At 43.4% G+C, this 452833-nt stretch overlaps 3 protein-coding genes across 10 annotated transcripts; 1 reads left to right on the top strand and 2 right to left on the bottom strand.

Moving 5' to 3' along the window:
- Nucleotides 1–1193: 1193 nt before the first annotated feature.
- PRDM4 (PR/SET domain 4) lies at nt 1194–34930 on the top strand. Of its 4 annotated transcripts, XR_012156231.1 has the most exons (12): nt 1194–1276; nt 3922–4055; nt 5934–6119; nt 7543–8337; nt 11556–11705; nt 14435–14574; nt 20676–20761; nt 22515–22642; nt 23885–24199; nt 25746–25914; nt 27135–27772; nt 33782–34930. XR_012156231.1 is itself a non-coding variant. In XM_073324558.1 (11 exons), the coding sequence occupies exons 1-11, from the start codon at nt 1194–1196 to the stop codon at nt 27436–27438; spliced, it is 2490 nt and encodes an 829-aa protein (XP_073180659.1). In that variant the 3' UTR covers nt 27439–28293. The 4 variants fall into 4 exon arrangements, 3 of the variants coding, with proteins under 3 accessions (XP_073180659.1, XP_073180672.1, XP_073180682.1); XM_073324558.1 differs by lacking the exon at nt 33782–34930 and having other exon boundaries at nt 27135–28293; XM_073324571.1 differs by lacking the exons at nt 1194–1276; nt 33782–34930 and adding an exon at nt 1320–1647 and having other exon boundaries at nt 27135–28293.
- On the bottom strand, nt 7543–69689 carry PWP1 (PWP1 homolog, endonuclein). 4 transcript variants are annotated; one of them, XM_073324604.1, is made up of 15 exons: nt 69506–69689; nt 69237–69295; nt 65659–65846; nt 62900–62985; nt 56432–56528; nt 55675–55785; nt 53192–53325; nt 52160–52233; nt 44888–44984; nt 41329–41390; nt 36853–36964; nt 34105–34195; nt 33129–33250; nt 32684–32789; nt 7543–8663 (listed from the first exon to the last, which is right to left on the bottom strand). In XM_073324604.1, exons 1-15 carry the CDS (start codon nt 69569–69571, stop codon nt 8656–8658), a joined length of 1413 nt encoding a protein of 470 aa, XP_073180705.1. In that variant the 5' UTR covers nt 69572–69689; the 3' UTR covers nt 7543–8655. The 4 variants fall into 4 exon arrangements, with proteins under 4 accessions (XP_073180705.1, XP_073180695.1, XP_073180715.1 ...); XM_073324594.1 differs by lacking the exon at nt 7543–8663 and adding an exon at nt 20815–31567; XM_073324614.1 differs by lacking the exons at nt 7543–8663; nt 69237–69295 and adding an exon at nt 20815–31567 and having other exon boundaries at nt 69506–69594.
- A 13418-nt stretch (nt 69690–83107) lies between these two features.
- Nucleotides 83108–362200, bottom strand: ABTB3 (ankyrin repeat and BTB domain containing 3). 2 transcript variants are annotated; one of them, XM_073324534.1, is made up of 17 exons: nt 360961–362200; nt 194719–194868; nt 169571–169775; nt 150397–150549; nt 131814–131979; nt 127339–127428; nt 123421–123522; nt 122252–122345; nt 122012–122147; nt 119370–119590; nt 116574–116752; nt 100171–100276; nt 99264–99366; nt 95378–95459; nt 94032–94100; nt 90932–91045; nt 83108–87849 (listed from the first exon to the last, which is right to left on the bottom strand). In XM_073324534.1, exons 1-17 carry the CDS (start codon nt 361922–361924, stop codon nt 87640–87642), a joined length of 3144 nt encoding a protein of 1047 aa, XP_073180635.1. In that variant the 5' UTR covers nt 361925–362200; the 3' UTR covers nt 83108–87639. The 2 variants fall into 2 exon arrangements, with proteins under 2 accessions (XP_073180635.1, XP_073180645.1); XM_073324544.1 differs by lacking the exons at nt 83108–87849; nt 90932–91045; nt 94032–94100; ... (1 more) ...; nt 99264–99366; nt 100171–100276 and adding an exon at nt 108963–109280.
- Nucleotides 362201–452833: the final 90633 nt, after the last annotated feature.

The raw sequence follows: 452833 nt of genomic DNA, 5'->3' as shown, positions 1-452833 counted from the left end.
TCTGCAAGTCGGTCTCTTGAGGTTCCACCCAGCTCTCGGTGATTTCAGCTCACAGTGGGGGAACCTCGCTGCTAGGGCAGGCTGGGCTGTCTGTTCCACAGAAACACTGTCCCACAGCAGGTCTAAGCACTTAGACCTGGTTACCACTGATTTCAGCTCTAGTGGTCACTTAACAAACCAAAAGACTCTCTATGAAGCCTAATCAGCTCTCTCTCTAAACAGGAGAGAGAGGCAGGTCAAATAGTGCCTGTGACTCTTAGGGAGAGCCACCACCAAACAAAACACCTGTACCCCACCCTCTCTCTCTCTGCACTAGGATCTGGCATCCAAACCTCCTGTGTAGGGAGTGCCGTTCAGTTGAGGGTGATCAGGGCTTAGTTTGTAATGAAAGAGGTGCCGGGCCTCAAGCAAGTTTGTTACTTTCATAACTGATGTGACAAGCCCAGAGGTCCCAGGGCTATGAACTGCCATGCCTACAGGTGCCAGGGCTCAGCCCTGGCAAGCCCTAGCACAAATTAAGCACTGAGGGAGACCCCCTCATGCAGGCAGACTAAGCACAGTTCTGCTGCCCTGTACTCATACAATAAGGATAACAACATTTCATGACCCCCACATTTAATACTTAAGCGGTTTGTAACCAACACCAGCCAAAATTGATCACTTGGGCAGCAGGACGCCGTCCGCAGGATACCTAGGCAGAGTAGGTGTGTGCCTGTAAATGCAGCCTGGTCCTGAAGCCTTTCCCCCCACCCCTGGCTCATCACTAGCTGTCCAGGGAGAGCTCCTTCAGACCTGGCTTATAAATAATAATTTGAAATTAGTGGGTAGGCCAATATAGCGGAAACAAATGTGCTGACATTGCCATAAATAAGGGCTGTGTGAGGAAGCTAGTCTTTGTTCAGACTTTTCAAACCCCTTGTGCGTTCTCAGGTACAAGTATTGTCCCATATACTGGGTATGCTTTTAAAGTGCGGATTTTAGTTTCCATTTCAATTCAAATTTCCAGCCCACAACTAAATGGGCAGCATTGCATGTAACGGGGGGGGAGGGGGTTGGGGCAATCCCCGGACTGGAGACTCACTGGGGCGGAGACAGCGGCGGGAGGCGAGCTCAGGGCAGCGTTGGAAGGGGGACAGCGGGGGGCTGCGGGAAGCGCGGCGGTGGGCGCGCGGCCCCGGCGTGGGGAGGTGGCGATGCGACGGGAAGAGCAGCGGTGGGGACGCCGGGGGGAGGTGGCGGCGCTGTGCGAAGCGCGGCGGTGCCGACGCGGCGGGAGGTGGGTGCCCGGCGGGAAGAGCCCCGCGCGGCAGCGCTTCCTGGATGCCGCGGCCGGACAAAGCCGAAGCGGCGCCGCGGGCCGAGGCCGGCGGGTTCTCGGCCTGTGCCGGCGTCCGGCCCCCTCCCCGCGGCGGGGCTCGCGCCGCTCGGCCGCCCGCTGTCTCCCCGCCCGGCCCATGAGGCCGCTGGGGCTCTGGCCGGGGCTGGGCGGCCGCTCGCTGCCGGGGGCGGCGGCTCCCCGAGAGCGCGGCCCGGGAGCCCGGCGGATGCCCGAGCGGGGAGCGGCTCCCGGCGGGAGGGCGGGGGCTGAGGGGCCCGATGCTGCGGCTGCCTGCGGGAGACGCCCGGCCCGAGGCCCGAGCACCCCAGGTGAGCGGCGGCGGCGGCGGCGGGGCCCCGGGGAGTGTGACCGGGCCCGCTGTGCCGGGAGCGCGGGGGGGAGCCGCCCAGCCTCGCCCCCTTCCTCGCCGGCCGTGCGGCCCGCACCCCGGCCCGGCTCTCCGGGCGGCCCCTGGTCCTGCGGGATCCGAGCCGGCCGCCGCCGCCTCCCTGTTGGCGGCCCGGCCGCCTGCAGGTGTCCGTTTCCTGGGCCGCGCCGCGGGGCGAAAGCCCTGGCCGATCGGGCGCGGAAGTCCCAGACCGCGGCGGAGAGACTCGAGGCGTTGAAAGTCGCCCGTAAAACTCGCTGTTTAGCCGTGCCCTGGTTTATAGCTTCGGAGCTAGACCTCAGCCCTGCCCTGGTGTCCTGCACCTGGTGGTGCCGGCTGCTGGGCGAGCCTCCCCTTCGGGGGCTTTCCGCAGCCACTTGAGCTGCGGGGAGGGGGATGGAGGAGCAGGAGCTCCTGGGATGGGAGCATCCCTGGGCAGACTTCCTCAGCAGCATCAAAGCAAGAAAAGAGCCCTGGTCCATGGAAAGTCAGTGTGGGAAGTGCAAGCACGTGCATATGTTTGGTCAGGATCAGCACTTGAATCCCCAAACTGAAAACTTGGTCATGGGCGGGTGTGTGGATTTGAACTTTGAATGACAAGGAAAATGTGCGTTAACCTACCTGGATTTGAAATTTTGTTGGCTACTTCTGCAAAATAGTTTTCCTTCCAATTGTCTAAGCGAATTAAATGCTGGTGATCTGCGCTGGATTGAAAGTCTTGAGCTTGGTTTGTCAACATAAGTAGGTAAAATAGGCAGTGACAATCCAAATTGCTGCCCTCAATCCTGCCAAGTATATGTCTATTCTGTTTTGGAAGGGACCCCTAAATGGGGTGAGAGAGAGTTTAGTTTTAGTATCCATGTTTGAACTAGTCCTTGACTTCTGCTGAGACTGTCAACTAGGGTGTAGTGTGATGTGTACACATGTCCATTAAGTGTACTGGCTTGAATACCAATTAATTACTCGCAGAACAGCCATCCTGTGGAAGTGACTTTGTCGCTACTTTCCAGGGTCATAGTGGACCCAGGGCTTGTCTACACTGGCACTTTACAGTGCTGCAACTTTCTCGCTCAGGGGTGTGAAAAAACACCTCCCTGAATGCAGCAAGTTTCAGTGCTGTAAAGCGCCAGTGTAGATAATGCTACAGTGCTAGGTGCCGCGCCCCTCGTGGAGGTGGTTTTTTTGCGGTTTTTTAACATGGCTTATGTAGTCGCAGCATAGCGACTACACAAGCCATGTTAAAGCGCTGCCACTGTAGACTAGCCCTTAGTGAGTTGAAGGTTCTATACCTAGTTGAGAGACAAGGTGGGTGAAGTAATATCATTTATTGGACCAGCTTCTGTTGGTGAAAGAGCCAAGCTTTCAGATTACACAGAGCTCTTCCTTAGGACCTGAGGAAGACCTCTATATCTCCAAAGCTTGTCACTTACACCAACGGTCCAATAAAAGATATTACCTCACCCAGCTTGTCTCTTGAATATCCTGGGACCAACGCAGTTATAACAACAGTGCAAACAACTATTACCGGTTGAGTCATCTGTTCCACCCAAGAAAGATTTAGTTTGATTCTGCCTTTAAAAAATGAGTTTAAATCCATAAACCATAAAAATCAAAATGCCTGTGTGCTGTTGTTCAACTTCTAATATAAACAATCCAGCTACTGACAGTATAGAAGGAACTAATACAGCTATTTGTAATTATGGTGACAGTCTTGTAAAGATATATTTACAGAATCTAGATCACAGTAAAGTGTTTTGAGTCTTGAGAGGTCTTTTCTAGCTTGTGGTTTATTTAAAAAATGAAATCAAATAGCTCCCCTCAAAAGACAAATCTGACAAATCCTAAAAATGGAGACATAAAGCAGATCTCCTTTCTTTTGTACTATAGGGACTGGATATTTCAGCATAAGAGTATGTACAATTACTTTTCATTCAGCAATATTGTTCAATACTTGGGCAGCAGGGAATGAGCTGAGATCTCATTTTTGTCTGTTAGTGTTGATTTTTGTTTCATTTTATCTAATTTGATCAACGTTAGATATATGTTATCTACAAAAATTATGTGTGCCATTTGATAATGGGGGAAAACTATATTGTCTGCTTAGATTAGTGAGGTGGACATTTTGATTAGTGGACATATGTTGTATACAAATCTTATTTTTCTAGGACTGAACAAACTTAAGAATGATATTCTTTTTGTTTGTTTGTTTTTGTAGGATGAATGAAATGAACCTGAGTTCGGTAGGGATGGACCAGCTGACCTCATCCTCTGTGAGCAATGCCCTGCCTGTCTCAGGAAGTCACTTGGGACTGACTGCATCACCCACTCACAATGCCATACCGGCACCAGGTAACTTGGAGAGTTGCAAGAAGGGCTGATGATACTTGTCACTTGCTATGGATTTGCATTTTGCATAACAGTTGAAAACCAAAGTAGCATAAGTGTGAAGTGCTCATAGCTGGATAGTGGCATCTGGGTTTGTCCTCTGAAGGCTGGAGTCCTCAGGGGGGTGAAATGAGCAGATTTGACATTTGATCTCATGGTTGTAAACCACACTGTGGGATGAAGAGACACCTGAAAGTTGTTGCTTGTGTAGACAAGGCAAAAGCAGTGCTTTCTGTGGCAAGAATGGATGTGTCCCACACAGTTCCTGCCAAAGTTCCTTTTTCTTTTAATAGGGTATTAATGAGCTACCTGTCTCTTTCTCTCCTTTTGTGCTGCATTCATCATTGTGGTGTTTGAGTCCCTCGAAATAAGAACTGCTGCTGAGAAATCTGCCCCAGACTATGTAAAAGCCACACTCAGATTATATTAAATGATAAAACACACCTCTTTTCCTGACAAAGTTTTCAGGAAGTTGCACAGAAGTGTCCATTACAAGTGAAAACATAAAACAGAGAATGAGACAGTATATAAAAATGCAGCCATAGGGCAGGAGGCCCAGCTAGACCTTAGCAGAACCCCAGATTCTAGAAGAAATGATATGTCTTCTGGGGATACTCCACCTGCCTCAGCCACTTGGGAAATGGAGCATGACTTCCCAAGGTAGAACCAGCCCCTGGGAGCAGCAGCAAGGCAAGGTAGGCCCAGCTAGGACTCCATGCCCTCAGTGCCTGCACAGTCCCTTGACCCCAGCAGTGTCAGTGGACTGCTTTTTACAACTTGAACCCTGGACAGTTTCTGTCTTCTGATCAGTTGTTTGCCCCAGCATTCTCACAGTCCTTCCAGTGTCAGTCTTATCTCCCATGCCCTCCATAGTCCTGTACATCCTTCTCTCTCTCTTCTCCCCTTCCGTCTTTTTTTACCTTCTCCTTTTGCTGTTTATTCCATTCATTCTCCCCCTTTGCCCCATCCCAGCCCCATAATAAAATTAATAAACAAAGTTCTGTACTAAAGAAAATGATACACAATTTAAAGAAACTTGAAATGACATTTTCTTAATTAACCAAAAACTTTCAAATATGTTAAACAAAAAAGCTCTAACTGCTAACCATAAATACAGCCATAATACTTGCACGTACTTGTATCTTAATAAATCAGTAAAAATTATATGCTGGGAGTTCACCTGGAATAAAAATCTGCAGTTACAGGGAAAAGGCAGATGTAGAACATGCTTTAGGAAACACTGGGTTCTGTTTATCCCTCAGATTGCTCCTGGCAACATTCTAAATATGCACATGAAAGCTGAGACGTTTCATTGTACTAACTAGGGGAAACCCCTATAGTAGAGAACATGTAAATTCACATAGCTCAGTGCAGTGTGTGTGGTTTTGGCTGCATAACTCACAGATTCCAAGGACAGAAGGGACCATTGTGATAATCTAGTTTGGCCTAACTCAGGTGATAGAACTTCCCCAAAATAAGTCCTAAAGCATATCTTTTAGCAAAACATCCAATCTTGATTTTAAAATTGGCAGTAATGTCACCATTATCCTTGGAAAATTGGTCCAATGGTTAAGTACCCTCACTGTTAAAAATGTATGACTTATTTCCACTCTGAATGTGTCTTGCTTCAGCTTCCAGCCATTGGATCGGGTTATACCTTTGTCAGCTAGATTGAAGAGCCCATTATGAAATATTTGTTCCCCAGTTAACGGTAATGGGAATTTTGACTATATTCCTACACTGCACTAAACCCGTAAGACTTTAGTAAACGTTTGTCTTGGTTACATGTTCATTAAACTTACATAGTTCCACTGAATTTTAATGGACATTTTCTTCTTGCAGGCTTGCCAGTTGCAATTCCAAACTTGGGCCCCTCCTTGAGTTCCTTGCCCTCTGCCCTATCTCTAATGCTCCCAATGGGTATTGGGGATCGAGGAGTGATGTGTGGTATACCAGAGAGAAACTACACCCTACCTCCACCACCTTATCCTCACCTGGAGAGCAGCTACTTCAGACACATTCTACCTGGTAAGTAGTATAGCTCTGAAGATTGAAGTTGAGATAGGTGCTGTTACAGAACACCTGAAGAGCTACGTAGCTTTTTTTCCCCTTCTGTGCATACTTAAAGACTGTGAAAGAATACTCTGCATGGCATTCCTTATGACAAATTCCCTGGATTCTTCCTCAAGTCTAATATATCTATTCTACATCTATATAAAGTGCAGAAAATTACCATGTTATTTAATGCAATGCCCTTCCATTGGAGAGGTGGTGAGGTTCTGGAGGTTGCCTTGGCCGTTTTCTCCCCTATTTTCTGCACGGGCTGTGGGGAGGGCATGGGGTAAAGGGCCGCTGCCCCTTTCCCGAAAGCTGTGCCCCACCTCCTTCCCCTTAACAGAGTGCTGAAGGACTGTGCTCCCTCTGTTTTGCTGAGGCTTCCCAGCTTTTCACAGGCCTCAGCATGGTGACCATATACAGAATGGTGACCCTAAACAGCCAGCACAGGTGCTGGCCTCCTGTCCCTACAGTGCACCATTGGCCTCTCTCCTGAGACTATATGCGAGGGTGCTGGGTGGCTGGTGCTGATGGGCAGGTGCACTAGGATTCAGGTCCTTATATCGGGCTGTCAGTCCCTAGCGCAAAAAGGTTTAGGGTTGCTGAAGAAGTGGTGACTTAGCCCTTAGGGAAAAGAGCAAATGCCTTCATATTATACTTGAATGATGCTCTCCCAGCTGATCCAGGAGTTGAATAGATGGGTTCTGGAGGAAGAACTGTAGCCAGACATATTGGCTGATACAAATGATTGAAACAAGTGTATAAAATATATATTTTAAAATAAATGGGTAAATCCTGAAGGAGTTCCTCCAGTTTCTTTAATCCTAACAGAAGTATATTGGCATCATCACATAATATGAAATGTGCAGTTCCACTAGCAATCTTTTGAAGACTTCATTGAGATGTTCTTTTGTATAAGAAAGCAAAGCATACTTATACCCAAATTGCCATGTAAACTCTTTCTGACTCCTTGTACTATGAAGTCTGGGTCAGATGTTGCCAGAGTCTCAGCAATCCTGAGTTTATCAGATTAATAGAGCATTTGCTTTGGTGGGTGGAAAAGAGCAAAGGTGATTCATCATAATTTTACGAATTTAAACTGCACCTATATTGCCACTGGGAAAGGTTTATGGTGGTCGCATATTTCTTTGTGATTGGGATGTTTCAGAATTGCCAAGAGTTTGTATTTGTAAGACTTACCTGAGTCTTGTCTTAACTTAATTGAAAATAAATGGGAATGTTTAAAGGAAACTGCAGATAGACTCATAAAGAGATCTTAATAAAGTGTGATTAAATGGATTGCAGTTGTGGATTGTTTATTACTGTTTGAAAATTGATATTGTAAACTCACCTTCTCTTCTTTTTTTCCTTTTCTCCACCTCTTCCGTTTCATCAGGTATTTTATCTTATTTAGCTGACAGACCTCCACCTCAGTACATCCACCCCAACACTATAAATGTCGATAGCAATCCAGCTTTATCTGTCTCCAATAATCCTTCAGCCCTAGATCCCTTCCAACCCAGTGGAACTGTGGGCCTGGAACCAGGGATTGTCTCCATGGACTCTCGTGCAGTGAACACACATAGTGCTCAAAGCCTACATCCTAGTGACAGCCATGAGGTAGCACTGGATACCACAATCGCTATGGAGAGTGTTTCGAGGGTAACCAGTCCAATATCTACTGATGGGATGACTGAGGAGCTTACGATGGATGATGTAGCTGGGGATCATTCACAAATCCCAAATGGCTCCCGGAATCATGCACCATTAGCTGTAGACACGGTAGGCAGTAACTTGGCTTCAGATGCAGTGGGTCATAGTGGTGTCATACCCATTCATGGTAACACTTTGGAGATTCCTGTTGTCATGGAGCCTGACCACATTGCAGGCCGGGTAAGCGGTATATCGGACAGCACACTAAATGACTCCATACATACCGTGGCCATGAGCACCAACTCTGTAAGCGTGGCGCTCTCTACCTCACACAACCTAACTTCCCTGGAATCTGTCTCCTTGCATGAAGTGGGCCTCAGTCTCGAGCCTGTGGCTGTGTCTTCCATAAACCAGGAAGTAGCCATGGGGCCAGGCCATGTGGATGTGTCTTCAGACAGTCTTGCCTTTGTACCATCATCTCTGCAAATGGAAGACTCCAATTCAAACAAGGAGAATATGGCTACCTTGTTTACCATATGTGAGTGTGCCAGTGTGCTTGCTTCTACCTCTGGGTAGCATTTATCATGTAACTGTTATAAGGGGTGCGAATATCAAGACTATTGCAGCGAGCCTTATAGACGTCTTTTAGTGGGGGTGGGGAATCCGTTAAGACCATTAAACAAACCCAAAAAAGCAGAAAAATTTACAGTTGAGGATGATTAAACCTCCAACAACTAGGTATAATGGGTCACCGTTTTAACATCATTCTGTTGTATCTGTCTTCTCACTTTGCCTGGAGGTTGGAATCTTAATCATTATCCTGTGAACTTTTTGGCTTTTGTGGATTTCTTGACCTTTAATGTCCTTTAAGAAAGAAATTTATTGCATGAATTTTTTAATTTGACAAGTTTTAATTACATCACATGTATATATCCATGATTATAACATAGAATGATTTGTAAAGAGCCATGAGAAATGAGGCACTCAACAGAAAATCCAGAAAGGAGGGGAAGGGACGTTCTTTTAACTTTTCCAATGACTCCTATAAAAGAGTTTTTGTGTTTTGAGGCTAACTGATCTTTCAAGAGGAGGAGTTCGGGACTTGCTCTAGAGCCTGTCATCCCTCCTGGACTACCTGAAGGGTAGTGCATGAGATTATCACAAAGTTCATTTCCTGTGGCAGAGATCTGTGTCTGTCTAGTACTTCCACCACCTGTCTGTCTGGCTTGCTGCCACTTAACTGTGAGGCTGGATTTTAATATGAAGGCCTTTAAATTTCAGCATCATGGTCATTATCTGGTTTTCATCTTTCTCTGTCCTACTACATCCCATCAGAATCCCCGATCGACTAGTCAAGCATTTGAAGAAGAAACACATTTAGTTTAAAAATCTCCACATTTTGCATGATTTTATGTGCATGTAGAGATTTTTTTAATCTGATCTCTCTGATATCAAATGATTGTAAGGACTTGACAAAGCATAAATTGATGGCATTGCAGAATGCTACTCTTGTGTGTCTACACTACTCAAAAGAAGTATGCTCTTATTTCGGGTTAGCTAACCTGGGATTGAAACAGTGGTGTAGACACAGCAACTGTTTTTAACGGGGATTAGCAGCTTGTTATGGGCTTTAACTTGAGCTGTTAACCTCAATTAAAAGCAGAGTTGCTGTGTCTAAACTGCTGTTTCAACCCCAATTAGGTAATGCAGGTTAGCTAATCCAGATTAAGAGCACACCTTTTTTTGGCAGTGTAGACATATGTTTTATCGTAAAAAATAACTTTTCAGCTGAAAGCTTTCATTTTGGCTTTTCATTTTACTTCTTAATAAAATGAGTTTGTGGCCAGATACATGAAAGTAAGGATGGAAGAGATTTTTTTCCAGTTACTTCAAGCGGATTTCTTTTCCGTGGTTACTGTGGAAGATTGGTGCCTCTTTTCAGTGCCTCCATTTTACAAATAGGGAAAATAGAAAGCACACACCAAGGCTAATAACTACTCACATATCTTGAGGCTAAAATTATTATTTGTAAAATACTTTGAGATTCTCTAGATAGGAGTACTAATGTTCAGATAAAGTATGGGCAATGAATTTTCTCATCCATTCCACTACAAGATGTAGATGTCCAATTGTGGGGTTTTTTTAAGTTAATGATGCCATTCTAAGTGTTGTATTTTCATTCATTTCCACACTATCTTTCAGTTGTTGAACTAGGGGCTATTTCACGTTATCAACCTGTTACTGCAATTGCTCTAAACATGAGAATCATCCTTATGCATTAATCCATTCTAATGTCAGCCCTACACACTCATCCATCCAGCAATGGATGTGGATGTGATCATATAGTCATTCAATATGTATTTCATACAGGGTCACGTTATGACACCATTATTCATTTTGGGGGCAGACCATCAGCTGGTATAAATTGTCATAGCTCTGTTGACTTTATGAGAGCTGTGACAGGTTATACCAGCTGATCACCTGCCACACTGAATATACCTAATACCACCATTAGTCCTCCTGGAGTTGGTGAGACCACTTGGGGAGATACCACTCGCTCTGAGTAAGGGTATTGCAATTTGACCCATAACACATTAATTCCAGGATGCACACACAAATCTGCCATTGTTTAATTTTTATGTAGCATCTTTCCAGGTGAAGAGATGAGGTATTATGGAGGGGTGAGGATTGTCAGCTCTGTTCATAATGAAGTAGAGCAGCAAACTCTTTATGTGACAGTCAGTCATAGTGTAAAATACTTCTCCTGATTGTATTTAAAGTGGATGGAAATAATTTTCAATAGTGTTCTATAGAGATTTATGTTTAGTGACAGCTATTGGAAATTACTCCACTGAGCACTCTTGGGAACAAATTTCCATTCCTTTCACTGGCATTCCATAAATTCAATTTTAGTGATAGACTTCACACAGTATAAGTATATACGAATAAGTTCCTCTACAGGGGTTTCAGTTTCTGCTGGAAATAAGGTGTTCATCTTAGACAGGAAGCTTAAAAAAAAAACCCTTTAAGATGGTGGTGAAATGGAAGAATCCTGAAGTCTTAGCCTCCCTTCACTAAAAAATTCTACACACATGAGCAGTCTACATGTTACTTGTCAGATGTGCTGAATATGCAAGTCAGAAAGATGGCTAACTGCCAGTATTTTTTAACTGCCAGTAAATCTTACTCCACCTGTGATTTCAAATGAAGCTGTTTTTTCTACCACTTGGATCAGTACCAGTAAAAAGGATGCTGCAATAAGAACTCTGCTCCAGTTTTGCTGCTGATGCAGAAGGAAGAATAGACTTCCTTTTTCATACCCTGGATATGCAGGGATAAGGTTAGAAAAACTTGTTAAAGTCAGTAAAGTAGGTAGAGGCATCGCAAAGCAAATCTGTGTGGAGTAAGAAGGGGCCATTTTTATGTAGTAGCTCTTCTGACTAAAACAACATATTAATCTTAATGAGGTTAAAATCCAATGAAGCTGATGAGTTACCAGTCAGAAGAAGCCTGTAGTCTGATCCTGGTAGGATTTCTCCATTCCCAGCTGTGTCATAGATTTCTTATGTGACTTTGGACAAGGCCCTAATTTTTCTTGCTTCCATTCACCACCTATAAAAGGGGTATAATAGTACTTCCTCCCACCTTATGTGTGTCAGTGGGGCCTTGTGTCATTTGGGCCTTCTAGGTGTTACTGTAATACAAATAATAAATAATACCTCACTGAACTGTGTTGTCCTTTTTCTACACCCACAGGGTGCACGCTGTGTGACAAGGCCTACCCATCAGATTGCCCAGATCATGGGCCAGTAACCTTCATTCCTGACACCCCAATAGAGAGCCGAGCCAGACTTTCTCTCCCAAAACAGCTTGTTCTCCGGCAGTCTATCATGGCACCTGAAGTAGGTAAGGAAGATCTATTTATCATATATCTCTACAGAGCAGTAAAACAAACCCCAGTGATATTAATATAGTTATGGAACACAGTTGGAAAGGGTCTACACATTAAGAAGGTGACTCCAGAGGTGTTCCCCTCAGACAGTCACCATGATCACTTACAGTGCGCAAAGTGTTGGTCTGTGGCCATGTTTTTGGGCTTTGCCCAGACTAGGGTTTTAGGGTGGCTTATTAAATGTGTTAGCTAACACTGGATAGTGTTGTATAGACAAGGCAATGTGTATTTTATGATGTGCTAGACTGGTCGGATTGAAGGCTGGAGCAAAGCCTAAGCTTCAACTCACCCTGTTTAGCACATGTTAAAGTATATACTGCCTTGTCTGCACTAGACTTTTCGGACGTGTTTGCTAATGTGTTGTAACATACTTTTAATGTCTAGTCTAGCCAAAACGTTAGCGCAGGAAATTTATTTGTTTCTCTTTAGTAACCATTCAGCAATAAGTAGGTCCTGCAGTATTCCTGTCTAGGCAAAATATATTCTGTTTTCAATGCTGGAAATAGAAAAGGAGTACTTGTGGCATCTTAGAGACGAACCAATTTATTTGAGCATAAGTTTTCGTGAGCTACCGATGAAGTGAGCTGTAGCTCACGAAAGCTTATGCTCAAATAAATTGGTTCGTCTCTAAGGTGCCACACGTACTCCTTTTCTTTTTGTGAATACAGACTAACATGGCTGTTACTCTGAAATGCTGGAAATGTTGCATAGCCACAATAAGTGAAGTATACATGTAAAACATAACTTTAGACTTGCATATTTCATTCAAGAAGTATTTAGTCTCTTTTAGAAGAGATTGTTGATGTGTGGAAGAGTAAGGAGCCAGCATTTCTGAAAGAAGGCTCCATTCAGATCGAACAAGATCCAGGTGGTGTAAATCTCCATAGCTCCACTGAAGTCAAAGAAACTAGATGGACTTAAACCAGTTGAAGAACTGACATGTTCTCTTGACATGGTCAGTATTACCAATCCTTCCCTACCTTGAGTCTTCTTTTTTGAGGAAGATTATCAAAGAGATTGTGATGAGGCAGCTCTAGCAATAATGAGTCCTAACTTTCCTAACACCGGTCAGTTTGGTTTTAGACCTGAATATGGTATAGAGGTTGTACTAATTGTGTTGGAAGATTATCTCCTGGCAATGGATGAAGATCAGGTTTCCAATATGATGCCACGGTGCTAGACCTACTAGCAGCTTTAGTACTGTTGATGTGCCAGCAGACCCTAGCTGGGTTGATTGACTTGCTTTTGAGTCTGTGCAATCCATTTTTATTTTTGGGGAAGCCACCTGGGGTGTGGGAGGAGATAGTATTGGATGATTGCTCATCTGCTTTAAAAATTCTCTTTTAATGGATTTTATTAAGTTATCCTTCCTGTTTATTAGATAGTTAAGGGAGTCAGTGAAGCAGACTGGCTCTGTTACCTTCAGTATGTGGATTACACCCAGATTCAGGACTCCATGTCATCAAATCCAGACACTGCAGTTAAGTAACTTTCCCAGTGTCTGGCTGAAATTGGAGCTTGACGCTTAACTTAGATAAGATAGAGATACCAATTGTAGTTTAGGGGAAACAATCAGAAGGAACAGCGGAGTTGATATCTGACCACTATTCATCAGTTAGGGCTGGTCTACACTGGGAATTTATATCGGCATAGCTGTGTCTCAGAGGTGTGAAAAATCCACACTCCTGAGATACATCGCTATGCCGACCTTCCGATGTAGACGGCGCAAGGTCGACATAGCTACCGCCTCTTGGGGAAGTGGATTACCCGTGCTGATGAGAGAACCTCTCCTGTTGGTGTAGGTAGTGTCTACAAACAAGCGCTAGAGGCACAGCTGCAGTGGTTTAGTGTGGACATACCTTCAGGTTTGCAGTCTGGGGTCTTGCTGAATCCCTAGTTGCTTCTGGATGTTCTGGTAGTAGAATTGCTCAAGTGCCGTCTTTTCCATCTGCACTTGGCAGGTTGGTTGTGACCTTCCCTTTAGATGTGGACCTTGTTATTATAATCCATGTTTTTGTCACTTTAAGATTGGATTATTGCGCTGCACTCGCCCAGGGTCTGAAGACTAGTTGGAAACTTCAGCTAGAGAAGCTGGTTTGCATAGTGATGCTTCTTGTTGGGAACAGATTACCCTTGTGCTCTGTGAGCTTTCCGCTTTGCTCCTGGAAGCTATCAAATGTATTGGTGTGGGGCTATAAATATAAATGTTTAATAATAATAATCTGGATACAGGAATTTCTCTGCTCATCACAGAAATACATTTGCCTCTGATGAGAAATGCAGAATCTACTTAACGGTGCCCAGCAACAGTTCTGGCAATTCATGGGGATTAGGTAGGCTAAATTCATGGGAATTAGGTAGGTACTGAAATGATAATTTTCTGGTTCTGCAGAAAATGCAATAAAATTTTTAATGGGCATAAATGGTCAGGACCTTAGTTTTACAGCTCATCTGAAAGTAAATGACTTGCTTTAGAAGCCAAAAATAAATATTGTAATTAGAACAAATGGCTCACAGGGGCGTTATATGATGGTGGTGGCACTTGTTTCTATAATAATTGTATCCCATTTGTGGAATACAAGGTTTTATGGTCTGATGCCCAGGTATAACCCTCAGAACATTATCTCACAAACACTGCATCTTTTAGTTGTTTGACTTGTTGTTTAAATAATTGATTCTGCAGTCAGTGCCTTTCTGCTGATAGGTGTGTGGACTCGGGAGACCATTCCTGTGAGGACTTGCTTTGGACCTCTGATTGGGCAACAGAGTCACTCTTTGGAAGTAGCAGATTGGACAGACAAGACAACCAATCACATTTGGAAGGTCAGCGTATGTCAAGTCTCCCTAAATCTTATGTCAGTGTCAAAACTGACAGTTAGTGGTAGTTTTAACTGTGACTTGAATGCTCTCTTCTCTTTAACACCCCCCCAAATCAAGATGGTTTTTGTGGGGGGTATATGTATATCAGGGGTCAGCAACCTATGGCATGTATGCCAAAGGTGGCACGCAAGATGATTTTGAGTGGCACTCACACTGCCCGGGTCCTGGCCACCGGTCCCGGGGGCTCTGCTACCGTCCTGGGGTCCCAGATGCCGGTCCCATCCACTAGCCCCGCTCAGCCCGCTGCGGGTCCTGGCCACCAGTCCCGGGGGCTCTGTTGCCATCCTGGGGTCCCGGCCGCTGGCTCGGGGCTCTATACCTGCCCCCAGCTGTGGTCCACTGGCCCCAGCCTGGGGCAGTGAGGTGTGCGGATAGGCAAGAGGGGGTGCAGCTGAGCACCCCCACCTTAAAAATATTCCAGTAGAGTGGTGCTGGAACAATTTTTAAGTCCTGATTTGCTGCTTACATCACTATCACGTCACATGGAACAGCGCATTGCTTTTGACATTGTGTGTGCCATCCGTCGCGATTTTTTTTCCCACTGTAAGTTGAGGGGTACATGTGACAAAATGTCAGCTCCTAAGAAAGCAAAGTTAGATGTCCATTCATTCAGCCTTCTTGGACAGACATTGGATTTATTCAAAAGAAGGACCATGCTTGTATGTGCTTTCTGTTTGTCGCACATCAAGTGTTCGACATTTTCAAACGAAGCACGAGAGAACCTTTCTTGATGAAGCAGACAAGATTCAATCGATCAAAAAGGCGGTAGCAGGATATGAAAAGCAAAGCAGTGTTTTTAAAATGCTTAAGTGTAAGTTAAAATTGAGCCACAGAAGGAAGTTACAAGATTGCACAGTGCATTGCAAAAAACGGAAAGCCGTTTACAGATGGGGAATACATAAAAGAAGTTTTCCTCAGCAGTTCAGAGGTTTTGTTCAATGATTTGCCAAATAAAGATGCGTATCTAGAATAAAAGAACTGCCTGTCTCTGCCACACCAGTTGAGAGATGCGTAAGCAAAATGGCAGAAAACATTAACGAAAAGCAGACAACTGCATTAAAAGACACAGCAGTGTTTAGCGTTGTAGTTGATGAGAGCGTGGATATAAACAGTGTTCCACGTTTGGCAGTTGTTGCAAGATATTGTGCTTCCGGTGAAATCCAGGAGGAACTTTGTTGCCTAAAACCCCTGCATGGCGCAACAAAAGGGGAAGATATAGCAGAAACTTTTGTAAACCATTTTGAAGAATGAGGAGTTGACATCAGAAAAATATTTTGTGTGACAACAGATGGTGCTCCTTCCATGGTCGGAAAACAGAAGGGATTTGTAAAGTTACTTGAAGATCAAACTGGCCGCCCGACAGTCAAATTTCACTATATTATCCATCAAGAAATACTGTATGCTACAATTTCTAATTCAGAGCTTAATAATGTGATGAATACTGTGGTGCAAATTGTGAATGTCGTTGTTGCTCGACCTGCTTTGACTCTCAGACAGTTTCAAGAACTGCTAGAAGAGATGGACATCGCTTATAATGACATTCCACTTCACAGCAACATTTGGTGGCTAAGTTGTGGCAAGGTTTTGGTGTGCTTTGTAAACTGTTTTGATGCAATCAAGGCCTTTTTGTCGGAAAAATGACAAAACTACCCTGAACTGGATGATGACAAATGGCTGTGTAAGCTCATGTTTCTAACTGACATCACCTCTCACCTAAACTAACTCAACCTCCATCTCCAGGGCAAACGATTCTGGATCTTTATGAAACCTGGAAGGCATTTGTTGAATAACTAGCATTTTTTTCTCGGGATATTTGAACTTCGACTTTTCGCTACTTCCAACACATGAAAGAGCTATTGGCACGTTGCACTGTCAGTGTTGATGAGATTGGAATGTACATGCAAGAACTGGAATCATAATTTTCTGACAGATTTCTAGATTTCCAGCGATTTGGCTCAATGCTTTCTTTTCTAATTAAACCTGAAAAGTTCAATGAAAGCGACTTGGATTTGTCTGTATTTCAGTGGATGGGTGCTGAAGATTTCAAAATGCAGCTCATTCAGTTAAAATGCTCAGAATTGTGGGCATCAAAGTTTGGAGATCTGCGAAGTGCACTTAAAGCTACTGAGAGAGATCATGGGGCCTCTATTCTGACCTGCTGGACCTCACTGCCCGTGAAATTTAACTGTTTGAAGAAAATTGCGTTTGCAGTTCTTTCAGCATTTAGATCCACATACCTGTGTGAACAGGTATTTTCACACATGAAATCTGTCCTCTGTCCCTCTCGGAGCCAGTTAACAACTGATCACTCACAAGCCTGTGTGCAGCTTCAAGTATCCAAATACATGCCAGACATTGGAAAACTCAGCAAGGAAAAGATCACACTAAACTGATAAGATCTGCATTTTAATTTAATTTTAAATGAAGCTTCTTAAACATTTTAAAAACCTTATTTACTTTATATACAACAATAGTTTAGTTATATATTATACAGAGACACCTTCTAAAAACGTTAAAATGTATTACTGGCACGTGAAACCTTAAATTAGAGTGAATAAATTAGACTTGGCACACCACTTCTGAAAGGTTGCTGACCCCTGATGTATATGATACCAGCTATGCAATATGGCCTTTGCCAGGCCACTAGTGACAGCTGATATAACACAATGCACTGACAGTTAAATTTGTAACATAATGGAACATTCTCTAGTCTAGGGCTAGGTCCTGGAGTGGGCTACTTGTGATGACCAATATTCCATAGTGTTGCACACTGAGTTCTCATTTGTACTTCTGGAATCAGCACTGTTTTATTTGGTTACATTGCAGACTGTGTGGAGTCCCCACCAAAGTGATAGGTCATTTGATGTAGGAAAGCACTTAAAACCTTTAGTTTTCCTTTCCGGGCTATCCATAAGTGTCATCAAGGTTCCTGATCTCTCAAGGTCAACTGATTCTGACACCCTTGACTTTTTAGCACCAGCTCTGTCACTCTTGATTTTCTAATACCATCAACTCTACATGTGGCAGTGACGTACTGAGGATCCAGCTGTGCAAGTCCAGGAGAAACACATGCAGTTGGATTCTGTTCCTAGTTTAAATGGCTCAGAGGTCTGCAGATCTATCTAGAATGACCAAGTCTGATGCTGAAATCCTGGCACTACTGACACTGTAATCCCTCATTCTTTGGGAGTCATCACTCCCAAATCTGGGTCTCTTATCCCAGAAGTGTGTTTTCCCTCCAGTGTCAGATACTTAGTCTTATCTAAATAGTACCCAGAGGTGATGTCTGCTGATGGTTTACTTGAAGGACCTGCAAGATAGTTGAATAAGGATATAGGTATTTCTTTTGTGGTAGTCCCTCTAGACAAAATCAGTAGAACTGTTTCTGAAACCAGGTCAGGGTTCTTAGTAGGAGCTGCCATGAGCTTTCTTTGCTCTGAAACCCTAGCTGAGATTTCCTTGTGCCAAGATACCCTCAGCACTGAAACCTTGGAAACCATTCCCAGGCCCAGACTGAGGTGGCTTCAGTACCTACTGAGTCTCATTCAGTGCTGCAACTCTGGGAATGAATACAATTGCTAATCCAGTGCTAATGTCCTGACTTTGAAACCATCCAAGGCCATTGGTACCCAGAGACAGCTAGGTTCCAAACAGCAGTATCAGTGCTTTGTTCTGAAGACAGGCCACAAAAAGCTTTCCTGGAGTCCACACCCCTGTCATCTTCTGATGCTGGATTACTGGTTCTGCATGCTTCTTCTGTTTATGTTCACTCAACTGCATACTGACAGCTCTGAGCTTCCAAGGAGCAATGCTTTATTATTTAAAGGAAAAAAAAAAAAGTGGCAGCCTCTCCAGGACCATGCTGCCTTTGCACCAGAAGTCTCAGTTCTGATTAGATTAAGCCATCTGGTGCCATGTCTTTGGAATCTATTCTACTGCATTGCCAGGAAGACCTTGGATTTTCATCCTCTGTGTGTAGCAGGCAATCTGTGTCAGGTACAGGTCCTGTGAAAGTGTCTTCATATTGTTTTAAACTTCCCTCCAGTCTCAGTTCCCAGTGGGAAAGCACTTAACGTGTAAAATTGGGATTCTCAGCTGACATTAAGAACAATTCCTTGGGATTTTTGATGTTTGCTATTCCTTGACCAGTCAGCACATAGCAATTGCTACCAATAAGGTGACACTGGCATTATATTCTCTCTCCTTGTGGTATAGCCATATTATTCCAGTTCAACTCACCACAAATATCCATGGGATGCTTTCATTTAAGCAGCAAATTAAAAAAAAAAAAAAAAAAGAGCGAGAGCGGGTGTGTGAACTGTTTCCTGATGTGTCGTGGACATCAGGTCATTGGTGCATTCATTCTATAGCTAGATTTTGGTACACAGACAGGCTCCTTACCAGTGGTACCTGGTGTTACTTTTATCCAGACTTATGTCTATGACCGCCATAAAACTGATTGATTACAAAGGCACCACTCTTTCTTGACAGTACTCTGTCTCAATTAATCTCTATTTTCATCTTACACTGGCTGCTAACTTGTCTATATTTCCCCAAGTCTCCCTTAAGCCCAAGTGAGGACTTGCACATGTTCATTCATCTGGTAACGTCTAACATAGTCAACTGATCCAAAGGCAGCATCCAGTGCATGTCTTACGGTTTTTTTTTTTTGTTTTTTTTTCATAGAATTTGCAAAGCTCGAAACTGTAGGTGTCTGCAGCAAAAAAATTCTCTCACTGAGGTCTGAGCTGTAAGAGTGACATGTTGTAACTTCTTTTGACACGCCACATAGTTTTATCAATTTTGTATTCCTTGTTCACCTAGAACAACTCAGCCCGCCTTTCTATAGTATTTGTACTGCTTGCTAATCTCCACAAGCAATAGTACGCAGAGGCCACTCGAAGAGAGAGGTTACTTACCAGCAATTGTTCTTCAAAAGTGTCAAATCTGCATATTCACTCTCCATCCCAAATTCTCAGGTCAAGAATTCCAAACTTAGGAAAGCAGCTGAGGGATGGATGGGGCCACTCCCATTTTTATACCCTTGGAACTCTCCATGATGGGGAGGGAGGGTGAATGGCCACAATCAACATTACTGTAAAGATTTCCCACAGCTTGATGCCAGGAGGCACCAGTCCAACAAGGGTGACTATGCAGAGGTAACAATCTTAAAGACTAACAGTTAATTCAGGCCAACGAATCATTTTAACCTTCATTTTGGTGTACATACTTACACCCTCCCTTACCTCCCTGCAATCTTTTTCTCATTTTAATGCTATTAGAGGTGATGAAAAATGAACTGCATTCATTCATTGTCAATCAGATAAACCTTTGTTAACTGCAGTTACTGACTATCATTTAAAAAATATTTAAAAATACAGTGGTTAATATTTGAGCTGTGTGGAGCAAGTAGTTGGAGAGAGCCACAAGATACCACTGTTCCTGAAGCTTGGCCTGTTAGAAAAGCAGATGAAAATATTTGTCAAAAGCCTAAATGGAAGCAGGGAGGAGAAAAATATTCAAATAAATGAGCAGATTTAAGACTAGTGATTGTGGTGTCAGGCATCACCATACGTCAGTCTCTAGCTTGGTCCCCAGGGGTCAGGATGTTTGTGCTAACCTGAGGGGTGGGGGGGCGCAGGTGGGGGAGGGATTTGTGATGTGGTGGTGGTGGCGGCGGCTCCCATTAGGAATATGAGGTCCCAGTGGTGTATGACTCTTCTCTCTACACCAAGGATTTGTGATTGTTGCAAGGCCTGTTCGATGGAGGGATCAGGGAACTTCTGTGCAAGGTACAGCGTTACCCTCTGAGGTTGAAGACAAGCTTGGAGAAGAAATGACGTTAAATCACTTCCTGTAGCTTAGGTGCCCCTATATTGTTATGGCTTGGTTCACCATTGGGGGCAGCACGGGAAAGACACAGTGAAGTCAGATAGCAGTTGTGTGGGAGGAAAGCAATTCCTCCCCTAAAGAAAGGGATGAGCTCTGACCAAAGTCATTGCCACTTATTATCCTGACACTGTTTGTTTTGTCTTTGCTGTCAGATGTACCACAATGGTGTCCTGGAGTTCTACATCATTACAACGGATGAAAACGAGTGTAACTGGATGATGTTTGTACGCAGAGCCCGGTGAGAGCTACGTTTACCCAGATTGAGCAGATTTGGACCCTATGGTGTTGTCCTTTATAAAAAAAAAAAAAAAAAAAAAAAAAAGACTGCATTATTTGTACTACCATAGTGCATAGGAGCTCCATGCACCTGTGGTCCAGCATTCCATTGTGCTAGGCACTGTACAAACACAGAACAAAAAGACAGTCCGTACCATAAAAAGCTTATGATCTATGATAAGGCAAGAGACAACAGATGGATACAGACAGATGTGGGGGTGGGGGAAAGAGGAGGGGTTTGATATGTACAAGGAAACAATGAGACATTGTCTAAATAGACCAGACAGACACAGGGTGCGGGTGGGGGTAGAACACAAGTAGAGTGAACGTGTTGGTGGCAAATGTCATGTTAGTTCCATTATTTGTTTATTTGGAAGGGGTTATTTACAAGGGGATCAACTAAATGGAAGGAAAAGAGAAAGTGAGGGGTAGGGGTACAGGGCAGGCGTGGAGTGAAGCTGGGGTTAAAGGACTGTGAGGGAGGGGGAGGGTTGATGCAAACAGCCAGTCCCCTTGACTCCATGTGACTCTGAAGTCTGCCCATGGCCTAGAGAAATTTTGAAGAGTGAATGTGCAGCCCGCTGCAGTGGCTGCCCTATGTGATAATTAAAGAGTGGTGCTGAGCGAGCCTTTGAGGGATTTCTAGGAAGCTGGGATTGTTGCTAGGAGAAAATCAGTAAAGCAGCAAGCAAGAGGCTGGGCAGGGTATTACAGGGGAAACTAATTATATGGTAAAGCATCACTCCAAACCTGTGAATTGAATCTAGTCATTTGTCCTTTTAAGCCTTATGCCAGCTGCTGCTTTTGTGAATATGGTGGTCTATTGTTGTCTCTTCCCTTCCTCACACCTTTTAAAATATATCTGTTAAGATGGCATTTGCTTGCATTTTTGCTTTATACCTTTACTGATAAGATGCTCCAGGTACTGCAATGTGGGCCAACACCATCCCTTTGTTCTGGGATTCACTACCTTTCTCCTAATCCCTACTGATAGCTATACCTTTTTCTCTACCTGGGAGCCTGCAAGGAGAGCTGTGCAAACTGATGTGAATATTGCCCCATGAGTGGGTCAGAAGGAAGGATATAATATTTTCCCTATTACTCCATGAGACACAAAGCAGGTCTCCTCTGTAATTCACTTCATCAGGCTAGTGAGCGGGAATCAAGTTGTTCCTGGCTTTGGGTCTTCTAGCAAAGTGGTGCAGTGCTGCTTGCATGTTCTACCTAGTTGATCTGCCAGGCTAGCAAGACACTATTGCCTCCTGGAAAACTTTGCAAGTGCTTTAAATTCAGTTAATTCTGCTTATAAGACTCATTTTGTATTTCTCTTCCCTTGTCTTTTTTATTAGGGGCATTAGCATGAAAAAGGGTCTTAGTTCTCTTAAGAGGTCAACTGCTCGTTTCCTCCAGTTTGCTCTCTCTGATGTCAGTTGTTTTCACAGCAACCAATTATGATGTCACAAATACGCAATGACTTTATAGGGAACTAAGCAATAGGAATAAATGAGTTTCATGTCATCATCCCTAGTAATAAAGAATGAGGGAAGTGGTAGAATTGCAGTTGAGAAGAACTGTTTCTGAAATGAAAATTCTCCACAGGATGCTGAGAGTTCTTTAAGGAGATTCCATTGTCTTTTAGTACTACTGATAGCTTGGGAACAAAAAGCAAAGCTGACAATTTTGAAAGGTGTTTAAAGTCTCCTTTGTTGGTGTAGGAATCGAGAAGAGCAGAATCTGGTAGCTTATCCCCATGATGGAAAAATGTACTTCTGCACCTCACGGGACATCCCTCCTGAACAAGAGCTTCTCTTTTATTACAGTCGGGATTATGCTAGACAGATTGGTAAGAAGACAGGCACATTTATTTGCTTTTACAAAGTCGAACATGAGCTCCCTTTTATATGCTGCCTCTGGTATGTGAGTTGGGATTTCCTTAAGTTTTTTTGTTAGCACTTGGTAGTGAGTGGCATTGTATTCCTATAAATTCCAATCCACTACGTGTAAATAACAGGTTCTTCACTATTGCTATCACAGCCCTTTCATTTCTCTCTGCTCAGAATGAAAAGATTTCATATTCCAGTAGGACCGAGAGAGTTGTTTCTCTGTCATCCATAACTTGGGAGAGACAATAATAGGATGTGTAAGATTCTCAAGATTTTGAGTGGTCATAACAGATATTGGTGTAATGCTCTTCATAGTTTAAATTTCCACATAACAAATGATGGTGAACTTAGCGCTTGCAGAAGGATGAGGGCACTGAGCCAAACTATTGTATAGTACCAAATGCAGTGCAAGCTTCCCTTCACCTGCATGGCTTAGTTGAGAGCCTGATAGATGCCAGCACTGATTAACAAGGGAACTCTAGGTCCACCTTTAGTTTTCAAGCAGGAGGAACCAAGCACAAAGGAGGAAAGAATTTTAAATGACTGTTGCTTGTTCATTGGACTTCAAGGGTTGGAGGATGCTGCTCCTGCCCATAATTCTGTTAGACTATGATAGACCAAAATCTAAAGTCCTTATCCAACTGTATTTAATCTTTATTGAGGCAAAACTTCCATTGAAGTTAAGAACTGAATAAGATCTACCAGAATTTGGCTCAGTACTATTACTATGATTAATATATAATGCCTTTCATCCAAGGATCCCAAACACTTTACAAGTGTGAATATGTATCACTATCACCCTTTTACAGGTGGGGAAATCGAGGCACAGAAACTTGTTCAAGGTAGCACAGCGAGTGACTGAGTCAGTGAAAGAATTCTGATTTCCCAGACCTTTGTCTGTTGAGCTTATTACTTCACTTGAAGTACAGTTCATCCATCCTGTAGCTTATGAATAGCTTTAGTTGGTGTTCCCAAGGTTCGTGGGTAGAACAGGTATCATAAGCCACTGTAGTCTGTTGATACCCTTTGAAGCATGCATAAGACTCAATTTAACAAGCTGTAGAAAAACCACAGCACTTGATTATATGTAATATCAGAGAAATTGGGGAAAGTATGCAGCCATGTTATAAAGTGGGCTAGCAATGTTTTGAGTGTGTGAAGGAATGGTGTGTCTAATCAAAAGAAATGCTTTTGGGTTACAGGTGTCCCTGAACACCCAGATGTGCACGTTTGTCACTGTGGAAAGGAATGCACTTCCTACACAGAGTTTAAGGCCCATCTGAGCAGTCACATCCATAACCACCTCCCCAGCCAGGGACACAGCAGCAATCATGGATCAGGCCACAGTAAGGAAAGGAAGTGGAAGTGCTCCATGTGCCCCCAAGCTTTCATTTCTCCTTCCAAACTTCATGTCCATTTCATGGGACACATGGGCATGAAGCCACACAAGTGCGATTTCTGTAGCAAAGCTTTCAGCGATCCCAGCAACCTCCGGACTCACCTCAAGATACACACAGGTAAGGCAGATGGCCTGAGTTGGACTTTAAGATGCCATTTCACAAAGTGTTGTTTGAATTGAAGTAAACTTACTGCTGGCAAAAGGTGCCAGATTATCAGCCCCGGAGACTGAAATCCTTTGTTCATTCACAAAATAAGTTTTATACATACAGCAGCAATGCACTTATCCCAGCTGCTGCCTCTACGTGCTTCAGCCTTGACCTGGAAGCACTGTCTCTGTCTCCAGGTACTGATAACGCCCCCAGCACCTCAGTATCCAGGGCCTGCCTATGGATTGAGAGAGTAACAGTCTCCAGATCCATTCAGTTCTTGACCTTACGTGCTGAGACTGCTAACATAAGTGCCAGTTATGTTGGGGGTTTTGTGATATGGACACCTATCCACTAGGAACTGAACCAAGACCACCATCTCATTTCCATGTCAACTGTTGAACACTTGTCAGGTGGTAACTGCCTTTACTCAGTAATGCATCTGTGCCAGCTTTAACTCCTCAGTCACTGGTTTAATCACATTGAGGTACATAACCAAGCCTTTATCCAGACTCTTCATTCCTCAGAGGCTAAATCTAAATAAGCTGTCAGTCTGTGGATGGCACCAGTTACATATTGCTTGAGGTTTATGGCTTCAGCCCGAAATCCTAGGATAAATTACTCTGCTCTGCACGATAGGATTATAGGAGCCACAAAGTAGGCTTGTTTACGACATGAACTTTTTAAAGGCAGGAAATTGAAAGGTAAATATCTTTGCAGACTGCCTTAGTTAAATGGGTACCTGGTGGTGGTGGTAATTACTAACTCCTATATACAACTTTTCATCAGTATAGCTCAAACTTTTTGTTGTAAGCATCATTATCCCCATTTTACAGATGGGAAAACTGGAACAGAGTGGTAAAGGGATGTAAGAACATAAGAATGGCATCCTGTCTCCCGACCATGGCCAATTCCAGATGCTATGAACAGAACAGGGCAATTATCAACTGATCCATCCCCTGTTGTCTAGTCCCAACATCTGGCAGTCAGCTATCTTGGCTAAAAGCCATTAGTAGACTTGCCCAAGATTACCCAGAAGGCCAAACCAGCAATAGGACCGAGGCAGTGTTTGAGTGTTCAGTGTCCCAGTTCTTAACCTTGAAATACCAGTCTTCAGGTCAAGTACTGAACACTCAATGACAGCACTCTAACTGTAAGAGTACTTTCCATTCAGATGTACCCCAAAGTGCTTAAAATATTTGATTATACAAACTCTTCATTAGATTTACCTTATCTACGCTGCAATTGCAAAGGCAATTGCACAGCGTCTCTGGGTATCCTGCCTCTTTATAAATCTCCCAGCTCTGGAGTGATTGAATTGAGCTCAGGTGTCAAATTTTGATTTCTTGCATGGCTAGCCCAGACTGTTGTTTTAATAAGTCATCATGCTGAGTTTGAAACAGAGCTGCAGAAATAGACAGGTGAATTCTTAATGCTTCAGGGAAAGATTCTTCTGAAGTGAATGATGGGTTTTTTTTGCAGACTTCATTGTCACTGTGTGTGTGTGCAATTCTAGGTCAGAAAAATTATCGCTGCGCGCTCTGTGACAAGTCGTTCACCCAAAAGGCTCACCTGGAATCGCACATGGTTATCCACACTGGGGAGAAGAACCTGAAGTGCGATTACTGTGATAAGCTGTTCATGCGGAGGCAGGACCTCAAGCAGCATGTACTCACCCACACACAGTAAGTGACCTTAAGTATGGCAGCTAACCAGCAGGAAGTCTAGAGCCAGGCCTATGGCGTAAACAATACAGAATACTTTGTGGACATGCTCAGAAAATAAATATCACTCTAGGTTATGGGGAAGTGCATCTTGATCAACTCTAGGATGGCTGTGTTATTGGCCATCTGTTGGGGATGGAATATTTTGACAGGAAAGCTACCATTGAACCTTTCAAGGCTTCTGCAAAATTTGCTTTTCTTACTAGAGAGAAAACCCAAATCATCCTGCTTGCATTGTGTAATAGCATTCTCAACCCTCAGTTTTGGGAAGGAAGGTAATCCACTGATTTTTGTCCCTAATTCTCAGCTGAAAACTCTCCAAGTTCCAGTGTGACCATGCAGAATCAGAAAGCATGCCACAGCCTCTCACTAGCATTCTCACCTATCAACTCCTCATCCCAGTCTTTGTCCACGCATTCCCAGTCTCCACCCTGGGATCTGCAGCCAATCTGTCTTCCCCTGCCCCCTGAGCTCCTTGCTGAATCTAATGCCTCCACCCATCCCCCTCCCAGTTCTTGTCCTTTCTGCATTTGTCAGGCTGATTCATTCTCCACAGCGTCTGAGATAGTTAGGGAGCATTTGACAGCACAGGACAGGGAGTCTCCCTGCTCCCAGTTCTGGTATCACAGCAGCTGGCCCTGAGCACCAATGCTGAGCCCCGGTATGGAGCAGTGCAGACAGAATCTTTAGAGAATTTAGCTGCCAAACTCTTAATATGTGTCTACTGAACAGAGATTTTTCAAAGAAATAATTTTGCCAAATTTGGACAGTTCTTCCTGGGAACAACAGGCAGATCCCTGGTACCAGGGTAACCATCCTTCCAACTTCCTGCGCCAGTATGGAGTTTTGGTTAACCAAACTGTTCTGGTCAATGAATTCTACCCTAGAAGAGCTTTATAACAAGGCTATACAGTTGTTGGCCCTAGTAGATTTATTGCCAGTGTGACAAAGCAACCTACACTGAGGATATGGAGCCTTTGTGGCTTGTAAACCCTGTGCAGATGTCTCACCCCATATGTGAAATCATTTGTAAACTGGTTTCTTTTAATCACTGTTATAATTTAATCACTATTTTAAGCAACCCCCTTTCTCCAAACTCCTCTAATCACTTAAACAAGACTGTTAATGTATAGCTGCTGTGTCTCATGAGGAAAACCGAACTTTTTTTCAATCCCTTGTAGAGAACGGCAGATCAAGTGTCCCAGGTGTGACAAGCTGTTCCTGAGGACAAATCACCTGAAGAAACATCTCAACTCCCATGAAGGAAAGAGGGACTATGTGTGTGAAAAATGCTCCAAGGCTTATCTAACCAAATATCACCTCACTCGCCACCTAAAAATCTGTAAAGGCCCCACATCCAGTCTCTCAGCACAGGAAGAGGAGGATTCGGAGGAGGAAGAATTAATAGAGTCAGTGAGGACTGAAGACTGTAGGATTAACAGTGGAGTGTATTCGACAGATGACTCTCTCTCTGGACATAAGTGATGGAAGAGGGAGGAAAAGTCACTCCCCTTTCCCCAAGCATCATGTTTTTATCAATGAAACATTATATCCCTATTTACTAAGCCCTATGGCTAAAACTCTGAATGAGAATGGATGACGCACTTATCAGTTGACAAGGAACAGTTTCTAGTAAGGAGATCATAAAAATACACTGTGCACAGACTGACTCTTATCTTTCTATATTTTGCTCAAACACTGACAGGATAAGGGAGTCACCTTGCTCCGTTCTTTGGATGGAAGAATCATGAAACAAAAATGAGATTTGGTTACCATAGGAACCTGTGAGCCAACATCTTGAACTGACAAAGCCATGAAAGTATGTTGGGGATTTAAAAGAAAAAAAAATTGTGTATTTTGACACTTTAATTCAAAGGGGTTTGTGTTCTCTCTCTGAGGCTCAGAGCATAATACAGAGAATTCGAATGCTCAGCTTTCCTTCTAGAAGTACAAATTAAATGCTTTGGTTAAAAAATAGTCTGTGAAATCAGCACTCATGGTGGATAACACAAGTACCTGAGCACAAAATTGTATAGGAGACCAACATTTGGCTTTCAGATAAGTGTTGCCTCTTAATTTCCAGTTCAATAGGAGATGAGGCATGTAGTGATCCTTTAATTCCATATGTTCAGTTTTGATGGGTTGACTTGGCTTTCAGAACACCAGAGGCTTGAAATTGTCCAGCTAGTTTATATTACTCATTATTAAGCTGTAAACTGTAGCCATGTGAGGTGCTGGTGATGGTGGGAGGGTTTGCTGCTAATGTATTTATGGAATGAAAATGTATTTCATTCAAACCTGTTTTCCTTTTGGAAAAATTAAAATATGGCTCTTTTCTAAGGTGCTCTCTCATAATTACAAGTCTCCCTTTTGAAAGTTTCTGAATTTATGCTTTTCCAGACCACAATGGAAAAATGCAGATCCTCAGTGTGTGTCTCAACATGTGCTGCACTCCTAACCCAATTCTGCCTTTGTAGGGCTTGCTGGTACTGTCCCCATGCGGTTAAGCATTATACACAAACGTTATTTTGAAAAACTGTCATTTCAGAGCCAGTTTGATAAAATGGCTGCTGAGAGCCTGTCAACCAGGTTGAATTTAACATCAAGCATGGCAAAAGGAGCGCTCTGGTGATTCTTAACAGTCAATTACTTGAAAACTGTAGAGCTTCCTCTGGGAAACAACAGTTTGAAGAGAGATACCACAGCTGAGGAAGAGTGACCTGCACTACGAATAGGAACTTTGCTGATATGTCTCCAGCCCGAACTTTGATTTTGTTACGTCCCAGCCCTTGCCTGTATCCCTTGTAGGCACTTTACATGGTTAAAGATGTACAGATCCTGGTGAAAATGCAATGAGTAGCTGCTGAACTAATCATAGGTGGGGTGGGGTAACAGAATGCCTATATGTATTCAGGCTGTGGGACACAGTGGGGGCAAAATGAGTGGAAAGAGGATGTACTGTGTAAATGAGTATCTACTCGGGTTTTGTTTACAGAAGTTGGCAAGGGGTCAGACCTACAAAGGTAGTTAGATGCCTGCAATCCCCCATTCGCCTTCTATCTAAACTCATGTGGCATCTAAAGTTTCCCTAGGTGACCCAAGTTTCTGCCTCTGGGCAAGCAGCTGGATGACTTTTATACCTCAGGCCCAGCACGATTATCAAACCACAGGAAGTTAGATCTTCCAATCACAGCTGGGTGGGTATGCTCTGGGCAGCCCATGGTGGCAGTATGTTTACATGGCAAAAGCACCTGGAAAATAAATTCAAGCTGGAAGTGCAGCACACCCTTAGTTTCTGAAAAGTCCAGGTATTTTTTACAGTAAGCACAACTGCTTTGGAGAAACATAATTTGCATCTCAGCCACTAAAGGAGCATAGGATTAGCAAACACTCCATTATACGAAAGACAGACTATCCATAAGCATAAAGCCTTTGAAAATAGGCACTTAACTACTTCTACACTTCCTACCTTGAAAAGCAGAAAGTAAAGTTCACTTGTACAAAAGGAGATCCCTTGTTAACTGAATCTAGGTGCACAAACAAAAGCAGATTTTACCTACTGATTGATTTTTTTCCCCCCTTCCAAAAGTTACAAGACAATTAGCTGAAAACATAATAGTATTAATTGACAATACAGTACTTTCTCAACTCCTGGGGGCTTAAATATACATCATCAATTAAAAAAGGGCACCAGTGACCCAGCCCAAGGAGTATGGAATTTAATAAAAGTTTGCTAGTTTGTTTTTAATCTATACTGATAAAGCTAAAGCAGTACAACTGCCCTATGTACAAAGTTATTCTCGCATGGGAAATAAGCTGCATGTCACCTTCGTGTAATTACAACCGCACTAGGGCATATACTGGTATAAGTCAGTATATTGGTAAAAACAAACAAAATACCACACAGCCTATCCTCATTTTAAAAAGAAACCAGAAACTGAATTTCTCACAGATCATCATCCCAGAAGCGGAAACTTTATTGTGAGATATTGGCAACCAAAAACCCCACCATCTAGCCAAACCTAAGTGACAGAAAGATACTTTAAGAAGAAGACTGGAGTCAAGACAGAATGAAACAATGTCAGGACTACAGGTTAGGGATGGACTACTTGGGGGGGGGGGGGGGGAATCCAGTGATCAGTACTCCTCTGGAGTATACAAGAAGAACTAAAGCACACAGGGGGGCAAGCTATGGCAAGAACAGACAAACGTGAGAGTTCCTGCTTTGATCAGCAAGCTAGAGGTTGGGACAGGACAGCAAGTCCGCCACCCCAGCCAGCCAGCCAGCACTGGGATAAGTACAAACCGCCCTTTTTATTTTTATCCTGGCAGGATTTACTTTGGTGTGTCTTTCTTATTTTAAAATGGCACATACTGAAGCAGTGTTGTTTAAAGATTAAGTACACACCACGTAGAGCTTTCCATTATGCACACTTCATATCCATTAGCTACTGCTATCCTAACCCATGCCATAATTAGGGAAACCTAATTAGAGACTGTTTAAAAGCCCTCTCTGTGTTCCCTCCAGTTTAATAAGAATGTGGGATAGTTGCATGTGTTTAGTAGTCTAAGATACTGTATTTAAAGAATACCCATAACTTTGCGTAATGGCCAAAGCCTGTGGCTGGTTATGAGTTTCATATTCTAAGACTATTTCAGGTTGGTGATCTTTTATTCACAGCCAAAGATTTCTACAACCCCCCTTCCATTTACTTGGGGGAGAGGGCAGGGGGGATGTATCAATATCACAACAATAAATCTGTGTAGTTTGAGAAGTTTACAGAATAATTGATGTTGAAGGGTTAGGGAGTGAGATTTTCTTTATATGGTAGTTTTACAGTGCTTCACTTTTGAGTGCCCTCAATTGCCTTTCACCTCCCTCCCCCTAGCGGTTGCCATCCACCAGTTGAAAAACACTGTTCTAAGAGATTTAAAATAAGATGTTAATCTTTCAAAAGCGATACTGGAAATTTGTTAAACAGTCCATCCTCAGATTACTCTGGGGGAACTTAAGCATTGTTTGACTACTTACACTAAAAGTGTTTTTGTTCAGCCCTTGACTTAAATACGAGGGCAATTTTCAGTTGAAGTAGTTTTCATTTGTAACTAAAAAGAAATCCATACTTATTACAATCCTTTATACACACTCTACAGTAGCACAGTTCTTTCCTGCCAAATTATATAGATCACTTTACAAGTGAAGTTAGCACATCACATGTGTGTTTGTAATCCCCATTTCAGTGCTAGGTAAAGTAAGGTGCCTCTTTTCCAAGTTAGTGAGAGGCAGGGACCCATAACTTCTGACTCCTATCTCTTAACCACAAGACCATGTTTTCCTCCCATAAGATGAAAAAAAGCTGCAGACTGCAGGAAACTTGATACACTTCCATAAACACTTTCCAAACCAGTGGGTGCAGAATACATATTAACTGAGGTCCAAAAGTATACTCTGGTTTGATGTTTTGCATTTATATACTATCTGTGTGAGGTTTGATCCGTCATGATTCCATTTCTGCTTCTGGACTTTTGCTGCTACTGCTGGCAAAGGAGCTGCTAGTTGCAGAGTTTGTATTGGCAGCTACCAGCCTCTCTCTGCTTCCAAAAACTTCATTCACTGCAACGCAAGAGATTACATAAATGCCAGTATCCTGGAGAGAAGATCACTACAGCAGCTAGAGCATGGTTTACAGTAATGAAATGGGAACCTTAAACTTAGTCGAACAGAGTCTTGAAAGCTTTTTTTCAACCAAGAGGGTTTAAGTTTTATATTTCAAAGCAAAGAAATTATGCTAACTAAGTACATTAAGAGGAAGGCATGGTTCTTCTCCTGCACAGAGCCGCTGGCTGCTGTTCTGTGGTCATGTTGCAAATGGTCTGTGATTGTTCTATCTGAAGAGAAGTGTGAGAAAGGCAGGTTGTTTCCTATGTACTTAAGTGGTATCCACCTACTCACACTTGGAGATAGGCTAAGTTTTGCATAAGGTATTATGCTTAAAATTTAATTCTGGTTTTAGGGTTTAGATTTTCATTTGATTTTCTGCATGCCTTTTAAAAGGTAGATCCATCATCACTACCGTTTATAACATGATAAAACTATACAATTGGGCATGCGGACAAAACCAGTCCAACTGTTGCAAACCACAGCCAAAAGTTTTTTTGCATATTAAAAGCCAGTGGTTCTAGAGACGAAATATAAAAAGTAACTGAAGATCTTCAACCTCAGCCATGCAGCCAGCATTTAAAAAAAACCAGTACATTAGACAAATGAAAAGAATAAGCTAAACCAATGTCACCTTTGTATACACCTTGAAAGAAAATACATAATTTTTAACAAACATTGGAGGCTTCACTTCAAATTCTTAACCAAAATGAACTTTTTTTTTTTTTTTTTAAAAAGATTCACACTTTAAAAAAAAGGAAAAGAACAGAAAAAAAAAGCAGGATTCCAACACTTTCGTTGTGAGACTGCAATGCCATATTTCAAAGCATGAGATCAAGGCACCTGTTCCACTTAGACTGAAACCTCATCAGGACAGGGACTAATCTACCCAAAGTGCGTGGCATACTGTTAGCAGCAGAAAAAACATAACAGGATGCTGGATACACCTCATTACCCACTGGAAGCCTGCAGTTCTCTCAACCACCTTGTTGCTTCGTTTGATGTATTACTGAATATGCAGTATATTAGGGAGAAGAAATGGAACCCTGAAACTGATTAATGAGATGTTACCTGCAGAAATACTGCTTATATCCCAGACTCGAAGCCCTTCTCTCTCCCCTCCAAAGGCATAGACAAATGGCAAATCAGGGCAACAAGCTGCGCAGAAGAGAACACCCTAGAGGAAAAAAATATTGTTTTAATGTCCAAAAAAAGGTCACCTTAACACACCTTGACAGAACAACTTAAACAAATGTAAGGCCCTCCTATGCCTCTTCAAAACTGATTTTGAATGATTTTTAAAAAATAATTGCCTTTTCTGGCCCAGGATTTAAAGCAGAGGCTGCCAGTCATGTGTTGAATTGTGTGATGTACTAACAGTACCCAGGACAAGATGCCCAATTCATGTGAAGTGTTAAGGAGAACAAGACAATGAAGCCTGGTTAAAATCAAAAGTGAGCTTTATTAATCATGGTTTATACTTAAACTTTCTTAGAATGACGTATAAGCTACTTACCATTTTCATATCCCTGGAATGGATCAGACTTGGTTTGTCTCCCAATATATCCCAAATTTTCACATATTTGTCAGCAGATGATGTCACAAGGCACCCTTTGATCTGACTGCTTAATTGGAGTCCTGAAAAGTTAGAACAGATCAGTTTAAAATCACCATTTAATTGTTACATATTTTTCTTCCCTGTGTAACATTTTAAAGGGAAGTCAAAAGAACCTCATATTCTCCATGTGCCTTAAAGGAAGGACTGGGAGACCAATAGAAACATTGTGCGCCCCCCCTCCCCCCACCACACACACACACACAGTGGGAGAAGCAGGGATCCTTCTGGGTGTGAAAAACCTTCAGTGCCCCTTTCTCCTCTGGCAGTAACCAGGACCTCTCAGATGGCAATCATTGCTCAATCCTCTCCTTCCAACTGCTAATTCCTTACTTCATGGCTTCTCTGACAACTGTCCAGCCTCATGGCCTCCTCTTTCAACTATCAGAGAGGCACTTCTTTTTGTTATCCCAGACTATGTGCTCATTTTTGAGTCAGTTGCAGAGTGTGTACGTGTTAGTAATAATTATCACTGGCCCAGAGTGTGAGAGAGATTATTAATCTAAAAAACTAAAATACAAAAAAGATCAATGGTGTTTCTTTTGTTTTTGCAGAATCCTCTTCATGCAAGAATATTTTTGTGCAAACTACTTCATTCAAGAATGTGACCCAAACCAGTGATATTTGCTTTGACATTTTTATTCATGCAATTCTATGAGAAAAATGCACAATGGTCAAAACATACATCCCTTAAAATACAACTCGACCAAGAGGCCATTTAAATGGCCAGCTACCATGGTTAGTACTTAAGGTTTTTGCTAAACAAAAGACTGCCTCTCTCAAACAAGTTCATATTTACTTAACTATTTAAAAGACTTATTCCAACTACACGTTAATGGGCACGTTTTACATATAAAAAGGAAGATATAAACTTTACCAGATACTTCCTCATCATGAGCTTTCAGAGTAAAAAGTGGCTTATCGGAACGAGCATCTAGACAGTACACAAAGCCATCTTCTGTGCTAGCCTGGGGAAAACATTACGTTGTCAAAAGAAATTGCCGTATCAATTCACTAGAAACAGCCTAAGAATTAAGCATCCAATCTAAAGTTTGTAAAATCCATCAAAGTCAGACTTTATATTACAGTATCCTGAACAAGATGAGAACACATTTCTTAAACAAGAAACTACGCTTGATTAAGCTTGCACTTAAATAGCTTGCACAGCTGACATGCCGCATGACTCAAACACTAGGTAATGGGATATGTGATGGAAAACACCTGTGTTCACAGCCGCCGCACTATTATAATAATCTTTGTACAAGGTATGCCTTGTGATGTATTTGAAAACTCAACTTGCTGATCAGTAATATCAAGGTAAAGTGCATATAGCAACATTATAGGTAAAGTTATGAACATAAGCTAAAATCATGCCTGAAGTACATTTCCCAGACAAGTCTTTGACAAGGAAAGGAGGCAGGGACTAAGATCTGCATGTAAACAAAGAAACAGCATGGAGTCTCCTTCTTTCAGCAGACTGCCTGTCTCCCGTTCTCAGCTGGAAATGCTTTTCAAACAGGAACTATAAAAAAGGAGGGGCAAACACACCAAGACGCCACTCTTTTTCCCTGCCCACCTCATTCTCTGCACCTGAGAAGACAAAGGAAACAGCCATGGAACTGTGGGGGAGAGGTTCTGATCTAAAGAGTTTGGTCAGTAAAGCTGCTAGAAGCATGTGGTGAGAAATTTTACTTGAATCTAATATAGTCTGAGAAGTTAGTTACAAGAAAAATAAAACATTTTCTAGTGCCTATTTCTGACGTTTATGCCTCATTACTTGTACTCACTTAAAATCAATTTATTTGTAGTTACTAAATTTGTTTTATTTAATCCAGTGTGTTTAAGTTGAAGTTCCTGGGTAACTCTTTAAGATAACTGTCTAGTGTATATTATCCGTTAAAGGAATAATGGACTTAACATAATTGAGACTGCCCAGGAGAGGGCTGGGCAGTATAAGACATGCATTTCTGGGGGAAAATCTGGGAGAAGTAGCAGTGTGTTGGGATCACCCTGCAGTATCACCACGGCTGGTGAGAGCCAGAGTATGACTGGCAGGCTGCCGTTACACAAACACATCTGGGAGTGACCTGCATGCTGGAAGGCTGTTTGTGAGCAGTCCAGATTGGACGCTACAGTGACAAGGCATCGCAAGGCACCACAAGTTACAGGCCAGGGGGACACAGCCCTTCACTGATCTGGGCTGTTCCCCACTATGTCAGAGGATATGGAGCCTTTCACCTCTTGGCTACCAGTTCAAATCTATCCCCGGTCAATAGTGACTGAAAAGTTATCTGATCTGGTCTATGTAAAATGAGTTGGTGGTCTTAGCAAAAAGGTGATTACTTCACAAATGCAATGAAATGCATGTCACATTTGGTGATTGTAAGCAAAGAAGTGAATGGATGTGGAGACTGAATCCCTGTCTAACCCTGTTTTTTCATTAAAATTTCCAATATTTTTTGACCAGCTACACTTGTTAGACAGTGCCTTCTAGTGCTTAAGTAAGGGATTAAATTAAAGTGGTCTCATCTATACTTAAAATGTTTGAAATAAAAATTCTGAGCAAGTAACATCTCAATAGAGGGTATCAGTGAGACAACAGGGCTGCAGCAGAGGAAAATCTACTTCAACCACTAGAAACTAATGAAACATGGCTCAGAAATAAGTCTCCAGGGTGATAAGGAAACAGTACAAATTGGCTGAGTGATGGTGTAACTGCATTCATGTGAAAAAGATACCAAATTCATAAGTAATCAGCATTACTAATTATTGGCGGGTTATCAACCAAGGTCTATACACCTAAGGGGGAAAATGCTGGTAGCTCAACTCGGCCCATGAAATAGCAGTGACAACAACTGAACAGCTACACCCTTATCTTTGATTAGCAGGTAAAGTGCACCATTGACAGCCATAAGCGTGTGGTTATAGAATAAAGAAAAGGAGGACTTGTGGCACCTTAGAGACTAACCAATTTATTAGAGCATAAGCTTTCGTGAGCTACAGCTCACTTCCTCAGATGCATATCGTGGAAACTGCAGCAGGCTTTATATATACACAGAGAATATGAAACAATACCTATTCCCACCCCACTGTCCTGCTGGTAATAGCTTATCTAAAGTGATCATCAGGTGGGCCATTTCCAGCACAAATCCAGGTTTTCTCACCCTCCACCCCCCCACACAAATTCACTCTCCTGCTGGTGATAGCCCATCCAAAGTGACAACTCTTTACACAATGTGCATGACAATCAAGCTGGGCACATTGTGTAAAGAGTTGTCACTTTGGATGGGCTATCACCAGCAGGAGAGTGAATTTGTGTGGGGGGGTGGAGGGTGAGAAAACCTGGATTTGTGCTGGAAATGGCCCACCTGATGATCACTTTAGATAAGCTATTACCAGCAGGACAGTGGGGTGAGAATAGGTATTGTTTCATATTCTCTGTGTATATATAAAGCCTGCTGCAGTTTCCACGATATGCATCTGAGGAAGTGAGCTGTAGCTCACGAAAGCTTATGCTCTAATAAATTGGTTAGTCTCTAAGGTGCCACAAGTCCTCCTTTTCTTTTTGCGAATACAGACTAACACGGCTGTTACTCTGAAACCTGGTTATAGAATATATACTCACGAGGAAGTTACAAGGTGAAAAATGATTCCAAGTCACTCTCTCAACCTGTCCACTAAACCGCCAGATTCGATGATTATCCTGTGGACTTCTGCAGTCATATAGGACAGCAGACCTAGAAGAAATCACATCAGAACATTTCATGAAGTTTGGTTTATCATTATTACCTAGCAATGTTCTCACTAATTTATTCATGAATTTGAATGAAAGCAGCTTCAAAACACAGGAAGCATTTAGGTTTTCAGATTGACTTTTGAAAAGCAAATAAAAGATGATGCTAAAGATGTAGAAAGGATTTATATTACGGACCAAGGTATTTCTTGAGGGTACAAGAGCCATTCTGTTGAGACTAAATGCGGCAGATAAATTCCAATACAATCACTACACAGGAAATACTATCGCATAGGGGCCAGAATTATACACCAGCATATCACTTCAATATGAACATACATAATTTCATTTTACTAGTTTCAAATAACCAGTTAGTTTGGAAATCAATTTATGAAAAATGCATCTTGTGTGTATTTTCAAATATGCTTTAAACAGGACATTAAGCTTTAGAAGTGGCTGGGGACATCCTATATTTAAGATGAGCGAGAGATGAGATGATGAGAATGAGCGGCTCATGTGGGACTCTGATAATTCTTGACTTGAGCCCAATGGGGCAGAAACTCTTCAAGTGGCAGCAAGCATGCCAAAGTTGTTTGATGTTAATGAAAGGAGGCAGGGGTGAAAGTAAAGCCGAAGACTTACCGGTACGGGGGCCGGGGCCTCGGGCGGAAGGGGAGGGGTTGGGGGTTAGTGTCCCCCCAGCCGGCCCTTCCACGCTGCCTGGCCCATGCCGCCCAGGGCTCCAGCAACGATTTAAAAGGCCTGGGGCTTCGGACGCTGTTGCGGTAGCAGCAGCAGCCCGGGCCCTTTTAAATTGCCAGCCCCAGGGCAGCTGCTCCTTCCCTCCCCCCCCACCAACGGCAGGCAAAAGGGGCAACAACATTAAAGTGCTGTCACAGCAGCACTTTAAACACGGTCCTTTGCCGCAGCGGTGCTTTAAGGGACCCAGCAGGGCCGCCGCCACCGCCGGGGGGAGCAAAAGGGGCAGCAATGTTAAAGTCACAGCAGCACTTTAAAGTCAGCTGGGTACGGGGCAGTACCGGCAGACACTTTTTACCCGTACACCGTACCGGCCCATACCGGCTTACTTTCACCCCTGAAAGGAGGAAAGAGACACCATAGCTTCAGAAACCTCTTCAACTCAGTTAATATCCACAATATAATCTTGTAGTTTAAAAACAAAAACATAAAGCCCAAACACTGATCTGAAAGCCTCATGTCTTCCATCCCGCAGCAGAAAAGCACATTTGTTGCTATAGCATAGCTTTTAATAGATTTCCTTGACTTATGTCATGAAAGCTCATTTCAACAAACATTTCTTTCTCAGACATCCTTCAGAAGCCTTCAACTACTTCTAGGTCGCAGGATACTTCAAGGAAATCAGTACAATGGTTTACGGGTGCTTATGGCATTGGAGGACTGGCTGCAGACGACTTGGAGAAGTCTACCCTAGCAAAAAAAGGGAAACTGGGCATAGGAGTAGACTCAAAACCATCCCAGAGGCCATCTAAATATTTTAAGAGACTCTACCAGATTTCTAAGATAAGCTAAATGCAGCAAATGAAAAGGTGTGACTGCCTTGGATACATTTTTAAATGTGGCAATGTGAAGGGAAAAACATTAAAACCTAGAACAGAAATTTGACAGGAAAGAGTAGCTATGGAATGAAATAATGGTGGGTACCACTAATCAGATAAAATTACTCCCCTCTCAGACAAATATGAGAACAGGTAGTATATCCTTCTGAAGTAGCCAAATGCAAGCTTTGGAAACAAAGACCTGCTAAGAGAATACTTAAATAAATAAATGAAACAGGATGACTGGTATTTAAGCAGAGAACAACACGCAGGAAGTATAGCTAAGAAACAGCAAAGCGACTATACACCAAAGCTGGAATCTCTGTATTCCCCTATGAACACTTTCTGTCCCTTTATATATTACACACACACACACACACAACTACATTAAAAGAACATTATTACAGTCACAAAGTCAAGCACTCAAAAGTTAGGAAATGAGGAAAGGGTCGGAAATGGCAGAATGCCTGTGCCACCTTAATTCAGCCCTCTTGTGAGCACATATTAGGATACAGTCTTTAATGACATGATCGCATCCTATTTTTTCCATAGAATCCCTGCGCCTTATGCAGTGCACAACATGGACGAGCAACTACTCAATATTTTGTCTTCTCACTGTGCAGCATGTGGCCCCAGGCCTTATTTACTACACACACTATTCAACCCCTGCTCCAAAGAGAGAATCTCCTCAGTGGCTTTTCTATAGTGCTCATCACTATAGTATTGGAGTGCTTCACAAACATTAATCTAGCTTCACAACACCTCTGTGAAGGGATATTATCCCAGTTTTACAGATGGAGAAGTGAGGAACAGAGAAATTAATATCAAAAACATCTACTAATTCTGGGTGCTGTATTTGAGACATATAGAACCTGATTTTTCAGAGTAGTTAACATTATATAGCACTTAAGTTCAAAGCACAGCTCCGACTGACTATAATTGCAGCTGGGCAAGCTCAGCACTTCTGCAAATCAGACCCTAGGGTCTCTAGTTTGGAATCCAGAAAATGAGGAACATACAGTGAGTGGCAATCTGTGAAAAATCTGGCTTAGGTGACTTGCCCAAGATCACAAGGAACTTATGCAGGGACAGAATCCCATTCCCCAGGGCAGCATTCGACCTGAGACCATCTTTTCTCTTCCTGCAGTTCCCTGCTTCATCTACTACACACCTCTCCACTTCTGCAAGAAATGAAACAGGCATCCTACAGACAAAAGTCTCTTTCACTACAAAACCCCAGTTCATTCCCAGATCAGGTCCATCTCAAGTACCAAGTCAGGCAGGCATCCTGTGGAAAAAATAGCTGTGATCATATAATTGAAGACTGCACCATAATGCAGACACACAGGGGAGCCAAACTTAGGCTGCACAGACAACCTTCATTCTAGCATTTCTGAACTTTTGAGTGCTTTACTTTTCAACTTTAATAAAGGCCTTTTTATGCAGTTCTGTGTAATTTCCTACGTTTAAAAAAAAAAGAGAACTAAAACCACCCAATTTCCATCATGTGGTACTGCACTGACAGACATGGCTCATCGTCAGGGTTGGAACCCTTAGCTCCACTGCAGACACATCTGCCACTTGAGCTAACAGTAACTGCTAATTATAGGTTGCCATCCTCTATGTGGACCACACTAGAGGTGGATGGGACACTTTGTAGCGTATCTGCTGACCAACGAGGAATGTTGACACTCAGGAATCTTGGGTTCCATTTCAAGCTCTAGAAAAAAGTCTGCTCTAGGGAGCACAGACTTCTGCTCATTTCCCCCAAACATGACCCCTTTTGCCCCATCCTCTCCAACCTGTCCCTAATTCCAATTCTGTCTCTGTTCCAGTCCCTATCTCCATTCCTCAGGCTTCTCAGCCTAGTCCCAGTCACCTTGCCCAGCAAGCCCTATCCTCACGATTCCACATACACCATCCCAGCCACTGTCCACACCCATTCCCAATTCCACTCCTCCTGCCTCCTTAGCCAATCTGTCACACTCATGCCTCCTGTCACCTCCCCCAACCCACGTTCCCCTATATCCCTCTCCTGGCTACTTGTTCCAGCCCCTTTGTCCAGCCATTCCCAGTTCTCCCTCTGCACCCCAGCTCCCCATCAGATCCGTTCTCCCCTCACCACATCTCCTTCCCTCCAACCCACTAGCTCCAAGTTTGCTTGCCCTGATAGTCCCCAGACTCAGCCCTCTCCCCCCAACCTCCCACAGGTCTCGTTAACCTAATCTGCACCTCCCATAGGTCTGGTTTGTGTCCCTTCTTCATTCAAATCAGCCTACTTCCTCATCTGTGCTACCTAGGCCCAGTGGAGAGAGGAACAGTAAGAGCACAGAAGTCTCTACTGAGCCTGGGTGAACTGCAATTTGTCAAAGGCTTCTAAATTGACCAAATTTAGGCTGTTTTTCATGGGAATGAAGAAATGCACCGTCCTGAGACAAAGGCCACCACCTTCTGCCAAATTTCAAGTACCTGCTCCAAAGCATAGGATTGCTAGAGCTTTACAAAGAAAATGTAGCCGGGATTTTTATTTATTTAACGGGGGAAAACATTTTCCCCTAACCTCATTTCTGGAAGCAGCCAAAGCATTCTGGCGGAATTAATAAATTAAAAATTATCATGAGGCAGATACCTGGCATGGAAAACTTCATCCCAAACAGTTAAAAATTTGGCAAAAAGTTATAAGCTATTGAAAATTAGGTTTTATAATAGGAAGTATCCAGCAACCTGAATACAAGATGGTGCTACCAGACCCACCTACAATAGTGCAAAAAGCAAATATTTCCCCACTTACTTATCATAAGATCCAGAAACAAGGGTCTGTGTTTCAAATGGATGAAATTGTAGCGTCTGGACCTAATAAGGACATTGAAAGTTTCAGAAACACACATTGGGATTTAAAATACATACAGGACACCTGTTTCAGTCAGTGTCATGTAGGATAAGGTACAGCACTATTCCCTATAACTCTGGTATACTTGCTGGTACTCAAGACCTTTTCATAGAGCAGAGTATGCATCTAGCAAGATAGAGGACATTCATTTTAGATTTCCAAGAGGACCTCACCAGAGGTGAAACAAGAGGTGTTCCCTCTTTTGCCAAAAATCTTCAAAAAATAAGCTGGGGTGGGTAAAAAAAAATCTGCTTCCAGCTGGACAAAAACAACTGTATAACTATGCATGCAGGAGCAAAGAAAAAAAACAAGTACATGAGAAGTTTTCCAAGAGCAGTGATCTATGTTGACTAGATGATTGAGATTATATTAATAATTTTCACATTTTAATTACAAAGAGCTAAGTATTTCTAAAGCACCTGTCATCATAATATCTAGGTGCCATATATTAAAACTAGGGCCATCAAGCAATTAACAAGATTAATCGCACTGTTAAACAATAATAGAATACCAAGTATTTTTGGATGCTTTCTACATTTTCAAATATATTGATTTCAATTACAACACAGAATACATAGCATACAGTGCTCACTTTATATTTATTTTTATTACAAATATTTGCACTGTAAAAAACAAAAGAAATTGTATTTTTCAATTCACCTAATACAAACTTTTTTTCTGGCGACTCAGTTGAAGAAAATTATTGATGCCTGTGATGCAACAGAGCTGGGGATGAGGGATTTAGGGTGTGGGAGGGGCTCATGGCTGAGGCAGAGGGTTGGGGTGTGAGGGCTGCGGGGTGGGGCCAGGAATGAGAGGTTCAGGATGTGGGAGGGGGCTCAGGGCTGAGGTGCAGGAGGGGGTCAGGGCTCTGGGCTGGGGGGTACAGGCTCTGGGGTGGGGCCGAGGATGAGGGGTTTGGGGTGCAGGAAGGGGCTCTGGGTTTGGGGAGGCTCAGGTCTGGGGCAGGGGATTGGGCCATGGGCTTCCCTCGGGCAGCTCCCGGTCAGCAATGCAGTGGGGGTGCTAAGCCAGGCTTCCTGCCTGTTCTGGCACTGCAGACCACACTGCGCCCCAGAAGCGGCCAGCAGCAGGTCCAGCTCCTAGGTAGGAGGTACGCAAGTGGCTCCGTGCGGCTCTCGCCCGCAGGCACCACCCTCCACCCCCATTGGCCAGGAGCTGGTGCTCAGAGCGGGGGCAGACCTGCTGCTGGCCACTTCCCTACCTGTTCCGACACTACGCTGTGCCCCGGACTAGCTTGTCTTAGATAGGTAGCACTGCCAACGGGACTTTTAACAGCCTGGTCGGCGGTACTGACCAGAATCACCACGACCCAGTGCCTTATATTCCATGACCCAGCACTTGGTTGCGACCTGTAGTTTGAAAATACAAACACAGAAATACTTACAAAAAAACTGCATTCAAAACAATGTAAATCTTTAGAGCCTTCAAGTCCACTCAGTCCTGCTTCAGCCAATCGCTCAAACAAGTTTGGTTACAATTTGCAGGAGATAATGCTGCCCGCTTCTTGTTTACAATGTCACCTGAAAGTGAGAGCAGGCGGCCACATGGCACTGTTGTAGCCAGTATCGCAAGATATTTATGTGCCAGAGGCGCTAAAGATTCGAATGTCCCTTCGTGCTTCAACCACCATTCCAGGGGACAGGTGTCCATGCTGACAACAAGTTCTGCTCGACCAACACATGTTCATTTTCATCATCTGAGTCAGATGCCACAAGCAAAAGGTTGATTTTATTTTTTGGTGGTTTGAGTTCTGTAGTATTTGCATCTGAGTGTTGCTCTTTTAAGACATCTGAAAGCATGCTCCACACCTCATCCCTCTCAGATTTTGGAAGGTACTTCAGATTCTTAAACCTTGGGTAGAGTGCTGTAGCTATCTTTAGAAATCTCACATTGGTACCTTCTTTGCATTTTGTCAAATCTGCTGTGAAAGTGTTCTTAAAATGAATAACATCCTGGGTCATCATCCGAGACTGCTATAATATGAAATATATGGCAGAATGCAGGTAAAATAGAACAGGAGACATACAATTCTCCCCACAAGGAGTTCAGTCACAAATTTAATTAACGCATTTTTTTTTAAACAAGCATCATCAGCATGGAAGCATGTCCTCTGGAATGATGGCCGAAGCATGAAGGGGCATATGAATGGTTAGCATATCTGGCATGTAAATACCGGTGACACCGGCTACAATAGTGCCATGCGAATGGCTCTTCTCACTTTCAGATGATGTAAATAAGCAGGCAACAGTATCTCCTGTAAATGTACATAAACTTGTTTGGCTTAGCGATTGGCTGAACAAGAAGTAGAACTGAGTGGACTTGTAAGCACTAAAGTTTTACATTGTTTTGTTTTTGAGTGCAGTTATCTAACAAAAAAAATCTACATTTATAAATTACACTTTCACGATAAAGAGAAAAGATAAAGAGTACTTGTATGAGGTGAACTGAAAAATACTATTTCTTTCATTAATCATTTTTACAGTGCAAATATTTGTAATAAAAATAATATAAAGTGAGCACTGTATACCTTGTATTCTGTGTTGTAATAGAAATCAAGAAATTTTAAAATGCAGAAAAACATGCAAAATATTTAATAAATTTCAATTGGTATTCCATTATTTAACAGTGCGATTAATCATGATAAATTTTTTTGAGTTAATCGCGTGAGTTAATTGCGATTAGTTGACAGCCCTAATTAAAACATACCTGGGCTAGAAACATTGTTACCATTACCCATTGTCCTATAAAGGAACTACTGACAATCTAACCCAGGGGTAGGCAACTTATAGCACACGTGCCAAAGGCGGCATGCAAGCTGATTTTCAGGGGCACTCACGCTGCCCGGGTCCTGGCCGCCAGTCCAGGGGGCTCTGCATTTTAAATTTAATTTTAAATGAAGCTTCTTAAACATTTTAAAAACCGTATTTACTTTACAACAATAGTTTAGTTATATATTACAGACTTATAGAAAAAGACCTTCTAAAAACATTAAAATGTATTACTGGCATGCGAAACCTTAAGTTAGAGTGAATAAATGAAGATTTGGCACACCACTTCTGAAAGGTTGCTGACCCCTGATCTAACCCATTTTTTCAGGTCTATTCTTCTGTCACTTATGACAGCACTTTTAGGCTTCTCCTTGTCTTAAAACAGTCACGGGGTTACATTTAAATGAAAAGCATTTTAAGACGCCCTAAAAATCTGAGTTAAATATTCCCTCTAACTTTCCAAAGGATAAAACAAATTAGATTTTGACAGAGCCTAAATAGTGTAATCCATAAAAGTGATTCACTCAGAAAATTATGAACGTTTGACATGGTGGTTATAACCAAAGCAGTTTTGCAACATTAGAGTTTGCCACTAACCTTTCAATGTAATAAGTTGCAGTTTGTTTTCTATATTTTACAACAGAAGAAATATAACAATATCCACATACCTTGTCCATATGTAAAGTAAGGTTTGCTGCCGGTTTACCCATGGACATATCCCACAGAATTACAGTGCTGTCAGCTGAGGCACTTGCTAACACATTTCTAACAACATACAAAAGCAAAAGCTTTAGACATTTACATACATGTGAACAAATAGTGGCCCTAGGTCATAAATACACAGACTGATTCTGATCTCAAGTAAGCCCAGGTCTACAGCCTACAACCTTCAAGCATAAAAGATAATCTGGCAGAACAACACCACATTCGGTATTTAATGGCAATATGTTACATATTTCTGAACAGAAAATCTAGTATTGTACGGAAGGGCTATACCTTTAGTGTACTGCTCATACAGTTGTGTTTCTCTCCCCCAGCCCCCAACTAAAAATATTCTCCTGTCAATTATATGGTACCAGTGATATGACTAAGAAATCTGAGGACTTATTCCTTTCTGGACATTTTAAGATGGGGTTCTTAAATATGAGCTACATAGTATAGATTTGAATATTGTATCGACATAGCTAAGAGACAAACAAACCCATTTTTGGCAAGTATTTTCCTCTTCAGACTCTCCACTAACTAAATAGTCCGAACCTGCAACTCTCTCCTTACAATGTGTATGATAATCAAGGTGGGCCATTTAGGAGTGATCACTTTAGATAAGCTATTACCAGCAGGAGAGTGGGGTGGGGGGAGAGAAAACCTTTTGTAGTGATAAACACCCATTTTTTCACGGTCTGTGTGTATAAAAACATCTTCTGTATTTTCCACAGTATGCATCCGATGAAGTGAGCTGTAGCTCACGAAAGCTTACACTCAAATAAATTGGTTAGTCTCTAAGGTGCCACAAGTACTCCTTTTCTTTTTGCGAATACAGACTAACTCAGCTGTTACTCTGAAACCTGTTACTCTGACAAGTCATCCTACTGAAGTCAAAGGAGCTACTTGCATGGTTTTTACATTTGGGCCCTCGTTTCATATTTAAAAATTAATGATGGTAAGGGCTGTAAATACAGAGATAAGAACTTTAATCAAAGCCCAAGCAGCAGTGTCAGAGATTTATTAAATGCACAACAAAAATCACCCTTATTTGTCTAAAGGTGTTAGATTTTATAATTTAGCACACTGTGAAGCCTTCCCCTGCTTTCCATATTAGAATGAAGGTCTTGACTGAAAGACATCTGACTTTCCTCCAAAACACTGTTCCCCCAAAGCGACGCCACAGAGGGGAAATTTACAAAAGTCACAGTGCAGATTACAAGGACATTTTACAAATAATGCCAGTGAGGCCCTTCAGCCAGAAAGCGATTTGTAGGCAGCTGTCATAGCTTGTCTTACTTTTTAAAATGCAATTAAAAATGCTGCACTAAGACTGCTCTTTGAGTTCTTGACTTGCACCCAACCTTTGCATTTTAGGATTAGTTTTTCCTGCAACATCCACTGGTGTCAGCAAGGTTATATTACTCAGTACACTACAGAACCAGGAATGCCAATCACTTATTCAGCTTCGTACAGGGGCTTAATATTATACAGGGTCACACAAATTACTCCTACAAAGACCAGCTGCTTTTAGTCATCATGACATTGGCTTTCTAGTTACACACTGCTGGTGTTAGCCATGATAAACGCTGAAAGATTGCACACAAACTGTGTACCATTCACTGATCCATCACTAAATCATTTCTTACATTCACATTAGTCATCTGACACATTCTTTTTGCAGTAGACAACATGTGGCCAATTAACATCTAATAATTTCTTGTATGTTCAGTGAATATCTACAGGAGAATTTTTTCATCTGTAATATCCGGATAAAACCAGGAGTTTTCAGAGGAGATTGCTGACAGCTGCTGAAAACGAGGATGCAGAACTGTCAAGTGTATCCTCAGAGAGAGTTAACAGCAGTAGGAAAAGATCATACCGTATCTAATGGAAAATCCATTTACAAGACCCTTGCTGAGGATCCTGTACTAATTGTTATTGAAAGAACAACCTAGGTGATAGAAAGAAGGGGTTAATCACCTTGTGCGGCAACTGCGGTTCTTTGAGATGCGGGTGCCTAGGGGTGCTCCACTTCAGGTGCGCATGTGCCTCTTGAACCCTTGATCAGAGATTTTCAGTTAGTAGTGCCCATCCAACCTGCACATGCCCTATGTCTCCTCGTGCTGGATACCAAGGCTATATAGAGTATGCGGGCAAAGTGCCCTCAGTTCCTTCTCCACCCAAATGCCCCCCTAAGGAACAGTCTGAAGCAGACAGAAAGGAGAGTGGGTAATGGAGCACCCACAGGGATAGGCATCTTGAAGAACTGCTGTTACTGCACAAAGTGAGTAATCTCATCTTCTTCTTCCAGTAGTGTCCTGATGTTTGCTCCACTTCTGGTGGCTTCCAAACAGTTTCCCCTGGTGGAGGAGGGAGCTTCAGCATAGAATTCCATGCTGCAAACAGCACTGCAGACCCAAATGCTGCATTGAATCTGACAGCTGGGATCAGAGCGCAACGTTTTGAAAACACTGAAGCCCATGCATTGAAGCCCATGCAGCAGCCCTACATATTTCAGATACTGGTACATTCTTCGGTAATGCCATAGCTATTTATTGCCTGTGATCTGGTTGAACATGCTATCACCCTTGGGGGGGGGATGATGATGATGAACGCCTGCAGCATCCTAACAAGTGACAATACATCCAGATAGCCACCTCGACAGTGTCTGAATAGAAATCGAGAACCCTGTGGATCTATTCGTGAAAGAAATGAAGAGCTTAGGTGACTTCCTATATTACTGGGTTCTATATAAGTAGAAGGCTAATGCCCTTCTAACATACAGGATGTGTAAACAGGATTCCTATGGAGAACCATGTGGCTTCAGCAAAAATACTGGTAGATGAATGGACTGATTAAGGAAGAGCTCCGATAGAATCTTAGGTAAGAATTTAGGGTATGGATGTAAAGAGACCTTGTCCTTAAAGAACACCGTAAGTGGTATGGGTAGGGGGTGATCTGCCATTAGGGCTCCAACATCCACAACGCTATGGGCTGATATGATAGCTACTAAGAAGTTCATCTTTATAGATAAATGCAACAGACAACAGGTTGCCATTGGTTCTAATGGAGGTTCATAAGGTAACTGAGTATCAGGTTGAGGTCCCAGGTTGGGACAGGGTTTCTAATCTGCAGATAGAGAGAGTCTCCAGACCCTTACTACACCTAGACAATACTAGATGAGCAAATATGGAGCATCCTTCTACTGGAGGATGAAAGGTTGATATTGCAGCCAAATGGAACTTAAACTGAACTAATGGATAATCCCAATTTCTTTATATCCAACATGTAAACCAGGATGACAAAGTGGCACCAAATCAGGCTGGAGGCAGCAATGCCAACAGAAGAATCACTTCCATTTCTGCAGGTAAGTAATGTGGGTTGATCTCTTTCAGTAAGACCTGCTGTACTTCTGTAGAGCAGGAGGATTCTAACCCCGTAAACCATCCAGGAGCCATGCCATGAGGCAGAGAACCACTAGAGTGGGATGAAGCACACAACTCACATCCTGTGATAGGAAATGAGGAACGGTCAGGAGCTTGAATGATGGTTGGACACAGGTAAGCAGGTAAGGGTACAAAACTTGTGTCAGCCAGGTTGCTACTAGAAGGATAAATCTGGCTCCGTACTGTCTGAGCTTGTTCCTCACTCTTAGTATCAGTAGTGCTGGAGGAAACACAAGGAAGAAGAATGGCATCTCCCAAGGACTGGTAGCCCAAACCCCATCTTGAGCAGAAAAGAGGACACTTCCTGTTCTGGAACTCTAGAAGCCCCCATCTTTGGAATATAATATGGAGAACTTTGGTGTTTAGCTCCCATCATAATCCTGTGAGAAGTGTCCGCTGAAGATATCAGGTGTGGTGTTCTGAATACCTGTGAGGTAGACTGCTGAAATTTGCATCTGATGAGCTATGCACAAATCCCAGTTTCATAGCTTCAGTGCACAGAGAGGAAGATCTCGCTCCTCCCTGCCTGTTAATAAAAAAAACATGCAGGATACATTGTCCATCATGACCCTAGACTGATTTGCCCCAATGAGGGGTAAGATATGAAGGCAACTGTTCCTGACAGCCCTGAGCTTTGACATATTGATGTGGAGACTGGTTTCTTGAGTTGTCCATCTGTCCTAAGTTGCGACGGTACAGAGGTGTGCTCCCCCCCAACCATGATGGGGCTGGGCGATAGAAAGGAACACCTGCACAGATGTTGAGTTGATCCTTCCACCAGTGTAAGGAGTTCCTTGCTTATAGCCTGTCTGTCCAAGCTGCGTCTGACTGGAGAACAGGTTGTTCCGAGCCAACCCTGAAAGCAGCAGAAATGTAACCTTTTGTGATCGGTCACGAAGATGCAAACTGCCATGTGTTCCAGGAGCTGAACTCAGTTCCTTATTGTGATTCAAGGGCTCCCCTGAATTGCCCATACCAAATCTGACATGGCTACGAATCTGTCAAAAGGAAGATAGGCTCTGGTTGCCAACAAGTCCAAATATGCCCCTATAAACTGTCTTCTGTATTGGGGCTAATGTGGACTTTTTTACATTCAGCTGCAGACCCAACTCCTGGAACAGGGCAAGGGCTGTCTGGGAGGAAGATAGCACTGCTTCGTAAGAACGGCCCTTGAGTAGCCAGTCGTTAAGGTGCAGGAAGACTAGGATTGCTTCTTGTCGGAGGTAAGCAGCCACCACTGCCAGGACTTTGGAGAACACTCTGGGGGACAAGGAAAGACCAAACTGAAAAACTTGGTATTGGAAATGATCCTGTCCTATAATGATGAAGCACATATATTTCTTGTGTGATAGGTGTATTGTTATGTGGAAATAAGCATCTTGCACGTTGAGGTCCAGAAACCAAACCCCCTTCTCTAATGAAGGAATTACAGCTGCCCAAGCCACCATCCTGAATTTCTGAACTTCTTTAGACGTTTTAGATTTAAGATCTGTCTCCACCCTCCGTTCTCTTTTGGAGAAGAAAATACTTTGAGTAAAATCCCTTGTCTTGTGAGGAGGAGGAACTAGCTCTACTCTGCTATTCAAAGGAGAGAGTTCACTTCTTGTCTAAATAAAAGCTCATGAGAGGGATCCCTGAAGAGGAACAGGGAAGGGGCGTGGAAGGGAGGGAGTGACGTAAAATGGATGGTATAGCCCAATGTTATGACCTCTACAACCCAAATGTCTGTAGTGACCTGCTCCAAGCATGTTGGAAATGGGCAAGGTAGTCTCCAGACAGGGAGGTGGGCTAATGGGCACTGCGGTAAATTTAGTTGGAGGATTTGAACCTTTGACCAACCCAACAAAACTACTGATTCGAAACTGGCTGGGTGGTCAGGGAGAGTGGTTGGGCAGCCCTCTTTCCTCTGAAATCTCTCTCTTTCTAGTGGATCTCTGGATCCTAAAAAACTAAGAATGGATGCAACCTCTATGACGTAGGAAACCTTTTCTTTCTTTCTTTCTATATATTTTTTATATATATGCCAGTGATCATAAAGTAGCCCTAGAGTCCTTCAGAGTGTGCAAAGACTCATCCGTGGTTTCAGAGAACAGTTTACAAGCATCAAAGTGGAAGCCCTCCACGGTGTTCTGGAGTCTCTCAGAAACCCCGAGAGATGGGACCATGATGCCCTGTGCATAACCACCACTGTGGAGATGGACCTGGCAGCAGCGTCCATAGCATCAAACGATACTTGAACAGTTCTGTCCACCAATTGGCCCACAGATGATGGACTGAAATTGCTCCCTATGTTCTTGGGGCAGATGTTCAATAAAAGCCATGAATCTGTTATAGTTTGTAAAATTATATTTGGCCATGACAACCTGATAATTTGCAATCCTGAATTGCAGGGTTGCCAATGAATAGGTTTTTCACCCAAAGAGATCCAGTCTTTTTTGGTCCTTGTCATACACGGTAGACTTACATAAGTACCTCTTTTTGGAAACCTTCCCTAAATCCTCCAAAAAGTCCTCCCTTTCTTAGAGAAAGCCCGTGCCAAGGTAGAAGGGGCACTGGATCGGTCCAGAGACCTGACTCAGAAGCTGGCCAAAGGCAGTGTTCCATCATTTAGCAGTTTGAGTTTAATCTGTCTGTTTTCCCTTATCCTGGACTCGAGGGCAAAGCAGACATTGCACTTCTAGGAGATGTGGGACTCTCCCAAGCAATGGATACACATATAGTGGCCGTCGCTCATAGGTATAGCCTCTCAGCATTTGAAACCTAGCAAGCCAAGCATGCCCTGCTAGAGGAGAAAGAAGAGTAAAACAGTCCTCTCACTACTTATCTAAATAACTAAACTATAAAAACTCCCTCAAACACTAGAGAAATAGTGCAAGAGCAGAGGCACGCTCAAGGTGGACATGCTAAGGCTTCCTCTCAGCTGAGACGGAACGGAGGCAGGCAGCTGAGACGGAACGGAGGGTGGTTTAACCATGCACCCTTATATAGCCTCAGTATTGGGCATGAAGAGGCATAGGACACATGCACAGGCCAAATTGACACGGTTAACTGAAAAACTTCAATCAAGGGCTCAAGAGGCGCATGCGCACCTGAAGTGAAGCCCCAAGAGGGACACTACTCAAAGAACTAATAAAGAAGCTGTTGTTCTTAAGCATAAGGGTCTGACTGCTCCTCTTTTGACAGGTTAACTGTATGTTGCTCTGGCAGTGGGAAGCGAACCCTAAAGCTGGTGTAGCCAAGCAACAGAGGACTCCACCTGCCTAGTGTAAGCCCAGGGAGATGGAGACATAATTCTACATCTGTTCTATAGTAGCTCCTTCATCACCTCTCCCTGCTTTCTGACTTCAGCACCAAGGGGAAGAGCCAGGAAAAAAAAGAGGGCATGGCCTGGGCTTCCCTGCACATTAGCCACCCGGTCCATTGGAATTTGGCACAAATCAGAGCCACCTTTGGACAATTTTGATTTGTCCCAAGGACCAAATGTCACCAGGCCTGCAGGAGTGCTGAGATGGCTAAAAGCCACCTTTGTTTTAGGTACAAATTTGAAAAATACAAATCACAAAAAAACAAACAAACAAAAAAAAAAACACACTTCTTAAAAAAAACTTGGAGATGGTCTCAATTTTCACTTGTGTAGAGTTCAAGTACTGTCCAGCTGGATTAACTTCTGCATTATGTTAAGCTGATCTTTAAGCAATAAAGTTATACGTATGTGTAAATATTTCATACAAAAAGATGTACACTAATTTAGAGAGTTATCTGTATGTAATCATTCAAGTGTTCTTTTACCTGTTTTGTTTATTCCATGAAAGGTCAAGAACTGCATCAGTATGCCCATCTGGATTCCCTTCTGCAGATGAATTCTGCATACAAATACATTTTAAAGAGGTTTAAAAAAAGTTACAGCTTCCAGGAGAAATCATGTATTTCTTATTCATTAACGTACTGTTATATGCACAGATTAGGAACAGTGAGATAATTCAACATATTCCCACCTGCTGAAATCCTCTCTGCACAGAGCTGCCTCTGCAACACCTCCTCTCAGCTTGCCTCTTCTCCCCTTTCTTCCCTTATCTGGCCAGCATGCAGCAATAGCTACTCCCTTTCGCCAGCTGGCACAGATTCAAACATTCACCAGTTGGGTCCCCACAGTCTCCCTGCTCATTCCCAGTGTTCTAGTTCCCACTCTGCCCCCTTCTCCTCAATCAACACTGATTCACCACCTCCTAATGCCTACCTTTTTTTTAAGTTAGGAAATGAAAGGGTTAAGCTACAAAGAACATTGTTCTGAGTAAATGGGAGTCCCTCCAGGATCCTTCCTCCTCCTATTTTTCTCTCCCCAACCCAGTAACCATGAGAGAGATCTTCTAGATTTTTAAATTAATGAAATGCTACTGCAAACATTACTCATATGTCCAAACTTTTCAGCAGCAAATTACATAGAATCATTACCCTACTCCACTGGGCTTTTTACTATCTAAAGGTCTGAGGGGGTAAAAAAGTAAATCCTTTTCTCAATTACGCAGAAGAGTGGGCCCTTGAGCTGGATGATGTATAGATTAGCAGCTATTTGGACAGAGCCATGTTTATAGTTTCTGTGAACTGCCGAAATAATATCTTTCAGATGCAGTGTCTTTGGCAGAGGTAACTAAACCAGACCTTACACTTTAATTTAAAAAACAAAACAAAACAAAAAAAAAACAGAGATGCAAGTATCTGTGTGTATTACTGGGCTCATAACCTTACAAACAAAAGACAAAGACATGGTCCCTGCCTGCAGATTTTACAATCTAAATAGATCAGCAGACACACATTATTTACCTTCTTTCCCTTTTTCTTCTTCTTCTTCTTCTCTTTTTTACTTCCAAGGGAAAAGACTGGCTCTAGAGAATCCACTATATCAAGGTCCCAGACCTCTATAACAGGGGTCATGTTACCCACTGCAACATAACTTCCTGCAGAAAAAAACCCAAATGCCAACTATAGTGTTGATTTAGATTAATATATGCAAAGAGTGTAGGGCAATACAACCAAGCTGTCTATTTCAGTACTTATTTTAAATTAATGCCTATGTGCCCAGATTTCAGAGTAGCAGCCGTGTTAGTCTGTATTCGCAAAAAGAAGAGGAGTACTTGTGGCACCTTAGAGACTAACAAATTTATTTGAGCATAAGCTTTCGTGAGCTACAGCTTATGAGCTTATGCTCAAATAAACTGGTTAGTCTCTAAGGTGCCACAAGTACTCCTCTTCTATGTGCCCAGAGTCTTTCAATGGCATATTTTTTACCAGTTGTACATGGTTAGTGTCCATTTAAAGATACATCAGCAGAAACTGCCTGCAAAAAGGCAGAGTTCTAGAGTTTAAGGCCAGAAAGGACCACTAGATCATCTTGTATGACCTCCTGTATAGCACATGCCGCTGCCACCACCACCCAGCACCCACACGCTAAACCCAACATCCAAAACGAGACCAAAGTATTACTGCCCAGGGAGATCAGACTATTATGTGCCACAGGCACAGAATAGGAGGGATCAAGGTGCACCAATACGCAATGCCCCTGCAGTGGCAGGGAAACGATTAAGTGAGATAGACCAGATAATCCTTACAAGTGACGTGCACTCAGGCACTGCAAAGGAAGTGAAAATCCCCCAACATCACTACCAATCTGACTTGAGATAAAATTCTCAAGCTAGACTAAATCAGCTAGACCCTGAGTTTGTCAGCAAGAACTAGCCAGCCATCACCTCTGAGAGAGAGAGAGAGAGAATGAATGAATGAATGGAGAATGCCACCTCAGAGACCTAGCCCAGACCATGTCAGCCCAGACCATGCCATGGTCATCCCTGAGGCTTCAAAGGAAAAAGATTAAAAAAACCCCAATCTTCCAGAACACACTCGGGGCGAAAAATCCCTTCACAACCCTGCCATGAGCAGTGGCTGGCTGAAACCCTGAAGCATGAGCTTTAGGAACATAGGACATAAACCAGAAGTGAGCCCCAGGGCTGTTGAGCCCTGCCCCCTACCAACACAAGCAATCCTGTCATACAATTGTACTCGGAGCCAACATTTTTATGCATGTACCCTCCCTTTAGTACAATTAATGATAAAAATGCAAAGAAAATTATGTACAGCCCCCCAAATTATAAAATATAATTTTTAGTGTGTTATTTTAAAATAAATTTGGTTGACTCTGTTGGCCATGTCTTCTCTGAACAAAACCAAACACATCTGCAAACAAGAAGTCTAAAGAAAAGTTTTCCTTTAGTCTGCCTAGTAGATTTGGTTTGCCTTTGGTATTAGTATTGGTGTTTTAGTTTAGTCATTTGGTATAATGACATTACTAAAAGAACCCTGCAGATACATACAGCTCTAAAAAAAAAATTGTTCACTGTGATGGGCCGGCTCTTTGTGGCCCCCTGCTGGAAGCACTGAGGTCCAACTACACCCTGCTCCAGAAAGGAGCAGTGAAGGTGCGTCCTCCAGGTCTCCCTAGAAAAGCCAGAAGGAAGCAGCCAATCAGAACCCAGCAGGCTCAGATAAAAGGAGATGCAGGACCATAGCAGGTCAGTTCCTGGCTGGGACCAGAAAGATGAGCAAGGGTGCTCCTCTCTGGAGAAAGGAGCTTGATGGGCTGCATTTACTGGACCTGGGAGAGAGACCTTTATACCTGAGAACTTTAACTCTAAGGTAATAGGTGAAAGTAAAGGGACCAGGTAGGAAGAGCCCCAGGGAATGCAGCAGCAACTAAGTGAAGGAAGCAATATGTCACTGTTTATAGGACTCCTTGGCTGGAACCTGGAGTAGTGGGCAGGCCCAGGTTCCCCCACTGGCAAAGGGGCCCTAAGCCCAAAAGGGGGACAAGACTCCTTCAGAAGCCCGAACAGAGGGCCAGATTTAAAGGGCTCAGAAACCGGGCTGAAGACCCTGGTGAGAGGAGACAGTTTGGTGCACTATTTGCTACCCCAGAAGGGGTTCATTTTTCAACTGTGCAACTTGGCTGGAGGGCTGAGCCACTGAAGACTCATCTTGCAAGGTCGGCAACCTACAGGGGGTGCAATGAGCAGAGACAAAGATTGCAGTATCACACCCTGTCTCTAGGAGGTACTCGAGGTGAGCACCCCCTGTTACATTCACCACCATGTTTAATTTTTCCTCCCATGTCTTGGCTTTGCTTCTGTGTTAATATTGCTGCAGGAGATCATTATTCAGTCACAGCATTTTAAGTTAATTATGCAGTTCATATTCAAAAATTGCTATTGTTAGACAGCTATGATCTCTTTTGGCACCCTCAAGACATTTATTACCTGGAGATTCATCCGGATTAGGATCAAAGTTAAGCCACTCCACACTTAGAGGGTATGCAGGTAAGAGAATATCATGGTGTACATAAAATGAGTCCTCTTCATGATTATAAACTGAAATAGAGAATTTGAAAAACACTTATGTCAGTGGAGAGAAAAATAAGCCACTCTACATAGTACATTCCCACAGTCAGATGGAGCAAATATTAATATTCCCAATGTAGAGATAATGTCTGGAAGCTAGATTTGTGATGCTGTCAGTTTCTAACATAGAGCCACAGCCTCTCTATATAACGTTAGGCACCACAGAACATTTACTTTAGGTGACAAATTCAACAGACCGAAGAATGATGTACTTATCTACATCAAGTACACACGGATTCAGTTTATGCCTTGCACACCTACATCATCTTCATTTGTATTCGTGAGACTAGTTTAAAACATCTGGTATATAAGAGACACTTGTTGCCTACGTGTATTTATAAAATAAGAATGATAGAGTATTATTGATGGGCTGATGTTTCACTGTACAGGTTCTCAGTATATTTATACAGGTCAGGGTTCATTAGTGTTTGTTAAACAGTTATTTTACAGAGGTAAGAGCACAAGAAATGTAGTTGTGCCAGATGCCACCATCTAGCCAAAAGCCAGGATAAATCAAGAACAACAGAGGGAGCAGTCCTGCAAAGCCATAGGGATCAGACTGGATAAGCAGAGTATTTTCTAGGCCCGCTTTTATGACCAAATATTGTTTACTCACGGTGAACCTCTAGACTGCAGTGGTCCTTATCAACTCTTCCACAAATGATCAGATTGTCACTGGGCTTAATCAAAAAATCTTCCTGTTCATATTGCTCCTAAGGGCCAAGGGAGGGAGAAAACTTAAGGCGTTAAAAAAAATTTAAAATTTTCTGAAGCACAGAATATTAATTCTTACCACTAACTGAAAAAGGTCAGGTAGCCAAGCCCTTGAGGCCATCCTACAAGGTGAAGGGGAGAGGGGAAGTGTCACAGCAGTGAGACTAGACAATTAAATGAGTTGAGGGAACGTTTATGTGGGCCTAGATGGATTCAATAGAGTGTGTCAGTATTGAAAATGAAATCACCTCCTGAGAAGTACCCCTAACACAATACAATCTGCTGCCCAAAATCTTTCCAGACCCCCACCCCCCAAAATCACCAGCTCTTCAGTTCCTATTCCCCCACACATCGGTATCATTCCTACCTGGCCTGCACACCCTGAACTTCTATATAGTTTAACAAGCCCTCTTTAAATTATTAGCCTACTCTAACTGTTTTTCCAAAATTTTGGAAACTACTCTGACTGGATTAAAGTGTACAATTGCTGTTATTTGTAACAATGACGGCTAAGAAATGTTCAGATATGTAATTTCTAAAGGGGCATGCCTACACACAATACTCAGAAGAAAGTTAAATTGAATTAACTAAAGGTGTGAAATGAAAGCACATTAGTGAAATCCCTTTGGGATTCAGCTACAGAAAACTATGGCCACTTTACTTCTGAATGAGAGTATCCATACACGGGTTTAATGCCCTGTAATGTATTTTTACTTCACACCTTTAATTAATTTGACTTAACTTTGAGTGTCCCTGTTTAGAAAAGCCCCAAATCAGCCGTGTTCCTTTCAGTGCTATGTTAAAAAAATAAAGACATGCATATTTTCAAATTGAATGACTTCCCAAAATGTTGCAGTTACAACTATGGAGAAAAATAAATTAACCGGCCAGCAATAAGAGTGATCAAACTGATCAGACAACAACCTAAGTTCCCTCTGAGTTGCACGGCCACGCAGCTGCCTATTAAGCACCGCGCAGGCGCCCAGGGCTGCGGCGGAAAGAGATGTCCCCTCCCCGAGCCCAGCCCTGCCGCAGCCGGGGGAGGGGAGCCTCTCCCTGCCAGCCCAGGTGCTGCTGCGGGGAAGAGAGAGAGTTGGGAGGGCTGGGAGGAGGTGGAAGATCCCTCTCTCCCCACCGTAGCCCCGGAGAGTCCCACTGCACCCCAAACCTCTCATCCCCAGCCCCACCCTAGAGCCTGTACCCCCAGCGGAGACCTCACCACCCTGCAACCCAACCCTCTTGGCCCAGCCCTAAATGCCTCATCCCCGACCCAGAGCCCGTATCCCCAGCCGGAGCTCTCCCCCACCAGCCTCAACCCTCTGGTCCAGCCCTGGGCCCCTCATCCCCGGCCCCACTCCAGAGCCCGCACCCGCAACCAGGGCCCTCACCCTCCACACCCCAAACCCGAGCCCCTCCCACACCCCAAACCCCTCATCCCCAGCCCCACCCCAGAGCCCCCTCCCACGCTCCGAACCCCTCAGCCCCACCCCGCCACATTAATTTTGTTATGTGCACCAATATGGAGGTTATGTCTCACACATCACCTCTATATTGGTGCACATAACAAAAAATTCATTCTGCACATGGGTGGGAAAAATTAGAGGGAACACTGACAACAACTGGTAAAATTTTCAAAAGTGCCTACATGACTTAGGAGTTTCAAAAGTGCCTACGTGACCTATTTTCAAAGGTGACTAAAGACCTGGTCTACACTAGAAAGTTAGGTCAAAGTAAGTGGCCTTGTGTCAACCTATTTGTGTGTGCATCTACACCTAAATTAGTCCCCACATGATGTAAGCACCCCGTTAAGGTGATGCAGTAGAACCACTTCTTTGGATGGCGTTGAGCTGCAAAGGTCGACATGGAGCAAGTGCAGATGCTGTGTGACCTGTGTCAATCCTAACAGATCTCCAGCCACTGTCTCACAATGCCAGACAATGACTGCTCTAGTCACAATTGTTAACTCCACTCTACAGGGGTCACAGAGACCAGAAGCCAACTCCCTCCTTAAAATACTGCACATTTTTTAAATGCCTTTTCCTGATAGCCGAGCTTACCACGAACACTTAGCAGTATCCCCTTGTCTGCAACTGACCAAGCCATCTGCATGCTCTAGACAAACACCTGTCGGAGTAGACAGCAAATATTGGATCTCCTGGGCCTGCGTGAGAAGAGGCTGTGCAAACACAGCTATGGACCAGCACAGAATCATGGACATCCATGAAAAGGTCGCACATGGTTTTAGGTGAAGGGGTATGACAGATCAGTGGCAGTGCCTTGTGAAAACGAAGGAACTGCAGCAGACATACCACAAGGAGAGGGAGGCTAACAATCAATATGGTGCTGAGCTACAGACCTGCAGCTTTTACAAGCTGCATGCCATACTTTGTAGAGACCCCACTGGCACCATACAGACCAAGGCAGAGAACCCTACTGTGAACAGAGAGGAGAAGGACATGGAGGGGCAGGAGGGGAGTCCAGCTGGTCATGCCAACCAAGGATGGATGAGCTCTATGATACCAGTCAGCTGTGTTCTTGGGGAACCAGGGCACAGTATCCAGCCTGTTTGACTCTTGAAGGACACCCCCCAACCCCACCCAAGCCTTTGCTTGAACCAAAACTGAACAGAGAAAAGACTTGCAGAGCACATTAAAAGGCGGCGGGAGACACACCTAGACCCCTCCTGACAAGGGTGATAGGCTTATGGCAACTCCCCTAGCCTCATCTGCATCAAAGATGGTACAGGGAGGCATCTCCATTAGCATACAGAATGGAGAAAGGAGATTCCAAGGCAAGAACGGCACTGAACTCTGCAACCACAGAAGCAGGGAAACACTGCATCCTGGGGGAATCTCAGCTCCAGATGTTAATGAACCTACACCCGCACACACCCAACTCAGCAGTTATCAGACCAATTCTAGTAATAAATCTTTGATCGATATCCAAAATACTGAAGCAGTCTAATTGCATTGTGAGCTCCCTGAAGGAACACCACCCATAGCTAGGAGTGGTCAGCCCTTATTGTCTAGCCTAAAGAAAACCCTTGAGTCATCAGTTTACCCATAAACAAATCTAGTGTTTTCCCTTGAACCATTCTTGTTTCCCTACAAGAAACCCCTACCCACGCTCAAGTATGTTCTGATGCATGGAGCCAAACTCTACATCAGTTCCACTGGAATTATATCTTCTCCTGACTGATCGTGCTGGGGGCTCTGCCTGTCTCCAGCACTCAGGACCCTGAGCTACCACCATCACCTGAGAACCCCGACCAGTTCAAGCTTCATGGATTGGGGAGATCCCTCTCTCTCTGTTTTCTTTTCTACCTCAGGTATAACTTTCTAACCCTGACTTGTTTGATCAGGTGTAATTTTCTATATATGACTTTTGTAACCTTTAATAATGTAACTGTTATGTTGGTTTAGGCTCTCCTTGTGTAGTTATCACTATTATTCAATAAATAACGTTTATGGTTAAGCTGGTTGCTTCCCTCTCTCTCTCTGAACTTTACTCTTCTGCTTTTAGCTTCCCCATTTACCCTGCAGCAACGCTTCTCTTACCTAAGGTAAAGATCCCTGTAGCGCCCAAAAATACTGTGGGGTTTGCTCATCAAGTGGGTTACTACCAGTACAATTGTAACGTGAAAGTGGGGATAGGGACGTGCTGAACCTGTGACATATGAGGGTGGCAGCTTGGAAGTGCTGTTCGACCCAGCCTGCTCAGACGTGCTCTGTTAATATGTGTGTGTTCATCTGATTCTGGGGCTGGAGGAACCCAGCCCCGGGGAACCTAGGTCCTGCAAGATAGTTCCATTGGGACGGGACTTGCAGAAGGGAGGAGTAGAGCTTCATATGAAAACACAAGTGACACAAGCGGTACATTAATAGAATTACAGACGCACCCCCAGAAGAGTAACCCTAATAAATGAGCATACCCCAAAGTAACGGGCAAAGCTGGCAACACCGATGAAGGGGAAGGAACCTTGCTTAAGTGCGTTCATGCATTTTTTTTTTAAGTGTTTAAATGTAAACACGACACCCTTCCCATCCCCAAGTTAACAAGAAATAGGTTTAGACTTTTCATTGTTTTACTCATACAAGTATAGGTAGCAGTAAAACAGAGGTAGAGTTGCTATCAGCTTTTCATTGCCTTGAAGGATTTGGTATGGGGAGGGCATGCAGAGCAGGTCCCCTACAGGGATGTCCCTTGTATCCTCCCGAGAAATCTCAATGAAATTTTTATGGAGGTCCTCTGCAATCCACTTCTGAAGGTTTCTAGAGCAGCAGCCTTATTTCTTCCTCTGCGGTCGGACACTTTCCCATGCCATTCTGTGACGAGCTCACCTGGCACCATTGCAGCCAACAAGCTAGTGGCAGGCAGCTTCAGAATGCCAGCAGCAGCTGTATTCTGTGCCTTTGTTACCTTCAGGAGTGAGACATCAGCTAAAATCAACACTGCCTGGAGAAAATAGTACCAATCTTCAGTGCCATTGCCCTATACTCATGGAAATAAGGACCAAAATATTGTTTCATACAACCAAAAAATCCTAATTCCCTTCTGCTTTCCCATCCTCGCTCCTGGCAGGCCATACACACTATGGCTCGGGCTGAAGAGCAGTGCTGTGCAGAGGCACTCCAAAGCTGAAGTGTCAATAAGCATGTCTTATTAAAAAGATTTATGAAAATAAGGGAAGGAAGTTTTGAAACTTATCCGTCACTTTCCACTGTGGCTATAAATCCAACGATACAGCTGTCTGTTTTATTGACAGCTGCTGCTGTTGCAGCCTTGAAGGGTGCCCCCTCTACATCCCTGGAATGCCTGACTCTGAAGAGGAGAAAGAAGAGTACTAGGGAAGATATCTAGTATACAGCAGGCAGCTATAACCATTGAGATGATTTTCTCACTGAGATCCAGTCTTGTGAGTAAACACTGCCAGCGTCCCTTCAATCTACTGCAAGCACAGTCAATTGTCATTCTGCACCTGCTGAGGTGGTAGTTGAATCTTTCCTCGGTGCTGTGGAGTTAGCCAGTGTATGGCCTCATAAGCCAGAAAGAAAGGGGTAGGCCTGGTCCCTCAGGATCCCTACAGTATTCCAATATCACCAGTGATAATCCACCTGTTGGAAAAGAATATTCCTGCTTGCAGCTTTCTGAACAGTCCTGTGTTCTTAAAGATACGAGCCTCATGCACATTCCCTGACCAGCCCACATTGATACTGATGAAGCATCCTATTGCCCCACTGCAATTAGAGAACTCCATTACTGCAGATCTATCCACAATGTAGTGCACATTGACAAGAATCACAGTCCTGACAATTAATAATCCTACACACTTCATAGAATTATCTTGCATGACAATGGCCCCTACCATGGATTTTCCAATTCCAAAATGATTTCACACTGACTGGTAGCAATCTGGCATTGCAAGCTTCAAGAGTGTGATCACCACTTGATTCTCAACTATCAGTGCAGCTCTCATTTTGGTGTCCATGTGCTGGAGGGCTGGGCTGAGCATGGGATGCCAATCCAGGAACGCCACCTTTCATATCCAAAATTCAGCAGACACCACTCGTCATCCCAAACCTGCATTATGATGTCATCCCATCAGTCAGTGCTCATTTCCCAGGCCCAGAAGTGGGGCTCCGGGGTCTGTAGCTGCTCCGTGAACACCATGAACAACTCTGAGTTGTTTTTTGCTAAGTCCTTAACAATATGTCCTCAAAGAAAAAGTCACATCCCCCATCACTATGGTTCTTCCTATGGGTCTGCAAATACTGGAGGATCATGCATCCTGTATTTGCAATGTTCATGAGACCAATGCAGAGCTGTGCAGGCTTACTGCTTCTGTCAAGAGACGACAGATAGCAAAAAGTGCTATGCAGGTTTGTGGTATTTTTAAAAAGGTGCAAAAATTATGGACATATGGATGAGGGAAGCTGCATATTGGCATAAAGCCATTCAAGTTATTATATTGCTCGTATGCATGACCCCTAGTTCCCAAAGACCCCTGGGCAAGTCATTTTATCTCACTACATACTGCAAAAACTTCCCAGAAGGCATTGTGTCGGACAGTATCACATTAGGATTGCAAAGCATGGTGCACCACGCTTTACATCAACACAAGCACTCCTGTTGAGTATGCTCTGAGCTGATGCAAGCAGCCAAGTATACACGCACACAAGCAATATAACTTGGGGGGCTTCATGACAATTTAATTTGTGTCAACCAAAGTCTGTAATGTAGGCATGGCCTTAGGCATCTAGAAGCCTAAGTCCCGTATCCACTTTTGAAAATTGTATGTAATATTTAGTTTATGCTATTTAAGATGCCTAAACCTTGAAAGACCGCAAAAGATTAAAAAAAAAAAACTTACAGTATCTTTAATAGTGACGTAAGGATCACGTTCGTTACTCCCATATACCGTAAGACTGGCTAAGGTGTCTCCAAGGCTCACAGCATCTATAATGAAAATTTCAGTATATCACAATTAACAACAATTATGGGTGTGACGTTATTGACGTAATCTGGGACCGTATAGATCATTGTGCAACCAAGGTCCAGTAGGGGCACCAAATCTTGTATAAAGGGAGTTAAGTAAGGTGTCTAAGACAAGATCATGGTTTGCTGGTTATGATTATGATGTCTATATGTGTGTATCATTTTTGTAGTTAAAGTTATGAATCTGGCTCCATACTGTCTGTATTTCAAACTTATGCTATGCTTCTGGGTGACACCCCAGAGAAGTTGGTGTCAGCTCTGCCTAGCCCGCTTGATGGCTCGTGTAGCTGATGGTCCTTAATAACTGACCCATTGAGAGAAGGCAGATATGCCTTGTGACTCAGCAAAGTATGCAGGGACTTGCCCATGTGACTCCAAACTCCATTTTGCTGTAATTTTCCACAGTAAGAACAAAGAGGTGTTCTTACACCTGGAAAAGAGTATAAAAGGCTGATGCCACATCTCCATCTGGTCTTCAATCCTGCTTCTTACCTCTGGAGGAACTTTGCTACACTGAAGCTTTGAACAAAGGACTGATGACCCATCCCAGCTGTGGATGTACTCCAGAGACTTGATTTGAACCCGTAGTTTATTCCATCACTGCTACAAGCCTGAACTAATAACTTTGCCATGACTGTGTGTAATAGATTCCATTTAACCAATTCTAGCTCTCATTTATCTTTTTCCTTTTATGAATGAACCTTTAGATTTTAGATTCTAAAGGATTGGCAACAGCGTAATTTGAGGGTAAGATCTGATTTGTATATTGACCTGCGTCTGGGGCTTGGTCCTTTGGGATCGAGAGAGCCTTTTTTCTTTTACTGGGGTATTGGTTTTCATAAGCATTTGTCCCCATAACGGGTGGCATTGGTGGTGATACTGGAAAACTTGTGTAACTTGTGGTTAGCCAATGGGCTAAAACCAAAGTCCTCTCTGGCTGGCTGGTTTGGTTTGCCTTAGAGGTGGAAAAACCCCAGCCTTGGGCTATAACTGCCCTGCTTTAAGCAATTCGTCCTGAACTGGCACTCTCAGTTGGGTCCCAGGAGAACTAGCATCGTTACAATGGGGCACTAATTATAAAAAAAAAATCAAATTAAAAAACTGCACAGTAGTGAACTTTTGGCAAGTGACTATGGAGAGGAGAATTTATATAACACATGCACGTAAATATTTCCTCTTCTGGGTGTATTTTATATATAGACAAATAAAAGGACAGCCCAGTTAGTGGCAGCCACTTTCCTTCTCAAGACAATAAAGCAACAAAAATATTTGGACCAAACATACCATTTATTAAAGCACAACAGTGGCTTTTTTCAGAGGAAGGGAAGATTTTTTTTTTTTTAAATGAATAAATCAGGGGTGGCCAACCTGTGGCTCCAGAGCCACATGCGGCTCTTCGGAAGTTAATATGCAGCTCCTTGTATAGGCACTGACTCCAGGGCTGGAGCTTCAGATGCCAACTTTCCAATGTGCCGGGGGGGGGGGGGGGGGCTCACTACTCAGCCCCTGGCTCTGCCACAGGCCCCGCCCCTCAGTCCAGCCCTTCCCGCCCCCTCCCCATAGCCTGCCATGCCCTCGCTCCCCCCCCCCAGAGCCTCCTGCATGCCGCAAAACAGCTGATCGGCAGGCCTGCCAGTCGGTGGGAGACGCTGGAAGTGGGGGAGGGTGGCGGGGTGTTTGCGTGTGTCTGAGGACATATTACTGTGGCTCTTTAGCAATGTACATTGGTAAATTCTGGCTCCTTCTCAGGCATAGGTTGGCCACCCCTGGAATAAATGGAGTTGTGATCACTGAATATATGAGACAACACAACCCTTTTTTCCATGCTTGAGATAGAGCTATCAGACTAGGAACTCCTGCACTTGTAGCTATAATGAAGCATTTCTTTCAATATAAGAGCAGGACATTGTTTCAAAAACTTAAGAATGAATTGAGAGAGAAGTACAGGTTCCAAACCTAAGCAACAGGAACTCCCTGATAAATCTGTATTGTTGGTAGAAACATGCTCAAAGACGGTGCAGCTGCTCTGCACTGGAACTGCAGTAAGGGGAGCTGCTGTTCCAAATCAGGGTATGTCTACATAGCCTGCAGCAGCCAGCTTCTCAGCCTGGGTCAACAGATTTGGGGCTCACACTAACACTCTAAAAATAGTTATATAGAGAGCGCTCTGAAGTTGCGGCTTGGGCTCTGATACCCACCCCGCTCCCTAGGCATCAGAGCCAGAGCCACAAGTTCAAAGCACTGTCTACACAGCTATTTTTACAGCAATAGCATGAACCTTGCCAGACTGAGTCTGTTGACCCAGACTGGGAGGCTTGCTGCCATGGGCTGTGTAGATATATCCTAAGAGAGCTACTGCCTTACCAACACAGCTCTCTGCCTTGTTCCCTTCCCACACGGACAGGGCCAATAGCTCCAGCTACTCCATTCCTTAGCTCCACTCAGCTTTCTCCAAACTTATACTTGAGTCTGGGCAAGTGGGCCTTTCAAACCTTGAATTTCAAGGCACTTGTTGAGGAAACCTGTAAAGCTATATGACAGTTTCACAATAAGTACATTAACCGAACCTAAAAGAGAAACACCTGGTTCTTCATTGACACTGCACTTTTGACAGGAGAAATAGACTGACATTACCTGTATTCTCCTCTTCATCATATTTATCCAAACCATACTCTGCCAGCTCATCATCATTCAGCTTTTCAGTGTCTTCTTCCTGGTCCCCATCTTCTTGAGGAGGCTCAGCTGTCTCACCACTAGCAACATCCATGCTGTCTTCTGCAGCCTGTCCATGTTCTTCTTCATCACTACTATCTGCTTCTTCTCTGTATAAGGAAAAAACACTCACTGAATTATCAGTGTGAGAGTCGGTTAAGAGTTTGGAACATTTTCACTAAATTGCTCTGGGGACTGGCACTGGAATATTAACTTACCTGCTCACATGAATACAACTATTGTTTCTATACCAATGACTCTCAAATCTATTTTCCCACTCCTTTCCTGTCTCTTCCTAGCTAGACCTGCATTTCAGCCTACCAATGACATTTTCTCTAGTATGTCTTCCTGATAGAATACGACTTAATTTTAAACGGCTAAAACTGAGTGTCCTAACCCCTCTTCATTTACCCTTTCCATTACTGTGACAACACTATCATCCTCCCTCTTACACATAGGTGTTTGATCTTTGATTCCTCTTTTTTGTTCTCCACACAACTCCAGCCTATATACAAATCTTGCTCTTTCTTCCACCACATTTGAAGATCTGATCTTCCCTCTATATCCCATAAGCTGAAATTCTCATTTATGCCCTCATTATAGCCTGTTTTCTTTACAGTAACCTCTCCGGTATCCCCAACAACAAAATCACATCCCCTGATTCATTCACCCAAAATGGAGCTGCTAAAAATGTCTTCCTGCCTGATATGACCAGCCCCACCCACTCTTTGAAAGACTCCAGTGGCTCCAACAATTCTTTTTGCTTCTGTCCAAAAGAAGCATATGCTTCATTAGTTAAGTATCTGTAGCAGACTTACCTGCTTCACACCACATTTGCTACAGGAAAAAAAACCTATCCCAAATACCCTAAACTTTCACAAAGCTTCCTTCCCCAAGGCAATGATTCAGATTCTGCCAACATATACAATGCAGAGGTCTGAACAGGAGCAGGTTGAGCAATGTAACAATTCTTGAATTTTTATTTTTAATACAACACTGTGCAGGAGGACACCCAACTGCTAACACTGGACAGAACTCCAAGAGAGACTGCTCCCAAGTGGGCATATTTACTATGCCTGCATTCAAAACTCCCACTGACACCAATGCACAAAGATCAAGGGTGTCTATAATAGAACTCTTTCAGAGTAGCAACTGTGTTAGTCTGTATTCACAAAAAAGAACAGGAGTACTTGTGGCACCTTAGAGACTAACAAATGTATTTGAGCATAAGCCTTCGTGAGCTACAGCTCACTTAATTGGATCTAATATCTAATCTATATCTAATGCAAAGATCTTTCAGTTTTGAAAGAGCTTGCTGAAGAGCTATTTTTGTCACTTATTTTATAAAACAACACTTGCCCTTCATATGACATTTATAACAAGAGTAAAAATTGGTAGCAGGATCATTACATATTCTAAATTTAAATCTGACTTGTGATCTTTGTACAGAAATAAAATGACTGGAGTTCTAATGAATTCTACAAAGTACGTTTTTAGTTGTTAGATGTGATTCTCTAAGCTTCCACAATGAATTTTAACAAAATGCATAATTATCAACAAAAGGCTCCTCAAATCTTGCATTGCATACTTTTCAAATGGGGATGGGGGAGAGAATCCATAAGAGAAAGTTGCATGCAGTTTACAATTATATGTGCAAAGCTACTGGTAACAGCAGTAGAATTATAAAGTCAAGGGGGGAGGAAGCAACTCTTAAAGGTTACACTTCTAAAAGACCAGAAATAAAGAAATAACATTTGTGATTTTTAGGGACAGCCATTAGAACTTACAAGTATGGTAATTGCTTAATATTTTGAAAGCTCTCTTTGTAAAGAAAAGGGTAGACTTTTAAATAATGAAAGCTGAGATCAGGTGGAGGGGAGCTGACAATATTCACCAGAATGCACATGGAATTCATGGTACTCGGGCCCCGCAATCAGATCTGTCCTGGCAGACCACTGCACCAATGCAGAGCCCCAGTGGCATTGGGGACCAGAAGATCATTTCTAACAAATAAACACTGTTACCCTCCACCTAGGTAAAATGAGTGGTGTGCTATTTCTCAGTGAATGTATATAGCAGGGGTGGGCAAACTTTTTGGCCCGAGGCCCACACTGGGGTTGAGAAACGGTATGGAGGGCCGGGTAGGGAAGGCTGTGCCCCCCAAACAGCCTGGCCCCTGCCCTCTATCCACCCCCACCCACTTCCCGCCCCCTGACTGCCCCCCTCAGAACCTTGGATCCATCCAACCCCCGTCCCCCCGCTCATTGTCCCCTGACTGCCCCCTCCCAGGACCCCCTGCACCTAACCGTCCCCCCGGGACCCTATCCCCATCCAACCCCCCCCGTTCCCTGACTGCTCCGACCCCTATCCACACCCCCACCCCCTGACAGGCCCCCCAGGACTCCCACCCCCTATCCAACCCCCCCATTCCCCGCCCCCTGCTCCCTTTCCCCCGACTGCCCCCCAGGATTCCCTACTCAACCCCCACTGCTGCCCCCTTACCATGCCACTCAGAGCAGCAGGAGATTGTAGTCTCGTGCGGTGGCGTAACTGTGGGGGAAGGGGAAACAGTGGAGGAGGGGCCAGGAGTTCAAGGGCTGGGCAGGACGGTCCCACGAGCCAGATGTGGCCTGCAGGCCGTCGTTTGCCCACCTCTGGTATATAGGTATTTTTTATTTAACGTCAACTGTTTTTCAGGTCTGCAGTATTGGCTCTTCCAAACATTCAAAAATCTTGAATCAGACAGCCAAAAATCAAGAGATGGGTTTAAAAATCATGTTATTACAAATAAGTATGAGATTCCTTGTATTTGTCTTCTGTTTTTTGAGTCAGGGGAGAGTGGGAGCGGAGGTCACATTTTCAAGCGTTGCTCCACAATCAGCAGGGCCAGACACTCACTCTTTTTTAACATGAAAGTTGAGACACTTGTGTAATTGCAAGAGCTGACAACACTCCCTATCAATGGGCAAGTACAGATGACTAATCTCCCCATTCCCCAGCCTCAAAACTCACACACAGCTTGCTCAAGGCCATGCGGACACTGCACAGTTAAACTGGGGGACAGACACCCAGATTTCACCCCTGTGTGTCGGGGGGAGGGAGGGGGGCACACATCCCGCTGTTGTTGTGCTGAGATGCTCTGGGATTCTTTCCCAATGAACTATGGGACAACGCGTCTGTTGCTCAAGGAGACTTACAGGCAAGTGCTGGAAGGGTGGCAGGGACTCAGTGCGTTTTGCCGGAGTCCTCGCTGCCGGCGGGCAGGGTCCAGCCCCACCCAGTTAGGGCAGACCCTGGGCTCCAATCCCTCTTCCCCAGCCAGCCCGGGGTTAAAGCACCTCCAGGCCAGGGGGTTTCAGTGGGGACGGCGGCGGGGCTGGGCCCATGCCGCTGTGCACCGAGACGTATCCCGGGCGCCCTGATCCGCCCCTGCCTGGTAGGGCAGGCTCTGCCCCGGGGCACACGGAGGGATCCCCCCCCCCGGGAAGGCGGACACTCACCGCAGCGTCTCCGCGGCCTCCCCGACGAGCCGCTTCAGCTCCTCCGCGCTGAGCCGCACCTAGAAGGGGAAAGGCGCTGAGACCGAGCGGCCGGGGAGCGCAGGGCCCCGCTCAGCCCCGGACGGGTCCGCTCAGCCCGGCGCGCCGCGGGGACGGACCGTGGCCCTGCCCCAGGGGCGGCCCGCGGGCAGCTCCGAGGCGGCCGCCGGCCCGCGCGCGGGTGGGGGGGGTCAGGGAAGAGGCGCGTTCCCCGGCTCGCGGGTTCTCACCTTGTCGGGCGTTTCCCTGGCAACCCCCCTGCGCACCCAGGCGGCGCAAGTCACGGGGCAGCTCATGGCTCCGGCCGCGGCACGTGCGGGCAACTCTCGCACGCGCCGCGCTCCTACTACCGCCGCCGCCGCCGCCCCAGAAACTGTCGCGTTCCTGATGACGTAACCGCCTACTGACACCTCCTCGGACTCGGCAGGGAGAGTGCGAGAAGGCCTGCCGGAGGTCATCAGCAAGCGCCCGGGGGTGGGGCCTGGAAGCCAGTGACGCGCAGGAGGCAGAGACTCCGCCCCCATCGGAGGGGGAGCGAACTCAGCCGCTGGCACGGAGAGATTGGGGCGGGGCCAGAGGGACGGGAAGGGAAGGGGCTGGGAGTAAGTAGGAGGGGCCAAGGGGTGTGCCGAGGACATGGGGTGGGGGCGGGTACAGGGGGATGAGAAGTGCCGGGGGGGGGGGGCTGGGGCAGGAGCCAGGGGGAAGTGCCAGGGGTGGAGCAGGACTGGGGGAGCAGAGGGAGCTGTATTTGTTCCCTTTACTGCTGGGGTGAGGGTCATGGTGCCACTGGAGAGCACCAGGCTGATATTTAGGGTCATGCCAGGTCATTTCCTCAGGCCCTACGCTACCGGCACGCCCAGCTATCTTCGAGACACCACCGACTTTCTGAGGAAACTACAATGCATCGGTGATCTTCTTGAAAACACCATCTTGGCCACCATGGATGTAGAAGCTCTTTATATCTATATTCCCCATGAGGATGGACTACAAGCTGTCAAAAACAGTATCCCTGATGAGGCCACGGCCCACATGGTGGCTGAGTTTGGTGACTTTGTCCTCACCCACAACCATTACAGATTTGGGGACAACTTATACCTTCAAGTCAGTGGCAATGCTATGGGTACCCGCATGGCCCCACAGTATGCCAACATTTTTATGGCTGACTTAGAACAACGCTTCCTCAGCTCTCGTCCCCTAACTCCCCTCCTCTAAGTGCATTACATTGATGATATCTTCATCATATGGACCCACGGGAAGGAGGCCCTTGAAGAATTCCACCTGGATTTCAACAATTTCCACCCCACCATCAACCTCAGCCTGGACCAGTCCACACAAGAGATCCACTTCCTGGACACCACAGTGCAAATAAGTGATGGTCACATAAATACCCTATACCGGAAACCTACTGACCGCTATACTTACCTACATGCCTCCAGCTTCCATCCAGGACACATCACACAATCCATTGTCTACAGCCAAGCCCTAAGATTACAACCAAATTTGCTCCAGTCCCTCAGACAGAGACAAACACCTACAAGATCTTTATCAAGCATTCTTAAAACTACAATACTCACCTGGGGAAGTGAGGAAACAGATTGACAGAGCAAGACGGGTACCCAGAAATCACCTACTTCAGGACAGGCCCAACAAGGAAAATAACAGAACGCCACTGGCCATCACGTACAGCCCCCAGCTAAAACCTCTCCAGCACATTTTCAACGATCTACAACCTATCCTGGAAAACAATCCCTTGCTCTCCCAGACCTTGGGAGGAAGGCCAGTCCTCACTTACAGACATACCCCCAACCTGAAGCAAATACTCACCAGCAAATACACACCACACCACAGAAACACTAACCCAGGAACCAATCCCTGTAGCAAACCTCATTGCCTACTCTGTCCCCATATCTATTCTAGCGACACCATCAGAGGACCCGACCACATCAGAGGCTCATTCACCTGCACATATACTAATGTTATATATGCCATCATGTGCCAGCAATGTCCCTCTGCCATGTACATTGGTCAAACTGGACAGTCTCTACGTAAAAGAATAAATGGACACAAATCAGATGTCAAGAATTATAACATTCATAAACCAGTTGGAGAACACTTCAATCTTCCTGGACATTCTGTAGCAGATTTGAAAGTAGCTATACTTGAACAAAAAAACTTCAGAAACAGACTTCAAAGAGAAATAGCACAATTAAAATTCATTTGCAAATTTAACACCATTAATTTGGGCTTGAATAGGGACTGGGAGTGGCTGGCTCGTTACAAAAGCAGTTTTGCCTCTCCTGGAATTGACACCTCCTCATCTATTATTGGGAGTGGACTACATCCACCCTGATCAAATTGGCCCTGTCAGCACTGGTTCTCCACTTGTGAGGTAACTCCCTTCTCTTCATGTGTCAGTATATTTATGTCTGCATCTGTAATTTTCACTCCATGCATCTGAAGAAGTGGGGTTTTTACCCATGAATGCTCAAATAAATCTGTTAGTTTTTAAGGTGCCACCGGCCTCCTTGTTGTTTTTACACACAGCTGTGTTTCTCCCAGTCTGCATCTCATAACAAACACAACTTGTCAAACTACCGCCTAGCTTCAGGGTTTGTGATCAGGGAACCCAGACATGGCTTAGCTTCTGATCAGGCTTTGCCATATGACCCTATTGCTTTTGGTAGTAGCTTCTATCATCTCTGGCTATCTCGCTCGCTTAATTGCGCTTTCCATTTACCCTGTAAGAAGGGTGCTTAAAACACCGTTTAGCTCTAACCAGGTCTACTATTATCTAGAGATCAAAACCCCACTTGATGGTATTAGTATCTTCCAACATAACAGACTGCTGCATCCAGCTCCTCCTGGCATCTCAGCTCAGCCGGCTCCAGGCTACTAGCAAAAAGGTGGTTTCTAAAATCATCTCCCTCACTAGTCACTCTGACCAGATCACTCACCTCTTCAAATCCCTTACCTTCTGCACTGAACTACAGCTCCCCATCCATACCCTGCAGGGAAATTCATAACTCTGACCTCCTCATGTCTCTGGACTTCTCACACTTTTGTTCTGGAGCTTTTCAACACCAATCCACCAAAATTGGTGGATAAACAAATAAACATGAAAAACAAAATCAACCACCTAGCACTGCTTCAAAATAAGATCAGCTTATGTATCATTGTATGTGTCTGGACCATACTGCCTGTGTCTGATCTAGGTTATAAACTGCTTGGGAAGGCACCATGTTATCTTCTCTCTTTGAACATCACCAAGTACATTAAACTGTGCTCAGTAAATAATAAAGGTGTCCTCAAGGTATGTCCTCTCTAAAAGTCCTTCCACAGGAACAGAAATTAACACACTGGATCTGTCCAATGGCCCGTATCAGATGCTTCAGAGGATGGTGCAGGAAATAAAACGCCATCATTGTATAACTAGCTCATAGGAATTTTTTTTCTTTTCCCCTTCTGAATGCTAGTATCCTACACACTATATCCAACTAAATCGTCATAGGATGGGAAAATGTCTATTTTAACAAGTAGGATTATGGGGTTTTTTTGAACAGGCAGAAATCATTGCTATTTGCATCACTAAACTTTTATTTCAGAGGTTAACTGAGAAATACAAGTATTGGAAAGCATTTAAATGAGGTTAAGGTAAGGAATAGTTCACATTATAAAACACAAGTGTTTGACAGCAAATTTTAAACTTGGCAGACAGGATGACTACAGTACTTTAGCCATATGTCAAGCAGACAGAGCTGTGGGGGCATTTTCCATTTTTGATTGTGAGCCTTCTGTGGTGCTGGAGTGAGAAGGACGTACAGTAATATCTATCAAAATACAGTATTTGTAATGAGCTTCTGTCATCTCTCACACCTTGTTTGCTGCATCCATTTGTTGTGTCTTGTCTTGTATTTGTAAAGTGCTAGCACAATGAGGCCCCAAGCCTAACTGTGGCCTCTGGGGTAATTGCAATGTAAGTAATTTCCACCCTGGTGTTCTGCTGTACTTTATATTACTAGTCACTTTACTGAACCTCCTCCCTCCCTACTGCAACAAGTATTTTCCCCTATACCACTTGGTCACATGATACTCCCCTGCTGGGACACAGGAAAGCTCTATGTAAACACAGAGCCTCCAGGACATCATTTAATCCCCGCATGATGTGGAGAGGGTAGTGGGATGTGGGACTGAGTCAGGAAGAAGAATGGTGTTGAGTGGTTGTCTGAGGGCTGCACAACTACCTGAGGGGGTGTCTTCTACTCATCAAAGCAATTGTAGGGTCTCACAACTCTGGCTGCTCTTCACCACGGAAGCTGATAGGGTCAGGTTTTGGCTCAATAGTGGTTATCCCCATCTCTTTTGTGTATTGTTAAATACTAGTTCCTTTAAATGTTCAGCCGTGTTAGTCTGTATTCCACTGAATGCATCTGATGAAGTGAGCTGTAGCTTATGCTCAAATAAATTTGTTAGTCTCTAAGGTGCCACAAGTCCTCCTTTTCTTTTTAAATGTTCAGTATTTCAGGAGTAGACTCCAGCTCTTTGATGCATAGAACATCATCATTTATGCAGTACCCCCAGCACTTTACAGTAGGGCTCGGACCCAGCCAATACAGTACCTACTCATACACCACACCGGCACTTCTCTGAAGTTACTATCTTGTTCTCCGAGAAATAAAGTAAGCCTTGTCTACATGGGAAAGTTTTACCAGTACTGTAATACCAGTATAATTATACCAGTATAAGTCCCTAAGTGGACGCTGTTAGCATGGATGTGCAAAAGCAGTTTAATTACTGCAGTGGCTGTAAGTTGATGTAACTTAGGTCGATTTAATTTTGTAGTGTAGACTTGCCCTTATTCTGGTATATGAGTGGCTTTTTGCAGCTTAGCCTAAACTCTTTCTCCATAAACTAAACTGAAAAAGGCCACTGATAATGGAATAAAAGTGACTACACTAGGGGCAAGTCTACACTTAAAATGGTGCATTGGTGTGCCACTGTACAGCTTTAATGAAGATGCTCTACGCTGACGGAAGGGTCAAAGAGCTGAACAATTTGATGTCTCACTGTGGAACCAGGAGTGGGTGGGGTGGGGGAGGAAACGTGGTATCTCTCACAGTCACAAAGGATTCAGAGTAACAGCCGTGTTAGTCTGTCTTCGCAAAAAGAAAAGGAGTACTTTCGTGAAAGCTCATGCTCAAATAAATTGGTTAGTCTCTAAGGTGCCACAAGTACTCCTTTTCTAGTCACAAAGGAGCCAATTCCAAGGTGCTTAGCAGAGCCCATAGGCACATTCAAGCACCTCTAAGGGGGAAATCAGCTCAAGGAGCCCCCTGGAGCCTAACAGCACACATGATCATATTTTAAATATCTGCACAATCTACTGTGGGCAGCATCTCATTGGGATGATTCACACATGCAGATCTTATTTTGTGGGCAGAGCTTGAAAAAGTACTACCACTTGGCTTTACAATAAACAAAATGCAGATGAAGGGAACAGTCCTGCCTTCACATATCCATATGGCTTCTGTTGAAATCAAGGGAGTTGTAAGCAAGAATATAAGGGCAGTAATTGCCTCTAAATCTCCCAAATCATACAAGATCTGAAACAGTTAAAGTCAACATGCTGATTCAAAAAACCTGAAATCAAAGGTTTTTAAACACCTGCTTTGAAATCCTTTTTAATATCTCTTCCAAAGCATACTGCTTTTGTGACACCTATTAGTATTTAACTGCCACCTAGTTTATACGCTTGCTGCACCATTATATGATAACTCCAACTTCTGATCACCCAGGTCTTTATGTATCCCAATTCTCTAGTTATGCCCAGATCCTACAAAGACTTATTATGCACATGCTGAGTTTTAGGCACAAGTCGTCTCACTGAAGTCAAATTGAATGTGCAGGATCAGGGCTGTCGAGTGAACGCTTCTTGGAGCAGGGACCATGTCTTTTCCATGTTCTGTACAATGACAATCACACTGTAAGTGCTGAACTAAAAACCGTCAGAATTCCCAGCTGTAAAATCCATAGAATCATAAGATTCCTGGGACCCTGTTACTGGGAGAATCTTAGCATTATTGGTGTTTGAATTATACAGAGAAATATCTGAGCTGGAGAAGGAAAAACAAAAAACACTCACAGCCCCATTTCCTAAGCTAGAAAAAGTGAAAGCTTTATTGAGCAGGGATGGCTCATAAACACACGCAAAAGAGCGCCACCTGCTGCTCAGGTGTATTCAGTGCAAGCTGACAAACCTTTGGAGGGAGCTGTATAAAATGGGATGAGAATATTAATCTGCTATATTTATTAATAACTTTGCCTCTCAAATACAGAACTGTCAGCTGTTATTTAAAGTCTGAAAATAGACTACAATGGTTATAATTTAAATCAAACCTTTGAAGTAACAAATGTACAAAAAAGGCAGTCAATGTATTAACTTTAAACATTTTAAATCAAAATAGAACACATTTCGCAGATGTAAACATAGAGCAAATCGCTATTTATGGTGTTTACAAGCCACCTAAAAGCTATAAACGTCCAGTGCCAAATGACTAGATAGTTGCTGTAGCTCTCATAAAGCCGTATTAATATTTCACTTTCCACAGGCCCCGACACTGGAAAATGTGCTGCCCGAAAAGCTAAAAATAAAGCATTGACTATCCAAGGGCAAGAGAAAACTGGATTTTTTTTAGCGCCTGATCCAGCAAAGCATTTAAGCAGATACTTAACTTTAAGCATGCAAGTGGTCTCACTGAGGTTAAGGGGCCTACTCAGGTGCTTAAAATTAAACACATGCTTTTCTGGATTGGGGCTTTAGTTCCATCTTTATGAAAAGGGGCTAACAGCATGATCTTTTCAAAGATGAAGTCAAGCATTGCTATAGCGAGCCTACAAAAGTATAGGCCTATCAATTGGCATGAATAAATAAGCTTGTAACGTGCATTAAAATGAATGTGATTTGCATACCGGCCTGTTTAGTGAAAGTTGGTGATATTTTCACTGCACTGAAAATGGCCCTTTCGGTAGTTGTGCTCACACCTAAATATGGAAGTCCATGTTACATAACACCCAAAAATAATATGACAAATTTACTATCAATGAAAACATATTTTAATGCCAACAACTAATAAAAGTTCATATTCCAATATTGCTCACAACAATAATATACAATTTGCACAAAACATGGCTGTCCAACAAGAATATTTTGCAGGCTATAATATATATATATTTTTTTTCCTTAAAGAATTATATGCCAGAGTTCATGCAAAGAAATTCAAAGCAGTAACACAACATGAGCAATCAGTTGTTTTTTTTTTGTTTTGTTTTGTTTTTTTACAAATTATCAAATCCATTCAATACAGAGACATTAGGAGATAGATAGGTATATACACACTGTTTTGTTGTGGTCCTTTTTGTGTTACATTAAATCATGGGTTCCTTCTTACCACACCAGGTCCCTATTAAAGACTGGTTCAAATAGGATTTTGAGTATACTCCACCCATGTGGACCACCAGAAACTCAATAACTTCCCTTCTACTGTACATGACTATGAAGGAGGGACTTATCCGTTGGCCAGGAGTGTGGGCAAGCAACCTTCTCCAAAGCTAATCTCAGTCCTGATCCATAGTCTTCACCACATTTGTAGTGGGTGGCTATCACTCCATTCCTCCTATTTTTGACTGGCCCCAAGGTCTTGGTCTCCAGCAACCTTTAAAGTTGGAAACCCAAGACTAGAGAACCTGGAGCTCCTAAACAGCAGTGCACAGCACTGCCAGCCAAGTAACCAGATATGTACAGTGAATGGCATGTATTCTCTGGTTTGAAATTTACATACAATATACACAAATAAAGCTATTCTATCAAGGTGCAAGTTTATTATTCTCTGGTGTGTTCCCATGAAGTTTGATTTTGTTTTGTTTCTTTTGGCCTTCGCACAAAGCTACCAACAGCGTTTACACAAGAATGGTCTGTCTGTCTGATAAATATAGTTCATTATGTGGCCCCAATTATGCAGTCCTTACAAAGGAAAACACCTACTGACTTCACTGGGAGTTTTGCCTACATACTGGACGGCACCCAGCGAGCTAAATTCATCTCTGCTATAACTCCTTTGACTTCAATTCATTTACAACCAGGGTGAATTGGGAGGATGTGTTTTTTTCCAGGAAGCAATCAGTTTTACTGAACTGAATTGGGACTTGTGTTCACACATCAGTAAATTTGTACAGTCCATGGGCCAAATCATGCTCTCCTTAATTTTGATGGGACTACTTCTGTTTGGGCAAGTTAGCAGGGTTTGGCCATATGGGCAAGTATTTAAAGTTCTTTGGCATTATTTCATACTTGCTGGACTCAGGTGCTGCCTCAAAGAGAGGGATTTTTTTAAAAAAAGATGAAATGTAATTATAGTAAATATTACATATTAACTCTACCATCTAAACGGATGTTAATGGAATGTCAGCTCCTGAAATTAAAATTGCCATTGTTTTCTCAGGCAGGTCCAATTCATAAAAATGCTTCACCCCCACACTTGAGCCTGATTCTGCAGCCTGTAAACGCGTCACGTGATGCTTCCAGCGAAATCACTGGAAGTTTGAATGCCCTGAATCACCAGGGCACTTAAGTACATGAGTAATCCCATCTCTGTTTAGCAAAACTCTTAAGTATGTGCTTCACTTTAATTTTAAACACATGCTTAAGTACCATTGAAACCAACAAATGCTTAAGTATTTTGCTGGAAAGGGATGCTTAAAGTCACACACGTTAAGCACATGCTTAATTAAGTGCCTTTGCTGAATTTGGGACAATATGCACAAGGACAATAGGATTGGGCCTTCAGGGCATATTTTCCCTTCAGTCCTTATGGGAGCCTCTCATTGATACCAACCACAGTTCTGAATATGGGGAGAGAGGAGATTATATCCTTTAGCACAGTGTTTCTCAATGACCAGTCCATGGGCTGGCTCCGGTCCCTGAGATCTCCATGACACAGTTTAGGAAGGCAGCAAGCCAGTCCCTGGTATCAAAAAGGCTACGACAAACTGCTTTAGGCCTGATCCAACTCCCACTGAAGTCAATGGAAGGATTCCTATTGCTGTGAGTGGGAGTTAGCTCAGGCCCTAAAATAAGCGTACCTTTTGCACTACTGCAGTTAAATTTCTCTCTAAACTCAGCTTCCCATTTTTTAACTTAGTTATAACAAGTCACGCAGAAGCTTTGCATACATAGTCGCAAACTAAAAGCAAATTATTTTACACTTGAAAAGAAGAGCTGGCTAACCAGATTAAAGAAAAAAAAATCCTTGCTGGTTTCAAATGCTGGTTTGTGTTTGTACAATGTTAACACTGGATTTACAAAATGACATTTGGCAAGACATGAATCCTCATCTCACTGGAGATTTTAAAAGACTTATCATCAGAGATCGGGGGTTAAAATATTCTAAGGTGCACTCAGTGAACATGTTTTCAGAAATTTTCCTAAGACATTTTAGCACTGATAACGTGCTAAGGATCTCATTATATGATTGAGCACATAAAGATCTAGCAGACTGAACACATTATGCTGAAAGACAAACCTTTTTAAACTTTTTTTTAAAAAAGAAAACAAGGAAATTAAATAAAAATATTTTAAAGCAGAATTCAGGTTGTGACACAGACAAAAGTGGCTACATTTAAAATTAAGGCTGGTATCTCATATTAAATACGGTGTGAGTTAAAAGTAGATTATTCTCCTTAACCTTTAATTTCCTGGGTGTAGACAGCTTGCTTCATAATATTAACATCTGAACAGTTTTGATATTGGGGAAGATTTTTCAAAAGTGCCTAAGTCCCAATGACTTCCAATAAGAGGTAGACTCCTAAGTCTCTTTTGAAAAATGGCCTTCAGCTCCTAAATCACCAGGCCCTTTCAAAAATTTTACCCATTGAGCTAAACTATTGCTTAATCCTTCAAATCATCCACAATTCCCCTATTTTCTGTGCAGTGGCTTTTACTATTGTGCAGTTTGTACAAGCTTAAATGGACAATGAGAAGGGCAAACGAACGTTCCAGCTATATTGTTCATTTTAAAATAACTAGAACACTTATATAAACCCAAAAGCCAGTACTTAAATGATGGTTGCATAAAGTAGGACATCACTTCCTTGTGCTCTGGATAGTATTATCTGGTTGTGCGATTTTTGTTTCCCAATAAAGAAACCTTTTCCATAGAAACCTCATTGAGAGATGGCATATTAGAGCTTCCTGTGCTAGATACAGAAATAATATTACTAATAAAAAAGCTCCAACAAGTAATCAAACCATCATTAGTTTTACAAGATGACAGCGAAAAGCTGTCTTTTTTCAGCAGGAAGGGTTTGCTGCAGATTTTGTAATCTGAAGTCTTCACGCTACAGTTCTGTTTTATTCTTGGAAGCAATTTTTTCCATCATGGCTTTCTCTCTGGTTTTCATTTTTCCCTAATAACTTTATAAATATAACTTTTACTGAAATCTGAAAGAGATAACTGATAGACTTGGACAAGGATGAAGGAAGCTAGCAAGCATGTCTCATGTTTAGTGCTAGCACTTCTGTGTCACCAAAGCATTGGTGCTGGGATTCTTTCATCTGTTATTTTCTGAGGTAAACAGAAGAACACAATGACAGGTCTTCAGAGATGGAGATGGATGGGGAGGTATCTTTCCCTACTTAAGCACATAGACACTGGTACCCAATTACATACATGCGTTTTGCTTTTCTGCTTAGGTGCAACATGATCTACACTTCAGATTCACATATAGCAGATTCATGGCAAATTGTTTAATGTCTGAATAAGAGCTAAAAAATGGGGCCCAATCTACTGGACTTCAATGGGTGTTGCACCAAGCCTTTTGGTTTGTTTTATGAATGGCCCCACACTATAATTTGAATTGGTATTTTTTTCTAGAATGCCCATTTCCCCCTCATCTAAATTACAAATTACTTTCAATGATCTTATATCAAATGTTAAAAATGCTAATCTATGTACAAAGGTAAGCCCTTTTGGGCAAGTGGAGGTTTAGCTATTCAATTCACTAATGCATACTGCCGAACCCTTAGCATCAGGGAAGGCTGACTGACATTAACAAGAGACCTCATTACAGACATGATTTCACATCTCACAAGATATACAGTAAATTTATATACTGTCCATCTCTCTCTCTCTCTCACACACACACACACAAAAATAAAAAAACAAAAACATTTCACATGTAAAAAACAGAAGACGCAGAACATGAACTGTTCAGATACAGAATATCTCATTTTATAAAGCATCTTTTGTCCCAGAGGGTCCTAAAATGCTTTACAGAGTCAAGATCTTGCTCTGAGTAGACTCATTCTGTGCAGGTGATATTACAAGGGGAAGGCTTGCAGATGAGCTGGACTGAAGGATAGTCCAGTAGCCATCTCATTAGTGCAAAGAGGCTGAGGGAACTCTTTTCAGAACACCATAATGCTGCTCTAAAACTAGCAGGATCCAGACCTCTCTATTGTGTGATGCAGGACACAGTATAGAGGGGAGCATGGGTCCCGACTACATCACCTTGGTCCGTAAAGTACCAGGAGACACATTAGCCAGGCCCTCCACGCAGTGCTGAAAAGAGCACTAGGAGAGTATCGTACTTCGCTGTGTAGTTGCACCCATGCAACATAGGGTGGGAGTTTGACTTATTTATGATATGCATAATTCTCTCTCACACACAAATTTCTTCATCTACTACTGACATACAAGCAAATGCTAGGGTGAAAGGCAGGTGCTTACAACAGCACGCTTCAACAGTACACAGAAATTTAGGACAGGAAGTGAATAATATACCTACTTGAAATACACAAGAGGAATTTTGGTAGGCACAATATAATTACTAAATTGGAGTTTGGCCAAGACCCTGAGGTCGACAACTCTAACCTACTCTTGTGTAATGTGCCAGCAGTTCTTTAATGACCACAAGGGGTCAGGACCTCAGCTTTCTGACTCATCTGAAAGATGTCACCACCCAGAGCACAGTGCTCCCAAATACCACGCTAGGGCATTGGTTCAGGGACTCAAGAGGGGAAAAGCCACTTTCTGACACACCAGCACTGCCTTCTGAAGCACATGTTTTACTGGAGGTCTAGCCAGCCTTGACTGTACTTAGCTTGGGCTCTCTGACAGGATGAATTATTTTACTTTTATGTAGCACTGTTCATTCTGAAGACTCTCAAAGCGCTTCATGATTTAGAGCCCTACAGCAACATTGAAACCCAGCCACCACAGGGGCATGGGGCAGCATCCAACTGGCACACAGCTCACTGCACAAGAACAGGGGAAAGGGGAACTTTCAATTAAGGATAATGGGGCAAATCCCTCCACTTGAAGCGCTATGTATGTGCTGTTTAAAGGTCATATAGAGTGGAGAGGACCAGATTTTATAAGGTCTCACCTGAACGATACCGCTTCCCCCCCCAAATAGTAAACTAGATGGTATTGAATTTATCCACCATAGGGTGATGAAAGGGTCAGTCAATGCTGCTGGGATTTGATTATGTGGCATGAAGGATTCTAGTTAATTTGAATCTTAGATCACTAAGCCATCCCTGACTGGTGTTATGGCTGTGGCCCACATGATATCTTGTTGAAGCTGACCATTTAAAGAATGCGCTGTTTTCTAATGTGACTGTTTTATAAAGGTCACATCCTTGTATGGCTGAGCGTCCCTGTTTTCTAACTTGCCTTATTTTTAAACATGAATTGTTTCTGCTTTGATATGTCAGGTTGTTTTCTTTGTTTGCTTCAGAAATGTGATAAGAAAAACTCATCTATAACCGCAGTGAGTGGGAAAGGTAATCGAAGTTTTAATGAAAACACAGCAGCAGCAACAATGGGAAGTTGAATGGCCAAGGTCAGCCACCAGCCAAAGGTGTTCAGACAAATTCACTCTCTCAGATGCAATGCAGACATTTATACTGACATAGAAAAGTTAACATTTGCTAGAGCTCAACTATCCAGTCAATGGGAGGAGTGCATGCATATTAGAAATGAGAATACAGCTCCCCATGAATGGTTACAATAGCTGATATCAGCAGGGCAAAACTCTAGATTTCACACTGAGTTGGGCAATCGCTTAACCTGCTTATGTCTCGAGTTACCAGCATGTTAGATGGATATAATAACTATCTCCCTCACAGAGACATTGTGATGTTTATTAAAGGCTAGATGCAGACACCCTCCCTCTCCTTGCTTAATACCACACTCCATCCTTCGTCCTATTAATGTCAATGGGACTATTTCTGGGATAAGGTATTAAGCAGGAGTAAGAGCAGCAAGATCAGGCTGGTAATGTTTGTAAAGCATTTTGAGATTCTCAGATGAAAGACACCATGGGCCAAATCCCAAAGTTCTTATTCAGTTTTTAATCCACCCTTATTCATGCAGAACACCAACTGATTTCAGTACCGGCTTTGATGCATACAGACTTCAGGATCTGGTCCTATGTAAATATTATTATTTATATAGAGCTGACTCCTGAGGGACTCAGAGTATCTACAACTTGCATTGATTTCAATGGAAGCTGCAGGTACTATGCACACCTCAGCATTTGGCCTGTGGTGAATAATATAGGGAAATGGCTTGAGCCCAACCTTGAATCTCAGTATTGTATATAAATTTAAGTGCGTTCACTTTAATGACAGCTGTACGTATGTCAGTAACACACTGACAAAAAGGTCCCAATTGACTTCCCTTGGTGTTGTGTGCAGGACTGTGGGCCCTTAATTTGATTTTTGTTTTTGAAGAAAAGGCCAGCTCTCTCTCTCTCTCTCTCTCTCACTACTGCACCATTGAAATGTAGCTCATTTCAGTAGGAGCTGAAATCACTGGAAAAAAAAATCTTCAAACATCAAACCACAGTACATTTTGGCACAGAACTGGAGGTTCCAGAAAAACTCCCTATCACACCACACACTGTAATGCATCCAAAAGGGACTAGTACAATTTTTGGTATGAAGCCAACGGTCAGTGGATCTTCCACATGAACCGTGTCAGTTTACAAAGTGGCAGGTGGAAACTTAGCAGAGCAGCTACTGATAGTGCTGGTGGGAGGTTTTCCACTAATTCCACATGCACCACTTGGAATATATACATTTATATACTTTGCACAATCAATTCACTTGTGAGCCAAGAACTTGCATGCAAAGTTTTAACCTTGAGAAAGGTTCCCTTAGGAAACTGGCCATTTTCTAGAGTAGAAAACATTTGGAAGCCATCTGTTTCTAAAAGATGGGAGGCGTGAGGAATGGTCTCCAATCTGTGGAACAGGGAGGATTTGAGTAATGGGGAGGTGGTTTTGGAGTTTTCCCTGAAAAAGAGTACTAACCTTGCTCCCTGATGCCCCAAAACTTTCCTATCATATGTTTCCACCAGCCCACCTCCTCTGCCAGTTCTCAAGCTGACTATGGGGCAATGAACCATAGGGGAGAGCTGGGTTAGTTGAGATAATATCTGCCAGGGTCAGGGAGGGAACCAGTCTGGTTCTAGAACAGGGAGAGTGCAGGAGCTGGCAACAGATTAGGCAAGGTGGGTGTGTTCTGGGGACTGTGGGGCAATTAAGGGAGCTAAGAGGAGATTGTGTCTCTTCTAGAGAAGGAGAAGGCAGGACTTGCAACAGAGAAAGGTCAAAGTGCCTGTAGATGCCCAGATACCATAGTGACGGGAGACTTTATAAAAACCTAGATGGGAAAAAAAAAGCCCTAGATCGTTGTGCAGAGGGAAGGGGGAGTGCGAGTTATGATTGAAAAATGTATATACACTTTTTCTAAGGGTTTTAAAAAGAATTTCCAGTACACCCAACCATCTGAAATTCCTTGGGTTGGGAGGATTGAGGGAATTCTTCCCCCAAAATGGATGAAGTATTGCAATTGGTACAGAGATTACTGAACAGAGGCTTTTGTTTCCTGAAATAACAGCACTTTCTAAAGGACGCTGCTATGTACCACTACAATAACGATTGCTGTATGGATATGCTGTCTTATAGGCCTCATTGCTGCATGGATATGCTGTCTTATAGGCCTCATTGCTGCATGGATATGCTGTCTTATAGGCATCATGGTCACATTCTAAGTATTTTTTGGATGAAATTCATCATAGAGGCTTCTACTGAAATGGAACGATAGCAGTTCTGGTCCGGTTAGGTGCGGCTCAAGCACTCAGAGGGACTCCAGAATCTGTGCATTGTGGAGCTCAATGGGACCCCAGGTCTGTACCCCCTGCTTATTTGAGTCTGGGAACTCTGCCTCCAATTGAAGGACATGGAGGAAACTCCGTGATGGAAACCATGCAGTTTTTGCTGACCTAATAAGCCCTCCCATGAGCTTTTCCACCAGTGTATGCAAACCATTAATCATACAATGTACTCTAATGTATCCATTAACAATAGCTTTAATAGCAATAGACACTGCTGCATCAATCAATAGCCAGAATCCTCTTTCAGGAGCATTTTTGATCCCATAGACTTCTATAATCTTGTTCTCCTGCTCATGTTTAGTTGAGACCAGCAAAGCAAATCCCACGGTAGCGTAAGTTAAATCTGAAGGCTTATGCACTAGAACACCAAGCATTAGATCGTGCTCAATGTTCCAGATTAATGAGCCCCTGAAGAAGCAAAGGGAATGCGTTTGCTCAGAGGCAGGTATGCTTTGCTGCGACTAGTTTTGGGTCTAATTTTGCCTTGCATGCTCACACAATTCCCTTTTAGTCTATGGTAAGCCCTGGGTACAGAGTGAAGGGAGAATTTGTCCCTTTGTTCCTAACAGGATACTGCGAGTGAATGTATGCTCATGAAAGATGTACTACAGATCAAGCAAGTGAAGTCCTCTGTTTAGCCGCAGAACAGATACCACAAAGTCGGTGACACTTCAAGCTTACCAACACAGCCCATCCTATGCATCTCAGTCCTAACCTAGAGGAGCCAGTTCTCAGGGTGAGACAGGAGAGAAGTCTCCCTTCCCCATCCAGTCTTTGATTTTTTTTTGCTGACACTGCCAAAGGAAGTTACATCTATTGTGGTGGATTTCTGTGCTGGTGACATCAGTCAACATCAATATTCCAATGAGTAACCCAGGGGTATAGGGCTCTATATCCCATTACCAATGCCCTGGACTGCTATTAATGTATGCCCTGAAGTCATTGCTACATAAGCAGTGGTTATCATTCTGTTAGACAACAGATTGCCTCGCTGAATTTATACCTGTGTTTTTATTTCCCACTGAGAAAAATTCTGCTTGTGGATACAAGTCTGCAATGCCTGATGACTTTAGTGGGAGCTCTGTGGGTACCTGAGGGTAAAATTTGGCCTACTTGATTACAGGGTGAAAATCTGGAGCATTATAATTTTATATTCAGAGAAGTTAACATTAAGCTGCTGGGTGAGATTTGTTTTTATATGTAGATTGTCACCAATATGGAATAATGGGTTTCAAGGAGTGAGGAAGCACACCAAACTATAATATAAGCACCCCCAAGAGTTGCAATTGCATTTATCAGGTTCTTGCTTCTCTAGCATTGCAACATTCACAGAAAAGTAAGTCGCCAGTAGCTAAATGTTCTAGACAACATCTTATATGGCATATCATATGCAGAAACAAATTGTCTGGTAATTCATTGTTAGGCTGACATGCTGTGTCTCTGAGACATTAACGGTAGTTGAGACAATTTTGTAATTTGTTGCAGATATTGTATAGGCTTTAAAATGATCAAGCATACAGGAGGATTTACAGATCAGAACAATAAAACAGTTTCCTATCATGGTGATAACTAATGCAAAGACTGTGTTTTCTGAGCATTCCAAAAGCTATAAACATGAAATAGCACCGGACATAAATATTCTAACAAAAGACCAAGAAGTTATCATGCACTGTCAAATTAAAGCTTCTAAAAATCTGTGAACCGGGCACAGTTTCAAAAAGCATGCTAGAAAAGAAATACATGTAATTTTGCCACTGAAAAGGTAGCGCCTTTCTCCTACTCTTTACTGAGGTCTTCCCTATGTTTTAAATCAACCGATTCATGAAAGGTATCATCAAATACAAGAGGTCAGGAAAATAGTGCCACTTAACAGATCTCTCTTGCTAACAGTATGCTGCAAAATAAATTGAGCCCTGACATTGCACACCTCCATTGTAGATAACCTATACATTCTGAAGATACAGTAAGAAATTATTCTATAGTACATATTTAATAATAATTTTAAAAAGTCTACCTTAGTCACAATCTCTGGCCAGTAGCGAAATATTGACATGTTACTAGAATAAAGGCTGATATTAACTCTTTCATGTAACAAACAGAAATCAGCATCTTCCAACAAGTTTCTGTGAGAACCATTTGCACCAAGAAAAAAAAGTAAATATGCTAATTTCACAAATGGAGTTTGACAAGCAGTCTTGGCAAAACAAAGCACAAACATAACATTTCACAGGTACAGTTACCATGCAAATGCATGTTGAGTTTGTTATTGTTTTTAACCCCAAATCACAATTAGCATGCAGATTTTTATTCCCCAACTACTGTAATAGATATTGTCTTGGTAATGTACCTCTTTGGTGTAACCATAACCATTTAGGCAAGATTATACCACCTTGGGAAAGAATACAAGCAAAACCTGCTCATATGTATACAGTATTTACACAGTGTGCCTTTAAAAAACAAAACGTGTTACATAGATTCGCAAACACAACTCTGTCAAAAATTAATTTTTAACCTTAAGAAATAGATTTTAAACTACAAGGCCACCCCATTTGTTATGAACAATTTTAAAAAGTTCCCACCCCTAAAAATTTGCCAATATATTTCCTCATTTATAACAGTCTTACCAACTCTCTAACACAGTTGACCCTTATGAAATAGCAACTAACAAATCTTACGTTTCTTAAATGCACAATAGAACGGAATCTGGGATAGGTACAGTACACTTCTTAAATGTATAACTTGGTGGAGCAAAATAACCTTAAATAATCCATTTGTCAGTTTAAGTGGTCCATGGCATCTTTGTTCAGGCAGAGGCTTCTGCTGTTCATTGGTGAGTTCTGGCTTTTGTTGGCACTAGCTCCAAGACCACACACTTTTGTGTTCAGAACTGAACATAACAGTAATTCACAGAATAGTGCGAGATCCTTGTTTCTCAAAAATGGGTAGGAGCCATACGTTCAGTATTCCCTCATCTAAGTGAGGCTGCAGCTTAAAAGCAGCACCTTTGGCCAACAACAACAAAAAATATTCCAATGTGAAGTAGAATTTTGTATGTTAATTTAAGCAACTGCAACAGGAGCCTTAACTCGCAGTGTCTTTTCTGAGCGCGATCTCCTTCCTGAACTTTATACAACGGAGCCCTTTGAAGAAGACAAATGAATTGACTGAATCCGTGTCGCCAACGTCCTCTGTAAGTCTTGTAGTACATTCTGACCAGACGTGTCTCCATTCTTGTCATACAATAACTGTTTGAAAGCTTCATTTTCAATGAGGACCATCATATTTTTTAGAAAGTAGCCTTCACAATAGGAGGACAGTTCTGTGACTCCAAGAAACTACAAAAAGTGGGGATTAAAGAAAGGTAATCACTCTGATAGGTATGGGTTAATAAATACTGTTCATGAGAAGTAAAGATTACAAACTGCACACAAACTATACTAGCTACGTTTTTCAGACGGGAACATTGACACCCACATATATGTGTGTGTCAAGTGATATTTCACATTGTTTGCTTCAAATGACAAATTCCAGACTTAAGACTACGTCAATAAAGTAAGGTCACCTTGGAGGCAAAATTCCAAGGATGAAATTCAGGCCCCATACAAATCAATGGGATTTGTGTCATGCATGTCATTGGGGCCAGGATTTGGCCCCAAAGTTTCCACCACCAAAACCAGTAGATTTGGGGAGATCTACTAGAGGCCAGGTCTAGCAACACTGTCTCCCAGTATTCCCGCCAAGCATGACACACCTGACCGGCACCACCATCAGAAGTAACTGCTTAAAGACATGTACCCTAGGCCTGGGGTGAAATACCTCCAGCTGGAAAATAGCTGCATGTGAAGTATGTTGTTTTTGGGACCACTACATTCCTTTACACTCAGTGTATCCCATCTTGCTTGCGAGTAAGCAAGCACTACGTGATTCACTAGAGCACAGGAAGTAGCAGTTGCCTCATAAGAAGTAGTGAGCAAATGGCCTGATCCTGAGTTTATGCAAGTAGTAGCCCTGAGCATTCCAGTCAAGGACTAGGCCCTGAGCGTGTTCTGCAAAGCACACAGAAAAGTGCTCCATGGATCCACCAGCCTGGGCAAACTCCTGGTGTGTTTGAGCTCTGAGAACAAATGGAAAGCTTTGGACATGCTAGTGGATGGAGCTGCCAGGAGGCCTATGCAACCCAGAACTGTAGATGGCTTTTCCTATCTTCAGCCTTGGGATCTTTACTCTGCAGAGTCTAGAAAGTAGGGTCCATAGTACAGGCCCACCACTAAATTAACATAATCTGTGGATGACACAAATGTTGACTCCAAAATAAGGGACAGTTCAGGGCAGGTTAGGAGCTTTCTAAAGGAGAACATTATTTTGGATCTGGAAGGTCAGATGCTTAGCTGGTGTAAACTGAAGTAGCTTCACTGAAATCAGGGAGTTGTGTTAATTTACACCATCTGAGGATCTGAATCAGAGACTGGATTAATTTTCTTTGGTGGATTTACTGTTCTCTTAAGATTTCACTCCATTCTTCTTTACTCCTCCTTCCGTTCTCCTTACTCTATTTCAATGTACAGTACATTGCAGTGAGGAAATAATATATTTCTCTTTTCTTTCTTATTATTAATCTGATCCCCAGCTGGCATGTTGGGGAAGTGCTGAATATTATTATGTGTACTCTCAAAACTCCTATTGACCTCACTGAAAGTTTGGGGTATGCATGGAAAGCATGACTGGTACCTTGTAGAAACTAATCAACCAGTGTCACCAATGCAATTTGCCAAATCACATGGCTTTTCTCTGGAGAGAGCACACAGTAAAGAGAACCTGGCGTAAAAATGAAAACTTGAAAGCTATGCTAATCAAATGACCATTTCTTCCTAAGGTCCTTTATAATCACAGGAATAGAAAGTCCTCAGCAACCATCTAAATGAACTGAATATTCAGAATATAACACTATCCCATGCCACAGAGTTAACTAATGCACCTGTGATCTGGGGACACTCTATGCCAGCAGAAGACAAGAAATAGAGGCTGCTTGTAAAACCTGCATTCTGAGCAGGGTGAGAAGAACTAAATATTGAAATGTGAACAATTTAACAATTTACAGACCATCAAGTCTGAAGTGAAGGGTCTTGGTCTCATAAGTCTGCCATATAGACATACCTTCCACTGGCAGAATTCAGTGACAGCTCCATGCATTGAGCACTTGCTGGATCTGGCCCACAGAAGTGAACTAGGGCCCAGATTCAGCATGTGCCCAACCTTGCCTTCAGTGGGGTTACTCACATGCTTAAGTGAACTGCTGAATTGGGGCCTACAGAGATAAAAAATCCAGTGTAGTTTATCTCACTTTTTGAAGAAAAGGCCCAAGAGTTGAAATCAAAATTGAAATGATTCTTTTTAACTAGAATTAAAAACCCCTGCTAAATCCAGAAGTTGTCTCATAAGCTGGGAAATAAATCAGGTGCCTTTCAAGGTGGAGGATTATTCTGTTCCTTCATTTGTTTCTATCACAAAAGATAGGCCTTGAGATACACTTCATATATAACTCATTTTCAGGAATGAAATGTTTTCCTATTTCAAAAGTTGATGGCATACCTATGCACATCAAATGCATAGCATTATATATTGGCAATACATGACTGTGAGAAATAAAGATTTGATCAGCAGGAGTTGGGAATGGCCTGTGGATCACCTCAAACGAGTGCTGATCAAATCCCTAGGTCACACCACACCATTAGCTCTTTTGTACATGCCACATGTTACAGAAAAATAATTTTAGGAATGCTTGTAACATATTTTTATTGGGACTTTATTTTGTATCCCTCCACCTGCCAAGCCTTAGTTAATGTGAGTTCCACTATACAATGCTTCAAAGGAGAGGAAAAAATAAAACTAAAAAATGTAAAACACCTAAAGTAGTTTTTCTAAGTCTAAAAACATCATGCTTTAATATCCTATAATTCAGGACCACTGGGAGGATTATGGAATCCTGGATTCAACTGGGAAGCTGGGCATTTTTCCTCTCCAATGGTATAAAAGTCTCATTACTATCCCTGCAGGGTTGTAAGACATTAGACTTTGACAATGTGTCATTTTTAGATACAGAAAAGCTGTCAGCTACTAAGGCCAAGTACTACTCATCATGAACCTCCAGTGAGGGTAATGTTAGTGGGAATATCCCCATTTGCAAGAGGAAGGAAGGCAAGATTACTTTTTTTTAAAGGCAACTGTTTGAAATGGCTTAGGGATGTGGAATGTTACAATAAGTCCCAGAGAGTGGCCTATAGGGACAGATGATGAGGTCATAGATATGTGACAAATTGCACAAGCATGTGATACATTTATCACTGCCTATCACCTGGCGATGAACTTCACACAGTCGGGGTAGACAGACATGCATGCACACACGTACAATTGTTTTACCTTGGCATGGTTGTAAATATCCACACAGTTTTCTGTGTTTATACTTTTTGCACAGATGATCTCACAGTGTCGTTGCAAAGCTTCAAGCTGGAAAAATTTAGCAGCAGAGAGAAGCTAAACAGCAGATAAAAAAAGTGTTAGGACCGTATTAAACAGTATCATTTCCTTGCTATTTTATTACATTTATACACAGACTTATAATTAATTACGTTTAATTTAATTTAATTATCAGTCATTTAACTGCCATAATAAGAAGGTTCTTTTGCTGATTTTACCCTTTTTGGTGTTACAAAGGGAAGTAACATAACAGCTTAAACTATGACGAGCGGCTGTTGGTAAGTGATGAGTGGAAAACAGAACATTCAGATCCAGATGCTGCCATTTTGGGGGTGTGGGACAGAAGTGTATAAGTTCCCCTGATCTCTGGGCACTATCGAGGAAGCAGCATAACCATCAGAGCCTACAGCCCTTCCACAAATGTGACTCTGAAGAATCTGCCCAGCTACACGTTAGAAACGAACAGCCAGGGTTCAACCCTGCTTTTTGCATTAGCACAAACAGAAGTTATGGGATTGATGTAGGAATTACAGGGTGAAAACCTATGGCATGTGTTTTGCAGGTGGTTAGATTAGACAACTGCAATAGTCCCTTCCAGCCTTAAAATCTATGAAACCAGGTGGGTTCAAACCTCTTATCTCAGCTGGTGGAAGAGGGTAGTGCAGGCAGAGCTCCACCCAATCCCTTTTCTGGAAGGTAGGCAGGGGTTCTTCAGCACTACGCAGTTTGCTCTGATCAATACACATATATGAGGTTGAGCTGGGACCTCTATCTATTTTTAGCCATTTATATAACACTTATCACTGGGAATACCCGACAAAGTGCTGCTCAGTGGAACCCAACAGTGCCCTCACACTGCAGGCCAGGGCTGTTAGGAAAAAACTGTTAGAAAGTTGTTCTGGCCCTGTCCATCCACTCACCTCCAGCTCCCCTAAATAATCCCCTAAATAAATCCAAAATCTGGAAAATCTGCAGTGCTGATGTGACAGCAGCCATATGGCCCCAATTATGAATTGCAGCAAAGATTTCAGTATTTCCTGTGCTTCTTGTTACCACATTTATAATAAAGCAAGTTGCTAAATATAACTTTAGAAAACTAGGGCCGTATCCAGGCTCCAGCTGCCACTGTGGCTCAAGGAGTCAGACCTGTGATCCACAAGGGCTCTTAAACCACAGGAAACAAAGGGAATCCTGAGGGATTAGGAGCCTTCTCTTAGGCAGCTGCATAGTCTTTTCAAGGCTGCTCAACCCCCCCCGTTTTGTCCAACACAGCTGCCATATTTGACAGTAAAGCCCATGGGAATGCCCTCAGAGGGGGCCATGTGCCGGGCTTGGACACCCATATAAGGCCAAATAGGCCTTTCTCTTTCCCCATCCAGTCAACTGTTGGGGAGGTCTATATTTATATAGTCTCGATTCAGAAAGAGGGAGGGGGTGTTACCTAGCTGATTATGTGTATAGATCTGTATCTGTAAAGCTGTTGTCCTATCTAGTTTGAGAACACTTTTTGTCGGAAGAGTTAGGGTTTATCGGCCTCTTTGCAAAGTTGTGGGAATGAATTTGAAAAATAACAGCTGGTTTTAGTAAGAGAAAGGAAGTTAATTCAACTGAGCTTAGTTAAAACTGTGCCACTGAACTGGAGAGGACTAATTCCAGTTTTGTCTACTTATACAAATACTCCCCCCTCCAAAACTTCCTCAGCAGGATTATTATAAGCATTACGATACCCACCAAAATAGACTCTCATTGGCCAATCATACCCAATTGCTGCCAGTTTCCGGTAGCACTATCTCTGTCAAAACATCTTGCTTGGGTGTCTCACACTGCACAATAATATAGTGGCAGATTCTATATAACCCCTCTACCCCTCTGATACTATATAGTTTGTGCACTATGATTTTTACCAACTGTATAAATATCAGTGATTTTAATATTTAGTGTCCTATATTAGTTTTACCTGATATAACCTGAAAGCTGTGGATATGAAAGCTTCCAGTTCAGATTGGCGAGGAAGTTGCCCAAATATGCCTTAGTTTGTGTTTTATTGGGAGCCACTTGGTTGAACAATGGCTGATAATAACAATGCGCAGAATTTTGGAAGGAGATCACTTAAAATCCATACAAGTTATGCACATTTGGCTGGGGAGAGGATGAGTCAGATTCAATATTTTTTGTGGGGGAGGGCAGGTGGAGGGGGAAGATGAAAAGTGTAACTGGACTCCTTGGACAGGAGGATATGCTTTTGGGATAAAAAAATATTCCCCCTTCCTTCCATCTCAGGAGGCAGTTTAAAGGTCCCAATTCAGCAACACAGTTAAGCATCTGGCTACTTGAAGCTGAACTTTGACTTCAGTGGAACTACTCACATGCTTAAAGTTAGGCATATGCTTGCATATCTTCCTGAATGAGGAACTACACATGAGATTATTCTACTTTTCTGGACATTTGACTCCTAGCTAACAACCCCAGAGACACAGCTTGGAAAGGGGAATAGACTGATTTAGCGGCAAGAGACATCCTATTAAGACTAAGAGAATGAGGCTGTTGTACCATGCTGAGGGAAAGATTTCCAAATTTTGTAACACAAGCTTTTTGCTCTACTAGAAGAGCTTTTCAGAGTGTCTGGCCAGACATTTTAGTTCAAATTATCTTTTGCTTTGAGGTTTTTCCTCTCTCTTTTCTGTCCTATGTCTAATAAAACCTACTTTTATTTATGTTAACTGGAATTGGGGGTGGAGGCTGCAAGCTGGGTATTCATAATGGTGGCACCTCAGTGAAGATCAACTCTGAACTCAGGGAAGCAGGAAGAAGTGGTGGAGAGACAGTCTGAGACTGGAGGAAGAAATGAAAGCAGGTTTTGATTCCTTTCCTCAAAAAGTGCAGACAGATGCCACTGTAGCCATGGGGAAAACTAAACAATCTGGTGAACAGTTATGTGCTGTTTGCCAACGCTTGATGGAGACCATTTCCATGTGCAGCTATGTGACCACTGGAGAGATCACTTATTGTAACTCCCATTGGAATGGAGTAAAATACTTCTTACCTCCATTATTTCATTATTCTTAATCAGGAGTGATTCTGCACCGCCATAGTAAAGATACTGCATAACCAGCTGAAACAAAACAAAGAGACTGTTTGCTTATGAAAAGCAGACAACACATGTTCACTACATAAGTCTTCCTTTCATTGTCCTGCCTCCCTTTGCTTCAGCGGTCATTGTCATTAGTGTAACATGGGGAGGCTCACAGAACCATATCATTCCTGCTTGAGTAAAACACACGCAAGTGAAGAGGTTACTCTGAAAAATAAGCCGCTTTGGAAAAGCCACTCATGAGCACCATTTTTAACTTTGCATCATGGGAATGGTGTGGTGGGGGAAGGCGTGTGAGGCTACCAAACAATGTGCAGGGCTACGGATTTGTCAGTCAAACTGGTCAAAAACCTGCAGGGGTCAGGCCATACATGGATATCTTCTCTGTCTCTGCACAGTTCTAGGTGTCTCTTCACAGGTAGCAAGGCTTCTCTCCCAATCCCTATTAGCCACAGTGCTGTGACTCTCCAAAGAGGTTCAGGTAGCTCACAGGACAAGTTGATCCCGGCTCATTCATTTTCTGATACCGTTTTTACACCACTTATTCAGGAGAACATGCCACATATAGTGGCTGTTTCCTGATTTCTTCCCTTTCTGGGAAACCACACCCCCTCCTTCCCACACTTCTATAGGCAAGCATGGTTGGTGAGAAGGTTTGTGCTGGGGTTTTGCATTGTAACATGGGCCAAATAATATTTCTCCTCAGGAAACTTAGATTAAGTTTAAATGTTATTGCAGGCAGCTGTAAGTGACACTGAAAAATATCTGCAGCTCTAACAGTCAGTAAATGGAACTGTCATTGCTCTGGTTAAAATAAACTTTTCTTAGGCATGCAAGGTCTTGAATACACTGCATCTAGCCTAATATGTGAGACAGTAAGTTTGGCTCCACATTTTCACAGAAGGAATTACAAAATTTGAGTAAACAAATATTGCTAGGAAAAGAAAGGCCTCTACATCCTCCCGGCTTGTGTGTGCAAATGCAGGAATACCAAACATGAGAAAAAAGAACTCAAAAGTCTATGCAAATGTTCCACTGAAATGCACTGCTCTGTCTTCAAAGACTACAGAAGTGAAATATACACAGTTAAATCTAGTCACTTACATGTTATTTGACTGCAATCAGCATGATAATGCAGGTTACTATATAAAGGGAGTTGAGGCCTTTGCTTATGAAACCACTACTCTAAGGTATGATATGTCTCATTTACTAAATGTAATTTCATTAATTTGTGCAGGGTACATACAATTGTTGATGACACACATTCCATTCGGATGGTATGTGGGCACAGACTTTACCTGAAATATGGGGTACTTCACATAGCTGATCTCAATACAAGTGTTCTCAGCTGAGGGTTTGCTAGATAGCAGTGCTTTAAACCTAAATAAAAATGAGCAAGATTGAAATACCACACTACAATTACCTTTCTGCTGAAATAGAGCAAAGTGGAAGGGAGGCGACCATCAATTACTGTGAAAATAGGACATTAGAACGTGGAGAAGCTTACCGGGATTTATATCCTGAAATATATGATGGTTTATATACTGCAGGGAGTTTGTCTACACCATAATTGGGAGCATGAATGCAGCATGGCATACCCGTGCTAGCTTTAATCTAGTTAGCACAACTCTCAAAATAGCAATGAAGACGTGGCAGCGTGGACCCCCGTGCAGGCTAGCAAAGCGAGTTCATACCAACTTGTGGGCAGGCTTGTACAGCCCATGCTGCTCCACCATCATTGCTATTTTTAGCCAAGCTAGCTAGATGAAAGCGAGCCCAGGTATGCCTGCTTGAGCTGCAATCACTTCTTCGATTGCAGTGTAGACGCCCCCTTAGAGGCATGTCACTAAATTCAAAGTGAAATTAGGAAACCTCATTGATTAGGACATTTCATTCTGAGTTTCTGGAAAATGTATAAGACAGTTACCTTTTCAGGAACTGGTGTTCTTTGAGATGTGTTGCTTTGTCTATTCCACAATAGGTGTGTGTGCTCGCCACGTGCACTGGTGCCGGAAGTTTTCCCCCTAGCAGTACCCGTAGGGGGGGAGCCCGCCTCCCCCCGCAACCCCTGGAGTGGCGCCTGCCTGGCGTGGTATAAGGGGAGCTGTGCGCTCCCCCCCACCCTCAGTTCCTTCTTGCCGCCAGTGAAGGTGCGTCGGAACTGCTCCACTCCAGCTTTGCTGTTGTTCGTCCCCAGAACTGTTCGTTCGTTCTGTATTAGTACCTGTAGTTAGTTAGCTGTTTAGTTAGTTTAGTTAGTCAGTGAACCCAGGCCGGGGCATGCCCCGTGCCCCGGAGTTTAAGTTGTGCAGCTCTACAGCTAACTAACTACAGGTACTGACACTGAATGAACGAACAGTTTGGGGGATGAGCTACAGCAAAGCTGGAGCAGAGCAGTTCCGACGCACCTTCACTGGCGGCAAGAAGGAACTGAGGGTGGGGGGAGCGCACAGCTCCCCTTATACTGCGCCAGGCAGGCGCCATTCCAGGGGTCGCGGGGGGTGCTTCCCCCTATGGGTACTGCTAGGGGGAAAAACGTCTGGCACTGGTGCCTGTGGCAAGCACGCATGCCTACTGTGGAATACACATGAGCAATCACTCGAAGAACTAATTTTGTGAAAAAACCTACCTAGGAAATATAAATGCTGTGCCCACTTGGAACTTATTACAGGATCAGGGACTGACTGTTTCTTTGAATGTAGATAGCGCCATTTTTGAGTAAAACCTGCAATTTTTAAAAATTCAGAATTTCTTCTTGGATTGATATCAGCTTGCATTTTAAATATTTGCAGCTTTTTTTCCCTCTCGCATCTCCATTGTCCTGGCTTGCAAGATGGCCAGTACAAAATGTTTAAGATTCTACATAAAGAAGTTTAATACTTTAATGCAGATTTAAAACAATAGTTTGGGGAAGGGGAGAGAAAGAACTGGATGGATCGCTGTTCTCAGAATGTTAAAATTCTCACTTCAACCACAGATTTGGACATAAAAGCAGAGTAGAATTCATTTAAGTTAATTGTAATTGTATGTGATATTTATACAGATATGTAGATATTTACCTATAAATCTAGGATTTTAGCTTTTAAAAATGTTTAAATTACTAGACTGTAATTGACAACTTTAGACACTGAAGACCTCTTTTCGGCCCTGATTCGAGAAAACATTTCTATTCAGGACAGCACATAAGCATTGGCCTAGACGGGGGACAGACTTAAGCAAAGGTCTAAATGCTTTCCTGAATCAGGGCTTGAATGCACATCATCGTGCACAGGACAGCTAAGCAAGGACAGCAAATGTGCAGTCTTCCAAATGTGTCATACCTTTGTTTTCGAAGGACTGCCTTTTCAACGCACCTCTGCTAAGTCTGGCAGCTTTTGCTGGTGCTTTTTGTTATCAGGGACATATCTCCACTTGAAACTAGTCTGAGACCACCACTCAGTTCACAAGCAGCCAACAGATAGTAAATGCTTTCATTCACAACCAGCACTGGCTGTATTCAAACCAGTACCTCTTGTTTGCTATGTTTTTTGCCTTTGAGGCATCTCACAATATTCAGGCTAACCTTTTAACTCTTGACATTTTATTTCATGACTCAGAGCATTCTCTTATGTGCCTATCTTCCTTCTCAGTGCTAATCCATGGCAGACAATGCAATTTCTTTTTTGATTGCCATATTAGGGCTGGTACAGCTTGTATGTGTGTGTATAAATGTAGTATTTTAATTAGGCGTTGACAGCCAAATAATTATCTCCTACCACATAAAACAAAAGAAAGCTGAGAATCATGAAACGGCAGTCTACAAAATTTTGTCTGAGAAGGGTGATATACACAGGTACCCTCTCAATGATATTTTCTTTGTAAATCCAGCTGCAGGTAAGGGTACCAGGTTCCTTACACTTGTTTATAGGTATCTACATTTAAAGGTGTGTTTCCTAGATAGCAGGAAATAATTTCCTAGGTTAATAATTCAATATTTTTGGGGGGAGGGGGAAGGGTGAGGAATGCCTTGCCCCAGCTCCTTCCTGCTCTCCAAGGGATACTTGCAAGTTTGGACTTCAAGTGCCACTATTTTTCTCTCAAAAGTAGAAAGTATGATGACAAGAAAGAGATTTTCCCACTCCCTGAAGTTGTAACCCAAACCTTCCACCCAATGCATGGTTAAGACAATGGGCTGGATTCATCATAGATAGTAGCGATGAAATCCTGCCTCACTGAAGCCGATGGGAGTTTTACTATTGTCTTCAACAGGACCAGAATTTCATCCCCAACATTTTCCAAAAGTTGACCTTCTGAATATGTTGCAAGCCCAGCTTATCCGTTAAGACAAATATCTGCTGGAGTGTGGCCTAGTTGCATCAATTTAACTAAAATAGGTTTAAAACCCAGTTTAGTTAAATGGGTGCAAACTGCTGTATGGATACATTTATATCTGTTTAAAACTGGCTATATTGATTAGATTGCACCTGTATATTTACAAACGCCTGTTAAATTGAAATAAGCCATTCAAACCAAAATAAGAGTGCCTACACACAAAATTTGCACTGGGTTAGCTAATATATACCTTTAGTTAAACTGATGCAAGTTTGTGTATAGACTAGGCCTGTGACTCGGAGACGAAGGAAACCCTGCTTGAAGCTGGTTTAGAGCTGTTGTTCCAGGTTCCAGTCTTTGGAGTAGGGGATTGACAATGAATGCTGCCACTGGAAGTTGCCTGGTATGTTTCTGTACATTTAATTCCATTTTAAAAAATGTAAACTCTCCCAATGGGTTGTGTAATGGACACTTCTATAAATAAAATGCATACAGGAAACGTGCAAAGGAGGGTTTGGCCATTCAATGTATATGAAAACGGAGCATAAAAGGAGTGTGAATCTTTCATTACTAGGGCCCTGATCCTGCAACGAGCTTCATGCAAGTGAATTCCTGTGTTCAAAGGGAGCCCCATTGACTTCTGCACAGGTGCAAGGGTTTGCAAGCATGGAGCGCATTACAAGATTGGGGCATAGAGCCCGTCATTTGTTAAATGTCCTACAAACCAATCAGAACCATGCTGTCAAGAAAATACTCTCTAAACAAACCCAAAGACTGAAGCCCATTACCTGAATCATTAGTGCCAACAAATCTCAACAGCAGAAAAGATCAAATTATTTGCATTTATTAAAAAAAATACACCTGTACATTTACCTTGGGGATGCAGTAAATAGTAACACTCGATGTGCATAAAATGGTCTTCCTTCCACCAGAAATGTAACATCTGACATCTCTTTATTGTTAAGAAAATGGGGATCTGGAATCACAAAAGGAAAAGAAAAACTTTAGTTGGGAACAGGTGAAATGTATAGAAAGCATTTTCCTGTTTTTGTGAGAAAAGACAATGGCTTAAGGGGACATGTTTTTAAATGAGAAAAGCCTGTGAAGCTGGTTTGAATAGTCCGAGGTGGAAGATATATTGATATTCTAACAGAATCTGTACAAAGTCAATTAAAAAACTCTGAAAGTCATTTTTTATCTCATATAAGATAACAGTCATCCATCACATGCAGTTCTTTCTAGACTTTGGCTGAACTTTGAACTGCTCCCTAGTCCTGTTCTCCCTCTGCACCTAGTGACATCTGTACTTAAGCAGACACAAGAGGCCCTGAGTCTCATGTACATTAAGGCCCTTTTACACCACTCTGGCTGTGTGGCCTGAGTGTAAAGGAATCAGACCCAAAAGTAACTTGCAAAACTGCAGGTCCAATCCTGGGCATCCAAAGACACCTATAGATTTCAATGGAAATTTTAGGCGAGTAAGAAATGCAGGATTGGGCCCCAGACCAGTTTTTCCAATTCTGCGTTTTATAGTTTGGTGTGCTCTGTCTTCTGGCCACGACGACTGCCTAGTATATAGAAGAATGCAGTGGCTCCAGAGCACTCAAACGGAAATCACATTTCTGCTGCCAGAGTTCTTGCAGCAATGCTTAGAAACCCAAAGACTTACTTTATTTCAATCATTTTCCTTAGCGTTTACCTCTTTCCTTTCTTTTGATCTCTCCAAATCCTAGGACAGCACTCTGTGAACATTGTGATCTGCACCTCACCTGTGACTTACCTAAACGAGAGGTCTGCTTTCGTTTGATTTCAACAAGCTTTGGAATAGGATAAGGTCCATAGCAATGAGTGAAAATGACAGACAGTTGCTGACTTATCACTTCATTCTATACAAAAGAAATAAATACAAGTATAAGCTTGTGGGTTAACAGGTACAAGCTCAAATCATTCCCGAGAGTTCCCTGAATAGTGCGCAATTCTAAGGTGACCAAATTGTGGTCACCAAAAGCTCTGTCAAAAATTTTGATTTACAATTATCAATTCTTCTTATCCAATCCCCCATCATCCACATTTTTGTTGTTGCTCCCTCCCAATATGCATCACTTAAATGAAAAACTCCTCTACCAGAAGCCTTTTTTTATCCAGATAAATTCCATATCAACTGCTCCCTTCAGATAAGCAGAGTTCTACAGAAATATGGATTTAATTTCATTATTAAAATTCATTTTTACTGTAAAATGACTAAGCTGGCTTTTTAAAATGGTTTATTTTCTTTTTTAGGAGAACAAATGTTACTAAATAAACATATCTGCAATGTGCGAATGCTCCTGAAAACAGACCCTACTTTGTATGTTGATAGCTGTTTTATATCTTGTAATATAATTTCTTAATTTAATTCTAGTTATGTCTCTGATGTAATTTTGTATCCTTTTCACTGGTATTTACCCTATTGGTGTTATTCTAGCTTCTGTAAACAAGGAAGGATTGTCTAATGATGCAGCCACTAATCTGAGTCTCGCAGCTGGGTTCAGTTCTTGGCTCTCCCACAAGTTTCCTGTGTGATCTTGGGTAAGTAATTTACAGGTAAATTTTCAAAAATGTCTAAGTGCCTTAAGAGTTTAAGTCCCATTTTCAAAGGTTTTTAGGTGCTTAAAGATGCAAATAGGCGCCTAGGGGGATTTTCAAAAGTGCCTAGGTGACTAACACCCACTGCTTTCAATGGGAGTTAAGTGTTTTGGAAAATCTCACTAGGCAACTATAGGCACCTAAATACTTTAAAGATCTGGTCCTTCGGCCTTTAGGAGCCTACATGTCACTGAAAGTCAATGGGACTTTGGCTCCTAAGTGGCTAAATCAGTTTTGAAAATGGGACTATATGCTTCTGAAAATGTCAGATTTCTGCTGGTGAAAAAGGGGCCAGCTTCACTGAAGTTAATGGACTACTATGTCAATTAACATAAGCAGAGACTATGGCCCTTAATCCCTCTGGGCCTCAGTTCCTATCTGTAAAATGGGGATAACTGTACTTCCTTGCTTCACAGGGCTGTTGCAAGAATAAATGTATTAAAGATTGTGAGGAGCTCAGATACTACAGTGATGGAGGCCACAGAAATAGCCAGGTAGATATAAAATAAACATAACATTAAAAATGTGAGTTGTTTAAATTCTATATTTAAAATATCTGCACAGTGCATAGAACAGAAAGTGAAGCTTTAATTCCTAAGCAGATTTCACTGAGCTCTGGAAATAGTCACTTATTCCTTAACTTACATAAAATGTTAGGTGAGGTGGCAAAGATATTGGAACAACTGTTCTACATTATCGATTAGTATAAGAAAAATACAAATTGTGCCCTCAGATGTGCGAATGCACCTCCACATGACTTCGAAGGAAACTGCAAAAGCATCCAAGGACAGACCGTGTCTCCTGTTTCTTCAGACTTAATGCTAAGAGAAACACTCAGAAGTAGATTGCAGTGGTACCAAGCAACTCAGATTGTCAAAAAGGGTGAAATGTGTTTTTCACTGAAAACCTGAGCAGGGAGTCTGGGAATACAGCTCAAGAGATGGGAAAAACACCTGCTGTTTTGCTTAAAGAAATTGGTGACAAGGACGTCATTATACACTAGCAGCATATTTGTATTTAGTATTTTTTATACAGAGCTTAGCAAAGCACTTTACAAAGAGTGTGAATCAGACGCCTAAGAGAAAAGGAAGGTTTAAGACCAGATTTAAAGAGGAAAGCGACTGGGTGTCCTGCCTATGCTCCTGGTACAACCATGATTTTGTAACTGGTTCATGACATGCGTCTGACCCAATTACAACACACAAGGCTGAGCTGCATCCACAGAGCATGTTTTGTTTGTTTGTTTTTTGCAGCACTCCCATGTGTCAACCAAGATTAAGTAGCCACATCTACCTTGCTGTCGAAGGTTGTTTGTATCAGTGCCACATGGGGAAATCTGGGCAGCTATCCCCATGTCCCTCACCAGGGGACAGAGAGTTTGGAGGACATGCAAAGCAGGACACCAGCAGCATATGGAGCATTGCACTCTGGGAGGTGCTTCCACACAGAGAACTGAAAAGGAGGAGGGCTAGCCAACCTGATTACACAGGCATTTAGGAGGTCCCATTTATACTGCAAAACATGGGGTGATAAATTGGTTACAGGAAGACTGTAACCGCCTTAGGACACTGACCTGGGCAAAGCATTGTCAGCTGCCACAAGTTATTAACAGAGTATTAACCATATGGTACTGCAGACACAAACTACATCATGATACTGTTGTGTCTCTGACTACAAACCCGGGTAAAAGCTGTAGTGTAGACAGGGCCTTAGTTACACTACCTGGCTGTGCAATAGATTTACACATTGTATATCAATTAAGAAAAGTGGAGCAGGGCGGGGGACGAAAAGGGATAGGGAACAGAGTTAGGAGCAAAAGAGTGCTGACGGGTGGAGTTGTGTAGGCCAGGCTGGTGTGACTAAGAACAGCTTGTGGGTGATATAGGTCACACAGGTAAGTCACACAGCTCCTCAAATAAGTGACATGGGATGTATATATGAAAACAAATCACACAGGTGCTTATGTGCCTGATTTTGGAGTTTCTGATCTTTCCTGGGAACGCAGATTTATAGGAAAGAGATCTTACAGTTGGAAACTCCATCTCATCCTGGCGGACGAAGACCTGGCCTCAGTTATTCCCGCCTTCACCACCTCTCGGCTGTACTGCAGCAATGTGATACACCTGGGCATGTAGCAGTCAGCACTTAGGAGACTCCAACCAGTTCAGAATGCTGCAGAACGCCTCCTTAGCAACGCAGGCTACCGTGAGCACATCAAACCTGGCTTCTGCTCTCTATAATAGCCTCCCATAGAATACTGAATTAAGTTCAAGGTCTTGGTCCTTAATGTCAAAGCTCTCCATGTCTTCCTGGGCCCAAGGTCTCTAAAAGATTGTCTAAAGCTCTGGGATAAAGACCATGATTGGCAACTTCATTCCTTTGGCACCATGGAGCTTGCAACAATAAGAGTAAAGCTTGTCTGTGCAGGAGACACAGATTTCTCCGGGGGTGTTCTGAGACTGTGGAATGAACTCCCCAGGGAAATAAGGACCTCCACAAACCTCACCACTTTCTACACCAAGTGCCAGGTGCATTTTTTTGACCTTGCCTTCTCTTACATAAACACAGAGTAACAGGTGTGTATATGTATAAACCCATACACTACCAAAACAAGACACTCCAATGCACCCGTTTCTCCCTCCGGGAGAGGTTGAGAGAACAAACAACACATAACAGATGCATAGTCACATGGCTTAATGCATTGCTGGAAGGCATTCAGATACTACACTGATGAACGCACCATAAAATTCTATATAGAGAGTAGAATATAAGAGAAAGCAAAAACCAAACAAATCATTCTATTTTACACAGTGTGGAACTTTGTATTTGTAGTACTGTCAGTAGATTTCATTTTGGGGGCAGTCCAGACATATGGTTGGTGTTGACAAAGTCAGTAGTTCACAAAATCAACAGACACAGCTGAAAGGCCAAAAAATTGCTAAGCTGAAAAGACGACAGGAGGGTAACTCACTACTAGTTCAGATTCCTGGTTCCCAAACAATAAGTTTTCACCAAGGACGTGGAGCGGAAAGGAGAAAGTCATTAGAACAGGGTAGCTCAGACTCCCACACACATGCTGGCCTTTGAGGGATGTGGATACTGGATATGATCTCTGAAGCCTGCAGATTTTAACAATAAACCAGGCAGGAAGAAGCAGCAGAGAGGGTAGATAAAAGGGAGCCTTTGTCAGAGATGGAAGTTTATGATCCTGGGCTGCTGAGTAATAAATAGCTTTCACAGAGGAACTTAAGGCCAAATTCTGCTCTTGGATGTGTGCTGGGGGGGCTCCCATTGGGAGCCAAGCACAAGCAATGAAGAATGGAGCTTGGCCCATTAAAATTGCCATACTGGAAGATAGAAACAATCCAGTAAATCCAACATTCCTTCAGACCGTCGCCTTAACTAGATAGTTCAGCGTCTGCCACGGTTACTAAGCCCACCCTGTGAAACACCTGCACAGTCTGGGAGGAAATTCTTCTTTACCCCATCGGATCAGCTTATCCCTGTCACCCCACCACTTGATAAGAAAGTAAAGGTTGCAGGAGCTTCTTTTGTCTAGGATGACATTGAAATTGAAGGATCAAACAATTTGTCTTTTTTTCCTGCAGTCTGATGTTGGAAAGATTTTGCTGCCAGCATATGTGATGCTGAGAACTGGACTGAGGCCAACCTCCTTTCATACATGGGTATTCAGTTGCTGGCGAGGAGAGTTGGATGTGTTTCTATATGGTATGAGAGGGAATACAGTTTCACATTGGATATAATGAGGATATTACCCAACCGAGAGGTAATTTACACAAAGGCAAGAGGGAACAACAGCTCAGTCACTTCACGGAGGTGGTATTTCTGATAGGGAGGCGGTAAGAAATTTTGCTTTGTTAGGACAGAGGCAGTTGTCTGCCTTAACAGCATTCTTCAGAAGAGATTGAAAGCAATTTGCAATATTTTGTGAATATATTGCACTGACATTGGTTGGTGGGACGAATGAGTTTCTCTGTCTATGCAAAGCTGAAGCCTTTCAAGCGCCCTGAGCAGAGACCCTTTGCTCACTGTTCTGGAGCAGAAGAGGGAAGATAGAACCAGCCAGTGGGCTGTATGTGTGGATGGTCTTTCAAAACCCCCTTTGCTGAAGGTCTGTGGCAGTGCTCAGCAAAGGCTACTCCAAACAATTTGCTCCTTAGAGTTCCCTGCCTCAACCCATCTCATTTTATGGCCCGATCGTGCAAGGTGCTGAACACCCTTGGAGATACTGAACACCCGTCACTCACATTTACTTTTGAGAGCTATTGAGGGCACTCAGCCCTTCTTAGGATCACAAACCCAAGAAAGAATTATAATAGGGGGAAAATTGGTTTATTGTGTCCAGTTAGGTTAAAATTCAGTTCTTCTCTTTCTTTCTGACTTCTAAGATACTTGACCATGCCCTTATCTTCTCCTACAGCTTCTTCCAGTCCCATGTTGCTTTTCTCCAGTCTGTCCAAAACACAGCTGCTAAGATGGTCGATTAGACCATATCACTCCTATAACTCCCTCCACTGGCTTTGTAACAAATTATGCTTCTTGGCCTTTCCTTTGAAGCCCTGCACATCTCTGCCCCAGACTATGTTTTGGATTTGGTTCCTAATCACATCCCCTTCCCTCAAGCCCCATCTATGCCAGCCTCCCTATCACGTTGGTTCCTTCTCCTGCTATTGTTTCCTGCTAGGCCCTCAAATCCCTCCCAAAGACTCACTTTGACACCAGGCCCCCAAACACTAACTTACAGTAGACACATACCTTCTAAACAGAAAAGTAATGTTCTAAGGTAACAATTATTCAGGGTCTCTCAGTCTCTGCCTTTTAGCAGAGCCATGGCACAGCTCAGGGGAATATGGATGTATGCAAAGGTACCTTTAAGCCACTTTTGCTTTCCTGGATCCTAGGGCTGCTGGGAGCCTGGCTACACCTGGCAAAACATACAGCAGCCTGAAGCCTGCTCTACACTATGCTGTTTGCCCATAGCTCCATTGGATAATTGCAGCAGTGGGAGCTCACCAGGGTGAACCAATCTATTGAGAAACCAGTCCATGGCAGGCAGAGGTGCCCCTGAATGATTACTCTACCCAACACCTCTCACCACCATAAAGGGACATATGGAGTTAAGTGGTGAAGAGGCTGTTGTGTGGCCCCCCCATGTCTGAATGACCACCCCCACTTTAGTAAGAGATTTTCCGTGTCATATCTCTCTGAACCTTTTCATTCTTCCCTAGGTATTTCTGGTCAGGTTCTGCAGTAGAATTCACTTTTATTAGCTGCATCAAACCTGGTTAAATGTCACTTCAGAGGGCTGCTCCTAGATGATTAAATAGCATACACATAATTACTATTAGTCAACAACTGTAAGGTAGGGAAGCCGTAGAGATTGGATGTACAGTTAGAGGCAACGAACTGCATAACAAAATAGGTTTTGTTAGCATCAAATGCTGGCCCTTGCATGGCAAAATGGAATTAATCGCAGGTGATGCTTGGAAAACTGCCAAGATTCTGTTTCAAAAGGTTCTTTATATCACAGCCATGCATTGTGTACAGACACCTCAGCTCCAGGAGCTCAGTCTAATTCCTGGGTGATAAACTAGAAGAGGGCAGACATATCATAGAAACAGTGCATCCAGTTTCTGACAAAACAGGTGTCACATACACAGCATTCTTCGTAAAACTGTGAAACTTCTGCTCAAATATCCTTTGGGTGCAGTACAGGTAAGCATGTGAATAGAAGGCAGTAAAATCAAATCCGAGTTAGTATGAATATGAATCTATGCTACAAAAACATGATGACACTGAGTTAATAATCTGTTATTAACATGCCACTCTGTACCTGATGTCCACGTCTCACATGGAGAATGCAAGATGTACATGTGTGGAGGATTTGGGTCCTGGTTATTCTGAACTGTTTAGACACAGAAGTACTGAAAATGATGATAGGCAACACTACAGACAACTGCAAGTACCAGAGTATGGTGAAACCTGTTTTAAGAGACCATCCAATGGCCCAGAAAAAAGATCCATCACCTACTTATCTGAAGTTCAGACAAAACTGTACTAGTCATCTTGAGGATTCTTTAAAATGGTCACTGTTGATGGCCATGGATCACTTAGAGGTGGTCCTTAGAGCAGGTTACACTGTTTTTTTTCTTCTTGCTGAACAATACTTACTTTTACAATATAAAAAATAAAATGAAAATTGTGATCTCCTCCAGTCCCTACCTCCTGCCAGAAAGAGTTTATCATTCTGTATGTGATTGATCCTAGAATACAACAGCATGCATCCGGGCACCGCTAAGAGATGAAGGGCCCTTGAGGGGGTGCACAGGGACACTGGGGATGAAAAGGGTATTCCTTCCCCATGGCATTATTTAGGACCAACCTCAAGCTGGAGTCCTTGCACTATCCCTAGCACAAAGACAGCTTCGGGCTAGTGCCCCCATTGGAGCTAACCTCTACAAAGAAGAGAAAGGAGGGGCAGTGAGAAGATGGGGACCATGGGCTTAGAGCTGGTTAGAAAATGTTGGCTTTTTTTCCCCCTCCCACAGAAAACTTCCATTTTTTAGTGGAAATTTGAAAACCAAAATATTTTGATTTGGAATTCCTGCTGCGGTGCCTCATGTTCCCATTTTCCTCTACAGGGTGGGCTCCCCTGGTTGGACTACAACTCCCATGATGCACCACCATCTCCTCTCTTGGACATGGGAGGTAGTGCATCATGGGAGTCTGTGACCATAAGGAATGTACCTCCAGCTAGGGAGCCCAACCCATAGAGGAGAATGGGCACATGAAGCAATCAAACTACAACTCCTACAAGGCACAGTGGCAGTATTTCCAAATCAAAATATTATGGTTATCATTCAAAATGCATCCATTTTCAAGAGCTTGATTTTTTGATAGAAATTCAAAATATTCTGTGGAAGGCAGAAACTTTTTGTGAAAAACCCAACTTTCCATTGAAAAACTGTTGTCAATGGGAACATTTCAACCAGCCCTAGATGGGCCTTTCCTTCCTTCCTACCCAGCAGAGTACTACAGCCGTCTAAGGCATGGCCCCTAGGAGCTCAGGGAGATACACTGCCTCCTGGATCTTCCCCTATGGCACTGGAGCTAACTCATCTTCACAAGCTGTGTTCTTTGGTTAGTCAATTTCAAACCCTCACACTGCTAGGGAAATTTTCAAAAGGAGACCCACTTGATTATACTCTGTTCAATGCAACATACATCCAGCTTCCTCATTCTCCAACCCAACATCTTGGATTATCCAGGGCCTACCGGGGAACCTGAAGATTTCCAGAAGCTGTGTCTGGCCCTTCACTTTAACTGACATGGGAAGGGGAGAGAGGAGTGGAAGAAAAGAGATCAACAGCACCTGCTGAATGTTGGAATACTCTGAGAGACCTCTCCTAGAAATTTGTTTTAAAATAGATGAAACCTGGCAGCACAGTAATAGGACACACATCTCCTCCTCTTCCTCTTTTTGTTAAGTTTCAATTTATAATTATTCTCCTACTTGATGTCAGATATTTCAGGCCTTTCCTATTGCTCCTGTTGCTTCCAGACGCATGAAAATTGTTTTCACAATAGTTAATGCTTCTTGCCAGAGGCTCATAAGTGCTGTTATTTCTGAAGAGATTATAGAAATTATAGAAATGTAAAGCTGGAAGGGACCTCCAAAATTCAAGTCCAGCTCCTTGTGCTGAGGCAGGACTAACCAAATCTAGAAAATCTTTGGGCAAAAGTTTTAAAAGCACATAAGTGACTAAAGAGCCTAAATCCAATTGACTGTCAATGAGATGTATGCTCCTGAGTCACTACTGAAAATGGGACTTAGGCACCTAAATCACTTAGACATTTTTGAAAATGTTGTCCTTCATCTCCCATTTCTGTTTCTTGCCTGTTTTCTCTTTTCTCCTCCACTCCGTCATCTTTGATCTCAACTTCTATTCTTTTTTTACGTTTCCACACCCACACCTCTCTTTGTCAATCTTCTATTTTATTCACTGTCCTTGACATCTACCTCCTCGCCTTACCTTGTAACTATGATTCTTAGAAATCCATTTATGTGCTTAAAATAAAGCTGATTATTGTTCAAAAATTGATTATTACCTACTGTGTACAGAGAAGAGCTGGTCAAATGTTTTTCAATTTTTCAAAAAAATTCATTGCAAATTTGTACAAACCTTTTTTTTTTTTTTGCTGTTTTTTGACCAGTTTAGAAAGTTGTCGACATTTTTTGGAAATCTGAAATTTTGAGGAAACAGTTTTGTAAAACAAATCTGCATTTCTTAACCAGCTTTACCATAAAGCCTGGTTAATAACCCACTTAATAGACTATGTCCTGGATAGACCTAGAATATCACCAGTAGAAACAACAGGGAAGTTACAGAATGCTACTGGAGGTGAAGGCCCACCCAGAAGGTTTCAAATAGTTTTGTCTGGTCAATGCACCACCAGGAAACTGGACATATGGAGAATTCCTCTAGTGTCGGGCCTTGATTCAGTAAAGCATCTCTATTCATGACAGTTATTAAGCACAGGCAATGAGGTGTAAACATGTGCTAAGGTGCTGTTCTGAATCTGGGCTTCAGATAGGATCCAATAGAGTGGCATATACCAGCCCCATGCCCACACTATGCAAGAGGCTCGGTGTAGGGGGCAGTGAGAAGGTTGCAAGGGCCAATATTTGGAATTTTTTAAGATTCATATCTGAAAACTATCCCAAGACATCTAAAGACAATAGGATATTAACATCCATGGACAAAGTACGCACTAGATGATGTCAGTTCTTTTTTTGGTACTGCTGACAACATCTCTTGCTGTACTGCATGGAACTCTGGTGATTTTAATTTGAATCTTAGTTCAGAGCAAGCAGCATATTTGAGATCTGAGCCCAAACATCCTAAAAAGTTTGAGGATGTTTAGATCTGAGGTTTTAATTCAGGCTCATCTTTAGTTTAGGCTCTAGGCTGTAGCTTTCTTCTCCGCTCACTAGCGGTAGCCATATGTGGTGGGGCGCCTGCACCACCCCTATGAGAGATAGGGCTAGAGTAGGCCAGAGTGGCTGTGCAGAAGGCAGCCAATCAGGAAAAGGCCTACTGGGAGTCAATCAGGGTCAGTATTACAGCCAGCCAATCAGGGCTAGGCTAGGCCCTATATAAAGGCTGCCCAGGAAGGGAACAGGCAGTCTGTCCTAGACCTTCATGGGGGAAGGTCTGTCTCCTGGGCAGGAGACAGGCACCTCGGACAGAGCAGTGCTGGGCAGGCTTGGGGGAGCATAGAAGGGCTCTGGCCCAATACCTGCCAGACTGCAGGCCCTGAGAGAAAGGGCCTAGAGGGTGCGAAGGGCCAGAGGGGAAGTGGCCCAGGGACAGTTAGACAAGGGGAGAGAAGCAGGGCAGGGAGGCTGCCACTAGAGGGTCCCTGAATCGGGACCCAGAGTAGTGGGTGGGCCTGGGTCCCCCCCTTCTTCCTTGTACAGCACCTGGCCATGGAAGGGTGGCCGTGACAGACTGCAACCGGCCCTTGAACAGAGGGGCTAGACTCAAGCGGTTGTGGTTGGCCGCTGCGGCAGGAGTGAACTGGAAAGACGGCTGTTAACCCCCACCCCCTCCCCAGAAGGGGGCGAGTGTGGACTTGGGGGCACTGTTGGAGGGCAGTGTCCTGAAGAGGATGCCGCAAGCTGGGAGCAACGTGGGTTGAGATGCCAATAGAGGGCGAGAGACGGACGGGACACCACCGGCAGAGGGCGCTCCGCATGAACTGAGCTAATTCCCGGACTGAACAGCAGGAGGCGCTGCGGTGGGGAGTCCCAACCCCGTCACACCATATTACAGTCAAACTCTGCTGGAACATCTCAGAGAGTTCTCTTTTGTAAACAAGAAACAAAGAAAAGTCTCTTCATGGAGGCATTTTTAGCACAGACTGGAGGAATGCACATATTCTATAACAGGGCAGAATAATAATCAAAAGCCAGCTTTGTGTTACGTAAACACCAATTTTTATTGGACACTAGAGATTTCAATGAGAAGTTTTGTGAATTTTCTTTGGGTCTTGAACAGCACATTACAGATGTTGACATACAGTAATTCAGTGCCATCTCTTTCTCTTTTCTTCTAATTCTGCAATAACAAGATATCCAATATCTTGAGAGGGGTCAAAACTCTGTTTTCTGCTCTATATAGCTTCTAAAGCAGGGATCGGCAACCTTTGGCCCGCGGCCTGCTAGGGTAAGCCCCTTGGAGGGCTGGGCCAGTTTGTTTACCTGCTGCGTCCACAGGTTCGGCTGACCGCAGCTCCCACTGGCCACAGTTCGCCGCTCCAGGCCAATGGGGGCTGCGGAAAGCAGCGGCCAGCACATCCCTCGGCCCGTGCTGCTTCCCACAGCCCCCATTGGCCTGGAGCGGTGAACCGTGGCCAGTGGGAGCCGCGATCAGCTGAACCTGCGGACATGCAGATAAACAAACCAAACCAACCCAGCCCGCCAGGGGGCTTACCCTGGCAGGCCGCGTGCCAAAGGTTACCGATCCCTGTTCTAAAGCTTATCTCAGGGCTGATAGCTCCTTACTGTCTCCTACTTCTGTCTGTAAACCACTCTTGTGTGCTGGACATGAATTTGCGTGGTTAAGAGCCTCATTTGTCCCAGAAATGGCAATATTTTTCCTCATCCAAAGGACCAAGTCCTCTGGCAGACCACTACTTTACTGATAGGTTTAGTGTCGCAAGTTTTGTTATAGTGGCTCTCTATATTGTTATAGTGGCTCTCTAAATTGTCCTTTAAACCAGGGTTGTTCTCTCTGAGTTCTCCTCATCTTTTTTAGTGATACTGCCTTCTCTAGTACATCTTGTTCCTGGCGTGGTGAAGGGTTCATGCTGACTACCAGCATTCCCCCTCAGGGTTGGACACAAATGATCTGTGCATTCTGATATTTCTGTCTCAGAAGCATGGAAATATCACTGGATTATGCATTTGCTAAAAGGGGGAGATATTTAGAACCATAAAGGGAAATTAGGAGATCAACTCCCATTGAAATTCAATGGGAGCTGGGTGCCTAACTTCCATTTGTGCCTTGGAAATCTTCCCCCAATTGTCTCAGTACATTTGCTAAAAATGTACTGACTGTTCTTCCCATGATTTCACTTTCTAAGAGGTAATGTTATCTAGGACTTCAGCTCATCCACACACACCCATCTTGCCTGATTTACTAGATTTTGTTTCCATTCTTTGTTCCAAAGCTGGCGTTTCCAAAAATATGTTTTTCTTTCTGTGTTCAGCAGCAGCATTTCAGCATATAAAGGGGAGTAGAGAATGCCAACTGCAGCCAGCCAGCCAGCAAAACTCTGACAGCAGTTCTGCCTTGCTGCAAACTTCCCACAGGAATGTTTGCATCTGGATCCTAAAATCTAGATACTGCTAGGGAGGTGGGCCAGAGCCCCAGGGGGACGCAGGTCCAAGTTCTGACATTCTGCAGTGTGGATGCAAGTCAAGCCATAGACCCGAATCTGCCAAGTGCAGTATGGATGTGTTAGCACAGCTGTGAGACCCAGGTCCAGCAACTGCAAATCCAGATTCACAATACAGTGTGGACACTCAAGCACAGGCTTGGAAACACCCAGTTCACAAGCCTGGTTCCCACCGTCCCGGGTTTAGTGTGCAGTGTAGACAAACTCTAGGTGGCTTGGGAACTTCTAGGAATGTTTCCTCATGTAGCAGCTCAATTTGAGCAAGGGCAAGGAAGGTCTTGTGGCTAAAGTACAAGAATGGGAGTAACCAAACCGGGTTCTATTCATGGATCTGTCCCCATGATTATGGGACAGTCACTTAGACCACATTTTTAATAAGTGGCCACTGATCTTGGGTGCTTCAACTTCTGGGTGCCCAACTTTATACAACCTGGGCCTGACTTTCAGACGTGTAGAGCACCCTGCAGCTCCCATGGTGAAAATGTGGCTGCATGCCTCTCTGTGCCTCAGTTTCTCCATTTGTAAAACCAGGATAAGATTTACCTATCTCACAGGGGGATAATGAGGCGCAATTCATTAATACTGAAGTTACTGGATGAATGGAACTATTTATAGAAGTGCAAAGTGTTGCTATTCTTAAATATAAATTGTCACTCAAGAACAATACACTGAGCATCATGATATGCATCATATGGGACATGCTATTTTTATATTGACCAATAAATTTTTAGTGTCTTCTGTAAAAAGTTACTTATTTTACCTTTATTTCCCCCCAACACACTTGTTAAGGAAATGTTTCGGGCCAGCCTGTGGTATTTAACAAAGGAGGCATAATCCCTCCCTGAGCTCCCAGCACACAGGGGAGGGCATGTCCCTTTGGATAAATCATGCTCCCCCTGACTCTACAAATTGTGGGACAGGGTCTGAACCAAAGACCCGCTCCTTTCCCACCCCTCTATGTGTGGATTTCCATTCCTGGGTGTGCATGGAGGGAACAGTCTCTGCCCTGGCCCTTGTATGGAGTATGCAAGTGGAGTGGGAGGCCCCTTGAACCAATACCTTTCCCCACAGCTCTCCCACACCATGACCAGGGACAACTTAAGTCTTTTTGTAGAATCTTTCTCCTGGAAAGCTTCTAAAAGTTCCTTGTTTCCTTCCAATATTCTTAAGTCCCTTTATTTTAGGATTTACCAAAACTTTCCTGGGTTTTACAAAAGCCATTATTCAGTTTTTACTGATTTTTTTTTTCACCCAAATTTTGGAAATGCCAGAACTCTCCAGAACCAGCTCCCTGCTCCAGAAGGCAACCTGGACCACGCATCTCTCCTTCTGGAGCGGGGAGCCAGGGCAGAACTGCTGGAATTAGTTGCTGGTGTACATTCTGTTGTCTGATCCACGCCCACCACGTACATGTTACTAGCTTTACAGACAGCAGAGATAGTTGTCAGCATTCAAAGCAAATAAAAGTTAGAGAACTACTTTTCTTGCTAAAATGGATTGAAAATGAAAAGCTGTATCTGACTACATTTCAGAACAAAAGGGGCTTTCCTAAAAGTTTAAAGACACAAAAACAGAAGAGAGTGAAATTTACCCTGATATTTATTCTGGAAAACTCTAAGGATTTTGCTTTTGCACTATGACAGGTTTCAGAGTAACAGCCGTGTTAGTCTGTATTCGCAAAAAGAAAAGGAGTACTTGTGGCACCTTAGAGACTAACCAATTTATTTGAGCATGAGCTTTCGTGAGCTACAGCTCACTTCATCGGATGCATACCGTGGAAACTGCAGCAGATATTATATACACACAGAGATCATGAAACAATACCTCCTCCCACCCCACTGTGGGGTATTGTTTCATGATCTCTGTGTGTATATAATATCTGCTGCAGTTTCCATGGTATGCATCCGATGAAGTGAGCTGTAGCTCATGAAAGCTCATGCTCAAATAAATTGGTTAGTCTCTAAGGTGCCACAAGTACTCCTTTTGTTTTTGCACTGATTTTCACTGATTTTTTTTAACTTTTGTAATAAACACTAATAAATTCCCAAGAAATTTTAAACAAAACAAACACTGAAAACAAAGGGCCTTAGACACCGTGTATATGTTCTAGCCTTCTTTCCGCAAAGGAGCTGTTCGCAAGAGCCCATTTGGTCAAGGCCATGACAATAATTCTTGCTATTGGCAGACATCTTCTAAGTCTTTATAGTGTCACACAATGATTCACTGTACAGTTAAGCATATGAAATGATGTGTGTGTATATAGTGTGGAGGCAAGTTGGATAGCATGGAATTTCTATCTTACTGGCTTTTTCTGCTATTTCAGTTGTTCCCCCGCTCCTCCAGCAGTTTGGCTTTAAAGTGAACCCAAAGCAGAACAAGCAGGCTCTACTTTACTACAACGCCTCCTACAAGACAGAGACTCCCGAAGACCTATTTTGACATATCAGAGGGGTATAATTCTGTCTAAATAAATTATTTTAAAGCTGACCATGTGAAAACCACTGGCTTTGGCTGTAGTCACCCAAGAAAACAACAATTTATTGTATCCTTTATCCCAGATTAAAGTTCCTAAATAATCCCTGTAAAGGTTTCAGTCCAATTAGTTTTATTTCATCTTTCAAATAGAATAGCAATTTGCTGTCCGGTGTTGGATAAATAGGCATTAGGCCTGTTGAGGGGCCCACACATTCCAGGATTTAGAATAATTTCCTCAAAGCTATCTCTAGAATCCTCCACAGATACCGATCCAGCATCAACTAATTCTGAAGTTGAAATTCATAGGAGCTAGGGGCAGGATGATCTCAATAACAGGCCTTCGCCCCTGGAATCCATTCCTACAGGAATATATATTTGAGCCCGAGCCCTGGCCACTTTTGGAGTGGAATGTAAGAAACATCTGTGTCTAGGTCTCCAACTAACTGCTAGTTCCACAATCTTTTCGTATTCAGTGAGTAGGTCAAAACCTCTGCCTTTTAACATTAACTAAATTGCTGCTGCAGATTATATGATGCCTACATTGGTGTTCAGGAGGTAGGTAGGAAATGTTATTCACTCTCATGCTAAACAAGCAAGGGGGGGCCTTACTAATGTGTATCATAATACATCATTAAAATAATATGCAAATAGTTTTGATATTAGACTCCTGCTGCTTCTCAATTTGGCCACTAAAATACTTGTTTCTTGTCAGTAATAGATTATGCTTGATTGGGGCTTTCTGGGAGAGGACTTGGTTGTGTTTTGAAGTCAGTGGGAGCAGCAAAGGAGCTAATTTTGGCTGAATCAAGTTGGAAAAGAAAATATCCAGCCTTCATTGGGGGAAGATATTTCCACTTTCCCTGGACACCTGCCCCAGCTCTATTTTAGCTGCATACTTGTATGTATCTCACTAAAAGCTCAGTTGTCTGGGTCAGAAAAGGTCTGATTGAAGGAATGATATGGGGGTGGGGGAAATGAATGCTGGTTTATGGGAGATTTTTTTTTTTAAATTGTTTTTGCCTGGACATTAGGCCACCAAGATAGTGGAAGATTTTTTCCACTGATATTTAAAGGGAAAGAAATAGATATTCTATGACCTAAATAGGTTGTCGGGTTGTATAAGTCCCCACAAAAGCTTCCACATGGGGGGCAGAAAGGCTTGTGAGAAGATAATATTTGGAACTGAAAACTGGCTCAAGAAATCCAAAGCAAATATGAATATTAGTGTTGCTGTATGGCCCTAGAAAGCAAACTAGAGAGAGAGAGACTAACCTTGGTTGATTCAGCTATCAACATCTCTTGCTGTACTACGCTGATCCTTGTGACTTTAATTTTACCACTAGGCTTTAGCTTCTGATGTCTCTCCAGCTCACTGTTAGTGTCAGTATTAAGCTGTCCTATCAGTAGATGTATATAGCTGTCGTGGTTTTTTGTTTTGTTTTGTTTTTAAACCCACACATCTGCACTTGCAAATCAGGAAACAAATACAGAAAATCTCACATAGTGTAATGAGTTTCAGGAGATCTGTGTAATATTGCAGAGATTTTTGGACGGTGTGGAGGTTGTGTTAATTTCTTCAAAATCCACAATTTCTCATACCTTACTTGCTTTCAGTATTTCAAACATCAAAGGCAACCCATGTGTGATGAGCTCCTCAGTGTACTCTTCCTCCTGAATGGATTTAAATTCCTTTAACAAGCATTGGATGAGAGGCCGTCTGTGCTGCTGAAAGGAAGTTCGCAAAGACTCCAACCATGTATGTAGTGTCCATGGAACTCCTGTACAAAAAGATGAATTTTAAAGGTATGTGTATATTCCAGACCATCACAGAATGAGGCATAGCTAATTTGTTTTTCAATTGTATGACTTTAGGGCTTGTGAATGGTGCCAAATTGAAAGCCCTAGAAACTGACCTCCTATTTACCCCACAAGTAATGCCCATCAATATGCCTCAATCCTAATCTGCAGGGACATGCCTCCAAGTATAAGAAGGTATTCCAGTCCCAGGTTCAATTCCCTGCTCTGCCACAGATTTCCTGTGTGACCTCAGGCAAGTCACTTAGTCTCAGTGTGCCTCAGTTCCTCATCTATAAAATGGGGATAATAGCACTTCCCCATCTCATAGCAGTTGTTGTAGGGATAAATTTATTACAGAGTGTGAAGTACTTTGAGACCTACTAATCACAGGTGCTGACTTGTTTTTGCCAGTGGGTGCTTTGTGCCTTCTTGTTTCACTATGCATCATGTAAGTACTCCTGCCACCGACCGGTAGCTCAAGGGTGCTGAGCAACCCCTATTGTTTTTTTTTTCAGTGGGTGCTTGAACCCCAGAGCACTCACAGAGTTGGCACCTATTCTACTGATGAAAAGTGCTATATAAGAGCTAAGTAGTATTATTTAGCCTCTCTGCTGAGCCAATTAGTGTTCACTGCAGTGGTGATTTGTGATGTGGACCTCATCTAGGAACTAGATTTATGCCACCGCACTCATTTGCAGTGGGCTACCAAGGAGACATCAGACAGTAAAAACATCTAGTCACTGCCAACTTTGGCTGGATTTGAACTAGTGACCTGGAGAGGAAAATGTTTATTTCCGCCTCATCACTCCTCCAAACCATGCATCCCCATTTATGTTGATACAGCATCAGGTGGGTCAGAAGGTCCCATTTTTACAGTTACTTTTCAGAGCAGAACTGCACTTTAAGAATGTAAAAGGAATTGCTATCACACACTAAATAAAAATTGCAGTAGTAGAAGACAGATAAATTAGTCCAAATCATATTCATTAAGGAATGGATTGTAGACCAACCTACATGCCTGTGTGATGGCCATCTTGGCTGACACCAGAGATTAAACTGAGGACCTGCAGAATTAAAAGCATAAACTGCTACAGCTTGAACTAAACAGTCAAGTCTCTTTGACCACAAGCTGTAACAACTCATATCCTCTGGGGATCGGCACAGTGTGGGACCTGTAACACACACTCACCAATGGGTTACATTTTCAGAAGAGTGCGAGAGGAAATATAACCCTCCTCTCTCCTGTCCACACCCTGGATCTTGGGTCCTTATAGGTGCTGCATGCCCACTTCTCCCCTCCATCCCTACAAGTGGGCAGGATCTCGAGTCCAACCGTCCCCTCTCCCACTGCCATGAGATCCTTTCACATTCACTTAGTAGGAGGTGCTTTGTTAGACCGGTTGCACAACCAGTCCATCCCTGTGTGTTTATGCAAACCTGTAAAAGGTTGTAACTCAGAGTAGAAATCATGATCCATGTGACAGGATTCCAAGACTCAAGTGTTCTTGGATATAGTGCTCAGAAGCATGTTTGGCAGCAGAAGTCTTTTGGTCTCTCACTGAGCACTGATTAACACATGTTGTAAAACAGTCAACAATCAGAACAAAACGGTTTCCTTGAGCAGTGACTGACTGGCCCTGGAGAGGGTGTTTGAAAGGGTCGCAGAGCTATGTGATTAGTGCGCTGAGCAAATTCACTGCCTTTCTCCCCCAGGAGGGTTGCAAGCAGCAAAAGGGGGAAGGTTCTGAGACATTTGGGAGGTTGGTGCTGGGAGGAGCGTGGTGTTTGGAAGCAGATGGGTGGTTGTGAGAGTTGGTGCATGAACAGCTGGCACAGCTGCCCCAGAACTGACGTTTTAGTTGGACACCTAGCTAAGCAGAGGTGAAGAAGCCTGCTGATGGGAGCCAGCCCTAGCAAATCATCCTTTCTTCTGAGCGAGGCATCAGAGTGCTTATTGGGAACCACCACGTGCCAGAGCCTACAAAGCAGAGCAACTGAAGCATTTTTAACGAATGAGTCCTAGGTGTGCCTGGCATTCTACCAAGAACTGAGGCTGAAAAGACCTGGTGTATCCGTTCTCCAGCACCTCCATGTGAGGGGGTGACTACAGCTGTAAGTGGGTCATGCTCTGTGGCTTACACCCAACTGCCTGAAGGGCATCTGAAAAACAATGTTTGAGTTCGCCTAATTGGAGTAGGTGATTCCATTCATGACGCAACATAACAGAAAGAAACCTGTCTAAATGTATATGAGATTTGCCACATTTTGTGATGTGTGGCATACATGATTGTGAAAAGAAAAGCAACTCACATGCCATGCAGAGAAGATTATCTTAGTCAGCCATGGCTCCTTGGCATTAAAACAAAACTGACTCAATGGATCCTCCAAGAGTCACAGCTTTACACCCAGTTTGCACTGACTGACTCTCCTCCCCGGTTCTTCAATCCCACACACGTGAAATTCCCCCAATTATTGCTTTCATAAAAACTCAGGAACATTCAAATGTGGTCAGTGTGAGTGACAGGCATTGCTCCCACCAAAACATACATGACAGTTGTCTCTCATGGGAGGTAAAGTGCAGAGGACACCAAGACTGACCTATGCTCCTTATGTCAATAGTGACATCCACATATCCATGCTCGGCGCTGTGGTACATGGCTTCTTTCAGTGCTTTCAGTTTGGCCTTGCTGTTGCGGCTGGCACACAAAGGAGCTGGTGCAGCATCTGCCAAGTCAGTTCCCTCAGCCAGTATTTCCTCCAGGGACAGAATATCACTCTTCTCTTTCTCTGGCTGAGCAAGCAGCTTACGAAATACATTCCTGTCAGCCACAATGCAAGAGAGAGAAAATCAGAGTTAGCTACTGTGTTTTCCTTCTGCCCGGGATATTGGCTGCAACATGGCAGGTTTGGAAACCTATTCAGAAGGCCAATCAGGAATTATTTTACGAAATGTTAATTCACCTAGTGCTCAGTTCCTGCAGCCCTCATGCAGGCAATACTCCTACCAGTTCAGGAGTTGTGCCCGTATCATAGCTGCAGGACTGGTTCCGTTGCTCTAACGAATGGCAGCCGCACCGTACAAATGTCACGTGTACAGCAGAAACTTAAATCAGAAACTTATGATCGAGCGGTGACTGTTAAATGATTAAAAGCCTGTGTGGAAAACCTCGGCAGAAGCTATCCCACACTACGGGAAAATGGAGTTGTCTTTAGAAACTCTTTAGTGCCTTTCACAAAGGATGCATTTAGTAGCAAATAATTGATAGAGATGAAACTTAAAAAGGGAGCTGTCTAAAACCACTGAAAACACCATCATTCTCAATTAACAGTCAAAGCAGTCTCGGTAAAGCTGGAGCTACTAATCATTCAACTACATCTGGCAGGGCAGGTTCAAGCAAACCTGGGACCCCAGCTGCAAAGCCATTTATTTGGGCACTGAGCTGCAAGGCCCCAAACTCAGCAGTAGGCATGATACTCCACGCCCACCAGGTTTAGAGCAGTGTAACTCCATTGACTTCAGCGGAGCTACTCCTGGTTTATGGTGTTGTGAGAGGAGAATCAGACCCAGCGTGCAATTTCTCCCCAACCTCCCACCTACCTCATGCACTTATGTTCTGGTAGCAGCACACATTCAGTTCCACGGGTAGGGGCAGTGCTTAATTTGTAATGAAAGAGGTGTCGGGGCTCAAGTCATTTTATTTCTTTCATAACTGATGTGGCAAGTCCAGAGGTGCCAGAGCTGTGAACTGCAAGTCCTGCCACAGATTAAGCATTGAGTAGGGGTAGGGGGCAATGGGTGTGTGTGGGAGAGAATAAGCAGTGTGTCCTGGATAACTGAGGGACGGCTAGCATGGGTGGCGGGTATTGAAGACCAGGGGAGGCTAAGCCTCCCCTAACCCAGGCCATGGCCCCACCCCGATCTGCCTGCGGCCCCGCCCTCACCCCTGAAGCCAGTGGGGACTCCGCTCCAGCTGGTGGCCTGGAGCTTGGGGCTCGGGCCAGCTGGCGGCCTGGGGTGGCTTGGGCCAGCCTGGGGGTCTGGCCAGCTGGTCAAGCTGGGGCAGCTCAGGCTAGCTGGCATGGCTGGGGTGGCTCAGGTCGGCATGGCTGGGGCAGGCCGGCCCGGGCTCCTCTGGCCATAGGATGGGTGTGCGCTCGGGGCTCTGTCGGGTGGGGGGGCTAGCCTCTCTGAAGGGGGAGTTCACTTGCCACCCATGATGTCTAGAGGTGTGTATGGGTAGAGGAATAGTGGAGGGAGCTTTCCTGTAAAACTAGTTGGGGGAGTGGGGAGAGTGTGAATCTGTGATGTGCCTCAGCCGGTGCACAATATAGGGGGGGAAAGCCTTGATTTCCACAAGGGACGCTGCTCTGCAGCGCTCTCTGACAGCACGAAGCATCTCCGACTCCACACCATTAGGCACTGCATGGGCATTTTAACAAACTCGTCCCCTCTCACCCCGCCCCTGCAAGGGGCCGCTCTTTGGCTGCAGATGGGCAGCATTGTCTGAACCAGCCCTGACAGCTACATAGCATATCATTAGGCTGTTAGCTCTTTTCTCTAAGCAAACATAATGTAGATACTGTCTCTAACCTGCATCTACGTTCCTCTGGAAGGCTACAAGTAGAAAAGTATGAATGTGAAGGTCCTAATACTAATCCATAATATTGTAATTAGTACCTGGATTTTGCACAAATAACTGTTCATACATATCAGTTGTTCATTTAATTTATTTTTTAATTTATAACATGCTCCCAACACGCTGTCTCTGGACACACACATAATGTTAACACAAACAAAAATATCAGCACTTACAAAAAAAAACCCACTTTGTTTAATGACAGTTATGGCTGCTGCAGGAAACTCACACCACACACAAAACCTTTAGAAATATGTAAATACATTCAGGGAAGTCCTCCAGCACTCACTGGAACTTCAGCATTGACTACAACTTTGTAAACAACAAACTGCAACACTTCAGAAGGCATTCACATCCATTTCCACATATCAAAAAAGCAACGTGCACCTCAAACTGATCAAACTCATACACTAACAGAAATCCCTAAATCCAATCTCAAGTCTCTTATACCAAAAAGGGGCACATCTGACTGTCACACTATCCACACATGTGCAGCAGAATTCTACTTTAACACTGAAGACCATACATCAGTCCCTCCATGTCAGCCTCCCAGGCAAACCATAATCACTTGACCCATGCAACAGAGACCCATTCCCACTCTACCTGTGTCCATGTGCAGCAGCCTGACTGAAAGAGTTCATGTCACCTTGTGGAGTCATGGAAATTCCATTTCTGTACATTGTTCCTATCATGGGGTCAGCGCCTCGCTCCAACAGCAAAGTCACCAGTTCAAAATTTCCTGTACGCCAAGAGAGATTTTAATTTTTTTAAAGTCCAATATTTTTGCAACTAAGTCACATTTCCCAATTGAAGAGTTTATTCCAGCAGAAGGAGAGTCCTTACCAGCAGCTGCTGCCAGTTGCAAAGGAGTTTCCGAGTAATTTTCCTCTCCATGCTCTAAAGAACCTTCTACCTTTGCTCCAGCATCCAGCAACAGCTATAAAGAAAATGCACCATTTAGAATTGTTGGTGACATCACAGAATTCAGAGTTTATGAATCGTGAGAAATTGAAGTTTAATATTTATCATTATCCACACATCGGATGCAGTGAAGACAAGTGACATGCAAATTTTTTTTCTATTATTCAATTAGTTCTTTTTCACTCACGATACACTAAGACTCCTAGAGTATTAGTGAATATTCCAAAGCCAAACAAGTACTACCCAATGTTCCTGACCTGGGCAGAAGATCAGGAGTGTGAAGTAATGTACTAGATTTAGGCACTCAAACTTGGCCTAACCAACAGCCTCACTGACAGCTTGCCTGGAGCCCCACATACTTTTCATAAAATGGACGAGATTTCAGTTGTCTCCGTCTTTAATAGAGAGATGTTTCCAGAAGGGAAGAGGGTTTCAGGAACAAGTTGTAGCAATGCATGCTGGAATTGGCAGTCTCCTGGGGTACATTTCTATTTCATTATTATTATTAAAGATGAGGCTGGCCATGGACAGCACTACAGAATCGGAGGGGACACATTCAACCTGTCTTTGGCCATCCATACCCTAGATCTCCTTTGTCTAGTGATTCATTAATTGTGCCATGTTGACACAATTACTTTGAAAAACAATCTCTCTCAACTCTTGATATGCCATACCACAAAGCCAACATATTCACGTCTTTTCATGTCTGGATAAAGTGATTGAGCACTCCTCTGACTATGGAACAACTCAGAGGATTTTTTTCTGAAATATCACATGTATTATAATATTTTAATAAATGCAAATATTGTTAAGAGTGTAATGAATGAATAAACAAACACATACAACAAATGGTCAGAAAGGAGCATGAGGAGTTGACGGACTTTCTTTGATGCAACTGTACTTTAAAATTGTCCTATTTAAACCTCATATTGGTTAAGATTTGGAGGCAGAGATCACCATATCAGATCAGTAAATGATAGAAGAAGTAACCAATATGAATATGAGAGGGGTACCACGCTTGAGATGGATGCAGATTACAACCCAACTGGATAAATAAAAAGTGAGATGCAGGTAGGGAAATACAGTAATACCTGAACTACAGGAATATGTCCATGCAACACAGCAAATGTCAGAGCTGTCCAATGGCGGGTCTCGGGGTGGACGGATGGATATTTATGAGCAGTACTGACAACCTATAAACAAATTAAAGTTATTTTCTTTTAAAATGGGCTTCAAAGAGCTTTAAATAATAAAACTCAACCTGCCTGAAAGCTAGGCACATGGGTATAAGTGATAGAAAAAAAACCTCAGAAAATGATTGGTTCTATATATTTTTTCCAGCAGAGTTTTTACTTAGGAAGAATTTTTCATGCTGTTTACTGAGAGATTGATCAAAGCTCATAGCAAATAAAGTCTCTTTTCCAAGAGCTGTTGCTCCCTCCCAGCAACTTTTACAGAGTCAAAATTTGCACGAGGGCTTATGCCAACGCTCACTGAGGAGGTGGCTCTGTCAGGATGGTTACATGTAGGGACACTTCCTATTGACTTCAGGGGCTTCATATTATGCCCACTCATTCTTCCCTGCTCCTGGGATTGCTTCACAGCATTCTGAGTTTCTCAAAAATCCTGGAGTGAAAACCTGACTCTAGTGAAATCAATGGGAGTTTTGCCACTAACTTCAATGGGACCAGGATTTCACCCCCGGTCTCAAGTTTAAAGACATGTAACCCATGTTGCTGTTCCTTGACTGGAAGCAGAAGACCGTTTAAAATGGATGGAGTCTAGCACCATTTAGAGGATATTTAAAAAAATCTGTTTACTACTTTCTCCCCTTCTAGTTAAATCTAAAGGTGTGCTGGGCCCAAAATAACTAAAAACTGTTTTCTTTAAACAAAAAACCCTTTCATTTGCACATCAGTCCTTCCTCCCACTAAGCATCAATATTTAAAGCCTCTAATCTTGACCTTGGGCAACTGATGTAATTGCTCTGTGCCTCAGTTTCCCCATCTTTAATATGATGCAACTCACAGGGATAGTAACATTTTATGAAAGGTTATAAAGCACTTTGAGATCCTTGGATGGAGCATGACACTGAAGTGCAAAGTAATGATTGATTAATTAATTATTATTAGTCCATGGTAAGATAGCACTGGTAGAAGAACTGAAGTTGGACTGAACGAAGCATTGGCCAGCCACCCTGCGAAAGGCAGGGAGTTTTACATTCGCCATCTTATGTGCTCGGCATCAGATGCTTGGCTGCATCAGCAGCCATCATGGCCAAGCTTCTGACATAACGTCCTGCTAGCCATCCCCAGGGCTAACATCAGGGGTGAGGGCAGAGAGGTAGTAGCTGGTGTGGCAGTCGTGGTTTTTCAGCTGAGGAGAGCTGCATGAGACAGTTGGCTGTGTCATCCACCCCAGCCAAAGAGAAACCTTGAGTTCCTGAAATCACTTCACTCTGCTCTGCACACACAGAGCTCTAACACCAGAAGAAATGTGCTGAAGTCTAAACTTAGGCCTGTGATGTCTCAGAACCTGGGAGCACTGTGTAATGAATGGGGTCAAGCAGCTCTAGCCCAGCAGTAGAGGGAGAAGTAGCCGTAGACAAGGTGAATGAATAGGCTTGGTTCAGGATAAACTAGTCCCTAAATATAACCATGTACCAGCTAATTACATCCCATCTCACGTGGATTGGTATTGGCACAGGAAAGCTCAGGGAACTCCCTGTGGCGTACACTGAGGAAATGCAAGTATTAACATTTTATTTTATTTCATTTTTTAAATTTTAATTCTTTTTAGTGAATTTAGTGCTTGTGAATAGAGTGGGATTGACAACCCTGGAGACTAAAGTCCTCTAATTTTCTACAAAACAATTACAGCACAGGCAAGCACCCCTCTAGGGATTAGAGCAGGGGAGTCAAATTCATTCTGTGGACAGAGCCAAATTAAATCTTCAGTTATGATCTGTGAGCCCTGTCTACGAATTTAGACTCAAGTGCTACCCTCAATCCATAGCAGAGTTCTCACTGAAAAATAAGAGTAAAATATGCCCTTATGTAGACACTAAGGCCGAGATTTTCTAGAACAACCTCTACATTTGGGTGCCTTTATTTTTTTTAAGATACCTAGGTTGGGCTTTTCAAAAGCACTTACCATTGGGGTAACTCTGCTCCCACTGAAGTCAATGGGAGTTTTACCACTGACTTTAATGGGAGTAGAGTTAGGTCAACACTGAGTGCCCCTCTAAGGCCTGACATTGACATTTGGTACACACAGCCACGCCTCTCACTGAGTTCAATGTGAGTTTTAGGTACTCAGCATATCAGGAATCGTCCCTGGAGTCTAAACTGATCCCGAATTAGGGGTCATTTTTGGAAATTTGGGCCAAAACTTTTATTTAGCAAAGCAAAGTGGGGAAAAAATATACAGGGCAATTTCAAGAACACTTATTTCACCCTTTGTTTATTTGGCCTATATTCATGTAATCACCCAATTTGCACACATTATTGTGGTAACTGTATATACAAATTAGCTGTATAACTGCACACCTTAATTATTTGAAGATCCTGCTCTTGAAGTGTCATGATTTGATTTTAGTGAGAACTTTCCTTTGAGATCAACCAGGGAGGTTCAAACCCCTCTGAAAGCTATTGGTTCAGGTTGTCTTCAGACTCAGGAACACAATACTGCTTAAATTTATATGTAGTCCAAGTTTAGAAGGTTATTTACACAGCCACAAGGACTGAACTCCCTTTTTATTTGAAATGAAAGCTTGCATTCTGCAGAATCTGAATTTGTTAAGGGGGGGACCCAGAAAATAAGAGATGAACTCAGAAGGCCAAGTGTTTGACACCCTGGGTTGCAGGACAGGTCAGTCTCCATGCCTGTCAAATCTCTGGCCTCTTTATTACGACTGCTATGAAGGGGGATAATTTTTGCCAACTGATGGTTGATTTGGGGGAGGAGGGTTTGTTCCACTAGGAACTGAACTGAGCTGAAATCAACAACTGATTTCACATAAACCACCGAACAGCGATCAGATAGTAATGACTGTCAGTCACTATCGACCGGAGTGGATTCAAAGTGGTGACTTACAGGTGAAAAATTGTGTCCTGCCCCTAATGCCCAAACCATCCATTATCCTTTTTTCAATTAAATTAAAACAAACAAACAGACAAAGTAAAATGTCTCACTGAAAGTAGCAATTACACTTTAATGACAGCTTTCCTAAATCCAAACAGAACGGATGGAACACAGATAAGTGAATCAGACAGTTTAATTTATTCATGACCTCAACAAACTGAAATGATAAGTATTTACAAACATGACAAATAACTCTTCATGTATTTTAAATGGCTCTTTAAAAACTTACACCACTCCATGCAACACGGGTAGGTAACAATCTATTTGGTGGACAGACTGTATGTTTGTTACATATATTCACCAAGAGATATTTACATGTTGGAACCCTCCTTCGTCCACCAGCTTTCATCAAAGCCTTTTTATAAAACACAACAATGTACCTTATATTACTTGTGTGCTGTTGGGCGGTAGATGGACAGCTCAATGTATACAAGTTCTCAAACTTGGGGACAGGGGCATTTGAAAAGTGTGCTGCCTTGACCTCTCTATTTTAACTCACCTGCGATTCAGAAAGTCCCATCCTTTGCATTAGAATTATGACTCCTGAATGAGCAGCTTACATTTAAAGTTCCGGGGCTACATTCTATGCTAATTTACACTGTGCAATTCCAGCAAAATCAGTACTATTACATTGGGTGTAAACCACTGACAAACTGACCCTTTAAGCGCAATGGATCCCAATACTGAGGTGCCCCGATAAGTGCTGTGATCATTTCAATATTCATTTCAAATGTTAACGCTTTTGGTAACAGAATTTTATTTTTAAATGCCTTGGGGTTTTCCTCCTCTGCTATAATTTTAATGGGCTGTCTGAGATATAAACAAAGAAAGAAATCAAAGTTGTAATCATAATAAAATGTCCTCACCTCAACATTCAAATCTGCTCCAGCATCTAGTAGCATCTGCACCATAGCCTCATCACCCCTGACACAAGCATACATCAGTGGAGTCATGCCCTATTCATTGGAATTAAAAAACAAACAAAGGAATTGACAAATTTACAATAGAATCTTAAAAAAAAAAAAGAGTTAGTGCTTTAAATGTATATTGTCAAGATAAACACTAAATGTTTAACAAAATCTTACCTCTGTTACAAACAACCCTTTAATATTATTAAAAGCTGAACATTTTAAAAATCTAAGTTACTGTTATCATTTATGTTGTTTCCTTTCTGCGTTTTACTCAACACAATGAAATCAGATTTGTCAGTTTCATTTCCTAGTTCTTGTATTCTAAATAAAGAACAATGTTGTCTTTGGGCTCCCAATAGTAGGGGAACGTTTCAATCCAAAGCAATAAGATTTCCAATGCAGTTAAAAAATAACAAATGAAAATACTTCCATTTATATTAAGGTTTTTGTAACTCTTGTTTTATAAAACCTAGAAGTTGAGTCTATACCTCTTGACAGTATCCCTTTAACAACATAATGAACTCCCTTTAGATACGTTAGACTCGAGCGCTGTCTATTCACTGTCAGCATTGTTAGCACTTGGAAATCTAGAAGCTTTGTACACAGTCCTAAACAATTACTTAATTTTAAATGAAATGCCAGACAGCATTGTTGGAAGTTGCTAGCTCTAAGGATATGCTGCCCTATGAAAACTAGATTAGCTGACCCTTCACTACGGAAACTCTAATCTGCAATTTGTATTAGTCTGGAATACCCACTGCAGCTGATCAACATTTCCCTTAAGGTCAGTGTTATTTTGGCAATGGAAATAAGTCTAGATGAAATCATGATGGTATAATTAAATCTACCAAAATTACAGCACAAAAAGCTATTTATTAAATAAAAGTGGGGGAGGATCAATCAAGAGTGTGCTTGTTCCATGGTAAGTTTACCACTGGACCATGGTACCTCTACTACATGTCTATTGTCTGTCTTATGGTCCCATATCAATTTCCTGTCACACGATCACACACTTTCTGCTTAATCTGTCCCTTGCCGTAGAGCAAAATTATTTACAGAGACAAATGAGGTAGTCAGAATGGGCAGAAGCTGAGCCACTACACTGTTCTCTCTAGCAAGAACTGAGCTCCAGCATTTTTGCTGAATTAAACGTATTTCACGTTTTCCTTGAGAGGAAAAAGCCTCTTTTTCCAGGCTGAGGTTTGTTGTGTTTTGAGGCAGGTGTCTTTTAGTAAAAATAAAAATAAAATGTTGGGCCCGATGCTGCGAGGTGATGAGCATCTGCAATGACCACTGTAATCAGTGCGCACTTAGCAGGATCAAGTCCTTGATTTGCTGTTGAGAAAGATGTGCTTTTAAATATATATATTATTAATAACTGCAGAAATGGGGGTCATGATCCCATTACTCATGTGAATAATCCTGATTCTGTCTGACAGCTGCACTAAAGTCAACGAGAATACTTGGGTGAGTACAGATCACACTCAAATAGGACTTGATCTTGCTCCTATTGCAGCCAACAGTAAAAGTCCCCTTGGACATCAGGGGCCTATGGTCAGGCCAATAGGAAGCTGCATAGGATCAGTCCCTATGTCTCACAAAAACTGTATGCGAGCGTTGAATTTTGATAACTGGGGATAATTTTTAGAACATAAGTTAAAAAACATAATTTAAAAGAATAAATACTTAACACAAGGAGCAAATCAAATTTAAAGTTAAAATTTGACAGAAAAGGATTAACAAAACAAATGTGGACTTGATCCTGCAAGACACAGCACATGCGCAGACTGCTCCACCACACTACTGACTTGAATCGGGCTCTGTCTCAGCACAGCAGTCTGCACACTACAAGTGAAATCTGGACCCATTGAAGCCAACTGGAGTTTTGCCACTGATTAAAATGGGGGCAAGATTTCACCCTACACATTGCAGGATGGGGGCCTAAAAGTTCATTTGAGATTCTGATCAGCCCCGTTCTGCAGTTCTTCTCACTGCTGTTTTTACATATGCCCTTCCTGGAGGTTTGCTCTGTAGCTCAGGCTTGCTCTGTGTCACTGCATGAGACCTCTCACTTCATATGTGGGAGATATATTTTTAATGAGCACATAATTAGTGCTCAACAAATAATAAATAACACATGCAATTGGCACACAGGGAATTTGTCTTTTTTGGCAACATGAAAAAGTTGTTCTTTCAATATTCAAGTCACTGGTGGCTCAGTCCTGCAAGACGCAGACTCACTTGGCTTGGTCTGGCAAAGCACTGACGCACACATTTAAGTCAAATGTCACATAAGCATCACTTTAAAATTAAGCAGATGATTAAGTGCTTTGATGGATCAGGCCATATGGAGCAGCACTTTGCAGGACTGAATCCTTGGAGCACAGCAATTTTTCTATGAAAAGTTTCAAGGTGTAGAATTATTTAAAAGAATAATCATTTAAAAGTACTATAACATACTAACCATGGAATGAACTCCATGCTATAAAAACAACAGTAATAGTTAGTACTTACCGAGTACTTCACACTTACAAAGCACTTTATCAACGTTAACTAATTAATGTTATAGGTCAGTGTTCTATCAAACTAAAGCTATTAGAACTGTCACCCATCCGGGATCTTCTAGCGATACCTAATCCTGCCTAAGTGTGGGGTGATGGACTAGATAATCTCTTGAGGTCCCTTCTAGCCTTACAGGTCTCTGATTGTAATATTTTACGTTTCTGTAGAGCCTTTCATCCCAAAGCATTTAACAATCATAGACTTTAAGGTCAGAAGGGGCCATTATGATCGTCTAGTCTGACCTCCTGCACAACGCAGGCCACGGAATCTTACCCACCAACTCCTGTAACAAACCTCTAACTTATGTCTGAGCTACTGAAGTCCTCAAATAGTGGTTTAAAGACTTCAAGATGCAGAGAATCCTCCAGCAAGTGACCCATGCCCCACGCTACAGAGGAAGGCAAAAAAAACGCAGGGCCTCTTCCAATCTGCCCTGGGGGAAAACTCCTTCCCAACCCAAAGTATGGCAATCAGCTAAACCCTGAGCATGTGGGCAAGACTCACCAGCCAGACACCCTGGAAAGAATTCTCTGTAGTAACTCAGATCCCACCCCATCTAACATCCTATCACAGGCCATTGGGCATATCTACTGCTAGCAGTTGAAGATCAATTAATTGCCAAAATTAGGCTATCTCCTCCATAAACTTATCAAGCTTTGTCTTGAAGCCAGATATGTCGTTTGCCCCCACTGCTTCCCTTGGAAGGCTGTTCCAGAACTTCACTCCTCTGATGGTTAGAAACCTTCATCTAATTTCAAGTCTAAACTTCCTGATGGCCAGTTTATATCCATTTGTTCTTGTGTCCACATTGGTACTGAGCTTAAATAATTCTTCTCCATGGTATTTATCCCTCTGATATATTTATAGAGAGCAATCATATCTCCTCTCTGCCTTCTTTTATATTATATACATACAGCACTGGTCAAATGCAACCATCTCTGGGGTGGAAGCTGGCTGCCCCCTGCCAAACAGTGTACTGCAGAACTGGAAGCAAAATGGGAACTTTTGGCTAAGGACACCAGGATCTTTAATATTTTTGTAGAGCAGATGGGAACCTCAATTCTTAAGGTCTTACAATAAAGATCCATTCACAGTAAACTACATGGAACTCTACTTCAAAAGGATGAAGCACTGTCCATGGCTGCTAAAGTGTCAATATTTCCTGCTTGAGAATTGGGAACAATCTCATGAGCTTCACAGTCCAAAGTTTCCACTGATGGGCAGTCATGGAGGTAAATTTACTTTTGGATAAATCTGTACACTTTACAGAGACTTCCCTTTTGTTGTAGTAATCCTTAGTATTTCCCATGTTATCTGTAAGTCACCACCTAAAAGATAAGATGACTAAACAGTAATGAAATATGGAGATTTCTGTCTCCAGATCACCAGTTCAAATTGGGGCCTATTTCAATATGCAAGTGAACATTATTAACATTCACTTGACGGGGGTTTGGTGGTCTATGTGAAATGCATTGTGAACCTCAGACCAGTTTGTATTGGAAAGATGTCCACATCACAAAAACCAGCATCCTAATTGGCACTATTGTTCACAAGCCAGGGTCAACTATGTATTCAGATCGACTCCAGGCACTCCTATGACCTTTTGATGATTTCTCCTGAATCAATGTAACTTTAAAAGTTTAAGCTAACTCATGTGCTATATCTGCCTCAACACTAAAGAAAAGAATCTATAATTCCTACGGGCCCAAGTTTAGCCTGAATGTACACCTGATGGAGTCTTAGTAACAGTAAGTAACAGAGAAAAAGGATTAAGTTAAGAGCCATCTGTTTATAAAGTTAGAGTGTTGGAAGGTTGTTTTCTTTAATAAATAGTCACAACTCCTGGCTTTTAAAGTTAAATTTTGTACCTGTTCACTCATGCTGTTAATTCCATCTGGCCCCAGCAAAGATATGGCCTGTTTAACTAGATCCGTTCGGCCGCAGTTCAGCATTCGGAATCCCAGATCCTGCTTGAATTTAGCTTCTGTGGCTACTGCATCCAGTTTTCGAGAAGCACAGAAGCAGTCGTCGATTCTGTGAATTGTGAGAAATAGCTACATCAGAGAACAATCAGAGGACAGACACCATCATTTATGGCATCACTGTTTCACTTTACCTTTGAATGACGCAGGTCCCCCGCCCACCACTCTCACACTGTCACCCTCTTTTGCCCTCTTGATATTCCTTTGAACCAGCTGCAGCACTGAAGTGCTGAATGTGAAATGCTAATGCAAGTTAATGGCTTTTATTGTTCATGTTGTTTACTTTAAGTCAGTTGAAAGGTAGCTTTTAGTCCATCTTTTCTATTTTCTCCTACTTACGTGCGTTATGAGAAACCATGTATATTGTTCTAACTGCACATTAGTTCTCCTCACCCGGGGAACAGTCCAAACCTTGTGACCCCTGCAAAATTCCCATCGACTTCAAGGGGCTTTGGGTCTGGCCCTGGGTGGAGATGGACTTTAATCATAGATGCTTAAACAAATACAATAAAGTATCATTCCAAAGGCTTCACAAATGATATGAATTCAGCTCTGCTAAAAGATAACTCCTTCCGGGGCAGAAGGTGGCAGCTTGAGGACAATCAGTGTTCAGCACGCTGCACACCAGAAGAGGACGACAGCAATTTTGGCCAGGCAACCGGGACAAACTTCCCACCCTTACAAGCAGTGCCATGGAATCTTCAACGTTCACACTGAGTAGTTAAGACATCAGTTTTTATGGTCTTATTCAAAAGATCCTCAAGCAGCAAACTGTGGGGAGCTCAATGTATCTACCTCAGAAGGATGAAGGGCTGGGTGTATCCAGTCAGGATTTGAAGCTGCAAATCCAGAGAAGACAGGCATTTCATATCTGATTCTTACACAACTCAGCCTTATCTTTTTAAGGAAAAGATGTATTTTTCTTTGACGTTGATACATGTTTGGGAAGCGGTGAGGTGTGGAGTCCAATTTCTCAGCACTCTTTGGCCTGTACTCTGCTCTATAGTTGTAAGGGACAGCACCACTTGAGTTCTAAAGCCTTCCACTAACAGCAAGTCAGGAAGGAATGGAGTAATTGGGAATGAAGAGTCTAAATAAGGATCAAAAGGGAAAATGCCAAATGTAGATCTAGGAGTATTTTTATTCTAATAAATTACTTAATAAATATCAAAATAAAGTGATAAATCTTTGGTATCTATATAACAATTTTCATTGTACAGAATATAGAATAATAAAATAGAGAATGTATACTTCTACATAATATATGATTAAGGTTTTTGATTTTAGGTTTTAACGGATAAACACCAACACCCAGCCACCTTCCCCCACAAAAAATTAAATCAGTGTTTTTACAAAAAAACCCACCAAAAACAACAGAAATTGTTACTTGTATCTAAGGGCTCATCTACACAGCAGTAATGCAGACTGTGGGGATGTGATTTCTAAAGCACACTCACGGGTTGCTCATTAATTGGTCTGTGTAGACCCTGCTGGGGCACACCAAAGGTTCCCTATTGTATTTTAAAGTAGTGCTGTTTGAAACTGTACAACAGTAAAACACACTAGAGAACATTACAAAGAGATTTACTCATTACAGTATGTACAAAGAGAAAGCCCCATAACCCCCCCGATTTTAGGACATCTACATAGAACTAAAAAATTGATGCAGACACAATAAGCACTCGACAGTTCCATCATTACTCAATGGCACAAGGATGAAACTTTATCACAACAATGAATTTGTAAGATTACTTAAGATTACTGCAGAGCACACAATCACAGAAAATAGCAAGTAATGGCAATAACAGATTCTCCTGGAATAATATGCTTACAACACAGGTTAAAAAGCAAATCCATAATAAAACTGTCTTTGCACAATAGTTTGAGCCAATTTTAAAAAGCACAAACATGCAGGATTCAGGTCAACGACACTGAGATCTCTGGGAGCAATCGCTGCTTTACTAGTTCACACGGTATGCCACATGTTTGGCACAAACTACAGCTGCATTTGTTACTCATAACAAGGGCCCTACCAAATTAACAGTCCAATTTCACGGTCATAGGATTTTAAAAATCGTAAATTTCATGATTTCAGCTATTTAAATCTGAAATTTCACGGTGTTGTAATTGGAGAGGTCCTGACCCAAAAAGAAGTTGTGGGGTGGTCACAAGGTCATTGTAGGGGGGGTTGCGGTGCTGCTACTCTTACTTCTGCGCTGCTGCTGGCGGCGGCGCTGCCTTCAGAGCCCGGCAGCTGGAGAGCGGCGGCTGCTGGCCGGGAGCCCAGCTCTGAAGGCAGCGCCGCCGCCAGCAGCAGCGCAGAAGTAAGGATGGCACAGTGTGGTATTGCCGCCCTTACTTCTGTGCTGCTGCCTGCAGAACTGGGCCCTCAATCTGCAGTCACCATCTCGGCCACCCAGCTCTGAAGGCAGCAGTGCAGAAGGAAGGGTGGCATGGTATGGGATTGCCACCCTTACTTCTGCGCTGCTGCTGGTGGGGTGCTGCCTTCAAAGCTAGACACCTGGCCAACAGCCGCCGCTCTCTGACTGTCCAGCTCTGAAGGCAACGCAAAAGTAGGGATGGCAATACCGCGACCCCCCTAAAATAACCTTGTGACCCCCTTGCAACTCCCTTTTGGGTCAGGACCCCAATTTGAGAAACGCTGGTCTCCCCCGTGAAATCTGTATCGTATAGGGTAAAAGCACACAGAAGACCAGATTTCATGGGGGGAGACCAGATTTCACGGTCTGTGATGTGTTTTTCCATGGCCGTGAATTTGGTAGGGCCCGACTCATAACATCATAGCATAAAATGCTAGTGATTGCATGTGCAATATAAACATAAACATAATATAATATTTATTATAAAGATACTATGGGAGACTGGGTGTTCAACATATTTGTAGGAGATTGTGAACTTCTAAATTTTAGCTGAACATTTCCAGATTTTTCAGGCCTAATAGAATATGGTCCAAATGGCTGACAAACAGCCACAGAAAGATTTAGAAAATATCTTAAACCTGCAAAAGCATCTGCCACCAGGAATTACTGCTTACATTAAACTATTTCTTCACCATTTACACATATATGCATATAATAGGCAAACTAAATATACAACAGGCTAAATTCAATGCTGGTATACGCAGGCACAGCTCCACTGAAGTCAACTTAGTTTGGTGCATGCAAAGTATTACTAAATGGGCTTCTTCATAAAAGGATTAGGTATGAATTGCACTATACACTCACACAAGGCAATAAGGAGGAGCACAAACTTCTCTTACATCCCTATGTGGGTTACAAGTCCTGGAGTTTGGGGGTGTAGGAGTTAGTTATTCCTCCCCAGAATAGGAGATTGAAACCTGAGGTCCATCTCTCTAACAGCTGGCCAGTGCACCGGACCCAGCACAAGGGTGGAGGTCATAATTTACTCTTGATATAGACAGACCCAGCAGAAGGGTGGAGGTCATAATTTACTCTTGATATAGGCCATTGGCAAATTCTCACTGCTCTATAACAAGGAGGCAGCCAGGAAAGAATGGGGTCTCTGTCCGTGACTAGGGCTCTTTGGTACTACAGTAATATAAATAAAAGAATAGAATAAATAATAAAATAAACAAACAACAACAACAACAATAGTGACTCTGAGGTGTGTGTCTGAGTCATATTGACTCTGGGGGGGCTACTCCTGGGTGGTGCACGTTAAACACCATTCTTTGCTTGGGGCTGTTGCCCAAATCTAAACACCTATTTTTTCCTGAGACATAGTGACAAAATATTCCTGAAGGAAAACTGGAGAAATGGGAACTGGCAGAACTACCATAAGGTGAGCACAAAACTGATTAGAAAAAAACAAGCTCAGTGTGATTATTGATGGTTCAATGCCTTGTGGTATCCTACAGAGGATCCATCACTAGTGCATTGCTGCATCCATGGCTAGTGGGGATTCTGGTTCCAGCTGCTGTAGCAGAGAGAAATATCTGCTAGAATCCCACAGACAGTATTTAACATTTTGACTCATGGCCTGGAGGAAAGAGTAGATAAATGGTCAAATTGGGGAGTGATTTTTTAAAAAGCAGGATGTGGGGAAGGGTAAATGCTTCCGAGGAGAAAATGTAACAAGATCTTGAAAAGTGAGAGTGATGAGTAGGTTGGAAAAAAATGAAATTCAATTATTATAAATACAAAGTAGTCTTAGAGACAGAGCAAAAATCAGGAAACACAAGTACAGAATAGGAGAACATTGGTAATACTGCAAAAAAAAAATGACATATGGATGGTCTAGTAGATGGAAAATGGAAAGGGAAGTGTAATATTTTACCAGAAATCCCCTAAAACACTACACGAACAAAAGCAAACAAAACAAACCCCAAGCAAACACAGTATTGAGCCCAATCTTGCAGTTCTCACTCATACAAGTAGCTGTATAGTCCCATTGAAATCAGTGGGACTATTCATATGAATAAACGCAGCAGGATTGAGGTCAATATTATGTTATATAAACAGAAGTTTAACAGAGAAAGATACTACAGTAATGGACACAGCATAGGAACCAAATAGAAGAGAACGTAAAATTAAGGAGGTAAGTTAGCCTGTACATGGCATACTACACAAGGTTTGCACACTGCTACAGGAAATATAGTGATGATTCGGAGAGGTCAGGAAAGAATGGCTAAAATACTAAAAATCTTGAAAAATACGACTTACAAGGAATGGTTAAGAGAGCTAAACATATAGGGTTATATTTTCAAGAGTGCTTTTAAGGGTAATGACATGTGAAATTGTGTGTTCATAGAAATAGAAGTCTTTCCCTAAGTGTGACTGAAATGCCAATGCAAACAGAACCAAACAGCCCAACTGCATGGCCAATTTATGGCTCTTCCCCCCAGAAGTATTTATAGCCTTGCAAACTGCACAGGACACAGATGTTAGCTGTTTGGCAGGACATCCTACTGTAAGGCAAGGTCAGTCTGTTGCAACAAACCAGCCACCTCCAAACAAATCCACAGCTGCCTTTTGTTCCTGCCCATCTGCTTCTGGGGCTGTCGAGACCATGGGAGCAGGCTCAGGGATGGAGTAACCTCCCTGTGTTGTTCTAGCACGGATAAGTGACAAGTTCCTATGATTTTTCTTTTAATTAAATGAAAATCCTTTTTTGTCTGAGGGTTGGTGGATCTCTCATGCCACCACTCATGAATGAAAACGAGGGTGTGGGGGTCTCTTGCCTTAAGTCACCAGCCACGATGTAAAAGCCTGACTGCTGTTTTACAGTGGCACTGTGGATTTGGGAGGAGCTGGGAATCTTTGGCTGACAGCAGATTACTTCTCGTTTCCCTTGCTGATAGCTCTGTAATGGTTGCAATTCTGCAGCCCACATGACACCTTTAGAATTTCTTCCTTGGCTGGCTGATTACTGGCTAGTCAGGGAAGGACTGGTCACGTGTGTTAGGACATCACTTCTTGTACAACAACTACGTCAGACAAATTCTAAGAGTCTAGTCCTTGGAAGGAAGCAGGCTCAGGAGGCTGCCTAATGACAAAGACTACTCCCTCTGAATAAAATGCCACCTCCATACCTATAGTGTAAGCGGTGGTAATCACCAATTTTCTATGGGTCAGCAGCCTCAAAGGATGTCCAGGCTGCTTGGAGCCCCCAATCTACGTTCACACCTAGCACCAGATTTTCCACAAATTTACACATATTGGTCAATGCCCTCTTGCTCAACAGGGACAGCTCAGTGGTTTGAGCATTGGCCTGCTAAACCCAGGGTTGTGAGTTCAATCCTTGAGGGGGCCATTTGGGGATCTGGGGGGGAAAATTGGGGCTTGGTCCTGCTTTGAGCAGGGGGTTGGACTAGATGACCTCCTGAGGGCCCTTCCCACCCTGATATTCTAGGATATGAACTTCCTCTTATTTGTGCTCTAAATTGCACTGAATCAACATGTTCCAGCCCTTCCTTTCCCTCTCTTGGGTCAAACAAACAGTGGCCGCTGTAAAGAAGGAGAAAATTAGGAGCAGGTGAAACCTTGTATTTTAAAAGCTCCGGAGACTATATTATTCAACTTCAATGCACTATGACCATATTTCTCCCCAAATCCCGTTTTAATTCTTCACAGGTATTTCTTCTACAGTGGTCACCATCAAAACCATTACAATGTTGGAATTAACATTGTTGTGGCTTTGTATTGCAAGTACCATGGTAACATTAATTACTTGCAAGTGGCCACTGCCAAGGGTGTTTTTTTTTTTTTGGGGTCATCATGGTAGTTTGTCACCCTCTGGACTATTCAAACTTCTGAAAGGGTTCAAAAGCTAACAGTCTGTCTGTATAATGTGCCCTTATTTGCAGGGTAAATTCTTTCTCTTGTCTGTTTTTTCCAAATTCAGATATAAGCAGGGTCTGAAGAGTTCTCCTCTGACAGCTAGCTGGGAGGGGGCCAAGACTTCAGGAGCAAACTTTATTTATATGAACACGCGTACTCTAGGAAGGTATCCAGCAGACAGGAGCTGTGTTGCTCAAAAGTGATCAACTTTGGCTGGTGTTGGGTTACAAAACACTAAAATGAGCTCGAGTGCCGATGAGAAGCGAAATTGGAAAGTAACTGAAATACTTCTCTGATGGTTTATATCTACTAAGGGACAACCTATCCCAAATGCTCACCCATTCCTATATTTACTTTCTACAACCAACTCTCTGTATAACTTTTCATGAGTAATGTACCCGACTAATCTGATTCTAATATCTTAACTGTATCGTTAAATTTATTCACCTAAATGTGAGTTATTGCAGATTATGTACTATATGTACTTTTTGATGTTTAAACCAGATTTTGTACTTTTGCACTAATGTAATCTAAGCACTACACCCAGATGTACAGATACTCTTTCATTAACCTGTGTATTATATAATTTTAACATTAGCTTTAATAAAAATTTTAAATCCGAATGCAGGGGTAGTGAAATGTTGTTATCTTTATTGCATGAGTAAAGGGGAGAAGAACTGTGCTGAGCCTGTCCTGATTAAAGGGTCACGCTCAGTTGAAAGGAACTCGCTAAGGCTGGGGCTCAAATGCCAGACTGCTGTGAAATTAAAAGGGGTGGGGACAGGTGTCCCAGACAGGATGTGTTGATTCTCCCTAATGGTCCCCAGTCTGGTTTAACTTGTTCCTCCCAGCTATTCAAAGGTAGAGCTAAATAGGCTTCATTAGGAGCCTTTTTTTACTTTAAGTACTCAACAAGAGCTGAAATCACTTGTGGTGTGGCACTGTTTCTGCCCTGCCTGCTGAGAGCTAAAAAAATCACCAAGAGACTGACTTACAGAGGTCACAGCAGAGAGACAGGTGGCAGCAGAAGGTGACTGACGGGCAGCCGGTGGGGAATGGCTGGCAAAAGTGGTGAGCAGTTGGCCGGCAGGAGCAGCGGGCAAAAGTGGTGAGCAGTCGGCTGGCGGGAGCGGCTGGCGGGAGCGGCTGGCGGGGCGGCCAGGCAGCGAGGAACAGCGGCTGGCGGGGCGGCCAGGCCAGAGCAAGTGCTCAGATGATGGAGCAAGCCAGGTGTCTTCTTCCCCGGGTGGGAGGTGAACTCACACAGATGCGCCTCTGAACCCTGGGTCCTCTCTGACCAAGGACAACCACAGCGAGTGGGGTATGGTGAGGGAGCAGAGGGGGGCACTGTAAAGGAACTTTTGGTTGTAGAACTCAAGAACATGAGGTGGAAGGCACTGCCCCACGCACGCTGGGGTGGGTGTCCTGCTCACAGTTTTGTTTATGAATCCTGCTTGTGGCATTTTCCCTAAGTAATGTTGGGTGACTTCTCCCCTTTCATTAAAAGTTCCTTTTCTACACAGACTCTGTGCTTGAGAGGGGGTAAGTATTGCCTCTCAGAAGCGCCCAGGGTGGTGTGTAATTTTCCCAGGTTACTGGGTGGGGGCTTGACTCAGTTCTGTGTTGTATTGTTGAAAAGGAACTCCTAGATATTAAACCCGGCCCTGGTTGCTGCTGGCTCCACCTGGCAGAAAGGTTACACATATTATGAAAGCATAACTGTCAGATTTAATATTGGCAGCTAAGACTCGAAAATTGTTTTCATATTTACTTGGAGTGTGTGATTTAGAGAGAGCTTGGCTGTCTCTCTAAAAATAAGTTATTTGTTGTCTGAATAAGTTTGGGTTAATGGATAACGCATGGGCAAGGTGCTTCTATTTTAACAGTGTTAGGTACGGCTTATGTTACTTTATATTGTAGAGGTTTTTTAATTACTTGGTTTTGGGTTCATCATCACAGTTAGTTGTGGGCTGTTGTGGTCAGCTTTTTAAACTTTATAATGCTTTGGAAATGTAAAAAACCCATTGAAAACGTATTCTAAATATGTTCTCACTTTATATATGTAATTTTTTTTCAAGCAACAACTGATTTGTAAGAAATGGAGAGCAGAACATTATGTTGCTGTCAATTGAAGTCAATAATGTTGCATCGATGTAACTAAGGCCAGAAACTTCTATCTAGGCTTTTTCTCCCCCCCATGATCATCATCATGATATCTGAGCACCTAAAACCTTACTGCCCAAACTGAGACGTAAGCCTCAAACCCTTCTCCATCAATTAAGTTATCTGGGTGTTTTGGCTCTTTGAGACTGCTCACCATGCCCTTTGTCTAAAATGCAAAAAGAAGGTAATGAGTCTGTAGATGTTGTTTGCTTGACTATAACTTAGTAAAGTTGTGGTAGATTCCACAATTATTTGCATTTTAATATTTTAATTCATTATAATGGTTCATTTGGAAAGTTTATCCTCTTTGGGGCAAAAACCATCTTTCTTGTTCTCTGTTTGTACAGCACCTAGCTCACTGGGGGCCCGGTCCATGACTGGGGTTCATAGATGCTGTCACAAAAGAAATAATACTAATAATTAACATGATTTAACTTTGTGACCATTCCTTTTCTCAGGTGTTTTCTGAGTGGAAATATTATATTGATAACGGTAAGGAGAGCACAATCTAAATGCTATCCAGAAACTATAGTGTTTTCACTAACAGGAATGGCAAAATTAGTCCAGTTACAACCACTTTGCGAAGACTAAGTTTAATTATTGCCAAAGGTGGAGGAGGGGTCTCTTTTTTAAATTTGAAAATAAAAATCTTTTAAATTATTTTAATCAGGATCCATATTAAACAATGAAATAAAAACATTCCGGATATATGTCAATATACATGTCATTCTTGTCAAGGAGACAATGAGGATAAATGGGTTACAGATACTGACAAACCTATTAAAGATGTGCTGAAACTACAAAATTTGGATCTAGATTCAAATGTCAAATTACGGTACTTTTAATATTCTAGCCTCTTTATAAAGGCAGCAGCCATTTGTAAAATTTGGATAAGGCTTCTGATTTTGAATAATCCCCAAGTTTATGGGCAGGAGTTTGTTTCTGGCTCATCTCTAATAAGAATAATTAATTCAAACCCCTCATAACCACTATAATACTGTACAATTTGTTGTCTGTATTGTAACAACTATTTCATTGCAGAACTCAAGTATATGAAATATTACATCAAGTAAAATCAAAGTGTGTTCTGGCCCCACACTGAAAAAGGCCTAGACTTAAATAATTCCTTAGTATTATTGGCCTCAGATATCAAGTAGGCAAAATAGGTTGAGATTCACATCAGGAAACCTGCATGCTGCCTTTTAAGTATTCACATTCCCTTCATCTTCTGGCATAATCTGCACCAAGGGACTGCTGGATTTTGTCACAGAGTTTGTTTGCAGCCACATACTGGGTTGGCATTTTTGTGCCTAATTATTGCAGGAGCCACCGCTGGTGTTAAAGGATTAGTCAAAATTTGTAGGAAGAACAAGGACACTCAAGGAGAGAGACATATAAACGAACTACCCCTATTTAAGGGGAACTGTTCCTAATCAGATAGAAAAATATCTTATTTTGTCCCTCCAAAGAGCTCCCCCTGCCCAATGTATAGTACAACAGTAAAACCAGTGGCAATATTTTTCTCCCCCCCAGTCTCTATTTATTCCAGTCTATTCAGATTCTTATGCTGCGCCATCACCATGGGATCTGAGTGGCTTCCAGAATTAGAAAATTAAATAAGGAGACTAATGTCTATCAAATGCAGTTGCTTTTCATTCACCTCCAGGGGGAAATTGTGTGTGTGCGCATGTGTGTATGTGGGGTGTGGAGTAAATTAACATGCTACACTATGTTAGAGAGGCAAGACAGGGGAGGTAATATCTTTTACCGGACTAACTTCTGTTGGTGAGAGAGCCAAGCTACGCTATATGTTGTTTTTAAGCCAGATCAAAGCAGCACTCCTTGCATTTGGACTGGTATATAGGTTTATGCTGGTGCTTATTTCCCACAAGAGAGAGTTCCATAGTGTGGGACTAGCCCCAAAGAAGGCCCTCATGTCTTGTGTCCAGATGAGCTTGAACCCTGAGGTAGACAATCCTATTGTTCCTGAGGAATAGAGCCATCAATGACAGTGACGGTCCCAGAGGGCAAGACAGTCTCTTAGGTATTCTGGGCCTAGGCCACTTTGAAAATAAGGACTGAGATATTTAAACTTAATTCTTTATTATGGGTGGGACAGTGTAGTGAGTCAGCAGAGCACAGAGGTGAGGTGCTCTTGGTAATCTGTGGTGCCGATGAGGTATGTGGTTGCCTTCTGCACCAGTTGCAGTCTTCTCAGGGTTGCCAGATAGGAGGTGATACACCATTTTCATGGTCAGTTCATCACCAGCAAAGTTGGGACCTGATTTCCCAGCTGGTCATAGATTGTAGATGTTTTGTGTGGCTGTTGCTAAAAGCAAGCATAGTGCCAGCAAGAAATCCAGACAAACTCCGAACGACTGACTGTCTCGATTATCTGTGAGTATGCATCCTCAGTTGGCGGGGGCTGTACCATGGTGACCAATTCTCTAAATCATTTCCCTTTGCTCAGAGGTATAATTTCTGTCTTGCTAGGATTCAGCTTTTGCCAACTCTTCCATGTGTGTATGCTGATCTCAGCCCCATGTTGGGATGACTGAATCATCCTGGAGTTATCATCCATGGCTAAAGTAGATTAAAACAGGAGGGAGAACTCTCACCACACCCATCTAGGAAAAGAAGCAGTTATTGGGAAATACTGCTCCCTCAAGCCAGGGAGAGGGGAGATAGTTGAGCTACTGAGCACTCCCCACTGCTTTTACCCTTAGTTACCACAAACTGCAAACAGCAGAGATGTGTTATCAGTTTATTGTTGACACTTGAGCTCAAGAAGTTTCATCTTTTCTCCCAGTGGCTGCACATAAATATTGAATAGGACCAAGGAGAGACCTGAGCTCTGAGAACTCCACACGTGAGAGGTCTGAAGGCAGAAGTGTCATTTCCCATCACTACACTCAAGAAAAGATTTCAACTACTTCCGAGTATTTCTATTGACCCCTGCCACGTGTCTCAAGTGGAATGGCTGTAGCTGTGTCCTGTGACTGACTATATTGAATGCCAGGATCCAGGAGTATGAGAATAGACCCTGGTCTTTTGGCTAGGGCTAATAAGAGCTCAGCCATCAGCACTATTATCACTGTATCTGTTCCAAATCGCTGGAGCTTTACAGCTTTCAGATGTTAGCAGGTAGGAATGGGGCAAAGGGTACAGACAAGTAAAGAACTTTGGAGCAGCCCCATACATCACTGCAGCCACATATAAATGCTCCGACTTATGGGAACTATTGCTGAAGGATTTAGATACTATGGGGCCACATTTTGCATTAATTTACACACGGCTGATGTGTATGATGCACTGGACATGACACACATTCAGCAGTCCCACAGTGCATTTCCCCTAGCCCTGCCTGGAGGATGTCATACACCCAGCAAAGCCACAATCACAGCAAGCCTGCAGAGGAACAGCAGGGCTCCCCTGAAATTCACCCCCTCCACCACCTGGCACTGCTATGGTGCTGTCACTGAGGGTAGAGAAACTGTTGCTTTACCTCCACACTCAACACCCTGCTGCTGGTTTCAAGACAGCGCTGTGGGCCGCTGGGAGACGAAGGCGCTGATGGCTAGACCAAGTCCTTGCTGCAGGGTGAGGAGAGGAAGAGGCTGGAGGAGCCTGGGGCAGAATAAGGTAGGCTACCCCACATTCCCTCATCCAACCTGCTCTATGTTACCCCGCCCCACAACAACCTCCCTCCTTCAGGCTGCCCCTGACTCCTTCCAACACTCTGGTGTCCACCATCTCCCTGGCTCCCTCTATCCCCTCCCCAGCTACCCTTGGCTCCTCTCCCCATTCCGCCCCTCTGTAGGATAGGAGAGATTGGATCTACCCCCGCACACAGAACACCTCAACTGAACAGGCAGAGAAATGTCTCACATGGAGCCTCACGACTTGGGCAGCTATGTTCACACCCGTACAGTCCCATGGACTTCAATGGGGTTCCACCAGAGCACTATGGGATAGCTGTCCAGAATGCTGCATGCTTACTCTGCACAAAGTCCCTGATGCGTAGACAGCAGTATTGATCGGTACTGAACCTGAAAACAGCAGGCGGCCTGTATGCAATTACTGCATGCTATTTAATACATCCAAGTGAGTGTGCCAAAAAACTCAGTGCAAATTAACCAACCCCACTCCACCCCACCCCACCCTGTGTGTACACAAAGTCGAAGAGTGTAATCTGGTCCCATTTCTGTGTCTGGGCTGTCATTTTAGGAGGTGCATCACTTTAGCCACTGCCATATAAATAAAGATGTGATGTGCTTGCAATGTAAGTGCTATCATATTAATTACCACTAGAGGTCTTCCCCTCACTTAAAACTGGAAATGGCATCATGTGTTATTAAAATAAACCAAACCTCCCAAGGAACGTAAAAGTAAAAAGAAAACAAAATATCCTGAGCTTCGCCTAGCATGACAAAGATGTGCTCTTGAGAGGAAGAGAGCATTCTAGAGTCAGTGTCACCAACCCCAGGCATTCAACAATCATGAGTCAGTGCCCCAAAATCATGAAATTGGCTTGAAAATGATGAGATTTAAAATAAATAAATTGGATTCTTTGTATTTCCTTTCTGGTTTTTGAGCCTTTGGGAGTCACTTTTTCCAGCTTTACTCTACAACCATGATGGTTAGAAACTGAACATTTCTCAAAAATGAAATAATCTCATGACTCCTGGAACTGGGGCTTACAAAAACACACACCAAAGAAGACCCACTAAATATTGCAAGACTTGTGATAAAATCACAGGAGTTAGCAAGACTGCAGAGCTATGAGCCCTTGAGATGGGGGGCCCCCTCTCTCATCTTCTTGAGATTATACCATGAGACAGCCAGTAATGTCCATGATGGGGCTCATTGGCTCTCATCTCACATGAGGAGCTGCACAATCTTGGCAGCTATGCTTGTTGGATAGGAGGCAGACAGTGAAGGTAGGTTCTCATCTGCCCTTGGGCGCAAAAACAATCACTGAGCAGTTACACAGGAGCAGTCTGCCCTAGTTGCAGTGTGTGACCTGTTTCCAAAGGCAGCTGTAAATAAAGCACATTACAATAATCTTAATTAAGCATCATCCATTAGGCATGGATCACTGTGGTGAGGTCTGCCTCCAGGAGAAAAAGTCACCTATATTGAATATTTCAGAGGTGAGAGAAGCCACTCCTGACCATTGTCAAACCATGTTCAGCTCCTGCTCAGAAATGACTCCTATTTTCAGAACTTTGTTGACCTGGCTGGAGCCTGTCCCACCACTAAACACTACTTAATTCCAAAAAAAGAAAAGGAGGACTTGTGGCACCTTAGAGACTAACAAATTTATTAGAGCATAAGCTTTCGTGGGCTACAGCCCACTTCATCGGATGCACAGAATGGATGTATTTAAGGAACCATCTCTTGAGGCAACTGATTTTGCTAATTACTGCCTCCTGTCTAATCTCTCTTTGCTGAGCAAGCTAATAGGGAAGTTCACAAAGATTTGTTTCCAATTCCAACTAGGGTCCTGGAGCCCTCTCAGTCAGGATTCATACCAGGACACGGAACAGAGGGAGCACTGGTGGCACTGACGGACAAGGCCATATATCTGTACTTGTATCATTTGGCCACTGCGCAGCATTTGATGTGGCTGAACATGAATCCTGCATGGGGGCCCCACCTCAGAAACATGGAAGGGATTAGTTCGACTGCACCAAGATAAGGAAAAAATGAAGCCAAGATCTCTCTGTGCTGGGTGAGACATTAACCCGCAGAGGAAGGCAAGCAAAGATACCACAGCTCATCTTTCCCTTGTAGGGGGAAGCAGCTTTATTTTATGACTGCAACTCTAGGGCAACCCTGCAAGTAGAGGGTCACCAGACTTCTGAATTAGTGTATCTGCTAGCCCCAAAGAAGATCATAATGTGGGCTAAGGCAGCCCGCTCTGGGATCCCCATTGGAACTGGGTTGCAGAAGGCTTGTGCTACCATGCTCCAGCTCCATGTGAATATATTGCTACCAGGAGCCTGAAACCTGAGATCACAGTGGTTCTCAGCTCCCTGGGGGTATTCAGAGGTCTTCCAGAGGATACATCAACTCATCTAGATATTTGCCAAGTTTTACAACAGGCTACATAAAAAGCACTAGCCAAGTCAGTACAAACTGAAATTTCATCCAGACAATGACTGGTTTATACTGCTCTATATACGATACAGTACACTGAAGTGTAAGTACAATATCTATATTCCCATCGATTTATTTTACAGTTATATGGTAAAAATAAGAAAGTGTGCAATTTTTCAGTAGTAGTGGCTGTGACACGTTTGTATTTTTATGTCTGATTTTGTAAGCAAGTAGTTTTTAAGTGAGGTGAAACTTGGGGGTACGCAAGACAAATCAGACTCCTGAAAGGGGTACAGTAGTCTGGAAAGGTTGAGAGCCACTGAGCTAGCAGAACCAAAGGAGTGAATCTGGCCCCAAAATAGGGAGAAAATATCAAGATAGAATTGCCTTAGCAGGAAAAGGTAGGGATATGGATCTTGATATCACCAGAATATTGATTCTTCAGAACATGTTATCATATTAACGCTCTGACTGGCTTCACATACGCATTGGAAAATGACAAAACTGACCCCTTCAGGTCTCCATATGGGAAACTGCAGATGATACTTGATGCAGATATGACACTTGCCATCACTGTGTATGAGATAAATAAACCCGTATACCACATTATCCTTTAACTCTCAGCAGAGTAGGTCCTCAGGCTGCTTACCACGCTCTGACTCAGATCATCTGCCCTGATCTTTTCCCAGATGGGAGAGTAGGTCAGCAGAATTGCTCTCCTCAATATGTCCTGACTGCTTTTCCATCCACTTTTTTCTACTCCTCTTGTTGGGGCAGGAGAAAAAATGGTTTTGAACCCAGTATTAAAGATTGGGAGTGTGATTTGTTGAGTGGCAACTGGACAGGCCACGAGGTGAGGACGGAAAACAGATTTGCAAGTGGGGACCTCTGAAAATGCTGAAGGAAGGAATCAGATGGTGCTGGAGATACTGGAATTTGGGTTAGTGAAGGAGACCATTACACTGGGGGATGGGATAATATTTACCAGCAATTCTTATTTGCTGAAACAGACCCTAACTTTCCCCCTATGTCCCACAGAGCAGCAGGATTTCCCTTGACCATCAAGGTTATAGTTTCAGCTGCAGATGCATCTCCTAGCTACAGGCAGGCAGTCATCTTACTCACTCTTGACAGATTTCATTCCTCCTTTTTGGCTCCCCTGCTCTGTGCAGAAGAGCACAGCAGACAGAGAAGGGGCACTAGAAGGGAGATAGAGGGAGGAGGAAGGAAGGGAAATTTTGGGAGGGAGGAGAGAAAGAAGGCTGAGATGATTTACAAAACCACGTACTAGGTGCCTGACCATAGGTGTGTCTTATTGAGCTGGGAAGTGTCACAAAAATATGGTAGGAGATCTCTTTGCTGGAGGTTCAGATAGGACACTGAACAGTCGATTTTTTATCTGAACAGATCCTAAACTCCAAGTCTTTTGAGATTCTTCCAAACTTCTTTTCTATAACACGTATTGCAGTGTGGAAGCAGATTTTGTCTTACCTTTTTTAACAATAGGCCATGAATCAACATAGAGGAATAATGCAATGTCACAATGGTAGACACAGGACAGAGAATGTAGCATACGGTGTATTATTTAGCTTTGGTTCTTTTTGTTTTATTTGGGGAGGGAGGGGGGTCTTTTTGTTTTTTCCCTTCTAGACCAGTAAGAGAAAAGATCCTTAAGAAAAAACGGATAACATTTTCAGGCTTAAGGCTCCCAGTAGTTAGGCCATTTTTTATACAAAATAATCTAAAATATATCAGACTACATGCAAAATCCTCCAGCTGTCCTCAGTCCCTCAGTTTATTTGAAGAATTGCCCCTTGAAAATATTTCAAAGCCATGGCAACTATAGAATTGATGCTTGATGAGGACTGGGGAGATGCAAAGCTGTTGCTGCTCACTGGGGAGAAATGAGAGGCTGGTACATGGACTGGGTGGAAATGAGGAGTGCTGAGGGCCTGTACTGAGCACAAACAAAACATTACAAGTAGCAAGATTTCAAATTAATGTCATGATGCTTTGCCTGGATATTTTTCCAACAAGCAGCAGCCTTTCCTTTGATCTCAATATTATAGACACACAGTGCCTGATTCTCAGTTACACCAAGCACACTCTACACCAGTGTGGCAGTCTGAAGGGCCTTTAAATGTCACAGTAACACTCACTTGAAGGCCCCCTTACACTGGCAGAACAGTATACAGTGACCTTAGTTTTGGGAAACGGGAATGGAAATCAAGCCCATATAGTCAAGTGAAGTACACAACAGCAAATCCAGGGCAAGTCCCAGCTCTTTTCTCAGAACTAACCTTTCATTTCTACCCTCATTAATTCTTGATCGTACTTTCCATTCTCATTCCAGACTGTAAGACAGCTGAAAAGTGGCTATAGTTTATTTTTCTTTATAAACTGAATTCTGGATGGCTGCTTTAATTGATCACTGATTTCTTCTCAATAATCAGTCGATTATCTGGGACATAACTACAATTCACTCTAACATAACCTGATTTTGAAACTTTAACTTCTGTTAAAATGGCAGAATGGGTAAAAACAGTCAATGTTTTTCTATACACATGCTAACTACAGAAAAACTGTATATTCTTATCATATCAAAACATGATTTTTGTTCTTTCAAGGGGCTAGAATAAATAATATTGATTGACTTTTCTACAATTGTATCAACTAGTTCAATTGGAAAGGTTTTTTTAGTTGTGCCTTTTTAAAATTAAGAGCTTCATGAGTACTGACAGACCTCATAGACTTCAGCTGAAATCGTGAAATACTAAGTCCTACTGACAATCAGGCCCAGGATATTTACCTTCATATGAAACAGTTACAGTCAGTATTTGAAATATGAACCTCAAGATGTAGCTTTTAAATTCAACATATTCATTTAATAAAATATTCAACCAAGAAAGCATTATTCCAGTCTCAAAATAAAATATTATAATATCTAGTGAAAGAGTACTGGAAAACCAGAGTCAACAAAATACATCTGTTGTGATGCACGTTGTCAGACCTAATCACGTATGCAGGTTCCATGCTTCTGTGTGGCAGAAAAGCCCACCTGTATATCACCCGAGTATGAGTGACAGGGCTTCTGGAAAATATGAGCCTAGGTTTGAATTCACCAGACTCTAAGGTAGTGCCTGGCGACCGTGTGCTGCAGCTATAAAGCACCTGAGATGAATAATTCCGCTTGTGACACAGTCATAAGAGCTTTTCATACAGACATCTAAAGCAAAAATAACCCAGAATCAAGTATGCATTACGAAGCTGTTTTTATACATACATATATGAGTAAGAAAAGGCAGCGCATTAAAAACATATACTGAAAACATATACTTTAGGGCCACATTAGAAGGTCACATCTCACATATTTAAAAATAAGCATCCAATTATTCAGACCTGCAACATCTTTGAATTAAATTGATTTCAGGATCAAAAATGTAATTTTATTACAAAAACTGGTTTTATCTGTAAATGTGCTGTATAAACCACTATTGCAGAAAACAATAGAATATATACAATCCTATACGTTACATCTCAGTATTTTGTAACAGGAACACAGTGAAACAGACATAATTGACTGAAGACTTCAGTCTCTTATTATAAAGCAGAATGTAATGGTAAAAGACAAACCAAGATTTTATGAGCAGATTCAGAGCTTGATCCAGTTGTTAGGTATGCAGGCACATTACCACGCAGCCTGTGAAACTGGCTCGTACAGGCATGTGAACAAATACAGTAGCTGATTTTACAAGAAACAGTGACGAGAAGAAGAATTCTGCACATCTGAGGACATAACAAAGCCCTTATTCTGCCTGTTAAATCACTGTCACTGTGAAAGAGCTACAGGTTTTTCAAATTATTATTTCTTTGCATGAACTTACTTTAACTGTCGAGGTTCACAGTCAACTCCAGGTAGTAAGAGCCTTGCTGCTTGCCGTACATCATCACTGTCCACAGAGAAACTGCGACGGTGCCCTGCATGAGCCAAAGCAACCCTTATCCATTCCATCAGGGGTGGCAGCACTATGAATGGCCTAGAAAGAGCAAAACAGGACAGCTAGTGCCATTAATCTTTTAACATCAAAATTAGAGAGTGATCAAACTAGCTCAGCAAACTCCAGGCAGGTCTAACCCATGCATCTGACTTGCACCATTTCCAGGAAAGGGTGGGGTGAGTTTTTTGCCCATGAAATGCAAATCACAGCTCATGAACTTCTTATCTTTATGGCCCTGTGTGGACCTCAAAGCAACCACTTACATTTGCCTGGGAATCCACATGCTTCATACTGAGTCTCAGGAAAAGCAAGCAGAACCCCACTCACAGGAACACACATGCGTGTCAGTCAGAGCTTCCTTCCCACCCTGCCACCAGCAGAGGGAGGGAGAGAGAGAACCCTTCCACCCAACCTAGTAGTCAAAGGAAGAGGAGAGAAGGTAGTTGATGTGTGACGAAGTTTCCAAATGCCGCATTATCTCAGATTGATGCAATGTCATAATCTCACCACATTATTATTTTGTGGCTCTCTGCAGCTCAATGATGACATGGCTTGTAAATTGTTGAAGGCTGAGTACCGCTGACCCTACTGTATTTTTGAGGTATCTGAGGGTTGCTTCATAGATCATATTTTTAAAAGTCTACTGCTGTTCAAATTAAAACTATTATAAATACAGGGCATGAAAATTGGGGGAAATTACCTGCTACTGTGTCATGTGTTTTTTAAAAAATCATATGCTCAAAACCCAGTTGCCGTTTGGCCAAAACCCCTTCCGTAACGTGTTGTTTTCATTCAGCTTTTCAATTTCTCATCACCTCTACTAAAGCTGCGTGAACATTACAGTCTAAATTGAGCCTAGCATCAGTGAGGACATGGATTTTCTTTTTACTATTATAAAACTATTATATAACAAGGCTGTGTTGTATGCTAGGAATAATTAACAGCTGGTATCAAACACAGTAACCACTCTGGTCCCCCCACCCCAGCCATGTTTGAACATGGTTTGAGCACTAGTGTAGACAGGGACAAAACATGTACAACTCCCGTTTCCAGAAAGTGTATTCAGCCTGCCGTTCTACCAGGAGTTGACCGTGCTTTTATACCTAAACCTCTCTGAGGAAGACTCAGGAAGTTTAGTAACACCAAAGGTCAGGTTTATTCCCCTCAGTCTTTCACAGAGCTGACATTCTTCCATTCCTTCTCCTCCTTTCCTTCTACCTCCCCTGGTGCCTCCTGGGAATTGTAGTTCCTGGACTCAAAGCTACAGAAGCTACCTAGCAACAAACTTACAAATTGGGTTAGCTATCTGCACCTAGCCACATACAACACACCCTTCCCCTTTAGAATCACCATTGTAAGACTTTAAACATTCACTTCCAACTGTTACTTGAGTCTGGTAATAGAGTCTTCCAATCTTTTAAACAGTCTCCCTTGTCTCACACTTCTCCTAATACCTGGAGAGTCAAGAACGAGATTAGGCGATGGTGGAATTCCTACTGCTATATATTGTCAATCATCACTATCAGAGTCATCACAGCCTCAGAGTGGGCAACAGCCATGACAGAAGACAAGGTACTTCAGGACCTAAAGACTTAACATAGTCAATGGATGGCCCTACAAGACAAAGACACCAGCACACTTGCAACCATATAAATGTACATCATGTGAATTGTCCCTTGTAAAGGAATGGATTTTGAGAACTCACCATCTTGTGCCTACACTTCTGAGAGAACGATTGATTCACCTGGCACATGAAGGACATTTAGGGATGGTTCTAACCAAAACACAACTGTGACAAGACTTCTGGTGGCCAGGGACGGACAAGTAGGTCGAGGAACTAATCAAGAATTGCATGACTTCCTTTCTTCTTTCACTCTCCCCCTTTCATTTGGTGTTCTTTGTCCTTGCATACCCCTCTCCCTGTATTCCCTTTTCACAGCAGGGTTAAAAAAGCCCATTTGACTGAGTTGGGTGCCTACTGGGCAAATACTTTAAATTTTACATACACAACCTTACTCCATACCCACCTTGGGACACCTGATTTAATAGGACATTGAGCCCTTGGAACATTTTTTTCCCATTCACAGCTTTAAGTAGTATTATACCATTTATTCTTCTTCTGAAGACTTTTCTCTGTACGACTGTGACATTAATATTCTTTAAGGGAGAGATTTGCAAAAGTGCCTAATGGATTTAGGAGCCAAAGTGCCAGTAACTTTCAATGGGGCATGATGCTCCCAAATCCTTCAGACCCTTTTGAAAATCTCCTCCTAAATTATTCAGTCATTTGCTGACTTGACATTTTCATTTTTTTTTTTAAATAAATCTCTCTCACCCTCCAGATGAGAGACTATTTGTTTTTGCGGCCTTTGCATCCTTGAGATCTTGCCATTGAATCCTAGAGTAGCTGATGAGAAAAGAATGCATCCTCCCAGGCTTCCATGAACCACCTAATTTGTAGTGACAGTAGTGGTGGTGGTCAGAGCTGGGAGAGTGCCTGTGTGACTACAACTGTTTGCTGCTTTAAAGAAAAGCTACTGGGAATATTGTAAAAACATTTGGTTGTATTACAAGTGTGCTGATTAGCATGTGTGCTTGTGGCTGAGCACAGAGAGGGGCTGTGGTTTGGCCTTTAAACCTCCCAGTCCAGGAAGTTAACGAATGATAGATAGCTGAGGGAGCAAGGGGTTGGCCTAGGGGAGCTCAGTGACAGTTCACCTGATGTACATAAAGTTGAAAAACACCAGAGATCTTGACATTTTGTTTAAATCTAGTCTAAACAGACCAGGTAACAAGGTGGTAGATAAAGTTACCAAACAATGACTTAGGATCAGGGTAGGTGAGTACAATATGGCCTGTGGAGCCAGCAAGCCTGTAGCAATTTAGTCAGTATAAAGAACTCCCAGTTTATTGCATCATAAATTAGGCACTCTGGGGTTCAAGCATTAGCCCCTCGAGGCTTGGATTGTTGAACAAGATTATCTACATGAGACAAAGATATACCTGGGGCTGAACAGGACATATAAGGCAGGCAGTAAGGCCTCTCATCAGCGGATCTGGCTCCCCTATCAGAGTATCTGGCTCCCCTATTTGAATGAGGCAGGCAGTGTATCTTGGCTAAAGGAGGCAAAGGACCCCCCCAGATATGACTCACAGGGGTGTCACTTGATTCTACCACCTCCCTAGGTAACACATTCCAGTGTTTCACCACCCTCCTAGTGAAAAAGTTTTTCCTAATATCCAACCTAAACCTCCCCCACTGCAACTTGAGACCATTACTCCTTGTCCTGTCCTCTTCTACCACTGAGAATAGTCTAGAACCATCCTCTCTGGAACCACCTCTCAGGTAGTTGAAAGCAGCTATCAAATCCCCCCTCTTTCTTCTCTTCTGCAGACTAAACAATCCCAGTTCCCTCAGCCTCTCCTCATAAGTCATGTGTTCCAGAGCCCTAATCATTTTTGTTGCCCTTCGCTGGACTCTCTCCAATTTATCCACATCCTTCTTGTAGTGTGGGGTCCAAAACTGGACACAGTACTCCAGATGAGGCCTCACCAATGTCGAATAGACGGGAACGATCACGTCCCTCGATCTGCTCGCTATGCCCGTACTTATACATCCTGAAATGCCATTTGGCCTTCTTGGCAACAAGGGCACACTGCTGACTCATATCCAGCTTCTCGTCCACTGTCACCCCTAGGTCCTTTTCCGCAGAACTGCTGCCTAGCCATTCGGTCCCTAGTCTGTAGCTGTGCATTGGGTTCTTCCGTCCTAAGTGCAGGACCCTGCACTTATCCTTATTGAACCTCATCAGATTTCTTTTGGCCCAATCCTCCAATTTGTCTAGGTCCCTCTGTATCCTATCCCTGCCCTCCAGTGTATTTACCACTCCTCCTAGTTTAGTATCATCCGCAAATTTGCTGAGAGTGCAATTCACACCATCCTCCAGATCATTTATGAAGATATTGAACAAAACCGGCCCCAGGACCGACCCCTGGGGCACTCCACTTGACACCGGCTGGCCACTAGACATGGAGCCATTGATCACTACCCGTTGAGCCCGACAATCTAGCCAACTTTCTACCCACCTCATAGTGCATTCATCCAGCCCATACTTCTTTAACTTGCTGACAAGAATACTGTGGGAAACCATGTCAAAAGCTTTGCTAAAGTCAAGAAACAATACATCCACTGCTTTCCCTTTATCCACAGAACCAGTAATCTCATCATAGAAGGCGATTAGATTAGTCAGGCATGACCTTCCCTTGGTGAATCCATGCTGACTGTTCCTGATCACTTTCCTCTCATGTAAGCGCTTCAGGATTGATTCTTTGAGGACTTGCTCCATGATTTTTCCAGGGACTGAGGTGAAGCTGACTGGCCTATAGTTCCCAGGATCCTCCTTCTTCCCTTTTTTAAAGATTGGCACTACATTAGCCTTTTTCCAGTCATCTGGGACTTCCCCCGTTTGCCACGAGTTTTCAAAGATAATGGCCAATGGCTCTGCAATCACAGCCGCCAATTCCTTTAGCACTCTCGGATGCAACTCGTCCAGCCCCATGGACTTGTGCACATCCAGCTTTTCTAAATAGTCCCTAACCACCTCTTTCTCCACAGAGGGCTGGCCATCTACTCCCCATGCTGTGATGCCCAGCGCAGCAGTCTGGGAGCTGACCTTGTTAGTGAAGACAGAGGCAAAAAAAGCATTGAGTACATTAGCTTTTTCCACATCCTCCGTCACTAGGTTGCCTCCCTCATTCATTAAGGGGCCCACACTTTCCTTGGCTTTCTTCTTGTTGCCAACATACCTGAAGAAACTCTTCTTGTTACTCTTGACATCTCTTGCTAGCTGCAGCTCCAGGTGCGATTTGGCCCTCCTGATTTCATTCCTACATGCCCGAGCAATATTTTTATACTCTTCCCTGGTCATATGTCCAACCTTCCACTTCTTGTAAGCTTCTTTTTTATGTTTAAGATCCGCTAGGATTTCACTGTTAAGCCAAGCTGGTCGCCTGCCATATTTACTATTCTTTTGACTCATCAGGATGGTTTGTCCCTGTAACCTCAACAGGGATTCCTTGAAATACAGCGAGCTCTCCTGGACTCCTTTCCCCTTCATGTTAGTCCCCGAGGGGATCCTATCCATCCATTCCCTGAGGGAGTCGCAGTCTGCTTTCCTGAAGTCCAGGGTCCGTATCCTGCTGCTTACCTTTCTTCCCTGTGTCAGGATCCTGAACTCAACGAACTCATGGTCACTGCCTCTCAGATTCCCATCCACTTTTGCTTCCCCCACTAATTCTTCCCGGTTTGTGAGCAGCAGGTCAAGAAAAGCTCCCCCCCCAGTTGGCTCCTCTAGCACTTGCACCAGGAAATTGTCCCCTACATTATCCAAAAACTTCCTGGATTGTCTATGCACCACTGTATTGCTCTCCCAGCAGATATCAGGAAAATTAAAGTCACCCATGAGAACCAGGGCATGCGATCTAGTAGCTTCTGTGAGTTGCCGGAAGAAAGCCTCATCCACCTCATCCCCCTGGTCCGGTGGTCTATAGCAGACTCCCACCACTACATCACTCTTGTTGCTCACACTTCTAAACTTAATCCAGAGACACTCAGGTTTTTCTGCAGTTTCGTACCGGAGCTCTGAGCAGTCATACTGCTCCCTTACATACAGTGCTACTCCCCCACCTTTTCTGCCCTGCCTGTCCTTCCTGAACAGTTTATAACCATCCATGACAGTACTCCAGTCATGTGAGTTATCCCACCAAGTCTCTGTTATTCCAATCACGTCATAATTCCTTGACATCACCAGGACCTCCAGTTCTCCCTGCTTGTTTCCAAGGCTTTGTGCATTCGTATATAAGCACTTGAGATAACTTGCTGATCGCCCCTCATTCTCAGTATGAGGCAAGAGCCCTCCCCTCACAGACGTTCTTGCCTGTGCTTCCTCCCGGTATCCCGCTTTCCCACTTACCTCAGGGCTTTGGTCTCCTTCCCCCGGTGAACCTAGTTTAAAGCCCTCCTCACTAGGTTAGCCAGCCTGCTCGCAAAGATGCTCTTCCCTCTCTTTGTAACGTGGAGCCCGTCTCTGCCCAGCACTCCTCCTTCATGGAACACCATCCCATGGTCAAAGAATCCAAAGCCTTCTCTCCGACACCACCTGCATAGCCATTCGTTGACTTCCACGATTTGACGGTCCCTACCCAGGCCTTTTCCTTCCACGGGGAGGATGGATGAGAACACCACTTGCGCCTCAAACTCCTTTATCCTTCTTCCCAGAGCCATGTAGTCCGCAGTGATCCGTTCAAGGTCATTCTTGGCAGTATCATTGGTGCCCACGTGGAGAAGCAGGAAGGGGTAGCGATCCGAGGGCTTGATGAGTCTCGGCAGTCTCTCCGTCACCTCGCAAATCTTAGCCCCTGGCAAGCAGCAGACTTCTTGGTTTTCCCGGTCAGGGCGGCAGATAGATGACTCAGTCCCCCGGAGGAGAGAGTCCCCGACCACCACCACCCGCCTCCTTCTCTTGGGAGTGGTGGTCGTGGAACCCGCAATCTCAGGACAGTGCATCTCATGCCTTCCAACCAGCGGAGTCTCCTGCTTTCTCCCCCCAGACATATCATCTGGTCCACTCTCCACAATGGTATCTGTGGAGAGAACATGAAAGCGGTTAGTTACCTGTGTCCGCGTTGCTGGAACCCGGACATTCCCCCTTCTTCTTCTGGAGGTCACATGTTGCCAAGCTTCTTCACTGGCCTCTTGCCTCCGCTGTGCAACCTGCTCTAAATCTTTAGAGCTTTGTGCCTGTAGAAGCATATCCTGACTTTTGTCCAGAAAATCCTCAGATTCTCGTATGCAACGCAGGGTCGTTATCAGTTGCTCCAGACCTTCAATCTTCTCTTCCAATATGGAGACCAGCTTGCACGGAAATACCAGGGCAGGACAGGAAGCAGAAAAGGAGACAGAGCCCTGGAGCTCAGTTGCTGCTGAGCCACAGGAGAGACCGGACGTCTCTTCTGGGGAGCAGATGCTAGGGTTGTCAACTGTATAATTGCACAAACCCAAAACACCCTTGCCCACCCTGCCCCTTGTCTAAGGCCCTGCCTCCACTCACTCCAGCCCCCATCCCTCCATCGCTCGCTCTCCCCGACCCTCACTCACTTTCACAGGGCTGGGGCAGGGGTGCGGGATACAGGCTCTGGGAAGGAGTTTGGGTGCCGGAGGGGGCTCAGGGCTGAGGCAGGTGGTTAGGGTATGGGAGGGGGTTTGGGGTGCGGGCTCTGGGAGGGAGTTTTGGTGCGGAAGGGGGCTCAGGGCTGAGGCAGGGGGTTGGGGTTCGGAAGGGGATTAGGTGTGCAGGCTCCGGTTGGGCGATGCTTACCTTGGGTGGCTCCCGGAAGCGGTGGCATATCTGCCAGTGGCTCCTAGGCTCGGGGCGGCCAGGTGGCTCTGCGTGCTGCCCCTGCCTACAGGCATTGCCCCTGCAGCTCCCATTGACCGTGGATCCCCGTTCCCAGCCAATGGGACCTACAGAGTTGGCATTCGAGGCGGGGGCCGCACGCGGAGACCCCTGGCTGTGCCTCCACCTAGGAGCCACTGCTGGAGATGCCGGCCGCTTCTGGGAGCAGCGCGGAGCCAGGGCAGGTAGGGAGCCTACCTTAGACCCACTGCACTGCTGGACTTTTAGTGGCCTAAAATCTCCCTGATTGCTTTCAATAGCCTCTGGGAGATCGAGCCTGATTCCAAGAGACTCCCAGCCAAACTGGGTGGGTTGGCAGCCGAGCAAATGCCTCTGCAAGAGCCCAGCCCAGCCCCAGAGTGGACTGATGCCTTGCTGTCGGGGAGGAAGATGAGGACCCTGAGGAGTTGCTGGAGCTACCCGTGGCCGAGTACCCCGAGGAGACAGGGGATCTTTGGACCACAGGACCCTACACCTAGACTGTGGTAGGAAGTAGCCCCGGGGGACCAGACTCTAGTCCGGTTGTGCTGCTGGAGTGTGAGTCAGCATGTTGCGACTGGAATCCCCACTGACCGATCACCCTGCCACTGTTAGGGCCCTGGGCTGGGATGCAGGGAGTTGGGTGGGCCTGCGTCCCCCCTGACACCCCATGCCTGAGATGGCAGCCTCCCCACCATAGGCCAGGAGGTGCTCACCCCAACCCCCTGAATTTTTTCTGAAGTGAAACTCTTGATGACCAACTTTCCAGAATAGGCAGGGAAGTAGGACTACTCCTTGTTCCTTAAACCTTAGGGCCTAAGGAATTATCTCCAGGAGAAGAGGACCTAGTAATGTTAAACAGTTGAGAACAACAGACTCATGGCAGGGGATTCCATCACTAACCAAACAGACAGCAGAATGTGCAAAGATCAAGAAAATTAAATAGTCTGTGGACTACTACTTATAAGGGACTTTGTCTACCTGCAATGTAAAATCAGCTTATTGGGGAGGAATTTATACTTATGGGGCGTACTGGTATCAATGGCAGAGAACTGTAAGAAAGAAGTCACAGAGGCTACATATCAAAGACTACTTAGAAAACTCATGTCGAGTGCCACAAAAGCTGCCTTTTCTGAAACACTACTAGCCTCTCATGCAATAACAGCAAGCAAGGGGAGACTGGAACTCTCCATGTGTACTGGAGAAGATGAGACATGAGCAGGACTGAAGCTAATCAAGCACTTGGGAACTACTGAAGGAAACGAGAACCTAGAGTGAAGGGATGGTCATCACCTTCTCAATGGGAACTAGACTGCTGCCTTTGAAAAGGAGTATGCTTGGGGCAGATTGTTTAAACAAAGCTGGAAGTTGCTGAGGTCTTCTCCAATCAGTAGTAACAACCAGGGGAATTTGAACACCCAGCTGAAAGTAGAAAACTCACTGTAAGCTGCTGGCAGTAATCCTGGGGAAAGCAAGCAGGTTCAGCACCGTTATGAACAAAAATATTGTGCCGTCAAAGAAAAGGAATAAAGGAGGTCTACTGTATCAGAAAGCAGAGCTACAGAAGTCGGTGCACAGTATCAGAAGCTTGTAAATTGCAGCGGATGAGTAATAATGCTCAGCATGGGCTGCAGACACCAACAAAATTACATCCAAAAAAACATTCTGCAAAATAAAATAATTAACAGGAACCTGTAAATTTTAGGCGACAAGCCAGATAGGGAAAAGCAGGCTGGGTCGCAGACATGGGTATTTGCATTTACCTAGCGTTTCAATACAAATCACAAGACACAAAGAGGGCAGGGCAGCACTCTCCAAAATGGATCATAAACTTACTCAAAACCCCAGTCGGGTTGTTCCTGCAATCAGGGAGATGTAACTGGCTTCCTTACTGCCCCACACTGCTGCAACTCAAAACCATGGCAGCCAGCAGAAAACCTAGCCCACTATATTTACAAACAGGCAGCACTGTTTACGGGAGTTTTAACCATAATACTATAATATTTTACATTCTCTTTCTTTCTTTCTTTCTTGTACTTACATTTTGCAAATTTTAGGAAAGAAATAAAATTAAAAGGTGCAGTGGTTATTTCATATAGTAAAAGCCTACAGAGGGCAGAATCAGTATTTTATAGAAGTTGGCAGAAGATTTTGTTTAAAGGGCGGTTCCACTGCATACACAGAGGCAAGGAATTTACCCATTATTTTTCATGAAGGGAACACACAACACGGTATCCAGAGTCACTAGGATTTGTGTTTTTGAGGAGAAAATCATATACGGTCCATTGAAATAGGCTAAAAATGCACTACTAGGGTTTATGCAGCACGTGAAGTTTTCTTTCAAAACTGTTCATGTACTGAGGGATAATGAGGAACACAAAGTAGTAGGGAAGCTGTAGTCTACACGATAACATGACAATATTTCCTAATCACATCATGAGAAAGATACAATTATGCTTAGGTATTGCATTATTAAAGTGGACCTAACTGGTTTATCTTCACTATGCAAGGGAAGATTATAACGAAGAGAGTTTGACTGCTGCATTATTTTGCCTTTGTATTCAAGAGCCGGCCTGTATCACACTAATCACCTGGTTATTCTTTTTTAAGTGTATATTTTAATTAAGTTATTATTATAGCAAAAGCATACATATTCTGGGGCCTAAGTGATGAAAAGTAGATTGTGCCTTCAGATCTGCATGTGGAGGAGGCTCTCCTGTGTGCATGTGTTTGTGTGTGGAGGGAGGTGCACAGGAGTTTCTGGTTCACAGCCCCCATCCCTTTACGAGTGTGCAGAGTGCTCAGCCTTGCATTGGGTGAGGGCAGGGCCAATGGGACAGATATCATTCCCCTCTAGTTTAGCTAAGATTGCCTAATACAGCCTGGGCTGTTCTGCAGATGTCTGGCAACTCATCTCCCCAACAGAACAACTGGGGAGAAACTTTGTAAGAGGATCTATCAGTGGATTTCAGTTCGGGAGGTAGTGATCCGCTGCCCTCCCCACACTGATTTACACCCTGTGCTATCCCACTGAAATTAAGTGAGTCGCCCAAGTCAGGTCATACTACAGAACATCATCTTATATATTCACTAGTGCTCCGCAAACCTTCCAGAGCCAAGATGCATCCTTGAATTGGCGCCAGCACCAGGGCAATCTAGGACGTTCCTTTCCACATATGTAATGCCCCTTGTCCTCCTGAAGAGGCCCGGTGCTAGACCTGGGCAAAAAAAAATGTTCACCAAAATTTTTTTTGCAGATTCAGGTTGACGGAAACATTTAATGAATTCATGTCAAATTCACCATGCTGTTACGGATACAAAAAGCCCCAAGACTAAACAAGACATTTTGTTTTGGGTTGAACACAACATTTTGTTTAATCCAAAATGGATGTTGCTTTGTCTGTTTGCAGAAATTTTTTTTGAAAAATTGTTTTGCATTGCCCCAAATTATCTTTTTTATTGCATTTTTTCAGTTGGGCCACCAAACCAAAAAACTGGTTATTTATACAGCTCTATCCAGTGCTCCCCATTTAATATATGTATCCTCTGGGAGAGCTCAGTGACCTGCTAACTCTCTCCTTTCTGGTCACCTGCAGGGACTAGTTAGCTGGCAATTTCCTCCTCTTCATGTGGCAACTGGCTGGCCTGCTCTCCTATGCTGTGTCACACCGCTCCCCAAATCTCCCTGAGATTTAGCTACTCTGCACCATCACCACCCCTGTTTCTCTCCCCTGATACATACTTTCTTCAAAGCAGAGACAGAGCAGGGACACTACTTCTCTGCAGTGCTCCCACATATCAAATCTCTTTCTTATTTCTGGGGTTATTTCTGAGACGTTCCAGAGTGGTAATATAGAATGGATAGAATTGTAAAACAGTAAATCCCTAAGACAAATGTTAAAATGGGCCCTGGATATTACACAGGATCTTTTAATTATTCATAATAATGTTACTTTAGCTATATAAGGTGTGGTAGCAAATCCCTTTTCCTTGCAAAAAACAATTTGCCTTGAAGATGCTCCTAAATAACTAACAGGCTATCAAGATGCACTGCGTTCTTGCCTCGTTGTTTCCTGGCATACTCAGAGATTTAAAACTCCCTTCTTACTTATATGTTGTCTCAGGCTTTCCTCTTTGTTTACTGTTAGCAGTGGCAGTATAAACAACATAAAAACAGGTGAAATGGATAGCTAGAGGAGAATGAAAAATGTGCATTCTAAAGTCTAATACGATACTTCATTTTTTATGTGGGTCAAATTCAGTTTTTAAAGAAAAATTGAAGATACAAGTATCTTTCATTCTTTCTATTTACAGGATTGTACTTAAAAGCTACTGTCCTTCAAACACCCAGCTACGGCATTGCTGCATATATGTACTGATTATTATGAGACAAATTATTAGAGAAAGGGCTGGACTAGAGGTTTGAGTACAAGGCTGGGAATGAGAAATTACAAATTCTAATCTCAGCTCAGATATGATTCCCATTGTGACCTTGGGCTAATTACATACCTGCCTTAGTTTCACAAGCTGTAAAATGGGGATAGTAATATGTATTTACTTACTTTCCAGGGCTATTGTGAGGTTTAATTAGATGACGGTCTACATTCAGCAGAGGTGGCGTATGCTACTGCTCAATGGGAGTACAGATGGCAGAATCTAAGTACTGTTATTTAGTTAAAAAAACAAATTGATCAAAATAGTTACCAAGAGAATTGAAAAGAGGAAGATCATAATTAAGAAAGAAATTTTCTACCTATGCCATTAAAATAAAAGTTATTTTTTATTACAATCTTGAGCCAATAACTCTAAAGTTATGAATGAGAAGCTACTTTCATTTTAAGCCTTGATTCTTAGGGGGATAACGTTTCTTTCTTTCTTTTCAAAAGGTCCTTTTAATTGAAATCTTTCACATTTGTTCTCAACTCAAAAGGTTTGTTTTAATTTAGAAAATTTGATAATATGCTAATGGGCCACTGTTAGAGTTACCAGAGCATGGAAAGATGTTCTTCCAATTATCAATACATTTTCAGATGCCTTTTTGTGCTCAAAATGTTTCATATTTATATCTTCAGTTACAATGGCCCTAGTCTTCAGTGAGCACAGTACTTTTGACATGTGGATCCTGATTCTGGACTGGGATCCAATAGTATGGATCCTTGTACCAATGAGATTAATGGCACATGGGTCCACACTGGCACATAGGTCCATGCTAGTGGTGGATTCCAGTTATCAGAGCCCTAGTTAAGAATGATCTAAGTTTAAATGTTTGAAAATCGCATGCTGTCTACGCACAACCTGGTATTTTTTATTTAAATTAAAGGATAAATCCTCCTCTCACTTATGCAGGCCAGTATAACTGATTTGACTAAAGTTGGAACTGTCTGAGGGGAGAATTTAGCTTACATTTTTAACATACCAAGATTTCAATGCTCCAGTCTACACAGGTGTATGGGGAAAATGTCAATATTTGAATGTGCAATCCCTCTTTTACTTTCTTGTTTTTAAAAACACTGAGAACATTTTAAAAGCCTACATTAATGCAATTAATGATTGATATTTTAAAAGCAGAGCCAGAGTAATGGTTCTTATAGGAATTGTAACTCCAATACATTGCACAGATATTTTGGCATAACAATCAACACTATACAGTGATATAAATACACTGAAAGAAACCAGAGTTACAATTGCTTTGGGGAGTACAACTTTGAATGTTCTGCATTATGTGTTATGTCTGTTAATGTTGCATTAACAGAGTTTTCTGCATTTTAAAAAATAGAGCAATCACAAGGACAGCTTAAGTCTAGCTTGATAAATTAGATTTAGTGTACAGCACAAGCTCAGCCAGGATATACTGTCTGACAGCTGAGCTACAAATACTGCCTAAGATTTTTTCCACAACATGTGCAATCTAGCATACTGCTGGCAGCTGCCAATACCATTATTTTTGAAGAGATTAAAAAAACTGGAAGCTTGGTTTTTAGGATGAAAGGATAAAAAGAGACACAAAAGCTGAACTTAGGACTTTCTTTTTCCAGTCCCTGGGTGAAATCCTAGCCCCACTGAAGTCAACTGGGGTTTTACCACTGACTTCAACAGGGCCAGGATTTCACCATCTGACTTTTTCAGCTAAACGATGAGGAAATTTAGTTGTTATTCATCTACGTGGCTGTTCATTTGCAATTGCTCCACTGTTCTTGGCCTTTTTTCAGGTTTGGTCTACCAAAAGATTTTGGACTGGTATCACAACTTCAGTAAGGTGCATGACCTTTTTACCAAAATAGTTATATCTGTACAACTCCTACTGTGGATGCAATTATACCAGTATAAAGGTGTCTAATACCTGTTCATTTCATTCCTACTCCACACTAGCCAAGGGGTTGTACTGCTTTAACTATACCAGTATAGCTTAAAGCAATACAACTTTTGTGTGTAGACAAGGCTTGGGATATTATTCAGACTGAGAATGGTTTGGGGATCATTCACCAGAATTAAAGCACCACAGACTACAATTCCAGCATGCATGGAAGGAAGGTGGAAATGCAATAAACAAAAGTGACCCATGGGGCTTTGTAAGGGATTTCTCAATGTTTAAGGATTTAAAAAAAAAAAATCTGTACTGAAAAGGGGACAGGAACCAAACAAGGACCTAGCAAGTCAATTAAGGCTTGCAAGGAAAAGACAAAGGCAGCCAAGTAATACAATGAGTAAATGCTTGCCCACGGAAGAAGGAGAGAAGAAATACTAGAGAGGAAGCACTGTAAATTGGTGAATAAAATTAATGAATGGTTCTAAAATGGCTGAGCTTCTGATCTGCTTTTTTCAATGAGTTGTTAATGAGGAAAGAAATTCTATAGAGAGAGTTAGGGAGTAATGAGGACCCTGTCAATACAGCTGCGGATAAAAAGTGGGTAAGGGACTACTTAGGAAAAAGAAACATTGCACAATCTGCAAATAGAGACACTGTGCCTCTCAGGTTCTTAAAGCACTACTAGCAATAATTTAGGAAGTGTTAGAGACTTGACTGACCTTCTCCGGGCTCTTACGCAGCACAAAGTGGCTTTAATGGGCCAGAGAATCTGGCCCAAGTCCTTTGCACCACTTAAATCCCACTTTAGATCTGATATAAGGGTTACAGAATCAGAGGTGGAAGGCGCAGAGTCATAGGACTGCCCATCATCTGCCCACTTGCTTGATATGAAACTCCTGCTCTCCCCCACAAGTGCCTGAAGCCATCAGGCAAGTCCACTCCATCCACGCAGAGGGTGCAAAGGGCCTGACTCCCCAGGTGGCCACGTAGGACCAGGCATGATCTACTCCTAAATAAACAAACATGACTAATACATAAAGAGAGGACTAGAATAGCCATCCATTGCTTTTTATTATTATCTGCAATGTATCGGGTGATTAATTTAATTATATATATATTAAATACATAGCTTGTTGTCATTTGATGGCCTTGAAAAAGAAACATACTTCTAGGAGGATCTGAATGTAGAGAGAGCAAGTTAACTGGGAGTGAAATTTACCTATGTGCAGAAGGCCAGTACAAGGCCTATGCACTAGTCAAGTCCCACATAAGTCCATACTCAAAATAGAATGTGAGTGGTGTACCGGCTCTGTGGGGGCTCTCTGGACAGGGTTAATTTCATTCCAAATGAAATCGCTCCCTCTGTCTTCAAATTCGCCATCGGTGCATCAGGAGAGGATGGGTGTTCTGTGAAGGGTGCACCATGACAGACATAGGCTTAGCATGAAAGAAGGTGTGAAATTGAGAATGGGAAGACATAAGGAGCACTTAGGAGTATAGGCATCAATAGAGAGAGTAGGATGAAATGAGAGCAGACGTGGAAGGAGGGAGGGGGAGAATTATGTAGAGTAGAGACTTCCGTGAGACGATGGATGAAGTATTTGAATTGTATTCACACCTTTAACATATAATAAAGACAATTCCAATAAAATATAAAATGTTTCAGCAAAAATTGCATAATTGGGCACATGCACCACTTTTTATAGCTTATTTTATTGCATAGGCCACTCAAGACCAAGATGACAACTCCTGTGGTACTACCAATCAACCAACTGATTGACCCAGTATTGCCAATTCCTTTCAAACATTCAAAAAAATCATGAGGTTGGCTTATAAATCATAAGACTGAAAAATAACAAACGTAGGGGCCTATTTATTAGTCTTCTAGTTTTTGAGCCCTTAGGATACACTCAGATCACATTTTCCAGCGTTTCTCTTCAAAATGAATGCTGGATACTTGCTTTTTTATTTAAATGCTGAGATTCTCATATAATCCCATGACTCCAAAAGCTGGGACTTTATGAAAAAAACCCACCACATATCAGGAGACTCCTAATAAAATTGTGAGAGTTGGCAACACTCTTCCCCCCTTTAATTAATATATTCTATTAAGTTAAATATACTGCACTCGTCTTCATTTACTTCATTAAAAAACAAAAACCTAGTTGAGTTCAAAGAAATACTATACAAATAGAATGGGCCAGACTTATTCAAAGGTAAAATCTGGTTCTACATATCTAGATTGTAAGCACTTTGGGGTAGGCACCATCTTTTTGGTATGTGTTTGTGAAGCACTTAGCACAATGGTGTCCTAGATGTTACCACAATACAAATAACAATAAAGACTACAACCCAGATTCTCGAGTACGTGCAGCTTCTGCAGCAGAAGAAGCAGGAAGGGGAGCAGAGCTGCAGCTCCCTGAGTTCCTGTATTGTTCAATGGCAATACCTGTGTATTTTAGAGAAGCCTAGGAGCAGCCAGTAACAGCTCCCAAGAGGCCACCCATAAGAGGAGAATGGCGAGAGCACAATGCACTCTGACCACATCTTGTTCCTATTCCTCTCTGCACTGAGGATGACCCTTATGTTGGGATGTTAGAAGAGAGTGGCATTGGCTTCATGACACCTGAGGACTCCACCATGCCAGGTAAATTTTCCTATGTCCAGATCCACTGAGTTTCTGGCTCCTCTGCCCGACCAGAGTGACAACAAAAAGGCCAGAGAAGGGGGTAGAAAATCTAGCCCTAAATTTTCTTCTTTTTGTTGTTTGCCAACATAAAAGCAATTGAACAGCATTAGAAGAAGAGAGAATCTGGAACCTAAATAAATTAAAGCACAAGGATTAGAACTGTTAGATATAAAAATCTCATGTTTTAACAATCCTATTTCCTCAGAAGTCATAAAAACACATAATGAAAACTGAACATGCTAGAGATAAGTAGCCAGCCATAAAGAGTGACTGCACAATAAGGAATACCACTGGTATCCTTCAGTGGCAAATTAAAAGGGAAGCTTTTCAAAGCACTAAATAGAATTCAGATTAATCAATCTCTTCTGTGGGGCAACCCAAGATGGTTATATATAGTTGGTACAGTATATTATAGAACATACTTCAGTGCAAAATATTTAGGCATATGTTTTACTCTGTCTCACTTCCACTTGTGTTTCCTGGTACTAACTACTAAAGCATGTTTGATTAGGCAATAGAAGGAATCTCTGCTCTTTCCAAAATTAACCACGAGCTTCTGGCAACAACACAGAGTACTTACTCTGGCTCTAACCACAGTTGCTAAACGGGCCTTGCAAAGAAAGATAGTTTGCCAGAGTATTAAAAAAACAAAATTGCCTTGGGTTTATGTAATATTTACTTGAAGAACTGCTAAAAAATATAATATATATAACAGACCATCTTAGAAAAGGGAAAAAAACCATGAAAACAAATTTTAAAAAGAGAAAATTTTTCAAATGTTCTGTCCTTTTGCATTTAACACTGTGACGTCTTTAGAAATCTTACAAAACTGGGGCCTGATCCTGCAGTTCTTATTCACATGGCTACTCTCACTGAAATCAATGGTATTACTCATCTCGATAAGGGCTGTAGAATCAGGTCCTTTTTTAGTGGTAGGGAGATTCTTTAACTTTGTTCCCTATAATACCTTCCATGCAGTATTGCTAACCCCAAGCATTCAAAATGCATGTTAGCCCCCACTCCCAACCCCCCGAAAAATCATAAGACTGGCCGAAAAATCCCGAAATTTTAAAAAATAAGTGTGGGGTTCTTTTTATTTCACTTCTGATTTTTGAGCATCTGGGGTCAAGACTTCTAGCTCTTCTCTACAACCATGAGTGTTACAATTTTACTTTTTCTTTATACTGTAAATGAAAGTTGAAATTCTCATGACTTCAGGAGCTGGGGATGTAAGAAAAACACCAAATATTACAGGGCTCGTAATAATAGGTTGAGAGTTGGCAACACTGAAAGTGGTCCCTGTTTAAATTTCTTGCATAGTCAAGAAGAATGACCTAGGATTCCTCACTCCGCCCCACAGTTTAACAAAGGCACTATGGGTGAAATGCTGGTTCCCCTAAAGTCAGTGCCCAAAGTCCCATTGACTTTAGTAGGGCCAGAAATTCCACCTTATGCTGTTTTTTAATAAATGGATACAAAATAGTTTCAGTCAGAACAGCATATCACACATCCTTTGCCTTTTTAGGCCACGTTTTCAAATTTGTTCTCCAGTATGCAAACTCCATGTTTTAATGTCCAAATCAAGTAATTAGATGCACAATTGCTCATTTGTGTGTGCAAATGAGAGTTTACCACATACATACTTTGAAATGCAATTGTGGAGGCCAGCCTGAAACTTTGGCTTAGCTGGCATGGTGACAAGCCCTACAAAAGTTAAGAAAAATGTTAATAATTTACAACTTCAGGCACTTTACAAACATTAATTAATCCTCAAGTGACCGTTATGAGGTAGGCATAGATGAGGAAACTAAAGCAAGGAAGTTTCATGATTTTCCTAAGGCCACAAAAGGAGTCAGAGCTGGGACTTACAACTCAGAAGTTCCTGGTTCCTCAACAATAGAGAATATTCCTTTCTTAATTGCAAAATTATTTTATTTCAATTTTGCACTGACATGATCTAGAGTTTAGAGCAGTGTTTCCTTCTCCCCCATCTTCTTGGGACACTGAGTTGACACCTAGCCTGTCATTCTCTTTCTACCTTTATTTTCCCCAGTTTTCATCAAAAGCTGTATTAAAAGCAATACGGCCAGCATCTCCAGCCTCCCAAAAAACATGCGTCACCTGCCAGCCTGGAGAATGGAAGCCCCAAGGTTACTCCTGAGTGTAAGTATGAGTCATGCCTGTGCAATCAGTATAGCTGTTGCACAGTATGTTTAACAGCCTGTCCTTTATATACAACATTCTATTCATTCTCCACTTCCCAAATTACCGTTGTTGAATCCTATTAATTTGTAGAAAAACACATTTAAACCCAAACCTGTTAGGAACCTCTAATTTTCCTTTCCAAAATGCTGAACAGCCAAGAGACAAAGAATGAAAAAGGAAATCTCTACAAAATACACATCTGGAACCAATCTGCTGGATGTAGCCACTGGGTGTCACTTTTGATATATACTGGGTCAGCAGTGGAGCACTTCATTGCAGGAGAAATTTATTTCAAGGGGATGCTAACCAAAACAGACTGCAGTGAAATATATTTTGCATAGCCTGTAATGATCAATTAGCCAGCGATGCTGACTTTTTAATAAAACATCTTTATACATATATTAAATATTGCAAATAAGATCTTACCTTTCAATCTGCAGTGTGACTTTTGAAGGCTCAACATTAGGGTTTTCCCATTCCATCTGTGGACAATGCATAAAATAACAGAGAGTGTACAAAGCCTCAGGTTCCCAGTATAGTGATCCCTGCTTGTGGTGCATTGGAGTGCCGTTGCCATGTTGCTTTGAGTTGAGTGGCTGGAGGTGATGCATTGCTCGAGATACCAGATCACCTGAGAAGGAAAAATTTGATGACTACTAAAACTGTAATTTTTATTTCTCCTCATCTAACCCACTTTAACTTCTCCCCAGGTAGTTTTCAAACAAAAGGATATGGCAAACTCTTTTTGCTTTCCAGTTAAAATATCATGCATGAACAGAAAGTGACAGAACAGGTTTATGTTCATTATTCATTTTCAACATCAAGTTAGTTTGGCTGTTACAGCAGTTCATCTGCTGTAGAAGTTTATATGCTGTGGTGATGTATATGGGTTGCAGACAACCTCACAAGGGCTTAGTGGAGAATTCTTCTGGGGAAGGCACTTCAGTTACCATAAGCAACCCTATACTGACCCCTTCACAAGTCCTGGTGCAGAGGGCATGGTCATAGCAGTCAAAGGCAGCCCTGAAAACCTGCCATAATCCCAGGGCTGTGTAAATTATGGTGGAGGCTATTTAGGTCCCCAGAGCAGTGCAAAATCCCAACAGCACAAACCAGCTTTGTCCCCTCTCCAAGGGCTGTGCCTTCATGAGCTACACACACACAAAGGAACACTGAAAATCCAGCCATTGCTGAGCATAAGATGGCAACCAAAAGGGACAGAGAACAGCATGAGTGCGTGTTGAGGGAAATTTTGGACACAGACATTGTGGCAAAGCCCTGCTTTTATACAACATGCCATATCATCTTTAAAAGAGGTAAAGGGCTTTACACCACCGCTGGAAAAGCAAACAAAACCAGAAAAACACCCTTCCAGATCTCCCCACAATTCTAGAATCACACATTTTAAAACCAACATTTGGCCATTTCATTCTGTGTAAATAACTCTCCCTGACCATAAGTGTGGACTTCATTGCTGTATGGTACGTAGAGCATCAAAAAAGTTTTTAAATATTCACTCTCTTACTGGAAATATGGAACCCCATTCTGTGTATATTAAAAGTTCAGGGACAGGTGTCCCTCATCAATTTGAATGCTGTCATTTCTAGCTTTAAACTGTTACTAAAAATGATCATATTACACACAGAGCTTATGTCACACCCTAATAGGAAAACACAGATTCAGAATCAGATGGTTTAGTTTGGTATTGTGCAAAGGAACCAGATGCATTCCAACATGTTGCTTTTGGCAAACAATACATTCCAGTGCACAGTATTTGTTTTTCTTTTTACTGAACACATACTGTCAAATTCCACCCTCAGTTCCAGAGGCGTAACTCCCATTAATGTTAGTGGGAATTGTGTCTGTGTAACAGGGCAGAGTAGGGCCCCATGGCTCTGACAGGAAATGGTTAAAATCCTATCAGAAATGTTTAACACAAATATAACATATCCACCTGGACTAGGCCTTAAAAGATTTTAGCAAAAGAGAATACTGTGCTGTAGAATCACTCAAGCAATTTAGGTATCTAGAGAACAGAATATAGCCCATTAGAAGGCTTTCATTGTTTCTCTATGACTGTGTGGGTCTCTATTTTCCATAACTTGTCAGAAGAAACTTTAATTGTGATATGCAGAAAGTGATCTGATTTGCTTGCTTCATTGATAAGCAGACAGACAAGCAGGCTCACAGGCAACCTAGAAATGAAGTATCTCTCCAAACATTGTACGGATATTAATTAAGTCTCACAACTCCTCTATGAGGTAGGTAAATTTTATTGCATTTTTTTGGGTAGTGACCACTGACTTGAAGGCAAAAACCCAACTTTGGCCGTAACTCTGTTTTCACATGCTCACATCATTCTGGAAAGTCTTCTTTTCGAATGAAATATTTTCAAAATTGGTCTCTGTTCAAAAGGGCTTTTTTTTTTTTTTAAATAAAAGTCTGAGCAAAATTCCTTCAGTTGTTTTTGAGTTTGACAGCAGAGAGAAAAAAATGGTTTAAAAATTATTGCCACACTTTGTCCCCTATGCAGGGGACTCAAATAATTGCTGAACATTGAAACTTGGAAAGAAATACTCACTGAGGTGTGAGTATATGATCAAGTTTTGGGGGTGGGAAGGTTGGATAAAAAATTTAGAAGCAAATTAGAAAGATCCCTTTTGAACATGTTCAGTGGGGATCGATTAAGATTTTTTGCCCACTGAAGTTCCACCCTTTTTATGACATTAGAATGCACCACCTCTGAACAGCCTAGACTGGTACAGAGACTGCTGCTGCGGCTGAGATAATTTGCACAAGCGAGGATATAAATGTTTCACTGAAAAATGCACCGCACAATCCTCCAAAAAACACAGTCTTAAAACAAGGAACAGAAGAAAACTACTGGCACAAAAAAATTGCAGAGTCCATGATTTTAGGGTTTTGACAATTTTTGCTGCACTCTGCAATATTCTTCTGATTAAAGCTTTCATTTAAAAAATAGTTTCTGTCTTTTCCCACTGCTACAACATTGTCATGATAGGGACTAACCTGGAGCTCTTACATGCTCATAATTCCCCCGGAAGTCAGGAGATAGTGTGTGTGCGAAAGGGGTGCAGGATCAGGTCCACAATGGAAAGAGATGTGCTTCTGAATAGATTATCCAGTCTTACATAAAATTTATCTACAAGCAAATAGCAACAGCAGTATATTCTGGAACTCACCCTGCCCTCATCCCCTTCACCTACAGGAGATGTAAGTTTCAAAGTCTGAGGCCAATTTAAATGGCACCAATATTATCAGGCGTCAATTTATTTTTCCTCCTCTTTAAAAAAAAAAAAGACATTAAATGCAAAAAAAAAAAAAATCCTGTTGAAGGCAATGTTCAGGTTTAAGAATTAAAATCAGAACAAGATCAGAAAAAGAACTGCGCTTAAGCCAAATTCTGTCTTCATTTAGGTCCCAAACCAGCAAATCACTTAAGTATGTGCTTAATTTAAGGACTTGATTAGTCCTGTTAAAGTGGATCAGGGCCTTATATATCATGCAACTCCACTGACTTCAATTGGGTTGAATGATAAATAAAGCAGGACAGAATTTAACAGAAGGTAGCATACAGCAACATTAATTCATCTGTGTTGCACATCCTGCACTTTAAAGGCTATATATTTTATGACATATTCAGCACCAGATACCGAATGAGGAAAAGAACAAATTAGAAGATACAACATTACAACACAGCCAGTTAACGTTGCTGAAGTAACTTTAGGTGAAAACCTGTCTCCATTGAAGTCAATGGCAAAACTCCTACTGATTTCAATAGGGCCAGGATTTCAGCCTTTGGCTTTGGCATTTCCTAACTTCCACTTTATGAAATATATAAAATCACAACCTTAATGCTGAATTAATGTAGTTTGGTGTGTTTCATTATGATTCAGTTATATTATACCAAGTACATATTGGACTAGAATTTGTTCTTCCCTTTCCTACCTGGTAAATATTTGGGCATCTTAATAATAATTAAAATATTGATTCATCTATTGTGAAACTTAATTGATCATTGCTTGTAAAGAACTGAGATCTTCAGGTGGAAGGCAATATGTAAATGCAAAATATTTTAATGAGATGCAGTGTTGCCCAAAGGATAGAGTACTGGCCCAAGAGTCTGGAGCCCTGGGTTCTGTTCCTGGCTCTGCCACTGCCCTGTTGTATGACCTGGAGCAAGTCACTTCACTTCCCTGTGCCCCTGCTTCCCTGCCCAACCATATCTACTTAGGTTGTAAATTCTCCAGGACAGAAACTGTTGCTTACTATGTGTATGTCCAGAGCCCAGAGGCGATGACTTTCTACTTTCTCTGGGGGTGCTTGACCCTGCTCCGCCCTGGGCCCTGCCCCCACCCCATCTCCGCCCTGCCTCTTCTCATCCCCTCCCCCGAGCACCCCGCCCTCGCTCTGCTCCCTCCTCCCCAGCACCGCCTGGATGCCGCTGAACAGCTGATCGCAGCAGGCAGGAGGCGCTGGCAGGAAGGGCAGGGTGCAGATTGGTGGGGCCACTGGCGGGTGGGAGGCGCTGAGCATCTATATGCTATCGTAATACAAAAAATGAATACTACTACTAATAAATTAATAATGCTTTATTATAAAAGCAATATATCGAAAGTAATAATTTGTCAGAATTGTATATACCCCTTAGAGTACCACTTTGGGTGCTACGTTTTCTACTTTTATGTTTTCTTCCAGCAATACATAAAAATAGAGTTTAGTGATTTCAGGCCCTGATCCTGGCCACTTGCTCTGCATGAACAGGCCCACTAGCCTTCCCCCGAAGTCCCTGGCAGTCCATGCAGGCACATATGTCTGCCCATACAAAGCCAGTTGCAGGATGGAACCTGTCATCCTGTTCCCAATGGACAAGCTTGCATGTCACTATCACAACAGGCTTACTTGGCCTGAGTCTCAGCAGAGCTGTCCAGGATTCAATGAGCCACAGAGCGAGAAACATTCTCCACACCCCAAAGTGCTCCTTTTAGGGGCTGGTCTACAGTACAAATTGTATTGTGGTTGAACGCGGGTGTGCAGAACTGGGTTAACTTACATGATGGCTACCCTGACTTTGCAGTCAGGTGTAGACCAGCATGAATCATATGCACCATTGTGTCAGCGATCTCCCTTCTTCATAACCGCATTCAGCAACGGTAACGATTTGGAATGGAGTGTCGCTCTATCACAGTGGCACCAGCTCTTGCAATTTTATCCTTCTCGTGATAACTGGTGTTTCACAGAGAGCTCCAGCTCTTGCAGACAACGATTATGTAAGTATCTCAGATTTCATTTAACAAAAAAGTAAGTTTCCACTCCTCATACTTTCAGAGAAAAGCTGAAAAACGTGACTCAAGTGCTTCCAAGAAATCTCAATTTTTAAGCCAATCTCATGATTTTTGAACTTTTGGCACTGGCAGTGCCAGCTGTGCCAGGGAAAAGTATACTGCAGTGTGATGGAGTCTGTATCAGTGCTCTGCCCTTTCTGGGTACGTCTACCCTGCAGCTGGCAGCATGCCTCCCAGCCCGGGTAGATGGATTCATGCTAGATGGCCTTGAGCTAGTGCACTAAAAATAGCAGTGTAGATGTCACGGCTCCAGTGTAGACTCAGGGTAGCCACCTGAGCTCAGACCAGGGGTCGGGTGGGCTTGAAAGCCCAAGCTGCCACCCAAGCAACTATGTTCACACTGCTATTTTTAGTGTGTTAGCTTGAGCCCATCTAGCCTGAGCCCTGGTCTACACTAGGGGGCGGGGAGTCGATGTAAGATACGCAACTTCAGCTACGAGAATAGCGTAGTTGAAGTCGATGTACCTAGATCGACTTACCGTGGCGTCTTCACGCCGGTGAGTTGACTGCCGCCGCTCCCCCGTCGATTCTGCTTGCGCCTCTCATGGCGCCGGAGTTCTGGAGTCAATGGGAGAGCACTCGGGGATCGATTTATCGCATCTAGATTAGACACGATAAATCGACCCCCCAATATATCAATCGCTACATGCTAATCCAGCGGGTAGTGTAGACCTACCCTGAGTCTGTCTACCCGGGCTGGGAGACTCACTCCCAGTTGCAGTGTAGACAAACCCTCTGTGGTTAAACAGAGGGCTTCAGTCTCTGGAGCTGTCCATCTGGCCCCTTTCATGAGCTATAGAGTCAAACACACACAATTTAAAAATTAAAATAGATTATGTAACGTCACAGGATGGGGGACAGTCCTGGTTTAAGGCAATCCTGAATATTTAAGGGACATCATCACTGTCTTTAGTCCAGAGATCTGATGTGACAGTAAAAGTGAAACAGCTCCCATATATATGCTGGTGGTGTTGCAGACTAGTGAACCCAGCTAGAGCATGTGAGCTATCTATAAAGCATTCAGGTAAAACATTCCTTTCTTTTTTCCCCCTGTTATTGGTTTAGCAAAGGTTATTTTATATCTCAAATAAAAATATTTTAAATCAAACCAAACCAAAAAAATCAAAGAGAGGAAATAAAAGAAGGCACTTGCCTGATCTCCCTAACTCCCACAAGCTCCATGCAGGATTCTATGGTGGTTATGACTAGCCCTGATCCTGAAAAGCATCAGTGGGACTAGTTATATGAATGAAGTTGTTCAATTGTGTAAGTGTTTGCATGAGCAGGCCCCCCTGTGCATACGATAGGCCTGATCCTGCCAAGACAGAGTGTAGTGCTCTGTGATAGGGGGCTGGGAGGACCACACGGCCCAGTGGTTAGCACACCCCACTCTCACCCCCTTACCTCTCTGTCAGGGCAACGGAAGTGCCTGTTCCTGACCTTAAGCCAGGAATCTTCAGCTTTTCACCCACATCTGGGCCTTGGCCCTTAAAGGGGTGTGGTAAAGGGACATGGGCTTCCCTCCCCCCTGAGTCCCAGCCCAGGGCCCTGTGGGAAGCAACACAAGCAGGGTCTTCCCTGTAGGAAGTCCAAGTTTGCTTCCCTGGACTACTTCCTACCAATAGGTCCCTTCAGTTTGGGGTATGGCCTTTATAGTCCAACCAGTCAGTTGCTCAATGGAAAAAAAAAAGTGCAAAAGAGCTGGGCCCTGCAGGTTCTCAAAGGGGTGGTGGTGGTGGTGGTTGGAGAAGGCTCTGCCTGGGAGCCTTATCTGCTCTATGGTCCCCTCTCAGGCTCAACCTTCTGTCTGGCTTCCCAGAGGAGGATTCCTCTGTCCTGTAGCCTGTTACCACCATTTGCCTGGGCTTCTGAGCTCCATTTAACCCGCTCCTCCAGTCAGAGCATGCTCAGCAGGCCCGGAGGGACAGGGCTACTTGGGCCCAGTATTGCCTTTTAACCTCTTTGGGCCCACTGTGGGGTTTGTATACCCAATTACATGCTCACTACTGTGAACAGTCCTCAATATTGCCAGACCCAGGCATTCCAAAATCATGAGCCAGATGCCAAAAATATCATGAGACTGGCTTAAAAACAATAACCTTTTAAACAATTATAAACCACTTTTTTTTTTTGGTCTGCTGTCTTATTTTCAAGCTTTTGGAAGCCGCCCAGCCTGGACTTGTGTGTGATCATTTCAGGGTCAGAATTTCATCATACGTGTACACACAGAAATTCCAGCCTGCCCCTTAACGCTTGGAGAGCGGACTCCATTTACTCCCTTTCCTAACCCGTGAGGTGTAGGCACTATCCCTCTCCATCCCCCTCCCTTATCATTATCATGCCTCCCTCCCCATTCTTCCAGCCCCTCCTCTCTCCCTCTCCCAACCTCCCCCACCCAGTCTCCTGCCCCACTGCAGCCAGCTTGAATTCAGGTCTACTAGAAGTATTGGGAGAGACTATCCATTTTGAGGAAGAGCAAAACATGGGGACATGGATATGGGTGTCATTTCTCACGCACAAAAAACCCACCAGATTGGTAGGGGGAAACGTTTATACAAAGTGTTTAGCTGATATTTCAAACAAACAATGAAAAGTAAAATTGAATTTAAAACTATACAAATGCTTTAAAATGAAACAACAACAATAATAAACCTATAGCAGGCAGAAACCAGGCAAGTACTTTGGAGGAGGAAGTAGATTCCTGTTTATAACCGAGAATGTTCTTACATGTAAATACCCAAAGACATAACAGAAGCTGTTAGAGAAAGTAGTTAGATTTTGCACATTCTAGTCATATAATAAATTCCACTGCTGCCTTGAGTCCCCAGGTGTATTTGTCTTGCTTAACCTGCCTCTTGGTACCCTCATCCTATCAACACTAAACTCATTACTTTTGTAAGAACCATCAGTTTCTCAGTGGACCCATTCGAACTTCAGCTATTAGCTCCTGCTTCCATCTTGCTCTTTGTATCACTGACATCACCAGCTACTCTTTCCACTAGACCTATCTTCAGGGTAACTAACCATACAAATTATGGGGACCAAAGGCAACATAATCCCTACATTACGAGATAAAAATGTGGATGCAAATCAGGCCATGAGATACCTCTTTCCTCTTCTTGGGTTATTGCTGCCAGGAGGGTGAAGGTATCTCAGTGAGTTATCGCCTGATCCCACTGATAAGGCTGGCCTGGAAACTGCAGAGCTCCCAAAAAAATAAGGCTCCCAAGTTGCTTTGCTTGTGGCTTGCCCTGCAACCCTACAATGCAGTCCAAATCTCAGTCCCGTATCACTCTATACTCTTGAGAGGTAGGGAAGGCAGGAGAGTTCCTTGTGCTGCTCCATCTGTTAGGTACTTTCCCATTCTCAGCACAAGTTAATTCTTTAAATCCTGCTTAAGCCTTTCTTTTTTTAAGTTGATGATGCACACTTTCTGGAAAGCTTTTTCTAATAGTCCACATGGGGGATGAAACATAGAAACACACTGAAATGTATTATATATATTTGCATATAAAATAAACCAAGAGCAAGTATGAATTACAAAGGTACAAATAACCCCAGGGGTCTGGGTGACATCTTAATAAAGCTGTGAAAGAGAAGCTCAAGTAGTTTAATTAAACCACCAGAATTCTAGCTAGGGCGTGCTAGCAAGTGCTTCTCTAACTCACTCCCCCACCTGACTATCAGGGATCACTGGCCCCGGGACACACTGGAGACCAGAGCACAAGAACAAATGGGCAGGCTGCAGTCTTACCATGAAGATTTCTAGATCTCATAAGAACATATGAACCAGTGAGTGGCCAGATTCCAGCTCTGTACCTTGTGACCCCATTATTGCAGAACCCGAGTCATCCATTTTCAAGACTGTTTTTGATGAGAGAAGAGACCCAGTTACAAGATGCTTTTCCATTGTTGTGGGTTCAACTACAGCTGCTCAAATAATGGATTTTTTTGGTTGGTGGTCAAAATGAAACCTAAAAAACCCTAACAGTTTTCAAACTGAAAAAGTTAATATTTTTTTGTTTTTTGTTTTCGTTTTTTTTAAAATCCTTTTTTTAAAAAAAAATTGCAGTCACATTCAAAACAAAGAGGATTTTTAATTGAAAAATTGAAACATTTAATTTAAAAAATGTCAAAATGAAATGCTTTGATCTTTTCTTATTTCTTCAACTGAAACAATTCAGTAAATTCAACCCGAATTCACACAATGTTTCTGTTGCAGTGTGAGATGACCGAAGACCCCAGGCCCTCTGAATCCTCCGGGTGGCCCTGCTCAGAGTCATAGCTAAATACAAGGTGGAACAGATTGTTTAGCATAAGGAGTTAACACATTTTGCAAGGGACCATGAAACAGTTAAGAGTTACTCTTCAGACTCATCCTTGCATGGGGTCACTTTAGGAAGGTCTTCTTCACAACCCATAAAAGGATTAACTAACATTTTTTTAAAAATGAAGTTTAAATTCTGCAAAATCTGATGGGGCCAGTATCAGCTCTGTCTGGACCCTGGTAGCAGAAGACATTTTCCAGGAAGAGCTGAGCCATCTCCCGTGCAGTAGGAACAGTACAGCACAGGGTGAAGTGTGCCATCTTTGTAAGGAGGTCTATGGCAACCAGGATTACTGAGCGTCCCTGAGAGTGTGGCCATTCTACAGTGAAGTTCATTGATAGACCAAGGCTGTGGAGGCATGAGCAGACGCTGGAGGAGACCTAGGGGTTTTGATCATGGGTTTTTGGTACTTGTGCAGAGATTACAAGAAGTTATATAAACCTTGATGTAAGCTCATAGATCTAGCCACCAGAAACACCTCGATACCAGATTCCAGGTCTTGAACTGGCCAAAACAGCCTGCATCAGGCAAATTGTGGCATAGTTTCAATATCGGAAGCCTATATTGTCCCTCTAGAAAATAAATGCAATCCCTGCGATAGAGGAGGCCAATCTGAAATCAGAACATTGAGTTGGGTCACATACCGCAATTGTTCAAGGTCTGGTGATTCGGGTTTTGAACGCATCATCAGGGATCAAGGAGTAGATGGAGGACATCAGACTGTTGTTGATTGTTCTTTTGACAAAGCTGGACACCTTGAGTATGGTAATAAAGAGCTCTTTATCAGGTTTGAGATATTCATCTTTGGGACAGGGCACCCATCTTCCTGTTTCTTGTACCTGGGTGATAGTTCACAAAGTCAAATCAAGCAAAGAACAGGAACCAGTGGATGTGACATTGGTTAAAGTGTCTTGCAGTCCATAGGTACTCCAGATTCTTGTGGTCCATCATCAGGGCTTGGACCAGGAATCTGGCTACTTCTAGGAGATGGTGCTACTCCACAAAATCTGCCTTGATAGATAGTAGCTCCTTGTCCTACATGTAATTTTTTCCACGGGGGGTAGCCTCCGAGACTGCAAGGCACAGGGGTGGATTTGGTTATGGGGGCCCAGATGTTGAGATAATACTGCACCTATGGCAAAATTTGGTCTCTATCATAAATGGTTTAGTGGGATCTGGGTAAATCATGATGGGTGCTGAGATGAATGCCCTCTTCTGTCGCTCAAGGGCTGACTAAACCTCCGTGGCCCAGGTGAACTGGGCTCTCTTTTGAAAGAGTGCCATTATGGGTGCAATCAAGCTAAAGAATCCTTTAATAAATCACCTGTAGAAACTGGCAAATCCCAAGAATCCCTGCACCCCATGTATGTCCTTGGGTGCAGCCCAGTTGGATATTGCCGCCACCTTGCATGGCTCCATGGTAAGTCCCTCAGGTGAGATGATATATTCCAAGAATTCCACTGTGTCTTTAATGAAACCTCGAGCTTTGTGAAGAGTTTGTTTTGGTGGAGTCTCTCCAAGGCAATACGCACATAATGATTGTGGAAGGCCTGACTTTCAGAGACTACAAGGATGTTGTCCAGGTAAATTATGACAAATTGGTCCACCATGTTCCTAAAGATGTCATTTATGAAATACTGGAAGGTTGCTGGGGTGTTGCACAACCCAAACAGCATGACCAAGCGGCCATACATGGTCCGGAAGGCAGTCCTTTCTTTTCTCTCCTTCCTGAAACCTCACCAGGTTATAAGCTCCATGGAGGTCCAACTCTGTGAAGTCCTTGAGAGAGTGTGGCCTTTCAAACAGTTCATTAATAATTGGTAAAGGATATCAGTTTCAGCTTGTTATCTTGTTCAGGGCTCTCTAATCCAGACATGGCCAGAGGAACTGGTTTTTCTTCGCCACAAAGATGATTGGGGGCCCCGCTGAGGACATGGAGGGGCAAATGAAACCCTTCTGCAGGTTTTCCTTGGGATCTCTCCAGAGGGCCTGAAGTTCAAGTACAGAGAAGGAGTAAATGCACCTAAAGGGAACCTCTGTTCCTGACTGGAGGTCGATGGGACAGTCGTAGCTGTGATGGGGCAGTAGGTTGTCAGATTGTTTTTTGTCAAACATGTTGACATAGTGTTGATATTTAACAGGAATCCCTGGAGCTGTTCAGGAGGTCATGGGGGTTGCGGGGTCATCTTTGGATCATCTCTTCACATCTCTGAAGGATTGCTGGTCTCAGGTCAGCTCTCAGGAAACAGGACTGTTGGCAAAATAGGGAGTCAAAGCATAACATGCCTGACCGCCAGTGGAAGCATGGGACATGGGTGATGAGTCAGGGGATGCAAAAGACAGCTGATGAATGCAGTGCACAAATTAGCCCAAACTGAAGGATTTCTTGGTGCCCTAGAAGGGTATTTACCTCTAAGGGAGCTGTCTGGTGGGTGACTGGTCTCAATGAAAGGTGTGACCTGTCTATGGGCTGCATTAATACGGGGGAGTCCTTGCGCCAGGTGGGGATTTTGTTTGCTCAGGCAAACTTCAGATCCATGAAATTTCCTGAGGCACCTGAGTTCATCAGCACCTGTAGGTTTGTGTCGGGGACACTACTGGAGAGGGAGTTGGAGATAAGTTAGACACGGATTGCCCATCACCAAGATACCGACAGATGAACATTGGTCTGGGCTGCTGAAGGACGAGGGGGCTGGCCAACAGGACTGGCTGGAGTCAGGAGGACCATCTTTTTACTTGGCAGCGTTTGGTCAAGAAGTCATCAATCTTGATGCATAGGGTCAATGAAAACGCTCAGGCTGGATGGGGATTCCACCTGTGCCAGTTCATCTTTAATATCTTCATTTAGACCGAGCCAGAAATGATAATGCTGCGCGTCCTCATTCCATTGAGTGTCTACTACCCAACATCTGAACTCCACTGTAGATTTAGCAACGGGCCGGCATCCCTGCTACAACACCTGAAGCGCAGACTTGACTGTACCCTCACAACCTGAGTCATGGAAGATCACTGCCATAGCTTCAACAAAGTCCTCAAATTGTCCCAGAAGTGGGCTTGACATTTTCCAGGAACGGAGATACCTAAGCCAGGGCCTCCCAGGTGAGATGGCTGATAATCAGTCCAACTTGGGCTTGGTCAGTGGGGTATGACAGGTAAGAGCATGAGACCTAACACCTTTCTGGTCTTTGAGTGTCCCCCTCAGGGCACAGCAGTGCATTTACCTCTGTAATCATGGCTCTACTCTTCTTAATTTTTTCCATTAATATCTGGAAAAGAATAGACACCCCATTAATGTAACCAGCTGCGTTGATTTCTTTTTAAACAGAGAGAATAAAATGTGAACACCATGAAAAGAACCCCACAAACTAAAGGACAGTTCTCCGGGGAAAGGAAGTTGGGAAAGAAATGGAAACACGGAAGAAATGCTTTTAAAGTTTTATTAAAATACCTGACAAATGTTGCCTTCATGCTGACACTAAACAACATTTACAACTACTCACTGTCAAGGAGAACACTGTAGAGTCAGTCACCCCAAGGCAAACACCTTTCACCTAGCTTTTGTTTCCATGTTTGGGTTTAACCTCTTGTTTACAGACTTGAGTTAATTTGTTGCACTGCTTCTACACTGCTCACTCCTCTTGGCTGCAAAGGGTTGAGACGAGATTAAAAGGCCTGGGCGAGGATGCTGACTTTCATCATTTGCTTGGCTGTCACCATGAGCAGAAATGAAACAGCACTGGCGTATACAGTAACGTTCTTATTTACACTTGAGTGGTAACCTTTCCTTTCATCCTCAACAGTGTGGCAGATTCTCCTGGGGATTTGTTATTTCAGAAATATGTAGGTTCAGGATTGAAAAAGTAAAACAAACAAACAAACAAAAGGGGTGGGGTGGGGAATCTTCATAGGATAAAAAGAAAAGCTTTCCTCAAGACTGAAGAGGGCGGGAAATGCTGTCCTGTACATACATATTTAAATATGTCTGACACAGAAAATCAAATATTATTCAAGGATAAAAAAGCTCCATCTTAGCTCTCTTGTGCTCCTATTTATTCCCAGTCATTCAGAATATCCCAGACTGAAATAAAAGTTTCAACTACTTGTGGTTAACACCCTGAATAATAATAATAAAAAACTCCACATACGCAGCTTGATATGCCAAATGGCCCTGCATTGAACAATTTCCCCTCCTAGAAAATGAATGTAAACTGGCTATCTCTTGACTCAAAATAAACCAGAAGTAGCTTTCTGCTCTAAATTTGAAGAGATGTAAACATCTAGGGCTAGATCCTGTCCCATACTTAGACTCTTTGTGCTGCTTTGGTATTATCAAAGGGCCAGAAACCTGCCTTAGTATAGCAGTCAAGAATTTCCCCAACATGGGATAGATTTTCCTAGTCTGGCTCTAGCCCACCACTTCCCAAGCCTCCCATCAAGAATTAGGGAACATGAGGGGGGCATCCCATAGTGCAACAAGACACAGCAGGAGCACTCTGTGCTCCAGTAATCCCAGTGGTGTAAGAGCCCCTAAGGGGCAGTTAAAAGCCAGTGTTATTTAGAGCAGCCTTGAGGCTCAGCTGTCCCAGGGATAGGGGGAGCGCAAAGGTAGTGTACACGTTTGCCAGCCCCCTGGGGTTCGGCAGCAAGTGCAGTCTGATGGATCTGAGATCACAGAGCCCCAGTCAGGGACAGACAGATCTTTCCATGTTTTGAGAGAACCCTTGTGGGGCATTTTCTCTGCTTGGTCTAGCAACCAATGGGACCTAAGGTGTAAGTCCCTAGTAAGCTTTTCTACTTCTAGCCATTAAATACCCACCAGAAATTTGGGAGTGGAGTTTTTCAGTTATGTTATTCTATTATGCAGCAAAAATATGTCTGTTCATTTATTGCAATTAAATACATCTATTCCCATCCCTCTGGGACCATATACAAATATTAAAAACACAGCCATCCAGGGACAAATGTCCTAAACAGTAATAAACTCTCCCAAGCCCCAATGTGTCCTTAGAGAAAGCTCATCTTATTGAGCCACCCACCTACTCATTCCTTCCCACCCAAAAATCCTGGGAGAACAAACAGGTTTTATAACAGCACCTGAAGGTCAACAGAGAAATGCTCTGACAATTGAGGGGGAAACAAACTGCACATCTGAAAAACCCCTCAGTGAGAATGCGTTGTCTCCAGCCCCGAATGATTAAACCAGGGGCTGATAGTTCCAGCTCTTCTGTTGATTACTATTGCACAGGAAGTGAGGCAATCTCTGGGTGTATTTTCATTGCAGATTTACCTTGAATGACTGGCACCAGGGAGCACCTAGCCCAGTTAGCCTAGCCCGGGTATGAGCAGTCATAGTGCAAAGCCCTACCTGATCTACTGTGTCCTCACCACTGCACTCCCCCGTGTGTTGCTACCATGGTTGCTGCCCCGAGACTGTGGAGCACATCCTATGGTTTGTGCTGCACTAAGATGAGCCAACTCTTTGATTCTTTCCCAGTGAATTGCAGGATAACCTTTTTGTCCTTCTGAGCATGTGCTGGGAATTATGGGAAGGCACTGAAGGACTAAGGGCACTTGAGTGATTTAGCCTGCATTCTATAAGCATTGCCAAATTTGCTTAAAACAAGTGACTATTTGCTTGGTTTTGGCCAATTGGGCTGGCATTTTTAGGCAGTCACGCCTGCGGGTTTTTCCACTTGTCTTGTGGGACACTTTTTTTTTGAACGATACCCGGCATGTATTTTTTGACGCAAATCTCACCTAGCATCATGGCGTCATGACGCATATCCCCACCCAGCATCATGATCAAATCCACTCCCGGCCTCATTATAAGAAATTAAGATCCTGTCTTCTGCTTACATTTTTCTGTTTTTTTGTGGGTTTTTTCTACTATTTAGGCTTTTTTTCCGAGTGGTTTTCTGGCAAGGTACAGCCCAAGGGTACTGGATCATTCCAGCGACCTGAGCTCTAGCCTACACCTCAGCTAGTCCGGATGGAAAGAACCACCACAATCGGGGGAAAGGTTTTTATATGTGGACAGTAGTCAGGTTAGGGACAACACTGAAGTAAAGGTCTGAGTGGACACAGTGTACTTAGATTTCCAGAAAACCTTTGACAAGGTCCCTCACCAAAGGCTCTTATGTAAATTAAGTTGTCATGGGATCAGAGGGGAAGATCCTTTCATGGACTTAGAACTGGTTAAAAGACAGGGAACAAAAGGTAGGAATAAATGATAAATTTTCAGAATGGAGAGGGGTAACTAGTGGTGTTCCCCAAGGGTCAGTTCTAGGACCGATCCTATTCAACTTATTCATAAATGATCTGGAGAAATGGGTAAACAGTGAGGTGGCAAAGTTTGCAGATCCTACTAAACTGCTCAAGATAGTTAAGACCAAAGCAGATTGTGAAGAACTTCAAAAAGATCTCACAAAACTAAGTGATTGGGCAACAAAATGGCAAATGAAATTTAATGTGGATAAATAAAGTAATGCACATTGGAAAAAATAACCACAACTACACATAAAATATGATGGGGGCTAATTTAGCTACAACTAATCAGGAGAAAGATCTTGGAGTCATCGTGGATAGTTCTCTGAAGACATCCACACAGTGTACAGCGGCAGTCCAGAAAGCAAAACGGATGTTAGGAATCATTAAAAAAGGGATAGAGAATAAGAGGGAGAATATCTTATTGCCCTTATATGAATCCATGGTATGCCCACATCTTGAATACTGCGTACAGATGTGGTCCCCTCATCTCAAAAAAGATATACTGACATTAGAAAAGGTTCAGAAAAGGGCAACTAAAATGTTTAGGGGTTTGGAACGGGTCTCATATGAGGAGAGATTAAAGAGGCTAGGACTTTTCAGCTTGGAAAAGAGGAGACTAAGGGGGGATATAATAGAGGTATATAAAACCATGAGTGGTCTGGAGAAAGTGAATAAGGAAAAGTTATTTACTTGTTCCCATAATATAAGAACTAGGGGCCACCAAATGAAATTAATGGGCAGCAGGTTTAAAACAAATAAAAGGAAGTTCTTCTTCACTCAGCGCACAGTCAACCCTGTGGAACTCCTTGCTAGGACTATAATAGGGTTTAAAAGAGAATTGGATAAATTCATGGAGGTTAAGTCCATTAATGGCTATTAGCCAGGATGGGTAAGAAATGCTGTCTCTAGCCTCTGTTTGTCAGAGAGTGGAGATGGATGGCAGGAGACAGATCACTAGATCATTACCTGTTAGGTTCACTCCCTCTGGGGCACCTGGCATTGGCCACTGTCGGTAGACAGGATACTGGGCTGGATGGACCTTTGGTCTGACCCAGTATGGCCATTCTTATGTTCTTAATGAGTTAGCTCTGCTGTGAAGATGTACCCTCTGAGGTAAATATGACCATGAGCTTAATCCATTTATGGTTTAAGACAACACCTTACACTGTTGAATCAGCATCAGCTGAGGAGTGGTTCTGATATCAAGCTCAGGAGCACTTTACACACAGATCCAGCTGCAAAAGAAAACTAAGATCATGTGATCTTCATCAATTCCCCTCTCCAGCCATTTCCACCTCAAAAGCTCTCCTGTTTGATCCAGGTGCTGAATCTGCTTGCAGAAGATACTGAGTGGTAGTCCTTTGTCACAGGAAAACCTGGGCATCATGCAAATTAACAAATAGGAAGCACGGTGGGAACAGATGGTAGGTGGAAAACCATCTATGCATAGGTACTCAGACACTACAGCGATGAGCCCGGTACAAATGTCAAGGTAAAGATAACATTTGGGGAACCAAGTCAATGAACTTAATCTATCCCTGCTGTAACCCATTAAAGTCAAAGAAGTTACATTTGGAATTAAGTTGGCCCATTGTCTCTACCTTCTTAAATATCAGTTTTTTCTCTTCTCTGTCTCTCATGTTCTCCAATCCATTTTCCCCATTCCTTTCTTGCTCCCAACATCTCTCTCCCCCATCCCTCTTGCTCTCTCCCATCCAGTGTTCGGCTACTCAGTTCATCCCTCCCTCCCCTTGTGCCACCTGGTTCAGTGTCTCCTCCAAGCTCTCTCTCTGTCACCATGACTGGTGCTGCGCCACCTCTGCTCAATACTGCTTCTTGCTCTATCCTAAAGCACATGGGAAAGGCGGGGCAATTGGAACGCTGGTCACAGGAGAGCGCCTCACTGACATGAGAGCTCCTTATCGGTTACCCACATATCACACAGAGTAGAGAGTGTGCTTCTGACTCCTGCAACCATCAGAGGAAGAAAAGCAGGAAGGCAAAATGGCAGGCGGACACAGATTACCGAGCAGGAGGTGGCAGCAATTTGGGGTGGGATTTTCAAAGACAACTACAGGAGCTAGTTGCCCAACACACACAGAAATGCAATGAGAGCTTATAGGCTCCTTACCAAATCCAAGTCTTGGTGGATTTATGCAGCACAAAGGAATTTATGTGGCAAGTACATGAAAAGGTAAAATATGCTGCCCTCTATGTGGCCTCATAACTATTAAGCATGGCCACCCGTACATGGCCTTTTACGATTGGAACTCCCATCTTTCCCATAGCGCCTTACCTTCCCCACCCCCCACAAATCTTACTCTCTTATCTCTTGCTGTGCTATGGCTACCTTAAATCGTAGACACCATCAGGCAGGGTCTCATCTTTTTAAGTTTGTCTGCAGAGCCCTGCACACATATAATGCTAAAAAAATAAACAAACAATAATAATAATTTGGTGTGGGAGCTATAGTTTTTAGACAGATCTAATAAGCATTAGCCAGTGTTTGTTGTTACAGGACTGAGAAGTTAAAGTTTAAGGGCATTACAGGGGGAAACAGTGGTTGAACAATTCCCCTGGCAGTCCCATTCTTTTGATGAACTTGCCTACAGAGGCGAGTGTTCTCCAAGAATGGAGAGCATGTGGATACATTCCTAATCTTTAGGACTGAAAAGCACCACAGTTAACCTGTACTCAAATCAACATTTCTGGAGACAGCGGATCCTGACAGATTACAATGCCTGATTTAGCTATTTCCAGAAATGTGGAGTTGGCATAGAAGTGAACAGGTGTCTCAATCGTGATAAGAAGTCCACAAAAGTATTTCATACAAAACTAGAAGGGGTAGTAGAATGAGGAGGTAGCTGGCCAGACACTCTGTGCTAGAGTCTGATGTATTTCCATTTAGAATGCTGCCGACCAGGCAGTCATCTGCAATTCTGGGCACTTTTAGCATTATTTAAAATAAAAAAACAACCAAACCAAAGCTAGCATCAAGCTGACAGAAAAATGCCAGCAAGCCCTCCCCAGCACAACCCAATAGAGGCAGGGCTTTCCCCACCAAACTGCCCATTCCCCCATAAACAAATCACTCCCATGAGGCCCCACTGTCTTCAGATGCCTGGCTGGGCAAAAGAACAAGCCTTACCGCATACTGTAAATCCCAGACTGCCTCAAACCAAGGGCAGAAGCTTGTTTCACAGCTGAGGTCCCCTGGTGAAAAATGCGCTGCAACCAGCATCCTCTGTTAAATCAAGGGAACCCATCTTGAGCACCTCTGCTGATTATACAATGGGCCGTATGTTATGGGAAGCGGGGTGGTCTTTTCTGTAGTCAGGTCCCAAACCATTGAAGCCTTTACAGGTTAAATGCTCTGGTCTCTTTAAAACACTGGACTGTGGGTGGAGCCCACCAGAAGAACAAATGGCACTGCTCTCTCGGATGAAGGAGAGGCCTCTGGCCTATGTGAATTCCAGGAAGTGGTGGGCTTCAGCCCCTCAGGAACAAAAGGCCTTCCGCCCTCAAATGGTGGGGGCCTCTGGACTGACAGCACTGGAGACTGAAGTCTTATGTTTATCCACACAATGGATACAGCCTGGGCAATGAGAGAGCAAGCTACCCCACCAGCCCTTCCACAACCGATGAGAGATCTTGGGAGAGAGACAACCAAACACAAAGAAGCAGTGGGGGACTGATGTTAGGTAGAACAACAATGGCAAGACCAGAACAGCATGAAGGAGGGGGGTGAGGGAGGAGAGGGAGTGGGGGACGGAGAGCAGAGCAGGAGGAAAGTAAAGAGAAAGGACAATCGAACAAGGGAGAGTGGACAAGACACAAAAATGTTTCGTAGTTAAGATATGAAAAGAGGAGGGAATGTTACCTGGTTTGTTAGAAAGAACAGGAGAAACAGGACAAGAAAGAATAAAAAAATAAATAAGAGAGAGATAGCAAACAAAAATAACCAGAAAAGAGAGAGACTATAAAGAGGGAGGTGGAAGAAACAAGAAGAGGGAGTAAAGGAATGGGAAAATGGAAGACTAGACAAGAAAACACACTTGATCCATTTAGGCTAGGAGATATTTTATTCTATGTTTTATTTGGGACAGAGGCAAAGATTAAAAAAATACAAAAGTTAGTGACTTGAAGAGGGAAACAGAAAAAGGGCAGTAATTGGGCTCAGTTTGCCAGCTGTCATCCTGCAGGGAGATAGATAGCTCTTCTTATCCCCAAAGATACTAGCAGCCCAACAGCTGGTCACCCAGCAAGGCAGCCTGATTCCAGACAGAAAAGGTGAAAGCAAAGAGACATCTTTCCTTGGCATCTGCCTATTTTTGCATGCTAGCTTTTCTGGGTACTTAAATGAATGATTAATGTAAATAAACTCTGGATAATCATGCTCATTCAGAATTTGGTTGCCAGAGACTTGTTTTTAAAAAATTACTTTACTTGCTCTGAAAAACATTGAAGTTACAGGCTCACTCTTTCCTCTTGTTCGGTGTTTATTTAGGATGTACACAAAATTTAGGGTCTGGCTCCTAGGGTATTGTGACCTGGTGTGGTACTACGTGTGTGTGTCTCTCTCTCTCTCTCACACACACACATACACCCCTCCCTACTACTACTACTACTAACTCTTCTTCTATGGCATGTGTGCACATGGTGGCAGGAGACGTGGCTCCCTGCTTAGAGACTCTCTTTGATTGCTATCAATACGCTTAAGGCACCGAATTCTGTGTTCAGATATCTGCACACAGCTCCCATTGACTTGGGGGGCAGGGTAGACAAAAATCAATGATTTTGGGAAGGGGAGAGGGGGAAGATTTTTTTATTTAAATCTGATTTTCTTGAGTTTGTTATTTAAATAATATATTTTTCTTTTTAAAAATAAACCTGTTTAAAATGAAATCTGAGTTTAATACAAAATATATTGAGGCCTAAATTTATTATAGTCTCTTAAAACATTTGAATAAAACTAAATCCACAAGTCTCTATCAAAAACTTTGAGTTAGAGGCTGCTTTTCAATATAAAGAAAAAATCAGCGGAAAACATCTAACTTTTGAGGTCAAGCTTTATAAATATGGCACAATGAGTCAGCCTAAGTACCTTAGGAGACTGTCTCATTTTCAAGAGATTAGGAAAGTAGGAACTTGAGCTCCAGTCCCTTTTACTTACAAATATCTAAAAATTTTTCCAGGCTGACCTGAAATAATCAGTTTAATTTTCTGACTACAGTTAATCCCTCTGTTTAATAAATCTTTTAGTTGTAAATGTGAGACGTGTTTCGATAAGAGAAGTTTAAATATCCAAAATGTTTAAGATTGTTTTGTTTAATTTTAATTTTATAAGTTTGATATGCTGTTTTGTGAGTCCAGTACCCACAAAATTAAATTCCAGTTACTATCCTAATATCGCTTGACACAAATCATGAGCAAAAAGTTAATTATCTAGTAAATAACCAGTATATCAGTCACCATTTTCTAACCCACTAAAAATGTACAATTAATAAGAATCTGAAAATGTTAATTGCTAAAATAAATGGATACAGTTATAGTGTACTCACCTATATATAAATGTATATAGTTATACTGTATTCTCCTACATAATAAAAAGTATCAAATCTATATAAAAGCTCTACTTAGTTGTAAATCAGCATGTTTAATGGTTATATTAATCAGTGAGAATGCAACCTTTCTTTAGAAAATAACCGGAATACAAAACAGAAAAGTTTGATTAAAATGGATGATTTAAATTGAGGCTTTCCACTTGGTGGTTTAAATAATGATTTAAATCGCTGATTTAAATCTCCTGGATTTAAATCAACCCACCCTGCTTGGGGGTACCTTTTTCCAGCTATATCCCCAAAGAATAATTTGCCTGTGTTCTGGGCCAACAGCTAATAGACCCACCGCACCATCTTGGAATGTGCTGCTACAGCTCCTCATTCCACAGCAGCCCTTAGTACAACTGCACATAGAACCAGGGATTTCCCTACACCCCCTCTATGGGGGTGTTTACCCCCCGAATTTCCCCAACACCCCTCCCTCCCAAGTTTTGTGAACTAGTTACATGCAGGGTTGCCAATTTAGTGATTGCTTGGAAATTTGAATTGAAATTAATACACACTTTAAAAGCATATACAGTGTATGATAAAATACGTGTATCTGAAAAAGTATAATAGATTTGAAAAGTATGAACATAGACTAGCTTCCTTATACAGCTGTTGTTTTTTATGACCATGTCATTGCATTCATTTCGGTGATGTTGGCCAACCTAATAATTTCGAATTATGATTTGCAAGCAAAGTCTAAATGAGCTCTCCCTGACAGCTAGTGATGAGCTGGGGGGAAAGGCTTCAGGACCAGATTGTATTTACATTCACACCTAATCTACTTAGGTATCCAGCAAACAGAGCTGTGTTGCCCAAGTGATAGATTTTGGCTGGGGTTGGGTTACAAATCACTTGAATGTGTGTGGGGGGGGTGTAATGAAATGTTATTCTTATTGTAGGAGTAAAGGGCAGTAGAACTGTACTTAGCCTGTGCTGATTGAGGGGCATCGAGAGAGACAGCGGGGACAGGTGTTTTGCTTGATGGTCTGTCTGAGTCACAAGTACCTGCCCCTCTCCACTGTTTAAAGACAGAGCTGATTAGGCTCCATAGATAGTCTTTGTTTTGTTAAGTGATCACTACAGCTGAAATCACTTATAATCAGGTCTAAGTGCTTAGACCTGCTGTGGGACAGTGTTTCTGTTGAAGAGACGGCCCAATCTGCACTAGCAGTGAGGTTCCCCCACTGAGAGCTCAGCTAAAATCACTGAGAGCTGGGTGGAACCTCAAGAGACCAACTCGCAGAGGTCACAGTGGCAGGTGGCAGCAGAAGGTGACAGCGCAGGGCCATTGGCAACAGAGCGATGGCGTGAACGGTGGCACAACCAACAACAGTGGCCAGAGCGAACAGTGAGCAGCTGGAGGAGCGAGCAAGGTGCCTTCTTGCCCCCCACCTGGGAGATGAACTCATGGGAAAGCACCTCTGAACTCTGAGTCTCCACTGACCAAGGACAACACCGGTGAGTGTTAATGAGGCTGTTAAGCATGTTGGAGACACAACATAGTTCATGCAAACAAACATGGCCGTGGCATCATACTTTCTATTTAAGCAAGAAATACCACTCACTACAAACTGGAGGCCAATGTTAAGTGCATTGTCACTTCTTCATCCTGAAGTTGAACACCAGTTCCGAACAAGATCAGCAAATGCTCACTGTCTGTCTGCAAGAAACTCAACTGACTGGCTAGACACATGTGGTGCAACAGTGAAAGACTCAACAGTTGAAAAAGTGAAGAACTCTCTCACCACATTCAAAAAAAAATACACGGCTGATGAATGCACCAATGCAAATGGTCATCAAGTATTAAGTCATTGTGTACATTATCTTGAGGTCAGTGGTAGGCCAGTAGATGCATTTCTAGATGTTCAAGTTATAGAAGACACATCGGCTGCATCTGTGACAACCCACATCTTAGAAGAGTTAAATGCTTGTCAATGGGACCCCAAACAGATGGCTGTTTGTGCATTTGATGGAGCTGCAAACTTCTCTGAAAGACATGGTGGAGCACAAGCTTTTCTCAGAGAAAAGTGTAACCCTAATCTCTCCTATACACACTGCAGAGGCCAGCTAGTCCAACTAGCGCTAGTATGAGCTGCAGACTCTTCAAAAGACATTTAAAAAAAGCTATAAATTTAATGTCTTCATTATAGTCTTTTTTCAGCAAGAGTCCAAAAAGACTGAATATCTTGGAAAATATAGAAGATACACTGGGACTGAAGTTCAAATTAGTCCAACCTGGGAAAACCCTCTGGCTTTCTCATGAGTGGTCCTTGCCTGTTGTCTTAAAATTACTCCAGCCATTATTACTGTCTTTGGAAAGTGTCTACCAAGAATGGATGGATCTAAGTAGTGAGGCTGGTGGATTACTTTTGCTACTACGTTCAGAGAAGACTATTGCCATTCTCTCTCTTGTAAGTCTACTGTTGAAACCACTTGGGTCATTAAACAATGCCATCCAGGCATCTGCTACAACAGTAGTAGATCTTTGTCCAGCAACAGAAGCTACATTTGTATCAATCAGAGAGCTATCCACTGAAAAAGTACTGGAAGAAGCAAAGACTTCAGTCCAGAAGTTGACTAATGAAGGCATTTATATTGAATCCTTAAGTGAAGAGGACAATAAGTGTTTGTTAAGACAACTGAAAAAGTACACAGACTTGATTCTTAAAAATCTACAACAGCGACTTCTAGATTCTACTCAACCTCTACGTAGCTTTAACAGATCCCTGTCTTATAAAACACCGACAGCTGAATGGAGTGAGGCACAACCAGCAATGGGGCTGCCATGTGATCAGGACAGAATAGGGAATTTGAACCCAGAGTGGAATATCATATGACGAGTGAATGAAGATTTGACTTCAACTTATTTTTTATCATCTCTAGTGGCTCAGCCCAATCTTTATGCTATGTTTCCTGGGCTGAAAGAAGTAGGAATTCATCTCTTGCTACTCCCACTCACAACAGTTACAGCTGAGCGTTCTTTTTCATCATTGAATAGAATTTTGTGTTTTGAAAGAAGTCGTCTTCTGCCTGATCATGTGAATGAACTAATGAGCATATCAATTGAAGGAATGGAAGTACCGGACACAAGAGAAGCCACCAAAGATGAATGCATTGCATTCAAGAAGTTCATTAACAGAGTTGTGCAAAATTATAAGAAGAAACCAAGAAGGATGTAGATGTAGTGCTTCATAGAAGGCTTGAGTAGCCAACTTTAATTTGTGTGATGATTTTAAAATCTAATAAAATGGTCATGAAACATTTTTCAGTTTTTACTATGCTGCCATAGAGCCCACCTACACCCTCATGATCTCACTCCTCATCCTGACCCCCCCCCCAATTTCAATTCCTGGGGAAAACACTGCATAGAACTACGAAATCAGCTAAATATTTGAATTTGAGGACACAGTATAAACGTGATATCAGGTTTCTGCCTTCAGGGAAACCCTAAAAAGAAATGCACCTACAACCCCTGAGTTTTTACATTGCATTAGGATTCACAGAGCATTTGCGTCCTACAAACAAAACATGTCTATGGTGTTCAGAGAACTGTAAATAATTTATTTGTACTGAAATCAAAGCTTTAGAACTGTGACAGGTATAGCAGCTTATCATATTGCCCCAAAAGCGTTTTGATTAATAACAAATAATTTATTTTCCAGGCAGCTAATTTGTGTTCTATAAGTTTTGTTTTTTCTCCCACTGGAAGTGGAGGGAGGGAAAGTGGGGATGAAGGATCTTCTGAAATTCTAATGGAGTCATTTGTATGTTTGTGAGTATCATCTACACACTCACACTCCTCTCTTCTAAGGCCTTGTTCCACCCTTCAGCTTCCAAACTGACCAGTGGGATCTCTGTGGAGCAAATAAGGCCCTCCTTCTTCCCACTATTAAAGAAGTCTCCCTTGATAGCGCTTCAGCCTGTCTTTTATAGAAACATATAATACATTGGGTTTTTTGTTTTACTTTAAGAGGAAAAAAGAACATAAATGATGTTGCACTTACTGAGTTCGGTAATGCTTCCCACCCGGGTAGCGAGCAAGGATTGCTCTATGGTCCTTAACTCTGATTGGCTAAACATTTGTACTTCGCCTGGCTTATTTGACCTTTGCTGGTCTTTGTGAAGGTTCAGACTGTCTGGCAGGCAGAGAACACCTAGAGTTAATAAAAGAGAGAGAAAAGAAAAGACCATTGTCATTTTAGTCACTATGGACAGTTGCTGTTACAGTCAGACCTTGCTGTATATGTTTCAAGAGGATGTGTTTGGAGTTCAAAATATACCTATGTTTTTTTAATAAAACAAACGCCATATAATATAAACATAACACAATATTGCAGCTGAGTCAGATACTCAAAAATGCCCCTCATTAACTTTTCAGAATACCCTTAAGTCTCTCATGTTGCCATTGTCCATTCTGGGGATAACCTTTAGAGGAAAGTTCTGTAGAATTTTATCGAGATGAAGTCAACAGCATTCCAGAGAAATTAAACAGGGCTCTATGAAAATTACTCTAAAAACAACCAAATTCAATAGAAAATTCTATCTATAGAATTCTGTAGGTTAGTTTCAAAACCTCTATATAGAAAGGTTATTCTCTATAAAATATTATAGGACCTTTCTATAAGGAAAATTCCATTTCTAACTGTCAAAACAATGGACAGTATCAAGCTGTCTGCAATGACATCTAGAAACTTATTGCTTTTGTTCTGCAAATGTAACTCCTGGCTGTTGAACTGTTTTAAGTTTTGAACCTCTGCCTATAATGCAGAAGAATCACAAGAGTAGTTTAAATGTAATGCACTTTCTCTGGGGTGAATAAAGCCACTGTACTGTCCTACCAAATGGACTAACTCAGATATACATTCATTCAGACACAACAGTAACATTCGGAGAGCATATCTAATCAGTCAAACACATATAAGAAACAAATGTTTATAATTTGAAAATCATTTTCATACTGCAGAACAGAACTTATTAAAAGCCCTAACACCCAAACTCAAACCATAGATATTAGTGACATCAAAGTGTGGTTGAGGCAGAAACAATTCTCCCTTTTTTGAGGTATGTGAACAGTGCACTATGTGCCATGATGTCAACAGTATCACATTCCATGAGGCAAATTCACCCTTGGCATAAGCAGATGCAGGTCCATTGAAGTCACCTCAACTAAAGTCACTGAAGTCAATGGAGTATTGCACTTGCTTATGCCAAGGATAAATGTGGCCCTATATCTGCCTGTGCAATTTGCAAAGCTTTGATGCCTCTGTGGTAAAAAGGTAGATGTTGAAAAATATGGACAAAAAATTATGTGGGTTTTTTTTTTTAGTGCTTGTGAAAGGTGATGGACTGACAACCATACAGACCAACCAGACATTACAAAACAAGTACACCAACAGGCACAGCCCCCCACCAGCCCGATAATGTACCCCAATGCTTTTCTTGAGGAAGAGGGAATAATTCAGTTTCCCTGTCCCATTAGATACTTGGCCTCTCTCTGATATAAATGCTACTAATCTAGCCAATGAACATGAACTGAGGAGCTATTTGTAAAGTGGCTACCTCTGGGCCCTGGTCTACACTAGGACTTTAGGTCGAATTTAGCAGCGTTAAATCAATGTAAACCTGCACCCGTCCACACAATGAAGCCCTTTATTTAGACTTAAAGGGCTCTTAAAATCAATTTCCTTACTCCACCCCTGACAAGTGGATTAGCGCTTAAATCGACCTTGCCGGCTCGAATTTGGGGTACTGTGGACACAATTCGATGGTATTGGCCTCCGGGAGCTATCCCAGAGTGCTCCATTGTGACTGCTCTGGACAGCACTCTCAACTCAGATGCACTGGCCAGGTAGACAGGAAAAGAACCGCGAACTTTTGAATCTCATTTCCTGTTTGGCCAGCGTGGCAAGCTGCAGGTGACCATGCAGAGCTCATCAGCACAGGTGATCATGATGGAGTCCCAGAATCGCAAAAGAGCTCCAGCATGGACCGAACGGGAGGTACAGGATCTGATCGCTGTTTGGGGAGAGGAATCCGTGCTATCAGAACTCCGTTCCAGTTTTCGAAATGCCAAAACCTTTGTCAAAATCTCCCAGGGCATGAAGGACAGAGGCCATAACAGGGACCCGAAGCAGTGCCGCGTGAAACTGAAAGAGCTGAGGCAAGCCTACCAGAAAACTAGAGAGGCGAACGGCCGCTCCGGATCAGAGCCCCAAACATGCCGCTTCTATGATGAGCTGCATGCCATTTTAGGGGGTTCAGCCACCACTACCCCAGCCGTGTTGTTTGACTCCTTCAATGGAGATGGAGGCAACACGGAAGCAGGTTTTGGGGACGAAGAAGATGATGATGAGGTTGTAGATAGCTCACAGCAAGCAAGCGGAGAAACCGGTTTTCCCGACAGCCAGGAACTGTTTCTCACCCTGGACCTGGAGCCAGTACCCCCCGAACCCACCCAAGGCTGCCTCCTGGACCCAGCAGGTGGAGAAGGGACCTCTGGTGAGTGTACCTTTTAAAATACTATACATGGTTTAAAAGCAAGCATGTGAAAGGATTACTTTGCCCTGGCATTCGCGGTTCTCCTAGATGTACTCCTAAAGCCTTTGCAAAAGGTTTCTGGGGAGGGCAGCCTTATTGTGTCCTTCATGGTAGGACACTTTACCACTCCAGGCCAGTAACACGTACTCGGGAATCATTGTAGAACAAAGCATTGCAGTGTATGTTTGCTGGCATTCAAACAACATCCGTTCTTTATCTCTCTGTGTTATCCTCAGGAGAGTGAGATATAATTCATGGTCACCTGGTTGAAATAGAGTGCTTTTCTTCAGGGGACACTCAGAGGAGCCCATTCCTGCTGGGCTGTTTGCCTGTGGCTAAACAGAAATGTTCCCCGCTGTTAGCCACAGGGAGGGGGGAAGGTTGAGGGGGTAGCCACGCGGTGGGGGGAGGCAAAATGCGACCTTGTAACAAAAGCACATGTGCTATGTATGTAATGTTAACAGCAAGGTTTACCCTGAAAGAGTGTAGCCACTGTTTTATAAAATGTGTCTTTTTAAATACCGCTGTCCCTTTTTTTTTTCTCCACCAGCTGCATGTGTTTCAATGATCACAGGATCTTCTCCTTCCCAGAGGCTACTGAAGCTTAGAAAGAAAAAAAAAACGCACTCATGATGACATGTTCTCCGAGCTCATGCTGTCTTCCCACACTGACAGAGCACAGACGAATGCGTGGAGGCAAATAATGTCAGAGTGCAGGAAAGCACAAAATGACCGGGAGGAGAGGTGGCGGGCTGAAGAGAGTAAGTGGCGGGCTGAAGACAGGGCTGAAGCTCAAATGTGGCGGCAGCGTGATGAGAGGAGGCAGGATTCAATGCTGAGGCTGCTGGAGGACCAAACCAGTATGCTCCAGTGTATGGTTGAGCTGCAGCAAAGGCAGCTGGAGCACAGACTGCCACTGCAGCCCCTCTGTAACCAACCGCCCTCCTCCCCAAGTTCCATAGCCTCCACACCCAGACGCCCAAGAACGCGGTCGGTGGGGCCTCCGGCCAACCAGCCACTCCACCAGAGGATTGCCCAAAAAAAAGAAGGCTGGCATTCAATAAATTTTAAAGTTGTAAACTTTTAAAGTGCTGTGCTTAAAGTGCTGTGTGGCATTTTCCTTCCCTCCTCCACCACCCCTCCTGGGCTACCTTGGGCTACCTGGGCTACCCCTATTTGTGTGATGAATGAATAAAGAATGCATGAATGTGAAGCAACAATGACTTTATTGCCTCTGCAAGCGGTGATTGAAGGGAGGAGGGGCGGGTGGTTAGCTTACAGGGAAGTAGAGTGAACCAAGGGGTGGGGGGTTTCATCAAGGAGAAACAAACAGAACTTTCACACCGTAGCCTGGCCAGTCATGAAACTGGTTTTCAAAGCTTCTCTGATGCACACCGCACCCTCCTGTGCTCTTCTAACCGCCCTGGTGTCTGGCTGCGCGTAACCAGCAGCCAGGCGATTTGCCTCAACCTCCCACCCCGCCATAAATGTCTCCCCCTTACTCTCACAGATATTGTGGAGCACACAGCAAGCAGTAATAACAGTGGGAATATTGGTTTCGCTGAGGTCTAAGCGAGTCAATAAACTGCGCCAGCGCGCCTTTAAACGTCCAAATGCACATTCTACCACCATTCTGCACTTGCTCAGCCTGTAGTTGAACAGCTCCTGACTACTGTCCAGGCTGCCTGTGTATGGCTTCATGAGCCATGGCATTAAGGGGTAGGCTGGGTCCTCAAGGATAACTATAGGCATTTCAACATCCCCAACAATTATTTTCTGGTCTGGGAATAAAGTCCCTTCCTGCAGCTTTTGAAACAGACCAGAGTTCCTGAAGATGCGAGCGACATGTACCTTTCCCGGCCATTCCACGTTGATGTTGGTGAAACATCCCTTGTGATCCACCAGAGCTTGCAGCACTATCGAAAAGTACCCCTTGCGGTTTATGTACTCGGCGGCTTGGTGCTCCGGTGCCAAGATAGGGATATGGGTTCTGTCTATGGCCCCACCACAGTTAGGGAATCCCATTGCAGCAAAGCCATCCACTATGACCTGCACATTTCCCAGGGTCACTACCCTTGATATCAGCAGATCTTTGATTGCGTGGGCTACTTGCATCACAGCAGCCCCCACAGTAGATTTGCCCACTCCAAATTGATTCCCAACTGACCGGTAGCTGTCTGGCGTTGCAAGCTTCCACAGGGCTATCGCCACTCGCTTCTCAACTGTGAGGGCTGCTCTCATCTTGGTATTCATGCGCCTCAGGGCAGGGGAAAGCAAGTCACAAAGTTCCATGAAAGTGCCCTTACGCATGCGAAAGTTTCACAGCCACTGGGAATCGTCCCAGACCTGCAACACTATGCGGTCGCACCAGTCTGTGCTTGTTTCCCGAGCCCAGAGTCGGCGTTCCACAGCATGAACCTGCCCCATTAGCACCATGATGCATGCATTGGCAGGGCCCATGCTTTCAGAGAAATCTGTGTCCATGTCCTGATCACTCACGTGACCGCGCTGACGTCGCCTCCTTGCCCGGTATCACTTTGCCAGGTTCTGGTGCTGCATATACTGCTGGATAATGCGTGTGGTGTTTAATGTGCTCCTAATTGCCAAAGTGAGCTGAGCGGCCTCCATGCTTGCCTTGGTATGGCGTCCGCACAGAAAAAAGGCGCGGAATGATTGTCTGCTGTTGCTCTGACGGAGGGAGGGGCGACTGACAACACGGCTTACAGGGTTGGCTTTAGGGAGCTAAAATCAACAAAGGGGGTGTCTTTACATCAAGGAGTATTTCAGGCAGGACTTCACGGAGGGTTCCAATAAGAAATGGTGCACCTAAGTTATTGTTCTTATTGGAACAAGGAGGTTAGCCTGGCCTCTGATTGATACATGGCTAGATTTACCTCGCTGCACCTTCTCTGTGAGTGACTGCAATGTGACCTAGAGGAATGAGTCCCCTAGACCGGGGAGGGGGGGAAGCAAATGAGTACAAAACAAATCTGGTCTATTTCTTGTTTTGATCCACTCCATCTATCTTTTACATCTTTGGCTGGCAGCAGACGGTGCAGAAGGACTTCATGCCATCCACATCTCATGGCTGCTCGGCAGAAGATGGTACAGTACGACTGCTAGCCATCCTCATCTCTTGCCTGCCCGGCAGAAGATGGTACAGTACGACTGCTAGCAATCCGTATCGCCTGCCTGTTCACCATAAGACAGTTCAATAGGATTGACTGCAGGACTAAAGAGAATGACCTGGTCAAGTCACTCTAAATTAAGTCCCTGCGCCCATGTCTGTCCAGGCGCTCCCAACCAATGTGGCCAGGAGCACCTCGGACATGACGATGACGGCTACCAGTCGTACTGTACCGTCTGCTGCCACAAGGCAAGGGATTGCTGCTACTGTGTAGCAAAGCCGTACCGCGTCTGCCAGCACCCAGGAGACATAGGGTGACGGTTACCTGAGCGGGCTCCATGCTTGCCGTGGTATGGCGTCTGCACAGGTAACTCAGGAAAAAAGGCGCGAAACGATTGTCTGCCCTTGCTTTCACGGAGGGAGGGAGGGAACGGGGGCCTGACGATATGTACCCAGAACCACGCGCGACAATGTTTTAGCCCCATCAGGCATTGGGATCTCAACCCAGAATTCCAATGGGCAGCGGAGACTACGGGAATTGTGGGATAGCTATCCACAGTGCAACGCTCCGGAAGTCGACTCTAGCCTCGGTACTGTGGAAGCACTCCGCCGAGTTAATGCACTTAATGCACTTAGAGCATTTTCTGTGGGGACACACACACTTGAATATATAAAACCGATTTCTAAAAAAACGACTTCTATAAATTTGACCTTATTCCGTAGTGTAGACATACCCTGGGACTCTTAAACAACAAACCAATTTCACAAAGGCGACCAAACAGCCATCCAAGGGTAATGATTTTTGGCCATTGCTGATCTGAGTGGTAGTCAATCAAGCCAGTGACCTAGAACTGAAAGACTCCATGAAAAATATCCTTAAAACAAACAAATAAAAATAAAACCTTTCTACCGGCTCCAGACTCTCCTTTTTTCCCTGAGCAGAGCTAGGAGGACCTGCTGTAGAGATGTCTAATACGGATCATCATTCTAGCCACACCTCTGCACAATACTGTGATATTAATAAGCACCTAATTAAGCTCACACGCACAAGATACCCAGGCACTTCAAGCTTAGTAAAAGTTAATTGAAAATGTCACCGCTTCACTTTTTGGCAAGTTGGTAATAATAAAAATTTCTAATGTTTAAACAGCACCTTTCCTCCCAAGGGGCCTGAAAGTACTTCAGAAACAATATTTAGCTCCATTGAAATGCAACCACCTGCATGGCGGAGAGTGGCCACAAATCAACACACAGCATGTTGCTGAGCTGTTTGGAGAGGGGTCATTTCGGAACAAAGTCCATACTTTTATGAAAAGTGCCCTGGGTTGTTAATGGCCATGCAGACCAGAACCTCTGTTTTTAAGTCTAGTCTGAAAATAAAATGATGCCACACAATAAAAAAATGAGTAGGGGGGCAGTTTCCGCTAAATTGGCATGCCACAGAATCATGAAATGAAAGGATGAAAAAGATTCTCTGAGTCAAGTGTTCAGACATTACACATCATGCAAAACTTTTCCCTATTTCATTCCCACACGAGTTTTATCTAACCTCTTTTTGAATGCCCGCTCCAGTGATAACCCCTTAGTTCCCTCCATTGGTCTATTGTAGTATTAATTGTTCTACTGGCGACTCCAGAATGGTACAGTCTCTGCCAAAATGTGATTGCACCAATGCTGCGTATAGCAGTTATTACCTTCCCAGTTTTACATGAGAATCCTCTGTACAAGACATATAGCCAGAGAATGTCACGGGTTATTTTTGCAACAACATTTCATAGTATGCTTAGGACTTATTTAATATTCACTGTACCCTCTATGTCTTTTCCCCACCTTCCCATTGAGATCTGTATTGTTTATGATAGTGGATTGTGATGATGATGATGATTTAAATAGTGTCAACAGTGCACTAGATGCTTTACAGAGAAAAATGAGGACATGGACGATCCCTGCACCCAGAGCTTACCATCCAAGGAGACCACAAGAAGGGGGATAGGAAGCAAGAAATGCAGTGCAATTGAACAGTGAAGTTTTGCAAGTATCTTGTTAGTTCCAAATTGTCTTGTATTTTTCTCACTCCCCTCAACCCCAGCTTAGAATAGGGGAAGTTGGTTAAAAAAGCCTATCGTAGAGTGGCCCTAAAATCCCAAATCAGGGAGGGGATAGACCGGATTGAAGGGGTTCAGTTTCATATCACATGGGTCTTCTTCTGTGGAAGGAAAGTTGAGAGCATAGAATCTCCTTGATCAGCTGGGGAACCAGTGTATTGGATTCTCGGCAAGAGGAACCTATGCAAAAAGGTTTTAAACTAGCCCAGAGTGGAGCAAGGTCACAGTAAGGAGGTAGGATGAAATCCTGGCTCCACTAAAGTCAATGCCAAAACTCCCAGTGATTTGAATGAGGGCAGAATTTCACACATAGTGCCCAGAAAGACAAATACAGCATATTATGGAGGGAAAGACACAGGAAAGAGACATGACATAATACCAAATTGGGATCCATGAAGTACAGTCAGAACTGATAGCAAAAGTAAAGCGATTGAATGAGAGAGCAGGAGAAACCAAAAAGGGAAGGCAAAAGATTGGGGATACAATATTGGGATTGAAGGTCCTGTCTACACTGGCTTTAAAACAGAGTTTAGATACATTCAAACTCAGCTCCAAAGAAACCGTGCTCAGACAACATCAACCCACAACTGACACTCAAAGAATATATGCTATGGTAGTCTGTTTAAACATGGTGATAGCAAGTATGGCTCTCATCCGGGTGTTGTACATGCCATAATGAGACTATACTCAGGAGCAGAATGTCACTACAGAAGAGTGTAACTTGTTTGAAGAGCAAAGTGAAAGAGTGAGACATCTAGAGCGATAGTGGGGGAAACAAAGAAAATTAAAGAGAAATAAAGAAACGAGACAAAGAAAAGAAACAACATAAGATAAAATCAGCTTTAAAAATCCTTTTGTGATTGGCTTATTTAAATACCCGATGTACTACTCAATATTTATATTCTGTAGATGCAGAAGGCTTTGAGAAGTACAGCTTTGCTTTATAAAATGCAGAACTGCCTGCACATTTTAATAAGTATTCTCTCTAGTGAATCCTTTCCATTTATTGAAAATATACTCTGCAGTCTTAATGGAGGTGTGTATAATTATAAAACTAATTTTGGTGAAAAAAATCCTGCCTAAAAGAGATGTATAATTGATCTGTTATTACAAGATAATATAGTCTATTAGCTTTTGAAAACACTAACTAGAGTGTAAACAATTCTTGTGGCATCTTCAAAAAATCTTGTTACATTATTTAATGCATAACACTGTAGCCCTGCAAACAACCTTAAAGTGAAAATAATGTCATACACTGATTCTTTTTCCTCAGTGAAAAGATAAATCAATTAAATTTAGGTGGAGGAAAGAAATGTTGGTTTAAATTAGCTATACAAAGAAGACTGAAATGGTTTTTAAAATTATATTATACATACAAGGGAGCGTTGTTGAGCAATTAAAGGAAAAATCAAGAAACAGGGATTTTATTCTCAACTCCATGGCTGGCTTGCTTTGTGACCTTAGTCAACTCATTTAATCACTCTGCCACAATTTTCTTGTCAAATCCTTATTCATTAATTGGTCTGATTCATTAATGCCTGGAAAACATTTTGAGATGCTTGGATGGAAGGTGCCATAGAAAAGCAAAATGTACCATTGTTGAAAGATTTAGCAAACTGAAAGACATATAGTGCCAGAAGGTTCTACTTTGGTTTGAGATTAGCCAAGATATGCAACAGCCAGATTTACACTGCCAGTTTAGAAACTGAAATTGACCACAGTGGGGAACATATGGAGTGGATGGTAGCTCACTGCACCTGGGGACCCACCAAACAGGCAGTAGAGAGAGCGCAGTAGAGGTGGAAAGGAGAAGGGCAACTGCCACACACTGCTGTATGCTCTCCATGGGTCCAAGCAGAAACAGTCCTTCAATGCTGCACCACAAACACCCTTGGGGGAATTTTTATGCAGTCGTTGCTGAGAGTGAAAACACTGTATATCTCCTGAGCTGTGAGCTCTTCTTGGAGACTGTTAGTTTTATCATTTAACATAATCCAGTACATATGCACAGAGTGCATTTTGTAAACACGTATAATTTTACATCAAATCTGATTTTCACCAGATAATCGAAAGGCAAATCTATGACCTACACACTATGAATACACCAGCTTTCAAGTTTAAATCATCTTCCCTAGGAGCTGTTTTTAAAAAGTCACAAAAATGTGACATTATTTGACAGGAGGTATCTGGTGCAGTGAAGCAAAGATTGGTATAATTTTCACTCTCTGTGAAATGGTACTAGACTAGGAAGACTGTGAACAGAAACTGCATGCAGTTCTTGGTATCACAGTACCAGAAAACACTGATGAACTTAAGGGAATTTTGAGAAGGGGAACAAAGTGGTTAATAGGCTATAGGCATTGGCTTATGCAGAAAGATTACAAGAACTAAGGCCTTCCAATATATAGTCTGGCTATGTGATGACTAAAGATATCCTGGTAACGTATCTACAAGTATTGGAAGAGCATAAACACCAAGAAGGAAAGGAATATTTAGAATGGTCCTCATCAAAATAACTATGAATAATAATATGAAACTGCACAAGAACAATTTAAGTTAAACATCAAGAAATATTTCCTAACAATAAGGCCCAAGACACAGTGAGTTAGTGGAATTTCTGTTGCTTGAGTCATTCAAAATTACAAAGAACATGATAATAATTTGTTATTGTAGGGAACAGCCCTCTGAGCTCCTGCTAGGAGGACTAGATGATTTAATAGGTTTTTTTAAAATGTGTAATTTCATTCATTCATTCACCATCAATCCCTTAGACTGACCGACCATGACAGATGATTTCCTGTTTAGTGACTGTGATGTGTGTGAAGCAGAAAAACAACTATGCTGATAAGGCATATTTCCTAAACAAGTAAATATAAAGTCAAGTATGGTCTGCTGTTTAAGTAGCAACAGACTAAGCATGACTTGGAAGGCACTTATGAACTACTTAACCTCTGCTGCCAACGTTATTTTGGACTTTTTGAAACAACCAGAGACTGAGTATTTTATTTACAAATGTATGACAGTGAAATAAACCCTGTATGTTGCAACGATCCCCCTTCTGCACATGCATACACAAAGCATTTTTATGGGACTTTTAAAATATCTGCCAAGTACCTGGTGTTTGAAATGATCCTTTTAACAAGGTACTGCAAATATATTTTTATATCTGTGAAATGCTCATCATAAGAAGATTATTTTCCCCTTACTTTCTATATGTTCCTTTATTCATCTAGGTGTATTTGGCTTTTTTGGCATAGGCAGTGTTCGTGGGATCCCTCGACTCCACATGACCATAGTTTCAGTACTGCTGGGGTCTACTGAGTCTTTTTTTATTCCAAAGTAGCTACAAGGAATACCATGCAGTTTGCTGGGTGAAAGCATTTCACCCTTAAAAAAATTAATTTTCTGTCTGCTCTGCATTATCATTAAAGACTCTATGGCACTTTTCACAACAGGAGAAGTGGAGCCTTTGGCCAAATTTTTTCCTTCCCTTTTGGACATCCTCAACTGTTGTATGTCTGTGAGAAATACATAACAGAAGAAATACATGAGGCTCAGTTGAAATGTTGGCCTCTTCCAAACTGCAACCAAATGCAGTCTGTACATTCCAGAGGTGTCCATCATATGAGCAGATGAAATAGGATTGTGAAGAGTGTGATGATAATTCTGTGGTCCACAGAACAGTCATGCCAAAATACACCTGAGCATCAGTATATTTTATATATATACACATACATATATGGACACATCTACAGGTACAAAGACAGGTGTAAATGATAGACTGGGAGGTGACAAGACAGTTGTGGGAAGGTAGATTCTTATTGTAAGATTTATAAAGCACCTTTTACCTACACCAAGGTGCTGTACAAAATACTGTAAGGAACCACACAATGCAACAATACATGTAAAAGAATTAAAAAAAACAAAATGCTTCATTCATACTTTTAAAATATTGAGTCCTTGGTACTGAACTTTTGTGGAAGGGACTTCCACACCAGCTTGAAATCAGATGTGCAAGAGCCTTGTACCTGAACAACGCACAGTGCACTGACAGAAAAGCAATTTATAGATCCCAATGTAGGGAAACACAGGGATTCAGGGAGGGCCCTTAAGCACGTGCTTAGCTTTAAGCATTGAAATCAATGGGAATTAAATACATGCTTACTGTAAAGCATGTGATTTTGTGCTTTCCTGAATTGGGCAATAAATAGCATCCAGGACCTAAAAGACATGGAGACGTAGATATGAACAAAAAATGGTACAGCTGTTAAATAACATAATGCTTCAGAGGTGAAATGTTAGCCCTGCTGAAGTCAATGACAAAAATCTCCTTGACTTCAATAGGGCCAGAATTTTACCCCCCAGTGCCGAGAATTCCAGGTGATTCTGAGTGTGCTGAGACCCCCCGGATAAAAAGTAGGGTATTAACCAACAAAACGAACCAGAAGTTTCACCCAACTGTCTGAAAAGGTGAATATCAGCTGTTGCTTTGGTTTACAACTCCACCCTTTCCAAATGAGTCTGTAAAATTACCAAGGCCTGATGTTAAGGCCCAGACCTTAGTGAAATTAAAGAAATATAACATTTGTAGAAACATACAGGGATATTTATTTGCCTTAGAGTGGTATTCCATCACCTCAGTTGTCTAGTATGCGTTTACTTACCATCATGATGAGATCACTATAAATACCTAGATAGGACAGATCTGATTGATTCAGATCTGGTTGATTCAACTGTTATTATCTATCTGTGGAAGGATTTCTGAAAAATTCTGGAATTCTCAAATCCCAGATCAACCCATTAGCAGTATGTCTACCAATAACTGCTGGTAGGTTGTGCATTCCAAGACCCTGCTTCAAGTTCAGTGAAGTTTCTCATTTGAAGAGGGGTGTGTTTAAATCCAATGTTTTCACTTGCAAATGATTTAGCTCAGGTCAGGATGGTTGCACTGACTACCAATATGCTGTCCTTGGGCCCCAATTCAGCCAACTACTTAAGTATATACTCATCTTTAAGTATGTGTTTAAGTAGGCTAGGATCTTTACTAAGGGTACATCCACACTAGCCGTCGGATCGGCAGGTAGTGATGGATCGATTTATCGCGTCTAGTGTAGACGTGATAAATCGATCCCTGATCGCTCTGCCGTAGACTCCTGTACTCCACCGCAGCAAAAGGCGGAAGCAGAGTCATCAGGGGAACGGCAGCAGTCGACCCCGAGCCGTGAGGACACGAGGTAAGTCGACCTAAGATACATCGACTTCAGCTGCGCTATTCTTGTAGCTGAAGTTTTGTATCTTAGGTCGATCCCCCCATTCACCCCCCAGTGTGGACCAGGCCTAAGAAGAAGCTAAATACTGTTAAAAAATTCTGATTGGTTTGAGCAGAAATCACTTGTTAATATCACGGATTTGTTGGTCCAGGCCTCTGATAGGGTTAGCTAAAAATTAATCAGTTCTGTCCCTACCAGTAAGTGTCAGCACATATCTGGTAGAATTCTTAGAGTCATAGAGTTTAAGGCCAGAAGGGACCATCAGATCACCTAATCTGACTTCTTGTATATCATAGGCCACCAACACCATCCAGCACCCATACACTAAAGCCAGCAACCAAAATTAGAACAAAGTACTATAGTCCACAGGAGACTAAACTATTGTGCCACAGGCAGAGAATAGCAGGAACCAAAGCACATCAATGCCCGAGGTCTCTGCAATGGCAGTGAATTGATTAAATAAGAAATATCCATATTCTCCTGGCAAATGGCCCTCCCCCCACATCTGACCTGGGGGAAAATTCCTTCCCAGGCCCAGTTCCACATAAAGTGATCAGTTACACACCCTCAGCATGTGAGCAAGAACCAGACAGCCAAGCACCTTATGTAACCACTGAATAAAAATATAAAAAGAAATTTCATATCTCTAGGCGTATTTCAGACTTGGTGGTCAAAAAATGGTTAACCAAAACCTCATTTTTACAAAATAGTTTAAATGCAACGGAGCTGATTAAAAAATCCCAAGTACATATAACAGTACAACAAAATGTTACTGTACAATATATTTGCTAACTTAATGGCTACCAATGTAATTGATCAAAGATTTTTTTTTTAAAGAAGACATTTAACTTGTTCTCTTTGATCCTTTCAGGGTTTCTTTGCAAAGTTCTCATTTCCAAGCTCAGGATTTTCCAACATACAGAGATGCAATTTTAGTCTTCAAATAAGCCAATTTATTTTCTGAAAATTATACCAGCAATTTTTTCCAGCCAGTAAAAGTTGTACTTACTTGCAAAGGTAAAAGGTTAAATCTGGTTATATACAAAGTCAAATATATAACCAGATTTGACCTTCTACCTATATCGATAAAGCTAGATTGACCTTTTTACATTCATCTCTTTCTATATATATTACACTCAAAAAAATAGGTCCAAAGTACATTAAGGTTGCAAAGTCAAATACTTCAAAAGTTAGGAAATGCCAGAATTAAGGCTGCCTGTGCACCATTATTTCAACCCCCTTCTACATATGTATCATGATACAGTCTTTAATTACATGATAACATACTATTTTTTACATAGGACCCCTGTCTCATTCAGCGCACAGATGGTGCTCAAATAATGAACAGCTATTCAATATTATGTTTTCTCCTCACTCTTCAACGTGTGGCCCTGGGCCTTATTTACGGCACACTGTTCAAACCTTGCTCTGAAGTCAGAATTAATAATTTCCTCATGAGTTTTTCTATGGCACTCAACACTACAGTATCTGAGTGCTTCATAAACATTAGTTAATTTTTTTCACATCATCTCTGTGAGATGAGGGGTGGTATTATCCCCATTTTACAGAGGGGAACGGAGACACAAAAAAATTAAGGTAAAAAGTTTCCACTAATTTTGAGTGCACAATTTCAGACCTCTAAGACTGATTTGTAAGAGTACTAAGCACTGCATAGCTGTGTGTGTTCATAGTACAGCCCCCACTATCTTCAGCTACATTTGCAAGTGCTCAGCACCTCTGTACATCAGACCTCAGGGTCTCACGTTGGATACCCAGGAAATGAGAACACACACAATTTGTGATCACCCGTGAAAAGTCTGGTTTAAGTGACTTGACTAGCATCACATAGGAGCTCTGTGGCAGACGCAGTGATAGAATCCAATTCCCAGAGCACCATTCAACTACCTTATTGAATCACCTGCCTCATTTACAACTAGGCAGGTCTTTTGTCCGGTTTTAAGACAGACAGTCCTTGTTTTGTTTGGTTTGACCCCTGTCCGGTACTGATATAAAATCAGACATAGTTTTGTCCAGTATCACAGGCATGCTGCTTTGCCCCCACTAGCATGAACTCACACACAGTGTGTGCACAAGATCACGCTGGCAAGGGCAGGATGGCACGCTCTACAAAACGGCACATGGTAAACTGACAGGGGCAGGGTCATATGGGCAGGGACAGGGACAACCAATTGGATGTGTCCTGCATTCTGGGGATGTGTCAGTGGCCACCCTGTTCACTATACACCTTCTAACTTCTGCAGTAAATGAAGCAGGAGTCCCACAGATAACAGTCTCCTTCACTACGCAACCACGATTCACCCCCAGAGTAGGTCCATCCTGTGCACTGAATGAGGTAAGGGTCCTGTGGGGGAAAATTAGTACGTGATCATGCTGTTAAGGACTGTATCATAATGCACACTCACAAAGGGGCCAAATTAAGATTGCACAGACACCTTAATTCTGGCATTTCCTAACTTTTCACTACTCTACATTAAAAGAACATTAAGTGTGCAAAGTCAGGGGGTTTGTGTTTACGTAATTCCCTAGGTTTTTAAAAAGGCAAACTGAAAAAACAGAAATTCTATCATATAGCATCACACTGACACCCACATGGTTCATCAGCAGGGTTGGAACCTTTAAACCCACTGCACAGACCTCTGCCACTTGAGCTAACAGAGTAACTGATAGCCCTCGAAGGTTGTTGTCCTCCATGTGAACCAGCAATAACGGGGGTTGAGAGACACACTTTGTTAGAGGGTTTCACAAATATTTGCTGACGGAAGTGGAATGATGAAGATTCAAGGAATCTTGGGTTCCATTTCAGGCTCTGGGGAGGAATGTGCTTTAGGTCAGTGCTTCTCAAGCTATTTGATGTTGGGGGACTGGCAATTTTTTTCCCAATGTGGGCGCAGACTGGCAGCCGATGGCTCCCGGTCCGTGGACCACTACTTTGAGTAGCACTGCTCTAGGGGACACAGATCCTTCTGCTCCCTCCCTGCCAACCTCTCTTCCCCAGGTCCTCATCCCAGTCCAATTCTCCTCACCTATCTGTCCCAGTTTCCACTCCTAAGGCTTCTCTTCCCAGTCTCCTTGCCCAGTCAGTCCTACTCTCCCCATCTGGGCTCTTAATCTGACCTGTCTCTTCCCTTCCTCCCAGCATCCAGTCATCCCCACTGCCTGTTTCCCTCCCTCACGGGCTCCCAGTCCCAGTCTCCCTCACTAGGATCCTCATCCAGCCTCAGTCTCCACTGTCTCCCACACCTCCCTGGCTCCTTGTCCTACTCTCTCTTTGTTGAGCCAATCCTAGATCCTCCCCCATATCCTAGCTCCTCATCAGCTCTATCTTCCCTTCCTCACAGCTTTTGTTCCCCTCCACTTGTTCTGGTTTCTCCTGTCTCAAATCTCAGTCACGGTTTCTCACTGTCCTATTTCAGTCCCAGTTTACTCTTTTTTCTCCCTCTGTCTGGCTCTTGTCTCCTCTGCATTCAAATTAGATGGCTTCCTCCTCTAGGCTGACTGGATCCAGGAAGGAGGATCAGTGAAAGCACAGGAGAGACAAGCTCCCTGTTCTCAGCTCCAGGGCCTGACCCACAGCAGGGCCTAGAGCAGCCATTGCAGGGAAAGTCCAGCTTTGTTTAAATAGCCCTGGGCTGGAACGTGCTCAGTTGCTCTTTAGGGATCCCTATGCACATTCAAATCACATGCAGGAGTTGTGAGGGGATGGCGCATGTTCAGTATGCACAAAACCTTCAGGTATTTTAGTTACTAAGCTCTAAGAAGTCTCTACCAAGTATGTGCAAACTGAGATTCGTCGAAGACTTATATTGAGGACAAACTTGGGGAGATTTTCACAGGAACAGCAAAAGGCACATCCGTGACACAAAGGCCACCCCCCTGTCCAACCTCCAAAGCATAGGGGGAGGGAAATGTGCTAGGATCTCTCAAAGAAAAGGGTGCCAGAATTTTTTAAATATTGCAAAACAACATTTATTCCCTAGCCTTGCTCTTGGAAATGGCTGAATCATTGAGGCAGACACCCAGGGTGGAAAACATCAGCCAAACTTTAACCATTTGGGACAAGTTATAAAAACTGCAAACAGGGTTTTATAATGGGAAGTATCAGGCAACCTGACTATTAGGCAGTGCTACCAGCTCTGCCTGTAATACATATAGAAAAGGTCCCGTTGGATTTCACATTGTTTTGTTAAGAATGGGAAAGGGCTGGTGAACTGCACTCTCTGAATCCAATTCAACTGTAAGTTTATACTGTAATTCTAAAGAGCTACTTCTATAAGTAATAAGACATGGGTAAGTTAATTATTGAAATGAATATAGATTGATAAAGATTAGTTATGTCATATTGAATAGAGATATTGAATAGAGACGGACTGAAATCAAAACCCCAGATACAAAGATCTCTTAATTTTGGAAAGGTTTAAACAATATGGGTCATTCCACAAGGTAAATTCACAGGAGATACATATCTGCTTCCTCCTTCCTGAGGGTCGGAATAGATCTTCAGGTTACGGTCACCAGGCTCTTAGAGCCTTGTCAATGGTGGTATTCAATCTGCGATTCCTTTGCTGATTTCACCAAGAAAAGGGACATTGCACTATCACTTTGTTCTCTGTCTCATTCATAAGGGGTACTTGGTCTCAGGAACTTGAGACGCTCTAACTCATGGTTCAATGGCACTTCTTCTATTGCCATGATGGATATACGTCCAGACTTTTGGGTCTAAACAAAATCTTATGCCTGGAGCCAACCAAGCCTAAGACTTGGCCTGGAACTCTCTCCCTGATGTAGGCTATTAAAGTGGTTTCTATAATTAATTAAAGTTGTACTTATTCCAATTATATGCTCTGCGATGGGCATAAGAAATTGGTATCTATCCTACACTTCTTAGTGGCAATAACTCTAAAGTATAGGGAACTATAAAGACTATGAGAATGTGAAGGTTAGATTATTTGAAGAGGACAAGGGTTCAAAAAGGATTAATTTTCTGTCAGTGTAAAAACATACAGCTGAAACCCTGCAGAAATCTTAATTGCAATGCATAACACTACAGGAGTGACTGGAATTCTGAGCAAGTTTTAATTGTGTCAGCCGAATGTCATGGGGAAAATGAATCAATTATGGGGTTCATTTTGACTTCTAAAATAAAACTAAGTCCTAAGTAATTATTATGAATTTCTTTCAACGAAAATCCAGAGTTCCCGAATCTAAATCAAGTTCACAAATTCATGGGCTCCAGTCCTGCTAGTACGCTTCTTTTGACCTTGGAAAAAAGCAGGCTAACAACTATCTTTGAGCTTAATTAAGAAATTAACCCATTAAAATTGTTCCAACAATACACTTTCTTTTATTTAGAATTTAGTTTGAAAACAAACTAGTTTTTCTTCTGTTCAGCATTCCCCAGAGTGTGCCTATGTTGGGGAGCTGTAACTTTCCTTTAATTTTTAAAATTTGCCCAGAAATACTGAATCTGGATTGTGTTACGTAACCTGCAATCCTATTGGGTTCACAAGATTTGGGGCTGATGGCGTCACTGACTGATGGCTGCAGCATCACAGTGCACATAACATAGCATCCTGCAGAATGCTATGGTATGATGGTGACACACAGTACACAAATAATAAAACATAATGGTGGCTGTCCCTCAGAATCACCAAAAGAACAGACTGCACCTGTATTATGATGTGAACCCCCTCCCCCACCCTTTCTATTTATTTATTTATTTTTCACTTCAAGACTCCCCCCGTAGCAGACGTAAATCCATCTCTTACTAACAGAGCTCTGTTTATGTGCCTTTCATTCAGCCATTCATTTACAGTGAACTAAACTGTGCCACAGTGCTCCGGCAACATCCTTGATTGACATCCTCGATAGACAGGCCTCTGAAAGCTCCACCATGGACCAGTTGTACAGTACCAGATACACTGGTGATTAACAGACTATCAAGTACATCAATACAATCCCTTTGGTTTTGTTCTTTTTAAGACTTCGTTTTATCATATTCAGGGACAGAAATATACTGCAACTCTGACTGAGGTATTATTAGTGAGAAGAGATAAACTGTTCATTAGGACAAGAACTGATACGATCTTCTCCTATATCATTATCAAAGTAATATAGAGATAATAAAATTCCACTTTGTATCTGGACCAGCCTCTGTGCCATAAGGTTTGCATAAGGTAGCAAAATATGTTTCTTCTGAGCCAAATTCATAAAGTTAACTATGTACTTAGCTGAATAGGGTATAGATTTAAACATGTGCTTAAATGATTTGCTTAAATGGTGCCTTGGAAAGGTGCTCCTAACTTTTAAAGCACTAGAAATACTTTCCCCTACTTCCCACAATTCTGTAATGGCATTACATCACACTACGATGGACACTATAATCCAGAAAGACATGCACCTCTCCCACGCCCACTGGGACAGCTAGGAGTCTGTGCTTAAGGGAGTGAACTAATCTTAGGCTGTCTTCACTAGCAATGTGAAAGCGCTCTCCCAGCGCTGTAAAAAAACCACCCCCACGAGGGGAGTAGCTCCCAGCGCTGGTGCACTGTCTACACTGCCATGTTACAGCACTGAAACTTGCAGCACTCAGTGGGGTGTTTTTTCACACCCCTGAGCGAGAAGGTTGCAGCGCTGTAAAGTGGCAGCGTAGACAAGGCCTTAGCTTGGACCTGGGAATTGATATTTCGGGTATCACTGAAACATAGTTAAGGGCTGAATCTCTCAAATGTCTTACTGTACCTGGCTAGTAGCTTCCCCAGGTTATTTTCATCCTTGTCCAAAAATTACTGGCAAAGATGGTGCTATTCATTGTTATTTTTAGATGCACCCTGAGCACATCTGGGGACTGACATATTTCAGCAGGCTATTTTTACTTACTTGCTTTGTATTTTCTTCACCTACTGTAGCATTTCAGAGAAAGCTAATGTAGGTCCTGGATTTAAGCCTCCTTCTTAATAATCTATATTTAGTTTACGGAGACTGTCTCCTACAATTACTGCCCTAGGGCTTCAGTACTGACATAAAAATGTGACCCTATACTGCTCCTTCCAGCTCTGCATAAGGGATGACTACCTCAAACTGAGACTGAGGTTAGCATCAGCTGATGGAGCGATCAAGTAATGTATATCACTTTCATCTCAAATAATTTAAAGGGTTATTGTATAAAATCCTGTGGTCTAGGGGGACTCTTTAATCTGGAGTTAGACTTACTTCTGCCAAAAACAAAAACCAAACAAACAAAAAAACAACCCCTTGAGAACATTGTAGTTTTCTCACAAACACAAAAATGGAAATTAAGGTTTTAACTTAATTATAACCCCCAAAGAAGATTAATAGTTATACAAATCTACATTTAAGGCCCTCACAGATCAACTAAACTCTGCTCCCATGGTGCTATCGTAAGGACAACTAGAAAATATGAAAGAACCTTGTCTTATCCTTCAATTTGAGGCTAAGGAGGTGAGTTGAATACTGAGCTTTTCTGCTTTGCCTATGGCAGGATAATACTGCATCTCACAGAGTTTAAGGGGTAGGGAGAATGGAGTAAAAAAATGTGTTGTGGGATGATCCGTTTTATGCTTTATATGAGAGATGGCAGCTCAAGCAGCACAGTGAGGGATTTAGTCCGCACTGACTCAGAAAAGAGGGCGCTACCTACCGAACCTGCAAAGCCACCTTCCTGCAGCACCTTGGAGAAAGAACTCATTGTTCAAGGTCCACATCAGTTGTAACATAAGCATGTACTTCACATACATTAAAATATTTGATCTTCCAAGTCAGTTGCAGAGGAACAAAATTCTGGACTGTGTAAATCATGGGCAAAAGTAAAGGGAAAATATGAATAATAGAGGTAATGCTTGAAGAACAAAGGAGAAATGTGGATAAAACATTTTGGGATGTTTTTAGAACACGGTAAATATACAGTATGAACTAGAGGTTTTCATGCATGAGTGCAATTATGACTGAAATGGTATTATAGAGGCACATAACTGAAGTGCTAACAGAGCAATATGATTTAGAAAGGAAAGATAAGGAGATGGTGTACTGCTTTCTATCAAAAGAATGTACACAATTAGTATAAGCAGATGTGGACAGTGGAAATAGTGAAAACATATGGGGTAAGATGAAGGAGGAGAAATATTCCTCTGACACACCCATCCTCTGCACATTTAGGGAAGAAATGGGATGGTGGATGAGGATGTAATGGAGCTAATGTGGTCTTCTTGTCATCATTAATGTTTGGTGGGTTTGTGTAGCAGTGTTGCATATGTGCACTTCTGTAAGATGAATGTTACAGTTTGATATGGAAATAATTCTGGTTTTAATTATGTACAGAGCCTTGAATTAAGCTAGGCACTACTAAAGATAAACAAATAAATATGGAACACGAGAGGGTGGGGGAGTTTTAGAGCACCCAGTGCTGGAGCGGTGAAAGATGAGGTACTTATGGGACAGCTATTAAGAATGTCACAATATAAATAATTTATAAAGAGGGAACTTTCTAATTATGAAAATATTGTACAAAAATCCATAAAACAAGAAACATATTGTCAGAGAAGCGTTTAGACTAAGTGGAGTTATGGACACTTTTGTCACCCCTCAGTGGGGCTACAACATTGCAATATACCTGGGGCATGAAGCCTTCAGCCCCTAGGAAATTCCAGATGGTACAGAACACTCAGCAACAGAGGCTACAATAAACTCAATACATCTGTCCTCCACTCTCCACACTGATTTCCCATAGAATATCAAATCAAGTCCAAATTCTCTGCCTTTATATTTAAAGCACTCCATGGACTGGGCCCAGGAGATCTAAAAGATTGCCTATCATTTTGGGCTGGGCCAGCTCCAGGCACCAGCTTTCCAAGCAGGTGCTTGGGGCGGCATTCCAAATGGGACAGCAGTCAGTGTCCCGCGGTGGCAATTCGGCGGCAGCCCCGCTGCTCTTCCCACCACAGCAGCAGCTTTTGGGCGGCAGCTCTGCCGGTCTTGCGGCGGCGGCAATTCGGCAGCGACTGCTTGGGGCGGCAAAATTGGTAGAGCCGTCCCTGGTTTTGGGATGAAGAGTGTGGTTGATAACTACCCTCCTTTGGCCCAATGGAACTGTCTACAATAATGGCAAAGCCTGTCTGTGTGAGAGACGAAACTTTCTCAGGGGCCAGTCTGAGACTGTGGAATGAATTGCCCCCGAAACTATGGACCACCACAACCGTCACCACTTTCCACTCCATGTGCAAGGCACATTTCTTTGACCTTTCCTTCTCTAACATAAATATATGGCAACAGGTTTATATATATCTTTTTTTTTAAAAAAAAAAAAAAGCCTCCCAAAACAAGACACTCCCCTGCACACTTTTCTCTCATTGGAAAGGATGAGAGCAGAAACACATGACAAATGTTAGTCATGTTGCTTAATGCGCTGCCGGAAGGTGCCCAGGTACCATGGTGATGACAGCAGTATAAGAACCTATAGAGGATAATTCCTTTTTTTCTATAGGATGGAAGAATTGACAAGAGGTTCTGCAAATGCAGATCAGAACACTAGGTGGAAATAAAGGTTACAGAGATACGTAGCCACACCTGAGTCAGATCTTCAGATCTGGGGAATGTGTGCGGTTCTTTGGCAGTGTTATGTGCTGGGGTTTGTAGTTTGTGGTAGCCAAGGTCCGTTGTAACAACTGAGTCTGTTCACTTAGGTTCGTTTGTACGTTGTGCTGGTGAGAGCAGCTGTATATTTTGGTGATAGTACTTTGGTTTTGTTAGCCTGTTAATTTAAACGGGTGCATTATTTGTGGTGGTTCTGTTTTATTGCAAAGGGACTAAAATGTTACTGCAGATAACTGCCATATAATGAGATGTATTATTATAATAAAGGAAACAACATTACAACAATACTTAGCACTTACATAGCACTATACATTTTCAAAGCAATTAACAAATATTAAGTAATTAATCTCCATAATACCCCTGTGATGTAGGTAAGTAGTATGAGCCCCACATTAGGATCCTGGAGATCTAAAACAGAGAGAGCTAAGCACCTGTGGCTTTGAACAAGAGAGGGAATCACTGTCACCACTGGGATCAGAACTCAGGATTTCCTTATTCCTAGTCCTGGCTGTTAACCACTCGACCCAACCTCCTCCTCTACAATGTGAGGAAAATAGTTGGCAACACAAACTGGGATCCTGCACTCCTTGGAAAATAAACAGAGAGGCACCAGAGGAAATTAAAAAACACAAAATGTTGAAAGCCCAAACGTTAATGGCAAAAAGATGCAGCCAATACACATTTTAAAACATAGATTAAGTGAGGACTAGTGAAAAAGTTGAGGCTTGATTCTGATCCCACATATAGTGGTTTTACAACAGTGTAACTGAATTGACATCCGTGGAGTTACTCATGATTTTCACTGCGTGAAATTAGAATCAGGCTCCCCACAACAACAGGGAATTGAGTGGAATAAGGAGTGTAGCAATAACCGATTTTTTTTCGGATCCATTTTAGAAATATGCTCCTTGTCCAGGTGTGGGCATTTTCTTTTATACAGTAATTATAAAAGAACAGGAGTACTTGTGGCACCTCAGAGACTAATTTATTTGAGCATAAGCTTTCGTGTGCCACAAGTCCTCCTTTTCTTTTTGCGGACACAGACTAACACGGCTGCTACTCTGAAACAGTAACTATAGTCTTTCTTTTTCTAAAGCAGGAGGAAATGCAGCCTAGTAGTTAGAGCAGGGGACTGGAGACAGGACTGCCAACTTCTGTTCCCAGTTCTGTCAATAAATTCCTCAAGCAAGTCATTTGACCTCTGAGTACCTCAGTTTATTCATATGTAAGACAGGGATGTCATGTGGCTTACTTCATTAACATATGGAAAATACCTTGAGAACCTCTGATGAAAAGTGCTATACAGTATGAACAGCACCCAAAGTAGTAGTAGTAATTAACTCTCAGAAGAACTATTGAAGGTGAAATATTTGTTTTATTTTATGTTATTTTTATGTTTTTTTATTTTATACCAATTACAATACCAGCTACTAATTACACTACTTACCAATTAGAATACCAGTTACAAGTGACTAGTTAGAATTTCAATTACCAATGAGCAAATCAAGCACCAATTATCAAACCAATTAGAATACCATTTACCAATTAGTTAGAATATAAATACAAATGACCAAATAGAATACCAGTTACCAATGACCAGTTAGAACAAGTTCAATTACCACGTAGAATACCAAGTACCAATTACAATAACTATTACAGTATCAATTACCAAATTACCAATTACAATACAATTTGCCAGTACTCATAACCAATTATTTTATATTGTTATAAATTTAGAATGTTAAATTACCGTTTAATATTTATTTTAAAAATAAAATTAAACCCAATATTAAAAAAGTCAAAATCAAAACAAAACATTTTGATTCACTAAAAAGAACCATTTTTGGAAATTTCATTTTGCAGGAAATTTCAACATTTCAATTTTTTGTTCTTTTTGGGAATTTTTTTTTCAAAATGATTGAATTTCCCTTTGATGAGAAACTCCAAGCTTGACCAGCTCTTAACTTGACAGCTTTTGACAGTAAAAAATACAACTCATTAGTATTTCCATTAAACTTCCTCTTCACAATAAAGTATAATACCGAATGATTTTAAATCAGCAATTAGTTTAATAGAATGCTCTTAACAGACCTAGAGAGACAAAGTGGGAGAGGTAGTATCTTTCACTGGATCATCTTCTGTTGGTGAAAGAGAGAAACTTTCAAGCTACTCAGAGCTCTTCTTCAGATCTGGGCAGATCAAAAGCTTGTCTTTTTTGCCAGCAGAGGCTCGTTCAATAAAAGATATTATTTCATCCACCTGAACAGACCTAGGCAGCAAGAGTGCATCTACATTGTAAAAAAAAATCTGTGACAATGAATCTCAGACCCTGAGTCTACAGACTTGGCCTCATGGTATGGCAAGGAAAAACAGTGAGGTAGATGTTTCCGCTCAGGTTGAAGTTAGGGTTGCCAACCCTCCCGGTTTTACCGGGAGTCTCCCAGAATTGGGCTCTATCTCCTGGAGGCTGCTGCAGCCAAACCAGGAGATTTTAGGCTGCTAAAAGTCAGGCGGTGCAGCAGGGCTAAGGCAGGCTCCTTGCCTGCCCTGGCCCCGCGCCGCTTCTGGAAGCAGCCGGCATGTCTCTATGGCCCCAGGGGGCAGGAGTTCTCCGTGCGCTGCCCCCGCCATGAGCACCAAGTCTGCAGCTCCCATTGGAGGGGGTGGCATCTGCGGGCAGGGCAGAGCGTGGACACCCCCTGCTCCCCTCCCCCCTAGGAGCTGCTGCCAGAGGGATGTGCCGATCGCTTTTGAGAACCGCCTGAGGAAAGCGCTGCCCCCCCTTACTGCCTCCCACACCCCAATCTCCTACCCCAGCCCAGAGCCCGCACCCAAACTCCCTCCCAGAGCCCGACCCCACACCCCTGCCCCCACCCAAACTCCCTCCCAGAGACCGCACCCCCTCATGCACCCCAACCCCTGCCCCATGCTCAGCTAGGAGCCCCCTCCCACACCCAAACTCCCTCCCAGAGCCTGAGCCCCCTCCTCCACCCCAATACCCTACATCAGGCTCAGCCTGGAGCCATATCTTACACTCTGAACCCCTCGACCCCACCCCCAGCCCAGAGCTCGCACCTCCTCCCACAACTGAACCTCCCTTCCAGCCTGGTGAAAGAGAGTGAGGATGGGGGACAGTAAGCAATGGAGAGAGGGGGGCTGGAGTGAGCAGGGGCGGGGTCACAGGGAAGGGGTGGGGCAGGGGCAAAGCCTTGGGGAAGGGGTGGGCAAGAGGATGGGCAAGGATGTTTGGGTTTGTGTGTTTAGACAAAAAGAAAAGGAGTACTTGTGGCACCTTAGAGACTAACCAATTTATTTGAGCATGAGCTTTCGTGAGCTACAGCTCACTTCATCGGGTTAGTCTCTAAGGTGCCACAAGTACTCCTTTTCTTTTTGCGAATACAGACTAACACGGCTGTTACTCTGAAACCTGTGTTTAGACAGTTGGCAACCCTAGCTGAAGCCCAAGGGTGGGGATGAGTTCAGAGACATAAAGGCATAAAACTCACATTGACTTCACTGTGAGGAGAGTTAGACCAAAGCTGATTTTTTAATACCACCCTAGAGATATAGGGCCCAGACTCATCTATCAGTCACACTGGTATAAATCCAGAATCATTCACAGAGACTAGAGTCATGTAAAACTAGTGAGAAAGGAGAATGAGGCCCACAGAATCTTTTTTTGGCATATTTACAGTAAAACACAGCTGTTTATTAAAAGATTACCTCGCAAACCAAAGGGAGAGTCCAAGACCCAGATTCAGTTGAAAGGCATAAAACTCAAAGAAAATATAATCTCTTGTTCTCCAAAAAGAACATGCTTATCTCTGCAACACTTTTCTCTAACCATCCCAGCTGAAAACACAGGTGCATGACAAACATTTAGCAATAATTAACCCGTGGCTAGCCCAAGGTTTTATAGGTCCTTGTATGAAGCAATATTTGGAATCCCATCTGGTTTTCTCCCAGCTTCACATACTAGAATGCATAAGAATTCAAAATGGGTATTGACAATATTTTTCATGACAAATTTCATGCATTTTTAAATATTTTTATGGGCATTTTTAAAATCAAAAACATCATTGAAATTTTTCATTTACCAAAATCCCAGTTTAATAATTTCAATTAGGGCTTTCAAGTGATTAAAAAAAGTAATCGCAATTAAAAAAATTAATCATGATTATTCATACTGTTAAACAATAATAGAATATTTAAATATTTTGGGGTGTTTTCTACATTTTCAAATATATTGATTTCAATTACAACACAGAATACAAAGTGTACAGTGTTCACTTTATTTTTGATTACAAATATTTGCACTGTAAAGACAAAATAAATAGTATTTTTCAATTCACCTAATACAAGTATTCTAGTGCACAGTCTTTATCATGAAAGTTGAACTTATTAAAATAGATTTATGTACAAAAAAACCTGCATTCAAAAATAAAACAATGTAAAATTTTAGAGCCTACAAGTCCAATCAGTCTTACTTCTTGTTCAGCCAATCGCTCAGACACACAAGTTTGTTTTCATTTGTGGAAGATAATGCTGCCTGCTTCTTGTTTACAATGTCACCTGAAAGTGAGAACAGGCATTCACGTGGCACTATTGTAGCTGGGGTTGCAAGATATTTACATGTCATATGTGCTAACGATTCATATGTCTCTTGATGTTTCAACCACTATTCCAGAGGACATGCATCCATGCTGATGATAGATTCTGCTCGATAACTATCCAAAGCAGTGCGGACCAACATATGTTCATTTTCATCATCTGAGTCAGATGCCACCAGCAGAAGGTTGGTTTTCTTTTTTGGTGGTTCAGGTTCTGTGGTTTCCGCATCAGAGTGTTGCTCTTTTAAGACTTCTGAAAGCATGCTCGCACCTCATCGCACCTGTCAGATTTTGGAAGGCACTTCAGATATTTAAAAAGTGGGTCAAATGCTGTAGCTATCTTTAGAAATCTCACATTGGTGCCTTCTTTGCATTTTGTCAAATTTGCAGCGAAAGTGTCCTTAAAACGAACAACATGTGCTGGGTCATCATCCAAGACTGTGATAACATGAAATATATGGCAGAATGTGGGTAAATCAGAGCAGGGGGACAGACAATTCTCCCCCAAGGAGTTCAGTCACAAATTTAATTAACACATTTTTTTAACGAGTGTCATCAGCATGGAAGCATATCCTCTGGAACAATAACCAAAGCATGAAGAGGCATATGAGTCTTTAGTGCATCTGGCACATAAATATCTTGTGATGCCAACTATAAAAGTGCCATGTGAATGCCTGTTCTCACTTTCAGGTGACACTGTAATTAAGAAGTGGGCAGCATTATCTTCCGTAAATGTAAACAAACTTGTTTGTCTTAGCGATTGGCTGAACAAGAAGTAGGACTCAGTGGACTTGTAGGCTCTAAAGTTTTACATTGTTTTATTGTCGAGTGCAGTTGTGCAACAGAAAAAATACATTTGTAAATTGCACTTTCATGATAAAGAGATTGCACTACAGGACTTGTATTAGGTGAACTGAAAAATACTATTTCTTTTGTTTATCATTTTTACAGTGCAAATATTTGTAATAAAAATAATATAAAGTGAGCACTGTACACTTTGTATTCTGTGTAATTGAAATAAATATATTTGAAAATGTAGAAAAACATCCAAAAATATTGAATAAATTTCTATTGGTATTTTATTGTTTAACAGTGCAATTAATCGCAATTAATTTTTTTGAATTAAATCACATGAGTTAACTGTGATTAACTGACAGCCCTAATTTCAATAATATTTTCATTACTGCTTTTTGGGATTAAAACCCTCCATGAAATATTTTAAATGGGTAGCTAATTTGAATACATCAGAACTCAAATAACTTCAATATTTCTATTTTTTTGTTTGTTTGCAAAAGTAGGTTTGGGTTGTTGTTTTTTTTTAAACCAGTTCTGCTTCCTGTTGTGCCATAAACAGACACAGTCTAATAGCACACTTTTACTCTTTTAACAGGTGGTGATTAAGATTATAAAAGTAATGAATGTCTAAATACGATCACAGAAATAAGTGGGAGGTCCTGTAAGCAGGACCATCTATTTAAACTGACACATATATTCAATTTAATTAGACATTTCATATCTTAGATAATATGGACTCAGTCCGCACCCCCTGAATTTGATGAGAGTGTTGCTATTGACTTCCACAGACACAAGTCTAGGCTATGTTTTTGCACCCGTAAGTAATTACGATTTACAGTGAAACCTGTCTAGGTGAGCACGCAAGGGAGCGGCAAAAATCAGTTGCCTTGTACAGTCTGATCTTCACTGAGCCAAATGTATAAAACTGTACTGGAAACCTTGGGGATATTTTAAGGTAACTGCCTAAGAAAAGAGTTGCCCATTGGAAGTGTCACTTAATAAGGGTTTCATTTATTTAAAACATTCTTTGCTTTGTTCTCTAATTCAAATAATACAAATTATTAATACAAATGTTAATACAAATAAAAACTTCAGAGAACCTGAAAGAGATTTTGAAAGCATGGAGTGGGGGGGGGGGGAGTATTTTATCTTCCTTCGTAAAAAGCTTGTATGAAGTTTAAAAAAAAATAAAATCCTACCACAAAAAAGTAAAAGCCAACTACAAAATAAGAAAAGTAAAAAGGAACAAATTAAATATGAAAATTACAAAACAATAACCAGCATCACCATAATGTAAATCCTATCTAATCTGATAATATACCTTATTCTAAGCCTTATCCATGACTGATCCACTAACATTTTAATTCCTGGTGAGAGTGCGCCCTGGATTAAAATTAAACAGCACAATCCAATATTAAATGGCTGCCAAATTTGCCTATCATATATTTTCATCACATGTACTGAAGAAAAAAACATACAAACACAAGAAGGTGATTTTACCCATCTATAAGAGGAGATACAGATACATGGCTAGTTTGGATAACTTGGGTGTAACAATTCTCTTGAGCTACAACATATTCACACATGATGCAAATAAGACAAGATGCCAGAATTTCTCTTTAACACCTTACAACGCTTCCTCAGCTCTCGTCCCCTAACGCCCCTACTCTACTTGCGCTACACTGATGACATCTTCATCATCTGGACCCATGGAAAAGAAGACCTTGAGGAATTCCACCATGATTTCAACAATTTCCATCCCACCATCAACCTCAGCCTGGACCAGTCCACACAAGAGATCCACTTCCTGGACACTACAGTGCTAATAAGTGATGGTCACATAACCCACCACCCTATTCCGGAAACCTACTGACCGCTATACTTACCTACATGCCTCCAGCTTTCTGCCTCTACAATACAACCGCATTTGCTCCAACCCCTCATACAGAGACAAACACCTACAAGATCTCTATCAAGCGTTCTTACAACTACAATACCCACCTGCTAAAGTGAAGAAACAGATTGACAGAGCCAGAAGAGTACCCAGAAGTTACCTACTACAGGACAAGCCCAACAAAGAAAGTAACAGTACGCCACTAGCAGTCACCTTCAGCCCCCAACTAAAAGCTCTCCAGCGCATCATCAAGGATCTACAACCTATCCTGAAGGACCTATCACTCTCACAGATCTTGGGAGACAGGCCAGTTCTTGCTTACAGACAGCCCCCAACCTGAACCAAACAAACACTCACCAGCAACCACACACCACACAACAAAAACACTAACCCAGGAACCTATCCTTGCAACAAAGCCCGTTGCCAACTCTGTCCAAATATCTATTTAGGGGACACCATCACAGGACCTACTCACAACAGCCACACAATCAGAGGCTCGTTCACCTGCACATCTACCAATGTGAGGTATGCCATCATGTGCCAGCAATGCCCCTCTGCCATGTAACTTGGCCAAACTGGACAGTCTCTACGTAAAAGAATAAATGGACACAAATCAGACGTCAAGAATTGTAACATTCAAAAACCAGTTGGAGAACACTTCAATCTCTTTGGTCACTCGATTACAGACCTAAAAGTCACAATATTACAACAAAAAAACTTCAAAAACAGACTCCAACGAGAGACTGCTGAATTGGAATTAATTTGCATACTGGACACCATTAAATTAGGCTTGAATAAAGACTGGAGTGGATGGGTTATTACACAAAGTAAAACTATTTCCCCCCCTACTGTTACTCTCACCTTCTTGTCAACTGTTGGAAATGGGCCATCCTGATTATCACTATAAAAGATTTTTTTCTCCTGCTGATAATAGCTCACCTTAATTGATCACTCTCATTATAGTGCCTATGGCAACACCAATTTTTTCATGTTCTCTGTGTGTATATATATCTTCCTACTGTATTTTCCACTGCAGGCATCCGATGAAGTGGGTTTTAGCCCACAAAAGCTTATGCTCAAATAAATTTGTTAGTCTCTAAGGTGCCACAAGTACTCCTCATTCTTTTTACATATTAATGACATCCACAAAGCTACATTAAAAGAACATTACGGTTGCAAAGACAAGTAATCAATTTAGGAAATACCAGATTAAGTTTACCGGTGTAACCTCAATTTTGCACTCCTGGATAGATGCATTATGATAATCTTTAATTACATGATTACCTACTATTTTCCATAGGATCCCTGCTTCATTCTAAATAGACAAGTTAGATGAAAGGTGGGAGGGGAAACGGAAACACAGATCCCAAGTAGATGCATCTCAAGTTACACCTTCGGTTTTTATTTTGTGGCTAACCATCTCTTTATCAGATTTATCTGTCTGGACCTCTAGGAAGCAGTGAACTTCCTTTGACAAATATATTCCTCGAGGAGTAGCATTGCAGGAGATATGAAATCAGAACACAAACCTGCTTTTTTGTGAAATGCTGTTTCTCATAGGCAAAAAAGTTTTCCTTCCCTTAAGTAGGGCAGCTGAATAATCTCGTAAAAACGAAACAGGAATATTCTGAAACTGGATTTCACCCTTCACTCTCCTGGCTTTTAAAATTATATTCCTCTAATGAAAGATTATTTCATTAAGTAACACAGTTCTGGGTCAATTTAGAGGTTCCCTGCTTTAACAGGCAGCACAAAATCTCAGAGAACTCAGGGAATGTTGATGTCCAAAAGGTTTTTTGTGGCATTGAGCAGAGATTTGCTTAAGGACCCTGGCAGTTTGAAGGTTATAAGCCTTCAGTTTGTTCTCCATATCATTAATACTCAAATGGGAGGACTTAGTCTTTGATTATCACAATCATTAATGCTTCCTGGCGACAAGAATTTCTTGTCTCCAGATCAATTCCCCAACTCTACTGCTGAAAGTCTCCAGGACATTATTTCAATCTCCTTTCAAGTCAGGTAAAATTTCTTCTATTAGGTCCAGTTATCTATCAGAGGTTTTGTATGTCACACAGAGCATATGTTTCAGGGACTAGATTCTCTGCCGATGTAAACTGGTGGCGCTCCATTGACTTTAATGGAGCTACACTGAGTTACACCAGCTGAGAATCTGGCCCCTATTCTCTACATCCTCAGAACTCCTGCCACACTAGAAAGGCAGAAATAGGTAAGCCACCACAGAACCTAATCCTGCATTTGACTGGCAAATACTAAATAGCAGCTCTTTGGAACTGTCTTTATTCCCCTCTAGGCCTTTTAATGGAATCAGTATAACAAGCTTCATCTCAAGGGATTAACAAACCAACGAAGTTGAAGTATATGCAAAATGAGAAACAAAAACCACCCAATCACGTCTGCTCTTGAATATCATGCACATGAGCCTCCAGTTAGTGTAGATAACATCTGAGCACCCAAGCTCCAACAGACTCTAACATTGCATTTATGAAAATCTGTTTCTTTGTACATGTAATTACAAGCTTAACTACACACGTTATTGAATGCTTAAGATACACTGGTTGAAAATTTAGACAAATAATTTGAGTAATGTTAAGACTACAAGCTCTTTATGACAGGTACCATATATGTTTGCATTACTTTTAGCACAACGGACTCACTCTGGGTCCTACTGTAGCACATGGAAAGTGTCAGAAATACTGTTAATTTAAGGCATCGGATGCAAAAAGTGCACACAGTTTTCCAGACTTGATGCCCTTCATTCCTTTTCACGGACTGTATTATTAGACTTCAAGCTTTTATATAATAAATCATCATGTAAATAATCCCAGTGTCCTGGACAACATGTCTTACCTCAGTCAAACAGGTTCAGATGTCCAAGGCTTTGTGTTAATTTTTGCGGAGAGCATAGCAGCTATCATATCTGCCTATGTACTCAATGTGCTAAGATCATCTAATGCATTTTATACTGTATAGCACTTTGGAATAATTAAAATATCTGTTAGATCTCTATTCTACCACATGTAAAACCAAATCCTAATCGGTTTGGATAAGCAGGCATCACAGGTCAAATTTCACCCTCATTACACCAATCTTAGCTAGGGCTGTCAAGCAATTAAAAAAATTAATTGTGATTAATTGCGCTGTTAAACAATAATAGAATACCATTTATTTAAATATTTTTGGATGTTTTCTACATTTTCAAATATATTGATTTCAATTACAACACAGAATACAAAGTGTACAGTGCTCACTTTATATTTATTTTTGATTACAAATATTTGCACTGTAAAAACAAAATAAATAGTATTTTCAATTCACCTAATAAAGAGATTGCTCTACGGTACTTGTATCATGAAAGTTGAACTTACTAACATAGATTTATGTGCAAAAAAACCTGCATTCAAAAATAAAACAATGTAAAACTTTAGAGCCTACAAGTCCAATCAGTCTTACTTCTTGTTCAGCCAATCACTCAGACACACAAGTTTGTTTTCATTTGCGGAAGATAATGCTGCCAGTGCGGACCATCACATGTTCATTTTCATCATCTACTGAGTCAGATGCCACCAGCAGAAGGTTGATTTTCTTTTTTGGTGGTTCGGGTTCTGTAGTTTCCCCATCAGAGCGTTGCTCTTTTAAAACTTCTGAAACCATACTGCTCACCTCATCCCTCTCAGATTTTGGAAAGCACTTCAGATTCTTAAATTGTGAGTCGAGTGCTGTAGCTATCTTTAGAAATCTCTCATTGGTACCTTCTTTGCATTTTGTCAAATTTGCAGTGAAAGTGTTCTTAAAACGAACATATGCTGGGTCATCATCCAAGACTGCGATAACATGAAATATATGGCAGGATGTGGGTAAAACAGAAGGAGACATAGAATTCTCCCCCAAGGAGTTCAATCACAAATTTAATTAACACATTATTTTTTTAACAAGCATCATCAGCATGGAAGCATGTCCTCTGGAACGATGGCCGAAGCGTGAAGAAGCATATGAGTCTTTTGCGCATCTGGCACGTAAATATCTTGCAACACCAGCTATACAGTTCCATACAAATGCCTGTTCTCACTTTCAGGTGACATTGTAATTAAGAGGTGGGCAGCATTATCTTCCATAAAAAACCTTGTTTCTCCTAGTGATTGGCCGAACAAGCAGTAGGACTGAGTGGACTTGTAGGCTCTAAAGTTTTACATTGTTTTATTGTTGAGTGCAGTTGTGTAACAGAAAAAATACATTTGTAAATTGCACTTTCATGATGAAAAGATTGCACTACAGTACTTGTATGAGGTGAACTGAAAAATACTATTTCTTTTATCTTTTTACAGTGCAAATATTTGTAATAAAAATATAAAGTAAGCACTGTACACTTTGTATTCTGTGTAATTGAAATAGATATATTTGAAAATGTAGAAAAACATCCAAAATATTTAATAAATTTCAATTGGTAGTCTATTGTTTAACAGTGTGATTAATCATGATTAATTTTTTTGAGTTAATCGTGTGAGTTAACTGCAATTAATCGACAGCCCTAATCCTAGCTCTTTCCCTCCACTAGGACTGGGCAGGAGGTGACTGGAGAAATAATCTGACCTAATGAGCACAGGCGCCGACTCTGTGGGCGTTCCGGGGCTGGAGCACCCATGGGGAAAAATTAGTGGGTGCTCTCTGCACCCACTGGCAGCCAAGCTCACCTTCCCCCCCCACCTCCTCCTCTACCCCCTTCCCCCCCGAGGGTGCCGCAACCTCGCTCCTCCAAATACTTCCCAGGGCTTCCAGCCCGGCCAATGCTGCTCTGGGAGGGAGGGGGACGAGTGGGAACACGGCGCGCTCAGGGGAGGAGGTGGGGCCGGGGAGGGGATTTGGGGAAGGAGTAGGAATAGGGGAAGGGAGGGGGCAGAGTTGGGGTGCGGACTTTGCGGAAGGGGTTGGAATGGGGGAGGGACAGGGGCAGGCTACATGGAAGGGGTGGAGTCGGGGCAAGGCCAGGGGCAGAGGGGGGTTGAGCACCCGCCGGCAGGAGCGGAAGTCGGCGCCTATGCTAACAAGTCCAGCAGAAACCTCACTGCCACCCAGGTAGGATGCTGATGTTGTTTACTTTTTAAATTTCAAAAATACCACATAAAGTTTAGCTGAGGAAACGCTCATTATCTTCAATGAACAAGCGATCTGATCTGCAATACTGAGGTAAAACAGCATTCTGGTCACAGGCCAAGTAAATAGAAACTAGTTTAAATCTTCACTATCCCCCAACCCCAACCTTTCTGAGGTTCACATCCAGTTCAGAGCTCTTCCATTTTTAATTCCATCTTTCCTTGAGGCTGGGTGCCCTGCTGTTGCTGCTAGCAATGGCACTCTCTCCCACTCCCCCCCGCGAGGTGTCCCCATGAACAAACCTTTCCTTGAAAGCTCTGCATTTTGCTTTTCAAGGTATGCTATAGTCTCTGCAAGGTCACTAACCTGGAAGCCCCAGTGCAGGAATACACTTAATCAACAGTGGACTGTCAGAGAAGAGATCCACTAGTGGATCAGCTGCATCCTCCCAAACCCAGGCAAAAACCTAATGGAAGAGGGAGGAGGCTAGCAAGCGATGAGCAGAGGGAGAGAAGGGAGACGCACAGGGAAACAACAACCAGGAGCCAGTCCATGAAGGTCTTTGAAAACAAGGAAGTGCACCTCCTTAATACTTACTCCTTTCAAAGACATTCACAGATGGGAACCAGAATCTGTGGCCTATAATTTAAGAGTATATGCTTTTCCCATGTGTCATTCCTGCACACTACCAATCAGTTAGCTATAGCCTTAAAACCTGGCCCTTTACACTGTGCCACCACATCAACAGCCCCATGCCCTTCCTCTAAAAGAAAGTCTAGGGAGAGATTTTCAAAGGCATAAATGGCCATGAAGCACCCAACTTACACTGATTTTCAAAGGGAGTTAGGCACCTAAGTGCCAGCACTTTGACAATCTTTCCCTAGTGCCTGGGCGAGGGCATAAAGTATTCCAGCAAGGAAAATATCATCACTAAAAGAAGCAGTGTGATTCATTTGCCCACAAGAAAATGGAAATAAAAGCCTCCCAAATTCATTCCTGGTGTATACCTGTATTAGCTTCAGTGGCATTACACCAGGGACCAATTTGGCCTCCTGAGTGTATGCATCATTAACATCCACAACAAGAACTATCCAAAAGCATGGAATGTTGCTTGTAGAGCCCAAGTCATTAGAATAGTTAAGTGATGTTTTTCTCCATTAGCAGAAGATTAAGGATACGTTCATTAGTTCTACTCTTTACTCATTAGCCTTCTAATCTCCAAAGAGGCAAAAATACATCTTAATACTTTCATTAGCAGTTTGTCTTAATGAGGGCAAATGTAGAGAGTCTGTACCAGTGAAACCAATTTCATCACTTAATTTGAGCAAGGTGATCCCCACAACATTGGATGCACTGAAGAGATACTTACTTTCTTGTCCAAATTCGGGGGCAGATTAAGGCTGGATCCTCTGGAATTTGAATCTGGCTTTCTTAAAGAGGCCCAATACAGCAGTGAGTAACCAAAGGTCCGATCCTGGAAACTTTAACTAAGCACTAAGGGCTTCAGGACTGGGCCCTAAAAGTCTATCAAGGAGCTCACAGAAAGGGAAGGAAGGAGTATGAAGAGCATGCTAAACTGGGATAATACTTACCTTTGTGAAATGCTTTGAAAATTGCAGTAAGAACCAAGTATTCCCATTATTATTCTGTCCAGGGAAAGAGATGGAGAGGAAAGAAGTGCTATAGACAGATGTATTTCCTTATGAAATTAACTCTTAGAGGCACAGCATTTGATTGTCAGTTCACCCAATAGGTGCTAGGACCCCTATTGGAGGTGATGCAATAGAACTGTCCCAACACCATTGTCTCCCCGACAAGTTGGTAAAGCTTATATGGCTGTTTAAACTCCCTAACAATTTTTATTCCATCTGAAATCTCCTCAAAGCTATCCACAATGGATTTTTTCAAAGCAAATTCAGTGGATTCATTTTCATATGAAAGACTTTGGTCACTAGGCACCAACACACTTTCCCCAGAAGAAAGACTGTTTGTATGGCAACTTCCAACTTATCTGTATGTATATATTTATATCTTCTTACTATATGTTCCATTCTATGCATCCGATGAAGTGGGCTGTAGCCCACGAAAGCTTATGCTCTAATAAATTTGATAAATCTTCAAACATCACAGGCTGACAGGCTTCTTCTGTCTGTTTTACAGACAGAAAAAAGAGCTGGAGAAACATTCCCCTTTAACAGACAAACAGCTTGGGATAGCCTTTCCTTTGTCCCAGCACACATGACTGTTCATGGACAATTGCTTGGAGATTGGGGTAGCTCCCTTCATAGGCAAGTCATTACCCCTAACAGACACAGGAACATTTCCTTCACTGTCACAATTCTCCACACTGGTAACAGGTAAGGTATAGGCATACATATGTTCCACTAACCGTGCCTTCCCAAACTGCTGATCAGATAAAGCCATCAACTCAGAAGGCTGCCTATGCTCATCTAAACTTTCTTTGCCTTTCCCTCCCTTAGCAGATCATAGAATCATAGAATATCAGGGTTCCCCACAAATAGTGTCTTACTACACTGAGCTACTTTAAGCACATCACTTTTATCTGGGCCAGGCTTACTTTCCCAAGCTTTACTAGCCAACATTCCATCACCCATAAAAAATTTACCCTTTTCTTCCTCAATTAGGGCTTTAACCTGATCACCAACTTTAATTTGCTCTAGAGAAACATCTTCCTGAGCCTTATCTAATGCCAGATTCACTTCTGAGATACCAGACAGACAATTAGGAATTTTTTCCACATATGCACTGCTTCTTTGAACAGATAAACAGCTATCTTCCTCATACAAACATTTGGAGAAACCCTCCATAGGCAAATCCTTGCCCCTAGTAGACACAGGTCCAGGATTATTTCTTTCCTGTGACTGGTTTATATCATAAACTTGACTGAACAAAGTTTTAATATCATCCCCAATCAAAAGATCCTTAGGCAATAACTTCCCTACACCAGCTATAATTTCATTTAACACCATTCCATTCAAGATGGATTCTGGCTAAAGGCACACTTACAGTAAACTCACAGAGGACTACCATATTCACAATCTGATTTGGTAAATAATCTTCCCCTTTGACAAAATCTGTTTTAACAAGAGTGACGTTTAGAAGCTGTAATTTGCCCTAAATAGCTTTTACCATTGACTTTTACATTCTCTGCACAAGTTATGGGGTTACCTTCACCTGAGCTCACAGTAAAAGCATTTACATAAAAGGTGGCAGTGTTGGGGTAAATTTGGTTACACACAGACAACTGCTTAGAGTCAAACAACATACCAACATTGTTACAAACTGGATAGATTCTATCCCCATCCTTGCTGTTGAGAGGAACTGTTTTTTCAGAATGATACAGTTCCTGTCATTCCTTTATTTTCTTGAGTTGGAGCTTAAGTCTGTCCACTTTTGCCTTAGCTTCTAGTTCCTGCAATCTAATGTATGCCATTTTTTGTTCATGTTCAAAAGACAGGCGTTTCAGCAGCTTCTCCTTCCATATCAGCTGGTTTTTGCTTTTGTTGAAGTTCTAGCTGCTGGTTTCTCACTGCAAGCATTTTTGCTGGGTCTGCTTCCTTATCACTGGCAATTAACAGATTTTTCAGTTCCTGCTCTGGAGCCTTTCACTTAAAATACAACCCTCTCTGTAAGCACAATTCTTCCAGGCTTTTTCTGTCAGGATCTTGATCATGGGTCATTCACTGTAACTGATTTTTAACCCTTAAACTCTCCAACATAAAAATTAAATATTGACAAGCATGTGGTTCTGATCCAAAAACTCAATTAACCTGTGGTAATGTGTATCCAAGCATGACTATGTCACTGTGACCGGGGTCCTAGTGGGGAGTCAGCTGTGGTCACTCAATTAGGGTGAACTGCAAAGAATGGGGCAGCCAAACCCCCAAAAGCTGGTGGATATTCCAATACCTAGATTTACCAAGACAGCATAAAACAGCTTCTTTATTACCTCAGTGGTTACTCAGAAGTCCAAGCAACACAGTTCCCTTAAAGTGATCCAGCCTCAGGCCTCCATCCAGGTACCCATGTCAAATATGATTATTTCTGAAAATCTTCTTTCATCATATAAAAGAAAAGGTTCTACCAATCCCAAAGGATCAGACACATTACCTCCCAGGTTAATGAATGTTTCAGATCTTACCCAAATACACGCTACAGCCAATTCTTATTAACTAAACTAAAATTTATTAAAAAACAAAGAGTGTGGTTAAAAGATCAATATACATACAGATATGAGTTCAATCCATTGAGGTTCAGATTCATAGCAGAGATGGTGAGCTTTGTAGTTGCAAAGAGTTCCTTTAGAATTCAGTTCATAGATCATAGTCCAATGTTCAAATAGCTTATTCAGGGCATACTAGCATAACTGGGACCTCAGTCTTGCGACTCAAACTTCCCCTGATGAAGCCTAAGCAGATCTAAGACGACAGAATCAGTACCCAAGGATCTTTTATACAATTTCATGTCCTCTTTGACAGTTTGGGATTTCCTTGGGGAACAAAAGGTAATTAGGATGACTTTGAAGGAGGTCCATCACCGGTACTTAGCTATACAAATTAACATAAGGCCATTTGCTTTTTCCCTCCACCATTCACGGTACATTTCAAAGAGAGATGAATACAGAGATATCCTGTATTTAAAATTCATTTAAATTATATCAGAATACAGCATAGACAGGGACTGTTGATTACATTGTTAATCCTACTCATACATATGGTAAATACACAAAACCACAAACATTGTCTCCCTACATGTCTTTTGAGGGTTATTTATTTTGCAGGATGTTTAACCCTTTCTAGACATGCGTCACAAACACTATTTAAGATTCTCAAGAAATGGTGCTTAAGAGCATAAAAACTACTGACTGCCTAAAAAAATACATGAGCAAGCCTGGGATCGTAAGCATCTAACAGAACAGGCAAGTGTATATATATTCAAAATAAGACTCCTTGTCTCTTCAGCAATATATCTGAACATAGAAGCAATTCTGATTTACAGTGAAACTTGTTTTTAGGAGCACCCAAGGTAGGGTAGTTAGTCTCAAAGAGTGGCTTTGCCAACAACCTGGTAGTCAGGAGACCTGGATTCTACTCCCAACTTGACTGGCTCTTGACTTGGGGCTTGTCTAGATGGAGTGGCAAAGCACATCACCGGGGGGGGGGGATCTGTAAAGTGCTCTAACATGTTGCACTCTAGCTGCCCTTTGTAGATACAGCTGGCACGCTCTACATGCATTCATGCCAATGTAGTTCAGTTTCAAACAGGACTATGTTAATGCAAACTGAGGTACCTTTTAGAGCATGCCAGCAGAGTCTCCATGGGGCAGTTAGAGCCAACACATTACAGCACATCCCAAACCACACCCCTCTACTGTGCTTCGCTGGCATCATGTAGACAAACCCTTGTTAAGTGCCCAAGAGCAATTCACAAAGGCCCCAATCCTGCACACGCTTATGCGAGTTACTTCACCATTGTAAGCAACGTAAAGTTATATGCGTAAAGTTTGCAGGGTCAGGACGTTAGTTTCTCTGTGCCTGAGTTGTTCCATCAGTAAAATGCAGATAATGATGCTTATTCACCTCTGTAATATGCTTTGACTTTCTATGAAGAATGCTGTAAATGCAAAATATTTTTTATTATTAAAGAAACAATTAGCATCAACATTTTAAGAGAAGAATTCTTGGGGCATTTATATAGGGAACAGAATGGGAAAATACAGAGAAAGAGATGGATATTGAAGAGCATACTGGTCAAATTTTGAGCCAATCTTAAAAATGTATCTTTAAACAGGTCTTTATTATCCCTTATTGCCCCTTCAAAACAGGGCATCTTGTCTCTTGGTTGCCAACTTCAAAATCAGACAGATGCTGAGCCAGACCTGAATGAAACAACTAAGACACTATTCTGCCTATCAAGTTTTTTCTGTTTTGTTTTGTTTTAATTAAAAAATTCCCATAGAAGGCTCTGAGAGGGGAGATCTAGACAAGGAGAAGGCGAGGAAATAAAGATTATCGTTCTGAAAAGTTCTATTGTGTTCAGCAACATATTTTTCTCATTTGTTTAGTCTGAAATTCCTCCTTCAGTGACTCTCGATTTGTTACCTTTCGGAAGGCACAAGGAACATCTGGACTCCATATGATTCACACCTACTCTGTGCCAAATAAACTATATGCTGTTTTCTAAGCCCTCTTTCTCAAAGAACTGCCACTGACTTGGTTTTAAATCTCTCTAAAACTTGCTAAAACATAACACTAGAATCATTTAATTTGTTGACACAAATTCTGTGGCAGCATATTAGCCGTGGTTGGGTTAGTCACTGTAATATCTATATGTTAGGTTTGTATAACATGAAAGGATGCGAACATACCCGTGACCTAGAAAATGACCCAGCAGCAACACACTGTATCTCATGGTGGGAGAGTCAGGTTGAGAATGACCTCTAGAACGTCAACCCTGTGGGACAGTGGAGACCAGGAAGAAGATTTTACCATAACCACCAGCCTATTAGTGGAGCAGCAGTAATGTCAGTCTTAAAAGGACCAGGCATTTTCACCTTACCGGACATGGAAGAAACAGAAAATTTTACCTGCGCTTAGAAGGCTGGGGACCTACCACCAGGGGAAAAAAAAGGCAGGAAATGGGTAAGCTTGATGCAGTAAATTAAACTTCTAGGTGGGGGAATCACAGTTTCAGATCTGAGCTCAATATTTCTCTTCCCAGGCTGGCAAGTTGGTGAGTGCTGCAGAAATAGCATGCTCAAGCCCTGGAAAGATGGAAGCAGGTTTTGCTGTCTGCTGCTTAGACAAGGCTGTTGACCTCATGAAGGATCTAAGTCCAGCCCTCCTCAGCCAGAGAGTGTGTGTTTACAAGTGAAGCCCCAAGGGTGGTGGGAAAACATGCCTCACCAGGCCCCTTCTCCCCATTTCCCCCCACCTTCAGTCACTTCTCTGCTAGGAATGACTCTTATCTCCAGCACTGTTAGCATCACTGATACTGCAAAGACTGACATGGTGCACTGAGATGTGATTCCTGCCAACCAAGCCCTCTGATGTAAGGGCTTGTGTCATCTTGATAGAATATCATTTCACTATTTCTCTCTCACCAGGAAGGATGCAGAGATCCAGAAACATATTACGAATTACTGCAGTTATGGTTCCAAACTCAAATGGGATTTGATAGGTTGTCTCCATTCTAGAATAATTTACAAACTACAATCTGTACATTTTTTGCCCGTTAGAGTGATTATACAATATTAATCTTATTAAGGAACATTCTGAGGTTCTTTATGCTAGAGCAAGTATACTTTATACTGACAGGTACTACATACTGAGAACCACTACATTACATCTGCCGATGTTATGGATATAATATTTTTATTGAGTCATAGTTCCTCAGTTCTAATGAGAAGATAATAGTACTGATTATGTATTAAAATCAAGGACGGTCAGTCTTCTTGTTAAGGCACTAGATGGGGACTCAGGAGATCTGGATTCAATTCCCAGATCTACCACAGACTTCCTGTCTGATCTTGAGCAAGTCACCTAGTCTCTTTGAGCCACAGTTTTCTGGCTATAAAATAGGAATAACACTACTTCCTTCTATTCTCTTACCCTCTGTCTGCTTTTCAGACTGCAAGCTTTCTGGGGAAGGGTCTGTTTCTTACTAGCTGAGTGGAAAGTACCTAGCACAATGGACCCCCGATCTTGACTGGGGCCTCTAGGTACTATTAAAATACCAATTCTAGTAGTAATAGCACGCTGATTCTGTAAGATAAGTGAGCCATTTTCAATGTTACTAGACAGATATGAGTGAAAACCAGAAGAGTTTATCCAAATTTCCCCAAGCTTTGGGGATTCAGATAAAATGAGGCCTGGATTCAAACCATCTGTGGTTGTCATTTGATTTGCCAAACCAAAACCACTCCTGGTTTAACCCATCTCTGCCACTTAAGAAATATTTTAATTTTGTAATAGTCTAGCACAGAGGTGGACAAACTGCGGCCCAGGGGTCGCATCTGGCCCTTCAGATGTTTTAATCCGGCCCTCAAGCTCCCTCTGGGGAGTGAAGTCGGGGGCTTGCCCCGCTCCACGTGTGCCAGGGCTCCCAGAAGCAGTGGCATATCCCCACCTCTGGCTCCTTTGCATAGGGGCAGCCAAGGGGCTCCAAACACTGCCTCCGCCCCAAACACCACCCCTGCAGCCACTATTGGCCAGGAACCACAGCCAAGGGAGCTGCAGCGGCGGTGCCTGCAGACAGGGCAGCGTGCAGAGCTGCCTGGCCAGAGCTTGCACCTCTGACCCTCTCCCACGCCCCAACCCCCTGCTCCAGCCTGATCCCCCTCCTGCCCTCCAAACCCCTTGGTCCCAGCCCAGAGGACTCTCCTGCACCCCCAGCCCTTCATCCCCAGCCCCATCCCAGAGCCCGCATCCCCAGCCAGAGCTCTCACACTCCCAGCCCCGTACCCCAACCTTCTGCCCCAGCTCAGAGCCTCCTCCCGCACCCGGAACTCCTCATTTCTGGCCCCACTCCAGAGCCCACACCCCAGATGAAGCCCTCATCCCCTTCCACAACCCAACCCCCAATTTTGTGAGCATTCATGGCCCGCCATACAATTTCCATACCCAGATGTGGACGTTGGGCCAAAAAGTTTGCCCACCCTAGTCTAGCAGGAATTAACAAAAAGATGATCAAAAATGCCTCTTGTTCTTAACACCCAACAACTTCTATGCCATTAATCGGCAGGGAGTTAAAAGATAAAATTGCTAAAAGAAGCTCAAGGATAGTGTACGGAGATATTTGCACATATTAACTGTGTTACATTATGCAGCACAGCATAAGTGTTGGCGTGCTACAGTGCATCACAAAGACCTCCATTAACCAAGTGAAGGAGTGGTAACTAAGAAGTGTTAGCTTAGCTTTCACAGTGTCACTAAGAATTCATCTCCATTCTCTCTTGAGAGCTTGGAGGTTAACGCATGTCATCACTAAATTACAGTAGGGCTTGCTAGCGCCACCAGAGCTAAGGTACTCTTCACCTGAACGGTTATGTCACCAGAATCCCAAGGACAAACAGCAGCCCTGTAACATACACAGTTTGTATCAATGATATTTGATAGAACTCCTTACAGACGCCAAGTGCAAATGGCAACATTTCTAACCAACAATGAATGTTACTTGTGCTCTCAACATGCAGAAAGGGTAATAAGCTTGATACTGCAGATGTTTACTACTGAGTATTTGTGCTTCCTTACAGTGAGCAGCCCCATTGACTCTAATGGGTCTCCACATGGTAGCAAATGTTTGCAAGACAGGCCCTTAGTTATGGACATCTGAATCAGCAATTTGCCCATACATCTTCAACCCTTAATTCTGTTTGTGGATGGCTAGAAGAGAAGACTATGGGTCAGATTCTGCTCTCAGTTGTGTTGGTGCAAATCCAGAGTAACTCACTTAGTTTCAGTGGCCATAAACTCCACCCCCTTCAGTTCCAAGGACTCAATTCTGTACATGAATGAGCACTCTGGCCCTGCTTCAGCAAAGCTAGGGTTGCCAACTTTGTAATATTTAAAAAACAGACACCTCAGCAGGAGTGCTGAAACCTCTTCCGTCCCACCACTTCCCCTGAGATCCCACCCCTGCCCCACTTCTTCCCCCAAACCCCCGCCTTTGTTTGCTCCTCTTCCCCCTCCCACTATAATGCTCTGCTTTTCCCCTCTGCTCCCCAAAAAATTGCCCCCAAATTCGTGGTGCCCTACGCAACCATGTGCTTCATATGCGGCAGCGCCGGTGGCCAGCACCATTCCCCAGCTGGCCCCCCGTGGGGTGCGCCCAGTGCAAGGGGCAGGGATGTTCCTAGGGGGGTGCAGGGCCCAGGACAACTCCCTCCACCCCTGCCCCGCTTCTTCCCACCCCCACCCCGCCCCCCATTTTCCACCCCTTGTCTCAACCCCTTTCCCCCAGTGACGGACGCAGCCCAGGGGATTAGCAGGAGGGCCTGGTGCTGGCAGCAGGGGTCAAGCCTACCCCCGCACTCACTGGCGGTGGCGGGAAGCAGAGCAACCCAGCCCCAGCCCGCTCCATCACTCCGCTTCCCACTGCCGGTGAGTGGGGGGGGGCAGACCCCATCCCCCAAGCCTCCTCCCCCGAGCAACACGGCTGGGGCAGGGGGAGCGAAGTGGGCTGCTGCTGGCGCCAGGCCCCCTGCTAATCCCCGGGCCCGCTCTGGGCCTGTGGGGCCCCCCAAAGCGCCCCCCCACAGCTCCTGCCTCCACAGCCCTGCAGGCCTTGAGCACAGCCCAGACCCTCCGCAGGGGAGGGGACGAAGCAGGTGCTCGGGCTGCGTAGGGCACCATAATTGGTAGGGACGGGGCTGCCCCCCAGCCTGGATTGGGAGGGATTCTCACCTGCGGAGCCAGTGCTGGGAACTGCAGCTGCCCAACACAGGCAGGAGGCAGCCCCAGCTGAATAGGAGCTGGTACGGGTGATGACCTGGCACCTCTCTGCCTCCCCACCCACAGTAACCGAACTTAGGGTGTCCTGTCAGTAGACCTGACCAGACACTGTCATGTCCCCTTTTCGACAGGACTTTCTGGTCGAAAACCGGACACCTGGCTGCTCTAAGAAAAGTGCTTAAACATATGAGTAGTTACATAGACTTCAATGGGACTACTAATGTGCTTAAGTACTTTGCTAGATCAGGGCCAGAGTGAAGCACCTTGCAGGACTAAAACCCAAATGCAAAGCACATGTCTTCACAGGGGCCTTCATAAATAAAAGCACACACAAAAGCATAAAACAAAAGAAAAACCCCACCCATGCAAATATTCCCCCAAGGAGAGAACTGGAGGAGGAACTATATGTGATAGATGGTAGCCACACTGCTTAATGCATCTTTTGAAGGTATTCAGGTTCCATGGTGATTGGCAAGGCATATCAACTTGAACAGAATAGAGTAGAATAAAATATGGCCCAATGACATTGCTCCATAGTTATACCCGTTTAGGGGTTCCTAGCTGGGTCACAGGCCAGGACACTTTGCCACAAGCCCAAGCCACAGTGGACACGCATCCTGCCATATAAGTGAGAGCAGAATGTGGCTCTGTGTTTCCCAAAATTTTGTTTATTTTATTTCTGAACTTCTTCCTACAATAGCCAGTGAGTGAAACAGGTAGCAAGTCTGACCAAAGTGCAAAGCTCCCAACAGAAGGAAGCCTACTCTGACCGATGTCTGCAAGGTCTACAAGACCCTGACTTGTGCAGTTCTGCCATTGGATCAACGTTTTTATCCATGGACAAATTCAGAGTTAAATATATTAACAATCATGAGCAAACATTCCACTCAAACAACTTTAACCTCCACCCCCTGGCAATGCAAACATATAATTTGAAAAAGAAACATGAGACCGTATCCATCTATAACAAAGAGTTTGAAATCACCAGTGACCGCACACATTAGAATACTTTACTCTTGGTTATACTGTAGTGCAAATTCTGGCCACCTCCAAGTCCACAGAAAGGCATACTAGACAAATATATGAATGGGCAAGTAGTATGTGCTGAAAGTCACCATTCACTTGTAAGCAGTGTCAGGATGAGCTCCACCCTGACATCTGGTGGTGAGGTGTGGCAAGTTGTGGAAAAGAACTTCAGGGGCCGATCTCATTTGCATAGGCACACCCACCACGCCTAGAATGAGACCATAGCTGCCCAAATGGTCACTTTGGCTGCTGTGGGATCCCCAGTGTCTCTGTTATTGGGGCAGGAAGAATAAATTGTTATTACCCTGATTATGGGAACTGTGCTTGGAACTGTACGTGGCCTTTTGTTATGATGGAGGGATTCACCATCAACTAAGTAGCACTCGCTAGGCAAGGGTCATGGGTTCCAAAACTGTGTGAATGGAGAGAGGCTGGGGACAAGTAGTAATACTTGGTGGCATGAGCCCCTTGGTGAGGGCCTTACATGCTAATTGCACTTCCTCCTCTCTCCACTGTGGAATATCAGAGCTAATTTTGATTTCATTAGAAGTCTAGTTATAGGCTGCTGAGCTCACTTTGGGCTGACAGTGCACCAGCACTGGGGCTCCCCTACTACAAGCTGAATTCACCTAAGAGCTGAAATCACTGAGTGTTGAGTTAAGTAGTGGGGGAGCCTGAAGATATATTGTGGAGCAGTTTGCAGGACGGCTGGTGAAGCAGTTCGACGCGCAGCAGTGTGTGGATGGCAGGAGCTGCTTGTGGGCCGTGGAGCTGAGCGAAGGAGTTCGTGGGGCGGCTGGCAGAGCGGAGCGCAGCTGAGCGAAGGAGTTTGTGGGGCGGCTGGCGGAGCGGAGCGCCGCTATGGAGCCATGGGGCGGTCAGCTTCAGATCATGTAAGGTGCCTCTTACCCCCATCCCATTTCCACCCAGGTTGGGAGGTAAAGCTCCGCAGATAAACTTTCGAACTCTGGGGCTGCCCTGACCAGGGACAGAGACTTTTGGGGCATTGGACTTTTGGGACTTTGGGTGATTTGGGGTTGCTGGACTCAAGAACCAAAGGGAAAAGGGCATGCCCCAATTTGCCTGGGGTGGGTTTTTTTTGCTCATGGGTTGTGTTATGAATCCTGTTGGTGGTGTTTCCCCAACATAATGCCACATTGTTTCTCTCTGTTATTAAAAGGCTTTTGCTACACTCAGACTATGTGCTTGCAAGAGGGGAAATATTGCCTCTTGGAGGCGCCCAGCGGGGGTGGTATATATTTGTCCCAGGTCACTGGGTGGCGGCTCGAGCCGGTTTGCATTGTGTTATTGGAATGGAACCCCTAGATATTGAACCCGGCCCTTGTTGCTGCCAACTCTGACGGGCAGAAGGGTTACACACTAGTTTTCATGATCAAACCTTGTGCCACCAGTTAACCATTCCATGCATCACCAATTCACACCGTTAGCACTTTCTGTTTTTATAAGCTTTGTGTATTACATTAAAAAAGCAAAGTCTGATGAAAAAGTGTCATCTTATATTTTAACATTAGCGCTTCCACAGACTACAGAATACATAAAGGCCTTATGAATAAAGATGACAAAGGGAAGATGGGAGTATGCCAGTGGTATGTTCACTATACCGGTACATCGACTTAAAAATATTATGGTGACTTCAGATATGGTCTGAAAGCTTTTTATACCCCCCCAGAAAAATTACCAGATCCAAATATAATAAATATTTAAAAAACAGAGACATGATCATGAAGCCCCAGATTTCTACAGGTATTCAGGCATGGCTGCACTCAGCATTGTAACACTTAACTGACTTAGGAGGCAAAATCTCATTTTCAAAATTGATTTAAGCTCTTAAGAGCCTAAATCTCATCAGCTAGCAAAGGGATTTAGGCTTTTAAGAGTTTAAATCACTTTTGAAAATAAGATTTAGCCTCCTAAATCAGTTAGGCATTGCGATGCTGAGTGAAGCCATGCCTGAATACCATTAAAAATCAGAGCCAAAGTTCTTAATTAGGGATTTTTTTTAAAAAACAAGTGTTTAGGTAAAAATGGAACAAAAAATTTAAAATTGCAGGCTGGCATCTGTAAAGGGGCAGAGTTAAGGTTGTTTTAGTGGGGTGTTTGCTTATCAGCATGCTTTCTACAAGTTGATGCTGACTGGTTGCTGACATTTGATGTAACTAGATTTCCTAATTTTTTAATGTTTGGATTAGTGATTGTTGTACTTAAGCAACTTTAACTATAACCCAATGTAGTGCTTTTCTGTTGGACTGTATGTCTGATTATGCAGACCCATATATACATACTATACATACACATTTAGGATTATTTGTATTCTAGTTTATATAGCAAGACTAAGTATTTCCTGAAATCACGTTTTAGGTACGCTGTATCAAAAGAGGAAACCTGTGCGGTTTTCTTTCTTAATTACCATATCTAAAAACACTTCCTTAAGCTTAAAGAAAAGAACCCCATACCTTCCAGATGTTAGACGGGATTATACCATAGACACAAGGTGAATGCAGTTCTTGTTCTAAATGACTGTATAGTTATTGCTGCTAACAGTTTCATGTAAAGCTTTTCAAGAAAACGTAGCCATTCATGTTTCTGGAGAGGTTTGCTCTGGTTCTGAGAAAAAACTGTATGCAGCTGCAGGGGAAAATGGTTAAAGAACGAAACCAACAGTCATTCTGAAAGACAAGGTGTTCCATTGTAACCTTTTTTTCATCCTTGAAAAATCATGCCATTTTCTGAAGCACAGAATGTCCCTTGTGGGGCTCAGTGTATCACCTCAGTGATGTCCTTGATCTCCACTGCCTAATGGAGTCTTTTGAAACCACTCCTGACGTTCAGTCCCATATCACCTGACCACGCAACAAGCTGCTATCAGGTAGGGCTCGGTTCTCCTCTAAGTTGCACTGGTGTAAACCAGAAGTAACTCCACTGATGTTAATGCAATGAGAAGAGAATCAGGCCCAAATATTTCAACAGCACTAAAAGAACTGCAACACAACCACCGTATAAAACTTTCTCTGTGCTATTTACTCCCAAAACAGACTTACAGTTGCCAACCCTCCAGGACTGCCCTGGAGTCTTCAGGAATTAAAGATTAATCAAAGATTATATCGTGATGAAAACTCCAGGAATACATCCAACCAAAATTGGCAACCCTAGAGCCAGTATTCCTTCCTCCCTCTAATCTATATTTGCTCATTCAGACACTGATTCAGCAAGACACTTAGGTACGTATTAACTTTAAGAAGGTGAATTGTCCCGTTAAAGTCAATGGGATTATTCACCTGCTTAAAGTTAAGTAAGTGCTTAAGTGCTCTGATGAAGCAGTGTCTTGATCTCTTTACATCTGTCTGACTGGATATCTGAACCAGCCATAGGTATCAAAAGAGAAAAAACTCTTCAGTCATATAAAGATGTGATATGCATAAGAACAGATGTTAGAGAAAGATAACTATGTAGAGTGGTTACACTCTAGTTTCACTTTTATAGTAAGTGAGGCTCAATTTAACTAAAATATCAATTTGTCATGTGTTTTTTTACCTTAAGCATGCTGCTGGGATTCAAAAGAAACATTTGCCTCGAAAGTCTCTGGGAGCAGCTTTAGAAAGAAAGCAATGGCAATAAGTCCTTGTAAGGTACTTAAGGAAATTTTGGGTCATTGCTGGGGGATTAGTGTATTTGCATGCTGGTTGGATTTGCAAGATGGTGCAGACAATATTTCAAAGGTAGCTCGATTGGGGGTTGACCAGGTCAAAGTATTCCAGCGAAGCTTGGACCTGCCACAAAAATCTCCATCTCCTGGCACCCTACCCAACACTTCGGAGCCAACCTGGAAAAGGGCACAGTGACTGCTCACCAGTCACACCACTGCTTGTGAATGAAATCCTATTCATTAGCCTCTGGCCCTTTAACCCCACCTCCCCTCTTCAAGACCTTATAATAATGCAATTTGTGCATTCTTGCATTAGTTTACATTTTTAACCATAGTTTATGTGCTACAAATCAAAGACATTGATTTTATATGACAGTATGTCAAAGGGTTTTCATTACCTTCAGAATGTTGACCTATGTGCTTTGTACAGACACGAATGCTTGCAAAAATTTAGTCAACCCATCCTGTATGACAGCACTGATTGCCAGAGGAACAGCTACAGAATAAAGATCTTTGAAAATCTTACCTTAGAGGGTGGCGGAATTTTGTTGACTGTTTCAACGGTTAAACCACATTAGTCCAAAACCACAACACAGAGCAGAGCAAGGAACAGTGAGAAAGCCACAAACCCCTGGCAATTCAAGGAATATTTCCGTTTAGTTGGCAATGGGCATCATGCTTTGCCTTGCAGATAATGAGTGAATTTTGAGTTAAATACATCAGGCGTGATTCTCCTCTCACTTACACCAGTTTAAATTGGGAATAATTCTTCCACTTCAAGTCAATCGAGTTACCAGTATAAAATGGTATAAGTCAGGGAAAAACCAGGCTGACTGTCTTATTGTCTTAAAATGCAGTATTCTATATTTATTCATTTATTTCCTAATAATTATGCCTACTTCAATAGAATTTTCATCAGTACATTTAATCATTCTAGTACTCCTGGTTTGCCACGGATCATAAGGTGATTTGCTCTCACTAATCAATTAAGGTCCAATTACAAAGCAACCTTCTGCTACATTAAAATATACAAGATATAATATCTTTCTTGCACCAGTTCCAATGTGCTATCAATACTTTTGATTTAAAACATCCTGACCAATATAATTGCTGATTATAACATCCTCAGAACTTTGATAACTGTGTTTAAAAATAAATCCTCACCTCCTTCCTCCTCTCCCCTCCCCCCTTTTATTTCTGCTTCTGGTCCAAGGTGAGTGGAAAGGTTTCTCTTATTTGCCTCTAGGGGTAGATACCAGATGACAAGAAGGAGTCTTTTTGCACAAGAGGGTGAACTCCTTTCTGATTAAAGCACAGCCTAATACATAATAAAGCCTTGCAAAAAAGCACCACCTTGTATTTCTAACAGGTACAAGACTGAGTATAAGTCCACTGGAATTCTCGAAGTAAGGTACATGCACACATTCTTGCATATGGATGATAAATCCATATGCATATGACCACTGACTGAATGCATGGTTGTACACCCTTCCAGACTGGACCTCTGCCTACTCTGCTAGCACACAAATGGGGCATCCCCTGTTGTGCTTAGATGAGCAAGAAGTGCTCCTGTGGATGGAGATCAGCTCTTGGTGTCTGGGTTTAAAGCAGAGCGGTGAATGTTAAGCAAGTGGACTAGACAGTGTGGAAGTGAGTCACTTCTGCAGGAACATAAGAGAAGAAGCTGGTGAAATATCCTCCTCCTTTCAACCTGTGAGGGACAGAGAGCAACTAAGAATGTGGACTTCAACCCAACCTTCAGCAGGGAGACCATGGCGAGTGGCAAGAAAGCATGTAGCTTCCTCCCACCCATCAACCAGAAGGGGAAGGTTTTGACACAGACTAAACTGGGGCCAATTTTTTCAGACATGGGTACCTAAAGTCAGCTTTTGTTTAGGCACCTAAACAAAAGAGGCCAGATTTTCAATGGTGCTGAGCATCTGGTTACAAAGCACTGACCTCAACAATAAAAAGACTGGGCCCTTCAGGTTACATCCTGCCCCTAGTCTGCAGCACAACTTGGACTGATACTGATGGGAGTTATGAGTGTGTACACATTGAGATCAATATATTGCCCAGCGGTTTTACATTTGCATTCAGATACCTAACGGTTCTGCTCACAGGGAAAAAATCCTACAGAGAACATATGGGAGTAATTTGTATCCATATGTATAGTACGGTAAAGACATATATAGTTTCTCTCTCCCTTTCCCACCCCTCTTCTGCCTGGGAAAGGTAACCTTCCAACGAAACAAAAGGCTGCTTCCGTCTACACGCTACTATTATCTTGAGCCTCAGTCTAGAAAACTGCCCACTACACCACATTAGTTGTGGTTTTTCTAAAACAACTTGGAACAAAAACAAGAAAAAATCAAACTCATCTCATGCTGGGGCTTTGAAACTGACACGTCACATTCTCACTGATAGCACTGAGACCAGTCCCGGTATTTCCTCTTCTTGACGCACACAATGGCTCCATTTTCAAAGCAAGTGGCTGTGTGTTTTGTATAAGCAGCTCCCTATTTTGCATAGCTCAGCTGCATCTTTGTGAAAATTTACCCTGTGGTTTTGACATGGAAAGTTATCATTTGACCACACAGTTGCTGCAGTAAAAAGTCTTGTTCTTCAAAGAGTTCTAAAGCAACCTAGTACTTTTTGTAAGATTACGATAGATTTTTTTTTTTAAAGAAGATTTATCCACCAATACCAGCTCTGAAGAAGTTCCACATTGCCTGTGATCTATATATATATAGGTCAAGTTAGTCTCAATTTTAATACAGTATGTAAAAGCATAACAATGCTATCAAATGCAGATATGCAGCTTAGCAAAACATTATATTCTCATACCAATTAATGTAACACAGTAAGCCAACATCTGTGGGATTGCACTTGGGCCTTTTAATTTAGCATGTCTTCTAATTAAAGAAAGATTAAATGTACTTTAAATAATTGCTCCTCCTCCCTGTACCAGACACTGAAGTGTTCTGTCTGTACGACTTGCGAGAGCATGCTAAAAGAAAACACATCTACAGACCCCATCCAGCCGAAAGAGCGCATCCCAGGCTACACAGAAAATACTCCCAGCTCCAAGGGGAAAAAACACCATTTAAAGCAGCTCCCTTCAGCATTCCATTAGTACCTGCAACTGTCCCCTCCCCATTAAGGGCAATCTAGCTCACAGGAGCAATGTCACGGATGGGAGGGAGACTCACTTCTGTGCTCATTGAGTCTTCCCCTCCACACCCTGCTGTCCGAGAGCCTAATATAAAGGCAGGTCTGTGTTCTATTTATTTATATAGCTCTCCTCACTGTAGTAACTGTGTGCCCAAGGTCACACAGGAAGCCTGAGGCTGAGCCAGAAATTAACCCAAGTCTCTTGAGTCCTAGTCCAGCCCTTATCCAACTAGACTTCCCTTCCTAGTCAGAGAAGAATGTTAAGGGGCCCTGGATACAGCTCTCGAGAGCTCACTGGCTGGCAGCTCCATATCTGAGGTCATATAAGAAGACAATGATTGAAAGATCTGCTCGGCGTAAGATTAGGCCGAGCGCTCACTAGAATAAGCCACAACAATTGATGTAGTGGAGGCAGTGGCGTCTACGCACAAGGTCAGCCAACAATAATCAGGTCCCTACCCTCAGTAAATGGGCACAGGAAGGAAAGCCCCACCTCATGCATCTTGATGATGGACAGAGGAAACTCTCAAGCGAGATTCTGGCAGAGAGAAGGAAAGAGGAAAATCTTGGCCCCACAGGCCTGGTTGGAGGCCATACCCACACCTTTTTGGACTAGAGTATCTCAAGGATGGCTGTATCACCCCAGTGAAAGACCAGATGAACTGGCTGTGAGTTAGAGGCTGTGGTACATGGAAGGCAAGGATACAATTTACATATAGTCTTTTCTCTTAGGACAGCTCACCATGATGGTGCTTTTTATTCAATTATTTGTGAGGCTTCCACAGCACGCTGGATAGATCAGCCAGAAGCACAGCCATAACCCACAGCCTTTCCAAGCTTGTGTGGCTCCGAAGGCTATGGCTACATTCTACTGAATCACACACTACAAAACAACAGGGCTTCCGTACCCTTGTGGAAGTCCCTGTCCTGATAATTCTACTTGACCAGCTAAGTTTCAGAAAGACCAATGGCTCCTTTGATTTACCATATCCTGGGGCTAGTGCTCCTAGACGTAAAAGTAAATGAGGCAAGCAGAAACCAGTAAAGACCAGCTGAAACACACTATTAGAGTCTACTGGAATTTCCACTAGTGTAAATTTTATATTGAACAGAAAAAGCCATTTGAAGAACACATAAAAATCCTCCTCAAACTATAAATATTCACGACTTCTCTGATTATCAGTATGATCTCTTCTGGATGGTGTGTATAAGAACGAACTGCTACACTTCATGACTTACAGTATATTGTCAATCTGATTGTAGCATGAAGATGAAAGATAAACACAATGCATAAAAACGACTGTATTATACCTGTCTGCAGCTCTGCCATAGAATGCCTGCTTTTCAGATATTTGCTGTGCTGATTCCAGTCTTATTTCTTTATCTCATGTTTATGAGGAGTTTTATTGTCCATCGCTTTGGCATCAGCTGGTTCTGGGATTTACTCATTTGGCATGTTTATGGTGTTTTAGATAAACACCATAGTAGGATTACTTGAGGAGCCAGGGCTTTCAATTTAAAAGGGCCTGAAGCACAGCTTTGGATTCCCCCATTCCTACCCCCACATACATGCTCCTCAGCAACTGCAAGATGATATCTGCTTGGCTGTTTACTGTGGTGGAGAAGCATTTTTCTCTCATACTGTCAAAAGGCTGAGAGCACATCTGTTGCACTCAGACTGTGCCCTGTGATTCTTGTTGGCAGGAGTCAGTGCCATTTGACTACAGTATGACATTGCTCCCTGTTTATCTGGAGACTGACTTCCTGGTTGGGAAATACAAGAGATGTGGGGAGGATTCACAAGAAAGGTGGAGGGAAAGGGATTCAGGAATCCTCTTAATTAAAAATAAGAGGGAGGAACCCAATTAATTAATGTTAAACAGATGCTTTCATTGGCCAAATGTTCATAATAATGCATTACAGTGTAAACACAGCAGCTGGAAAGGCTGGTGCACTGTAAGTGTGTTTTTTTAACGTGTTTATCTTTATCAAATGCACAAAGCTGTGGATTTTAATCTTCCGGCTAATAGGTTGCTTTCAGATTTAAGCCACTGCTGTCAAGGTGCACTGCCCCAGGGGAGCATCATTAGGGCAAGTGCAATGCACCAGGCTCCAGGAGCACCAAGGGGAGCTGAGACACCACTACACCCTGTGGGATCTTTCCATCTATCTAGGTACTTATTCAGCCCTCCCTTACCTCACAACCATTAAATTTATCCTCAACATCATCCATCTGAGGTAGGGATGTGTTATCCTAAGCCGGGCACAGGGTAGATTAAGTGATTTGCCCAAACTCACAAAGGAAGTCGGTGACCAAGCCAGCTCTCAAGCATATAAGTGCCGGGCCCTATCCTCTAGACCATTCTTCCTCCCAGGGAGAACATGTGGTATCTCCCTCTTTGCACGCCACCAAACTCTGCTGGCTGGCATCCAGGAGGTTTCTAGTGGCAGCGGCAATGCTAGAGGCTTCCTGTCCTTTTACTCAAGCCCGTGCAAAGATTGAGATTGTGCCCAGCCCCTGTATAGGGGTACAAGAGGGAAGGAGAGGGGAAAAGGTTCTTAATGCCCCTCTCCCTTTGCAGACCCACTGTGGCAGGGCGGACTTGCTCCTACCTACTTTCTAGCCTCCCAAATGGCCTGGAGACCTTCAGGTAAAACATTTCACGCAATTTATATAGTGATCTTTCCAATCACCTTTATATTATGCTGCCTCATACCAACAGTAACACAGTCTTCAGCTCCTGAGACAGGGAGAGGACATCCTCCTGACATCCACCCACTTCACTCCCCTGCCCCAGCACTTCCTTCCTGTGCCTTTTGTACCCTCTGGGCTAATGAGCTAATTAGCCTTTTAATTCTCTCCATCCCAATCTATCATTTGGACACAGCTCCCCAAGTCAGGGGTACTCAGGGCAGTTCACTGGAGTTGCAGTGTTCAGAGTGCTGGCCTGGCTGCTGCTGCTGCCCAGAACCCTGTCACACTCACATAGAGCCCAGCAAATCTGGACACTGGTATTTTAAGTGTGCAAACCTATTAAAAAAAATGGAAAAGTTAACGTTCCCACAGAAGTACTAGCTTAGCCATGCTCACATTCTTCACAGCTCATGGCTCAGGCTACATTTTAGTCACGGGTATTCGGGTATTTTTAGTAAAAGTCATGCACAGGTCATGGGCAGTAAACAAAAATTCACGGCCGTGAACTGTCCATGACTTTTACTCTATACCCCTGACTAAAACTTGGGGGTGGGGAGGGGAGGGGGAGCAGCTCGGGAGGGTGGCCCTGGGGGTGCCGCAGATGCTGGGGAGGGGGGCATGGCCAGTGCTCAGGGGGGAGTCGCGGCCTGGGGGGTGCCACAGGTGCTTGTTGCGGGGGGGGGGAAGAGTCGCGGTCCAAGGAGCACCATGGATGCTTGGCGGGGGAGTCATGGGCCAGGGGCACCGTGGGTGCTCGGAAGGGGGAGTTGCAGCCTGGGGGTGCTCGGGAGAGGAGTTGGCAGGGCTGAAACAGGTTCCCTGCCCCGCTCCTGGGAAGCGGCAACCTCCAGCTCCTAGCTCCATGAGCTGCCTCCGCTCTGCCCCAAGCCCCGGTTCTGCAGCTCCCATTGGCTAGGAACTGCGGCCAATGGGAGCTGCGGGGGCAGTGCATGCGGGCAGGGGCAGCACATGGAGCTAGGAGCTGAAGGAGGGGAGTTGCTGTTGTCCTTCCGGGGAGCCCCCAAGGGAAGCATCGCCCTGCACCCCAACCCACAGCCCTGAGCACCCCTATACCCAAACTTCTGCTGCTGGGGGGTGGGGGGTCCAGAGACTGCTCCAGCAGCAGCCAGTGTGCCTGGCCCAGGGGCTGCCTGAGCTACTCAGGAGGCCCCTGGGCCAGGCACACCAGCTGCTGAAGAAGTCATGGAGGCCACAGAACGTCACGGAATCCATGACTTCCGTGACAAACATAGAGCCTTACTCATGGTGTACATTTTGCAAAAACTGCAAAATGTATCAAAACCCACAAAAATAGTCAAGAAATACACATGGTACAGTTCTCACAGTGACATGAAATATCCAAAACACAGGATCTGGTAGTAATGGGAGACTTTAACTACCCAGACACCTGTTGAAAAAGTAACATAGCAAAACACAAAATTTCCAGTAAGTTCTTGGAATATGTTGGGCGGAACTTTTTGTTCCAGAAAGTGGAAGTGGTAACCAGGGGGACAGCCGTTTTATATTTGATTCTGAACATCAGGAAGGCGTTGGTTGTGAATCTGAAGGTGGAAGGCAGTTTGGGTGAAAGGGATCATGAAATGATAGATTTCATGATTCTAAGGAAAGGAAGGAGTGAGAGGAGCAGAGTGAAGCCAGTGGCCTTCCAAAAAGCAGATATTAACAAACTCAAAACTGGTAGGTAAGGTCCCATGACCCCGGGCAGAAAATCTAAGGGGAAAAGGAGTTCAGGAGAGCTGGTGGTTTCTCAGGGAGACCATATTAAAGGCACAACTGCAAACTATCCCAATCTGAAGGAAAGCTAAGAAAAATAGTCAGAGGGCAATTTGGCGCCATCAGGAGATCTTTAATGACCTGAAAATCAAAAGGGATCCCTCAAGTGGAAACATGGACACATTGCTAAGGAGGAGCACAAAAGAACAGCACAAGCAGGTAGGAACAAAATCAGAAAGGCTAAGGCACAAAATGAGTTACACCTAGTAAAGGACATAAATGGCAATAAGAAAAGGCTCTTTAAATATATTAGGAGCAAGAAAAAGACAAAAGAACATGTAGGTCCTCTACGAAGTGGGGAAGGGGAGCTAATAACTGATGACATCAAGAAAGCTGAAGTGTTTCATGCCTATTTTGCTTCAGTCTTTATTAAAACAGTTAATGGTGACCAGATACTCAACGTAATTAATATTAACAACAAGAGGGAAGAAAATGCAAGCCATAGTAGTCTTTAACCTATTCTTTCCCCATTTAGAGAAGTTAGATGTATGCAAATTGGCAGGCCCTGAGGAAATTCATCCTAGAGTACTTAAGGAACTAACTGAAGCAATCTCGGAACTATTTAGCAATTATCTTTGAGAACTCCTGAGGATGGGTGAGATCCCAGAAGAATGGAGAAAGTCAAACATAGTACCAATCTTTAAAAAGGGGAACAAAGAGGACCCAGGGAATTATAGAGCAGAAAGCCTAACTTTGATACCTGGAAAGATACTAGAACAAATTATTAAGCAATCAATTTGTAAGCCCCCAGCATGGATTTCTCAAGAACAAAGCATGCCAAACCAACCTAATTTCCTTCTTTGACAGGGTTACTGGTCTAGTGGATAGAGGGAAAGCAGTAGATGTGATATATCTTGATTTTAGTAAGGATTTTGACACAGTTCCACATGACATTCTCATAAGGCAAACTACAGAATGTAGACTAGATTAAATTACAATAAGGTGGGTGCACAACTGGGTGAAAGACAGTATTCAAAGAGTAGCTATTAATGGTTCACTGTCAAACTCGGAGGGCATACCTAGTGGGGTCCTGCAGGTGTTTGTTGTGGGTCCCGTACTATTCAATATTTTCATTAACGATTTGGATAATGGAGAATAGAGTATGTTACAAAATCCTCAGATGACACCAAGCAGGAAGGGGCTGCAAACACTTTGAAAGACAGGATTAGAATTCAAAATGACCTTGACAAATTGGAAAATTGGTTTGAATTTAATAAGAATTGAAATTGCCCAACTACAAAATGAGGAATAACTGGCTAGGTGGTAATACTGTTGAAAAGGATCTAAGGGTTATAGTGGATCACAAATTGAATATGAGTCAATAATGTGATACAGCTGTGAACAAGGATAATATCATTTTGGGGTGTACTAACAGGAGAGTTGTATGTAAGACATGGAAGATAACTGTCCCGCTCTACTTGGCACTGGTGAGGCCTCAGCTGGAGTACTGTGTCCAGTTCTGGGCACCAAACTTTAGAAGATGGACAAACTGGAGAGAGTCCAGAGGAGAGCAACACAAATGGTAAAAGGTTTAGAAAACCTGATCTATGAGGAAAGGTTAAAAACACTAGGCATGTTTAGTCTTGAGAAAAGAAGACTGATGGAAGACTTAATAAAGGTCTTCATATATGTTTAGGGCTGTTATAAAGAAGATGGTAATCAATTGTTCTCCATGTCCACTAAAGATAGGACCAAAAGTAATGGCTTATTAATCTCCCTAGGTTAGATATTAGGAAAAACTTTTTAACTTTAAGGGTAGTAAAGCTCTGGAATAGGCTTCCAAAGGAAGCTGTGGAATCTCCATCATTACAGGTTTCTAAACACAGGCTGGACAAACACATATCAGGAGTGGTCAAGGTTTATGTGGCCCTGCCACACCACAGGGGGCTGAACTTGATTGCTTCTCGAGTTCCCTTCTAGGCCTACATTTCTATTTTATGATTCTAGGATCTCAGAGCCATTGCACATACAGTATACATTTTGGTATACATAAAGCCAACCAGTCCAAAAGTAAAGTCCTTCTCCAAAGACCAACATCTTGTCCTTGATATGAGGAAGACCTTCAAAATGAGCTATATGTAAGGGGACTGTTGCCCCCTTACTAACATTCAGTGGTGGTATTTTGGTTGGCTAGCTCCCAGTACTAAAAGGGGGGTCGATGGGGAATCAGGACCCTGAGACTGACAGTCCCCAGGAACAATGGGGAGAGGCCAATACTCCAGGTCAGCCTGAATGACAGGGCAGGCAGGCTAATGAGAGAGTCAGGAGGCCAGGGCGGTCCCATCCTCCGTGTGAGCTGGAATTGCCTGGGTCAGACAGAGTGGGGCCAAGCTAAGGAGAAAGCAGGGGCCAGAGCTTAGCTGGGGAGCAGAGCTGTGCCAGATCCAGAGGGACCAGAAAAGCAGCCCAGAGAGAGCAGACCCTGTCCTGGGAGCAAAGCTGCAGCCCCAAAGCTAGAAGCACAGCCCAGAGAGAGCAGACTTGCCCTGGGAGCAGAGCTGCAGCAACCAGAGCCAGAGGGGCCAGAAAAGCAGCCCAGGAAGCAGGTCAGTGCTGGGAGCAGAGTCACAGAAGCAGCCTGCAGAGCAGACCTGTCCTGGGAGCAGAGCTGCAGCAACCAGAGGCAGAAGGGCCAAAGAAGCAGCCCAGGGAGCTGGAGGCAGAGCAGCAGCAGCAGTGCAGAGACAGAGTGGTGGAGCTGGGGCTGGAGCGGTCCGGAGCTGGGTGTGGTGAGCAGGAGAGAGCGAGGGGGACCCTGGGCAGCGGGCCCAGCACAGGGAGACGCATCAGCGAAGAGGCTCTGCAGGCCAGGCTTGGATCGTAACCCCGACGGGGGGGGGGGGGGGCGACACTGGGAAGAAGGGTCCTACCACTTAGAGCCTGAGAGCGTGTGGCCACCACCAGAGCAAGTGTCCAACCCGCAGCATCCCTGCAGCACAGCCAGGGCCTGAGAAGAAGGCCTGGGACTTACAAGGAACAGACTGTGAACTGCCCGGACATTCCAGAGACACTGTGATGTTCCCTGCCACAGAGCGGGGTGATGTTTCCTTTAACCTTTCCCATTTTTCCTTATTCTTTTTAAAATTAATTGTTGATTAAATAACTTGCATTTGCTTTAACTTGTACGTAATGGTCAGTGCGTCGGAGAAGTGCCCATTGCAGAGAGAGAGTACCCCGCAGTGGGGACACCCTAGCCACTGTCCTAGGTGACCACAGCAGGGTTGAGCCCCCAGGAATCCTGGGCCCAACCTTGTTGGGGTTACGAGGACTCTGCCAGACAGGAGAGTGGAAGGGGAGTCCTCAAGGGCAGGGAGGCCACTGGGTAAAGGAAGTGGGAGCAAGGACTCAGATCCTTTTGCTAGCCCACTTCACCGGGGTAGTACAGAAGCCAGGAAAGTTCCCCACAATAGCAGGACTATTCCCCCGCTTACATATATATAGTGATCTATAGAAGAATTTGGTATTGGACAGTAGTTCTCCCCCCCCCAACAAAAAACTCTCTCTTTATCTCTTAAAAAAAAGAAACTAATCAAGCAGATCTCTCCTCTTAAATAGGATGGGTCTTGTGGTGAAGGCACTGGAGAGGGACTCTGGGAAACTGGATTCGAATCTCATATCTGTGGCAGACTTCCTCTGTGACCTTGGGGAAGTCACTTACTGTTTTACAGATGTGGTATACTGAGAGTAATAATAAAATTTTCTGTCTCTCCCCCACCCACTTTTTGACTATCTTGTCCAGTTAGACTGTAAAATCTTAGGGACAGTAATGCCACTTGATATGTGCATGTACAGCACCTAACACAATAGAGCCCTGGTCTCAGCTGGGGCCTCTAGACTCCACTGTAATTCAAATGATAAACAGTAATAAGGAGGCCCTCTGAATTGTTTTGAGCACAGTGTGGAACAAGACAAGACTGTCTTTCATCTTTTCTATTTCCCATCTCTACAGAACCATTAATTACCACCACACGCAAGACAACATTTAGCACCCGTGACGTCAAAAATAACAACCACAACCACAAAATAACATCGATCACAGATGATACTTTGCAATAGTTAAGCAAAGCAGAAGCTTCTCTACAACAGTGTGAAATCCTTCCTCCTGAGCAGCCTCACTGCAGAACAGAAATGCATTGAATTTCACCTAGGTGAATTTCACCATATGTGTTTATGTAACTCTAATATAAAGGCATCCTCTTTAAGAGCTAGCACGTGGCCCAGCTTGCGTGGCGTACCCATAAAGTGGATAGCAGCATAGGAGATGTAGCCTCTGCCACATTCCTTCTTCCCTCCCCGGCAATACATTTTGTTGGGACGGGTCAGGTAATGGGGCCGGGGCCCATGCAGGCCAGCATAACTGCAGCAGCGTTCTCAGGGCCATAGCCTCAATTCTGTAACATAAATTGGAAAAGAAACTAACAATGCCTTAAAGAGGCAGGGGGTTTAACAGGTACCTGAATATGAAATGTCAGAATTGATATGTACATGCTGTTCTGTTTAAAAAAACTATAGTCCAGGCAGCCCTTGGGGGCACTGAGAAGCTAGAGTAAGATGCCACTCAAATGCAGCCCGGTTCAGTGTTTGGTTTCCTTTCTTTCTTTTTTTTTTTTTTTAAGTGTTTGCTGCTGCAGCACGTTTTCCGTTACAGACATTTTGCTGAGTTATTACATAAGGGGAAGTATCTGACATAAGGGTACCCTGTCATGCTGGCTGGCTGGCCTCTCTTGCCCCTTCAGGTCTCAAGAGTTGAGGGCACAATTTCTGCGTTCCTGGCCCAGGGCTGATCACTGAAGATAGCTGTCAGACAACACTGTATCTGACATGGCAGCTCAAAGCAATCAGTCGCTCACTCAGAGGCTAGAGAGGGAGTTGCAGAGGAACAGGAAGGGGACAGAAAGTGAATGGGGGAAGGAGTATGAGAGAACAAAGATGACACAAGAAATGACAAAGAAGAGAAAATCTAATAGGAGAGAACAACGGTGTCTTATCACATGCAAGAGCTGTTGGGATACACATCAGGTTCTTCCACCTTCTACAAAGAGCTGGCAGTAGCCTTCTCTGTGCTTAAGCTGCCTCAGAGATCTTTGGCCACTTGCTCCCCCACCCTGCAGCCTCAGTCAATTTCAACTGGCCACTCTACCACTGCTACTGCTACCCCATGCTACGGGGAGGCTGCCGACACCTCAACCTGCTCTTTCACATCTTCCGTATCTCCCAGCTCAGACAGCCCATCCCCTGCTCCCAGTATGAATGCAGGTGATAAATGGGACACGCTGCCTTTGAGGCTAGTGTACAGAAGTTATCCACCCTCTGAGGGCAGAAGGGATGCTGACTGCCTTGGACTTGGATGCCTCCATATGCAATGTTGGCCTCAGAGATGTGGAGCATATACCACTCCTGATAAAGTCAATGGAATCTGTGGGTAGAAACAGCACCTATATTTGCAATAATATATCCACCACAGAACCCCACTCTGAGGGGACAAAAAATGCCTCTTTTTCAAATCAATACAGCAGATGTTAACAAAAGGTTTGTTCATATATTTATAAAAGGGCATTTAACATTTCAGAAACTCAGGGTGGTTTAAACAAGAGGCACTATCTTACCCTACTGGCCAGTTTCAGTCATATAGCATATGCTAGGCGGGGTGTCACAGGAAGTGGGAGCCAACTAGTCTGAAGCCCAAGACCCTAAAAAAGAGGCTTGTCTTAACATATTACTGTATGTGGTGAATGCCTCACTTAGCAATAGCACGTGGGGCATAACAGCACATAAATACTTGAGGTTAGTGCTTTAGTACTTGCAGGCCACCCCAATGTAATTACTGCAAAGGTGTTTGGCATGGAATGATCCCTTTATTCCTTAGTAATAGTTATTTCCTAAGACTCAAGTCAACACTCTAGTCTGATTTGAATGTGCCGTTTTGGAAGTGTGGAGGAAATGATGAAAGGGAACAGCTGATGGCAGAACTAATAATGGAAATGAGGACTGTTCATCAGTATACAGAGCTATTAGACATGAGGAAATAATCCTGACAAGGGAACCCTCACAAAACTCATTTGAAGCTTCACACTTTCTATATATGTTCTACTCTGGAATGCATAGTGAGATATGCACATTGCATACTTACATTTCTGCCCTATCCAGCACATTTTAACTCAAAAGTAGCATGTTCTCCCTTGCATCTCAGTCCTGTCCTGCTTCTCCTGCCGTCCCAGGGCTTCAGTCTATTCTCTCTGTGACAGAGAGATCATGAGGCATAGTACATTCAACTCATTAAATAGTGACTTTGTGCAGCTGACCACTAAAAAGTAGCTAGAAGCCAAGTATATGTATGTCACTCCTGCTTTATCTTGCACATTTGAACTTGGTTTTCCAGAGGTGAAAGCCTAATTTTGTAGCTGCCTAACGGAACTCTGCCCTTAAAGTCATGGGAAAAATCTCTCCACCCTGCAGTTGTGCACCTTAGCTGTAGCCAGACCAAACCAACCCCAAAATGAAACCCACATGGACATCAAGCACCATCGGGCAGAGGGTAAGTATTCCGAGAAGTTGGTCCAAATGCAACCTTTTATTCTACATTATGTTGCTTTATCACTCATCAACCCAGACTGACTTTGTTGCTTTGGTCCAGAACTTATGCTGTTCTGAGTTAGCAAAATCCTTTCTGCTCTAACAAGATTGAATGCCGTTAAGTTTTGCAGAGAGATTCAATCCATTAGCTGATTAAAAGCTATAGATCACACTGCTTTGGACATACTCACGCCATTATGAATAAGAAGTGTCCAAAAGGCTTCTAGTGTAACCAGTGTCTTTGAAACTGCTATGGTTACAGTTAATAAAACTTCTCATTCAATCTTTCTTCTAGTCTGCAATGCCAACAGGCAGAGAATTTATAGTAGCCTTTGAAACTGTCTATTTAGAAATGACTTATTGTTACAGTATCTTTAATGCCCGAAACAAAAAGAAATTATATAGAAGACATTGTCACAAGCGAAGAAAGTGTACAGATGAAAAAGAGCAACAAAAATGTCACTGATATATTTCAGCTTCAACTTACAGATGAACATCTTACAGACAAACCACCCTCCACAAAAATACACTGAAATCTCTCTAAAGGCATCTTTCTGCATGCTCCTCTGTTTACTCCTATTATATTAAAAAGTTAATAAATCTGGATAGGCTTATTAAAAGACAATTCCATAACATTTATATAGGCAACTATTGTTAGTTGCCATTAAAAGCCAGCATTTGCCCACAGTTGTACCTTAAATACCACAGGTTCCCTCCTACACTTAGGAAAAGAAATAGCACTGGTAATTCTGTAAGATCTGTTAACAAACGTTGACTACTTAATGACTATCACTCTATTTAAAAGTTTCCATAATGGCTCACAGTCAAGAGACCTATGGGATATATCTATCTATACCAAATATGCTAAGATTGACAGAACTACATAAAGGTACTAATTCAGAGAGGAACTTAAGTCTGTGCTTAAGACCCAGGAGTTGTGCATGTGCATAAGTGTCTTGTTGAACTGAAACCCAAGAACTGAGAGAACTATTAGAAGGGTGAAATACTTAGATCGTAAGCTCTTTGGGGTAGGGACTGTCTTTTCGTTCTGTGCTTGTACAGCATCTAGCACAATGAAGTCCTAGTCTATGACTAGGATTCTGAAGCACTAGGGTACTACAATCATTTTTTTAAAATGGTATTTGATATTTGTGGCCTATGCAAGAAAAAACACTGGTGATGCAGAAAACACATTTTATGTACAAGAGAACAGTTCTTAACTCTATCATATCTAGCAGACTAACTTCCAGTAATATAACTAAAACGCGTTGGAGATGTCATCCAAAGAATCTTTAGTTGTGCGTGACTCTTGAAAGTGAAATTTAACTACTTGTTGTTGGACATCCCTAAGTGGTATTGGACAATAAAAAGAGGTGAAAGTTTCTGTCTTGACAGAGAGGTAAGAAAAAAAGGTACCTCTCCTTCTGTCCAAATAGATTTTCCTTTTTGATTTTTTGCCACCCGTTGTTAGCCAATACACTCAGTCAGTACAAAGGTACTCTATAAAACTCATAGGATATCCCAGGGGTTATTGTATTTGTCAGGGTTCCTTCCCCGCTCTGAACTCTAGGGTACAGATGTGAGGACCTGCATGAAAGACCCCCATAAGCTTATTTCTACCAGCTTAGGTTAAAACTTCCCCAAGGCACAAAGTCTTTGATTAGGCAAAACACTGCCACCACCAAGTGATTTAACAAACAGTCAGGGAAAGGACCACTTGGAGTTCCTATTTCCCCAAAATATCCCCCCAAGCTGTTACATCCCCTTTCCTGGGGAGGCTTGAGAATAAACAAGATGAGCACAGACCAACCTTGGATTTTTAAGACCCAAAAAACCCAACCAGATTCTTAAAAAACAGAACTTTATTAGAAGAACAAAAAAAGATAAGAGAACAACTCTAAGATCAGAATGGAAGATAATCTTACAGACAGTCAGATTCAAAACATAAAGAATCCCTCTAGGCAAAACCTTAAGTTACAAAAAGACACAAAAACAGGAATACACATTTCCTCCAGCACAGCGAATTTCACAAGCCAAAACAAAGAAAACCTAAAGCATTTTCTAGCTAAATTACTTACTAACTTTACAGAAGTTGGAGGGCTTGCACCCTTGATCTGTTCCCGGCAAAGGTATCACACAGACAGACAAAAGCCTTCCCCCCGACCCCCTCCAGATTTGAAAGTATCTTGTCCCTTCATCGGTCATTTTGGGCCAGGTGCCAGCCAGGTTACCTGAGCTTCTTAACCCTTTACAGGTAAAAGGACTTTGCCTCTGGCCAGGAGGGATTTTATAGCACTGTATACAGAAAGGTGGTTACCCTTCCCTTTATTTTTATGACAGTATTAGAGTCACAACAGGCCTCTATTATAGGAGATTTACAACCCTTCATAGAGATACAGAAAACCACATCAACATCAGTCGGTTACACTTAAGTTTTAAAAAGTGAGGTGAACTTTTTCAATTGTACACAATAAGGATTTTAAGCAAAAAAAATGGTTAGAACCATAATAATTACAACTGGTTGAATTATTAGTTGCAAATAATTTATCTGACAAATTTAGCCATTTATGTTTGCAAGTTGTCTTCAAAGTTTCTAATGTGTTGTGTTCTCAACTGTGTGACAGCTTATGCAAATAATTGTTAATTTATAGCTTGTTTGCAAACTAGATATTATGAGCTTGATCCAAAACCCAGTGAAGTCACTCATAAAAACTTGGAGTATTTCTGTTATTTGCTATTCATTACTCCATAGTCTTGTTGTATGATTTCTCTCCTAAATCACACGGTATTGTTTGGTTACCTGATTCAGTGACCAAAGCTTTATAAGCAGAAAAGACTTCTTCTATTTTCAAATTACCTGTGAGCATTCATAACTATTTGGTGCCCTGTGAATTGTTTTAATGTGTGGATAAGAAAGAGATTTTCAAAGTGACAGTCATTCATTTATTATGTGGATAGTCTAGCAACTGTTATATGTATGTATGTACAAGCACACGCAAGTATGTCTGATATTCACAGAGTTTTATTGGAAAAATATTCTGTTTATTAAAAAAGTTTTCTTAATATGGCTGGGGAAGTATACAGCAAAAGATGTATTACTATCACAACTAAAACATTTGCTACCAAAGCTTTTGTGAATTCTTTGTCTACAGACCTCTGTTTTCTTTATTGTGATATCTATAAATAAATAATGCATTGGAATTTACTAATAGTTTGGGCTTTCTGAATCTCAGAAGACCTAATTACTATTTTTTCTCCTCTTGACGGAGTAGGATCAAGACATTCAAGACTTTATTCTTTACTGTTGCCACTCTGAAGGAGGAAAGGGATGCTTCTGAAGGTAGGGAGATAAAGACAGAGTTACAGAATATGGGAAATTGGTTGGATAGAGATAGTTATGTTAGACATACAAAAGGATGGTCTCTTTGGATTCTAGATATAAGTACTGTGCCCAGGGCTAGCAAGAAAAAAAAAGGTCCGACTGTCATTGAACAAATTAAAAATGGGGAGTTTAAGGTGCAAATCAGAGCTCATTGAACTATATTATTGTTTGAGACAGATTTTTTTTGTAACTATGATTTTTGGGTATGTCTGTTCTTGCTAACCATCTGTTGTCTTAATAATTAAAAAGAAAACAGTATTTCTCATAGGAAAATAAAAAACAGACAAACCCCTCTCTGTCATCAGTATTCCTAAAGGGTGTGGTCTTTCAGTATAAGCACTTTATTTTTGAATGGCCTGTGTTTAGTGGTGACATGAGAAAATAAGGAGTCAATAAAATTACTATTTTGCATGGAGCTAATTTTACTATGTCTACAAAGGAAAGTTTTCCAAGACTCATGAACAAGTGAGGCCATTCAGTTACGCTGCTTGTTTAATAGGGCTCCTGGGTTTTCAGTGAACTAGTGTTATCTAAAAAGAGGTTTCTAAGTGGTTTAGTTTTTTTATGTGTCCCTTACCACCAATGCTGAATATTATTACTTGAAAAACAAACCTTCTTAGCTGGAATTTCAACTCCTTATCTTTTGGAATAGAGGAAATAAAGCCAAAGGATGGTACTGACTAGTTTTATTTGTACAAAATTAATTACATTAAGTAAATGCGTGTGTGTGTTGTGAAATACAAGTCACTTTAATACAGAAAAAGACATAGGGTCTAAATTTTCAAAAGTGACAAATGATTTTGGGTGCCCAACTTGAGGTTCTTTTCAGAGGGTGAGGCATCCAAAACCACTATTCATCTTTGAAAATGTAGGCCATAGCTGTCAGCAATTTGATGAACTCTTGCTCCCCCACACATTCTGAATTTCACCAGCATCTGCTGAATGGAGAGAAAAAGGATTCCTCTAATATGGCAGCTTCCCAGAATAGTATAAACTAAACACCACCAATAATTACCCAGAGAGTACAGATTTCCCAATCTTTGTGGGTAAGACCATGTGGAGCAATGGCAAATGGCTTGACTGAACAAACTAGTAAAGAGATGACAGCATTCATTTTAAATATTCTTCATTTTGTTAATATTGACCAGCTTCAATATGGCACTTTAACAAATAATAAATAATAAATCATAATAAAGTACTAAACACTCTCATGGGTATGTCTACACGTGAGCTGGAAGTGTAATTTTCACCTGGGGTAGTTATACCCGTGCTTGCTCTGATCAAGCTAGTGTGCTAAAAATAGCAGAGGAGCCATGGTGGCACAAGCAGCAGGATGGGATAGGTGCCTGAGTATGTACCTAAGGTTTCAGACAGGATCATACTTTGGTGGAACGAACTGAGCTCCCTCTTTTGCCACCACAACTATACTGTTATTTGATGTCTATTTCCAGCTAAGACATACCCTTCACTATGAGAACAGGAGTACTTGTGGCACCTTAGAGACTAACAAATTTATTTGAGCATATGCTTTCATGAGCTACAGCTCACTTCATCGGATGCATTCACTATATTAGCTTAGCTACAATGTTCTGTATGACTTGTCCATTATTTAGTAAACATATTATGGGCAAAGGTCTAGGCATATGTTTTTAGAACAACACATAGCACCTTCCAGCTTAGGATCTCAAAGCACTTTACAAACATTAATGAAATCTCACAATATCGCTATGAAGGTTGGTATTAAAATCCCCATTTTCCATAAGGAATAAGTGAGGCACAGGGAGGTGAAGTGATCTGTGCACACAGTAAGTCTGTGGCAGTTAGGGTTTAGATAGCACAGGCAAATTAGACTTGGGTTTCCAGTTGTCCTAATATCCAGTCCCTGTGTTTTAACCACCGAACCATGCCTGCCCTCTGGTATTTTCACAACTGGCCTGATTCTCATAGGGTGTAAATCCTTTATTTGTTTATTTATTAAATTAATTTATCCCACGTGAGAATCTGGCCAATTGTTAACACACCATTGGACAGGGAAGATAAAGTTATGCTATGCCAATGTGATACCCATTTTATTGTATGCTTCTAAAACATGGCAAATACTAGAAACCCAGAACAGGAAGCATAATGCATTCCATCAGAGATGTTTGCAAACAATACTTGGTGTCTAATGGTGGAATAAAGTAACCAATGTAGATATGTTACAAAGGACTGGCCAGCAGACTGTGAAGACAATGATTCGAGAAAGAAGGCTGAAGTGATTTGGACATGTTGTTCAGGTGTCAAAAAAACCCCTGTATTCCTAGACAAGCCCTTGACTGGATACCAGCTGGTGGAAGATGGAAAAGAGGACAACAGATGACATATAAGAAAACCATTTGGGATGCCACTGTCATGGAAACAGACTATAACGGAGCAAGAAACATGTCATTAGATGGACTGGGTTGCCTCATGTGTCACAAGGCATTAGAGCATCTAATAAATAAAAATAAATCCATTGACTTTGAGGAGCTGCACTGACTGACACCAGCTGAAGAATGACAGAGAACTGACTGGTTTTAAAAAGAAAAATGAGAGCATTTGAGAAAAAGAACCAAGCCAGCTGCCTGGAGTTCAGCAGAATCTTACACTGGGATAACATCTCAGATCCTTAAACCTAGCTATTTGAAATGCTGTCCAGGATTTAAGCACCAGAAAATGGGGGGTTTAGAAACCTAGATGTTTGTGCTAAGGAACATGCATGCAAGGCAAGTGAAGAATATTTAAACTACATTTCTTTGCACTCCATTTTGTATCAGAGACTAACATGCATAAAAAGAGGTCAGGGAGTAGGCATATTTATAAACTAGCCACACAAGTCAAATACCCCCCACCTCAATCTCTGTAGCTAATCCTAAAATTACGAGTGCACTTTCAGCTGAAAGGAATGACTAAGCACCTATCTTGACTGTAGAAATCCACTCACAGGCAGTGACCCATATGTTTGCTGATCCCTGAGAGAAGCACAATGCTATTCTGGCTCTGATGGAAGCAACAGAGGGCTTGGAGAAGGAGAGAATACCCCAAGACCATAATTTCGCAAGCTCAATGAAGAACTGCTACAGATTTAATAAACAGGCTATTGATATCTGTCAGCTGTTACAAGGGAAATTTATTAATTTAATTTCATTTCTTAGTTTATAAACTATATCCCATTACAAAGACTTGTGGCACATTAACAACATTTAACAAAATACTCTTTCATAATCAGATGTGGGGGGAGCCACGCCTTGCATGTAGTAGATGTGATAACAGCAGCCTTCGGCTTCCTGTGCATTGGGGCTTTTCAGACCCCTGCAGCCATTAGCCACTCAGCCACTAACCTGATCATCATAAACTTTAGATTTTGTCAGGACAGTATAAATAACCAATATGTTAGAGTTCTCATATGAACACCGAATCAGCTGCAAACAACGCATGATTTCTATAACAATGCTCAGTTCCCAGCTGTCCTGGGAGATACCAGTTACACACACATCTCACTCTAAGCACACGATGTCATTTTGCTATAGCTTTTCAATATGCAGGTGCACAATATCAAATGCCAGACCTTGGATGTGGTATCCAAGTTCCCAGAGACATGTCATGATGCATACACGCTCAGGCAATCAATCTGCCACCAGTTCTGTGAGGCAGGCAAACACTTTGGCAGGTGGTCAGGTGCAAGAACCACATTCACTTGTATCATTTTTCAGCTGCAGATGTAGGATCTCACATGAGGCCATATAGCAGCCCTGTTTTTATTCTCAGTGCATAGCCTCTGAAGTCTTGCCTTATAAACATGCATTCTAAATCTTCAGACACCTGCAAATTTAAAAGACTTGCAGTACTTTAAGATCACTGTATCAACCCGGAGCTGAAGTTTGTCACTTTAACAATGTGTTGTAGATGTTTATATAGATCTGACAATACATCAATCTAAAGCTGCCTCAAAGTCCGTACGATTTTTTTGTTGTAAGCTGCATTCTATGTAGTAGATTTCTCTTAGATGGACAGGAGGATATTAGCATGTCAGGTTTTCCTATCCTAGGAACCAATCTGCAAATACAGGAAAAGGCATTTAGGTACCTTGGTGCAAAGTGAAAATTCTCATAGACTTCCTGGATATGCAGGCTACATTTTTCCCCAGAACAAGACACTATTTTTAAAAGAAGGGATAACAATTGCTGACCATTGGAGATTCTTTCCAGGCCATATCTTTGAACATCTGAGAATTAAATTAAATCTACCTTCTCAGGATTTTTGTACACACCTAAAGTTAGAAGTTTCCTAGACACAATTATTAACAAAGAAACTCAACAATGGTCAAAGAACCTATGAATCAGAAAGGTCAGCTCTTTAATTCCAGTTTCTCTCTCTCTCTCTGGAAGTGACCAAAGAACCCAATCTGGATCTCAAACTCTTCAAAAATTTCATCTAAATCAATACATCTTCACAAAATGTTTTGGTTCTGATGAAACAGCATATCTATGTTGATGAAAAAAAAAAACCATTTAATCAAAAATGTTCCAACAAGCTCTACTTCTATCTCTACTGTACAACTTCATTGCTGAGAGACCCTTGCAAGAGCCCAAAACTGTATACCCTGGACTTGAGATCTTAAAATTCCTCTTAAGGATAATTAACAGCAGAAAGTACTTGAATGCTCCTTTGAAACCTCTATTTACAACACTTACAAGGAAATGCAATATGTTGTGCTGCCTAAACTGGCTGGACTTTACAAAAAGTAGACAAGCCATTTACAACACACACTTTGCTTCTCTACAAAAGAAAAAGGACACTAAACTATCTAAACTACTGCATGCCACAAGGGGCCACAACAGTGGTTCCCTTAACCCACCCAGCAATATTGTTAATCTATCCAACTATACTCTTAGCCCAGCAGAAGAATCTGTCCTATCTCGGGCCTCTCCTTCTGCCCCTCCACCCCCACGAACATGATACAGTTCTGTGGTGACCTAAAATCCTATTTTTGACGTCTCCAACTCAAGGAATATTTCCAACACACCTCTGAACAACATACTAACCCACAGAGACCTTCCTACCAACACTACAAAAAGAAGGATTCTGGGTGGACTCCTCCTGAAGGTCGAAACAACAGACTGGACTTCTACATAGAGTGCTTCCGCCGACGTGCATGGGCTGAAATTGTGGAAAAGCAACATCACTTGCCCCATAACCTCAGTCGTGCAGAACACAATGCCATCCACAGCCTCAGAAACAACTCTGACATCATAATCAAAAAGGCTGACAAAGGAGGTGCTGTCGTCATCATGAATAGGTCGGAATATGAACAAGAGGCTGCTAGGCAGCTCTCCAACACCACTTTCTACAAGCCATTACCCTCTGATCCCACTGAGGGTTACACCATCTGCTCAAGAAACTCCCTGAAAAAGCACAAGAACAAATCCGCACAGACACAACCCTAGAACCCCAACCAGGGGTATTCTATCTGCTACCCAAGATCCATAAACCTGGAAATCCTGGAAGCCGATCATCTCAGGCATTGGCACCCTGACAACAGGACTGTCTGGCTATGTAGACTCCCTCCTCAGGCCCTACGCTACCAGCACTCCCAGCTATCTTCAAGACACCACTGACTTCCTGAGGAAACTACAATCCATCGGTGATTTTCCTGATAACACCATCCTGGCCACAATGGATGTAGAAGCCCTCTACACCAACATTCTACACAAAGATGGACTACAAGCCGTCAAGAACAGTATCCCCGATAATGTCACAGCAAACCTGGTGGCTGAACTTTGTGCCTTTGTCCTCACCCATAACTATTTCACATTTGGGGACAATATATACCTTCAAATCAGCGGCACTGCTATGGGTACCCGCATGGCCCCACAGTATGCCAACATTTTTATGGCTGACTTAGAACAACGCTTCCTCAGCTCTCGTCCTCTAATGCTCCTACTCTACTTGCGCTACACTGATGACATCTTCATCATCTGGACCCATGGAAAAGGAGACCTTGAGGAATTCCACCATGATTTCAACAATTTCCATCCCACCATCAACCTCAGCCTGGACAGGTCCACACAAGAGATCCACTTCCTGGATACTACAGTGCTAATAAGCGATGGTCACATAAACACCACCCTATACCGGAAACCTACTGACCGCTATACTTACCAACATGCCTCCAAGGTTTCATTCAGACCACACCACACGATCCATTGTCTACAGCCAAGCTCTACGATACAACCGCATTTGCTCCAACCCCTCAGACAGAGACAAACACCTACAAGATCTCTATCAAGCGTTCTGCACCTGCACATCTACCAATGTGATATATGCCATCATGTGCCAGCAATGCCCCTCTGCCATGTACATTGGTCAAACTGGACAGTCTCTATGTAAAAGAATAAATGGACACAAATCAGACGTCAAGAATTATAACATTCAACAACCAGTCGGAGAACACTTCAGTCTCTTTGGTCACTCGATTACAGACCTAAAAGTGGCAATTCTTCAACGAAAAACTTCAGAAACAGACTCCAACGAGAGACTGCTGAATTGGAATTAATTTGCAAACTGGATACAATTAACTTAGGCTTGAATAAAGACTGGGAGTGGATGTGTCATTACACAAAGTAAAACTATTTTCCCTTGTTTATTTTCTCCTACTGTTCTTGTCAACTGCTGGAAATGACGAACCTTGATTATCACTACAAAAGATTTCCCCGCCACCCCCTCCCACCCGTGCTCTCCTGCTGGTAATAGCTCACCTTTCCTGATCACTCTTGTTACAGTCTGTATGGTAACACCCATTGTTTCATGTTCTCTGTGTATATAAAATCTCCCCACTATATTTTCCACTGTATGCATCCGATGAAGTGAGCTGTAGCTCACGAAAGCTTATGCTCTAATAAATTTGTTAGTCTCTAAGATGCCACAAGTACTCCTCTTCTTTTTACGGATACAGACTAACACGGCTGCTACTCTGAAACCTGTCTAAACTTTATTATTTCCTCTTAGTTTTGAGCACAATTAATCCAGATTTCATTTATGATGCTCCTAAACACCTCACTCATATGTCGTCTATAGAGTTGCCATTACAAAGGCTGATTTTGGACATCAGATCCCCATTTCAAATATGCCAAGTTGACAACTGACCCAGTTTGACCTTTTATGATGCATTAGGATAATCAACCTATGAGACCCCAACTCTCTGACACTCACTTAAGAGTACAGAACACATCATCTATATGAGGAAAAAAAGCTTCTCCTAAATCTACTGACTGTATCTCCATAAAGCCCTCATTACAAATGTGGTAACATGAAGTGTGAACCTATTTTACTATACTGAAAACAAAACACCTGAGAACACTTCTATAAACTATGGCGCGCACATATAAATATTCTGGTATTTTTCTAAATAATATATCAATTGATTGCCACTTTAGAGACACCTCAGTAAATTTTCTTGAAGTCAATCAATCTGTTGCCCAAAATATTATTAGTAATTGCTATTTAGATTTCTAAAGAAGACCAATAAATGTGAGTATATGTTTTTAGTTAGACTTGAGTTTCACTCACTCCAGACTTCAGTTCTATAGAGCCTGGGCCTGTCAGCCTCCTATCATAAGGAGAAATTTTTCTAGAACCCCTCCCACTGATACAATGACTTTTGGACTGATGGATTCTTTAGCTTTGAATTGCACAAGCCTCCAGCCATCCTTTGGTACCTCATCCCTTCCCACATGGCTCCAGGAAAGATGTCTCAATGGGCTCTTTAGAAAGAACAAACACTATCTCATTAATTTAATCACCCTCAGTCCTAGTGGCTACAGTTAGCACAGTTTCCAGGGAGATCTAGTATTGTCCCTAGCTCTTACTTAGCCTTGCAGGGGGGTAAAGTGGAATAAAGTCCCAGTTTACTCCCACACTTGGCTGAGTAAGTGCTACTCAGACTGCAGCTTTGGAAGCGGCAGGGGGAACAAAGGCTCCTCACCTGATACTCCCCTTGCAAGCAAGTGGACGCGGAGGGAGCAAAAAGTAGGGGCACCCTGGCTCTGCCCATATCCCAACCACTTGCCAGCCAGAGTATTTGGCAAAACCCACTGGGGCAGTAAGCTGCTCCCCCAAAAGGAGTGGGAGTTACTTCCCCCTCCTCAGGAGCAGAGGTGGGGAATCAGAGGAAAAATTGTGCCTGTTTGAGGCATATGTCCTTCTTACAGTCTCTCCTGGGTCAGTGCAGCCGTGCGCCATCCCACATGATAGGCTAAGCTTAAAGCCCTAAATAATTAACGTGCGCACCCAAACTCAGGAATCAAGAGTGTCACTGAGTGGACAGCAGAGAAATGACGTTGTTTAACTTAGTCACACCACAGAGAGCTTTTTAAGTACGGGCTTCAGCTGTGCATCGGCCCTATAGAAAAGAAATACATGGATTCCAATGCGGGCGGGGGGGGGCCTCTACGATTATCCTTTATCTGTTTTCTCACAGATCTCTGTGTGTATATAAAGTCTGCTGCAGTTTCCACGATATGCATCCGATGAAGTGAGCTGTAGCTCACGAAAGCTTATGCTCTAATAAATTGGTTAGTCTCTAAGGTGCCACAAGTCCTCCTTTTCTTTTTGCGAATACAGACTAACACGGCTGTTACTCTGAAACTTGTTTTGATAGAACGATTTGGCTACCAGTAGCTCTGCAATAGCTGCCTTGTTGCACATATCCATTTAAGCTGACATTTTCCCTAGCAGTTTCATTATCCCAGCCACCAAGCAAGTCAATGTTCTCCTGGGAAAACTTTGGCTTCTTGATTGGCTTGTTCCTTTGACCCATAGCAGGTCTGCCCTGTTTGCTTTCAGCCTCCCTGAAGTCATGTAATACTAAAAAACCTACAAGAGGTGGGGACTTTATATGCTAATAAGTCCCACATTAAAGCTTGACAGCTAATGGGCTGAGTGCTGCACACAGAATTGCTGTGGGAAATTTCTGTTGACTCAGGCTGGAGCAGATGTGCAGGAATGGAGAGTGCATGGCTGAAAGGCATTTGTTCACCTTGCTATTAGCCTTAAACAGGACATTCCAGCACTTTTAAATGACATTCACTGGATTTAGTTAGTAAACTATGGGGGTTCTTTTTCAGGGCCAGATTCTGCTACACCTTATGCCACCAGAGCATCTATCAATGTGAAATCAATGGGACTACTCATGGGGCAAGGTACTACTCAGTGTGAGCAAGGGTTTCAGAATTTAACCTTAACTTGCGCTCTGTTACAATAGCGATGAGGGCTATATTAGTACCTAGACAGAATTTTATTCACCCCATTCAGAAATAAAGTAAAACAGGTAGAACAAAGAAAACATGGAAGAGACATTAACAAAAACATGACATATTTATGCAAAGACAATAACCTAGGAGATACCAGATACGTGTGTCAGAGGAAGATTATACCCATATCACACTAAGGAAAAGGAGTTAAAATTATATGACGTCTTAATTATTTTTAAAGGATTATTTTGTTCAAGTTCTTTAACAAAAAGAGAGGGAACCAAACTGTGCTAAAATCACCAAAATCCATTTATACAGTGCCTGTAAGCTTTCCCATTAGGAATGTATCCCGGGCCAATTTCAACCAAGTGATTGGTCCTGGAGGGTCTTCTCTCCTGACTCTCAAAATGTATCTAAGGAGCATCTCGCTGCTAACAAGAGATCAAAATAAGTACAGAGTTGTTCACTGGATAACCTGCTTCACCAGAAAGACCCAGAAGTATCACTCACTAAAGGCACCAATAGTTATTCAATTATTGTTAAAAGTCACCATTAAATATTTTCCTGAGCTTGGTTTTCCTTTGTCCCTCTTTAAACAAGTATTTGGAGCAGCAATTCCCAGCACAAGGATCATAGCCCACAATAAAGTGATGATTATTACTGCACTCTGAACCGGAGCTTCTCTGGCTAGCTCCTTTTCTTGATTGTTCTTTAAATCCTTCTTCCTGTGCCTGAGACTTTGTCTACATGAGAAATTTGCGTCAGTTTATAAATCTTTTTAAATAACCTGGAACAAACTTTGTGTGGACATACTTATATCAGTTTAAGAGTGGCTTACTTTGGCTCCGTTTAAACCAATATTAATCAATAAACTGAACTGAAATAAGCCTGAAATACAAGTGCCCACATTGGGGTTTATACCTTTTTAGTAAATCTGATTAAAAAGACATTTAGTTAACTCGGTGCAACTGTCCCATGTAGAGATGGCTGCAGGTTTACATTTTCTGTTGTACTAGTGCATGGATCAGAGTTCACTTCACACGCCCCATCGGTACCTGGCCCAGGCTGGGGAAGCTAATGATCCAACCAGTGAACCAAATTCGGTGATGAATCCTGGTCATGTGCTACCTGAGACATGTTACGAATAACAAGGAAGACTAACAATCTGGCCACCATCAACATTTGCCTATTGTGTCCTTTCCCTATTTTCCTGGTAAGGATATAAAGCAAGTCAAATCCTGGCAGCAATTAACACAAAGAAAGAAAACAAAAGAAGAGTGTCCTACCTTTCACACTTCATTGCTATCCTATTCACTCACACACTCATACTGCATAAGACAAGAAACCTACAACAGGAAAAAGAACTGGATCTCTGGGAGTCATAGGACCAGAGCAGAACCAAAATGTCTCTAAAGAGACAGACAACCTTGTCACAGACACCTACCATATCACTGTGATAACAAAGCATTCTAGCCCTGATGCAAGATGTATGTGCGATACTCACATGCACAGTTTGTGTACGGTTGTATTCTGGAATAGTGTTTACAGTCAACAGGGTAAATCTGTTAAGCAAGCTACAAAGCAAACAAAGAAAAGGAGTGTTTGTGCCTTTTATTGCCCCTTTAATGGCTCTCCTGTGATGTATGAAATGGCATTGATTTGTTTTAAGAAACTGTACATTGTTAATATGGGTTTTTTAACATTAATTTATAAGCTTGTCAAGGTGACAGTACTTTTATAACTGTCAAAATGGTAACGTCAATATTTGTGTCTTACACAAGCAGAGGTCCCTAATCTGGGGGGCATGGAGGACCATTCGGGGGCATGGCTGGGGCCCAGGCCAACCCCCATGGGGGCGGGGAGGGAGCACCACCCCGCTCTGCTCCCAGCCCCGGCTGTGGCTCCAGCCTCAGCCCCCTTATTCCTGTCCATGTCACCCCCTCCCGGAGCCATATCCCTGCTCCCGGCCCCAGCTCGGCTTGCGGGGAGGAAGAGAGGAGCGAGGTAAAAAGTTTGGGACCACTGTCTTATAACAACGTAGAAATCATATTTAATTTTCTTTCTTTCCTTTCTTTACTCTTCTTTTTACCTTTATAAAAAAAAGTCAATTCTTTTTAAAAAGATGTTTTACTTTTTTTAAAATAAAACCTTAGAAATATCCACAAAATATCAGCCTTTCACTGTGCAAGAGTGAACATTCCCTTCACCACTCCATTGAGGACTGGGTGAACCTCACTTCAGCTCTCCGCCTTCATAGAATCAAAGAATATCAAGGTTGGAAGGGACCTCAGGAGGTCATCTAGTCCAACCCCCTACTCAAAGCAGGACCAATCCCCCAACTAAATCTTCCCAGCTAGGGCTTTGTCAAGCCTGACCTTAAAAACCAATAAGGAAGGAGATTCCACTACCTCCCTAGGTAACCCATTCCGCTGCTTCACCACCATCCTAGTGAAAAAGTTTTTCCTAACATCCAACCTAAACCTCCCCCACTGCAACTTGAGACCATTACTCCTTGTTCTTTCATCTGGTACCACTGAGAACAGTATAGATCCCATCCTCTTTGGAACCCCTTTCAGGTAGTTAAAAGCAGCTACCAAATCCCCTTTCATTCTTCTCTTCTTCAGACTAAATAATCCTAGTTCCCTCAGCCTCTCCTCATAAATCATGTGCTCCAGCCCCCTAATCATTTTTGTTGCCCTCTGCTGGATTCCTTCCAATTTTTCCACATCCTTCTTGTAGTGTGGGGCCCAAAACTGGACACAGTACTCCAGATGAGGCCTCACCAATACTGAACAGAGGGGAATGATCACGTCCCTCAATCTGCTGGCAATGCTCTTAGCCCTGGTCTACACTAGGACTTTAGGTCGAATTTAGCAGCATTAACTCGATGTAAACCTGCACCCGTCCACACGATGAAGCCCTTTATTTCGACTTAAAGGGCTCTTAAAATCAATTTCCTTACTCCACCCCTGACAAGTGGATTAGCGCTTAAATTGGCCTTGCCGGCTCGAATTTGGGGTACTGTGGACACAATTCGACGGTATTGGCCTCCGGGAGCTATCCCAGAGTGCTCCATTGTGACCGCTCTGGACAGCACTCTCAACTCAGATGCACTGGCCAGGTAGACAGGAAAAGAACCGCGAACTTTTGAATCTCATTTCCTGTTTGGCCAGCGTGGCATGCTGCAGGTGACCATGCAGAGCTCATCAGCACAGGTGACCATGATGGAGTCCCAGAATCGCATAAGAGCTCCAGCATGGACCGAACGGGAGGTACGGGATCTGATCGCTGTTTGGGGAGAGGAATCCGTGCTATCAGAACTCCGTTCCAGTTTTCGAAATGCCAAAACCTTTGTCAAAATCTCCCAGGGCATGAAGGACAGAGGCCATAACAGGGACCCAAAGCAGTGCCGCGTGAAACTGAAGGAGCTGAGGCAAGCCTACCAAAAAACTAGAGAGGCGAACGGCCGCTCCGGGTCAGAGCCCCAAACATGCCGCTTCTATGATGAGCTGCATGCCATTTTAGGGGGTTCAGCCACCATTACCCCAGCCGTGTTGTTTGACTCCTTCAATGGAGATGGAGGCAATACGGAAGCAGGTTTTGGGGACGAAGAAGATGATGATGAGGAGGAGGTTGTAGATAGCTCACAGCAAGCAAGCGGAGAAACCGGTTTTCCCGACAGCCAGGAACTGTTTCTCACCCTGGACCTGGAGCCAGTACCCCCCGAACCCACCCAAGGCTGCCTCCTGGACCCAGCAGGCGGAGAAGGGACCTCTGGTGAGTGTACCTTTTAAAATACTATACATGGTTTAAAAGCAAGCATGTGAAAGGATTACTTTGCCCTGGCATTCGCGGTTCTCCTAGATGTACTCCCAAAGCCTTTGCAAAAGGTTTCTGGGGAGGGCAGCCTTATTGTGTCCTTCATGGTAGGACACTTTACCACTCCAGGCCAGTAACACGTACTCGGGAATCATTGTAGAACAAAGCATTGCAGTGTATGTTTGCTGGCATTCAAACAACATCCGTTCTTTATCTCTCTGTGTTATCCTCAGGAGAGTGAGATATAATTCATGGTCACCTGGTTGAAATAGAGTGCTTTTCTTCAGGGGACACTCAGAGGAGCCCATTCCTGCTGGGCTGTTTGCCTGTGGCTAAACAGAAATGTTCCCCGCTGTTAGCCACAGGGAGGGGGGAAGGTTGAGGGGGTAGCCACGCGGTGGGCGGAGGCAAAATGCGACCTTGTAACGAAAGCACATGTGCTATGTATGTAATGTTAACAGCAAGGTTTACCCTGAAAGAGTGTAGCCACTGTTTTATAAAATGTGTCTTTTTAAATACCGCTGTCCCTTTTTTTTTTCTCCACCAGCTGCATGTGTTTCAATGATCACAGGATCTTCTCCTTCCCAGAGGCTACTGAAGCTTAGAAAGAAAAAAAAAAAACGCACTCATGATGACATGTTCTCCGAGCACATGCTGTCCTCCCACACTGACAGAGCACAGACGAATGCGTGGAGGCAAATAATGTCAGAGTGCAGGAAAGCACAAAATGACCGGGAGGAGAGGTGGCGGGCTGAAGAGAGTAAGTGGCGGGCTGAAGAGAGTAAGTGGCGGGCTGAAGAGAGGGCTGAAGCTCAAATGTGGCGGCAGCGTGATGAGAGGAGGCAGGATTCAATGCTGAGGCTGCTGGAGGACCAAACCAGTATGCTCCAGTGTATGGTTGAGCTGCAGCAAAGGCAGCTGGAGCACAGACTGCCACTACAGCCCCTATGTAACCAACCGCCCTCCTCCCCAAGTTCCATAGCCTCCACACCCAGACGCCCAAGAACGCGGTGGGGGGGGCCTCCGGCCAACCAGCCACTCCACCACAGAGGATTGCCCAAAAAAAAGAAGGCTGGCATTCAATAAATTTTAAAGTTGTAAACTTTTAAAGTGCTGTGCTTAAAGTGCTGTGTGGCATTTTCCTTCTCTCCTCCACCACCCCACCTGGGCTACCTTGGTAGTCATCCCCCTATTTGTGTGATGAATGAATAAAGAATGCATGAATGTGAAGCAACAATGACTTTATTGCCTCTGCAAGCGGTGATTGAAGGGAGGAGGAGAGGGTGGTTAGCTTACAGGGAAGTAGAGTGAACCAAGGGGCGGGGGGTTTCATCAAGGAGAAACAAACAGAACTTTCACACCGTAGCCTGGCCAGTCATGAAACTGGTTTTCAAAGCTTCTCTGATGCACACCGCACCCTCCTGTGCTCTTCTAACCGCCCTGGTCTCTGGCTGCGCGTAACCAGCAGCCAGGCGATTTGCCTCAACCTCCCACCCCGCCATAAACGTCTCCCCCTTACTCTCACAGATATTGTGGAGCACACAGCAAGCAGTAATAACAGTGGGAATATTGGTTTGGCTGAGGTCTAAGCAAGTCAGTAAACTGCGCCAGCGCGCCTTTAAATGTCCAAATGCACATTCTTCCACCATTCTGCACTTGCTCAGCCTGTAGTTGAACAGCTCCTGACTACTGTCCAGGCTGCCTGTGTATGGCTTCATGAGCCATGGCATTAAGGGGTAGGCTGGGTCCCCAAAGATACATATAGGCATTTCAACGTCCCCAACAGTTATTTTCTGGCCTGGGAATAAAGTCCCTTCCTGCAGCTTTTGAAACAGACCAGAGTTCCTGAAGATGCGAGCGTCATGTACCTTTCCCGGCCATCCCACGTTGATGTTGGTGAAACGTCCCTTGTGATCCACCAGAGCTTGCAGCACTATCGAAAAGTACCCCTTGTGGTTTATGTACTCGGCGGCTTGGTGCTCCGGTGCCAAGATAGGGATATGGGTTCCGTCTATGGCCCCACCACAGTTAGGGAATCCCATTGCAGCAAAGCCATCCACTATGACCTGCACATTTCCCAGGGTCACTACCCTTGATATCAGCAGATCTTTGATTGCGTGAGCTACTTGCATCACAGCAGCCCCCACAGTAGATTTGCCCACTCCAAATTGATTCCCAACTGACCGGTAGCTGTCTGGCGTTGCAAGCTTCCACAGGGCTATCGCCACTCGCTTCTCAACTGTGAGGGCTGCTCTCATCTTGGTATTCACGGGCCTCAGGGCAGGGGAAAGCAAGTCACAAAGTTCCATGAAAGTGCCCTTACGCATGCAAAAGTTTCGCAGCCACTGGGAATCGTCCCAGACCTGCAACACTATGCGGTCCCACCAGTCCGTGCTTGTTTCCCGAGCCCAGAATCAGCGTTCCACAGCATGAACCTGCCCCATTAGCACCATGATGCATGCATTGGCAGGGCCCATGCTTTCAGAGAAATCTGTGTCCATGTCCTGATCACTCACGCGACCGCGCTGACGTCGCCTCCTCGCCCGGTATCACTTTGCCAGGTTCTGGTGCTGCATATACTGCTGGATAATGCGTGTGGTGTTTAATGTGCTCCTAATTGCCAAAGTGAGCTGAGCGGCCTCCATGCTTGCCTTGGTATGGCGTCCGCACAGAAAAAAGGCGCAGAATGATTGTCTGCCGTTGCTCTGACGGAGGGAGGGGCGACTGAGGACACAGCTTACAGGGTTGGCTTCAGGGAGCTAAAATCAACAAAGGGGGTGTCTTTACATCAAGGAGTATTTCAGGCAGGACTTCACGGAGGGTTCCAATAAGAAATGGTGCACCTAAGTTATTGTTCTTATTGGAACAAGGAGGTTAGCCTGGCCTCTGATTGATACATGGCTAGATTTACCTCGCTGCACCTTCTCTGTGAGTGACTGCAATGTGACCTAGAGGAATGAGTCCCCTAGACAGGGGAGGAGGCAAATGAGTACAAAACAAATCTGGTCTATTTCTTGTTTTGATCCACTCCATCTATCTTTTACATCTTTGGCTGGCAGCAGACGGTGCAGAAGGACTGCATGCCATCCACATCTCATGGCTGCTCGGCAGAAGATGGTACAGTACGACTGCTAGCCAACCTCATCTCTTGCCTGCCTGGCAGAAGATGGTACAATACGACTGCTAGCAATCCTCATCTCTTGCCTGCCTGGCAGAAGATGGTACAGTACGACTGCTAGCAATCCGTATCGCCTGCCTGCTCACCATAAGACGGTTCAATAGGACTGACTGCAGGACTAAAGAGAATGACCTGGTCAAGTCACTCCAAATTTAGTCCTTGCGCCCATGTCTGTCCAGGCGCTCCCAGCCGACGTGGCCAGGAGCACCTCGGACATGACGATGACGGCTACCAGTCGTACTGTACCGTCTGCTGCCACAAGGCAAGGGGTTGCTGCTACTGTGTAGCAATGCCGTACCACGTCTGCCAGCACCCAGGAGACATAGGGTGACGGTTACCTGAGCGGGCTCCATGCTTGCCGTGGTATGGCGTCTGCACAGGTAACTCAGGAAAAAAGGCGCGAAACGATTGTCTGCCCTTGCTTTCACGGAGGGAGGGAGGGAACGGGGGCCTGACGATATGTACCCAGAACCACCCACGACAATGTTTTAGCCCCATCAGGCATTGGGATCTCAACCCAGAATTCCAATGGGCAGCAGAGACTGCGGGAACTGTGGGATAGCTATCCACAGTGCAACGCTCCAGAAGTCGACTCTAGCCTCGGTACTGTGGAAGCACTCCCCCGAGTTAATGCACTTAATGCACTTAGAGCATTTTCTGTGGGGACACACACACTCAAATATATAAAACCGATTTCTAAAAAACCAACTTCTATAAATTCGACCTTATTCCGTAGTGTAGACATACCCTTACTTATACAGCCCAAAATGCCGTTAGCCTTCTTGGCATCATCTTTGATCATTTGTGTGTTATGAACAGGCGAGGAGTGGATTCTTTCTCTGTGGGGAATAAGAGTGTTATAATTAATACTTTACATATCTATAGCACCTTTCAGATGAGGATCTCACATCTCAAAAGAACTTACAACATCCCTGTATTATTGAGCATTACCATCCCCATTTTACAGAAAACTGAGGCTCAGAGAAGTTAGGTAACTTGCCTAAAAGTCACACAGTGTTTCAGTGGCAAAATGGTTATAGATCCTAGGCCTCCTGACTCTCAGTTCTCTTCTCTAAACCCTGGACAAAGCTCTTGTTAGAGGCTACAGGTAGACCTAAATGCCCATTGTTCAGTGAGCTAGTTCTGAACCATATAGTTGCTATGAGTTAGCAAGTAGGCCACCATATAAAAGAGCAGACATTGTTCTTTACTGATCTGTGGCTCCCTGTCAGTGTCACTGCTGGAGGAATGTCTGAGGCTTGGTCTACACTAGAAAATTAAATTGGCTTAACTACACTGCTCAGGGGTGTGGAAAATCTCAGGGGTGTGAAATTCTTCCATCGACCTAGCTACTGCCTCTTGGGGAGATGGATTTCCTATGCCACGGGAGAACCGCTCCAGTCAGCATAAATAGTGTCTACACTGATGTGCTGCAGCAACGTTGCTGTAGCATTTCAAGTGTAGACAAGCCCTGAAATACATGGTGAGTTCAGGTGTTCTGTACAGACTTCCATCCATTTCTTTTTTTCGCACTTCAGATCTCTGGGCTAACACAGTCTGCTAAAAGAAAAGGAGTCCTTGTGGCACCTTAGAGAGCTCACGAAAGCTTATGCTCAAATAAATTGGTTAGTCTCTAAGGTGCCACAAGTACTCCTTTTCTTTTTGCGAATACAGATTAACACGGCTGTTACTCTGAAAACAGTCTCTGCTCAGGATCTTTCCTCAGATTTTATTTCTCTGGAGGGCAGACAGGCTTAGCTTCCTTGCCCCAAACGGGCCTCTACTTTAACAAGGCCAACTGAAGAAATACCCAAGTCTCCCAGGGGAGGAAATTAAGCTGATGTCTCACTGCAGATATCCTTCTAGGTGATTCTGACAGCACTGTCTGCTGTTAATATGGCTACACCAGCTTATATATCAGCTGGGAATCCAGCTAGAAACACAGATTTCAGATTTCCCAATTGCATAGCCTAAAAACTATGTACCCAGATTGTCTAATTTTCATCAGTCCTCAGACTGCCTGAATGGGATAAGAATATTTGCCACTGTTTCCCTGCCATCTACATTTTTCTCCATAAAAGCAGCTCATTTTGGGGTAGCGGAATCTGTGCGCCAAATTTTTAGTGTCTATTTCTCACTGTAATGTCTGTAAATTACATGGAGAAACCAGCTGTAAAATTGTTAAATTGCTGATGACACAAAACTGAAGGGAGTAGTAAATACAAAGCAACCACAAAAGAGATGCAGAGGGATTCAGATCACTTATGTAACTAGGCCAGTACATTGCAAACTAAATTTACTGTGGAAGAAATGTAAACTATTGCTCAGCTGTTGAAAGACTACAGATTCAAAAAACATGCACTGCTGAACTACAGCGCCAGAGACAAGGACCATGGAATAGCAGCAGACACCGATCAAAAACCTCTCCTGAATGTAACAAATGATTTAGCAAAGCTGAGGCCGTATCAGGATCTAGAGCAGGCTGGAACATTACACCTCTAACAGTGGAAGTACGGTATTCACGAGTCAGAATCCACTTAGATACTTTTCATCACCACCAGCCCCACCACATAAAACCATATCAGGGACACAACCGCACGCTCTGGTGTCCCTAAACCTTTGACTGCCAGAAGCTGGGACTGGACAATAAGCTATGGAGCACTTGCTAATTGCCCTGTTCTGTTCATTTCCTCTGAAGCATCTGGCACTGGCCACTGTCGGAAGACAGGGCACTGAGCTAAATGGATCATTGGTCTGACCTAGCATGGCAATTCTTATGATAAATCAAGCCACTCTAGCGTTTGCTTATTTTCAAGCTGCACTGAAATAAATGGGACTTAAGTATGTACTTAAGTGCTTTTCTGAATTAGGAGGGGATTATTTACATATTTGCTGAATCAGAGCCTTACTGCTAACCGCCTCAACTCTTTATGAGGGTATCAAATATTCCTGCATGGATTCTGGCATCATTTGATGTGTTTGGCACAGCGATGACCTCATGCATGCCCAAGCCTTAAATCTGCAGAAGCAGCAACAGACATGGGAAGTAAAAATCAGCAGTGCAATAAGCAGAAGTGGACAAGGGCAAATGATTTCTATACGAAGAGTCATAGCAGTTAGGTATGACTTACATGATTTATAGAGGAAAAGCAATAGAAGCTTGGAAGATCTCAAAGGAGGAGGTTGAAGTAACTACATTTGGACAATGTGTGCCAGGGACTATAGAGTCAACCTTCTAAACTAGAATTTGTGCTGTGCCTCTGGATTCTTTACAGCAGGGGTTCTCAAACTGGGGGTCGGGACCCCTCAGGGGGTTGCGAGGTTATTACATGGAGGGGTCGCAAGCTGTCAGCCTCCACCCTAAACCCCGCTTTGCCTCCAGCATTTATAATGGTGTTAATATATAAAAAGTGTTTTTAATTTATAAGGAGGGGTCACACTCAGAGGCTTGCTATGTGAAAGGGGTCACCAGTACAAAAGTTTGAGAACGACTGCTTTATAGGGTAAATAAAGTGGAATTAGAAGTTGAGATATGTGGAAATCGCTGTGAGTAAGATTTATAATACTTGTGTGGAAATGTGAATGCATTCGGTCAATGTTAATCAGGATGAGCATCTGTACAACTTGAATGATTACTTTTTTTCCCAGTTCATGCATGTTAATAATGACAAAATAAAAAGTTAAATAAAAAGCATTGGCTGTCCTGTCCTTACAGATAGCCTGTCCTTGAGAGTGCTGAGTGTTTGCAGCTCCCCGGAAGTCAATGTCCCCCCAGAGTCCCAGACGCAGGGACAGCCCAAGCCTGGCAGCATAAGTGCCTGTGTTTCTCCACTGAGGAGAATAGAGCCCTATGGGGAGGACTGTTTCTGAGGGAGAAATACTAGTTCTATAAGCAGACTACAAGTCTGGTTTTTAAAACTGTTTCTTGCACTCACCACATTTCCCACATATGCTTCAAAGTCAGGAGGTACTGAGGACCTTTTGGCTCTCCCAGCTGCTGCAGAATATACATGAACTGCGCTCAGAAAAGAAAATATGGAGGCTATTCAAAAATATTAATACAGAGACTAATCTTTCCAGCGCTGGTATTTTCCTCACTGCCAGACAAAGGAACACCTAGAGTCTACAGGTGGATTTAGGAGCTATTTATAAAAACAGCCAGTTTTCCTCAGCTGAGTATTGATCCAGATCCCACTATGGGTTCTTCACAGGCACAGATTCTGGGACTGAAACTGAAACCTAAAGTTCTGGCTTTTGATGACACTAGAGCCTTAGAGTCCTAGGGGATCCTCCAATGCTTTGGATTCACTTTATTATTTTAAATTATTATCATTTAAAAAAAAAACCTTGAAAAACCTGCACAATTATGCTCTTTAAAAAAATAGTCACGTGGACACTGATTCAGGAAAACACATGCTTAATCCCCTTTGAAGTCAATGGGACTGAAGCACAGATTTAAAGCTAAGCATGTGTTTAGAATGTTTTCCTGAATCAGGGCCTTTGGCTAGAAATGATTTTGGGTGGGTCATGCAGGCCCTTCCCCAGGATCACCATAGAATCAATGTCATTACTATTCTAAACCATTCTGAAGAGAAAGGCATCCTGTGTAGTCTTGCATATTATTATTATTTATGCTTGTATTATGGGAGTGCACAGATCAGTCATGATCAGTGCCTTGTTGTGCTAGGCACTGTACAGAAAGACAAAGACAGTTTTTTCCCCCAAAGAACTTACAATCAATTCAATAAAGGTCATGCCAAGACCTCCTTTGGCAGCTTGTTCATTTCCTGAAATGATCTTAGACTTTTTTCTTTCCTTAATAGCACCTAGATTAGCCCTGCTGCAGTTTAATACCATCACTATTAATGTCCTAACTGACTGCAAATAAAGAGAAACGATAGAGGGCAGAGATCAATTATGTCTTTATGTCCCTTTAAGTCTCCCCTTTCTCTAAATATGGCTACTTCTTAACCTTTTCCCATAAGTCTTATTTTTCCAAATCTTTTATCACTCGTGTTGAACATTTCTACCCACTCTCTGATATGCCCATCTCTATAAACACTGGTACCCAGCAGTGAACACAGTCCTTCAAAGAGTAACACTCGGAATGCATAAAAAGTTACATGTTTTACATGTGATATTCCTATTACTAGAGCCAAGATATTCGAAGTGACTAGTGATTTCGGGTGACAAACCAGAAACATCTTCCAAGGACCTGGTTTTCAAAAATTTCTAAGCACCAGCCCTCTGAAAATTAGCTCCCTTTCAGGTGAGGCACCCAAAATCAATAGCTGCTTTTTAAAAAATCGTAACCTGTAACTGCAAATGGACTACTCACAGGAGTTAGAGTTTGCAGGATCAGATCCCAATATAGCATTTGCCTTTTTTGAGGATCCCATCATTGAATCATTCATTTTATTCATTCTAAGCCTCAGATCCTTCCCTGTGCTACTCACTTTCTACCTAATTTTTCCTTATTCTATATTTTTGCACATGATTATTCTTTCCTGCATGAATCACACATTTGTCTTTACTAATTTTCACTGTCTCAGTTTTGAGACATTTCTCCAGTCTATCAAGATCACAGTCAATTTAAAAAAAAATCAATATTTTTTAAATTTATAAACCCGTGTTGGAAGTGTAACACCCCCCAGTGTCTGCCTGTGCAATTGTAAGGTACTGATATTTCAGTGTATGTGCACAGCCTGTCACTCACTGTAAAGGCACTGTACACAGCACTTTGATCTGTCCCAAAGAAAGTCCAGAATGGGATTCTATTATTCTAGTGTTGGGTCAGACTCACATTCCAGGTTATCATATGTTTATTTTCACACTGACAAATCCACTGACTTTGTTAAAAATAGAAAATAAAATCCAGCATCCTTGAATTAAATGGCATAACCTTTCACTGAAGAAAATTATCTCCAGAAAAAAAAATTATGCCACAATGCAGTAAAGCATTTAAATATGTGCTTAAGTCCATCCCTATTTCAGTGATGCACTTACACACATGCTAAGTCCAAGCACGTGCATAGGCCCTATTGAAGTCAATGGCTGCAAGACGGTGTGCTTGGAAAGGAAAAACAGAAGTCCCATCTATCGGTCACGTCACATCTCTTTCCTCGGAGCTTGCTTTATTTCCAAAACCAAAAGTCAAATCCAGAACAAAATCAACCCCAACTACTGCATCAAAACAACCAGAGGCTCTTCCAGCATCAGCCAGCTGGGAGGAGATAAGATACACCCTTCCCCTATGGTACCTTCTGTTGCACTAGCTTTCCCTTCCCTTTTATAAGGGAAAGCTACCCAGATCTACTCTACCCAGATCGCCCAGGTGATAGATATGAGCTTGGTAACTCCTTACATGATGAAACGCCTTTACAGCTTGTCACAATGGGACATATGTGCCTAAAGTTTAGCATGTCTTTAAGTGCTCTGCCGGATAGGGATGGGGTTCTGAAGCAGGGCCTTGAAAATAACTTTCAACCCTAGCCCTCTACCTGTGTGTTCAGACTCTGATTTTAGTCATATAACTTGTAAAGTGATGCCACACTTGTTTAACATATTCTTATTCTAATGGGGACGGGGGGTGTCCTGATTTTCCACTATGTTTTCTAGACTGAATTATCCACATTGAGACAAACTTTAATACTTATTACTGAAGAATTTTTCCAGCATCCCACGGATTCATCTGGGATACAGCAAGTAAAACCCATCAGACCAGGTCCAAAGTCAACAGGTAAAATAGATTCAATACTGATACTTTCCCGCTTCCTAATAAAGCCCCCGAGTGTAATCCAAAAGCTATTAAAACCCCATTTACATTCAGGAAATGTATACCAGTGTAATTACATCCATAGGTGCTGGAACTAGGCGTGCTAGGGTTGCTGCCACACCCCCTGGCTTGTAGTAGTTTCCGTTATATCCAGGGTTTACAGTTTGGTTCAATGGTTCTCAGCACCCCACTATAAAAATTGTTCCAGCACCCCTGACATCAATGTAATGCCGCTTATTTTGGTATGTTACTGGTTTGAACTGTTATGCTGGTGTGAGACCCACTTTGTGCCAGTTCAGGGCATCTATGTTAAGGGTTTACACCAGGGTAATTACATTGATAGTAGCTGCACTAGTGCAAATTTCCTTTGTATATACAAGGCCTAACATAGTAAAACTAATAAATAAAACGTCTAATGATGAGACAAAGCGATGACCTTAGTTGACCTTGCAGTTCTTTCAGTCAAATAGCCTCAAAAGAAAAGGTAAGACTCCCAAATAGATTTCCAAAATGGCAGATCAGCTTCTGGAGAATGTTTATTTTACTTTGCTGGGAAAGCAAAAAACACATGTAAGCATACTGAAGATTATTCTGTCAAATGTGATTTTATAAAAATTGTGTATTATACAGAACACTGCTGTTGCATCAGTCAGGAGTATATTACTACCGTACAACATGGGATCATAGCAGTTATGAGATGGAAACACCAGTATTAGAGGCCATCCTCATACCAAAGTGAGACACAGACCCCCTTGTTCCCTGATACTACACGCAAGGCTTGTCTATATTTACAGTGCTGCAGTGACACAGCTGTAGAATTTAGTGAAGACACTATCTACAGGGACGGGAGAGCTTCTCCCTTTGGCTTAGGTACTCCACCTTCCCAAGAGGCGGTAGCTATGTTGACAGGAGAAGCCCTCCGGTCAACATAGCACTGTTTACATGGGGGGTTAGGTCAATATAACTATGTTGCTGAGTGGGGTGGAAAATTTTCCCCTGAGCAACATAGTTATACCAACATAAGTCCAAGCATTAGTCTTACCCAAAAAGTCATGTTAAAAAAACCTAAAAAAGTGTTTTTCCTTCCCCAAACCAATGTCCTTATATCTACGTGGGATGAATATGGACCAAGTTCTGAAACATTCAATTAAGTAATAACACCCAACAAGCGGTGCTTTTACTGGACAACCCTAGCATGCTTCAGGTGGAGTTCTAAGGCATTGTGCCAGTAGTGTCAAAATGCCATTACGAAATTACATTTAGACATAAAAATAAGGAGAACAGTCTGATCTGGGCATGGTAGACATGGGGGTGACATCACTAACACAATCAGGAAGCTCCAGTTGTGCCTAGAATGTTAAAGCCATTTCTTAATGATCCTTAAACTTGCAAACTGAAAATGTCAACATTTGCCCTGAATAAGCAAGACAGTTCAAAGGAATTGTAGTCCAAAAGGTTCCAAGTATTTTTATTGGTGTACATTTTCCAAATTACTGCTCTCTGAATCTTCTCCATCTAACGTGCACTGCAGTTAAACTACAGTTTTCTGGAAAATCTTTATTACATAGATACTTGTCTTCTATAAAGTTGCTCACATATTTTTAGCATTCACTAAAGGTTTTATTGGTGAAAGCGCGACATAGGAGACATTTTGGAAAGCTTCTCCCCATCATTTTTACTAATGACAGTTTCATTTGTTCTAAGAAAGGACAGTCCTGACATTAAAATAAAGTATTGTACAGTATTTCTAGCTACCTATATGATTCCTATATATATACATTGCCAGGAAATTTGTTTATACGGCAGGCCATTGTCTTTATAGAATACAGATATTTCTTAGTCTTTGGCTTCTAGTTATTACTGCTTTCATATTTCTAAGTATTTAGGAATAAAAATCTCCTGTGGTGAAATTCACCCCATGCACAATGCTAAAGTCCCACTTAAGCCCTATTTTTGAGGATAAGATTTGTGCTAGTCCTCTGAACAAAGATGAATTTCACCTCTAGTGCATTTAGTGCTTATGGAAAATATGGTATCTATCTGGAAATAGAAGCCCTCTTGTACGGAACTAATCATGCACCCATTTAAGTCAATGGCAAAGATCTCATTTACTTCAATAGGATGGGAGCAGGCCTAAAATCTAATGAACAAGCACAGCAAAATAGTGAAACACTGGTATTTCCTTCAGTATACCTCAACCTTGAAGGACCGCTTGGATGAATAAGAAGAGTTTTCTGTATCCATTCTCATTCAGTCCTTGACCTAGGTTGCCAGTGAATGACAACTGCAGTGATAGTGTGGTGATGTGCAACCTTAAGGCTGACTATGACTAGTTAACATGTTTTAAAAGGTTAAACTGTCTCTACACTAGCTGCAACGTTGTGTTTAAAAACAAACATGTTAGATAACGTTTTCAAACATGGTGTATTTTCCTTATCTAGACGGGGCATTGACTGCAAAGGGACATACTTGTAGAGATGATGCTCAATGTTGCCAACTTCAAATGTTCAAAAATCACGTCAGGCCCCCCAGAAATGAACTTTGAATTCTTTTTATGTGTCTTCCAGTTTCTGAGTCTTTAGGATATACTTACTTCTGGTCTCTGAGCTTCTCTTTGCAACCACGAGGGCTAGAAACTTTCTTTTTTAAAAAGTAAGCTCAAATTCTCTTGAAATCTTATTCCAGAAGCTGGGACTTTAAAAAAATACACCAAATATTGCAAAACTTGGAATGAAATTCAGAAAGCTGGCAATGCTGATTGCTATTCAGAATAAGTAAGGGTATCCAAATCTGGGCCTTAATAAATTAGGTGTACACCTTAATCAAAACCCCACATCCAACTCCCCCTTAAATTTTGGAAGTTTGGATCTGAACTTTTCAGCTGGGATCTGTCTCCATTAACTATTATTTATACAGTATCATAAGCAGATGACTGTGTTGTACAAGATGCAAACCATGCAAAACATACAAGGTCCCTTCATCGTAGAGCTTATGACCTGAAGGTGTGTGTGTGTGTTTGTTACAGTACATGACCAGCAAAGCAGCATGTGGCCATCATAGCTGGAATGCTGCACAGAGCAGGGGAATTTTCAAAAGTTTTTAGAAGGAAAGGGGCTGACATCAAGCAGAAGGGATGACTCAAAATAATATATTCAAACTACACAAATCCAATACACTGTGCTACTCTATATTCGGCATACAATGCCTACACAGCATACAATTCCTACACTGGGTTAGGAGCACAATGAACCAGCAGTATTCTCTTAGCAACTGGCTGGACCACATTTGGGACATCACAGAAATGGACAGATTTATGTGGTAGACAGGGAAATTGGTGCTAACTATAGATGGCTAACTTAGTCATGAAGTTTAGATCTGGATCTGAACTACTGCATGGTTTCAGGGTGTTCAAATCATAGGTTGGGTTTGATCCTTCATAGAGAAAGGGGCTAGTTACAAATTTAGACCTGACCCAAACTTCTCCAGATTTCTTGGCAATTTGGTTCTGAGGCTTTGTTTAAGGTCCATTTCTAGAGTTACTACATTTCATTTAAAATGTGTTCTCAAGGAACGTCTGGAGAGAACAGCTATAAAACCCTATTCACATCCAGTAAATCACTTGCTTATCATTCAAATCTATAACCACGGCTCAATTTTGATCTCCACCGCTCCCAGGTGCACATCAAAAAGGAGAATAATATCTGCATGTTAGATGCTAATAATAGCAACCTCTCAACATTATATTTGTCTCCATCAAGAAAGGATGGCAAGATTCAATTCTCCTGTCTGCAGTGTCTTAGCTGGACTTTTAATTTACATTATATGGCAGACTGGTTCTATCCCAAACATTGCTTTGGTTAACTCAAACCTGAACAGGTTTGTATTCATCCACCCACCTCATCATCTCTTCTTCTCACTTTGAATTCTTAAAGTCTCCCTCAAGGGCAAGGGATAATTAGCTAATCAAAAACACACTTCGGCTTTGGAGGGAAATGGCACTAAGCAGTCAAGATTTTGTAAATCTAAAACACTTAGACTCTATACACAATAATACAGACTTACTGCTTTAGTTAAGTGATAAAATCACCCTGCTCTGGGTGGAGGAAGGGATAATAATATTTGTTGATTTTTATTATGGTACCCAGATGATTTTCTAGCAACAACTCTAAAATGGGTGGCTGCATGGGAGTCCCTTCTACAATACAACCGCATTTGCTCCAACCCCTCAGACAGAGACAAACACCTACAAGATCTCTATCAAGGGTTCTTATAACTACAATACCCACCTGCTGAAGTGAAGAAACAGATTAACAGAGCCGGAAGAGTACCCAGAAGTCACCTATTACAGGACAGGCCCAACAAAGAAAATAACAGAACGCCACTAGCCATCACATTCAGCCCACAACTAAAACCTCTCCAACGCATCATCAAGGATCTACAACCTATCCTGACGGACGACCCATCACTCTCACAGATCAGAACGCTCAGGATAAAGTCAGGCTATTCCCAAAACCCACAGCGATTCTATTAGTTTACAGTCAAAAAGAGGTTATCGATGGGTTGTTCTCCAGCTCAGTAACACAGAGTGTGTCTACACAGCATTTAAACACCCACAGCTGGCCTCAGGCTGCGGGGCTGTACAGTGAGGGAGGAGGGTTGCAGAGCTTGGGCTCCAGCTGGAGCCTAAACACCTATACAGCAATTTTACAGCCCCGCAGCCCGAATCAGCTGATATAAGCCAGCCTTGGGTGTCTAATTACTATGTAAACATACACATAATTAGACTAGTAGGCAAATGTGTGATAGCTCATTTTTGGAAAAGGACCCAGAAGGTTTTAAAATGGTTACTCTTTTTTTAATTTGAACGAAGTCAATACCCAGATAATGGTAAGAGATTGACCAAACACAAATGGGTCTTTTAAAGATAACAAATACAGGTTATGAATAAGATTTTTTTAAATTTGTATAGAAAGCTCATATATGTTAATGAGAAAGAAAGTTTTTTTAAAAAGCCCCCTTCCTGTAGCGTCCTTACAAATCCTCCTCATCTTTCTTCTAGTCAAGCCATGGTTTCACCTCTGCCTGCCCACCTCAGATATAACTTCCAGTGACTGAAACCAGTAAGCCTGGAATTTAATGTTCCCCCACTTGGGTTTATATTGAACATTCTTTCCATAAGCTAGCAGTACTGTATTTGTGTCTTGCTTCTTAAATTCCACGTGGTTTCCTTCTTCCCTTCCCCATGCCTTCCCTTTCCACTCTGACCATTTTCCCTTTTCTTTTTATCTGCTCTCACGATATTATAAAGCAGTTGCTGGCAAAGACGGTTTATTTTTTCCCATAATGCTAATTACAGTTGCTGTGCTAATAGCAACGACAATACTTGGAACTTTTCATCTTCAAAGTACTTCACAACCATTCACTGATTAATCTTCACAACACTTCTGAGAGGTAGGCACCTGTTATCCTTGTTTTACCAATGGGGAAGGTGAGGTTAAAGCTTGGATTTTAAAGAGGTAGCAGGGAGTTAAATGCTGAGTCCCACTTAGCTTTCAATACAATCTGAGTATTTAACTCCCTTAGACTTCTTTGAAAATCTCAGCCTTAATGCATTACTTCAGGATGCAAAAAGGAATCAATGTCATAATGTTCCTGGCTCCCAGTCCTGTACTCAGACTATTTCACCATTCATCTCTCAATTATTACGGAGGGTCAAAACCAGCTAGTAAGTCCGGTCTGGACTGGACAGACACAATAAAGCACATGATATATAAAACTATATAAGCAGAAATCTGGATGTACTCATGCCAGTAGATGTAGGTGACAACCTGCCCATATTTTAGCAAAAAGCAAGAATACAGAAACTCTAGCCACAGCCAAATCAGTGCACCCAGACTGGCCAAAACGCTGTACATTGTAAATCATGGTGCCTTTATACTGAGCAGAGATAACTAGAAAAAATGCAGGTATCTACTGTTTAATGCAGAGCTCAGAATCAAGCCCAGGAACATCTTACGAGAGTTCCAGTTAGTTTTGCTGACAGAGGAAATGCTGAAGCTGTTGAGACCAACTTTACTGTACTCTGTTTTCAAAGTTCTAGAAATGGGTCTTGAATACAAAATAGAAATATTCTGAAAACTTACTTTTTGGTAGATATTTAACAATAAGCAGATTATTACACCTAGCTACCATGGTGATTGGTGCACGGAATGAAACAGACAGGCTGACACACAGTACATGTTATGCTAGGGTATTGCTATGTCATGGGCATACTGTGAGGCTCAAGACCAAATGTGAAATGCTATACACCATAAACCACCTATTAATCCATTTCCTCATCCACATTCCTTTAGCCAGTCTTCCTTTGCAGCCCCACCATATCTGCTATTCCCTTTAGAGCTAGGTGGTAGTGGGGCCAGTAGTTTAATTAATTCTCCATCAAGTGAACTACATTTGAACTTATCCAATATGTCTGATTAATTCTCCTAAGTAATCACTATATTTTGAAAATCCATTTACAAGGTGTATAAATTACATGCGTGTGCATGCATGGGCAGACATACACACACCCTCTTTCTGTGAATCTGATTTTTAAAAGAGTGCAACACCCACACTTGGGGCAAAATTTTCAGAAGAGTTCAGCTCCCACTTAGGCTCATAAGTAAGTGATCAGATTTTCAAAGGTGCTCAGCAAGTTGGATGCTGAACTTCTTTGAAAATCAGGCCTTAAGTGTCACAATGAAAGCTGCTGGGTGCTGACTACTTCTGAAAATCTGGGACTAAATGAAAGCTAAGCTCCTGAAAGTTTGGGCCCAACTGTGGGTGCTGAGCACTTACAAACGTGGTTCTAAATGCATGTGGGTGGGGAGGATGTGTATACGCAAAAACGCACTGAGCTATAGAATCAGGCCCCAAATAGGAAAACAGTATCAGCATTGTGAGTGCTGAACACTCTGTCTTAAACAGACCCTTTCCTTCTGACAAGCACTCCAGACTGCTCTTCAAAACACAGTTGGGGCCTGCTATACAGCTCAATAATTTTCTTTTTTTAAAAAAAGCTGAATCAGAAATACAGGATAACTTCTGACACGGCTTTTTTAAGTTGATCTGGAATGGTTGAGATTCCCTCCCTCTCACCTGTGAGATAATCCTTGTTACGTGCTGAATGTCCCAAACAGCAAGAGGCAAAAGGACATTCAGCACAAAAAATTATAATTTATTACATATCCCATGCACTGACCAGTACCAGTTCCACTGCTCTGCATCATCCTACAAAGTCATACCCACCACTACATCCTGCAGTAGAAGAGAAATGGCCCATAGAAGCCTGGGTAAATTGGGGGGTTTATCACAGAGTGCTGCGAAAGTGTGCATATTATATACTCTTGCTGGTATGAAATAATACAACAAACTTTCAGAACTGCATTTTGGGAATATCGGCATGGCTGAGTAAGACACTGCATTCAGGCCATAGGCTTCTTTGATGGTTGGAATGTATTCCACTTCCCACAATCAGCCAGCTTCAGGGGCCTTATTCAAAGCCCACTGAAGTCAACTGGAGGCTTTCTACTGTTTTCAGGGGGCTTTGGATCAGGCCTTAAATGACTTGTATAGAACATTTGTACATGGGCAGGGGGGTGAGGGAGTCGATGAACCAGCAAGTCTTCTAAGTCTCCAACTTCTTGGATACTCAAAGGTGCTGTGCTCCATTGTACAACAGGGCTTAGTGATGGCACAGAAAGATGGAACTAGCTGGTGAGACTTTGGGGCCTTAATGAGAAAACTCATTTAAAATGGACCTTTAGTTATGTACTAGATGTCCCTTTGACACCTATGGCATTTTCCTGCCGTACCTCTGGGAATCTTACTGTATTAAGACTATGTATCATTATGGACCAGGGACTGTATGCAAATTCCATGGGGGAGGATGACCACACCTCCCTCCAGGATCCAAGAACTGTGTGTGTGTGTGTGTGTGTGTTTGGGGGTGTGATTAGGCAAATTCCCTCAGGTTTCAACACCTCCAGAGAGGTCTCACCGCCTGGAGAGACTCACATATACTAGTTCAAACTGGATTCTCCAGAGACCAACAGACAAAGAAAGGACTTTTGGATAAATAGCCTGAGTTTACACTGACGTAGGGCCTTCTTTCTGATCCAGCAAATGGACAGGACCTTCTGTCCAAGGGGGCCCCCAATTCTTCCTGGGAAAGACTCGAAGGATTTTGTCCTATTGAGGCCCATAAGACTGATGGGTGGCCTCTGGCAAGCTTCTAGCGTGCATACAGGAACTTTTATTGTTTTTATATGTTTTCTCTGTAATGCTTTCAACTTAAGAATAAATGGGCTTGCTTATAAAGAGCTGTGTGGTAACTCATAACTGCTGGTGACCATGCTGTTCATAGCCTTCAGAGAGAAAGCAAAGTGCAGACACCAGCCAGTTGAAGAAGTCTGGCTTGCTGGGGATATCACAGCATAGGCAGGGAACTGTGCAGCCTGGATAAACCCCGGTCGGGAGGGAGAGAGACACAGGACTCCGCCCAACAGAGGTGATGGCTGAGGAGCCGGGAACCTACAGTGGGTGCCCTTAGTGGGCCGTGGAGGGGGAGTACGGGCACAGTTGCCTTGAACCATGAGGGTCCCATCTACAGAGCTTGCAGCTCTTTGTGGCATTCATTTCATCACTGTTGGGTTGACACATTTATTAAAAAAACCAAAAGAAAACACAACTGCTGCAGGTCACTTTTAAGGCAAAGCAAACCAATGTAACCACAAGCCATGAGGGAAGCACCAGACTGGGGAGGGGGAGGAGTGCAGCAGGAGGGAGGAAGGAACCAGAAGAGGGAGCAGGGGAAGATAAGGAAGCAAGGGAGAGCTGGGAGAAATTTGACTGGTCAATAAACACTATGGACCAGAGCCTCAGCTGGGGTCAACAGGCATCACTCCCCACCGGCTGAGGATCTGGCCATATATGAAGTAAAGCATAGATATTTGTGGTTCTATAAATGAAAGTAGTTCCTCTGACTGGTATTATGCCTGCATATAGGCAATGCTTCTGACAACTCAGGCTGCAGAATAGCCAAGTATTTATTTTATTTTATTTTATTTCTGTTTACAGTGCATCTAGAAACACTTAACCTTCTCTCCCCAACATTCAGAAACCACCATGCGGCGCATGATATAAATGTCCAGTCCCAGACAGAGACGAGATTAAACAGATAAATGTTCTTGTCCAGTCTAACCTCTCCATCCTATAACACCCGTCGGTGCTGCAATCACATAGGCATTCAACTCATGTGATATTGGGAAATGAAATGCAACAAGGTTAATGTTTTCACAGACTCTTTACTCACTGACATTTTAAATCATTTACAATATCTGCCTGCTCATGCAGCAAATAGTAAAGGAAGCCACCCCTTAAAACAACATAGTTAAATTTAGATGATGTGGAACAATTACTAGCCTGTAAAATGTGAACATGTAGGAATTACTTTTGGCATAATTCTATAAGCAATAGCACTGTTGCTTCCTTCACACACTAATTATCCTGAAATGGCATCCAGTGAGCCCATGCATATTTAATAATGACTGGGGCTTTTGAACACATTGCTATTATACGGGTGATGATATCAGCTACAACTGTGAATTATTAACTTTGCCATCTAAACTTCTGTGGAATAATTTCAGGGTGGCAGTGCACAGTTTTATTGAAGAATAGCTCAGTTTGTGTATCTCTCTGTCATTAGTATGCTGCCCGGGTCTCCTATGGCGCTGTAGCACTGGAGAGGATCACTGCTCGGTTTGAGATAAGGCCTCAGGGGAGGATTTGGTTGCTTTGCGTCATTCAGCAAGTGCCTCAGACAAACCGTATTATATGCCACTGCGGACTGGCTCCCCCAACAAAATATTCTCTCTTGGGTCACATCTAATTTCATAGCTAATTATACCTTTTGGTCAAGGACAGAGCAACTATCTGGCAGGTACTGAATATCCTTAATTAAGCAACGGTTAATAGATAAAAACAACGAGGAGTCCTTGTGGCACCTTAGAGACTAACAAATTTATTTGGGCATATGCTTTCGTGGGCTAAAACCCACTTCACCAGATGCATGGAGTGAAAAATACAGTAAGCAGTATATATATGAAAAGATGGGAGCTGCCTTACCAAGTGGGGTGGGGGGCAGTGCTAACGAGGCAAATTCAGTTAAGGTGGAAGTAGCCTATTCTCAACAGTTGATTACTTTTGACTCCTCGTTGTTTTTGCTGATACTGACTAACATGGCTACCACTCTGAAACTGGTTAATAGATAGGTACTGTCCTCTTACATGGTATTTCACTTAATGTCTAAAACAGTTAGCTGCATCCATTTTGTGAAAAGGAGGGGGAAAAAAATCAGAAAATGTTTTGAATCTCAGCTCTTCCGCCCAGTCAATGAATCCAACAATTCATTAGTGCTCAGTTCCTGGAATAAAACACTCAGACACCCACTTTGCTCCAGGTGCTCTACCCACGAGTTAACAACTGACAACTTGTCACAGCTACTAGTGTAAGTGTAAAGCACCTGACTTTAAACGAATATTACGCCGAGTCTACAAAGGAAGCTTGGCCTTGTACATAAGGCAATGGTCTGGAGATATGGGCTCAATTCCCAGCTCTGTCACCGACTTCCTGAGTGATCTGGAGCAAATCACTTACTCTCCATACCTCAGTTCCCCACCTTGGTCTGTCTTGTCTGTTTAGACCATAATCCAGTAAACACTTAAGGCATGAGCTTAATTTTACACCAGGAAATACTGCCATTAAACTCAATGGGACTTCTTATGTTCACATAGTTAAGCACGTGTCTGTGGGACTAAGGCCTCAGATTATAAATAATTCGGGGATGGGACCATTTTCTACAATGGGTCTGTATAGTGCCTAACATAATGGAACTCTGATCTTGGTTGGCACTTCTAAATGCTCCTGTGATACAAATAAATAAAACTGAATAAATAATAAGTAGGCATGTGTGCATAGCAGGAGTGGTAGCCAGCAGCGACAGCGGCAGACTAGTACTGGGCGTCAGGACTTTGAAGCTCTATTTCCAACTTTGCCGCTGGCTCACTTCAGGGACCTTGGGCTTGTCATAACCTCACCAAGTTTCATTTTACCCATCTGTGACAAGGCAATAATTATATGCACTGACTTGCTTATAAAAGCACCTTGAGATCCTCAGATTAAACTATTTCACCCTCACATTAATTATTAGCATAATCAATTGTTTATTAAATGTGAAATTCTCCCTGTGGAAGATGGAAAACAAGTATCTCCAACTGTCAACTTGTACAACAGCTGGTGTAGCCAAGAATGGCAGGCTTCTGCTTAGCAGTGATCTTCCCTGACCATCAGGCACTATTATGACGAGGATCTGGCATGCGTCCCAGTGTGCATCTGGCATATATTTCTGTATAGTTAAATAGCATTCCAAAGTCCAATGCAATAATCACTTTAGTATGATCAAGTTATTCATTATTCTTCTTCTAAAGATGCCTTCAAACCACAACGATACCCAAAAGCATAGTAAAAAATCAACAGACTTGGAAATAATCCAAATTTTGTGTGAAGCATCAAATGGAAGATGCAGAAAGTATGTTGTTAAATGCAGCATCTAGAGCACAGGGCTGTTCGTATCATCCGCAAACAGTTACTGTACACCTAATAACATTGCTGTGACAGGATGGGACAGCCAGGAAATGGTTAAGCGCTGCCTGCCTGTCACATGATTCAGCTGAGCTTTAAAGGAAGGGGTGTGTCCCTTTTCCAGGGGCAGAGAGAGAGAGAGATGGATGGGCAAAGGGAAAGACATTTGGGTCCCTTTAGGCTGTTTTACTTTGAGGAATAGTTTTACTTTGTGTTTGTGAGTGTGTGTATTTGAATTAATAAACTGTGCCCTGAGGGAAGGGCCTGAATGAGACATGGGGGTGGCACTGAATTCTTCCTAGCCTGCCAAGCAAGCTCACCAGCGTACAATTGCCCTGTAGACCAGTCCAGGGAAGAGCAACTAGTACAGTGTTAGGCAGTGTAAATACCACACTAAGGGCCTGATCCAATGTTGTCAATGAAAACCTTAGTGGAATTTTAGAACCTCAGGCCTCTAACCTGCCTTCCAATCATAGGGCTTGCCTTCACACAGAGTGTGCACCAATATAACTATACTGATGTAATTAAATTAGTGGAAGTCCTCAATGTGGTGGTGACTCTTCCATGGGTTTAAGAATGTTCCCACACAAAGTTGCACCAATTTAACTAACCTGGTTTGCAATCACACTTTTAGTTAAACCAGTGCAATTTTGTGCGTAGACCAGGCCACACACACACACCACCTACTGACCTCAATGGACTTCCCACACACACCGTCTGTTGCACTCAGTGAAAGTCACACGCCCACACACATATATACACAAAGACCTATTGACCTCAATGGAAGTTCTACATACGCATGTACCAACTTCTGACCTCAAGGGAAATTACACACCTATTCACCTCAATGGAAGACTGTAGAGCCTTGTTATTCTCACAGCATACACACAGAGAAGTCAGATAAAAACATAAACACTCTTGTTGGAAGGTTGCAGCATAACACTACTTTAGCTCTTAGCATTCAGAACAAAACCACACAAGAACCCCAAAACAGAGAAATACAAAGCAGGCAGCTCCTTAGAACAGAGGCATAACTCACGCCACATTACTCTAAGCTGGCTAGCTGTTGACTGACTGCATTTGCTGTTAGGCCCAGCGCGCATGCTTCCCTACAAGCCCCCTGAAATTTAAAGTGACTGCTTGTAATTTCTACACAGTTTTCAATGAACCACAGACCTCATCCTAGGGATCTCAATCTGCAGAGGGAAATAATTTAATTAGAACCATATGACCATCATGTAACAGAAGCCTGGACTAATTTCTTTCCACTTGTCAATGGCAGGAGCAAGCCATTCATCAGTTTTATCAAAACTGGTAAACGATTTGTCTTATCCTCTGCTGACAGTCTTGGAGATTCCACTACAATTGAATAAACACAACTAGTTATCTGTATACCTGAGACTACTAAAGTACATTCAGAATCTCACATGTTGTTTGAAAGAAGTGCCTGTGGAATTAGGTATCTATAATTAACCCTGGTCTACACTGGGGGGCAGAGATCAATCTAAGTTATGCAACTTCAGCTCCGTGAATAACATAGCTGAAGTCGACGTACTTAGATCGACTTACCGTGGTGTCTCCACCATGGTGAGTCAACTGCTGCCGCTCCCCTGTCGATTCTGCCTGCGCCTCTCGCGGCGCTGGAGTACAGGAGTCGACAGGAGAGCACTTGGGGGTTGATTTATCGCGTCTAGACTAGATGCGATAAATCAGTCCCTGCTGGATCAATTGCTGCCCACCGATCTAGCGGGTAGTGAAGACATACCCTTAGAAAGAAATGTTTGAGAATAGAGGATAATCAAAGGCCAAATCAGGCCCACCAACGTATAGCCCCATACAAAGGCAAAAGATAGGCAGAAAATTCTTCTTCATTCCACTGAATGCATCCGATGAAGTGAGCTGTAGCTCACAAAAGCTTATGCTCAAATAAATTTGTTAGTCTCTAAGGTGCCACAAGTACTCCTTTTGTTCTAAACTGAGGTTCATGGCTCACAAATTCACAGATGTCCTAAGATCTGAGGGAAATTATGCAACTGTATATTTACACAGAGGCTGCTTCCACACTACTCCCTAAGGCCTGGTCAACACACAGATTGTGTACCTGTACATTTCAGTTATAAGGTGGGATTTTTTTGACCAGTATAGTTATACCACTACAAACCCTACTGCAGATGCAGCTTTATCAGCTACATTAGAAAGGTATATAGTTCATTCCTCCTCTTACATAGGGCTATGTCTATTGTACAAAACCAATGCCAGCACAGCCCCCTAGTGTAGCTGCAGCATACACTGGCTTTTCTGCCACTGTAAACATACCCCCTCCAGGAACAATGTTAGCTATGCTGGCAGAAACACTCTTCTGTCCAGCTAGCTGTGTCTACATGGGAGGCTTTGCTGGTATAGCTATGAAAATCAGAGGTGTGGGTTTTTTCACACCTCTCATCCACATAGCTACACCGGCATAAGTTTTAAGTGTAGATCAAGCCTGGGGATAGCTATAGGATTATAAGCACTTTTATAAAGGGGTGAAAGTAATTTAAGGGACTTACCGGTACGCAGGGCAGATGGGGTCCTGAGAGAGTGGAGAGGGGCGGGGGCTCAACCAGAAGGGGCAGGGGCCAGGCTCCCCCAGCCAACCCTTCACGGCAGCCCGGCAGCGATTTAAAGGGCCTGGGGCTCCCAGCCGCCACCGCTACCCCAGGGCTCCAGCAGCAATTTAAAGGGCCCAGGGCTTCCGGCCGCTGCTGCTACCCCAGAGCTCCAGCAGCAATAAAGGGCCCAGTGCTCTGGCTGCGGTAATGGTGGCCAGGAGCCCCACGCCTTTTAAATCACTACCAGAGCCCCATGGTAGTGGCAGCCAGGAGCCCTGGGGCTCTGGCAATGATTTAAAGGGCCAGGGGCTCTGGTTGCTGCTTTTAAATTGCCGGGCCCCGGGGAAACTGCCCCTTGTAGCCCCCCTCATCAGCGGCCCTGCCGGTATGGCCAGCTGTGTACCGGCTCTTACCGGTACGCCATACCGGACCGGACTCGCTTACTTTCACCTCTGCTTTTATACCAATATAACTGCCTGCACACTATGGGGCATTGTACCACTTTAATTATACTGGTACAGGTAATGCAGTGCAACTTGTGTGTATGGACAAGGCCTAAGCCTCCAAAGATGTGGCTCCAGCTCAGGAATGTGATCCCATGGGTTCCCTGTCTAGGCTTGGGCCAAAGAAATCCCTTAAGGATGTGGGATTGGTAGGAACACAGGGTGAGAGCCTGTGTCAGATAATGCTGACCACATCTGCTTAGAACGTTTACTGGGCCTGTGTTTTATCACACGGAAGTGCAGATTTTTGGTGATAGCAAGTGAATGCAGAGCTTAATTTGGGGAGAGATTCTGATCTCAGTGTAAACCCAGAGTAAATCCTTTTAAGTCAACCAAATTGCTCTGGGTTTACACCAGGGTAACTGATATCCAAATCTGGCCTTTAGGTTGTATGGTCCTTGAGGCTTTTTTTTAAAAACCAAAGTGAGTATAAAGTGCTGTGCACATTGTGGTTAGATGTTAATAGATGTTTGGCTGCGTGTGTGTGTTCCCCCTGTGTGCCGCCCCAGCCCTGTGCAGACAGCTGGCATGACAGACCTTGAGTAAGCCACCCGATGACCATAAGATTAGTTAAGGGATAAAGGCACTCAGCCAGGTTTATTGTTGACGGAGCACGGTACTAGTATCTCACAGACTTTCCAGGACCACGAATGCATGTATGCCCGTAACAATGGACCAGCTCAGTGAATGGCGGGAATTTCCATTCCTCCCTAGGCTGGACAAAGATTCTTTCTCTGAGATACATTTTTAGACCCCAATACAAACAAGTTAGTACTGCCCTCTGACATAGTTAGTTACTGTCCCCTAACGTGGCTAGTTATTACCCATTACCTTGTACATGTTGGTTTAATTAAAACATTTTTAATACGTACTGAATGGACCTATCACAGCAATGAGCTGCTGAATCGGTACCCTCAGCCAGAGAGTGCACCTGGACCATGGACTTGCATGGACCAATGGAAAAGGGGGAATAGTACCTATATGAATGTGCTTGTGGAGGGGTGGTGGTATGGAAGGGGGCTCATTGATTGTGGGGAGGAGTGTGGAATTTTAGCGCCATACAAGGTACTTATGAATGACATGATCACTTATGAAATGGGGGGAGGTCGGTTATTCACAGTATGGATTGATGTAAGGAAGTGACTGAAGTATGAATTGCTACAGATAACCATACCGAGGGATAGCCTTTGCATACTAAATCCTAATTGTCCCTGATCATGTGTTTACTGCTATTATTTTGAATATACATTATATATGGTGTGAAGCAGTGATAGAAATAAACTTTCTTGATGAAATAAAAACCTTTATTTGTAAGAACGTATTAGAAAAGTACAACATTCACCCACTGCCAGGCAGGCCAGCTGCCATTACCACACCAAAACATCAGTAACAACAGAACCTTATGAAAAAAAAAACCAGCAACAACAAACACCTAGTGCATGAACAAGTGCAACCAGGGAAACCATGCCAAAGATGGAAACCTTCTACCATGGCACCTGATTCCCTTTCCCTTTTTCCCCCATTTGTCATACACATGGCACTGTAGGAGGGAGATGGAAGCATCCACAGGGGAAAGACACAATATGGAGGGCTGCATGGGGCAAGGTTGCCCTGCTCAGCCACTCATGGGACCCAGTTGCATGTGCCACCCAGCCATGGAGTCTTCCAAGCTGCTTCTCAACTGCAGCACAGGGTAGCACACAGGGGACTCAGGCCATGGGGTGGGTGATGCAGCAGGAGTCACTACTCTTGTGGTCACTAGTGACATGAGCCACCCAAACTCCTCTTTCTGCTGAGCTCGGTCCTCCTCCCTTAGCCAACGTTCCAGTTCCAGGAACTGCAAAGCAAGTGCCTGCTTCTGCACTGAAACCCTGCCCTCAAGCTGTGCAGCCACCCTGGACCTTTCCTCTTGCCTCTCTGCATGCCTTCCCTCTAGCCATAAGTCCCTGCGTCTTTGGTACAGGATCATAATCCCAAGTATACATATAAAATGATGGGGTCTAAATTAGCTTTTACCACTCAAGAAAGATCTTGGAGTCGTTGTGGATAGTTCTCTGAAAATATCCACTCAATGTGCAGCGAGTCAAAAAAGCGAACAGAATTTTGAGAATCATTAAGAAAGGGAGAGACAATAAAACAGAAAATATCATATTGCCTCTATATAAATCCATGGTATGCCCACATCTTCCATACTGCGTGCAGATGTGGTCACCCCGTCTCAAAAAAGATATACTGGAATTGGAAAAGGTTCAGAAAAGGGCAACAAAAATTATTAGGGGTATGAAATGGCTTCCATATGAGAAGAGATTAATAAGACTGGGACTTATCAGCTTGGAAAAGAGACGAGTAAGGGCGGATATGACAGAGGTCTGTAAAATCATGACTGGTGTGGAGAAAGTAAATAAGGAAGTGTTATTTATTCCTTCTCATAACACAAGAACTAGGAGTCACCAAATGAAATTAATAAGTGGCAGATTTAAAACAAACAAAAGGAAGTATTTTTTCCACATAACACACAATCAACCTCTGGAACTCCTTGCCAGAGGATGTGGTGAAGGCCAAGACTATAACAGGGTTAAAAAAAGAACTAGATCATTGATGGACCTATCCTCCATGAACTTGTGTCCCGAGCCTCTGTTTGCCAGAAGCTGGGAATGGGTGACAGGGGATGGATCCCTTGATGATTACCTGTTCTGTTCATTCCCTCTGGGGCACCTGGCATTGGTCACAGTCGGAAGACAGGATACTAGGCTAGATGGACCTTTTCTCTGACCCAGTATGGCCGTTCTTATGTTCTTAAGTGCTTGTTGGCCCTGTCCAAAAATTCAACCACAAGTTCATCACAGAAACACTTCCTCTTAGAACGGTCTGTGCTTTGCAAAAGGCTTCTTCTGTTCAGTCTCCATTGCAAACACAGAAGGCCCTCTGATGGTGTGTTTGCAGCTCAGTGGTCAGAAAACAATGGGAAGGTTAACAATGACTCATTGAGCTGCTGCAGTACACTAAGGGCGATTGCTTCAATTTTCAGGAGTATATTGAAGATTTTTGGGATAGAGATGACAAAGGAAATTGGCCCATGGGATTGTGGAATATTTTTGGAGGACTCCCAGGACCCGAGTCAAGTGGGGCTGCGTTTACGCTGCAAAGCAATAGGGCCCAAACCCTACTAAGGCTTGACCTGTACTCAGACCTTGCAGCCCTACAAGGTCTTAGGACCATGGGTCCGAGCCCTGGGTTAGGGCAATTTGTGTGTGGACGGAAGGGGGGGTTAGGCTTGTGTCTGAGCCCAGGCTTACATTGCAGTGTAGACATATCCATAATCAAAGAATTTAGTGACAAACCACTCTGACTCTGCTCATGTAGTTTATGAGGTCACCAGAATCCCTGGCAGAATTACAGCTTTGTATTGCATAGTTGCTTATTATTTTAAACATACCACAATTTTTTGTTGTTTATAAATGCCAACATTTTAAAAGACAGAACCATGCTGCTGATGCTTTGACAGCTATCACAGAGCTAAATGGGAAGGGAGAATGGTTTTCCTAATAGACTGTGCTGAAGAAAATGCACGCTACAAAGAAAACCTAACACAGTGTCAAACTCTGCACTCAGTCACATCTGTGCTTTTCCAGACTTCACTAAGATAACCTGAGTGTAACAGAGGGCAGGATATAGCTCACAGCATTAAACTTCATGTGCAGACTCCCACAATTTTATTTACAAAAGCAAAATCTGCTGCTTTTGTTAGCCAAAGGCTATGCCAAATAAATATAATTTAAGTTTTAAATTAAAGTCATTGGACAGACATGACATTACATGCCCCAAGAAAGACATTCATGATCAAGTATGGTGGTGGAGCAGGCTGACATAACTAAAAGCTTTCAAGATGGAAAAATCAGAAGCACTAAGGTCTCAGGGCACATCTAAGTATAGAAAGCTAAGACTGCCACCCAAATGTGAAGGGTTAAAACTAGGCACAGTGGGAGTCAAATCCTGCGGTTTTCATTGAGTCTTGATTCAAGCAAACTCCCAGGGAGTCTGATTGGAAAAAATAAAACCAGAGTGTGAACCCAAGACTTGGTGTAAAGATAGTTTATTAGGAGATCTCGAGGTTTAGAGGGCATGCCAACAACTGTATGGATCAAAGTAGTTTACTTTAAGAAAACAGGGGCAATTCCACCCCCAATAAATCAAAATAGTGGAAGGCTTGAAACTCAAAAGCTACATAGGACAATTCGCTTTGGAGGTGCCTGGCTGGAGGAGAGTGGGAGAGAACAAAGAATTATTTATGGTTACTTCAGGGAGGTGTAACTATTTCCCATCGACACTGAGCAATAGTGAACTAGCTGAAGGTGGGGAAACAACATTTTTGGAAGAAAGGTCATCTGAATAAATCTTGCAAGCTTCAGAATGATAATATTGTTTCTAAAGAGACCCCAAACACTGAATCATGGTACTTATTTTTTGTTAATGTGTTACAGTAGCATTCAGGCACAACGGACTGTGATGTGGGGTGGGAGAGGAGATTTCCTTACTCTGCCTGAGAATGTGGACAAAAGAAAGCTGCGGATTGGTCATGACAACATAAAATGCTGCACAAATATACATAAATAGCTACATTTTTTAAAAATTGATGTGCTCTGCTCAGGGCCACAAAAAGCTCTGCATTCAGCATATTTATGGTCTGTGCATAAGCTTTCCACATTAAGATGACTGCCAGTGCCTTCCAGGGCTCTATAAAACTTTAAATCTTACTGGAACCCAACTTTTGCTGATTTGTGTTTGCATGGTCTAATCTCGGTGGACCTGGACCGATAGCGATGACTAAATTGCTTTGAAAAAGGATTAAATCGTTTCTAGCTTGAGCAATGTGTGTAATTATTGGACTTGGGTTTCAAGAGCGTGCAGCATAGTCTGATAAACTAACCCTGTGTTTTCAAACAATTGGAAGTGGAAAAATGTGCAGTTATTCTTTAAGGAGGCTTTTTGTTTTAAGTCACAATTGTTGCCTCACTTATATAGGATAGCTTAAATATACATATATTTTAAAATTCACACAGTTCTGCCCCCTCCTGATAGTAACATGAAAACCCATGTTACTATGAGTAAGAAGGGGGTGAAGGTGGGGGGAAATCAAATAATTATATACTCACCTTTCAGGACCAAGAATTCCACACAATTATATTTCAAGCATAGTATATGAATATAAATACCTGCAGAAAGGCCTTTTGGAAAAAGAGTATTCTAGCTGCTCCAGCAACTTCTAATTTACCAGCTGGGCTTAGTGATGTAGGAAGGAAGTATTTTCCAGTGGTTAGCGCACCACCTGGGAGACAGAATTCCTGGGTTCTATACTGCTGGCTCACTGTGCAGTTAATCGGCAAGTCACTTACTCTATGTGGCTCAGATTACCCATTTACCACCCTTAGTAATCCACAGAGGTGTGGGGAATAGGGTTGTTGGAGGAGAAATGAGAACCCATCCAGAATCATGGTGCATTTGGGTTCTTGCTGGACTCATCAACTACCAGCTCAGGTCTACAAATGTTTGCACAGATTGGCTGATGCAGCGTTCACAGCTTTAAAATGTTTAGACCTTGATCCTGGCTCCACCCGCCTTCCCACTGACATCCACCTGGTCGCTGGGCTGTCTTCTCTTGCAGAGCTACCAGGGTTAGCACGGGGGAGAGGTGAGAAGGGGTGTGGGCTCTTTGCTCTTGCACCATTCTGGGTTTGGGCAGTCCCCGCTCTGGGATCTTGAAGGGACATCAATTAGTTATCTTATAACTCGGGAGGGTACCATTTAAGGCACTGTCTCCCACTGCAATAAGGTCCTGCAGTACACAGGAAGCACTTTTACTTTCCACTGCTGCTGTGGTGTGAGGGTCAATGACCCCACTCCTGCTAGAGCTGCTGATACACTCAAGTAGAGGTAAAGCACACCACAAGCCTTAGGATGGGAGCCAGGGAATGAGACTCACGACAGGTGCACTAGCCGTCCCTTGCTTTCATGTACCAGTTGCTTCAGCAGACGGAATGTTTCCCTGCTCCTAGTCATCTGCTGTGGAGAGAGTCCTTCCTGCCACCAAGAGGCCTGTATGGGCAGCATGGCTCTAGATGTCAGGTTGAATTGATTAACATAGATTAATCACTTCAGGCCCCATTCTCCTCCATGTGTAAACGACACTCCAGCATCTTGCAGTACTGGACCCAATCTAGCCCCACTGATGTCAACGGTAGTCTTTCCAGTTGACTTCCACAGGAATTGGAACGACCCTTTAGTGATCATGGTCCGATCCTGAGAGTTGCTTGAAGATCAGAATGGACACTTGTTGAATGGGAGTTGTGGGAACGCAGTGCCTCTCAGGATCAGACCCCAGCTGAACACACGTAAAGAAGATCTGAATGAGCTCTCCCCTGACATCGGATGATGCACTTGGGGAAAAGACTTGAGGAGCAGACCATGTCTGCATAGACAAGCCTACTCTGCCTCGGTGTGCAGCATGATGGAGCTGCTTTGCCAAAATGATAGATTTTTGGCTGGTTTTGGGTTACAAATCACTCTGGTATTCATATGCAATGAAATGTTGTTATCCTGATTGTACAAGTAAAGGGGAGCAGAACTGTGCTTAGCATGCCCTGATTGAGAAGTTCACCTTAAACTCATGGGTGACGGGTGAACAAGCTGTTGGGGGAGGCTAGCCCCTGGCCCCTCCCTCTATGCCCAAGGCCCTGTCCTTCCACCCCCTCCCCCACCAGAACCCAGAGCGCGCACACACTCTGTGGCCACCAGCTCCCGCTGTGTGCCCCCAGCCCCGTAGCAATGGGTAAGCGGCACAGCAGGAGCACCCCTAGCCCCAGCCCCAGAACAAGGAGTGGGTGGCATGGCCAGAGTGCTCCAACCCCAGCACGGGGCAGGCAGCGTAGCCAAAGCCCCAGAGCCCCCAGCCCTAGGCCTTTTAAGCACCCTCCACAGGCTGCCTGCCCCAGCCTCTCTGCCACAGAAGAGCAGGAACAGAATTGAAAGCTGGCAGAAGGGAGGCTGGGAGCGGAGCACGGGCGGGGCCACACCAGGCTAGCTGGGGAGGCACAGTCTTCCCTGGCCTATGCTACCCGCCACCCATGCCTAAACTGAACCTCCCTTGCTAAGCTGGTGCAGGGATGCCAAATGCCAGTGAAGAGGAGCGTGGCTGGGGAATTACGTTTCTACCTGGTGGTGTGGATTCTGCCCAAAGAGTCCTTGACACTATGTGATCTGCCCCTCTCCTGTGTTTATTGACAGAGGTGATTAGAACTCAATTGAGAGTTCTTGTTTCCGGTCGGTGATTCCTAGCACTGATATCATTGCTGAGCAGATCTAGTCCTTAGATCTTGTGTGGGGACAAAGAAAGACAACACAGAGACTGCACTGGCAGTCAGGTTTCCCACTACCTGCTGAAATCACTGAGAGCTGAAACCACAGCTTTAAGTGGCAGAACCTTAGAATATGGTATCATGGCAGCAGCGGCAGCAGAGAAGTGGTGGCAGCAGTGGCCAGCAGTGGCAGAGAAGCAGAATTAGCAGAGGACAACGACCAGCGATGGTGGCAGAGACACAGCGGCAGCTGTGAGCTAGTTGCAGAGGCAGCAGCAGAAGCATTGCTCAACGCCCCTGGTGCCAAGCGTGAGATGAAAACCCTGTGAACTCATCTCTGAACTCTGGGTCTTCGCTAAAGGAGGACAGCCAACTGTGAGTGGGGTATGGTTGAATGAGACGGGAGTGATGTGCTAAAGCGACATTCATTCATTGGGACTTTCCCAGATAACAAACCCCTAAATACTGAACCTGGCCCTTGTTGCTGCAGACTCCATCTGGCAGAGGAGTTACACACATAACAACAAAGCAAGGATACTGCATTGTAAAAATATGCTTTATTTATTGTGGCATCAGCAGTTTAGTTTCAATTATTTATGATAATGTGCTGGTAAACGTAATGTAGCATATTTAGTAAAAATAAAGAATTCTTACTCTCACTACAGGGCTCTTCTAGTAAATCTTTTCTGAGAAGTGGAGAGTGAGAAAGACTAGGTTTTTCTCTGTATGGGAATTATAAAGGTATGCAGATCAATGAAGTTTTTCTCTATTGTCTTGCAAGAGTTGGCATTAGTCATACATTACATCAAACTCCATCCAATAGCATCATCAAATGGTGCTGTGTAATGTTGCAAAAATAAGCTGTGTGCTTGAGATGCATCTGCCACACTGCTGGGACTATGTACATTATAACCTTGACTCCTCTTTGAGGAATACACTAACTGCAGAGAATATGATTCTTTCAGATGAAAGTATAAAGTGATGCGGTAGAGCTCTCTAACGTCATTCCTTGAAAAGAGATTGCCTTCTGGGATACAGTCTGATCTGTGTATCATAGCTCCAAGCTCCACGATGTGCATGGAGCTATCCTAACTCTGCACATCAAAATACAGCCAACATGTTCTGAGGCACGACACTCTGAACAGACTGCAAACAATGTATGTCCTTTTAAAAGGGACACAGTCAACTTCCTTGGGTCTGTCCTCATGCTCTCCAAAGAAGGTAAATGCTATTCTAGGTCCCATAAGGACTCCTGTAATTATTTATTCATTCACTATAATATTTTGATGGCTCCTGTCACTGTAGCATCTGAGTAAACAGCTTAAATCAATGCGGGACGGGGTGGGGGGAACAGCTCTCCATGCAGGGATAATAATGTCATTTTGTTCTAAGTAAACCCAAACAATGTGGTTGCACTTTTAGGGATATGCTTGCTTAGAAAAGTTACCTCCCCATGTCCCATGGCATGCAGTCAAGATACATGCTACCCACTGTCCCAGAATCACTGACAGCGGCCCCCAAAAGAGAATCCTGTACCAGAGGGAGGTGACCCAGCCTGCTAGCCCCCAGAAGACTGATATGCCTATGGGCCAACTGTAGCCTCCAACAGGGAGTAAGCCTGGGGGGGGTGTGAGGTTGCACTGGGAACCAGTAACCATGGGGACTAGTGGAAATATGCAGGGCAACAGGAGGGAATGACTGAGCGTTTACATACTGTGGGATGGGGGGGTGCAGGAGCAGGGATGGAAAATTTGGCTTTGAGAAGTAAAGACACAAGTATCAGGCTAGCTTCCTGGTGTTTGAGGGCTAGGACTAAGGCATTGCTTGGCAGGAAGGTCTGTGACACAGTTTGTATTAAAAAAAAATCATAGCATAAAAAAGACAAGACAAGACTTTTTTAAAAAAAGAAAACACTGGTACATTCCACATACCTCGCTAGGTAGCAGAAAAGGGGGGAGGAGCATTAACTTTCAGGACATTTATGCCAGAGCTTCTCAGACTTTTCCCTAATGTGGACATCTTAGAAAAAAGATTGTCCTCCCATTCCATTCACAATCACACAGAGCACTTCCCCTTCCGTTCATGATTGCATAGACACCTCCTCTCCCTGTGGTGATCAAACATCTGCCCTCCCCCCCCCTTTGGCCAGTACAGCAACACAATTCTGTAATAGGAAAGTATTTAGGATGATCTATTCAAAAACATCTTGGATGTGGATGCCCCATTCCCATTAATTCTAATGAGGCGTCAAAATCTCGTAGGCAGCTTTAAAAATACCAGGTGAACATATTTTAAACTATTTTTAAAGTGGTGTAGCAGCTGGAAACAAGGAAAACCAGCACCATATGCCAGCCAGCATTCCAAAGACAGCCAGCAAGTGTTCCATGGACCACAGCTTGGGAATCACTGATCAAATCATTAACCCACTGTTTGTATCAGCACACCCATGGCAAGTAGAGAGGACTGTCTTTTAAAAGGTTCCTGGAATGCAGGGAGTTAAAAGGTTAAAAGCTGCTTTTTCTTATCCTTCATTTCTTCTCTTGAAGGAGTATGTAGAGCCAATGGCAAATAACTGTTTTTTGAACCCAGGTGACTATGGCATGTGTGTCTATAATTGGTAACAGGAGTGCTAAATCTTGGGGGGGGTGGGGGAGGTTCTCTCTCTCTCAGGTGGCCACCTTTTCTTTCTTTCTTGTCTCTTCATTCCATGAAAGAAACATCTTCCTATATGGAGGAGCAACTGGCTTAGAGTAGGAATTCAGTTCTGCCTGTAAGGAAGCTAGCTATCATGGGATATCTGATGCAGATGTAAAGTCTGCTCTCCCCTCAGCACTGGCTCAGTCTGGTGAGGGCTGCTGACATATGCAGACCGAAAGGTAGTCACAGAAGGGGATTTCGAATGGATGTGCTGACACCAAAGAAGAATGCAAGGAGGGGGCAAAGGCACTGGTCATTTCTAGCTTGCTACTTTATTTATTTTTGTCTCCAGGGATGAAGTTTTTGCTTTGTGTTAAACAAATTGTTGAGTCAAGAATTTTATCTCCCTTTCTGGGCCCTCTCTCACAAAAGCATAAGGAAAACTGCCAAACAGTTGTAGCAACAACAAGACTGGCGCAGAAACTTTACTAATACTATTATTGGTATTTGCATAAAACATTTAACAACATCACAGGAAAAACAAGAAGTCATACTGCGTTAACGTTCACTTCTCAGAAGCAGGGCCAGGTTCTGATAAAAAACATTTTCTGTACAAGACAGGGACCAGCACCCTGTATAACTGAGTAACCAGGGCTAATTATTTTACTAGGACTAGAATGACTCACTAGTTAATTACCCCTCACCTCCCCTCCATTAAGGACACAAAGGGCAGGATTTGGCCCTTAAGAGATGAGGCCACACAGGTATGAATGAAGGAGTGGTGCTGACTATACATTTGGCACTAGATGCACCATATCAGTACCCATGGACTCGGGGGGGACCTGCTGCCTGATGCACCTTATTGCTGGTTTGAAAAAGAACAGCAGATATATTTTGCTGCAGGCACGGCCATATCCTTTAGCTGGCCAGTCTCTTTTTCCTATTTAGGCGGATGGGCTCTTCTAGCAGTCTTGATTGGTGGATATAAATCCTTCCCTGCTGCTTTGTGGGCATACTGAGGAAAGGGGAAGAAAAGCTGCCAAGGCAGTCTTCCTTTGTCAGTGCACTCACGCAACAGAGGGTGACATTTAGCCCACAGTCATACTTCCAGTGTATCAAACACTGTCTTTTAAGGCTTGGAAGGAAGAGCAAGTCCTCCGAGTGCCTACATGCAATGCATTGGCATGAATACATCCCCATGAACAGGAAGCAGGAGGTCAAAATATGGTTTCCTTTTTCAGAGTTTCAGTCATAATGGTAAAATTGTATTTTTTTTCTCCATTTTATGCAATTTCCAGAGTTCAGTGTTAAGCTTCTTAGGTGACAGCGGAATGTACAATAATTTCATGTATGATTTCCAGCCTGAGAGCGTATCCTTTGGAACACCATACAAAATTACAGTGAATCTAGGCACTCTCTTTTGTGCAACTCTGTATAAACCAGCTTATTTTACCTCCAATTCACAGGGATGCTCAACATGCCCATTTTAGAACACAGTTAATGACCCTAATGCTCTTAGACATATTTTTTTACAGGGTCTTGGAAGGAAAATAGCATTTGCTTGTTTTGCAATACATCAGACTGAACGCTCGTGTTTGATTTGTTATGTGCTGACATCCTTGAGCTTTCTCTGCATTCCTGCTTGTTCTCATTGTATATTTCTGATCGATATTATCTTCACCCCAAACACATTAATATTTACATGCATCTATGTTAATTCCAACCTTGACTTTCTACATTTTTCTAACCTTTCACAGTCGTCCTGCAATTTCAGTCCTGCTGCCACTCTGCAGAAATCTCTCCTGGTTTTATATCAGCAGTCAACTGAATTAATATACAACTTACTACTACTACTTCTTCCAAATCATTTATTAATGAATAGACAGCTTCACAGAGGCATCTTCAACATTATTTCATGCTATATGACCATGTCTCAAGATTTATCAGAGCTTGACCACAGATCTGCTCAAACTATGTAACCAATTCATTTAGTGCTATATAAGAATTTTTTTAATTTTATGTTTTGTGAAATGAAAAATACTGTAATTCTTGGCATGAAAGAAAATCATAATGGGGGGGGGGTTTGTTTGTTATAATTTAAGCCTCTATCAGTCTGTGCCACTCCTTGAAGCATTTTTATACTATACAATTTATTTGTATATAGTACAGTATTTACTACCTGCTGACTCAGTCTGTGTACCAATAAACACCACAAACCTGTCACTCTGTAGTCTTATAGGGCCAAGTTCAGCCCTCAGATGTGACTGCAAGGCAGCCACTGACTTTGATGGTGGCCTAACAGCAAATCTAAGGGCAGATTTTAGTCCATAATATTGCTTTCCTGAACATTTCAGATAATCATTCCATCATAGTTCCTTAAAGGCCAACGCCCAGATTTTTTAAGGTGTTTAGGCAGTGGTGGGCAACCTGCGGCCCATCAGGGTAATCCGCTGGCAGGCCACGAGACAGTTTGTTTACATTGACTGTCCGCAGGCATGGCCGCCCACAGCTCCCAGTGGCCGTGGTTCCCCGTTCCTGGCCAATAGGAGCTGCAGGAAGCAGACGGTCAATGAGGATGGTCAGCAGATTACCCTGATGGGCCACATGCAGTCCATGGGCCACAGCTTGCCCATCACTGTGTTTAGGTGTTGCTGTGTTCAGTATGGCAATGCCTAACTGATTTAGTAGTCATCTAAATCTGATTTTCAAAAGGGATTTAGGCACCTCAGAGCCTAAAACTCATTGGCTGCCAATGGGATTTAGGCTCTTGAGTACCTAAATCCCTTTTGAATATTTAGGCTCCTAAATCAGTTAGGCATTGTCACACTAAGAGCAGCAACGTCTAAATACCTTTAAAAATCTGAGCTCAAATGACTAGGCACTTTTACCAACACTTTCTTAGGTGAGTCATACCTCTGAATAACACCTTTTTTCTTCTTATCCTCGAGTTCAGCTCTTAGGATTCTTATTTCATAACTGGCCAGAAACAGAAACCTGAAAGGACATTTCGAATGTCATGCAGTTTTTCTGACACAACTAATGTTACTGTTTCACAGATTTTTCTCATACATTTGTTGTAATGTGCTGTAAATTACCATCACTTGGGTTTTGGGCTCAAGCAGGGTCAGTCACACTGGAAAGATTTGGAGTGTGCAAGTGCTGAAGTAATAGGGAAAACAGGGATTTAAGGACACAGCACATGGTACTCTGCTCCTAAAACAAGAATTGGAGCATCAGATGAGATAAAGAGCAGGGCATGCGCACACATCCAGCAAAGCCAGTTTACTGGATGGAGGCTCAGCTAATTGGGTAACACCATTCTAGTATCTGGCCACCAGCTGGCAAACATTCATTAATTTAGTTCTAGTATCTGGATATAGCAATGCTCTACTGCTTCACAAATCCTCAGTTTTACAGAGTTGCAGAAGACAGAGAGAAATCTGCTAAGTCCTCATCCACCAAAGTCACTTTCCTTTAACAATCCACTCAAGAGACTGTGTAGTTGCACTTATAACATAGCTTCTTTAAAAAGAAAAGGAGTACTTGTGGCACCTTAGAGACTAACCAATTTATTTGAGCATGAGCTTTCGTGAGCTACAGCTCACTTCATCGGATGCATACCATGGAAACTGCAGCAGACTTTATATACACACAGAGAATATGAAACAATACCTCCTCCCACCCCACTGTCCTGCTGGTAATAGCTTATCTAAAGTGATCATCAAGTTGGGCCATTTCCAGCACAAATCCAGGTTTTCTCACCCCCACCCCACAAATTCACTCTCCTGCTGGTGATAGCCCATTCAAAGTGACAACTCTCTACACAATGTGCATGATAATCAAGTTGGGCCATTTCCTGCACAAATCCAGGTTCTCTCACCCCCTCACCCCCCTCCCAAAAACCACACGCACAAACTCACTATCCTGCTGGTAATAGCTCATCCAAAGTGACCACTCTCCCTACAATGTGCATGATAATCAAGGTGGGCCATTTCCAGCACAAATCCAGGTTTTCCCACCCCCATACACACACAAACTCACTCTCCTGCTGGTAATAGCTCATCCAAACTGACCACTCTCCAAGTTTAAATCCAAGTTAAACCAGAACATCTGGGGGGGAGGTAGGAAAAAACAAGGGGAAATAGGCTACCTTGCATAATGACTTAGCCACTCCCAGTCTCTATTTAAGCCTAAATTAATAGTATCCAATTTGCAAATGAATTCCAATTCAGCAGTTTCTCGCTGGAGTCTGGATTTGAAGTTTTTTTGTTTTAAGATAGCGACCTTCATGTCTGTGATTGCGTGACCAGAGAGATTGAAGTGTTCTCCGACTGGTTTATGAATGTTATAATTCTTGACATCTGATTTGTGTCCATTTATTCTTTTATGTAGAGACTGTCCAGTCTGACCAATGTAAATGGCAGAGGGGCATTGCTGGCACATGATGGCATATATCACATTGGTGGATGTGCAGGTGAATGAGCCTCTGATAGTGTGGCTGATGTTATTAGGCCCTGTGATGGTGTCCCCTGAATAGATATGTGGGCACAGTTGGCAACGGGCTTTGTTGCAAGGATAAGTTCCTGGGTTAGTGGTTCTGTTGTGTGGTATGTGGTTGCTGGTGAGTATTTGCTTCAGGTTGCGGGGCTGTCTGTAGGCAAGGACTGGCCTGTCTCCCAAGATTTGTGAGAGTGTTGGGTCATCCTTCAGGATAGGTTGTAGATCCTTAATAATGCGTTGGAGGGGTTTTAGTTGGGGGCTGAAGGTGACGGCTAGTGGCGTTCTGTTATTTTCTTTGTTAGGCCTGTCCTAAAGGAAATCCATATTAAATGTGACTTATTGTATTATTGGAGAGTTACTGACTGAATGACCTATTAAACATTTTAAATCTGAGCATTAGTTGGCAGGTTATGGGATATGTAATCTTACCTCTAGATCCCAGATTCAAATCCCGCCCAGAGCAGACCCAACCAAAAGTCACTCCCTCAAGATGGCTGTTCAGTTGCTTTTTCAAAGTGGATATGTAGTTCCAGAGGTCTGTGTCACAAAAGCCAACACAGCCACCAACCCTACTGACAGTCCCTGCAGAAAGGTCTGTGATGGGGTGTGCTCCCCACACTGGCCCTGGCACTGAGTTAGGCCAGCTGGGCCTAATCAACTAATTAGGCGGCAGACAGGGGAGCTTTAGGCTGGAGGCAGCTAAGCAGAGAGAGGTTCACCTGTGCAGGAACAGGTGGAGCCTATATAAAAAGATAGGAAAATAGAAATGGGGAGTGGACTGCTGGAAAAGGCTGTAGTCACTCCCTGGGGAAGAGGGAGGAGTGTTTGGAGGCCGCAGAGATAAGCTGCCTACTCCCTGGGAGGAGGGAGTGAAGAGATTGGCAAAGCCAGAGGAGCGGGGAGGGTCAGGAGATAATGAAAGTGGCTCAGGGAAAGGCAGCATGGTACAGAGAATGTATCTTGGCTGCTGAGTAGAGGGTAGGCTTGGGTTCCCCTTCCAGCCATTGTGTGCATGACACCATGAGGCAGTGAAGCTGAAGACCTGAGACTGCTGGAGAGCAGGAAACTTGATACACCACACCACACCACACCACACCCCCCCCCAGCCCCCGGGAAGGGGAAACCACAATAGTGACCTGGCCAAAGGGCTGAGTCACCAGGAGACAGCTGCAGTTCCTGAGAGAAAGAGAAGGGCTGCAGAGGAGAAACTGATGAGGTGTAAACGCTGGAAGGGGTGGTGGCCTGATCAAGCTAATTACCTGCAGGTGGCAGCATCCAGTAGTGAGAAGAGCAAACCCATCACAAGGTCACAGACAGACTGTGCATGGAAAATGAACCACCAGAGTGGCCAAGGACTAGATGGGCAGAGAGACTGAACTATTCTCACCTCCTACACCCCAGAGGCGTTCCCTCCAGATTGAGTTTGAGGCACTCTGATGGGCTAGTCTGGTGAGGGGATGCTTACTTAGCTGCTGCTTGGACCGGGCAAAGAGCGGGTTTGAGGCTCATAATCAGTTGATCTAGCACTTTTCAGTTAAGTTCTTACATGCTCAAACATGTGCAAAAAAAAAAAAAACCCAAAAACCCAGATCATGACAGATGAAGAAAGTACTTGTAACAATCTTGGGGCTCATAAATAACAAACCAGTGAATGAGGAAGGAAGGAAACTTTAATGAAACAAACTGGAGAGTTTCTATACTGAGCTGCTCCACACAGCCATGTGGTGTTCCCAACCCCTGCTGTCTCCAGGGCACATCTCCTAATTCCAACACTCACAACACTGTCCCTGACGAGGAAGTGTCTCCAAATCACAATCTTTCATAAACATCACTCTACAGTATGAATGTAGGTTTTTAATCTCCAGATCTAACCATCAGCTACAGATTTCCACTGTTGCACAAGGTTATATTACTGTTTTTCATTTACATTTTAACAGAGAGTAGAATCATGAGATTTAATTCAGAGGAAGAATTTAAAAAGAAGTTAAAATTAGAGTTCAAACTCTACAGGGTAAATTAGTTCTCCAAGGTTCTCATACCACATGAGCACTCCCAGGTGCGCTCTCAGACAGCACACAGGGCCCACTATCCACATTAGATACACACATTTTCTGGGATGCTATATGCATTCTCTTTTGACACTGTCAGAAACCAGCGTGTTTCAGCAAGGATTGTGTAAGTGGATGTGGTTCCCCCTGGGGAAAGAGGAAGTTCTGGTAAAACCTGTCCACAAGACCAGAAGTGTTGTTTAAGACACAACAGAATTTACAGCAGTACAGGGGAGGGCAGGGCAGGAGTGAAGCATGTTCCAACTGGCAAGTTGGAGGAAATCACAGCGTGTTTTGAAATTCAAGCAGAGATGGGGATGCCTGGTTCACTACAGGAATTGTTGTAGCTCTGAGCTCATGTCAGGCTTACTGAAAACCGGTAGTAATACTGCTCCCCAACTGACCCACCCTCCTCTCCCTGCAACTCCAGCCCCCAGGAAACTGACTCCACACAGTCACCCAGATGCTAACAGGGTCTGGGACACAGGCAAGAATTAGGTGCAGGATCTAGCAAAACCCCTTAGGGGGCAGAGATATTCTCCAGTGTCCTTGTGTTGTCTTATTTTCCCAAATAGCAGGACAGGACAGTTTTGTGGCAAAGCACTGGACTGAGACTCAACAGATCCAACTTCAATTCCCAGCTCTCCGACTAACGTGCTGCACAGTCACACAGCAAATCTCTGTGCTTCGATTCCCCCATCTTTAAAATGGGGATAAAAACACTTCCCTAGCTCACAGGGGCACTTTGAGGAGACCTTCATAAACATTTGGAAAGTTCTCAGATCCTGTAGTAGTGACAAGTAGTGACCCCAGAGTCACCAGTCACTGCAGCCTCTACTATCACCTACAGATGTAGACAGAGCCATTCTTTGATTTGGGAGGGCTGTCACACTTTTCTTTGGGGGAAAGTACTTCAGCCAGGGAGAAGTTGTACATGGAGCTAGGGAATGCAGTGAGAACGCTGCATCAGCACAGGTTTTAGCTATCACTTTAGTAAACATCTTGTTTCTGGGATGAGGAGTAACTAGCCTTAAAGAAGGACTCTCACAGACCTTACCTTGGGTAGTTATAAATGACAATGGTGTTACAGAATGAGGAAAATGGTTCATTTCTGAAAATCCACATACAATATTCCATGAGTCACAGTAAATTGCTCTGACCCATTGAACCATCTTCCAAGTGAAATCCCTTTATTCAACCCCTCCGAACAGTTCCCTTTAAGCAGAAGTTTTACTGTAAATTGCTGTTCCTATTACAGGAAAGGAACTAAGCATCATACTGCTTGAGGACATGATGCAACACTTCTGTAAAGTGCTTAGACATTGAAGTGGCAAGCACACTATAAGAACCTTGATAGAATATCAGGGTTGGAAGGGACCTCAGGTCATCTAGTCCAACCCCCTGCTCCAAGCAGGAACAATCCCCAACGAAATCATAGATTAGATTGTTTCCATTGCATCTATTTGGGCTTTTCCATGCTATTTCTATTATTATAAAGACCAGAACAAAAGCCTAGATTCAAAACATTCTCATACTTGAGGAACAATCCAAACACTCTACTTCATGGCCGATTCAAAGCATTACACACACTCATATACCCTGACATCTCCTCAAAAGCCACTGAATACAATAGGACTGCCTTAAAAGCCACAACACTCAAAGGGTTATTAGTCTGTAACAGATAGATAAATATATTGATACAGCTGGTAAATGGTGTGTAGGTGTCAAGTGAGTTCAGCACAATCTAGACCAGTGGTTCTCAGTCAGGGTACATGTACTCCTGGGGGTATGCAAAGGTCTTCCAGGGGGTACATCAACTCATCCAGATATTTGCCTAGTTTTACAACAGGCTACATAACAGGCCCCAGCGAAGTCAGTACAACTAAAGTTTCATACAATGTTTTATACTGCTCTATTTTCTATACACACTGAAATGTAAGTACAATATTTATATTCCAATTGATTTATTTTATAATTATATGGTAGAAATGAGAAAGTGAGCAATTTTTCAGTAATAGTATACTGTGACACTTGTCTTTTTGTCTGATTTTGTAAGCAAGTAGTTTTTAAGTGAGTTGAAACTTGTGGGTACTCAAGACAAAAATCAGACTCTAGAAAAGGGTACAGTAGTCTGGAAAGGTTAAGAGCCACTGGTCTAGACTTCCAACAGATCTTCATAACATTCCTTTGTTACTAGGCTGAGAACTAGCCCACAGACAGAGCTGATTGTATTGCTACAAGGTATCCAAGTGCAGCTTCAAGCACAATTTCCATTCATAAACTGTTTTTTAAAAAAGGTGACAAAAGAAGAGAGCCATTCAGACTAAAAATAACAAATAATTACATAAATACCATGTGAATTACCTCAGTGTCCCTACAAAGCAGATTTGTTTGCTCTTATTTTTTGGAGTGAGCTGCGTATTTGCTATGTATAGCTAGCCATAGCATACATAGCTGCCAAGTCTGAGCACATCTGGTTTAACAGCAGAGACACAAAAAGAAGACAAAAAGAAGAGAGCACTAAAAACAGTGACCCAGCTCATGCTTATTAAAAAAAAACCACCCCACTTCCCTATATAGGTTGTGCAACCTGCACTAAAACATAATTTAGCAAGATTTCAAAAGAGATCTTGTGTCACATGGCAGCCTCCTGGAACAAGTGGAGCAGGACACAGTGGATAACAAGCATCTAGATCCTGAGACCTAATACTTCCCCCCGCCCCCCACTGCCCCCCAACTTGTGTGGCCCTGAGCTAGTTATTTAGTCTCTGCCTTCGCTTTTCTAGCTGTAAAATAGGAATAATACTTTCTTCGCAAAGGTGTTGTGAGGTTAAGTTTACACTGCTCTGAAAAATGTCAGCTCTATATATGTCCTATCATCACCATCTGGCACCAGTGGGAAATTGTAATTACCAAGTTTGCTGTTGGGAAACACATTCCATTCAGAAAAATATAGGTAATCAAAGAACTTTTTGATCTGTGCAGATAATAATTTGTTTCAAAGAACTAGGAAGGCAACAAGAGGTGAGGCAATATGGAAGTTGGTACCAACCAACAGAGGAGTGTTTATTATGGTCTTGGAAGAAAAGAGGAATCTTGGAGCCAGTTTTACTTGAACTAAACACTAACAAAGACATTCACAATCAGTAATCAGAAAAACAAACTCTTCACTGAGACAAAATTTGAGGAACTGGTGAGCTGTATTTCAAAAGAAAGAATGGATTGTCCCAAAGGTGTAACATAAAGGTGACACATGAAAAAGCAATGCCATTGCTAAAGAGAAACAGGAGGGTCAAGGGAAAGGCTGAGCTGGCTCTTGGCAGGAACCCATTTTAGGGTTGAAGTGAGAAGAGAAATTATACAGGAAATGGAGAAGGCATAAAATAACAAAATCTGAGCATAAAGTGGAGGGGAAACATTATAAGACATAAATTCAAGGAGGCAAAAAGTAGTTAAGTTTTTTTTAGCTCAAAGGGTAAAAGGAAACAAGAAAAAGATTTTATAAATACTTACAGGAAAAGAAATGCTGTGGAGAGAATGGGTCCATTGTCATACAAGGCAGGGGACCAAATAATAAGACTTCTGGATAGCTGAAGTATTCCACAGCTATTTCTCTATATGTTAACAAAGGATAAGAAGAAGCTGCAGTTCATGATTTGGACGAACCAGGACAAACTGATCAATAAGGGAAAGAGAAGAAATAGCTGTTTAAAATCAATGAGCCAAATTCTTCCTTGGTGAAACTGTATTGACGTCAATGGAGTTACACAAAGGATAAATTTAGCCCCAGTTTTATAAAATCACAACAAGACCAAATTACATGCATAGAAAGGATCTAAAGAAACCACAGAACCAACAAAAAGTGTTCTTGACATTCATGGAGAGCTGATGAAGTACTAGGGGTTTGGGTAAAAGCAACATGTAGAATAAAGGAATTACATTTGAAAAGGGTCAAAGCAAAAAGAGCCAGGAAATTGTTGATCAGCTGTTATATTAGAAAAAGCAGAGGATGCAACATGAAAACACTTGAGAACAACACAATGAGTAGCAGAAGTCCAGAAAGAACACCTCAGAGTAAAACAAACCTGCAGCCTGAGAAAATTGCATGTTTGGTAGAAAAAAGGGCACTTAATTTATCTAGACTTTAATATTCCTTATTTATATAGCATCATAGACATCCACAGAAAAATATTGCTTTTGATGACATCCCACAAAAGGACAGAGACACTGGAAAGAAGCTGGGACATATTCTGTTCTCAGTGACACCAGTATAAATCTGGAATAAATTCACTGGCTGCAGTAGATTTACACCAGCATAAGTGAAAGCAGAATTCAGGCCACTGTCTGATTCTTCTTCTTCTTCTTCTTCTTCTTCTTTCTTAGTGGATTGCATTGCTTGGGAACGGGGCTGGCTTGACAGCCACAGAAAATGGAATCCTTGACTTGCCCATAGAACAGGAAGCTGCAGTGCAATCTTCTCTACTCTGCCATAGAGGGACCACAACTAGGAGCGAGGCAGTAGATTACACTTCAAGCACATTCAGCCCTCAAGTTTCTTTGCCTTCTAACAGCTTACACCATATATTATGTTCTGGATACCACTACCATATCAGGACATCAGCATGCTGTTTATCATGGATGATTGATAACAGAAACATTGATTGCACATCCAAAGCATGACATTTGAATTATTTCTGCAGGGCTCATTCAAAAGCTCCTAGAACTTACAGGATATGTTCACATCATATAAAAGCCAGGCAGGGCTTGTTACAATAGCTGTAAATCAAAAGACCAACCAATATGGTAATTTGTGTTCCTTGGAATAGTATCTTCATTTCTATTGTGCTTTTAAAAAACCACACACACACACACACACACCTTGTCAAGGCAGGGATGGGAACATGGGTCCTCCCTTCTCTTTAGATTTGACAATCCCCTTTGGAGTTATTGGCTCTGATCATAATAAGCATTTGCATCTTGCTGGTCAGAGATAGCCATCTCCCAGGGGACTGCCTATGAGGGTTAATTTCAAGGATTTCTATCCCGAACTTGATTCTTTTTTTATATGTCTTTCTAGTTGTCTTGATCCACAAGCAGCAGGACAGTCCTTTTGGGTCCTAAAATATTCAGTACAGCCTGGAGCAACTTTTTCCAGAGCAACCCTCTCGGTAGCCCATACAGGATGAGATGCAGCTTTTTCCATGTTTTGCGTCTCACAGGCATTCTTGGAAGTGGGGGAGAGGGAGGGAAGAGAAGGATTAATCTAACCCAGGGGTCGGCAACCTTTCAGAAGTGCCGAGTCTTCATTTCTTCACTCTAATTTAAGGTTTCGTGTGCCAGTAATACATTTTAACGTTTTTAGAAGGTCTCTTTCTGTAAGTCTATAATATATAACTAAGCTATTGTTGTAGGTAAAGTAAATAAGGTTTTTAAAATGTTTAAGAAGCTTCATTTAAAATTAAATTAAAATGCAGAGCCCCCCCCCGGACCGGTGGCCAGGACCTCGGCAGTGTGAATGGCACTGAAAATCAGCTTGCATGCCGCCTTTGGCAAGCGTGCCATAGATTGCCTACCCCTGATCTAACCTTTGAGTTGCATGAAAAGTTCTGAGTGGCCTAAAAGTTGCCCTCCCTACTGCATAGAGCCTCAGAGTACCTGTTCCTGCCATGCAGCAGGTGAGAGGAGTGCTGAAAAGAAGCCTTGATCAGCACACAGCCAAGGCAACTGGTGAAACCCCCAGGAGGAGAGTGAAAGAGAACCCTTTGTTAAGCCATTGCTACAGTGGTCAGTTGGGCTCCTCAGGGATTGCCCTCTGAACTGGGGGATAACTTGCCTGCACAATATTAACAGCCGGATCCATGTGCTTGGAGCCACAGAGAGAGAAGCATGCTTTTTGGCTGCTCTTGACCCGCTGTCCTTGGAAGCGGGATAAGCAGAGCTCCCTGTCATGGGACAGTGAAAGATTCACAGAAGGTCTCATCCTTCTAACACTGAACAAGGAAATTTATTACAATAAGGGAGAAGAGTCTTATCCTTAAAACTACTTGGTCTCTGTTTCACTGCAAAGTTTCTGTCTAGAACCTTCCCCAGCTCCCTCCTATCTGATGTCTTTGTGCAGATGTAAAAACACAGCAGGGTATCCTAGGCTCAGGGTTCTTCAAGGCTGACCTGCAGAGCAGTGTTGCAAGATACTCACCATCTGCTCCTTGATTTTAAGGGGCTTAGGCTTATCTGCCACCACCTTTGCCTCACTGGCGGAGTCTGCTGAAGGGAAAGGGGGCTCTGCTGCAGTGCCTCCCTCAAAAAAAACAAAACTATTTGCCAATTGCTAATTTAAGTGCTACATAAAATGAGTGAGTCTCCAGAAATTCAAGTACAGAAATTTAGAGGAGTACCAGTTACTATGAATTGGTATGATCATAGCACCTAGGAGCCCTAGTCATGGACCAGGACCCCATTGTGATAGGGTGCTATACAAACCCAGATCAAAAAAAGACAGTCCCTGCCCCAACAGGCTTAGAACCTCAAAAAGAGTCTGTAATTCTATTGCAGGGGAAGAGCTGAACCACCCTTTGCAGCTGTGGAGAAAAAAATAATCAGGGAGGCTCTTCACTGGGCCAGCAGTAGCTTGCATCAGAGATGCCCCTGGGAGAATGGAGCTGACTATAAAGAAGTCAGCTGTGTGTTGGTTTTGTCCTTTTTAAATGCCCAGTGACAGTAAAGCAGGGTTTCTGTGAGTTTGACCCCTCAGATCTGCTCGCTCAGGTACAAAATGATCTTCTGGGAGTACATTTCAGATCTGTTCCTCTTCAAGGTCAGAAATGGACTAGCCAATGGGCAAATTTTCCCAATGAGATACTGCTTCCCAAACCTTGTGAAGAATCAGATCCTCTTCTTTTGTTAGCCCTATTGTCCAGAAACATTTCAGCAACTAATCCAATGATCTGGATTTTATTAATCTACTGGATTTTATTAATTCATGGCCATTCTAATATTCCTCAGAAATTTCATTGGTCTCAGTTTGTCCAAACTGAACTATCCTTATGTATACAAACTTTCCTTCAATTGCCACTTGATTTGCACATGAGGTTGAAGATCCAGACCTAAAAGAAGCCAATCACCTGATTCTACCTACTACAGCACACTCCTCTCCATTTTCCTTAGATACTTTAATTTTTGACAGAACATTTAATCTGATTATAGGTTTTTAAATATATTCTGGCACTTAAGATTCTGTGATGATAGGCTCTGTTGGGAAACCCATAGCTAGATCAGATAGATATAGCTCTTCCTCCTATGGTGTACTATAATGTTTTAATTTATTGTCTCATTGTTTCCTTATGCTCCCTGTGTCCATCTGTTGTCTCATCTTATGTGGGTGTTTATACAGCACCTACAACAGTGGGATCCTGAACCATAACTAAGGCTCCTAGGTGCCACTGCTATGCAAATAATAAACAGTTATTTATTATTCTAATATACAGATTGGGAAACAATTGTGACATCATGATGACAAACCAAATTTTAAATCCTTTTCTGCACTTCGTTTCCTCTATGTAGCATTTTTAAAAAATGAAAAACTCCAGTATATTTTTGCAAGTACTGTATTCAAACCTACTGCTAAAAACACTGATGCAAATTAATTACTGACCATGTTTCTGTATTGTATATTAATCCATCCTATCATCCTCAAAATAAGGAAACGATAGAAACATGGTGAGATTTGCATTCCACTACAGATCAATTTGCGATAACTGATTTTACAAGAATTATGTCTTTACATTTAATGCTATGAACTATAAATATTTGTAGGACTTTACTTTTAAAAATAACTCCTAGTACACTTAAAAATACATTTTTAAAAACAAAACTACTGAGAACAGGTAGCAAAAAATCTCTTTCTTGTATCTATGTTCACCAGAGAGAGTTAGCAAACCACATTTACATATATTGTTTATGATAGGGAATATTACTGTAATGGAAGTTTGTCATAGTGATAAATGCGCGCATCTGTAGTACGTGCGAGCGTGGCTGAACAAAACATAACATTTGTTCCATTCTGAGCAATGGATTCACCCCTGAAAGGAAACAGCAGTTACAGAGACACTTCAGCCACAACCCTGCACTGCTCAGATGCAGGGTCCACAGCAATAGCACTGATCTGCCAAGATTGTATTTTGTTGTCGCAATACGTATGTGCCCCGACAGCAATTTCCAATTGACTGGCCAACATTTCCAGAAATAGCCACCCTGTTTTTGGGTACGCCCCATGTCCTTGAAACACCCAGTGCCCAATATTCCAGGTGACAAGTTTAGAGAGGCCAAGGCTTCACTGAAATTTTACTTAATTAGTACATGAGCAACTTAATGGATGAGTCTGGCTTCAAATATGTTCCCCCTACATATTTAGAAACATAAGAAACGCCTGCACTTTAGTCCTCACTGTGGGGTTTGTTTTCCAGGAGTTATCAAATACATCATTCATCTCGCAGCAACTTCAGCAATGAATGTGAGGGTCTTACTAAAAGTCTCTTTTGAGAGAGGGAAAGGGACAGCAGCAAAACTCCAGCCTGGCAGATGCTTGTGCAAATGAATTATTCCAAATGACGATGTTCTACACAGGTGGAATCCACAAAGGAACATAGGCATTGCAGTGTTGAGCGTCGTGTCACCTAACTTTCAGGTGCCTAGGGAAAAAAAAAGTCACAGGAAACACACTGCAATCCACAAAGTCGAGTCAGATGCCTGGCTTCCTATGCAATGAATGGGGAGAAATAGACACCTTAGAATGGGATTCACAAAAGCCAGCATGCTAGGTGGTGAGCTGCCTAAGTTAGCCAATGGGAGATGCCAAAAACAGTGGCGGGTGCTAAGCCCCGCCCCTCTCTTAGAAAGACACCTAAGTCCAGGCTGAAGGGAGGCACCCATGTTAGCTTTGCAATCCACCAATAGGTACCTGCTGCCTGCAGTCAGGCAACTTAGGCATTTTGTGGTGATGCCATTGTCTACCCTCACACTTTTAGACCAGTGGTTAGAGCATGCAACTAGGATGTGGGAGACCAAGGTTCAATTCTCCCCTCTCTGCCAGAGGGAGAGAGAGAATTTGAACAGGGGTCTCCCACTCTCAGGAGAGTCTCTAACCACTGAGCTATGGGATATTCTGATGGGAGGGCTCGCTCAGTCTCTCCTGTTGAAGCTGTTCCACTGTAGAACGATAATAAAAATGTGATTGGAGCAGAGCGACTAGCCCTTGGGTCACCCACATCCTAGGTGGGTATCTTAACCACCAGACTACAGAGTCACACACTCTCTCTCTCTCTCTGGCCCAATGACTGTTTATTTCTCCACCGTGAAACAGTGAAGTTTGAAGTTGGGCAGCAGGGGTGGCACCAGCACCCCCTCCCACACAGATTTTGAATGGGATCCAACCCAGAAGGCATCTTCTTAGCATGCCTACCAGACTGGGTTCCACACATGACGTAGGCAGCCAAATGTCTGCCTTCCCCAGTTTGTGAATCTCTCTGGGGCGTAGGTGGGAGATAGACATTCACACGCTTAGAGTGAGGCACCAGTCTGCATGCCCAGAGGCAGAAACATAGGCACCTAGGGGACTTTTTACTCTGAAAAACTTAAGTGGCAAGTTAGTTTAGGCACCTATTGAATTCGACTGGAGTTTTATAGATTGAGTGGAACCATAACTGGGACTTAGATGCTAAGAGTACCTCTGTGGATCCCACCCTTCCTGTGCAGCCTTTATTAGCTTACTGTTCTTTTCTCCTATGACGGTTACTGGTACCTTTCCTTTGTCCATTGTAATAATCTCTAGTAATATGTTAGTAATTTTAACCCCATGGTTATGCGGTTCTGTCTTTAGTAGTACCAGTAGGCATCCACATGGATTACTATTTGTTTTGACATTGTATGGTAATAGCATTTATACACACTCACACACACACAATGTGGTAATTGTGTGTGCACACTGCATTGTGTGTGCACACACACACACAATTACCACACAGTGTGTGTATATATAAGCACAATTACCACACAATGTCAAAACAAATACACAGTAATCCATATATGGTACACTTCAGGTGCCTGGATATGAAGCACAAAATTCAATTCAAGGCAAGAAAGTCTACTCTAGACAGTTTGTAGCTCTACCATTCGTGAAGTTTTATTGTTGTTGTTCGGGGCTTTTAACTCCCCAAGCAGATAGAGCATTGTATACCTTAAATAGTTAAAGCCAGCGCAGCCTATCCACTTATCTTAAGATTCAGGCCACTAGTAAGAATGATTTCAGCTCTTTTCATCATCCCTGCAAAACCCAAGATTCAACACAGTTGAAATTTAAGGAAGGAAGGCAGAGGAAGGAAACTGAGGCAACGAATTGAGTGATCAAAACCTGAATCAGAAAACCTAAAAGTTTCAGTGCACTATAGATAGAGCTAATGACTTCAGAGGCCAGGCTGCAGAGTCAGTGGCATTTAAAAAGCAAAACTCTTTCCAGCATTGCTGATAGGGACACAGGAATTGCAATGCTAGAACACTGGTGCATCATTCAGGTATCCTACCAACATGAGCAGGACGATTATCCCCCTTTGCCAAATAATATAAAAATCCCCATTCTACTGATATGCTATAGCAGATCAATCGCCCAGTTGAATTTCCTGGCATCAGAGACATCACACAATGAAGCATTCTAGGGCACCACAGTACAGCAGGAACCTGCTGATGCAACTTTGGGAAACTTCAAAAGGAAAAAAATGTATGTGCTAAATAACCCTCTATCTGTTCTATCTGGGCTACTCACCCCATTGCGTTAGGGTAACTCAATTTTCAAATGACTTTTCAGGCCACCTTTAAGAATTTGCCATTTATTTCCATGCTTGCTTTCTATTTCTGAGCCATCCTTTAATCTATGATAGGACTGTACCTTGCACCCTGGGGTTCCCAAGTTTCCTTGGTATCAGGTTATGAAACACACTGAGAGCAGCTATCGGTATTTTCCCATATCTATGTTTGTGAATTTTTCAAATTGTTTAAAGTGGCAGAAGTCTGAAGCATTTTTGGTTTTGGTTGTTTTTGATTTTTTGAGGTGGGAGAGAGGGGAAATATGCTACCTAGATCTAATTCAAAGCAAATGCCTTTTTCTGTCAGGCGCCTGTCCTGTGCGTGATATGCAGAGAACACCAGAGTCTACCAGCAGCATGACTCCTAATTCATAACAAATGGAAAACTAGAATGTATGGAATGGGGTTGCTTGTGTCTATGTGCAATAATTAGTAACATGCTGCATAATGTGTGGTATGTGACACTAAGCTTGGCAAACTCCAGCTCAGTAAAACTGGGAGTAGGGAAAGACTTTCTGAAGCAATATGAGGTTTTCATTTAAACAGTTTATTAAAAAGATGTATCAGGGAAATGGTCAAACAACTAAAGACAGGCTGATCTGGATGGTGTATTACGCCAAATAACTAAACCCAGACGCTATATTCTAAGTCAAACCTCATGATCCAAATTTAAGATAAAAACCTCACATGGAAAAAAGACTTAGGAGAAATAGCTCACTGGCAGTCTGGAGCTTAAAACCATGGAGCTTAAAACACTGTTCCATGGTGTAAGGAAATTCAGTTTAAATGCACGTAATAGGCTATATTCTGGAGAAGAATACAAATGGTTTCTCAAAGAAATGATCTCAGGGAAAAGGAGGTCTTTGACAAAGCCAGGGTTCCTCAGGAGAGACACCACATATCTTATTTGATTCAGGAACGTTATGACTTTTATCCATTACAATATATTGAGCCTGAGCACATTGTGTGTCAATTTCACCTACCCTCTTTCAGATGTCACTTTTCACATGTCAGTTTCACCTCCATTATTTTGATGTCATGGAAAGTGAAGAATATTGGCTAGGAGGGTTAATTCCTTCTTTGAAAACAGTGTTTCAAATGCAGCTATTTCTAACAATTGTTTATTTTTGTATGGTAGATGCATGGGAAAACAGACAAAACTGGATGGAATTGTTAACCTTTCTGGGCACCTTATAAAAGTGACCTTCTTCCTCCACACATTTATGAAAGGAGTTGGTTGAGCATTGTAAAATGGAGTGGTTTCTATTGCTGTGGACAAGTATACTATTATTCACGCAGTTCATTAAATATATATGGTGTGAGTTTTATCTTTTGTATTCTATATTTTAAACTCTTAAAAGCAACTAGAGGCAGAAACAAGCACTCAGTAGAAATCAAGACCAAAAAACCTCAATCACACAGGTATATGTTTGATACAGAGATAAACTATTAACACTCTACTATATTAGAATACATTTTTTCTTCACAGCATTCAAGGCCATTAGATCATCTAGTCTGATCTATATATCACAGGCTAATTAATTTCACTCCGTTACCCCTGTATTTGAACCCAATACCTTATGTGTGACTAAATCATAACTTGTGCTTGGGTAAATCATCTCTTCCCGAAAGACATCCAGTCTGGATCTGGAGAAACTACTTCCTCCCTTTGGTAATTTGTTCTTGTGGTTAATCACCCTCACTGTTAAAAATTTGTGTCTAATTTTCCATTTTAATTTGTCTAGCCTCAGCTTCTAGCCATTGGTTCTTGTTATGCCGGTCTCTGCTAGATTAAAAAGCTCTTTAGAACCCAGTATTTACTGCCCGTGAAGGTGTTTATACCCCGTAATCAAACAGCTAAACTAAACAGATTGAGCTCTTTAAGCCTCTCACTGTGAGACATTTTCACCAGCTCTCAAAACATTTTTGTGACTCTTCTGTACCCTCTCCAATTTCTTCAACATCCTTATTAAAATCTTTATGCTAGAATTGTACACAGTATTCCAGTACAGCAATGGTCTCATCAATGCCACATACACAGGTAAAAATCACTCCTACTCACTACTCCCCTGTTTATACATCCAAGCATAACCGTAGCCCTTTTAGCCACAGCACTGCACTGAGAGATCATGTTCAGTTGCTTGTCTTCTATGGGCTTGTCTACATTACCCACTGGATTGATGAGCAGCGATCGATCCAGCAGGGGGTCGATTTATCGCATCTGGTCTAGACGTGATAAATCAAACGCTGAGCACTCTCCTGTCGACTCCCGTACTCCACCAGGGCAAGAGGCGCAGGCGGAGTCGACGGGAAAGCGTCAGCCATCGACTTTCCGCAGTGAACACACCACGGTAAGTAGATCTAAGTACGTTGACTTCAGCTACATTATTCACGTAGCTGAAGTTGCATAATTTAGATTGATTCCCACCCAGTGTAGACCAGGCCTATGACTCAAACCTTTTCACAGTCACTGCTGTCCAGGATATAGTTCCCCATTCTGTAGGTATGGCCTCCAAAGGGACAGACTGCATCTATAGCCCAGACTTCATCAATTTCAAAGAAGGGACAGGGAGAAAATAAAAACAAGGGGTGTGTAGTGGCAAGAGGGGACTTTATGTCTGTTTCTTATTACAGCAAAGGGGTCTCCTTAGTCTTTGCTGACTCCAAAGTCCTGAATCACACCAAAAAGGGAGTGAGAAGGCAGATTTCACAGGGGGCTGCACAAGTCTCCAACTAAGGTCCTTGGTGCAATAACAAAGACTATTTTAATGGGAAAAGTGTAAGGTAAAGGAGGGGAAAATATGACAGGCACAATCACATCTTCACAGCCAGAGTTTAACTAGAGTCTGACAAGCAGCAGGCTATGTGATCCTTAGCCAGCCCCATTCCGCACATCCATGAGCAGCAAAGCGAGTTGAATTACCAAGTGGGTACAGGGAAACGCTTTCCTGGCAGAAAGCACCCGGAATTGTAGCTAATAGCACAGACACTACTGACACGCTACCATGGAGGAAATATCCAGTTCTCATATTACATGGACTCATCAAGTCCTGTTTCGTGAAGGTATGTAAGGGTAAAAGACAAAATGAACTATGTGAAATTTATAACAATTATAGAAATATTAAAGCAAAAAGTCATGACTGCTATAAGACAAATCTACTGGGCCCAATGTTTAAATGGCTTCTAATCTTGTAATCACAAAAATGCGCGCATACTTATTTGTGCAGGCAGGACATGTATTTGCATATATAAACACCTATTCTGGATTTGAAAGTCAGCCAAGAGCTTTTCCAGTCCATTTGTGCACACTAACACTGAGACTGGATACACAAGTTCACAACCAAATGGGGCTACAGAGAAGCATCTAAGCCAGTTCACAGAGCAAGCGTATGTGGGGACTTCTCGCTGCCATGGACCCTTGATGCATGCTCCCCGTACTCCAGTGGTCCCGGGTCAGAGGGCAGAGTTTTTGAAAGGAGGCCGCCAAAAATAAAAGGCAAAGAGACGGGATCGGCTGCAGCGTTTTCCCACAGAAGGAGGGTGTGTGCATCGGTCTGGTAACAAACAGAGAATGTTTCTCTCTTTTTAAAAAAATTACAAAAATCTGTGTTTTATCTTGGATATTTTCTGAATATTCTTCTTAAAATGCAGATTTTTTTCATGAACTGTAAGGACATTTTTTATTGTAATACCATTCTGTTTTAACACTGCTTATCATAGCAAATATTTCTTCTACTGTAGGTGTTTTAACTAAAATGTTACACTAACATTTACTTAGTTTCTGCCCCATAAATTTACAAAATCTGATATCCCAGCAGAGAACAGAATATTTTGATATCTCCTAGGGTTTAATGGCATTTTTGCATATGATACAGGTTTTTTGTCTTTTTGAGCACAGTTACCCAGTTCAGTCTAACATTTGAAGTTTTGACTTGGACAATCTTAAATTCTATGACTAAAATTCAACTGGGCTTAGTTGCATGGTGAAATGTTAGTGCAACGCATTCTCATGATAACTAAGAAGGCAGGTAAAATGTGTTAGTTATGGCTTGATATATTTTTTTAAAATAATAAGTTGGCAGGATTTGACTACCATGGTGTAACTGGGATGCCTTAAATTCGAGGATAGGGGAAGTCATTCAGTATATTTTATAGTCTTTAAAACTCTTAGTGAAGTAAAAGCTTTTCATTTTTAATTTTCATGTGCTTGATTGGAAGATAAAGACTAACTGCAATGAGATCACTTAATAGACTTCTCCCAACAGAGTAAAAGCCTCCCTGTGGTAGATCTCTCCTTCTTCCACCCCAGCTTGCTGTGTCCACAACAAAGGTGGCATTTTTATTTGTTCCGGATCTTGTTTCTCTGAAGGAGAGGGGACTAAAGTCAGTAAAAAATTCCCATTCTGTTTGGATTCTGGAAAGGTTATACATAAGTTAAATCCACAGTCTTCAGCATAGTTTGTGACTCCTAGTCTGGCAAGTCTTAAAGCAGTTCTCTCCATTCAAATTCACTCTTCCCTTGTTGCATCTTTATGCCACGCGAGAGGTTCTTTACACAATACCTCTGAATTTTAACAAATAGCCTTCCCAGCTCTGTGTTAGTTGTCGACAGGTTCTATTATATGCCTTCAACATATACTGTCCAAGTGTGGTGTTGGATCAGAATTACATAGTTTATTTCACTGATGTGAAAATGATCTTTCTGGATGCATAAATTAAAACACCCCCTTTTAATAAGTATATTTGTAGTATGAAACCTTTGTGTTTAAACATTAACCTTTCTCCCTTATAAGTTTGCCCAGTGTAAGTTTAGAAATATTCTAAAGCAGCTTTGGTCCTTCGGCATTCTTACACTTTCCAGACTTGGCAAAGACCACTACCGAGGGCCATATACCAGAGTTAGTGCCTCAGTGGTCTGATCCATTGTGGCAAATCTTAAGTAAAACTATTGCAAGTGATCCATGAAGAAGCACAGAGGGATATTCCGTGATTACTGAAGTTTTAGTTATTTGCACCTGTTTTTATATTCTGAAAGGGTGGCTGCACTGTGCATCTCAAGGTCATTTAAATGTTGGCAAACTAATGTTAGACTTGGCAGCCTTCATTCACATAACCTTCACCCCACCCCCAGCCCCAACACTTCCTCTAAGAGGTGATTAAGTGGACTTCAGTCTCTGCCCTCTAGGGTCATGTCTGGACCTGTGCAGTTAGAACTTCGGTCTGTTGGGAGAAGGGACTGAGTTTATATGAAAGACAGCTGCTTTCTGTAGCAGTGTTTTTTAAACAGGCTTGCTATGTGCTGATAGCTTCTTTGTGCATCTTGCCTAGACATTTAAAACAGCCCCACCCCCAAAAATGCTCCCCCAAAACAACTCAATTGGATACCTCTCAAGAAAACACTCTCCCTGTTCCCCCCACCCCACTTCACCCTGGCTGTGGGGGAAAGGTGCCATCGTCCGTTTCTTGTTACTAAACAACATCTCTGCTTGTTTTGGGGCCCTGAGTTTGCTGCTTTTTAAAATAAAGTCACTTAACTGGCAAACTTCTGGCGACTTCTTCCAAGATCCTGGAAAGTGAAGGCTACTACATAAATAACTTAAAACAGGGGTGCGCGCTTTTTGGCTGAGTCACCAGGGCTTTCCCTCATCCCAATGGAATATTGGTTTCCAAAAAGCTCCTTCCAGGTAAGTTCTGGGTCCCATAATGACTTCTTTGTGATAATCTCCAGAAGAGATGTCCTCCCTCGGCACTGATTTTTTTTTTTTTTTTGGTTACTCTTCATTCTGTTAAACTAAAAACATTGAATTACTTTTGGTTTGTTTTCTTTAACAGAAGCTTTGATATAAGCTGCAGATCATTCTCAGGGGGGCATATCTACACTGGTGGTCAAAGCAGCTCTCCAGACGAGCATGTCTGCTAGTTTATATCACTCCTGATTAACAGTAAGAGACTCAATCTGTGCCATAGGGTATTTTGGTTGTCTGACAAAGGGTATGTGTCCCAGGCAGCTGGCCAGATCACTTTTACAATTTGTTCTTGATCTTGCTACGGTATCTTCTAAAAGCGCAGGAAGATTGTGACTGTGCACAAATACATTGGAGCATGCTAGACTGGAGAAACCAAATCTTGTACTTGCTCTGATCTTTCTTCAGCCTGATATGTGCACATACAGGACCACCTTTTTACTCTGGAGAACATCCCCTGCCTTTTCTGGCCTTCCCCTCAAAAAAAATAAGTCAGTGCGAAGTGTCGGAGAACTTGGGTTCAGGTAAAAATTTCAGGTCCTCCAACGCTTTTTGGCCCCACCTGGGGTTAATAGGGGCGAATGTCAAAAAAATGTGTAACTTTGCATTTGATTGTATGAAAACAAATTTTATCTGAATGGGCCCAGTTTAACCGAGCAATCCAAATCACTCTGTACGACTGCCCTGTCTTCATTATTATTTACCACTCCAAATTTTGCTGATAGAATTTACAGATGACACAGTCATTTTCTATTTACTTCCAGATCACTGGTGAAAATGCTGAGCCTCGGACCTAGTAGCAATCCCTGCAGAACCCCACTAGAAACACCCCAGTTCAATGATAATTCTCCATTGATGACTATTTTTGAGATGTCAATTAGCCAATTCTTAATCCATTTAATGTGTACTCTATTCATATTATATATTGCTGGCTTTTTAATCAGAATGTCATGCAGTACTAAATCATGAATTACAGAAGCCTAAGTGTACTACATCTATGCCACTATAAACCAAATTTGTAATCTCAAAGAATTGTTTGTTCAAAGAGACCTATTTTCTATAAAACCATGTTGACTAGCATTAATTATATTCCTATCCTTTAATTCTTTATCAACTGAATCCCAGATCAGCTTTTCCATTATTTTACCCTGTACTGATGTCAGGATAACCAACATATATTTATTCAAACCATCCTGCTTGCTTTTTTGAATACTGGCACAATATTAGCACTCTTCCAGTCTTCTGGAATTTCTCCAGCATTCCAAGATTTATTAAAGATGAATATCAGAGGGCCAGAGAGATTCTCAGCCAACTCTTTTAGGACTCTTGGGTGCAAGTTATTCGGACCTACTGATTTGAAAATGTTTATCCCCTCGTAGCTATTTAACACCCTCCTTAGTTATTAATGGACTGGAAAGTACTTCATCATCCTCATGTGATACTGTTTCTTTCCAAATATGGAACAGAAATCTTTATGAACACTTGGATTTAATTTTAAATCAGTGTTGTAAAATGGACACATTCAGGCTGTGTATTGTGAAGGTAATATGCTTTGTTCCCACCCACGCCCATTTTTCTGAAAGGATGTGCTTTAAAAATTGATGGGGAAAAAGATTCTTATGGACCACACATCTGGCAACCTTTTCAGATTTATGATTACTAATAGAACAATTAACTGCATACCCCCATGTGATACTATAACTACACAGTTTTATTGGATTATGGGCATTGCCCATTTACAACTAAGTCAGCTTCAATTATACTCAGCATAGGCCTGATCCTGCACCCAATGAAGTCAAAAGCAAAACTCTACCTGATTTCAACATGCAAGATTGGGCCTTAAAGGTCATTGACAACTCCCAAATCGCAGAAGCCAACATGGGGCCAGATTTTCAAATATGGGTGGCTCAATTGCACCTGCCAAACTTGTGCACTTAATGCACAAATTTCAGAGCTGAACTTCAGCTACACACATTGAAAATTTACTCTACCACATTTGTTTCCTGTAATACATTTTTTCATTTTTTGTTTCACTGAGCAATCAAAAACAAAATTTAATTAAAAGATCAACCCATCCTCCTACTCTCCAAATTACCCCAAGCTTGACACTCATTTTCTGTTTTTCTTTCACACACTCCCTTTTCCAATTCTTTTGTCTCCATATAAAAATCAAGCAATAAGAGACTGAAATGTGGGCACTCAAATCTCAGCCAATATGCATGTAAATGTGATGCAGAAAACTCACACACACACACGGATATACTTTCTCCAGCAGCTCCGTAATGGGCTCTTTGTAAGGGAGAAGAATCTCACCCTTTGCTGGAGCAAGAAAAAAAAGAAAAGAGATTTTAGACCCAGAGAACTCTGACCAGGATAGTCTACAGTGACTATTTGGAGAGGTATCTTGCCAGCAATCAATTGACAGCAGGCATCAGGCAATCTGATGGCAACAGGCTATTATTTCTCACAATGGGAATGGCATATTTGCTAGGTTTGGACAGCATCCATTTGATTGTCATTACAAATGAGTGACATACCAAAGCTTTGACATAACAAGCACTTATATCTGATGTCAGTCATTCCCTTTGTGGTAGTTCAAGTGCACATATTCCAAGGATTGCTTCCATCCACAGTGGCACTCGAAATATAAAGACTGTCCCTAAAGATAGGTTTGAAAGTGTCGCACAAAATGAGAGTTCAGACACAGGACATGTTTTTCAGAATATCATACAGAAGTAACACAACCTAGCAGTAAATTGCTGTGATTAACAGACGGACGTGTATAAGATTTTTAGGTCAACCCGTAATAATATGAGAAGATACAGCATTAGACACTCAGCCAGAACATACTGGCATACCACCACTGACTTCAAATGGGAGTTCATACCAGCTGAGGATCTGGCTCATAAGTATATGACCTAAATGTAAGTGAATGGGCCTGCTACAATGAAGATAATTGAATTCAAGACCTAATGCGAGACTAGTACGCAGAACTGTGTGAAATGTTCATAACAAAACTTGAAGGCATGAAACCAGGTTTGGGTTTCATTATAAACTTTGGATTTAATTTGGAGTTTTTTGCATCCAAGCCCAGAAAAAAAAAAACTGCTAAAGAGAGTTTAGGTAGAGAAACCAGCAAATATTTTCATATACCCCTGAAAACTGAGACCACTAAGCAATACCTTGCTCTACAAATAAACTACATTGTGATTATAAATTCTTTAGAAGAAAGTCGGCAGCTAATTCACTTAGCAAATTTAAGAAAGAGTAAGTAAGGCTCCATGTTCCCATAAAATGACAAGAGGCTATCCTGGTCCCCCAGGAGAGGAAAGGCAGCTAACAGCATTAGTTATCTGTGTACTTCTGGGACTTCCGACTGATGGTGATCTATGGTATATAGAATGTGTTAATACAGAGCATCTTCAGGTGATGAGGAAAATATTAGGCTACAAGAAATTGTAATAGCAAAATTCCAAAGAATACCATTACTAAGTAAGGGACAGATCCTGTTCCCATTAAATCAATGGCAAATCTCCCAGTGACTTACTTGGGAGTGGGATCTGGTCGTAAGTTCATTCCACACAGGCACCTGTGTATGCTCTGTCTGCCACATGGAAAAAAAAAGCAGATGACCCATTTTTAAATGCATACCGTACATTTTGTAAAATGACATATACCCGTTATCTGACTCAGCCCCTTTTTAAACAATGTATAAGTAGAAAAAAAAGCAATCATCCTTTAGAAAATGTATGTTTTTATAAACTGCATACCCATCATTGCAAAAAACAGATAAATAAAATACCGGAAAATGTCTGTCTTGTTATGAAATGGCTAAATGTGTCACCCAATTCTTTTAAAACAAAGTAAAAGGTAAAACCAAGCTGTCCTTTCATTTTTGAAAAGAAAAAGTTACCCCTTTAGCAGATGTCTACCACTTAAATCCTGTTCAGAAACTGACTGATCAGTTTCAAAGAGGGGACAAAGGTCTATTATAAAGTATCTTTTAAAAATATATATTCCCTCCTATTCTATCTGTATCCCCACTCTTGATCATAACAAAGGATAAGAGACATCTTAGAGCCCATTGATATAAAATCAGAGGGAGCTTTGCCTGCCAAAGGAGTACAGGATTGGACCCTTGGGGGTAAATTTTAACCACAATGCTTAGGGACTTAGCTGTGAGACTCCTATTGAGTCTATCTACTGCACTCAAAATATGGACAGAGGCAAAACAACTGAAGTAGCTCACAAGAAATATTTAATTAAATAGCATGTATTCCAAAATCCCAGGGAAAATGGTCATATTTGTTATAAGTTGTGCTAATTCATAAATTCCTTTGCAACTCAACAGAAGTACCTAACCATTCCTTTCTCCCATCCATGTTGAGTTCTCTCAGAGGTAAGGGACCTACTTTTCCCCCACGGCATGCTGTGGAGGGGCACTGTAGTGGGGCAGCTACCCCACTCTAGCGTGGAAGGGGTTAAAGGAAGCCAGAGAGGCTGCACATTGCCCCAGCCAATCCTGGAAGGGCTTATTGGGAGCCAATCAAGTGGAGGCTTGAAGCAGCCAATCAGGGTCCAGCTGGGCCCTATAAGAAGGCCGCAGGGCAGAGAGCAGCACAATCTTCTCCTGGAGGGCAAAGGAAGAAGAACTGGTTCTTAGAGATACACTTAAGACAGAGCAGTGCTGGGCAGGGTCAGAAGAGGCTGGGAGAGCTCTAGGCTGATGACTGCCAGACTGGGGCCCTGACACAAAGGGGCAGAGAAGGTGCTGGGGCTAAGGGGAAGTGGCCCAGGGAAACAGGCAGTAGAGGAGAGTTGGAGGAGAGCAGTAAGTGGCTGCCACTAGAGGGTCCCTAGGTCAGGGCCCAGAGCAGCGGCTGGGCCTGGCCCCCCTCCCCCAAACCCCCCACTTGCCAGTGATGAGAGTGGCTAAGCCAGACTGCAGTTTGCCTTTGGAGGAAGGGGCTAGACCGAGGACTACAGTTAAACACTGAAGCGAGTGATAGAACCAGAAGCTGCCGGTTCCCTGGAATGGGGGGAGAGCCAGCGGAGCGGGCACAGCTGGAGCACAGTGTCCAGAAGCGGACGCCGTGGGCCAGGAGTTACGTGGGTTTGACTGTGAGGATGGTGGAGACAGAGACTGGAGACTGGCCAATAACAGTGAACCATGGCCACTGGGAGCTGCAAGCAGCCGTACCTGCAGACGCTCAGGTAAACAAAACGTCTCGCGGCCCGCTAGGTGCTTACTCTGAACAAGCCGCGAACCAAGTTTGGGAACCCCTGCCATAGGGGGAAAGCAGTCAATGCAGCTCCTCCCTGAGCCATGCTACGAGGGAGAGGGCCGTAAGCAACAGCAAGGAGGGGTTGCCTGTCCATACAGCAGCTCCAGAATCAGTGGAGACAGATTGTTTCATCACAGATCCTCTGGTTCCATGCTACTTGAAGGTCATGCTGCCTGGCCCCTCTGGTGTGGGCACAATCCCCTTCCCTATCCCAGACAAACACGAGGAAGAACACGCTGTGATGCTGGCAGACCAGATGCCAGCTCATGCCAAAGCGCCAGGCCTCACTGAACACTTACAGATGTATAGCTGGAAGCCAGGTCAATTCACAGTTGTACTTATATAGATCAAAGTGCTTGTTAAATGTATAAGAATGTCTTTGGTGTTTAAACTTCATGAAAACTAATGGGATGTTACATGCATTGTTTTCACTTATCTGTTCCCTGGTATAATGTAATATCAAACATTCACACTGTATATACCCCTGTAACTAAATAACCCAGTGGTTCTCAAACTTTTGTACTGGTGACCCCTTTCACATAGCAAGCCTCTGAGTGCGACCACCCCCCCCTTTTAAATTAAAAACACTTTTCTAATATATTTAACAACATAAATGCTGGATGCAAAGCGAGGTATGAGGTAGAGGCTGACAGCTCGTGACCCCTGCCCCATAATAACCTTGCAACCCCCTGTGGGGTCCTGACCCCCAGTTTGAGAACCCCTGAAACGACCCATCCAACAAGAAAGAAGCCCTGTGTAATGCAAATGAAGAACAGGAAAGTACTAATTCTTGTACATTTGAAGGCAATTGGTCATTGTGTGTGATGATCAGAGATACTAGATGTGCTCCTCTTTCTCTCTGCCAATCAGAGGAAAAAGCCCATGTGGGTGGTGACCCTGTCCACTTATTTTCTGTGAGAAGAAGCTATAAGTATGGACTCAGAATCCAAACAGTCCAGAGATTAAGGTTCCTTCCCTAACAAGGCTGAATAACTGAACAAGATGACATATTCCCCAGAGTAATTCTGAATAGCCCGGAGAGACTACTGGGAAACTGGCAGATTACTATACCTCTGCTACCATTTGGAATTATAGACTGACTCACCTGTTCATATATTTTACCTGGTTTAACCTCTCAATAACTCATTTGTTAGCTAAGAAACCTTTAGTTAGTTTGCTATAGAATTGGCTACCATAGTTGTCTTTGGTGTGAGACCAAGGATGCAATACAACCTCGGTGAGTGACTGGTTTCTTGGGACTGGGAGTAACCTGGAATATTTGTGGTGTTACCATTTATCACATAGTCAAGCTTGCCGGGTGGCAAGATAGACTATGGTGTCTACAGGAACTGTCTGTAACTCCGTTGTAAGGCTATTGTAGTATTTTGGGAGCTCACATTTGGTTCTGGGTTGATGAAATCTAATTATAGAACACATCACCAGTTTGGGGTACCTGCCCTGCTTTTGACAGTCTGCACTGAGGTATGCACTCCTGGTCACGAGCCACTCCAGGCAGCGTGGACAAGCGCCCTTTCCAGTCTACTCTAAAACAAAAGTCCACAGGCTGTATAGAGTCCAAACTCACCCCTCCCTGGGAGTTACCTTTTTTGTTTTATTGTTTGCATTTGTTAAAATTCAGCGAATGCCTTCTCCCCAGGCTTGCTGCCCCTAGGGTTCCTGCCTCAGGACTGGTAGGCACACAAACTCTCTCCAGCTATTCCTGTTTACTCTACCTTGGGGTGGGGTGTAACAATCCACCTGCCTCCGTGAGTCAGCAGCAACCATTTACCATTTCCCAGCAAGATCAAAACCTCCTTGCAGGATGGAGCATTCCAGGCAATGGGCCAAAGTCTCTGCCGCTGTAAATTGCTGCAGATTCATAGACTTCAGTGGTATTTTTCACATTTACATCAGTAGAGAATTTATCCCAATGAGTTTTAACTTGTACATTTCCAGGGCATTTCCAACTCCAATCCTCGCCCCCCGCATCATCATGGGACTAGACAACATATTCTAAATGAGAGTTCCTCCCTATTGATTACATGACCAAAAGAGCAATCAGCTACCCATCCTTCTCACTTAACGGGGCACACACTTGATGTCTTTGAGAGATGATCAGCTAAGGCTACTGAAGCTCTTGCATTGTGGAGGTTAAGTTTAAGTTTTAATAGAAGTTGTCCAATAGCACTTAATTCCAAGAAAGCCACAATTAATTGTAATACAGTACCAGTAAACACACTTGTTACACCATTAGAACTCATTATTCCTCCCATTACATTACTACATTATTGATGTAACGATCCACAGTAATGAAGTGGTATCTCACATTCTTCTCCCTTGTGAACATCAAGTTTACAATGCTACAGCAAGGATACCAGATTTAGTGAGGTTTTTATTCTAGTAGGTTAAAAATTCCAGCAATGATACAAAAACCAGCTGTGTGAAAGTTAAACACCTGTCCCTAATCAAATGCAAATGGTTGGAGTTTCTTTTTCAAATATCTTGTAATTTTAACATTACTTCTTGATATGTTACTTCTGGCTACAGTCAATATTTTTGTTTAAAGAAAAGTCAGTCCAGATGATGATTTAAAAAACATTTTAGAAAGACTAAGAGAGAATGCAATAAACTAGAGACTTCCTTTAGCAAATACTGAACCTCTGATTTATAGCAAAAACACCTACATCTTGACGACTTGCTAAAAACACAGGGTCCCCAACTAGATTTCCTAACACAGGCAAAGCTTCCATTGGCTTCAGTAGTATCAGGATTGCAGAATCAGCCCTATTGCAATGGTCATAACGGAGCAGTTCAGATCATTAGACCATTCAATCCTGCTATCTTTACTCATTCACACAAGCAGGTCTATTGAAGTTAATTGGATTATTGCACATCAGTAAGGGTTCCAGAAATGGATCGCATTACTATACTGCTCACTGAGCAGCGCCTTAGGGGAAGGTCAAAAGCCACCATGCAGTGCTTAGGAGGTCTGGGGAGGAAGAAGCTTGTGCCCTGAAACAGGAGATGAACTGCTTTGTATAACAGCAAATATTAATACTGTAGTTATACTTATCCTGCCCAGCTATTTGCAGGTGACTTCCTGTAGCACTATACTCCACAAGTTGCCAATATGCGACATAAAGAAGTGGTTCCTGTTATTTGTTGTAGATGTACTGCCTTTTGGTTTAAATTTAATGATCTCACAGTATGGCGGGGGAAGAGGGGAGTGTCTGATCAGTTTCCACTTTGCCTTCATTACTTTTGTACGCTTCAACCAAATCCCTTCTTACACTTCTTTCCAGACCATACAACTCAGTCTTTGTTGTTTGTCATCACATATAACTAATCCCCATCACGCCTCTAAACATTTTCATTGCCCTATTCAGTGTCTGCCAGGGAATATCTTCCTGAAGGCGAGGCAACCAAAACTTAACACATACCTCAAGTTGCAGGGGTACCTTTTATGTAGGGTCTAAATCATGCTTATGTAAGGGGACTGTTGCCCCCTTACTAACATTCAGTGGGGGTGTTTTAGTTGCTATCTCCCAGTACTAAAAGGGGGGTCGATGGGGAATCAGGACCCTGAGACTGACAGTCCCCAGGAACAATGGGGAGAGGCCAATACTCCAGGTCAGCCTGAATGACAGGGCGGGCAGGCTAATCAGGGAGTCAGGCTGCCAGGGAGGTCCCGTCCTCTGTGTGAGCTAGAATTGCCTGGGTCAGACAGAGTGGGGCCGAGCTAAGAAGAAAGCAGGGGCCAGAGCTTAGCTGGGGAGCAGAGCTGTGCCAGATCCAGAGGGACAAGAAAAGCAGCCCAGAGAGAGCAGACCCTGTCCTGGGAGCAGAGCTGCAGCCCCAAAGCCAGAGGCATAGCCCAGAGAGAGCAGACTTGCCCTGGGAGAAGAGCTGCAGCAACCAGAGCCAGAGGGGCCAGAGAAGCAGCCCAGGGAGCTGTAGGCAGAGCAGCAGCCGTGCTGAGGTAGAGTGGAGCTGGAGCTGGGGTTGGAGCAGTCTGGAGCTAGGTGTCATGAGCAGCTGGGGAGAGCGAGGGGGGACCCTAGGCAGTGCGCCCAACACAGGGGGAGGCCTGGGACTTACGAGGAACAGACTGTGAACAGCCCGGACAGTCCAGAGACGCGGTTTGTGATGTTCCCTGCCACAGAGTGGGTTGATGTGTTTCCTTTAACCTTTCCCATTTTTCCTTATTCTTTTTAAAATTAATTGTTGATTAAATAACTTTGCATTTGCTTCAAATTGTATGTAATAATCAGTGGGTCAGAAGTTCTCAGTGCAGAGAGAGTACCCCGGAGTGGGGACACCCTAGCCCCTGTCCTAGGTGACCACAATAGGGTTGTGGGTCGAGCCCCCCAGGAATCCTGGGCCTAGCCTTGTTGGGGTTACGAGGACTCTGCCAGACAGGAGAGTGGAAGGGGAGTCCTCAAGGGCAGGGAGGCCACTGGGTAAAGGAAGTGGGAGCGAGGACTCAGATCCTTTCGCTAGCCCGCTTCACCGGGGTAATGCAGAAGCCAGGAAAGTTCCCCACAATAGCGGGACTATTCCCCAGCTTACACTTACCTTTCTCATGCCAGAACAGTATTTCTCTATTTGGTTTGATGTCTTATAACAATCTCAAGACTCTGGAACCATAACTAAATTTAAAACCAACAATACTCAAGGAGATGACTGAGGAGATATCTGAGCCATTAGCGATTATCTTTAAAAAATCATGGAAGATGGGAGTGATTCCAGAAGACTGGAAAAGGGCAAATATAGTGCCAATCTATAAAAAAGGAAATAAGGACAACCCAGGGAATTACAGACCAGTCAGCTTAACTTCTGTACCCGGAAAAATAACAGAGCAAATAATTAAGCAATCAGTTTGCGAACACCTAGAAGATAATAAGGTGATAAGTAACAGCATGGATTTGTCAAGAACAAATCATGTCAAACCAATCTGATAACTTTCTTTGACAGGGTAACAAGCCTTGTGGATGGGGGGAAGTGGTAGATGTGGTATATCTTGACTTTAGTAAAGCTTTTGATACTGTCTCACATGACCTTCTCATAAACAAACTAGGGAAATGCAACCTAGACGGAGATACAATAAGGTGGGTGCAAAACTGGTTGGAAAACCAATCCCAGAGTGTAGTTAGCAGTGGTTCACAGTCATGCTGGAAGGGTATAACAAGTGGGGTCCCGCAGGGATCAATTCTGGGTCCGTTTCTGTTCAATAGCTTCATCAATGATTTACATAATGACAGAGTAGACCTATAAAGTTTACGGACGATACCAAGCTGGGAGGGTTTATAAGTGCTTTGGAGAATAAGATTAAAATTCAAAATGATCTGGACAAACTGAAGAAATGGTCTAAAGTAAACAGGATGAAATTCAACAAGGACAAATGCGAAGTACTCCATTTAGGAAGGACCAATCAGTTGCCCACATACAAAATGGGAAATGACTGCCTAGGAAGGAGTACTGCGGAAAGGGATCTGGGGGTCATAGTGGGTCACAAGCTAAGTATGAGTCAACAGCATAACACTGTTGCAAAAAAAGCAAACATCATTCTGGAATGTATTAGCAGGAGTGATCTAAGCAAGACACGAGAAGTAATTCTTCTGCTATACTCCGCACTGATTAGGCCTCATATGGAGTACTGTGTCCGGTTCTGGGTGCCACATTTCAGAAAAGATATGGACAAACTGGGAGAAAGTCCAGAGAAGAGCAACAAAAATTATTAAAGGTCTAGAAAACATGACCTATGGGGGAAGATTGAAAAAAATGGGTTTGTCTGTCTAGAAAAGAGAAGACTGTTTTCAAGTACATAAAAGGTTGTTACAAGGAGGAGGGAGAAAATTTTTTTTTCTTAACCTCTGAGGATAGGACAAGAAACACAATGGGCTTAAATTGTGGCAAGGGAGATTTAGGTTGGACATTAGGAAAAACTTCTTAACTGTCAGGGTGGTTAAACACTGGAATAAATTGCCTAGGGAGGTTGTGGAATCTCCATCATTGGAGATTTTTAAGAGCAGGTTGGACAAACACCTTTCAGGGATGGTCTAGATAATACTTAGTCCTGCCTTGAGTGCAGGGGACTGGATTAGATGACCGCTCAAGGTCCCTTCCAGTCCGATGATTCTATGAATAGTCATATACCTTTCAGGTCAACAACATCAGATCATTCCATAAGACTACCCTTGTCAGATCACCCACCCAGCAGCAGTAACAAACCCATCACATCCTCAACCAATCAAGCCCCTTCTTCCCACATATGGATAGCTTTACAGTATTCGCAGAGGCTTCACAAATCCAGACTCTAGTGGACCAAGGGAGGGAGCAATGGCAAAGCCCCCTCTCATTCAAACTAAGGGAGGGGTTTGAGCTGGGGCTCCCTCAATCACAGCTATCGCAGCTCTTTTGGATTGTGTAAATTAAAACAACACCTTGAACTCCACCAGACACCAGTTTGTAGCCAGTGCAGATTGTGGAGCACTGGCGTAAACTGCTGTCTGCATGACACACAGCTAATAAGCAGGCAGCCACATTCTGATTCAATTCCCAAATGGTCTCGATACATAGCCTGAGGTAGAGTGCATTACAGTAACCTAATCCTGAGGTGACAAAAGGCATGGATAGTTGTAGCAAGGCTGCACTCTTTGTGCCTACCACAGATGAAAGAAAAGTGCTCTGGGACTCAGCCACTACCCATGCATCCAGGAGCAACCCACCCTTTGACACAATGATGAATGTAGCAAATAGATGATACCTGTAATCAAGGTGACAATAAAATCCTGCTAACCCAAGTAATCTGGTCTCTTTCTCCAATCCACTATCATCAACTAAATCTCTTCTGGACACAACTTCGGCCAGCTAGTCCTTTAGTCTCCAGTAGGTACGCATTCCACTGGCTGGAAGTGACTGAGGCATAGAGCTGAAAGTCCTCAGGAAGTTGACTAAATCACAGCCCATGTCTCCTTAGAAACCCCACCAATGGCTTCATATGTGCCTTCAACAAGGGTGAGAGCCTATCCTTGCTAGAAATCAATTATGCTATTTGTATGATTAAGGGGAACAGGATTTGGCCCATAATGTTACTATTATATTTTCCATTTTATAGTTAATCTTTTAATAAAAACATTCAAGCATCCTGCTTTAATTGCTAGCATGCATTAGGCAGATGGCTTCACTGAACTACCTACAGTGATTTCCAGCTTTTGGCTGGAAGAATCCTGCTAAGGAAGTTCAGAATTCTTTATCTTATGAGAAGTTTGTTATTTCTTCCCAAGCTCAAAGACTAAATATTTTAAGGTTTTCTGGTTACCTTATCTGTAGTTCACAAATCACTCTCTATGGTGGAAGTTAACAGTCAACAGGGATTTGTTCAATAGCTTACGATACGGATAATGGCACAGAGAGTACACTTATAAAGTCTGCAGACAATACCAAGCAGAGAGCAGTTGAAAGCGCTTTGGAGAGCAGGATTAGAATTCAAAATGATCTTGACAAACTGGACAAATGACCTGAAGTAAACAGGATGAAATTCAGTAAGGACAAATGCAAAGTACTCCACTTTGCACAAATACAAAATGGGAAATGCCTGCCTAGGCAGTAGTACTGCAGAAAAGGATCTGGGGGTTATAGTGGATCACAAACTAAATATGAATCAGCAATGTAATACTGTTGCAAAAAGAGCAAACATCATTCTGGGATGTACTAGCAGGAGTGTTGTAAGCAAGATACAAAAATTCATTCTTATACTCTGCTCAGCACTGATAAGGCCTCAACTAGAGTACTGTGTCCAGTTCTGGGCACTACACTTTGGGATAGATGCAAACAAACTGAAGAAAGTCCAGAGGAGAAAAATAAAAATGATTAAAAGTCTAGAAAATATTACCGCTGAGGAAAGATTGACAAAATTAGGTTTGTTTAGTTTGGAGAAGACTGAGGGGGAACATAACAGTCTTCAAGTATAAAAAAGTTTGTTATAAATAGGAGAGTGATAAATTGTTTGGTTTATCCACTGAGGACAGGACAAGAAGTAATGGCCTTAAACTGCAGCATGGGAGATTTAGGTTAGACATTAGGAAAAACTTCCTAACTGTCAGGGTAGTTAAGCACTGGAGGTTTTAAAGACTAGGATAGATAAACACCTGTCAGGGATGGTCTAAATAGTACTTAGTCCTGCCTCATGGCAGGGCACTGGAATAGATGACCTATTGAGTCCCTTCCAGTCCTACATTTTTTTGAGTCTATGAATATTATCTAGGTTAGGTACTGCAAGCAATAAAAATATTTTGAACATTCCTAGAGTCAGTTTCTATATTTATCAGCTCCTAGGATTGTTGTCACTAGCCAAACCTAACCAAAGGCAACATTTTGTGAGTATAGTAATACACAGGAATTCTGGATTATAAATTGATAGCAATATAAAATTATGGCAGGTCCCTAACTAGGGTTTCTTTTTTGTTTGGTTTTTTTTTTTGTCATTTCTTGTAGGTTAAAAAAAAACATCGGATTTTTAAAAAATCCATTGTTCTTACTAAGAACATGCCAGATCACTAAAACTGAACTTTTATTTTTAAAATCTAATTTACTGCCCAAAATATGTGCTGCCTGATTATCTGTAATGTTTCCTAAATTGGCCAGTGAAAATAGGTGAGGCAGTTTCAGTGTGCTTTGCATTCCATTTCTAGTCAGTTTCACTTCACAGTTTTTAGCACAATGTTGAGTTCACAACAATACTGCAAAGAGCCCTTTTTGTTGGAATTAAAAACAATTTTCATGTCAACTTTATTACTAATCTTGAGGTTTTATAAAAGTTTATTTTTACAAAATCTAAATTTGGGGCTAAAATTTGACTGTCTCTTTAATTTATTATCCAATACTGGAGCTAAATCCTGCTGTCCCTACACAGACAACATTCCCACTGAAGTCAATGGAAATTTAGCCCAAGTGAGGATAGGGTTCATATACAGTACATTTGGAATATATTGTATGTGTAGCTTTACAGAAAATCTGCTTTAGAGAAGTGAAAAAACAAATAGCCCTAGGAAAATGTTAACAAATATTGATGTTTATAACAGTTAATTTATAGACATCAACTGAAATAATAGCTTTTCTGAGAACAAAATCTAGCTCTTACTATTTTCATTCATTTTGCAACAAGCCTCAAAAGAATAACTCATATGCTTCAGTAAAGTTATTCATTTCTGTGATATGTTGGAAACTATTGTATGCAATGTTGCAAAAGCTTCCCAGCTTTCTCTGCACTGCTTATTGCGGTCACCCATCTGAGATGAATCTCACCTCTAATGTTCCTCCTTTTGGCGAAAAATTCAGTACCCTCCAGCTGAAGAATTTGTAAGTCTCACACAGTCTCTCAGATACTTGAAAATGCCTCCTCAGTCAGGGGCTTATTCTTACCAGCTCTTCCGTTTCCAGGTCCCAGAGAAGCAGGAGCATTTAGTCCCTGCTTCCTTCCCTACAGAAGGCTCCATTATCTCTCCCCTTCATTCTTGTGCTTGGTTCCTATTTGCAAGCCTTTGCGTAGTTAAGATCATGGTGCTTGGCTCCACAGCCTAAATACACTGCAACATAGCCAAATACAATACATAAAAGGCACTATATCCAGAACTCCCTACTATCCAGTAAAGGATCAATTAAATTGATAATTGGAGGATTCTTCAGGACCATTCAAGTTTATTCACTGTAGCCATTGCTGAGACGCCTCTCCACCCTACCCTCCTGGTTACATATGGGTAAGCAAGATTTTACAGTAATGGGATTTAAAAGCATAGTACCTTTAAATACCCGGACACTCTCCCAGGGTTATTTACCTCTCCCCTCTGTTCATGGACAATTCATTCAGATTCTCTGTTCCTTTGAAAGGGTCCTGTGGCCCCCTTCTTTAATTTCCTCTGGAATTCCCTTTTCTCTGATCATTTAGAGCCCAGTTCTGCTACTATTATGGAAATAATTCCAGTAAAATCAATGGGAATGCTCACATAAGTAAAGTCTATAGGATCAGACCCTGAATTTGCCAGCCTCAGAGTATTCCCCCTCCTTCCTGGCTCAGTTACACTCACTAACTCCTAGCTGACACTCCAACTTCAAACAAAGCTTGCAGCACAGACCCTACATTAGAACTTTGCTTTCATCCACCAACCACTAGAAGAATTCAGTGTTTGTTTCTTCTGCTTCCGTATTTTAGGATTTTTTTTTAAAAAAGTCAGAATTACTGAAAATATCTATTATTGACTCAACTGTAAGTATATAAAGATCCAAATTCTGAATTCAGTTATGATCATGAAAGTCTGGACTAATGCCAATGAAGTCAGGGTCAAATTATATAGTCCTTAAATCGAACAAAATTGACTTCAGTGGGAGTAAAGGATGACAGAATTTGGTCCAATGGATTTATTACAGATTTACTCCGTGTTACCAAAATGGCCCAGGATGTTTAACAAACAGGTAATCTTGACTGAATGACATTAACACAGTATACTTAACTGGCCCTAAATAGCCCAGAACCTACTTGTCTGAAAGCCTCCCTTTGCGGCTCTGCGGCTCTGCCGCAGAGAGAGGAGCTCTCCTCTCTCTGTGGGTCCCTCAGCCTTGAAATTTGCTCTGATCCTTATTCCCATCTGAAATTGTCCCTGTTTTACAAAAATCAACCTTTAAATGATATTACAAAGGCTCATTTCTTTTCCCAAACTGCCAGGTGCTAGGAGAACTCTGGTGGGAGTTTGTAAAGATCTTAAACATGTTTGCAACTGCTAGGTTATAATATATGCTTGTTATCAGTTGAACAGGGTGTTACTGGAGTAGTCTATTATTATAACTTTTAAAAATGTGTCCAGGAGCAATTAGAGCAAAGCACAGGTGCTGCTTAGTATGGAGTGAGTGCATGAATCAAAATAAAAGCAAAAGAATGGCAACAGCAGCATGATTGACACCACTCTAATGACAGTGACAAGAAGTCCCACCTCTCTTGATTTGTTAAAACTAAATTCTGGCCTTGGACATGCATATGTAGCTGCCTCAGAAACCAATGGGAGCCACATGTGCATGTCTGAGGGTATTTGCCCGGATGGTCTTTAAATCAATGTTGCTAGAATTAGGAAGCCTCTTTAAACACACTAACAACAAAACCAAATGTGGACGATGTTGCATGCCTTGTTCATAACCCAGAAGCCATTGTGGAAAGGAAATCTAGACCCAATATTTAAGAATTCATGGATTCCAATCCAAGTGTGTACACACTTCAAAACACAATTAAACACCAAGTCAATTCAAAGTGAAATGTTTATTAAAATAAAACTAAAGCAAGTCTCCAGCACCTCAGCAAGCTACTACAGTAGGTGTTTGTTATACATACATTCTACTAAACTGACAAACATACATAATGGCTCCTTGTTTCCAAGCTGCTGTAATAACATATACCTCACCTCATTTTACCCATGTGAAAATAAACCAAGCCTCTCATTGATTCATTGCATTTGTTCAATAACCTCCTACCTCTAATTTCACAGAAAACTAGTTTGACTTTACAGAATGTATAATGAGCGATTATACACCAAATTATGTTTTTCTGAGCCCACAACACCAAGATTTCTCCATTCTTTTGGGGGGGGGTGGAAATCATGGCAAATTTAAAGAAATGTAACTATCAAACAAAAATCAAGCAAGCTTGTCCCACTGCTAAAGAATATGTCTTCTCAGGAATCCATGAAAGACAAGCATAGAAGCAGTTTTCAGATTTGATGCTTCAGCTGATATACTTCTGTGGAAAGTACGCCTTTTCAGATGGTTCAATTGAACACCTCCGGTGAAGTAACAGTACATGTAACCAATTATGCAGACTATATTTAGTTTACTTTTGACTGCATCTGTACATTTTTAAAATCTTGAAATATGTATTGGCTGCATGGTAATTATATTTATAGATCATTACATGATAGGCTGAATTAATCTCTTTTGGCCAGAAACAGAACGCGGAAAAAACCAAAGGGGAAAAAATATTCTGCATGTGATTGTTTTTCTAATATTCTTTCCTCAGTTGAAACCTTCCACATGCAGAGGCGTGCCGTAAAGTGATGTATGGAGAAATGCACTGGTGGTGAGGTTGTGAGTTCAGTGTGGTGCTGGGACTGGGTGTGAGAATATGACCTGGTACTGGTGATGGTGTAAGTGGAAGGAATTGGAAAGGTGCTGAAGGTGGGAAGAGAGGAGGAGTGCGAGTAGGTGCTGATGCAAGACGTGGAGAGCAAGATTGGAGGGAAACAGCACTAGTACTTTATTTAAACTAAGTCCACAATCCAAAGCAGCTGGATGTTTCTATTAAAAAAATCAGCAGTGACAGAGTTAATGTTGACCTTTACATTGCCATCATTAGAATTCAGAGCTACTTCCCTATGGAGATCAATGGGAGCACAGCAGTGGGATTTTTCATACACAGCTGTTGATAAAGAGGACATAAGAAAAGTGGGAGTCATACATTATCCCACTACAAATTTCAGCCTCTGAATACGGAACTCAAGTAGAAGGAAACATATGCGGGGAAAAAGGTAACAGGAGACTATCTGAAACAAGGAGTATAAATAAGTCCAAAAGATGCTTAGGTTTTTTCCTAGCAAATGAGGAGGATACTGCAGCATGGGGAAAAAAAACTATGATGGCGGAATTGGAATTAAAAGCAAGGAAAAAGAAAAGGCCTGTTAGTCAAGACTGGTCTTTTATCTGTCCCTAAATATTCTGATGTCACATTAGATGGTAGGTCAAACGGAGTTTCAGATTTATTTTTACAATGCACCTACACCCTTAATATCTTAATGGCAATACTGGAAGCAATACAACAGAGACAATAACAAAGCATTTACAATTAAGCCAGATAATACCTTATTTATATAATAATTTTAAACCTTAACATGTCTAGTTAAACTACACAAGTTTACTATTGTCTGATCTGCTTTTCAGTCTCCAGAGAGTTTGTCTAGATTAGGAAAATAGGTCAAATGTTAGATCAGGGCTCGTTAACACATATTAGCCAATCCCATCCTAACCCCAGTTTTTCTTCAATTTGCTGTCTTTGATCTCTATGCAACATTAAGAATATAAAGAAGCCACATAAATAGCTGCATTTAATAACTACAAGGAAACAAGGCTTAGCTACATAAATACATATATTGGATAGGCATGGGAGTCCGGGGAGGGGGGGGCTGTCAGGGGGGCAGTCTGGGGACGGAAACAAGGGGCGTTGGATAGGGGTCGGGGGGCACTCAGGGGACAGGAGTGGGGGGGGCGGTTGGATAGGGGGTGGGGTCCCAGTGGGGCAGTTAGGGGTGGGGGTCCCAGGATGGGGCGGTCAGGGGACAATCAGCAGGGGGGGGTTGGATGGGTCGGGGGTTCTGAGAGGGGCAGTCAGGGTGCGGGAAGTGGGGGGCGGGGGCCAGGCTGTTTGGGGAGGCACAGCCTTCCCTACCCAGCCCTTCATACAGTTTCGCAACCCCAATGTGGCCCTCGGGCCAAAAAGTTTGCCCACCCCTGATCTATTGACTTCTGCAATAGAAGACAGGGAGACACACTAGAGGGTTTCTAAACTACTACCCATTCCCTATATATTATACTATAGGCTAAAACTAATACCAATCCTCAGTTTAGTTCAGATGGAGCCTAGATAACACTGGGCTATTTTTACCCCTCCCTTGAGTTTTCCTATGAAAATGGAAAATAAAGGCCTTGGTTCCTATGTTGCACAGTAAATGACTGATCCAAGGCCCGTCAAGTCAGTGAGATCCTTTCCACTGACTTCAGAGGGAGGGAGGGAAGAAAGACTTTTTACTGCCTTTTACTGAATCTTCAATATTTTCTTCCCACTATTCCAAGGAAAATAATTTAACATATGTGCGCATACTATGAAGTACAACAAGTGTAATGTTTGATGGAGCTTTTAAATTTGTGTACCAACAAAATCCCAGAGGCCAGATGTAAAGTTGTTAATTTTCACTCAGCCATTAAATTAAAACCTCTAGTTGTCCAGAAAAAATACAGAGTAATTCTGAGGTAATTGGATTGCAATACAGAACTAGAAATTAACTCAGCTGCAATTGCAGAGGGCAGTTTGGGGCAGTACATATTTACCCCAATGGTTCTGTTGTGGGAACCGCAGGGTTCCATTTTGTCACCTCTTCTGTAAAATATATGTATTTGAGGTTAGTGAGGAGGCTACAATGTAGTCCATCTCTCCATTATTTCTCACCCAGCAGTGCACTGCAATGAATGAGCCAGTGTATAAGATCAGGGTTTGCTTGGGTGAAGGTAGCTGTCTGAACTCAATCCCGACAAGGCTAGTGGATTGGAGGAAACAATTGGCAGAAGAAGTAAGTAGAAGAACTGGCAAGGACTATATCAGCCACCAGGACTCAAGGGGTGTGACCACAATTGGTAGAAGGTTATTTTGTAACACAAATAGTGTTAGGACATCCAGGAGCTGCTGAGGATCTAACTATGGCTAAAAATACTGGGTTGGATCCTCAGATGTGGCAAGTAAACACTGGGCACAACTGATTGGGGAATGCCATGGAAGAGTCATTTGTGACTCTCCAATCCTGAGGCCAATTTTCCACCACTTCCATGCCCCCTTAGAGTTTAAAACAGCCTCACAGCTTGCAACCATTCCATATTCAGATGCAGAATTTGATATCCAAGCAAGCCTCTTGCAAGAAGAAACATTGGTGTTCTGTGATCTTCACTGGTTGTCTGTTTTGTTTCCAGGTGAAATTTAAGGTGTGGACTTGCACCTATAAAACCCTAAATGATTTGAGATCTGCCTGCCACAGAGGCTTCCTCCCTCCTTGAGTGGTACTGCCACAGTTGCAATCAGCAAAGGCACTAAGTCTGGAGTCCCCCAATTCACATGGCTTGGGTCTGCTGGTAAGGTGTTCCCCACAATGGGTCCCTGACTCTGGAATTGGCTTCGATCAGGGTCTGGTGGACTATTCCATGCATTTGTTACTCCCACACAGATCCATGCATGTGTAACTGTTGTTCACATGCCACTGACAGTATAATTGGGGCCTCAATTTATGAAACATTCACACACGATATACCCTACATCAGGGGTGGCCAACCTGTGACTCTGGAGCCACAGGCGGCTCTTCAGAAGTTAATATGCGGCTCCTTGTATAGGCACCGACTCCAGGGCTGGAGCTACAGGTGCCAACTTTCCATTGTGCTCACTGCTCAACCCCTGGCTGTGCCACAGGCCCTGCCTCCAGTCCACCCCTTTCTGCACCTCCCTTGTGCCTGCCATGCCCTCACTCCTCCCCCTTGCCCCCAGAGCCTCCTGAACGCCACAAAACAGCTGATCAGGAGGTGCAGGGAGGTGATCAGCAGGCTGCAGTTGGGTGGGAGGTGCTGGGAGCGGGAGTGGGGGAGCCAATAGGGGGCTGCTTATGTATTAGTGTGGTTCTTTGGCAATGTACATTGGTAAATTCTGGCTCCTTCTCAGGCTCAGGTTGGCCACCCCTGCCCTACATTATCTCCTGGGCATTTGGAGAGGGTAGACTGGAAGAGTGGGGAGAGCATTGTTTGGTACCCAACTGTTGTTATGGTTGTAAGTCAAGTGGTGAGTGTAACGATGCTGCCCTTGGTGGGACCTCACTGAGAGTGCCAATTCAGGATGAATTGCTTCAAGCAGGGCAGTTACAGTGCAAGGCTGGGTTTTTTTCACCTCTAAGGCACACCAAAACAGCCAAACAGAGAAGACTTTGGTTTTACCCCACTGGCTAACCACAAGTCACACAAGCAATTCCCTTAGACACTCCAGTTTCCCAGTATCACCACCAGTGCCACTCGTTATGGAGTGAATAGATATGAAAACCAATACCCCAGTAAACGAAAAAAGATTCTCCTGATCCCAAAGGACCAAGCCCCAGACCCAGGTCAATATACAAATCAGATCTTACCCTCAAATCACGCTGTTTATTCATAAAAGGAAAAAGATATAGATGAGAGCTAGAATTGGTTAAATGGAATCAACTACATACAGTAATGGCAAAGTTCTTGCTTCAGGCTTGTAGCAATGATAGAATAAACTGCAGGCTCAAATCCAGTCTCTGGAGTACATCTACAGCTGGGATGGGTCATTCAGTCCTTTGTTCAAAGCTTCAGTTTGTAGCAAAGTCCCTCCAGAGGTATGAAGCAGGATTGAAGACAAGATGGAGGAGCTGCAGCAGTCTTTTATAGTCTCTTGTCATGTGGCCTCTCTTTCTTTGTTCCAAAGACAAGTATTTGGGCACATGGCAAGAAAAAAAACCTCAGAGTTCTGTCCATAGGCATGTCCCTGCATACCTTGCTGAGTCACAAGGTATATCTGCCCTCTTTCAATGGGTCAGTTGTATAGCCGATGTTCCTTAATGGACCATCAAGCAGGCGAGGCACAGCTGACACCAATTTGTCTGGGATGTCACCCAGAAGCATAGCATAAGTTTGAAATACAGACAGTATAGAACCAATAATTATAAGGGTATGTCTACACTCAGAGTTTTTGCGCTGTAAATTTCACCAGTGATAGGGAACCAGTGAAAGTAAAGTGCTGGTTTGTGTACTCACTCAATTCCTCAGGCGTCAGAGAGCGTTTACACTACCAGCACTTCCATCCCCGATAAGAGCAGTGCTGCAGGGCAGCCAGGGCCGGCTCCAAGCACCAGCGAAGGAAGCAGGTGCCTGGGGCGGCCAATAGAAAGGGGCAGCACTCCGTCCGTCATCAGGGCGGCACGTCTGGGTCTTCGGCGGTGGGCCCTGAGGTTCCTCTTCAGCAGGACTTCGGTGGCAGCTCAACTGGGCTTGGTTTTTATTTTGTTTTTTTCCTCCGCCGCTTGGTGAAGTAAAAAAGCTGGAGCCGGGGGGCTTCCCAGGGCTTACAGGGGAAGGAGCAGACGTCCATGAATCAGAGCAGCGGAGATGTTGGCCAGAGTGGTCACTTTTAGAACTGTGGGATATCCTCCGAAGGCCAAAGAGTGGTTCACACTGCTAGAACACGTCTTCACTTTCACAGCAGCGCAAAAAGAACAGTAGTAAGAGCTGTATGCCTCCCGTGAAGGTGTTTTTCTTTTTGCAGTGAAACTTCTGAGTTTCACCACAAAAAGTCATTAACAAGTGTAGATGCTCCCACAGTTTTAGCGCAAAAAAGGGACTTTTTGTGCTTTAAATGGTAAGTGTAGACATACCCTAACTTTAAATACAAAAATGATCCATGCATGCAGATAGCATAATCATAACCAGCAAACCATAACCTTGTCTTTAGACACCTTATTTGACCCCCTTTATACAAGATGCGGTTGCAACAATGTTCTATAAGGTCCCAGTTCAAGTCAATAACGTCACAGCGAGTACAGAGGAAGGATGGTCTTCTGGTTATGCCACTGAACAGGGGGACCAAGTGATGTGGCTTCAGAAGTTCTTGGCTCCTACCATAAGCTTGCTGTACAACTTTGGACAAATCACGTGAATCTCTCTGTTCCACATCTGTGAAATAGAGATCATATTTCCCTCCCTTATAGAATTATTGTGAGGATAAATTCCTGAATGATTGTGAGACACTTAGATATTATGGTGATGGGGCTATATCAGTAAATAAACTAAACAAATCTTTGAGAGGTGGGGGAGGAGAATGTAATCATTTTAGCATTTATAACTAATTGTTGTGAAAATGCTCCGAGCACATAGTGAGCACTTGAAATAAATCAGAAGGAGTACAGAAGAATAACATAAGCATATAGGGACAAATCAGAAAGGCAAAGGCACAAAATGAGTTACACCTAGTAAGGGACATACAAGGCAATAAGAAGAGGTTTTTCAAATAAATTAGGAGCAAAAGAAAGATGAAGGAAAGTGTAGTTCCTCTATTTAGCAGGGAATGAGAGCTAATAACTGATTTAATACCTATGACATGACATTTTTTATTTTAGTAAGGCATTTGACACAGTTCCACAGGACAATCTCATAAGCAAACTAGGGAAACGTGATCTGGATGAAATTACTATAAAATGGGTGAAAAACTGGTTGAAAGACTGTACTCAATGAGTATTTATCAATGGTTCACAGTTAAACTGGGAGGGTATATTTAGTGGGGTCCCAAAGAGGCCAGTCCTGACTCCTGTATTATTCAATGTTTTAATTAATGACTTGGATAAGGGAGTGGAGAGCATGCTTACAAAATTTGCCCATAATCTCAAACTCAGAGGGTTTGCAAGCACTTGGAGGACAGGAATAAAATTCAAAATGACATTGCAAATTAGATAATTAGTCTGAAATCAACACAATGAAATTTAATAAAGGTAAGTGCAAAGTACTTAACTTAGGTAAGAAAAATTAAACGCATAGCTACAAAACAGAGAATAACTGCCTCAGGGGTAGTACAACTGAAAAGGATCTGGGAGTTATAGCGGATCACGAATTGAATGTGAGTGAACAATGTGATGCATGTAGTGTTATATGTAACACACAGGAGGTAATTGTCCCACTGTTCGGCACTGGTGAGGCCTTAGCTGCAGTACTGTGTCCAATTCTGAGCAATACACTTTAGGGAAAATGTGGATAAATTGGAGAGAGTCCAGAGGAGAGCAACAAAAATAACAAAAGGTTTAGAAAACCTGACCTATGAGGAAAGGTTAAGACTAAACATGCCCAGTTTTTTGAGAAAAGACGACTAAGCGGGGACCTAATAACAATCTTCAAATACGTTAAGAGCTGTTATAGAGGACAGAGATCAGTTTTTCTCCATGTCCCCTAAAGATAAAACAAGTAATGTGCCTAATCTGCAACAAGGGAGATGTAGGTTAGATATTAGGAAAAACTTGGTAACCATAAAGGTAGTTAAGTTCTGGAACAGGCTTCCAAGGAAGGTTGTGGAATCCCCATTATTGGAGTTTTTTTAAGAACAGGTTGGACAAACACCTGCCAGGGATGGTCTAGGTTTACTTGGTCCTGCCTCAGCCTCAGCACAGGGAGCTTGGTCTCCCAAGGTCTCTTCCAGCCCTACATTTCTATGATTCGACGAAAATAAAAGATATCCTGTATCACCATGGGGCCTGATTCTGCATTCCTTGCACATTCAAAATCTCCACTAAATATAAGATAGTATACCAAAGTGTAAATTATAAGACTATAAAGAAATAAGTCATTTACATGTAGAGGACTGAGATGCGGGGGATGGAGCCTAGAGGAAGAGGCAAGGCAAAAGCAAGATGAACTAGTTAAGGTCTGATCCTAGCACCTTTACTCAGGCAAGATTCCAACTGATGGCAGAGAGTTTTGCTTAACTCAGGACTGAGCCACAAATGAGGTAATGCTAGGTAAAGCAACAAACAAAATAGAGATGAAAAACTCAAATAAAGTCAGAAAAGGAGATGAATGAGGGTCATGAATGAAGTTAATTTAAATCCACAGAGGTGCTACAATGGGAGTTACAAAATGAAAGACTCAATACAGGTCTGTAAGGACAACACTGCAACATCAGAAATGAAAAATGGTGCCATCTGAAACATACAGGCACAATAATGTGACTAAAGGAAAAAACATGGCAGTAACACCATTAGAGAGAACCCATGAGAACACACAAACTGTGTTAAAATAAAGCATAAGGATCATGAGACACAACCCATTAACAGCAAAGAAATTCTGATTTAAGGCTAAATAAAGCTCTTAGGGCAGATCAGTTTGTGGAGGTGGTCCATAATGGAAAGCTGACACAGATGCAGCTCTGACAATTTACACCAGCTGGGGATCTACCCCTTGTTTTCCCTCTGTATTGTACCCCTCTAGATCCTTTCTGGCAGAAAGGATGTCTCAGAACAGGTAATCATGCATAAAGCAATGGTTGGGCTATAGTAACTTAGAGTTAAATTATAGATATGACAAAAGCTGAACTCAGTTTCTTGTTTTCAAAACAGTATTTTACATCTCAACTGTATACATATTTTCCTTTAGGTTAATAAAGAGTGTGAGTAAAAGAGAAAAACAATTTCAGTTTGAGCCCACTAAACATATCATAGGTTTGTTGCATTTTCCCTAAAGCTATGAATATAGATTAGCTGACAATAGAAGAAATTTCAATTCCAGGGACCGGGGTTTTATTAAATGAAAGCTAAACCTTTAAAACACTGGACACCTCCTAAAAAAAATAAAAAATAAAAATAAAAAAAATCCCCAGGAAGTTGATGCATCATTGTGTTGCATCTGTGTCAAGCTTTCAGTAAACAAGCAGCAACATGAATGAAATCTGCCCAGAAAGACTGCATCTGAGCTCCAACCACGCAGTCTCTGGTCAAACCACCGCATATGAAATAAAGTTTTATTTCATTTTCCAGTGTTCAGTTACGCTTGTACCATTTCCTGTGGAAAACTGAAGCTTTGAAGTGTGTGTCTACAACTCAAGCGTCGCTCAAACCCAACCATTTTGAGAAGCCCCTAAAAAAAAAAGAAAGAAAAAAGAAAAACAAAACAACCCCCCCACACACACACATACACAAGCCGCTCAATCAACCCATCAGTCGTGATGCCAGAAAGTTAATTAGGGATGTCATTGTAAATAATGCCCAAAAATGCCACCAAGACCCTCTTCCCACCCCCTCTCCAGTCTCCATTGTGCTGGCGACAGGCTGCAGCGGAGACGCACACATCCATATGGTACCGTAGCGCTGAACCCCCAAGAGAGCAACACGGGGCTGTCTGACAGCTCCCCGCCACCCTTAATGAGATCGGACGCTCGTTTTTTGTGATGCAGAAGGACCTGTGCCTCTTCCACCCACACACCTCTCTCCCCCCAGCTCTGTCGGACTGAAACCTTAGCCCGCCGCAGACACTTGCGGCATGGTACTCCATACAGATGGCGGGGGGGAGGGGGGGGGAAGAGTGCACGATGAAGGCTCTTTCTAGCCCCGATTTACAGTCTCCTCGTGTCCTGCTAAAATTCTGTATTCAAGGTAGAAAGGGCTTGACACCAAATGTACATGGAGTAAAAGCCGATCCGACACAATAGGGTGGAAAACACCTCCAGCTCGACCTGCAGAAGGCGCAGCAAGCGGGAGGGCAGCAGCCAGCAGGGTAATTACCAAACAGCCTCAGCCTGAGCTTGCAGCCCTCCGGGGGGCGCACTTCTCCGGCTGGAGTTGAGACCCGAAGGGCTGCAGGATGGGGCTTTGCAGGGTAGCTATGTGCAGCCATCTGCGCTCCCTAGATGTGCCGGGGGTGTGTAGGCTCTCGATGCTCCACAAGGGCCAGATCCTGGGAGATGCTGAGCATCCGCAGCTCACTACAGGTGCTCAGCCCTTCCCGAGAGGGAGTCCTGGCTTCCCGGACCAGCCTTCCCACTCCGGATGCGCAAAACTGCGGCTCCCGGGGCCTGCGCGCAAAGTATGCGGGTCTGGGCGCAGTGAGGGGGCCCCACGCCCGCCAGCGGCTGCGGGTCGCAGAAGGGATTTTTGGTTGGTCGGCTACAGCTGATACTTCATCCAAATAAAAAAAAAAAAGGGGGGGGGTCAAAATGCGCAGCATTCGCGCGCATTTGAGGCTGGGTTTCCCGACAATACTCGCCACACAGTCTGCTCCCAGCGCAAACTTCGAGGGGCACAAGAACGGCCTAGGTGGCCGGGGCCCCCTCCCCGCTGGCAGTCCAGGTGGTCACAGACTAGACCCCTCCGTCCCCCTCCCGCTGCACTGAGACCGAGTGGGCAGCACACCAGGCCCGCCACCCGACCCTGGCCCCACAGGTGGGCAACACGGGGAAGGCTGCACACCATGACCCTCTCCTCCTGGCCCCACAGGTGGGCAACACGGGGAGGGCTGCACACCATGACCCTCTCGCTCCTGGCCCCACAGGTGGGCAACACGGGGAGGGCTGCAGCCCCTAACTCGGCCCCACAGGAGGGCACGTGGGGAGGGGGGCAGCCCCAACACCCCCCCCACCCTTACACAAACAGGAGGGCAGGGGGGCAGCCCCTCACACGCCCCCCCCCCACAAACACACAGGAAGGCACGTGGGGAGGGGGGCAGCCCCTAAAGCCCCCACACACACTCACAGGAGGGCACGCGGGGAGCGGGGGGCAGCCCCTAACACCCCGCCCCGGGCCCCACAGGTGGGCACAGCCCGCGCACTCACCGCTGGCGTTCTTCCCGCAGACGAGGTGCTGGTAGGGCTGCAGCAAGCCCCACAGCTCCGCGTCGTTGTTGACGGTCTGCTCCAGAGACTCCACCGTAAACTTGGACGCTTCGCCGCCGCCGCCCTCCTTGTCCTTCTCCGCGCCAGCGGCGGGGGCCGAGCCGGAGCCCGAGCCCCGGCTGGGGTGCGGGTGGGCCGAGGCGCTGCCCCCCGCCATCACCCGCCCGTAGATGTCTCGGAAGAGGCTCTCCAGGCAGGCGGTCAGGTAGATGGCGGCGTGCTCGTGGATGCGCACGGCCACCCGGCTGTCCACCATCCAGCGGTAGAACTTGCCCACCGAGAAGGTGAGCCCGCAGCGGGTGGATTTGCCCCGGCTGAAGCGGTCCCCGCCGCTGCCGCTCATGTTGTAGAGGGAGAGGGCGCCCAGGGCGGCCGCCGTGCAGCTGGAGGCCAGCGTCCAGTCCAGGACGATCTCCATGGCGCTCTGGATCTCGTACTTGGTGCACTTGGCAAACCGCAGGCTCAGCCGCTGAGCCTCCTTGGCAATTCGGATCAGCGCCCGGCTGACCAAGGTGGAGAGCTTGGCCAGGGCATCTCTGGCGGGGCTGGTCGCCGGCCCGCGGGGCTCCCGGTGCCGCAGCAGGAGCAGCGCCTCCACCTCCTCCAGAGTCCAGGGGACCTCCTCAAGGTCAGGCAGCAGCCTGGAGCACTGCTGCCCCGAGCAGTCCAGCACCTCGGAGTCTTCCACTAGGACCGTGTTGACAGTGTCAAAGCTGTTGTGTCTACTGTGCATGGAGTCAGCTAGATGCTGCCAGCCGTTTCCTCCATAGGGGTAAGCCGGGTGGGAATCCGAACAGCACAGGGACAAGTTGGAGGACCGGACTGAGTCCGCAGCACCACCATAACCAGAATCCAGGGTCAAATCTTCCAGCGTCCTCACCACTGTCTTACCTCGCTTTGCCATAGCTGCACTTCATGCTGCACCCGCAGGAAACCAGGGGGGGAATGGAAAGACGAGACAGAGCCCACTCGCCACTTTGCTGGGCCTTCCAAAGCCTCTTCCCGGCCCACGCACCGGGTCAGCTCCGCGGAGGGGCTCGGCAGCCCCGCTCCCAGCCGGGCGGCGGAAGAACGCCGGAAAAATAAAAGTGTGTAAATGTTCCCTTCCCGCTGCCGCTGCTCCCCGGTCCCCGCACTGCACTAGCAGGCAGCACTATACTGCAAAACCCAGGCAGCCAGCCGAAAAAGGGAGTGGGGAGGGGGGAAGAGGCGGGCCTATGTAAAACAGCTCGAGAACGAGCCAATAGCATTGGAATATGCTAATTATTTCACCACTTCCTCCCCAGCGGCAGGAGGAGGGGGAGTTGAGCTTCACTCTTTGGAATTCATGGAGACTCAAGACCCGGAGCGCGGACCCCAGGCAGCCCGCACAGCTCTGGGCCTCTTACCAGGACCTGGGGGTGGGGTGGGGTGGGGTGTTTTTTGTTTGTTTGTTTGAAGTCTCTCTCTGGTCATTTGTTTGGGTTGAACTTTGCTGTTGAAAAAGAACTCACAGGAGCCATGTAGCTTCTCCAAAACAGAGGAGGGAAAGCTCCAGGAAGGGGTAGTGATTTGTGGGGTTAAGGATAGCCGAAATCCCAGGCTTGTGTCCTTGGCAGGTAGTAGAAATTAGAAACCAGCCTAAAACAGATCCAGCAGCTGCGAGTTCTTGTAAGGGTCTAGTCTGCTCCACTGGTTCCCCGCCACTGGGGCCAGGACCGTCCTTAGCGGGGGGCTGTGTGGGGCTCCGGGGCGGACAGGGGGCTGGCTCGGGGGAAACCACCCCACAGCACTAGCCCGCGGAGCGGAGCGGGTTGGGGCCGGGTCGCTGCGCTTCCTGCAGCCAGGTCGACCCCGCACTCAGGGGGCGGCGGTAAGTGGAGCGACCCGGCCCCAGCCCGCTCCGCTCTGCTCCCCTGGCTCCCGGCCTTGGGGGGCAGGGGGAAAACCACCCCCCAGCATTCACCGGCGGCGCGGCTGGGAGCCGGGGGAGCGGAGCGGGCTGCGGCCGGCTCGCTCCACTTACCGCCGCCGGTGAGTCCTCGGGGGAGTGGGGGGCGGAGCTGGGGCTTTGGGGAAGGGGTGGAGTGGGGGGCGGGGACCATGGAGAAGAAGCGGAGCTGGGGCTGGAGCAGCACGCAGCTGCGTACGGGTAAGGACGGCCTTGAGCGGGGCGCATACCAACACAGATACTTAAGGGTTTTGTGACTGCACCTATGCCAGTGAACTGCCTCCCTTCCATTTAATTACGTGGAGCAACAAGCACCATTACAGGTTAGAGCATGCACAGCTGATTGTGGGTGGTGTGAGAGAGACAGTGGCAAATTGTAAAGCCTGATATTTTCCTCTCAGCTGATCACAGAACCCCCGTGTAAGTCTCTCTGCCCCCCCCACCCCCCAAACATCATTTTTTCCTTTTTGGTTAAGGAATAGATCATTTAAGTGAATATGGACAACTGCTGAGCTCAGGAACTATTCTGTTTGGCCCCTGCCCAGGCAGGATACACCTCTCCACTCTTCCTTTGTTTTAGTCAGTGTCACTCACTGACGCTTGTGCATTGCCGGCATGGCAGTTACATCACCCGTGGTGGAGGCAATACCAACAGTCGAGACCTAAGATTTTGGAGGCAGTTCTGAGAGGGTTCCCCAAAGCCCAAAAGACCTAAGATTGGACAGAAGTAGTTCTGCTTCAAAAAACAGGGTTACTCCGGCAGCAATAGTCCCGTTAAGCATGAATTTAAACTCTGTGGATCAGGCCCTCAGTACGTGTGTCTTTTGAAGGAAAAAAAAGTAGCAATGGGGAAGTATAAAACAGGTTTCTATTGAACCTGTTAACATTATCTCCTAAACAGATTAAATGGATTCTCTCTCCTTCATTTCCCTCACATTCTTTTTATTCCAGTGGTTTGCTGAATTTTCCAAAAAAACAAAAAGGCACTTGGCAAAAAAAACTTGATTTAGAACTAAACAAACTGCCATGTAGTAGTAGAAGGCATAGTTTCAATCTGGAAAACAATCTCCAAATAATTAAAAGTAGTACTCTGAACCCCCTAGAAACTCTTAAAATTAACCCCCAAAGAATGAGGCAGAATTTGAAAAGTGAGACTCCTATTAATGTTGGTTAGAGTTTCATATGCATAGCTAAAAATTCCTGCACAGTGCAAGAACAACTTATACCTACTGGTGTATATATTAATCTTCATGTGCTGGGTGTTATTGCTAATGGGAGTTACATGGCAAAGAGCCCATGCAACACACTGAGAATATACTCCTAAGTGTATACTTCTGTTCTGCAGAAGTGTTATATTGCTTTAATCGTAAAACACCAGCAAACATCTATCCCTTTAAGTATAAAAGGCTAGCAAACATTTCTTCATCCTGCCAGTGTAGTCAGTCATAATTCTTCAGCAGACAAGGCCCATCAGTTAAGAGATTTACCCTCTCAAGGGAGCAAAAACTGGCAGGCCTTCAACATAAACTTCCTAAAGGAAAGGCATTAATACAACTATAAGGAGAACATAGACTAGTTGGGGTAAGTATGACATCCCTGAAAACACCTAGAAAGATTTTACCCTGTTACTTCAGGGAGGTACAGTGAGAAAAACAAGAGATATCTTGACAGCATTTTCAACTTTGAAACAGGAAATGTCAGGCAGAATAGATTTTCAAAAGATACCCTAAAAGCCACAGAACTCACACAGTAGCCATAATGAATAAGCAGAGGATGGGGGAGCTCTGGATTAGAGTGAATACCATAATGAAGAGAGGAAGGGCTAACATAGTGCCCATCTTTAAAAAGCTGAAAAAGGAGGAGCCAGGGAACTATAGACCAGTCAGCCTGACCTCGATACCTGGGAAGCTATTAGAGCAATAGATAAAACATTCAATATGCCAATACCTGGAGGATGAAGGGTGATCGCTAGCAACCAGCATAGATTTACTAAGAACAAATCATGCCAAACCAGCTGGATTTTCTTCTTTGACAAGGTAACTGGTTTGGTGGATAGGGGGAATGTGGTGGATATAATATATCTGCACTTTAGCAAGGCTTTTGACACAGTCCCACATGACATAAATAAGTCTCATAAATAAGCTGGAGAACTGCAGGCTCGGTGGAACTACTATTAAGTGGATATATAATTGGTTAAACAACCACAAACAAAGAGTAACTAAAATTGAATGATGTCAGATTGGAAGGAGGTCTCAAGTGGGGTTCCACAGGGATCTGTTTTGGGTCTGGTGTTATGTAACATCTTTATTAATAATCTAGATGTAGGAATAGAGAGCCTACTGATCAAATTTGCTGATAACACAAAGCTGGGGGTGGGTGTTTACAAACACTTTGGAGAATGGTGCTAAAATTCAGAGGGATCTTGATAAATTGGAGAACTAGGCTATAGCTAACAAAATGAAAGGTGCTACACTTACGGAAGAAAAAACAAATACACAAATACAGAATGGGGGGAAACTGGCTGGCCAGCAGCACTGCTGAGAAGAATTTGATAGTTGTGGTGGATCACAACCTCAACATGAGTCAGCAATGCAATGCTGTTGCAAAAAAGCAAATGAAATTTTGAGTTGCATTAACAGAGGCATAGCATGCAAGTCATGGGAGGTGATGGTATCACTTTACTCAGAGCTGGTTAGGCCTCATCTGGAGTACTGTGTATAATTTTTGTCACCAATGTATACAAAGGATGTAGAGAAGCTGGAAAGAATCCAGAGGCGAGCAACAAAGATGATCAAAAGGATGGAATGCAAGCCGTATGAGCAAAGGCTGATGGAACTGGGTATGTTTAGTTTGGAAAAGAGGAGATTGAGGGGGGATATGATAGCAGTCTTCAAATACTTGAAAGGCTGCCATAAAAAAGATGGAGAAAAGTTTCTCTCTCTTGCCGCAGAGGGCAGGAGAAGAAGCAATGGGTTCACACTACAGCATAGCAGATTTAGATTAAATCTCAGGAAACACTTCCTAACTGTAAGAACAGTAGGGCAATGGAACAAGCTGCCTAGGGAAGTCATGGAAGCTCCCTCACTGGAGGTTTCCAAAAAGAGGCTGGATAGCCATCTGTCTTGGATGGTTTAGACACAAGAAATCCTGTATCTTGGCAGGGGTTTAGACTAGATGACGCTTGTGGTCCCTTCTAACGCTATGGTTCTATGATAAGGTTAGAGCCCTTCCGTATTAGTTAGGTCAGTCCTCAGATTGTGGTATGCAAGAAGAAAGGGGCATTAACATTAAGGTCCTGCATACTATGTGGTAAGCTGAATTGTAAGTTTTCACTGCACAGTTAACCCAAGTGATTGGCTCCCAGGTCTGAGCCCTGGGTTACCCTAGCCTAGGCATGAGTGTCCCCACAGCAAAGCCCTACCTACGTCACTGTTTCTGCACTTGCCCATGTGTGTCTGGGGGCATAATGCATGGTTCTTTGTGCTGAGAGGCTCTAGGATTCATTCCCTGTCAACTGTGTTAATTTTGGGAGAACTTGTCTGATTTTGGGGGGGGCTTGTGGGATAGGTACTGGAGGATGATCAGCACTTGAGTGGTTTTGCCAGCATCCTTACTGCAAAGTGGGTGGTTCCAGCCAGAGTTAAAGCAGAGCCTGCAATCTAAGCTATATCCTCAGCTGGCTCAGCTAGCCAGTCTTAAAGCACCTCCAAACTTGGGTCAGAGGTTTTTCTGTGTAGATAGTAGGGAGTTTGGGGTAAAATCCAGTTAAGAGCCCAGGTTAATTGTACAGTGAACATAGATTCTGTAGTAGGGTCCCCCCCTGGTGTCTACAGTACTCCAGTGCAGCAGATTAGAAATTTTCTATTCAGCTTCAACTTAACTGAGTAAAAATCTCCATGTTAGAATTTAATGAGAATGAACATAGATGTACAGAATATCTTGGGAGATTTTTCTAAACAGGTTCAATTTGTTTTACTCTGCCCCTAAATTTTCAGAGAGCTGCAACTTTTTGCATTGATAACACATGACTGCACTCAGGCATTATCAGGGGGAAACTGTATATTATGAAAGCTGGGTAGTGAACAGCTGTTGGTGCCTGGGAAGGCACGGGAGATAGCTTGGGCGTGTGGACTATGCACATTAGTTGGACATTTATGCTGCAGTGATCAGAATTAAAATAGTTAATGTTGACATTAAAACAACCATCTTTAGGCTATAGAGTTAACCATGCATGCGGCAGTTCACATCTCAGATCTATTGTTTCAGGCTCCCTGCAGACTCAGACAGATGTCACGCTGTTGATTTAGTCAGTTCATATTTGAAGAGTTTTCTTTTCAAAATTATAATTCTGGCTTTACATTTGCCACGAAAGCCAGATTCCGGGGCCTGATTCTGCACAAATTCTGGGGCCTTATGGAATCTGTAGCCTCAGTAAGATTTCCATATCAAATTATAGAAGGCAAAAAATGTCCCAAATTGATTAATTCAAAGCAATGCAATGTGGCCTTCGATGACCTTTCATTGCCTGTGGGATGCTCTCCAAGGGTAGGATGTCTTTGCAGCTGCATACTTGAATGAGCTAGCACATGGCCTGGAGGGAACAGCAGGAACTACTAAAAGGGCTACAAGTTTATCTTAAAAAGAAAAGGAGTACTTGCGGCACCTTAGAGACTAACATTTATTTGAGCATAAGCTTTCGTGAGCTACAGCTCACTTCACCGGATGCATTCAGTGCATCTACTGAATGCATCCGATGAAGTGAGCTGTAGCTCACAAAAGCTTATGCTCAAATAAATTTGTTAGTCTCTAAGGTGCCACAAGTACTCCTTTTCTTTTTGCGAATGCAGACTAACACGGCTGCTACTCTGAAACCTGTCATTATGCAAGGCACTGAATTTAGCCGTATGAAGTTTATCTTAGGAAATGTGACTGGACAAAAGTACAGATTTCCTTGGAAGGGGAGGGGTGACCAGATCAGTTTAGAAAAATAAAACCTGTCCCAATACATAGTGCCTAGATGCCACAACTGGGAGCTTCAGAAACAATCCTCAGTCCCAAGTGAAAAAGCATATTGCAACATTCCTTGGGTGACCACAAAATGTATACCCTACTTTGGAAGCTGCAGTCTTCGATGGTACCATTAACTGACTTAGCAAAAAAATCAAAGAAAACAGAGTTGGGTGGATGCCAGACAATGAAAACCCTTCACTGTCTTGGAGACACATGTCAGAATCAGTCTTACAGAGCTTAGAATTCAGACAGAGATTTCTTGAGCAGTATCCTCAGAGGATAGTCCCTCAAGGAGACGCTGACTTAGTGAAGACTGATATCTGAAAGAGGGTCAGTGAAACTGACACACACAAGAGTTGATCAATGCCAGTTTACATCAGTGGGCAAAAGATGATAGTCTGATTCAAAACAGCGTAGGTAATATGTCCCCTGACTTCCCTCCCACCACTGAACTGTCTGCACACAGACCATCTTGCACCTGAACCAGAATCTGTTCTCACTAGGAATTAAATAATCCACAGTAGAAAAGTAGCATTTGGCTAGCAAAGGGCTTGGGAGTTGCACTAGTACTTTCTGGGGAAATAATTTAGACCATTGTGCACTCTTAATGCAAGGGTGCCCATCCTCCAGCCTGAGGGTCAAATGTGGCCCTAAAAAGTCCTAAAATGCCATCTTGTTCTGGTAGTTGCAGAGGAGGACATAGCTGATTAGTGTCCATTCTTATTGCTGGTGAAATCGAACAGGTAACATATCTAATTCACCACTCATGAAAGATAAATGTACAAGCAAATACTGTTATTTTCCACCTGTAAAGTTATGTGCAAAACATCTGCAGCCCTAGTGTTCCTGGCAGAGCAGCCTAGATTTGAGGCAAAATTTGAAATCTCTGCTGTAGTGACTCCAAGCAAGGAAGGAAAACAATGCTCACATCACAGGTAACACTTTACCCTGAAGGGCTATTGACTGTCACTCACTGTTCAAGGTAGCAGAACCAGGTAGCTGACTGATTGCTCCCTAGCATATCTACACCAGCAGGAGTAGGAGATGAAATACGGTTATGAAATTGCTTGTTAGGCTAGGGGGAAGGACCCCCAAACCAAGGTTCTGAAACAGTTCCTGAAGATGCGAGCGTCATGTACCTTTCCCGGCCATCCCACGTTGATGTTGGTGAAACGTCCCTTGTGATCCACCAGTGCTTGCTGCACTATTGAAAAGTATCCCTTGCGGTTTATGTACTCGCTGGCTTGGTGCTCCGGTGCCAAGATAGGGATATGGGTTCCGTCTATGGCCCCACCACAGTTAGGGAATCCCATTGCAGCAAAGCCATCCACTATGACCTGCACATTTCCCAGGGTCACAGCCCTTGATATCAGCAGATCTTTGATTGCGTGGGTTACTTGCATCACAGCAGCCCCCACAGTAGATTTGCCCACTCCAAATTGATTCCCGACTGTCCGGTAGCTGTCTGGCGTTGCAAGCTTCCACAGGGCTATCGCCACTCGCTTCTCAACTGTGAGGGCTGCTCTCATCTTGGTATTCTTGCGCCTCAGGGCAGGGGAAAGCAAGTCACAAAGTTCCATGAAAGTGCCCTTACGCATGTGAAAGTTTCGCAGCCACTGGGAATCATCCCAGCCCTGCAACACTGTGTGGTCCCACCAGTCTGTGCTTGTTTCCTGAGCCCAGAATCGGCGTTCCACCGCATGAACTTGCCCCATTAGGACCATGATGCCCACATTGCCAGGCCCGTGCTTTGAGAGAAGTCTGTGTCCATGTCCTCATCACTCTCATCACCGCGCTGACGTCGCCTACTCGCCCGGTTTTGCTTTGCCAGGTTCTGGTGCTGTATATACTGCTGGATAATGTGTGTGGTGTTTAATGTGCTCCTAATTGCCAAAGTGATCTGAGCGGGCTCCATACTTGCCGTGGTATGGTGTCTGCACAGAAAAAAGGCGTGGAACAATTGTCTGCCATTGCTCTAACGGAGGGAGAGGCGACTGACAATATGGCTTACAGGATTGGCTTACAGGGAATTAAAATCAACAAAGGGGGTGGCTTTGCAAGAAACTGAATGGCCCCCTCAGGGATAGAACTCAAAACAATGAATACAAAACAAATCTGGTCTATTTCTTGTTTTGATCCACTTCATATATCTTTATACATCTTGCTGGCAGCAGACTGTGCAGTACGACTGCTAGCCATCGTCATGTCGTGGGTGCTCGGCAGAAGACGGTGCAGTATGACTGCTGGCCATCATCTTCTGCTGGCTGCTGATTAAAAGACAGTGCACTGTCGGTAGGACTCAATTGCCATGAGACAAAACTTAAAAGGGAAATGACCTGGCTGAGTCATTCCCATGTTTGCCCAGGCACCCCTGACCCCTTTGAGGTCGGTTAAAAGAGCACCCAGGACTACGTCGACGACGGATACCAGTCATACTGCACTGTCTGCTGCCAAAAGGCAAGAAACTGCTGCTGTGTAGCAATGCAGTACCACGTCTGCCAGCACCCAGGAGACATACGGTGACGGTGAGCTGAGCGGGCTCCATGCTTGCCGTGGTATGGTGTCTGCACAGGTAACTCAAGAAAAAAGGCGCAAAATAATTGTCTGCCTTTGCTTTCACGGAAGGAGGGAGGGAACGGGGGCCTGACGATATGTACCCAGAACCACCCGCGATAATGTTTTAGCCCCATCAGGCATTGGGATTTCTACCCAGAATTCAAATGGGCGGCGGCGACTGCGGGAACTGTGGGATAGCTACCCACAGTGCAACGCTCCGGAAGTCGACGGTTGCCGCGGTACTGTGGACACGCTCCGCCGACTACATGCACTTCGAGCACTTGTGTGGGGACACACACAATCAACTGTATAAAACCGCTTTCTACAAAACCGACTTCTATAAATTAGACCTAATTTCGTAGTGTAGACGTACCCTTAGAGATGGGAATAAGCTGGACCTCCCTGAGCTATGGGCAGAGCAGTTTTGCGAAAAAGGAATTTCAAAGGGAAGATGCGCTCAAAATCCATTTCCTTCCCACTACAGGGGTTGAATAATTAGCGCTTGCTTGTTTCCTACTGTTAAGAAAGGCTCTGCATGTTAAGCTGAATTTCCAAAAGATTTTTTGAAAATCTCCCTCATTAATACTTTTTAAAGATACTTGTGTGCAGGGGGAAAAAAAGTGAAATTGTCATCTAAATAGAAGATTTGTTTTCCATTATCCTTCCCCTTCCTGCCCCCAGGCCACCATCTCTGAAACACTCCCAGTGTGCCCGTGTCATTTGGTTCTGACCCCAGCTATCTGTAATTCTACTCCCTTTATCTCCTGTGCATCTCCTTGCACAAGCACATAGTACTTGGCACTTCACCAATTGTGTTTGGGTCAGCAGTCAAAATAGAGTCTTGGCCTGTAGGGTCACTGACCTCTGGCACAGCTGTAAGACCCTGCTATTGGGGTAGCTGTATTCTCACAGGACAAGGTTGGGGGGGGGGGCAGAAGGGGGGGGAAAATGTGCTCTGGACAAATGTCCTTAACTTCATAAACTTTTTATTTAAACAGTAAAGATTTTTTCCATGCTAATTTTGTTTTTATTACTGTATATAGGGTGCTGCACATTTATAAACAACCAGAGTTCAGATAAAGGACTTGACATATTAGAAAAGCACTCCAAATAATTTGTTTCAATATGAAAGGTCTTTCCATTGTTTTATTTGCTCTAACAATTCATCAGGGGTTTAAAAAAATGCACCCAACGTGTTTCAAAGGGAAGATTTACAGAATGAAGCAAGTTTATGCATTTTCCCCCCTCCTTCTCCCTCTCCCAGCCACACCAAGTATGATGCTTCTAATTTAACTACTGATTAAAGCTCAAGTCTGAGCATTATCACAGTTTGTTCATTCTATTCTCTTGCCCAAAGTGTCAGGCTGAAACCATTACAAATAAATGTAAAACAGGCTGAAAAATATTTAGAAGTATCCCCTAGAAACTTAACTATACACTCAGGGCCATTTGAAATGCTAACTGCAAACAGTGAGCAGCTGTATACAGCAGGAGACTGGGGAGAACTCACCCAGAAACTTATGTTAAAAAACAAAAAGATTGAGATTAGCAAATGTAGCAAAGTATCAGTGGCAAATCCATTTTTTAAAAGCCATGATCTTTTCCACACATCTCAGCCGGAGATGCACCTTCCAGATTTAGATCTCTCAGGGTAATTTCCAGCTCAAGGAGACATTCCTGTGCTAGCTCTGATGAAGCTAGCACACTAAAAATGGAAGTGTAGCCTCAGTGGCATGAGCAGCAGGAGGGGTGAGCTGCCCCAAGTACGTACTTAGAGGTTCAGACAGGTATGTATTCTGAGCGGCCAGTCCCTCTGGGGCTCACACCGTGGCAGCCACACTGCCATTTTTAGTGTGAGTATGTATCCTTGAGCCAGAAATTACACCTTCCAGCTCTAGTGTAGCCAGATCTCAACGATCTAGCAGAGGGGATGGGCTGGGTGATGGAAAGTGCTATATAAGAGTAAATATCATCATCAGTAAACTGTATTGGAGCTTTGGGTCCAGCAGGGCAGTAGCAAAGGATCAAGACTCTTGATTTGTCTTTGTCTCCAGAGTCAAAATTCAGCTTGTCCAAGATTCACAGGCCATTCATCTCTTAGGGCAACAAGGTAAGCCCTGGTGGAATTGAAATTCTCCTCCTCAGCTGTGGAACTTGTTTCAGCATCCCTGCTGAGATCTGGATAGATTGCTTCAGAACCGGTACAGCGTTGGTTAATAAACTAACATTGTAGCCTGTGCTTAGAGCTAAGGAAGGATGAGTGGGCTCTCCGTTTAGGAGTCTAGTCGACTCCGGGAGCTCAAGTTCAGCTTTGTAAAATCCTAAGGAGTCCAGGCAGCACATTGCAAGGGGCAAATCACCACCCAGGAGGAAGACTTTGGTGCAAACCTGCTGTGGGTTTGTGCTTTTATTAGACAGAGGTATTTTCAGAAACTAGTTAGCTAGTTACACAATCCCCTTACTGCTCACACAGACAATGTGTAGGCAAGTCCTGAGGTATTTATAAGGGACCTCTCCTCTTAGTTGATATCCCAAATTCCTCTCTTCCCCTCTCCCTTCCCACCAATAATAGACAAACTATTTACAGTCCAGGAAGGGATTATGGTTTATCCACTTTATTCAGCTGGTGACCTGAGGGAATTTCATGTTCTTTAAGAAATACGATCTATCAAGCTGCTGCTTTCAATTTTTGTAACTTAAATATTTCTTATGTTTGCTGATGCCTAGAAGCTTAGCACCGAGTCCCAGGAAAGCAACAGCAATAGGTCTGCAGAAGGACATGTTTGTGGTTTCTGCAGTGCATCACTGTGGTTCTCAAAAGGGGGGAGGGGGAAGAGCCCACAAGCCACCCTTCCCTGGAAGCATGTTTAGTGTGGCTTTTAAAAACTCTTTGTTGGAGGTACCTTGAGCTTTCTGTTGCCTAGCCCAGAGGTTACCAAACTTTTCTTATTGGGTATCCCCTTCCAGATCTACCAGCTGCCATACCCTTCTCATCACTGATACTTTGTGTGTTCTTCTTAACTCTATCTGTCTTTGGGCAAGTCACAGACAGTTGGCTAATGTCACAAAGTCTGTGGTAAAGCAGGGAATTGAACCTCAGTCTTCTGAGTACCAAACAAGTGCCCTAACCACTGGCCCATCCTTCCATTCAAAATGATCAAACTCTCTTTAAAAGCTATTTTAGTAACTCAAGTGGATTAAAAGCTTGTGCCAAATTCATCCTTAATGTCATTCCACTGCAAATACCGATTCCTAATGCAACTCCCATCTTTGAGCTTGCTTTCCTGCTAACAATCTTCTACCTCTGGCAATTAACCCTAGTTTTAGCGTACAGCTTTAAAAAACTCACTGAGCTTCTGTATTTAAAGAAGAGTTCTGTTCTTTAAAATAAGTGAAATTCCCAAGAATAGAGTAGTGCCCCACTTACAGTAGACAATACAAAATTAAAATGGGACACTGACTGATAGTTGCAATGTGAGGAGAGTAACTTTACAAGGCTTAGTGCAAATGGGGAAGTTCAGACATTGAAATCTTGAACACTTTGTACAACTACATTAAAATATGAAGTTTAACGAGCAGATTTCATAATATTTTGAAAAAACAATATGTACAAGTGTTACTGATGTAACTATTCCCCACTATGATGGAAAATTAAAAACCCCAGCATTATTCAAAGAGAGCGAAAGGCAAGAGATATAGCTGACAGTCCAGCGATCCTGGGAATTACAGGTTGGTAAGCCTAATTTTAGTACCAGGCACATTGGTTGAATACTACAGTAAAGAAACAGATGAACACTATGTTTCGGAAGAGTCAACACAGCTTTTGTTAAAAGGGAAATCATGTCTCACCAATGTATTCAAATTCTTTGAGGGAGTCAACAAGCATGTTGACAAGGGTGATCCAGTTGATATTGTGTACTTGGACTTTCAGAAAGCTTTTGACAAGGTCCCACATCAAAGGCTCTTGAGCAAAGTAAGCAGTCATGGAATAAGAGGGAAGGTCCTCTCATGGATCAGTAACTGGTTAAAAGATAGAATACAAAGGGTAGGAATAAGTGGTCAGTTTTCAGAAGGGAGGGAGGTAATTAGTAGTGTCTTCCAGGGATCTGTATGGGGACCAGTGCTGTTCAACATATTTGTAAATGAACTGGAAGAGGGTGAACAGTGAGGTGGCAAAATTTTCAAGCGACAAAGTTAATTATCTTAATTAAGTCCAACACTGAAAGAGTTACAAATGGATCTCACAGAACTGTGACTGTGAATTTCATTTGCCATTTTGTCAATGTTGATAAATGCAAAACAATGCACACTGGAAAACATAATCCCAACTATACATATAAAATGATGGGGGTCTAAATTAGCTGTTACCACTCAAGAAAGAGCTTGGAGTCACTTTGGATAGTTCTTTAAAAACTGCTGCTGCACATTGAGCAGATGTCAAAAAAGCTAACAGACTGTTCAGAACCATTAGGAAAAGGATAGAGAATAAAATGGAAAATATCATAATGCTTCTATATAAATCCATGGTACACTCTCACCTTGAATATTGTCTGCAGTTCTGGTCACCCCTGTGATGCGTCCCCCACCCGGGGCGCTCCCTGGGACTGAGGTATGGCTGAGCCCTCTTTCTTACCATTCTGGGTTCCCTTTCACACTGTGATGTAGTGACAAGCTGCCAAGCCCTCCAAGCTTGCACTTACACCAACATCCACAGGCAGGGGCCACACCCAGCAGTGTTCATGAATGCTCTGCCAGCCACTGCATGAACCAAGAATAGAGAGGTTCCAGCCAAAATACCCCAGCCTAGGACCCCAGCGCTGTACTGTCCTGCCCTGGTCAAATGCCACAAAAGCTCAACCAGTATGGATTTATTACCCAGTCTGCCACTTCTACAAAGAAAAGTGAACGTCCACCAACTCTTGTTCCTGAGCTGAGATTTTTTCCTTTGCACTTCAGACACCACACACTGTTTTAGGTAAAATATAAAATAGATTTATTAACCACAGAAAGACAGATTAAGTGATTATAAGTGAGAGTAAACAGATCAAAGTAGATACCATAAGAAATAAAACAAGACCACAATCTAAGCCTAATGTACTAGTTAGGATTTGAATCAAGCAGTGTATCACGCAGTTAGTACAAGCAGGTTAGCTTTTACATATACAAGCAGGCTTCCTTCTTTCCTGCCTGGGGCCAGCACTTCCAACCCAGTTCAGTCTTTTTCCTCTGGTTCTTTCAGGTGTGTTGTTGTAGGGAAAGTGAGGTCCAGTCATGATGTCACTTTCCCCTTTTATATCTTCTTCCAAGGCGCTGGAGAGCTCTTTTGCTGTGACTTGGGTTAAACAGTTCCCATTGTGTAGTGCTATCTCCAAGAGGTTTCTATTGTACCCAGTTCCTGGGGTAATCCTAGTGCTTGTGTGTATTTCCTCAATAAGCCATCCACATTGTTTGGCCTTTTTATTGTGGTACCTGAAAGGCTGCTTCTGGGTGTTCTTTATCTCACAACATATTTCAGTAGCACATACATAGCTAAACTTCATAACTTCACATACAATGATAGCACATACAATCCAACAGGGTATTACTGTTTAACAGAACAAGACTTTTAGACTGATACCTCACAAGGCATACTTTGTACAAAACATATCCTAATTGTATGACAGTGGTGAATATGGGGGTGCCTGGGTGTTGCTTTGGGGTACAGAGTGTCACAACCCCATCTCAAAAGAGATTAGAATAGAAAGAGATACAGAGAAGGGCAACAAAAATTATTAGGAGGGTGGAATGGCTTCCATATGAGGCGAGATTAAAGAGACTGACTGTTCAACTTGTAAAAAGACAACTAAGGGGGGATATCATAGAGGTCTATAAAGATACAAATGATGTAGAGAAAGTGAATAGGGAAGTATTATTTACCCCTTCACAGAACACAAGAACCAGGGTCACTGAATCACATAAATAGGCAGCAGGTTTAAAACGAAACATAAGGAAATACTTCATACAACACACAGTCACCCTGTGAAACTCATTGCAAGGGATGTTGTGAAGGCCAAAACTGTAACTGGGTTCAAAAATGAATAAGATAAATTCATGGAGGATAGGTCCATAAATGGCTATTAGCCAAGATGGTTAGGGACACAACCCCATGCTCTGGGTGTCCCTATACTTTTGACTGCCAGAAACTGGACTGGACAACAGATGATGGATCATTTGGTAATTCCCTTGTTCCGTTCATTCCCTCCACTGTCAGAAGACAAGATACTGGGCTAGATGGACTATTGGTCTGACCCAGTGTAGCTGTTCTTATTGCACAATTGAGTGAAATACAAAAAGTTAAAAAACCAAACCATTAGATAGAGCATTAGATTCTAAATTATTGAAACTACTAGTCATGACAAATATTTTGGCCCTAAAAATAGGCCATGATTCCAAACTTCATTGCCTGAAGCCAGGCACCTAATTCCAGTTGTTAGGCTTTGATCCTGCAGGCTGATCCTTGCTGGTGAACCTCTGTGCCCATATGGAACTCCACGTAGGTGTCGAGGTCACCTGCCCCAATCGGATGGTAGGATCGGGGCTTTAGACACTGAATTAAGTGGTTTGATCTTCAAAAGGTGTTTAGCATCCGCAACTCCCACCTATGTTAATAGCAGAAAGCCAGGCACCTGAACAAGTAGCCTAACTTAAAAAACCCACTTTTGAAATTCTGGCTGTGAAGCTCCTTCCCTGATTGCACTAACAGATTTGTGTATCTCTCCCACATTGACTTCAGTGCAACTTGCAGGATGATCAGACTCCAATTTGTCTTGACAATGTCCCTTTAAACACATCTTCTAATCTCTCTAGTTAGCATATGTCCTTCAAAAGGATCCACAACCAATTTTTATGCATAGCTCTTGTCATAACCATACAGCTAAGGGTAGCCTAGAAACCCCTTACAGGTAAGGAGGAATAAGAAGCTCAAATAACCTGGTTGGCACCTGACAAAAAGGACCAATGGGGAAAGAAGATACTTTCAAATCGGGGGTGGGGGAGGGGGAAGAGACTTTATATTGTGTGTTCTCTTGGGAAGCAGAGAAGCATCAGGTCAGAAAACTCCTTCTCCTATAAACCATTATAAAAATTGTAAGTAAAAGCCAGGCAAGGCGTGTTAGATTATCTTTTGTTCTGCTTGTGAATTTTTCCTTTGCTGGAGGGAGGTTTATTCCTGTTTTTTGTAACTTTGAAACTATGCCTTGAGAAAGTTCTGCTGTGTTTTTTAATCTTTTGTTACCCTGTAAAGTTATTTTCCATCCTCATTTTACAGAGGTGATTTTTACCTTTTTAAAAAAAATAAAATCCTTCTTTTAAGAACCTGACTGATTTCTCTATTTCTCCTAAGAGCCGGGGGTTTGGGTCTGTGATCACTTTGTAACCAATTGGTTAGGATATTATTCTCAAGCCTCCCCAGGAAAGGGGGTGTCATGGCTTGGGGAGATACTTTGGGGGAATAGGAACTCCAAGTGGTCCTTTCCCTGATTCTTTGTTAAAACACTTGGTGGTGGCAGCTTACCATCCAAGGGCTGAGAATTTGTGCCTTGGTGAAGTTTTAACCTAAGCTGGTAGAAATAAGCTTAGGGGGTCTTTCATGCGGGTCCCTACATCTGTACCCTAGAGTTCAGAATGGGGAGGGAACCCTGACAGCTCTATTTATACTTCATGCTTAGGGTGACCAGATAGCAAGTGGGAAAAATCAGGACGGGGGTGGGGGTAATAGGAGCCCATATAAAAAAAAGCCCCAAATACCGGGACTGTCCCTATAAAATTGGGACATCTGGTCACCCTATTCATGCTTATGTAGTGCTCTTCATCTTCAATGTGCTTTCCAGACTTAAGTCATTTTGAAGGGGAACCAGCTTAACCCTACCTTGCATTAAGGCCACCGGTAGGTTGCCCAGAGCCACCTGTTGCATTTAGTAATAGCCTCAAAGAGCTCAATCTATTTGTCTTAAAGAGAAGGGTAAGGGGTGACTTGATTCATCTATAAGTACCAACATGGGGAACAACTGTTTAACAATGGGCTCTTCAGTCAAGCAGAGAAAGGTGTAATATGATCCAATTCCTGGAAATTGAAGCTAGACAAACTCAGATTGGAAATAAGGTGTACATTTTTAACAGAGCACATTATTAGCTGTTGGAACAACTTATCACAGGTCATGGTGCATTCTCCATCACTGGCAGTTTTTAGGTAAAGATTGGATATTTTTCTAGCAGAAAAAAAAAGGATCTGAAGTAGAAGTTTGGGGGAAGTTCTATGGTCTTTGTTATACGGGAGATCAGGCTAGATGATCATAATTATCCCTTCCAGAACTTGGAATCTATTAATCTATTCTGTGCTTCCAAAATTGCCTATTCCTGCTTTTCTCATGTGTGCCTCTTCCCATAATCTGCCCTCAATTAATAAAAAACCCCAACCAATACAAACCCCCATAAAACTACAAAACGTTATTCATAAACCTAACACCAACACAAAATCCACTTTCTAGAGACAAAGGCGTGGTCTACACTATGGGGTTAGGTCGAATTTAGCCCGTTAGGTTGATTTAAAAATGACTGTGTTCACACAACCAACCCCCTTCCGTCGACCTAAAGGGCTCTTAAAATTGACTTCTGTACTCCTCCCTGACGAGGGGAGTAGCGCTAAAATCGACCATGCTGGGTCAAATTTGGGGTATTGCGGACACAAATCAACGGTATTGGCTTCCAGGAGCTATCCCAGAGTGCTCCATTGTGACCGCTCTGGACAGCACTTTGAACTCCGATGCACTAGCCAGGTACACAGGAAAAGCCCCTGGAACTTTTGAATTTCATTTCCTATTTGGTCAGCGTGGCAAACTCAGCAGCACAGGTGACCATGCAGTCCGCCCAGAATCATCCTCCTATCATCTCTGTCCCTGAGGTTATCACAGATTAGAAGGCGAAAAATACCACACTCGCGATGACATGCTTTCTGAGCTCATGCAGTCCGTCCGCACTGATAGGGCACAGCTTAATGCATGGAGGCATTCAGTGGCAGAGGCCAGGAAAGAATTAAGTGAGCACAAAGAGTGGAGGCAGGACGCAATGCTGAGGCAAATGGGGGAGCAAACAGACATGATGATGTGTCTGTTGGAGCTGCAGGAAAGCCAATAAGAGCACAGACCCCACGCTGCATTCACTGTATAACCACCTCTCCTCCTCCCTATGTTCCATAGCCTCCACACCCAGATGCCCAAGAATGCAGGGGAGGGGGGAGGCTCTGAGCACCTAGCCACTCCACTCCAGAGAATGGCCCAAGCAACAGAAGGCTGTCATTCAAACAGTTTGATTTTTAGTGTGGCTTTGTCTTTCCCTCCTTCCCCACCCCACCCAGGCTACCTTGTCCATTATCTCATTTTTTAAAAAAATTAATAAAGAAAGAATGCATGGTTTCAAAACAATAGTTACTTTATTTCAAAGAGGGGAGGTTGGTTAGCTTACAGGGAATTAAAATCAACAAAGGGGATGGGTTTGTATCAAGGAGAAAAACACACAACTGTCACACCAAAGCCTGGCCAGTCATGAAACTGGTTTTCAAAGCCTCTCTGATGCGCAGCACACCTTGCTGTGCTCTTCTAATCACCCTGGTGTCTGGCTGCTCAAAATTGGACGCCAGGAAATTTGCCTCAACCTCACACCCCACCATAAACATCTCCCCCTTACGCTCACAGATATTATGGAGCACACAACAAGCAGCAATAACAATGGGAATGTTGGTTGCGCTGAGGTCTGACCTAGTCAGCAAACAGCACCAGCGAGCTTTCAAACGTCCAAAGGCATATTCTACCACCATTCCGCACTTGCTCAGCCTATAGTTGAACTGCTCCTTACTAGTGTCTAGGTTTCATGAGCCATGGGAGCAAGGGGTAGGGCGACCACACGGTGCTGCCAGCTGGGAGAGCAGTCTGAGGTAGAAGCCTCCAGCTCGCATGCTATTCCATATACTGAATCTTCATGAGATGAAACTTAAAGAAGAGAATGACCTGGAGTCTCTGGCTCCCATTCGGTGCTCTAAGAGAATAGCCATGTCTGTCCAGGCACCTGATCGACTTCACCTAGATCTGCCAGGAGCACTCAAGAGACGTACAACGGCTATCAGTCCTACTGCACCGTCTGCCACGAAGGCAAGGAGCTGCTGCGGTGTAGCAATGCAGTACTGCATCTGCCAGCAGCACCCAGGAGACGTATGCTGACGGTGAACTGAGCAGGCTCCATGCTTGCCGTGGTATGGCGTCTGCTCGGGTAACCCAGGAAAAAAGGGACAAAACGATTGTCTGCCGTTGCTTTCACGGAGGAAGGCCTGACGACATGTACCCAAAACCATCCGTGACAATGTTTTTGCCTTATCAGGCATTGGGAGCTTAACCCAGAATTCCAATGGGCAGCGGAAACTCTGGGAACTGTGGGATAGCTACCCACAGCGCACCTCTCTGTAAGTCAATGCTAGCCATGGTAGTGAGGGCGCACTCCGCCAACTTAATGTGCTTAGTGTGGACATATGCAATCGACTGGATAAAATTGGTTTTTAAAAAAATCGACCTAATTTCGTAGTGTAGACATACCCTAAATAAAGAGGTTTACATAAGACATCCACAGTTTAGCAACACTATAAAATTTAATACACTATGAGAAGGGAACAGTTCACACATTATATTAAGAGCACATAATAAATTATTCATAAAAGGTTTAATAAGTGGTTAATAGATGTTTTAATGAATGGTTAATCAGTTATTAGAGATTGCTATAGAGTCCCTATAGATGCTGGTAACCATCTAGAACATACTATTTGTGCCTGTAACTTGTATTAATCCTTTATAGATGTATCCTTAATATATGATAAAGTGTGGGCCCAAAAGAGTTAAGATCACAATTCTTAGGAAATGTAAAAAGTTGTTACATTGAAAGATGTTTCTGTATTAAGTGTAGTCATAGCTTAGATGAATGAAGTCATTAGTTGACTGAGTGCTGCTTTTAAGCATTTTAAAATTAGGATCTGTGGTTAGAAAGTCACAGGTCTTAGAACAGGAACGTTGTGCTAGCATACTGAAGTTTTTAGATAAAGAGGGTCTGTTACAAGCAAAGTAGGAACACGGGGCTTTCTGGAACATTAAAGGGCTAATGTAGGATATTATAACAAGTGAGTTTCTCTGCTGAATGTTAGTATCAGAGTTTAGGATTCCCCATTTTTCTTCATTGTTTAGCATGGCTTTGGAGTGAAATCCTGGCCTTGCTGCAGTCATTGACAACACTCCCATTAGAATCAATGGGAACAAGATTCCACTCCAGCTGTCCAGAGCAAAGCAGTGTTCTGACAAGCCAGGTGGACTTTTGTGGTAAAAGCTTCATTTAAATTTCCAATAAAGACAGATATAATACCTTATTCAGAAACTGTCTATGTAGTTTTGTAAATGGGCCAAGGGGAAGGAAGGGAACACCCCAAACCCCAATCATATCATAAGCTCAGCATAGCCAGACCCTGTGCCTACACAGAGAGGCACATAGTAAAGTCAGGTGCACAGTGCAGGAACTCAGGTTCCAAGTTTGTTCTCAGCTCTTAAACCAGCTGCTCCAAAGAAGGGAACAGACTATTTACCACATCCAGATAACTGAACTGGTATGGTACCCTAAATAGGGTTAGTCACAGCTGCTTCTCTTCACAGCTGTGCAACCTACTCATCAGAAGTGATTTCAGTGCAGCTGGTGGAGAGCTATAGGCTATCAGTGTCGGCTCCACACCATCCTGTCTGTGTCTGCAGCACACATGATTGGTTACGATTTCCTTAACCTGTTACCTTTTAGTTTATTTGATGTACCTTTTGAACACTAGAGTTCAGGGTATTTTTTTAAATTGTATTTTTACATTGGAAGCCTCTGCCCTGGCTGGGCACCCCTTTCCTTCTTCCAACCCCGTTGCTATATTCACATGTGCTGTGCAGCCAGATGAGCTGCTTTAAAGTGCAGTTCTGCTCACTGGCACCACTTTCTGTAAGTGGAGTGGGTAAGGTGAGTCTATGGGCCACTCTTGATTATTTGTTTTTTTTAAATTAAGAAGAGGGGTTAATGCACATTTAGGGACCATAGCTACCCAATCATCTTTTATCCTTCCTTTTCCCTGATGACAGCCCCTCCCCTGCTCATGTAGGTTTATATGGCATCATCATTATTATTTATTATGTGAATTACTGAAATGCCTAGAGGCCCTTTCCTTATTGTGCTAGGCAACATACAAGCCCACAGAGACAGTCCCTGCCCCCAAAGAGTTTATGGTCTAAATAGACAAGACAAAGGGTAGGAAGGGGAAGCACGGCGAGGTGAAGAGACTTACCCAAGGTTGCAGAGCAGTGCAGTGTCAGAGCCAAGAAGAGCATACAGACCTTTTTGGTGCCAGTGTAATGCCCTATCCACTATACTACACAACACTACCTCCCCCTGCTTTATCAGCAGGGCTCAGTATACACCAGTGAGACTGAATTTTGCTAGATGAGTTGCATCGCTGAACCCAAAATATTGAATTTAAGATGTTTTGGGAGGACATAAAACCCAGTTAAATGTATACTTCATTAAAACAAGTAATAATTTCCATTAAAATGTCATCAGCATTAATTACCCACACTCCAAATATGTACAACTGAGGTGCTAAAGCGCAACAACATCTACTCTCAGCTCTTCTTCTCAAAGGAGCCTGCTTCATCCCAGAAGATAAGAGTAGGAACAGGGTCAATATGCAGAAAGCCCTTGACTCTCCCTAGTTCACAATAGCTGGGGAGGGATGTGCTGGGTTTACCTCACCCAACCCAACATTAAAGTGCAGTTCCACTCAAAAAAGTGACTGTCAAAACAGTGCCTTCTTACCCCGGCCGGTACAGACAGGGAGAAGATGTGCCAACAATAAAAGTTTGTGACATGCTACTTTTGTTATCACAGCAGAGCCAACACAGCTAAGAGATAATTAATAGAAGATGTGTGGTAAAGCTCCTGCCCTGCTCTGCAAATCTCTGCCATAATTCTTTCCATTTTATCCCATAAAATGCATTCCTGGCACAGATCAGAAATCAAAACACAGCTCTGTTTGAAAGGAATGTTTCACTTTAGAAAATGCTATTCTGATCACATGAATTTAAAAAAGAATATATTGTTCTAAAAAAGTTTCTGGCTTCAAATACTGTTATTCTATTCGTTTCTGTGCCATACACTCTGATTTCCCTGCCATGGCTCAGTATTTTGTGTAGCTGGTGACTTGTGATGACGCATTTAGCATAACCACATGCTCACGTGAACCAGAGCTCACCATATTTTTGGCTGCATAGTTGAGTAAACATGGGTCTGTGCCCACACAATGTTGAGAGTAGAACAAGAGATTCATCGGGAAAAAAAATCTGTTCCACTGAGAACATAGTGCTACAGCAATTTTGTCATCACAAGAGTATACGCTATGTCCAAGATGTGAGATGGCTTAGAATTCAAGGAGCCCATTTTCAACATCAGGAGGTATAGTACCCTATCCCTGGCTCCTTCCTAATAGAATTAGTCACTTTCCCAGATTCTTCCCAGAACGTAAGTACCGACTAGCACTATTATGGAGAGGAAGGATGGTCCAGTGGTTAGGGCACTAAGCTGGGTCTTGGGAGATCCCATTTCAATTCCCTAATTCATCACAGACTTCCTGTTGGCCTTGGACATGTCACTTAAGTACCTTTGACAATGTGGGCCTAGGTGCCTAAGTCCACCACTGAGGCTCCACTGGCATTTGTACAACTGCCACTCAGCAACTGACTCAGTCCGCATGGTTCCTAAGTTTCTCCCAGTGGCCATTTGCAAAGCCACCTAAGCCCTGATGCTTCCCCACAGCTAGTGAGTGGCTCGAAGGCCTAGTTCAAGCCAAGCCCCGAAAGCAGGATTCTCCAATGAGGCAGAGAAATGCCTGACTCACCATGGGGACTGGGGCCTGATCCTGTGGGTGTCCTCAGAGAATGCCTAGGACCCAATAGATGTCACCCAATAGATGTTAGACAGGAGGCCCTCCTGCAGACTAAATGGGGGCAGCACAGCACCTGCACAAGAGACAGCCAGAGGCACAGGGCCTGTGTGAGAGAGGCATCGAGCGTGAGGAGGAGACAGAGGATATGTCTACATTGTAACACACACACTCACGCACACACGCACACACACACAGAGCAATAAGTCTCAGAAACTGCATCTACAGACTTGGGTTCATGCTACAATGCTAACAATAGCTGCGTAGAGGTTCCCGTCTCGGCTAGAGCTTGGGCTCTGAAACCAACCCCCCTTCCCCAAGCTTCAGGGCCTGCGCTCCCGGTGGGAGCCAAGTGAGAGCATCTACTTGGCTATTTTTAGTACCACAGCATGAGGCCTACAAGCCTGTGTCTGTAGACTTGGGGTCTGAGACTCACTGCTGCAGGGCTTGGGGTTAGCCCCCCATACAGTGTAGACATATCCAGAGAGAGACACGATTTTGGCTGCTCGGGCATGGATTGCCTGAGGAGCTGACCTGGTTTAGGTACCTAACTCCCAGGAAGACACTTATCTCTGGCCTGTCAGGTGCCGAAGCAGCTGAGTTGGAGTACCTTGCTAAGCCCCTCTCCTCAGCATTTCACTCCTGACTAGCTTAGATGGCTCCCTGCTCAGCTTGCTGGAGTCGGAGGATCCCTAACTCCCCGTGCATTGCGTTGGGAACCTGGGCACCTACCTCAAGGCCGAGGACTCCAATGGGCAGCAAGCCACCCAGGGATTAAGTGTTACAACACCTCTCTCTCTAAAATGGAGGTAATAACACTTCCCTACCTCACAGGGGAGTTATGAGGACAACTACATTAAAGCTTGTGAGGTGCTCAGGTACATACTGTTGTAATGAGGGACCACAGGAGTACCTTAGCCAGATAGATTATAGACCTTAATCTGGCTACCATCCTGCAGCACCCTGACACATTTCCAAAAATCTTCCATGCCTAATGTACCATGTAACGTAGGGAGGTAGTGGTCCAGTCTGACTAGGCTCCTTTGGGGCGAGGAGACAGTCCACCAGCAGTGTTACAACAATCCCATAATGGGCTGGACTAGGTACAGACCACACCTGGGGAGTGGGATTAACCCCTTCAGTCCCATCTTTCAAGTAAAGTTCTGAAGGAGTGAAGAGGAAAGAAGTCAAGGGAAACTAGTCCCAAGCCGGCACTGGAGGAAATGGAGGATGCCCGGCTGGTATAAAGCTGGCGTCATTGCTCTATATACCAACTCCTCTCAGCCATGAGGTAGGAAGTCTGGCTGGGGAAAGGGGGCATGACTAGACTGTTGCTGTGCTCTGGCTATTCCTAGCTTCCAGAACTGCTCTCTGGGGGCTGTTGGCGGCCAAGTGTTAAGATACAGCAGCCTGAAGGTCCTAGCTAGCTCCAGAATCCATAACTGCCTTTACCTTGCTCCTGAGCAATGCTGAGGCAGCACAGGAGCAGGACCTCTGTCATCATTTACAAAATTGAACAAGACAGCCACTGTGACAAGAGGCGGAGACACCAGCCTTCTCAGGTTGGACCTCTACTGAAGCCAGGTGGACTCATCATTTGTCCCACCCGCCTGTCTGTCATGCAGGAATGAACCATTTTGTTGGGCTAGGTCACCTACTTTGGCTCCTTCCCCAACTCTTCCCCCTTAGTTTTACATGGGCAAGATATGTTCAGGTTTCAGAGTAGTTCACTTGTTCTGCACATGCCTGGGCTTACGGGGATGAGTGTGTGTGACCAATTGCATATCATTATCTTAGATGTATGCTTATGAATGATTCATTAAGAGCTGTATCAACTTGTTATTTAATCTGTCCTGCTAATTAGAACCATGTGATGAAGGGAGCTAGAGCTTTCTGTAATTATGCCCCTGGACAATGCAATGTGCTTCCAACTGCCATTTGCAATCCTGGGTTTACGTCAACACTTGAAAGTAGGCTAAAGAAATATAGGTTAGCTGCTACTTTTAATTGCTCTTCATTACCGATATTGGTATGGAGTTTCATTGTACCGTGCTGTGGGATTCTTCTGCACAGTGCACTTTATAAGCACAGTTTGATGATGAATGTGTATGTGTTACACCTTGTATAAATAAAAGCATAAAACCAAAACTATTTCATCTAGACAAAATGCATCAAGCCTTGGCTTTCAGTACAACTCATTAGACAAAACAAGATGGTGGGTCACATATTGCTCTCAGGTGCACTGCTGCAATGCCAGAGTAACTTCACTGGGACAAGTTCTGCGGTTCTGATGCAAGCTAAATTCCCCTTTGATTTCACTGAGAGTTTTGCTTCAGAGAAAAAGAAAGGCAGAATTCAGTTAGTTGTGGGCTGGATCCAGCTCCCACACAAGTCAAGGGAAAGAGCCCCACCGACTCCAGCGAGACTTGGATCAGGCTCTCTATTCTGTGCAATCAAAGGAGTTACACGGATATAAATTCACAGGAACGGCGCACTGAATACCGAGGTCTTAACTCAGTTTGTTCTCAGTATTTATTCTCTCCAACTGCGTTTGAAGTCAAAGGGAGTTTGTCTGTGTATAGAATGAGTAAGGACTACAGAATGCTGTCTGGTGACTGTCACTTCAGTAAGAGAGGTACAGATCATAAGCACCAGGCAATAGGCGCTTTTCCTGAGAAAGAACCATGTTCTCTTTGCAGTCTATCAGAAGTTACTACATTAGATTAGCAGGGGCACTCCCAGTCAGTAGATCCCCACATCAAAGCTAAGGTAAACACTTCTTTATGATTCTCCAGCTGCAAGTATCTTCTCAGTTAATCACAGTGGGAGTCTGTTCCCATTTGTCAATGTTTATATTCTTTCAGAATGCTCAGAGTTCGCTCTTGACGTCATTGGGCAATGGGGCATGTTTCATTGATGGGAATAATTAAGGCACAACTTGCTGGTTCTTGTTAGCCAGGGAGCGTTGCCTAAACCCAGAGTCTGAATTCCAGGGGAAACGCAGGACTAAACAACTTCAAATTTTGATTAGTTTCTACAGATGCTAAATTTTGTGTGTGGGGGAGGTAGGGAGACAGAAGCCTGAGGGCAAAAATCTACAACTGATTCATTTGCATGAGAATAGAGCCCTCCAATGTGACCCAGACATAACTGCGTAACAACATGCTCAGGGCCCCCAGACAAACAGGGGCAGGAGGGACACACAGCACATATTGTGACTGTCTGCCTCCTCCCCACCCTTTTACAGCTCCTGATAGCCAGATTCACTCATGTGACACGCACCCGTCATGGAAACATCCTGCAGAATGGCGCTGATATGCAGAATGTAAGGAAAGTTTGGTCTATTTGGTCTCGGGGGGAGGGAGGGATTTTTCTATTTTGACTGATTTTATACCCCCAATGAGATAACCCCAGTTGTGAGATGTGCACCATATACTAAGGCCTGGCTGAAAGTTGTTTAAAAAAATCCTCACAGAACTGTCCTTAACCCTTGTAACTCCCAGCTCAGGTCTGGCATGGGGGTTCTATGGTGGGAAGTGACCTTTCCCAGGAGAGTGTATGCTGGGGTGCCACTTTCCCTCGTTGCAAGTTGATTTGCCCAAAGACAAGGGTAAGGGAGGGTATTCAGCAAGAAATGAAGACATCATACTACAATTGTAGGACTTTTAAATGAATTATTCCTGGTTTAACTCCATTAAAAAAATCAATGGAGTTACAACAGGGGTGAATTTGGCCTGTTTTCTGCAGGTCAGCTTTATACACTAGTCATCCCTCTTTGCTGTTCTTAGAGGAGCTGCAGTCATTGGCACTGATCTCTGGCTCAGTAAGGAGTACACTCAGGCACCACACATTTTCCCCTCTACACAAAAGGGATGTGTCTATACGTAGGATTAGCCCCAGTTTTGCAACTGGTGGCTGGCAATTGGTACAGTTGTGTCAGGGCAAACCCCAACGGTGAACAAAGAAAAATCACAATTTGCACCAGTTGGGCTTACTGTGGTTTCACTTGGGGTTTGCACAAGCACCACTTCAGTTGTCGGACACTGATTTCTGAATGCCATGTATAGACAAAGCCTAAGACCTTGTCTGCAGTGTGGATTTCAGCCATCGGTGTAGCTCAGTGGTGGGCAACCTGCGGCCCATCAGGGCAAGCCACTGGTGGGCCACCAGACCATTTGTTTACATTTGCGCGGCCGCCCACAGCGCCCAGTGGCCACGGTTCACCATGCCCGGCCAATGGGAAAGCGGCAGCCACCACTGGTGTAGCTGCCCCAGGACAAACATGTAGTATACAGGGAAAGCTGCTATTTGCACTTGTGCAGCTTTTCTCCGCTCAAAATTGGGATAAACAGGACTGTTGCAAATCATGGCTTACAGGGTATGTCTACACAGCCTGCAGCACACAGCCTCCCAGCCTGGGGCAGACTTGGGTTTGCTCTAAAAAAACAGCTGTGTAAACAGTGCTTTGAAGTTGTGACCCAGGCTAGTGCTTGGGTTCTGAAGCCTTGGGAGAGGGGGCTTCAGAGCCCAAGCCGCAATGTCTACACAGCTATTTTTAGCATGGAAGCACAAGCCAGAGTCTGTCAATGTGGGTTGGGAAGCTACAGAGAGACTTTGGGCCTATCTGTACTAGCATTTTGCACCACTCCAACTACACTAGTGACAGCCATTGATGGCTATGACTGGAGCAAGTCCCCAGGGTAGACAAGTCTTTAGACTTCAGGGAAAAGCAATGGAGCCTTCCAGGAACAACCCATGTGCCCAAAGATCACTGATAATCCTCATTTTCGTCTTCAGAGCAGGCGTTTACAGACACTAATTTAGTGGGAAGTACGTACTATCTCCATTGGAAAGGCAAGGAAACATCTCTATTGAAAAAACAGAGAAGTTAACTGACTTGGCCAAGGCCACAGTGAGATTCAGTGTCACACCCAGAATTAGCCCTCAGGAGTTACTAAAGGCGTGTACAGTGCCTAACACAATGGGGCCCTGATTGGTTGAGGCCTATAGGCTCTACTGCAAAATAGATGTTAAACAATGAGTGTCTGGCTCCCACTCTTATGCTCAACCCGCTAGGCCCCACCTCTCACTGAAAGGATTAACTAGATAACTCCTGCAGGGGTGTAATCTGCCTTCAAACAACTATTGTCTGATGTGGAGTGTACAGAAATATGTAGGTGCACTTGGGAGTTCTGCTAGGAACATAAAAACTGGAGTTGAACATACATAATGGGAATTCTCATTTTTTTAACCCTATAAATAAGGCATCATCATCTTTGCATGTTATTTCTATCCCAATTCTCAACTGACTCGGCTGGAAGTGGGATTTATATACACACCCAGTGGCAGTGAAAATGAGCAACTGAGAGGGTGATCCTGCAAGCCAGTAGGTCTGCAAGTCATCCTACTGTCTACATTTAGACATACGGTAGTGGGACAAGTCCATGTTTGCCAGGCAGAAGAGAAATTCCATTTTCTAGATTCTACAAGAAGGGCATAAAAGATATTGGAGACAAACATTTTATCGTAAAAAAACCTGCTACTTCTAGCCAGAGCCAAGATTCAGCATATGTGGCTATGTCTTCACTGGAAAGTTAGCTTGTGGTATCTACACTCATGTTAACACAGCCACACTGCAACATGATTGTAATCACAGAGTGGCTGCCTCCCTAGGTGCATTAGGAGTTTGAGCATCATCAGCACTCAAGCTTCAGCTCATACCCTCTGACGAGCCAGCTAGTTGGAGTTTAAAGCACCTAAAAAACTAGAGACTTGCCCCCCTAATCTGACTTCTGTCCATGGACAACACTTGAGTTATATTTTGAGCTAACACAAAAGTGAAGATAAACCCTCAGATAACATAGTTAATACCTAATATTGGTCACACTTGATTCTTTCAGGTCCTTTATTCTTAATTCCTTTCCCTAATAAAAAGTTTAGAAAGCAATAACAGAAAAATTTGGAGAGGACACAGGGTAACATATTGGACCTGAATTCAGCCAATAGGAACTTGGCAGGATGGAGGAAAAGCTGCAAAAAAGTGATGTTATTTCTACATTTATGAAGGAAGTTTTCAAAGACATCTAGGGGGTTTAGGAGCATAAGTCCCATTGATTTTAATGGAACTTGTGCACCTAAGTCCCTTTGGCACTTTTGAGTCTCCCCCTTTTTTGTTTAAGTTTTAAATAATAGTATTGTGTTTCTCTCTAGTCTAAAAGGTAAAAAGCAGGAGTTTAAGTCTTGCACCCCCCCCCTCCTTGAATAACTTGCTGTTGCAGTCTGGGATTGCATTCATTTGTTCTCCTTGGAAAGGTTCATGTGTTATATAAGTAAGGGCCCAGATTCCTGCCCCATGGGACTTTTGCTATTGACTTCATTGGGAGCAGGATGAGGGCAAAAGCCTAGCTAAGGATTAGTCTACACTGGAAAGGTTTTGCTGGTATAGCTATGCCAGCAAATGTCCCTAGGAGAGATGCAGGTGATACTGACTCTTTTGCTAGTATAACTGCATCTATACAGGGATTTCTTTAATATTGGGGGTGGGGGGGGCGGTGTAAATATGTTGGTTAGGGATTTAAACAAACAAAGCCATTCCTAACCAACCCAGATATGCCCACAAAACTTAGTTTAGACATGGACTAAATGGAAAAGAATTAAATTCTGACTTGGTCCTTTCAAAGAATCATTTTAACTTTATAAGGGACTCCCAAGGGGAAGGAATATAGCTGATTCTCACTAATGAGCATTTCACTAATCTGCATACCCGCAGTCCTATCCTGCTTGCCATACTACTATTAGTCATACCAATGATTTCAGTGCAATCCCTTATATGAGTGAGGCTCAAAAGAATTGGCCCATGAATTATGAAAAGAGATTTAAAAATCAGCCAAGGGCCTTGAGAAAGCATTAGGACAAGGATAAAAAGTAGTGATACTCTAGGAGAACTCTGACCAATGATCAGCTGTGAAATAGTTAAGTATACACCATAGTTATTATTAGATATCAGAGTTAACATCCCATTTCAGAAAAGAGGGACATTCACAGTTCTCTTAAAGCTATGGTTCCAGCTTGTCAGCAGATTCATAGAAACACCCCTTATTAGGTTCCAAATCTCTGTCTTTATAGCAATAAGGCAGGGTTGCTGCAGTGTCCCCTTTGAGGCCCATGACTCACTCTGCCTCAGTTTCCCACTGGGTCTTCAGAGGTCAGCAGCCACCTCCAGCATGGTCCCGTGCTGTGGTGACTTAGCCCTCTGGATGAGTAAGTTCCACCCATTCCAGGGTAACAGAATCCAAAAGAAGTATTACTAACTCCAAACTGTACTCCTGGCAACTCTCCCAGGGGTCTTCAATTAGTCTTGCGTCAGCGCTTCCTGCACCTGGTGGCTCCTAGCCAGGAGTGGTAAAGTTTGAGATCTTGATCAATTTCTGGTCCCACATCTTGGCTGACCCCAGTTGTTCAGCTTCAACAGGAGAGACGTCCCCCCTGCCCCGGCCAAACTACCCCCATAGTTCAGTGGTTACAACAGTCAGAGGTGGGAGACTCCCTGTTCAAATCCTCTCTCCCCTGGTCAGGTAGAAAGGGGGGAATTAAACCTGGTTTCCCACCCCTCAGGTGAGTGCTTCACCTACAGGGATAAAAGTTAGATGGGGGAAGTGGCTCTTATAATTTTGTGTGGAGAGATGAAACACCAAACTCATTCCTGCAAGAAACACCTTAGGCACCTAAGGTGCCTGACTCCAGGTTCCCATTCATGGATCACTGTCAGAGATTAGATTGCAGGGAGGCACCTGACTTAGCACATTCTGTCGTCAGCTTCTCCCCTTGGCTAGCTTGGGTGGCTCCCCGCCTACCCCTCTGGCTTCTGTGGATCACATTGTGAGGCACCTCTCTCTCTCTCCCCCCCATTCATTGTTTAGGGAGCCTGGGTGCCTAACGTAGGCTTTGAGGATTGTAGTTGTGCTCATGATTTTCTAGGCTCCTAGATGTTAGGCACAGTGATGTTCAGCATTGCAACATCTAGATCCCTTCATCAATCCCACTCTTGATCAAGAAGACAAATCAGTGAGGTTCTGCTCTACCTTCTGCCCTTTCTGCATGTTGCCCTTTTGCCATGTGCACTCTGAATGTCCTTCTCTTGCTCATTTGAGAGCCTTCAAATTCTCCATTGTCTGTTTACTTTCTAGCGAGCACAGAACATGAAGCTTTAATCAGGTCAGTAGCACATTCCTTCCTCCTCCCCCCCCCCCCGGCTTTTATAACTCCAGGTGTTAAGGGTTTGAAGGCACATTGGCTTGTCTTGGCAAAGCAGTGAGTTAACTAGCCCATTCCCTGCATACGAAAGATTAGAAAGCCTGTAGGCAAAAGAGATGGGAAAGACCAACGTCCATCAACAACCAGTTCCCTGCTAGAGCGGAAAAATCAAATCACGTGGGATAAGCCCATCTGAGTCAAAAAAATTATCCCCGCTGAAGGCTCTCGCGTAAGACAAACTCTCGAAGGTTCCTGCCAGGATGCTATAGGAGGCAATGCCTTCCAACCCCAAACATGGCCAACAGTTCCACTGCATGCATGGCAGTAAGAATCATTATGGTTAGTCTATCTCACCTATATCTGGAAATACCATTGGTATCCAAGTAAATACCCATATTCCCCCACCCCCATCATTCTGCCAGGACTTCCTAGGGCAGGGAATTCCAAATCCTGATTACCTTTGGTGAGGGGCGGGGGGAGGAAGGGGGCGGGGAGCTCCCTCTGCATTGAATATAAACTTCATTATTTTTTAATTTCAAGGAATGGCCCTTTGTTTTTCTGTTGCTGCTTAGTTCTCCACCCAGGCCTTTATGATCCCCTGAAGGTACTTCAAACATTGCACGAAGATCTAAGCGCCGTTAGGGGTTGTATTGTAGCTAATACAATTTAGCTGTGAAAACATGTTTTTTTGTAAATGGCAATGTAGCCCTGAAAAAGTTGAAGAAGCTGAAGTAATTTCACTGTACGGAATCTTTTGTTGTGTTGGACAGAGACAGGTCAGAGCTTCCTTTTAATTCCTTCCTCTTGGGGCAATAGCTGCCTGCTGTGAGAGAGAGAAAGAAAAGAATAGGAAGTTATTTCCAGATGCTGAGCCCCCTCCGTTCCGACAGTCTGCAGTAAGAGGCGATGGTGTTCAGCACATTGCAGGATCAGGCCCTGAATGCTTTTCAAAAATACCAGTTTCAGGCAAAGAATATATCCCAGAACAGGAACTCATTTGTGTTGTGATTGCTTATGTGCCAGTCATACAGCACGTATAATGGCCACATAACCAAACTGCTTCCCACCCTCAACTCAATCATCCAACCACCACCACCAAATCCTCTTTTGGTTACAAATCTGCCCACTGTTCACATGCTTACAATACATCCCCTTGCCAGCTAAGCAGTCAGACTGAACAGATGTGTCTTGAGCAGGGACCCTACTTTTCTATGATAAAAACCCCAAAATTCTCTGATAAAAAAAAAAACAAAAACCCAAAAACCCCCCAAACCATAAAAATCTGTTTTTCCATGAGTAAAATTAAATGCTGAACTTTAGTTTCCTTAGCCACACTATATATAGTTATCAGTTGAACACGTTTTATTGATATTTACAATTCTTAAGCAAGTTCGAAGCCTAGCAGTACCATCAAATTTATAGAATTGCAATTTGTATTTCTGACATACACCAAATACTTCTCTCTGTACTCTATATTTTTCAGGGAAAATATTTTTTAAATGTACAAAAGATCAAGCTTGTGCTCTCAGTGCTGGGCGGCAGGACTCAGGCTATCAGCTGATATCTTATTAAAATATCTAGATTTGTTTGGCCCACACAAGGCTGTGCTTAGGTTTATGCAGCCCTCCTGTGTAATAAGGTTGGGCACCACTGGAATAAGTGACAGTGGTACTTTCAGTAAAAATTTAGTTAGTCTAGGTTTTCATGTTTTCCCCACAAAAATGTAAAAGACGAAAGAGATTCTCTATAAAAATGCAAATTCTGCTTTTTCCCCCACAGCAAACAAACAGATTTCTAGGATCCCTGGTCTTGAACCATGTCATACATATAGGTCACTAAAGTGGGCATTTTGTAGACTGCAACCCCAGAGTCAAGGGTCTTCTGCTGAGAGCGACCAGCTGCCTGCTACCAGGAGTTCAACTTTGAAGATGGCGGGAATAGCATTCCCGCCAACAACAGCTATCACCATGGGATACAGGGTAGAGAACCAGTCTCAGAGACATCACCACTTAGCCATCATAAGGGGAGAGTTTGCATGTGTGTGGGGACGGCAAGGGGCTAGAGGACTGGGAGGGGTATATTTGCCCTGTCCAGCTAGCATTCAGTCCCTGTTGCACGGGTTACCCAACCATGACATTGTCCAAACCATTCCTGGTCTGCAGGACACGGTACTGCAGAGAGGGCTCATGTGGAGCAGGAGCCTAAACTCACAGCCATTAGCACAAGCAGCCTCTTAGAGAGGTCCTCCCTCAAGCGATGTCCCTGCGATAGAAACTGCACTGAAAGTCAGTTCTTGCACTCTGCAGCGTCTCTGTGTCTTTCCATTTGCTGGGAATCCTTCTCCCTTTGGTACTATAGCTGCTTTTTGGCCCCGTTCACAGCGTCCACCATAAAGTCGTTGCATACATACTTCCTCTTAACAGCTGCTCTGTGTCGGTGTGAAACCACATGTTCCTGCTGGCCTGTGGTTGGGCTGCTGAGGTGGGAGGGCTTCAAAATAAACCTTAGGCGGTGCATTATTGTCTCAGTGCTTCAAAGAGGTTCGGTGCCTCTTCAGAAAGAGTGGCTTTGGAATCTCAAGGCTGAAAAATGATGCATTGTAAAATTCAATGCAGTAAGTTCTCAGAGTAATCGTTAAGTTCCCAGACCCTCCAGGAACACAACTGAGCCCTGGTCTACACTAGGACTTTAGGTCGAATTTAGCAGTGTTAAATCGATGTAAACCTGCACCCGTCCACACGATGAAGCCCTTTTTTTTTACTTAAAGGGCTCTTAAAAATCGATTTCCTTACTCCACCCCTGACAAGTGGATTAGCGCTTAAATCGGCCTTGCTGGGTCGAATTTGGGGTACTGTGGACACAATTTGACAGTATTGGCCTCCGGGAGCTATCCCAGAGTGCTCCATTGTGACCGCTCTGGACAGCACTCTCAACTCAGATGCACTGGCCAGGTAGACAGGAAAAGAACCGCAAACTTTAGAATCTCATTTCCCGTTTGGCCAGCGTGGCAAGCTACAGGTGACCATGCAGAGCTCATCAGCAGAGGTGACCATGATGGAGTCCCAGAATTGCAAAAGAGCTCGAGCATGGACTGAACAGGAGGTACGGGATCTGATCACTGTATGGGGAGAGGAATCCATGCTATCAGAACTCCGTTCCAGTTTTCGAAATGCCAAAACCTTTGTCAAAATCTCCCAGGGCATGAAGGACAGAGGCCATAACAGGGACCCGAAGCAGTGCCGCGTGAAACTGAAGGAGCTGAGGCAAGCCTACCAGAAAACCAGAGAGGCGAACGGCCGCTCCGGGTCAGAGCCCCAAACATGCCGCTTCTATGATGAGCTAAATGCCATTTTAGGGGGTTCAGCCACCACTACCCCAGCCGTGTTGTTTGACTCCTTCAATGGAGATGGAGGCAACACGGAAGCAGGTTTTGGGGACGAAGAAGATGATGATGATGATGAGGTTGTAGATAGCTCACAGCAAGCAAGTGGAGAAACCGGTTTTCTGATGCGTACCGCACCCTCCTGTGCTTTTCTAACCGTCCTGGTGTCTGGCTGCGCGTAACCAGCAGCCAGGCGATTTGCCTCACCCTCCCACCCCGCCATAAATATCTCCCCCTTACTCTCACAGATATTGTGGAACACACAGCAAGCAGTAATAACAATGGGAATGTTGGTTTTGCTGAGGTCTAAGCGAGTCAGTAAACTGCGCCAGCGTGCCTTTAAACGTCCAAATGCACATTCTACCACCATTCTGCACTTGCTCAGCCTGTAGTTGAACAGCTCCTGACTACTGTCCACAGCTTCACGAGCCATGGCATTAAGGGGTAGGCTGGGTCCCCAAGGATAACTATAGGCATTTCAACATCCCCAACAGTTATTTTCTGGCCTGGGAATAAAGTCCCTTCCTGCAGCTTTTGAAACAGACCAGAGTTCCTGAAGATGCGAGCGTCATGTACCTTTCCCGGCCATCCCACGTTGATGTTGGTGAAACATCCCTTGTGATCCACCAGAGCTTGCAGCACTATTGAAAAGTACCCCTTGCGATTTATTACTCGCTGGCTTGGTGCTCCGGTGCCAAGATAGGGATATGGGTTCCGTCTATGGCCCCACCACAGTTAGGGAATCCCATTGCAGCAAAGCCATCCACTATGACCTGCACATTTCCCAGGGTCACTACCCTTGATATCAGCAGATCTTTGATTGCGTGGGCTACTTGCATCACAGCAGCCCCCACAGTAGATTTGCCCACTCCAAATTGATTCCCAACTGACCGGTAGCTGTCTGGTGTTGCAAGCTTCCACAGGGCTATCGCCACTCGCTTCTCAACTGTGAGGGCTGCTCTCATCTTGGAATTCATGCGCTTCAAGGCAGGGGAAAGCAAGTCACAAAGTTCCATGAAAGTGCCCTTATGCATGCAAAAGTTTCGCAGCCACTGGGAATCGTCCCAAACCTGCAACACTATGCGGTCCCACCAGTCTGTGCTTGTTTCCCGAGCCCAGAATCTGCGTTCCCCAGCATGAACCTGTCCCATTAGCACCATGATGCATGCATTGGCAGGGCCCATACTTTCAGAGAAATCTGTGTCCATGTCCTGATCACTCACATGACCGCGCTGACGTCGCCTCCTCACCCGCCATCGCTCTGCCAGGTTCTGGTGCTGCATATACTGCTGGATAATGCGTGTGGTGTTTAATGTGCTCCTAATTGGCCAAAGTGATCTGAGGGGCCTACATGCTTGCCTTGGTATGGCGTCTGCACAGAAAAAAGGCACGGAACAATTGTCTGCCGTTGCTCTGACGGAGGGAGGGGCGACTGACGACATGGCTTACAGGGTTGGCTTACAGGGAATTAAAATCAACAAAGGGGGTGGCTTTACATCAATGAGTATTTCAGGCAGGACTTCACGGAGGGTTCCAATAAGAAATGGTGCACCTAAGTAATTGTTCTTATTGGAACAAGCAGGTTGGTCTCGCCTCTGATTGATACATGGCTAGATTTACCTTGCTGCACCTTCTCTGTGAGCAACTGCAGTGTGACCTAGAGGAATGAGTCCCCTAGACTGGGGAGGGAGGGAAGCAAATGAGTACAAAACAAATCTGGTCTATTTCTTGTTTTGATCCACTCCATCTATCTTTTACATCTTTGGCTGGCAGCAGACAGTGCAGAAGGACTGCAAGCCATCCACATCTCATGGCTGCTCGGCAGAAGATGGTACAATAGGACTGCTAGCCATCCTCATCTCTTGCCTGCCCGGCAGAAGATGGTGCAATAGGACGGCTAGCAATCCGTATCGCCTGCCTGCTCACCATAAGATGGTTCAATAGGACTGACTGCAGGACTAAAGAGAATGACCTGGTCAAGTCACTTCTAATGTAGTCCCTGCACCCATGTCTGCCCAGGCGCTCCTGGCCAACGTGGCCAGGAGCACCTCGGACATGACGATAACGGCTACCAGTCCTATTGTACCGTCTGCTGCCACAAGGCAAGGGGTTGCTGCTGCTGTGTAGCAATGCAGTACCACGTCTGCCAGTACCCAGGAGACATACGGTGATGGTTACCTGAGCGGGCTCCATGCTTGCCATGGTATGGCGTCTGCACAGGTAACTCAAGAAAAAAGGCGCAAAACGATTGTCTGCCCTTGCTTTCACGGAGGGAGGGAGGGAACGGGGGCCTGATGACATGTACCCAGAACCACCTGCGACAATGTTTTAGCCCCATCAGGCACTGGGATCTCAACCCAGAATTCCAATGGGCAGCAGAGACTGCGGGAACTGTGGGATAGCTACCCACAGTGCAACACTCCGGAAGTCGACGCTTGCCTCGGTACTGTGGAAGCACTCCGCCGAGTTAATGCACTTAATGCACTTAGAGCATTTTCTGTGGGGGGGGGGGCACACACTCAAATATATAAAACTGATTTCTAAAAAAACGACTTCTATAAATTTGACCTAATTTCGTAGTGTAGACATACCCTGATGCATTGTAAAATTCAATGCAGTAAGTTCTCAGAGTAATGGTTAAGTTCCCAGACCCTCCAGGAACACAACTGAGAGTTCAGCAGAGTGTAACGCCTGCAAATATCATGGTACGGTGAAATTCACAAATATTAGATGTTTAAAAATTGAGCCTTCTAGCCTTTGGGGAAGGGAGAAAGGAAGACAGTTGCTATGGTTTGCTAGCTACAGTTTCTCAGTCCTTTCAGGCATTCCACATTGTGGAGGACATAACAATCCTGAATGGTTCCTGAATGGCAAAGAGACATTCTATTCCAAGCTGCCAGGGACAAGCCAGCTGTGAACGCTAGCATAAGTGCTGGAACTAGGGGTGCTGCCTTATGTCAACCTAACTGTAGTGTAGACCAAGCCTGAGTCCAGGCTTGCGTTGCAGTGTAGACATACCCTCAGCCATTTTCCTCCCACTCAACTGGGCTGCTGAGTCCTTTCTGGAGAGGCAAGCCAGGCTCCATGTCCCATTCAGGTGAGGTCAGCTTTGCACCTCAATAGGGATTTCACAGTGGTGGGCTTTTTTGTGGAGAGAATGACATCCCAATACAGATGCTGTCTTTGTGCACCAGGGAGAGCACTATCATTCATCTCTGGGTTTGCACTGTGTTCTGTGCCCTCCCTTTTCTTCTTCCACTTTGTGATCACTGATTCTCTGTTTCGTATGGCTCGGTTTTGTTTTCCGTACCTCACACTGGGGAGGGCTCTGATAATGGGGAGGTTCTGATTAGGGCTCTGCAGTGATGCAACTTGGTTGGATGGCTGATCTTTTCCCAGATATTAATGTATGCTCCTTTTAGAACTTTATTTAGCATTTTGAATATTGTTCTGTATGAAGTTGTTTGCTCTCTGATTCTGCAGGTCAGTGGTGTTCAGAATCCATCCTAGTCTAGCAGCCACCCTGATGTCTCAGCATCTGTCCCATCACTGTGTCCCTGGCACTCAGCAGCTGAACAAGCCTTCACAGCCTCACTGATCCAGGGATTTCCCTAGTCTGCACCAACAGAGGAACTAAATACACACACTTATGTCCTTCACTGAGAATCCAGTGTTAGCTGCATGGCACAGGAAAGTACCCTTACTATACCTGTTCTCAGGGACACAGCTGGGTTCCTCTTCTTCCCAAGTTGGCTCTTGAAGTTTTATTTTTATGTCTCTTTTCTCTCTCCCCCCCTCACTTTCCCCCAGGTAACCCTGTGGCCAGGAGACTGCATTCCATTGCTCTGCTCCTAATGTGAGTACTCAACATTCCTTTCTGGAGAGGTACTAGGCTTCATCTCCCACTCAGGCACAGTACTGACTTCACAGTTCTGGGGGCTGTACTGATAGAATGACACCATAGTGCACAGCTGAGTTGCTTTTGTTGCAGCCCTGGCTGAGTCCTCCCTTTGTGGATGGTCACCAGTCTGCTGTATTGGACCCAACCTCCAGCTCTGATGTGCTCCCAAGCCCAGTGGATCAGAGCAGTGTTCAGACACGGTCTCTAGTTCTGGCCTCTCAGACATAAGTCCTGGGAAGCAGACTGCCTGACACCCCTTTTTGGGATGTGAGACTAACTGCCCTCAGCCCTGAGACCAGTGCTGAACCCCCAAACTGCCCTAGGAACTGATGCACACTCTCCCAGGGTCCACCTTGTAGGCAATCTTGATTATAGTTTAACCCTTCATGGACCATGTGAAAAGTAATAAGGACGCAGAAGCTTTGTAAAGTGTGTATTTACAAAGTTTCTTTGCAAATACACACTTTACTCAGACAGCCCAGGAAATTTACAGATTTATGAAAAACACACACACCTGAACTCAATTTCTTCCCTCAGCATCCTTGTCACTTCAGAGAGTCTATTGGGTTCTGGTCAGTGTCTTTCAGGGAGGTGCCTCCAGCCCATATTCCTCCAGCTTAGTCTTCTGGTTCTGGCAATGGTCTGCCCCTCTGGCATAGAGACCATCTCTTTAAAATCCACCTGACACACCTTTTCCTGCTCTTCCTCTTAGGCGGAGATTTTCCATGAGCCAGCCATCAAGTGGGATGCTGATAGAGGGTTGTTAGACGTCAATGGCTCTACTAGTAGCCCCCATTGCTCCAGTCAGGACAGGGCTATTCAAGGTTGATGACTGCATTTCAAGTTCTCAAACCATCCGTTTCCTGCCACACTAGAGAAGTTCTAATCACACTGACTGTCGCCATCAGCAATGATATTCCACCAAGCAACAAGGAATTCATGGGTTGACAGGCATTCCCAGAACTCTTACAGCTCTTGGGCCTCTTTCTTTTCTCTCAGGATGTGGGCAATAGTGAATACAGTATCTGATTGAATTAGGGTCCTTTCCCTGCCCGGTTTGAGTGGGTATTCCTTATATATGAAAAAGAAATACAGCTTGTACTGGTAATATCTTACTGGTCTAAAGGTTGAAATACCTCAACTTCTAAACTGAACCCACTGCATTGTTTCCCAAGTACATTGTATTAGTTCACTCCTGTGATCAAAGAGGTAATTCATAGAATCATAGAATATCAGGATTGGAAGGGACCTCAGGAGGTCATCTAGTCCAACCCCCTGCTCAAAGCAGGACCAATCCCCAATTTTTGCCCCAAATCCCTAAATGGCCCCCTCAAGGATTGAACTCACAACCCTGGGTTTAGCAGGCCAATGCTCAAACCACTGAGCTATCCCTCCCCCCACTGAGCTATCCCTCCCCCCCGACTGGGTTATCAGGATCTTGCTGTGGGTAGACAGGCTGGAGCTCATTCTCCTTTCATTTACATGGCTGCATGTTATAAGTAACTATAGACGTACACTCAGTGCTCAGTTTGTAATGAAAGAGGTGCTGGGGCTCAAGCAATACTGATAACATTCCTCATGGGCACCGGCTTTTTCCTTTGGCCAGGGGTGCTCAACCCCCGCTCCATCCCTGCCCTCCCTTCCCCCAAGCCCCTGCTCTTCCCACCCCCGCTACAACTCTTCTCCGCCTCATTCCACCCACAGCCTGTCTCTTCCCCTCCCCCTTCCTCCCAGTGCCTCCTGCATGCCATGGAACAGCCGACTGGGGCGGGCAGGAGGCAGTGGAAGGGCAGGGAGGAGTTGATCGGAGGGGCTGCCGGTAGATGAGGTGGGGAGAAGAGTTGGCGGTCAGTGCGTGCTAAGCACCCACTAATTTTTTTCCAGCCCCAGAGCACCCATGACCACAAGGTCATGCCTTGCATGCAAGTGTGCCCCAGCATGACAATGGGAGACAGGGCTGAGCCCCAGCAAGGCCTGGTACAAATTAAATTAAGATTACCAGGGTGTAAAATTCATGTGGAATGAAGAGTCAGGCTCATGATGTATATATTGAAATCTAGCATTTTATAGAAGCTGCACTGCTACAAAATCAGATGTGTATAATTAGAAGGACATTTGACTTGCCCCTTTGTACATAGTTTAACGAGCAAGATAACATCTCTGGCAGAGGTTGAGGAGATTAGGCCTGCAGAGTTGAAATATTTGGAAAGGGCATGAAATAGAGTGGTAACTATTGCCTTTGTCAAATGTGGACCTTTAATTCCTAAACCATCCCCATGTGGGCATGAACAATGGTTATTCTGCCCTGTGGTGACACCATGCAATAACCATACAGTTATAATTCAGGCATTTTATTGTGTGTGGTCTCAGATTAGATTAAATGGATTTTTAAAGACATTCCCTGACGGTGTCACAACAGGACAGAGTTAAGGCTATTTATGCGCCTTTATTGTGTATTTCTTACTTTAGCATATTTGAATTGCTTTTCAGTGTAACCTTACTTTTGCTATCCTGGATTCATAATGTTTGTTTTTGGGGAACATCCCAGTAATATTTTTTAATCTTTAAATTGGTACATGCTCTCAACCTGAAAGAAAATCCAATTCAAACAGTTTAGGAATTTCCTTGGTTTTAAAAAAAAATGATTTAAAATGTCATGTCATACAAGAACACTAAACAAAAAAAGCCCCAAGAGAATGCCAGCATGCAATATTTCTAATTTGAAGATATGTACTATCAACCTTGAATTAATTTTTACATTTTAAATTCCAATGGCAGATTCACCACAGCAGTGCAAAGTGCAATCAGCCAGTTAAGCTGGGTTTACAGCTCATTTACATCACCAAATCAGTCAAAGCATACTGGTGAATCTGGTCCTTAATTTGCAATTAACTTATTGGTTTAGAGGACTGTGGTTGTGAAACTGGTGATATGTGAAGGGGGGTAGGGAGAGTCTAGTCCTTGAATGCCAATGTCTGTGTGTGTTAAGGGCTCCCCCTGCACTCCTGCCTCACTTCCCCTGGCAGTGCCATTTCAGTGTGCAGACAAGCTGAGGCATCAGTGCCATGGGGAGCCTTGCAAGCACAGAAGCCCAAGCCAGCAAGCAGCCACAAAATCTTTAAAGAACAGCGACAGCTGGGCCAAGTAATCTACCAATGAGAACTCTTGACACATGTGTCTAGTCCCTGTCATACCACTAACTCATTATAGCCAGTAGAATTGTTGCATGCAAATTTGCTGTAGAGGCCTGCTGGTGATTGGTTCAGTTACCTCTGATGTCACAATGGTCCCTAGAGTTACCTGAGCTATAACCAGACCCTGTTGTAGCCTATGATCATCATAACAATTAAATACAACAAATATTAATAATGTTGCATAATTATAACCTCATTTCTTCAAAAATAGCCTGGGCACAAAATTTCAATTAATTTTAACTACAGAGAGTGTGTGTTATTCTGTAATTAGGAACATTAAAGACAAAAGAGATTTGATACTGATGCATACTTTCCTAAAGTACCCCATTTTTAACTAATTTTAACTCAAACTAATCAACAGAAGTATTTGTAAATTCTCAGAAAAAAAAAACATTTCTACTCAAAGTGCTGTAGGTCTGGGGAGGATACACAGACTTTTTCATACAAAAAAAATCCCAGTTTATGTGCAAAAATTTTACTTTACTTTTATTTACAATTGTTACTATGGAACCTTGGCTGAGACCTCCATATATATATATGTGGGACAAGGAAGGTAATGATGCCTTTTCCAACTGCTTAGATAAAACTATAGTGTTGATAGGTTGGGGTCTAGCATCACAAAAAAGAGACAAACGAGTGAGAGACTAGACAAATGCAATAAAAAAGGATTAGGAAGGGGACATACGGAGGAGTTGCAAGAACTCAATATTCATGGCCCTGCAAAGGAAAATGGTAACTGTCCACAAATATTTCAGAGATAATAAAAAGAGAGGAGGGATTATTAGCTACAGAGGTCATGACGGCATACGGAGCACCTGCTTGAAACTCAAAGGGGAAGTTAGAGTGTACATTAAAACATTTTGACACACAGGATATTTCAGCAGAATGATCAGCAGAGGGTGTTTACTGTAATGACTGTCCCATCCAAAATTAGTAAGGAAGAAGCTCAGTGAGATATATGAAAATCCTACTTAATACAAGGGTGATTGGTCCATGTGACTTAGGAAGGCTTCTCCAGCCCTGTCACCTATAGTAAGACACTATGAGCCCTGATTCTTATCTCACTTAAACCAGTTTTATCAATGATGTTACTGTCCTGATTTACACCATTGTGAGAGGAGAATCAGGTCCTACAGATTTTTTTTTCCTTCCCGGAATCTGAAGGATGTAGAGAGAACTGAAGAAAAAAGAAAAAAAAAAGCGCACCTTTTCTACCATTAAAAAGGGTAAGATTATAAAAGTCAGGGCTTAATCTATCTCCGATCGAAGTGCTTAGGAGTTATTATTGACTGAAATGAAAGCAAGATCAGGGGGGCCTCACCAGGGGAGGGAGTATGGGCTAGGGTCTACAGCACTGGACTGGGACACAGGAGACTTGATTTCTATTCCTGGCTCGGCTACTGCCCTGCTGGGTGACCATGGGTCAGTCACTTCAGCTGTTGTTTCTTTGTCTTGTCTACTTATACCGTAAGCTCTTTAGAACAGTGACCGTCTCTCACTAGGTGTATGTACAGCACTTATCACAATGGGGTCCCAGTTGGAGCCTCTAGGCACATCTGTAGTACAAATAATGAACCATCACAGTAACAAACAGAGAAAACGATGCGGAGACAGGCCTGTGACCATAGGAGAAAATTATAGCTAAATCATCTCTTACATTTTTAAAGCCACTATGTATCTCATGCACTAAATTGTGGGGGAAAGAGCATGTTTTACACGTGCCTTTCGTTTTTAAGCATAAAAAGTATTAGTGACCTTTCCCCATTACAGGATTCTGACTGATTTTGAAAGCAGCACAAGCACACATTCTAACAGAAAACACTCAGGAGTGCACACAAGGTGCCAAAGTTGTGCAATTTACACTGAAAATAGGTCATGTAAGAGATGGCAGAACATGGCTCTACTTTTTTAACAGCCTTTGCAAGGGGCCTGATAACATGTGGCGCTAAGAATCTACTGCTCCCACTGAAGGCAAGTGGGAGATGTAAGGACTACCAATAATCATAGGATTAGTCCCACAGAGATAACTCAGAAATCAAGCTATAACCGTTCCCCCTCAGTAAGTCCACTGAGGATTCTAGCTATGGGGGCACAGTTTATATACTGCAGAAGGCAGAGTTTCAGAGTAACAGCCGTGTTAGTCTGTATTCGCAAAAAGAAAAGGAGGACTTGTGGCACCTTAGAGACTAACCAATTTATTTGAGCATGAGCTTTCGTGAGCTACAGCTCACTTCATTGGATGCATACCGTGGAAACTGCAGCAGATATTATATACACACACACAGAGACCATGAAACAATACCTCCTCCCACCCCACTGTCCTGCTGGTAATAGCTTATCTAAAGTGATCATCAAGTTGGGCCATTTCCAGCAGAGTGTTCAGCTTCTTCTCCCTCGGTCTCTGGGTGACTCTCTCAGGATGAACTCCTGCCCACATGCAGTCTGTCACATGGCTAGATTCCCACAGCTTCTCACACTCCCCAATTATTTTTCAGCTAGCTAACAGGAGACCTGGTAGCAAAAATCTTTCATGGCTTCTTTTCCATCTCTCTCTCTCTGATGACACCACTTACCAAAAAATCAGCTAGCTCTGAATTTAGGGCCAAACACTATGGCCCCCTCCTCCCCCCATCTTCTCCATGCCCACTCACAAAGGTCTGGATTGCAATGGCATGTTTCTTTTCGGCACGGGGGCAGGGGGGTGGTGTTACAGGATGCAAAGAGACTCCATAGGAGGGCACCACATACTCCTCCACACCACAGAACTGATACACACACACACGCTTCTGAATGAAGGGTCACTGTGTAAGGGGAGTGTGGGGGCAGGAAGTACATGTGAAATACAGAGGTCCTGGCCACAAAACCCCATGCCAGAATAGTGACAGGAAAAGCAGCGGCCTGCCTCAACTCCCTCTCCCCACGGCCTGCTGTGCCAGATGAGGAGCACCTCTGTGCCGGTTTCTGCAGGCCAGGGCTGAGAAGTCTGTTTCTCAACCCCACGTACATTCCTCTGAACACAAAGCCCATTTAGCTAGGCTGTGCATTCTGTTTAAGGACATGGCTCTAAGTGAATGATATTGAAGCTGAAACATGACTCCCAGTGATACCTCCCTTGCCCCCACCCCATCACTCATGTTCTCTTAGAACCACCACACCCATTTTGTATTTTCCTAATTTAATTAGATATGCTCCAGATGGTATACACCTGTACCTAGTCTCACTAATGAGGGTATACAAATAGAAGCCTCCTCCAGAGAAAACAAAAAGGAGAGAGATTAATTAGTAATTCTTTCCCCTTTATTACCAAAGCATTTTGTTAATATGCAGCCAGCTTTGCAGGACAGAAGCATACATTTTACACCTGCATTTTTCTTCTCTCTTTCTGTATCTATCTCTGGTGAGCACCAAAATGCCCATGTAAAGACAGTATTCTTGGTCATCACTAGCATTTGAACCTGGGCCCTCCAGTGCAGAGGATATAAGTCTCTGTAACAACTGTCATCATGGGGATTGGTCTGAGCTCTGCAAGTCTGTGGTTCATAAGCTGCTACAGAGTGAACTAAAGGACTAGCTCCATTCATGGGAGCAGGAGTAGGCTCTTATCCTTTGTAGGCCAGGCTGAGAGGGACACACAAAACTGAACAGTAGGATACACTCAACCAGTGTCAGAATTATGAGGGGATTCTTTTGTAACAGTCCTCACTCAGGGTCTGTTTGGGAAGTGTGGCCTAGTGGTCACACCACAACCCTGGACTGCCAAGGGGGTTGTGAGGAGGGGAGCCCAGGCCCTCCCACTCCACTGGGCTCAGACCCAGGGCCCTTTGGGCTACCAGTAATCTGGCAACCAAGGCTGATTAAGACTGTCCTCCCTGGGCTTCTTCCTCTTGTCTCCCCCGCTGGGGTCAGCTCAGCCCAAGGCCTTTGCCTGGTGAGGAAAGCCAAACCAAAAGAAATAAGAGGAAGATACCAATGTCCAAGGTCACAGGATACTGCCCTCTCTGGTTGTCTCTGTAGTGGAGCCTCCTTTCCCTCAAGGAGGGCCCCTTTTAGGCAGTGGTGTCAGAACCTTTAGGTTTCCCTCTGCTCCGCTTGAGTTGTAGGGGGCAGGTCTGCCCACCTCCAACTCTGTCACCCAAAGGGCTTAATTCCCTGCCTTTCAATTCCTCCAACAGATGGAACATTTGCTGCAGGTGTGGCAGGGCAGAGCTGACTGAGCCCAGAATGATCCCTTAACCCCTTGTTGCCTAGTGTGAGGTTTGTACACCCCATCACAGGAGCCCACAAGCCTTTTGCATCCCTCCACATTAAAAGATTCTTTTAAAATAACACAGGGGAGACTCCTCAGGCTACTCCCAGCCTCCTCTGTGGTAGGAGAAGTGCATTTCATCTGCTGGCACTAGAAGCAGCACATACAGCTGCCAACGTTTGAAAAGGATTTTCAGACACAATTCCCCAATGAGCCCGTGGTCTGAATAGCTGCTAGGCCCCCAGCATGTTTGGAGTACAATCTGGTGCAATTTAGCTTTTTTCCCTGACTTTTTCTCCAGCTACTTAATGATAGAATCCAGCATAGGCACCAATATAAATATCATAAGCGCTCAGAATGGTGGTTCCCATCTAAGCTTACCCTGACAGAGACCCCCTGAGAATGAAATGCAGTAACATATAGAAGCATAAATACATTAAATCAAACTTAGTAAGGTTTCCTAGATTTTTTCCACCTTTCATTTCTTTAACCTGTTTTTTCTCTCCTCCCATCTCTGATTTATTCTATCATCTCCATTTCATGTATTTTTTCATGTTCACATTCTGTTTTCTCTCTTATTCCCTCTCCCTACAGCTCCTCTTGTTGGGTCTTCTCCTTGAAAGCAGCCTCTCCTTTCCCTTCATCCTTTGGTCCCCTCATCCTTGATTCCCCTGTCATTACTGATTAAGCGCTGACAGTGTGCTTGACACTGCACAAGGAAGACACGGTCGCTATCTCAAGTTGCTTACAATCATCCTTGCTCTCCCTCATATTATGTTGTCCTTGACCTCTCTTCCCCTCACCTCCTTTGGCTCTTCTCTAGTTTCCAAGGAGTCTCCCTCACGTTGCTCTTATCCTTCACCCTCCTCTCAACAAACCCACTTCCTCCTTTGCTCCCCACTGTGGCCACTCCACTGAGTTTTCTCTCCCAACTGAGATCCATCCTGCTTCCTCCTCATATCTGAGGTGCATTCCCTTATTGTGCCTTCTCACTCCCTCTCCCTTAATCCAAGTTCCCCTCTCCTTTCCCTTCCCTCTTTAACCCAAGAAGGAGGCTGCTGTTGAAGGTGGACATGAGGCCTAGTCCCCCTCCCTCTGCCCATATATTCCCCCCATTTCCCCTGAGTGGCTGCTGCTATTGTGGAGTAGAAAATGTACTAACAGATAAGCAGGGGAGCCAGCTCAGCTGAAGAAAGCTGGCACAAAGTGGTCAGAAAAATGAGAAGACACAGACCCACACATGCACCCTTAACAGCAGCTCCCCCAGAGCCACTCAGGATTCCCCCATCCACTGCCACAGATCAGTTCAGGGGCCTCCCTATAACAAGAGGATCCATCAAGTATGAGTTTGACTGAGTAAGGATTTGGTCCATGCCAGTTAAAATATTTGTTACTTAAACATTTGTGCACAAGAAATAATAGAGGGGGGGAAATGGCAGGCGGGAGGGGGAAGAAATAAGGAAATAGATTTAAGAAATTGTTTGGAAAATTGGGGTGCCCAGTAAGAACTACAAGCGATTAGAAAATGTAGAACATCTGTGTTTACCCAGCCAAATTTTGGGGAACCTCAAAAGCATTGTGATCAATGAGATCAGCTGATTGTCGGAACACACGAGAGAACACAAGCATAACTTGAATAAGTTCTTTCAGATATTCAGAATACATGGGAGTCACCTGAATATTTGCTGGTTTTTTTCTATCAAAGCAAAGACAAACTAGGAGTGGCCATATCAGCTAAAGAGAAGGATGACTGGAAACAAAATCCAAGGCAGCACCAGCCAATTTAATAGAGTAGTAGATCTGAGGTGTTCGCCTACTTCGGTAAGGCGTACGCTCTGCACTCCCCTCATCAGAAAACTCTCTCTTGCCAAGGAACCTGGGAGTAAGGTTGGCCTCAGTTCTGCTGTTTCTCCTTTCCAAGGATACACGGAGTAGGGATGGAAGCCAGTCAGTCATGTAAAGGAGATAGAACAGGAGCAAAAGTAAGAAATCTTCGCAAGTTTAAAGGTAGAACACAATTATGCATGTGCACGTTTTAATTATTTCATCCTCACAATCTGGGAACAGGCCTCATTCAGAAAGATGACTTTTCTCCCCTTATTTTTTTAAGTGACATTATTTATTTATTTCAAGGACACTCTTTAAGGTCTCCAGTACTATTAAAGGATCTTTGCCTTCTCTGTCTCTCTTTTCCTCCCACAGCTGCACGAAAATCTCAGGGCATAAGATGTGATTGACTTTAAAATGAAAGCTAGGAAAAGGCCTTGAAAGGAAGCTATGAAAGCACATTCTAGCCATTGAGAGCACTAAAATCAAGGGTTAATATGAAGTTAATGATTAAATATATCCAATGAATGGATAACATTAAAAAAAAGTCCAGAGTACTACAGGCTTAGTCTTCTGTTGATTTCAGGGGGACTTCTGCTTGTGTAAAGATTGCAAACCAGGGCTTTCTTTTAGCACACCGCTCTACTTTGTCTGCTGGCACCAACCTCCAAATTCTATTCTGAGTGAGCTAGGGAACAAGCATTTGAAAGTGATTGACTTACGGGTCAAGCTTGCTTTAGCTTATGGGGGGTGGGCGCAAACTGGTTTGTGCCCAACACGTGGGGTGAAATCCTAACAAAACTCCCGTTGACTTCAGTAGGGCCAGGATTTCACCCTTAGTGCTTAAGGAGACTCCGGGCACATAGACCTCTGAGTCCACATCCACACTGTGCGCACACATCTGCACCAGCCCACACTCTCCCAGCTATGGTATTGGGGCATGTGAGGAGACGGGTCGACCTCCTTCCTCCCAGACCGAAGTCAGAACGCTAGTGCACAGCGACCATTTTGATTAAAGTTAGTGACTCCGGCCCACTTTCAGGACTAGCAGGGCAACCTGGGATGGGGAGCAGGGCTGCAATTTATTCAGACGTGCCATTCCCCCATATAAGTCCCATGCAAATTGTCCATAAGGGACCCTGCTGTTATCACTCCCATGTTCAGGCATTCTTATGTCAGGTCTTTTTTTCCCCTTCCATTTGTTCAGTCTTTGTTATTGCTGAGTCTCCTCTAACCAGGTGGGGGTTGCATCCTGCTCTGAACATGGTCAGGTGTAGGGGGTTAGTGATCTGATCCCCTCCCACCCAGAGTTCCAGAGTCAGAGGCCTTTCCCTGGGAGCATATTGTCCCATTTTGCTCTGGGCTCCATCAGCTGCACTGTGCCTACTGAGCGCTGCTGTCCCAGGGTATTGTGACTGGAGTGGCAGGGTCAGAGCCTGAGCTGTGCATCTCAAGAGCCTGACAGCGTAGAGGGACTGCGACAATTGTGGCTTTTGTGCCAGCTGTTGGGCTGCTCCAAAGAGTGATGTGGCCATTGGTGTAAGTTTGAGAAGACCCATGAACTGCTCTAACTAACAGCAGCACTACCCAGCTGCCTATGGGTTGCCACCTACAGCATACCCCAATGCCAAGGGCTGCAAGGGGGCACTGTACAGGACTGTGCCTGTACCTCTGCTGAGATGGAGAAATTCCCTGAGGGGTTGCTTCGATCCCTTTACAGCCCATTTGGGGCTGGACTGATATAAAGGGGCAAGAACAAGGGCCAGAATTTGGCTCAGCATCTCTAAGATAACTACGCTCTATCCCATGAAAGGCCTTAAAAATCAGGATCTGGATCTTGAATCATAGTCAGAAGTGAATAGCGAGATCGTCATGTGATGTGCTCTTGGAAGGTTTTCTTGCTTAAACAGTATCTATCTCAGAGCAACTCTACACTACAGAATTAAGTCAACCTCAGTTACGTCAACATACAGCCACTGCAGTAATTGAATCACTTGTACATGTCTACACTACGCTTCTTGTGTCAGCGGTGCGCGTCCTCACCAGAAGCGCTCACACCGATTTAACTTTTATGTGGGGCATTGTGGGACGGCTTCTGAAAGGCAGCAACAATCAATGTGAGCAATGCAGTGTCTACACTGACACTGTGTCGACCTAAATATGTTGACCTAAGTGCTATGACTCCTACAGCGGTGGAGTTATTAAATCATGTAGTGGGCGAGTTATACCAGTAGGAGCTACATTTTAGTGTAGACACTTACAGAGTTAGGTCAACATAAGCTGCTTTACGTTGACCTAACTCTGTAGCGTAGACCAGGCCTTAGGGGTTTATAGGGATGCCCATCACCATGGTATCTGAGCACAGCATTTATGTTGTACAACCTGCAGTTCCTGTGTAGGTTTCACCACCTTCAGCGTGGGATAGTATTGCAGCAGGCCAACTGGGAGGCAACAAAAGATTGGACCACAGCGAATAGGTTATTATCTGAAAAATGGGCACCATCTCTTGGCAAATCAAAGGTGGGAAGAGGCATTTCTTATCACTTTTGCTCTGTGAGTATCTAGAAGCAATGATGAGACGAGCTGGACTCTGAGAATCATAGAATCATAGAATATCAGGGTTGGAAGGGACCCCAGAAGGTCATCTAGTCCAACCCCCTGCTCAAAGCAGGACCAATTCCCAGTTAAATCATCCCAGCCAGGGCTTTGTCAAGCCTGACCTTAAAAACCTCTAAGGAAGGAGATTCTACCACCTCCCTAGGTAACGCATTCCAGTGTTTCACCACCCTCTTAGTGAAAAAGTTTTTCCTAATATCCAATCTAAACCTCCCCCACTGCAACTTGAGACCATTACTCCTCGTTCTGTCATCTGCTACCATTGAGAACAGTCTAGAGCCATCCTCTTTGGAACCCCCTTTCAGGTAGTTGAAAGCAGCTATCAAATCCCCCCTCATTCTTCTCTTCTGCAGGCTAAACAATCCCAGCTCCCTCAGCCTCTCCTCATAACTCATGTGTTCCAGTCCCCTAATCATTTTTGTTGCCCTTCGCTGGACTCTCTCCAATTTATCCACATCCTTCTTGAAGTGTGGGGCCCAAAACTGGACACAGTACTCCAGATGAGGCCTCACCAATGTCGAATAGAGGGGAACGATCACGTCCCTCGATCTGCTCGCTATGCCCCTACTTATACATCCCAAAATGCCATTGGCCTTCTTGGCAACAAGGGCACACTGCTGACTCATATCCAGCTTCTCGTCCACTGTCACCCCTAGGTCCTTTTCCGCAGAACTGCTGCCTAGCCATTCGGTCCCTAGTCTGTAGCTGTGCATTGGGTTCTTCCGTCCTAAGTGCAGGACCCTGCACTTATCCTTATTGAACCTCATCAGATTCCTTTTGGCCCAATCTTCCAATTGGTCTAGGTCCTTCTGTATCCTATCCCTCCCCTCCAGCGTATCTACCACTCCTCCCAGTTTAGTATCATCCGCAAATTTGCTGAGAGTGCAATCCACACCATCCTCCAGATCATTTATGAAGATATTGAATAAAACCGGCCCCAGGACCGACCCTTGGGGCACTCCACTTGATACCGGCTGCCAACTAGACATGGAGCCATTGATCACTACCCGTTGAGCCCGACAATTTAGGCAGCTTTCTACCCACCTTATAGTGCATTCATCCAGCCCATACTTCCTTAACTTGCTGACAAGAATACTATGGGAGACCGTGTCAAAAGCTTTGCTAAAGTCAAGAAACAATACATCCACTGCTTTCCCTTCATCCACAGAACCAGTAATCTCATCATAAAAGGCGATTAGATTAGTCAGGCATGACCTTCCCTTGGTGAATCCATGCTGGCTGTTCCTGATCACTTTCCTCTCATGCAAGTGCTTCAGGATTGATTCTTTGAGGACCTGCTCCATGATTTTTCCAGGGACTGAGGTGAGGCTGACTGGCCTGTAGTTCCCAGGATCTTCCTTCTTCCCTTTTTTAAAGATTGGCACTACATTAGCCTTTTTCCAGTCATCCAGGACTTCCCCGGTTCGCCACGAGTTTTCAAAGATAATGGCCAGTGGCTCTGCAATCACAGCCGCCAATTCCTTCAGCACTCTCGGATGCAACTCGTCCGGCCCCATGGACTTGTGCACGTCCAGCTTTTCTAAATAGTCCCTAACCGCCTCTATCTCCACAGAGGGCTGGCCATCTCTTCCGCATTTTGTGATGCCCAGCGCAGCAGTCTGGGAGCTGACCTTGTTAGTGAAAACAGAGGCAAAAAAAGCATTGAGTACATTAGCTTTTTCCACATCCTCTGTCACTAGGTTGCCTCCCTCATTCAGTAAGGGGCCCACACTTTCCTTGGCTTTCTTCTTGTTGCCAACATACCTGAAGAAACCCTTCTTGTTACTCTTGACATCTCTGGCTAGCTGCAGCTCCAGGTGCGATTTGGCCCTCCTGATAACATTCCTACATGCCCGAGCAATATTTTTATACTCTTCCCTGGTCATATGTCCAACCTTCCACTTCTTGTAAGCTTCTTTTTTATGTTTAAGATCCGCTAGGATTTCACCATTAAGCCAAGTTGGTCGCCTGCCATATTTACTATTCTTTCGACTCATCGGGATGGTTTGTCCCTGTAACCTCAACAGGGATTCCTTGAAATACAGCCAGCTCTCCTGGACTCCTTTCCCCTTCAAGTTAGTCCCCCAGGGGATCCTGGCCATCCATTCCCTGAGGGAGTCGAAGTCTGCTTTCCTGAAGTCCAGGGTCCGTATCCTGCTGCTTACCTTTGTTCCCTGCGTCAGGATCCTGAACTCAACCAACTCATGGTCACTACCTCCCAGATTCCCATCCACTTTTGCTTCCCCCACTAATTCTACCCGGTTTGTGAGCAGCAGGTCAAGAAAAGCACCCCCCCTAGTTGGCTCCTCTAGCACTTGCGCCAGGAAATTGTCCCCTACGCTTTCCAAAAACTTCCTGGATTGTCTATGCACCGCTGTATTGCTCCCCCAGCAGATATCAGGAAAATTAAAGTCACCCATGAGAATCAGGGCATGCGATCTAGTAGCTTCCGTGAGCTGCCGGAAGAAAGCCTCATCCACCTCATCCCCCTGGTCCGGTGGTCTATAGCAGACTCCCACCACTACATCACTCTTGTTGCACACACTTCTAAACTTAATCCAGAGACACTCAGGTTTTTCTGCAGTTTCGTACCGGAGCTCTGAGCAGTCATACTGCTCCCTTACATACAGTGCTACTCCCCCACCTTTTCTGCCCTGCCTGTCCTTCCTGAACAGTTTATATCCATCCATGACAGTACTCCAGTCATGTGAGTTATCCCACCAAGTCTCTGTTATTCCGATCACGTCATAGTTCCTTGACATCACCAGGACCTCCAGTTCTCCCTGCTTGTTTCCAAGGCTTTGTGCATTTGTATATAAGCACTTGAGATAACCTGTTGATCGCCCCTCATTGCCAGTATGAGGCAGGAGCCCTCCCCTCACAGACATTCCTGCCTGTGCTTCCTCCCGGTATCCCGCTTTCCCACTTACCTCAGGGCTTTGGTCTCCTTCCCCCGGTGAACCTAGTTTAAAGCCCTCCTCACTAGGTTAGCCAGCCTGCTGGCAAAGATGCTCTTCCCTCTCTTCGTAAGATGGAGCCCGTCTCTACCCAGCACTCCTCCTTCATGGAACACCATCCCATGAAGAGACTAGACACTGTATGGAGGTGGGAGTAGATTGAGCCTTCAAAAATGGGAATAATAATGCTTCCCCTTCTGTGTGAAGCACTTTGAGATCTACAGAGTAGGAGCAGTGTATGGATGCTAAATGTTATTATTAAAATGTTTTTCTCTCTTGCTACTAACATCACCCCCATCTTATGTGGGTTAAGCTTGAGAGAGAGAGAGCGCGCTGCTTTTCATCCACATCTGCACCTCTTGCATGCACTGAGATCACTGTGTGAAGGGGTTGCTCCCTTATGATGAAAAGGAGCCAATTAAAGTTCACAGACCCAACATTTATTCTCTAGCACAGTTAGTGCAATTCTTTTAGTAAGGAAGGTTTTTTCATTGTTGTTGAGCAACAGTAGTGGCAGAGAAACCTTCCACCATCAGAGCTAGTAATTGTCCTGGCTCAAAACTAATTCCTGGAGAGGGACAGAGGGAGTTAGCCTTTATATAAACAGCAGATTTAATTTTCTAATATTAACAACTCTGAGATAATCAAAGCAGTAATATTCAATGAAATATTAAACAACACAAGTTTTACATGTCGAAGTATATTCAGCTACACTGTCTGCATTGCTAGTATTACTGACAGTGGATTTTTTTTTAAAGCTTTATTTTCGTAGTGCTCTTTTCTTGCCGTTAGAATCTTCACCCTAGTGAAATTGTATATAGGTAACGGACACTTAACTCGCTCACACAAGGATGTGCAATTTTTCTTCTTTCTGAAGAACAGTTTGTTCTCTTTTATGTGAGCCTATTCCTGATGGTTTGCTACTGCTACTCGGGTTTCTCAACATGGGGTGAGAGCCTCAGCTAATGTAAATCAGCATATTTATATCAGCAGAGGGTCTGACCCATGATTTGTTGTGATATTGAAATGTAGCTCATTTCTTTAATTTTTGTGTTAAAAAATTACTTTCTTAAGAAGGATATATTTCTAGCCCAGATCCTGTACCCACTGATGTCAGTTGAAGAAAGATCAGACCCTAAAAACTGGGATTAGGATTAGGCCCTCTCAGGATTAGGCCCTAATATAAATCTTATGCAAAAACTAAATGAATGTTACCATTGTGAACTGAACACAAAAAGGTCAGGGATGCAAAATTTAAAGGGACACAGTCAGGTCAAATTTGTCCAAAAATGTCCTTTTTGTAAACTAAACTTTTGTAAATCTTAACATTGATGGAAAACTTTCTCTTTTTAAAAAAAAAATTCTAAAGGCAAAGATTTTAAAAACAAATAAACATTCCCATGCCATGCATGCAAATCAGATATTGCAGCATTGCACTATTGCATGATAACATGAAAAGCTGCAAAACGAAGTGAAGATGGTTTAGTCTACTCTCATTGACTCAACTGAGAGAAAGGTAAATTAAACAAATAGTATAATCAGTGAAAAGCAAATTAGATCTTTAAAATTCTTCCAGTTTTAATAATTTAGGCCCTGATCCTGCACAGGGATTCATGCAGGCATTAAGGTTTGCCCAAACAGTTCCTATAGCAGGATTAGGGTCTAAAGATACTCGTAATTTAGGTCCCATTTTAGCAAAGCCCTTGAGCATATGTTTAATTTTAAGCATGTGCTTAACTCCTATTGAAACCATGTGCCTAAATGCTTTGCTGAATCAGAACAACAGCACCTGAACCTGCTCCAATATTGCCAACCTTAAGGCTTTTCCAAAATCATGAGTCAGGTCCTCCATAACAAATCATAAGATTGTCCTAAAAATCATGAGATTTTAAAAAAAGAGTATCGCTTGTATTCTTTTTATTTGCCTTCAGGTTTTTTTGAACTTTTAGGGTTTCCATTTTCAAGCTTTTCTATGCTACCATTAAGGCTAGAAACTTACTTCTTTCAAAAATGAAAGCTGAAATGTCTCACATAATCCCATGACTCCAAGAGCTGGAGCTTTAGGGAAAACACCAAATGTTATGAGACTCTTGATAAAATTGTGGGAGCTGGGACCGCTGCTACTCCCATTTAAGGTCATTGGCATTTTGCCATTGACTCCAATGGAAACAACATTGAGCCCTGGCTGGGACCTGATACCCAGAACATTTGGCTTTAGAAGGGCCAACTTTTGATAGAATTCAAGGAAAACAATTTCCTAGAAACAGATATTTTTTCCTCAAAAACAGAGGCTAAATTTTCCTATAAAGAAACACACAAATCACAAAAAGTAGAAACCTAACACAAGGAAACTAAATTACAGCTTTCCCCTCCTGGAACATAATGGGAATCCATTTAATCTTGCATTTTAAAATGTCACTCTCCATTAGATTATGATATACTATATTGTTTTGCATGTATCATTCATTGTATGTGAATTTTTATTTCCCTATGAAAGCCTTCCATCCCCTTACGGTGTATAGCAAATGCAAAAAAAAAAAAAGATCATTTTGAATTGTTTCCCTTATGATGATTTATTTAATGACTTTCCACTGTGTGCTGGGCTATCAATATATAATTTAAATAGGTCATAATTGTCTAGCACTTTGTTTCCTATTCATTCTCTGTACACAGTTGAAAAGTAAAGCTGAAGAAAATAATAAAGAGAGTGTGGCACGCTGATGATTTCTGACAGGGATCACACAGTCCCTCTAAATTGATCTTTAAGCCACGTTAGCTGGCTGTATTGCATCAAAATGTATTTGAGGGATAATGTTCATGACAGAACAATACAAGAGGCAACATACTGTATGTTTTTACATGCATTTAAACTAAGTGACTGGAAATGTAGGATAACTGTTAAAAGATGTTTATTGTAAATATAGGGCCTAGCCCTGGTTCAAGGAAAACTCCCCATTGATTCTGTGCCCCTGTGGGATGGGCAGTGGCACCAATCCAGAAACCCTGATGATTCCCAGCTGATCCATGCACATCATGGGGGATCCACAGGAAGCCAGGGCTATCTGCTTGGAAGAAACCTCATGTCTCTTTTATAACGTTGGCTCGAAGGGGTCCCCCACTCCCTAGTGCGCTCGTTCCAAATATGGTTTATGTTGGATTTCAGTGGTGCTGGCCTTTTGCACAGTGGTGAATTTCACCCAGGCAGAGTTGCTTAAAATTCTCTAGAGCAGATAAAGCTAGATAGGATTTGCTGCACCCTACTGAGGTCCCTGCACGACATTTCTTGTAGTATATTGTTCTGCATGCTTACTGTGCACAATAACCTATACTTCTGTAAAATACTTGCACCACCCATTTTTCCAATTAAATTCATTTCAGTTTGACAATTCAATTTCAATCGGCTAACAACAGCTTTTTTTGCTGTTTTTTTAACATGCAGCATTTTAAGAAAGGATGCACCTTTAAACTAACATTTATGGAGATTGTATCTTGCTGCAGGAAGTCATATCTTCAATGAAGTCTAATCTACTTTGATTAATAATTGATGACAATTTTGCATAGGCAAGTCAAAAAGAGAGAAGACTCTTTCTATTGATCTGAGTGTCTCAAGTAAAAGAAACAGATGAACATTTTCGCCTCTAGTTGTTAACTATTGATATGGCTGCAACACTGAGTTCAGCCTGTTTCATGAAAAGTGTGAATTCAAGATCAGAACAAGACCAAGAGTCTAACCTTGTATTGTTTCCCATGTCTATTTAACACTAAATGGATGACAATCAGCCAGAGAACCTGTGTAACTGGATAGCTTGAGAATAGGTGGAGTGTGGCATTGTAATCAACGTACTAGAAGCAGAGCTATCATGTGGACATTTATACAAAAGAGAAGTTTAAGGACCTTGGGACAAGTAAATTGTCATCGTTCCAGTTTACAAAAGTGGAGGATCTGCCCCCTTGTTTCATCAGTTTCCTTGCACAGTCCCTGATCCTGCAATTCACTGTGTGAGAACACGGCAGTGCACCCCAGCACAGCCCCATTCTCTGAAATGAGGCTCCATGCAGACGCAGCAGAGGGCCTGCACACAGTGAATTGCAGGATCGCAGCCCAGTCTTGCGTTTCCCAAAGTGAATGAGGTCAGTGGGAGTTTTGCCTGAGTAAGGAGCACAGGATCAGTAGTTTGTTGTGTTTGCTCTTCGGGAGATATTTGCTACCTAATGGGAAGGTGTATATAATGAAGCAAAGGACACGTGGTGGGGGGGAAGGAGGTGTTTCAGCTAATTCATATTTGATTACAGGAGTCAAGGGATAGGCAAGTCCCTAAACTAAGGCCCAATTAATCATTAACTGTGAGTATATGTCCTTCCAACACATCATTGTTTCTGTTATAAACTATGTAAAATTAAAGAGACAGACAGGTCTAATTTGGCCCACAATGCAAGGTTTTTTAAAAATAAGCTTTTACTAAGTCTAAGACCAATAGAAATATTAAGTCTTTTTTTAAACTTCACAAATTCCAGTGGAAACAATTTTTAAACAATATTAATTTCCCTTTAATGTTTGCAACAGTGTAACATTCTACTAGGGTATGGAATTTATGTACAATTTTAAAAATTACCCAAAACAAATCACTACCAAAACAAAACGTGACACTGCACACACAATTCTCCTCTTGGGGAGAGGATAAAAGAAAGAGCAAGACTCATGTGACAAATATTAGTTACATTGCACAATACACTACTAGAAGGTGCTCAGATCCTACAGTGATAAGGACAATATAAGAACCTGAATAGAACAGAATATAGGAAGTAAAAATCTAGCTGACTGTAGGCTCACTAGAAACAAAAGTAGAACAGACTAGTTAGATCCTCTTTGAGGAGGATCATCTTTTCCTTATATGTTTATAGAGGATCTATAAAATAGGGCTGTAGCCTCCACGCACCTCTGCGATACATATAAATAATAATAAGTCTCTTTTCCCTGTCCAAGCTGAGAGAACAGCAGAAAGAGCACAAATATCTCAAACAGTAAAAAGCAAGTGAGATATCTAAAGTTTGTAATACTTTGACACCATGTAATGTTTTCCTTTATTTTGGATGTTTTTATCCTGTACCTCTGCACCTGTGAGATTATTCTAGTCAAAGACACTTAGGCAGAGAGAATCATGTTTACTGGTGATATGCTTCGCTTCTAGAAAGAACTGCATCACACCTAACAACAAACATTTCTCCAAGATCTAATGGCCTATATCTTCAGTTAAACAAAACTGTAAAACTACTTCTAAAGTGCCATCTGGTGAATTCCAACAATATTGGAGCAAGAATTGGCCCAATGAGGCCAAGCAAATTCCAGTTGAAGTCCATCAGTGTTTTGCCACTGATTTTAATGGGAACAGGATCAGACTCAAAGTCATCATATTGTACATAATAACTGGTCCGATAATAACTTGGGAGATTCAGGGTAAATGGCCCAAGTCTACCTCATTGAAGTCAGTGGCAAACCTACTATCAACTATAATAATGTGAAGGATGATGAAGGAGGGTTGGCCAGTATGTGAACAGACTGATGGCTATGCTTACTCAATGGAAAAACAGGACTTTACTGTTATTGTTAGACACTACAACAAACTAATCACTTTGACTGCTGTCCGCTAACTTATCATATAATTAAATACATATGTATATGTTATATTTTAAGATGTGTAACAAAAAAATTCTCTATCCTGTGACACCCTGTACCACACGTTCACCACTTTCATATGGTTAGGATATGTTTGGTACAAAGCATGCCTTGTAAGGTATCACTGATAACTCATAAGCTGCTGAACATTATTGTCCTATTAAGATGTGTGTAACATCAGTGCATGTAAAATTACAAAATCTTGCTATATGACTGTTACTGAATTATGTTGTCGTTCTGGGTAATGCCCACAAACTAGTTTTTCAGAGACAAAGTCACACGGGCAACCCCAGACAGGTTTCAACAAAGCCAAGTGGGCTATCACTTACTTAAACAGCCATTCTTCAGCAACGGGAAAGTATAAGCAAGAAATTTACATTTCCTACCAGGTATGGTGTGACTCGCATGTACACAGTGGACTGTTTATCTTTATCCTGGTGGAGAGGCAATCCTCAAAGAGAGGAGGTGGGTATAAAGATAAAAGACAGTGACCTCCACAGGACCCTCTCCTCTCCACCTTATATCTCTCTGCTCGTAACATCAATGTATAACTGAAGAGCACTAAACTAAGCAGAGTGGTTCCAGGCTGAGTGGAAATCCAGAGTGTGAATGAAGAACTGTGAACTGAGAATTGCTTGCAGCATCTGGTGTGGTGAGAATGAGGTTTGCTTCAAATCTTGTTTAGCTTGGTAAAATTTAGGAATTAGTGTGTGGTTTTCTTTTTTTATTTCTTTTGTAACCAATTCTGACTTTTATGCCTTGTCACTTATAATCACTTAAAATCTTTCTCTAGTTAATAAACTTGCTTTATTGTTTTATCTAAACCGGTTTATTTGATTGAAGTGTTTGGGAACTCTCTACTCAGGCCAAAAGGGCTGGTGAGTATTCATTATCCACTGCTGGAATGACAGACTACTTATGAGCTTGTACGCTCCAGTGAACTACTGAACGATACAAGATCCACTTTCTGGGGGTCAAGGCTGGGACTGAGGGATATGTGGGTGTCACCCTATATATAATTCATGGATAGCTGGGTATAGCATTCATGTACTCAGCTGGGAGTGGCTTTACATGATGGTGGCCTGGAGAGGTTTGCTGTCGCTATATTATTTATATAGCTGGAGAGCTAAGGGAACACAGCAGTTCAGATTACACCCTAGGGAATGTCACATATCCTCATCCAAAATAAGTAGTGGTTCACATTTTAGATTAAAACAAAATATTAAGAAAAGGCTTGTACAAAATGCTATATACAGTGCTATAGACAGTTTAATATTTAGTATAAAATAAGTTGTCATTTGGGTCTAGTAAGGGATGTTTATAACAATCTCAATGTGCATGAAACATCCTCTCAAAATGATGTTAATGAGAATTTATTGACAAAGCCACCTGCTGGTTATACTCCTTTAGATCAAATGTCTTTGGCTAAAGTATGTGTGCATGTGGGGAGGAACTTTTATGGGATTTAAGTCTTATAAACCGAACCAGGAAAATAAACTAAAATCTAACATAAAACAATGAGAGAAACACTTGCATTATATACAAAAATAACTGTGCTTGGGAACTGACACAAACCTATAGCAGCAGGGCTCAATTTGACCAGCTGTTGAACATTTTGCCCCCCGTCTAGCACATGTTTAAATTTAAGCACGTGCCCGTGAACCACCAAAGTCGATGTTTAAGTGCTTTGCTAGATCAGGACAAGAATGGTTTGCACCAGGCAGGATCAGGTCCTTGTTGAGCAGGGATTTAAAAGGACAACTATAAGGTATTAAAGTGGGCAAACACTTCATTTCCAGATCAAAGACAAGATGGATGTGGGAAATACTGGGACATGACATACCTTGACAGATAAACTACGTGAGAGAGTAGCTGGAAAACTGAGCTGACCGACAGCATGGTGCTGTGAGTCAGAACAAGGACATTCCAATCTGAAAGGTTTTCATCTTGTTTATACGTTAGTCTATGCACTTAAGGCTAGAGCTGGTTTAGCTGGACTTATTTTAGGGATTTATCTAGATGCTTATGGCACTGATTGAGCAAAGCATTTGCTTAAATCCATCCAGCAAAGCATGTGTTTGAGAGCTTTGCTGAATCAGGGCCTAAATTCTGCTTCACATGCCTTTCAATGCTCTCTTTATTTTCTGCCCTCCTGCCAAATAAACCCTGCTTTTATTTAAGATTCCTGGAATTAGACGTGGTGGTTTATACTGGATTTACCAACTATTGGGTTCCCAGAGAGAAGGAAAGTGAACTCTCACATTGGAGGAGGCTAAGGACCAGGGGGTAACTGAATTGTTGCTCGAGAGCAACAGGGACTGCAATCCTCCACCAAATGGTGCTACAAAGAAGCAGCTGTCTACTTAAGGGAGTTAGGCTCCTTAGTCAGGTAGGTGCTTTTGAAAATTTTACCTTAAGTGACCTGCCCAAGATCATACAGGAAGTCTGTGGAAGCAGAGAATTGAATTCAGCTCTCCTGAGTCACAGGCTAATGCTCTAGCCACCAGGCCATCCTTCTGAAGACCAGTGTGTGGACAGGGAGCCTGATGGAATGACTTCATGAAGTAACAGATCTGGCCCAGAGAACACCATATAACCTCAAGGGTGCCAGGCTTAGTTACAATACCCAACATTTGCAATTCTTGTGGTGCTGAAAATTGTTTGCAGAAGGGATAGTGGACCTGAGAGTTCTTCCACAGTAGCTGGGAGTTCCTTCCTGGGAACCAGGGACTTCAAAAAAGGGGGCAACACTGGATGTGATTCACAGGGAAACTATTTTTAAAAACTACAAACTAAATATAGATTTGTTACTCCTATAAATGAGTCACAATTTGCCAAAAAAAAAAAATTGTTTTTTTCTAATGTTGGGACAAGTGCCACAAACAGGAAACCCTAAAAATGCCATCACGGAACAAAGAGGGATGGACATAAGCTATTAGAGATTATTATGGTTTCTGCTGGCTGTATTTCCCAATGCGCATAGAAGACACCCATTCAGTTACACAGGTGCCTTGCACTTTCTTTGTTGCACTGCACAATGTGGCCACATCTCATGTGAGAAGCAAAAACAGTAGTTTGTAGGTAGTGGAGAATCACATTCTTCAGTGAAATAAATACAGAGCAATAGTAAGAGAAATCTGAAGAATTTTTGATAGTATCCTGTATATATATATATTTTTTTTTTTTGAAGAGAGTCAGCTCAGCAGGCCCACATTTCATGTAGTTTTTTTCATTAATTCATTATATGTGTACAACAGGATGTGTAAGGTGGTGAGTTATAGGCCAGATCCTATGGCAGCAAAAGAGGGGAGTGGCGAAGATGAGCATGAGGGAAAGATATATAACTGAGCAAGAGGCAGCTCTCCTCCTGGGCCAAGTACCTATTATTATGCCTTCGGTATGCAGGAGTAACAAGAAGAGTTTGAGGTCCTGTGCTGGACATAGGGACAGTCATCCACCATCCTACACTGTCCCAGCACATTGTATCCTCTCTTTTACCAGGCCTAGACTAGACCAATGGGAAACTGGACATTTGTCCAATGACCATTTTCAGGAAAGGGTCAAGGGGCAGATGTGTTTACTGCGTGCGGCTTTGTCTCCAAAAGGGCCTTTTGTCTTAGTAGCAACTGAAACAAACACAGGTCGTTCACTCGAGAGAGAAACAGCTCCCTCTACTGGCTACTGAGAAAGCCCCAGTGGAAAAGCAGGCAACCTCAGTGCCAGTTGTTCTCTGCTGCTCCTCCCCTGACTCCAGGAAGGTTCACAGTTCTGAGGCCTTCTGTCTCCACATGAGTCAGGAAACATCTCAAGGAGGCTTGAAAGGATATGTCTGTCATCTGTCTAGAAGCAGGTGATTTGTGGAGGCAGGGTGGGGATGTGGGGAAAAGAATGAATTTCTGAGTGTAGCCAGGAGGAAACAAGGGAAATCTGTGAGAGAGAGTTGGGGAAGGAATGGATATGAGAAAAATTAGCATTTCTTCACACACACAGTGGCTAGACTGGGACTGACCTCCATGTAGGTGTACAAGGTCTCCCCCCATAACTCCCCAGATGGAGGCCACACGCATTTGCAGTCCATGTGTTCTGCAGTGCTAGCCACCCCCAACGGGATGGGTAGGGTCAGAAATCAGAATCTTTGTTTATTACATGGTAGGGCAAGACTCAGAGTTTCCAAAGGATCCATCCCTCATGGAGAGGGGGTATTTGTTCCCCAGCAGAATGAACAGGGAGTTTGCTCTTCAAAAGCTGTGGCTCCCTTAAGGTGAACGCAGCTCTCAGGGGACCAAGCCCATAAGAGTCAAGTATCAAGGTTATCTTCACAATGGCCTTGTGCACCCACACTGCCTCCTGGACCTCGGGTCCAGTGAAGCCATCTTACCAGGGGATCTCTCTCCAGGTGGTGCTTCCCAAATTCCTCTTCGTGTGAGGCCAGGCAAGTTACCTGAACATCCACGTTACTGCTTAGTAGTAACAGATAACAAGCTATTGTCACTATTTTGGCATCCAGGAAGCCTCCAACTAGCTCTTCATATGGGACCAAAAGGGTTAAGTTCACTCCCTGATGCATACACAGAGATCAGTCATGTCTACTGGAGCAAAAATTGCTCTGCTTCTGAACCTCATTGTTACCTCTGCTGAAGTTCAGATAAATGCCACAGCTAGTGTTCCACCACACCAGTTTTTTTTTCCTAGCAGCATAACATATTTGTGGTACATTTAAGAGCTGTTTAACACTAATGGCAAAGGCCTCTGGCTATGGTATGAATAAGCTTTCTCTTTAATAGCGTGTCTTCACAACAGAGTTACCACGTTATAGCTTGAGTTCCCACTGACTCAATCCCCGTCCACACACACACTAAAAAACCTTGTGTGGGGGTGGTAGAAAAATAAGTTGGCTGGCAAGATCTGGGGTGTAAAGCAGACCTTGAGCAAGCTCATCTCATCAAGCAAGCTCACTATCACAACCTCTCTGTAGTGTTTGAGTGTACATTTTTCAATCTACCTGGTTTTCATATTTTCCTCTGGAATTTTCCTCAGAGTGGTCTTTCTGTGACATCTCCCTGCTACACAGCACAGTAACTGAATGTACACTGAGGTAGCATGAAGGAAATAGCCTGTTCAGTTTGGTGGGTATGTCCTGAAAAAGAACCAAAGTGAGCAGGTGAGGAAAACTCTCTCTTTCCATTTCATTAAAGAGAGGTACATACACATATTTAGATGCTTTGGAATAGCCTAGTGAGCCCAAGGGAAAACCCTGGCTGGTAAAGGAGGAGACTTTTTGGCATTGCCCCTCCTCACAACTTTGCAGAGTAACTCAGACCATGGTTTATGACCGACATGGGGAAGGAGTGTATTGGTTGCCCTCCCCTTGTTCTGACTCAGAAAATTCTTCCTTCTCTGCAGAAGAAGATTTTTGTTTGGCTTTGAAGAGTTTTTCCTAGATTCCCTAGGGCTTTATGACCTTTTTCTCCTTCTTAAATCTCTTGGGAATTTGGTTCAAGGAGGGGAAGAGGAAGGAATCATGGAACTCTACTCTTTTTTTCCTTTGCTTTGTGGGGCATCGATGACCGGAGTATTGTAGCATCCTGATACCCTGCTCATCCCTCCTCCAAGGCTCCCTGAATATAGTCCAACTAGATCTCTTTAGTCTCTCTTTTCAGGTTGAGTTGTATCTGCCTGGGTTAAAATCTCATCTCCTCTGTCTATCGTTAGAAATACTTATTTGAGAACCTTTAGGGGCACCCTGCTGATGGGTCCCTCAATCAATACAACAGCAGCAGAAAATGTAGCTGTATCCATAGGGCACTTGGGGGGAAATCTTCCCATCCATAGTCCTGCAATTCACTTTTTTGATTAGAGGCCGCCCCTGAGGGGGGAGCTGTTCACTCACTGTGGTAGGAAAGACCAACTGAGGAGTAAAATCAGCCTCAGTAGCTCTGGGTCTGATCCAGAGAATCTTCTTTTGAGACTGACAGGCTGGAAAAAAAAGATAAATACATGTCCTCGCTGCATGGGATTCAGGCAGGTTTTGCCCATAGCTCCTCTTTTTCATATCTGCCTTCCTTGGGTCTGCCAATTTGAGTTGCCCAGAAGTGAGGGACCAGGATGGGGAGGGCTGAGTGGGAGAGGAGGAGTAAGCAGGACAACGACTGGGATTTAATGCAGTGCAGAAAGGGAAGCCAGAGGAGGGAGGTGACATGTTGTGTGTGAAAGGCAGAGAAGATTATAGCACTTGCAGTGTATCACAGGTGGGGGTGAGAGGAGGGGCAAGATGGATGGCAGGGAGGCTAGAGAGGGAGAGGATGCAGTAATCCAGATGGTGGAGGACCAGACCAGACTTTGAATGTTGTGACCAGGAGAAAAGGCTGGACTTTAGAGCTGTTGTGGAGGAAGAAATAGTGAGATCTGGCCACAAACTGGATGTGCTGTGGGAAGCACTGGCTTGTCCCTGGCCCATGAAGGACCACGCTGGGTTTGTGGGATTTTTAAAGAAGGTGTGAAAATTATGGGATATGGATGACATTGTGGGTTGGAGACAAGGGCACTCTGCAAAGTTGATCCCTCGTTCCCAGTCACCGTTGTGTGATTTGTTTCTGCTCCACCTTGCATTGCCAAAGCTTCCTGGATGTTGAGCTGGACGGTGTTAGGTTGTGCACTGCACTGGGCATCGACACAAACACTCCTGGTGAGCATGTGCAGCGTTAACACAAGAAGCCAAGAATGCACACGCACAAGTGAGGTACTAACTGCGGCAGCTTTATGCTGATGTAACATGTGTTGGCAAAACTTAGCGTAGGCTTGGCCTCAGGGGTAAAAACAGTAAGACACAAGATGGTGACTTGCTTTCGTGAATACTGATATTAACCTAAAAGCCAAGATTTAGACTTTAGATGTGATAGTCTGATTAGGGGATTTTCAAAGAGAGATCAAACTGGGTTTATTGCTGGACCCTGAGCAGCAGATCATTTTAAAGAAGAGTTAGCAACATCATGCATCAGTCAAGTTAGATGCCAAACAACTGCTGCTTATCTCTGTAGATGCAGGAAGAAATCCTTTGAATAAAGAGTTAACTATAGGGATTGTGTTCATTTCCTACAATGAAGGGAATCCAGCTGTAGAGATTTTAATTAATGGAGATCTTACAGGGAGTTTCATTTTGGCTGGAGGGGCCTATCAGGGTTACTCTATTTCTTCGGATATTTTCTGTGGCTGTGCAATCATTAGCACTTGCTATGAAAGGTAATGTTGGAATTGGGGGTGACAGTGTATGAGGGATGGTCAATTAAATGACACGTATACAACTGACAATATATTTGTCTCTTTTCTCTGGATTCTGTCCTCCCTTATCCTACAGGGAATTAATAGAGTGGCTGGCTACAAAATTAATCCACCCAAATAAATAAAGTTAAAATAATTGGTGGTTCCTGCAATAGATGTACACAGCTATTTTTAAAATTAAACTAAAACATCTCACCCCTTTTCAGTGTATTAAATATAAAATAACATGTGGATATTAATAATAACGGTCTAAATAAACTGTTTTTACCTCTGCTATCAAAAAGCAAGGACGCTGCATTTTCATTCCTCTCATTATTTTCTACTTGTTTTCATTAAATAAGCCACTTATATGTCAATGTCCTTGTTTTTTCCAGGTCTCTACGGATCAGGGGTGGGCAAACTTTTTGGCCCAAGGGCCACATCTGGATATGGAAATTGTATGGCAGGCCATGAATGGTCACGAAACTGGGGGTTGGGGTGCGGGCTCCCCCTGGGGGTGCAGCTCTGTGGTGGGTCCAGAAATGAGGAGTTCAGTGTGTGGGAAGGGGCTCCAGGCTGGGGCAGGGGGTTGTGGTGCAGGGGTGTGTGTGTGAGGGTTCTGGCTGGGATTGTGGGCGCTGAGGATGAGGGTTTGGGGTGCAGGAGGGTGCTCCGGGCTGGGACCATGGGGTTCGGAGGGCAGGAGAGGGATCAGGGCTGAGGCAGGGGGTTGGGGCATGGGAGGGGGTCAGGGGTGCAGGCTTCGGGCAGTGCTTACCTCTAGCAGCTCCCAGAAGCAGCAGGATGTCCCCCCTCTGGCTCCTACGTGGAGGCGCAGCCAAGCAGCTCTGTACACTGTCCTGTCTGCAGGTGCTGCCCCTGCAGCTCCCATTGGCCATGGTTCCCAGCCAAAGGGAGCTGCAGGGGTGGCACCTGGGGCGGGGGCAGCATGTGGTGCCCCTTGGCTGCCCCTATGTGTAGGAGCTGGAGGGAGAACATGCTGCTGCTTCCAGGAGCCTCACGGAGCGGGGCAAGACCCTGACCCCACTGCCCGACTGGAGCACCAGAGCGGGACAAGCTCCGGACCCTGCTCCCGGCCGTAGCTTGAGGGCCGGATTAAAATGTCTGTAGGGCCAGATGCAGTTTGGGCTGTAGTTTGCCCACCCCTGCTCTAGATTTAGCCTCCTTCCTCTTTTGGTATTGATCACCCCTCTCATTTAGGCCTGGTTCTGCAAGGTACTTAAGTACCTGTCTAATTTAAAACCTAGTCATCAACTGAAGTCAATGAGATTACTTACATTAAATATTTAAAGTTAGGCAGGTGCTTAAGAACCTTGCTACATTGGGGTCTTGGAGTCATCTGAATGATTGCATATCCAGGCCCTGATCCAAAGCCCATTAAAGTCAATGGGAGTCTTTCCCTTGACTTGAATAGGCTTTGGATCAGGCCCTGATGGTTTTGCCTTCTCAGTCACTGATATGTAGACTGAGCAAGAGTGTGTCCATTACTAATCCCTGTAGTAGATTGCCTACCTCCTGCTTGTTTTGTAACCATTTAGCACCCACAGCCAGCTTCTCTTACATAGTCAGCTGTTTATCTAACTGAGTGAAGGTATTTGCTAAGCTTATGCATTAATCTTTTATATGGTATTGTATCAAAAGTCAACTGGAAACCCAGATAAACTGCTTCACTCCGATTCATTCTCATTGACTAAATAAGAATGAAGCTGTTTATTTGGGCCTCAGATTGACTCAGATAGCTCAGTCCAGCTGATTAACTATAACTACCGTCTACTTAAAGTCATATGGACTTTTTCCATCTGAGACTGACCAACGGCTGTCCTGCTTTTTCCCTGACCAACAACTCTTGACCACAGGATGGGGACCAGAAGTGAAACTGCAGTATGGAAATTAGAGGAATAGATCAATAGTTTCCAAGTTCTTCCTATTAAATATGATAGTCACATATTTGCTTCCCTCCAGTCTAGTTATCTCTCATGGGCCAGATCATCAGATGGCATAAATCAGTGTCTTCAGTGAAGCTAGTCTGATTTACACCAGCTGAGGATCTTGCCCCCATGTTCCTAGGACAGAGTTAAAGTGCCAGACTTCAGACTTCTATATTTCATCCACTAGAACTTTTATATTTCCAGCTGAAGGTCATGATTTTAGATGCTCTGAATTTCTCTATCTTTTCAGCATCACCATTAGTTTCAATTACTTTTGCTTTTCTATTCTCAAGAAACTTATCTTTTCATTCACTCTCCTTAAATTAATCATTTCGTTCTCCAGCAATATCTGCCTCATCAGTCTGTCATCAAATCCCCCTCAAGGGCACTATCATCTCTTACTGACCTCCTGCTCCTTTTATATTTATGTAAAATCCTTTTTTGTTTGTCCTTTGCTATGTTGTTCTTCTTCAGCTTCTTACATGCTTGTAATTATATAACTCCTGTTGATTACCCTATTGATTTATAGGGATTTGGTATGCTCTCTTTTGTAGCCCCTTGTATTTTCCTGGTCACCCACACTAATTCTCTCTCTTTTCTAATACGTTTATCCTTGGAAGAATATTTGCCAGCTTCCCTGTCATTTTCCTTTCTGTGTCCTTCCCACACATTTCAATTTGCCAGTGTGATTTGTTCAGCCGTGCATCATTTTTGACAAAATTTGCTTTGCAACAATGTAACATTGTCTTGCCTTTTGGGGACTTGGCCTGATTCTAAATTTGTAATTCAATTAAACTCCCATCACTGTTCAAGATGTTTCATGACATTCATCCTTCCAACTACCACTTCCACGTTACTTAGCATAAGGCTGAGCTCATGCAGGCTCTTCTCTGTCTTCTCTTCTTATTCAAGCTCCATGCAACTCCCAATGCCTCTATCCGCTGGTAAATTCTCAAAGTCAAAGGCTTAGGATACTTCAGATACCTGCTGCTCCCCTTTCTAATACATGGAACAAACCACAGCCTCCTTCATTACTCAGTCAAGTATGGTTAGAAATGTGGAATATACACAATAAAATGATGCAAAGAAGCAAAGCCTGTTGGGGTTTGAGGCACTGAGTAATGCCTCCCATCCTGTGGGAGCTCTGCAGAAAAACAAACCAGCTGTCTGGATTGAAATCATGAGCAATTAACAGCAGTTTCAATTACCAAGAACAGAATTTTATAAATATTTGCAAATTATACACTACCTATTTTCGCACAAACAGTTGCAACCCTTGAGACAGCTCCTGCTAGATCTGCAGAATGTTTTCTAATGGTACAAAAAGGTCAAGAATCCAAGAGATATCCCAAAGCTCTCTTCTTAATTAGAAGAAGCAAAGAAAATTCTATATTATGCATACATTGGTACAAGAACGACAAATAGATATTATAACAGATGATTGGAGGAAAAATTTGCCAAAATTTTCACATCACAACATGCATTCCAAGAATTCCTATGGAAAAATAGATACCCACTATTTCCCAACATTCAGTAACTAATAAAGACACCACAGATTGCCAGACAGCTGGCACAATCATAGCGAAAAAGGGACCCACTCACATATCCTCTGGTCACGTATTAAGAGCGCATTTTGGAAAAAAGAATGCTATTGCATAAAAATAAGATATTTAAAATTAAAAAAAATCCCTTTGGTTTTATTGTTGGTACACTGTACAATGAAGGAAACTTCATACTTGTAAAGATTATTGCAATTGTTAGGATTTAATTATTGATAATATTGTTACGAATCATACCTGTTGCCAGATGAAAAAGCATCACCTCGTGATGGCTGCAGCAGCACAAACCTACCATAGATAAAAATATGCTACAAGCACTCAATAATGGATGGAATGAATCATCACCTCCCTGTGTATGGGGAGACTTTGGCAAGCCGGTAAAGTGCCTGAAACCACTATGGCTTATTGCTAAAAGCAGCCAAGTCAGCAAGCTTAGCTTAACCAAGGCGGGGGCGGGGGGTATGTGTGTGGGAGGTTTGGGTGCCACAGAAAGGGCAGCTTGACCCCCGTCCTTCCTGATAAGAATTGTGTTGACGTTGTTGATCCTGCTCTTCTAAGATGCATGTATGTGTCCCAGGAATGTCTACTGGGGCCTCAAGGCTGCAAACTCTGGAAAAACCCACACCTGGTTAATCGATAGTCAGAAGGAGCCTCTTGCTTACCCATTGGAACTGCTTGCTTAACAAGTTTTCTTTAAGGGACATGTCATTCTATTACTAATGTATAAATAAGGGGGGAAAGTTTGAGGTAGGGGGACTCTTCAGGACTGGATTCTGCCTTTGGATGCATCTTGTGTTCCCCACTAGCAGACAGGCTGCCGCTGTGCCACTCGAGAGCCACACTCAGCTTTGGTAATTATCAAGGGTTGGGGTGTTTTACTAACCTGTTGCAGACATGTGTCTAAGTGCTTGAGACTAAGTAAAGTTTAGCTTTAAGTGAAAGCACTCGTGTTGTCCTGTTTGTGCCAGCCATCTATAGGTCAGATGGCTGTGTCTCCCCGGATTTATTTCCTGACACCACCTCGCACAGAGTAAAAGTTACCAAGAGCTTTGGGTTGAAAGAACCCCGAGTAAAACCTGAAACTTCAGGAGACTTCTTTCAATTTTAAATGGACTTTGTGGGATAATGCCATTCTTCACAGGAGTGATAATGAAACATAAATAATGCTAACTAGAAATAGGATCCACTGAACAATGTAATAGGCTTGTAAGTTAGGGCTTGGTCCTGCACCTGTAAAACTCAATGGTAAAAGCCCATTGACTTTAGTGGTGTAAAATCAGGCCCTTTGACCCCAACACCAATCCTGAATGCACTTATGTATATGCCTAGCTTCAGGCATGTGGGCAGTCCCACTGAAATTACTCATCTGCACAAAGTTAAGGGTGTGTGAAAGTGTTTGGAGAAATGGGATTTTAGTGATCCAAAGGCCATTTAAGCCAGTGGAAAGATTCCCATTGGATTATTTGGGCTTTGGATCAGGCCATGCCATTGTAAAGTTCTTTGAAGTTCCTGTATCTTTCCTTATGTTCTGTACAGCACAGAGGCCAATGATTACTTCGACCATAATAATTTGAATTAACATTGATTTCATTAGTTCTGTGCCCTTTGCCTCCAGTTTACTGCACTGGCTCTGTTGGATCATGCTTTCCCCCTTAATGTTTACTAAGCAGATGTTTTAATTAATAAATGTATATCTGTAGCTAGGAGATGGGAATATTTTGGTAACACATCCCTGTCAGATGTTTCATTCACACTGTAGCAGGGCAAGACTCACCAGTGTGGCACCTCCTGCTGGCTGTCCTGTGAATTGGCTCTTTTCCAGTGTATGGAGCGCCCTCTGCAGGCTGGTGTCTCACCTGCCTGAGGCCCCCATGTCTCTCCTAGACCCCCGGTGCCCTTTACCTCAAGGTTCTGCCCCAGCAGGACCCACACGCTCTGGGTCTCTCCTCCCAGGGGAACCCTCAACCCTCTAAACCCACCTTGCCTCAGTGGCTATTGCCAGTCATCATCTAGTCCCCACTCACTGGGGCAGACTGCAGTCTGTAATGACCACTCATCATTGGCAAGGGGGTAGGACCTGCTGCCTTTGCCTATCCCCAGGCTGCCCCTCTGGAGCCCCAGTACCTTTTTGGGCCTTTGACAAGGCCTGCAGCCGGGGGTTTTACCAGGCTGGAGCGCCCAAGCTCCCTTTGCCCTTCCCCAGCACTGCTCCACTTTGGGTACCTGGTTCCTAGGCAGCTAGGTCCTTCCCACTCCAGAGCTAGTGTAAGACTCCTTCAGCTTCTGGCCCACAGCCCTCTTATCAGGGACAGCTGGGTGCTGATTGAGCTGGCGACAGCTATGGTCAGCTACACAGTCAGCTTCCCCAGCTGCTCCTAATCCCTTTTACCCAGCCGCAGCCTTCTGTAGGGCTGCTTTTAACCCTTCCAGGGCTGGAGCGGGGTGACCACCCCACTACACACACACACAACATCCAAACAGTCTACTGCATCATGATATTTGCGTGCCCCATAAGTTAAATTGCTTCCTTCAGAAAAAAAGCATTGAGGTTATTCATTATTCATTTAATTTTCAAAGGCATTGAGCAACCCTGACTTCAACTGGAGTTGTGGGTGATCAGCATCTTTGAAGATAAGCCCATATATTTTTATTATATTACAGTACCCAAAAGTCTGTGAGATGCTGTGATGCTTCTCGGGGCTGTGACCCACCTGTCTCCATATGACTCCAGTGCGAAGGAGTCTGTGCCAGCTGGGTGTATCTCCCTAACACAACCAGCCTGCTAGCCACTCAAGAACTCTCCTCGGGGCTATGCCAGGCCTGCTTTTGCCCTGCAGGATAACAATAGATGCACCCCAGTCACCAGGTGCCTTTAAAGTGTCCCCCTGTGGTATCCAGCCCCTGATCTCTGGATGCCCACAGAAATCCCAGATCCTCCATTCCCAAAGGAGGCGTGTACCCCAGTTTAGCAGTTTTACCTTAGACCACCCCTCCCATATCACACACGGCACTTGAGTTCTATTGGAAATTTACTAAAGAACGAAGAGATTCAAATAGAAACAAGCGTGAATGATGGAAACAAATGCTTACATATAAAACAAAATCATAAAAATGCAAACTAGGGCCTACACTTATTAATAGTTACTTTTCCCATCTAGTAAAGTAGAGTCTCACCCTAAAGTCCAGACTTTTGCAGTGCTTGCTGGCCCCAAGGAGCTAGGACCCAGTCTTTCATGAAGCACCCCCACTCATCATGGTACCTCCTGAGTGAATGGATCCAGAGTGTCTTTCTCCACATTGTGATATCCTAAATCTTTATTCACATGCAGGGGGATCACCTATCTGTCCTATCATCTTTTTCACTTCCAAGTGGTATTGATGTTCATAGTTTGACAGGTTTTCCATGGACTACATTACATTATGGGATTGGCTAGCCAGGGAGGAGTTGGCTAGCCAACTCCCTCCTGATTGAATGGGCCATCACAGAGACATGATTCCCTAGTGACTCACTTTTACTCCAAGACCATGAGGGCACGATTTTCAATATAGGTACATTTTTCCTTAAATATTACCCATAAGCACAATCTTTCAGGGATTATGAGTATTGGCAAATTACAAGCTTTCAGTAGAGACCTCAGATGTTACCCTTTCTGGATAAATGGTGTATTAGCTGTAATGAAAGTGAAAATGAGTTTCTCAAGTCTGAGACAGGAGTTTGTAAAGAATGAACCCTTAGCCAGTTGACACCAATGGCTGTGTCACAGATGTATCACAGTACAAATAAAGAGTACATAGTCACTGACTCAAAGATCTTGCAATCGTCACAAAAGTAAAAAACAAAATATGTCACGGAAACTTGTTTAGATGCCTAAATATGGATTTAGAGCAGTGGTCACTAACCAGTCGATTGCGATTGACTGGTTGATCCTAGAGACCCTCCCAGTCAATTGTGATCTCCGGCAGTGCAGCAGGGCTAAGGCAGGCTCTCTGCCTGCCCCAGCCCCATGCTGCTCCAAGAAGCAGCCAGCACACCCCTTTGGCCCTGGGGAGGGTGGGGGGAGTGGGGAGGCAGGAGTCTCCGTGCGCTGCTCCCAGAGGTGAAAGTAAGCCAGCCTGGTCAGGCTCTTGCCAGTACGCCGTATTGGACCGGACCGGCTTCCCCAGGCTGGTGATTTAAAGGGCTCAGGGCTCCCTGCTGTGGCCAGAGCCCCGGGCCCTTTAAAGCACCGCCCGAGCCCTACTGCTGGAGCCCCAGGGTAGCAGTGGCAGGGCTCCATCAGAGATTTAAAGGGCCTGGAGCGCCGCTGTGGTAGCAGCAGCCAGAGTCCCAAGCCCTTTAAATCGCCCCTGAGCTGCGGGGCTCCCAGCTGCCTCTGCAGCTGGCAGCTCCGGGGCTGATTTAAAGGCCCTGGGGCTCCCAGCCACAGCCGGAGCCCCTGGGCCTTTAAATCTTGATTTAAAGGGCCAGGGTATTTAAAGGCCTTGCCTCTTCCAGTTGAGGCCATGCCCCCTGCTCAGGACTTTGGCATACCAGTAAGTCCTTTAAGTTACTTTCACCCCTAGCTGCTCCTGCCTGCAAGCACCACCTCCACAGCTCCCGTTGGCCAGGAATGGGGAACTGCGACCAGTGGGAGCTGCGGGGGTGGTGCCTGCAGAGAGGAGCAGCACGTGGAGCCACGTGCCCCCCGTATCCCTCAGGAGCCACAGGGGTATGTTGGCCCCTTCCAGGAGTGGCGTGGGGCCAGGGAAGGCAGGGAGCCTGCCTTAAGTTCGCTGCACCGCTGACCAGGAGCCGCCTGAGGTAAGTGCCACCCGGCGGGAGGCCACACCCCAACCCCCAGCTCTCAGCCCCCTCCCAGAGCCAGCATCCCATACTTCCTCCTGCACCCCAACCCCCTGCCCCAGCCCTGACCTCTTTCTCAGAGCCAGCACACTGTAGCCCCTCCTGCACTCCAACCCCCTGCCCCAGCCCATATCCCCTCCCAGATCCAGCACCTCAACACTCTGCCCTAGCCTGGAGCCCACTTCTGCACCCAAACTCCCTCCAAGAGCCCACGCCCTGCACCCCCTCCTTCATCCCAACCCCCTGCGTCAAGCTCAGCCTGGAGCTCCCTCCCACACTGCAAACCCCTTGGCCCCAGCCCACACCCTGCACCCCCTCCTGAACCCCAACCCCTTACCACAGCCCAGTGAAAGTGAGTGAGGGTGGGGGAGAGTGAGCAACAGAGAAAGGGGGGGATGGAGTGAGTGGGGCGGGGCTTTGGGGAATGGGCAGGGCAGATCCTGGGTTGTCCTTAAATTCAAAAAGTGATCTTGGGCATAAAAAGGTTGGAGACCACTGATTTAGAGACTGTGATTAGGCACCCAGTTTTGACAATCTTGACCAGTATGTCCATCCCATATTCTTTAGCACAGAGGCTCTCAACCTTTCCAGACTACTGTACTCCTTTCAAGAATCTGATTTGTCTTGCATAGCCTCAAGTTCCACCTCACTTAAAAACTACTTGCTTCCAAAATCAGACGAAAAAATACAGGTGTCACAGCCACTGTTACTGAAAAATGGCTCACTTTCTGATTTTTACCATAGAATTATAAAATAAATCCATTGGAATATAAATATTGTACTTCCATTTCAGTGTATAGTACACAGAGCAGTATAAACAAGTCATTGTCTGTGTGAAATTTTAGTTTGTATGGACTTCCCTAGTGCTTTTTATGTAGCCTGTTGTAAAACTAGACAAATATCTTGATGAGTGGATGTACCCCTGGAAGACCTCTGCATAGCCCCAGGTATACGTATGCCTGGTTGAGAACCACTGCTTTAGCATATGTAACACTTTCTGTTACTTCATTCTCATGATTTTTCATTTTAAGAGAGGGTTAAAAACAGGGTAGGCTTCTGACCTTAAACACTATGACCTGATACATGTTCTTAATATCTATTGATATCAAAAGGGAGTTACATGTGTGTATCCAGGGGGAAATGAACCACTCCTTTTTCCAAAAGCAGAAGTAAATTTGAGCCTAAAATAAGAGATCACGGAGAGATACTGCTGCATTATTTAAGAAACATATTTTCTTATCTGGATATAAAAATACATATTTGCCTAGGATTGATAGCACACAACAAAGCACCTCACAATGTAAATGCTATATGGCAATAAAGATAACGTTTCAATAAAAAATTTCTATTGACAGATTTAATTACTCCAGATAGTGCTTTACAGCATGGAAAAAAGCTGTAATAAATCTTTGAGATGGTCTCTTTAAAGAAATACAAAGGTAATATTTCTTTACAAACTGTGAGAGGTTTTTCTACATATTTAATCAAAACTCCGGCCTGTAAAACTAAGGCCAACACTTACTTTTAAACTTTGGTACATAAAAATTGGTAAATATTTGGTTAGTATCTAAAATCAAGTGTTATTATTACACGTTTGGAACCAAAGTGTTTGGCACCCTATGCAACACAAGACAAATGGCATTCCCTAGTCCTGAAGAGCTTTCCAGTCTGCGGCCAGGATTCTGCAGTTGGATCCATGCCAGAGGAAGGTCCACACATGTCGTTTTTAATTACTTGTAGTAAAGTAGTACTAGAAGCAAAAGCAGGGTGCATTGAGCTAGGCACAAACATACAGTGAGAGACAGTTCTGCCTCAAACTGCTTACAGCCTAAATAGACAAGGAAGACATAGGGTTAGAAAGCATTAAAGTCCCAGAGAGTGAAGCACTTTTCCATGTTTTCTTTTCCATGTTTTTTCTTTAAAAAGATAGGAAATTTCATACAAAAATATATTGAGAATGACTATATTTAGATAATTTTTAAATAAAATATAATAAATTTACACTTAAGTAGCCCCTTCCATCTGAGGATTTCAAAACACTTCACAAACATTAACTAATTTATAGAGCAGGTCAATATTTTTCGAACGGACAATGCCTTTTTGACTAAAATGAAAACTTTCTCCAAAAACATTCACTTGGGTACTTTAAAAATATATATATTAATTTATTTTGCAAAACAGTTGAAATTAAAAATTTTGAAATTTCTGAAAAAAATGTATTTAGTTTCAGTGAGAATAAAAATTTTGTGTCTTAGTTAAAAAAAAAACCCACCTTTTTCAACTGAAAAGGGGGTGGGGGGAACCTGGGTGTCCAAACTCCACAAACAAAAAACACAAGATGTAAAAAAAAAAAAATCTTTTTGAATTTTTTTCACTGTGGGCCCAATGGAAGATGTTGAACAAAATAAAAACATTTTCTTTTGGTGGTGTGAGTGTTATAACTAATGTAGCTACACAAGACTTCTGTGAGGCATGTAGGAATTGTGGCTCCGACCTGGGCTATGCACAATGTTGCACCGGTTTAATGAATGGTGTTTTTTAAAACTGAAATAAGCACTCAATAAGCCAAAATAAGAAACTTGCACTGGTTTTAAGTAAACCACAGTTTAAAAATACACGATTAGTTTAACCAGTGCAAGTTTGTATGTAAAAAAGGCCTCAAAGAGGTGAAGTGACTTGACCAAGGTTACACAAAAAGCCCATGGCAGGATAGAACCCAGATCTCCTACATCCCAGTTCCATAGTTTAACCACATGACCACCCAAAGGGACAAATATATTCAAGAAAATGTTTAACACAGAAGAACCTAGTTAATCTTTGAAAAGTCACAATTCAAATATCCTCATTTCCGATCTCATCCAGTCACTTGATATGAAGCAGCTGACGAAGATGACGAGAACTGAAAATGTCAATCCGGTGTTCTTCAGCTTTCCCTAGCTCCCACATTTCACCTCCATACGATATAGTTGGCATAACTGTGGGTCTATAGAGCCACAGCTTTGTAGAAAGCTTGATGTCATGACATCCCCACAGGGGCTGCTGAAGGGCCTGAAACAAGGCAGCAGCTATTGCTATTCGTGTGGACACATCTTTCAAGCATCTTCCAGCACCATCTATGATGCTGCCCAAATATCTGACAGCGGCCACCAGCTCAGTGTTCCATCCCGACAGGTTAATACTGAGCTGGATGTAATCTGGAGGTGGAGGCTACTTGAAGGTAATGGCCAAGGATTTAGTTTTATCCGGACAAATATCTGGACCAACATGCACTACTTCTTGCCCAACCAGATCAGCCATCAGCTGCAGCTATTCACCGAACTGAGCCAACAAGGCGATGTCATTGGCATATTCAAGATCTTGAAGCAGAATAGTGTTCAGCTCGCAGCTTCGAGCTTATCCATCAACCAATCAATGCTGATAGTGAACCATGATGGTAACAGAACACAGCCTTGAGGCACTCCTGAGGAGGTGGGAAACCACGCCATGTATCTGCCATTGACTTGAACACAGCGTTCTGTTCCATGATAGAGCTCTTCTAACCTCGACACTATCTTGCCAGGGCTGCTGCGTCACCTCATCGGCTCCAACAACCTTGCTCAATGCCCTGAATCAAAAACCTGATAGAAGTCTTTCAAAAGTGGTGAGCAGGTCTTATTAAAGTCGGCCATCTTCTTGAAAAGCTATCTAAAGGTGATGATCTGGTCAATAGTGGAACAACCAGGTCTGAAGCCACACTCAATATCCTGGCCTTTGCCATGAAGTGCTTTGTTTATAAGAGAATTTAACACGGAAGCAAGGACTTTCCCTGGGACTGACAATAGCGTAATACCTCTATAGTCGATACATTCAGCCTTATTGCCCTTTTTGAACAGAGGCTGAATAACCTTCTTCCAGTCATTGAGGATGGTATTAGTATGCCAGATGGTCTGGAAGATCCTGTGCAACCATGATACAATACTCTCACTTGAGTGCAGCAAGTGTTACAACCTCTGGCGCCTTCCCAGACTTCAACCAGGAAGAAATCCAGATTGCAGTCCTTAAGCTGAAGGAAGGTGGCTCTACCAGAATTTCCTGACCTTTTCAAATGGAAGAGGAACTGTGGCAAGCAACAATTGAGGAGTCTCTTGAAATGATCTTCCCATCAATACAACCACCTGTCCCTACAAACACCACGAAGTTGCATAAAAGGTACGGAGACTGTGCCCGATGGAAGCCAAGTCTAAATTGGCTGCCTGTGTTGGCCACCAGAATTTCTTATCTTTCTTATGCAATTACTTGATGATGTTCTGAAATCAAACTCATCCAGCCTTTGCTTTTGCTCATGACAAACATGTCTTTGAATACTCTAATTGTAGCCCGGCTTTTTTGTTAGCTGTGACCACCTCTTCACTGAATCATGGATGACATTTGAAGGGCTAAGGCCTCAGCACTGAGCTGGCAGTGGTCAGCACTGATCACTTGAAATACCACCATTCCTCAGCAGAAGATAGAGGGAGTGACTTCAGTCACTAATGATTCAATGGCCGTAAGCAGTCCAGAACAGCAAGCCACCTGATAGGTTGGCTGTAATAAGAGCCTTTGGTTGAATCACTGTAATTTTGTCCCATTAATTGCCTGTCTTCAAAGTCAGAGGTACACTTTTGTCAGCAGAAGCTGGTGGTCAGGGGCAAGTTCAGCATCTCCGCAAACTCTTACATCCCTGACCATTGATCACCAATGATTGTTAACCAGGGCACAATCAATAACAGCCCTGGTGAAACCATCTGCTTGTGAATCGTTGGGTGGTGAAAGAGTGAATCAGTGATCACCATGTCATTGTCAGCTGCAAATTCCAGCAACTGCTGCCTATTCCTGTACTTCTGCCCACTACCAAACTTCCTGAGAGGACTTGCTCTGTTGTCATTATCCTTTCCTACTTGCACACTGAAGTCACCCAGGATCATGATGACATCTCTTCTCAGAATATCATTAAGGACTTGACTACAGTTGCTGGCAAAAAGTATCTGCAGCTGCCCAATTGGCTTTGGTGGTGGTGGGACCATAAACTGCAAAGATGGTAAGATGCTCACAGCCAGTATGGAATCAGACGCTAATCACCCACCAACCCTGCAATGCCCATTGGGAATTGGGTGAAAGTACAATGGCTACCTATTGCTGGAGTAACTCACTGGGATGGCCTGAGAACAAAAATGTATGGTCTTCAATTTTCTTTTCACCACGTCCTGGCCAGCACACTTATCAATGTTCAGGCTTTTCAACTGCTTCACGAGGAGGACCGCATTAGCTGTTTTGCACAATGTTTGAATGTTCTAGGTACCAGTTTTACATTTGCCATCAACATGCAGCATATTGGAATGGCTCTTTTGTGGGGTTTCTTTGGTCATTTTTGCCTCAGGGACAGAGAACCTCTTGCCTGTTTCAGCTACAAGGACCAGATTGTCACAGGTGGTTGGCTTCAGTATAAACACCTTCACGACGTGAATGAACCAGCAGTGGAGGACTGATTTTTTTTTTAAAATCACAGTATCTATTTTTGCTATTATAGTGTATAATAATTTTTTTTTCATGCCCATTCTTTCTCCCTGCTGTAAGCAAGGTATCCTGATGGCCTGTGAGTCATTGCCACTGAGAGAAACCTTTATTTATGAGAACAATCTTATACTTAATTTCCATTACAGATGAAGGTAGCATTTTGCATGCTCTTTTCAGTGGCTATTCACTGTGAATGCTATCTCTCCCCACAGAGGGGATGGAATTGTAGATCAGTCTCTCAGCGAGATGGCACATAAGAACGTAGGACTACATTCGTAAGTTGGTGAACCCGTTTCCCATATTTTGCTTGTAAACGCTTTGAGCCATGATGTGGCAGCTACGCAGTGCTACTCAGGAAAATATAATAATTCAACTCTTAGAGCACCATCTGTAGAGCAAGTGCATAAAAGCAAGTGCATAAAAACAAACCAAATTTAGCCTGAGGCAGAGGTCAGGCATGGAACATTTCCTTCAAATGGTTGAAGTGTGGCAAAATTAGAAGCAACTGAAAACAGGGTCTTATCATGGTAAATGTTGGACAACTTTAATAAGCAGCACTACCAGTGTCACCTATAATATACATAAACACGTATATAGATTGAAAACGGCAGTTATAGGCAAGTAATCTTTTTGCCCTGGATAACTGCCTCTGTATAGCCACACACTCAGGAGGTAGCAGTAATAATCCCCTGCAAAAGGATCAAACAGGTACTAATTATAGCCTGTCCTCCCAAACTGGGCATCAGCCCTGGCTCCTAAATACAGTAGTTCTGAGTGAAAGCATGACTGGAGTTCCAGGTGGCAGCAATACAAAGCTCAGTGACAGGCATTCCTCAAGTATGCCATGAATGCTGCCTTGCAATATATCCTCTGGGTACTTTGGCTCCTGTAATAGCATAACAACAGTGAATAAGTTATCTAATTTACTTAGAGATTGTCTACGTGGGAACAGCCAGGAAATTTAATCCAAATTAACTAAATATATTAAAGTTGATTAGTTAAACTGCATTAAACCTCTGTGTGGACACTCACATTCAGAATTACAGTGGCCTGAATTTGGTTTAGCTTAATTCACTTTGGAAGTGCAACTGCTGAAAAACACCTCCATACAACTGTGCTTCCTTTGGTCACTAGGGAGGCTAGCATTTGTGGCAACCACCCCACAACCATGATGGGGCAAAATCGGGAACCGAGTGAAGCTCAGTCAGCTGAGACAGAGTGAATGCATCTGCCCACCACCCTGCACGATCACAGTACTATCAAATCTGACAGGTGCCAGAGCTCACAGCCAGCAGACTAAAACTGGTCGCTCACCTGAATATAATGCTATTGGTTGTCTGTTCATGGCTCTGAGAAAGCATTGTGCTGCAGAGGGATGCCTTCTTCATTCATGGGGGCAGGAGGCACCTGTAAGCCTTTCCAGCAGTCCCAGTGGTAGAAGATCCTGGGCAAAGCTTAAGAGAGAAAGGTTTGATGATCCTCATCATCCTATACTGGCATAGATAGAGGTCTGATTCTCAGTTCCATTGTAGATAGTCTGAGGCCAGACTTCCAGGCTGATGGGCTCAGTTTGGGCTATCAGTCAAAATGAGGGCACCTCACTCCATCCTGGCTTTGGCTGAGAAGAGAAGGTTACTCACCTTGTGCAGTAACTGAGGTTCTTCGAGATGGTTGTCTCTGTCAGCGCTCCACTTTAGATGTCTCGGCGCCCTGCGCTTCTATTTGGAGGTTTGTAGTAGCAATGCCCCAGTTGGCCACTCCGAGCAGCTACCCTGCGTGTGCAGCCAACTGTCCCCCAGTTCCTTCTCTACCCCAGAGAATCGAGGTGAAACTCTGAAGTAGAGGGGAAGGAGTGGGTAGTGGAGTACCCACAGGGACAACCATCTTGAAGAACCTCAGTTATTGCACAACCTGAGTAACCTTCTCTTCTTCTTTGCGGAGTGTCCCTATGGATGCTTCACTTTAGGTGTCTGTAGAGCAGTGCCCCTCAGTGGAGGGTAGGGGCTTTGGAGTTGATTTATGTACAGTGGAGAGGAGCAATAGTCCAAACTGCATGTCTGCACCTGATTGTTGTTCTAATGCATAATGTTTGGTAAAAGTATGGGCTGATGCCCAGGTAGCTGCTTTACAAATGTCCGTAATGGGCATACTCATGAGAAATGCTACTATGTGGATAGCGTCCTAGTGGAGTGAATGCCAAATCCAGAAGGAGCTTCCATATTATAATTTTGGTAACATAACTGGATACATGTAGATATCCATTTAGATAGCCTCTGCTTGGAGATCGTTTGACCCTGAGCACGTTCTGTTGTGGATACGAACAGTCTAGAAGATTTTCTAAACATTTTTATTCTTTCTAAATAGAACGCTAGCGCTCTGCGGACGTCCAGTGTATGGACGGAGGCCTCCCTGCTGTCAGCATGGGGTTTGGGGAAAAATACAGGTAAGTAAATGGGCTGATTGAGGTGGAAAGGGGAGGCAACCTTGGGTATGAACTTGGGAGGTGGTCGTAGGATTACTTTGTCTTTGAGGAATATGGTATAAGGTGGGTGTGCCATTAGGGCACCCAGCTCTCCCATTCATCTTCCTGATGTGATGGCCATGAGAAAAGCGACCTTCATGGATAGATGCAACAGTGAACACATCACTAGTGGTTCAAAGGGCTTGCCCATGAGGGCATGGAGAGCAAGATTGAGATCCCACATGTGGGTTGGGTCCCGTAGTGTTCTTTATGCCCCTGAGAAAGCATTTAGTCAGTGGGTGAGCAAAGAGGGTTACTCCGTCCACCTTAGAGTGGAAGGTGGTGATGGCTGTTAGATGTACTCTCAGTGAGCTAGTAGATAGGCCCGATTTTTTGGGGAGTCAGTATATAGTCAAGGATTATAGGTAGCAGGGTTGACTGTGGAGTAATGTGCTTGTTCTGCCACCAGATACAGAATAGTTTCCACTTGTTGGTGTATGTCTTTTGTGTGGTCAGTTGTTGACTGTTCAGTAGTATGTCTTTTACTTCCTTAGAACAGTGGGCCTCCAGTCCCATCAGCCATGGATCAGCCAGGCCTTGAGATGGAGTACCGAGATGGTGGGGTGACAAAGGCGACCTGCGTCCTGTGTCAATAGATGAGGCACAAGGGGAAGGGTTTGCAGTGGTCTCACAGCCATCTGTTTCAGGTACGGAAACCATGTTTATCTAGGCCATGTTGGTGCAATAAGGCTGACTCCGGACTTGTCTTGCTTGATCTTTTGTAGGACACGGTGCAATAGAGGGATTGGGGGAAAGGCATACATTAGTGGTGCCTCCCAGTTCATAAGAAACGCGTCTCCCAGAGAGTTGTGGCCCAATCTGGCTCGTGATTGCTTAGGTCATCTGCTGTTACATTCTGCCATCCGGGCAGGTAAGATGCTATGAGGTGTATGTTGTGGGAGATGCACCAGTGCCAGAGGCAGACTGCTTCTGCACAGAGGGGATAAGATCGGGACCCTCCTTGGTGATTTACATAAAACATAGTCTCCAAGTTGTTCGTAAGAATCTGTACAGTCCTGTCACAGATTAGGGGGAGAAAGTGCTGGCAGGTGTTTCGGATCGCTCTTAGCCCCAGTAGATTTATGTGGAGATCGGATTCCTCTGGAGACCAGGATCTTGAATGGTATTGTCTCCCAAGCGTGTTCCCCATCCCACCAGAGAGGTGTCTGTGGTGAGTGTTACCATTGGGGGTTTTTGCTGGAAGGGGACACCTGAGCAACCATTTATATGTTGTGTCCACCATAGGAGCAAGTCCTTTACCCTGTTGGGCATTGTAAGAGGGCTGTTGATGGAGTGTCTGTATGGAATGTATACAGTGTGGTCCCAGGCCTGCAGGCATCTCGTGTGGAGCCTGGCATGTTTCATGACAAACGTTGTAACAGCCATGTGCCCAAGGAGTTGTAGGCACATTCTGGCGTACGTCTGTGGGCTGTGTCTGACAATTGCAATTAGGTTTGTTAAGGTCAGGAAGCATTGCTGTGGTAGGCGTGCTGTTGCTGTGCGGAAGTCAAGGTGCGCCCCTATGAACTCCAACTGTTGGATCAGTGTCTGAGTGGATTTTTGATGGTTGATTTGTAACCCTAGGTCTGTAACCAGTTATAGTGGTTCGAGGGGAGTTGACTGCTGCCTGGTGTGTTGGTGCTTTTAGAAGGCAGTTGTCTAGGTAGGTAAAGATGATGACACCCTGCCTGTGAAGGTATGCTACTGCAACAGCAAGAATCTTGGAAAACACTCTCGGGGCGGTGGAGAGGTCAAAGCGGAGCACTTTGTACTGGTAATGAAGGTTGCCTAGATTGAATCGTAGGGATCGTCTGTGTGCTGGGTGGATCATAACATGAAAGTAAGCATCGAGGGTCGAGAGCCAATCTCCTTTCTCCAGTGCTGGAATTGTAGTTGAAGAGTCACCATCTTGAAGCATTGTGTTTTTACAAACTTGTTCGGTTTTCGCAAGTCGAGAATGGGCCTCTATCTGCCTGATTTCTTCTGGGTGAGGAAATAGTGGGTATAGAAACCTCTGCCCCTGTGCTGAACTGGCATGGGTTTCACGGCACCTAAATGGAGGAGCTGTTGTACTTCCGGCTCTATCAGGATTGAGGGGCCTGATGTTCTGTGCCCTGTATAATGCCCATGGGTCCCAGTATGTCCAGTTGGGTGGGAGTGCCATGGGGGTGGCACCCATTGTGGAGCTTGCCAGTCCCTCATACTGACGGGTGTTTAGTGCCGTGAGGGTCCAGGTTTGGGTTAGGAATAGCATGGGGTGTACATCCTTCTCATCGCTGGAGAGAGGAGGGGCTGAACCAGTGGGCATAGCTGTCAGGCTTGGTCCCGGTCTGGCTGGGGTGCCATCGGTGCTGAAAAGCAGAGTCCCTGGAGTGGAGGAAAACGAGGAGGTCCACCTGACTGAGGAATTGTTGAGGCACCGGAAGACTCGGCGGCAGAGGCACACTCTGGCTGGGAATCAGCGGTAGTAATCCTGGCACCGCAGGCTTGCTACGTTGTATTGGTGTAGCAAGTAGCACTATTGCGCTGCTCAGTGCCTGGTGTTTCTTAGGTTCCGCCGGCGCCAAAGGAGGCGGCTGAGTTTTGTTGCGTGTGCCTCCGTGAGAGCTAGACCAGAGGTTCTCAAACTGTGATCCGCAGATAGTTCCCTCTAAGGTGCGCACCTGGGTGGCCACCCACCTAATTAGTGGAGCCGTGCAGGCGTGGCTCCACAAATTAGGTGCCTGGACCCTGGAGGAGATGCACATGTGAGGTGAGGTGGTGGCCTTGGGGGGAATAGGGAGTAGGTGGGAGGGGGCAGTGGGGTCAGAAGAGAGGGTGGGGGAAATTTGGGACATGCAGGGCTGTGGTGGCCAGAGAAAGAGGCACCTTTCCCCAGCTCCAGGGCTGTGGCTGCCCAGGAGAGACGGTTCTCCTTCCCAGCCTCAGCTCTGTAGTGGCTGTGGGGGCGGGAGGGGAAGAGACCCCGCCCCCCTCCTTCCCAGCCCCAGCTCGGGAGCTGCTGCGGTGGGGGAGACAGGGCACATCCATCACATTAGAAAGGTGAGACTACTGATGTTAAAATATGAGTTGTGTGCTTTTATTTGTAGAACAAAAAAAGGTTAATTATTATTACTTTTCTTTATATAGCGCTTTTATCCAAAGCTCTTTACAATAGTTAGCTAACGGTACAAACAATATTTGGAAAGATCATTAAGTGGTCCGCCACGACCCTCAGCAATTTTCAAGTGGTCTATGGAAAAAAAAAAGTTTGAGAACCACTGAGCTAGACCGCACGGGGTCTTTAGCTCCTCGGGATGTCTCGGTACCGACAGTGCCCGGCGCTTTCTCATGGCTTTTTTAGGAATGGGGTCCTTTGTACCTGTTTTTGAGGAGGATCCCCTGTCTGACTCGGGGTCAAAGGCTGGTCTGAGGGATTTCTTCATCATAAGAAGTTTAAATTGGAGATCCCTAGCCTTCTTTGTCCTCACTGTAAGCTTTTTGCAGTGGAGACACTTTTGAGTTATATGGGTCTCCCCCAGACAACTCACGCACTGTGTGTGGCTGTCTGAGACAGGTAGGGAAAGTCTGCAAGTCAGCATTTAAAACCTGCAGAGCCAGGCATGTCTGAGAGGCTGTGCTGGAGAAAGAAAGGGGCATAGTCCCGTTCTAATAACTCTTTTAGTAGGCGACTGCCTGCCTGAGGCGGGGGGAAAGGGAAAGAATATCTCTTTACTCCTCTTAAAAACAAAACAAATTTTAGGGAGAAATTAATAAGAAAGGGTAACAGTTGGGAAAACACACTACACGAATAGAAACCGCTAAAACTGGTGGGAGTGCTGCTGCTGTTCCGACCGAAGCCAAGGATGGTAGAAAAGGAACCGGGGGCGGTTGGCTGCGCACGTGGGGTAGCCGCTCGGAGCGGCGTGAGGCAGCTGCCACATGTGCATGGCCAACTGGCACACTGCTACTACAAATCTCTGATTAGAAGTGCAGGGCGCCAAGACACCTAAAGTGGAGCACCCACAGGGACACGCCTCGAAGAAGAATCTCATCACGTCCGCTGTGGTGTCAGCAGGGAAACTCCTTTAAAATAGCCCCAAAGTCAGTGTGTTCTTTTTGCCCAGAATGCTCTGAGATCTTCCAGCCGAACGACTCTCACAACGCAAGCAGCTGCTAGGGATGCCCTGAGGGAGGTGAAGGAGACCTCAAAGTCTTTTTTGAAAGTGGCCTCATTTTGATTTCTGTAGGGCCCTTAGGATAGAACGCCTTTTCTGAGGGGACAACCATATTGTTAAGCCAGGAACGCTATGACAGCATCAACCTTTAGTATCTCAGCCCTGGTCTACACTAGGACTTTAGGTCGAATTTAGCAGCGTTAAATTGATGTAAACCTGCACCCGTCCACACGATGAAGCCCTTTTTTTCAACTTAAAGGGCTCTTAAAATCGATTTCCTTACTCCACCCCTGACAAGTGGATTAGCGCTTAAATCGGCCTTGCCGGGTCGAATTTGGGGTACTGTGGAAACAATTCGACGGTATTGGCCTCCGGGAGCTATCCCAGAGTGCTCCATTGTGACCGCTCTGGACAGCACTCTCAACTCAGATGCAGTGGCCAGGTAGACAGGAAAAGAACCGTGAACTTTTGAATCTCATTTCCGGAAACTGCGGGAACTGTGGGATAGCTACCCACGGTGCAACACTCCGGAAGTCGACGCTTGCCTCCGTACTGTGGAAGCACTCCGCCGAGTTAATGCACTTAAAGCATTTTCTGTGGGGACACACACACTCTATTTCTAAAAAACTAACTTCTATAAATTCGACCTAATTTCGTAGTGTAGACATACCCTCAGTAATTGGGACTTTTGGTTCCTGGATCCTATTGAACCTAAGATCATTTCTATTGATGGGCTTGTCCTTCTCTGCCTTAGTCTGTTCATCCCTGATTACCTCCACAAAAGAGGCATGTAGGGAACTGTGACCTCAGGGGAGGATATTGAGGGGAGAAAGTTGCTCAGAGGCTTGCTCTCAGGATTTTTTTAAAGGTTGAATCTGAAAAGTAGATACAACCTTGCTGCCCATGGACTCAAATTTCTCAGGGAGGGAACCCCCCCCGCAAAAAAACACCTTTGCTGAGTCTTTCCCCAGTTCTCTCCTCTCTATCTCAAGGGACCCCTTGGGACTTACTCCCTGAGTCAGCTGACTGGAATCCTTCTCATCCTTAGAGCCTCTCCCTGCTCTGCCCATGAACTCCTAGTCCATTTTCCCCACGTTGAAGTCACGGTTGCTCCAGTGGATAGAGGATCTCACATGCACAACCAACTCATAGCCATCAGACCTAACAGAATTAGAGACAGAAGGCTGGCTGCAGGCTGGGCACAACTCACCATTTGCTGCACTTGGGAGATAGTCTCACAGCCAGAGCACCATTTGCATTTCATTCAGTGCTTTTTAGGCTGCTCTGCCATACCTGGAAGGTGCAGAGGAGTCAGCATGGGGACAATACAGCTGAGGCTCTGGATGGTTCCAACACCTGGCTAAAAAAAACTGACCCGAGGGGGTTGGGGAGAGGGAGTAAGAGGAACTCACTGCTCACCCTGCCCCCCAATTTTTGACAAAAAAGCCCACTTTAAGCCGGTATGAAGGCAGGAACTGTAAAAACTGCTGTCCACATGATGGCTCGGAGGCAGAGAACCTGGAAGCAAACAGGCTCTGAGGGGGTGTGGCTAGACAATGTTGCTTTGAAACTTTGATCCACTTCAGTGAGCTGCAGAGAGAGGAGAATAGTCTAGATGTAAAGAATCGTGGGAGACGCCAGGCTGCAAAATGGCTCCATCTTTCCATCTGTGGGTTCCTTAGCTTAGCACTCCCACCCCCTGAGGAAGTAACATATCCCTGACGAACCCCACAACAGCAGCGTCAACCTTCGGTATCTCAGCAACAGAGTCCTTTGGTTCTTAAATGTTATAAAGCCTTGCCCTTACCTGGCTCTCTCCATTCATCCCTAATCACTGCCTTGAAGAAGGAACGAATGGGGAATTGCAACCTCAGGGGAGGAGTTTGGAGGGAAACATTTTCTTTGAGGCTTACTCATGGGAGCCTGCTCAGGTGCCAGCACCAGACAGCTCCCCTTCCTGAGTGGAGGAGTCAGAAAACTCAGATCTCTTGGATTTGTGTTTTTTTTTTTCTTCCCCTTTTTAGATTTTTTAAACTCTTTTAGCACACCTTGGCAGTGTAGCAGCTCTACTATGGCTTTGGTGAGGCCTTTTGCAGCTTGCCTTCCCTTCAACAGATCAGTCTCAGAACCCTCCCCAACTGGGTCCCATTCCCCTGGGAAGGAGAAGGGAAGAACTTGTTAGAGCCCTCCTGGTCAGCTTGGGAGGCTGACTAGAACCTCTGCTTCTTTCCCCCAGGGTGCTCAGGACAAACTTTAAGACTGGGAGCAGAGGGAGTCTTGTGGCCCCACAGGCCCCTGCCCCTTTGTTCTGAAAGGGTCCCCTGGAATTTATCCCAAGTCAAATGGTCAGGGCCCTTCTTGCTTTTGGAGCATCTCCTTGCTCTGAGGTCCTGGTCCAATTTCCCCTCATTGGGAGTCATGGCTTAGGGGGACCCCACCTGTCTGTCTGACTCATAGTCTCGGGACCTAACAGAGTTAGGGATAGAAGGCTGTGTGCAGGCCTGGCACAACTCATCATCTACCAACCCTGGGAAGGCTGCCTTACATATAGCGCACAGCCTGGATTTAATCTAGTGCTTTCTTACAGGCATGGCAGAGCAGCTAAGGGGCAGAAGAGCTAGTAGGGAGAGGGTGCAGTGCAGGCTAAATGACCCGAGGAGGAGGAATGCTGAGGAAAGAAAACACTGCTCCCCATTGCCCATGGACAAAAAAGTTAAAACTGGAGGAGTAAGGACAGGAGCAACAGAAACCTCCACTGTCTGCTGCTGCTGCTGTGGAGGATGAGAAACTGGCAGCAACCAGGAGCAAAGGGGGCAGGGCCACAGCACACAGCACCAAAATGCTGATCTGCCTCCATGAGCTGCAGAGATAGGAGAGCAGCCCAGATGTCCAGAATTATGGGAGACACTGGCACTGGGCTGCAGAATGCTTGGATGGTAGCATTTGTTCTCAACTGGGATTGGTACATAACTTCCAATAAGACTTTGTTTCAACAACATAAAAAGGTATTTTCAAAAACATTTCACTTTTATTCTTTGTTCTTCAAGATTTTAGAACCCTAAAATGAGCAAAATGGACATAAGGTTCCTTTGTGTATTTTGGTGGTTTTGTACCTTACTAGGAAATGCCGCACATCCAGTTCTCTGTTTTAGTGCTCAGTAATTTGCTTGAAGAACACACAAGCACTCTACACTTCAAACAACAGGGGATTCCACAAACAAAGAACATAATGTTAAAAATGAGTGGCATTTATTTAGGAGTACTTTTAATTAAAGTTTCTTTCTCTGCCCAAAACAGGTTGCTTACATTAATGTCATTATATAGAAGAGGATCTAAAACTATATCACGCTATAGGGGCACTGCACCATCTTCTGCAGTATGGCACTTGGTCCTAGACAAGTTGCTAACATAACATGCTATATGGGTTTGGTTTGAATTTGTAACTTCAAGTCACACATAATGCTAGGGAGAAAATGCCTATGACTAAATGTCATCCGAAAAGATGTTGCTAAGAACAGATCTTAGCAACTGAAATGAGAATTTATTAATGTACCCACCAAAACAGACAACTGGCCTTGTAACAATTCAGGTTGTTCTTTCTGGGATCCGTATGTTGTTGGAAGATTTCTAATCTTTGCAATTCCCTCAGAAAAGTTCAGATTGAGGCAAACTATTGAGTGGATTTGCAGAAATCACCATTGCTGCAGAAGAGCAAACTAGTTGCAGTAAGGAAAAGGGTGCCCACTAGGCTGCTGAGTTACTCTTCTAGTTGTAGCACAGAACAAGCATAACAAGGCATCTAAGCCTATACAAAGCATCCAGTGAATGAGGTAGGAGTCCTGTGGAAAAAAATAGTATGCAATGTGCACAAGGGGTCTAAATTAAGATTGCACAGGAAACCTTAATTCTAGCATTTCCTAACATTTGAGTCCTGGATTTTGCAACCATGCATTCTTTTCACATGGGTTTTTCATGATTAGATTTTATATATCTATACTGACAAGTTTTAGCTCTGCTATTATGAAAACTTGTGGAAATAATTAAAAAGGAAGCCGTGCAGTCAACCATTCTAAATCTGAAGATCATCTCTTCCCCTAAAGATTTTCTGGGTAATCATCACAAGAGCAACAACAAATAGCGTATGTGTGTGTACGTATGTTACACGCCCCCCCCACCTCCCGCAAATAGTGTATGTCTACACACACAATTAAAACCAATACATCTGTATATACATTTTTATTAAACAAGGTCATTTTAGCTTAACTGAAAAGGCAATGGGAAATACAAGGACTGGACATATACATGACAACTTTACACTTCTTGACAGAAATAAATGGCATGTGACTTATATACAGCTGCATTTAATACAGGTTACAAGTCTACTGTATTTTAATTAAAAACAGTCCTAAGCTCTTAC

The sequence above is a fragment of the Lepidochelys kempii genome, chromosome 1 (assembly GCF_965140265.1).
Source record: "Lepidochelys kempii isolate rLepKem1 chromosome 1, rLepKem1.hap2, whole genome shotgun sequence".
NCBI lineage: Eukaryota > Metazoa > Chordata > Testudines > Cheloniidae > Lepidochelys > Lepidochelys kempii.
Note: the sequence above shows the minus strand (reverse complement) of the source record. Positions and strands in the feature narration are given on the sequence as shown.

Excerpts from the sequence above, each read along its gene's own strand:
- PRDM4 (XM_073324558.1), top strand. The coding sequence starts at position 1,194 with ATGCGACGGGAAGAGCAGCGGTGGGGACGCCGGGGGGAGGTGGCGGCG. Across the intron at positions 6,120-7,542 it reads CTTCAGACACATTCTACCTG|GTATTTTATCTTATTTAGCT; the intron begins GTAAGTAGTATA and ends CCGTTTCATCAG. Across the intron at positions 22,643-23,884 it reads GGATTATGCTAGACAGATTG|GTGTCCCTGAACACCCAGAT; the intron begins GTAAGAAGACAG and ends TTTGGGTTACAG.
- PWP1 (XM_073324594.1), bottom strand. The coding sequence starts at position 69,571 with ATGAGCTGCCCCGTGACTTGCGCCGCCTGGGTGCGCAGGGGGGTTGCC. Across the intron at positions 41,391-44,887 it reads TTACTTTACATATGGACAAG|GTCCAGACGCTACAATTTCA; the intron begins GTATGTGGATAT and ends TGTCCTTATTAG. Across the intron at positions 33,251-34,104 it reads TCATGATGAGGAAGTATCTG|GACTCCAATTAAGCAGTCAG; the intron begins GTAAAGTTTATA and ends CTAACTTTTCAG.
- ABTB3 (XM_073324534.1), bottom strand. The coding sequence starts at position 361,924 with ATGGCAAAGCGAGGTAAGACAGTGGTGAGGACGCTGGAAGATTTGACC. Across the intron at positions 122,346-123,420 it reads GACATATTCCTGTAGTTCAG|CTGTTGCTGGATGCTGGAGC; the intron begins GTATTACTGTAT and ends TTTTCTTTATAG. Across the intron at positions 99,367-100,170 it reads AAAGCAGACCTCTCGTTTAG|ATCCCCATTTTCTTAACAAT; the intron begins GTAAGTCACAGG and ends TTGTGATTCCAG.